Source organism: Rhipicephalus microplus, chromosome 2 (genome assembly GCF_043290135.1).
Source record: "Rhipicephalus microplus isolate Deutch F79 chromosome 2, USDA_Rmic, whole genome shotgun sequence".
Lineage (NCBI taxonomy): Eukaryota > Metazoa > Arthropoda > Arachnida > Ixodida > Ixodidae > Rhipicephalus > Rhipicephalus microplus.
The window spans coordinates 35,166,256-35,709,532 of NC_134701.1; the positions used below are offsets into that span (position 1 = coordinate 35,166,256).

The 543,277-nt window shown below is 46.4% G+C and overlaps 8 protein-coding genes, 1 long non-coding RNA gene and 3 pseudogenes across 13 annotated transcripts; 4 read left to right on the forward strand and 8 right to left on the reverse strand.

Annotated features, from left to right (window-relative positions):
* Positions 1 to 4,521: 4,521 nt before the first annotated feature.
* On the reverse strand, positions 4,522 to 7,586 carry LOC142796205 (uncharacterized). Its single transcript, XM_075886367.1, has 3 exons — positions 6,389 to 7,586; positions 4,829 to 6,284; positions 4,522 to 4,713 (listed from the first exon to the last, which is right to left on the reverse strand). The coding sequence occupies exons 1-2, from the start codon at positions 7,320 to 7,322 to the stop codon at positions 5,950 to 5,952; spliced, it is 1,269 nt and encodes a 422-aa protein (XP_075742482.1). The 5' UTR covers positions 7,323 to 7,586; the 3' UTR covers positions 4,522 to 4,713; positions 4,829 to 5,949.
* Positions 7,587 to 10,247: 2,661 nt separating this feature from the next.
* LOC142796207 (uncharacterized) lies at positions 10,248 to 22,172 on the reverse strand. 4 transcript variants are annotated; one of them, XM_075886370.1, is made up of 5 exons: positions 21,313 to 22,172; positions 16,285 to 16,347; positions 14,031 to 14,119; positions 10,694 to 10,853; positions 10,248 to 10,596 (listed from the first exon to the last, which is right to left on the reverse strand). In XM_075886370.1, the coding sequence occupies exons 1-3, from the start codon at positions 21,457 to 21,459 to the stop codon at positions 14,039 to 14,041; spliced, it is 291 nt and encodes a 96-aa protein (XP_075742485.1). In that variant the 5' UTR covers positions 21,460 to 22,172; the 3' UTR covers positions 10,248 to 10,596; positions 10,694 to 10,853; positions 14,031 to 14,038. The 4 variants fall into 4 exon arrangements, with proteins under 4 accessions (XP_075742485.1, XP_075742483.1, XP_075742486.1 ...); XM_075886368.1 differs by having other exon boundaries at positions 21,303 to 22,172; XM_075886371.1 differs by having other exon boundaries at positions 10,694 to 14,119; positions 16,285 to 16,339.
* A 1,586-nt stretch (positions 22,173 to 23,758) lies between these two features.
* Positions 23,759 to 27,084, reverse strand: LOC142796208 (uncharacterized). The gene is made up of 2 exons (XM_075886373.1): positions 26,010 to 27,084; positions 23,759 to 25,905 (listed from the first exon to the last, which is right to left on the reverse strand). The coding sequence occupies exons 1-2, from the start codon at positions 26,941 to 26,943 to the stop codon at positions 25,571 to 25,573; spliced, it is 1,269 nt and encodes a 422-aa protein (XP_075742488.1). The 5' UTR covers positions 26,944 to 27,084; the 3' UTR covers positions 23,759 to 25,570.
* Positions 27,085 to 28,853: 1,769 nt separating this feature from the next.
* LOC142796209 (uncharacterized) lies at positions 28,854 to 29,546 on the reverse strand. Its single transcript, XR_012893621.1, has 3 exons — positions 29,373 to 29,546; positions 29,225 to 29,317; positions 28,854 to 29,153 (listed from the first exon to the last, which is right to left on the reverse strand). It is a non-coding gene; the product is annotated as an uncharacterized LOC142796209 (long non-coding RNA).
* A 1,364-nt stretch (positions 29,547 to 30,910) lies between these two features.
* LOC142796210 (uncharacterized) lies at positions 30,911 to 32,031 on the reverse strand. The gene is made up of 2 exons (XM_075886374.1): positions 31,698 to 32,031; positions 30,911 to 31,569 (listed from the first exon to the last, which is right to left on the reverse strand). Exons 1-2 carry the CDS (start codon positions 31,834 to 31,836, stop codon positions 31,265 to 31,267), a joined length of 444 nt encoding a protein of 147 aa, XP_075742489.1. The 5' UTR covers positions 31,837 to 32,031; the 3' UTR covers positions 30,911 to 31,264.
* An 8,957-nt stretch (positions 32,032 to 40,988) lies between these two features.
* On the forward strand, positions 40,989 to 386,652 carry arr (low-density lipoprotein receptor-related protein 6). Of its 2 annotated transcripts, none has more exons than XM_037420245.2 (17): positions 40,989 to 41,300; positions 75,481 to 75,874; positions 85,470 to 85,610; positions 92,767 to 92,875; positions 105,539 to 105,689; positions 105,746 to 105,880; positions 133,569 to 133,965; positions 157,567 to 157,817; positions 176,483 to 176,910; positions 233,032 to 233,352; positions 249,612 to 249,708; positions 293,696 to 293,902; positions 314,770 to 314,898; positions 347,174 to 347,376; positions 356,386 to 356,582; positions 359,660 to 359,857; positions 385,461 to 386,652. In XM_037420245.2, the coding sequence occupies exons 1-17, from the start codon at positions 41,222 to 41,224 to the stop codon at positions 386,584 to 386,586; spliced, it is 4,563 nt and encodes a 1,520-aa protein (XP_037276142.2). In that variant the 5' UTR covers positions 40,989 to 41,221; the 3' UTR covers positions 386,587 to 386,652. The 2 variants fall into 2 exon arrangements, with proteins under 2 accessions (XP_037276142.2, XP_075742490.1); XM_075886375.1 differs by having other exon boundaries at positions 385,396 to 385,522.
* On the reverse strand, positions 55,604 to 57,712 carry LOC142796211 (uncharacterized; annotated as a pseudogene).
* LOC142796212 (uncharacterized) lies at positions 57,735 to 59,495 on the reverse strand (annotated as a pseudogene).
* On the forward strand, positions 212,622 to 216,310 carry LOC142796215 (uncharacterized). Its single transcript, XM_075886377.1, has 2 exons — positions 212,622 to 213,414; positions 216,114 to 216,310. Exons 1-2 carry the CDS (start codon positions 212,721 to 212,723, stop codon positions 216,191 to 216,193), a joined length of 774 nt encoding a protein of 257 aa, XP_075742492.1. The 5' UTR covers positions 212,622 to 212,720; the 3' UTR covers positions 216,194 to 216,310.
* LOC142796214 (uncharacterized) lies at positions 281,428 to 283,540 on the forward strand. Its single transcript, XM_075886376.1, has one exon. The coding sequence runs from the start codon at positions 281,564 to 281,566 to the stop codon at positions 283,400 to 283,402; it is 1,839 nt and encodes a 612-aa protein (XP_075742491.1). The 5' UTR covers positions 281,428 to 281,563; the 3' UTR covers positions 283,403 to 283,540.
* On the reverse strand, positions 325,236 to 327,235 carry LOC119169146 (uncharacterized; annotated as a pseudogene).
* A 123,108-nt stretch (positions 386,653 to 509,760) lies between the features above and the next one.
* On the forward strand, positions 509,761 to 510,518 carry LOC142788823 (uncharacterized). The gene is made up of 4 exons (XM_075884976.1): positions 509,761 to 509,995; positions 510,067 to 510,126; positions 510,192 to 510,296; positions 510,352 to 510,518. Exons 1-4 carry the CDS (start codon positions 509,971 to 509,973, stop codon positions 510,516 to 510,518), a joined length of 357 nt encoding a protein of 118 aa, XP_075741091.1. The 5' UTR covers positions 509,761 to 509,970.
* The last annotated feature ends 32,759 nt before the right edge of the window (positions 510,519 to 543,277 follow it).

A 543,277-nucleotide genomic window follows, 5' to 3' on the forward strand; every position in this document is an offset into this window, starting at 1 on the left:
GTGACGTGGCTGAAGACAGGAGACTTCGTGTTGGGATTTAACTGTTTATTTGGGCAAACCTGTGCCCGGTAAACGGAAAGTCCAATTACAGCAGCCGTCTCGCACAGATAGCAGTCTCGGACTGATAGCGGCGAACGGAGCATCGGCCTACGATCAACAACTGACAAGTGGCGAAGCGCGTCGGCATTTATACTCTTGCCGTCGAATGTTCTAGCGTTATCGCTGGCGGTGGCGTAGGTTCCAGAACAATCTGTACCGTTCGCACAGTGGGCGTGATCTTATCGAAATGATCTACTACAGTCCGGAACCTTCTCGAAAACTGCAGGCGCGGTTTGCGCTGAGAATCGTGTGGTGTTTTGGGACGATAACAAAAACTTAGGAAATGGAACGTGGCAATACTTACTAGAGGGAACTCTGGTGCTAGTGTCTAAGCAAGTCATAGCCTAGACTTTAAGTGGGTAGACTTAACTAAAAGGAGGTTATCTGATTTGTGGCTAAAGTCAAGGCACGAGTGAAAATTAAACCCTTCACTGCAAAGTACCCGCCCAACTTTACTATTTAAAGGGAAAAAAAGATAAATCTAGTGATTAGTTCGCTAAGTAACACGGCTAGGTGGCGCTAGCCACCGCTCGATCTAAAGAGTACAGCCACATCCATCCATCCATCGTAAGGGAGCTGCAACCAAGGAGGATATAAAAACCTGCTGGAGTGGAAGCCGCCTATGCTTACCCATGGGAGCGGGTGAAGCCGCGCCGAGCCGCCGGCGGCCATCTTGGCAGAGGCAAGAAACAGCCAAGTACAGCTGAGCTCGTGCTTATCTAAGCAGCAGGTGCAGTTTCTCGCGTCTTCAAAGCAATAAAAACAGTTGTGTCAGGTTGTAAGCATTTATTCTTTGCTTTTTGGTGGCGAAATGGCCTACGAAAACGCTTTGAGAAACTCGAAAATGGAAGAACACAATCACACAAACATTAAAAATATATGCGAACAGTATAGGTGAAACGAGCAGTGCGGGGAGACTTGTACCAGCCCCTTAGTGTTCGCTGGGATGGGAGGGCTTCGTTGAACTTGGATCGTACATACTCGTACGCGGCTGGACTAAAAATGCAAAGTCAGTGCAAATGCTCGCAGCTCAGGTGGGTACTTGCCCTTCTGCTCATTGCCCACCCTGCACAATAGTTGCTGAATGTCATCCGAGAAAACAGATGAAAACACATGCGAGCCTTCTTCTGACAAGAGTTTTCGCTCTCTGATTTCTTTGATGATTTCTTGGGCAGTTTCATTTCTCTTGACCAGCCTTCGTTTAGTTTGCTGCAGTGTTTTGACCTTCTTCTTCAACTGGGTTATCTCTTCTTGTGAGGAAAGGACCTTGTCTTTGTAGAACTGTTTGGTTGGCGAGTCTTCAGGAAAATATTCAGCTCCAGGCAGGTCGCACAACCCAGAACACTCAGGACCAAGCGGGGCCGGGAAATCTCGAGACTTGGGGTCGGGACGCTTCTGTTTGACCTGGGTTTGAAAGCATACGTTTTCTCAGACGAGCTAAAAAGGCAGCAAGCGCAAAAACTAAATGAAACCTCACACGTATAATGTGGGTACGATTAAGCTACACATTTTCTTTGAAGAAATAATAAATGTATTAAGTAACAAGCTTTTTCATAGTCGTGCACGAGACATTGTATGCCGCCAGCAAAAAGGACATGCACCCGCTCTGGTATAACTTTCCATTCGCCGGATGTGCCTTTAAGTATTGAATTGTAACCACTGTCAGTATGCTGTAGATGTCAATAATGTTTCTGTAGTAAACATTTCTGTATGCCAATTCCTGCTTAAGACCTGGTAAACAGGTCAGTAGTAATAAATAAATAAATAATATCTTGATCACCAGTTAAGCCGAAGGTGAAGCAGTTACCATTACCGGTAACTTCACCTTCGCCGGTGGTGTCCGGTAACGCGGTAAACGGTAACGCAAACACGGTAACGATATGCTAAATCTACAGCTACTCCTCCACAGTACCGCCAATTCTCGGCACGCAAAAAATGCCACGTATACCCGCAACAACATTTCGTGGAACAAGTATTATGTAGCGGCCGTAACGCCACAAGCGTTATGCACTGTAAACATTACGCTTCTCGTCCAACGATGTCAGTAATACCAGAGTCCACTCTGGTAATACTCACAGGTTTCTGCAGATGAGGCGGAAAAACTGGAAACGACGTGGGCACACTTCCCACCCGCAGTCGCGTCGTTTGCCCTGTGTGGTCAAAGCACTCAGGAGTGAAATGTACAGAGCACAGGCGGTCTCCATCCTTAGCGCGCCACCCTTCACGGCGAACTGCCCGCTCCCAAAGACTCCGAACTTCTGCATTCTTTGGAAACCTGTCAAGAAATATACGACAATCAACTGTGGCACACGTACACACAATGCCATTTTGCTGCTCTTTCATGCGCGGGCCTGCAAGCAACTACGATGCCGCGAGTAGAACCGCGAGAAATGACCGCGAGTAGAACACGCAAAATTTCATGTACTTACAGGTGAAATGTGAGGCCACAACCTTTCTTCAGCCTGTTTGTGCATCCGTAGGCAACGCAAGAGGTAACCATTATCCAAGAGCAAGACTTGCACTTATTGAAAACTTTGAAGAGAACAGCGTGCACCAGCAACGAAGCGTGGAGGCGACACACCGGCAGCGCGCTTTCTGCCTCCGGCAAGATGGCTGCCGCTGGCGTCACCTGACGGGCGTCGCTTCCACTCCAGCAAATTTTTATATCCTCCTTGGCTGCAATGCACGGCGCTAAAGTGAGCTAGAAGAGGGTAGTGGGCTTGCTGGGGTCCCCTGCTTGACGCCGAGTATGTCACATGTGTGGTGGCGCCACCAGCGACTTCGATGTAGGACACTGCCTGACGGAGGCGTTGGTGCGCAACTGAAGTCATGCTTTTTGTGCACTGTTATCACATGCACTGGACGGAAATGCACGCGAATTTCGGCAGTGTAAACGGTGATGCTGATGTCGCTGAGACAATAACAATAAAGAAAGAAAACTAGCGTGGAGCTAGGTGCGTAGGCCATTAATTAGCCTACATGTGCGTAGGTAACCCTCTAGAACACTGTAGCGTGGTGTATGCAGCTATGCTGTTAGCTCGTTATCTGATGTTAAATGAAACACACCGAATACCGTCAGTACTCGTGCGAATAAAGCTGCAGAAAACATTCTTTTCTGAAACTCTGTCGGCGAAACTCGCGCGATTAAACTGCTTGCAGAACTCGATGCATGCAAGGGATGCTGCGCAAATATGAGATGCATTTAAATTCTCTTACGAGTGATAAGCAGCGATGGCGAACTTTTCAAAGCTTACGTTGCGCGGCTATCAATTGTAAACTGGATTCTTTGCATTTCTTGGGCCCTACTTTCGTCACGCACGCCTTTTACGAGCGTGTGAAATTATTACCGATGCTGACCTTGGCACACACTCAGGAGTTTACCACGAGCTCTTAATGTTATAGATTTCACAGCATTTAAAAATTTGCAGCTGCTCATTCTTTCTGCAGATTTCCATTATCTTGGCTCTGTAATTTGGCTATTTCTCCACTGAATATTCCTATGCAAAGACTAAAAATCCACAGATCAGAAAAACAGGAAGCCACTCTCCCCAAGTACTGGGCACAAGTACATGAAAATTTATTCATCAGATATTGGGAACAGTTGCTTACTGGATATTTCTTCTTCAGGAGCAGCGGCTCAACTTTAGATGCTTTGCCTTTTCCCGCTTCTCTGATCTATCAGAATTAATGTCTTTCACAAAAAAGTGTAACCGTGTAATGATATAAAAGCTGATTACGTCTTTTGAGAGGCCAGGGGCATGTTGTGCGCACCCAACTTCTTGGGAAAACCTTTCTTTCGCGATTGCCAATACATCCAAAATGCTGTCCGAATCCAACTTGTGGCAAGAAAAGCACTCCGTAAACATGTTTTCTAGCTTGCTCACAAAACTGTACAGGTGGCTAGATGGATACAACAGTCCACCTTTGTCACGAAAGGTGGTCAGACGAGCGAGCTGAAAATCTCCTTGAGCTGGCATCGTGAGTAGGGTTATGCAAACTTCGCAGTTTGTTTTCATGACACACTTTCGCGCAATATAGCCAGCAACATAAAAGATCAGCCTGGAATCCCTTCTAGCAATATGCTGGTTGTGGTCAATAGGTGCTGGTACAGAACTAGGCTCATCCACAGTGCTTGCACTGCCAACTGAACCGTCTTGTGGCAGTGTGTCAGTAGCAGCATCGATCTGCAGCAATGAAGCTAGCTCGCCCTGGTCACAGTTCCCCTGGCTAACTGTTTTCACGAGACCATAGAATGACAGACAAGTAATGGTTAGCAAAAACTGAGCTGGCGTGGGGTGGTCGTTGCTGCCGGATGACTGACGTATAATACCAAATAAATTTTCTAATGGGTCTTGGCTGATCTTTGATGTCATTACGTATTTAAATCCTACTTTCCCTGTCAAATAAGAAAGCATTTCTAGCACACTAGTTATAGTCACACGCAGTCCAGTCACTGTCGAGTCACTCAGGAAGCCTCCTGTGTTCTTTGCATGAGCTTCCCATTCATTTAGGTACACCAGGAAATCCTTCAGCAAATCGACTTCTCTTGATCCTGGGCGAAGAGCTTCAGCTGGGTACCGGGACGTCATTGCACATATCACGCTGTGTATCTTGCTGAAAGTGAAAGTATATTTGATTGTAGTGACAAATTTAATAGCATTAGTAACGGCTTTTACAAAAGTGTTCTAGAAAAATTACGCCTTGAAACACGATTAAAATGCTGCCTCACCTGAAAAAGAGCTGTGTCGGAGTTATGCTTCCCCATATGCGTTCCAGCTGTTCTTTATATAAATGGAGTGCTTGAATAACCTTCAGCCCAAAGAGCTGAAAGGCAAACGACACTCTCATTTTTTCGAAGCCATTTGGTTGAATGTGGCACATTGTGATTCCTGCCATAGCTTTCAATGTGACGTTGCAGGAGTCAATCTTGTGGGCCTCTTTAAAATGTTGTATGGTGACCTGTAGAAATGCAGAAACTTGTGATGAATTGCTATCATATCCATATAGTTGCCTCATATTTTTAAACTACATGTAAAAGCCTAATCAGAAGATGCACAGTCTTATTCTCAATGAAGAAAGTGAAACCACTCAGGGTGTTAAAACGCTTAAAATCGTGCATGCAAATATTTTCATGCATGAACAAATAGACAACAAAGGTCACTATATAGACAATGAAAAAACTTACATGGCCAGCTGGGGTATTGAATCCTGTCTTCAACAGTGAATTCCTTAGGCACTTGATTAAATGCGGGAAGTCCGACACGAAGAAGAGGTGCCGAGACGCATTAGTTGGGTGTTGGACCTTACACTTCCCTGACTTCGCACTTGCTCCAATGCCCAATCTCTTCCACATGTTCCGGTTCCAACTGGCGCCTTCGCAGGTAACAAAGTCGACGAATAGTCCACTTTTTTCTGCCAGGATTGTTGCCTCAACAACCACTTTCGCAAGAATGTCCCCCTTCATATTGCCATTAGTGGCGAAGCACCCAATAATCTGGCTCTATTTACCTTGGAAAGGTACGAAAAGGATTACCAGTCCATGGTCGGAAGGTATGCCTTTGTGCGCTCCTGTAGTGAAGGGTCCTAAATCTACGAAGCCCTCGATTGCCCCAGTCTTCTTCACTGCCAAATGCTTCGACAATTTTAACTCGTCAATCAGCAGGCCACCGTGTCGTTTACAGTGATCAAGGTTGCCCGTCTTTTCTTTCAGTTGCCTTAAGACCTTTTCATTAAAGCCAAAACACGTGCGGTAAGAAGTCATGTAGCGCTTTAACGTGGCCTTGCTGGGAAGAGATAATATGTTGTTCTTCCGAAGATGCTCATAAAGGCGAGGACTTTTCATCTTCATTATTACACATTCCAATATCCAATTTTTTGTATACCTTTGCCCGCATTTTTCACCTTGGCGGTAGCGAAACACTGGCTGACAGCGTCTCGTTGTCTTTGTGGAAGATACGTGATGTGTTTTTTGAGGGTTTCTGTTTTAATTGCTGCATTTTTTTCTTGCATTTTGGCGAGGTCTTCCTTGACACATGAAAGACGACGAACAAGACGCCTGTTCTTCTGGGTCACAGTTCTCAACTTTCGCTTATGTGAAGAGCGGCTCTTGACATGCTGGCTCTGAACTCGCGACCGTCGCATGAGCATAGCCCTCCTCAAATATTTGCAAGAGACGCACTGTGCCCCTGGAAAACAAGAAAAAATAATTACATTGGTAAGTGTGACAGAAAATAGCATATAGTTCGGAAGAGCGTGCATGTTATGTTAAAAGACGTCACAAGATAGTTACCTTTTTTGGCAACCTTTGTCATACAGCTCCTGCTGAAGTAGGATCCGTGGCGTGAAACAACTTGGCCCTTGAGTTTTTGAGTGAACCACTCATCTTCATAATCCTCTTGTGATATGGCACCACCACATAACATTACAGAGTTTGTTTCTTCAAGGATTGTCTCAGCCTCGGCTTCACTTCGCACTAGCACCTCTTTCAGCAAGGTACCTCTAGCGTACACCTTGTAATAGACGTCAGACGAAGAGGGAACAAACATCACTACTTTTTCTAACTGTACCTCGCTTTTTGCAGTCAGCACGGTTGTGCAGTAGACGACGCCGTCGTTATCCGGGAACTGATGCTTGCTCCAAAACAGGGAAGGAAGTCTCAAGGATACAAACAAGTTTGTGCTGGCTTGTTTATCGTTTGAGCTTTCTGCATCAGAGTGTAGATCACCCAAGATATCGTCTGGACGCGCTTCCACGAGCTGGGCACACGTCGCAGGCGTTTCCGTCGAGTTAACGGCGCAGCCATCAACAGTCGCGCCAATGGTACGAGAACGTACCTTGTCGCCTTCAACGCTTCCCGATCGCTTTCTCTTTCGGGTCGGTCTTTCTTGTGGTGTCTTTTTCGTCAAATACGACGCCAAGTTAGGCAGGATTGTACGCACAGCGTCCTCTCGTAGGCAAGGTTTCCCACGTGGTGTGCGTACTTCTTTCCCTTCGATTATGTGCACGTAGTCCCGTAGCACACACTTTGGCTCAAAATGAAGTTCACACATGGCAGATGTGTCGTCCAGGGCTTTGTCCGCTCGATGCAAATTCCTTTCCCATTGCTTCCTCAGGGCTGCATCCTTCGGAGCGCCGAACAAAGACGGCTTCTTGCTGCCCTTCACGTGGACGTAACCTGTACGACAGCCTGGCGCAAAACAGTGGTTTTGCCGCCGCGGAAGCATTTTAACCTCGTTCGAGGGTCACTGCTTGTCAGGCCACATCACTGTTCGCCGAAGAACCTAGGGGATTGAGGATGCAAAGCGCGACGAGTTCTCAAAGTAACAAAACTCGCACACACCGACCGCCACTCCAAACAGGCAGCAACTGCCGCAGCGCCAACACTCGCTACATTCAATGCGGCGGTGGCGCCGCGCCGCGGAGGCGCGCCGAAGCACGTTTGTGTGACATTGGCGGCGTCACCGCAATGCATGACGCCGGCCGGCGAGTGAGCCCACTACCCTATTCTAGCTCACTTTAACGGCGCTTCAACGAGCATGGGAATTGATGGGAATGATGATGGGTAGTACACACATTTGTCTAATATTTGTACTTCTGGCCTGCCTTTGGCTCCGCGTGTGTTCATGTGGCTTAGAGCTTTTTTTTTCACAAAACAAAACTCAGCAATTGTTCAATGATTCCACTTCACCACCTTATTTTTTTTTTACTTACCTTTCCAAATTGGGCCAGGAAATTCAAAAGGGTTGATTTTTTTTTTCAAAACAAAACAGAAACACAGCAGTAAACGAAGCCGCAAGTACAATTTGCCGCTCGCAAGTACGAAGACTAGACAAATGTGTGTACTACCAACGCCTCCTAGAATTCACGTGCCTGCCGGATTATAGGCGGTCGTCGGAACTACGGTGGTGGCACCACTCAAGTATGGGTGTCTTCAGATAGGTTTTTACGTTTTTTAGAGCTTATATGCAACAAAAATAACGTAAAAAAGTTTTAAAAAGGCGTAAACGTAATTTAATTAACCCTACGTAAGTGACGCTGTCATTCATCAAGCAACTTTCTTTATACAAGGCATCCTCTGAAATTATTAACAAACGACAAAATTGCCAATCTTAAAAGCCAAGTACAAAGACCCTTATTCCTACGTAGGCAGCGTCGTCATAGATGGCCGGCGTTTCGGGCTCATTCGGCAGGCACAAGAAATCTAGGAGGCTTTGGTACCACCCTTCCTCCGCGGTACCACCCATCATTTCCATGGTCGCTGAACGATCGCAGCGCCAGAGTGCCCTCTAGGTAATTTTCTATGAAGCAAATCGCACCCGCCTCAGAAATAGGAGTTCGAAAACTGAAAAAGTATCTATAAACGTTGCCCCCCCCCCCCCCCCCTCAGCGATGAAACAGGTTGAGTACAGCCTGGAGGTGCTAGGCGACGCTGCGAGTCAGAGGAGCGTAGAATGCCGCGGGCATCAAGGCACCCTAGAGGAGCGCGTGTGTGAGCCAAGGAGGACACATAAAGCTTACGTATCCTCCGTGGTGTGAGCACATGTTGCGATGTCTGTTTGGCTGTTAACGCGTGACCAGTTCTTTGTTGCCGGTCTTTCTCGCAATGGATAACTCTGCTTTTCGCTAGATTGTGGTTGGTTGGTTGGTTCCTCAACCCTTGGCGCAACCCACCTAGGGGGATAGGCCATGAATGGGACGGCGCCTTGCTTTTTATATTGATTCACTTCTTGAAAGAGAGGGTTGGAATAATTAGGTAATATAGGTAATAAAAAAGGTGTTAAATTTCTAAAAAAACGTTGAAAAGAAAACATAATCAACATACAAAATGAAAAAAATACATTAAACAACTGAAGTTACTCATTTTTAGCATTCCATTCTTTTAGATTCTCGTAAGAACTTTGTAACAGCGGAAAAAACGCTCCCGTGGTTGAATCTAAATGCGACTGCGCCAAATGAAAGAATCACCGGAATTGTCAAGCTAGATTGTGCTGTGCGGGAGTGAAGAAATTACGATGGTGTTTGCGCTTGTCTACTGGAATGAGAAAAATGGCTGGGACATGGCGGAGCAAGCAAGACAGCTTTTGCTTTGTGCCAAATTGTAACAGCGGCTACCGTTCGCGTAAAGAGGTGCACTCATTATTTGGGGTGCCGTTGAAGCTGACCGCCGGGAAAAACGGTCGTGGAACAACGAGATGTGGTTGAGTCCTCGACAAGAGCAGCGCTGTTTGTGAGCGACAGTTCGAAGCAAGGTTCATACAGCGAACTTTCAAGTCGACAATCGACGCTAAGCCCAGGCAGCACGCCGCCGTTGGACCAATCTTGGACCAACATCGGCTAACATCGGCACCGACGTCGGGCCGACGTCGGAAGTGCAACTTTTTCCAATGTCGGGCCGACGTTCAAGCCAATGATGGGCCGACGTTTTGCCGATGTTTTAGCCAGTATGCAACCAACATTGGGCCGACGAAGGCCCATCGTGTTGCCGACAAAGCTGCCAATGTTCGGCCAACATTGGGCCATATTTCAGCCAATCACATGCCATTTTTACGCCGATGTTTGCTGCACGACGAATATTGGCTACGGATGTACGACCGACATTGGACCAATCCAGGGCCACATTGCAGCCAATCAAATGCCGTTATTACACCGATGTTTCCTGCACGACGAATATTGGCTACTGATTGGCTTGCCATTATGTAACCATTATTAGTAGGGAATTTTTCTTACCGGAAGATTTAAACAATATGCCTCGATGACCCGCTCTTGTAGCTTTGCAGCCCTGTATACTTGGGGCAACAGAAAATTGAATGCTGAGAACTGAAAGCAGTTATTCGATCTATTTCATCTTTTATACCTCATTCCCTTTGCTAACACTAGAAGTGTAGTTTATTTTTTTACCAATCCATCTTTTGCAATAGCGAGTGCTTTATTTGGTACTGGTATTTGGTACAGCAGATCGAAAAAAGTCGTTAGGAAGTAAATGCTGAAAGCGTATGTCCCCCACTTGCAATCCCTACATATGTCCCCCACATGATAATCGAGAATATTCATACAGTTTAGAGCCTTTTTTTGTAACTGAAACATGGCGATGGTGCTTCCGAATCAGCATAAGCTAGCCGAACAGTGCACCACCGACAGTCTGCAGACCATTTATTCTTTGTTTTTTTTTATTTATTTGGTACAACAAAAATGTATACATTGAAAAAAATATATACACAACTAAAAAAGGCCCGCTCTACTGCAGGTCAGGTTGCGTTGGGGGCACAGTGGCAGCGGTGCTGTCAAGGCCCTGGCTGCTGTGGCTGGGCAGGAAGCCAGCTGCCGCGAGCAGCCGATAATCTGCACTCTGAGAGTGGGGATCATCGGGCTGCTCCACAACAAATGCTTCTCTGAAGCGCCGCTTCCTGCCCCCACAGCGATCACGAGACCCTGGCAGCCACCTCTTAATAAAGTTGAGGGCCTCCGCCTGGTCTCACCCTGCTTTTTGGCAGATGATATCTGCATACAAGAACAGAAATACCATAGTACACATGAAGCACTGCAATACAGAGAATACACAAGGGTACACACACATAAAACAATGAACAAGTCTAACCTGTCACTAATCTACAGAGCCTCAGATTCACAAAGGCCCTTTTCCCTTTTCTGCCATGAAGGCTGTACAGCACTTGCACGTCATGTGCCAATACAGCCTTCATGGCATTCACAGCAATTTCTCGGAGGCCACGTCCCCCAATCTGCAGGAGGTGCTTGCGCTGTAAAAAAATGCAAGAAGCATAGATGGGGTAAACGCAACAGCACATCGAAATGTTTTCATGATAAAAATCTGCAAGAAGAGGACACTGAAAACAACAACTTGAATTTTTGGGCATCACAACATTTCATTGTTTTTTTACGCTAACTTCAACTCACTTGACCTAAAATGGTTTCCACATCAGCCTTCTCACAATCAGTGTGAGAACCTTTCAGAGTCCTTCTCCGATATGCAGTTTCGCTGTTATGAAATCAAATACAACACTGTTACAACCCTTAATAAATATTGATTCTAGCTATGAAATAGCATAATTACTTTGTACAGTGCTCAAATTCCAATACACGTTTCTTCGATGTTACAATGTCTTTGCCTGAATGTTGACCAGGAGTAGCTTCTACAGGTGAAAAAACGATAAAATATGTGGAATTCAAAAAGAAGCTTGGACATGTTTTTAATCAATGCATTGTAAGCAGAGCACAACAAGATAAATGAACATGATCAAGGCCTACTAAGAGGCAACCTTAGAGCGACCAAATCTTGGTCATAGATGAAACTGATAGAAAAATAAAGGTCGCACTAGATGGTCGCACCATTTGCTGTTTATATTTTTCTGTGATAGCCAACAAAGAGGCATGTCGCTATATAAATCTCATCACAATAAACAAAGGTGCATTTTTCTTAACCCTGCGAAATTGGGTGCATGTTAGATTTTTTAAAAAGGAAGAAATCGGCTAACACAAGGCAGGGTGAACTGTAGCTCAAAGTAGAGAGAGCCGCAGCGGACACGAAATAGGGTGATAAATGAACAAAATTACTGAATGTCTGTTTTAAGCAGGCTATTGCTAGTCACTGCCCATCAAACACACGATGCCGCCTACATCGTCTGCTAGCTTAGGACAGTTCACTCAGACTTCACAGACTATAGTAAATACAGTCGAATCTCATTAATTTCAACACACTTAATTCGAACTGACGCTGTGGTCCTATCAAAGCTATACCGCGCTCCGAAAATGCTCTCAGCACCCCGCCCAATCCTGCGGTGGCACTTCAGACACCTCATCGCTGTGCTTGAAGAAAATGAAGAAAAGGAAAGAAAAGACTGCGGTGGAATGTTTGCCAAATGCCAATCTGCGACATTCCTGTGCCACGCTTCGGCTTTTTCCGTCCCTGCCACGTAGAGACCCTTCTCCTCTTAACACTGCGCACGAAGAGAAAGAGGGGAAAAAAGCTGTCGCAGAGAGTTGGCTCTCTCTCATGTCGATCTGCAACGCGCCGGTGTCACGCTTCCCTGTTTTTCGTTCCTGCTATGTAGAGACTCTTCTCCTTTCAACACCGCGCATGAAGAAAGAAAAACAAAATGGCTGCCGCGGAGTGTATCTCTCTCGAATGCCGATCTGCTTTTCTCCAGGAGGAGACGCTCTTCCTTTCTCATCATGTGCTGGCCACGCTCCGGCTGCAGCGCAGATGGTAACAGTGAAAACACAGTTGTCTTCGAAGAGTGTCAGTACTGGACATTGCCGCGCGCAACTTTTTTTGCCAGGAGAATACTGAAGCCAAAGTACAAATGCTTTGCAAACTGCACCTGCACGCAAAACTTGTTGACTCGTTGCAAGGCCAACGTGTACAGACATGTATTGACTACTTTAATTAATGACGGATGTCCTGCAATTTGTGAATAAAACTTCTCCATGCACATGCATCACTGCATGGTGAGCCTTCCGCTCGTTTACCGTATTTACTCGATTCTACCGCGCCCTCGATTGTAACGCGCGCCCGGTTTCCACAAAAAAAAAAAAAAAAAAAAACTAAGACATCGGTTGCAACGCGCACCCTTTTTTCTCGTTGGCCCGCTTGATCACACACCACTCGGGAAAACGACTCTTTTTGAGAGCGTCTTCCGTTTAAATATGAAGTACGGGGGAAGCTTATGCCTATCTGACGTGCAACGGAGCATTGCTGTCACTCTAGTTTTACCGTGGCCCGATGTCAGTACACGAACTTGCTTCGCCCCCTTCTCCTAGACGGTTGTGGTGCCAGGCATGTCGAAGTAAAGAGGCGTGTGATCGGCATTCCCGATTTGCCCAAGCAGGTAGCCGTTGTTGTGCCGCAAGTTTAGGAGGAACCTCTGAAGACTCTGAAGCTTTTCTTCGTACTCCTCTGGCAACTTCCGGCATATGCCCGTTCGCCTTCGGAGGGAAAAGCCTTTTCTCTTCATAAAGTTCGTTAGCCAGCACCTGCTCGCTTTAAAATGGCTCTGCATTAGCCCTTTTTCTAAGGCTAACTGCATAGCCATTTTGGAGCAGTTCTGTCGTCACGGGCTGCTGTGCCGCTCACTGCTTAATCACATACTCGCCGAGCAGCTCTTCAATTTGTGGAAACCGACCCTGCTGTGGTCCACTGAAGCCTTTGCGTGAGTCTTTGCTGTCGACAATATTCTGCTTTTGTTTCCGCCAGTCCCGCACGCACGTTTCGGGAACTCCGAATGACCGCAATACGGCCCGATTTCTGTCCGTTCCGGCACACGCGACGACTTTTCTTTTAGAAGCAGCATTGTGGTGCACTCGTCGAGTTTTTGGAGTCGGCCCTACCATGCCGTCGATGCTAATGTACTACAAGATGACGAACTCCTCAGCGCACGCATGAAGTGCCGCGCATGGAAAACGCATAGGCAGAAATGACCGACGCGCCATGCCGACGCACGTAGGGGGCGGCCATTTTGTAAGTGGCGATGGCAATAGAATGACCATATTCATTTTTTTTTTTCGTACTCGATTCTAACGCACATGCGATTTATGAACTCTCTTAACCGGAAAAAAGGTGTGTGTTAGATTCAAGTAATTACGGTAACTTTCATTATTTTGAGCTTCTTTTAATTTGAACAAATTTTCTGGCCTCTTTGAATACGAATTATTCATATTCGACTGTAGTACAGTGGCTCATGAGATAACCTGACTAGTTTGTTTCCCGAAACACAGTATCTTAAAGCAATACTAAATTTCTGCATGTTACATAGGCATATTAAAAATCAAGAAATATACACCAAAGCCGCAGCCACAGCTTTACTCTGCACAGCTGCCTCTGCTGCCTCCACTTCTCCAATTGTACCAGCAGGCAGCTGGGGAAGGTCAGAAGGGCGCTGTGCTGGCTGGGCGTGCTGAGGCACGGACAAGAGCCGTACCTAGTGCTTCAGCTGTCGCACCTCCTGCAGAACCTCTCTTTGCTGCTGCCGGATGCCAAGTTGGATCCGCACGATCCATAGCAACAGAGCTGAAACATACAAGAGTACATACCATATTTACTCACACAATTTGCATCCTCACATAATTTGCTCACCAGTATAATTAGCCAGCCTGCTTTACTACAAGAAACTTTTTGCTCGCATACTTTGCCCTCCCCAACAAGCCCGAGCCACCTTGCCAGCACACACACACAGACACATTTGACTTCATGATGCTCTGGTCAGGCACATCTCTTGTCGAGCAGGCGAGTGCAGTCTTACACAAAATGGACTGAGTGCAAGGTCCCTTTTTCCATGAACTTTTATGCTTTCCCTAGAATATCGAACTTGAAAACCGAAACCTGTTTATGTGTAGTCCGAAATGCCTAAAGGTTTGCCTCCTATCTTCTCACCTCTTCCACGGCAAGAATGTATTCCCGAGACACAGCACAGATGTTGAACGCGTGCAAGGACCTGTCACATCAACTAGATGAGGCAGGTTTTCGCACTCATTTTCTGTTTTTTTTTTTTTTTTCAGTTTCGCCATCTGGCCATTGCGTTTTTACCGTTCCTTGTGATAGGCTACAATAATTATATACGAGGCAGATTGCTGTTATAAAGCTTACCGAAGAAAACTGAAACCGTGCTACCGCTAAGCACATCAGCGTGGAGTTCTTCGACATGCAATATTCAGTATGGGAGCCAGCAGAAGAGTGCGTTGAATAAGACTTAGCATAGAAGCTTGGGTGTGTTGGTTAGATATCGGAGGGAACACAACGCAATAGAAGACTGGGACAAGGAATGAACACACACACACATGAAGGGCGACACACACAGCACTGTGTTGGCATCGCGCTTTCTTGTCTGCATCTTACTTTGCGTTGGGTTCCCGACAATTATAGGAGAGTACTTATGTTCTCTGGTATAACCCTGTCGTGAGAACTGGTTTTTGTGAGCAATGTTCGGAAGAACTTCAAGAAAATGGGGGCATTTGAACAGGCTTAGCAAACAAATGACAATCCGCTTTGAGACAGCTGTGACAGCGCCTGCAACATATATTCCCAGTTGGGCTTTTAGGCCAGCGATTCCTCAGAGCTTCGCACATAACCGGATCGACAAAAAAAGTACACATAACACGCGAGTATATACCACATTTGACTCTGTAGCTTTGATGAACCAGGCAGATACACAAATTTATCCAAAACTCCATTGATTTTGTTGCAAAATTATTCAACAAACAAATTGCGATTTTATCCATGTTACTATACGATTGTGGCACTTTACCATTGCAGCTTTCCAGGAGGCACACATAGTGCAGCGTTAGTTCACCACTCGCAGTTAATTGTATGCAGTAGGTTGCTCACAGCAACTGACTGCATGCAATGGTGAACATCTTGCATGCTTGCACCGCTGTTTCAGCATGCTGGCTGCTTTCCATACGCCTATCAATTGATGTTCACAAAATTGGGAAGATGAAGAAAGACTACACAGTGCCCTCTGGCCTCCCTATACTCCAAACCTCCAGCCAACAAACAAACAAAAGAAACAGAAGTATGCAAATGAATATTATTCCTAATGCAGCTGGAATGGAGTGTAGTTTTCACCAATTCTGTGTGTTAAGTCAATATGGAGTGAGTTAATTCCATAAAGTAGCTTTTCTCATAACAGTGTTCACTCTATAGTAACACAAGGAGTGACTTCATAGCATCTAGAAGGAAAAATAGAATCTTCAGTATTTGACTGAAATGTGAGGCTCTACCTTAAAACAACAATAATCTGGAAAAAGAACTCATTACATTCGAAAAAAAAAGGTAGCACAATTGATCCCCTTTACAAGAGACACTGATGTAACAGACAAACGGGGATAAGAGGCACCAGTGTGCAGGCTGACATTTGGCCCATCATGCATCAGGCACTCCGTAGATGTGCCTGTGCAGCCGGGAGCCCTGCAGTCAAGCATGCTGAGCAAGACTGTTGACCACTGTACAATGACACATTGCCACAAATTTTCAAAACTTCATTTCACAGACTTCTGCAAAAGCTTCTTACACTCTTGCATAATTTTTGCACAAGCTTCTCTCATTCTTGCGTGATTTTCGTCAGAACATATAAGCGTTGGAAGTTGTATGTCCCCAAAAACTTGCACAATACAAATAGCATACATTAAAGTCTATCACTTAATACGTGCATAGTGTAACAATGAAAGGAAACTCACGCATGGTTTGCTCCGAGCCTTCCCCCTGCGGTGCCTCCTTGTGCCTTGGAGAGCACTGTACAGCTAGAGCAAAGTAGCATCAATACAGTGTTAATGGCAGGTTAACAAGACAACAAAACTAAACCCCATATTCATAAACGCTCCCCGACTCGACTTTCACCCTTCACTTGACAGAGTTGAGCACTGTGCCGCTGCTCGTTTGAAAGCGACGCTGCGCTACTCGAGAATCACAGCAGATTATTGCTGACATGCAGCGACTTTCTCTGCTTAGCTACAGAGACGGCGCTCCCATCAGCCATCCAAGTGAAGGTGAAGCGTTGAGTAAAGGGACGTTCTAGCATACGGGGGTAAGATTGGTTGCAAGAACACTACAATAGACACACTTAATTTTTACACTTCATCTATATTGTACAGCCACACACAATCTGCATCCTTATAATGCAACATATACATACAGGCTTATAAAGTAAACACTGTAGGCTGCTCAAATAACACCTACACAAAAAATTACCCAAACGTGGCCATGCGCAAAGTAGTTTTATTTGAAACTCACAAAACGTTTGCGGTGATGGAGAATAAATAAGAAAGGTTACGCTTGGAGGCACATGAGACCTTCGCAGATTTCATAAAGTACAAAAAACAACATGGTGTGTGTGTGTGTGTATGTACGCATGAAGCTTCAGCCTTTACATACGGTTTCTTGAAAGAATTGACTATGAATTTTATGGCACCTGTGTCCTTCAGCGCAATTGAAAGCCTGCTGATCAGTGTGTGTAATTGTGGAATAGTTACATGGAAAATGGCGTGAAACACCTAAAATCAAATTTTTCTAGCTCGGAAATATGCAGCTGTGTATACACAACACATGCTGCAAACAGTGGGAGGTGACCACAACAGTGATTTGAGTGTAAGCGGCAGTATTCCGCATTCATGCACCCCGCCATTTTCAACTGTTGCCCAAAAGCAGCATCACTTCAGCGTGCTACTTTTTTTTTTACATCATAAACAGCACGGAATACAGCCAGGATGAAAACAACATATGCAATTAAATTTTGAGCACTATTTATGGTGCACATGATTGATTGATTGATATGTGGGGTTTAACGTTCCAAAACCACTATATGATTATGAGAGACGCCGTAGTGGAGGGCTCCGGAAATTTAGACCACCTGGGGTTCTTTAACGTGCACCTAAATCTGAGCACACGGGCCTACAACATTTCCGCCTCCATCGGAAATGCAGCCGCCGCAGCCGGGATTCAAACCCGCGCCCTGCGGGTCAGCAGCCAAGTACCTTAGCCACTAGACCACCGCGGCGAGGATGGTGCGCATGAAAAAAAAAAAAAAATAGGCCTTTGTACAACGACGAATTCATAATTTGCCTTCACGGACCTTCTGTTAGGCTACACCACATACAGATTTTTCGTGGCTTTCAAAAGAGATTCGAAAAAAAATAATAACCGTGTTTACTCTCGTCATGAGCGCACTCACTAAGTCACCCTCATTTCAGTCGCTTTGAATTTTTTTTTTCTTCCACATATTAAACGCACACCCTACGTTCATCCGCTGCAGTCCCACGGGCTCCCCCCCCCCTTGCCGCCTTCGCTCGCTGCCACGTGCCATTTTATTTTTGTTTCTATTTGTTCACGGCACGTCCCCTGTCTTTTTTTAATTATCTGTTGTAACATATGTGGCATTATCTTGTTCACGAGGTGCCACAGGTGCTCTGCTATGTAGATGCACCATTAAACTAGTATTTTTGATCAACTGTGCATTTCTGATGTTTACCTTGCAAGTACGTGAAACTGGCATGCTTCTTAATCTACGATACACATGTGGCTTGTCTCACTTTGAAGGAAAAGTTAGCATACAATGGTGTAAATGCTTAGAATTTGAAATATTGAGGCAGCAGCACACCGGAGATGATCATATGGTAAAGAAACGAGTGCTGCCTTATTACTGGCAAGTTGTCACTTATATGTACAAATAAATTTTGCGAGCTAAAAAAAGTACAAAAGCACAGCGAGGCTATGATGTGGTTCAACCTGTGGATTCGCTTCATTTATCACGCCATATGATGAAGCTTCCTTTGGTAAAACTGCCCAGATAAGAAAAAAAGTTTGCTGTCCAATACAGCAACTATACAAAGTGTGCATGTGGATCTCGCAGCGCCTTTTCGTCACTTCCGAAATGCGCCACCAACATGCCCGGGCACCAACCGAATCTATCGCCTACAACTGCCATGTTGTCTCCTAGTGCTTGCACCCGTTTAGTTTTGCCTCACGATGCAAGTTTGAGAAATTATGAGCTGCTAGTGAGGCAAGTTGATTTAGTAGTCCACGCAGAGGGAGCAGAGCTTAGGGTGTTTCTTCGCTGAAAGTTATAACCTAAAATTGAGAACGCACATTCCGATTTTTTTAAAAGTACCAGCGTATTTGGCTGGTGCAGATTAACAAAAGCTACTTGAAGAAACTTTGCAATATTTGCATCTTCAGGTGACACTTTATTACAGGTAAGTGCCATAGCCAAGTATTTACCTGCAAACAGATATAGCTTACCAAGATACTGTACATACCAACTTGTCCACAGTTAAAATGATGATGGCGAGGAAGGCGGTTAAAATCGTGATGGCGATCGCGGAGATTTGGTATTGCATTGAAACAAACTATAAAGAATGGGAAGCAATATTTGTTCACTTTGAAGTATAGCCGATCGGTTCAAGTTGGGCGTCAGGATTTTTTTTAATTAGTCAATTAATTCTATACACGGTCTCTATCAGGTTCAGTGACTCCACTGTACATTAGCGTACAACAAAAGCAAAATACAAAGTGAAAAGCGAGTTAAAGCATACGCGAAAAATAAAGTGATGACTGGCATTACCGCGGCACACACCACGCAAAGTCGCTATCTGCCTTGTATAATATTTTCCTCGACTATTTCCACAAATTGCAATCAAAGAGGCTCAAGCTCAACATCAGCATTGTTTAAAACACTTGGGGGGGGGGTGGCATTGCTACTTTGGTGGCGTAGGCCGTGACAATATATTCATAATATTATATCTCTTGTAAACTTGCCTAGCTCTGCACGACTAGTTTTCGATGGGAGCTGCTGCGCTTCGCACATCCACTCTTAAAATTGCGGCTCGAGAGATTTTGAGCTTTCACTTGGTTTTGGGCCAGGCAATTTGTAGTGAAAGCAAGATAATAGGCCCTCATAGGTTGTGGCGGGCAGCCGGTGTACGCCGTGGCTGGTGTATGTGTCGCACATCTTGATTATCTGGTCTTGTATCAAGTGAACGAGCGAGGCCTTCCTAATCCAATGAGCTCGTTAAAGTAAGACAACAAAAAACCACAATCCTTCCACATCGTTCACAGCAACAGATGACGAGCCCCCAACAAACCGCACTGCAGCACGTGAACTGCCGTAGGTACCCAGGGAGTTACCCGGGCATGGCGGGAGAGGGCGACAACGGCAGAAGTGACATCACAAGAACACTATGTATAAAGGGGACATTTAAATACTTTTTTCCCATTTTTAAACATCGTGCACTGTTCTGTCACAATTTATTGCTCAGAATAGTTGTATTTTGAAAAGGGCACTAATTCATAAGCCCAATGATTTAAGGATGGGTGCATTTAGGGGGCCCATTCTACGTTTTACTTATGCCCTTCAAGAACTTGCTTACAGGGCCAAAGTCCTGTTTCAGAAAGAACACGCTAGTGCGTGGCCAGCAGTCCGTCAAGCATTAGTGCTGGTGAGATTTGGAAATGCAGCGCATGAGCATCCTCATCTGCTACTTCTCTGCTCATGCTCTCGGGGCTTACTTGCGAGGCACGGTCCTTCGCACTTTTCATTTTCACACTGTAAATCAACTGATACCAACTCTGCCTTCCATTATTGAATAAACCAAGATTTCATGGTCACGAGGACGAGCTTAAAATATTTGCTACATCAGACCTGAACAGCATTTTGAGTCATCGAAACTTGCTAGTTGCAGCGAGCATTATGCAAAAAATATGATGTGCTTTACAGTGACAACTTGCAAAACACTGCAGCAACAATTAAAATCATGCATTTTTTGTGCTCACAGGAAATCCCTGAAGCAGGAGGCACTGGGCTAGATAAATTGCGCAGCTAAAATACGGATGCGCTTTCCAATGCTGTCATGCGTACAGGCGGAGAAATGGCAGACAAAACTGGGCGCACCCCGATTCTATGCGCATGCGTCCCATTCACAAGCCTCGCTGCCAGTTAGCACCACATGGGTCACTGTTTATGAGCTCGCTTGTTTCCTGTAACAGTGGACCATACGGTACACCTATTTAAAAACGAGGATAGAATGTATATAATGCAGCATCTGATGAAGCCATGATGATATGTTGCTGATGAAATCTGGAACTCTAGTTAGTACCCCTATTGTTAACCAGCCGACCGACTAGCAAAAAGATTTGCGACTGAAATGATGGCATCTACACCTGCCCTTAAAGGGACACTGAACAAAGTTTTTGCCGCCGAGATTTTCAGCCAAAGTGAAAGATCGGGCCATGAAATTCATAGACAATAATAATTTCAAGCAGAAACTACGAAAAAATACTAAATTTAATGAGCCTTTTACAAAATGCCGCGTCTAGCTCTTAGACACGGCGTTTTCTAAAAGGTCGCGACATTTATTTTTCAAGTTTTTTTTTTGTTATTCAAGACAAATCTACGGTGCATTGTTCACAGAAAACAAAATTGCCTCGGTAAGATTTTTTTGCGAGCAGCTTACTAATTTTAAGGCAGGCGCGTTGATTCGTGAACTGAAGGATGAGAGTGATCGATCTTGCCTGCTAGTGGCTAGGCGACAAAGGTTTACCTCATGTCCTGGTGTAGCTAAGTCACGCAAATGGAGCAGAAAATGTGCATTATCATTTATTTCACCTAAATATCACACGTACGTGACTTGCCGGTGACAGGTGATCAGGATGAAGTCGACAAGTTGCAAATATGAACAAGAATTCACTCGAATGAAAAACCAACCTATACTCACGTGCACGGTGAAGTCGAACACGTCGTCCGTCAATGTTGTCGCTGATGCCCGAAGGAAAAGAGAAGAGGACAAGCGACGGGGTCGTCTCTTTCTATAAAGTCGGCGGAACTGCCAGAACGGCCAACACAAAAGGCATCGGGTTGACATTCCTCAATCTGGGCATCAGTCGCTCCACCCGGGCATGCAGCTGCTACTGGTTCTACTACTATCCTCTTCCCGACATTGCAGTGTTGCTGCCATACTCGCGAACATGTTTAAATTAAAGCACGCAATCATGTATTATCGTGCGCCATACTAAACTTAAAAACAGTGCGCCGGTACATGAGATCACGAAGCGCAGTCCACGCCATCACAAGAGCAATTAGAGAAATGAAATAAAGAAAACAAAAATGTATAAAATATTTTGTCTCAATACGATCCGCAACCAGTTTCCTGCAGCGGCTTTTGGCTCTGTATGAACGGCCAAGCCAGTGCCAAGCCAAGCTTGCGTCCCTGATGAGCTGTTTGTTTCCATCGAGAATTCAACAGTAAACTGGCAATTTGTTTAGATGATATTGCTAAAGGGCTTGAAATTGAATATTTCTCTACGTACTACTGCTGTACTTTTCCTCTCTGTTTCCTGATCACAGTGATGAGATTGAGGAGGTTACAGTTTAGAAAACAGCAAGTGCAGCTCAAGCATTGCTAGTATCGCTGTTTCGGTAATAAAATGTTACAAAGATTTTGCCCCGCGACCTGCTTGCCGTGTTCGAGCACCCAGTAGAAATTTACGGTGCCGCGTTTGAAAGAGTTGAATAAAATTGCAATATTACGAAAGGAAGGCTCTGAAGCAACATCGCATTTTATCAGGCCTACACCTCCCACACCTAGACGAAAACCATAGCCTCCTCTATAACTTTGTGCCCGAGCGGTCGGTCCCTCAGCGCCGTCCCCCGAGCTATTATGGGATGCGAGCGCTCCTGGCGGAGCGCCGAGGCGCAAAACGAGAGAATGGATGGCAGCTATGGAGAAAAAACCGGCTTTGAGTAACTACCGAAAGGGCAAAAATGAAATAAGGAGGGAGGCATTTTACGATAATTCAAGGGGAAGCGCTTTACTGTTTGAAGCGAGATCGGGTTGCCTTAGAACGCGTAGTTATAAAGCAAGATTCAGTAAAGAAGAAGAACAATGCACATGCACCAAACACCTATGCGCCATCGGATGCATTAATTAGGCACCAGGACAGAGGTGGACTCCTGTATCCGTCAACTGAGCTCGTAATGGTTCTAAATTCTCTAAAGAATTACGCGGAAGTTTTCCTCGCAAGAGCGAGAAAGATGAATCAGCCACTGAAGGCTGCCGTTGACAACGCCGCGCAAATACTACAGAAACGTGACAAACTCAAGTGCTCGACCCCGGGACATCATAAAAAACTTTTGGAGGTTGTGCTCGTGAAGTTTCTCCGCCCACTTTTTCTGAACTTCGCGACGAGTGTGACTGACAAACACGACTTGGCAAAAGATTTTCATGTCAAACCATTGTCTCGAAAAGTGCTCAAGCTTTGAGCGCGAAATCAAATAACAAAGCTCACATTGCATTCTGCATACAGTGCTTGTGTTAAAAATTTGGTGTGTGCGCACTTCTTAACGTATACGCATAATCCAATGCAATGTAGACGGTTTCTAGACCGTCATAAACGCAAGCGTGCATAGGCCGCGTCGTCTGCTGTTATTATGGGATCGGTGCGGCATCTGGCGGCGAGCGCCAAAACTATAAGGGACGGATGGCGCGTATGTATTTAGCGCTAATGCGCGGGCACAAAAAAATATAGGAGGCTATGCGAAAACTCGTCGATATTATCTTGCAAAGCTGTGTATAATATTTAAAACACATTCTTTAGCCCACGATGAATTGTTCTCTCGTGTGGCTTCTCCATTTGGTACTGTCATGTTAACTTACAAAGGCAACTTTCCATATTTAGTCTCTTTAGATGTTGCAAAAGCTTGACACGTGGTGTGTATGCCATACTGATAATTCTCCTCGTAACCTGGGTCCGCCTCTTTAAACAGCGTCGCATTTTATTGTTCGCAATTGTGTTTGTTTTATACTGTAAGCCAGCTGTGTGATTTCATCAATATTCACGAGTGTTCCCTGACTATACAAACACGTGCGTCTTATTTGGTGCGGTGCACGTTTGTATGTAGCAAAAAATGTCATTTCGTCAGCGTATGTCTGCATACACTTGCATGCCCTGCAGTACGTGTACATAATTAATGCAGTAATAACTGCAATGCATAGCCTTGCATGGGACATATATTCCATGCACCCTCAGAGAAATGTTGTTTGTTATGAGCCTACTGTTTATCATTACATTTTTTTTTTCGTTAAAGTTTCATCTCCATGTAAAGCAGCTGTATACGGGCACGGGCTTCAGCAGCTTCCTCGTTGTTTCATATTAAATAAAAACACCAAGCCCGAATCAATGATCTGTTTGCTATCATTACTGTTATGTGTTCTACGGTGTACACAAGGACAGTAGTATACAAAAAATAGGGAGGGGATTGAATGCCCTGCCTGCATGGCTGCGCCGTTTCACAAGATCAGGCGCTGCGCTGTGAAGCTTCCTACCGGCCTGCAGAAATTCAAGGGAGCGTACGATAGCGTGGTTCAAGAGGACTTGTGGGGAATACTAGACACACTGGGTGTAAAAGATGGAGTCACTAATCGTTTAAAGGAAATCTATAAAACTAACAAGGTAGTTAAAAAGTGGGAAAAACAGGTATCTAAGCCCACAGTGGTGAAACGTGGACTTAGGCAGGCGTGCCCACTGTCAACCTTCTTATTCATGATGTACCTACAAGGATTAGAGGACAAATTAGAGGCAAGTGGACTTGGCTTCAACCTCTCTTTAGTCAAACAAGGAAAACTTATTGATCAGGCACTACCAGCATTAATCTATGCAGATGATATAGTGCTAATGGCCGACAACAAGAAAGATTTGCAGAGGTTGATGGACATCTGCGGTAATGAGGGAGATAGGTTAGATTTTAGATTCAGTTAGGAAAAATCAGTAGTCATGATTTTTAATGATAACAAAGGTAATGAGCTTAGAATACAGGAAGTCACGCTAGAGATAACAGATAAATACAAATAACTGGGCATATGAATAAGCAATGGGACCGAGTACCTGAGGGAACACGAAATATGCGTGACGACTAAAGATAACAGGAATGCAGCAGTGATGAAAAATAGGGCACTGTGGAATTACAATAGGTATAATGTTGTGAGAGGAATATGGAAAGGGGTCATGGTTCCTGGGCTGAAGTTCGGCAACGCGGTCTTGTGCATGAGGTCAGAAGTTCAAGCAAGATTAGAAATTAGGCAACATGAAATATGTAGGCTTGCCTTAGGAGCTCACGGGAATACACCAAACCAGGGAGTACAAGGTGATATGGGATGGACATCATTTGATGGCAGGGAAGCTAACAGCAAGATAAAATTTGAGAAGCGATTGAGAGGAATGGGGGAGGAGCGTTGGGCTATGAAGGTTTTCAGCTACTTGTACATGAAGAATGTCGATACAAAATGGAGGAAGCGAACCAGAAAATTGACTGGTAAATACTTAGAAAACAGCAGGTGGCCAAACCAGAAAGAACTATCAGTTAAAAAGGAACTGCAGGAAACGGAGACTGACATGTGGAGAATTGGCATGATTAAGAAGTCCGCACTAGAGATCTATCGAACTTTTAAGCAGGAAATTGCCAAAGAAAGGATCTATGATAATACTCAGGGTAGTTCTCTACTGTTTGAGGCCAGGACGGGAGTATTGCGAACCAAGACATATCGGGCCAAATACGAAGAGGTAGACACAGTATGCAGTGCATGTGAAGAGGAAGAAGAAACTGCTGAACACTTGACAATGCTCTGTAAAGGGCTTCACCTTATAGTTTAAGATGGATTACCAGTCCATGGTCGGAAGGTATGCCTTTGTGCGCTCCTGTAGTGAAGGGTCCTAAATCTACGAAGCCCTCGATTGCCCCAGTCTTCTTCACTGCCAAATGCTTCGACAATTTTAACTCGTCAATCAGCAGGCCACCGTGTCGTTTACAGTGATCAAGGTTGCCCGTCTTTTCTTTCAGTTGCCTTAAGACCTTTTCATTAAAGCCAAAACACGTGCGGTAAGAAGTCATGTAGCGCTTTAACGTGGCCTTGCTGGGAAGAGATAATATGTTGTTCTTCCGAAGATGCTCATAAAGGCGAGGACTTTTCATCTTCATTATTACACATTCCAATATCCAATTTTTTGTATACCTTTGCCCGCATTTTTCACCTTGGCGGTAGCGAAACACTGGCTGACAGCGTCTCGTTGTCTTTGTGGAAGATACGTGATGTGTTTTTTGAGGGTTTCTGTTTTAATTGCTGCATTTTTTTCTTGCATTTTGGCGAGGTCTTCCTTGACACATGAAAGACGACGAACAAGACGCCTGTTCTTCTGGGTCACAGTTCTCAACTTTCGCTTATGTGAAGAGCGGCTCTTGACATGCTGGCTCTGAACTCGCGACCGTCGCATGAGCATAGCCCTCCTCAAATATTTGCAAGAGACGCACTGTGCCCCTGGAAAACAAGAAAAAATAATTACATTGGTAAGTGTGACAGAAAATAGCATATAGTTCGGAAGAGCGTGCATGTTATGTTAAAAGACGTCACAAGATAGTTACCTTTTTTGGCAACCTTTGTCATACAGCTCCTGCTGAAGTAGGATCCGTGGCGTGAAACAACTTGGCCCTTGAGTTTTTGAGTGAACCACTCATCTTCATAATCCTCTTGTGATATGGCACCACCACATAACATTACAGAGTTTGTTTCTTCAAGGATTGTCTCAGCCTCGGCTTCACTTCGCACTAGCACCTCTTTCAGCAAGGTACCTCTAGCGTACACCTTGTAATAGACGTCAGACGAAGAGGGAACAAACATCACTACTTTTTCTAACTGTACCTCGCTTTTTGCAGTCAGCACGGTTGTGCAGTAGACGACGCCGTCGTTATCCGGGAACTGATGCTTGCTCCAAAACAGGGAAGGAAGTCTCAAGGATACAAACAAGTCTGTGCTGGCTTGTTTATCGTTTGAGCTTTCTGCATCAGAGTGTAGATCACCCAAGATATCGTCTGGACGCGCTTCCACGAGCTGGGCACACGTCGCAGGCGTTTCCGTCGAGTTAACGGCGCAGCCATCAACAGTCGCGCCAATGGTACGAGAACGTACCTTGTCGCCTTCAACGCTTCCCGATCGCTTTCTCTTTCGGGTCGGTCTTTCTTGTGGTGTCTTTTTCGTCAAATACGACGCCAAGTTAGGCAGGATTGTACGCACAGCGTCCTCTCGTAGGCAAGGTTTCCCACGTGGTGTGCGTACTTCTTTCCCTTCGATTATGTGCACGTAGTCCCGTAGCACACACTTTGGCTCAAAATGAAGTTCACACATGGCAGATGTGTCGTCCAGGGCTTTGTCCGCTCGATGCAAATTCCTTTCCCATTGCTTCCTCAGGGCTGCATCCTTCGGAGCGCCGAACAAAGACGGCTTCTTGCTGCCCTTCACGTGGACGTAACCTGTACGACAGTCTGGCGCAAAACAGTGGTTTTGCCGCCGCGGAAGCATTTTAACCTCGTTCGAGGGTCACTGCTTGTCAGGCCACATCACTGTTCGCCGAAGAACCTAGGGGATTGAGGATGCAAAGCGCGACGAGTTCTCAAAGTAACAAAACTCGCACACACCGACCGCCACTCCAAACAGGCAGCAACTGCCGCAGCGCCAACACTCGCTACATTCAATGCGGCGGTGGCGCCGCGCCGCGGAGGCGCGCCGAAGCACGTTTGTGTGTCATTGGCGGCGTCACCGCAATGCATGACGCCGGCCGGCGAGTGAGCCCACTACCCTATTCTAGCTCACTTTAACGGCGCTTCAACGAGCATGGGAATTGATGGGAATGATGATGGGTAGTACACACATTTGTCTAAAGGAATCTTCGATTTGGCTTGCACTAGTTCAGAAAAGTGCAGGTGCAGAAAAAGCGGTGCCAAGCGGTGCAGTGAGCGTGCAGCGCCGGTCGAGCAAGTGCAGGTGCAGCCTCAACCACGCCTCGGCACTAGCCGACACTAGCGCGCGACGGCTACAGCCAAAACGAAGGCGTGAGTTGACGTGAGTGCAGGCCGGAGAACACCTTGTAGTGTAAGCCTAAAATAGCCGCCTCCGCCGCCTTGTCCGATCAATACACGGCCGTGATGGCACTTCTTGTGACTGCGATGGAATTGCTGGACTCGAGCAGCGACGACGATTCCGTCAGCGGTGCCGTTTGCAGTGACTGCGACGATGAGTACGACGATGCGTGCATCTTGGTCGCGTGCGCGTTGGTGCGCGACGATGCCAACCGTGTACCCGGGTACGAAAGCATTATCGGCAGGTACCATGAGTATGAATTCAAGCGCCTCTTCAGGCTGTCCAGGGAGACTTTTGATAGTTTCAGGGCCAAGTTCAAGACTTCAGCCTTCTACCCAAGGGCAGTGCAAGGCCGCCAACAAATCAGTGCCGAAAAAACATGCCTCATAGCGCTTGTGTACCTAGGCTCACAAATATCTATGTACGCCATAGGCGACAAATTCGATGTTACCGAGTCGTCTGTTCATGTTTGTGTGACACGGGTCGTTCACTTCTTACACGCTATTAGCGATGAGATAATTTGCTGGCCTAGTAGCGCGGAAGTGACCCGCATAAAGAACGGCTTCCTCGCCAAAAGTAAAGGCAAGGGCCCAAGAAACACCATCGGCTGTATCGATGGATCACACATCGGGATACTCACTCCAAGCGAATCTACGCAGTCTTACTTCAACCGGAAAAAGTGGCCTTCGATAATCCTGCAAGGAATCTGCGACGACAGGAACAAGTTGCTGAACGTGTTTATTGGGTTTCCAGGTTCGGTTCACGACGCCCGTGTCCTGAGGGAGAGCCCCTTCTTTGCACGCGCAATTCAGGAATGTGAAGACAATTATATACTGGGTGACAGTGCATATCCACTGATGCCATGGCTCATGACCCCATTCAAGGACAATGGAAGTTCTTTTCCTACGTGGAAAAAGAGCTTCAATAAACGACACAGTCAACAACGAGTGCTTATTGAGAACACCTTCGGCCTGCTTAAACAGCGTTTTAGGAGGCTCTACCTTGTTGATGCAAAAAGTGTGCAACAGTGCTGCTATATAGTTATGGCTGCGTGTGTGCTACACAACATGTGCAACGATGAAAGGGACTTCCTTGAGGAACTTGCAACGCTTCCCCAAGAAGAAGATGTGGGCAATGATGAAAGTGAAGGAGATTTTGATTGCAGTCTGCCAGGCTACAGTCAGTCTCTGCGAGAGTTCATTGCAAAGGAACAGTGCTAGAAGTTCATCTTTGCTTCGCGATTTATTCAGTGTGCAAATGTTTTGCGAAGTGGGGTGCCGCGTCTAGAAGCAATGTTTTTTTTTAACAAATTAGATGGAGTAGACACTGCTAGTGTTATAAAAGTTTATTGCCCATATTATAACCCGTCCTTATTTGAGAGTACGTCGATCAACCGATCGAATCGCTGCATGCGCTCATCATGCCGCTTTGCCTTTGCCTCTTCCCATTTTTTTCTTTCCTCCAGTTGTTTCACTGCTGCCTCCTCTTGCTTAGCTCTCGAAGCTTGCATTTTTTCTAATGCCTCCAAGAGCGGCGTGACTTGGGACCTACTCTGGCGCTTCCTTTTTGGCGTTGTGCTGCTCCGAACTTTGGATGCTGTGTTGCACTCGACTGGGACTGCTGCATCTTGAGGTGCTTCAGTGATGCTGGTGCTGTTGAAAGTAATTGTACAGGTGCCATGTCATTTCCAGGCTACAGCACAAATTAAGTAATTTTTACTTACTCTGGACTTGCACTAGGCAGGATTGTTTTTCCAGGCTCCAAGAGCAGCCTTGGATTTACACTATGTTCTTTTTCCAAGACTTCTGCCAGCTCTCTGTAATAGACACTATGAGAATCACTGAAGATATGAAGACACAATCGTAACTTACTCTTCATATTCACAGTTCACACGGTGGTGACCTGAAGAATTGTTGTCTTTTTTTGACTTTTTATATGCTCTGTCCAGCGACTTCCATTTGTTTTCCACTTGTGTGGCAGTCACGTTGCACAAGAACTCCGTATTGATGGCCTCAGCCAACTTCTTCCACAGAAGCCTTCTTGTGCTAAACAAAAAAGCAAAGCACAGTTAGTAGGAAAGAAGGAAGCGACGTAACGTGACCCAAGTCTTGCAGTAGCACATGAACCTTTCCTTAGTACTTCATATGTGTAGCTTTCAGGGATAATTGCTAGGGATGTTCGATTATTCGAAAATTTTGGATAATGAATCAAACAGCACTGTATTCGGTTCCTAAGTCGAATCGAATTGCACATATTCTAAGTAACAAATATTCTTTTAATAATCGGCACTGGCGGGAGAACCCCAAAACAACGAAACAGCTACAAGTCATTCTTTCAATCCCTAATGTGACCTGTACGCAGCCCAAGCTTTTGCAAGACTACCTACACTATATTGATTGTCGAATGAATGCGCTTCTGAAAGCTCCATTCTTGCTCAATTTTTACTGCACTTTAGCTGTATCGCATTTATCAGCTCCTGTCTTCGTCTTGTAATAACCAAAGGTGGGAACTACGAGTGCTTGCAGCTTCACGACTAGCAACAGATACAAGTTTTGCGTTTGCGTAAATTGTTCTTGCAGATGTAAATTTCAACGCCCATTGTTATCCGCTTTTAGTGCGCAGGCCATGTTGTGATGACGGGTTGATCTGCTCCGTTACATATTTAGTTGTATCTGCAATGTTTGGTTGTAAATTGTTTTGTTTTTGTGTCCCAATTTTATTTAAAGTGAGGTGACAAAGTCTCACGTTGATAACGCTAGTCAATGCCGTAGTTGAACCTACAATTACAAAATGTTACGAATATTCTAGTTCCTGCTGCATACGAGATTACCTTAGTTTTCGTAATTGTGGTATTTTGAGTAGATTCAAACTGACTGTAATGGCCTTTGTCGAAAGTTTGTGACTATTTGTTTCAAATAAAATGTTCTGTTCTAAGGCTGTTTTGAAAATGGTCTACTTACTATTCAAACAGTATTCAATTACTATTTGTATTCTATTTGGTGCCATTACTATTTGACTCTTACTTGATTAGGTTCCGAAATTCACTATTCACACACTTCTGATAACTGCGAACGTTCTTTTTGTGCGGGAAGCATTATGTTGGAGAAGTTGAACATTGTGTAAATCACTCTTTTGGATCATAAAGCTTCACTAAGGAGACAGCCATATTCTAACCTGTCTTTGCATTGTAAAACATGCAGCTGCGCAACCTTGTTTGCTGACACGACGGCGCAGTCTAGGTTCAAAGATAGGGTAGCACGTGTCAAGAAGCATATCTCTTTTAACAATGAGCTGCACCATCTTGAAAAGTGGCAGTGCGAGAGAAATGCGGACAGACAGTGAAGACACAAGGACTGCAGGGCGAGACTTGCTAGAGATGTGCCTCAGAATAACAACATGCAATTCCCTCTAGTGCAAATTCTCAAGGCAGCACTACACTTGCAACATGGCTTGAGCTTGGAGGTGCTGCACCTTTTCGGCAAGACAGCGGTTGTGCAATGCCCAACACAAAAGCACCGTCGCTGTTTTTGAAGATCACTTGACTTAATGAAACATTACGAATGCCTTCGTTGTGTATATATGTGCGTGACTATACATACTGTTTGTGTGTATATGTAAACGTATATGTCACAGTCAGGCGCATAGCCAAAATTTTTTTTCAGTGGGGGGGGGCAGTAAAATGTAAATTGCTGGCAGTAAAATGTAGGCAACAATAACCATCGCCATTGTGAACTTCATGCGCCCTTATCTTGTTGGTGCTTGCCTAGAGTGAAACGGAATAATAAAAAGCTGCAAATAATTTTGGACATAGGATGACATACCGAAGTGCCCTGGTTTTTCCCACCAAGTCCTTCATTTCCGAGTATTTGGCGATGAAGAACCTTGTTTTTCGGGCGCTCCAAAGCTCTTCCACATCTTCAGCCGACGCGGCTGCTGCTGGAAATGCGGCTAAAGCCCCATCGCTGTCAACGTCGCCGTCGCAGGCAGGAGAAGGCGTCGGCGGTTGTGCCGGAGGGGGGTCATTTTCACGATTCCCTGCCATGAACCGCAACGTAACGCGCTTGCCGTCTGCAAGGGCGAAAACCAAGATTAAAAATACCGACATAGCATAAGCAATGCTACGAGGCTGTTTGCTGACCGACTACGACTCCTGGCCGCTAACCACGTTTTTTGGCAATGCATGCAGCCTGACTTACCTGATGCCTCATAGACGTAACCGTTGGCGTCCGTCATAAATGACCCGTCGGGATTGTGAAGTGCCTTAACTTCCTTTTGAACGCCCTGAACAACTATTTGCAACGTCGTCTGCTCTGGCCTTGGGGGGACGCCCGCCATGCTGCACTACTCTGCACCTGCTTTGGAGTGCGTGCACGCCGGTACAGAACTCGTCAGGAACTAGGCTTACACCTAGACAAAACGAGGGAGCCAGTGCAGAGGGTGCGACAGAGGGCGCGCGCTGCTCCGGCAAAACGAGGACGAAGGTGCTGCACCCTTTGAACTGGTTCAGCCGGTGCAGCCAAAACGAAGAGACCATAATATTTGTACTTCTGGCCTGCCTTTGGCTCCGCGTGTGTTCATGTGGCTTAGAGCTTTTTTTCTCACAAAACAAAACTCAGCAATTGTTCAATGATTCCACTTTACCACCTTATTTTTTTTTTACTTACCTTTCCAAATTGGGCCAGGAAGTTCAAAAGGGTTGATTTTTTTTTTCAAAACAAAACAGAAACACAGCAGTAAACGAAGCCGCAAGTACAATTTGCCGCTCGCAAGTACGAAGACTAGACAAATGTGTGTACTACCAACGCCTCCTAGAATTCACGTGCCTGCCGGATTATAGGCGGTCGTCGGAACTACGGTAGTGGCACCACTCAAGTATGGGTGTCTTCAGATAGGTTTTTACGTTTTTTAGAGCTTATATGCAACAAAAATAACGTAAAAAAGTTTTAAAAAGGCGTAAACGTAATTTAATTAACCCTACGTAAGTGACGCTGTCATTCATCAAGCAACTTTCTTTATACAAGGCATCCTCTGAAATTATTAACAAACGACAAAATTGCCAATCTTAAAAGCCAAGTACAAAGACCCTTATTAGGCCATGAATGGGACGGCGCCTTGCTTTTTATATTGATTCACTTCTTGAAAGAGAGGGTTGGAATAATTAGGTAATATAGGTAATAAAAAAGGTGTTAAATTTCTAAAAAAACGTTGAAAAGAAAACATAATCAACATACAAAATGAAAAAAATACATTAAACAACTGAAGTTACTCATTTTTAGCATTCCATTCTTTTAGATTCTCGTAAGAACTTTGTAACAGCGGAAAAAACGCTCCCGTGGTTGAATCTAAATGCGACTGCGCCAAATGAAAGAATCACCGGAATTGTCAAGCTAGATTGTGCTGTGCGGGAGTGAAGAAATTACGATGGTGTTTGCGCTTGTCTACTGGAATGAGAAAAATGGCTGGGACATGGCGGAGCAAGCAAGACAGCTTTTGCTTTGTGCCAAATTGTAACAGCGGCTACCGTTCGCGTAAAGAGGTGCACTCATTATTTGGGGTGCCGTTGAAGCTGACCGCCGGGAAAAACGGTCGTGGAACAACGAGATGTGGTTGAGTCCTCGACAAGAGCAGCGCTGTTTGTGAGCGGCAGTTCGAAGCAAGGTTCATACAGCGAACTTTCAAGACGACAATCGACGCTAAGGTTATTGAGATTCCCAGAGACTTACCACTTTTATTAAAATATGCCATTTTTACAATTTCCTCTAATGCTCCAAGGTACCTTTCAAAATCGCTGCGGGAAAAAACGGAAGTATCACAACCATAATGATCAGATTCTCCCCAAACAGAAGCGAAAACGTGAGAGCCACTCGTTGTCAGAAGTTGAGTGGAACGACGTTGCTCAAGGCAGTTCAGTCGATGATGTTCCTGAACAGAAATGCCAAAGAATGTCGAATGATATGTAGGCTGAGCCGGTGCCGCTGATAAAGCTTGTGACTAAGAATTTCAAGGGCTGTCATTTTCAAAGCTCACAATTTCAAATGAGTGGTCGGAAATTTTCCTGCCGTGTGTTAGGGACTCGATTCTTTATGCCAAGTTGAAAGCCGGCGCTGTTGAACATAGCAAGGTAGCATTGAAAAAAACTCATTCAGATCAAGAAACAAGCTGCTGAAAGTGCTGCAACCGCCGAAGTTCTCATAAGAAGAAAGAAGTGGCGCCAAGAGGAGCTCGTTGCACCAGAAGAGGCAGAGTTGATGAGAAAGAATGTGAGCGAATTGACTGTGTGTCCCGGCGTGGGAACGGAGCCTTTAACTAAATGCCCATCGTTTAATGGGCGTTCTCTACGAAGAACTGCATGCTTGTAGTAAATAACCTCAGTGCTTGTGTTCACTGCAAATATTAGAGAAAACTTATACTCAACCAGCTTTTCAGAAGACGATGTCAGAAGATGTTTACGAAAAACTACCAAGCATTTCCCCGAGGGTGAACATGGTTAAGTGCGAATGCACGGGATGATGCTATGAGGTTGGTTGCGAAACTTTATTGAGGTTCTGCAAGGCGCGCGTCAGCGCGCAGTGGGCGACTCCCACGTCGGGAAGAAAAGAAAAGTCCCACGTTGAAGAAAAGATAACGCACCAACTAGGAAACAAGTAATTTGTGATTTTTGGAATTATCAACAGTGCCAGCTTTCTCTGATGAAAGGTATATGTACATGTGCACTCAGGCTTGAAGATAACGTGGAATAGCCCTTTAAACTCTTTCAAAACAAGTTGCGCAGGCCAAGAGCATCAAAAAATTCCCAAGCATTTCCCCGAGGGTGAACATGGTTAAGTGCGAATGCACGGGGTGATGCTATGAGGGGTATTTATTAATTCGCCCTATTATATTTATTAATCACACTATGGTGCCTTCATGGTGTAATGGTTCCTGGGAATCGCAATTTGATCACACGGTGGAGTTCACGTTAACTCACTGGCGAATGCCAACGGATTTTAACTTTACTCCCCCTGATAGCATCACCCCGTGCATTCGCACTTAACCATGTTCACCATCGGGGAAATGCTTCGGAGTTTAATTACTGATGATGATGACTAAAGTGTAATTAATGAATTTAAGTGTTGTTTGTCATGAAGCATTTGTACACAGATACATTATATACGAAGTATATAATGCGGAAGTATAGAAGGCGGGCGCGCGAGAGAGGTGGGCTCAGTGGCTGTGCCACGACGCAGTCTAATCCACTTCTGTTCGTGATGCAGGATTTCGTACGCGCTATCAGCTGCGTGCTCGTACCCGTTCTTCTGGGCCCGGTATCATGCATCGATGCGAGCAACCCTTTCCCGTCAAGGTCCGTCAACGCAGATGACTGGCGCCTACTTCCAGCATTGGCCACCACTGCCCTATCGACGCTGCAGTCCGGAAACTGGACGCTCGAAAGAGCTCTCACAGCTTCACCGTCATCGACTTCAACAAGCGCACGGCGTATAAATCCCCCCCACCAGCCGGCCGCGCTCTGTGGGCTCGGTGGCTGTGCCACGACGCAGTCTAATCCACTTCTGTTCGTGATGCAGGATTTCGTACGCGCTATCAGCTGCGTGCTCGTACCCGTTCTTCTGGGCCCGGTATCATGCATCGATGCGAGCAACCCTTTCCCGTCAAGGTCCGTCAACGCAGATGACTGGCGCCTACTTCCAGCATTGACCACCACTGCCCTATCGACGCTGCAGTCCGGAAACTGGACGCTCGAAAGAGCTCTCACAGCTTCACCGTCATCGACTTCAACAAGCGCACGGCGTATAAATCCCCCCCACCAGCCGGCCGCGCTCTGTGGGCTCGGTGGCTGTGCCACGACGCAGTCTAATCCACTTCTGTTCGTGATGCAGGATTTCGTACGCGCTATCAGCTGCGTGCTCGTACCCGTTCTTCTGGGCCCGGTATCATGCATCGATGCGAGCAACCCTTTCCCGTCAAGGTCCGTCAACGCAGATGACTGGCGCCTACTTCCAGCATTGGCCACCACTGCCCTATCGACGCTGCAGTCCGGAAACTGGACGCTCGAAAGAGCTCTCACAGCTTCACCGTCATCGACTTCAACAAGCGCACGGCGTATAAATCCCCCCCACCAGCCGGCCGCGCTCTGTGGGCTCGGTGGCTGTGCCACGACGCAGTCTAATCCACTTCTGTTCGTGATGCAGGATTTCGTACGCGCTATCAGCTGCGTGCTCGTACCCGTTCTTCTGGGCCCGGTATCATGCATCGATGCGAGCAACCCTTTCCCGTCAAGGTCCGTCAACGCAGATGACTGGCGCCTACTTCCAGCATTGACCACCACTGCCCTATCGACGCTGCAGTCCGGAAACTGGACGCTCGAAAGAGCTCTCACAGCTTCACCGTCATCGACTTCAACAAGCGCACGGCGTATAAATCCCCCCCCCCCCCCAGCCGGCCGCGCTCTGTGGGCTCGGTGGCTGTGCCACGACGCAGTCTAATCCACTTCTGTTCGTGATGCAGGATTTCGTACGCGCTATCAGCTGCGTGCTCGTACCCGTTCTTCTGGGCCCGGTATCATGCATCGATGCGAGCAACCCTTTCCCGTCAAGGTCCGTCAACGCAGATGACTGGCGCCTACTTCCAGCATTGACCACCACTGCCCTATCGACGCTGCAGTCCGGAAACTGGACGCTCGAAAGAGCTCTCACAGCTTCACCGTCATCGACTTCAACAAGCGCACGGCGTATAAATCCCCCCCCCCCCCCCAGCCGGCCGCGCTCTGTGGGCTCGGTGGCTGTGCCACGACGCAGTCTAATCCACTTCTGTTCGTGATGCAGGTCAGTAATCATCACTGTATTTTTGCTAAAAAAACAAGCAACCGATGCCTTGTTCAGCTACCGAGCCCCCAGTGCTGTGTTTGCATTATTTCTGATTGTATGAACATTGTGTTTTCTCTGCTGTTACTGTTGGGTGGAGATATTGAAACTAACCCTGGTCCGACCACCCTTGAGCAAATAATGACTGAACTAAAAAGCTTGTCTTCCGGTCAATCCCAGCTAATTAGCGATGTACAAATCCTAAAAAGCCAGCTCTCTACCACTGATAAAGCCATTTCTGAACTTGGCAAGAGAATCGACAGTCTAGAATCCCACTACAGTAGTGTCGATACACTCCGATCCGATCTTGACGCCATGGCCACTGCCACCTCCCAGACAGCTACCCAGGTCTCTGTACTGGAGGCTCGACTGGACGACGCGGAGAATCGTTCCAGACGAAACAACTTGTTGTTTTACAGCCTAGCGGACGACAAGCCATCCGAAACGTATGCGCAGTCTGAGGAGCGTATTACTGGGTTTTGTAGGGACCACCTAAAAGTAACTGTCGAATCCAAGGATGTCGAGCGTGCCCACCGTCTTGGCCGCCACTCGCAAGGCCGGTGTCGGCCTATTATAGTGCAGTTTACATCCTTCAAAACCAAGGAAGCCGTCCTTGCTAAGGGCCCCCAGCTTAAACATACAGATTTTAGCATCGGGGAGGGTTTCTCGCATCGGGTCCGGAACGCACGGAAGCACCTACTGGCTTTTGCTAAAGTGAAATCGGGTCCCTCCTTCCTTTTACGGTATAAGACCCTTTTTATGGGCTCCAAACGATACGTATTTAACGAGGCAACTGAAAATGTAGAAGAAAGCTCGTAGCAGTTGCCTTCACGCCCCAGATCTTCTAATTGTCCCGTCTTTGGTCCCAAAGCCAATCTTTCTTTTTCGGTCATTTTCACCAACATACGTAGCTATCTTTCCAAACGCGACCACGTGTCCGACCTTGTATCTTCATCTAACAGCAGCCTACTTATACTAACTGAAACGTGGTTGACCTCTGACGTCACCGACAGCGAAATTTTGACCGACTTGCCTCACTTTAATCTTTTTCGAAAAGATCGTCCCGGCACCCGGGGCGGCGGCGTCCTGATTGCTACTAACGAACAACTTTCATGCTCCCTTATAAACATTGATTCCGACCTAGAAATATTGTGGTTGCTTTTTCGTTCCGTACCACATTCCGTACTATTAGGTATTTGTTATAGGCCTCCCAAAAGTAGCCCGGATTTCGCGCGCCAGCTTAATGGTATTTTAGCCGAACTTACGACCAAATACCCAAATGCTCACGTCCTCCTCCTGGGGGACTTCAATTTTCCTAACATTGATTGGTGTAATCTAACTTCATCAGCACCCAATGCTAAGGAGGCCAACGATTTCCTTGATGTTTGCCTCAACTTTAATCTCACTCAGTGGATAACACAACCTACACGTGTTTCTCGAGATACTGCTAACATTCTTGACCTAATCTTAACAACTGATCCTGAGAGCCTTTCTTCTATAACATAACTTGATGAAATAAGTGACCATAAGGTCATTCACGCTAATTTTACCTTCGTTCCTCAAATGCGCCTAGCCTGCACTAAAACTATTAGGTTATATGACAAGGGTAACTACGCGGCCATCACCCGAGAACTTGAAGTTTTTCTTCCGACGTTCCGTGATGGCTTCTGGGAGCGACCCATTAACGATAACTGGTTAATCTTCAAAAACAAGTTAAACCAGCTAGCTGACCAATTTATCCCTAAAATAAGCTTTCGTCCCACCCGCCAAAAACCTTGGTTTACTAAAACATTAAAAATGCTTGAAAATAAGAAGAAACGCCTCTTTCGGGCTGCGAAGAATAAAAACACTGATTCTGCATGGGAAAAATACAAGGTTGCCGAGAAAGCATATTTAAGTGAAGTGCGCAACGCCAAGTACTCATTTTTTCATACGGAACTTCCGAAAATTCTTGCTGAATCACCGAAGCGTTTCTGGCAAATAATAAACCCTCCTAACACGCCCCCCATCACCCTTACTAATGATACTGGTCAAGAATTAAGTTGTTCAGAATGTGCCAATATATTCAATGCCGCCTTTTCGTCTGTGTTTACGAATGAATCTGACCCCGTTGAAACAGAATTAGTCTCTGTTAATCTGCCTGAAATGCCACCCTTTAACATAGGTTTCAATGGTATCCTGTCTTTAATAGAAATAATGAAACTGTCATCCTCGGCGGGTACCGACGAAATTACATCCAAGCTGTTAAAGAACACAAAGCACATATCAGCCGAGTTTTTGTTTTTGCTGTTTTCCCAGTCACTTTCCTCAGGTATTCTGCCTCTCGACTGGAAGTGTGGGAAAGTCATTCCGGTTCACAAGACAGGTAAAAGAGACTGCCCGTTAAATTATCGCCCCATATCATTAACCAGTGTATGTTGCAAACTCATGGAACATGTCATATGCACTCATATCATGCATTTTCTTGATTATAACAATTTTTTTCATTCCTCTCAACACGGATTTCGAAAAGGCCGCTCATGCGAAACCCAACTAGCCCTTTTCCTTCATGACCTGCATGCTAACCTCGATGGTAACATCCAAGCTGATGCTATTTTTCTTGACTTCACTAAAGCTTTCGACAAAGTTCCACACCAGCGCCTACTAAAAAAACTTTCTCAAATAAATCTACCAGCTGAACTTCTTAATTGGATTGCTCAATTTCTGACTAACCGCTCTCAGTTTGTTTTCGTTAACAACGTCAAATCTAACTTGCTTCCTGTTAGGTCTGGAGTGCCACAGGGATCTGTCCGTGGCCCGCTTTTGTTCCTAATCTACATTAACGACTTACCTAACAATTTATCCTGCAACCTTCGTATGTTTGCAGATGATTGTGTCATCTACCGCAAAGTAACCAACACTTTTGATCAAGCAGCACTACAGAATGACCTTCATGAAGTATTAAACTGGTGTGACCACTGGCTTATGACCCTTAATCCTAACAAATGCAAATTAGTTTCCTTCCACCGCCGCATAAACCCACTCCAATTTTCCTATGAAATTGCTAACATACCAGTCGAAACAGCCGTATCCTATAAGTATCTTGGTGTAACATTAACCCCTGATCTTTCCTGGCGAACGCATATCACTAACATGATTTCATCAGCCAACCGATCGTTAGGATTCCTAAAACGTCACCTACGTCACTCACCGTATCACGTTCGTCTTCTGGCCTATCAGTCGCTAATCCGGTCCAAACTTGAATACGCATCACCCATCTGGAGCCCTCACCAAGTTTATCTGATCAACGCTATCGAAGCAGTTCAAAATCGTGCCGCTCGCTTCATTCATTCTTCTTATTCTTACGATGTCAGTGTTTCATCTCTTAAAAATGAATCCGGTCTATTAAGTCTTTCACTTCACCGCAGAATTGCTACGTTGTCACTGCATGTACCACAAGTTGTATTACAGCTCACTCCACCAACCACCTTACATCGCTCCCGCCGCACGCATTTCTCCCCGCACTGGCCATCCACTTCAAGTCTTCCGACCCCGATCTGGCACCTCAACATTTTCTGCATCATTTCTCTGCCGCGCCGCCAAAGAATGGAATGACCTTCCCCACGATGTTGTTTCAATCACCTGTCCATCACGTTTTATTCAAAGTGTGTCAATGCATCTGCAATGTTAACCTGTGGCTTTTGTATCTTTGTTGTACAACCCACCCCTTATGTAACACCCCCCTGTGGGGTCTTTAAGGAAATAAAGTGAAAGTGAAAGTGAAGAGAGGGGTGCGCGCGCAGCTGCAGCGAGCGAGGAGAGCGGAGGAGCGAGCGAAGGGGGAGGGGGACGCGCGCAGCCGCGTTAAAGATATAAGGCGCGTTACTGACACCGATATCAGCGTCGCGTCCGTGGCTTATTCGGTTAAGCGTCGCGCTGCGGCCCGCCAAGTCCTCTTTCTTTTAAAGATAGAGAGAAGACTGCGGACGCCGCCGACGGCGGTGGATGGTTTGGGGTCGCTTATAAAGTGTATTCACACATAAAAGTCGTTGCAATATACGACATAACCTTCGGAGAACGAAACCCAAGCTTAACAGCGCAAAAATTTGCTTGAGCCGAGTGAAAGCAAATTATGAGCAGTTATCCAAAGAAGCAGTACTTGCAGGAATTAGAGACCTTCGATTCACGCTTCCCGACCGTTGAGTGTGCTAAGCAATATAAGTTATAAAACACACAAAACCGAACACATACACTTGTACGCAAAAAGTAGACATTTAGGCTCTAAAGGTTAATACGTTTAAATTCACGCAATACTATTTGAAAGTACATCACTACTATATAAAATTTAGTACCTTCCCAAAGAGACAAGTTTGGCTGGTGTAAACGACCTCACCGAATTGTAGTCGGGTGTTTTTGTGTACGCTCGTTATAGCCCTTTTGCTAGTGCCTATGCAAAAGGGCTGAGTTTCACCATTAAGTGGCATTTATCGAATAAAAAGCCGCGACGACACCTCGGTACAATACACAAATCGGCCACCCAGCCCGCTCACAGTCGTCACGGCAGCGAGCGTAGCGCTCTTTTAGTCAGCAGCGCCCTCTAGTCACGCATGGAGCGGTCATTGCTAGAAGCAAGAAGGACCCTCTTTATGGCGCCGCACGGCACACTTTTCCTTCTAGTACACTGTACTTCAGTGTATGTATAGGATTACAAACCACTTGAAACGTCGGTCGATGCTTTTTGCCTGCTTCTGCGTAGACGGAGGGGTGAAAGTATGCAGATCCGTGTGATGGAGTTCTACTAGTGGTGATGTTTCCGTTGTTTTGGTCGCCGGCGAGTGACACATGAAGAGGCCGCGGTTACAGCGTAGCCCACGGGGAGGATGCGTCGCTGGTGGTGGCACCTGTGCGGCGTCTCGGTGCTCTGCTGCTGGGTCGCTGTGTGCGATGCGACGGCGCACGGTGAGTTAGGCCTAACGCCTCGACGGAAGCACCGTCGCGATCGCGCACATCTCATTATTGATCGGACGACTACTGTGCCGGCACGTTTGAATTTCATCCTTACGACGCTGTCGTGGTTTTAGCGTGTGCTTTTTGGCCGCCAAGTGTCACGACGGATTTTCCGGAGCGACGTCACTTGGCAAAACAAATAAAATCATTGTTGGTGTCACTTTCTGTGGCGGCCATTCAAACCACGCTTTGAACAAGTTGTGTTTGTTCCACTAAATTGTGGGAAGGAAGGAAAATAAACAGGCTTGCTCAAGCCGGCAACCAGAGTTGCAAATACTAGTAGTTCGTACCTTCCTAAAAATATATGCATCTCCACAGGGGAGGTCGCAAAATGTTTTAATTAATAAGCCGACGTTCTTTTTCAAACAACAGTGGTTTAGATTAAAGTCTCAACAAGTCATTGTCGTACAGAAGCTCTTGGAAACATTATGAGTGAACCTTCGTGAAGTACTGGCACTAAGACCTATTCAAACAATGAAAACAGAATAGAAAATAGAAATAGAATGAATAGATCGCAAAAATCTACCGAGTAGGTACCTTAATGCCACTTTAAAAGACTACCTGAGAGGATTAAAATTAAACATTGTAATAGCAACTGATGCTTCAGTTTGCGAAGAAAAGGCATGAGTCGGTAATGCATCTTCAATGTTGGATTGGTCCTTTTCATATCGTTTACCTGATTTTATGCATATTAAGCGTAATTATTTGCGATTCTCTTAGCATTACGGAAATTGCCCCAATCCATAACATATGCTATCATTTTTACAGACTGCCTGTCTGTATATACTTCATTAACTGTGCCTAATATGTTCAATGCTTTAAGTGTTCTACGCCCTTGCCCCAAGACGTTTACAAGTCATTCGCTTGGTGTAAATACCAGGACATGGAGGTTTAACCCTCAATGAATATGCAGATGCACTTGCAGTGGCCTCACATAATTGTCCCCTAATTTATATATTGCTGCACGCTAGCATTTATCGCTGTTGCACGCTTTGAAAAATTCGTCACATCAGATAATTTTGAAAAGTCTCGCTTGGCATCATCCGAGTTTTCACATCTTAAGTACCCCTGGAAAAATCAATGGTGCTCCTCTACAAGGGCGGAGATATAAATTACGAAACTACAATGCCGAAGCCCCCCCCCCCCCCCCCTCTAATTTTTATCTACACAGGTTTGGTCTGGCACAGTCTCCCCTATGCTTCCACTGCAACGAGACTGAATCTCTGCATCATTTCCTCTTAGCATGCAGGTTATTTACAAATCAAAGAAAAAGACTGTTAGAAGAACCTCACTGTAGGTTGGCCTTGAATTTATCTCTTCTGGTGGTCCTTTGGAGCAACTGAAAAGGGATTTAGCCACAGGAACGTTTGCGATTTTTTAAAGGAAAGAATACGAATAGAATGTAAAGTTTCCGCTTAAATTCACTTTATTTCCAACCATATTAGCTTGTTGGGTTTTCTTTTTAATACTTCTATTTTTTTTTATTTCTAATCCACAGTTTACCGATCTGTTCTTTGTTAAAACATGCCTGTCTAAACATCCCGTCTGGCAAAACAATTCCATCTCAAAGATAAGGTACCATCCGTTTCATGTGGTGGGTTGCGCCAGGACTCGGGAACAACCAACCAGAGTTGCAGCATGTGAAGCCTGGCACGGAAATGTTTTTTCTGAAGTGTGGTGAATGTCCTGTATTGAATTTTCACACCTATTGCGCAAGTCAGAAAGTGTAGACTGAATTTTTTTCCAGGAGGGGGGGGGGGGGGGGGTGAGAGATCAGTCATTCTTCATGTATTGATTTATTTGATTGATTTGTGGGGTTTAACGTCACAAGACCACCATATGATTATCAGAAACGCCGTAGTGGAGGGCTCCGGAAATTTCGACCACTTGGGGGTTCTTGCACACAAATCTGAGTGCACAGAGTACTTTATGTATGGTCGTGCGTGCATATGTACGCAAGCAAAAGTGAAAACGGTAATGTTTCATACCTCGAGGGGCTCGACACCACTTCCTAGTACTGTGACAGGAATGAAGAAATGTGTGTATGATTGAGGCATGGCATATCGATAAGTAGTGAGAGCATAGAGAAGTATGCTGTAACGTAGTCGTTACGTTAAAGAAGGGAGGAATGTGCCCAAGATGAAATTGTTTATTTGGCTGAACTGGTGGATGGTAAATGGGAAGTCTGATTACAGCTATACACACTGGTACTGATAGCGGTGTACAGGACATAAGAGGATCTGACAAGTGGCGAAGCGCGTCGGCATTTATACAAGTGCCTTCGAATATTGCAGTGTTATCGCTAGTGGCCATGTAAGCTCTAGAAGATACTGTGATGTGCGCGTAATCGCATCAGAATGTTCAAGGGTTATCTCGGTGGTTCGCGGTCATTCGGCACAGTTTGCGCAAGCCATCATTTGCAGTGTAACTGGTTGTTCATAAAGTTTGAGGAAGGAATGGCAATACTTTGCTAAAGAGTGGTCACTCGAGCCTTTTCGTGGCCAAGCAAGGAAGGGCCAGATGGCACACTCATGCTCGCTTCTACTTGTCAACAGGACCATTGAAACGGCCGTCGGGCTGGTCAAGTCAGCTGCTGACCTGCAGGTCGCGGTATCGAATGCCGGCTGCGGTGACTGCCTTTTCGATGGAGGCGAAAATGCTGTAGGCCTGTGTGCTCAGATTTGGGTGCACGTTAAAGGGAAGCTGAAGCACTTTTTCAAAAATTTACTTAGGAACGTGTAAGGACATTTTGATCTCTGCTGAATTGGAAAAGCGACATGAGAGTTCCCAAAGTGAACGCTGATAGCATTTGGTGAAAAAACCGTGACACGCCGAGTGAACACGGTGACATCATTTTCGATATGACGTGTCATCTGCAATAGCAGCACGGCCGAAGTGCGGCCTCTTTGATTAGTTTCGGCAACGGCACATCATGAGTTAGTCACGGAGGTCGTGGTTGAAGATAGAAAAGAGCACTAGCTCTGGGCCAGAGGAAACGAAGAAAACCACCATATATTTCCACGCCCACACTTTCAGCGCGCTCGTGGGGGCGGAGCAAGACAAGCTTTTATTTTTCCTGTTCTAAAGCTCCTGCTGCTACAACTGCCAAAACAGTTATCACATCGTCAATAATAATGCTGGTCCTTTCTAAACACAAACTTTGATTGAATTTTAAAACTTCTTCAGCTTTTCCTTAAAGAACCCCAGGTGTTTGAAATTTCCAGAGCCCTCCACTACGGCGTCTCTCGTAATCATATGGTGGTTTTGGGACATTTAACCCCACACATATGGACCATCAGAATGCAAGTTCGGCATTAAAAATTTGTTCGAAGGAAAATGTCACTAATTTGTACAAACCCTTCTGTCAGCTCTACATGGTGTCTATTTAAAGACGTTTCAAGGGGTTGTGATAAAGGTTGCTTTTTAATGACCCTTGCACTGCCGGAGGCCTTTTCTAACAAATTGTTGCAAAATGCATTGTTATGCAGAATAAATGAATAACAAAATCAGTCACAACGCAGAACAGCTCGCATTCACATGCACTAACTATTGTTGGTGACAGCCTAGAAATAAAGGCAGCATCTCTTGCGCCGTGCGCTGCCAAGGCGATCTCACACAGAACTGGCTCCTGCGCCGCACGGAAGTGACGTCATCATTGTAAACTCATTTTAATATGTTAAACAAAATGTCTTAGACAAGCCAGTTAATGTAATTAGTTAATTAACCAGATATCGCAAGTATCTTAAATCCAGGCGGCGCTGCAAATGTCAACAGTGGCAAATATGGTATCTGCCATATAGCTTCTCACTTTGATTCTATGATGTGCGGAATATTGCTGTTGAATACATTGCATTTTCTAGATTGCAATATCAAAATGTATTGTTGTTGAAGGTGAAAGTGACCTTGCTGCCGAGTACCTCATTGTGCTTGCCATGAAGTGTAAGGGCGACGTTGAAATAAATATTTTTGCATTGTTCGTGGCAATCTCCGCACGCACATGAAATCTCAGTGTGGTTGCACAGTGTTTTTAGGAAGCCTGTGATCTCTTAAGGCCAACGCTCCTGCATTGCAGGCTTTTTCGCTAAGTGCAAACACGTATCGGCCGTTCTCATCTGTTACTAAGTAAATAGTGCTGTGCTGTCACAGGCTGTGTTATACATATAGCCAATTGAGGGAGGGTCATCAGACATCCAGTATCAAAGGGCCTGTAGACAAAACCGACAGTAGCAAGTACGGCTGATGGGAGGCAAATGAGGAGGCACACTGAAAGTAGTGTCGTCGTATGTCCTATGCAAACAATTCAAACGACGAGCCTAAGTGAAAAAGTCTATGACGTCACTTCTCGTGCGATGCAGAAGCCGTTTCTGTGTGGAAGTGGCTCCTGCATCGTGCGGCACAGCGGTGTCTACCAAGAATAAATATAGGCCCCACCCAATTGGCCGCATTGCCGTTATTTTTCATGTCTCCTTGCTACAAAGGAAGTAGTTTCTCAGAAATAGTAACAACTTTCATGCATATAAACAATATCTTGCTATACAAGCATTGATACTAATAAAGAAGCCAAAGCTCGATAAAAAAAAATTGTGAACATCCAAAGCTCAGTGACAGCTTTGCGATCGTTCTGTGTTTTAGATCGCGCCCCCAATCGCGCTCATCTCTTGAGTTCATGAAGGAAACGTTTCTGCACGATAGCTATTTTAGTATTAAAACAAGCAATGCCACATTTAATGTTAAGTTTAAAATGAAGCAATTCATATTTGGGATTTCACAAAACGAAACGGGGCATAAATCGCATTTCATAGAGTCGTCCGCAATTGCTTTAGTTTGTCAAAACTTTTGCTATGAGGTTTCTAATGCTGTCTGCTGTAATTACAGCTACTATGTCTTAAAGAGAGAAATGCCGAGGTAATCTGAGATTGACTTTGTGAATTTTATTCTTGCGCTGCCGTGAATACCAAATGTGCGTCTTGCCTCTCCGTCTTGTTTCAGTGAAATAAAAAGCACTTGTTTCAATGAAATAAAAGCACATAGTGCACATGGTGCAGCATGCATTGTTGTAACATTAATGCGAAAGTGATGTATGTGGCTGGAGTGGGGGCGACTGAAAGTTGTACGTGTTTTTTTTATATATTTATGTTGCCTTGACGACTTGCACTGGTGTTGCCAAGACCCTGTCAGCCCTAGAATAATAAAGTATACAAAAGTGGGTCCCAGTTTTGCTAGAACTGTTTCCTATGAATGTGTCTGTGCGGAGGCGCTTGGCATAACAATATTTTCTGTCTATTGATTACCAGTGAATTGCATGCCAGACATTGCTTTCACAGAAGAGTGCAGATTTTGGTTCATGGGACTCTACTGTAATTTAATATTAACAAATTATCACTATTTAACCCAGAGATGCAATACTAGTGAAATGCAAAAAAAAAAAAGAGAACATGTTAGACAAAAGGAAAAATTGTTAACAAGATATTGTTAAATAAGATACAATGCTTTAAGAAAAAATATCCTTTTTTTTTACTCAATAATAGATTGAGGCGTTGCTTCAGTAATGATCACGATTCATGCAATTGATTGTGATTGATCACGATAAAGATTGATGCAGTGATATCACGTAACGCACATAATTTTGCAGTTTTTTTCTCATACCACGGTGTTGTTGCTCTTTCCAAGTATGCGAATATTTGTAACGTCTGGCTCGCACATGAAGGATCGGCACATGAAATTTTGGAGGCGTACTTTATCTATGTTAAAACGAGGTTTGTGTATCAGTGACATATCTGTCATGCTGCGTAAATCTGAAGTGCAATATTTAGTTTTCTGTTTTCATAATGTCTTAAGCGTGGCGTTGTTTGCCCATGTCCTGTTTAACTGTAACTGTCCACATGTCTGGATACATATAAAAAGGAGCTTTTTTTTTTTTTTTTTTTTCAAATAAATTAAGCTGCAAGTGACGCCCTATGCTCTTGCCTTCCTTTTATTTTTGTCTATACATGGCTTCACCCTTGTCGGGAAACTGATTTTTATTGCAACTTTATGGCAGCATTCTGAAAAGAAAAAAATAACGTATATCCACAGACATACACGTGCCTGTAGAAAATCGCAGGCATGTGTATGCTGCCTCCCTCCCCTCTGCCACAGGCATACAAATGTCTTAGGGGGGGGGGGGCAGTAGGTTGAGACAGGGGGTGTGAGGCCAGCTTCATACATTGACATATCTAGGGAAGGACAGGCTGTGACTCGACTCAGGGGGAGAAGGGGGGTTGTCATTATGATTGCCCCAATAGAATGACATAATTGTAAAGTTGGCGCTGCGACAAACCTTTCCCCTATTGGGCACAAGGACTTGCCGTGGCGCCACCGTGCGGACGCATCCCTGCGACGTACGTGATTGGATTGCTCGGCCAGCCCTCTGGCGTGCAGCCGCTTTCGCGTCTCTTTTTTTTATTTCTATTCTTCACTTAACAAATGTCATCCAGCTAGAGAGACTGCAGCTGAAGAATACGAGTAGAGCCCTGCTCCAAGATTTGGGCTACTGCATCGAAGATGACATGCACGTCCCTCGGCGTATTCCGTGCGAGATCAGAAATAACCTACGTATAAGCAATATACCAAGGAACATGCATCCCGAATGCGACAAAGAAAGAAGACAAGCCAGGATAAAACTGCTCAAGCAGATATTGCAATGCATCAACAGCAATGAAGAAAATGTGAGATACACGGACGCAGCGGCTTACCTTTCAAATGACCGTTTTGCCATAAGCGTGGTCGACGAAAATGGCAAAGAGTTGAGTAGCGTCCATACGTGCCAAGTACGCGAGTACAGCGGAAGAGCTGGGTATAGCCCTGGCCATCGCTGCGTGCAAAAATACGTGGGCTACCGTGATAACAGATTCGCAAGAGGCATGTAGAAGATACATGAACAGAAGGATTGGAAAGACAGCACTACATGTCTTGAAAAGCACCAAGGTGGACGAAATAACCATCTTTTGGACACCGGGACAAGAGTCTCTGGCGGGGAACCAGGTGGCGCATGCCACGACTCGAGATCATGCACGCCGAGCCATCTCCGGCATGCTGGGATCACGTACCGACGGTTGTCACGACGAGCAGGAGTTCATACTGAAGAAGTGTGCAGACATTTTGGCACACTATAGGAAGCAAAGGAAAAGGTACCAGCCAGCATGCCATAAGAGTCTGAGTAGGGAGCAAAAGGTGACATGGAGAAGACTACAAGCTGGAACTTACCCGCATGGAACATTGATGCTGCTATGTATCCAGGAACGTTCAGGCGAGACTGCAAGTTTTGCCTTCCAGACACGCGCAACACTCGGCGTTGCATGGTGCTGGAGTGTCGAAACAATCCGGACATACCACTGTCGTCACCGCCTAATGCAAATGCAAACGAAGAAACGAATAACGAGGAATAATTCGAAGACCAGTGGGAGGCTTTGCTGACGACACAAGAATCTGACAACCAGCTACAATTGCTGAATCCGGCTCGAGCGGCGGCAGCGAGCCATGGCTATCTGGACTTAGGAGGCCACCCACCTTAGGGTTGAAGTAGAAAGAGCCTGGTCCAAATGAAGTTCATTTCATTCATTCACTTAACGAAATTATAAAAATACTGCCGCAGCTTCTTCACTCACTGTACGAAGTGCTAAATAACTGCTCTGGAAAAGTTTTACGCTTCTCATAAAGCCTGACTGCTGGCGTTGTCTGCTATGACCACATATATGAAAACCACACACGTCGAGTGCACTGCTTTTGTAAAAGGTAACGACTCATTCCGTGTGGAATCGAAGCATCACGCCACTTCAGTCATTGTAGGTTTGCAGCAAGCATGTGCAAATTTGAATTTTTGTTTAGCACACATAGCCTTATGAAGAACAACGCAAGTGGATGCCCTGCTTTGTGGGAAGCTACATAGCTTTCTACAGCTGCATGCAGCCATGATTCCGGGCAAACACGAGAGTCACACGTCAGTGCGTGCCTCAATCATAGTTTTAATTAGGTAAAATTTGAAACAAGGGAAAGTTTCTCTGCGGCATAATCCTCACCTTTTTGGAAACATTTTTTGTATGGTTGTCATACGGTGCACATTCGGTCGCCATCGAGCCACACATGGGTGAAAATTATGAATGATTGGTCCAGTTTCACAGCTTCTACAAAGCTGTAAATCGTGATAAAAAAAAAAAGGCTATTTCGACCGAGCTCGATTAGCGTAGCAAATGCACTGCGAGCCAGCCGTAATGTTTCGCGCCTTTGAATGAGCGAGCTGCGAGGTACGTCTTGCATCATGATCAGCCTGACTACATCCACTGCAGGACAAAGGCCTCTCTCATGTTCCGCCAGTTAACCCGGTCCTGTGCTTGCTGCTGCCAATTTATACCCGTAAACTTCTTAATCTCATCTGCCCACCTAACCTTCTGTCTCCCCCTAACCCGCTTGCCTTCTCTTGGAATCCAGTTAGTTACCCTTAACGACCAGTGGTTATCCTGTCTACGTGCTACATGCCCGGCCCATGTCCATTTCTTCTTCTTGATTTCAGGTATGATATCCTTAACAACCGTTTGTTCCCTAATCCACTCGGCTCTCTTCTTGTCTCTTAAGGTTACACCTACCATTTTTCTTTCCGTTGCTCGCTGCATCGTCCTCAATTTAAGCTGAACCCTCTTTGTAAGTCTCCAGGTTTCTATTCGGTAGCTAAGGACTGGCAAGATACAGCTCTTATATACCTCCCTCTTGAGGGATAGTGGCAATCTACCTGTCTTGGTTTCAGAGTGCTTGCCAAATGTGCTCCACCCCATTCTTATTCTTCTAGTTACTTCAATCTCGTGGTTCGGCTCCGTGGTTATTACCTGCCCTAAGTAGACATAGTCTTTTACAACTTGAAGTGCACTATTACCTATCTTGAAGCGCTGCTCTTTTCCGAGGCTGTTGTACATTACCTTCGTTTTCTGCAGATTCATTTTAAGACCCACCTTTCTGCTCTCCTTGTCTAACTCCGTAATCATGAGTTGCAATTCGTCCCCTGAGTTACTCAGCAATGCAATGTCATCGGCGAAGCACAGGTTACTAAGGTACTCTCCATTAACTCTTATCCCTAACTGTTCCCATTCTAGGCTTCTGAAAACCTCCTGTAAGCACGCGGTAAATAGCATTGGGGAGATTGTGTCCCCCTGCCTTACACCCTTCTTGATTGGTATTCTGTTGCTTTCTTTATGAAGCACTATGGTAGCAGTTGATCCCCTGTAGATTTCTTCCAGGATGTTTATATATACTTCATCGACGCCCTGATTCTGCAGTGTCTGCATGACGGCTGATATTTCTACTGAATCAAACGCCTTCTCGTAATCTATAAAGGCTATGTATAGTGGTTGGTTATATTCTGAGCATTTCTCTATTACCTGATTGATAGTATGAATGTGGTCGATTGTTGAGTAGCCTGTTCGAAATCCTGCTTGTTCTTTTGGTTGGTTGAATTCTAATGTTTTCTTTACTCTGTTAGCAATTACCTTTGTAAAGAGCTTGTATACTACAGAGGGCAAGATAATCGGCCTGTAATTCTTCAAGTCCTTGTCATCTCCTTTCTTATGTATTAAGATGATGTTAGCGTTCTTCCAAGACTCTGGTACCGTTCCCGTCAGGAGACACCTCGTAAACAAGATGGCTAGTTTTTCCATTACAATCTGTCCTCCATCTTTCAGCAGATCTGATGTTAGCTGATCCTCACCAGCAGCTTTGCCTCTTTGCATGCTCTCCAAAGCTTTTCTGACTTCTTCTATCATTACTGGTGGGGTGTCATCTGGGTTACTGCTAGTTCTTATAGTATTAAGGTCGTGGGTTTCTACGCTACTGTACAGATCTCTGTAAATTTCCTCCGCTATTTTAACTATCCTATCCATATTGGTAGTTATTTTGCCTTCTTTGTCCCTTGGTGCATACATCCGATTTTTGCCTATCCCAAGTTTCCTCTTCACTGCTTTGAGGCTTCCTCCGTTTTTCAGAGCGTGTTCAATTCTCTCCCATGTTATACCTTCTTACATCGGATACCTTACGCCTATTAATCAGCTTCGAAAGCTCTGCCAGTTCTATTTTGTCTGTTGTACTTGAGACTTTCATGATTTGACGCTTCTTAATGAGATTCTTCGTTTCCTGGGAAAGCTTGCCAGTGTCCTGTCTAACTACCCTGCCTCCAACTTCCGCTGCACACTCCGTAATGATACTCATCAGATTATCATTCATTGTATGTATGCTAAGGTTGGTCTCCTTACTAAGAGCCGAGTACCTGTTCTGAAGCGAGACTCTGAATTTCTGTACTTTCCCTCTCAGTGCTAGCTCATTGATTGGCTTCTTGTGTATCAGTTTCTGTCGTTCCTTCCTCAAATCTAGACTTGAGGAAGGAACGTCTTGCATACTGTGATCTAAACGGCTATTTCATGTTTCAAATGCCAGTAACCTTTCTTTTACAGCTTCATTTGTAAGCTGTGTGACATTTCATAGTAGCTATTAGAAGAGGAATCAGTTTTCCAAGCTGACCGCATTTCCTCCTGTAGATTAAAACAACATTGAGAAGAGGTGACAGTGGCTGTGGGTCCATTCTACAGACGTATAAGCAGGAGCCACATGAGCTGAAGTCGCAGAGGGCAGGGGCGTAGGCATAAGCTTTTTCCGGAGGGGCACGACCTCGATTAAAAGGGGGGAGGGGGGGAAGGCTGTATTTGATGCACTATTTGCTATGAGAAAAAAATTTAAGGGGTTGAGGGGGGGGGGGGGGGCACGGGCTTAGTGTGCTGCCCCCTAGCTACACCACTGCAGGGCGCAAACCTGCGTGGTCGGGTACACACGTGGGGGCAGACACCCATGTAGGAGAGGGGTAGCACACTGTTGTAAAAGTTAGCTGGCGAGAGAAGTAGCTCTCGTAAACTGGAGCGGCACATGTATGGTGTAAGAAAGAACGCACATGTATGATGTCGAACGCACTGGCCAAACACGCAGAAGCAACTGGCCGAGAAATAGACCGGAACGGGGTCAAATTAAGAAAAATCAAGGGAAAAAACTCGAGTTCCGGGCTTTATCTTCACTATTTCACAATTCAGATGATGGCGCACGTTCTTAAATGTAATGACGGCAACTTCCCCCACATGTACACACGTGCATCATATTTGAAAATGTACGTAATCGGACTTATACGGCCGCCAGTTTTCCCTTGCCAGAGTGATGCGAGATCACACGCCCAATATCAGTAACAGTGCTCAAAATAAGCGGGAGTTGTGTGCGGTTCCCGGAAAAAATTAAAGAAGACGGGTAGACAGGATTGCAGGTTGAGCACACATGCATATTTCCGTTTATTTCAATGGTGCGCTTCGTTCTGCGGCGCTTGTCAACTTGGCACTTGATGATTGCGAGTTTGGAGTTAAAAAATGGGGGTCTGTACAGAGCTAAAATAGTTGCAATTTCACCGCAAGGGCGAAGCAAATGAATGCGACAGTAACAAATTGTAATGGTATATGAAGTGAAGCTGGCAGCTAACTCTTTTGGATCCGATTTCATTTAACGTCGGTGTAGAATAATACAGACACTTCAGGGCTATGTTCAAACGGCCTCTTCGCAATGAGAGTGCAGCACGTCGAAGAGTAAGCAAGCCGTCCGCTGATGGGTGCTGAGCTATACTTGTGGTGGACAACTTTTCTTGGCAATCAAAGCAAGGCTACAGAGCCAAAGTGGCTGTGTGCTACCATGGAAGAATAGTCTCGCAATTGAGTTCGTGTTTTACCTGTCAAAATCATATTTTTAAAGGAGACTCGTTTTATCTCCTACGAAATGCTGTTGATAAACTGACACACCACATGCCGAGAAGATATTTACTTTTTTGTAGTGTCATTTTGCGATTTGCTCGTGTGCAAACGTAAGACGTTTTACATGCATCTCACAGTCAAAACGGCGTTGTCGTCCTAAGTGGGTGATCGTCGCCATCCAGCTTTTCCAGCGACTCTTTGAAGGTGCTTGTGACAAATTTGGCTCGCCAATGGCTGTCTAAGCGGATGAAGTAAATTGTATGCAATGTTATTATTCGAACTTGACCATCATTTGAAGCTCTAGCCAAACAGGACTATTTCATGTTAGAGTGCATGTGCAGTAGCCCCCCCCCCAGCTTTCGCTTCATTGCCAACAAAAGTTGTCCGCGAGTATAGCATGCGCACCAGCGATCGTGCTGGCGCCCTTAGAAGCAAAGTGCACAGTTGCTGCTCAAGCGACCCCCCTCCTCTCCTCTTCTGCTCGCTAGAGACGTGCGGGGAGTTTCCTCTCTGGTTTGTCAGCACGCTTCTCAAGAGGGGTGATATTGCATTCGCTTCAAAGCGATGGAGATGGGCCTGTTCATTTGATCTCTGCTGCAGTCGTGTTCGCCACACCCGCTCACGCTTTTGCCCATGGGTATAACATGTAATGCGCACGGGTCTGTTATCATTTTGGACTTGTACGGGACATAACGGCAACAGCAAAGCAAAAGCCCGTTGAAAATGTCCATGTAATTGCTATTGCATAATTTAGCATAGTGTTTGAAACAGATGTTGTATTGGATGAACGGGGCTATATCTGCTCAGACTGCTCAAAGTTTGTTCGAGAAGGCCTTTCTGGCTGCTCCAAGCCTGCTCTAAAATGTCTTTTTGGCTGCTCCCGGGACTGCTGCCAAGGCCTTGTACCTCGTTTCACTCGTGAGAGCCCGGCAATGCCAACTATCCTCAAGAAACTCCAGTGGCAGTTGGCACAGACAGCTCCAAGGTGTCAACCTGCAAGCCTGTGCATCTTTGTGACCGACCATATCGGGAAACAGCGATTCCTTGTCAACACTGGTTTGGACATCTTCATGACCTTTGTCCACCTACACCTTTCGAGCTCAACACGACGAACCGGTCCACAATCAAGACGTACAGCTTGCTCCGCCTGTGCATTGAGCTCAAAAACCTACGCTGGGACCTTCAGTGGAATTTTGTCATCTCCAATGTCACTGAGAGCCAATCATCGGATTGAATTTCCCGGCACATTATAACCTCCTCCATAGAGTGTAGAGAGGCTGTAAAAGGCCTTGTAAAGCAAGCCTTGTTCCATCACTTTTTGAGACACATTGCTCACTTTCTTTAAAATGTACAAAATCACGCGATTGAATGTCTGAAAACCATGGTAAAACCTAGATGACATTGAAGAGCTTCTAAGCAAGGTTAATCATGAAGTGCTCTGTGTCCAAGGAACATATAGGCAGAAAAAATTTCTTGGGCAGTTGAGAACTTTCTACCTAAAAATCGCAAGGATGCTATTGCATCTTCTGGTAGTGCAGCCATAGTAGTTGAAAACTGTGGGATGTGTCAATGTCTGAAAATTAACAGGCACTGGCTGTCCGAGCCGTATTGTTGGATGAACCCATTACTTCCGCTCATTCTATTTCACATAAATTCTACTCCTGCTACATACCACCACATCATCATCTCTGCAAATGCAATTCAGACTCATCAGTAGCGGAACTCCCAGAACCATTTTCGATTCTTGGAGATTACATCGCTTGCAGCAGCCTTTGGGGCAGGCGCAAGGAGGCCTTGTTTAACAACTTCCTTTTTCCTTCCTGAACACAAAAGAGCCCACATGTTTCAACCTTCCAAACATATCACACTCCTTGAGAAACATTAACATTTTATCCCCTTGCTTTTAGCCTATCTTAATTGGTAAACTGTATGAAAGTGACCATTTATTTATAATTATAGTGTGCTGAATCAAAACTAGCTTTTTCTGAAGGCTCGTCAGTCGAAGCCTGACTAAGCCTATTGGGAACTGTTCTGAACTGTTGCTGCCAGAGTATAGGCGGTGAGGTCAAGTCTAATGATAGAAGGTTCTGGAGTATTTTACACCTCGTCTGATTGATGCCACTTTTAAATGTATACCCAAAGTGAGCAGCCTAGGTTCAAAATGCATTTCCTGGTGGAACAGTGAATGCATAAAAGTGCTCAACAAGCAAAAAAAAAAAAAAGCTTGGAGGTTTGTCACAGATCTAGGGAGCGTGTGCTACATTGAGAGGACGTTCAGAGGCATAGCGAACTTAATTCAATTACAAAGAAAAAACTGGCAGAAAACTCCGCACTTGGTAAAAATGACAGGGAAAGTCCCACATAGAATGCTATTCTCCAATGGCCTTGTGCATGTTACCAGTAAAAAGTAACAGTGTTACTGTTAAAGTTACTGAGGCCAAAAAAGTAACTGTTACAATTAGAGCTAAAAGTAACTTGGTACACTTACAGTGAAAAAGTAATGTCGTTACTTTTTCGTTGTATGTCGTAAAACCCTTGACGAAGAAAAATCTAAATGTGGGCCAATATGATCAATCGTTCTGTACGGCTCACTTTGTCGCATCAGTTTTTTTGTTGTTGTTGTTCATGCACACTTGGTGACAAGGAAGTTTACTTGCAAAATTCGTTACTCTTTAGAATGAGCTGATTTCTCAGAGACCTTTTCTCTTTTGGTGGAAAAAATGTCGCGTCCTTTGCTGAACAGCCCTTCAGCCAGTGCACTGGACGGAACCCTTGTATTTCGCTGAATGAAAATCTTCCCAATCTTAGGCTACTTTCCCAGCTCGCCGATGTCAGTTCCGGGATCGCTGAGCCATTGTTGCACCTGGGAGCATGAAAGGAGGATTGAGGCAACTGAAAAAACGCGTCGTCTTCGTCGGTTCTTTCACTGGCAGCTGCAGTAGTAACATCACTGCTTTCCACGCTTAAGTCATCTAGGAAAGTTTGAACTTTGGATGGACCGCCGCGGCCATGGCCAGATTGGCGTCCTCCAAAACTCCGGAAAACTTGTATTGAAAAAGGTTACAGGAACGATGTATGGCCCTGCTGAAAACATTTTACTTCAAGGTACAAGTTATATGTGAAAATGAACAATCCGTGGTACGAATGCATATGCACCCTTGCGAGAGCACGCGATGAGATAGAACAGCAAGGAGATAGGCACAAGGAAATTTCTCTCACCTTTTATTGACTGCGTCCTGAAGACTGCTAGCAAGAGGTGTGCAGTATTTCAGCGGCGGGAGGGATCGCTGATACTGCAGCAGAGAGTGAAGTGTTGGCTGCAGGATGCCCTTGTACATATATTGCTCCCCTTATAAGATATCCTGTGCCTTTGCCACAGTGTACATCGCCTGGAAAAATAAAAGGTATAGTCAATGCACTGCATCATGCTAAACAAATAATCGAAACATACCTTGCACTATACATCAATGAACAGAGGTTCCTCATGCTGCAATCGTGGCAACGAAAACACATTGAATGTTGCGTCCATCCTCCTTTTTGGCACTTCATTTATCGTACTTCATGGCGTTGAACAACGAATTTTAACGTGTTGCATTCGGCACAGGGAGCTGCCTTCCCAAGGCAGCCTTTATTGCTTTGGCTGCCTGCACAGACTGGCCTTGTTTCCTCCAAAGAGTCTTCAGTTTTGAGAAAACGGTTCTCGCCATTTCGCTGTAGGTCTTGTTGTTACGGGAATTTTCGGCATTCATCGAAGTGACGAGGTTTAGGGTGTGCGTGACACACCTCTTGTGCCGTGGATATCTTGAGAGGAATCCTTGTTCGAGCCACTGCCTAGCACCTCTGTGATGTTTGCCACAAAATCTTTGTCCCGTTCAGCTTCTCCAAAGACCCTGTATCCCAAAAAATGAAAATTTCTAACAAGTTAGGGCGGAAATGAGCTAGTGGAGGTTCAACCATTTTATACAGCATCTATATAATTTGATTGGCTAATCGATTAAGCAGTATGAAATAAAAGTGCCAACAGCTGGGCAAAAAAAATACGGGACAGGACAGAGCACTCTCTTAACAATAAACTGCTAGAAAAATCCAGAAAAGAGTGAAGGTTAAGATTCATTAGCAAATAAAGATAAACGCGATGACTATGCCCAAGTAGACATATAACTGCACCCAAAAGTTTGCGGAGCGTAAGCTCTACTGCAAATGCAAATGTCTGCTCTGTTAGTATGCGGTGCTTTTCGAATAGCTGGTAGCTGTGTAGCTCGCAAGGACTACTACAGGCCAGAACATTTATTGTGACATTATGTTCTCAGACAAAGCGGGAATATAGCTCTCTTAGAAATTTTCTACTCCGCAAGTTTTTGGGGCGGTGTACATCTGTGGTACGCTTCTAACAGAAATAAGTATTGCATGGCACCGACGATCAGTAGCCTAAATATGTGATCTAACACAATAATGCGGTTTAGAAAATTGCAATTATCTTTTTAAAACAAAGTTGTGTCTCTTAAAAAATACAAGGGACAACACAGCGCCTAAAGTTTGTGTTGTGTGCGTGTTGCATTTGCCTTCTGTGTTGTGTGCGTACTTCTGTTTTAATTCCTGACTCAACAAGATAACCACGTAACTATTTAGATTTCCGGACGATAAGCAGAAGCTGAAGTCAAATTACAGCTTAATTTGGTTTTTTGGGGGAAGGATTAAAATAATCAAAATGGTCTGCTTTGAAGTACACAATGAAATTAAGATGGAAGCAGCCTTTTAGCGAACCTCTAAGCTTTCACAAAGTTTGAACTATTGTTTGTTATGACGACGCATATCTTATACAGTATCTTGCACTCGAATACTACGTGGAGTGCTGTCGCGATTACGTCGTACGTGTGACGACCTGAGAGCTTTTGGCACACAAGTGCTGCGGATCTTCTTTCCAGGAACTGTTCATCTATAAAGTGAACCGTCACACCCAGGAAGCTTCTATGGAAATTGAAGAAGAAAAAGAGAATAGTGAGTCTTACAACTAGCCATATTTGTCTGGTTTTTAGAACTAAGGAAGGAACCTCCACAAGTTCGTACTGTCGCATCAATTACATGGATGCAAATATCCCAGCTGTATTGCGTTGCAGGCGTTGTTCGGCATGGTTAGAAACCATTGCCTAATAATTTAGGATCCACCTTGACTAGATAGGAAGGTCAGCAATGCTCTCCATAATAAGCATTTAATCTAGATCCGTTTCTTTAGCCTTGATTTACTCGGATTCCTATATCTTCTTTTTCCTATATCTTTTTTTTTAGTTTTACCACGAAACGCAAGATTTCCCTGCAACACAAGACACATATTATGCTTACTCGCATGCTTAAAACTTGAAACATCTCATTTGTTTGTTAATTATACTTACACAATTTGCTTATGTGGCCTAGGTAATATATCGTAAACGACTGTTTTCCTGAGCTCTACATTTCGCAAATTCCACGAAGCGACACAGTTCCGCAGATATTTCGCAGGTACATTTCGCCGCAACCTGTGACATGTAATGTATCCATATCTATGTGGGACAAAATCTCTTTTAACTTATTATAGGTTGTTGTATGAGATCGAGGGAACGTCGCAAATCAGGACCTTGCAAAAAGCAAACGTGCAGCGGGCTGTTTACAGCCTACACTAAGAGCCTCACCTGTCTGAGGCTGTCCAGCAGTCAGCTGTGCAGCAGACCGTCGATGCCTTCTGCAAGGCGGCGGTGAGGGACGCTTTTTGCTCTCTGTAGAGGATGTCGATCTGATTGACCAATGGCTTCCTGTTCATCACCGTTTCCGATGGCTGCATTGCGTTAATCAAGGACCAGAACTGCTCATTTTCAACAGCTGAAAAGCACTGCATGCTGGAGGCTACGAAGTTCACAATTAACCTGTCTAAGCGACTTGTGATAGAGCCTTGGGTCGATTAGTTGTTGCAAGACAGGACTCCAGTGTCTGCGTCGAGCTACCACCTGCGTGCCTTTTGTCTGCCACAGTGGGACCACCCTCGGCTTTCCTCTTCTTGAAGTCGAACTCCTTCAGTGCAGTCGGATGTTTCCTCTGCACATAATGAAAGTTTAAGTTCAGTGCAGTAATTTCAACTTGATCGGCACAATTTATTACGTACAATGAAACAGACGTGCAAAACCGGAATCCCGGCAATTATAATGATCAAACTTACCTCTTGATGTTTCTGCAGGTTTGATTAAGACGTTTTGCTAGTAGAGTACTCTTTTCTGCAAATGCTGCACAACAACGTAATATTTGCCCCCATCATTTTCAACACGGAAAAGTATTCACGGTAGGAAGGCCAAGGCAATGGCTGCTCAGAGTGGACAGGCATGGCTTGTGATAAAGGAGTAATGCTGTGCCTGCCTCCTCTGCAGTGCATCTAGCGCTTTTTATAAGCACGTACCGCCGTTTCGTGGCATGAGTAGTCCGCCATCGCAGATGTGGCGCTTTCATAAACGTTTGATATTCTAACAGCCGTGCTAATTCATGGTTGTCAAGGTTTACTCCGACTGAACTTTTATTAACCAAATTTTCTGTGGTCCAGCTGTGTTCAACAAGCTTGGTCTACAAACGCGTTGAATGGGTGACTTTACCAATATTTCCTTTCGTACCCTTCCTCATCATTTGCTGCCCATTTCGCCAAAGTCACTTCACAGTTCCCGCATCGTCTGCAGGTGTGCAGTTATGCAGGTGTGTATGTGTGTGAACTGACCATCTGCAGGTGTGTAGTTGTTGAGTTTCGCGAACGCATGCCTTGACGTATAACAACGGTGCTTAGGAAACTCTTCGTATGCTTAAGTCTCCGAACAGGGTCTGATACACCTTGAACATAGGGAACACACACAATGGACATCGTGCGCAGGGGAACACGTGGTTGATGCGCTGGAATGACGGCAGTATCCTAGGATGCTTATTAGAACAATACCCAGAAGAAGTGCATGGAGAATCGCATGCTATGAGGAACAAGAAAGACTATGTCTATTGAGTCTATTCCCCAGATTTTTCAAGGTGTATCAGATCCTTTTCAGAAAGCTTCGCGTCCGCTGTGCACACAAACCGTTTCTAAGCTTCGTTATATCTTAGAATACGTGTTCGCAAAGTGACCTCACACCTGCGAATGACAAGTGCGGGATCATCTACAAGTACAATTCGGGGACTGCGAAGAGACATAATTACATCGGGTAAATGGGCGCGGGAAAGGATCCGGAAAGGAAAAGTTGTTAAAGTCACCCATTCAACGAGCTCTTAGACGCAGCTTGCTGAAGAATGCTGCACAAGGCCATAGTGCTAACTTGAACAATGTGCCTGTGTGTAGGGGGGCGGAGGCTTCTAGAAACGAGGTTCATTCGCTACAACGCACCAGCTTGCAACAACAACCTGTGACCCCCTACCGGACGTTTGCAAGGACATGTGGGACTAACGGACTGATGGAACTCCGCTTATTTTAATTTTTTTGCCAGCATATGCTGAGGGTGCCACCTGCATAGGAGGTGAATTGTCAATCACTTTGTTAATAATTCTTGTGGTAACTAGAAGTAAGGCTTTCACAATCAGTTACAAACCCATTTTAAATAATAGGTTTAGGGTTTCAGCAGTTTCATGCCGCTGTTCTATAGCCACCAGTCAAATGCCTCAGACGAAGGAATGCTCCACCTGCATACCAAGAAAAGGGATAGAAGCTGAAGTGAGAAAAAGGATATATATATATTCCTGCTCTCACCCCCCAAACCCCCCTTCCAAAAAAGAAAAGCCAGGTGGGGGGAAGGGGGGGGCACGTAGACTTGGCGAGTTGTTCAGTGGCAACATGATCGATTTACGACATATAGTTTCAGATACGCTTCGATTCAAACCAGCCAGACAGGTCTTTGTCAGATATGTTTACCTTTAGACACGTAGTATACAAGTAAGCTCCGAACTCGGTCTTCTGCAGGGAAGATATTCCTTTTAGGAACCTGTTCTCTTAAACTGCAATGGGAGCCGTGGAAAGTCGAAAGGTGGAGAGGATATTCTGAGAAAAAAAGTTCGAAAATATGCAAAGCGTGTAATGTCGGGTTTTAACGAGTGTGGCTGTTTGATAATTTTTTACAAAAGCAGAAGTGTAACTGTATTTTTCATTGCAGTTACTCAGTAAAAAAGCGACAGTGTAACACATGGATAATTTTTTACAGAAACAGAAGTAAGTGTAACTGTATTTACAGTTGCTCAGTATAAAAATAAGTTACAGTTCAAGTTACTCAAAATAAAAGTAACTGGTTACATTTACAAGTTACCGAAAAATATAACTAGTTACCGGTAAGGTGTTACTAGTAACTAATAAAAGCCCAAGACTGCTCTCCAAATATGAAATGACAATATTTCAGCTCTCCCTACTTCTAGCTGCACTCTCAGTATAGAGGCTGGCCACTATGACCTTGCCTAAGGGTCACAGCCTGAATCTATTGTTCTTACTTGAACCTATTGATCGCTGCAAGTCCAAACTCTCCAAACATTGGTGCTGCGAGTCCACGGCTGTTGTTTTTTATAGTTCTGTTGCAGCTGTCTTCTTGATGAGTTATGGCCAGTCAAGCTGCTGTGAGTGTTTTCTTGGTCCTCGTCATTAACATGGCAGGGTGTCCTTGTCAGGTCTACGAGGGCGGTCTGATAAGTAGTTTGCCACAGTCGAGAGCGCGACCCTATCCCATGAAACATATACTAGCTTTGAGTACGCTCTCTTAGAAAGACACATGGAAAGGTCCAGTCGAATTGGGCTCCCGGTTTCATTTTGGTCCCTTAAGAAGCAGGTAATTTTCGTGTGTCTCTTAAGATTAGGAAAAGAGCAATATCGGTTGGTGATTTGAATTTTATCTTTGGAAGGGAAATCGCACAGCAATATCAAAGACCGACTAGATGCCGTCTACGTACGGTTAGTCTTCTCCTTCGATGGCAAGCGTAAAAAATTGGTTTGAGTTTTAAGCGTGGTTGCACGTTGGTTTTTGATTAGGTTCGCCCATGGGCCTCGGAAATGACTACCAATGAATAATGTGGCAAAAATCTATGACCTCGTACTAGAAGGCTGCCGTATGGTGGTGCGTGAGATAGCTGAGAGATTATGAATCTCAAAAGACCGCGTGGGTCATATCTTGCATGATATTTTGGACATAGGAAAGCTGCCGGCGCGACAGGTGCCGCGTTTGCTCACTCTGGACCACTTCAATCCGTGAGACCACTCTAAAGCAGTGTTTGAAGTTGTTTAAGCAGAATTTGAAGGAGTTCCTGTGTTGTTTTGTGACTGTCCACAAAGCACAGATCCACTAGTACACACCAGAAGCCAAAAAAAAAAAACGACAGCCCTGTGCGGAAGGCGCAGCACAGCACAGTGAAAGCTAGAGGAGCGGCCTTTCAGAGCCTTTTCTAAACACTCATTGGGTAACTGTGGCAAGCACACTTGCTTGATGCCCACTACAGCATTAATAATAGAAATTTTAGGGTAGTACGCTGGTATTCGCTATGCTATTTTTCGTCATTCTTCTGAGAAGCGTGGTATCTGCAAAACTATTGCAAAGAATGTTGAGCCAATTGTTCATGCAGTGGCTTAAGACGATGAGGAATTATGCGATGGAAGTGAAAATGCTGTAGGCCCGTGTGCTAAGATTTGGGTGCACGTTAAAAACCCCAGGTTGTCACGATTTTTGGAGCCCTCCACTACGGCATTTCTCATAATCATATCGTGATTTTGGGACGTTAAACCACACACATCAATCAATCGATCGAAGAATTATGCCTGAAGTGGGTATGCACCACAGTTAATAGCTGAACAAAACAAGCTCTTGTAGTGGGTTGGAGCACTGGACGACCCACTCGTTACGCTATTCTCGTTGTGGGACCACTGCTTGTTCTTTCGCTGTTTTGCAAAATGCTTTATAAGCTTATTAATGCGATTGCTTTCCCGACATCAAGCTGGCCTAAGGCAAATTTGCCAACAAGTCCCAAGCACTAGCATGGCTCAGTGGTAGAATACTCAGATTGGCACCCAGCTGACCTGGGTTCGAGCCTCACTGTATAATTGGTGCTAGGTTTTTTTTTTTGCTAATTTCGCGCAATGTGGTTACGGACACTGGCGGCGGCGGTGGTGGACAACTTAGCGCAGCGCGAGACCAGAGTTGTGACTTCATAACAGCTTTCGCTGTAAACACATTAGAAACAGTGCACTGAACCGGAAGAACCTGCCCCCAAAGAAGGCGAAGACTGTGGCATCGGTTAGAAAGGTGATGGTCACCGATTTCTGGGGTTCTCAAGGTGTGATCTTCATCGACTTTCTTGAGAAGGGCTAAACGGTGACAGGATCGTACTACGCCAATTACAGGACTGATGTGACACAGAATTGTAGGAGTGGAAGTGCAGCGCCAATTGCGCCATGCTGCGCTACTCTGATGTGCTGTGCCAAGCCGTGCCTGAACGGCAATTTGCACGTGGAACTCCAAATTTAGCCGAGAGTTTTATCATCGGCCAAGCAACACGTGTGGGCTACACAAAAGTGGCAAGCGCGTCCATATCAAAGGTCGTATTTCAGATCATGCATGAATCTTGTGCCATGTGAACACAATGCTCGATTCTTGTTAAGTTGGTGTTTGTGTGCAGAGGTATGCACACAAACACCATATATAGATACGACCATTCTAGAATTCCACTTGTCCGAACCACCTATGGAACACAGGCACTTAAATATTTAATTCCCAGTCTTCTCAACAAACATACTCATGTTATAAAAAAATCACGCAGGAATCACTGTCTCTGAAATCTTTCAAAGATATACCAAAGCTTACCTTCTATCCTGTCCTCAAGATTGATAAGTTCTGTATATAGCAGTCATATGTTTCTCTGGTTTCGTTATTTGTAGTGTTATGGATCTTTTTTATTACTGTAGAAGTATGTACTCCATTTACTCTGTACAAAAACAATGTTACGCATGCATCATTAGTGTGTTATATTATATTTCTTCTTATGTTGTGTGCCCTGAGTGGTGCTTTCGGGTTCTTGGGTCCCGTCAGGCAGAGGACATCTGCCTTTTGCCCTTGTATCCGAGACATACATTTGTCTGAAATAAAGACAACAACAACAACAACCGGGGAGCCGAGCCACGAGATTGAAGTAACTAGTAGTATAAGAATGGGGTGGAGAACATTTGGCAAGCACTCGCAAATCTTGACATGTAGATTGCCACTATCCCTCAAGAGGAAGTTATATAACAGCTGCATCTTGCCGGTTCTTGGCTACGAAGCAGAAACCTGGAGACTTACAAAGACAAAGAGGGTTCAGCTTAAATTGAGGACGATGCAGCAAGCAATGGAAAAGAAAATGGTAGGTGTAACCTCAATAGAGAAGAAGAGAGCAGAGTGAATTAGGGAACAAACCTGGTTTAAGGATATGATCGTTGAAATCAAGAAGAGTGAATGGACATGGGCCAGGCATGTAGCGCGTAGACGGGATAACTGCTGGTCATTAAGGTGGTGGTGCCACTCAGGCCGCAACCACTCCGCCTTTTACGCATTGTTTGCGAATGCACTGGGCTCGCTGTGCTTCACAAAGAAAACTGAATTGGGCTACTTCATTAAGCTTATTATCCCCTCTTTTCAATAACATTTGATTTTAATGCCTGGGCGGAGGCATTATTCAGTAGCAATGAAAGTAGTGTGAGCAACAAAAGCATTTTTGCTGTACAAGCCTCCGTTGTACTGCAAGTACGGCGAAACTTAACAAAGCGGGAGTCACTGTGCCTTTGAAGAATCAAGGTTTCTATGAAGAGATATTGGACATAAACTAATCAGTAATTTATTACCGTCCTACTAAAGATGGGCAAAATAACGAAGGTTTGTGTAGGAATATCTTTTTTCTTTACATAGGAGAACCATAATATTTAATGGCTATGTAGACTTACTTTCCATGCGAAGTCGCTTAGTGCTCTGACGAAAACTTGATTACTTATTATTGTGTCAATGGGGTAGTTTATGGCTCTACTTGGTCATGCATTACCGATGAAGCGACAAAACTATACAAGCTGATACTCTGAACTTCTATATAATGAAGCAGTAGGCCCCTTTCTGTGATTCTATGACGAAAAAATTCTTTTATCTTTATTAGGGAACCTACCAGACAGCATTAAATTTAGGTAATTTTCTGTTGGCCAGTTCCGAGGGAACTTGCTTTTTTTTCTTTTATATGCTAACTAGAAAGGAGTATTGCACATTAATAGATGAATATTGTGTCTTGTATCTATTTTTGCTATCTAACTTGACCACTCAGTGCTTCAAACAAAATATTTTCAATAAATCATAAATCTAGCAGGCGTTTTTTGGTGGCAGCTCCAACTATTAAATGAAAAATCAAGTTGTTTTATGTGAGTTCATATGTTTGCCGTAAGTGGCACAATTAAACATAATAAAATGGGTAAAACAGGTATAGATTATATCTCCAGGCTTCATAGTTTTCCTCACAAGGTAAGTTTAGTCGCCGCTCGTAATTAACACCAACCGAAAAGGAGGAGGGCTGAGTCAGTCACGAAAGACACTGGCATGCCGTGCGACTGATCTGTATGTAGTGCCTCTTCAAACGGGACACAATATATATATTTTTTGATGTAAAGCAATCCTTGGGGAACTTTGGCAACTTTGAGTCTGTCTGTCTGTCTGTCTGTTTGTCTGTCTGTCTGTCTGTTTGTCTGTCTATCTATCTATCTATCTATCTATCTATCTATCTATCTATCTATCTATCTGTCTGTCTGTCTGTCTGTCTGTCTGTCTGTCTGTCTGTCTGTCTGTCTGTCTGTCTGTCTGTCTGTCTGTCTGTCTGTCTGTCTGTCTGTCTGTCTGTCTGTCTGTCTGTCTGTCTGTCTGTCTGTCTGTCTGTCTGTCTGTCTGTCTGTCTGTCTGTCTGTCTGTCTGTCTATCTATCTATCTATCTATCTATCTATCTATCTATCTATCTATCTATCTATCTATCTATCTATCTATCTATCTATCTATCTATCTATCTATCTATCTATCTATCTATCTATCTATCTATCTATCTATCTATCTATCTATCTATCTATCTATCTATCTATCTATCTATCTATCTATCTATCTATCTATCTATCTATCTATCTATCTATCTATCTATCTATCTATCTATCTATCTATCTATCTATCTATCTATCTATCTATCTATCTATCTATCTATCTATCTATCTATCTATCTATCTATCTATCTATCTATCTATCTATCTATCTATCTATCTATCTATCTATCTATCTATCTATCTATCTATCTATCTATCTATCTATCTATCTATCTATCTATCTATCTATCTATCTATCTATCTATCTATCTATCTATCTATCTATCTATCTATCTATCTATCTATCTATCTATCTATCTATCTATCTATCTATCTATCTATCTATCTATCTATCTATCTATCTATCTATCTATCTATCTATCTATCTATCTATTTGCCTGCCTGCCTGTCTGTCTGTCTGTCTAATCTATCTATCTATCTGTTTATCTATCTATCCGATCCATCCATCCATCTATTCATCCATCCATCCATCCAGCTGGCTACGGCTTTTCGCGCTCCTGACCATTTGGATAATGGTATCGATACCAAACTTGGTATGATATAACATGACTGTATGACGAACATAACTGACTAGTCATAACATGAAAATTATCACATGTATGTGATAAATGTCATGATTTACATGTCAAGGTCTTGCTGCTCTTGCGGTGGTCTCATTCACATGATATGTTGCAAAATTGGTATGGTATGACGTGACTGCACGGCGAACACAAGCGACAGACCCTAACATCAAAATCATGTCATGCGTGTCATGTAACAACATGGCTACACGCCACACTCATGATGTGCTGGCGAGCGTTTCGCTAGCTTTGCATATACCGAATTTGGTATTACAGGACGTGAGTGGATGACGAAGGTATGTGACTAGTGCAAACATGATTATCATGAGATGTGTGTCAAGTAACAACATCACTACATGCCATGCTCATGATGCGCTCGCGGCCGTTTCACTAGCTTCTTGTGAACTAAATTTGGTATTACGGCACGGGAATGGATAACGAAGGTATGTGACTGGTGCAAACATGATAATCATGAGATGCATGTCATGTAGCAAGATCACTAAATGCTACGCTCATGATGCACCATCGGCCCTTTCGCTAGCTTTACATCTACCAAAATTAGTATTACATGACGCGAACGGACGACATAGGTAAAAGACACGTCCAAACATGATGATCATGACATGATGCGCTTGCGGCCGTTTTGCTACCTTCACACATACCAAAATTTGGTGTTACATCACGTGAATGGATAATAAAAGTATGTGACTGGTGCAAATGATAATCATGAGATGCGTGTCATGTAAGAACATTAATACACGCCACACTCAAGCGCCAATACACTTCGACGTGAGCCAGCGCATGTGTGCGCCGGGGTTCGTTTTATCGCGTCATGCCGGCAATGTGCAGGCGCCGATATCCCCCTAGTAGAGATCAGTGGACCTGCCCACTGACCTTCATAGTAGGTCTGCATGATATACTCGCAGGAGCGCGCCGCGCTGCTTTGCTTTGACGCCTGTGCGTTTCAGCGCACACGGCGTGTTCCGTCACGAAGAGAGGCAAACGTGGTGCTGTCCAAGTAACGTCGTTGGCGCGAAATGCAGCATGTCGCATTTCGTGCCGGTTGCCAACAGGGCGCGTCGACGGACGCTGGTCGCGCCTGGCGTCGCAATATAGAGTGATTGCGTTTTGCTAGCGTGGCGCTGCTGTGCCCAGCCTATGCGTGCGTCAACGTTGCGTCGGAGTATATTTGGCCCTTTATGATGCGCTCGCCACCGTTGCGCTAGCTCTACATGTACCAAATTTGGTTTCACGAGAAGTGAATAGACGACGAAGGTAAATGACGTGTCCAAACCTTATAATCATAATTTGCGTTTCATGTAAAACATGACTACATGCTACGCTCATACCGTTCTCGTAGCCGTTTCACTAGTTTCACATATTCGGAATTTGGTATTACGGCACCTGAATGGACAATGAATGTAAATGACACATCTAAATATGATAATCACGATATGGATTTTATGTAAAACATGACTACAAGCTACGCTCATAGCACGCTCGCGGCTGTTTTGCTAGCTCCATATATACCAAAGTTGGTATCAGGTGACGGTAATAAATGACGAAGGTACAGGGTTCGTACAGGTCCTTCGAATCCTTGAAAAATTCTTGAATTTCAAAAATGCATTTTCAGGGCCCTTGAAAGTCCTGGCATTTCTTGCCATCCTTGAAAATCCTTGAATTTCCTGAGCAATGCACTCTCATATCGACATCACGACCTCCTAAATGTGATACATCATTGTGTGAACCTTTTAAAGTCCGAATTTCTGGAGCAGTAATGCAATGTGAGTGCACATGATACCATTTTGCAAAAGTGCATGTGAAAAAAAAAAAAGTTAGTTTCTGGTGAGGGTGAAGCAGTGAATGTGATAGCAAAAAATTAGAACGTCACACGATGAAGGGCAAGCAACCCCATACATGCAACGTGCCGCCCAAGTACGAAGGACGCATGAAAAGAAAGCGCACAGGTTGAGTGCTAACGAACGACTGTCACAGCTTGACACTGGAAGTGTGCTGCTTAAAGAAACCAAGAACGGTGCTAGAGAAGAACAAACGTGTACCCACTGGATGAGTGTAAATTAACCACTGTCCCAGGTGTTACTTCTTACTTGTTTAGCGACGTGCTACGAGCGTCCACTTTGTGCACGAGCTGGCACTCTTGATGAAATGGTGCCATCAAATTTCAAGGCTATAGCAAGCACCATGTGTGTTTAAGAATATGTTTTAAGTCGCTTCCCAAATGTACCCTAATGTTCATTCTCCTAATCAAGAGCTATCACGAGTGTGTCCAACACTGACCTAGCTCTACAGGAACGGCAAAAAAAGTTCTAGTGATGTCACACCAGATCTATAGTCAGCTGAGTGACCTCTGGACTTCCACCCAGTACATACCGGCAAAGCATCACAGCTCCTGCAAGTAGCGGCGAGTTTGTTTTGTAGGTGCTTGTGTGACACACGTGTGGCAGAGCTGACATTGCTCAGCATGATGTGTGCAAAGCTTTGTAATCAGGGGACTAAGTCAGCTACACTGCAATGTACCTGCGCAACTCGGTCCCCACAAACATGAACTGAAAATTGTCCATATCAAAAAGGCGACAAATTAAATAGTGAGAATAAATGAATCTTGGTGCATGTATCGTGCTTATTGGAGCTATAATTAAACGTTGCAGCAAGGAGAGCGCAAGCCACAAATATTGTGGCACAACCCCTTTAAGGCCTGACTACACATGTGCGTTTAGGCCTATCAGCACGTAACTTTTCAACAAGACATCATGCCTTCGCTCTATAGAGAGGGTGCGAGAAGTTATGAAGACTATGCTTTTTTTTATAATGTGATACCCATATATTGTAAGTGCAATAATATTGATCATTTTTGAAAATATTAGAGTTAGAAATTTCAACTTCGCATGCCACTCTGAGTGCTTCCCGACATGTAGTAACTTCTTCCCGACACCGTAGTATTTACGAGGGGCAGACAGTGATTGTCCTATACGTAGTGAGCACATCTCTGCATTTAGGACAATTTATCTTTTTTAAGGTCCCGTACATTAGATATCCTGCCACTTTGACCAGCACATCCTGCATCTTTGACAAAGCCTTGCTTCTGTTGCATCGTTGCAACTGGGATCTCTTTACCTCTTTGGGTACACCTTACTAATGCTTGTCAGTGGAAGTTGTCAGCAAGGTGCTGTACAGGCTTACTCTGAAATTCTCGGCAATTACAAGCTTTGAGAATGTTCACCGAAAATGCGGATGTAGAAGTGCGATCTGCGTGACAATATTTTTGCGAATCGGTGTTTTATTTTCTTGGAAGATCTGGAGGGGCAAGGGGATGTACCAGAGCGGACTGTGCGCATTGAGCCGTTGGTACGAATTCCAAAGTATTGATCAATAGTCAGCTCAGAGCTGACGGTGCTTCATTGTATTTTGTGGTACTTTTGTATTTTGTCGAGTACGTGAAATGTAAAGAGTCTTCATATGCAAGGCAAGAAAAAAAGAAAACATCGTGTCCCCTTCGAAGTGGCACTACATACATAAGGTCCATTCGATTTACCCTGTACTTCCAGAACTAGTTCACGGTGGTGCCATCTGGGTGTTGTTTTCGTGTAGGTGACGTTTCAGCAAGTGCAGCAGTGACAAGATGCGGAAACCAATTCGAGAGTGCACATGTCTTGCAAGCGCTATGCTACTCGTCGGCTGTCTCGAGGGTTGTGGAGGCTGTGATTCGTATAAAACGGCGCTGCTTGCGTTGCTTGGCATGGTAGACGGCGCCGCTCGCGTTACTTGGCCGCTTGCGTTGCCTGGCAAATAGACACGAATGCCATCGGCTGTGTCGTTTGCTGCAGCTGCAGCCATTTTGTGCTGCACGGACTCCGAACTACCTCATAAGCAGGTGTAGGGAATTTATGAACTAGCCGTGCACAACAGCTACACTTTTTCGAATTGAATACTACGGTGCTCCTGGTGCCATGATCAACTCGTGAAACGAATGCCAAAGGGCAGCGCCTCCGTGAACCGGTTCACGAAGTGCAGGTGAAACAAATGGACCTATATAAATCGCAGGGCATGTCAGCACCCTTCCTTTCACAATTTCGAACCTCACAGGCACGAAAACACTCAATGGAACGTGCAAAACATGAGCAGCTGAACCACGATGAGATGCACATTACTAAACGCGCCGGGGAACAATGGTTGTGCGAACGTGTGACGAACGCACAATGTTCCGGCGTACCGAAACTATTTGCTGCTTGATAAGACCAACCTGCTGACGGGGTGAGACTGGAAAGGGTTCATAACTAAGCCCTTTTTCTCTTATAGTTGGTGTTTGTTACGCGCGGTGCTTGTGCTTATCTCGTGAGACAAACTATGAAGCCTGGAGAAATAATCTATGCTTGTTCTACCTTTTTATTATGTTTAGTTGCGCCACTTTCGGTGAACGTTTGAACTCACATAAAACAACTGGATTTTTCATTTAACAGATGAGCTACCACCAAAAAATGCCTGTGAGATTTATCATTATTGAAAATACTTTGTTTGAAGCACTGAGGGGTCAAGTTAGTGAGCAAAAGTATATACAAGACACAATGTTCTTCTACTAATGTTCAATACTCCTTGGTATTTAGCGTCTAAAAGAAAAAAAAAAGTGAGTTTCTACGAAACTGGCCAGCAGAAAAATTACCTAAATTTAATGCTGTCTTGTAGGTTTCCTCATAATGATAAAAGAAATATTAAACAACTGTTCGTCCAGCTAAAATTATTCATTCACATTCACGACGAAACATCTCATCTGTGAAGTGTTTGCTGCAGACTGCATCCTTTGTGCTGAGTGGATAATCCTTCCTGGTAACCGCTTGAGTGCATGCTTTGAGGCGTTCAGGATCAGAAGGGACTTTGGATAATAATGTATTTTCTTGGCACATAGAGTAGCCTGACCGGCAATGACTAACGAAACACTTTCTACCCGAATTCAGTTACTGTGTGGGCGTCTTCTTCTAGCAGAATTCATTCATGGTGGCACAAGTTAATTTCGCAAACAGGAATGATAACGTCAGTTGTTACTTCATGAAACTCGCCAAAGGCACGCCAGCAACTGAAAGCAGCCGAATGACCCGTTTTTTCACAAGTGAAAAATGCCACGCTTTCGGAACGCTGGCGTTGCCACCAGCCTCACTGGTTGCTCAACGTTGCGAGAATTTTTTTTTCTATTTTTAAGTTGTGCTGTCTTGCCAATAGGTGCGCTGCCGGCAGCAATCCAACGAACGCGCATCTCTGTTACTTTATCTGGTCGATCGCGTCCCATAAGAAAGCCAAGAAGTGTCCTCACCTAAAGTGTTTGTATCTTACACCGTGTTTATAATCAACCATTCTGCTAAGTAGAGCTACTGGCAGCACTGAACTGCTGCAATAATATTGCCACAGCTTCTGATCGTGCAGTGTATGATACGCAGACACATGTACTTCCTGAAACAAGAAAAACTCCCTTCGCCGGTTTAACTATTCGTTGTCTTCTGGCGAGATGCCTTTTGTTTAAAAAAGGAGGTCATTGTGGTGTTTGTCTTGAAACAGAGCCAGAACTCATTGTTTGTTTGGGGCTACAAGCCTATAGCCTGTAGAAGCTGTCTGTGGAAATATTTTCAAAAGATGATCAACAGGCAACTGCTACGCTTTTTTGAAACAAACAAATTATGTGACCTATAGGCCTTATGCAAAAGCGCTGCCATCTGTCGGTTGTGTGCATACCGTCATATTAGAGGCATGGCACAATACACACAGCCCGCGTGTGTAAGACGTATCGACGTGAGGTGCGCATTGGCTGATAATCACAGTGCCGACGTATTGCTGCGTCCCTTGCTGTACACATACATGGACTCGAAATGCTTGAATAAAGAAGGTAAGCCGTAAACATTGCTTCTTATTTTTTCAAGCTGATGACATTTCCAGAATGTGCTCCGGATACTGCTTTCGGAACATGTCTTTGTACTCGTCTTCCTATAAGATGTGCATTAGGATTTGTGCTTGTGTTCCCTCAAATTTCTGCATGCCGAATCGAGGCAGTTTTTGCAATGTTTTCGCTAGTAGCCATTTACCAAGTGTAGGCGTCTAGTACATTTTACCCAGAAACCACTCTCACGCAACAAGCTTTATCGCGGCTGATTGCACGTGAAGAAGCATAGAAGCCCTGTCCTTGTCTCACTCTACTGACTTGTATGAAAGGTCTGCACACTCAAACAGCATGTATGCTAGGTGCCAGGGCACTGCTAGATTGAAACCCCGTTGGTGGACAAGCTAGCTGCATTCGTCCATGAAAATGCCGCCAATGCATGGACACCCATCCCTGCAGTAGACCTAAAACTTTTTCTGAAACGGAAGCTCAGGATTATTAGCAGGGCTCATGGGATAGGCAAACACAGAATAAACATGTTGTCAAGCTGCATCTTGGTAATTTGTCTTCAGTATCAAAGTTAGGCCTCACAGAAGTAACACTTATTAGGCTAAGAACAGGACCCGCACACAGTACATGTGCATACCTTCTGTCTGGTGGTGATCCATTCATGTGTGAGAACTGGAGTGAATCACTTATTGTGCTTTGGTACAAAGAATTAGATCCTCTCATTTATTCATTTATTCATGATACCTCAAAGGTCCCACATGGTACATTACATGAGAGGTGGGCAAACAAAAGATTGACGGGTCAGGTTATATTTCATGGCTTGAAAGATGGTTTTCAATTGCATCCTTGAGTAGAGCAATGTCAGTGATGAGGACGATATGTGAAGGAAGGGTATTCCATTATTCAGCAGTATGCAGAATGTTGATAGGTCGTTGTGTGTGCACAAGGCTGATACACAGCATTTTGATGGGAGTGGTGAGAGGGATGATGTGCAGGAAGGATGCTTTGGTTTTCTTGAGGCAGCGAATGGAAAAATCTAAAAAATAAATTAGACGAGCAGCCTTGTGGCAAACTGAGGGGAGGCATAGCTGGGATTTAAAGGCGGATACACTTGTCTTGTAGGAATAATCAGAAAGAATGAACCTGGCAGCAACGGTTCTGGACCAATTCAAGAGAAGTAGTTATGTTAACTTGGTGGTTGTCATAGATAGTATAGGCATATTGTAGTTTCGATCGGATTCAATGTTTTATGTGCAAGTAATTTGACTGTAGGGGATGCTGATGATAAGTTACGGTGTAGCTAATATATAAGCGATTCCAGGAATTGGTTAGTTGGTGTATATGATGGGTCCAGGACAGATCGCAAGATATATGTACTCCTAGGTATTTAAATGTCTGGCATTGAGTCCTAGTGTTGTTGTTGAGGGAGTACGAAGACACTACATAGTTACAGCGGCGATGAAAGGATATGTGGGAGCACTTATGTACTTACGTTGAGACATGTACCGTCAGTTGTACCATGTTTGGATTTTGAGAAGATATCATTCCAGTACCATGCTGATTGTAAACGCCACTCATATGTCGGTAGAAAACGAGTCTTTAAAACATGATTCACTATTTTCTGTGCGGCCCTTGGGTGCAAGGGTTGGTAATGAGACGTTTGTGCTCATGCGATATTCCCATAATTTGATTTCCTCAGCCACTAGTCATTCATTCTTGCTAGGCACATTGCATGTCAGTGTCATTATTTTAATACTGGTATGTTTTTCACACCTTTAGTGTGTTGAATTATTAGGCCGTTGTACAGCCATTATCATTGTTCACAGGTTTTGTCCGATTACCTGGCGCTTTTTGGCTATCAAATAACCCTTGCACCATGAAACACCTCATATTGCCATGCGTGTTTCTTTATGTTGATGCATTTCGGTTTCACCTGCGAGAACTGCTCAGTGCAGACCGCACTACAACGTTCAAAAAGCTTCACAATTATTCTTTATATCAAGATTCCACCCAGGACATGAATAGTGAAGTTTGTTCGAGCACTTTTGCGAGCACCAGTGATAATGCTGGATGGTTTGAAGGCCACTGTATAAAAAACCACATTCTGCCGATGATCAGTTTAACGGGGGCCGGTGCTCTATCTGCTTCAATCGAGTCTTGCTTGTTGTTTGACTTATTTTCTGGCAAAAGCTTGCCCAAATAAACAGTATTGCTTCGATCACATAGACTTTTTGCTTTCGGCACCATCATGACGACATGACAGTATCATCATCATCAAAAAGTGTTTCGCGTTTTTGAGCAGTAGCACAATTTGACTTTCAGTAGGATGCAAGTGATTACCTGTAGAATGCATAACATTTTAAAATTCGTTACATTTCGAGCAGGTCATAAAAAGATTTAAACTTAAGAAATGATGAATCGATTTGAGAGTAATATGTTCATTTAAATTTGAAGTGAGGTTTCACAGTGGAGCAGATTTTTTCTGGATACATGCTTTCACGGTTTAGCACCCCTAAACTGCAGCGAAACCACTTTACAGGCAGTTACATGCAGACTAATATTACACACCTATTTGTTAATTGCGAATACTTCAAAGTTTTCGATAATTTAAATTCAAATACCCTACTATTCGTTCCAATATTCCCACAAGCCTATTGAAAACACATGATGTTCACTTGCACTTGGGGTGCCGTTGCCAAGTGGCATTTCTCGCGTGACTGTTACATGTTGTCCGGTGCACATTTGTTTGAAATGGTTACCTCTACCAATGCAGGGGGAGTGCAGCTGCTTTTTGCGAACCGCAAGGACATCCGGCTGCTGGAGCTCGATGGCCGCCGCGCTAATGGCTCCCGAGTGCTGGTGGATGGTCTGGAGGACGCAGCGGCATTGGACTTTCTTTACGAGGGAGGTCTGGTTTTCTGGACTGATGTGGGATTGGAGGTGATCCGACGTCGCTCACTGGATGGCCTCACCGACCTCACCGTGGCCTCGATGGGGGTGGTGTCGCCCGATGGGCTGGCCTGCGACTGGGTGGGTCACAAGCTTTACTGGACCGACTCCGAGACAAACCGCCTCGAAGTAGCTGAGCTGGATGGCTCACACCGCAAGGTTCTTCTTTGGCGGGATTTGGACCAGCCGCGTGCCATTGCATTGGTGCCCACAGATGGGTAAGCCTTGCATGCACACTGCACAGTGAGCCATTCAATAAATCAGTTTTGTTACCAAGGATGTTACAGATGAGGATCCCAAAGTATAGGACTGCAGCGGGCCCTCGATTATAAACAAGAATTAGCAGCTTTTTGGACCATAAAAAATCCAAGCATTGCACAAAGCAGAATGAAAAACAGGGCATGGAGCCAAAGAACTTATAAATACAAGTAACAGAAGCCAGGTACAAATAAAGACTAAGATGAAATATTTAATAGCAAATGTTCATTTATTGAGTTCTTGAATAAATTAAAGAAACTACATTTTTCTGATGTGGGCAAAATATTCCTTATGGAGATGGCTCAGAAATAGTGAAGCAACAATCTGAAAATGCTAGGCTCATGGTATTTTCAGGTGACTGTCAGCGGCTGAGACAATCAGCACCTTTGTTCTATAAGTCCTTCTCAGTTGCATTCTTTGAGAGCTGTTTCATCAGCCGCAGTGTACTGTGGTGGGTGCTGTCACTTCATCTAAAGTTTTTGGGCCTCAAGGTGCACTTGCATCTCGATGATTAGTCTCGTTAAGCTGTAACAGCCGCCAAGCAATAGGTGGTGCTGTGCTCATGAAGGCTAAGGCTGGCGCTGTGGTGCTCATTGCGCCACCTGCTGGGAAACAAGTCAACCAGGGGCACGGGCAAAAGCAGCAAGTTTTTTCGGAGTTTGACAGTGCGCTTAGACGAATGTACCTTGGTGCAGCCCTTGGGTACATTTTGCAAGTTGGGCCCCATGGACCTTCGTTACGAATTTGGGTGGTTACACGTGATGGATTCGGACAAGACTGTAAGTGGCACAACACATTTACTAAACACATGGTTGGCACTCTACAATATAAAAAGATTGTCTGAAAGAAACAATAATAACCACAGTTTACACCAAAAGACCACCCAAATCTCATGACTAACTAAGCCGACATAGTTAGAGTGAGCTAAGTACTTTATTTACTCGCGTACTGAATGCACTTGCATAATAAATGCGCTCCCGACTTCAGTTGTCAAAATTTAGATCTTTCTTTTTTTCTCCCGCGTAATAAACGTGCCCCCCACATTCATCCTCTGCAGTCCTGCTAGCCGACAGCTGGTACCTCTTTGGCCGTTCAGTCTATTTAGTTTTCTATTACTATGCCGACCCCTCCCCCCCCCCCCCCCGGCCATCTCTGCACGTTCCCTACCACCCTTTTTCTGCGCGCCGTATTGTTTTTGTTTCTATCTGTGCGTAGCACGTCTCGTTTAAAAAAAAAGTTATCTGTGCTCCACAGTGGGGTTCACAAACAGCGTGAGTTTCAAAGACAATGCAGCTCACAAGCACACAGCGACTGAAGGTCCTGTAACTATCCGCGCCAAACAGTGGTCGCTTTCTGCAAATACGAAACTGGCTCATCCACATGCACGTGATTTTCGAGTGCCAACGACAGGATTTCTTGTCACCATGTCTGTCGCGATCGGCCATTCATCATCATAACGTCACCGGTTTCTGGAAAGCAAGAAAGAATTGCTTGTAGCCCCTCGAAAATTGGGACCATTTCCGCAATATGAAAGCACCCCCAATTCTCGCTTCGACTGCAATTTGCTCTTCGTGCTTGTTATCCGTGCATACTTCTAAGAAAGAAAGATATGGGCTGCCTTTTTTGCAGTAATTTCTCATTTGGACAGTGAGGCGGTGGCTGTTTTTTGTCTTTAATCTTGCTTTCAAAGGTTTGTTTCGATGCTTCGGTGGTAGCTTGCTGCAATGTTGGTTACTTGCTGCAGTGTCGATGGCGTCGTCGTGGTTGTCATGTGAGGTTGCGACGAAGTTGGCAAAGAGCGTCGTAGCGCGCGCCTCCAGATCACAGCTGATACCACTGTTGTGGCTAAACGATTGCAAGGAAAAAAAGCCGTGAAATGCTTTTATGGATGGTGTGGGCGGCACAGGGACAGCTTGCTGAAAATAGCGCCTTAAACCACCACGGATGTCCCTCGGTGCAGTCCTTGGGTATATTTCGCGGGTAGGGCCCATGGGCCTTCATCACGAATTGACCTAGCCAATTTGCTGCTTGTAAATAGTGAAGCGTAACAAGGAAGCCATTTCCAAACAGTGTGCACGTATGTCAATTGTGAAAGGCTAAGTGACCTAACCCTTTATTGAGCATTATCGCATCATCCCAAAAAAGTTTTGATAAAACTTGCCCAGCCTAATAAACGCACCCCCAACTGTACTCCAATTTTTCGAGAAAAAAATTGCTTGCATTACGCGAGTAAATACAGTATGACCTCACTATTCATGCCAACCTTGCTTGACCCAGCCAATTTGCTGCTTGTAAGTGACTCTGTCAATGCTCTAGACTCTCTTGAAGAACATCCTCATTGCCGTCCCTGTCACTCACGAGGTCATCCTTCATCACCGCCTGACGTAGTGGTTCCCGTGGCTGAGGACTTTGATCTTATGCCTGCTGGTGATAGCCGACACCAGTGCTACAAACCATTGTGGCCCACCTGGGAGTGTCTTTCCACCCCCCACCCCCCCCTCTAGGTTGTGCGCTTGCTTCCACCTCGAGCAGCCTTACTTGAACTGTCACTAAGCCTAACTTCGGGGGCCTCCGCCACGTCAGCAAAGACCTTATGAGCTGGCGAAGATTGGCGACATTTCAGCTGCAGCGACGACAGTAACGTTCGTCGAGAGAGCCACGTTGAAGTCAGAGACTGAACACGACCAACCACGGAGTTTCCCTATGAACATCTGTGTTATGTGAAAAGCATGCCTCAGCTATTGAATGTTGAGCTGAAAAGCCGCCATAGTGGTCTAGTGGCTAAGACACTCCACTGCTGATCCGCAGGTTGTGGAATCGAATCCCGCCCGCGGTTGCTGCATTTTCGATGGAGGCGAGAATGCTTGACGCCCGTGTGCCTAGATTGAGGTGCATCCTTAAGAATGCACCTCAATCCTCCACCTTTACTACTAATTTGACTCGGGCGATTTTCAGACATAGCCAGACAAGCCACCCCCGCACCACCGCCTTTTACTCCCAGACTATTGGTCTCACTGAGGGGTTTCACTGTTCTCACAAATGGTCTCACCATCGCCGACATGTCGGCCATGTACCGTATAAACCGGACTATAAGTCCAATGGGAATATATGTCGACCCCCCAAGTTCAGGTTACCGACAGAGAAAAAAAAGGAAAACAACCTAAAACTGCCGAACCACATTTATTTGCGAATTGGGCGCACTGCACCCCGATCGTCGGAGCTCCCCTCAACCACCATCGCAACTGCTTCTATTCGTTCGACAAAGCACTACTGTCTTATGAAGACGTGAGTTTGTCGCTGGCCGCCTCCCACAGTGCGTCGTCGTCAGTGCCATCCAGTGAGTTGCTGATGCAACATTTCTTGAAAGCATTTTCCACCATGGAATCCGGCAAGGAACGACAGGCAGAAAGTACCCAGCCACAAACAGTCGCAAGCCGAGGCCTCTGTAGGCAGCCCGTCGGTGTCTTGGGGTTGTCGCTGGACATCCACTCTTGGTATTTCAGCCGCACTCGGTCCTTGAACAGCTTGTTTAGCACAACGTCGAGCGGCTGGAGGGTGGACGTCATACCACCTAGTATCATGACGAGGTCCGTTTTCTCGTTGCCGAGTGCGCGTTTCACTGCATCGGTCAAGTGGCCACGATACGCATCCAACACCAGCATGCTGCGAAGATGCAGCAGTGAACCTGGCCGATGGTTCCACACCACTCTTATCTATTCGATTATTATGGCCTCGTCCATATATCCTTTTTTGTTGACGCGAACGACAACACCGGGCGGGAACACGTCCTTCGGCATTGTCTTGCGTTTAAAAATGATGAAGGGCGAAAGCTTTCTACCATCTGCCGTGCATGCCAGCATGACGATGAAGCGTGAGTGCTCGTTGCCAGTGGACAACAGCTTCACATCCTTGGCGCCGCGCTGCGTGATCGTGGTCGACGAAGGCATGTCAAACCACACGGGGGTCTCATCGGCATTGCCAATCTGCCCCATCATGTAGTCGTTCTGCTCCCGAAACCGGTTCTTGAAGCGCTGAAAGTTCATGAGCTTGTCCTCGAACTCTTCCGGCAACTTTTGATGGATGGATGTGCGCTGCCGGAGAGAAAATTCTTTGTGTCGCATAAATCGACGCACCCAAGAGTTTGGTGCCCGAAACTCTTCTTTCCTGAGCCCAGCTTCTCGAGCGAGTTCCACTACTTTCTTGCGAATGGTATCTATGGTCTTTGGCTGCGAGCGTGCACGAACTTCGCACAAAGTCCGCTAGCTTATCCTCCAGCTCTGGATGAACGGCACTTCGTCCACGGAACGACATTTTTTGAGGATTGCACATCTGCAGCTTCTCTTTCTGTGCCCTCCAATAGCGCACGCTTTTTTCCGATACACTAAAGTGGCGCTGAGCAGCCATATTCTCGTTCGCTTCTGCGAACTGAACAACATCTAGTTGAAAACGGAGCTGAGTGCTGCCTCCTCGCACCGCTACTAATATTCAGTGAACGAAAAGAAAACCCACTAAAATTGCAGCGCAATGTCAAGCGGAGCGAAAATTCAAAACAGATCGGAAGCAAATCACGAACACAAAGAAAACAGACACAGAGGAAAAAAAAAAACAGCCTGCGATTAGATTTGGATGCGGATATGGCCGCATCCGGCTTCTCAAGCACATGCAAGCCACATGTTGCCAGACAGTGGAAATTGCAGCGCAATGTCAAGCGGAGCGAAAATTCAGAACAGATCGGAAGCAAATCACGAACACAAAGAAAACAGACAGAGAGAAAAAAAAAAAAACAGCCTGCGTTTAGATTTGGATGCGGATATGGCCGCATCCGGCTTTTCAAGCACATGCAAGCCACCTGTTGCCAGACAGTGGTGGTCTTTCGGCTAGACACCATTATATAAGACGAGGGGCGACTTTCGCTTATTACTTTAATGAAAATATCTCGACTTATATTCCGGTTTATACGGTACGTCAACGTAAGATACAAGACGTGGGGTGCCTGTTGTGTCACGTGGCCCCTGTTGTCGCATTCACACACCAGTGTAGTAGACTTTCCTGTAAATGCTTCCAGTGGGAGCTAAGCCTTCACCAGGACCATTCTCGGCAACAAACCCTGTGTGTATATGCCATTCATGTGACTAGTGTATCACTGGCCAATCACCTTGTTCCCAGTACTTAAAAAAAAAAACGCGGAAATAAACACGGGAGAACATTCTCTCGTCGGCCACGCTGAAGTTTGTGTGCGTGTCGTCATTTGCCGATCACTGGACCTCTCCGTCAGCCTCCCGCGGGCTTCGCCGCGCTCGTGCAAGAAAGGATGCAAATGACGCCACACTAGTTGGTGTATAGAACGAGCCAGACCACTATGCTCGACGCAATGTTACACAATGTTTTCAACAAGAAAATGTTAACTTTACCGTTTGCCCTGAGTGCGCCGAGGAAGCCCAACTGTCGCTTGTCTGCGCATACAAAACCATCAAAAGACCGACAGCCTTCGTTAGAACCTTCGACGATGTTACGCAGAATGCCAGCCTGGCTACCGTATCTGGGGCTGGACGCCAATACGACAATGCAGATTTAGTGAGAAGCTTCTTCGACGATACTTCGAGCCATGCAAGGTTCTTCATTGTCTCGGCGCTCTGGACTACGAGGTTATCTCACGTGGCATTAGGAACTTTCAAAGGTGTTGTGCATAACTTGAAGTTGTTCATATCGTGTGCCTCAAGCAATTTCATGCACATTAATGAACCTTAGGACTGTATTTTTGCTGTTGTTGCTATTATTGTGCTTAAGGGGGACGTCAGAAATTAACCTTTCTAACAAGACAGCTGTGACCCACTTGGCAGTCCTTGGAGTGCCACGTCATGTTTTGGCTGTGCGGCACAGTGAGAACCAAAGATACGGTTAGGCCTGACCTGCCAAGTGCCACGAAGATCGGGTTACGAGATGGAAACAAGACCGATAATCAGGCAGATGTGGGCGGAGGACAACGACTGTGACACGTTTTTAAGGAATTCGATGACGGGACACTTGGTCGTCGTTCTGACCAGGCATCACGAACAGAAAGGATGTTTAATATGCGTGCGACAAAGTGAGAGTAGCATAGACTGACTTAGTTCTAGAGTTAACTTGTATAGACATTAGTCCCATTCTTGATGAGCATGTTTTATTTTTGTGGGAATTTGGAATGTTGTTTGATAAAGTGTGTTTATTGTGGTACCATAGTCTCCCATCTCTTTCATTCCAATCCTTTGCGAATGCTCACAAGATAATCGTGACAGAATAAGTGGCGAGCCAAGAGCGTGGCAATCATTCGAGTGCCCAAAGTGCTTGCCATTTTGTGGGTGCCTCTGTGCTCTTTTGTCAGCATTGCAGTGATAGTTCTTTGTCATATGGTCAATGTGTGTATGGAATATTTTGCTTATGCATTGCTATGTGTCCGTACGCATTGCTTTTTGTAACGTCAATTGTTGGCTTTGCTTATATAGTTCTGCAAAACTTTATGTGTGTACAAAATATCTTGCTGATGTGTGGCTTTGTTTTTTGTTTGCTAATGTTAGTTTGTGTAGTTTATTTGTTGTATTTTTTCTTCATGTAATGCACTAATTGTAGAAAGGCTGTTTTTGACCAAGGAGGATACATAAAACTTGCTGGAGTGGAAGCCGCCTATGCGCCGCTACGGGAGAGAGTGAAGCCGCGCCGAGCGCGCGGCGGCCATGTTGCCAGTGGCAGAAAAGAGCCGAGCGCTTCAAATTTATGCTTCATTGCGCTGTGGGTGAAGTGACTCGTGTGTTTATTGAGCAACAAAAACAAGTAATTCTGGTTATAAACGTTTATTGCGACTTGTACGCAGCCAAGTGGCATGTAGAGAACTCAATTAAAGTGCATATGCATTAAATAGCGATGCCTATAAGCAAACACATCATCGAAAACATAGGTGCCCTACTGGTGGGTGAAAATTATTGCCCTTGTCAAAAGTGGTCCCACCTTCCTTTTGACCAATTTTCGTTTTTTTTTTTTCCTTCGTCATGTGTTGTATCCTCACTTTTACGTATTGTTCGGCGATTTGCCTGCACAAACTGTAAACCTGATTATCAAGCGTATCGAAGTCTAGGACGTGTTGCTCTAGTTTATGGAACCAGTTTTTCTCGGAGGAAGCTCATAGAACTTTCAGGATGAGGTGTTTTGCTCTTTACTTCACCATTGTGGTGGAATCACATTCAGCCTGTAGCTGCCTCAGTCCTCGACTTCTTTACAGAGGCTAATGACATCTCGCGACGGTGAAACAAGACCACCTCGCCTCTTACATTTAATTAAAGGTGTCAGCTCGTCTGAGTGCATGGCTGCTATGCACTCTTCACAGGTAGTTGCAGTTCGACCTGTCGAACAATGAAGCCTGCTATGTATGGCACCACGGAACCGACAAAAACAGAAAAGCTTTCGGACTAGTCAATGCAATGCGTATTGTCGTGGTCATCGGGCTGCAGGACTGGGGCCTTGCGCATGTCAATGAGATTGCTTCTAGGATCTACCATGGCTGCAGGAGTCGTTGCATTCAATACGGAGAGAACATCTTGGGAGCAGTGTCTAGAACTTGAAGACTTGACTTCCGTCTGAACCAATAGACGCTTGTATGCAGCCATAAACTGCGAAGCTGTTGGGTTGTTGTTATGGCCGCCTCATCCACGTATTGATTCAAAGACGTTTTCGGCATAGTCTTGACTGAGTTTGTGTGTCAGTAAGTATTTCAGCTGACCTTGGCTGACAAGTCTGTCAAACATTCTTTCCGTGCTTGCCATGCGTATCCAAAAACCAATGAATCCGTTTTTTTTTTCAGTCCTTCTTTCACTGCCGGATCTCTCAGCCCGTTTATGTACGCTCGAGTCTCCGCAAAAAACGACTTCCATAATGCTTCATTCCCCTGCCAAAGGGGTGCTTTGTACGACTTTGCCAGCAGGTTCCTGGAGTTTAAGATGCCAAACAAGCGATCAAAAGTTCTAATAAACATAGATCCTGTGCTGGCACCCTTGAATTGCGGCAGCTTTAGCTTTCGTTCGCAGAAGTCCAAAGCGTCAGCATTTGAGGCACTCGATCAGTTGTACAGCATATCATACCTTCATTTTCTTGCTTTTCCCATTGGACGTGGACTTTCGTAAGTTTGTTTCCGAGCCACAACCCTTCTTCACGTTGAAGTGCCTTCAATGCCACTTCATAACCCCATTTCACATGTTTTCCCTTCAATGTCAAAGAGGTGGTCAAAGCACGCTGGCGCGAAGTGCACAGAGCGAAGTGATCTCAGTCTTTCGCATTCTACTTCTCAGGGCGAACGGCCCACTCCCAGAGGCTCCGCGTTACAGGATCTTTAGGAAACCTGTAAAACAAATCCGGACTGTTATGTTTTGCACGCTTAGATCGCGTCAGCTATAGCTCCCTTTAGTAACGAGCGCGAAATGGCTATGTCGAAGACGTTTTCGTGTACGTACAGGTGGAATGTGAGGCCACAACCTTTTTTCAACCTGTTGGCACATCCGTAAACGACGCAAGAGGCAAGGATTGTAAACCAATTGTTTTTTACATGCCGACAAGGTGAAACAAGAACGGACGAAATCAGCAGCTCGTGATGGCGCTGAGCACGCTTTTTGCCATTGGCAAGATGGCGGCGGCTGGCTTCACTTGCACAGCGCCCCTTCCACTCCAGCAAGTTTTATGTATCCTCCTTGTTTTTGACCCACCCTGTCACAGCTGGCAGGACAACAGCAGGAGTAAATGAGAAGGGTCAATAAGCGATAATCAGGCTGCATGAAGGCACATGCTCTCTTGTTACGCCATTTATTTAATATGTTACAGGAGCACCAACACATTTTGAAGGCGAGATAATGATTTAGATAGAGTAATGTAGAGACATACACAACATCTACGAGATATCATTGGCTGGAACATATTTAAAACCAATTTTAAAGTACATGCCAGGTGACTGACAATGCGCACTTTAAAACTCCTAGTGGTGGTGGTAAAAATTTAATTTTTCCTTCGGAAAGGAAAGGGGGAACGGGACAGAGATGAGGAGAGCTTGTAACGCTCAGTAGTGCTCCGCAACCCTCTCTGCCCAACCGCTTGGATGTTGGGTTTCAAGCTGCGCAAGACATGAGCACTGGGGCAATGTAAACATACATATGTTACGAGTATGTGTTGGCTGGCACGCACCTTGCACTACCAAGTTTGATTTTCTCCTTCTTGCCTCTGGCCTCTTGGCGTGTGGTGGGTGTCAGTGCCATGTCAGTTTTTCGTGGTTTCGTGGTTAGCTGTGTTTACCTTGTCTCCGGAGCTTCTCCTGCATAGCTTGGGACACTTTAAAAACTGAGACTGGCTGCACGAAAAACATTTTTAAATATATAGCGGCCGTGCACTTGTACAAACGGTTTTCAGCTGTGATGAGTAGATCATAAACAGCTATCTATTGCAAAAAAACACACACACACACACGCGGTGCGAAATTGTTGTCTCAGTGCTGCTTTATAGTACTTGTAACTGGTGACATGCTCAGGGGTCTTTCATCTGCAGATTGCTTTTTTGGACCGACTGGGGGGACGTGCCGAAAATCGAACGAGCTAGCATGGATGGAAACCTGACCACTCGGAAGGTGATTGTGCGTGAGGATATCTTTTGGCCAAATGGACTTACCGTGGACTACGAGGCACGCAGGTCAGTCACACATTACAGTCGGACTCGTTTATAACGAACCCGAAAGTGCCGAGATAAGTGGTCATTATATCAGTAGTTTGTATGAGCAAAACGTGCACTTAGAGACCAAGCCATTTTTTTTTCTGTGTATTTTTATTAAGAACTGCTAATAACTACTTTGGTGACAAGTTAGGCCTTGTGTGCTCATTAGTGAATTAAACCATGTTCGCAACTATGCTGATCTTATGAAGCGTGTACCACCACGTTGTGGGGCCTTGAAATGAGAAAACGCCGCTCTCAGAGCGCACTGACTCATTAGACGTCGATGGACCCAACCAAACATCACATTCATCGCACTACTTTTTACATGAACGATATTGTCAGCCGAATCAAATGCGTCACCAGTGACACGCTAAAACGCAAGCTTATGCAATATTCCCAATTCACTCAACCAACAAACACAAGGTAACGCGAAGGGGTCGTCGCCGATGTCCGTCAGTTCATAGCCAACTCACGGCTATGGACTCACGGGACATGGCCTGCGGTCGCCGCATTCTGCGGGACCCCGTCAGTAGACTACCATCCACGCTAGCCACCACACACCAAAGAGAGCCGTTCATGTTTCATGTGCCGCCAGCCAGCCTCGCCACCAGGCGTCATTGCTGGTGTACCACGCTAACCACGACGATGATGGTGATAAATTCTTGCGAGCACAACGCCACCTACTGCTGGATGGTTGTCAACCCTAAATGCGGCCTATCCGTGAAAGTTGTGTGCGCTATGAGGCACAAACGGCTTTGCAGGGGGTGATAACACTTCCACCACGTGGAACCTATCATCCCTGGCTACCGTATTAACCGGACTATAGGTCGAGCTCCCAAGTTTGGGTGACCAAAAAAGAAAAAAAAAAGGAAAAACAACCTAAAACTGTCGAAAAACATTCATTTGTGAATTGGACGCACTGCACCCATGATCGTCGGAGCTTCCCTCAACCACTATCACAACTGTTTCTATTCGTCAGACGAAGCACCACTGTCTTCTGAAGACGAGAGTCCTCCCACATCGCATCATCTCCTGTACCATCTACCTTATTTATTCGAATATAAGGTGGTCACGAATATAAGGCGAGGGGAAGTTGAAGGACCCAAGAAAAAGAAAAAAAGTTTGCACACTAATATAGGGCAAAAGAAACGAAAGAAAAAAGGCAACTAAATTCCTTACCTTTCAGCAAAGCAGACACCAAGTATTCATGAACTATCTGTACACAAAGATATTTATTCGGAGCGAGACGAAAGTGCAACTTAGAAACACGCAAAGATATTTATTCGGAGCAAGACGAAAGTGCAACTTAGAAACTATCTTCAGAGGTGGTGGTATCGGAATCTTCCTTATCACTTGCGCACTCAAAGAGATCGTCGTCCTCGGTGCCGTCAAGAGCATTTGAAATGCAGCACTTGCGGAACGAAGCCGCAACCATGGCTTCGGGGATCACTGCCCAAGCGTCGACCACCCACTGGGTGAGCATGGATGGGGACGCCCGCTTTAGACGTCCCGACGGCGTCAGGGCCACAGTGTCAGACGCCATGCATTCGTTGTACAGCCGTCTGACGTGTGCCTTAAAGGGCTTGTTAAGGCAAACGTCAAGCGGCTGTAGTTGGCTTGTCAGGCCTCCCGGGATGACGACCAGCTACGTCCGATTGTCGATGAGCTTCTTCTTCACACCTTCCGTGAGGTGCCCGTGGAATGCGTCGAGGACCAGCATTGACCTCCGGGCGAGCAGTGCTTCAGGTCTCGGCACCACACCGACCTTACCCAGTCCAGAACAAGCTCTTTCGTCATCTACCCTTTCTCCTGGCAACGAATGTGGACGTTCTGCGGGAACACCTCGTTCTTTGGCATGGTCTTTCTGTTCAGGATGATGTAGGGGGGCAACTTCCGCCCATCGGCGGCGCAGGCTAACATCACGGTTATCCGAGCCTTCTCGTTGCCTGTAGTGCGCAGGATCACTTGGCGATCACCTTTTTGATGAATTGTCTGGGCCGACGACATGTCAAAAAAAAAATTGGAGTTTCGTTAGCATTGCCAATCTGCCCGAGTAGGAAGTCGTGGTCGCGTCGCAGGCCGATAACATATCGTTGAAAAGAAATTAGTTTTTCTTCGTAGTCTTCTGGTAACTTCTGCATCACGGAGGTCCGCCTTCGCAACGAAAACCCGGCCCTCTTCATGTACTTCTGCACCCAGCCCCGGCTAGCTTTGAACTTGAGAGCAAGGATGCCACGCTCTCTCGCGATTTCGCGCGCCTTCATCTGCACGATGCCAGCAGTAACGGCCAAACCGCGGCATCTTCTCTCTTTGACAGAGTCTGTCAGCACTTCTTCCACTTCGGGAAACGCTCTCTTTCGCGGGCCACGGAAAGCCTTCCTCGTAGCGGCGCATGCTAAGAGCGCCGTCTTCTGTTTGCGCCAACGACGCACGTTGTTTTCCGGAACGTCAAACTTTCGACCCGCCGCGCAGTTTCCAGTGGCTTCCGCCTCTGCTATGACTTTCCTCTTGAAGGCTGCATCGTAGTGGCAACGAGGACTCGCCATTGCGCTGGTCGCATAAATAAGAAACAAGCACTGAGAAAGAAAATCTTGCAGCAGGGACTCCAGCACTCCAACAAAAAATGCAAAATGGTGTCCCGGCTTGTTTACAAGCTTTGCGGCTGCGGCTACTACTGGCTTGGAGCGGCTACTGCTGGCTCAGCATGTTTACACCGTCGAAGGCGTCCGCTGCCATGGCCTCTTCTGTATCGCGAGCTATTCAATAACCTTGCAGCGACCGAAACTCTGTATTTACCATTTGCAACCTGCGTTTGTGTAAAATTTTATGCGTTTTATTCTGAAATATTTTTGTTACATTTCCAACAGTGTTGTCGGGCTCTTTTGGAAGCTTGGAAATGGTTGAAAAGTGGAAACCAAAACTGTCACACCAAAATCGGCATATTGGTATACTGAGCTTCGAATATAAAGCGGGGTATGACTTTGAGACTACGCATTTCGGAAAAAAACCTCGCCTTAAATTCGAATAAATACGGTAGTGAGCTGCTGATGCAACATTTCTTGAAAGCATTTTCCAACATTGAATGTGGCAAGGAACGTCAGGGGGAAAGCACCCAACCACAAACAGTCACAAGCCCAGGCCTCTGTAGGGGGCCCTTTGGCGTCTTTGGGTTATCACCGAACATCCACACTTGATACTCTAGCCGCACTCGATCCTTGAACAGCTTGTTTAGCACAACATCGAGTGGCTAGAAGGTAGACCTTATACCACCTGGTATCATGGCGAGGTCCATTTTTCTATCGCTGAGTGTGCGTTTCACAGCGTCAGGTCAGGTGACCATGAAACGCATCCAACACCAGCATGCTTCGAGGATGCAGCAGTGCACCTGGACGACAGTTTCAGACTGCTCGTATCAATTCGAGCATCATGGCCTCGTTTATGTATTCCTTTTTTTGACACGAATGACAACACCTGGCGAGTCGTATTGTATGGGTGCGTTTGTGCATTCATGCATGTTTCACTCTGTGTCGCGCTTTGGTGCAGTGCCTGTTCGTCCAACATTTCGAAGGCATGTACCTTATTTATTGGAATCTAGGCTGATTGTTTTTTTTTTTTTTCAAATTTCTTTGCATTAAACTCCAGGATCGGCTTAGATACAAGGATTTAAAAAAATGCATCATTTTTTATTAAAAAAAGTGGTACACAACTAGTGCCACCTAGACGGTATTACAGTTAAACCTGCTTATAGCGAACCTCTATAGATAATGAGTTTTTCTATTCCCCGTCATTGCTCCATAGAAGCACATGTATTTGCAACCTCTATGTAACAAAGTAACAGTGGGACACAACCTTGATATTAAGAATTTTCCCCACGAACAATCTAGGAATTTTACTCCGCATTTTGGAACGAGCATGCATGTCCCGTGACTTCCCCGCCGCCGACAAAGCGCGAAGTGGCGGCGGCACGCACGACGCGCTAGGCGAGAGCGATCGCTGGTTATTGGGCGTGGGTGAGTGAGCACGAGGCTGGCCTGAACCCCATGAGCCAAGTAGCGCAGGTGTGTGCCCCCGTTCCCGAACGGCAAACCAAAATGAAGAAGAAAGCTACTTTTGCGCATTGGCAGTGCCACGCTTTTAGTCAGCATCACATATGCGGGGCTGCGCTGCACATAAAGGGCGCTTTACTGAATATTTTTCTGCGGTGTCCTTGTTGTTCGCTCTTCATTTCCGACGCCATGTGCCCGTGCATATTTTCACTGCGTGCGCATGGTGCGGTCCCCAACGACAATCAACTTTGCTTTTTTTTTTTAATTATTGCGACAGCCATTATATGGACAGTCTCGGCTAGTTTTTTGCCGTCTCCGCTGCCATTCACATATGTATGAAAACTCGAGAAAAAAAAAAAAAAAAAAAAAAGCCGCCTGCGCACGGCTCCCAGTTTGTCAGGATGCGCCGACGCACGCTTTTCTCCCACCCTTACTTTGCCCCGTGAATGGGTGGGGGGCGGGGGGGGGGGTAGATGTTTGTACGCACGCGCTTATCCTTCAGTGAAGATCACGCGCCTTCGACTTGCACTGGAACGATTGCATTTAGTTGCCGGGTGCACAAAGATCACTTCGCTCCTAAGACAGGCGCCGTTTGCTAAAAGAGTGCGCTTTTCAAACACAGCAAAGTGACAACTGGGGCACATTGTTGGTTTGCACTCATATCTGTACCTGTGATTACGTTTCGTGCCTCGTTTTTGTTTAAACAGTGCGTTAAGTGCCGAGCGTTAAACATTGTTAGTTCGTTCTTGTCTTGTGTGTGTTGTTTTCATGCGTCATTAGTGCATGAGCAGCGCGCTGCCCATTTCGATCTGCTTGCTGTTCTCATCGTGAATTTCAAGTTGTTGCTATCCGCATTGCTTCGGCCTTGCGGCAAAACTGTGACTTTTGTTAATTTCGGGCAATCGTGTCGTCAACCCCGAGGGCACGTCAGATTGAGCGCTGATGGAAACTCTCCGAGACCAGGATGACAACGGATATTCGGAGGTCAACTCATCACATGCTTTCGTCTTTCGCCGCGAGTGCGCAGGCTGGTAGCCTTCGCGATTAGCTGATTGGTTCTGGCAACATCACGACGGCGCATTGAATGGAATGCAATGAAAGGGATAGTATATTTATGTTTTAAGAAGTAAGGCTGGCAGCCAGTTCTTTTAGATCCGCTATCGCAGAACTCCTACAAAACGCTGGTGTGAACAAATACAGCTGCTTCAGGGAGAAGTGCTCTCTTCACACAGTCGGTTCGCATTGAAGCCGCACTGATACTCGCCGCGATAGCAAGCACGCCAGCGATCGCCCTTAAACTCCAAGTTCATCATTGCTACTCGAGCGACTCCCCTGCTCCTTACCCGCGTTGTTTCATGCTCGTTTAAGACGGGTGGTTTAATTTCTGTTTGAACATTTGATGGCAGTTCTATCACGCGGGAGGTGTTATCTTATGCACTTTCCAGGCGATAGGGATAGGCTGACTCATTTGATGTCTGCTTCAGCAGCGCTCGCACGCTTTTACTCGCTCGCGAAAGTTGCGATGCACGGGGGCATGTTATCAATTTGGACTTGTTATGGAACATGGCAGCGACGGCAAAAACCCGTCGAGAGCGTCCATATAATTGCTATCGCAATAATAACGCAGTTTTTTACTGTAATATGAGTGTTCTGGGTTAGCTCTGCCTTCAGTCCCCCTTTTGGTCAATTTGCACGTTTATTTTCAGAATTTTCGCACCGAACCTGCATATAACGAAATCCGCTTTATACGAAACGAATTTTTTCGGGAATTTATCACTTTCGTTATATCCAGGCTTAACTGTATAGCCCTACAACACCAGGCTTATGTACACATGTGAGGCCCCATTTTGATTTTTGTGGCGAGTGTTGAGGCGAGCCGTTTGTCATTTTGTGTCGCGCTTCAAGTGTGTGGTGCAGCTCAATGGTGCCACACAGGTGGTGACTATATAGTGATGCTTATAAAAAAAAAAGTTATCTTAGCAGCGGAGTCGTCATGCCATGTCCAAGCTGAATGGGACTTAAAGTGGATGAAAAAAAAGTGAGACGCTGGAGAGCCTGCAGCATGAGACGACAACCCGGAAACTTTGATTGTGCGCTCTTTTAAGAAGTGCGGCGTATACAATGTGCTTGATGGCACCAAAAATTGCGAACTCTTTGAAGACAGTGACAAAGAAGTCAGCGAAGAGGCAAGCAGCAATGTTGACTCGAAAAGACCGCGGCGTTGGCAAGCACAGCATCTTTGGATGCAAATAACTGGAAGCAGTGCGGAAAAAGAAAGGACAAAGAAACTCACACAACATGACTAGCGGCTGTATCTTTCTTGCCGAATTGCTGAATTCAAGGAGTAATAATTCATAAAATATTTGCCAAAACGCAAAACAACTTCTTGTAGACATTGTAGCCTTGACACTCATTAAATGCACAAAAAAAAAAAAGAAAAAAAGTTGTTTACTCATAAACTTGCATTGTTCTGCCCATTTTGATTGGAGCCTGCATTACCTTCTAATAGATTTACTTGCAATATCTCTTCATAGAAACTTCGCATAATGCTTTATTAAGAGGCTCAGGAAATTTAATTTGGTTATATTGAACTGTTTTGCTGCACTGCCAGTAGAACGAAGGCTTGTACAGCAAGAACGCTGTTTTCATTGCTGTGCTATACCGCTTCGGACTAAGCGACAATACTAGCTGTCATTAGAAAGTGGAGAACGTAAGCTTTCTAATGCAATACAATTCACATCAATATGATAAGCGCAGTAAGCGTAGCGCATCAGCAAAAAATGACTGAAATGCAGAGTGGGTGCCACCGGAGTCTGACCGTTAAGCCAGTGGCCACAAAGTGACGACTACGCTCGATCTCTGGGCAAATAGCCAGACTGATGTGTGAAGTCACCAGAATTAGTATTGTAAACTGATTTCAAGGTAATGCCGATGTCAGATGCCTTTTAAGGAAAAATGACTTTAATATCTTATCAGAATTGGCTCAGCTTTATACTTGCTTTGAGCCATCTCTATATACAGTAGATTTGTATGGCAAGTCAAATTCACTGCCTAACCTTTAAGCAATTCTAACCGACCGTCTAATGCAGGATCTACTGGGTGGATGCAAAGCTGAAGCTGATCTCTTCTATGGACTATGATGGTGAAGGCCGGGCAGTAGTCATTCATGGCTCCCTCTCACTGCCCTTTGCTCTGACGGTGAACCTGCTTACATTCTTTTTTCCCTATCAAGGCCATGTCAGATGTCTCTTTTTGAATATTTTTTGTTGAGGAATTCACCCCAAATGTGGAAAAAATTTGTATTGTTGATTTTTACAGCTCGTCTGCTGCAGTGGACAGTAGTTATTTAGGGTGTCAAGCCACCCGAAGAGGCAGAGAACAAGTTCCTTGGTTGTTTCTACATGTAAAAAGTCCCATCCTAGTAGAAGTTCATGGTTGGGCTGGGTACTTAATAAAGAGGGCAAAAAAACAGGTTGACAGTGTGCATGCACTATTGTCCTCATGAGCCCCCAGATCGTCACTCTCTCTTGGTAACAGCCAGAAATATTTATGGAGTACTGACACGAAATGCGGCGACCCAGGTTGCCCACAGGGTCAATTCTTGTGAACTTTTGTTGAACGTTTGCAAAATATCAACAGCAAACATAGCTTGGAAGGTATATTTTGAAGCTTGCATGAGCCATCACCTTCCTAGCGTCATTGACACCCCTGACCCTTGGTGACCCCCCCACATCCCTCAGGTAACTACAATTCTACAAGTTACGATCACTCATAGCTGCCATTTTTTTCTTTTTCTGCCACTGCACCAGCATACTATTTATTACCCGGCAGCTGCTTGCGAGTCCGTGGCCGCAGGGCACACGTTGCAAGTTTTGTGTTTGGCCACATTTCTGTCCCTTTTCCTGTACGAAAAAAAATTTCCTAAAGGGACACTGAAGTGGTATTGCATTCAGGAATTTATTGTGCGTTTGGTATCTGCGACCTCTCGCAACATGCCTATGCTTTTTTTCTTTAATTTGTGGGGATCTGAGGCGCGCCCGCGACCATTTCGCGGGCATTCCGCCACACGGCCACACCCTTTTGCTTTCCCGCTCTGTTAACACCACGTGGCGATAGATGGCGCCACGTGCGGGCACGGCACGCGGTACGCGCGCGCCGAGGGAGCGCTCTTTTCTCCGTGGACAGCGCCGGGTAAGCACGTGTTTTCCTTCGTCCGCGTCCCCTTTGGGAATCGCCGGACTGTAGCCTGCCTGGGGTGGCCTTGCGCACCTCGGCAGGCGTGTTTACTTTAGTGCTAGCTTCGGTAGCGTACGCTAAGCCCACAGCGGTGCCTAGTGCTTGAAGTGGTCGTACCACGAGCCGCACTTGCCGTAGGCCTTACGCGTACGAGGTTTGCCCTAACACTCGTGACCAGGTCCATTGGCCATCGTGAGAGTGCGCAGCATAGCCGCGAGGGACCTTTTCCCGACCGGCGTGTCAAAGCTCGCCATTGCCAGCTGCGACGTGCTCGCGGTTTTTCCCCTTATTGTGAACGTCCGCGTGCGGGTGCCTTTGCTACCCGCGTCCCGGGAACGGACGTTGTACTGTTGTTCGGGGTGCCGCCAGTGGCAATAAAGTGTTGTGTTTTGCATTAGAACACTGTTCTGTTTGCCGCGCCGCGCTAAACGCCTTATTAGTTGAGCGCGCGTGGAGCGGTGCGCTACACGCGAGTAAACGGAGTAGCGACCCTGTGGCTCGCTAAGCGTGAACCCGCGGTGATCGTCCGCTGCAGTTAAGAGCGGGGTCACCATAAATTTTCTATCAAACAACAGTGCTATAAGCACGCAAACATTGACCACAGGAATGTCCCTACCTAGTGCGTGCCCAGTGCAGGGGTGGAGCGTGGGAGAGATGGACACGTGGGGAGGTGACGTCATTGTAAGAATCGAGCTGTCGGGTCGCCTGCGTCACTCAGTCAGCTCAGCTTCTTTACTTCAAGATTGTGCATCATTTCTCCTGCAATCTGCTGCCTAGCAAAGCAACAGTCCTGCCAGTTCGTAGGGATTTCTCGCCATTGCTCTGTTCTCTTCTTCTGATTAGATTTTTGCCATCCGACATTCACTAGTTATGTTTCCGCTGGGTCAAAATGGACTTGCGAGACTGGATTACTGCACGGCATATGGCTGTCGCAGCACTTTTGGTCGGGATCAGGTCGCTTTTCACAAGTTTTCTTGGCCTAAGAAGATGGCTCCAAAATTTGTCGCTGCAGTTAAAAGAAAAGACTTTAAACCTGCTAGAAAGTCGCTGGAATTGATGATCAAGTGTGTACGACTGAACAGTGACGTGGTTCCTTGTTACCGCACCTGAGGGGCCCTCGCAGCCACCAGAGTGACCTTCGCGAAAAAAAAAAAAACAAACAAAACAAACTGAGGCAAGGCTGTAAGACTACTTATGTGCCATAACAGCGCGTATAATCTTGTTGATACTGCCACTTTCCCTCCTTAAGTTTTGTTATCGCCCCGTTTCACTGTCAGTAATGCTTACTGCAAACCAAAAAGCTTCCGGTCTGCCGTAGATTATTTTCTTAAAATGACTCCCACTTTGCAAACATTACAGATTATTCTAGAACCTACGTGACCGTGAGCGATGTCGCTAGAATATATGGTGGCATGTGGGTAAATGCCGACGCGCTTCACCACTTGTCAGTTGATCGACGGCTGACGCTTTGTTCGTGGCTATCAGTGCCAGTGTATAGCTGTACACTCTTTTTTCTTTTACGTGGCCACATGTTTGGACGAAAAAACAGTTTCATCAGAACATCTAGTCTGCTTCCTTTGTCTGGGTCACGACCCCGTGACGTCTGGTGAAGGGGCTTCCCAGCCCATGCGTTGGCAGGGGCCGGGAAGCACCTCCACCAGACATCACGGGTTTTTGACGCAGACAAAGATAGCAGACTAGATGTTCTGATATAAGTGATCGCCATTGAAAGCGACCGTGTGACATTGGCACTTTATTTCTATTTCGGCTCGGGTAATATTTTTCTATCAAAATTTAGAATCATCGGTGTATTGATGCAACAATCACAGATACGATGATCTAGACATTTAATTGCTACCGTTACCTTCAATCACAGCTGAATGCCACTACATGAAGCAACATTGTAGTTGAAGCTGTCCGCGTAGCAGCACTTGATATAAATAAAGGCTTTTTCGATTTCGATCATTGCATTTGTGACAGATTTAATAATGAATCTACTTCTTAATGCATATATTGTAAGTGAACGTTTCGCTGGCACCTAAAGTGTTCATGCCTCTAGCTTTCTTATTCAGAAGCCCGGCCTGTATGACGTAGTTGTGCTGCTTACAGTCTACACTGGGCTGAATGAAGCTCGTCATAACAGCAGTGCTGAGATCGATTTATGCAGAAGTGCTACATATTAGTATATTGAAATGAAGGCATTTGTGAGATGCCTTCTTTTGCATGTGCAATAAACATATTGGAACATTGTATAAGGATGTGTGTTTAGCGTGTCACTAGCAGCGTATGTGATTCGGTTACGCTCGTCTATGCCATCATCATCATCATCAGCCTGTCTACGTTCACTGCAGGACAAAGGCCTTTTCCATGTTCCGCCAGCCAACTCGGTCCTGTGCTTGCTGCTGCCATTTTATACCTGCAAACTTTTTAATCTCATCTGCCCACCTAACTTTCTGTCTCCCCCTAACCCGCTTGCCTTCTCTGGAAATCCAGTTAGTTACCCTTAATGACCAGCGGTTACCCTGTCTATGCGCTATATGCCCGGCCCATGTCCATTTCCTCTTCTTGATTTCAACTATGATTTCCTTAACCCCCGTTTGTTCCCTAATCCACTCTGCTCTCTTCTTGTCTCTTAAGGTTACACCTACCATTTTTCTTTCCATTGCTCGCTGCGTTGTCCTCAATTTAAGATGAACCCTCTTTGTAATTCTCCAGGTTTCTGCTCCATAGCTAAGTACCGGCAAGAAGCAGCTCTTATATACCTCCCTTATGAGGGATAGTGGCAATCTACCTGTCTTGGTTTGAGAGTGCTTGCCAAATGTGCTCCACCCCATTCTTATTCTTCTCGTTACTTCAATCTCGTGGTTCGGTTCCGCGGTTATTACCTGCCCTAAGTAGACATAGTCTTTTACAACTTGAAGTGCACTATTATCTACCTCAAAGGGCTGCTCTCTTCCAAGGTTGTTGCATATTACTTTCGTTTTCTGCAGATTGATTTTAAGACCCACCTTTCTGCTCTCCTTTTCTAACTCTGTAATCATGAGTTGAAATTCGTTCCCCGAGTTACTCAGCAATGCAATGTCATCGGCGAAGTGCAGGTTACTAAGGTACTCTCCATTAACTCTTATTCCCAACTCTTCCCATTCTAGGCCTCTGAAAACCTCCTGTAAGCACGCGGTAAATAGCATTGGGGAGATTGTATCCTTCTGCCTTACACCCTTGTTGATTGGTATTCTGCTGCTTTCTTTATGAAGCACTATGGTAGCAGTTGATCCCCTGTAGATTTCTTCCAGGATGTTTATATAGGCTTCGTCGACGCCCTAATTTCGCAGTGTCTGCATGACTGCTGATATTTCTACTGAATCAAATGCCTTCTCGTAATCTATAAAGGCTATGTATAGTGGTTGGCTGTATTCTGAGCATTTCTCTATTGCTTGGTTTATAGCATGAATGTGGTCGATTTTTTAGTAGCCTGTTCGAAATCCCGCTTGTCTCTTTGGTTGATTGAATTGTAATGTTGCCTTAATTCTGTTAGCAAGTACCTGTGTAAATAGCTTGTATACAACGGAGAGCAAGCTGATCGGCCTGTAATTCTTCAAGTCCTTATCATCTCCTTTCTTGTGTATTAAAATGATAATAGCATTCTTCGAAGATTCTCGAACTCTTCCCACCAAGATACACCTTGTAAACAGGGTGGCTAGTTTTTCTAACACAATCTGTCTTCCATCTTTCAGGAGATCCAATGTTACCCGATCCTCACCAGCAGCTTTGCCTCCTTGCATGCTCTCCAGGACTTTTCTGACTTCTTCTATAATTACTGGTGCGGTGTCATGTGGGTTACTACTAGTTCTTATAGTAAAGTCATGGTTGTTCCAACTACTATACAGATCTCTGTAAAACTTCCCCGCTATTTCAACTATCTTATCCATATTATTAAATAGTTTACCTTCTTTGTCTCTTAGTGCATACATCTGATTTTTGCTTATCACAAGTTTCCTCTTCACTGCTTTGACGCTTCCTCTGTTCTTCAGAGCGAGTTCAGTTCTCTTCATGTTATACCTTCTTACATTGCATACTTTACGCTTATTAAGGGGAGATGCTACTCGAAGACACTTCTTTTTAAATATTCACCCTAGAGCAATGAAACTTTAGCTGTTTGTGGAACTTTTTATGCTGATTTCAAATATATAATTAGTTTTCTTGCAAGTTGCATACGTTTAGCTCTGCAACATGAAAAAGTGAAAACCTTAACCCTTTCCCCCCCTCTTTTTATCCCTAAACTTCTGTAATTTTTACTATTCATAGTTCATAATGTTTCAAATAAAGTGTAGAATGCAAATAACTAATTAGGAAACACATACAAAATATGTAATACGTGAAAAATAATAGATGTAAAAAAACTACATTTCACCTACCCTAGTAAAGGTTTACATACATTTTTTTATTATTCAATAAAATATTGGAATTCAAACTAGATAATTGCATTTGTCATACTTTGGAAAACATCTGAGCAAAATTTTATGCAGACCCGAGCACTAAAAGTGCTCGAAAAAGGAGGGGCACATTGAAAAAAATGGCAAAATTTGCGTTTTGAGAAAAACAAGTTTTAAAGTTAAAATTGAGTTTTTATTTATGAAAGATATCATTAAATCTGATGAAATTTTCACACCAAACAGAACAATCTTTCTTGTAGTGGCCACTGCGACTAAAATACGCCAGAATCATGAGTTTGTCCCTCTCGTCATCTTCGAGCCGACTCCTCACAGACATTTCGCTCACAGACAGGGCCATGAAATGCTTGCCAAACTTCCGCTACATCTGGCAGAGCCTTGTGCCAACTGAAAGCTAGAAAGAAAATCGACAGGACTGCCAAATCCAAACTAAGTTCAGTGTCATGCCATTTTGCGGCCATGTTTGTGCCACATACCATCGTACATAATGGCAATGTTGTCCCTGCTAAGTTCTCTCACTGCGAGCTCTTTCAACCTTGCAAGATTGGCGCTGACGTCATCCATTGCCGCATCACGAACTTTCCGGCTGACGGGTGTGAGTAACTTTTGACGCATTGGCTTTTGCAAGCCAAAAAATTAACTGCCGCAAATCAGACCAGCTGCTCGTAGCTTATTCCTACAGAGCACGCTGCACAACGGCTTTCGCTTGCGAGCAATTCCATTTTTCATTCATAATGGAGATAATTACATGAAAAAAAGCATTGTTCAGCTGCGCTGCTCGACAAGACATGGACCCCGCAAATAGGTTTCACAGCACATACAGGCGCGCAGCGGCCAATGGCAATCTCCGATCCGTAACACGTGATAAGCCAGTCACGGCGCCGAAAAACGCGCAGAAGCGTGCTTCTTTTTATTATTTCTTGCGCTGCATTAGCGAGGGAAACTGTTATGATTTGAAAAGTTAGGCTCGACTCTTCCACTCATGCGATCAACAATGGCGAGTGGCGGCGCATTATCGGCGGCAAGGTGCTCGAAGACTGCACACTTTGGACCTTTTAACAGGCAGCTTGTGCTCTTTAGATGCAATTTTAAAGCATTTCCAGTTAAGTCTCGATCTGTATTTTTTTTTTCATAACAATAGAGGTACTAATCTTATCAAAACAGGCAAAAATAAAAAAATCGGTAATTTTGAAAAAAAAAAAAACTTGCGTTTTTCGACCCGCATCTCCCCTTAATCAACTTTGATAGCTCTGCCAACTCTATTTTGTCTGTTGTATTTGAGGCTTTCATTCTTTGGCGCTTCCTAATGAGATCCTTCGTTTCCTGGGACAGCTTGCCAGTGTCTTGTCTAACTACCATACCTCCGCTGCACACTTCGTAATGATACTCGTCAGATTATCATTCATTATGTCAATGCTAAGGCTGGCTTTCTCGATAAGAGCCGAGTACCTATTCTGAAGCGAGACTCTGAATTCCTGTATTTTTCCTTTCAGTGTTAGCTCATTCATTGGCTTCTTGCATATCAGGTTCTGCCGTTCCTTCTTTAAGTTTATACGAATTCAAGACCGTACCATTCTATGGTTACTGCGTCGTACCTTGCCAACCACTTCCACATCCTGCACGATGCCTGTGTGTGCACTTAATATAAATCTATTTCGTTCTTACTTTCGCCATTAGAGCTCCTCCATATCCACTTACCGTTCTCTCATTTTCGGTAGAAGGTATTCAAGATCCGTAATTATTGCGCTCTGCGAATGCTACTAGTAGCTCCTCTCTGGCATTTTTAGTACCGATGCAGTAATCTCCTACTGCCTGGTCTCCAGCCTGCTTCTTCTCTACCTTGGCAATGAAGTCTCCCATCAGTATAGTATACTGTTTTTTACCTGACTTATTGCCGATTCTACGTCTTCATAGAAGCTTTCAACTGAAGCGTCATCATGGCTGGATGTAGGCGTATAAGCCTGCATCACCTTCATCTTGTATCTCTTACTGAGTTAAATTACGATACCTACCACCCTTTCATTAAGGCTATAGTATTTCTCTATGTTGCCAGCTATATTTCTGTGAATAAGGAGCCCCAATCCCAGTTCTTTTCTGTCAGCCAAGCCCCGATAGCAAAGGACGTGCCCATTCTGTAGCACCGTATAGGCCTCACCTGTTTTCCTAACCTCACTGAGCCTTATTATATCCCATTTAGCACCCTCTAGCTCCTCGAATAGTACAGCTAGGCTTGCCTCACTAGATGAGGTTCTAGAGGTAAGCGTTGCCAAGTTCAGGTTCCAGTGGCAGCCTGTCAGCACCCAGAGATTCTTAGCACTTTCTGTCGCGTTGCAGATCTGACCGCCGCCGTGGTCAGTTGCTTCGCAGCCACTGGGGATTGAGGGACGTGAGTTAATTGATGTATGCATGTGGGAGGTAGTGGCCAGATACTGCACCAGGGTGGCCAATCCTTTTCTGGTGAAGGAGTGCTTTACCGGCGGTGGTCACCAATGAGGCCGCACCCTAGGCCCTGCAATGCAGTTCCATCACCATGCAGATTTTTTTTTTTTTTAATCTGGTTGGGAACTGCGCGGCACCAAGATTTGAACCACAGACCTCTTGCATGAGAGGCTGATGTTCTAACCACTAAGCCATTGCTGCTCGTCTACTTAAAATTGAACTAATGGCTTGTTTGGTTTGGTCCAACTGCGTCTGCTGTGTCTGTCTGTTCTGAGAGCCGCCCACACTGGCTGTCCAACTTGGAGCTCTTTCGCACGACACTTTTCGCAGTCCAGAACAATACTTTTGTTTTAAGCCGGAGTAGAGTAGACCTAGGGAGGACTTTCAGGATGTGCTTTGTTGAGATATTGAAGATCAGTTGCGGCAGTGTGTTGGAACTTGTTGGCTAGTTGAGTTTTTTTTTTTTTCATCTCGCAAGTTTTTTTTTTTTTTGCTGTTTTTTGAGAACACTATTAAGTTGTTGGTATGAGAGCCATGTGGTCCGTATTCTTGGGTGAGGAAGACGCACGTAAATTGTAGGCCAAGCCCGAAGTGAGTCAGTACGGAAGCCTTGTAGGTGGTGCGAGTTTCTGTACATAGATTCTTCTATCTTTTGGCTTAGGGAGCGTGGCGTTGCCCTGGACGGTGGGCATCCAATCGCTCAGTAAGGTGCTGTGTGCAGCGAGCGAGTAGGGCCACCTTACGGAGGTGATGTCCCCTTGCCTCTTCTGCATCTAGGCTGGGCGGATGCCAATAGTTGTCAAGCGACTCATTAGGCCTAAGGCTCTGCGTAGCCGCCTGTCGCTCGTGCACAACTAGGTAGATCGTAGTGTCCCGTACCAATTCAGCTCATTATAGTCGCTGTGCCTTGCCGTCTCAGTGATGAATGAAATGGGGGTGAAGTGACCCCATAAAGTTTGAGTGGAGGGTAGGTGTTCTTATTATTTTGTTTTCAACGTTATAGGCTGAGTGACTTTGGACTGCATGTCCTTATTGCTGAACTTGCTGCACTAACCTCTTACACAACCTGCTTCTAGTAAAAAATGTAAAGCAGTGAGACGTTCAGAAGTGTTTGAGGGTCCCTCAAACCCTTTCACAGCCAATGCCGAGAGAACTCGGAGGACGACATACCCACAAGTCTTGCCAATCCTGAGTATACTTGTTTTGCCTTTTTAAATCACTCCGAGCTACTGCGGAGAAAACTTTTGAGAATTACTAATGTGCCTGCGGAGGGTCTGCATAAACATATCTAACTTGTAGAAAACTTTTGTACTTCAGAGGTAGCGCATAGTATAATCAGGGTCGACTTGCGTCTCGTTCCAGGGTCTGAGCAGCCCAGCCCCGCCGAGTCGGCATGCCATGTGCTCCCGCTATTTGAAAAACTAAGAAATTTAGGAGCTGTTGACTCATTCGGACTCCGAATAAGATGGATAGTCTCTTAGTGACTGAATTTACAGATGATTATTTAATAAAAAATTAATGATTTTCCTAATTCATTGCGTGTAATGAGTGCTACTTTTATTTTGCAGAGCTACCATTCCATAAAAGTGTTTCAATGTCCTTAAGGGGGAACATGGTGTGCAGAGATATTTTCAGTATTTGTGGACCAAACATGATGAAAATATACTTGCTTATGTAGTTTCTCCTGCTGATTTCAAATATGTAAAAATTTTCATTGTATGTCAAATAATTTAGAAGATACACAATGCTGCCACTCTATTGTTTTCAGAGACAATAAAGAAAGTGCTTATCAAAAAGTAAATATTATTGCATAGCTAGACAGTGCAATTAGCAATAAGTGCAATGCTGTAAGCAGATATTAAATTAAATAAAAACTAGTCATTCTGCAGATGATGAAAGTTCAGGAGTCATGTCATGGCTATCACATACAAAGAAATTTAATACCTTCTAAATTTATATGGGCAGCAAATGGAAATTCTGCTCTCAGCACTTTGTAATACACAGATTGGACTTTACATTAATAAAAAAATTATTGCTCTAGCTGTTCTAGATTGCAAGATATCAACCCGACAAACTAGTAAAGTCACCAAAAGGCATGTTTTCAGAAAACTAAGAAAAAGAAATAAACGCATTCATTTACATAACTGCACTTGAAAATGCTCAGTATGCACTGGGCATGTAGTCCTTTTCACTATGAGTCCCTGTGTGGCACTTTTCCAGGGGCTGGTGCATGTTCTTCATTGCTTGTCGCTTCTTGACTGATGCTGCCGTGCATCGTCGATCCTTTTCAGCCATGCGGCTGCGGCTTTGCCAGCTGCTGGGGTTTAGGCTCAGCTCTTTCATAATGTCCTCTGATGCCTTTTTATAGCCTGCATTGAACTTGAGCACTGCTTCTGCCACAGCTGTCTCCATCGTGAATAGCGAAGCATGTCGCTCCTTTGGTGCCAGCGCCCAGATCATTGAATGCAGGCATTCGTTGTTATCTTGGGTTTTCCCTCACTGGCATTGTTGCAACAGCTTTCTGTCTGACAAGCGCTCATAAATGGGAAGTTAGGCATGGCAGTCATGTGGAGGCAGCTTTCGACGATGTTTGGGAATGGGCTCCCCCTTGGCCTTTGCCGCATTTTGTTTGCACCAGGAATTTGGACCAGGTGGGCACAGAGTGGGGTTTGCCACATCATCATTGGACGTGATGTGATGATAAGTGGTTATCACTGCTGTGTGCATAGCATCAACATCACCACTGTGTGTCTTCAGAGCCCATCCATAATAATTGGTGAGCTTGGAGATCAGGTCTCCTGTCAAGTGGCCCTTTCCCCCAAGACTCTCACGCCAGGGCCTTTGTGTTTTGCAATCAAGTTGCGCAAAGCAGTGCCCATATGCTTTTGGACATGATTAATGCAGTCCTCTTTTTCCACTGGGATATACCCATAAACCTTATCTTGTATTAGCGCAAGGTAACTGCGGCTGTTTCCGTCACAAAGCACCGTGGTGTAGCGCAGGTTGTGCTGCTCAAGTAACCTCCTGAAGAGGATGAGGGTAGCCTCAACCTCCATTTCCTCAGCCTTCTTGTCACTGTTTTTCTGACACTAATGATGTTCCTTCCACGCTGCATACGAAGGGTCACCTTTCTTTGGGCCCAACTCGCATCCAGCACAAAAGTTGCTCAAAACAACGAAGTCATGCACCAGCCCACTGAACAATTCAATGACGGGGCCGACACCGATATGCGACGAATGACGGCGAGTTATCCATGACCCATCAAACGACACTGCGATGTTTCTTATGTGGCCTATATTAAGTTTGGCGTAAAGTTCGCGAACCGACCGCGCGCAGTCACTCATCAAATTGCGTGCAGCATGATTGGCCGCGGGTGCCGACTTCGTCCTCGCGTAGTGTTGCCACATTTTCAAGTGACGACCCCAACGGCTGATGCCTATCAACAAGAGCACATCATTCAGCGCGGTCTGTCTGTTCCCTGTTGCCTGCATGGCATGCGCGGCCAAAACGTTCACAGCAAAAGGTTTCGTGCGTTCATCGCTACGTACGCGCGGCGAGTTCTACAACGACGCAGTCTCCCCACAGGTCGAACACACAAAACGCAACTTCACGGCGAGTCCGAATTCCCGGTCGTGGCGGACAATCTGCAGTTCTGCGTTGCGTGCCTTGCACTTCGCAAATGCCAACAAAGTGCTGTTCACTGTGTCCAAATCTATAATCGTGAACGTGGTTCCATCAGGCGGCCGAGCTGCTTCGTCGGCACCGTCGCTGCAGCGAACATCAACTCCGATAACTCATCTTCGGCTTTAGCTCGGTCTTCTTTCAAGTCAGATTGCTGCCGATAGATAGTATCTAGACGCACGCGACCGCTGTTCGAAGGCTCCGCGGCCGACAGACTTTGCACAGGCTCCGTGACAACTGATGCGGTAGCTAGGCCTTCCGTGGTAGCGTCGACGATTTCGCCATAGGACGCGGAGAGTGTAGTGTCTCGGGAGTTTTGCTGTATCACGGAGCGCTTCTTGAAATTCGCTGCTAGCGTCCTTCGCACCTTTTTCGCACCAAAGTTGTGCCGCGTGCGCAATTCGGGCTCGGGATTTGACATCATGAAACTTCTCCGCTGACACTGAGGCAAAATGGCGCGCGTCCAATACCCGGAGCAGACGAAGCCAGGAGCCTCTACCAAAAGAGAGGCAAGCTCAAGTCACGTGCGCGAAGTAGTGAATAGGAAGGCGCTCTGATACTTCTTTTTGCTGCTCATTTTACAAGCTGCCAATGGTTGAATTGGACCCATTGTGGCAGGAATATGAAAGCGAAAGACGGGTTTCTGAAATGAGACCAAGGGGACCGCGCTGGCACACATGAAAAGGCAGGGGTGCGTCACGAAAAGTGTACGATTTCAACGCTGATTTCAGCTCAGATTTAGCTAGAAAGCGCCATATAAAGGGTCTTAGCGGCTAAAATAATGAAATAATATAGGCATGAAATTCATGGTATAAGTGCACTAGTAGCTGTAGATTTCAAAAACGCAATTAAAAAAAAACAGTTTTTTCGCAATTTTTTGGTCTCCACAACCCGTGTCCCCCCTTAATAGCACCTCATAGCAGTGGTAACAGAAAATTCCTGCATAACGTGCAGGGAAATATAGCCAGGTGTTGAGTGTACAGTAGTGCCATAAAATGCAGGTAGATAGAAGGCTGAACTTTCATCTTCAGAGTGCATGCCACCATGCATGCAGGTTTTGGGGGACACCCTCTACTGGACCGATTGGCAGCTACGGGCAGTGCTGTCGTGCTCGAAGCAGACCGGGGCGCACAAGCGCACAGTGCTGGTAGGAGAGCTGGATCCCATGGACATCCAGGCGTACAGTGCTCTGCGACAACCCAAGGGTTGGTACTTTGGGTTGTCTGCTTGCTACACTTGCACTCATCGGAGAAATATGCAGGTGAGGGCTCCCAGTGTAGCTACAACAACGGTGGCTGCTCTCATCTCTGCCTGGTGTCGTCCGAGGCGCCCTTCTATAGCTGTGCCTGTCCAACTGGCGTGCGTCTTCTTAATGACTCACGCACCTGTGCTCAAGGTTGGTTCTCCTTGTTTGGAATCAGCAAATGTAGGTCTGGAGAGGCAAACTACTGTATATTCTGATGTAATGAACATACTTTTTTTTTTCTCCAAAAAATGGAAAAAAATTTGGGGAGTGCGCTTTTTATGTGAGGCAATTTTTTTTTTGAGATGAGCAAACAATGCATCTGATGTGGTTGATAGCATTATCCTCTGCAAGCTGTCCCCATGCACTTCATAAATGCATTTTGTGGCTTTCTTTTTTTTGCAATCTTTTGCTTAACCGCAACCACACTTTGTAATTAGAGTGGCGCTTGGAAGCGTGCACAAAGTGCGTCATATTGTTGACGCTAAGACGCTCTTTGCAAACTCTGTGACAAACTCGCACAATGATGATTTTGACATTGCAGCAAGCCACCACTAAAGCATCAAAACAAACTGTCGATAGCAAGATTAATGACAACATACGGCTGCTGCTTCGCTCTCCACGTGAGATGTTACTCCAAAAAAGATAGCCTCTGTCTTGCATTCTTTGAAGTATGCGCAGATAGCATGCCTGAAGAGCAAATCGCAACTTAAGCGAGAATCAATGATGCTGCCATGTTACCAAAATCGTCATGCTCCTTTTGTGAATGACTAAGTGATTTTTTCTGGTTTTCCACTAACCTGTGACATACCTGCGATGCGACAGCGATGGATGGCCCTTCGCTCCAGCAAATCATGTCGCCTTACTCAAAAATCATGTACATGTAGTTAGGCATTAAAATTTCTTATTTGGAGGAAGCAAACATTGGTTGGTATGGGCAGCTTCGTGACCTTCGCATGCTGTGTGCTTGTGAGCTGCGATGTTTTCAACTCGCACCGTTCAATAAAGCCGCTGAGGTGCATGAATAAATAAAAAAGATGGGACATGCCATGCACAGGTCAAAAGAATAACAAAAGAACTGCGTGCGGTAGCAATCGAAAGGAGAGAGGGAGCGTTACTGACGGGGGGGGGGTTGTCATTATTAAAAAAAAAATGGGAGAGATCAACATGCAAGGGACTGCTGCAGATTAATGCGGGGGGGGGGGGGGGGGTGCGTTTATTATGCGGAGGAGGGGAGGGAGAAAGTTTTGACTGAAGTTGGGGGTACATTTATTGTGGGAGTGCATTCAATATGCGTATAGACTCTGGTGTTGCAATAGAGCTAAACTTTGATACCGTATTTACTCGCATAATCCTCGCACTTTCTTTGGCGGAAACCCGATGCAAAGTTGGGGGGTGCGAGAATTACGCGGGGAAAACTTTCCACGAAAATGTACAGAGTGAAAAAAAAAAAAAAAAAAAAGCGGCCGCAAATCACAGAATTCTCACACCGGCAACTAACAGCAAGCTTTGAGAAGTACTATTTAAAACTTACCTCAAAAATAAAAGCACAAGTTCAACACAAGGCAAGATTTACTTGAGACACAAAAAGTGCAAGCAAATAGTCGAGAATTAGAATACCATACGCAAAGGTTGTGGGCGTTGCGGGCGTTGCGGTAGCGTTCGTTACTCAACAGTAGCCCTCAAAAGGTAAGAGTAGGATGTTAGTATTGTGCGGATGGCTATTTAACAGAATCGTCCGCAGTTTCCTTCTGAAGAAATAAAGTTTATCATCAATCTCAATCTTAAGCACACGGCAGGCCCAATGCATCTTGGTGGCTTTCAGCTTAGTGGCTTTCAGTTTGGTGGTTTTCAGCGAACATAAAACTCGTCGACTCGGAAGGGCCTACCGGCGGCCCTGTTGCCGTTGTTTAGTACATGATCAATCATTTTCAACTTGGAAGCAGCCGTGTAGCTTCAGTATCGCCCCACAACGCGACAAGATTACCGACACAACACACAAAACATGCCGCAACACGCACTTGCCGCTTTGGCTTGGCTTGGATTGGATTGAATTTCCGTGCAATAATAGTACGCTTGTTGCCTAAGAGATGGCACCAGATAGCGGGCGCAATCGTCATCAACAGCTGGAAGGACCAGACGACATTATTGTGGCAATTTTCGGGGGTGCGATAATTACTCGAGGAAAAAAAAAAGTATTTTTGTTGGGCGTGTGGGGGGTGCGAGAATTATGCGAGCGCAAGGATTACGCGAGTAAATACGGTATAACGAAATTGATAAATTCCCGAAGAAATTTGTTATAAGCAGGATTTTGTTATAAGCAGGTTAGATACGGAAATTTGGAAAATAAACGTGCAAATTAAACAAAAGGGGGACTGAAGGCACAGCTAATCCAAAACCCTTATTTTACAGCAAAAAAACTATGTTATTAATGCCATAGTACTTATATGGAAGCTCTCGGCAGATTTGTGCCATCACAGGCATGTTTCGTAACAAGTCCGAATTGACAACATGCCCCGTATATTGTAACTTTCCTTTCACGACCGGGTAAAAGCGTGCAAGTGTTGCTGTATCGGAGTTCAAATGAGTCGGCCAATTCATATCGCCTGGAAAGTGCATAAGATAACATATCCCTCGTGTAATAACTGCCATCGATTGCTCAAACAGAAAGTAAACCACCCGTCTTGAACGAGCATGAAACAACGTGGGGAGGGGGGGGGGGGTGTCGCTTGGGTAGCAACAATAATGAAATTGAATTTTAAGGGCGGTCGTGATCGCTGACGCACTTGCTATCTTGGCGAGTATCAGTGCGGTTTCAACGCAAAGGGACTGTGTGAAAAGAGCACCTCTCCCTGGAGCGGCCGTATTCGCTCATACCAGCGTTTTGTAGTTCCGCGATATCGGATCCAAAAGAGTTGATTGTGAGCCTTACTTCTTATAGCATTAAAATTTTTTGTTATCGCGTTCATTGCATTGCATTCAATGCCCCGGTGTGTTGCAGAAGTAATCGACTAAATGCGAAAGGTACCAGCCAGTGTGCAGAGTCGATCTCAGAAGATCTGTCATCACCGTGGTCTCAGAGAGTTTTCATCAGCGCCTTATCCGACATCCCCTCGGTGGTGACAACAGGGTTGTCCGAAATTAAAAAAGTTCCAGTCTCGCCGCAAGGGCAAAGCAATGAATGCGATAAGCAACAACTTGGAATGTGACGCTGATAACGACAAGCAGATCGAAACCTGTAGTGCGCTGCTCATGCACAAATGACGCTCGAAAACAACACACAGAGGTCGACAACAAATGAACTACGTTTACCACTCAACACTTAACGCTCTCTTTTAAACAAAAACGTGCATGCAGCATGATCGTAGGTACATATATCAGTGCGAATTAACTAGTGCCCCAGCTGTTACTTCACTGTGCGTGTGTTGTTACTTCACATTTTAATCCAGTGCAAACAACTAGACACTCTAAGAAAGCCACTTTTCATTACCCTACCGACAGCATATACCTTTACACCCTGCAATGTTCGTCGGTAGGGAACCACTGTTCACTCATAAATCGGTGCTAGCTTTTTTAAAAGATGTTCGCTTTTATCATGTCATATACCCAGGCAATGCGTAGCGCGACCTCTTAAGAGAGGTTGCTGCTGCAGTGACTACATTTAAAAGCACTTGCCTGGCAGCTCTTGGACACAAGGGCGCTGATGAGGCACTTGTGCTAGTGCCAAATATTTTTACACGTTTTTATTAGCAAAACCTTTCTCACCCTTTTTTACTATGCATATCACGGCACTGTCATGATTTTAATACTTATGTTTTTACCAGCATTATCGCGAGGAATTTTAAGGCCCCTATACAGCCACGCAACATATCATTGTCCACATCTCTACCCATTGAAATGGCGCTCTTTGGCCATTAATTGGCCCTTGCGCCATAAAGCGCCACACGTCATCATTACTTCACTGTGCTTGAAAAGCGCACTCTTTTCGCAAACGGCGCCCGTCCAGCAAGCGAAGTTATCTTTGTGCGCTCGGCAACTAAATGCAATCGTTTCGGCCAAAGTCGAAGGTGCGCGATTCTGCCCACCGAAGGAAAAGCGCTCGCGCAAACATCTCCCCTCCCCATTCGCGGAAAAAGTACGCGTGGATAAGCATGCGTCGGCACATTGTGACGAGCTGGGGACAGAGCGCGGAAGTTTTTTTTTTTCTTGAGGCGTGTTTTTTTTTTTTTCTAAAAGAGCCAAATGCACTTTAAATGAAACTGAGAAATACGGACTTTTTTCTGCTGGCTGACAGTATGGTTGGGCCTGCTCGAACAACTTTCTGCGAGTATGTTCCTCTCCCTTAAATACCACAAACACATATTGAGGCTTAAATATACGTAGCCAAATATTGTCAGTATTGTAAAGTTTGTATTTGGTTCATATAGATTGAAACATTTCATTTGAACATGAAATAGCTTGTAAAATTAGTGTAAAGCGATTCGAATGTACGGTGTAGCATTATTTTGCGATAGAATTGTCATAAAAAATTGTCATCTTACTTGTGCCTTCGTCTGTGCCATGCTTCGATGCATGGACGTAATGGGGACTACTAGGCTTGAAGAGTGAGGGGTCCTTCCTGGCAAAAGACGTACCATTCTGGACTGTCTTCAGTGTTTCCTTGTTCAAGGCATCTATTAAAGGCCTTGAATAGTGTACCAGTTAATTTTATGCCGTGCCATTTCTGACCTTTTCTTTTTTTTTTTTTTTTTTAGGGAATAGATAGACGTCCCCTGACATCTTTATTTCATGGCTATTTTATTACAAATATACTGTGCTGGAGATGACAAGATACTGTTGTGATATAGCCGAAAAGAATCACTAAGATAAAAAAAAAAAGTAGGCAAGTCAGCCTCTTACTCTTTACAACCCAGTTCTGTCATTGAACATCATATCCTTCAGTAAGTGCCAACTCTGGCTAGAAAATCTAATTGTGGAACGTAAAAACGATAACAAAGTAACTAAGACACAAATGAAACATTTTGGGTGGGGCTATGATGGTTGTTTTGATTATGTTTGTTAGCACAGAGTTAGTTTAATGAATTTGGCTAACTTTGATTGAAGCAGTTGGAGTACTTGGCTCATTTTTGAATAGAAACGGCCTTTTTGACCTTATCTTGCAATAAGGATTTACTCTATTTTGATTAGAACTGTTTTAGAAATTGGAGATACTTAGGCATGCTGTACGTTCCAGTGAAATTGAGCCTAATTTCGGTTTCTGCATTCGGCTTTTTTAGAAAAAAAGTGCCTCATATATAGATACGGTAAATGGCGGCCACGGCAAGAGAACAGCCGAGACTGTCCCATATAAGTAAAAGCTCGTTCACTTGGATCTCACGGGACCGAAGAAAATGACCGAGTTAACCGAATTCCGAATTATCGAATAGACCTTGAAAACAAAAGGAAAAGGTACACGGCACCGACAAACCTTTATTTCTTGCAAAAGTTAATTACTTTTGCTTGCCTCACCGTCGGAATTTCTGACAGAACGATTTTATTTAATTCCATCAGGTGGTGGTGCGCATGTTGACTGTTGCGAGAACAAACGCAGAACTCCTCGAGGACAGCGAGGGCTTCGGCGGCCTCCTGCACGGTGCGGCGACGTGACGTCGGCTCATCCTGGCCGTCATTATAGACCTCTGGGAACAGTGATTTTGGTCCTCATCAAGCACTTCCGATAATATATAATCGTCAGTCAGCGGACCAGCAATGGCAACATGATAGTCTATAGCGACTTAGTCTAAAGCGCGTGTCATTCACCTCGTCGTCCATATTTCCAGTGGGCTCGCGGATGTCCTCTGGAGTGGCCTCTGGAGGAATATTCAAGTCGTCAGGGCGGACAAAGCCGCTGTGCCGGAAAGAATTTGCAATGACCGCGGGCTGTGTGTCGCTCCAAACATGCGCTAAAATGTGAATTGCGGTCAGGAGACTCAGCTCATATTCTCGCCCTGCTTCCTTGAACAGCAGGATCCGTTCCAGCACATGCTTACTGTACCTGCTTTTTACGTGCTGAATTATCCCTTGATCCAGCGGTTGCAGCGTAGCTGTCGTGTTTGCAGGTAGAAATACAAGTTCGATGCACTCCAGCCCTGTCACTCTAGTATGAGCACTGCAGTTGTCAACTAGGTAAGACCTTGTGCTTTTTATAGCGGAGCGGCGGTCGAGTTGGCGCAGCCAAACTTGGAAAATATCCAAAGTCATCCAGGCCTTTCTGTTGGCGCGATATTGCACAGGAAAAAGGGGAATGTTCTTGAAACACCTTGAGTTACATGCCTTCCCGATGACTAGCAGTGGCAGGCGCTAGGTGCCCGACATATTTGAAGCGAGAAGCACAGTGCTCCTTTCTTTGCTCCTCTTCCCTCCAACGCACGGGTCGCCCTTGAACGTGTTCGTTTTGTCCAGCAAGGCTTTAAAAAAGAGAGCCGTTTCATCGGCATTGAAGACAGCAGGCTCATAACGAGCCAGGTACTGGGGAAGCTCAGTTGTCTTCCAGTCAGCAATACGCCGTTCATCCACTGCTGCTTTTTCCCTCGCACACTTTTCGAAAGACCAACCCGTGCCTTTCTCTAAAGCGGGCAAACCAGCCTTCAAACGCACTGAAAGATTCGATGTTCATTCTCAGTGCATACCTTTCAGCTTGCTGACAGATCAACGGTCCACTCAAGGGAAGGTGGCTGTTCTGCATGTCTGTTATCCACCGCAGCAGTGCGTCTTTCAGCTTTGGGTGTGCTGCCGTCCTTAGTCGTTTTCGTTTTCCGGTGAACTTGCCGCTGTCAAACACCTCGAAAATTTTCTTTGTTCTTCACGTAGTCGCTTTAAGGTGCTTCTCTTAACATCGTACTTTTTCATTATCTCCTGTCGAGAAACACCTGAGTTCACGTCTTTCATTATCATAACCTTTTTTTCAAGGTCATTTGCTGGCTGATGTGGCCTCTTAACTCCAGTGACGGTCGCCATGAAGCGTGACAGTGGCGGCAACGCGCACAAACACAGCCGCAACATGCGAAGTCACAACACAAAAAACCAAGACACGAAGTACACCAGTAGACGTAGCATGGGCGTAGCGAGCAGCTGTTAGTAGACACTGGATGCGCCGGTGGCCCAAGCGCTTCTGCTGGGTAGTAACTAGCGCCTCCTAGCCACTTCCCTTTCATTCACTATCATCATGGTCATATTCTTCTGCAGTTCGCTCGGTTTCGGTTTCTCCAAAACTTTGGTTCTATTGCGGTTATGGCAAGCGGTGCTTGAGCCTCCAAGCCGCCGAGATCGCGCAACGCTGGAGTCCCGATACCCTTCGCCGGAGTTGTCCGAGATAACCGGAGCGCGGCTAAATCCCTCCGAAATATTGAGCATTTGACCTCATTGAAATATACACAGTTTTTCTGGGACCGCGCCGCGAGTCTGGGTTAACCGAATTTCCGAGTTAACGAGGTCCAGATAAACGAGCTTTTACTGTAATTGTTATCTCTATGAAAAAAAAAAAGAAAAGCAAAGCTGAGTGTCGTCGGGTGCCGCGCGCACGGCATCGAAAACGACGAGCAGACGAGGCGGTTACTGCGGAAAACTGTTCGGTAAAGTGCCCTTTCTGTGCAGCATGGCCCCACATATGTGACGTCAAATAAAAGCGTGGCACTGCCCATGCACACAAGTTGTTTTTTTGGCGAGGTTAGAGGCAGGGTGAGCAGACCCGCGCTTACGCCCGCAGCAGCGAGAACGGCAGCAACGCTGGCTCGTGGGGTGCAGGCCCGCCTGCCCGCCTCTTGCACTCACCCGCGCACAATAACGAGCGCTTGATCTAGCCTTCGTGAGCGGAGGGGCAGCCTCAAAAGATGCATGCTCGTACCAAAATGCCAAAATGCAGAAAAAAATTTCTAGATTGTGCATGGGGGAAATTCGTTATATTAAGGCTGTCTCCCGCTGTTACTTTGATACATGAGGTCGCAAATACATGTGCTGCTAACGAGCAATGGGGGGGAATAGAAAAACTTCATTACATTGAGGAATTCGTTATATGGAGGTTCGTTATAAGCAGGTTTAACTGTAGCCATTGATAGTCGCAGAACTCACAAACCACTGCAGTATATCTCGGTGCATCACCTGTGGTTGCCTCTATTAGGCGAGCTCATTAGAAGTAGGGCGCATTAATTTCCTCAGGCATGCCTGACAGGATTTCAGTTTGCCAAGAAGAGCTCAACGCTACAAAGGGCACTTGTAAACTGCTCCAAGTACAGCAACAGGCCAGTTGCCAGGTACAGGCGATGTCGAGAGCATCCGACGAGTAATGACACCACATCAAGATCCCTGGGTAGACAAGTGACGTCATGTTTTATTGGCAGCCATTATTATAGACCTCTGTACATACTGTGCTGCCATCTGGCTGTGCTGTAGTTCACTACGTCAATATACAGCCATCTACCGGTAGCGCCGTACACTGCATTTTCCCCCATGGTAAACCAGGGCACAACACGTGCACCAGAACTGAAGGAAAACAATATTCACAGGTCGAGTTTTCTTGGACTGTGGATCCTCCTGCTGAACTGTGCAATGTGTGGCATAGCAGCACAACACAGAGGAGTGGAAATGCCTTTGTGAGGTGATGCAGTTCGCTCGTCTTGGGCTGCTTTGTCAGCCCCAGGTCATCTCAATTTGTTTGCGGGTTGTGAGATTGTAGTAGCCTGAGTCGTGACTGCCACGGGAGTTGCTGGTGGGTTGGCCGTGCCTCAGGACGTCCTGTCGTTGGCACCAGGTGCTTCTGGTAGCGCTGGATAACACCCGTCAGAGTTGACACCACATTGGAGCACAGGCGTTGAGTTGGCTTCAAGTCAATTGCTGGGAAGTTGACGTCTTGTACCCAGACCCGCTCTCCGGCCTGTAGAGGCCGCAAGTTGTGAGCCAGATGTCTTCGGATGAGGTCGGGTGCTTGGCACCTCCAGTTGTGTAGGTCACGTTGAGTGAATGGAGCCGAAGGGGGCCAGCTAGCTCCAGCATTTGTGATATCCTTGGCAACGGGGTCTGCAGGTGCCTATTCATGAGCTACTGAGCAGGATGAACTCCATTTACACCAGGGGTGACCCGGTGTACAAGAAGTGCCAGGTAAGGATCATCTGCCTTCTGCAGTAGGTTCTTGTCTGTCTTTATCATCCGTTCAACCTCCCCACTTCACTGCCGAGAATGTAGGCTGCTAGTGGTGGGGCAGAAGATGTAGGACTCTGCAAAGGCGAATTCTTTCGCAGAAAATTGAAAACTTGTCACCGTGCTCCAGTCTTGGAATCCCATGGCATGCAAAAACACTCTTGATGGTGTTGATGACCACAGATGTGGTCGAATGCAGGCTGATGACTTCCGGGAAGCGTGACCGGTAATCCATCACAAGGATGTAGCGTTGGCCATTCACGCGAAAAAAAAATCGATGCCAACCTTTTCCCTGGGCAGAGTTGAAGTGGTTGACGGCAACATAGGTTCCGAGCTCTGCACTTTAGTTTTAGTGCAGGTAGAGCAGTTACACAACAGTGGTTTTATCTGGTTGTTAATGCCCGGCCACCTGACTGACTCCTGAGCTAAAGCTTTGCATCGGTTGATGCCTTGATGCCCGTCATGGAAGAGCTCTAGCATCTGGCACTGAAAGGCAGACGGCATGTTGATGTGGTAATCCTTTAGAAGCAATCCCTTGCAGATATTGGAAGTCCCCTTAATACTGCTTGGGCTCTTTCCCATGGAGAGACAAATGGGACCGCCGTGGCCAGCTGTTGGCGCACTGCTGAAGCACCAGACTGCACTCGTCATCATTGGCTTTGGTCTGGCACAGATGCTCGAGCTGTGAAGAGACGATATCTGGGAAAGAGCAGACAATTTCATGGGCAAAGAGCTCTACTTGATTAACACGGTTGGATGAAAGGGAATGGGGCGGTGCGCGTGAAAGTGTGTCCGCAGTTGCTAACATCTTCTCTGGACGTAGAGTACTTGGTACTGGAAGCGTCGGAGCATCAAGCGACACCACTCTATTCGTGGTGGCAGTAGTTTAACATTTATGGAACCTTGCATTACCTCTAGTGGTTGATGGTCCGTCTCCAGGAAAAGCGTAAGTCAACGAACGCTTTCCTCGAATCTTTCCACTGCCTTGCTGGCTTCCAGAGATTCTTTTTGGGTTTGGCTATACCGAAGTTCAGCGGGTGTGAGGGAGTGTGATGCAAAAGTGACTGCTTGATGTTCTTGAAGAAGTACTGCCCCAAGACAGTAAGAGCTGGTGTCAGCTGAGATCGTGGTGTTATATGGGGTGTTGTACCGAGCCATGCAGAGGTCTGAGCACAGTAGCTTCCCAAGTTCGGAGAAGGCAGACAGCTGCGCCACATAGTTTTCTATAAATACACTCGGGGTAACTCTGGGCATGGGAGCTGCAATGCATAGCAATCCAGTGAGCATGGGAATTGTGGGTAGTACGTGGATTTACCTAATCTTCGTACTTAACATTCCACTTGGCTTTGCATGGCTTGAAGTTGTTTGTCATGAAACAGCAATCAGCAGTAGTTTATCAGTTATGCTTCGCCACCTTAACTTTTTTTGGCTCACCAATTCGAATTGGGCCACGAAGTTCAGAACGTTTTTGTCTTCTATTCGGAACAAAACCTACAATAACCTAAGCCACAACTGCGTTCAAAGCCCACAAGCACGAAGATTAGGCAAATCCATGTACTATCCATCATTCCCATGTTCGCTGAACGATCACAGCGGGAGAGTCCCTCTAGTTAATTTTCGAAAACTCTTTGGCGCCGGGCCCCTAGTCCAGGCAAAGTTCTTGAACAGCAATGCTCTGATTGGCGTCGTCACCTCCGAAACGAGTAGCAAGAAGTGTCCAATGTGGTTCACAAGGCCTAACAGACGACGAACTCCTGTGACATCTTCATGTGGATTCATGGCTTGGATCCCTGCAACCTTTTCTAGGTCAGGAGAAATGCCTCCCACAGTGACCACGACACCCAACAAGTTGACGCTAGAAATGGCGAGCGAGCACTTTGCGCGGTTAAGCATGAGTCCTGTCTTTGCTAGTCGGTCTATGACTTGCCGGAGAAAGTGGTCATGCTCAGACCTTGTCTTGCCAAGGATGAGGATGTTGTTGTTCATGTTCACCACGCCTGCTTAGCCTTTCAGGATTCGGGACATCTGCCGCTGGAAGTACTCCAGTGTGGACATGATCCAAAACAGCAACCAGAGCGCCCAAACAGGGTTATAAACGGGGTCAATTTTTTGGTCTCGGAGGAGGGGCCAACTTGACCTGGTGGAAGCTTGACGTAGAGTCTAACTTGGAGAAAACTGTTGCCTCTTTGAGCAAATCGAAGCATTGTTTTACTGCAGGAAGCACGTTATGCTCTTGAAGGATCACCTTGTTGAGGTGAGCCAAGTTTACGCACAGTCGATAACCGCCCGAGACATTGGGGACGACAACCAGTCCCACACACCAGCCAGTCACTGTGTCCACTCGATGAATCACGCCCTCTGCTTGCTGTTTGTCTAGTGCAACATAGCAGAGAGAGAGTGGGATGCACCGGCGTATGCTCAAAGAGAAAGGCATAGCAAGCATATTGTTGCAGCCTGATTATTATTTAGTCATACTGTTAACCCTCACTTGAGGCTCATTACAGGGAAGGTGAAGTGTTGAGTTGCACAAGATTACAAAAATATTTGAAGAGCATTTGTAAGATAAATTTTTAACATATAGCACACTTGTGTGACACACACAGTTACATGCTTTTCACTCATAACATTTGCAACATAATATTTATGACTTATAGAACATTTCTGAGGAAACACATGCAGGAGCACTAATAATCCGTACATTTTCAAGAAAATCCCTGTCAAAAGTAACCTCAAATTCACTCAAGGTGAATTCCAAATTTCGAAATTTCCAAATTTAATAGCATTTGGAAAGAAGGAAAATTGGAATAAATTTGTTCAAGCGTGTATAGGTTCCATGTATGCACTGCATGTTGTTCTTGGGAACCCTTGGTAAGAGCATGTCAAATAATCGTCCTTGTTTGTTTTCTTCCCAGGATGTAAAATTTGGAAAAGCATTTTTAATCTCTGTTTCCGCCGTCTTAATTCTAGCGGTTCTAATTTACCTACTTTCAACATTTCAGTTACAGAGTCTCTTTTTCGATATTTCGAGCAGATAAAGCGAGCTGACATTCTCTAAATGCGTTCTAGTTTATTTTTCAAGGCCTTTTGATGTGGAGTCCACACTGCTCTAGCGTATTCCAACTTCGGACGAACATATGTTTTTTAGGCAAGCAGCTTGATATCTTTCGTGGTTCAGCACAATTTTCATCGTAGAAAGCACAACTTTTGATATGGTGACTGACAAATGTCTTCAATATGAGTACGCCAGTTCAATTTATCTGTTATAGTTACGCCCAAGTATATAAAGCTACATATATTTATCAACATATTATCACCTATGTTATGCGGAAAGGAAAGAACTTCCTTTTTTTTTTTGTAGTGTGTGTGTAAGTGGATTTCTTAATATTGAGCGTAATTGACCGTAATTGAGCGTAATTAGCGTCACTAACCTTAGTGGCACTATGAATGAATGAACAGATTTTTTTTCTGGAGAGATACAGAAAAATGAAGCGAAGCTAGAGGCCATTCGGCCTGATGTGGCTTCGCTTACCGAAAATTTATATACCCCACTTAGAACACCATAAGTTTAAAGTTTGTAAGGGCTGATTGATCTTAAGTTGATCTTTTCCGCATGATACCAAACAATAGATTGGGCAGTCGTCTGCAAAGAGCTTAATTTTTACTGGTGGTTGCACAACTGATGAAATATTATCTATGTATAAAAAGAAGAATAGAAGCCCCAGTATAGACCCTTGAGGCACTCCCTAATACCCTTTCTGATTTTCCAACATAGCACCTCCCACTCTAATTGCCTGTTGGCGATTGGCCAGATAAGCTCCAATCCAATTGAGATTATTTTCACTTATACCGATGTTGCAAAGTTTGAACAGCAGTTTATGGTGTGAAACTCTCTGTAACTATGTTTTCACGATAGTGTAGGCTTTGAGAAGCATTCCAAGTCCTCGAGAGAGATTGGGATTGAGACACAAGTCGTGCAAGGGCTTGGATTGCCGGGAAGCCTAACAGTCTTGGTTCCTTGGATGCAGAGTAGCTGCTTGGTTGACTTGCCGTGCCATGACAGTGTAGCAATGCAAAGGCCTATGACCGCCAGGATGTGGTTGCCTGGGCCTTTCAGCTCGCTCTTGGAATTCGGATGCGTTGAGTAGATGCCAGAAAACGTACTGGGTACAACCGAAACTTCAGTGCTGGAGTCCCCGCTAAAGGAAAGTGGACGCTCATTGACGAGTATGTTGACAAACTTCGCGTTCGGGCGCTCTCCCGCAACTGCATACAACTCGATAGAACTGGCCAAAGGCTTTTATGGGGGCTTCCCATCTGCACGCTTCTTTTTCCAGCACACATTCTTGAAATGGCCAGTCTTGCAGTTAAAGTTGTAGATCGTTCGGCGAGCCATACAGTTGGCGCGAAGGTGTGACGCCCGCCCGCAGAATGGGCACAGCTACTGTGTTGTCTTATCAGCTGGCACTCGCTTTCTCTCGCGAGCAGCATTTATGGCGAACAATGATGTCTCTGCCAAGTTAGGAGCTCGACGCTCGTTATCCGCGTTTTTGTGCTGTCGGACATACGTCAGAGTTTTTGCAATGTCATTTTCGGGTTCCGACAGAGCTTCTCTCAGAGCTCGTGGTTGAGCAAGCCCTCAAGAAAAGGGTCTCGGACGAGTTGCTCTTCGGCATCAGTTGACGGGTAGTTGCACGACTTGACCTTTGTTTGGAGTGCAGTAGAAAAGACATAGACTGTTTCACCCGGTTGCTCGCTATGGCTGTGGAAGCGTGCTGGCTTGAACAGCTCATTCGACGGGTCGACGAAGTGGTCGGTGAATGCCTTTTTCACGGTAGCAATGTCCTTCAAAGCTACCTCGGCTAGTGTGGCTGACGCGAGGACAACCCTGGCTTGTGGGCCAACATAGCAAAGCAGTGGTTCTCAGCCATGGATGTGTCGGGGACCCCTCGGGGACTGGTGAAAGTGATGGGGAACCCCCTTGCAGTGGAGGGAAGGGAGGGAGGGGGGGGGTTACGTTGGCAAATTAACACAACTGGATCATGAAACAGATACCTTTTATTGCGAACAAACATGCCACATCACTCCATTTTGGACAGTCACGCTTAAAAAAAATGCGGGTGAGGGCTTTGCGGATCATGGAAATGGCTTCGTGGACCCTCATTTGAGAACCACTGCAGTAGAGCATGGTGCGCACTTTTACCTCAGCAGGAGTGATATGAAGTTCGGTAGCGAACGAAAAGTCTTCGAACTGCAGCAGTCATGTGGGCCAGGAGCTGCGGTTATCGAAGCCAAGCGGGTGACGGTGGAGGATGCAGCTGACCATGCCTGGTAGAAACGGAGCGGCCAATGAATTTGATGTCCCGGCGGAGCCCTCAACACCAGTAGCCATCATGGCAAAGTAGTGGCGGCGGCAGCAGGGTTGTATCACGAGGATGCCAACACAGGATTAGCGGAGACGGATCTCGCCTTCTGAGACCATGTTGAGAGCATCGGGCGAGCAGGCACGATAGCCGAGTCTCCGGGCTGGCAATCGACGTCATGTTTTATTGGAAGCCTTAATATAGAACTCTGTACATGCTGTGTTGCCATCTGGCAGTACTGTCATGTACACTACATAAATATGCACCCATCTACCGGTACTGCCGTACACTACAGGTGCTGGCCAGGCTGATCAGTGATGCTGAGTAAAAACATGAGCTCTACTTCTAGCAAGAAGTGCTGAATTAGTGTCTACTTCTTGGCTATATTCTTGATGCCAGGTGGCGCTCGCATGCTAACAATGCTTGAGTTACTGTATATGCTTTCTTTAGGTAGCATAGTAGCACATCTGTTTTTCAAACTGTGCTAGCAACCATGTACCACAGAGAAGCTAATGCACAGGCCATGCTTGGAAAACATGGCCATTCTGCCGAGAGCGGTGGCTGTCCACCGAGAATCTATCGAGTCACTGTCATGTGCACTGTAGCTAAATAGCTGCGAACTGGGGCTTTCATTTGCTTTGCGCATAATAGGTGCACCCCGAACTTATCAGCAATTCTGTATCATATTTGCACATACATACATTTTTTGTGGGGCAGAAATGAAAAAAAGTAAATGAAACTACTATTGCACTTTGACGCTCTCTCAGGTTAACTGAAGTGAAGAAAAAAGAAAGGATGCGGCAGTGCTGCACGGGCTTGCCGAGTGAGGAAGGGCGGTTACGTGGGCATCGGAGTAACCGTCGAGCAACCTTTGCACTGGTGCCAGTGTGGTTCCAGCCGCTAGCCTGCCAGGCACTCTGCATGGAACACGCGATTGCGTCTTTGTCAAGTGTGCTTTTAGCTTCCTGTCGCGAAAAGCGTCTTCGTTATCGCATTTCCTACCTCGTCTGCAAATTTAAAAGCTGTTTGGCTTTCTAATGCGTGCTTTCGCCTTTGCTACCACTACATGGACTTGCGCTAGCTTGACAGACTTATCTTGGATTTCTAGCACTTAAACCATAGCGTCATACAACGCGCGTAACTCAAACCTTAACATCGTATCCGCTGTCGGTGAGTGTGATCTTTTCAACGCCCAATCTTCATGTTGTCTTGCGCAAACCTCCCGTCACTACATGCCGAACTGTTGGCTGGGCCTTGTTAGTGTTGGTTGCTTTTTTGTGGCGGTCACGGGCGATCAAAGTAGTGGTTTTGTATATAGAATCAACATCACTCTTTGTGGTGGCTCTATTTGAAAGAACAGGCTCTGGGTGGCGTTTGTAACACTCGAATGGTGGTTCGCGATTCGATTGCAATGTCTTGGATATGTTTTGCGAGGTCGTAAAATAGAGGATCACTGCCATTCAGTGATAATCGGTGAATTTTCGTGATGGCACTTTCTTTTCATAGTTTTTTTGCATTCATTTCGTTGGCAGGGAGAGTTATTATTACTTTTTTTTGTAATTTAAATGCACACCGCACCGCATGCCTCGATTCTCAGACACGCGAGACTGCATGATCAACACGTTTTGTGCTAGTGTAGCCTATGAAGAAGGCTGTTTCGGCTGTAGTGTGGATACTCGTGACGTCAACGACGTATATGTCATCAACAGTCCATGATGTAGCTAAAAATTAAATTTTCGGAAATTTTACCTCATGTTATGGGTACCTTGAACATGGAGCCAGATTTTCAGACTCACAGACATACCGAGACTTTGGAGAAACACGGGGGGACGTGTCATTAATAGGGGTAGGGGGAGTGGAGGCTGAAAGTGATAAAAAGACGCTGTTTCTGCATTACTCATTGGGAGTATGTGCGAGTGGGTGCGTTGGCATCTTGTGAGCTCAAGTGAGTGGCTAATGTACATTTTTCTAGGTAGGGAAGAACAACTCGGCAGATGCCGACTGCCCTTGATAGGGGGCCGGTAGAGGATGCAGATGTCGCTACGGAAAAAAAAAACACCAAAAAAACAGACCAATGAACTTTGTAGAATTCCATAGAATTTCCATGAAGTTTCCGTAAAAATTTGCAGAATTTCCTTTCTATGTGGAAATCCGTAGATAGCCAAGAAACTTTAGATCTACCGACAAATTCGTAGGTCTGGCATCACTGCGTGCACGGCTGCTTGCTCATTGCTCGCAAAATGTCTGTCTTCGGTGTGTTACTCGCCGCATGACAGCACGATACGGGGAGATGCATGCGCGAAATATGCACAAATGCACACGTACATTAGACTGTAAACAGCTCAGCATCCGACTGTGAAAGCCGAGTAAGTGACCTGATGCTCGCAACTAGCCAGCGATGATTGATTGCAGTACTGCGCTTCAGTGGCACGGCACGAGTTCGTGGCGAACGAGGTTTAATTCACTCGTGAGCACACTGCGGGAGTCGCTTAACATGCAAAAAGGCCTAAGCTGTCACTGGAAAGGTTGTTAGCACTCTTTACTAAAAATACACACACAATCGCACCTTCCCCCACATACAAATACATACACACATCATCATCATCATCATCAGCTTGACTACGTCCACTGCAGGACAAAAGCCTCTCCCATGTTCCGCCAGCCAACTTGGTCCTGTGCTTGCTGCTGCCATTTTATACCTGCAAACTTCTTAATCTCATCTGCCCACCTAACTTTCTGTCTCCCCCTAACCCGCTTGCCTTCTCTGGAAATCCAGTTAGTTACCCTTAATGACCAGCGGTTACCCTGTCTACACGCTACATGCCCGGCCTATGTCCATTTCCTCTTCTTGATTTCAACTATGATTTCCTTAACCCCTGTTTGTTCTCTAATCCACTCTGCTCTCTTCTTGTCTCTTAAAGTTACACCTACCATTTTTCTTTCCATTGCTTGCTGCGTTGTCCTCAATTTAAGATGAACACTCTTTGTAATTCTCCAGGTTTCTGCTCCATAGCTAAGTACCGGCAAGAAGCAGCTGTTATATACCTTCCTCTTGAGGGATATTGGCAATCTACCTGTCTTGGTTTCAGAGTGCTTGCCAAATGTGCTCCACCCCATTCTTATTCTTCTAGTTACTTCAGTCTCGTGGTTCGGCTCTGCGGTTATTACCTGCCCTAAGTAGACATAGTCTTTTACAACTTGAAGTGCACTATTATCTACCTCAAAGCACTGCCCTCTTCCAAGGTTGTTGTATATTACTTTCGTTTTCTGCAGATTAATTTTAAGACCCACCTTTCTGCACTCCTTTTCTAACTCTGTAATCATGAGTTGAAATTCGTCCCCCGAGTTACTCAGCAATGCAATGTCATCGGCGAAGCGCAGGTTACTAAGGTTCTCTCCATTAACTCTTATCCCCAACTATTCCCATTCTAGGCCTCTGAAAACCTCCTGTAAGCACGCGGTAAATAGTATTGGGGAGACTGTATCCCCCTGCCTTACACCCTTCTTGATTGGTATTCTGCTGTTTTTTTTATGAGGCAATATGCTAGCAGTTGATCCCCTATGAATTTCTTCCAGGATGTTTATATATACTTCATGGACGCACTGATTGTGCAGTGTCTGCATGATTGCTGATATTTCTACTGAATCAAGCGCCTTCTCGTAATCTATGAAGGCGATACATAGTGGTTGGCTATATTCTGAGCGTTTCTCTATTACCTGATTGATACTATGAATGTGGTCAATTGTCGAGTAGCCTATTTGAAATCCTGCTTGTTTCTTTGGTTGATGGAATTCTAATGTTTTCTTAAGTCTGTTAGAAATTACCTTTGTAAATAGCTTGTATACTACGGAGAGCAAGCTGATCGGCCTGTAATTCTTCGAGTCCTTGTCATCCAATTTTTTATGTATTAAGATAATGTTAGCATTCTTCCAAGACTCTGGTACTCATCCCGTCAGGAGGCACCTCGTAAACCAGAAGCTTTACCTCTTTGCATGCTCTCCGAGGCTTTCCTGACTTCTATCTATACTGGTGGGGTGTCATCTGGGTTACTGCTAGTTCCTATAGTATTAAGGTCGGGGTTGTCCCGGCTACTGTTACAGGCCTCTGTAAAACTCCTCTGCTATTTTAACTATTCTATCCATATTGGTAGTAATTTTGCCTTCTATGTCCCTCAGTGCATACATCCGATTTCTGCCTATCCCAAGTTTCTCCTTCACTACTTTGACGCTTCCTCTGTTTTTCAGAGCGTGTTCAAGTCTCTCCATGTTATACCTTCTCACATCGAATGCCTTACGCTTATTAATCAACTTCGAAAGCTCTGCCAACTCTATTTTGTCTGTTGTACTAGAGACTTTCATGGTTTGATGCTATTTAATCAGGTTCTTCGTCTCCTTGGACAGCTTGCCAGTGTGTCCTGCCTTAGTGCCGTACCTCCCACTTTCACTGCACCCTCCGTAATGATACTCGTCAGATTATCATTCATTGCGTCAATGCTAAGGCTGGTTTCCTCGATAAGAGCCCGCAGGGGCGCCTGCGCAAGTAGGCTTTTGGTGTGTAGGGACACCACGGACCCGAGCTAACGGGGGAGTGTTGACTCCCTCCCACGCCTAGCCGTGCGTGACTTTGCCGTGTCCGGGGAAAAGGGGATCCTGGGGGTTGAGCCGACGCTGGGTGATTGGACCTTTAAGGCCCCCCGGCAGAGGCAACACACCCCTTTGGCCCCGGCTTCACGTAGACGGCACCCCTGGGCTGACCCACCCAGGGGAAATCGGCAGTCGCCTTTTCCTATCTCTCTCTCCCTACATCTTCGTCTTTCTTACTTTTTTAGCTTTCCTGTTCTTCTGTTTACTTCCAATTTTCCTGGCGGCAAGGGTTAACCCTGTGCAAATAGCCTACCTTGGTCTAGGCGCATTGGGTTATAGTGGCGTTGTACGGCTGGCGTCTGCAGGTTTCAGCATCCGCAAACTTGTAGCGTCCCCTCGTTGGGCTCCGTGGTGGGTTGCCGCCAACGCTGCTGAACAACATACTATTAGCATGCAGAAAGCATTCCCTTTACTCAGTGATCGTGCCTCCTCAAAGCGGGTACGCACCGAAGACATCAATTTTTTCATCCGGCCAAGACAAATGTTTCCTCATTTCCACGTTATACACTGCGAAAAAACTAACAAGCAAGCCAGAACTGTATCCCCCTTCGTAGTTTCTAGATGCTTAACCGAAACACTCTGTGCCGGGTACAAGGTTACCAAAATGGCCAGTGGAGATCTACTCCTTGAAATACGTGACAAAGACCAATTCGATAAACTGAACACCATCACAACGTTTGGAGACACACCCATCAGTATTACGCCACACAGGTCCATGAACTCATCTCGTGGGATCGTATCGGACGTAGATTTGCTTGAGCTGACGGAAGCTGAACTTCTGGAAGGATGGAAGAGCCAGAACGTGACAAACGTACAGCGTATTAAGATCAGAAGAGATCAAAAGGAAATCCCAACCAAACACTTAGTACTGACCTTTGCTTCGAGCGATTTGCCGGAAACTATTCAGACTGGGTACACAAAGACATCCGTGAGACCATATATTCCCAACCCCCGCCGTTGCTTCCAATGTCAGAGATATGGCCACGGCTCGCAAAGCTGTCGTGGCCGGAAAACTTGTGCTCTGTGTGGAGTCGTGGGCCATGCGTCCGACAACTGCGAAGCACCTGCACACTGTGTGAACTGTGGTGGTAATCATGCTGCGTACTCACGTTCCTGTTCTTTCTGGAAAAAAGAAAAAGAGATCATCACTTTAAAGATAAAAGAAAACATTACATTTAAAGAAGCAAGAAAAAGAGTCTCGCCATTTTATGGCCCCACATATGCTGATGCGGCGCGCCAGGGGGCAGTGTCGCACCAGCCCTCGCCACTCCTTCGGCCTTCGCAGAGCGAGCCATTGGCTGTGGCGCCTGCCCCCAAGGCTGCAGTAGTTGAGTCTACTCCGCATACTATTGAACAGAGACCAGAGACTCCAGGGTCCTCAGGTCTCAAGGCCTCACCTCGCCAGGCGAGGCCCAAGCTTCGAAAAACCAGCTCACATGAGCGGGCATCCAGTGCCTTTGAGGAGGCAATGGATACGGCGGCACCCTTGGTGCCAAAAGAGCGGCGCGGCTCTCTGGAGCGCGCCAAGAGAACCAAGAAGCTCATAACAGGGCCTGATAATAGCCCTGTTACTTGAGCTTGACCTTTCACCTTAAACAAGTCACTCCCTTAACGTACACACAGCACTACTTTACTTCCAATATGGAAACACAAATTATTCATTGGAACGTCAGAGGCCTGCTTAAAAACCTCGACGACGTCCAAGAGCTTTTATACAAACACTCACCTCAAGTGCTGTGTGTACAGGAAACACACCTAAAATCCTCCAATACAAATTTTTTACGTGCTTACGTCATATACCGAAAGGACCGAGATGATGCTGTGGCGTCATCCGGTGGCGTAGCCATTATTGTTAACCAAGGAGTAGCGTGTACACATTTACCACTTCAGACATCCCTTGAGGCGGTGGCTGTTCGAGCGGTACTTTTAAACAAACTCGTCACCATCTGCTCTTTGTATGTACCTCCCCACCAACGTCTTGAAAGACGTGAATTCCAGTCTTTAATAGACGAACTGCCTGAACCTTATTTGCTTCTTGGAGACCTAAATGCACATAGTGGACTGTGGGGCGATTCTCGCTGTGATGCACGAGATCGTCTCATTGAACAATTTCTCTTCTCTTCCGGTGCCTGTTTGTTGAATAGGAAAGAGCCAACATACTATAACGTTGCCAACAAAACTTACTCGTCTATAGACCTCAGCATCGTATCACCTTCACTCCTACCCCTACTGAAATGGAAAATCATAAATAATCTATATGGAAGTGACCATTTTCCTGTAGTGTTGAGTTCACAAACAACATATGAATGTCCTGCACATGTTCCCAAATGGCTGATGAACAAAGCAGACTGGGAACAATTCCACAACACTACACGTTTGAGTTGGACAGACATATGTAGGTTAGACATAGATGAAGCTGTGCAGTACATCACAGCTTTTCTAACTGACGCAGCAGCCAGGTGCATACCGCAAACATCTGGAATGCCCGGCAAACGACACGTCCCATGGTGGAACACAGAGTGTCGTAATGCGCGAAAGGAACAGAACAGGGCATGGAGGCTGCTTCGGAACTCACCAACAGCCGAAAATCTTGACACCTTCAAGAAAATAAAGTCTCAAGGCAGGAGAACGCGTCGGAAGGCCAGAAGAGAAAGCTGGCAGAAGTTTCTATCGGGGATCAATTCATACTCACTGGAGGCTAAAGTCTGGAACATGGTTGGTAGGATAGCAGGAAAACAAGTACACACACTTCCACTCGTAAACACCCAAGGTGATACCTTGGAAGATCAGGCAAACTTCCTCGGTGCACACTTTGAACGGGTATCCAGCTCGTCCCACTATACAGACACTTTCCAAAAATACAGAACAAGAATAGAAAATCAGAAACTCGAACACAAATCCACTAGATACGAAGCATACAATCAAGTTTTCAGTTTAGCTGAGCTCCGAACATCTCTAAACTCCTGCAGTACTTCTGCCCCAGGTTCTGACCGTGTGGTGTATGAAATGTTAAAAAACCTACCAGACGAAACACGAAAAACCTTACTTTGTTTGTACAATGCTATCTGGTTTTCTGGCACTATCCCTACCTCCTGGAAAGAGGCTATTATTATTCCCATTTTGAAAGAGGGCAAGGACCCTTCTTTAGCGTCAAGTTATAGGCCTATTGCACTCACAAGCTGCTTGTGCAAAGTCTTTGAAAAAATGATAAACTGCCGACTTATACATATCCTTGAAACAAACAATTTGCTCGACCCATTTCAGTGCGTGTTTCGAGAATATAGATCTACCACAGACCACCTTGTTCGTATCGAGGCACAGATCAGAGATGCCTTCGTCCATAAACAATATTTTCTCTCTGTGTTCCTCGATATCGAAAAGGCTTATGATACAACATGGCGTTTTAGAATTCTAAGAGACCTCTCCCACCTTGGTGTGCGCGGAAGAATGTTTCATATAATCAAAAGTTACCTGTCAAACCGGACATTCCGTGTCCGTGTGGGCAGTGTTCTCTCCCAAACATTTGTCCAGGAAACAGGCGTGCCACAAGGTGGTATGCTTAGTTGCACACTTTTTATTATCAAAATGAATTCTCTGCACTTGTCCATCCCCCGAAATATGTCCTATTGTACATATGTCGACGACGTTCAGCTCGGCTTCAAGTCATGCAACTTGGCAATGTGTGAGCGGCAGGTTCAGCTGGGCTTAAACAAGGTCTCCAAATGGGCAGATGAAAACGGATTTCGACTTAACCCACAAAAAAGCATGTGTGTCTTGTTCTCTCGAAAGAGAGGCATGCACTCTGAACCTGATATTCGACTGAACGGGCAACGTCTGTCCGTCAAAGCCGAACATAAATTTTTAGGCTTAATCTTGGGCAACAAGCTGACCTTCGTTCCGCACATCAAGAATTTAAAAATAAAATGTTTAAAAGCCATGAATGTTATAAAAGTGCTGTCACGTACTACTTGGGGTAGTGATAGGCAATGCCTCATAAATCTGTATCGAAGCCTCATTCGCACCCGCTTAGATTATGGGGCCGTTGTTTATCAGTCTGCAGCTCAAAGTGCTTTGAAGATGCTGGACCCCGTGCACCATTTGGGCATCCGCCTTTCTACGGGTGCTTTTCGCACCAGCCCCGTAGAAAGCCTTTATGTTGAGTCAAATGAGTGGTCGCTTCATCTGCATAGAACTTATATGTCTTTTGTTTATTTCCTTAAGGTGAAAGCAGATAAAAAGCACCCCTCATACTCTACTATTAACGATTTGTCGAGCTCATTTCTGTTTCAAAACAGGCCTTCGATGAGGCAGCCCTTCTCAGTTCGCCTGAAAAGTCTAGCCGAGGAAACTAGAGTCTCACTAGAACAGAGTTTAATGGCTCCTGTAGCATATCCGCCACCGTGGCAATGGCAGACTATAGACTGCGATGTGTCCTTTCTAGAAGTTACAAAACATGCGCCTATTGCCCATATCCGAACATATTTCCTGGAACTTCAACACAAATACACACATCCTGAGTTTTTTACAGATGCCTCTAAGTCTAACTCCTCTGTGTCCTACGCTGCTGTTGGCCCTTCCTTTTCGGATGCTGGCCCTCTACATCCAGGCACAAGTATCTTCACAGCAGAAGCTTACGCGATACTTGTGGCAGCTAAACACATCAAACAACTACAAATACAAAAAGCAGTAATTTATACAGACTCCCTCAGTGTGGTAATGGCTCTGCACAGTCTTAAAAAACAAAAAAACCCGGTCCTTGTCTCACTTTACTCCATTTTGTGCACACTCTACAAACTAAAACAACATGTTGTAGTGTGCTGGGTGCCAGGGCACCGTGAGATCCAAGGCAACGTGAGGGGGGATCAGCTCGCTGCATCCGTCCACGAGAGCACCGTCATTACATCCATATCAATCCCGGCCCTTGATCTTAAGCCGTCTCTGAAACGAAACCTCAGGGACTACTGGCAGAGCAAATGGGATACACACACACAAAACAAACTACACATTATTAAGCCACACCTTGGTCATTGGCTGCCAGTATCAAAATCGCGTCATACAGAGGTTATACTAACAAGACTCAGGATAGGACACATATACACGACACACACTTATCTTTTGTCTGGTGGCGATCCACCATTGTGTGACAGATGTGGTGAACCATTAACCGTCCTTCACGTGTTAATCCAGTGTAAACACTTAGAAACTATAAGAAAACAGCATTTTCCATTACCCTACCGACAACGTATACCTTTACACCCTGCAATGTTCGTTGGTAGGGAACCGCTTTTTAGTCATAAATCATTGTTAGCTTTTTTAAAAGAAATTCGTAATTTTCATATCATATACCCGGGCATCCCGTAGCACGACCTCTCTAGAGAGGTTTTTGCTGCGGTGGCTACACAGGAAAGCACTTGCCTCACGGCCCTTGCACGCAAGGGTATGAACCAGTGAGGCACTTCTGCTAATGCCATACATATACACCATCGTTTTTTATTATCCCCATCTTTTGTTATCTATTCACACCACACACACATTTCACGGCATGGTCATGATTTTATTACTTGTATGTTTTTACCCGCCTTACCACGAAGAATTTTATGGCCCTTATACAGCCGCTAATCACAATCATTGTCCACATTCCTTGTCGCATGAACTGGCGCTCTTTGGCCATCAAATGGCCCTTGCGCCAAAAACACCATATATCATCATCGGTTTCCTCGATAAGAGCAGAGTACCTGTTCTGAAGTGAGACTCTGAATTTCTCTACTTTCCCTCTGAGTGCTAACTCATTTGGTTGGCTTCTTGCGTATCAGTTTCTGTCGTTCCTTTTTCAAGTCTAGGCGAATTCGAGACCGTACCATTCTATGGGCACTGCATCGTAGCTTGCCAAGCACTTCCACATCCCGCACAATGCTTGGGTGTGCACTCATTATAAAGTCTATTTCGTTCTTATTTTTGCCATTAGGGCTTCTCTATATCCACTTACGGTTTCCTCGTTTTTAATAGATGGTATTCAATATCTTAAAATTATTGCCTTCTGCGAATTCTACTAGTAGCTTTCCTCTGGCATTTCTAGTACCGATGCCACAATCTCCCACTGCCTGGTCTCCAGCCTGCTTCTTCCCTACTTTTGCATTAAAGTCTCCCATCACTATAGTATACTGAGTTTTTACCTTACTCATTGCCGATTCCGCGTCTTCATAAAAGCTTTCAACTGAAGCGTCATCATGGCTGGATGTAGGCGCATAAGGCTGTACCACCTTTATCTTGCATCTCTTATTGAGTTGAATTACGATACCTACCACCCTTTCATTAATGCTATAGTATTCCTCTATGTTGCCAGCTATGTTTCTGTGATTAAGGAACCCCAATTCCAGTTCTCTTCTGTCAGCCAAGCTAGGAAAGGACGTGCCCATTCTGTAGCACCATATAGGCCTCATCTGTCCGCCTAACCTCACTGAGCTTTATTATATACCATTTAACACCCTCTAGCTCCTCGAATAGTACATCTATACTTGTCTCACTAGATAAGATTCTAGCATTAAACGTTGCCAAATTCAGGTTCCAATGGCGGCCTGTCCGGATCCAGAGATTCTTAGCACCCTCTGCTGCGTTGCAGATCTGACCACCGCCGTAGTCAGTTGCTTCGCAGCTGCTGGGGACTGAGGACCGTGAGTTAATTGACGTGTGCATGTGGGAGGTAGTGGCCAGATACTGAACCAGGTTGGCCAATTCTCCTCTGGTGAGGGAGTGCGTTACCGGCGGTGGTCACCGGTGACGCCGCACCCCAGGCCTCTTAATGCAGTTCCATCGCCATGCGGATTTTTTTTTATCTGGTTGGGAACTGCGCGGCACTCAGATTCGAACCACGGACTTCTTGCATGCGAGGCGGATGCTCTACCCACTATGCCATCGCCGCTTCCTCTCTCTGGTTAACGCATCGCAAAACCAATTTGACCGCACTTTACTCTCTTCCACAATCTTTATCATGCGGTGATTCGGCGATGAATTTTTTTTTTCTTTTTCACTATCTTATCGCCTATACAATACTTTCAGGAAAAGCATAATAGTATCACATCTCTGGAAATGATCTGCAATTGTCGGTACCTGTTCCTTTTTTAGAAGCTACTTCTTTGGTGTACAGCTACGGGGATGTTCTATTTGCCGTTCGGGAATATATCACTGCAACTAAGCGAGTCACTTGTTAAATTGTTTGTGCATTACATATTTCCTTACTGGTGAGTGGCACTTCAAATCATTGAATAATTAGCTGGCGCACTTAGGAATGAAACAATGTACACAATGTATAAGTAAAATTCACTTACTTTTTGGCCATTCTACTCGATCGGGTATGTGCAATGTCCTGAAGAAAAGAACATCCGAGAAATTTAAACAATTACATGCATTAGATCAAGCACCATGATTCCCTAGGTAATCTGTAATCTTTTATATTATAAAACCTCAATTATTATAAAACTTCATACTATTTTATCAAACCACTCAATTCTTGGTCAATGCCCCACAGTGGGTGTGCGCCACAGGCAATGGGTGTACAAGACATCGTGGAGGCCAGCTGTCAACGCGTTCATCGGCCACGGACGTCCATCTTAAACACCGGGTCGCGTATTGCTAAAAAAATGGCCCCGATGTGTTACTGCAGCGCGACCTTCGGTTTTGCCACCGCCGTACTCACACACTTACACTCAAAAAGACAATTGGTCACTAAGTGCATGTTTTTATGGGCAGGTTCATATACAACGAACTATTGATATAGTGACCACTTATCGCAGCACTTTTTGGTTTGTTTTATATGGGTTCAACTGTACTTACAAGTGATCCCGCCAAGCAAGCTTACATGAAGGCAACCAGATTTTCGAGTACTCACGAGCTTCTTCTGACTGAAAAACATTTCTCCACTACATAATTTACTCCGTGAATATATGGAGTTTGACTGCTAGTTGTCAGGTTCGTTATTGAAGTTGAGCCATCATCTTACTGCGGGTCAGTTTTTGTCGACTGACATTTGTTTCTATGTACTGCCACTTGAGGCATCCTTTCTATTTCTGCATTGGATGTTGAACCAATCCTGTGCATTGGTCATGAATAACTGCTGTCTTGAGAAGGAAGCACAATCTTCCCTTGTGCAGTTTTTCGCTAGCAGACACGGAATGCCCCACTTTTTTATTTGTGGAAGGCAATGATGATGAGGCTTCATTTTGAATGGCTTCTTCATTCAGGAAACTGTGGCCACGAATTTTAACTGCTAGTTAAGGCTTCAGTTTACTGAGTGGTTTTTACATAATTGCAGTGCTTTGGCTAGTGCACATTTATGTGTGCAGCATAGATGGGGATGAGGGAGAAAAGCCGCAGAAACCATGCTTGAGAGAAATCCTTTTAGAACAGCATGATTACGTATAGCAAAGGTTGTGGTACATTTTGTATAGTGCACCAATACAGTGACCATAAAGTATCACAGGTATACACTGAATGAAAAAAAAAAAAACAAATAAACAAAAATAAAAAGTGGTGCTAGAGATTACACTACTCATATAAAGCAAGAAAAAAATAGATATGTACTTGCGCGTAATATTTACTTCTACAAATGCGTAGATATGTGTCGATACGCACTTCTTCATAACTGGCCCTTGCCATCATTTTAACTGTAGGTGCAGAGGAGATTCTACTTCTGGCACGCCGCAAGGATTTGCGACGTATCTCACTGGACACGCCGGATTACACTGATGTGGTTTTGCCTCTGCGAGGTCTCAAGCACGCCATAGCGCTGGATTATGACCCAGTCGAAGGCCGGGTTTACTGGACGGACGACGAGCTTTGTCTGATCCAGCGAGCATTCCTCAACGGTACGGGCCAGGAGGCTGTGGTGACCCTCGAAGTGCAGCACCCTGATGGACTGGCCTTAGATGTGGTGGCACGCAACCTCTACTGGACAGACACGGGCACTGACCGCATTGAGGTGGCCCGACTCAATGGCACCGCACGCAAGGTCCTTATTGCAGAGGGCCTTGCGGAACCTCGAGCCATTGTGCTTGATCCACCACAGGGGTGAGTAGAGTTGCTGACCGTTTATTTGGACACTAAAAGTTCGGACATGCCTGTTTATTCTCACACCGTCACAGCACTGCCACTTATCTCATTGAAGTAATGCAAATTGAGAAGTTTTGTTTTCTCTTGATTGCACGTGCATTTTTTTCTCTCTCTCTTTCACCCTCTTTCTTGCCCCATTTCCCCACCCCCAGTGCTGGGCACAAACCGGATGCCAATATATGGTTAATCTCCCGGCCTTTGTTTTCACTCTCTCTCTCTCTCTCACGCTGAAAAATTCGAATGCCCTGCAGTGTGCCTTGTGATATTTTCACTCCGGCTGGCTTAATGAGTGCGTTGTCGAATGTCATGGCGTGTGTGTGCGATGTTTTAGAGGTGAAGCACTTTAAGGTCTAGGTGCTTGTGATGCGCGGCAAGGTATGACACAGACCAGAAAAAAAAAATACACAACACGGGGTGATGTGCATCACCCTGTTTCGTTTCTAGTTTTTTATGCTCTGTGTCGTACTTTGCATCGCATCACAAGCATGAAGACGTACCAGCTATCTCCTATTATGGTCTAGGATTCTGTGTTGTTATTTTTTTTATTTGAAATACCACAAGCCAACATTTGGCTTAAGCAGGATGGGCTTCATGCACAATACAAAATTATATATGAAAACAATGCATTGGGCAAACACAAAAAAACAAAACGAATGACTAAACTAGTATGACAATTATTGAGAGATAGGGTTATCAAAACATGCGGTAGGAAGATGGAAAATAAAAGCGGTAACAAGGTCGTCGGAGCTGAATATGCTGTTTGCAAAGAATTCCAATCTGTGACCGGCGATAACACTGATGACGGTAAAGAATAATCGCTTTAGCACGTTACCTAATCACAGCCGTGAAACATTTTCTCTTTTGGGTGAAAATGATGGTGTGTGAAGGGGGGGCTTAACGGCAATGCCGCTGACAAGCCACTTTGGAGCAGAGGCTGTGGGAAGTGGGGGAAGAACGTCGAAAATTCCCTGCAGACTCGGAGTTGTGGGTGCGGAAAGTGGTGGCTCGAAGGCAATGCCGAAAACAAGCCGGCTTGTGCAGTATAGATGGTTTTGGTGTTTTTAACCACTCTGGCTCGTGCTGAAAGGCTGCCCACGAAGACTTCTGGTGTGCTTGAGTTGCTGTTTTGGTGCGTTCCTCACGGTGTGTTTAGAGCAATGTCTAGCGGCTACGTGAAGGGGCTCGACGTTGCGTCCGGACGAAAGAAAATGCATAAGCTGCTGGAGAAGTTTGTCAGCGCACTTAATTGGGTCAGTTTATTCTGCATGTCGACGATGTGAGTGCACTTCGAAGATGCAGATAGGGGTGTAACAGCTGTGCCAATTGCGCCAGTTTGATAGAATTTTCTATTGTTGCGCCCGCCGTGTTGCATCAAAACTGTGAAATTTGATGAAATTGCGCCATGCTGTGCCAAAATGTCTGTCCTGTCTAAACATTTTCTTAATTGCGATAACTTGAAAGAGAAATGGAGGCCACGTTGGTCATCCACTGTCTACGTCATCAATCCGTTCAAGCGCACCAGTCATAACCCTAAACCACGGTGTAAGATAAGTATACAGTATGTCAGGACACTTGTGACACGTAATCGACCTTATTGCCACGTGCCTCCTTTGTTTCATTCGGTTTTCGCCCACAGAGCTTTAAGGCAGTGGTTCTCAAATGGGGGGGGGGGGTCTGCGAAGCCATTTCTATTATCCACGAAACCCTCACCTGCATTTTTCTTTAAGGGGGGACGCGGCTTTGAGATCGCGAAAAATGGCAAAAAAATCGATTTTTTGAAACTCAAGCTTTCAGTTTCTGGAACCCCTTTTCTATCTGGTTCCAAAATATCTACACTGAAAACCGTGCAGAAGTTCTTTGGAAAATTTGTTTCACCCACCTATGTAGTAAAACTTTTTCTCGAAATGGCGAGAAAACGGCGATTTTCAAAAAATTGTAGCTTCGCGATGCTTGGGCCGGGAGCTGGCTTCTTGGGCTCATCGGAAAGAGGATTTCTCCGTGTTTAACTTTCCCACCTCAGCTGGCTCCTTCCTTTAACAACAAGCGCACAAAAAGCAAATGTTTGAAGGTCGTTTTGAGGCCCTTGATTGGCCGTGGCCGCCGTGTTTGAGAGAGAGGGAGATTTGAGATTTATTTTCTGTACGTGCAACAGAAAAAACGAAGCAAAAGCAAAAGGCTACATAGCCTGACGGAGGCTTTTGCTCCGAAATACAGTCTGGCAAAATATAATAAAATAAAAACGAAAAATAACATGTCATACACAACTTAGCCACAATTAGAGAACATCATTATATACAGATACAATTTGCAAATTCTGATCACACATGTAACCATCACAAATATAAAGAAAGAACAGGACAGTAAATAGTAATGAAATACCTAAAAAACATCGCAATATATACAATAGGTGAGGTAAGGAAAGCATCTGGAGACACATACATTCCTAAGCACCTTGAACAAACAATAAGCAAAAAAACAACAACAACAAAAGGACACAAATAGTGTACTCTAAGCAATTGGGACACAGAAAGTAATAAATAATCCAAATTTCTGTATTAAGTGTATTCAATACAATTATAAAGGAGAAATTCCTTGAACTTATTTTTGGAAGTTTTCTTATTTAGGTCAAGTACGTCACCCAGTTTGTTGAGGAGACTCGGTATTTGATAATCAATATGTTGTTGGCCATAGGTTGTGCTAGTTTTCGGTGTTCTTATACTATGTGTACGGAGATAGTACTCAGCACATCGAGAAGAATCGTACATGGGGTATAGTTTATTATTTTGGATATACAATAATAACTTATAATAATATATTTCGTTTGCTTGTAATATGAGATATTTAGGGAATAACGGACGTGCGCTAAGACCTTGTGGCATACCGTAATATCCCTCGAATAGTCTTAGTACCTTCTTTTGTAGTGTAAGTAATGTTTTATAGTTTTGAGCCGTCGTTGTTCCCCAACATAAGACACAATAACTTAGCCTGGAATATATCAGTGTATAATATAACGCTTTCTTTAGCCAAAGTGGTAATAACGGACATAGTTTGTACATACATCCAACGCTTCTACTTAGATCTGCTGCCAATTTATTTATATGTTCATTCCAGGAAAGGTCTTCCTGCAACCACACACCCAAGAATTTCTGTACCTTGACTTGTTCTAAAGTCTGACCCTCAAAGGAGACACTTAGACTTATATTCCGTGGCTTATTAATGGGTGCAAACAATATATATTTAGTTTTACTCGCGTTTAGCCGCAACTTGTTTAGTTTAATCCAGGAAGACAACTTATTTAGATATGTGTTTACAGACTTTTCAAGTTGAGAGATCGATGAACCAGCAAAAAATATATTGGTGTCGTCAGCATACATGATGAACTTAGGAGAATCCGGAATGCTACACAAGTTATTTAGTTTCAGTTTCAGTTTCAGTTTTATTGAGCATTTTCTTCACAGAGTTGCAAAAAAACTATAAACAACACATAAACTATAAACTATAAACAACAAAGGGCCAAGTATCGATCCTTGTGGGACACCTTTCTACACAAGTTATTTACATAAACTATAAACAACAAAGGGCCAAGTATCGATCCTTGTGGGACACCTTTGTTGACCCTCGCACGGGGAGATGTCTCTTGATTAATAGCAACATACTGATAGCGGTCTGTTAAGTAATTTTGAATTAACCTATTGGCAACGCCACGGACACCGTAGTTATTACCGTAATTACTCGAATCTAACGCGCATCTTTTTTCCGGTTAAGCGAGTTCATAAATCGCATGCGCGTTAGACTCGAGTACGAACAAAAAAATTACGGTCAATCTATTGCGATCGGCAAATCTAAAGTGGCCGCCCCCTACGTGCGTCGGCACGGAGGAACGGCATAGCGCGTCGGCCATTTCTGCCTATGTGTTTCCCATGTGCGGCACTTTGTACGTGTGCTGAGGAGTTCGTCATCTAGTAGTGCATTTGAATCGACGGCGTGGATGGGCCGACTACCAAAACTCGAGTGCACCACGATGCCGCTTTTAAAAGAAAAGTCATCGCGTGTGCAGAAACGGACGGAAATCAGGTCGCATCGCGGTCGTTCGGAGTTCCCGAAACGGGCGTGCGGGACCGGCGGAAACAAAAGCAGAAGATTGTCGACAGCAAAACTTCACGCAAAGGCTTCTGTGGACCACACCGGGGTCGGTTTCCGCAAATTAAAGAGCTGCTCGGCGAGTATGTGCTTGAGCAGCGAGTCGCACAGCGGCCCGTGACGACAGAACTGCTCCAAGTGCGGGCTATGCAATTAGTCTTAGAAAAAGGTCTAATGCGGAGCCAGCTTAAAGTGAGCAGGTGCTGGCTAACTACCTTTATGAAGAGGAAAGGCTTTTTTCTCCGAAGGGGAACATGCATATGCAAAAAGTTTTGCGGAGGAGTACGATGAAAAGCTTCACAGTTTTCAGAGGTTCGTCCAAAACTTGCGGCGCAACAACGGCTACCTGCTTGGGCAAATCGGGAATGCCGATCAGACGCCTCTTTACTTCGACATGCCTGGCACCACAACCGTCGAGAAGAAGGGGGCTTTAGCAAGTTCGCGTGCTGACATCGGTCCACGGTAAAACTACAGTGACGGCAATGGTCTGTTACACGTCAGATGGGCACAAGCTTCGCCCGTACATCATATTTAAATGGAAGACGCTCCCGAAAGGATTCGTTTTTTTCGAGTGGTGTGATCGTGCGGGCCAGCGAGCGAAATGGGTGCGCGTTGCAATTGATGCCTTACGTTTTTTTCTTTTTCGCGGTGGAAATCGGGTGCGCGTTACAATCGAGGGCGCGGTAGAATCGAGTAAATACGGTAAGTTTTTCTAAAAGAACACTGGGGTGCACGGTGTCGAATGCTTTGCGGAAGTCAACAAAAAGACCAAGAGTATATAGCTTTTTCTCAAAATTGGTTAGTATCTCGTTTTTAATATTGAGTAATGCAAGCTCGGTGGATTTACATTTTTGAAAGCCAAATTGGGCATCACTTATTACATTGTATACTTCGCAAAAAATTTTTGTAATCTAATATCAATAGCGCTTTCAAAAACTTTTAACAGAATCGGAAGTACCGATATCGGTCGGTAGTTTCCAATCTCTTGGTCATTACCACCCTTGAAAACCGGACATACGCCTCAGCTCGCCTCGCCATTGGCCCGATGCTCGCTCCGGGAGATTGTCGTCTGCTGCTTGTGCGTCGCGAGGACATGGCTCTCGAAAATCACTACTTCATGACGTGTTCACAGCTTGATGATCAATTAAGATATAATTACGCTTTAGTTACGAGCAGTAAGACGATGCGCGATCAGGCTACTACGAGCGGGCGCGCGGTCTACCAGCGCCGCGCGTCATCGAAGTCGTCTTTAGCCTTAACTCCGCTGACAGCAAGACTGCAGGCAGGAACGACGCGCTAGCGTATTCGTGGCGACGTGCTTCTTCGCAAGCAACGAAGCTGTAAGCAGAGGCACGATCTGATTACTACGAGTGGCCGCACCGGACGCACGATCAGATTACTTCGAGCGTGCATGCGGTCTACAAGTGCGGCGCGCCATCGGAGTCGGTTTTAACCCTAACTCCGCTGACAGCGAAACTGCGGGCAGGAACAATGCGCAAGCGCACTCTTGGGGACGTGCTTTTTCACAAGGAATGTAGCACATCACTCGCTAGCTCCTCTGAATCGCGTACGGGCATTTTGCGCATCGGCAGCGGGCAACACCGTCAAGCTTGCCCCCCCCCCCCCCCCTTTCGCTGCCAAGGATGGCTCGGAACAGCGGCTAGCAGTTTCGCGCGTCGTCATTCGAAAATGTGATGCCAAGCGCAGTGCCCCCCGATTTTTTTTCATCGTAGTTACACATTTCGCGCATCGTCACCGAATGCTGCCGGCAAGTGCATTAGGCGCCGGCTGCACTGTCCACGCGGCCGCGCACTCCACGGTCATATGGAGTGCTGTCAATAAGCTTTTGTGATGTGATTCAGACATGCTTGAAGCCGTGCTTGATATCGCCACGATTGTCTATGAATGTTCCGAGGTTAATGAATTGCTATAGATTAAGAGTTTCCGCGACCGGCTGTATGATGATGCGTTTCACGGCTAGAGCGGCAAAAGAGCATGTATGAATCAGGGGCACAAATTTTTATATGCCCATTTTGCGTCATTAATTATACTGCTAAACATTCCTGTGCCACCAGTCTTCTGCCCATAACTTTGTTGTTTGGAAAGAAGGTATAGGCTGTCATAGTGTGATTTATTTTTCTGATGCAATAAACCTCTTTCCAAATAAAGAAGAGTTCAGTGAATATTTGTAATCAAGTATTTAATTACGCTAATTACAACTTCAGCACAAAAAATATGTGTACTAATTTCAGTATATGGTTGTATTCAATTACAATCTTTTCTATCATACCTATCACACCACTCCTTCATACAAAGAACTTGGTTTGAAATCCATACTTGTTCTTTGTAAATCATGAAAAGGAGTAAATCATGAAAAGAAGTCAAATATCACAAGACAAACCTGAGATCACAATTTTTAGGTGTCTTAGAGACGTAAAGAAAAGTTGAAACTTTAAATGCAGCTTTCTCAATACAGTTTTTTTTTTTATTATGCTCACTCCCTCCACATGGTTCAATGAAGAAATAATTTGTCTCTCGTGAAGTATTTGTGGTAGCGCTTCAAAATTTTTATGGAAGCACTGTGAGGTCATTCTTAGTGTCTGTGCCAATTTTCATCCATATCCAACGAGAAACAAAAAAAGTTCATCGAAAAAAGCCTGTCGAAAACTTCGGCAGGCTTTTTTTCACAAGTGCGTTTTGGACAGTGTGCATTGCTCGTGGAAAGAGTAGCACGGGAATGACTACACCGATTATGATTCTGTTTTTTTTTTTCCTGAATCCCTGAACACTGCTTGTGGGTGCAGCAATCTTCAATTTCTGTTTTATGGCCCCGTTTTTTTTCTAAGCGACGATTTGTTCGTGTCACTGTTTCTGACAAAATGTGTCGGCAGCCATGATGATCTCTAAAAAAAAGAGAACTTATTAAAGAATTCTGAGAGTGCCATACACTGTAGCTTTCTTTTGAGTAAAGATCAACACCATTCGCAGCTTCCTGGCATGTTTTGTTACAGCGCTAGTCTTTTCACGAGCAGACCATGTAATTGGACCATGTAGCATTATGTAACTTGAGAACTACTGAAGGTATCACGGTGAAACTACATACTGTATTTCCCTATTTGAGACACTTATAAGTATGCATGCCAAATTTTATTGCTGTAGGTCAACAAATAAAAAAGTTTTTGTTCAATGCCACCTCCCCCCTTAAGCATGACTGTGCCACATAGTGATGAACTGTCCAAAATGAAGTGATGTGGCACGTTTGCTTGATGTTTTTGGTAAAAATAAAAGGCACCTACATTTTTCACGCTCCATTTGTGTGAGTTTACCTACGTACCCCCCTCCCTCCCCTTCGCTGCAAGGGGTTCCACATCACTTCCACCAGTCCACAAGGGGTTCTCGACACATCCATGGCTGAGAACCACAGCTGTAAGGAATTCTTAGCGCAAACTGCACCTCATTGTTTAAGAAGGTTTGCAATTATTGTAGATCATCCTGTTAATATTGCGCGCAAGACGCAAACACTCGAGCTTATTCTTGAGCTTGTGTGACGACCATGTGATAAGGCTGCGTTTCAGAGAGCTGCCATTTAATGCGTATTGGTGTTGACATATCCTCTTGTGCTCTGCACAGCAGGTGACGGATCTAATGAAGTTTTTTTGGGTGTCTTTTTTTTTCTAAGGTCTACAATTACACGAGCCTCTTCTTTCTTGCACTCCATGTTATTGGAACATATGTTCCTGGCTTTGTGAAGTAACATGGTCACAATTGAGGCCTTGTGGCCAGCAGGATGAGATGAATCATATAAAGGTAATGGCTGGTAAGGTGTGCGTTGGCTTCCTGTGGACGGAAAACTCCAACCTTTTCTTGCCACCTGGACATCGAAAAAGGGCAGGCTGTGTCCGCTTTCCCACTCTGCCGTGAATTTTATGACTGGGTGCATGGAATTCAAGTGCTGCCTGAAGTTGTCAATTTCAGATGTCTTGATGACACAAAAAAAGTCGTTCATGTAACGAAGAAAGAGGTTGGGTCGTGGCGACAAAGAGTTGAGTGCTTTCCCTTCCATGTGCAATTCGCAGCAGTCCATCATCGGCGAGGTGTCCATAGACTTCAAAGGGCGGAGGCAACATTGGAAGGGCAACTTCCTTATTTGTTGAGATATCCTAATGAAATTTCCAGGGTAGGCTGATAGCAAAGCCATTTGAATAATCACAAAATTTCATGCATTTATGTTGACTGGTTCCCAAGTTACAATTATTCATCAGCATAGTCCACATGGTTTTTTTTTTTTTGTCAGGCTCTGGGGAATTCGGTGAAAGTGCTAGTTCCCAAGTTACAATTATTTATCAGCATAGTCCACATGGTTTTTTTTTTGTCAGGCTCTGGGGGATTCGGTGAAATTCTCTATGATGATTCCTAGCTGGGTGCTCTACACTATGACAGAGTCGTTTTTTTTTTTAATTTTCTTGCTGAAGAGTTTTAGCAGAGCACTAGCAGAGTGGTTGCCATTGAGCTTTTATCAATGAAATTTTAATTAATTATCACAAATTATAGACACAATAAATTTAAAACATGGCTTTGTCAGTGTGTGGGTAATTCATTAAAGTATGTAATAAAACAAACAATCAATTATTAATAAAACAAAGTGATAAAAATCAGATAGACGGTTCTAGAAATATCATCTGACTTAACAGCCTGACTGGCCAAAAAGTCATTCCGAGATAACAAATTTCGATAGTTTCGAGCATATTGTATCGTCCCCCATTCGATGTTGTCACCGACCATCATGCACTATGCTGGCTGTCATCATAGAAGGATACCTCAGGCCATCACGCCCGTTGGGCTCTTCGCTTATAAGACTATGACATCCGCGTGCTGACGCCGACGCCAGCATGCTGACGCCGACGCCCTCTTGCGCTCCCCTCTGCCTGAAGACGACGTGCCCTGCTCAGTATTCTAAATTGCCATTTCTGCCATCGATGTTGACATCCTCGCTACCGAACAGCGAAAGGATAATTGGTTCTACCCGCTGATCGACTAGCTCCCTGATCCGTCCGCAACGCCATTCACGTGTGCCTTGCATCGTCGAGCTCACGATTTCGCCATCCTTGACGCGCGAATACTCTTCTGCCCTCCTACACCGCCGCCATTACGACGCTAATGGCGGGCAGTGGTTACTCGTGATACCCGCAGTCTGTGGTCGGAGATATGTGAATCCTTTCATTCTGATCCGCAATGCTCGCACTTGGGGGTATTAAATACCTACCACTGCATTCGACAACGATACTTCCGGCGTGGGATGTACCTTTATGTGCAGCAGTTTGTTCGCTCCTGCCTCTCTTACTAACGCTGCAAACCGTCGGAACACATTTCGCCAGCCGGTCTGCAACCGCTACCTTGCCCTGATCGTCCGTTTGGGTTGGGCGCATAGGTATCAATTTGTATGGACCACTTCCTCTGACGTCGGCTGGTAACCGCTGGGCTATCGTCGCCGTAGATCATTTAACGCGATACGCCGAAACCGCCGCTCCCCCTGCGGCTACTGCGTGTGATGTTACGTCCTTCCTACAGCATTGATTCATACTGTGCCACGGTCCACCCCAGGAGCTTCTCAGCGATCAAGGCTGTGTTATCTTGTCGGAAGTCGTCGAAGCCATTCTCACGGAGTGCCATTCTGTCCACCGCAAAACTACTGCTTCACCGAATGCTTTAACCGCACCCTCGGTGACATGCTTTCAATGTACGTCACCGCCAAACACACGAATTGGGATGCGATACTGCCCTTCGCCACCTACGCATAAACACCGCCCCTCAGAGCACGACCGGTTTTTCACCTTTCTTCTTGCTGTACGGAAGGCACCCGTCGTATACCATTGACACAATACTCCTGTACACGCTGGATCCATTTGAGTGTGCACCCATTTCTAAGACAGCCAGGCTTGCCAAGGAGTGTCGCGAGCTTTCCAAGACCTTTACGACGCATCAGCAAGAACGGCAAAAAAGTATTCGTGATGGCTCCGCCACTTCTGAGCCCACGTTCCTTCCTGGTTCCCTCGTATGGCTCTCAACCCCGACCTCTGTAGCTGGCCTTTCTTTCAAACTACCTACTCCCGAAATACGGAGGCCCCTATCGTGTCATTGAGCGCACATCTCCGATCAACTATCTGATCGAACCAATTGAACTATCTTAGAACATGCTCGTCGCGGGCGCAACATAGTCAACGTGGAGTGCCTGAAGGCTTACTATGACCCGCTCATAGTGACAAGCTGTTAGGTCGCCAGGCGGCTCCCTCTTCGACCCTGGGGTAATTGTAGAGAAGCCTCCGAACACTGAAATCGGTTGAACTCTCAAGTGCTTTCTAGTGTGTCTACCCAAAAAAGATGCCGCTCGCGCTGTGAGTCTGTGCTTGGCCGTGACGGTTGCTGGCTAATAAACATCTTCACAATATATTTTGGTCTAAAGTGACCCTGCACAGTAGCTAGAAGTGTCTTTTAGAACTCTTTTCCTTTGCCGCTCTTCCTGCTTGTGGTTGCAGCCGTTGTCGAGCCTTTTTCAAACAGACAATTTTTCTCCGCTGACTGTTGGTTGCTGGCATAGTGTCATTGGTTGACGGCATAGCCCCACGGTCACCAACATAGCGCCGAGCTTTTGTTGTGCACCAACACGCTCACTATGTTCCGCGGCTAACTCCTTGCACGTCCAAAAATGTGTAAGCAAGTGCACAGTCAACTACGCGGTCGCATTGTCCGGGGCCGTAATCAATGCAGTTAGCGAGCAAGATGCACCAGGCGCACGTGAGCACGGAACACCAACACCAGCCTCACTTGAGACGACGAAGCCTTGCGCTGATAGTGTAGCGATCTCGACGCCGCGATAAGCATCGATGCAGTTGTTGTCTTGAAGAAACAAAGCAGAAGCTTCTCAGCATCGATCGCCCACACTTTGGCGCGTGAACGAGTCTCACCATGCGTATGAGCTTCACCTGACGCTTTTTTGAACCGAACGCGTGCAGTCCCGAACTTTGTTTTGCCCATTGTGACAGACAGCGTAACCATCGGCATCTCATGAACACGGTGAAAGATCGTCTCGTAAAGACGGTGAAAGATTGAAGAGCGCGCATGATTCTCACGGGGTGATGGCGAACGGACACACGAAAAAATTCCGGCCTTGAAAGTGCCAAAGCAGACAACGAGCTGGGAAAACGGATGCATCATCGCGCGCAGCAGCCAATAGGAGCCGTGTGATACCCCACTCCCTTGAGATGCACGCGCTTCCTCCAATCGCGACTTCGCATCCAAGCCGCAGGAGACTTCAAAACTTCGAGAGCCCCGCCAGTCATGAGCGATTACCGCCTCGGCCACTCCGCCGATGCTGCCCTTGTGTGGCGAAAAAGAAAAAGCAAGAATTCACAAACTAAAAAAGACCAATATGACGACGCTGGCCAGATAGCTCGAAAATTGCAAACGAGGAAAGTTGGGGTTTTTTCAGCGCTTGCTGGCCGTTTGCCGGCTACCTTGGCATGCTATATAATTTAATTGGTGTACTTTCGCTATGAATTAGACATTGATATTTACAGAAGAGCTAGTTTATGTGGCATACTACCCGAATATGTGGTTTTCAAAAAGTCGACTTTTGAGATTTTTCGGTTTTAATAGGGTGCTTCCCCCCTTAATTTAAACATATACTCTTCCTCTGCAGCCCTCTAGCTGTTGCTCCCCCAACTGTTTTTTGTTGCGCATGCCTCCATCTTTTGACTCCCTGCCACTCTGTGCACCCCCCCATCGCCAGGCGAGGTGCGTGTTTTCACGCTGCCATCGATCTTTCTTTCGAAAACTGGTCAGTCGACTAGTCTCCCCCCGCTTTTTGATCACTGGTCTTGTGTGCCGGCCTAGACTGACCTATCATCTGCCAACATCGTTGCCGTTGATTGTACGGGGTCATCTGCATCTTGTCTAGATCTGTGTCGCATCGTTTCAGTGCATGTGCTTGTTCTACACCACCCACTGACTAATGTAATACGCGATTTGTTCATTGTTCAGAATTTGTTCTCGCTCACTTCACACTCCTCTTAGCATGCCCTCAGCACGCGTGCGGAAGTGTAAAAATGTCTGTTACCTGGAACGAATAGCGAATAATGGAGTAAGTGGAGCTGCGCAAGCTGGTCGGTGCCATAATGCGATTTTTTTACTTCTGCTTGTTGTGGTATCTTTGCTAGTCCCAGTAACAAGATCACCGCAGATTCAGGCTTAGTGAGCCACAGGGTCATTGTGCCGTCGCCTGGTTACGTGTAGCGCACCGCTCCGCACGTGCTCAACTAGCAAAGTGTTTAACATGGCACGGCGAAACAGACTGTGTGTAATCTAACAAAACACGTAAACACTTTGTTGCCTTTGGTGGCACCCGAAACACAGTACAACATCCGCTCCTGGGACCTGTGGAGCAAAGAATTCTGCACGCGAACGGACAATAAGCTTGAGCTCGGGCTGGCTTCGAAGCCATTTGGAACCATCTTCACGCTTCATGCTGCCCGCGTTCACTATGGTAGCTGCTAAGCTGTTTTTGTCATCTATGACTGCGACACTGGCCACAATGCCAAACCAATTCTGAGCTCAACAGTGGTTAGGCAGTGAATTATATACAGTCCACTCCTCTTAAACGAAACTCGAAGGGGATCCATAAAACAGTTCCATTTATCAGAAGTTTCATTTAGGCATAGTACACTTATTTAGTGAACCGAGACCTTTATTCAAAGTGCACAAACCTCGCCTTACTCATGAGGATGAGTAGGAGAAAAAAGAAGTGAAGAGTGGTTTGTTTGGCAAGCTTGAGTTCTTTTTTCACAAGGTACGCACCCATGCCGTACAAACTAGCTAGAAATTCTGGACAAGCCTCATACTCATACTCGAAATAGCGCTACAAAAGTTAACAGCCTCTTTAGCTGATCTGTCTAGTGCACCACTGCACTGGTAGTATTGTCATCACATTCATCGCAGGACAGTTGATCCTCATCTTGCGTTTCAGCAATCATTTCCTCGATAGTCTCTTCACGACAGGTACAAACATTTTCACCAATTGGTTCGTAGTCCTGCAGCGTGAAAGGGGCAGAGGGCACGACCTGACTGAATACTGTCTCAATGTCTGCATCAGCAGGGCTTTCTTCATCAGGTACTGCTTTCATGCGCAGCCAGCATGGTGAAAGCATCTGTGTATTGTTTTTCCTTCACTTGCTCCCAGACACAAGCCAAAATGTGGATGGCTGCCAATAAATCTATGTAGCATTTCCCGCTGCCAGCTCTAAGCAGCATTTAATGGAGCAATTGTCGGCGGTAATGAACTTAAATGTGCCGAATAACCCCTTCATTCATCGGCTAGATTACTGCCGTTGCATTGGCTGGCAAGAACTCCAGAGTGATGGCTTGGAGTCCTTGAACCTGACTATGGGCTGGGCAATTATCCACGATGAAGACAAGCTTGCTGCCTTGCCTCGTAAATCTTGCAACTTCCTCCCGAAGCCAGTTTTCGAAGATGGCCATGGTCATCCACGCTCTTCCCTTCCCGTGGCACGCAACGTGGTGTTGAACGCCTTTGAGACAACGTGCGTGCCTTGATTTTTCTATTTCCGACAGCTTCAGTTTCTCTCCTGTCATGTTTGCACCCACCAGCACAGTGATGCGACCTTAAGTGCATTTACCTCTATTACAGGCTTCGTCTTTGAAGGTGAGAGTCTTTGATGGAAGCGATGGAAGCGCCTCTTGAAAAAGACCCTTCTCGTCGATGGTAAAGACGTCTCGCGGCTCATAAAAATTTTCTTAAGCCGCCCCTGTTGCCAGTCGGTGCAAATGTCCCTGTTTACTGCACCACTCTCACCTAAGATTGCTTTGAAGACTAGGCCATGGCGTGTTTTGAAGTGGCTGAGCCATGTGTCGCTTAGGACAAAGTTCTGAAAACCCATTTGCATGGCGATCTCTCAAGTAGAAAGCTCGAGAATTTGTCTTCCTATGGGCAAATTGGAACTTCGTGCACGCTTGAACCATAGAAAAAGAACTTTTTCTAGTTGTTCATAAGGCCGCATTCGCATCCGTTTAGATGTAAAGGTCCCGTTCTTAACAGTGCCTTCAGTCTTTTCTCTGTCTTTCCAGATCCGCGACAGCGTCAATTTCGGGATGTTTTTTCCCCACCTCCCTCTTGGGCAGGCCGCTTCGATTGAGTTCCCGAAGAATTTGCAGCTTTTTTTTTTTTTCAAGCGGGAGTACATTGTGCAGTTGCTTCCTTTCCACTGGGCTGAAATAACACTGTGATCCACCGCACTTAGCCGCACAAATAGGCCTAGCGCAATTGACTCACTGACTTGGCTCCCACAGCCACAAGCGAGAATGGCTACTGGATTGGCTTGTCTCGATCTCGAGGTGTTGCCATGGTTGTGAGACTACCTTTGGCATGAGAGAGTCTATGCTGTGTTTAGAGTTTGGGCCATTTAACCGTAGGGGACCAGTAAGCACTGTTTCGATTAACCGATGAGTTTTACTACACAACTCATAGAAAGTCAGCGATATGAGCCCATTTAGTTCTGTTAATTAGGTATTTTTGTTTGAACAAGTTTCGTTTATTAGGAGTCCACTGTATATTTATATTGTGACACCTCTTACTGTAAGTGAACTACTCAAGCGCGCGCACATTGCAACACGCATGGGTGGTCCACTGCTGTTTCTCCTGCGGAGCATCTTGCATGTTTAGCTGAGCGTCTGTACTAAGCACATGCTTGACGTGACTTAGTATGCGATCAACAAGAACTGGGTGTGAAAAACATGTGTCTTGAATTGTTTGCGCAGGCACATGGGGACACAGAAGAGAACACAAACAGGCACAATCTAACAACTGGTTTATTTTTTGAAAACATTCACTTAATAACCTCAAGATCTGTGCAAACTGGTTCCTAAAAACATTTGAACGGCACACATGTCACAACTTATTATCACAAGCTCAATGAACAGCAGACAGGAGTGAAATCTCTTTCGCTCGCAAAGCAACCAAACAATGGCTAACACATTTATCGTTCATCTTGTCAATGAGATAGGCTTCCATTATTTCCATCAAAGATCTGTTTCTATGCCTGTATTCCAAGGTAGTGTTGTTAAAACAAGGAGGACAAGAGCACTCATTGCAATGCAGTGCCAAATGTGTGCTAGGGCGACCTTTCAGACTCAACATATGCTCCCTTAGCCTCGTGTTGATATGTCTGCCCAATATATACACCACACATCATACGTATACAATACACTACTATGTGTGCACATTCAACAAGAGCTTGTGTTTTATGCTGCATCCTTTGTTTACATTGCTCACTTTGTCACATCTCTGGTTGAGCAACACGCTCACTCCTCCATTTTTGTTTTCAACGGTTTCAAGTTTGTAGACCTTAAGAAAATAGCTTTTAAAAAATGTCTGATTTTGCGACAGTTTAAAATAAGTTACGTATTCCTCGTTTTTTTCTTCAAAAGTAATGCGAGCAGCGTTTTCAAACTTGGCACGTTTTAAGGATATAGTGTGTTCATTAGGTACATAAATTATTGCTGCCGTAGGGCAAATGTAAATTTTTATATATTGTCTCAAAGTTCTCATATTGGCAAAAGTGTACTCCACTGAACTATGAATAAAAAAATCCTATCTTCGATTTTTCTTAAAATCTCGTAAATAGACAACCGAAGGCCATCATACTGTAATATAGAAAAACATGTTGCATTATTTTGTTTTTAGCGACAATACTCGTGGTACAAATCAGCTTTTCAAGAATGCACTGATAAGTTGAGAAATCTAGAAATCGGAAAGGAAAAGCGGCAATAAGCTGAAACGCGAGTAAACGTGACCGCATTTGGTGAAGAAAGGCTGTTTTAGCAGATAGGAGTATCTATTTTGAACACGGTATTCTACAGTATCTGAATTCACTCCTATACGTAGAGCACTGAGTCTTCTAATATATGGTGCCTCTCCATTACTGACACACAGATGGAGCTGCTCTGACGGCCATGTGTTTGCAACACGTAGGGTAAGAGAATTGAATGTTGAATGAGTTCATAAACGATTCATAACAAATTTTTATCATTTGGGGCACGAAGACTGCCGCATTAGACTGAAGAACATGCTTTAGGGCAAGTTGTCATCTGTCGTCTGCTCTACAGATGAATTGCTGTGCGCCGCATCTCGGAGGCAATGCTTTAGATCATATGGTTCAAAGTAGGGACAAAGATTACGCCTCCCGTAATTTTATCGACAAAAACATTGTGAAATTCATTTTAAGGTACTATACTTCAGTTTTGCATTCACACTGTGGATACTTGCGCACAATGGGTGCGCGTTGCAATCGATGTCCGATGTCTTACCGTATTTACTCGATTCTACCGCGTCCTCGATTGCGACGCGCACCCATTTTTCTCGCTGGCCCGCACGATCACACCACTTGAAAAACAACTCCTTTCGGGAGCGTCTTCCATTTAAATATGAGGTACGGGCGAAGCTTGTGCCCATCTGACGTGTAACAGAGCATTGCCGTCACTGTAGTTTTACTGTGGACCGATGTCAGCACGCGAACTTGCTTCGCCCCTTTCTTCTCGACGGTTGTGGTGCCAGGTATGTCGAAGTAAAGAGGCGTCTGATTGGCATACCCGATTTGCCCAAGCAGGTAGCCGTTGTTGCGTCACAAGTTTAGGACGAACTTCTGAAAACTGTGAAGCTTTTCATCGTACTCCTCCGCAAAACTTTTCGCATATGCATTTTCCCCTTCGGAGGGAAAAGCCTTTCCTTTTCATAAAGTTAGTTAGCCAGCACCTGCTCGCTTTAAACTGGCTCCGCATTAGACCTTTTTCTAAGACTAATTGCATAGCCCGCACTTGGAGCAGTTCTGTCGTCACGGGCCGTTGTGCCGCTCGCTGCTCAAGCGCATACTCGCCGAGCAGCTCTTTAATTTGCGGAAACCGACCCTGCTGTGGTCCACTGAAACCTTTGAGTGAAGCTTTGCTGTCGACAATCTTCTGCTTTTGTTTCCGCCGGTCCCGCACGCACGTTTCGGGAACTCTAAACGACCGCGATGCGGCCCGATTTCCGTCCGTTTCTGCACACGCGATGACTTTTCTTTTAAAAGTGGCATCGTGGTGCACTTGAGTTTTTGGAGTCGGCCCTTCCACGCCGTCGATGCTAATGCACTACTAGATGACGAACTGCTCAGCACACGTACGAAGTGACGCTCATGGGAAACACATAGGCAGAAATGGCCGACGCACCATGCCGACGCACGTAGGGGGCAGCCCTTTTGGATTTGCCGATGGCAATAGATTGACCGTAATTTTTTTGTTCGTACTCGATTCTAACGTGCATGCGATTTATGAACTCGCTTAACCGGAAAAAAGGTGCACGTTAGATTCGAGTAATTACGGTACTTTTTTTTTTTTTCGCGGTGGAAATCGGGTGCGCGTTGCAATCGAGGGCGCGGCAGAATCGAGTAAATACGGTAGTCAGGCTGATGATGATGATGATTTTTGACCAGCTTTAAATGATTTGAAGTGAAATTCATGAGTGGTTTCCCGGCCTTAAGCAAGAAGGTCATGACCTGCCAAAAACTCTAGCTTCAGATAAAAAAACTGTAGCTTCTTTTCAACTAGTACTTCTGATGTAATGTCAGTCCCTTTTCTAAAGAATTAAAAGCATTTAAAACTATTACTTCAAAGTTCTCCTGGTGCACATCACACCCCAAAATCAATTAGTCAACAACATATTCATAGACTTTGTAGGCTGCACCTTGTAAGCACATTGTCTAGTCTTGATCTATGCTGCCCAATGAATATGTCGCTAAGGACGGGGGCTACCTTCGACCCGATGCAGACACCCTTTGCCTGGATGAATGTTTTTTCACCGAATCCCACAGGAGTGTTTTCTAAATAAAAGTGCAGAAGCTCGAGGAAAGAATCGACGGGCCTACCGCACGTGTTGCGAAACATAACTTCATCAATATCTTCTGTTATGCACTGTTAGACACATTGCATTAAAGGTGCATGCGGCAATGAGTAATGTAGTCTTGAGCATCTATGCTGATAAACTGTTTCTTCTTCTACCCGTTTATTCTGGTTAAGTGAATGTTTTTGAAAAATAAACTAGTTGTTAGATTGCGCCTGTTTGTGTTCTCTTCTGTGTCTTGTGCCTGCGCAAACATTTCAAGATGAATATGTTCCAACTAGGCCGAATCACAGTTTTGCTTAAAAAAAAGCAAAATCTGAAAGTGTGCGAGAAGCCCATGCAAAAACAACAAGAGAGCAAGAGAACGCCGAAAATTTTCATTGTCTATTTTAAGAGGGCCACACCTCCATACGCGCCACACCGTCATCTGCCAGGTGCCAGAAAGAAATCGTTCGGACAGTCCCTGGCTGCTCGTAGGCCTCCAAACACTCCAAAAACGAACATGCATTCGAGCGGTCCCAGACCAGAGGGCAGAGCTTCTCGTTGGTCTCTGAGAAAAACGAATACGGCGCCCGCGTAAGTCCAAACTAAATCACTGTGATGCCAACTGCCTGTTCCACGCCCCCATTGACACACCGCAGTAGAACAGTGAGGACTTGTTGGAAACCAACACTTTTGAAGCACCTATACTATATTTGGATATTTCAGAAAGTGACCGCTGGAGATAATTTTAGCATAGGTGTAAGCGTCGATATCAATTAATTTAGTGTTTTAATCACACGATGGTGCCACTGCATTGCTGCTGACTGCATGAGCATGTAGTGGTGCTCACGAGAGCTTCCAGGCAGAAATGATGGCAGATAGCTGCTAGCTTGTGATTGGAATAGTGTAATGTTCAAAAATATAAGAACTCAGATTACTAATGTGTTTTATATTTATTTTCCTTGAACCTGTAGGGGTTACTTTGTAACAAACAGGTCCGCGCATGCGAAGCAGTCCCTTCTTTGAATCGCATCACACGCGGGCGGTGCGTTAGTCACTCGTTACAAGCACTCCGTAGCAGCCCTATCAGTCAGAGCTGGACCCCTAACCCGTGGTTCGCAGTGAGCTGCAATAATGGCTGGTTTGAGGCCAGTGGTAGCAGAGACTAGCTTATGCTTGACACTGTTCAAGCATCAAGCACCACTAACACAACAAATACAATAAGAGTACAAAGCGCCGGATCAGTTCCGCACGACCACGTAGAAAAAGGGTACCAAATGTGAAGCACACGAGAGAGAGAATGATAAGGTTTGTCCTCACCACTCGTAGCTTTGGACTCTGGCCCTGGGGTGGTACGTCACCCACAAAGAACTGGGCGGTGCGCAGGGAGTGATGCCGGCTAAATTGCTCCCGACACGATCAAGCTGTGTTCGTCATGGCTCCTCAAGTTGAAAGACAAGGCCCCCAAGAAAGCGACAAGCGTTCCTTGGGTCTGGAGAGGAGTCTCTCCAGAAAACGGCAAGCCATGCGCGAATCATTTTGAAATTGGCATCTTTAGTGCAGCGAACACCTATTTCAGTGCTGCTTGCATTTTAACAAATTAAAGTATAGGCTTGCATTCCACAGTTAGCGAACACAAAAGCCGATCTACAATTCTCTATCCTTGCGCAAGGGCATTATTGGACGGGTTTTAACTTCAAGCAAAACCACATTTTGCAACAGGTTTTTATTTGTTGTGAAAGCTGATGTGCAAGAGAATAAGTGGGGAAAGTTCAAGAAATAACAAAAACGTTTTCTTTTTTTTTAATTGGTTGTCTGAAATTTCTATTGCATGCTGTTTTCTTGAAGTTACCCTGATGCTTCTTTTCATTGAAAAATGTTATTATAAACTTTGGCAGTCAAGAAATAAGCATTGTGAGAAAGCAATGTGAAATTTTCACCGCTCTGTCGTAAGCCATTTTTGAAATAAAGACTTGCAAAGTAGGCAAAACAACATCTTCTGAGTGGATTTTGAAATTCCTTATAAAAACATGTATGCTACCCAGAGAAGTGAAAAATAATTGAGCATGCCGTATTTACTCGATTCTACCGCGCCCTCGATTGTAATGCGCACCCGATTTCCACCGCGAAAAAAAAAAAAAACGTAAGACATCGATTGCAACGCGCATCCATTTTTCTCGCTGGCCCGCACGATCACACCACTCGAAAAAACAACTCCTTTCGGGAGCGTCTTCCATTTAAATATGAGGTACGGGCGAAGCTTGTGCCCATCTGACGTGTAACAGAGCATTGCCGTCACTGTAGTTTTACCGTGGACCGATGTCAGCACGCGAACTTGCTTCGCCCCCTTCTTCTCGACGGTTGTGGTGCCAGGCATGTCGAAGTAAAGAGGCGTCTGATCAGCATTCCCGATTTGCCCAAGCAGGTAGCCGTTGTTGCGCCGCAAGTTTAGGACGAACCTCTGAAAACTGTGAAGCTTTTCATCGTACTCCTCCACAAAACTTTTTGCATATGCATGTTCTCCTTCGGAGGGAAAAGCCTTTCCTCTTCATAAAGTTAGTTAGCCAGCACCTGCTCGCTTTAAACTGGCTCCGCATTAGACCTTTTTCTAAGACTAATTGCATAGCCCGCACTTGGAGCAGTTCTGTCGTCACGGGCCGCTGTGCCGCTCGCTGCTCAAGCACATACTCGCCGAGCAGCTCTTTAATTTGCGGAAACCGACCCTGCTGTGGTCCACTGAAACCTTTGAGTGAAGCTTTGCTGTCGACAATCTTCTGCTTTTGTTTCCGCCGGTCCCGCACGCACGTTTCGGGAACTCCGAACGACCGCGATGCGGCCCGATTTCCATCCGTCTCTGCACACGCCATGAGTTTTCTTTTAAAAGCGGCATCATGGTGCACTGGAGTTTTTGGAGTCGGCCCTTCCACGCCGTCGATGCTAATGCACTACTAGATGACGAACTCCTCAGCACACGTACGAAGTGCCGCACATGGGAAACACATAGGCAGAAATGGCGGATGCGCCATGCCGACGCACGTAGGGGGCGGCCATTTTGGACTTGCCGATGGCAATAGATTGACCGTAATTTTTTTGTTCGTACTCGATTCTAACGCGCATGCAATTTATGAACTCGCTTAACCGGAAAAAAGGTGCGCGTTAGATTCGAGTAATTACGGTAAGTGCAAATACGCATATGTTTAGCTAAAGTAATTACAGTTACGTAGCTTTAGTATATATTGAGTATTGAGTAATTCATCACCAAAGGCAAAAAAAAAAAAAAGAACGGCACAGCAGGTAAGCGTGGCACACCACCTCTTTGTTATTATTGATCTACTGTGATGCTAAAAAAATTTTGTGATACAATTAATTGTGGATCTCTTCTTTCCATTCATCAGGCAATCATATCTAAAATTTTGAAATAAATTTAGTAGGTCGACCGGCCATGGCTTTGTTCGATGTTATGTGAAATCGCCCTACTGGCCCTGCCTCACTCTGGACGTCAATGTAAAGACATGCTCAGATTATCAGAGATGGAAGTCGCTGCTGATTAGGCCATCTGGACTTCTGCAGCCCATTCGGCCTCCTCTCTGGTCATTCCAGTAGATATGCATGTACTTTCTGGGGCTGTTCTCGACATGAAATTTTTTTTTTAGACAAATAGATTGTTGCAGCTACTGACTGCCTCACCCGCTACACCGAGACGAGGGTCTTGCCATAAGTCAGTGCCGCCGAAGTCACTAAGTTCTTCATAAAAAATATCGTCCTCCGGCATGATGCTTCAGAGATTTTCATTACCGTCAGAGGTCCGGCCTTTACTGCAGACTTGACTGGGGCGATCCTGAGGTATAGCCAGACAAGTCATCGCCGACCATCCCCAGAGCAATGGCCTCACGGGGCATCTAAATAAGACCATCGTCGATAGTGTCCATGTACTTTGACGTTGAGCACAAAACGTGGGGTCAATCCCTTTTATTTTTTCGGATCCTTGCTTACAACACGGGCATGCAAGAAACGATGCGCATGATGCTCCAATAAGGTTGGTCTATGGGAGGACCTCAGCAATAAGGCTCGATACCATGTTACCCTACGTCTCTGATGAAGTAAATCTCAATGTGACTGTCTATCTATAGGGCACCGCCAAAGCCCAACGACTCAGTTACCTCTGCATGAATCAACAGACAACGAACAGCCACCATTGGAATATTTGATGAGGCTTTGTGTAACACCAGCCCAACGACTGTGTTTGGTGGAGACTTCAATACACCAATGTAGACTCATTAAAAAGCATCTTTGATGGTACTGTTGGTTGTACAGGGTACTTCGACGTCTCTGGATGCTCGACTATGCAATGGTCAAGGTTCTCGACGACCTTATGAACTCACTATTGTATGTGCGTGACTGGATGTCGTGTGTTGTGCATCAATGAAAGACCTCTCAGAAGGGGGCAATGCCACAAACGCTCCCTGCTACGTTGTTATTGTCGGCGTATTGCACGTGTAAAGTCTGTTTTGTTCAATCCTCGCCAGAATGTCTCCAAGCATTCTGGATAGTTTTTGGATCACCTGTTCCACTTGACTGTGCAAATGCAAACAGCTTAGTTTGTTCTGGAGCAGACTTAACCATCAGCGGCAACGCTCGAATGTTCACGCTGCATGCATGAATGCTGACGTGTGTTCTGGCCGATCGGCTTTATTGACAGCTGATGCTCTGTTTGCTGATATGAGTGTACAGCACACAATGCTCGCTGTAGTTGAGCTTCCATTTCCCCACAAAAACGTTAATCTTGAACACACAGTCTGTGCCTTGGTCAAACTCGTGACATTGTGACTATTTGACGTTGACGTCACAGTGAAGTCTCAATGACTTTATGATGACAAAAAGTTCTGGCGATATGTGACGCCACAATGAGGCCTTGAAGCGCGACGTCGTGATATCAGGATGCTTTTTGGAACACTCACATTGATGCCGACAATCTCTTTTCATGTTTGGTGAAGCATCTAAGGCTTTTGCTTTAAAAATGAAACTGACTGCCATCACAAAATATAAGGCCCCTCTGTGTATAGAACGAATGGGAGACGAGAGAGAGGAAAAAAAAAAAAAAAACTACAATGCTAACACTTAGATGTCCGTCATATCTTTTGTCTTTTGCTTAGGTGGGTGATTTATTTTTCGGATATCCTAAGAAATGTGTCCCACATATAGAGTGTGGATCACCTACATTTCTCACCTTATTAGAAAATGATATTGTCACCCCATGCTGGCCAAAATATACCTTACGAGCAGGGTAATGTCCTAACCTTGAGGTCTAGCACTGTTGAGGTGCTTAGAGCCTTTCTTTGCTTTAGTTGTTAGTCGGTGTCATGACTTCTTTCTTGTGCCTGTGTTTGCATGTTTTGTTTATGGAGACTTTACTGAAGGACTGGGCCCTCAAAGGCGCAGTGTGCTTTCAACTGGAGCAAAGTTAATCAAATGCTCTGGTATATACCTCTGACCAGGTGGATGTACTGGACCGACTGGGGTCAGCCAGCGAAAATTGAGCGGGCAGCCTTGGATGGGAGCGAGCGCCGTGTGCTTGTCTCCACTGACCTTGGCTGGCCTAACGGACTGGCGCTGGATGCACGAGATGATCGGCTGTACTGGGCGGATGCACGCACTGACCGGATTGAGAGCAGCCGTTTGGATGGCTCAGACCGGAAGGTGCTGCTTGACAGCCAGCTGCCCCATGTCTTTGGCTTCACATTGCTCGGTGCGGTACTTTTTGGCTGTCATGTTCCTCTTCTTGAATGGAGGCGTCACTGGGCAATTTTGGTCTATTTGAGACGCTGCAATATCAAAATATGCTCTAAAAATGAAGAGTGATTCCACTCCTCTGCTGAAGTGTGCCAAATTAAATTTACTGTGCCACTGTGATAAAATCAACATAAATTGCTTCAAAATGTGCCAGTGTCTCTGGATTAGTGTTGTGTATCACTGGCAGTCAAACTGCTGGCATGTGAAGCTTGATCATGGGTCCACGAGTCACAATTACGGACCAAGAATAAACACTGCTTATGTATGCGTCGCTTTTTGCGTGTGTCTGTGCGATCCATGATGCCATGACCAATACGAATGCTACTTCTATCGTGCTAGTCGACTCAAGTCGAAAAATACTAGGCTTGTGCGAATAGTGAATTTTAGGTTCAAAGCGAATAGTGAATTTGCTCGAATAATTTTGAATCAAATTGGAATAGCATATATATGGCATATTATGAAGAAAAATGGGCATATTTGTCTTGACCTAACAAACCTGCACAATATTTAAAAAAAAATTGAGACAAGGCCAGTGCAAATACAATTTTTTGGAAGCAAAGAAAGCGGCAACTTTTAATAGTAGCAGAATTTGATTTTTCCTTGAATGCAAGCGATAGCCTTTCAAATATGTTAACATTGTAAAATTTGGTATACTTAGAGCATATAAGTAGGTATGCCAAGCTTTTAAACTTAAGAAATGAATTGATGTGAGGGTAATATTCTCATTTAACATTGAAGTGAGGCTTCGTGGCAGTGCGGTTTTCTTTTGGATTTATGTTTTCTTGGCTTAGCATAGCTCTACGGCCTAGTTCACACTGAAACATCCGCTTTCTACAGCGACCGAAATTCCCCTGCCGCCGAAACGCAGCGTTGTTCGCACTAGACGCACCCCGAGCCGCCGAATATGCAATCTACCACCAGGCAAACGCAGGATGGATGCGCTGTCACTTGGTTGTTGTCACAGCTCGCAAACGTCACTACGATATCCGGTGGTGTATACTTCGATGATTCTCGTACGCAGGAAGCAAGAAAAGACAGTACTTCTTACTTTGCTGGCAAGTGGCTGTCTTGTAATGCACGATGAGCAGAAAAAAACCACCGACGCCAGCGGCGTTGGTGGGTTCGTTTTGCTCTGCAGGACCGCAACAAGCTCGGTCACGCCAACAGCAAGCTCGGTCACCTCTTCCACGAAATACGGACGCGAAGTAGGCACAAAGTAGGTTAAACTCCCGTTGGTTTCAACATTCAGTTACAAGCACTGGGGCATAACAAGTGAGTAGGGCTTGGCCGCCATTTTTCAAAATTCCTTGACTAGCGCTCCTATTGGTCCGCGATGACAGATTCGGCGGCAGACACCGCAAAAACCGGTCCGAGAGCGATCGGCGCGGAGAGGGCCCTTTTGGCGAATCTCGCCGTCGCCGAACCGGATTCGGAGCACTTTCGGCGGCCAGAATGCTCACTGTGATTGCGGCTTACTGCAGTGAAACCACCTTTATAGGGTGACACATACTATCATGCACTTGTTTGTTGGTTTCAAATAATTCAAAATTTTCAACATTTTAAATTGGATTTAAAGCGAATTCGAATACTGCGTTTTTCGTTTGAACATTCGAAGCATTCGAATATTCGCACAAGCCTAAAAAATACATCCTTCGCTGAGGCTCGGGACTCCTAGGTCATTCGGTTGAGAAAAAGTATTCTAGCGATGCATGCATCAGTGGCCATCACATTTTCCAGAAATACTGCCAATAGCTCATTTAAGAAGTCACCCGGCATGTAATTAAATCAATGTTCAGTAGTAGATACACATGTGACGCTAGAATCTCTGTAACTTCTGTTTCTGGACTTTTGTAATCAAATCTGGGAAACTAGCAGTAGAGACCAGTATTACGTGCTTCATGTCTATGGAAGAGCACGTGAATGGTGAGCACACATTGACACTCTTCCTAAACATACTTTATCCATGGATGGAGTTTGGTTGGAGTTTTTTTAAATCATTTCCCTGTTCTCATACCCCACTAGACAGACAACTGTCGAATGTTTACATGCGTTTGTCCATGTAGCTTCATCCAGAAAAGCTTCTTTCAATTTTATGCCACCAGCACATCTGGCTCATTTCTTTGATGAAGATTATGAGGTTCTTGTTGGGTAGTTGTACCCGTGTCCCCAGCATAGAAGTGGCCCTTTCTCTGTGGGCCATGCTCCTAAACATGTCCCGAAATGTGCCACAGAAGAGATTCCAGGTTTGAAGGGCAGACTCCCAGTGGTGGAAAACCTGCGCCAATCACACCAACCTGTTCAAACTAGAAATTACTGCACCATACTGCTCCAAAAGGGTCTTCTTTGTCTGATTTGTACCATAGCTGTGCCAGAAAGTAGTTTAGGAACCAAAAGTAATGTTGATAAAATTCATTTGAGTAGATATTACACGACTGTTGCCATCTTGTACACTTGCGCTGCTGCATTTGCGGGCAATTGCACAGCTGCAAGGGCACGAAATTGCCCGTTCAAATATTCCATCTTCTGCCCGATTGCGGCGGTGCATTTTCTGGTAATCACTGGCAAAGAATGAAGGCGATGTGGCGACCACCAAAAAGTGCACCAGTATGACATCGCCGATAAAAACCCTACTTGTGTGGTGTAGCGCCACTTTAAGCCTACTGCGCGCTTTTAATTGCTGGCGACTACCTGAGTGTGCAGGGGCGCTGATCGCTGCCGCCTCGATCATGTTACTGGACTGTGTTCATTGTGCACCGCTTTTCAAAAACGAAAGGAGCTCTCTGTTGCAAAGTTGAGCTTTGTGGATCGCAGGCACCGAGACAGCACGCTTTCATAGGGCGACAGCCCAAGCGCGCCTCAGTCGTCAGGGCAGCTAGAGAATCGCTTGCTGAAAGGTCACATCATCGCGGTAACGTAATAGCTTTCTCGCCGCGTCTGTGTGCTGTGTGAAGCGGAGTAAGTGCAAGCAGCTTGGCACGGTGTGTACACCAAGTAGGCGAAGCGCTGCACGCAACTAGCCAGTAGACTATCAGTTCCCTTTGACCGTACCGCGTCTCAAAAATTCTGGATCTCTGTTTTTGCTAAGTAGCAGATCGCGGCACACATTTATCTCGTACAGCCGCTTATGTTTGTTTCGTCGCTATGTCAGTCGCTGCATCAGCTGCATATCTCGGACTCCGCAGCAGTTTTGAAATGCTCCTTCATGTCGCCACTGCATGCCACCGCACAGCCGTGCGAGAGCGCCAATCATTTCTGTAAATTAGAAAATAGGAAGAAATAGCTTTGTGGTGGGCACTTTAGTCAATCTTTGCTGTCGCACTGTAATACTTCTTCAGCGTGATAATGCACGTAAGAAACTGGTACTCAGTAATGATTGCATACTATGTTTAGTATGCAGTTAGCCAATTTCTTGGCGTGTATGCAGGTATTAACGAGCTTTTACTGTAACAAGCTTTGAACGTGTATGTGTGGGAGGGGGGGGAGGGGGGCTTACATAGGCGTGTGTAAGGTTCCTCTTCAGGGGGGGGGGACGAAAATTCATCTAAGCGCCCTCTCCCTATCATGTCAATTTATGGGGCTGGCTTTGTACCCCCCTCACCCTTCCTCCTCTGCCTCCCGTGCGCATGCCTATGCGAGTGAGTGTGTGCGAGCACTGCTAGAACTTTATGCTGCAGCCAGCTAATTGGTGCAATATCCTTCACTGTTTTGTGTGTCTTCTGCTGTATAGGATCCTGCATTTGATTATTTTTTTGAACTTACTTTGTGTGCTTGCTGTTTCTGTATAAAAGATTATGTAAACTTAGAGAGTATTAAATTACAAAAGAAAGAAGTAACAGTGCTGGAACAGGGTGGAGACGAGAAGACAAACACGGCGATGACTAACAATCATATCTTATTGCGTTTACACGTCAATATATACAGGAAAATACAATCAGTGAAAGTGTCAAGGAACAGGTTATCGCTGAAAAATGCCAAATCACATTTTCGAGAGACTCTTCAATTCATTTTTTCGAAGTGATATTGAAGCAACGCTGACACAATGCTCTCCGCTTTCCTGGATGCAAAAAGCCTCGAAAATTTCCCATTGGCGTTGTTCTGCGTAGGTGCCTAGTATCGCAATCTTGTGCCTAGTGCATAGTATCTCGCAAGATTGGTTCACAATCACATTTATTGCAATGGTCTGCAAGGTGGCTACTCACAGACCCCTTTAGAAAATAACCATGTTTTCGAAACCTATCATTTATGCATTGGCCTGTTTGGCCAATGTAACATCTTCCGCAAGTGAGGGTAATCAAATAAACTACCGTATTTTGCTCGCATAATCCTCGTGCTTTTTCTGGCGGAAAATCGATGCAAAGTTGGGGGGTGCGAGAATTGCGCGAGGACAACTTTCCACGAAAATGTACAGAGCGAAAAAGAAAATGAAGTTGCCGCAAATAGGGATTCTCACACCAGCAACTCACAGCAAGCTTTGAGAAGTACTAATAAAAACTTACCTCAACAATAAAAGCACAGGTTCAACACAAGGCAAGATTTATTTGAGACACAAAAAGTGCGAGCAACTAGTCGGGAATTAGAAAACTATACGCAAAGCTTGTGGCCGTTGCTGGCGTAGCGGTAGCTTTCCTCGCTCAACGAAAGCACTCAAAAGGTAAGCGTAGGACGTCAGTATTGGGCTGATGGATATTTAACAGAATCGTCCGCAGTTTCCTTCTGAAGAAAAAAGTTTACCATCAATCCCAGTTTTATACCCACAAGGCAGGCTCAACCCTTCATAGTGGCTTTCAGCTGCCGTCACCAGTAGTGAACACAAAACTCGTAGATTCCTAAAAGCCTTCCAGCGGCCCTGTTGCCGTTGTTTAGTGCATGATCTATCACTTTCAACTTAAAAGCAGCCATGTAGCTTCAGTATCGCCCCATAACGTGACAAGATTACTGACACAACGTACAAAGCACACCGCGACGCCCACTTGCCACTTTGGCTTGGCTTGGATTGGATTGAATCTCCGTGCAATATTAGTACGCTTGATGCTTAAGAGATGGCGCCAGACAGTGCGCGCTATCAATGGGACCAAGTACCCAAGGGAGCACGAAATGTACGTAACAACTAAAGGTAACAGGAATGCAGCAGCGATAAAAAATAGGGCACTGTGGAATGATGTTGTGAGAGCAATATGGAAAGGGGTCATGGTTCTGGGTCTGACGTTCGGCAATGTGGTCTTGTGCATGAGATCAGAAGTTCAAGCAAGATTAGAAATTAAGCAACGTGGAAGAGGTAGGCTTGCTTTAGAAGCGTACGGGAATACACGAAATCAGGGAGCACAAGGTGATAAGAGATGGACATCATTTGAGGGCAGGGAAGCTAGCAGCAAGATGAAATTTGAGAAGCGATTGAGAGAAATGGGGGAAGAGCGTTGGGCTAGGAAGGTTCTCAGCTACATGTAGATGAAGAATGTCGATACAAAATGGAGGAAACGAACCAGAAAATTGACGGGTAAATACTTAGAAAACAGCAGGGGACCAAACCAAAAAGAATTATCGGTTAAGAAGAAGGTGAAGGAAACGGAGATTGACATGTGGAGAATCGGCATGATTAAGAAGTCGGCACTAGAGATCTATTGAACTTTTAAGCAGGAGATTGCGAAGGAAAGGATATATGATAATACTCGCGGTAGTTGTCTACTGTTTGAGGCCAGAACAGCAGTATTGCAAACCAAGACATATTGGGCCAAATACGAAGGGGTAGACACGGTATGCAGTGCATGCGGAGAGGAGGAGGAAACTGCGGAACACTTGATAATGTTCTGTTGAGGGGTTCTCCCTATAGTTCAGGATAATGGCTCAGAGTTTTTCACAACACTGGGGTTTATAGACAGGTAGGGCAAAATAGACTTTAAGCGGGTAGCAATAACTAGAAGGAGGTTATCTGATTGGTGCCTACAATCAAGGCACGAGTGGCAATTAAATCCTTCTCTGCAATGTGTCATGCTTATCTTCACCATTTAAAAGAAAGAATAGATAAATCTAGTTTTTGTTCACTAAGTATTACGGCTAGGTGGCGTTAGCCGCTGCTCGATCTAAAGTGTACAGCCACATCAATCCATCCATCCATCCATCTATCATCATAAGCTGTTGTAACGAGCAGACGACATTATTGCGGCAGTTTTCGGGGGTGGGATGATTACTCGAGGGAAAAAAGAAATCGTATTTTTGTTGGGTGATGTGGGAGGTCCGAGAATTATGCGAGTGCGAGGATTACGCAAGTAAATACGGTACGTTCCCTTGGCATTTCACTAAAAGTACAGTATAGACCACTTATAACGTAAGTTGCGATTGTCTGCCCTATAAACGCGCCACTGTAATAAAAATTTTCTTTTTCAAGGGTTGCACTTGCACAAAATGTTTTGAGCACGCAGCTTCACTTGCCTGAGAACCGAAACATGTGACGCGCGCTTGCCAACATTTAGATTTCTGAATGTTAAAAGAATTCAATGTTCAAAGACACGCGTTGCCAAAGAAATGAACGCAAAAAGGGGGGGGGGGGGGGGGAGGGGTGTCTAACAAATGATAGCACCATTGCAGAAATTCGTCGACTACCAGACCGCCTCAATTATGCGCATTACACAGAAACTATGTCAAATCACGTCCAGAATTCGACGTGTTGAAAGACAGCAACCATTCGATTTCACGGGCTCGCACCCAATTTAACATCGCAGTCGAATTGCGAACCACTATTTGAGCACTACACATGCCGTCCTCATTTTCATTAACGATATGTATCCCTTCCCGTCAAGTGCGGCCACCGTAAAGAGTTTTGTCGATTCGGTACAAATTCACGTGACCGTTACAGATCGAAGTGCAACCAACGCCGATTAGGTCTAGCTTGCCGTTTGGTATGTTGTCGGGAAAAGTTTGTCCAAAACATGAAGATTCAGCCTCAAAAAGATTGCACTAGCAATGAACCAAGAAGAGCATGCGTGATACGAAGTTCGCATGCACGAACAGGAAATCGGTAATGACGACGACTCGCCAAGCTTACGTATGACAGCGCACTGGCAGCAAAAGTGAAAGCTTGCGTCATAAAACTGTAAAACGTTTTCAATTTATGGACGAGGAAGCAAACATGATATTTGTTGCAAACTCGATAACGATGACAGGAAACTGTTAAGCGCATGCAGTTGATAAGGACGGGATTCCACCTGCCACATTAAGTGGTGCGCAGCCGAAACCACGCTAGCGATGTAGTACGCTGTAGCCATGTCGCGCCGGTGAAAAGGCTTATTGGTTACCAAGGCAACTGTCCTCCTCTCTTACTCGGCGAGCCTGCCCAGTTTATCGCGGTCTTTTTCTATATTATGTTTTTTTCCTCAGCCTTGCGTTCATTCACTCCATCTCCCCTTTTGCTCCGTAACGACACACTCGTTCGCTTCTGAGGAGCACACCCAGCGCGCCTCCTTTCAGCAGCGCACTCTCTACCGGGTTTGCCACAAACAATTTCTGGCAATTCACATTATGACTGGTCTTTCATCTTGGGGGACTGCACAATAAGCAATATGCATAGAAAGTTGAACCTGCTTATAACGAACCCTCATATATTGAATTCCTCCATATAACTAATTTTTTCTATTCCCCGCCATTGCTCCATAGAAGCACATGTATTTGCGACCTCTATGTAACAAAGTAACAGCGGGAGACAACCTTGATATAACAAATTTTCCCCATGGACAATCTAGGAATTTCGCTCCGCATTTTGTCATTTTGGTACAAGCATGCATAATCTGCGGCTGCCCCGCCGCCTACGAATGGCGCGCATGGCGCACCAGGCGAAAGCGTGCGCTTCTTATTGCGCGCCGGTGAGCGCAATGCGGGCGGGCGGGCCTGCACACCGCGAGCCAGCGTTGCTGCCACACTCATTGCTGCGAGCGCACGTACGCGCGGGTGTGCCTCCCCCCCCACACACACATTAAACCAAATAAAAAATAGTAAAATTAACCTAATAGTTTTCCGCGGTATACTTGTCTGTGTCCATGTCATTCGCTCTTCATTTTCGACGCAGTGCGCGCCTGCATAGTTTCATTGCATGTGCATGGTGTGACCCCCCTCCCCCGATGACATTCAGCTTTGCTTTTTTTAATTGTGATATAACAATTATATGAACAGTTTCCACTGGTTTTTTTACCGGCGTCGCAACCACCATTTACTGTATATGTATAAATATTGATATATATGAAAACTAAAAAAAAAAAAAAAAAAAAGAGCTGCCCGCGCTGGTTAGACAGACGCCGTTTACAAAAAGAGTACACTTTTCAAACACAGTGAAGTGACAACTGGGGTATTTGTTATTTCGCACTTATATCTGTACCTGTGATTACGTTTCGTGTGTCGTTTTTGTTTTTGTTTAAACAGCGCGTTGGGTGTCGAGCGGTAAACGTTGTTCGCTCTCGTCCTGTGTATGCTGTTTTCACGCGTCATTTGTGCTTGAGCAGCGCGCTGCATGCTTTAATCTGCTTGTCGTTCTCAGTGTTACATTCCAAGTTATCATTGCTTCGCTTTTGCGGCAAAACTGTGAATTTACTTAATTTCAGAAAACCGTGTCGTTACCACTGAGGGGTTGTCAGATTAGGCGCTGATGGAAATTCGCCGAGACCACGGTGACGACGGACTTTCGGAGGTCGACCCGTTATGCACTTCTGTCTTTCGCCGCACCGCGAGTTCGCAGGCTGGTAGCTTTCTTGATTAGTCGATTAGTTCCGGCAACACGACACCGCGTTGAATGCAATGAATGCGATAGAAAAAAAAAATTCTTTAAAAAGTAAGGCTGGCCACCAACTCTTTTGGATCTGATATCGCGGAACTCTTACAAAATGCTGGTGTGAGCAAATACGGCCGCTCCAGGATGAAGTGCTTTTTTCACACCATCTCTTCGCGTAGAACCCGCACTCATACTCGCCGAGATAGCAAGTGCGCCAGTGATCATGACCACCTTTAAAATTCAAGTTCATTATTGCTACTCGAGCGATCCCCCCCCCCCCCTCTCCTTGCGTCATTTCACGCTTGTTCTAGACGAGTGGTCTACTTTGAACATTCGACGGCAGTTTTCACACACGGGAGAAGTTATCTTATGCATTTCTAGGCTATAGGGATGGGCCGACTCATTTGCTCTCTGCGAGCCCTCTTGCGCTTTTACTCGCTCGCGAAAGTTGGGATGCGCGGGGGCGTGCTATCATTGCGGACTTGTTAAGAAACATGGCAGCAACGACAAAATCCCGCTGAGAGTGTCTATATAATTGCTATCACAATAATAACGCAGTTTTTTTCCTGTAAAGTAAGTGTGTTGGGTTAGCTCTGCCTTCTGTTCCCCTTTTGTTTCATTTGCACATTTATTTCTGAATTTCATATGGAACCTGCATTTAACGAAATCCTCTTTATAACGAATTTTTCTGCGATTTTATCAATTTCATTATATCCAGGTTTAACTATACATGGGGTTCAAGGCAGGGTAAACGGGAGTAGAATAAGACTGCATTTAAGTGGTTCTCCACTATAAGCAGTTACGTTATGAGTGCTCTGCATTGTAGCAAGTGCTTTCTTTACAATGATTTTCTGCCTGTTCATCATTAGTCTTCTTTCAGGGACATATGTTCATAAAGTGTCGCACAGTCTAGAGAAAGTGTCACAAAAATCTGTTCTAAAAGTCGTCTTCAGCGCACATCTTAAGCTATGTAGTCTCTGCAAGCAGACTAATGATGATTAAGCAGGAAGTCGTTGTAAAAAGAAACACATGCTACTTTTCGTGAAATGCCAAGGGAATGTTGCTGATTTGGTTCCCCTCACTTGCGGAAGATGTTACATTGGCTATTGCAAAAAATGTGACTATTGTGACTAAAAGACTATTGCAAAAAATGTGATTGTGAACAAATGTTTGAAGATTGCAAGATTCGAGGCACCTACGCAGAACAATGCCAACTGCAATTATTTGAGGCTTTTTGCATTTAGGAAAGCTGAGAGGATTGTGTCAGCATGGCTTCACTATTGCTTCGAAAAAATGAATTGAAGTACTGTATAATGAAAAATATAGGTCAAGGTGGAATATAGGTCTACCCTTTCACCTTGACCAGCAAAGAAAAAAAGAAAAAAAAAGCGTAATTTGTGACTGATGCACTTTATTCAGTCCTCCGAGCTGTCCGAGCACTCCTCCGAGGACGACTGCTTTACTAGCCGCCTCCCATAACATGTCGTCCTCAGTGCCGTCGAGACCGTTGCTGATACAGCACTTCTTAAATGCACGCACCACCATTTCTTCAGGCAGGGACTTTCATGCCTCAGAGACCCAACCACAAACTGCCGCAAGAGGTGGCCTGTGCAGCCGGTCTGTCGGGGCCCGCAGGTTGTCGCCAGTCATCCATTCAGTGTACAGTGCACGCACACGGTCTTTAAAAAGCTTGGTAAGATTGACGTCCAGCGGTTGCGGTGTTGACGTCATCCCTCCTAGAATGACGACAAGATCGGTCTTCCTGTCGCAAAGTTTCATTTTCACTGACGCCATCAAATGCCCGCGAAATGCATCCAACACGAGCTTGTTCTGGTGCTGCAGGAGGCCTCCGGGCCGCTGGTTCCTCGCTGTACGTATTCACTTGCGCATTAGGGCCTCGTCTATGTACTCCTCATTCACTCGGATGACGACATTACGCGGGAAGGCTCTTTTCGGCAGCTTCTTCTGCTTGAAAATGATAAACGAGGGCGCTATCTGCCGTCGGTTGTGCAGGTATCATATCGGTGAAGCACAAATGCTCATTCCTGGTCGACAAAAAATTCACTTCTTTTGCCTCGCGTTCACAAACTGTCGTGGACAACAGCATGTTGAACCACACCGGCATGCTGCCGACAGGCTATTCATGTAGAATTGAAACTCGATATCAACTTGTCTTTGTACGTCTCGGGCAGCTTCTGGCAGATAGACGTGCGCCGTCAAAAGGCAAAACCTTTACCTCGCATGAAGTGGTGGACCCAATCTTTGGACCCCTTGAAATTTTCCTTCAACAGACCGACTTTACGGGCGAGCTCGAGAGCTTTTGCGCGAATGAGCTCTGAATTCACTGGCAGAGACCTGGCTCGTTACTCGCGGACGAAATCCACCTCTTTGTCCTCGAGTTCTGCATGCCAGCTCGGCGACAGCGAAACGTCTTCTGCGCGTTACATACTGACACTTTAGTTTTGGGTTGCGTCAGTACCTGACGCTTTTCTCGGACACTCCAAACTGCCGCTGCACCGCCATGTTGCCATTCGCTTCCGCAAATTCAATAGCTTTTATTTTAAGGTGGGACGCTGGAATCACATCGCGAAAATCGCGAAAAAAAATCTATTTTCAGAAATAACTCATTTCGGCGTCTGCAGTGCCTATTCTTTGCTGTACTAAACTGATTTGGCTGAAAACCAACTCGAAATGCCTGAAAACAATTTGTCAGTGTGATCGGCGAGGAAAAGGCTCGAAATTGCACAAAACCACTGATGTTCACGAAGCAAGTGTTCATCCTACGCGCCACCGATCGCCGCCATCTTGGTATTCTTCTAAACGTCGATGCTTCGCTTTCCCGCTTTCACACATTTCAAACATCATCGGCGAAGAAGAAACACACAAAAAGCACACAAAAAGCTGGCACGCTGCAAAGAGGCTTGCCATTGGGTGCTGTCACAACAATAGAGGAGTAGCCGCCGCGGTCGTCTGCATCGAAAATCACGTTTAGTGTGCATGTTTTTTGACACTTGTTGCACGTGCGCCGTTATGGAATCTCGCTCATTCAAAAAGAAGTTTGTGACGACTCACGCATTTCGAAATTGAAAGCGGAAGCATCCTGCGACGAAATAAAAAGCGGTGGTTAGCGGGAGCAGTGGAATATCCAACGACTGTACTGGAAGCAGTGGAACACGTGGATGACATGCCAAGTTGCCTTGCACCGCATCACCCTCAAGAACAGAGCGGTGAATTTAACAGTCGCACTGGGACAACCTCGATAACGTCGTTGTCTGGTGATCGTCATGAAACACGGTCAACGAAGTACGCATCTGATGCTTTCCCCAGTAGAGTGGCGTTGACGCGCAGGTGCTCGCTCATATAGCCGACGTGAAATCGCTGACTGCTGTTCGGTTGAAAGGTAGTCGTCAAAGTCTGCTAAAGTTCATTTGTGCATGGTGTCCACCGCTCGGTGGAAGCTGTCTCCAGTGGGCCAGCAAAGTGAAAAACAAATATCCGGGACACCTGGAGATGAATTTATACTCATGCAAGCTGCTGCTATCAACACAATGCTGGCTGAACTCTCTGCTTGGAATGCCGGAAACATTCTGTGGGCGTGAATTTTGAAATAAGGCTTGGTCTGGCAGTGAAAATGGCACTGTTATGCAGTACTTGTGGTAGTATATCCTCCTACTGGTCCTCTTAAAGGATGGATGACTCCAGAGCGTTTGATGTGAACATTTGCTCAATGCGAGCAATACAAGCCATTGGCAAGGGACAGACTGCCCTGAATGACTTCTGGGCCACCATGAACGTTTTTCACCGTGGCTTGCATCATAAAACCTACCAAGGCCATTTGAAAAGGTTATTCAAGACTGTAGCTGAGTTGGCTTCAGATATCTTATTTGCAGATGCTGTTGGTGCTGTTAAAAGAGAGTACAGAGATGGACGTTGGTTTTTCTAAATATGTCACTGTTTTCTACGACGGCACCTGGATGACACCACTAATCACATATGGGAGTAGGCTTCATAATCGAGTTCCATACAGGGCTTGTGCTCGACAGAGTTGTTTTATCAAATTTCTACCTCTGATGTAATCTGGGTCCAGCAGAGGACGACCCTGCGTATCCCCAGTAGAAGCAGCACCATTAGTGCTAAAAAAAAAAACACAGACTTTGGATCTGCTCGGATGGAGATGGAGGCTGCGCTGCAGCTTTTTGGCCGCTCATTGGCCAAGAATGGTCGAAGGTACTGCAGTGTTGTCTGTGATGGAGACAGCACAGTTTTTCAGGCATTGAGTGAGGAGCAACCCTATGGGTTTATACAAATAACTAAGGAGGACTGTAAAAATCATGTGAAGAGAATAGGCACAGGGCTCCACACTCTTGTCAGCAAGGCAAGAAAAAGGGAGCCACTAGGTGGAAAAGGAAGCCTCACACAAGGCCTCATCAAGAGGCTTACCAATTACTATGGAATAGCCTTCCGCAACAACAGCAACGATGTGACGGCAATGCACAAGGCCGTGATGGCGACGTACCGTCACGTCACGTCCACAGATGAGAGTCCTCACCAGGAGCTATGCTCCTTGGTTCTACAAGCTGGTGTACGCACAAAGTCGCAAAGACAAAAGGACAAGCACAATCAGCCCACAAGTACAAGCTTTCCAGCAGAGTTGCCAAAGCACTGTTGCTGGTGTATGAATGCCTTGCAGACACACAGCTGCTTGAGTGGTGTAAAAGAGGGAAGGGACAGAATGCAGCTAAGAGCTTGCATTCTGTGATTTCATCTCTACTATCCAAAGACCAACATGCCTCCCTTTTTTTCTGTAGAGACAGCGGTAAACGAGGGAGCAATAAAATATAATTCAGGATGCGTGCGAATGCACTCAGAAATGTGTGTTACATTGGATGTGTGTCTTGGTTCTGTGGCTCTCCAGAAGACTCAAGACTGCCTGCGTCTCAAAAAAGCACGTAAATGTGAAGCAACCAAGGAACAGAGGTCCAAAAACATGCCTCTTAGCAGTGATGCCAATGACCATTTGCAACGAGATTGAGCTATAGGTGGCAGCACTGTTCTCATGAAAGTGTGGATAGGCGGTTGGTGGCATGTATACAAATACACACAGTGGCACTTCGTTGTGTGCAGTCTGAACCGATTGTCGGTGGATAAAATGAATTGACCACACTTTACTGTAAATATCTACGCTATTCTCTTCTGAATCGGTACACGATGCCTATGCAATGTTAACATTATTCGTGAGTAAAGCGCATTCTGCCTTTCTTAGGGATGTTCGCCCTGGGTGACGCTCTTCACGCTTTCGTACTGAATCACGCCTTTGCGGGGTTGTTTGTTTGCGGTTAGCTTCTGTTCCGCCTGCTACGCACTACTGTAGTGTGACTGAACTACTTATTCACATCTTTGTCATCTGCATGCTACAAAAAAGAGAGCAAGAAAGATTGTAGAAAGCCTGCATATCTGTGCAATTAGTTCAGTACTATTGTTGGCACCTTATACGCATATGATTTTTTTTTTTCACATTCTGTTCACCCTGAAATGTGGGACAGTCGGCAAGTGTAGTCAAGAAAGCTTAGTGCCTGATGGCGCTTTGCACTACACTGCCTTTACTTCGTGTGTGCACATGTTCTTGCACCAGTAAGAACATGAAAAATTTATGTAAGAGTTCAGCAGAAAGCTTGAATCCATGAATTACGTGCATCACAGTGCTACAACAAAGGCCTAATTGATGAGACAAGCATGCTTTTTTTTATTGAGACAATGAGGCGATATTGAATAACCTATCGGAAATTGGCCCAGGGGTCAGGACATTTCGCTACATCAGATCATTCTTGGAGGGCCGAACCGCAGAAATTTCAATAGGAGATATCAAATCAGGCTCATTACCGTTGGGAGGCAAAGGGATGCCGCAGAGTTCAGTTTTGTCACCGTTCCTGTTTAACATCGCCTTAATTAAAATACCGCCGAGGCTGGAGGAGATACCGGGACTCAAACACACATTTTATGCAGATGATATTACTCTATGGTTAACCAGGGGTAGTGACGTGCATCTGGAAGAAACACTGCAACAGGCAGTTAATATTGTCGAAGAGTTGGCAGGGGAGGCGGGACTTTCATGCTCTCAGCCCAAGTCCGAGCTCTTTGTGGTTCGGGACAAACCCAGAGGGCTACATGCAAGACACTATATTCCGCCACCGCTGTTAGAGGTAAAGGTAGGGGGTAGGCCGGTAGCTGAAGCTCAAACGATTAGAATTCTTGGCCTATATCTGCAAACTAACAGGAAGAATAGGGTGGCCCTTGAAAAACTTAAGACCACGGTCAATGCTACTGTCAGGCTAATCAGAAGAATCGCTAGCCGTAAGAGCGGGGTTAAAGAAAAAGAACTCTGTAAGCTGGTACAGGCGTTTGTGCTCAGCAGGATTACTTACGCGACACCTTATATGAAGTTGGATGCCGCAGAAAAAGGTAAGGTCGAGGCTATGATCCGGCAAGCTTACAGGGCAGCGCTTGGGTTGCCTAACAACGCGCCTACAGAAAGGCTGTTAAAACTAGGGGTACACAGCACCCTGGATGAATTATGGGAGGCGCATCTGGTGATGCAGCACGCTAGGCTTTCGACAACCAAAGCGGGCAGGATCATATTGGAAAGGATTGGCATTGGAGCAGAGGCTCCCACTGGGGACACTAAAATTCAGGTGCGGCGAGAGTTACATAAGGCCCTGTACATAAAACCTTTGCCCAAAAATATGCATCCGATTCACCATACGCAGCGCAGGCAGGCAAGAGCCAGAGCTTTACACGTTGAGTACGGCGAGTACGAAGCGGCAGTCTATACAGATGTTGCGGAATATAAGGACAAAGACGCTTTTGTGATTGTGCTGGTGGACAGGCGGGGGCGCATGGTCGCCTCTGGATCGGTCAAAACCCGCTCCTCAGAAACTGCAGAGGAAGCGGCAATAGCGCTAGCTATAACTGATTCGCAGTCAGATTTGATTTTCAGTGATTCAAAGACAGCCATCCGAAATCTGGCGAGGGGCAGAATATCGGCGACCGCCGCACGATTCCTGCATGGGGCCACGAGACGAGAAATTATAGAAATAGAAATTGTCTGGGTACCAGCACATTCTGGGAACCCTGGGAACGAGGGGGCTCACCTGAATGCTCGAGGTTTCGTCAACCGGGTAGGTGAGTTGCCAGTTCCGGGGAGGTTCGGGAGAGATGGGCTGATGTCCTTTCATGACATAACGAATCATTATAAACTAGAGCGGAGGTTTTATCCGCCCCCGCACAAGCGGTTGACTAAGGCGCAGGAATGTGTCTGGAGAAAACTGCAGACGCGATCTTTTCCCAACCCTTACGTGTTGAACAAAATGTACCCGGAGAAGATTAAACCGCAATGCAAATGGTGTCAGGCTGTGGCAACATGTGATCACATACTTTGGGAATATAGCATAGTGCCGCCGCCGGTGGATATTATGCGTGATCCCTCTCTTGAGCACTGGGAGGCCGTGTTGACCAGCTCAGACCCAGTCGTCCAGTTAAGGGTCGTGGAGTGGGTCACACAGGTCGCCACCAACCTTGGGTTGATGGCCATCTAACACGGAATCATCCTCAGTTGCTTTCTGACGAAATAAAGTTTTTCCATCCATCCATTATTCAGACAAAAAATGGCCACTGCCTTCCATGGGTCACTAACAATGTCACACGAACGCTGAAGACAATGTAAAAAGATGAAATGTTCAGTAAATCATATGACATTATATATAAGGCATGCCGTCTGAATTAATTTTCAATGTCTTGGCTCTTTCAAGCGTTCTTAAATATAAGCACATGGTTGTGCCCGGAAACTGTTTTAAGTGCAGTTTGGGGGAATTGAGGCTAGCTCGCCGCCTTTGCGTGGGCTTCGCCGCCTCTTTTTGCCGCTCTCATGTCCCGACATGACTCTTCTCTCTTCCGCAGTCTGCTGCGCTGGGGAAGCAGGAGCTGGCGTTAAACCCCTCTCACTCATTAGTGCATGTCGCGACTGTGGCGTCGTGCGTGGAGTCTCTCTGGATGTTTCTTGATGTCGTCCCGGAGAGAACCTCTCTGGGAGAACATCAAGAAACAACCTGAGAGACTCCACGCACGGCGCTCCGGGAGGACATGGGGTAAGCGTTCATTTCTTTTACGTCTGTTGGCTCCCTTTGTTTGGGGTCCATTCGAACTTCGCCAACGGCGCTTTGCGCCCGTGGCAAATGCTTACCTTTTGTCGCCCCCCTTCTGTAATATTTCTATGTAGTGGTACCATGGCCAGATAAACACAACTAAGGCTGCTAGCATAATCGATTAACTACAGTGCTATAGTTGTAAACCTACCAACAGCGCGCAAGTGCATGGCCTAAAGCCTGTTTTTTTTTTTTTTAGAACCGGTTCGCCATAAAATGCTGCATTCACACAGTGTTTAATAGTCCTCATGTTTGGGAGGATGCCAAGAGCATTTTGCGATGTTCTTGAAACAGAAAGTGGCACCCACTCTGAAATTATTCTGGTGAATGGAGGGACGATGACGATAAACAGCTCTCTGGAAAGTTGCACTCGCCAATCTTATTACGATGCATTAGCAGCCGAGCAAGACCAAATGCTTTATACATCGTTTCAGGCATACGTAAAAACAGTTATACTCGTGCTGACATGATCGGACAAACCACACCCTGAGAACTTGCATCACGTACGCTCACATAGAAACACGACATGGCTAGCAGACGGCGCACAGAGCAACCCACACTTCGCTTTTTTGGCCAGTTGCCACCAGGTGGCGAATCTGCTCGATCTCATGGCGAGAAACTGCGGGGCATTTTAATAATGGTGCACCATTTGTGATACTTTAAAAGCCATTTTCTGTGATGTTTTTTTTTTTTTTTGCCAACCACCTTGTTCGTGGAAAGCATTGTGCGGCTATGGCCGGACCGATTTTTATTCTGTTTGTTTTTTGTAACTCATAGACTGTCATAATTGAAGGCAGTCTTCAAGAATTACTTTAGGCTTCCATTCTTTTTTCTAATTTCACAATTACTGAAAGGCTGGACTTGATAAAGCACATGCATATGCAAAAATGTTCGGCAGACGACTTTAAGGGTACAAAAAAAAAATCTGGCACTGGCTTCGGCTACAAGCAATATCTACAAACACATACAAAGTTGTGCCAGCACTTAAGCAAGTTTAATCACTGTGCCAGACTCTCCACGAGCGAGGAACTTGAGAATTTAAATTGAGAACTAGTAAAGTCATTTTTATGAAAGTGTGCATTTATCTTTTTAATGTGATTTTAGTGTGTATGCCCGATTTCATGAACTTAGGCCAAAAAACGAAAAAGTTGGAAAGAATCCCCACATCCCCCCCTTAAACGCGGTGGTGAACTGGTGCCACGTCCCAGTATTCATTGCTGGCCGCAGACCAAGGTCGCCACTCGCAAGGAACACTGAATGAACAAGAAAAGTCAAAAGAATCTAGTAGGGAGCAAAGCTTTGACTCGTGCTTTTGCGGCAGCCAGCTGCGCCGTCCGGTCTGTCACGTGTGTCCTAGTAAGACATACACGAGCTGTTTTGAAGGAAATAAATTCTGCTAGTTGTGTTGATCCTTTGAGACCCTCACCTTAGTGGGAAACCCCACCTTCGTGTGTTCGGCCCCTCAAGCCGACCGCAACGCTGATGTTTGCGCTTGCGATTGAGACACCCCCACCGCCACCCCCTTCTTTTTTTCGCGATGTCTTTGTTTGTTTGTTTGTCCTTCGCTTTTTTTAATAGAAGCAAATAATTCAGCCCCCCCCCCCCCCCCTCGCGCTGCGCAAATCTTCCGGATTCAGAATCCTTGAACTTGGCAGGTATGTGCTTGTGCAGGGCAGTACATCTACTGGACTGACTGGCAGGGCCGATCGATAGAGCGGTTGCACAAGCACACTGGTGAGCGACTGGTGATCTTGGACCAGCTGCCTGACCTGATGGGAATCAAGGCAGTGAGCGTGCATGCACGTGCGGGCGAGAACAACTGTAGCCATGCCAATGGGGGCTGCTCCCACCTGTGCCTGCAGCGTCCTCATGGGGGCCGAGTGTGTGCCTGCCCGACGGGGTTGGAGCTACGGGCCGACCTGCGCGGCTGCACGGTGGCCGAGGCATTCCTGCTGTACGCGCAGCACAGCGACATCAGACGTATCTCGCTCCAGTCACGCCGCACTGACCAGATTCCACTGGCAGGCGTGCGAGAAGTGGCTGCCCTCGACTATGACGGCAATGACGGACGCCTATACTGGTCTGACAAAGCACTCAAAGTGAGTTTCCTCGACCTACCGTGCCATCAGGGGTGGAAGTGCTGCACCAATTGCGCCGTTTTGCGCCAGGCTGCCCATAAATGGCAACTTTCGCGATAATTGTGGATTCAAAGTGTAAACCGCAAAATCTAGCCGGTTATCATTGTCGACTGAGCAACAATGAGCGTCGGCCACATCAAAGACGTGGCTGTATCCTCATCCAGTGGAGTTCGATCACATTGTAATTCCGTTTATTCATGGTGCTTGCTAGCACTCGTCTCATTGCTGCTATTGCTGTGGTTTCCACCACAGCGATTACACCACGCCAAAGTAGTGGTAATAACATGACTAACTGTTAATTATGTAGTAATACGGTGAAACTTCGATAATTTGCACCAGCCGGGAACGCTTAAGAATAATGGTCCCGACTTCTTCAGATTATCACCGAATCCATGTTTCAGGCACAGGCATATGTTTATTGAAGCTCCACTGACGCGAGTCGGCTCCTTTAAAAGGGAAGGCTACACTTGATGGGCAACTTTTTAATTTATGTATAGATCTGAACGAAATTTGCACAGTTTGTGTATTCAGATCTGAAGATTCTGAAAATGTAATTACTTTTTTGATAGGTAAAGCAGTTTCCAAAATACTCCACAATCAATGTATAACCTGGGTCCTTTGTTTGGAACCTAATTAGCATCTAAGCAGGAAGCACCAAAACAGTGGCAACAGTGTAGAAATAATGTAAGATGTTTAAGGGGTTCAATATGCTATCAATGAACTTGCTGGGCCAATTTCAACAGGAATTAGAGGACATAAATGTTCACAGAAAAAAAGTCACCTTCATCTTTCACGCATGTGACCCACTTAAAAAAATTTTTGACTTGTATACAGTAAAAGCTAATTAATTCGACACCTGTTAATTCGGAAATTCGCATAATTCGGACAGCTCCATTGGTCCAAGCCAAAGTGCATGATAATCTATGGGACCAAACCTTCGTTATTTCGTCAAAATTCGGCTCTGCACCGCTTAATTCGGACAAATGCTGACGGCTGCTGCTACACAAAAGTGTGATAAAGCAGCGCCGGCACCACTGAAGTGAAACCGAAACCTGAGTGGCATCGTCATCATCATCAACTAGTGGGGGCGATAGCAGCGTCACCAAACGTCGGCGTCTTCTTTCTTCTCCACTCAGCGCCTCCGACGCCATTTTCCCTTGTGTTGTTGTGTCGGAACCATCTCTTCTTGCGGAGTTCTCTTTTTCTTCCATTGTGACCATATTTGCATGCCACCACCATCGTGCGCTACAGTGATGGCAACGCCGAAAAAGCGGCAGAGTCCACCGACCGAGTCCACTGACGATGACTGCCCGACTTTCGATGCAGTCCTTCCCACAGATGTGACCTTTCAGGACTACATCGTGATTGATCATGATGTCGCCACGAGTGGTCTCCTGACCGATCAAGAGATTATTAATGATGTCACGGGCGCCCATGAAGACCACGATTCCGACGAAGAATCAAGCGAGGAGATACAGCCGCGACCTCATCGCACCTCACGGGAAGTCTCGGAGGCGCTGTTAATATTGGAGAACGCTTGCCTCAACGCTCCCAACAGCTTGCATGCTGTTGGTCATTTGGAACAGTTAAAAAAAATTGTGATGTCAGCTGGAATCTGTTCAAAAATGCAGATGACAATTACAAAATACTTAAACAAACAAAGGTATGCTTCTGCAGCTTGATTTTAAATGTTGTTTTCCCTGTTCTTTCGTTAATTCAGCATTCAGTTAATTCGGACAGTTTTTCCAGTCCTGTGAAATCCAAATTAACGAGCTTTTACTGTATTACCTCCAAAAAAAGGCATATTGCATATTGCATGCATTTATATTTCTGGCAAAAAGTTACGCTGATACTGTTGAATGGAACAGAGGTTATTTTTCCTCTAAGTTGGCAAAGGTGCCAAAATTGCTGTTTTGAGAAAACGAGGAAAAACATTTCAAAATACTTTTATTGACAAAATACTAATAAATTCTTATGAAAATGCTCCAGGGCCATAATCTAGATGCATCCCATCCTTATGCTTCTTCTTGACCAGCTTTCTCAGTCTCTGGGACGCTTCTCCCGGCCACTTGATACTGCTCTGAAAGCTAGGATGACGTACTGCTGTGAACGGAGCAGGCAGTCCACACTGATCAAAACGTTACCTTTCGGCCACGCACTCTCCGCACAAAAGCAAGAGATAGGTGCGCATCATTGTGCTTGCCTCAGTAAACATAAATGTTCGCACAATGTGAAAATGCTTCGATTGACAGATTATGGACGATTTTTATAACAACTCACCTTTTACCATAGCGCCTCTTCACGTTGTGCGTCCATGGCGCCATGCCCACGCGCTACGTCCAAAGTTCACGACCCAGCGATGACCATACGTTGACTCGCTAAAAACCTTTGTCGGCAAACATTCTAGGTTGTTTTTGCAGCTAATACAAACACAAGCGTCACTTGCGAAGCAAGAATAGCCTGAATCACAGGAGTTGTCGAACACTTTGCGCAGCCGGCAACCACATGATGTCATTTTGTACGCCACAGAACGATACCGGCAGATGACGCCACAGTAAGTTCTTGCCGCCACTGAGGTTGCTTGTTTTGCGTGAAACGGGTCAGTTTTGGCATGTTTCACATCAGTGGCGGATGTTTGTAGGCTGGTATGGTTCATTGAACGTGCGGTGTGAGCCGGTACTTAGCAATCGTGCAAAGATGTACAGCCGTCAGCAAGCTTAACACGAACGCTCCACAGGGCGCCCTGAAGCAGTTTGATTGGCACTGGCATCACGTAGCTTTGGGATCTGTTTCCGATATTTTACTCATGCATGCCAACATACTATCCAAGCATACCGTTCTATTATCTCGGCAACAGGGCTCAGTGCTTCGTGGCTGAAATCAGTCGAAGTAATCAAGCTCACGCGTCGGAGCAATTGTGTCAAGCTTGCTGATGACTGTACTTCTCTCGATATTAAGGGGGTGATGCGAGGACACTGCGGCTTCGGAAATGCGTGTTCCTGCATAGGATACACGCAAATTCCAGTTCATTTCAGCAGCACGTCTGTAGCTGCCTACGCATCTTATGTGCCAAAGATCGGTGAATGACGAGCCGCCGGGTTGCAAATGGTGGCAGCCGGCTTCTTTATGGACCCCGCACAACGTTATGATCTAGAAAAAAAAAAAAAGAGCAAGAAAAAAAATTCGCCAGCCCAATTCATAAGCCATGTCTATCACGTGAGTGGCATCTAAAGTAAACGACATTTTTTTGTGGGGTTAGAGAAGTCGCAGACAAACAGCGCCAGCCTCTCGCTTTCACTGTCGAAACTAACGGGGGCCACACGTTTGATTGAAGGAGATATGAAGTTTGCGGAAACCGTGTCTTTCATTTGAGAGGAAGGACACATTCACTTTGAAATGTTTAGAACCAATGAGAGTTTTTTGCGAATGAAGTCAGCTGCAGTGTGTGCACGGTGCACGGCACCTGCACGGGTGTGTTTGCATAAATATATTGCCGACGATGCCACAATATTGAGCGCAATTCGACTTCATTGTGCAGTTATTGCAAGAAAAGTGTCGAGCTAATATTAAAAAGTAAGACAACCTGGCTTATGAGCGTCAGAGGTTTCTTCTAGAGCACTATAGAATATTTTGCTTCGAAATAAATTGAATAGGCTTAGTGAGTCGACTACTATAGCCCTGGAGCTGCGGCGGTGAGGCTACCTAAAACACGGTGATGATGTTTGCGTATAAGTCTTGGACCCTGGCCGTATAATAATGACTGCTCTACAGTAACACGCCAGAACGTGAAGCAACTAATTGGTGTCTACCGTATTTACTCGCATACTCCTCGCACTTTTTTTTGCGAAAAACCGATGCAAAGTTAGGGGGTGCAAGGATTACGCAGGAAAAACTTCCCACAAAAACAGAGCGAAAAAGAAAACGAAGTGGCCGCAAATCGGGATTCTCACACCAGCAACTAACAGTAAGCTTTGAGAAGTACTAATTAAAACTTATCTCAACAATAAAAGCACAGGTTCAACACAAGGCAAGATTTATTTGAGACACGAAAAGGGCAAGCAAGTAGTCGAGAATGGGAATACCATACGCAAAGCTTGTGGGCATTGCGGGCGTAGCGGTAGCGTTCGTTGCTCAATAGAAGTCCTCAAAAGGTAAGCGTAGGACGTCAGTATTGGGCTAATGGCTATTTAACACAATTGTCCGCAGTTTCCTTCTGAAGAGATAAAGTTTACCATCAATCCCCGTTTTAGGCGCACGGCAGGCCGAGCGCGTCTTAGTGGCTTTCAGCTGCCGTCACCAGTAGCGAACACAAAACTCGTAGACTCCAAAGGGCCTACTGGCGGCCCTGTTGCCGTCGTTTAGTGCATGATCTATCACTTGCAGCTTGAAGCAACCGTGTAGCTTCAGTACCACCCTATAACGTGCCAAGATTACCGACACAGCATAGAAAACAAGCCGCAACGCGCACTTGCCATTTTGGCTTGGCTTGGATTGGATTAAATCTCTGTGCAATAATAGTACTCTTGATGCTTAAGAGATGGCGCCAGATGGCGTGCGCTATCAACATCAGTTGCTGGAACGAGTAGAAGACATTATTGCGGCAGTTTTCGGGGGTGCGATAATTACTCGAGGAAAAAAAGAAATCGTATTTTTGATGAGCGATGTGGGGGGAGGTGCGAAAATTATGCAAGTGTGAGTATTACGCGAGTAAATACGGTATATACATTCATGATTTTACCATCCCCGCCTTGGCGTGATGTGCAGTGGTTAGCGTTACGCGCTTGTTGATTTAATGTTCGCGAGTTTGGATGTGTGTTTGTTGAGAATTTGCTGTCTTTTTTTTCTAATTGAATTATGAGCATATAGCTTACATATGTGATTAGGCATGTACCTAAACCTCCCAAACCCTGGTTGGAGCCCTAAAATGGGCTCAGAAAATTTTTTTTTTTCGCCGCTTCATACTGTATTTACTCGCATAATCCTCGCACTTTTTTTGCGGCAAAACTGAGGCAAAGTTGGGGGATGCAAGACTTACGCGGGGAAAACTTTCCACGAAAATGAACTGAGAGAAAAAGAAAACGAAGTGGCTGCAAATCGGGATTCTCACACCAGCAACTTACAGCAAGCTTTAAGCAGTACTAATTAGAACTTACCGCAACAATAAAAGCAGAGGTTCAACACAAGGCAAGATTTATTTGAGACACAAAAAGTGGAAGTAAATAGTCGAGAATTAAAATACTATATGCAAAGCTTGTGGGCGTTGCGGCCGTAGCGGTAGCGTTCGTCGCTCAACAGGAACCCTCAAAAGTTAAGCATAGGACGTCACTATTGGGCTGATGGCTATTTAACAGAATCGTCCGCAGTTTCCTTCTGAAGAAATAGAGTTTACCATTAATCCCAGTTCTAGGCACACGGCAGGCCCAACGCATCTTGGTGGCTTTGAGCTGCCGTCACCAGCAGCGAACACAAAACTCGTAGACTCCGAAGGGCCTATCGGCGGCCCTATTGCCGTCGTTTAGCGCAAGATCTATCACTTGCAACTTGAAGCAGTCGTGTAGCTTCAGTATCTCCCCATAACGGGCCAAGATTACAGACACAGCATACGAAACACGCCGCAACTCGCACTGGCCACTTCGGCTTAGCTTGGATTGGATTGAATCTGCTTGCAATAGTATGCTTGATGCTCAAGAGATGGCGCCAGATGGCACACGCTATTGTCACGTATTGCAAGAGGGTGACACAAACAATAGCTTTATTAAAGGGCGAACTTGTGCCCAGAAAAATAGGTAAATAACTGAGTCCGCTAAAGCGTTCCACACTAGCGTCTCTCTCGAACACCTTTTTCCACAACCCGTCGATCAGGCCACCGTCGCGAGCCCAAGCACGAGGAGCAATGACTCGCGTTGCTACAGCGCGCGCAGGTGCGCTACGTTGTAGACGCTTGCATAGCGTCTCGCTGGTTCTCCTGGTAGTTGTAGACGCTTGCATAGCGTCGCGCTGGTTCTCCTGGTAGAAGGCAGTCTCTGCGGCATTACTCCCCCTCCGAAATACGCATCGTCCCGATGCGCGGTTGGGGGAAGTACGCAAGGGGGAATGCTTCAGCATCTCTCGAAGTAGGGCTTCATGCGGGCTACATGTACGACCTCTGCATGGTTTTGACGTCTTGAGCGCTCTTGTCCTTCAGGAATAACTTCATAAGTTATGTCACTGAGTTGGCGGATGACCTTATATGGACCAAAGTAGCGTCGAAGAAGTTTCTCTGACAGCCCACGGTGGCGTATTGGTGTCCACACCCACACTTGATCGCCTGGCTGATACTTGACTTCTCTGCGGCGCAGGTTGTAGTAGCTCGCGTCCCTACATTGTTGTTGACGTATTCGATGTCGCGCTAGTTGGCGCGCTTCTTCAGCTCTTTGTAGGAATTCTTCAACGTCAGATGGCTCATAATTGTCGTTATCGACAGGGAGCATAGCGTCGAGTGTTGTAGTCACCATACGGCCATAGACCAGCTCAAATGGAGGAATGCGGGTGGTCTCCTGTACTGCCGTATTGTAGGCGAACGTTGCATAAGGTAGGATTTCGTCCCACGTCTTATGCTCTATGTCCACGTACATCGACAACATATCCGCTATGGTGCGGTTTAGGCGTTCCGTCAACCCGTTCGTTTGGGGATGATACGCAGTACTTTTTCTATGAGTGGTATTAGTCATATTCATCAGGCACTGCATCAACTCCGATGTGAATGCTGTTCCGCGATCGGTGATAACTACCATCGGGGCGCCATGTCGCAGAACTATGTTGTGAACGAAGAACTTGGCAACTTCCGCAGCCGTTCCTCGTTCCAGGCAGCCAGTTTCTGCGTACCGCGTTAAATAGTCGGTTGCGACAATAATCCACCTCTTTCCTGAGGATGACATTGGAAACGGCCCGAGAAGATCCATTCCAATTTGCTGAAAAGGAGTCTCAGGTGGGTCTATGGGCTGGAGCAGGCCGGCAGTTTTCAGAGGTGGTGTTTTGCGCCTTTGACATTCGCGGCATGTCTTCACATAATGCTGTACCGATGCTAACAGCTTGGGCCAGTAATATTTCAGATGAATTCTGGCGAATGTCCGGCTGACACCTAAGTGACCCGAGCACGGTTCATCATGGCAAGCTTGTAATATTTCACGTCTCATGACTTGCGGCACAACGAGTAAGAACTTTTCTTTGTTGCTTTTGAAGTTCCTTTTGTAGAGTACATTACCACGGAGGCAGAACGACGATAATGTTCTCCTAAATACACGTGGAACTTGGGAGTCGTGCCCTTCGAGGAATTTTATCAATGGGAGCAGTTCTGTGTCGGATCGTTGCTGCTCGGCGATATCTGAAGCCTTCACAACACAAAGGAACGGAAAGTCGTCCTCTTCCGAAGAGGTAGAGTCCAGTGGCGAGCGTGATAAGCAATCAGCATCGCTGTGTTTTCTTCCCGACCTATATACAACTGTAATATCGTATTCTTGGAGCCTGAGGCTCCATCTCGCAAGTCGTCCCGACGGGTCTTTTAAGCTCGCCAGCCAGCAAAGTGAATGGTGGTCGCTGACGGCGCGGAACGGCCTGCCGTAGAGATATGGCCTGAACTTGCTAATCGCCCATATAACTGCCAAGCACTCTTTTTCCGTTGCAGAATAGTTCTTTTCAGCTTTTGACAGGGTGCGACTGGCATAGGCTATGACTTTCTCTTCTCCATTTTGCCATTGAGCTAATACCGCGCCGAGACCAAGATTACTTGCGTCTGTATGGACTTCCGTGTCCGCAGTTTCATCAAAATGTGCGAGGATCGGTGGGGCTTGTAAACGGTTCTTTAGTTCCTCGAAAGCTCTCTCTTGTTCCTTATGCCAAACGAATGATTCTTCCTCTTTTGTGAGTCTGGTCAGAGGTTCAGCAATTTTCGAGAAATTTTCTATAAATCGTCTGTAGTAAGCGCACAAGCCCAGAAATCGACGCACCTCCTTCTTGTCTCTCGGCTTGGGGAATCGCGCAACGGCCGCAGTTTTGTCCGGATCCGGGCCAACACCTTCAGCGCTGATCACATGACCGAGAAAACGAAGCTTTTCATATCCAAACTGACACTTTTCCGGTTTAATAGTCAAGCCGGCCGACTGGATGGCGTGAAGCACTGAACGTAGTCGTTCTATATGCTGTTCAAAGGTTGCAGAAAATACCACAACATCGTCCAAGTATACTAAACATGACTGCCATTTGAGACCCGATAGAACACTGTCCATCATGCGCTGGAATGTCGCCGGCGCACAACAAAGGCCGAATGGGAGTGCTTTAAATTCGTACAAGCCGTCCGGAGTTACGAAAGCCGTCTTTTCGCGGTCTCTTTCATCCACTTCAATTTGCCAATACCCGCTTTTTAAATCTAATGACGAGAAATATCTGGCATGCCGTAGGCGATCTAATGTATCATCGATACGTGGCAAGGGGTATACGTCGCGCTTGGTCACGCTGTTCAGTTTCCGGTAGTCAACGCAGAATCTCAACGTGTTGTCCTTTTTCCTCACAAGCACTACTGGCGATGCCCACGGACTGTTGGATGGTTGGATGACATCATCCTCCAGCATCTCTTGCACTTGACCCTTTATGACCTCTCGTTCTTTGGGTGAAACTCTGTACGGGTTTTGATGAACAGGTCTTGTTTGCTCGTCAGTTATTATTCGGTGTTTAACGATCTGCGTGCGACGTACTTTTGACGAGGTGGAGAAACACTCTGAGAAGTCTCTTATGAGGTCCTGTATGATTTGCCTTTCGCCTGATGATAGACTTCTATTTATTGAAACCGCAGCTCCGACATCATCCGTACTTCCCGAAGCAGGTGGTGCTGACGTGAGGCCACACAAATCTGTCGCTGCAGTAAAGCTGTGCAGAAAGGCAATGGCAGTGTCTTTTGCAACATGCTGTATTGCATTTCCGAAGTTTGTGAGCAACACACTGGCGCACCCATCACGTAATTGAATGATGCCCCGGGCTACACAAATACCTTTCTTTAGTAGCAGCTCGACGTTGCTATCCGCTATGCCTTCGGAATCGGCAAATGTGTCATTTCTGACGCCAACCAGCACGCTGCATCGTGGTGGCACGGTTATGTCTTCGTCGATAACCCGCAATGCAGTGCTCTCTACCTCCTTCTCGTCTATGGCCAGCTTCGTCGAGAAGGAAACGCTAGAATTTTGTAGGTTGATTATGGCACCGTTCGCTAGCAAGAAATCCATCCCGAGAATTACGTCCCTTGAGCATTCCGGAAGCACAATAAACTCAGCCACGTAAGTAGCACCCTGAATTCCTATTCTCGCGGTACATCTTCCCACTGGTGTTATCCTGTGGTCCCCAGCCGTTCTTATTTGTGGACCACTCCACGGCGTCAAAACTTTCTTGAGATCCCTCGCGAACGCGTAGCTGACGACTGAATAATCCGCACCGGTATCGACTAAAACGCTCAATTCCCGCTCGTCCACCGTAACGCGCAAGTCCGAAGAAATTGATTCCTTACTTATCTTAGCCGTTCTTTTCTGCCTGTCGCTGCTACCCTCGGGTCTTGACGGAGGATCTTCGCCTTGTCGAACAACAGCGGCCTTGCCTCCACAGGTCGCTGGACTTAGTTTTCCTGCCGCGGGCTCGTTGAACGTCTTGGTGGACCTGAGAATGGGGAACTTGGACGCCGGGGGCTCGGTGATCGGTAATGTTTCGGCGCCGGTGACCTTGGCTGGTGCTGAAAACTAGCAGATGGGAGTTGCTGCCTTGACAGGTAATCTTCTATCTCCATGGGTCTTTCACCATTACGCGGGCATGGTGCGTTCACAGAAAACCCCCGCAGGCCGGCCCTCCGGTATGGGCACGTTCTGTAAAGATGTCCAGCCTCTCCGCAATGAAAGCAAAGCGGCGTCCAGTCGGGTGTGCGCCACACGTCGCTTTTTCGTGGTCTCAGCTCTCCGAGAAAGGGCGAGCCATGCGAAGCCGACGGGCGTGTACTGGGGGCTACGAAAGAAGCATTGTGCACGGCAGGCTGGCGTAGAGCGTCCGCGTACGTTGGCATGCGACGTGTCTGCAGTGGTTGTTCCAGTCGAACAGGTTGCGGCTCAGGTTCCGGCTGAAGGATGGCGTGCCGGACTTCGTCACGAATGACGGCGGCGAGGGTCGAGACTGTTGGCATCACTTGTGGCTGCATCAACTTCTGAATCTCTTCCCTTACAATGGATCGCACCAGTTCTCTTAGCGTTTCACTGTTGTTACTTTGGCCTGCCGATAGGACGTCCACTGGTGCGCTACTGGCGTCTCGGTTGTAATGACGGGCACGCTGCTGTAGCGCCTTCTCTATGGTTGTTGCTTCGGTGCGGAACTCGGCAACCGTGCGTGGTGGATTGCGAACTAACCCAGCAAACAAGTCCTGCTTGACTCCACGCATTAGGTGGCGCAGTTTCTTCTCTTCCGTCATGTTCGGATCAGCGCGTTTGAAGAGCCGGCACATGTCTTCGACATACATGCTGACACTCTCATTCGTGCGTTGACTCCTGGACTGGAGAGCGTTCTCTGCCTTCTCTCGGCGGTCGGTGCTGGCATACGCAGCGAGCAAGTGTTGTCGAAAATCTTCCCATGTTGTTATCACCGCTTCGTGATTTTCGAACCACACCTTCGCTGAATCCTGCAACGCAAAGTACACGCGTCCAAGTTTCCTTGTCTCATCCCAGGCATTGGTCCTTGCGACTCGCTCGAAATGTTCCAGCCAGTCTTCTACATCTTCGTGCGAGTCACCGTGGAAGGGCTCAGGCAGGCACGGTGGTGACACGATGAGCTCGGATGTAGAACCTGCGGTGGCCATCGTTGTGGGGTCGTTTGTAAAAGCTGCTTGCGTTGCTGGAGCAGTGGTGAGCGGTCCGAATTCAGGCGGGTCTCCTCGAAGACGACGGCTCGAACGCTGGTGTACAGGAGTCAATTCGCCAGGTTCCAGTCGTTGAGGGTCGGGGCTCCGCTCTCTTGCGCCTGAGGGACTTCCAATCATACCCCGCACCTCCACCAGAATGTCACGTATTGCAAGAGGGTGACACAAACAATAGCTTTATTAAAGGGCGAACTTGTGCCCAGAAAAATAGGTAAATAACTGAGTCCGCTAAAGCGTTCCACACTAGCGTCTCTCTCGAACACCTTTTTCCACAACCCGTCGATCAGGCCACCGTCGCGAGCCCAAGCACGAGGAGCAATGACTCGCGTTGCTACAGCGCGCGCAGGTGCGCTACGTTGTAGACGCTTGCATAGCGTCTCGCTGGTTCTCCTGGTAGTTGTAGACGCTTGCATAGCGTCGCGCTGGTTCTCCTGGTAGAAGGCAGTCTCTGCGGCACTATCATCATCAGTGGCTGGAACAAGCAGACGACATTATTGTGGCAGTTTTCGGGGGCGCGATAATTACTCGAGGAAAAAAAGAAATCGTATTTTTCTTGGGCAAAGGGGGGGGTGCGAGAATTATGCAAGTGCGAGGATTACGCGAGTAAATACGGTACATTGCTGATAGCTATGACGAGCAGTAACGTGGGAGACCTCTGCAATCGGCCCTTGGCTAGCCGGGACGCAAGACAAAAAATCTGCTGCCTATTTCGGTCCCGCCTATGAGATGGGCCGCTGAACAGAGATGCCTGCTGCGGTGTGGGCCACCTATGTGCCCACCTATGGGCAGCTATAGACGGCGCCGCCTACAGGTTTTCCTGGCTAAACGCTGAACAGAGATGCCTGCTGCGGTGTGGGCCACCTATGTGCCCACCTATGGGCAGCTATAGACGGCGCCGCCTACAGGTTTTCCTGGCTAAACGAATTTTGTATAGGCGTTAGATTTTTCGTCTTGCTTACAGGCTATAGGCTGGTACTGTAAGCAGGACTTGATTAACAGTGTAGCATCGTTGCAGTCATAATCCACAGAGCGTGTGCTATCAGGGGAAGCCGTCTGGCACAATTCTCCATTGATAACATCTTCTGTACACGTGAGGCCAGCGTCCATGCTGCGCATGCATGAGGAACCGTCTTTGGTTACGACGGTGTTATCAAACAACGCCGGCACTTGCCCTCGCGACACTGTAGCAGCACCATTGGGCTTTCTGCCTCTGCCTTTCGTGAATGGCCAAAATGATGCTGCAATCGGAACCTTGTCGCACCTCCGAGCATAGCAAGACCACAAGCACGTTAGGGATACGACACTTTCGCAAGGGCGATACCTTTTCAAAATTACGGCGGACACTGCCAGGGAGTCTTCCTGGCCATTCGGGAAGCGCCATTTTGGGTCGCGTGCGCCGAGCAACCAATGAAATCATGCACTGCGCGTGATTTTGACTTCGCTTTTCTTGCTTTTGCGAGAGCCACATAGCTGTCTACTCTAAAAATAAAAAAATAAACTAGAAATGCAACCTTTCCAACAAGACCAAAATGGCACTGGTGGAGTGCGTAGTTTGTGGAGCGCTGGTGGAGCGCGTAGTGGAGCAACCAGGATGGCGAGACACTCCCTCTCGGTCACGGAAGAATTCTTTTCCACGGTTATCAACGAGCGGCTGTCAAAGACCAACAGCTGCAACACACTTCCATATTCCTGTAGGAGAACTTCTCCTAATCCCAGATCGCTTGCGTCAGTCTGGACAACAATCTGTCTGGTCAGGTCGGTGAGCTTGAGCTGTGCTGTCTTTGCAATGGCGCTAGACGGACGGCAAAACGCCTCTTGCTGCTCAGGTCCCCATCGCCACTTAGCTGACTTACCCAAGAGCTTGGTCAAGGGCGCCTGCACTCGGGCACAGGACAGAATGAATGACCGGTAAAAATTGGCCATTCCGAGAAAGCGGCGCAGGCCGCGTACGTCCTTGGGCGCGGGGAAGTCGACGATTGCTCGAAGTTTCTCCCGATCTGGCTCAATGGAGCCTTTTTCTAGCGTAAAGCCAAGTAACTGAACTCGGGTTTGCGCTAGTTGGGCCTTTGCGGGATTTAACGTCATCCCGGCGGCTCTCACCCTCTCGAGCACATCGACAATGTGGGCCAAGTGTTCTTCGAAAATTCGTGAATAAATCACGATGTTGAGGTAGCACATGCAATAAGACCACTTTGCTTTCCCGAGGACGCGGTCCATGAGTCTCTGAAAAGTCGCAGGAGCATTGCAAAGACTAAAGGGCATACGAGTGAACTCAAAAAACCCTCTTTGGGACGTGAATGCGGTCTTGCACCGGTCACGCTCATCTATCCGGACCTGTAGGTAACCTTTGGAGGCATCTTATGTGGTAAAGTACCGTGCAGTTTTGAGGTTTCCTACGATGGAGCTAATAATAGCGAAAGTTGGGCTAGTTGGTGATTCATGCTTGGGATGTAAAAACATCCTAAAAAATATAGACAAGAACAGAGAAAGAGACGACACCGTGCTGAACTCGCAACTAAACTTTATTGGAAGCTGTCGTGTGTTAGGTTCGTCACATAGCAAGGCGTGTGACGCGAGGAAGATGGAGACAGTGAGGAAAACAAACGGGAGTTATATTGGACGAAGAACAAAAACTATTGCACATACAGTACTATAAGTTATACACACGCGTAGTTCACACACAAAAGAAAAGAGTAACCAGTCTCACAGTCTGTGCCGTAGCCCGGTGCCTTGAAGTGGGACCCGTTGCGTGCTCGGATGCAGTCGTCGCTTGGGTGCCAGGTCAGCATACCACTGTCGAGGGCATCACCAGGTCTAGGCGTAGCCGCACACTGTCAGCGACGTCGGCTCGGTAGACGTGGTCAGCAGCTCCGGTCTTTCGAGGGCGCTCGCCGTACCGGAGATGTCCACAGGACCACTCACCGAGAACTCGTGCTGGCCACGCCGACACGCCGTGCCCCGAGGACGTCAATGGCTCGAGGACAGGAACCCGGCGTTTCGAACCTCGCGCGTAGTTGCGGGTTCGCCCTAGGCTCCCTTGCGTCGTCTTGCCGGCGTCCGAACGGCTTCGTTCTCCACGAGCGTCTCCTCTTCTTTTTTTTAATGGGCGCGCTGCAATGCCTCTTCATTTTTCTCATCTTCCAGGTGATGTGGCGCTGTCGTCTGCTATGCTCGCATTTTTAAGGTACTACATCACATCACCCCCCACTTAAGAAAGTTCTTCCGGTAGAAGAACTTGAGGGCACTGGGGCACGTTGGTTCGCAGTCGGAAACACACACGTAAGCACCACTGCACACTATAGCAGTTCCGAGCCCCGCACACTCGGCACATTCGGTCACAAAAGTACACACCAGGAAAAAAAAGAAACAAGTCACAGAACTAAAGCGTCATGATACTTGTATTGCGCTGTCAGGTTTACATCTAAAGCTTTTAGTACCACTGAGCATCGATTCTTTATGCAGACGTTGCTCACGGAGTTGGCAAACGGCTCATGTAATCTAAGCACTTCCATAAAGATGAGTCTCCACCGTAACACGCAGCTGTTCACATGCTTGGCTGACGTGATGTACACAAGCGGTTTGTGGTCCCTATGTAGAATGAATGTGCGTCCGAATAAGACGACATGAAGTTTCCGGACCGACCACGTAAAAGGCAGGGCCGCTCGCTCCACTGTAGAGTAAGCAGCTTCGCATGGTTGCAGTATACGGCTTGCGTATGAGACTGGGTGCAGTAGTCCTTTCGTTGTAATAGAACGCATGGTAGCTCGTCGCTTTCGCTGGCATCCGCCCGGCAAACAGCTGATGCTTCATGCGGTGGTGCAGACAGCGGTTCCTCATACTTTTTCAATAGGTTGATATGGCATATTGTGCTGCTGGTACCGAGATCTAATAAATAATCGACATCATTTCTCTTCTCAAGGACATAAAATGGTCCCTTCCACGTCAGAACCAATTAGTTGGTATCCGATGGAAGCAGAAGCAGAACTTTGTCTCCAGGGGATAATTGACGTGGTCTGGTCTTTCGGTCACAATGTTTCTTCTGTATCATTTTCACTTTCTGTAGCTCTTCTTTGGCTAATCGGCAGGTGTCTTCAAGACGATTCCGCAGTTCGACTAAGTACCGATAGGATGTTTTAACATCATCATCAAGATGATCAGCGGCCCATAATTCTTTCAATATCGCCAGGGGACCTCTGACGTAACGGCCGTAGAGCAAGTCGAACGGGGAGAAGCCTAAGCTCGACTGGGGAACTTCGCGATAAGCGAAGAGTAAGGGCGCCAGGTACCGGTCCCATTTCTTCGGACACTCCTGACACATTCTTCTTATCATTTGTTTCAGGGTACCGTTGAACCTCTCTACATGGCCATTAGCCATGGGATGATATGGGGTTGTTGGCAATTGTTTGAAGGAGAGAAGTCGGCTTAGCTCCTTCATTAGGCGTGACGAGAATGACGTGCCTCTGTCACTGATTATCTCCCGTGGGACACCTACACGAGAAAACATCTCCAGAAGTGCCTCAGCGACTTTCTCCGTCTCAATGCTCGGCAGTGCTACAGCATCGGGATAACGCGTTGCCATGTCCACCATTGTCAGTACGTACTTGTTTCCGCCCTCTGACATCGGTGATAATGGACCCACAATATCAATGGCTACTCTCTTGAAAGGGGTGTCAATTATAGGAGTGTTGCCGAGAGGTACACGACCCACCAAATGCTTGGGAATAGTTCTTTGACATGTATCACACGATTTAACAAATCGTGTGATGTCTGACTGAACCCCTGGCCAGTAGAACTCTTCGAGTACCCGGTCGGTAGTTCGTTTAATTCCCTGATGGCCCGAAAGGATGCCTTCGTGGGCCATTTTCATAACAAATTGTCGGAGGCACCTTGGTACCACAAGCTGATTCACCTGCCTCTTAGAGTGAAGGGTGTACTTGCGATAGAGGATACCATTCTTCGTGAAGAACAATATTTTAGCAAACCTGGTCTTGACCTCTTTGTTGACGGCTTCGAAGCATTTCCGCAGGCTGTTGTCTTCCTCCTGTTTGGTTTTAAAGTCCTGTGGGCTGATGTCTAAGGGGTTTATAACTGGAGCCGGAAGTAGATGTGGATTTCCTGCCTTTCGGTTTACTGCAGCAACTTTTGTCTTGCAACGTGTTTTCCTTGCAGCCGATGTTGAAGTCTTTGCATACAAGGGTCCGTGTGCAGAACCGAATTTTTTTGCGCCAGAGTACTCTTCTGCAGTGTTCTGGGTGTAAAGACGGCTCTTCCAATCGTTATCAGGATTGTGAGCATCTCGAACGCCTTCCACATTTCCCAAGACAACATCATATAAAGGAGTATCCATACAAAGGGCTCGAGTTTTGCCAGTGAAGAACGGTGAAAAAATTTCCACGTGTGCTTCAGGCAGCTTCATCAACCGTCCGTCCAGGAGGTAAATCGAGGAAATCTTTCCAGTCAGCTTGCTATCCGCCACAAGAGACCTTTTGACAATGATTGAATCGCATCCGGTATCTCGCAGTACTGTTGCGGGATATCCTTCGAGTACACCTTCGCCCGTGGGCATCGATTTTTCCTTCAGCTTGGCTGGGCGCGTTTCTGCGCACTCCGGACTATAAGGAACACAAAGGGAAGCCTGCGACTCTGAATTAATTATCTTGGCTCCATCTCTTTGTTGAAAAGAGCATGAGGCCTTCTCAACGCTGTTGGCCCTTTTGGAGCAGTCAGCTGTTTTATGCCCAGTGCGGCGGCCTTTTCCACAAAAGGGTGGCTTTGTACCTGGGCCCTTTGTGTTGGTCCAGCAACCAGCTGCTCTGTGACCCTTTTTGTTGCAAAGGAAACACTGCGGTCTCTCTTTGTCATCTTGCAGCTCAGACGTTCGAGTTTGACCTGAAGGCTTGCTCAGGATATCGCCTTTACATTTGCCAAGGTTAATCAACCCCTGGGCCTCCAAGTAGTGGTCTGTAGCCTCCGCAAGTTTTTCAAGGTTCTCACAGTTTCTTTCCTTAAGAAACACAGCGAGTTTCTCATGGCATTGCGCGAGAAACTGCTCCGAGACAATTTTGTCTCGCAGAGCATCGTAGGTCCGGTCTGTCTTGGCCATTTCTTGCCAATGGTCAAAATAACCTAATAGACGCCCGGCAAACTGCGTGCCCGTTTCAGAATTATCTGGTTTAGCTGATCGAAACTTTGTCCGATAGCCTTCTTCTGTGTACCTGAAGCGTTGTAGTAGCGTTTTCTTCAACGTTACGTAGTCTGTGGCATGTTCTGCTGCCATCCTACCAACTACACTCAAGGCCTCTCCGGTCAAGCAAAGGCTTAGTGATAGGGCCCATTTGTCTTGCGGCCAGTCTTGACTACTAGCGACGCGCTCAAATCGCTGTATATATGCGTCCAGCTCATCGCGTTCCTCGTTAAAGGCTGGGATGAGTTTATGTGGACTTCGGTAGCTCTGCGTGGTGCCTACGGGCGCATCCTCGGTAAGCTGCCCAGTAGTTGTGCTACTTGCTGTCGCACCTAACTGATGCAACCTTAACTTGAGCTCAAGAACTTCTTTCTCTGCTTGTAATCTAGCGACTGCCTCTGCCTCGGCTTCTTTCGCGGCATTTCGTTCAGCCAGACGAGCGTCACGTGCCTCTTTTTCGCGTGCGCGTTCTTGGTCCATCCATTCTTTTAGTGCTGATCCACTTAACCCCAATTCCTTTCCGATCGCCGTCAGCTTATCTGCCTCCATCATCGACCGTCACACACGCATATGCGATGTGATACTCTCCTTAGATGTAACAAGAGTAGTCCTGTCTCGCGGACGCCAGATATGTCGTGTGTTAGGTTCGTCACATAGCAAGGCGTGTGACGCGAGGAAGATGGAGACAGTGAGGAAAACAAACGGGAGTTATATTGGACGAAGAACAAAAACTATTGCACATACAGTACTATAAGTTATACACACGCGTAGTTCACACACAAAAGAAAAGAGTAACCAGTCTCACAGTCTGTGCCGTAGCCCGGTGCCTTGAAGTGGGACCCGTTGCGTGCTCGGATGCAGTCGTCGCTTGGGTGCCAGGTCAGCATACCACTGTCGAGGGCATCACCAGGTCTAGGCGTAGCCGCACACTGTCAGCGACGTCGGCTCGGTAGACGTGGTCAGCAGCTCCGGTCTTTCGAGGGCGCTCGCCGTACCGGAGATGTCCACAGGACCACTCACCGAGAACTCGTGCTGGCCACGCCGACACGCCGTGCCCCGAGGACGTCAATGGCTCGAGGACAGGAACCCGGCGTTTCGAACCTCGCGCGTAGTTGCGGGTTCGCCCTAGGCTTCCTTGCGTCGTCTTGCCGGCGTCCGAACGGCTTCGTTCTCCACGAGCGTCTCCTCTTCTTTTTTTTAATGGGCGCCCTGCAATGCCTCTTCATTTTTCTCATCTTCCAGGTGATGTGGCGCTGTCGTCTGCTATGCTCGCATTTTTAAGGTACTACATCACAGAAGCCAACGCACATATACCATGCAGTCGACACACACACATGCATGAGTTTTCACATTGCTTGAAAAATGTGGCCAGTAGGTATGGGGTACGTGTAGTCATGTCCGCTCCCAAGAAGTTGTCCTGTATTCGCTCCCGTGTGCATAAAAAAAGTTCGGGTTTACGAAAGACCTGCTCTTTCTGTTTGGAGAAGAGAAAAAGTAGATATGTTCAGTATAAATTGTGTGTTGTATATATGTTGCCATTGTCATGTGGGGGGGTTTATATAGGACAAACCGGGTGGTGCATTAACGTGAGACTAAGGGAACACTTAACTTCTTTAGCAGCTGCTGGCGGGTTGCACTTGCGAGCAGCCTTGCTTGCACTTGTAGGGAGTGTGGCTGCCAACCTATGGCAGACAAAGCCTGTTTCGCCATCGGGACAAGTGCACCAGGGAAGTGATGGAGGCGTTTTTTTATTGAAAGGGAGGGGGAAAAATGTGTAAGTAAGCCGTCTGTGGCCCTTGGTGAAAAGGAGGTTCGGTACCTGAGTTCAGCGCTGCCATGTTAAAGTGATTATTAGTTTGTTATGGACTGCTGCATATGTTTTTGGCAAGTATGAAGGTGTGTTACACACGTGTTGCTGTTCACTATGATTAGGCATGTTTCGTACCTTGTTTGCTATGCCGCGCAGACGCCTTTGGTTTGCCACGGGACCGGGTCGACTGCATGATATATGTGCGTGTGTCTTCCTATGAAGTTTAGTTGCGAGTTCAGTGCGGTGTCGTCACTTCCTCCGTCCTTGTCTATATCTTTTGCGCTGGTTTTACATCCCAAGTGTGGTGAGCGGATAGGCATCCTTACAAGTCACTCTGTTCAGACGGCGGTAGTCTACGCACAGGCGATGGCTGCCATCTTTTTTAGTCACCAACACAATTGGAGACGCCCAGGCGCTGGATGAATGGTGAACAATGCTAGCTGAGAGCATCTCGTCCAGGAAGCCGTCAATTACCTGCCTCTTGGCTTGGTTAAGGGGCCTAGTTTACACTTCAAAGGAAGCGCGTCGCCAGTTTAGATTGAATGGATCACCAACTCGGTACAGCCTGGTTGATCGGTGAAGAGCTCATCTATTCGCGTAACAGTGCCGACAGAGGAGCCTTCTGTGTATCATCCAATTGAGTCGCACAGGCGATTAAAAGATGCGGAGCCTCTTCGTGTCTGCCGCTCGATCCCAATGAAAATTTTGAGCCGACGAGTGCATAGCGCAGGGGCCTGCCCCCGAAGTTTGCACACGACACCGTTTCGACGCCTCTGCTGCACAGGCAACAAAAAACGCCTATGGGCTGATGAACGGCTTTAGCTCGGAAAAAGGTCCGTCGCGATAACCTCCATTCGCAATGCCCACTACAATACCGGTTTTTAGGAGAAAGTCTCGACCGAGAATCACAGGAACACTGAGCCCTGGAAGATGAACCAAACGCGCGCATCTCATTCGGCCTCCCCATCTGACAATAAACCTCGTGGCGTCTGCCGACTGGGCCACGCCTTTCGCGAGGGTGGATGTCATTCGGCTGTCCCGCAAGAGCACTGAGTGCTTCTGCAAAGGGGACAACACCTGTTCTCTAAACAACGAAGGGCTTGCGCCTGCGTCCAGCAACGCCAAGAATATGCGGCTGGCAATGGTGACCGAAATAAATGGTGTTTGCGCACCAGCAAGACTGCTTACTCGGTACGCAGAGGGGAGAAGCAAGAGTTTGGCCTCTCATGCTTTCACAAAAGGCCCGCGCTCCCATTTCCCTGCCTCAAAGGAAGCACAAACGCGGAGCACTCCCTCGCTATGTGCCCTCATTGACGGCAGGGGAAGCAGCGCACTCCATCGCGGTCCTTTTCTCGAGACGAAGCAGCTTCGAGCTGGTAGGGTCATTGGCCAACATGACAGCGGGATTAGAGTGTTTTGGAATGGCCGAAAGTGTTTGGGCCGCATTTTGCAGCATCATCTGTGCGACCGCTTCAGAGGAAACTGTCGGTGCATTAGCGGCGCAGGCAGGCGATAGGGAACCGTCTCCGAGCTTGATAAGCGGCGTGGTTTCAAAATGGATGCCAGCCGTCGCGCCATTGGGGAGCACCTGTCATACACAGCTGCCTCTTGGGGCAGCTTCACGTGAAATTGCTAGGCCGCTTGTGGCTTGCGGTACAGGCGCGTGCTCGAAGTGAGCTTGGCTGCAAGGTTGCGTAGCAGCCAGCGGGCAAAATTCGGCAACGGCTGAGGTCGCGTTTTTGATCTGGGCTCCAGAAGCTCCACTGAGAGCCATTTCGAAGCGCTGTGAAATGGAACAGCCATGCATTCCAAAGGGAGCAGTAGCAGTCCAATTTGCCCGTTTGCACTGTTCCGGTTGGGCTATGGCCCCAGACCCAAAACACGCTACCTCTCCAGTGGTGGCTGTTACGTAGCGCCTCACGTCATCCCGTCTGGGGCTTGTGACAAAGTGAGAGTGCTGGATTGTGATGCTCAAGGGGGGCACTGGCCCTGTTCTCCAGCAGTGCGGTATCTGCTAAAAGCGTCAGTGGACAAAACTCGTGCGTAGCAAACATAACGCGTATAACACGGTGAGCCTAATTTTCAAAGGCGGGCTGACTCGGATAAGTCTTATGAAAGGCTTAATGAACCTTTGATATTGCATTGGGCGCCAGTGGGGTGACCTCCGTACTCACCGTAGCGGATGATCACCGCTGGTTCAGGCTTAGCAAGCCACAGGGCCGCGTCTTGTCACCTACTCACGTGTAGCGCACCGCTCCGCGCGCGCTCAACGAACAAAGCGTTTAGCGCGGCGCGACAAAACAGACAGTGTTTGATTAACAGCAATACACAAACACTTTATTGCCTTTGGCGGCACCCCGAACAACAGTACAACGTTCGCTCCTGGGGCGCGGAGAGCAAAGGCTCCCGCATGCACACGTTCCCTATAAGGGAAAACCGCGGGCACGTCTCAGCTGGCAATGGCGAGCTTTGACACGCCGGTCGGGAAAAAGGTCTCTTGAGGCTACGCTGCGCGCACTCACAATGATCACTGAGCCTGGTCGCGAGAGTTAGGGCGAACCTCGTACACGTAGGCCTACTGCAAGTGCGGCTTGGCATGGTGTGACCACTTCAAGCACTAGGCACCGCTGTTGGCTTAGCGTACGGCACTGAAGCTAACACTTAGGTAAACACGCCCGCCGAGGTTGCCTAGGCACCCAGGCAGGCTACACTCCGGTGATTCCCAAAGGGGACGTGGACGAAAAAAAACCACGTACTTACTGGGCGCTGACCAACAAAGTGACCCTTTCTAGCGCGCACGTGACTCGGCCTCGCCGATTCTCGCAACGCCCGAGCACACGCGTCACGCCCGCGCATGGCACCATCTATCGCTATCGTTACCAGAGCATCTATCGTTACCAGAGCACGGGAAAGGAAAAAGAGAGTGGTCGTATGGTGGAATGCCTGCAAAATGAATGCGGGTGCGCCTCAGATCCCCACATACTACATAAAACCTTGAATGATTTCGACCAACACTGAAGAATACAGTCAGCGGAGTTCCATAGTTACCTGATGGGGTGACTTGAGGCAGCCAAGAGCACAGAATCATAAGGAGAGGTTGATGGGCTTGAATCTATCTAAAGTGTGTGGACTAAGCTTGTCAGTATATGCCACAACCAAACAACTGATACTAGAGCAAATAGTGCATATGGCCTGTTGAGGTGGCAACTGTTGACTTGAGGCAGCTATGAGCACAGAATCAGAAGGAGAGGTTGCTGGGCTTGAATTCATCTGAAGTGTGTGACCAAGCTAGTTAGTACATGCTGCAACCAAACAACTGATGCTAAAGTAAATAGCGAAGAAGTCCACATGTTGAGAGGGGCACCTTTGACATGAGGCAGCCATAAGCACAGAATCAGGAGGAGAGGTTGCTGGGCTTGAATCCATCTGAGGTTTGTAATAAGCTTTCAGTGCAAATCAAATACTGCTGAACCTGGATATAATGAAATTGATAAATTCCCGGAAAAATTTGTTATAAAGAGGTTCTCGTTATATGGAGGTTCGGTACGAAAATTCGGAAAGTAAACGTGCAAATTAAATAAAAAAAAGACTGAAAGCAAAGCTAACCCCAAACACTCATTTTACAGTAAAACACTGCACCGTTATTACAATAGCAATTATATGGACCCTCTCGGCAGGTTCTTGCTGTCCCCGCCATGTTCCGCAGCAAGTCCAAATTGACAACATGCCCTTGCGCGTTCAAATTGACAACATGCCCTTGCGCGTTATAACTTCCACAAGCGGGTAAAAGCGCGCGAGCGCTACTGAAGCAGAGATCAAATGAGTCGGCCCATCCCTATTGCCTGAAAAGTGCATAATATCACCCGCGTGTTCAAACTGCCGTTGAATGCTCAAACAGAAAGTAAACCATCTGTCTTAAACGAGCATGAAACAACGTGGGGAGGGGGGCGGAGGAATCGCTCGAGTAGCAATAATGAGCTTGAATTTTAAGGGTGGTCGCGGTAGCTCGCACGCTTGCTATCTCGGCGAGTATCAGTGCTGTTTCAACGGGAAGGGATTGTGTTGAAAGAGCAAACGCAATCGTTCCAGTCAAAGTCAAAGGCGTGCGATTCTTCCCACTGAAGGATAAGCGCACGCGCACAAGCATATAGCCCCCCTCACCCCCCTCTGTATTCGTGGGGCAAATTACACGTAGGAGATAAGCAGCCGTCGGCACATCGTGACAAGCCGAGCGCAGGGGGCTTTTTTGTTTCTTGAGTTTCCATAAATATAGGTACATACTACACATATACGGTGAATGAAGGCGGCGGCGGCAAAAACCCAGCTGAAACTTCCCATATACATGATTGCTATTGCAATAAAAAAAAGCAAAGCTAAACGTCGTCGAGGGACACACCATGCGCGCGCAGTGAAATATGCACGCGCGCACAGCGTAGAAAACGAAGAGCGAACGACACGGACACAGACAAAGTTACCGCTGAAACTATTGGGTAAAGTGGGTAAACTATTGGGTAAAAGCGTCGCACTGCCAATGTGCAAAAAGTAGTTTTTTTTTAAAATTTTGGTTTAGGTGGGAGAGGGGGCACACCCGCGCACGCAACTGTGGCGGCGAGAAAGGGGGAAACGCCAGCTTGTAAGGTGCAGGCCCGCCTGCCCGTCGCCACCGCTTCACGCTTCTGTGGCGGCGGGGCAGGGGCGGAAGATGCATGCTCGTACCAAAATGCCGAAATGCAGAGAAAAATTCCAAGATTGTCTGTGGGGAAAATTCGTTATATCAAGGTTGTCTCGCGCAGTTACCTTGTTACATAGAGGTCACAAATACTTGTGCTCTTATGGAGGGACGGTAGGGAATAGAAAAACTTTGTTATATCTAGAAATTCGTTATATGAAGGTTCGTTATATTCATTATATGAAGCATGTTTAACTGTAACTGATACAAAAGTGAATTGTGCAGAATTGAGGCAGCCACGAGCACAGAATCAGCAGGAGAGGTTGTTGGTGTTGAATCAACCTGAAGGGTACGCACGTCTAAACGTCCCTTTCTGTGACAAATGTAAACACGACATTCAATGATTGGCACAGCTTTATTAATGGGTCTAATGAATATCCTGCATGATAACAGTAAGACTGATTTTCACTGTTCATGGCAAGTGATGTAGGTTTGTGTAACTAGATCTTGCTTTCCCGTCTGCTGTTTCTAAAAAAACATGACAGTTATGCAATATTGCTGGTTTTGTAAAAACGTGAACTGTAATACAGGTTCTTGATATCATGTCTGCAGTGAGATGGTGCTGCTCTAATGCCCCACCCTGCCTTAACTACTGAATGTAAATTGCCTGACCTTTTAGAGACTTTAGCAGTCTTCAAATATTAAAAAAAAAAAAACACGTTGCGTGTAGGCTTGTGGAAATAGTGAATTTTAGGTTCAAAGCAAATTCGAAGCAAATACTGATTTTGATTGAATAATTTCGAATCGAATTCGAATAGCATAAATGACATATAGCCTGCACAATATTTTTTAAAAAATTTAAATAGGGCCTCTATGCAAATGCCCTTTGTTTTTTGCTCAAAAAAAAGTCGTAACAAGTTCATAAAATAGCAGGATTGCACAATTTGACTTTCGGCTGGATGCGAGTTTTGAAACAAAAAATGTGTAACATTTTAAAATTTATGATACTTAGAGCATAAAAGCCATCATGATAAGCTTTCAAGCTTAATAATAATAAAATGAATTGATTTTAGGGTAATAATGTAATTTAAAGGGGCCCTGCTAAACTTATTTAAGAAGCCATGGAATGGATTCACTAAAGAAGCTTATTGCCTGAGGAATTCACCGCCACAAGAGTTTTTAGAATCCGTTTCGTATGAGCAGAGTTACAAAGAATTTTCACAGGCTGCAAGTGCATTCTTCTCGTCCCAACGAAAACGCTGGAGGCTGAGCAGGAAGGAATGGCACGGGGAAAGAAAATACGTCGCGGATGCTTTTTGAGCTTGTGGAGTCATTTGCCGAAAGAAGAGAGCAATCTTTAGCTGACTTTGAGAATTTATTTTGAGTTGCAGACCGCGTGCTGCGCTATAATACTTGGCTCGAGTGTCTTTGGTAGCCTCGACTACCGATCGACAGCGCTTTCTGACAGTGCTCAAAAAGTGTTGCAGGGCTCCTTTAAATTTGAAAGGGGACTTCGTGGCAAAAAAGATTTTCCTTCGACAGGTGCTTACACTGTTTGGCATCATTGCACTGCACTGAAGACACCTTTTCAGGTGGTACAGGTTCACATCAAGAAATAGTGCCCTGATTTTACCACCAAGAATACAGTAAAACCTTGTTAATTTGAAGTTACTAGGAGGGACTGCGATAAATGTCCAAATTAAGCGGGTTTTTGAATTCACAGAACATACAAAAAGTGGGATGCAAGGAACTTTAAAAAGGCGATCAGGGCTAGTCGTTTGCTGTGCCCGCTAGTTAGCAGCTCTCAGGGTTATGTTTTCTTGCAATACGTGGGCACAATTTTGCCGCAAGCAAAGGAGAATGCCAAGCCTTGTTGCTGCCACTGAAAACAAAAAAAAATAGACAGAAAATTCAAAGTTCGTGACTATGCGCCTGGGAAAAACAAGACCTCAACACAGTACAGTAAAATGCCGTTTGTGCGGACTTCACGGAATTGGAGAGAATGTCCGAATCAACCAAGCGTACGAATTATCGCGACTACGAACAAAACACTTGAAAAATGTCTCTTACACCATCAGACTTATTTCTTAAAAAAGTCTGTGATCACGGTTTGCTTTACGGACGCAAAGTGCGACCAAATCACAATTTTGCGAAGTTCCTGTCGGTGGCTTAGTCCGCGCATACTGTCTGAAGAAAGCATGCATATGTCCTCCAAAACGGCCAATGCATGGGCAGCCTTCGTCATAGTAAGTGTGGACGCTCGTCAGCATAACTTACACCCTTGTTAGCCGATTCCCCTTTGCCGTTCAAGACTTCGGCGACGATATCGCTGTTGGTCACTGTGCCGACCACGGCAACATCGCTGTCAATTGCAAAGTAATCGCCAAGAGGCACATCAGCTGGCACGATGCTAGACCAGTTTCCTCATTGACCACCACACCTGGATCAGCAACGTCATGCACGAAGCAACTATGCCTAGAGAAGTTTGCGACTACTGCAGGCGGTGTGTTGTTCCACACGTATGTGAGCATGGGATTGCGCTTAGCAGGCTTGCTTCGTACTGCTTGCCTGACTCCATGCAGAGCAACATGCAGTACCTGCCGCGGATAGCGGCTTTTCACGAACTGTATGATTCCCTGGTCCATCGGCTACAGTGAAGCCATTGTGTTCAGAGGCAGGAATAGCAGTTCAATGTTCTTGAGCCCGGACCTTCATGTGTGCACTACAGTTGTCTAGCACGAACTACACCTTCCAAGCTTTGGCTGCAAAGCGGTGGTCGAGCTGGTGCAGCCAGGCTTGAAAGAGTTCGGCAGTCATCCAAGCCTTTCTGTTGAACCGGTAGTCGACAGGCAGCTGTTTAATATTCTTGAAACATTTTGGCTTCGCAGCCTTCCCGATCACCAGCAACGGCAGCCACTCTCTGCCGATCATGTTAGCAGCCAGAAGAACTGTCACGCGCTCTTACTTCATTTTCCACCGACGCACGGGTCCCCCTTAAACGCGATTGTCTTGTCAGGCAGAGCCTTATGGAACAGCACTGTCTCATCAGCGTTGAAAATGTTGCACGGCTCGTACGTAGAAAGGCACCCGGATAGTCTAGACCGCCAGTCCTGCACAACACTTTCTTCAACTGCACCTCTTTCACCACACACGTTGCAAAACACCAACCCATGTTGCTTCTTGAAGCGGTCGAACCAGTCTTCCGAGGTACTGAAGGACTCATGTTCATGGTCACCGCGAACTTCTCTGCTTGTGCGCAGATAAAGGGGCCGCTCAAGGGCGAACGCTCATCGCACGAAACGGCAATCCAGCGCAACAGCACTTCTTCTAGCTTGAGATGCGCTGCCGTTCGAAGCCTCTTTCTTTGGTCGCCAAACATGTCCCCGTGATACGCTTGCATGATCTGCTCTTCGTTCTTCACGTAAGTGCTCAGCGTGCTTTTGTTCACATAGAACTTTTCCATCATTTTTTTTCGAGATGCTCTCACTTGCAACGCATTCAGTATTTCGACCTTTGCAGCCAAATCCTTTGCTTCGTTCTTCGCCCTCTTTGCTGTGGGAGTTGGGGCGGTTTGGGCCGCAGGAGACGGAGGGGGAAGCCATCCCGACGTCGCTCGCGTGGCGGTCACGCGCCCGCACACTAAGTAGACAACACAAACACACACAAAAACGCACAGTGATAGCGAAATAAAAACTGGCGAACTTTTCAAAAAAAACAGCAAGCTGTAAGACTGCAGATAGCAGTAATCACGTACAGATAAATAATTTAAAGCACACTAGAGGTGAGAAATCCAACTGAACCATCACACAAACATGTTCGATGTGCAAGAAAAAAAGGAAAGGCAAATCCGTGAGTTGCCCGTTGCTGACGACAGTAGCGATGCACTGCCTTCCATTTGGGTTGTTTAAACCACCATGTGTGTGTGCGTTTTTTTGGGGTTTTTTTTTTTTGGTGCCTCCGAGCTGTACTACGCATGAACTAAGTTTTGAATCTCAGAGGCTGCAATTCAATCCCAAAGTTGTTTAGGTGCGTCGTCGATTTGGCCGACAGAATCCGCTGCTGCTTCCCCGTTGTTACTTGATCACGGTCGGGCGTTCGAATTAACCGAAGCGTGGTCGGATTTGTCCAAATTAATGAGTTTTCAGTCATAAAACAATGTACGTTTCGTACGGGACCAGATGCTGTGGCCGAATTAACTGAAATTTCGAATTAATGATGGTTGACTTAACGAGATATTACTGTGGTTACCTCAACACACTGTAACACAGTAGTGACACGTGGGGCAGCATGTCACCTGCTTCTCGCTGTGTCAGCATGTCATGATGCGATAATTTGCTTCTGGTAAAATAAAGATTTTAATAATAGATGCTGTGACGAAATTCATGATGTGTTTTGCCGGGAAAACATGATCATTGAAGCTTTCAAGCCCAGTTTTTGAAGTAGGTGTTGCAGGCAAAAACTTCGCCTGCAAGTGCACGAATTACTGAAACAATCGGCATAAATAGCGAATTCCGTCAGACTCTCTTTTATTGATTTCTTTTTATTCGCAGAAAGAATGGGTAAATCATGACGTGCTGACATTAGTTAGTTTATTTTCCTTAAAGACCCCTTTGAGGTATTACATAAGGGGTGGGTTTACATGCTCACATAACAAATAAAGTATGTTACATGGGTTACAATTCTGTACATTTCTTTGTATTGTAACAAAACATACATATAATTTAACACATGTAATTTTATTGAACACAAAAATATACTCAGATGCTTTCTAGTAGAACATGGTCAGTTATGTGCTGTGCAAATAAAGATGGGCATGTTATGTCGACAATGGCAGGAGGGAGGTCGTTCCAGTCTTCCGCCGTGCGGAGAAAAAATGAAGCGGAAAATGTTGATGTTCGAGCTCGTGTTATTAAAACCTGCAGTGGGTGGCTTGTCCTGAGCGATATGCGCACTGCGGGTTTGATGTATTGTGTTTCATGCAGATGGGAACTGTGAAAGAATTCATAGTAAAGACTAAGCGAAGAAATGTGCCAATGCACAGGGAGTGATGGAAGATTGGATAATGATTTTAGAGACCTAACGCTGATGCCAGATGAATATGAAGAATAAATGAAGTGAGCTGCACGGTTCTTAGCTGATTCTATTGCGTTGATGAGATGTGCTTGATGCGGATCCTAGATAGCAGAGGCATATGCTAACTTAGGTCATACGAGTGATGTGTAGGCAAGTAATCTTACGTGCTTTGGAGCGCTCTTGAGGTGATGATTTAAAAAGCCCTAAGTTTTGTGAGGTGATGAAACAATGTTTTAAATATGCGTACGCCAGATCAAGTCACTGGATACAGTGACACCGAGGTATTTATAAGAGTGATTCGATTCCAAGTGCTGGCTAATAATTGTGTAGGGGAACTGGAGCCGATTGATCCTGCGTGTTAATGACGTATTTTTGTATTTAGTTGTGTTTATTGTCATTAGCCAGGTTCTACATCATTGGTAAATGTTTGCGAAATCATTCTGTAAAGTTGTCTGGTCAGATTGGTTAGTATGGTTTGGTAGTCATCTGCAAACATACATATGTTATTAGTTACAAGCAAGTCTTTTATATAGATTAAAAATACTAATAGTGAGCCCAGAACAAACCCTTGTGGTAGGCCTCATGTTACTGGAGCAGGAGCAGACAGGGGTTATTTACAACGACATTTTGTGACCGATTAGTAACGAACTCTGTCATGCGAAGCCTGTGTGACGTCACGCTGATAGCGCCCGTGCTTCATGGCTATATAAGCGCTGTGAACCGGGCACACAGTGCTCTTTTGTACTCCGTATGAGAAATCGCTAGGTGGCGTCGAGGAGCGCGGACGTGAAAACGTCGGCTCCCGCTTTTCTAAATGTTTTCGGTCGTTTCTATGCTTCAAGATCACTTGGCTTTGTGCTCATTCGAACAAGCAAGCTCTGCGGTTTCAGTGGAGACGCCATTTTTGGCGGTGAGTGAACTCTTAGACATATTTTTGGACTTTAAAGTTGCGACGCGGCGAGCGTCCCCGCTAGCCCTAACCACACCTAGGGTTAGCGAGGAGTACAGCCGTTACACGTAGCCAAGGGCTCGGCCAGACGCGGCAGCTACTGGATCAACCTTCGTACGTCGCAGCCGACAACCAGGCACTGAAAATGCCTTCCACCGTAACCGTGGAGGGAATGGAAGTAAGCGCGGAGATCTTCGACGGACCAGGATGGGCCACCGCCATGGGACGCCGAAGACAGACGACTCCGCCGAACGAGGAGCTGGCCGCTGGGACGGTCGAGCACAGCAACCAGCCGAAGCACCCCAGGGGCTTTAAAAAAGGTCAATCGGCACTACATTGTGTGGTATCCGCTTCCAGGCTACCCCTGATTGATTTGATTGATATGTGGGGTTTAACGTCCCAAAACCACTACATGATTATGAGAGACGCCGTAGTGGAGGGCTCCGGAAATTTAGACCACCTGGGGTTCTTTAACGTGCACCCAAATCTGAGCACACGGGCCTACAACATTTCCACCTCCATCGGAAATGCAGCCGCCGCAGCCGGGATTCGAACCCGCGCCCTGCGGGTCAGCTCCAGGCTACCCCGCCTATCCAAAGACCAGATCAAGGTAATTATGAGACCCAGAGGTGGATTGGACGTAGCCCGAGTCGACCTCGTTCTGCTGGCGAGAGCCGTCATCATGGCCGCCGAGATCACCGACGAACAAGCACGGGAGGACACGATCTGCCCCAACAATATGCAAAACATCATTGTTATTTCTACGCCGTACCAAAATAATGCCACATCATACGTGAACGTGCAGAAACTGCACACAAACCAAGGCTCGTTCGAAGTTGCCGCATACGTGGCCGCACCCGATAATACATGCAAGGGCGTCATCAAGAACGTTGACCTCTCCCTTGACGACGCAACGCTCAAATGCCTGATTGTGCACGACCGAAATCCCACTGCCATCGAGGCAAGACGCATTAAAAAGACCAAAGTCGTCGCAATCCTCTTTGACGGGTTGCGCGTTCCGAGCACAGTGATATGCGGAACCGCCATGGTTCCCTGCTCGCTCTACAAGCGACAAGTCGATGTTTGCAGAACGTGCGGAGGAGTCGGCCATCGCGCCGATGTTTGCCGGCACACAAATGCAACGAGAAAGAAATGTCACAACTGCGGTGAAACGCTACAAGAAGACGGCGTGCATCACTGCGAGCCGAAATGCAAGCTTTGCGATGGCAATCACCCCACCGGAGATCGCGAATGCAAAAGACGCTTCCACATTCCATACATAGTGAGAAGGAGAAGAAGACGCAGAAAGCAAGAGTGGCAAGCACAACAACGTCAAGACGCACCAACGTCTGTCACGTTTAAGGAACCCTGCCACAACCAGGTGCCGGGACGAGAGAACGCCTCGAGCGTCCATCACCGTTCTCCATTCAGGGGGAGATCCCGATCCAGAGGGCGTTCCCGATCCAGAAGGCGTTTTCGATCCAGAGGCCGTTCTCGTTCCGGAGGGCGCCCCTCGACCCTGTCGAGATCCGACAACCGCCTGTCATCTCGGGAGTGCTCCAGATCCCGATCGAGAACGAGGCCAACAGCCACGCAACAGCAGCCGAACAATGGCTCCTGGGCCAGCAGGGTTGCAGGTGAAGCACGAAGCACAAGTAGCCAGCCCAAAGGTAAGGCACAGCCAGAGCATGCTCCCGATTCTCGTATTGTAGCTCTTGAACAAGAAAACAGGGCCCTCAAGAAGGAGCTTGAACAGCTTCGGGCCTCAGTAGCTAGAATAGAGAGCTGTCACGGAATTAATCTGTCGAGCTCACCGGCACCACCGACAACTCGCTCACAACAAACGATCCACAACACACACAAACGCAAAGCCGTAGACAGCGACAGCGACACGACGGAGGAGATCGAGATGGTCTCGATAGAAAAAGAAGCCCTACTGAAAAATGTTGAGTCCGTGACAACTAAGCTCAACGACAAAATTGATACGTTGGCGAACACGCTTGCCAAGTTTATGGAAACTTTTAAGACTTACACTGACAAAGCTGACCAGAGGCTCGTGAGCCTAGAGAAGATGGCAGCCAACCCAGCTGGGGCAGGTGCTCCTCAGAGCCTAAGCGCGGACAAACCAGCGGTTACGGCAAGCGTGCCGAGCATACCTTCTAGAGCTAAAGTCCGACCAGTCAATGCACGCAATCTCGCGGAAATAACGAGCTGCGACGCACACAAGCTACCAAGCCAAAATGGCTGCTGACCGTAACGAGATTAAGATCTGGCAGTGGAACTGTAACTCACTTAAGAAACGCAAAGCAGCACTAACACAACTATTGCTAGCCTGTAAAAAAAAGCCACATATAATATTGCTACAGGAATGTGGAGAAAGCAAAACTGCTAAAAGCATTGGCATACAGGGGTACAGGGTAGCCAGGCCGACCCTGCACCCCGAGCAGAACAAGATGCGAGGAGTGGCTACCTTCATCCGGAAGGACATAATGTTCGCCGAAAGGGACGCCCCCGTATACAAAAAAGGCCTGGAAACGGTTCTGGTGGAAATCTTACCACACAGGGCTGTTAAAAAAAGCATCTTCGTGCTCAATGTTTACAGTTCTTCATCAGATAAAAAAAGAGATTTCAACAGACTGCTTACCTCGGCGGTAAAAATGGCGGGTGACAATCCGCTCATAGTAGCGGGCGATTTTAACGCCTGGAGTACCGAATGGAGATACTTAAAAAGCGAAGGCAAAGGCACCAAGCTAGCAGAAAGCACGAATGCGCTGGACCTGCAGCTGATAAACAACCTTGCCCTCCCTTCAAGAAGAGGTAATTCGGTACAGCGGGACACAATGCCAGACTTAACCTTCACCAAAAACGTCAGAGCTACCTGGCATAACCTCGCCGAAGACCTAGGTAGCGACCACTGCATCCTAGAAATTACCGTTGAAAACGAGGCGAAAGCGCCAAGAAAATTCAAAATCACTGACTGGGACCAGTTCTGTAAAATACGGGAGCAGAAGGGCAATACAGAACTATCATATGAAGCTCTCTTAAATGAATTAAAAATGGCAGCGAATGAGGCCACCAAAGAAGTCGAGACTGATGAATCCATCCAGGCAATGGACTCTCACCTGGCCAGTTTGCTGCAGAAAAAGCATGACCTAAAAGAAGCGTGGCGTAAAAACAAGCTCAACAGACACTTATGCACAAAAATCGCGGACCTTGGCCGCGAAATCGAATCTCACGCCAAGACAATCTGCGCCCAGCAGTGGAACAACACATGTGACGAAGCAGATGGCAAAATGAGGAAGGGAAGCAAATGGGGGCTGCTCAAACACCTTATGGCGGACAGCGACAAACCCACCAGAGGTGGCACCCAGGTGCAAATTGAACGATTGGTGCACAAGCACGCCCAGGATAGTGGTGGATCCCAAGCTCTCCTCAAAACGCTAGGCCAAAAATATCTCCCACTGGAAACCAAATCAGTAGCCTGGGAAAACAAAAATCCCTCATATGGAGGTCGACCGCAAGAAAAGCTAGACGAACCATTCAGCGAAGCTGAAATACGGTACGCTCTACAACAACTCAATGGCAGATCGGCGCCAGGGCCAGATGGAATCGACAATAAACTGCTACGGAATCTAGACGATAAAGCAATCGTAATCATTACTAAGAAGATAAATGAGGCATGGGAAACGGGTACTGTGCCTAAAGAATGGCGTAGAGCCAAGGTTTCGCTCATCCCGAAACCTGGAAAACCACTGAGCATCGATAACTTAAGGCCCATATCACTCACATCTTGCGTTGGAAAAGTAGCTGAGCATGCAATACTCAACCGTATCACAGACCACATTGAGAGCAATGAGCTCTTTCGACACAACATTATTGGCTTCCGCAGGGCACTGTCCACACAGGACGCCATGTTGATGTTAAGAGAACACATACTTTACGGCCTCCTCCACACGCCCAAAGCTATATTAGCCCTGGACCTCGCCAAGGCCTTTGACACCGTGAAACATGAACACATACTGGGTGAAATATCACACATGAACCTAGGCGAGAAATTCTACAACTACATTAAAGGCTTTCTGGCGAACCGAACCGCCATCATACGCATAGGAGAGCAATGCGGCAAACCCGAACGACTCGGAAATATCGGCACCCCACAAGGGTCAGTGCTCTCGCCATTGATCTTTAATGTGGCGATGCACAAGTTGTCGGAGAAGCTCACTCAAATCCCATCCGTGCACCATGCCATATACGCGGATGATATTGCCATATGGGTCCCATGTGCCCACTCATATGGTGCCTTGGAAGGAATCCTTCAACAAGCACTGACTACAACTGAAGAATTTCTTAAGCCAACTGGACTCGCACTGTCCCCCACTAAATCTACTCTAACGCTCTTTCACCCTCGACGGAATTCGGGCGAAGACGAGCCGCAAGTAGTGCTCAAAGCTGACAATAACCAAACGATACCGCAAGTATATACGGTCAAAATACTAGGGCTAACGTTAAGCGCCAAGGAGGGCCACAACAAAGAAGCACTCAAGTGCCTTGAAAAAAGCACGAACAATTTTTCAAGAGGTATTGCTAGAATCGCCAACAAGAGAGCAGGCCTCCTAGAAGACAACATCATGAAGGCGTATCACGCCTTTCTTGTAAGTCACGTAGCATACGCGTTCCCGTTTCTGAAACTTACGAAGGCTGAAATCAAAAAGGTCGACTCCATGCTTCACAAGGGACTGAAAACGGCACTCGGCTTGCCCAATAGCACGAGCAACGAGAAACTCGAGCAACTTGGTCTGCACAACACAGCCGAAGAAATTTTCGAGGCTCAGAGAGTGGCACAGATCACACGCCTGTCGTTGACGCAGGCAGGCCATCTCATCCTACGAGACGCAGGCATTTGCCCAATATTTCAACCAGAGAAAAGAACACAACTTGGTAATGACGTGAGGAAACACATTAGGGTTGAGCCAATCCCCCGCAACGTTCACCCTACGTTCAACAAAGGGCGAAGAAAGGACAGAGCGAGGGCGCTCATAAACAAGGCAAAAAAACACAACACGCATGCGCTATTCGTAGATGCCGCCCGCTACTATGGCAGGGAGGCGTTTGCCATAGCGGTCGTTGATATAGACGGAAACCTCATAAACGCGGCAACCGTCCAAACAAGCCATGTCCACGAAGCAGAGGAAATGGCGATCGCGCTAGCCTTGCAAAGCTGCCAAGCCTACTCCACAATATACACAGACTCTAAGACGGCGGCACGAACGTTCGCGGCTGGCCTAGTAGCTAGAAGCACAGGAAAACTCACCGTCAACGCAATAAGAGAGTACGAGAGCAAAGAAACCCTTGTTAAAGAAGAGAAAGCTCAAATCTACGTATCCTGGTTCCCAGCCCACATGGGACAGTTAACGGGACTCGACCACTGCAATCCCAACGAAGAGGTCAACCGCCTGGCTCGTGAGCTCACACGCCGCGCCGCGGACAACGACCCCTCGATGAGTGAGCGGTACGAGAATTTCTGCAGCCAGGACAAAGCAGTGACATACCACGAGATCACTTCACATTACCGGGGACAAAGACGTGCCTTCCCAGCACAGCACCCAAAACTTAACAAAGCACAAGCTCTAACTCTCAGAAGATTGCAAACACGTACGTACATAACACCATCCACCTTACACAGAGTCGACCCCGACACACCGCCCACATGCTCCCTTTGCAACCATCCCTATTGCAATTTTGAACACATGCTCTGGCTGTGCCCTACCCATAGCGCAGCACAACTGAATACCCAAGAGGCTTGGCAGGAAGCTCTCAAGAGCAATCAATACAAGCTGCAACTACAGGCGGTCCAGAGGGCCCGGGACATCGCTACAAGCCTTCGGCTGCCGGCGCCATCCTGGGCGGAGCCTCCAGGCTGAATCAAGGGTCGGAATGGCCCTTTCTCAGCCTCCTCAGGATATGTTTAAATAAAGTCAATCTCTCTCTCTTGTACTCCGTATTCATGTAGTAATAAACCGTCTGACTGTTCTTCGTTCACGGCCACTCTGGCTCTGGTCGTCCCTCGAGGGGCTACAACAGACTGGCGACGAGCATGGGATTCAAATTCCACTGGGCTACAAGACACCATTAGCGGCAGTTCCGAAGCGCTGTGAAGATACAGGCAGGATGGCGACGTTCGGAAGGTTCGATCAGTTCATCGAGGATGGTGACGACGATTTTCAATCCTACGTGAAGCGGTTCGACCACTTCCTGAAGGCCTCCCAGGTGAGGGACGACCTGAAGGTGTTAGTGTTCTTAACGGCAATACGAAAGAAGACCTACAAAACTCTGAAAACGTTGCTGGAGCCAGAAAAGCCAGAAAACAAGACGTACGCACAGTTAGTACAGACACTGAAAGAGCAGTTCGTTCCCAAAACTTCCGTGATTACCGAGCGTTTCAAATTCAATCGTTGTTTTCAACAATATAGGCAAGCGGTGACAGCCTTCGTTGTAGAGCTGAAGGGGTTGGCGACATCCTGTGATTTCGGAACGTTTCTGGACGACGCGCTGCACGACCGGTTTGTGGCAGGTCTTTGTGACAAAGAAACACAAGCAGAGCTGTTAAAGACAATTAAGTTGGCTTTTAAAGAGGCCTGCGATATCGCTAGGAGTATCAAGTTCGCCCAGAACGAAAGTCAGGATTTTCAGCCCAAGTCGGCGCAAGGAATGATCAGCACCCTTAACTACAAAACAGATAGCGGGAAACGGCCACCACGCCGGAGAGAAGAAACTTCGGGGATGCCTGCTGGCACCAGGGGGGCGGAACCACTGCACTGTTTCCGATGTGGCTCAGAGCATGAAGCATCTATCTGCAAATTTCGCAAGTACCGTTGTCGGGTGTGTAAAGGGGTTGGACACTTAGCGAAGATGTGTAGGGACAGAGGTAGAGACGCTGCGAACGTGATAGATGAGGAAAGTGACGCGGGTGAACATGTGCTGTACAATATCTATTCCTGTGAGGGGCGCACCAGACTCTACGAACTTTGCCTGAAGTTAGATCAGAAAAGTGTGCGCATGCAGATTGACACAGGGGCGTTTGTGTCAATTGTACCAGGGTCACTGTGCAAGAAATACTGGCCCAGCCTACCCTTAAAGCCATGCAGTCTTAAGCTAAAAACCTACGGTGGCACTCCGCTGATGGTAAAAGGGAAGCTAAACATTTCCGTAGAGCACAATGGTCAGCACAAGCAACTTCCGCTAATTGTCGGGAAAACAAACGAGAGTACTAACACTATGCTGTTGGGGCGAGACTGGCTGTCAGCACTGAAGTTAGACTGGGCTGTGTGCATGGGGTTTGCTTGGACAAAGCGGCATTGTTGCTTGAAAAATATGCTAAGATTCTTTAGCCTACCTTGAGTCTAATTAAGAACAGGGCCATTAAGTTAGTGCTTAAATATAATAATAGCACACCCGTTTTTTGTAAAGCGTGGTCGGTACCATTTTCAGTTAAAGAAGCAGTGTCTTCAGAACTGCAGAACCTCGTGAAAACCGGAGTGCTAGTACCTGTTCAGCAGAGTGAATGGGCGACGCCACTAGTAGTGGTGCCGAAACCAAACAACCAGGTCAGGGTGTGTGGGGATTTCAAGGTGACACTAAACCCATGCCTAAGAAGTGATCATTACCTGCTTCCCGTGATTGAGGATGTTTGTAAAGCTGGCCGGTTGCAAATATTTCACGGTGTTGGATTTGTCCACGGCACACCAGCAGCTGGAATTGCATCCCCAAGCGCAGTCGCTAGTCGTGATCAACACGCATTTGGGGTTATTCAAGTATATGCGCTTACTTATAGCATAACGAGTGCACCTTCGATTTTCCAGGCAGTTATGGATGATGAGTTGAAAGGACTTGATCGGGTAGCATGCTATCTAGACGACGTGCTGATAGCAGGAGCTACCTTTGAAGAATGTTTTCATAAAGTGGAAATTGTTCTGTCCCGGTTTCTAGAAAGAGGCATTCAACTGAAAAAAAGAGAAATGTAAGTTCTTTCAAACTTCCGTCCTGCATTTGGGGCATGTTCTCGACGAAAGGGCATAAGCCCGTCAGAGGAAAAAGTAAAAGCTATAACGGAGGCCCCTGCACCTGCGAATGAGGCACAGTTAAGAGCTTACTTAGGGTTGATAAATTATTATGCTAAGTTCGTTCCCCACGTGGCCACGAGACTCAGGCTACTGTGTGACGTGTTGAACCAAGAAAAAGGTTTCAAGTGGTCCCGTGAGGCAGAGCAAGTGTTGCAGCAAAGTAAAACGTGGTTGACGGAAGGAAACGTTTTGACATACTACGACCCAACGAAAGAGATGGGCTGGTGTGTGACGCATCCATGTATGGCGTGGGCGCCATTCTGTTTCATAAGATCAATAAGGTGGAAAAACCTATTGCTAATGCGTCTAGGGCACTGAGCAAAGCAGAGAAAAGTTATGCTCACATTGAAAAAGAGGCTCTCGTCGTGGTCTTTGGGCTGAAGTTCCACAAATACCTGTTTGGGTGTAGTTTTGTCATTTATTCGGACCACCAGCCATTAGCCAGCCTTCTAGGGCACGGCAGACCAGTTCCAGTGAAGTCTGCAGCACGCATGCAACGATGGGCTTTGCTACTGGCGGCGTACAATTACAGATGGGTGTACCGAAAAGGCAGCAACATGGGAAACGCTGACGCGCTTCCGCGATTGCCGTTGGCGAATGAGCGAGATGTCTCAGATTACGTACAATTTTTCTCTGTTGTCAATGAACTTCCACTGTCTGCTGGCATAATCAGCAAGAAAACAAGTACTGATAGAGTGCTATCGAAAGTGTTGTGGTACATGAAAAATGACTGGCCTGCGCATGTCGCTGATAGTGAATTCGAACCGTACTTTGTTCGCCGGTATGAACTATCGATAGATCAGCAGTGCGTTACGTGGGGAAATCGGGTAATTGTTCCGCACTGTTTGCGTAAACAAGTATTGGCACTTTGTCGTGAAGGTCACCCCGGAGTTACGCGTATGAAAATGCTCGCGTGCAGCTATGTCTGGTGGCCTCAGTTAATCCAAGATATTGAAAATGTTGTTAAAAGTTGCTGTACTTGTCAGTTGATGCAGAACGCTTCACCTAAGGCCCCACTACAAACTTGGGGTTGGCTGAGCCGCAGATGGCAGCGACTCCACCTGGGTTTCGCATTCGCAGACAACAAGTGGCTCCTCGTGCTGGTGGATGCACACTCGAAGTGGGTGGAGGTGTTTGTGATGAATTCAACAACGACCGAGAAGACCGTCAAGAGGCTGCGTCGGGTGTTCGCAACGTATGGCCTTCCAGAGAAGGTTGTTACGGACAACGGGCTTCAGTTCACGGCAAAGAGTTTCACAGAGTTCCTGCTTAAGAACGGAGTGCGGCGCACCAGAACACCTCCATACCACCCGGCATCCAATGGAAGCACCGAGAGATGCGTCCAGACGGTGAAACGGGATCTTACACGACAGCTTCTCGACGAAAGGTCATTGGGCCAGGGTAAGACCCTACAGCACCGCATAGATCTCTTTCTGTTCAGGGACCGGAACACACCGACCACAACCACGGGGCAGACACCGGCAGAACTGTTTTTGTCGGGGTCGCCCCGCACTCGCCTGACTATGCTACAGCCAGACCTGGAGAGACGGATGGAAGAACGGTTCTCCAAAGTAAAGGCCCAAGTTGACGAAAGAAGAGGGTCAGAAATAGCTTACAAAAAGGGGGGAAGCGTTCTGGTTCCGGGCCTTCGTCGAGGTGATCCCAAGTGGCTGATAGGTGTCATAGAAAAAAGGTGCAGTGCCGTTACGTACCTTGTGCGTGTAGGATCCGAAAATCAGTTCATGCATGTAGACGATTCATGCATGTAGACGAGATCATGCATGTAGACGCTACTTTGAGAGTGGTGAAGAAGGCCCCAGTGAGCATCCCTGTTTCGTGCCCAGCTCAATTCCAGACCCTGGATCCGAAGCCCCTCCTATGAGCCCCCGTCCCCTTCCGGTTCATGCTTCTCCCAGGTCTGCTACCGCACCGCCGGAGCAACCCGGAGACTCAGCTTCCTCGGAACAACCAAATGCAAGTCCACATCAAGGCTCTGCCCCGGCAACGTCCCCTCTGCGAATACCTGCGTCTCCTCTAGGTGCTCAGACTCTTCGATGCAGTGCTCGTACAAGAAAACCTCCCGATTGGTATAGGCCATAAACGTTGCGGGAAGGAGTGGGGTGTCATGCGAAGCCTGTGTGACGTCACGCTGATAGCGCCGGTGCTTCATGACTATATAAGCGCTGTGAACCGGGCGCCCAGTGCTCTTTTGTACTCCGTATTCATGTACTAATAAACCGCCTGACTGTTCCTTGTTCACGGCCACTGTGGCTCTGCTCGTCTCTCGAGGCTACAACAAACTTGATTATCCATTTTGGGATGGTGGGATGTAAACTTAGTCGGGCAAGTTTAGCAAGCAATCGTTAGTGAGGCACCTTATCGAACGCTTAAGTGTAATCAAGATAAATATTGTCAGTCTATACGTTAGCATCAAGATTAGTATGAATGTCAAGTAAGAAAGCCGCCAACTGGGTTTCACACGTCAACCCCTTTTGGAAGCTGTGTTGTGAAGGGTGAAAGAAGTGATTGCTGTCAATAAATTTTATTTCTTGAGAGTAAATGACATGCTCCATGATTTTGCAGGGGACGCTTGTTAGTGAGATGGGTCTGTAGTTTAGTGGAGAGTTTTTATCACCTGATTTGTAGACTGGAACGGCCTTTCCCATCTTCCAGCCACACACTTTTCTGAAGAAAGTGACTGTGAAATTATTAGGGCAAGAAAACATGAGCCGCTTTCTTTCACATTTTTGGGGATTTCGGAAATAATCATTTATGCCGACAGATGATGACAGTTTCATTTTTTTCTATTACGGCCATGATTTCATTCGCACGAAAATTGATTGCTGGCATCTCACGAACATGATTAAAGTAAAGCAAAGGTAGGCGGGAATGTATGTTTGGTTTCTGAGTAAAAACAGTAGCAAATGTAGTATTTAACTTATTTACACAATCCTCATCAGTGACCGCTTCACCAGAATCATTGGTTAGTACAGGCCCACGCGTTGTGTCAGCCCTAAACGTTTTCCAAAACTGTGTGGGGTTAGTTTGCTATAGCTTGGGTAAGTCTGTACTATAGAATGAGTTCTTTGCTTGACGCAAGGCTAAAAAATAACCGCGGTCAGCTTCACAATACCTGTCTCATGCATCTGGTTGTCCTGTAGGTTTGGCAGATCGGAATAGGCGTTTTTGTATTTTCAAGGTGTTTTAAATTTTTTCCAAACCATGGTTTATGGCAAGTGGTTGTGAAGCTAACTTTGGTTATCGGTTGGCTCTGTCAGCTTCTCATTAAAGCGTGTCCAATTCATATCCACTGTATGTTGATGCAAAGTTTCCTTAAATGGGGTGTGGGGAAGAGTTCGCTAAGACCTTTTTTGATTGCCTCATTCATAATCAGCTCGTGTCATTCTTGCAGGTTTCTCATTTGAGTGGTTGACAAGGAAAAGCGGCATGAATTGTCTTATGGTCGCTGATTTTTTGTAAGTAGAGAATGTGTGACACGCTTTCGGGATTAATGGTTAGTATCAGATCCAGGACATTTGCTGTATCTTGGAAACACTTGTTGGTTCCGCGACAGGTTGGGTCATGTTTAAGTTTAGGCAGATATCAAAGAAAACATTAGCTTTGCCTATACGTATCGATGAATGCAAATTGTTAGTACACCAGTATATTTGTGGGAAATTGAAATCGCCTAATATTAGTATGTGCACGTTTCGATGAGCAGACGTGAGCTGGCACATGACCTGATTAAGTTGGTTGCAAACTCAAAAGTAGCGCGCGGTGGTCGGTAACAAGCGCCTAGTAATATAAATAGAATAGAATAGTTTATTTCGGACATAGTTACATACAGCATGAAATATGTTCATGAGGCAAGGCAAAAGGAGACTCGTACGTCTCCTGACGAGGCCTTCACCCTGCACTCACACATTGGACAGCCAGGAGCAAAACCAGAGAAAAAAATAAGTACAATGCTCCAGAAAAACAAGTACAGAGAAACCAGCAAAAAAATTAAGCACAATGCTCAATGCACAGCTTATATAAACCAAAAATGAACAGTAAAAAAACATTAAGACAAAAGGTATTCAAAGTTTAAAGTGTTTGCGTTTAACAATTATACAAAGTTATACGAAACTACACAATTTTTCCTTTCATTGCAAAACAAGTGTATATTTCAATAAGACGAGCAGTTGCTTTACTTGTTTTTTTAAAACATGGCATTCTTGAGTTTTGATTGGCCAATTCGATTAAGAATGGGTATGCATTTGGCAATGAAATGATTTGATAATCTATAGTTTCAGTACTGTAATTAGTCCTTGGTCTGAATCTCATTAATGAAATAGTGCAAAGGTGATATGCCACTTCTCTGTTTACATTATTATTTGAGAACGTGGTACGATTATGTTTGAATTCGTGGAAAATCATTGTTGCCAAAGAAAACTGGTATAATTTTGAGAATGGTAACACGTTCAGAGTTTTATACAAAGAGTCGGTTAATGGGAGAGGATGAGATGAAATAATTTTTAAGCTTCTTTTTTGTAAAGAAAAAACACATTCGGCATCAGTCCTGTTGCACCTACCCCAGACAAGGTGACAATATATTCGGTGGATATGAATAAAAGCGAAATATAATTGTTTTCTAATGTGCAACGGCAATAAATATTTTAGCCTGTATAACATACCAAGAGATCTCGGCAACTTAGCTTGAACATAATTTATGTGTTCAGACCAGCTGAGGTCAAACCTAAAAATGACTCCCAAGAATCGGCAAGAGTTGACGAGTGTTATTATATTGTTGTTGATACTCAATTTTACGTTATGAAGTAGTGGTTTATTTTTTGGACGAAATATTACGAACTTTTTTTTTCTTTACATTTGAGTTTATTTCGTTCACATTAAGCTTGGTATGAAGTTCATTTAGCCAGATATTAGCACGCTGACCTAACGACTTTAGATCTGGACTGGTAAGGAAGATGTTGGTGTCATCGGCATACATAGCAATGGAGAGAGTAAAAGGAATGTTAGCAATGTCATTTATGTGTAAAAGAAAGAGCAAACGACCCAAAATAGATCCCTGAGGGACCCCAAAGTTTATGTTATCCAAGTCTGATTTCAATTCGTGGAGCTGTGTATATTGCATTCTACGTTCGAGCTAGCTCTCTAATAATGTAAGGGCAAGTCCGCAGATACCATATGTCTTTAGCTTCTGAACAAGATTTAGTGTTTGATCGAATCGAATGCTTTCCGAAAGTCAAGGAAAATTCTCACTGTAAAATATGGCTGGTCGAAATTCCTGAGTATCTTTTTTTCACTTGGAGCAGAGCAGATTCTCTCGATTTTCTGTACTGAAAACCGTACTGATCATTCGAGATAATATCTTTAACTTGAATAAAATGATACAATCGTTTATAAATAATACGCTCTGTAATTTTCTAAAAAAGAGGTAATACCGATATTGGTCGATAATTATTGAGATAATCTTTACTGACACCTTTATGAATAATAGTAACACGCGCTACCTTCATTTTGTCAAGGAAAATGCTAGTCTTGAACATTCTGTTGTAGATATAAGTTAGTAGACCAGAAATATAACAGATAGCAGCTTTAATCGGCGAAACGCTGATTTCACCGTAACCGGGCGAGCACTGTAGATGCTATCTTTTCGTCTGAGGTAGGTGTTAAAAACATAGAATCTTTGTAGGCTGCAGGAATGTAGGAAGTAGCATATTTCGAACAGGATACTCTCTTGGGGCCAAGAAAAGCACCTGATGTCAAAGAATGCGTATTAAGCTGATTTGCAAGCATCGTGCCAAAGATGGCTGTTTTATTAATGTTTAGTTCGGTAGGTATACATGGTCCTTCAATTTCTACAACTTTGTTCAGAGCACCCCTAAGTCGTTTAGTGTTATTAATTAGCTGTAAAATCATATTTTGATAATATGCATTTTTGCCTTTTTTAAGTCCAAGCTTAATTTATTGCTATACTTTTTAAACACAACTAAGACCGCCTGATTTTTTGTTTTGTGAAAATGAGCGAACATGAAGGTTTTCCTTTGATGGGTTTGAAGAATGACGGTGTGATCCACTCTTTTCTGGCCTTTCTATGCTTCTTAACCATAACATGACAACACGTTCTCAGTGATTTTTTTAATAAATATATCGTAGGCTTTTGATGGATAAGATTCATGGTACAGTTCATCCCAGCTAGTTTCACTCATTAAAGAACAGAAGTTTGTAATGCTAGCAGAGTTTAATATTCAATGCGTATATTCCTTTTCAAAAGTTGTTTTTTTAGGGTGAACAGAACAAAAAATGGCAAGTGGTCACTCATTCCAGACGGAATCACGCTAGACACAATGTTTTCCGGAAAGAAACTTGTAAAGCAGGCATCGAGCAATGTGGCAGATTGTTTGGTGACCCTTGTGGGTTGATTAACGATATTTTCACATCCATAAGACGACATTAACTCAATCAAATTTGTTTTAACATTACTATTTGCAAGTAAATCTATATTTAGGTTGCCGAATATTATGACATTGCATTTGTTGAAAGCAGCGAATTCCAAAACGACTCAACAAAATGAAGAAATGTTTCAACCCTACTTTGAGGAGGACGATTTAATTAAAGAACAGTGACCTTGTTGGTAACAACACAAATTGCTTCATAGGCATCATTGATAGCAGTAAACTTATGAACAATGTCATAAAGCAGGTTTTTTTTTTTATATAAAGGGACACGCTACCTCCCCATTTATTTTCACGAAACATAGAAATGTTGTTACCGGGAAGATGCCTGGCATCCATATTGGATCTAAACCACGTCTTTGAAAAGCCAATAATTTCAAAGCAGTGATTTAATATTTGCATATCTGCCTCACATTCCTCTGCTTTGTTCTTGAGGCTTTGCGCGTTTAAATGGTATAAGGAAAGGGTTCGATTAGGAGGGTAACGATCATTTTTTATTAAATTATTAAAAATGTCTGCATCAAAGTATGACGTCATGGCTGCTGAAGATTACAGTCACTTCTTGCTGCTCTTGGCAGCTGTTCACAAGATCTTAGCTACATCGTCTTCTAAGGCGATCCTTATTGCACGGGTGTTAGGTTGTTTTCTTGCAAAGATCCTGCCCTTGGAAGACTGCACAAAGCGATAGTTTGCTTCCTTTGCTTTTTCTTTAGCAAGCCACAGCAATATCTTGTTCAGAGCCGTCAGGTTAGGAAAAAAACAAATATTGTCACCAATGCCTTTCAGACTGCCACGTTTTGCAAGCCAGGCATGCTTGGTAGCCAATAAATGAAATCGTATTAATGTAGCTGGCACTTTGTTTTTGCTGAGTAGAAGACGATGAAATGTTTCCGAATTATTGTCACTCAAGAGCCGCAAGCCAAGCTTTTGAGCGAGGTTGTCCAGTCTTTTGAGAAGGTTTTCGTTATCACTGTGGGGCAAGCCATGGACTTTCAAGTTGTGACGTCAACAATACTGCTACAAAACGTTCAATTCTTTTTTTAGTTTGGTTATTTCTTGTTTTTCTTGGCTCTTTTTGACAGCATCGACTCTTTTTTGAAGACTCTCAATGTCCTTCTCATGTCTTATAGATAATTCAAGTAACTGATCATGCTTGTCAGAAATGCATTGCACTGAGTGTTCAATGTTTGATACAGTTTGTTTCAAAAGGGACAGGTTGTCTACTTTTGTTGTAAGGCCAAATTCTTAGTTATTTCATTCAGTTGCTTGCTGAGAACTACAAGCTGCGCAGCAGATTGTTTATTGGTGCTAGAATGGCCGCGAGACGCAGAAATACGACATGCTGGAAATTTTAGTTTCTTCCTCGAGTCTTCATTTTTACTTTTGTACACGCGTTCGGTTATCCCGGCACATTTCTCGAAATGGTAGTTTTGAAGGCAGTCAGCACACTTCATGACCGGTTCATTGTCATGAAAATTTTGGTACCATGATAAGCAAATGTCTCCTTCCCCGGCAGCCATCGCCGTAATACCGAGTGTAACAAGCAAGAACAACTGTAATAACAGTAACAACAGCAGCAGCAGAGGCAGCACTAAAGATCAGCTAAATTCAAGAAAAATAGGAGGACTATGACTAACTTGCATGTACAAAGTTGTTCAGATTCTGCTCGTCTGAGCTTTCTGCTGCTTCTGCTGCCAGACGAATGATGCAGTCGCCGTGATTCCTGCTCCTTTTAAGAACTCCTTTGTCGGGGGGCGGGGCGCGCTGTTGGTAGCCACTCTGCTTGTGTTGCTAGGCTTTCCTTGTTCAGCAGACGGCTAGATGGGATGGATCTCGTCGTCTGCGGGGAAATCTTGACAGTACGCCCTGCATGTACAAAGCTGTTACGATTCTGCTCGTCCGAGCTTTCTGCTGCCCCTGCTGCCAGACGAATGATGCCTAGGCAAATGATGACTAGGGTGTCGTCTGAGTGCGTGCCTGAATAAGCACTTCTAGCATTTCTAGTTGCATCTTAGCATTTATGACTGAGCAACACAACTCTTCGTAAATAGCAATTAGTACACCACCACCGCCAGTGGATACACGGTCATTTCGGTACAAGCGGAAATGTGGTATTTCTGACAGAACTTCATCATCAGTGATGTCATCAGCCAATCATGTCTCGGTTAGTATTAGTACATTACTTTCAGAGGATAATATAGTACTTGATATAGGTTCCCGCTTGGGAAGAAAACTACGAATATCAGTGTAAGCAGTACTAGAAAGTAAAAGAGCGTTACTAGAAATAACAACAGGTGTCGCAGTATTAAGTTGCCGTCTCGATTGCTTCAATAGTTCTTTGATAGTGTATGATTCATCATCGAAGATGTAGCATTTCTGATTTATTTGCAGCATTCTAAAGTGAACAGAAAATAGCTTGTTCTTGCTTCTCACAAACACAATTAGTTGTTTTCGAGCACTTTGGACTGAGCGGGAGAAGTTTTCAACTATGCCGTAGCCAGTCCCCTTGAGCTTGCAACTATTTGATAGTACTGCAGTTTTGGTTTTATGCAGAGCGATTTTCCAGATTATAGGCCGGCAGTGGCCCACTCAATGCCAGCTGAGAAGATGCACGAGTTCAATGTCTCTTGGTTCCAGGTACAACTGTAAGTTATCACGGCAAATATTCATTACCAAGTGCTCCGACTCGGTGAATGTTTAAGATGCAGAAGGGTCTGGGATGCCATAGAAAATTAAATTATTTCGCCTTGAACGATTTTCAGTGTCAGCAATACGGCCTTCTAACGCAGCGATTCTGCAGGCCATCTACTCTGTGCTAGTGCACATGATCTCTACTTTCTTTTTAAATAGTACCAGAGATTGATAATAAATTTCGAGATCTGTTAGTCTTTTGTTCAGCTTGCCAATTGTTTTTTATCAGTGTTAGTGAGCTGAGCCTTCAAGCCCTAGACTTCTGCAATTAGTTGTGTTAGACCGGTTAACAGTTTACGCAACTCGACAAGAAGGTTCTCAGAAATTTTTGAAGGATCAGGGTTAGATTCAATATCTTCAGCCAGACTTTGTAATGCATGGATTACAGGGACACACTCTGCAATATTAAGCATACAGCACTGCGGGCTTGGCTGCTGTACAAGAAAGTAATCGCCAGGTCTTATTAAAAACATGATGTAGGGCTCACCGACCTGCATAGCGAGAGCGAACCGATTGGTGATCCGTGCAGTGGCACAGTCACCAAGCCCACAGTGCAACGCTGATCGTGCTTGCTCTTTTAAAGGGCCACTCACCAGGCCCATACCAAACTTTAGTTAGACCGTGGAAGTTGTTGGGTGTCTGATGAGAAACATTATGCCACAAAAATTTTTTGAATCTGTTCATTACAAGCTGAAAAAACTGTTTTTTGAAGTAGTGCTAAACGAGGATGGAAGGAGGCAAGCTCGAAACCCTTGCCGCTCTTCCGTGTAGCCTTCCCAAGCCAACTCTCTTCCCTATCTTTTCTGGCATCCGACCAAGAGGTCACGTGCACATGACGTACCTGAACAAGCCCAAAACATCCGTGCGCGCGAGTGTCGGTTTTTTTTTTTTTTTTGACCAGCATTGTTTTGAGGTTTACCGCCTGTTTCTGCGGGATGGTTTAGAAACGCTGTCTTAGACATGGTAGAACCGGGTAGAACAGATTAGCACAATGTGTGCGCGAATGTGTAGGAGCGTTGTGAATGTGTAGGAGCGTCGATGCGCTGACGGCAAAACCGCGGGGACGGCAGCATGCGAATGCTGCCGTCCCCAGCATATTAGCCCCACATCTCGTTGCAATTCACGGGGGAAAAAAATGAAAAAAAAAATGCTCATATTCTCTTATTGCGTCTCATTATTTATCTAGAGATTTATTAATCTCTTTAAGCAACAAATTTATAAACTACGCATGTCCTGTTTAATAATTTTCGCCATGTCACGTGCCACTGTTGGCAACGTCAGAGCACAGTCGTGTACATAGAGGACCAAAGTCACTGCATCGCCACGTACTTAGGGCCATTCATACGCGCATGTCATGCCCTTATTTTCTAGGCCCGTGCCCACAAAAGAAAAGGGGAGGAGCATTCATCTTGAAATTTGACCCATTTTCGCGGCACGTAGCATTACAAATTTTGGCAGAAGTGATCGTGAACGCCTCATCTACGCATTGCACTTGTCAGCTCAAAATTGTCAAACCTGGTTAGTGGCCTTTTAAAGGTGACGGGCTTGTTGCTGTTGAAGATGATGCAATCGTTCAGGCTTGGTTGAGTTCGGCTGTCCTGAGTTCCTCCTTTGCTTGATCCAGGCACTTGTCGATGGGTAGGAGCTGAGCGCTGCCTTCGTTGTCTCTGGGACAGCTCAAGCTGCATTCCATTGGTGTTGCCAATGCAACATGCGTAAGCGCAGGCAGCAGTATATGAGCAATGTCGTAACGGACCATCTGCAGAGCGAGAGTGAACCGATTAGTGATTCATGCAGTGGCACAGTCACCAATCCCACAGCTCTCTGCTGAAGGTGCTTGCTCTTTTATAGATGATGGGCTTGTTTCTGTCAACGATGATGCGAGCGCCCAGGCTTGATTGAGTTCGGCTGTCCTGAGTCCCTCTCTTGCTTGATTCAGGAACTTATTTCATAATACTGTCAGCCCTCTCTTGAGGGCCCTTATACGGAGGGTACAACCAAATACAAACCAACTAATATACACCTATGTCAGGTAGTAGTGCAATCAATAGTGACATGTCTAACACTTTATCAAATAGTCTAACACTTTATGAAATAGACAAACACTGCCTGCATATACAGCAATTCCTAGCTACGCATTACAAGGCTTAAACACAGCTGGAAGAAAGAAAAAAAAACTTAAGCCAAGGAAACATGCAGGCTCATCATCTGTCAGCTCCATCACTGAAATACATGTCCAACAATTTTTCGAATTGGCGAATATCGCTTGCATTTACTACAATGCCTGGCAACGCATTCCAAAGCTCAATCACAGCTGGCAAAAAAGAATAACGAAACACATCACTCCGACAAGAGTACGGTACTAAAACACAGTCGTGATTAATTTGACTGCTGCGTTTCCCTGGCACTTTTAAATACAAATCTTTGTTAATTTTTAGTTGTCCTTACAGTATCCTGAAAAGAGTTGTCAACCATTTCTTTTGTCTTCGTGTCTCAAGTGATTCTAGCTCACAGGACTCCCAACATCTGCGTGACAGAATCTAACTGGCGGTAATTCGTGCATATGAAGCAGACGGCACGGCATTGAACTTTTTCTAATTTTGTTTTCAGGCTGTCTTGATGAGGACTCCACACGACTGAGGCATATTCTAGTAGTGGTGTAACAAAGGTTTTTTAAGCTACAAGTTTTGTCTCGCGTAGCTTGATTTTGTTTTTGTCTTAAGAAACCTAGTCTCTGGTTCGCTTTCAAGCACACATTGTGTGTGTATGCCATGCCAAATTTTGAGTAAGGGTAACTCCTAAATATTTAAATTGTTTAGCATGGAGGAGTGAATTCCCGTCAATAGAATATTGAAAGGGGGTAACACCTGTTTTTTTAGTCATATGTGTGTATGTTGATTTTTTGTAGTTTACTTTCGTATCCCATAGGTTACACCAATGGCTAAATTTTTCCAAGCAATGACTAATGCTAACTTGATCATGCTTGCTCGTTACAGTAGAATAAATTAAGCAGTCATATGCAAAAGGTTTTCCTCATACCAAGTGGTCGACCACTGAAAAGATATCGTTGATATATATCAGAAATAACAAAGGGCCCAATCCCGAACCCTGGGGAACACCCAAGAACACTTCGAGTGGATGTGACGAGCTGTCATTTAAATGTGCTGTCTGTGTTTGGTTACCCAAGTATTCTTTTATCCAAGTCACTAGTGTTGTATGGATACCAATTTCTTGAAGCTTAAAAATTAGCTTATTATGAGTCTTGAAGCTTCTTGAGCTTTCTTGAAGCTTTCTTGACGCTTAAAAATTAGCTTATTATGAGTCACTTTATCAAAAGCCTTTGCGAAGTCTATAGAAATGATGTCAATTTGTTGTTTATTGTCTAAAGTTGCCACGAAATCATGAACAACTTCAATTGTGCAATTGTCGATAATCAAAAGTCTTTGCAAAGTCCATAGAAATGACGTCAATTTGTTGCCTATTGTCTAAAGTTGCCACAAAATCATGAACAACTTCAATTGTGCAATTGTCGATAGTCCAGCTTGGAAGCCATGCTGGAATGAGTATAATAAGTTGTTCTGTTCTAGAAATTGTGAAATGTGTTTTGCGATGATGTGCTCAAAAATTTTGCAACTAATACATCTGAGTGAAATGGGGCGGTAATAGTTTACAAGTCTGCGATCACCTCCTTTGTGTACCGGTATGACAACCGCCCTGTGCCAGTCCAATGGTAAAGAATAGGTATTTAGCGATTTCTCAAAAAATACTGTAAGGTAATACGATATCCATTCAGCGTAACGCTTCAAAATTTCTGAACAGATCTCGTCAGGCCCACCAGATTTTTTCCCGTCTAGGCCCAGGAGTAGTTCGAACACTTCTTCCAGTTTGATTATAAGTTTTTCCATTGGTTTACGTATACAATATTCCAAGTGCTCGCCTGCATTAAAAAGTAATTCAAGTATTCAGCAATGTCAGCTGCATGTGTTAACGTTCCTGTATCGTTTGAGATTTCTTCGATTTCACCTTTTCTACTGCTTAGATACCTCCAGAATTTTTGTGGGGAAGTTTCTAAAATCCAGTCAGTGTTTATCAAAGAACCGCTTTTTCTTTAGCGTCAGAGTGTGCCTGAATTTTGAGCCAAGTCTGGATATTTCTTCAGAGACCTTTTTCTTTTTTCGGACCCGCTTTAGCTTTCTCTTCATATGAATAATGCCGCAATTAATCCAGGGTCGCCATTGTTTAGATTTTTTCAGATGTGATGGCACCAAGCACTCCACGCGGTGGTTTATTATAGCCTTGAATTCATTCCACAACTCATCTATTGTTTTTGTGTGTTGTTCGAAAAGGCCAAATGAGAATTCCTAGAAATCCTCAATGCAGTGTCATCAGCATTGTTATAGTCTTTTGTAGTTATTGTAATAACGTTTTTCCTGTAGGACGTAAAGCTAGCAGTCAAATTTACTACAATCATTTTATGGACAGAAATACCGTCCTCATTTGAACACGAATATTCCTCAATGTTGTTTGATAGGAACACCAGATCTAACAATGACCATGACGTAGAAGTTATTCGTGTATATTTCTGAACAATTGGATTTATAATAAAAAAGAACATTATGTCTAATACTTGTCGATGAATAGGATACAGTGACGTAACAGACTATCTGCATAGCATGAGCGAGCTGGATTATTGATCCGTGCAGTGGCACAGTCACCAAGCCCAAGAAGCATGCAACATGCTGTTCGCGTGTGACTGCTGTGACGCTGTGAGGCACATTTTGTTTTCCGCAGGCCCTCATTTCAGCTTATCACGAGACCATTTAAAAAAAAAAATAATTTCATTTTCCATGCTTGAAGTAGCGAGACTGGGGTGCTCTAGCTGCGACGCATTAGTATCGTTACAGTACATTGCCTAGTGGCTCTCAAGGGCTGTTGTTTCCACGAATTTGAGGTGAAATCGAGATTGGTAATCGGCACTCTGCATTTCGAATTAAGCATTTCGAATTAGTTTTCGAATTAATCGGACTGGCGCTGATCACCGTTTCAAATCATCTGCTCAAACATGTGTTGTGAAATACGAGACTGCGGAAATACTTCGAATTATGCAGTATTTCAGAAGAACCAAGTTCAAAGTAATGAGGTTTTACTGCATATTTTTTCGCACTTCAATCTGAGTATTCAATGGGCATGTTTTGTAAAACAGCCTTACCACCCACACGCACACATTTGTGGGTGGTAAGGCTGATAAGCTCACTAGTACTGAATGTTTAGAGAGAACTATTGGAATTTTTTTGCCAGAAGTAATTTTGATTACTGATGATGTTTGACCATAGAAACCTACTCTAAAACTAACTTGCATTGCTCCAAAACACACCTTTTGGTGCTCTGGCCCTGCTCCAAAACTCCCTTTTTACTATTCCGAAATAGCATTATTCCTTCTCCCTGAGCTGCTCCAAAACCTCTTCCACCCCTGCATCATGTCCAGGGGCACCTGAGATCTTTTCAATGAGCTTCAAGATTTATTCTGAAGTGATGGTTATGGGAGGCATTGTGGGAAGAGAATGGAGGGGCAGAAGAAATCAGTTTAACATAGGTTTATTTGTGAGGAAAGATGAAAAGTATGAGTTGATTATATTTGCTTGTTGATCAATTGGCACATTAGAGCCATCAGGGTAACCTAAAGAAATGCTATTGGAGCCTTTACTGAGTATGAGAATTTTCCAAAATTTTGGGGGGTTGGCAGGCATAGTGGTCTGTAAGTAGTGGTGGAAGAATTTCCTTTTGGATCGTCTCAAAGCAGTAGTGTATTTGCGCAGGCATGTAAAATACGGTACTTTTCCTACTTTGAAGAAGTTACGAAGCATTTTGGATCGTTGAAAGAGAGCTTTTTCTTTCCTGACAGCCTCTTAAAAGTGATCGTTTTGTAAACTGGAGTTTTCCCAAATCACTGCGAATGCGTACAAGGGGTCCGTGCAACTCAACTAGGGATGTTAGTCTATTCTTAAATAACGTCCAGTTGTCGTCTACTGAACGAGATGGAGCAGTCTGACTAAGGAAAACTAGAAAACTCTTAATTCTAGGTTAATTTTTCTGAAGTTGGCCGGGTTGTAATTCCTGATGTGTTTAGTAGAGGCCTGTCGTAAAGGACATGGGATACAGAGGTTAAATATGAGTAAGTTATGCTCACTTATACCATCAACGAATGATAGCGATAAAAATGTAATGGTGTTTGATACAAGAACAAGATCTAAAATATTTACTCTGCAGGTTGGTGAATGAACTATTTGAGTAAAGTTAAACATCAGGATCATATCAAGAAAATCTTTTGTTGGTTGTGGGACTCAAGATTTGTCCAGTTAATATCTACAAAACTAAAATTAATGCAGAGCATGAAATTAGCAGAGGAAAAACAAGAGGAAAGAAAAGAAAGCATTGGGAATGAATTGAGTTCATGAATGAAGGTGGCGTTACCATCGGGAACATGGTAACAAGCAATAATCACAGTCACTCTTGAAGCTAGCGAAATGTTCACACAGATTATCTTGTGTTGACAGTTCATTTTAATGTCGTAAAAAGCCTGTGAACATCATACGCCTTGCAGTCTTGTAATAGCTCGGGGTCCGCAATGTGCGGCTGAAGCCAAGTTTCCGTAAATAATATTCAGGAGGTATTCAATGGCGTCTTTCTCAGGCAGATAATTATGCACAATGTGATTAAGACGGTCAGGCACGACTCACCGGACCATTCACATTGGCAAGGCAAAGTTTGTGGGAAATCGGGCGACGTGCTTGCCTACAGTGGAGCAATGACTGTTACGACTGCAATTCAACAACGTTATAGGATTTTGCATTGTACGAAAACTGCTTGTTATCAAGCACCAACTTGTCAAAGGGAAGTTTAAAGGCTTGCCGCTCTGTATGCCGCAGTCATGATGTTTCCTTCGTGCCTGTCGAACCTTAGCTGACTAGTCTTCGCGAATCTAAAAGCTTGTGCCTTTTAAGTTTGCACGACTCTGTGTGGACTCTGGATTTCTCCTTAAATCTAGCATATTTTACGATAATAGGTCTAGTTTTGCTCTGCTGGTAAGGACCAAGCCAGTGTGCATGCTCCAAGTCGTCTTCGAGTATGGATATACCCAGTTTGTCAGAGCAAGACTTTATTATTTTTGCCTAGGATTGAAGCCAGGTCTTGCCTTTTGTGTCTGGGATACCACAGAAAAGTTTGTTAGAACGACATAGGTAATATTCAGCGTCATCGCATTTATTTGTAAGAACCTTGATTTCCAAGGATAGTTTGGCAAAGCTATTATTCACGACTGCCTTTAGGCCTGTTTCGTTAGACTAAGACGATTGCACGATTTCTTTAGTGTATCGACACAAGTGGAAATGCTGGTAACGAGAGTGCTAGACTGGGATGTTTGGATCAGTGAAATTTCCCTGATAACCGACGTTTCGGATGCTTCTTTGCGTGATATGGCTTTTGCGATGGTTTCAATGAACCGATATTGGCCCACAGCTGCAAGTAATAGTCTCGGCAACACCAAGTTCGTTCGGTCATTCGGATCGTTACAATTATTCTTCTCTTTCCAATAAATTTTTCAGTTGCGAGAGAAGCGCTTGTTCTGTTTCTTGCTTTGTATTTCTTCGTGCGTTAAAAACCACAGTTACACTGTTACCTGTGTAACCAAAGCCTTGGGTGAACCACGCTTCAGTGTCTGGGGAAAGGGTAAGCTTTCTGATTACTCTTTAAAGGTTTCCCAGTAAGATTGTGCTCACAATGTGAACAGCAAAGTTTATTCTGGAACTAACGTGGTCATCAATGTTAATGCTAAATCCTATACGTGCTGACGTATTTTACTGCTGATTATTGAACCGACGATCATGATCAAGGTTTTCATTGTGCTGAATTTCTTTCTTGTCACAATAAACCGTTTCATCCTTTTCTGCTAGAGTTCTTCATGCTACATCGTAGCAACCACTTGACAATATCATGGAATTAGAACGCACTTTATTTCTTCTTTTGGGCTCAGAAGCCTTGACGAGGCATTTGTGCTATTTACACATTCTTTCCTGGTAGTATGATTGCTTTGCCAATTTATTCAACCCTGATAGATCACCCCACACAGCCCTGCCTTTGTTTGATGTATACGTGTTTGTTTCAGGCTTCTTGATACTTGTGTTTTTAGACCTCTTCACAGCAATGTCGTAGCCTATCATAGACCATTGACCATCATAAACACCACGTCTGCAGGGGTTGAAAAGCTACGCCGTTTGTGCCATCATGCGCCTAACTTTACCTGCAACACCCTGCACCGTACCAGCCCTGTTACATCGGTTAATCATCGGCCCCAAGCCATGTATTCAAAAATGTGGCTGTAACACGGTGTTTTCAGTGTCGCTGAAACAGGACACAGCTGTGGTTGGCTAAGGAGGTTGCCTCAGCAGGTGTCATGTGCCATAAATGATAAAGGGGCTGGGGAGGAAAAAGAGACTTCACAAGTTCTGTGGGCAAGCTTTTTTTTTTACAGGTGTGCATTTGAGCTCTTACATCTGCAGGAGAAAATAAAATTTGAGAAAAATGGTCTTTTGTATCTAATACTCCATGGCCCCAAAATAACAAAGCGGTGTTCTGGAGAAATTTACAGAAAAACCTCCATTGTACCAGCATATTTCCTCAGGCATTGATAGGTCTATCTAGAATGGCTGTGACCACTGGAAGACAATATAAAACAGAACGAAAATGAAAATGCGAATTTGTTTGCATAGCTAAAAAACGCTTTTGCACAATTTTGCCAGATTTAGCATTAAACGAATGCTGCTTTGCAATTGCTGTATTTTTTGCTGCTGCAAGCCTGCTTCAAAACATCTTCCTGGCGGCTATAAGCCTTCTTCAAAACGTTTTTGCTCTAAACCTGCTCGAAAGGTGCTTTTGCCTGCTTCCAAAATCACATACTCTGTTTCATCACTGCACCTGGCCTTTGTACTGTTGAAAACAAAGCTGTCATCATCATAATAAAGCTTTACTGTAATGTGTAGACTTTTGTAATATGGGTCAATCACCTCTCTTCACATTGATGAGCCACTATCTTGTTTAGTGGATCTTCAGTTGAAATTGAGTTTCATATTACGTTTTATGGGCTCAGGATATTCCTGAAACCAGGGAAAGAATAGGGCAAGAATAACAGCAGTATCTTATGATATTTCTGTGCAGCGCATCAGTCGTGCTTTCCTCAACGGGAGCCAGCTGGAGTCAATTGTTGAGTTTGGGCTGGAGCTGCCGGAGAGTCTGGCAGTGGACTGGGTGGGCCGCAATCTCTACTGGGCTGACCTAGTCCTCAAGCGCATCGAGGTGTCGCGGCTCGATGGTGAGGCACGCCGCGTGCTGCTGTGGCAGAGACTAGACGTCCCACGTGCACTTGTCTTGGAGCCCAAGCACCGGTGGATGTTTTGGAGTGACTGGGGAATCAAGGACCCCCGCATCGAACGTGCAGCCCTAGATGGCAGCCAGCGCAAGCGCCTGACAAACGTTCAGGTCGGTTGCACACAGCATGCTATAAATGCCTCTCTTTTTAGTGCTTCTGTTTCATCAACATCGACAAGCCTGGTTCACTTCGCAAAAATGAGTTTGGGCACAACTTGGCACCTCCACATTTCACACGCATCGCAACCTGAACTTGCCTTGGTGATATGTCATGTGCCAAGTCCAGCTGATAACCATCATGTTTACCATCTGTCGAATGATACGTAAATAACTCGATACTCGCAAAGTGAACGGCAAGCACCTGGCAGATTTTTAGTTTATGAGCATCCTTCGCGGAAAGATGCCGTATTCGTACAGTCGATCCTGGATATATCGAACTCAAAGGGAATCACGAAATAGTTCGATATCTTGATAATTCGATGTACAATATGTGCACATTTAAGGCCTAAATTAAGAGAATACATGTCTTGAAAATCGTTACAAGTGGTAACAATTTGCTGATGGTATGATGAAGAACAAGATGTGAACTGCAAGTTATTGCACTTTATTTTGCATAAAAATATTCTACAGTTGTCTTGTTTCTTGCCCACTGTCAAGCTTCAGTCATCTTTAATATCATTAAGCTTTTCAAATAAGCGAATTCAGCTCTTTTGGCCACAACAGCGTTGATTGACGCAGAATGCTGATGCAAGCTTCGATGAGCGGCAAAAGATTGGTTAGCGGGGACAGCGAAGGCGTTCGCACATTCATAACCACACAAGTACATTTCCGCAGCACCGGGAACAGCAGCCATGATCTCAGCATCAATGCAGTCAAAAACAACTATGTCGTCATCTGCACCGATGAAATCATTCACTGTCTGAGATGCTGCCCGGAAACGCTACGTTGCAGAATTCACTGAGGCACTGTATGCCGAAGTTGCCACCTGGCCTGCAAGGAAAGTTTACGATGGTGCTTTTTGTGACGTCGCTCCACATCGCCCAGTCATAGTAATTCTTATCGGTACATGCGGGTCAACGTTCTCTTCAACTCCTGAATGAGGATTTATCAGGAACGAGGCGAGAAGTACACAAGTCCACAAGGCGCAAAAGACCATGCCGGTTTCCCACCGTCGACATCTTGGCGTAATGATGTCACTTGTGGCTTCGCATCAGACAACTGAAAGCTGCTGTTTTAGTTCGATGCGAAAAGCTAGAAAAAGCGTGGCCACCGAGACATGCATTTTAGAACCGAAAACACTAAACAAGATACGTCACGATGTTTTACATCTCGAAGGCCATGCCTTTTGGGCTTGCATGCCATTGTGCGCCAACAAAATTAGATCGCAGACTCACTTGACATTCTCGTTTCGGTGTCCTTGGCAATAGGCATTTTAGCAAAACACTGTGGCTGCGCATTCAGACCCGCAGATCGTGGATCAAACATAACAGTGTCTGCTGCACAACGATGTAGATCAGCATGGTAGATTAACACCACCTTTTCGTCACCTATGCACTGAAAAAGATCGAAACTTGTTAGAACGTGGCTGAAAATTGGTCAGTACTGGGTTGGAAAAATGCACTTTCTGGGCTTTGTCGCGGTGCAGCGTTCGATATAGCTGGATGTCCCGCGCTGAGGGAGTTCGATATATGGGTACACCAGTCCCTTACTTTTGCAACGAAAAATTCAAGGAGATTTCTCAACTGTTCGATATAGCCAATAATTTGATATATCTAAGTTTGATATATCTTCGATCAACTGTATTAGGATCGTAGTAAAGGCGTATGCTGCATTTCTGTTGTCTGAAAGCGGACAGGGCTACGCTAACGCCTTAAGCTTATCAATTAAAGCGAAATCATTTGTTATTTGAATGTTACATAGGAACTGGACTCACACACGCGACATACTCAGGAACTTGCACAAGTTCGGCGGACTTATGTCGCCATTGATTTCGCGGCTCTTGACCTAAACAACATAACTAACGTGCTGCTTTAACATTAGTGCTTGAATGCAATCCTTTTGACACTCAAAATCTTTATGTTGGCTTGTACAAACCTCCCGTGCCAACATGCCAAACCATCGGCTAGGCCTAATCAGCGTTGGTTGGTTTTCGATGGTGGTCGTGGGCGATCAAAGTCACTGTTTCTAGAACCGAGTTCTATAAACGTTGATGAAAGTTGCGGTTTTGTATGAGATTTACGCATCTCTTTGTGGTGGCTTTAGTTGAAGAAAAGAGGTCAGTCGCACTTGTTACACTCGAATGGTGGTACGCGATTCAATTGCAATGTGTTTGGACATGAGGTGCGAGCTCGTAATATCAAATGATTGGGACCGTTCAGCACACAAGATTTTGGTTGTGATAATGGGCATCATCTAAGTGCCCTCAAATGTAATCGGCAAAATTCCACGATGGCGCTTTGTTGTCGTTTTTCTTTTTTTTTTTTTCGATCACTTTGTTGGTAATGCAGGTCTTCCGATGTTAACTTTTGCAATTAAATGCTTGGTAAACACATCGCGTGCCTTCTTTCTAAGACATGTGAGTCTGCATACTCAAAAAAGTTTTGCACTAGTGCAGCCGATAAACAAGGTTGTTTTGGCTGTAGTGCGGATATTCGTGACTTTGGTGACGTCAGAAATAGTCTTTTTAGGTATTTTATCATGTGTAATTGCCTCACCACTAATTTGGAGCTTGATATTCTGGCAAGAAAGTGTAATGATTAAGCCAGTAAGTACTGTTATATATAATGTCCTTTTCCTCCTCTGGACTTGAATAGGGCTGCAGTATGCATAAATAAATAAATTTATAAATATATAAATAAATAATTGCAATTAAGGGGGCAGACTTATCTTAGACATTTTGTTTATTTCTTCAGTTATCTTGATGAAAGTGCATAGGCTTACATAGTTTTTTCTGCTGGTTTCAAATATGTAATTACTTTTCCTGTAACTCATCTTGTTCCTGAAATAACTTAAGTTCAGCCCCTACAGCTTAAGGCCACCATAAAGAAAAAAAGTGCTAATTAAATATTTAAGGTATGGCAGCATAGGCTAATCACTAGAGATTTAAAGTGTGCAAAAGTTTTAGTTTTTTCGGCCTTTCTTAATTATTCTACAGCAAAATGAACTTTTTATTTTTAAAAGCAGTTTATTTTTGTTTCAATTTTGATAAGTACTCAAATAAAGAGGCTTAAGTTCTAAATTCTGCTCCCATGCTTCCATTTTATACACGTACAGGTTTCTGTTGCAAAAAGAATTATTGTTGTGCCTGCCCTAGCTATGGAAGCCTCACAATTGAAGAGTTGTAAATTTACAGTACTACCCCGTTAACTCGAACTCTCATATGTCGAAAAATCAGCTGAGTGGAAATTTTCCGTGGCACTGAACCTTCTCTGTTACATCCTATGTATTTTTTTCCCTTTATCTCAAAGTATTTCTGGCTTGGATTGGGGATATCTCGAAATCTTGAGTGAGAGTCGAACGAAAATTCTGCCACCAGGCCATTACACAAGATTCCCGCGATGCTGCTACGCCTGAAATCTGTCAGATTTTTACTGTTTATTTTTTATTTAGCCACACCTGCCACTACGTCGATACTTCCCACAAACGTGAAGTCTGTGCCTAGTGGCATATTAACTTTGTCGAGCAACCCTGTGGCACATCATGTGACTCTGATACAGCAGGCCTTGCTCTTTGCCCCACGCTTGGCATAGTCGCGTCGTTTTTCTCGTTTGTCTGGAAATGCTCGTTGTTTTTCTAAAGTGTGATTTCCGTTCAGTATAATATGCGCAACGTACCTGGTACGGATTTAGCGCTGACTTTGAGGAGCGGCGACTTAGCGTGAGTGCAGCAAGCATGGCGTCACAAAAGCAGTGCGAGTCGCTAACACTAGAAAGGAAGGTTGCCCTAATTAAGGAAGTGGAGAAAGGAGGCCAAACGAAATGAACCATCGAGCAGGAGTTTGGCATCCCTTTGTCTACGCTTTCGACGGTGCTGAAGAACAAGCAGAAAGTGCTCGATGGATATCAGCAGACCTTCTCAGCCAGCGGAAACGGTTGTGTCGGTGACCGGAGAAATGGTGAACGCCGAAATTGTTCAAACGGCCACTAGCGTAAAGGACGGAGGAGACGACGCCGATGGCGAACCACCTCGAGAGGTGTCGACATCTTCAGAAACAAGAAATTTGCTGCACTTGCTTAGAAATAAGGTGGAGTACAGCGGCGGGGAAGATCGTCTGATGTGATGCGTGAAGCAACTGGAGGACCTAGGTCCCAGTTGCTTCCTAGGTCCCAGCACAACCGCAAAGCAGACCAGTATTAGGGAGTTTTTCTCCACAGAATAAAATGGCAGTGCTTTAAAATCCAGCTGGTTAACATCTCTTATGTAATATTTTTTTCTCTTTTAAACTTTCATGAGAACAAACATTAGAAACTGCTGTCGAAAATCTGGTAAGTAGTAGTGATGTTGCCAAAAAAGTATCTATTTTTTCCGGCGATTTGCGCAACTTCGCTTATCTCCAAAATCCGCTTATCTCAAAATTTTTATTCGTTTTTATAACTTCGAGTTTACGAGGTATTACTGTACTTTTCTGAGAAAAATGCAAAGAACTGATAACACCCAGTTTCTTCCAAAAACAGCAATCACGTTGTGCATGTTTTGCAATGCTCATAAAGGCGCTTATAAATTGGTAGTAGAGCTTGAGACCCAGGTGCTGTCAAATGATAAAGAAGCCTCGAAGTAGGTTCCCTCTCTCTCTCCCTTCCCCCCCCCCCCCCTTTTTTTTTTTTTTCAGATTCTGCATTGTGTTAGCACCAAGGATCTGAGCAGTCAGAATGACATTATGAAAAAATTACCACTTCCTGGTGGGTGAAAATTTGCATATAGATAAAAAATACTTGCAGAAACCAAATATGCCAATTTTAAAAAATGCATTTTTTTGGCACATTTTGTTCCCATAGACCAGTCTGCCCCCTCAACAGAAAAAGTTAGGAGCCAAGTAAAGGTGTACAAATAAGTACGCTTACTGTGTTTACATGCCTGCGAAGTCTCCCAGATTTTCCAGAAAAGCTCCCAGAAATTTATATTTCTGTGCCCAGTCCAATCCAGGCTTTTTGTAAACCCACCGCGTTTTATTGTACACGAATTTAATAGATGTTTTATCTAAACGTACAGTAGAATCTCAATGGTACGATACTGGCAGACATGAATTTGTTGGCTTCTTGAGCCAAATGTTATTGAATTCATAGGGCCGAAATTCGAATGTTCTACGTACAGTAGAATTTCGATGATGCAATACTGGCAGACATGAATTCGTTGGCTTCTTGAGCCAAACATTATTGAATTCAAATATTATTGAATTCATAGGGGTGAAATTTGAATGTTCTGAACACTTTTTCGCATTGGGGCGGGTGATGTGAACTTTACTACTGAAACAGTTGAACGAAGACTTTGAGCAGCACGCCCGCAGCTTCGAAAGGACGTGTGCAACCAGCGCATGCACTGTCAGAACGATGGTTATCGTTTGCCACAACTGCTGTGGACGAAAGTGCGGGCATGATCATGTATGGCGACAACGAAACTGAGAAAACTATGAAAGTGCACGTGCATCCAATGCTCGATCAGTTTAAGCGGCGTTACTTTCCACAAACACTGTGGACAAGACCGTGGCAGATGCGATCATAGATAGCAAAAAATTACTTGTATTTTTCAATCTAAGCCAGTGCATAAGGATTGAAAACGGAACTATCGTGTTCCGCAACCGCCATGCGCAAAAACGCGGTCGTGGCAATGCGATCATCAATAGTGACTACTAGCCGAGGGCACCCGCCTAAAGCAGCGGTAGGTTAAAGTCAATAGAGATGTAAAAAGGCCAGAATCATTTTGGCATTCCTGCCCCAAGAATCTAGTAATGTTGTTCTTGTCAATCTATGTACTGTACTTTGACATTCAGTTTTCTGTTGGCTTCCTGCTAAGCTTCGACTTGCGCTTTCTCAGCAGCCAGCTGCACCGTCCCATTCATTCACTTGTGTCCCGGGAAGACATACACAATTTTTTTAACTGAGATGAATTTTGCTAGTGTTTTCGATTATGCGCAATTTCGGGAAATTTGATTATTTGCACACCCCCTTTGAGGCTCAAACCTTCTACTTTTGGGAAACCCTACACTCGTGTCTTTGGCCACTTTAACTAGCCATTATAAAACCACAAAGCTCAATTTTACAAACCTCCCAGCCTCCCCATTGTTTTTTTTTGCATTTTTTTTCATCTGTTATCTTGTTGCACTAGGGCGGGACATAAATCGGCACGGCCTCCCCTGCCTACCCTCGCCGCTGCAGAAATCTCCAGAATTGTTAAACTTTGCGGGAATGCATTTATTTAAGTGGGACACTAGCTGTTTTGCTTTACAGCCGTGACTCGAGTACAATGTGCCTGTAGTATGTAGCACCAAATCATAGCCACACTCCTTCACAGTCTACATGCCAGTAATAGAATGCATTACGACTGACGTGTGCATGCACACACTGCGTACGTTTAGTGCAATTGTTACGACATACTATCACGATGCAAACGTTTGTAAACAGCAAAAAGCCTTGCCTTCGACTCAATCGAACTGCGATTTGCCTTGACGGTCACTAGGGGAATCTGCGCTTTCAGCTGGCGTCACCGTAGCAGTGTGAAATCTTGATCTAGCTTGCACTTTCGCATTGTGTGTGTGTTACGAGTGCTAGGCTTGACTGCAAATTATATACACATGCGGTGCATGAGCGCAAGCCAAAGCGGGATGCTAGCACTACAGTGATGCCGGCTTATCACACACGTTTTGCCTTGTCATAGCAAAGTCATGCTGCCATTCGTTTGAGTCAGTCAAAAGCAATGCTGTCTGCTGCTTGCGTTTATTCGATCGCGATAGTACGTAGCTGATGAAGTTGCTGCTGCAGTCTGCAATGCACATGCTGTAGACATTCCGAACTGTCTGGGAAAGTCTTCTCGCCATTTCACACCATTTTAGGAGAGCAAAAGTGCAAACCATAGTCACAGCCAGACTCGAGATGGGAAGTTTCGTGTTTGACTTGCATAGCGTCTGCTTGTGGGGCCATTTAGAGTGTTTCTTCACCGTGCTTGCAACATATTGCGCAATGGGCATTCTAAATATGACAGCACATATTTAATATCCATACGTCTGTTGTAAGCAGATTCGTTTTAATGAGGCTATATGTAGCAAAATTTTGGGTGTGTAGTGAATTCAAGTAGTCTTTCTCTGTCAAGACTTTTGGCTACTGTTTTTCACAAGAAAAAGTACTAAACAAGTATTAAAGAAATTATTCGAAGCCTATTTATTTGCAAGATGCACTAAAAAATACAGTTGAGCCCACTTATGTATAACAAATCTGGGTGTGACACGGCGTTCTTTCGCAGTATCCCAAAGTTCGTAGTAAATGAAACAGCTTTAAAATGCTAACTCAAAACAAATATTTTTTTTCACAAGGAAGTCTGTAGTACACGTGTTTCAAAAAGTGGAAGCGATAAGGGTGGTCTCTAGTTTGTTTAAAGCGGCAGCGTGCTCTTCGCTGAAGCCAGCTGCTACAGGAACGCTTGTAGGCACCTATACTCTGTTCTAGAAGTTCCGTTCAGCAGAGCCAAGGCTACACGACCCTTGAACGCAGGTTGTTGCGAAGCGAGATGTAGTGCCCCATATACGTAGCTCGTTGTTTGTCCTCGTGACTTTTGCAAGCGGTCTCGTCGGAGGATTTTTACTTAAAGGCTTCTCTGCGTGTTTGTTGTAGCTGTGATTTTTATGACGATTTTGTCACATTATCTGTACAGAACAATTTTTGTGGCTGCATGATACTGAAGAAAGAGTTCTTGCTTGTACATGTTATAACATGCAAATGACGGAAAAAATGATGCTGTTGTGACTCGTATGTGTTATGTTTTTTCTTATAAAGTACGAAGAAATGGTATCACACTGCCTAAACTTTTATGAGTAGTCCGCACAGCCTGAGCATCCACAGCGTCGCGGAGGACCAAGTATTGGGTTGTGATTAATCCGCGGTCGCAGATTTGGTCACTCCTGTCAAAATGGCTGCGCCCGGTTCACCTGTGCGATATCGTTCCCGGATCAGCTTTTACTACAATGGAGCGAAGAAGTTGGCTTTAAATGTGTTCAGGACACTTCATAAGGAGTGCGGCAGAAATGCAAGCATGAGCTCTTTCATTAATAAAACGGCTGCGTTCACCGTCAGCGAGCGTGCGCTGTACAACTGGGTAGCGGAGCACTATAAGCACGGCGAGGCACGATAAGAGGGGCAAGGCACTGGGAATAGAGCCATCATTTCCTATCGAACACAAGCAGCACTTCGCATGCTTATAGGCATGCTTATACGAAATCTGACAAAGCGTAGTGCTTTCATATTCAATTTGGCTATTACGGCGCTTTCCACCGAAACATGAGCCACTGAACCTTATCCCTAAAATGTCTACGTGCAAGTATCTCAAAGACGCGCGCTTTTATGGTGCCGAGGAGAATAAATAACCGCTTTCGCAATTACAGCTCATCTCACTGCGCAGTTGCACAAGGTCCCGAGACGCTCTTGCCGCTTTCGCTGCAGCGCACGTCGCGAGCAGATCATCATCATCATCATTTATTTTACCCTTAAGGGCCTCTCTCGGGGCATTACATAAGGGGGGCGAACAATCCAAGTACAAATTTCAATGAAAATGCAGTTCATGGTTACAGTTTTTGAATTACTAAAACATACAGGTAGCAACAAAAAACAAAAAGAAAACAGAGCATGTCAAACGAAATATTCAACAGTCATTCGCGGTCCAAAATATACAGGCGGCAGAGAACAAACAACAAAGACAAACAGCGATTAAGAGTCCAGTGTAGCTAGTAATAAATCTCTAAATTTAAAAGCAACTTTTTCGCTGACAATAGCATCCGTCAAACCGTTCCACTCATCGATAGCCGTAGGAAGAAATGATTTATTAAAAGCGTTAGTAGAACCAAACACACGTTGAATACTCAGGGAATTAAATAGGCGATGAGATGTTCGGACAGGCGGAAGTAAAAGTGAGCCATGTAGGTGAGGAAAGCTGTAGTAAAGTTTGTGAAAGAGACAGAGACGTGAAATTTTGCGTCGAGCTGACAAAACAGGGAGACCGAGGGATGATTTGATTTGACTGATGCTTGCTCGTTTGTCGTAATTTCCGGAGATGAATCTGGCGGCACGATTTTGGACGGATTCAAGAATGTTAATAAGGTATATCTGATGAGGGCTCCAAATTGCAGATGCGTATTCCATTTTAGTACGAACAAAAGATGACGGGGTGTGGAAGAATATGCTTAGATATTCTCGGCCTCCTGATTGGTTGAGAAGGCCCGTAGCTTCCACACTGCTGCACAAAACTTCTGGAACAGAGTATAGCTTCACATATGCCGAATTCGGTATTATGTGACGTCAATTGATGACGAAGGTATGTGACTGCTGCAAACATGATAATCATGAGATGCGTGTCATGTGAGAACATGACTACATGCCGCAGTCAAAGCGCCAATACATACAATACATGCACAAGGAAGACTTTTGATATCCCGGAATGGCCCACCGAGCATAGTGTGCAGTCATCGCTGCATGCCCACAGCAGGGTGCCTCTCTTAATGGAGTCTAACAAAAAAAAAAGCACCATCTCGGATGTTTGCCCATACTGCCTCATTACACACAAAATATGTTGAATTACGTCAAAAATTTCGCATGCTGAAATGTGTCAACTGTGGTGAAGCCTTCGAACAGTGGGTCGTCCTCTCCAGCGCCTTCTAGTGGGTTGCCCTTTTTAGCAAGAAGAAGAGCAGCTCGTGCAGAGAGTTGGTACCCGCATTGACTGTCGCTGTCAAGCATCGTCGACAAGCGTACGCCAATAAACGTCTCAACAATTTGGTGGAGAGTGCTGTGCCCTTCTGACACCTTCGGTTAGCATTTGATGCCCCTGGAGCTTCGATCCCGCACCGTGCCTTTCACCATGCACCAAGACGCCGCACAGCAAACGCTTCCTCCTGCGCCGACGCCATGTTCCGGTGTCCCCCGCATCCGCGACCCTCCTGTCTTCACCGGCGCGGATGGCACCGACGTCGAGGACTGGCTTGCTATGTACGAACGCGTCAGCGTCCCCAATCATTGGGACGAGGCAGGTAAACTCGGCAACCTGGTTTTCTACCTCGCGGGTGTGGCCGGCATGTGGTACAACAACCACGCATCCGATTTCCCCACTTGGTCCGCTTTTAAAACCGCCGTCGTCGACGTGTTCGGCCGTCCTGCCGTTCGTAAGCTCCAAGCCGAACAGCGGTTACGTGAACGAGCACAGCAGACCGGTGAGTCCTTCACAAGCTACATAGAGGACATCCTTGACTTGTGCAAGAAAGTGGACGCGAGCATGTCAGAGGCCGACAGAATTACCCATGTTCTAAAAGGCATCGCCGACGATGCCTTCACCATGCTCCTGGCCAAAAACCCTCGCACTGTGGCAGAGATCATTACACTTTGCCAAAGTTACGAGGAGCTGCGAGGCCAGCGCTCGATGACCCGTCGACCACCCTCACGTGACGCTGATCTCTCGGCCTTGTCAACACTTCCTGATCACACCGCCTTGCTTGCTGAAATCAAGTCATTCGTGCGTGAGGAAGTTGCCCGCCAGGTCTCTTTGCTGGCCTTTGCTTCCCCGCAACGTGCTGAACAGTCGTCAAGCACACTTCTGCCTCCCCTCCGCCGAGCCATTCAGCAGGAAATTGCAGAGGTCGTTCCAGAATATCACCAGCCCCCTCCAGTATCTACACCACTCAGTTACGCCCAAGTTGTCGCCAGGCCACCCCCACCGATTCCTGTGACTGGCCCTCTTGGTTACATCGAAACCATCGCCAGACCCCAGGCCTTCGGAGAAACTGTGCCGCCTACATATACCGACGTCATCCACGTGCCCCGTGTGCCACCCACTATGCAGTTATATCAGCAGCCGGCTCGCCCATCGCGTTCTTCGACATGGATGGGACCCGCGAACCGATGGCGCACTGCGGACAATCGCCCCATCTGCTTTGCTTGTGGTTGCGTCGGTCACGTAGCACGCTACTGCAATCGTGTGCAGCGACCGCAGGTCGCCTCCAATTTTTCCAGCCAATCGAGCCGCTTTTATGACCAACCGCCACCTACGTCACCGTCGTCCCGCCCCGCTCCATCTACCCGCCGCTCACATTCTCCGCGACGTCGCTCACTGTCGCCGATGCGGCCATGTCCACTAGAGGGTGACCAGGAAAACTAGTCGTCGCAGTTCACGAGGCAAGGGCTACGACGCTGTCGAACTGCGGAAGCTCTCAGGAAAGACCATCGAATGTGATAGACGTGCTTGTGGATGGTGTTCGTGCATCTGCCCTTGTAGATACTGGAGCCGCCGTATCTGCGATGGACGCAAAGCTTAGCCGATTACTGCGCAAAGTGACCACGCCACTTTCCGGGCTCTCCCTCCGTACAGCCAGCGCCCAAAGCATTCACCCTACAGCGATGTGTACAGCCCGCCTCATGATTCAGGACGTGATGTATGCCGTCGAATTCATCATAATTCCTTCATGCTCTCACGACGTCATCCTAGGATGGGATTTTCTCTCCCGCCACGACGCCGTCATTCATTGTGCACCAGCAGAAATAGAACTGACACCATTCTCTTCTTTGACACCGGCCGACAGTCCATCTACTGCAAGCAAATTACTCGTCAGAGACGACACGCAAGTGCCTGCAAACTCGTCCGTGGCGGTGTCGGTCTACTGTGCAAGTCTTTCAGACACCGCTGCACTCCTCTCACCATTTCATCGTGTTTTCACCAGAAAAGATTTGCTGGTTCCTTTCGCGACCGTGCAAGTAACTCGCGGCAGCACCACTATTTTTGTTCTGAACTCATCCCCGTACAGTGTTACGTTGGTGCGAGGGGAATGTCTCGGCAGCGTGGAATCTATCGAAGATGCACAAGTCATGGATCAACCTGATGACACGCACTGCCGAAGTTCCAATACGCTTAGTGCTGTTTCTACATCTGTTTCATCATCCGCTGATGTATTTGGTCCTTCCATTGCCGACAACCTTACGCCGGTCCAGCGCTCCCAGCTTCTGGCCCTGTTGGAAGAATTCCGCTCTTCTTTCGATGTCTCTCAACCTTCTTAGGCCGCACATCCACTGTTACGCATCGCATTGACACAGGTGCACAACCACCACTACGGCAACGTCCATATCGCGTATCTCCCACAGAACGCCGTGTAATCAAAGAGCAAGTGGACGACATGCTACGCCGCGATGTTATTCGACCCTCTAACAGCCCCTGGGCGTCTCCTGTCGTTCTCGTCGCGAAGAAGGACGGTTCTGTGCGGTTTTGTGTGGACTACCGGCGTCTCAACAAGATCACTCGTAAGGACGTGTACCCACTACCGCGTGTGGATGACGCGATTGACAGCCTGCAAGGAGCCGAATTCTTTTCATCTCTAGATTTGCGCTCAGGGTACTGGCAAGTACCTATGGCTGAGGACGCTCGACCGAAGACCGCTTTCGTCACTCCCGACGGCTTGTACGAATTCAACGTCATGCCGTTTGGGCTGTGCAATGCGCCTGCCACCTTTGAGCGCATGATGGATACCGTTCTCCGTGACCTAAAATGGCACACGTGCCTGTGCTACCTCGATGACGTCGTCGTTTTCGCTCCGGACTTCTCCACGCACCTTCAACGCCTGCGGCATGTTTTAACGCGTCTGAGTGACGCCAGTCTGCAACTGAACCTAAAGAAGTGCCGATTTGCAGCTCGGCAGTTGACAATACTCGGCTACGTCGTGTCCAAGGACGGAATTCTCCCCGATCCAGCCAAGCTTCGGGCCGTGACCGAGTACCCCAAGCCGACATCCATCAAGGAACTGCGCAGTTTCATAGGACTGTGTTCCTACTTTCGGCGCTTCATCCGAAACTTCGCGTCTATCGTATCGCCGCTGACAAAGCTCCTCGGTGGTAACGGGCCCCTCCATTCGTGGTCATCACAGTGTGACGACGCATTCACAACGCTCCGTCGTTTACTGACGTCGCCTCCCATACTCCGCCACTACGACCCTACTGCCCCTACAAAGGTACACACGGACGCCAGTGGTGTCGGTCTCGGCGCTGCCCTTGCGCAGCGCAAACCAGGGTTCCCGGAATATGTCGTGGCGTATGCAAGCCGTACGCTTACAAAAGCCGAGACTAATTACACCGTCACTGAGAAAGAATGTCTGGCAATCGTCTGGGCCCTTACCAAGTTCCGACCTTATTTATATGGTCGCCCATTTGATGTAGTCACCGACCATCACGCACTATGCTGATTGTGATCATTGAAAGATCCCTCAGGCCGTCTCGCCCGGTGGGCACTTCGCCTGCAAGACCACGACATCCGCGTGCTGTACCGCAACGGAAGGCAACATGCTGACGCCGACGCCCTGTCGCGCTCTCCCTTGCCTGACGACAATGCCCACGACTCAGCGTCTCACCTTGCCGTTTCTTCCATTAGCATTCATGCCGTTGCTACTGAATAGCGCAAGGATCAATGGATTGCCTCACTGATAGACTTGCTGACTGATCCATCCACTCCATCCACTCGCGCGCTGCGTTGTCAAGCCCACCATTTCGCCGTTCGCGACGACCTTCTCCACCGACGCAATTACAGCGGTGACGGCCGCCAGTGGCTACTAGTCATACCCCGCAGTCTGCGCTCTGACATATGCGAATTCTTTCATACTGATCCGCAATGTGCGCACTCCGGCATATCGAAGACTTACCAGCGCATTCGCCAACGGTACTTTTGGCGCGGCATGTACCGCTATGTGCAGAAATTCGTTCGCTCCTGCATAGAATGTCAGCGCCGCAAAACTTCAACGCACCTTTCGCCGGTGCAACCTCTACCTTGCCCTGCCAGGCCGTTTGGGCGCGTTGGCATCGATTTGTATGGGCCACTTCCACTAACGTCGGCCGGTAACCGCTGGGCCATTGTTGCTGTGGACCACCTCACGCGATACGCCGAAACTGCCGCTCTCCCTGCGGCTACAGCGAGCGATGTGGCCTCCTTCCTGCTCCAACGATTCATGCTGCGACACGGTCCACCTCAGGAACTGCTCAGTGATCGAGGCCGCGTCTTCCTGTCTGAAGTCGTCGAAGCCATTCTCAAAGAGTGCAACGTTGTTCACCGCAAAACTGCTGCTTACCACCCGCAGACGAATGGCCTCACTGAACGCTTCAACCGTACGCTCGGCGACATGCTCTCCAAGTACGTCGCCGCCGATCACACAAATTGGGATTCCATTCTACCCTTCGTCACCTACGCATATAACACCGCCCCTCAGAGCGCTACTGGATTTTCACCTTTCTTTTTATTGTATGGAAGGCATCCGTCGCACACCATCGACATCGACACTATACTTCCGTACAAGCCAGATCTGTCAGAGTGGGCGCCTATTTCTGCTACAGCCAAGCTTGCTGAAGAGTGTCGAGCGCTTGCAAGGACCTTTACAGCGCATGATCAAGAGCGGCAAAAAGGCATTCGCGCTGACACCAGCACTACTGCGCCCATGTTCCTACCTGGAGCACTCGTCTGGCTCTCGATCCCTACCACTTCAACTGGCCTATCTGCAAAACTATTGCCCAAATACGAAGGCCCCTACCGTGTCGTCGAACGCACTTCCCCTGTAAATTACTTGATCGAACCCATCGAACCATCTTCGGACATGCGCCGTCGAGGGCGCGACATTGTCAACGTGGAGCGCCTCAAAGCCTACCACGACCCGCTCATAGTAACCAGCTGCTAGGTCGCCAGGCGGCTCCCTCTTCGTACCCGGGGTAGTTGTGGTGAAGCCTTCGAACCGTGGGTCGTCCTCTCCAGCGCCTTCTAGTGGGTTGCCCTTTTTAGCAAGAAGAAGAGCAGCTCGTGCAGAGAGTTGGTACCCGCATTGACTGTCGCTGTCAAGCATCGTCGACAAGCGTACGCCAATAAACGTCTCAACACAACCATTAAATTTTATGGACATTCCAAGACATTGCAAACGAATTGCGAACCACCGTTTAGTGCCACACATGCCACCCTCCTTGATAATTTTCAGTTTCGTATCCCTTCCTTTCAACTGCTGTCACCACAGAGGGTTTCATTGATTCCGGCAGGAAGGTCAAACGATCGCACTCAAGTGCTGAACCAAGAACAGCGTGTGTTAACAAAAGTTTGATAGCTGCCATAAAATAAAGGACGACAAAATCCTGCCGAACTTATGTAAGACTGCACACTGGCAGCAAAGGCAGAAGCTCCCATTAGAAAGCTCTGAGACCTTTAAGTTTATGGACAAGGTAGCAGATGTGATATTTCCAGCAAGCTCAATAATGTTGACGCTTCTCCTGACAGGAAAGTTTAAGCGTAGTTCATGAGGATGGGCTGCACATAGTTTATGAGCCTCGCGTGGCTGACAAGCAGCCGGAGCCACGCTTTAGCAGTGCAGGTGCCAGCGCAAAGCCTTATCTGTCACCTAGGCAACTGCGCTCTTCCCTCACTCAGTGAGCTCCTGCAGTATGCCATGGTCTTTTCTTTTTTCTCCCCCCATGCTTCCTTCGTTCGCTCTGCATTTTATCCTGCTCCTGAACGACTTCAACACTTGCTCCCCAGTGTTGAACCCAAGGCACTTATTTTTAGAAGCGCACTTGCTACTGCATTTGTCCGAAGGATTTTCGAGCGACCGCATTATAAGGGGTCTTTTATCTTGATGAACTGCACTTCATAGGGATCTATGGGAGCTTTAACAGCTGTCGAAAAAGATCGATTTGTAACAGAGCCCTCCACCATAAGCAGTTACTTTATAAGTGATCTGCACTGCAGTTTCTTATGAGTTTCTGAAGTGTGTGCCCTGCAACCACCAAGCTGAGGTTGGGGAAGCAACGTGTCGAAGTGTGCATAACAGACTAGTCCAGCGATAGGTTCTGTTTTCTGAGTGTGCGTCTTTGACCGAGCTTTACAAGATAATTGATCACCATTAAGGCAGTAGCAGCTGCAACAAAGTGGTTGTGAACACGCAATTAATGCTCTCTATTAAAGTTGTAAATTGAACATTGTGGTGACTTCCCTCCTTCCTGCCTCTGTTCGAACTGTGCTCTGGGTTTTTTGCAATACTCTGTGAGCAATCTTAAGTTTTCAATATCGGCCAAATAGATCTGTGTCACCATCGTTTCTACGTATTGTTTTATTAGACAAGTTTTATGTGTTCCGTGAGGGTGGAATGAACGTAAAGTGACTGCCCTTTCTTCCAGGTGGGGCGTGTCAACAGTCTCACCATTGATCATGCTGAACAACGCCTCTACTGGATAGACATAGATTCCAACCACATCGGGTGCTGCGAAATGGATGGTGAGTGCCTTGCCGTTTATCCAGGAATACAATAGTTTCTTCTCAAGGCTTGGTGAGAATATGCTTCTTGCAGAACACATTGTTATGAACAGCTCAGCCAGATCTGACAGTCATGTGCTCCGAGGAGAGTTTAGAAGTTCTCACTCAGGTGTCTTCTTTGCATGCCTTCGGTCACTCCCTTCATAGCAGCCGGTTGCAAAGGTGGAAGTGCTGTGCCAATTGGGCCAATCTGACCAGCTGCGCCAAGCCGCACCAAAACGGCAATTGAAACGTGCAACCTCATATTTAGGCAAGAGTTTTACCATAGGCCGGGCAACACGCGTGAGCTACACACAGAACACAACCACGTTCATAAAAAATTCTGCCGCGTCCATATCAAACATTGTATTTCGGATCATGCATGAATCTTGCACCACGTGAACACTGTGCATAATTCTTGTTAAGGTGGCATTTGTGTGCATACCTCAATAGGCGACTCTATGTATGTTTTAGCAGCAAAGCTGTTAGGCCAACTATAATGACCGGAGTGCATGCAAAAAAACTCGACGACACCATTGCCGAGCAACCGCCGTGCACATGCTGTGCTCTGCGATTACTCGGCAGCGGTGTGGCGAGCATTTTGCCATATAAACTGGGAAACAAAAAAATCTGTCACTGGCGTAGCAATGACTGCAATGGCAGCAATTTGTAATAGGGATGCCGCATCACTATGGGTGTAACGCTGCCTTGCGAAAACCGTGCCCCAACGACTGGGGACTATCTATAATCTTAGGACCCTTGAATGAGATCACGCGCTCAACATTTGCATTAGAGTTTGTTCTAGAACTCATGTGGTCGCTAGCTAAATGCGGGAATCTTCGATGGCACATGTATAAATGCTGCCGCACTTTCCTTCGTGGCAGATTATCGACGGCCGATGCTTCATATTTGCTGCTATCTGTCTACAGTGTGTATTGCTTGTAGAGTGACATTTCGTTTTCCAGGCACAGGTTAGCCCAAATAAGAAGGTCACTCATGAAAATGGTGACTGCTGCCTTCGTCGACTTCCTGACCCCGTGACAATAGGAAGGCTGACAACTAATTTTTTTGGATTTGACATCGTGACACTCGCAACTACTAAACGCTGGTGTAAAAGAATAAGTACGGCCACTTGAGGGAGAAATGGTCTTATCACACAATCTATTTCCGTTGAGAGAGTGCACCGCGTAACGTGGTTTTACAAGCCGTGCACTGATGCTTGTCGATATTGCACGTGCCAGCTATTACAACCAGGCCCTTGAATAGAATCAAATTTAAGGACAGCTGCTTGAGCGACCTCCATTTTCCCCCGCGTCTTTTTAAGCTCGGTCAAGACGAGCGGCGTGTCTCCTCTCTGCTCGAGCATTCGACGGCAGTTCTAATACGCGGTGCAATGCTTACGGGTACGCCCACAGAGCAACAGAGATTGGCGCCTTTTTTAATCTCTGCTTCAGCAGCACTCATCACCCCAGCTCTCGCAATTTTACGCGCAGGTCGAATGTTTGATGCGCGGGAAACGGTACCAACTTGTAGTTTAGGCCAAACATGGCGGCGACGGCGAAAACCCGTCGAGTGTCCATATAGTTCCTATCGTAACAAAAAAATTGCCACTTAGGTGCCTATCAATGGTGCGGCGAGCGCATCTGAATTTCCTTGTGGTTCTCATGTCGGCTGTGGCACTTCAATGACCAGTATATAAGTTTTCTACATTTGTTTTTATAGAGCCCTATGGGTTTAGAATGAAGATAACCTTTATTATATAGTAGCTCATCTCTAGTCTTGAGTTGCTGTGTATGTTGGATGCCCTATGGGTTTAGAATGAAGCTAACCTTTATTATATAGTAGCTCATCTCTAGTCTTGAGTTGCTGTGTATGTTGGATGCCCTATGGGTTTAGAATCAAGGTAACCTTTATTATATAGTAGCTCATCTCTTGTCTTGAGTTGCTGTGTATGTTGGATGCAGTGTTTTAATCACATTGTGAACATTGCAACATTATAAAATTTTTTTCCTCATTTTTCGGAGGTCTAGGAAGCTTTCCAGAACGTCTTTTGTGTTTTTTTCTGTAGTTTTTCTTTTAATTACTGCGCTTTCACCTTTGATATTGTAAGATTTAATACATATGAATTTTGGGTAAGTCTGGTCGTTTGATCAGCATTGCATGCTTAGTAAAAACTACTGAAATGTTTTGTGTTTACCAGAAAGCGGTAATTCTAATTAACAGTGATGTGTGAGTCGAGAAATCTGCTCCAAAACTAAATTTTGGTTCTCCAAAACACGCCTTTTGTTGCTTCAGAGCTGTTCCGGAGCTCCTTTTTTATTGCTCCAAAGCTGTCGAAACCGCATTGTTCCTGCTCCCAAAGGCCAATTTTCAGGGTGCGGCCCATACACGGAACTTTTTTTTTTTTTGCGAACTAAAAACATCGACTAGTTACCCAACGAAGAGCGTTTATTGCAGTATGCCGCGTGTGCGCTTAATCGTCGTCACTCGACGACTCCTCTAACTCGGAGTCCGAGATAGTGTGTTGCGGAGCACCATCATTCTACAAACAGTCATCTTCGGTGCCATTCAGGCTGTTGGATATCCCGGTGACCTTAAAACTTCGGGACACAATGTCCGTCGACACCGAGCTCCACGCCGACAATACCCAACCGAGAACAGTAGCAAGCGATGCCCTCTTCAGCCGTTCGGTCGGCGTCTGCTCATGCTTGCCGGTTGCCATCGATTCCGTGTAGAGTCTTCGGAATTCAACTTTGAACAGTCGATTCACGCTCACATTCAATGGTTGCAACATTCCTGTGAGGCCGCCTGGAATCACGGCCATGTCTGTGCCGACACGGCACAGCTGCTCCTTCACCTTATCGGTAAGGTGGCCGCAGAAACTATCCAACACTAAAAGTGAATGTTTGTCCAACAAAGCTCCCGGTCTGTTCTGCCAAACACTTTTCACCCAGTCAAGCACCAAATCATCGTTCATCCATCCTTTCTCTTGGGCTCTAACTATGATGCCCTTGGGGAAAACTTCGTTGGGAATTCTTTTCCTTTTCAAAACAACGTACAGGGGTGGCTTCCGCCCGTCTGCGGTCACACAAAGCATCACGGTGCAGCATTGGCACTCAGCGCCGGTGGTCCGCACGGCAACACTCTTCTTGCCTCTTACTTCGACTGTGTAGTTCTCGGGAGAGTCAAACCACACAGGAGTTTGATCAGCGTTCGCTATTTGCGACAACAGATAATTGTGCTGATGGCGCAGGCCGATGACATGCTTGTGAAAACTAAGCAGCTTGTCGGTATAGTCTTCTGGCAGCCGCTGGCACAGCGTGGTCCTTCGCCGAAACGAGAGTCCCTTCCTTTTCAGAAACCTTCGCACCCAGCCAGCACTAGCCTTGAAATCCCCGGCCGGTGTATTTTTCGCACGTGTCAAGGCTAGTGCCTTCATGCGCCGCATGTCCGTTGTGAGCGCAAAACCATCGTTCCGCACCTCAGTCACATAGCGGAGCAACTCCTGTTCCAAATCAGGATACTTGCACTGTTTTCCTCGGAAAGCGCGCTTTTTGATGTTGGTGTTCTGCAAGGCTTTCTTCTGAGCGCACCAACGTCTCGTCAACGTCGAATTTTCTGCCGGCAGCCCATTTCCCGTGCTCGAGAGCAAACTCTATCACCTTCAACTTATAGCCAGTTGTATAGCGATTGAGCTGCTTGCCCATCGTGCCAAACGTAAACGTCCCGCAGAAAACTAGCTAGAGTGCCAGAGTCATTCAACGCTGCACAATACTCGAGCACATGGCAGGCTGAACAGCACAATATCCGAACAACGCACAAATACCAAAGTTGGTGATGCTGATGCCGATATGGATAGCGCGTTTGTATAGAAGTGTCCGAAGTTGATAAAATCCCGCTTTAACCTTGAGTTGGCGGGTGTATGAACACTACTGAAAAAACTTAAAATTTTTAGCCAACTTCATGAACATATTAGCATGAAGAAAACCAACAAATTATTCTAATGACGTACTATATGGTGATGATGATAATTGCATTACGCCTCGTAGCTCACACACGCGTGCGCATTTGGAATACGTATGGGTGAAGGAAAGTGCGGATGCGGCCCTTACACGCAACTTTTTTTTTTAATACATGCTTCTCAAAAACGGTATGCAGCCCTTACATGCGTGTATACGGTAGTAGCTGACTTTGGATCAGATGCCACCACATGCCCACGCTTCATACAGTCAAAGTGGGACAGGGTGCATTGACATCACGTCTTTCCCCTTTTTGACAATTCAGTCGTGTAGATAAAAGTTTGAAATGATGCACATAGAACTAGATTTTATGCGATGGATATACTAATCACTTTCACTGTGTTTAACTATATAGTCATTTGGAGGCATTTGCTTGTCTAAAGAAGGAACGAGCACAAGGTATTATAGGGGCAGTAAAATGAGGCATCCACGTGCTAGTGCATGCACTGTTGGGGCACGTTAGTCTGTTAAAACATGCTAGTGCATGCTAGCGTGCTCCAACATTTTCCTAAAGCTCTTATTCTCGTGAATAAAACTTTGAGCGTCATGTGATGCCAACAGGCACGTAAAGAGTGTTTCACACTTGCAGTCATGGCTAGTAGTAGTAGTGCTTACTAAGACTCCCAGGTCTGTCTGTGTATATGTGCCTTCATTTCTTCCTGTTTTTTACGTGCACTACAAGGAAACTTCCTGCATGAAAGACTCATGTGCGATCCCAGTCGAGCCCGACGCACAACTTGTCTTGCCTATGTCCCTCCATTGTTCGGCATGGTCTCATAGCGCAACGTAGAGTATTGAACGTGTTCCGGCGTACCTGAAAACTCGAGCCAGGCTCGGGCCAGAAGCTCCAGGCAAAGGGCTGGGGCCTGGTTTGAGGTGCCGGGCTTGGGTTGGGCCCAGCTTCGACATTGCCCAGTTCTTTTAATGTGATGCTGAAGTGAAAGACGGGCTTGGTTTAGACTGACAAAGTCTTTTTTGAGAACTAAAATTCATATCACCATGAGTTTATTGATAGAAAAGGAAATAAAAATCAAAGTTCTATTTTAGAATTTCGCACTGTAATTTCCTCACATAGCTTCATGGATTACTGTATTCATCATATTTTGGGGCACTTGCTCTTCAAAATCTTCCGCAACTTGGTATGCTTGTCTGCAGGCTACTCAGAGGTCAATTTAGTTTATCTTTAGTGTTTGGAATCTATGTAAGCTCTATTAGGCACTGTCGAAATTGTAACATCTACTGCGCAAATTTCAAGTTGGCCTTACTACCTGCATTTTCTTTTTTGCGTCTTTTTGTGCCTGCCGAGAGTCTTGTCACAACGAGCGTGGTTTTTTTATTTGTTACAGAATAATTAACTGATAATAGCAAAATTATTGTTCTATTTCATGTCCCTTTAAAGGGACTCTGAAACGGTTTTGGCGATTTTGTACAAACCCTTTGGGCCGGTATACCAAGTCCCAAGGGTTATTTACAGCCTGATTGAAGCTCTGTGTGTAAACTGTGTAATTTATTGCAGGGCTTTAAAGCTGCCAATTGCTGCAGATGGGTGCAAATCGCTGCAGATCAGTGCAAATCGCCGCAGATCAATGCAAATCTTTGCAATTCGGCCAAATGCGTTTTCGACTGCCCATTTACAGAGCGGCGTGCTGACGAAGGCAGAGCACGTCAGCCGCCACATCACTGTGGTTGCTGATCTAATTAGCTGTCATTGGCTGTAAAATGTGCGGAAGTAAGATCTCCTGGTAGGTTGGTGGCACCTGTAGTAGCAGATATTAACCATTCTGCGGTCATTACCCCGCAGGGGCGTCTGCGTAAGTAGGTGTTAAGTAGCGACGCCACCGGCCCGAGCTAACGGGGGACTTTCAACTCCCTCCCACGCCTAGCCGTGCGTGGCTTTGCCGTGTCTGGGGAAAAGGGGATCCTGGGGGTTGAGCCGACGCCGGGTGATAGGACCTTTAAGGGGAGATGCGAGCCGAAAAATCGCGTTTCTAGCGAAATTTCTCGTATTTCTGATTTTTCTTTCATTGTAATCATCAAACCTTCTTCTTTCATCTGTGAAAATTTCAAAACTTAATTCGAACCGCAAAATGCAAAAAAAAGTGTATGAAGGCATCGCGGTGGCTCAAAATTTCGTGAATTTGCGCCGATATTGGCCATCTTTGACTGCGCGCTGCTCCCCGTCGCAGTGCCGCCCGCCATCGCGATCGATTGGGAAAGTTGCGTCCGGCTTTCTTCTTACAGTTCCGAGTTCCGATGACCGCCAGTTTCGTACGTGGGCAAAAAAAAATGAAAAAAGAGGCCTTTTTATCACGTGGTTTGAGCGGTTTGAAACGCGCGGCACCCTAAGCCGCATCGCCATTGGCTACCGAGTCATTGTCAGCTGTGTTGGTGGCGGCCATTGGCATTTGGTCCGTCTGCTTTTCTGCGCGTCTACGCATATTTTCGCGATGACAAGCCCGAAAAAGTGCAACGTGAGACCGCAGAAGTTTCGAACGAAGCACAAGTTCAAGGGAAGGCGGCGTAAAGCGCCCCGAACGAGGGCGACGAACGAGAACGCGCGCCTACGTGTGCTAGGCCTGACGGCGGCATCGACGAGTGCACGAACGACAGTGGCTGCGATGAAGGGATTGACGCTGCGCTTTCTTTCGTCAGTGCTTCGGAAAAGAAGCTCGGCTTCTTCGAAAAAGACGAAAGACAGCGCGATGAGGTTTGTGCAACGACAGTTTTGTGCGACAGCCTCTTGCTGAGGGCACTTGTGGCAGGTGCGGCATGCCCTGCTTGCGGTGTTCAAAAACTTGCCGTTCGGGAGCCGGCAGAAAAGCACAAGGGACTTTCGTCGCTCCTCGAACTTCATTGCGAAAACAGCGAAAGCTCAGCGACTGTTCTTTCGTGCTCCTATACGTCACTGCGTGTTACGGCGGACGGCAGCAGCCGAGTAAGCCAACGGTACGACAGTGGGAGCTCCCGAGATAGTTTCGCTGTAAATGTGAAGGCGGTGGTGGCTGCATGCGCTGTCGGCATTGGGCATGAGCAATTGTCGAGATTTTGCTCCATTATTGGACTCCCAAAGCCAATGCACCACCGAGGATTTTTTTCGATAGCAAAGAAGGTGCACACCGCTGCCATGGCAGCTGTGAGTGAAAACTTGCGCTGATCCAGAGAGTTGACGAAAGAAGTAGCAGGCAAAACTGATGCGGCTGTTATGTTCGACGGCACTTGGCAGAGGAGGGGCCACAAAAGCCACAACGGGATTGGCGCAGTTATCTCCTTAGATACTGGCCTGCGCTTAGACTTCGAGGTCATATCAAATTACTGCCTGACATGCAGTAGGCACAAGGATATGGGCCCAGACGAGGAAGTGTGGCAGGCATTCCATGGCCCAGTCTGTGAAAAAAATGCAGACTGTTCCTCCCATGCCATGGAAACGGAGGCTGCAATGCGCAGTTGGCAGAGAACATTGACTTATGACACCCCACTGCATTTCATGACATTCTTGAGTGACAAGTGACAGCAAAGCATATATATGCAGTTGCAGAGTCAAAATTCTATGGTGCTATCAATATAGAAAAAGAAGACTGCACTAATCATGTGGCCAAGAGACTTGGCACCGCGCTACGGAAGCTGCATGTGCCATTACCTCGAGGGCAGAAAATGAAAGAGCCAGCCATTAAGAAGCTCCAAACATACTATCAGATTGCCATAACAAGCAACAGGGGGAGTGTACGGGATATGTACACTGCAGTATGGGCTTCGTACTTCTACTCATGCTCTACTGACAATGCTGGCAGCCACAAGTTTTGCCCTGCAGGAACAGAGTCGTGGTGCAAACATCAACGTGCTGAAGAACTTGGTGAACCTGCACCACGCCACACACCTCTCCTGACAAAAGCACAGTGATTGGCTGTTTTGCCCATTTATAAGCGGCTAACGGATGAGAAGCTCCTTGCGCGATACATCAAAGGGAAACCCAGAACGCATCGGAATCCCTGAACAGCAAAATTTGGCTACTTTGCCCCAAGACTAAGTTTGTCTCCCGAACGGTTGTCCAGACTGCCGCAGCTATGGCAATCCTGTGGTTCAACAAGGGTCATGCTACTTTCGAGCACATCCTGGAAGAACTCAACATACTGCCATCTAGACATCTAGTTACTTTCAGTGATTTCCGCGATGCGAGGCGCATCAAGAGAATGTCCGAGCGTCTGACAGCAGAAGCAAGGGCCCACCGTCGTCGTCGAGTGAAAAGGGCACGGCTAGAAGAGAGTGCTCGCAAGGACCGTGAGGGCACAACCTATGCTGCAGGACAGTTCTAGTAACTTGCAGTGCTTTTCAAAGTTCTGTTGAACATTATGGCCAAAGATTATGCATTTCTAACAACTCTGTGATAAAAAAAAAAAGGTTTCAAACTTTCAAATGCGTTTTTCTCCTTTTGAAGTTTTGTGTGATCTGTGCTGCTTATACACGCTAGTTCGTGTACTTAGAATTGTCGTACCTCTATGAACTTTCGCACATAGCATGATGAAGGCCCATAGAGTGCAAGTATCTATTCAGATTGTCAATGCTGCTTGATTATGTTTTTCAAAAATTACATAACATTGAAAGCCCTTGGCAACTAGAGCCATAGTAAATTTTTCTATTTTATTATTGTATTTCACCTTTTTACACACAAAATTTATATAGTTTTTTGCACTCTACAGTTCCAAAGGATCATAGTCAGCTATATCTGCATGCTTTATCTCAAATTTTTATAGGTCAGAATTGTTGCATAACAATGGCCATAATTTTGCAGTATCTGACCTGCAGAAAGAAAACCAAGCAATCTGCATGAAAATAAATGACATATTTGAAAAGAGGAGAAAAAACTCTATTAGCATGCCAATTTGTGTTAAATTCAGACTCCTATTAAAGAAAATCGTTTTTCTAGTAGCATCTCCCCTTAAGGGGAGACTCTCCTCGAAAGCACTTTTTTTTTGTTATTCAACTTAGAGCTTCAGAAATTGGACCACTGATGCAGTTTTTCCTCCTGATTCCAAATCTGTAATCAGTTTTTACATAAGTGCAATAGTTTGGGAGTTGTGTTTCAAGTAATGGTGAAACTTGATAAGTTTTCCGGGAACTTTCGCGCATACTAAATGTTTATGCAGAGAGTTGTTCAATGGCTCCTTTTGCTCCCTATTAGCCATAGAGTGCCGATATCTAGCTAGAAATTGTGCTCCAACTTTGAAACTATGAAAAAAACATCTGTGTAGCAAACTACCCTTTTTTTTCCACTCGACCACCATTAAATTTATTAATAGATATTTACAGCTGATAGGTTGTGCTGATTCAAGTAGATATCGGCACCCTACGCACTCTCCTCAATGTGTGTGCCAAATTTCGTCGTCGTATGACCATTCTAAGTGCCCGAAACACTTCCCGCAAAAAATGCAAATTGGCCAAAATTGCGAAATGAGAAAAACGCGTTTGAAAGTTTGAAAGTCTGTATTTACAAAAATGAAAAACGCAGTAGCACGAAACTTGTGCTGAACACATACACACATGTCCAGAGGGAATATCAGTTGTCTAAAACTCTCCAGCACCGTAGGTTTTCCCTTCCCGGCTGGTGCGGCAGGACTCTTCCACCCGGGCCCTCTTGGCTGCACTGCGACGGTGTGCCCTCGCCTCAGCGGTCTGACGCACATTCATCTTGTGCATGCGCATGCTGTCTCGGCGGTCGCTGAGGGTAACCAGGGCCTCCGAAGGAAGCACCCCAAGCTCTTCCAGCACCTTTTCAAAGCTCGCGTGGCCCCGGTTGAACCACAGGACTGCAATGGCTGTGGCTGTTTCCACAGCAGTCCGGGAAGCAAACCGGGTCTTTGGACACAGCAGCCATATTTTGCTGTTCAGGGACTCGGCCGCGTTCTGTGTCTTGCCGTGGAGGCACCGGGCAAGCAGCTTCGCATCTGTGAGACGCTTGTAGATTGGGAGGACTGCCAAACCCTGGGCCTTGGTCAGGAGGGGGGTGTGGCACGGTGCAGGCTGGCCCTGCGCCTCAGCACGTCGGTGCTTGCACCACGAGTCTGGGCCTGCAGGACAGAACTTGTGACTTCCAGCACCGTCTGTTGAGCACGAGTGCAAACATGAGGCCCATATGGCAGTGTACATCTTGTGGACATTTCCCCGATTGTTCACAATGGCCACCTGAAAGTAAGTTTGAAGCTTCTGGATGGTGGTCTCCTTCAGCTTCTCCCCTCGTGGAAGTGGCGTTGGCAGCTTCCGCAGGCCGGTGCCCAGACGTTTCGCCACGTGGTTGGTGCACTCCTCTTTTTCAATTGGAGTGTCAGGGTACACGTTGGCATCACAGACCCCGTTGTAGGCCTTGCTGTCTCCATCGCTTAGGAAGATGGTGAACCGCAGGGGTGTCTCATAGTCCACAGTCCTCTGCCAAATGCGCACTGCAGCTTCGGCCTCCATGGCATGCGAAGAACAGTCGCAATTCTTCTCACAAACGGGATGATGAAACGCCTGCCATGTTTCTTCATCGCCTCCCATGTCGTTATGCAAACTGCACGCCAGGCAGAAGTTGGAAAGCACTTCATAGTCCAGGCACAAACCAGTGTCCAAGGACACTACAGTTCCCACACCATTGTGGCTTTTGTGGCCTCTTTTTTGCCATGTGCCGTCAAACATGACTGGCACGTCACTGTTACCAGCCACCTCTTTGGTGACGCTGCGTGCCCTTTGCATGTTTTCACAGACAGCCTTCACTGCCGCACTGTGAATCTTTTTGCCGATAGCATGGAAGGTCTTATGGTGCATAGGGTTTGGCAATCCAACTACTGCACAAAATCGTGAAAGTTGCTCATGCCCGATACCGACGGCACGCGCTGCAAGCACCACTTTCAGGTTCACGGCAAAGGCGTCACGCGAACTCCCGCTGTCGTAGCTTCTGCTTGCACCGCGGCCGCCATCTGACGCGACCCGCTTCGACGAGTACGCGGACGAAAGGATGCTCTCCGAGCACTCCGCATTCTCGCAGTGTAGCTCCAGAAACGCCGAAAGGCCTTTCCGCTTTTTATTCGGTGCCCGAACTGCGAGTTTACTCTCGTGACAAACGGGGCATGCCGCGCCTGCGACGACGGCCGTCAATGCACCCAACTCGCACAGCACTACGCTTTCGGCACGATCGGCATTCGGCCTGACGTCGTTTTCGAATAACGCGATCTTTTTCTGCGATGCACTCACAAAATTCACTGCAGCGTTGATCTCGTCGTCGCAGTTGCCATGGTCGACGTTGCCGTGGTCGATGTTAGGCCTACCGGCCGCTGGCCCGTCGCGGACATTTTCGTTGGCGGTGGCTTTCTTGTACGTCCTCCGCCGCTTCCCTCTGAACTTGTTCTTACTTCTGTATTTCCGATGGTCGGCAACGGCCTTTTTCGGGCTTGCCATCGCACGAAAACAGCGAAAAATAACTCCGGAAAACAGTGAAGCGAACTACGGCAAGAAAACACGGGTGCTGTCAGCCAATGGCGGCCCTGCGTTAGTAGCGCGCGGTTTGAAACGGCGGGAAAAGACTGTTTTTGTTGCTTTTTTTTTAGATTTTTCGTGAACGTACGAGACTTCAAGAACCGGGATCGTGGAGAGTAAGGACAACTCTACACGAGCCAGCGGCCGCAATATGGCGGACAGCTCTCTTCGCGGCCCCGCGAGCACGCGAACAGCAGCCCGTTTTGTGTAAATTTCGTGATGCCGCGCGTCACTGCCGCTCACTCAGACGCGTTTTTCACTGACTTCTGATGCTTATTTCGCTGTGATATTTTCAGATGTCAAAATATAATGTATAAAGATGATAAAGCAACAAAAAACAGAAAAGGTGAAATTTGGAAAAAAAACGCGACTTTTCGACCCGCGTCTCCCCTTAAGGCCCCCTAGCAGAAGCAGCACACCCCTTTGGCCCCGGCTTCACGTAGACGGCACCCCTGGGCTGGCCCACCCAGGGGAAATCGGCAATCACCTTTTCCTATCTCTCTCTCCGCCAACATCTTCGTCTTTTATCCTCTTCAAATCTATCCTGTCTTCTAATTTCTTCTGTTACTTCCCCAATTTCATGGGTGGCTTGGGTTAACCTTGTGCAACTACCCAACCTAGGCCTACGCGCATTAGGTTATCGTAGCGGTGTATGGCTGGCGTCTGCATGTTTCGCGTTTCATGAATCTTGAAGCGTCCCCTCATTGGGCTCAGTGGTGGGTGGCTGCCATCGTTACTGAATTACATTCCTCTATCATGCATAGAACCTTTCCACTCCTCAGTGATCGTGCTGCTTCAAAGCGCGTATGCACCGAAGAATTTTCCTTTTTCAGCCGACCCAAAAAAGTATTTCCTCGCTATCATGTTGTACACAGTGAGAAACCCAACAAAACAGCCAGAACAGTGTCCCCGCTCATGGTATCGCAGTCACTGACAGCCGCGTTAGGCGATGGCTATAAAGTTATGAAAATGGCTAGTGGCGACCTTTTTTTAGAACTCCATGACAAAACACAATTTGACAAACTAAAGAATCTTGCAACATTCGGCGACATTCCCATCAGCGTAACACCTCATCGATCCATGAGCTCTGCACGTGGAGTTGTTTTCAACACAGACCTCCTTGGCCTGAAGGAGGCTGAACTCCTCGAGGGCTGGAAAGAACAAAATGTGACCAATGTGAAGCGAATCGTCATCCGAAAGAACAATCAAGAAACCCCACGAAACACTTGGTACTGACCTTTGCCACCAGTGAACTACCACAAACAATAGAAACTGACTATACAAAGACACCGATCAGACCCTACATACCAAACCTCCGCCGATGTTACCAGTGTCAAAGGTTTGGCCATGGCTCTCAGAGCTGTCGTGGTCGACCTGCCTATGCCAAATGTGGTGACCAAGGCCACGTCTCTGACAAATGGAATGAAACCCCACATTGTGTAAGCTGTGACGGAGACCACGCGTCATATTCACGTTCTTGTCCACAGTGGAAAAAATAAAACGACATTATTACGCTGAAGATTCGCGAAAATATCTCCTTCAAGGAAGCACGCCGAAGCTGTTCGGCTTTTCATGGCACAACTTACGCTGATGCGGCGCGTCAGGGGGCAGCATCGCATCACCCTCCGCCACTACCTAGGACCACGCAAAGTGAGCCATCGGGTGTGGTGGCCGCCCCCATGGTGGAAGCAGCCAAGCCTGCTCCACCTACCAAGCCAGAGACTCAGGCGACTGCAGGGTCGTCGGGTTGACCGACCACGTCTCACCAGGCGAGGTCGCAAGTACGCCACAGCAGCTTGCGAACGCGGGCGTCCAGTGCTTCACATGAGGCAATGGACACAAACACGGTATCTCATGTGCCGGAAATGCGGCGTGGCACCCTAGAGCGCGCTAAAAAGAAACCAGAAACCAATGACAGGGCCCGAAAACGGCCCTGCTACTTAAGTTACAACTTCCCACTTGAACAGCCACTTCATTTCCGTACACACAGCACTACTTTCTATCAAATATGGAAACATGGATTGTACAATGGAATGTCAGAAGCTTTCTCACAAACCTCGACGATGTCCAAGAACTTCTACACATTCACTCACCAAATGTGCTGTGGGTACAGGAAACACACTTAAAATCTAAACACACCAACTTTCTACGCAGTTACATTATTTTCCGAAAGGACCGCGATGATGCCGTGGCATCATCTGGAGGTGTAGCTGTTATAGTTAAGCGAGGTTTAGCATGTAAACACCTAAAACTCCGAACGTCTCTTGAGGCAGTGGCTGTTCGAGTGGTGCTTCTAAGCAAACTCGTCACCATTTGCTCTATATACATACCTCCACATTTTCAACTACACAAACATGAATTTCAGTCCTTGATAAATGAACTTCCCGAACCCTATCTTGTTCCAGGGGACTTTAATGCACATAACAGGCTATGGCGCGACTTTCATTGTGACTCCCGAGGTCGACTCATTGAACAGTTTCTTCTCTCTTCAAGCGCGTGTCTCCTGAATCGAAAAGAACCAACCTATTATAACCTCGCTAACTATACCTATTCCTCAATAGACCTAAGCATAGTATCTCCGTCACTTGTGCCTCTACTTCACTGGAAAGTCATCACTAATCCCTACGGAAGTGTCCATTTTCCCATTGTTTTGAGCACACCTACATCAACTGAATGCTCGCCCCAGGTTCCGAAATGGCTATTAAGCAAAGCCAACTGGGAACAGTTTTATACCATCACTCATTTAAAATTGGCACGACATATGCACTTTAAGCATATGTCAACTACTTTACAGCGTTTCTGATTGATGCAGCAACAAAATGCATCCCACAAACGAATGGACACCCTGGAAAACGACGTGTGCCATGGTAGAACACAGAGTGCCAAAATGAATGCAAGCAGCAAAACAAAGCATGGAGGTTGCTTCGGAACTCACCGACAGCCAAAAATTTTGACACTTTTAAGAAAATGAACTCTCAGGCCAGGAGAACGGGTCGGCAGGCCAGAAGGGAAAGCTGGCACAAGTTTTTATCAGGAATCAATTCATATACTCAAGAGGCTAAAGTCTGGAACATGATTGGTAGAGTAGCAGGAAGACAAGGGCATTCACTCCCACTCGTAAACACACAGGGTGACAGCCTGGAAGATCAGGCGAACTTCCTCGGTGCACACTTCGAGCAGGTGTCTAGCTCGTCACACTATACAGTGCAGTCCACTTATAACGATACCACATATAACGATATATCGGTTATAACGATGGGTCGACTTAACAGTCTCATTTTATGCTTTGGGGCTATGGGGAAAAAAACCATATATAACGATATGTTATCCACCGCATATCGGATACAACGATGAAAAGTTTGCCGTGGACGGCATGTTTCATTCAGAATAATCGTAACATTTAGATTGATAAGTTCCTCTGAAACGAACTATGCCGAGACAAGACGAAAAGTTAGCGTAGGCGAGTACGTATCTGCCGCCACTGCAGCACAGCGCCGGCAGCGCGTCCCGGCCGCTCAAAAAGTCGAGGAGAGCATCGCGAGTTGGCGCGACGCGCTACAGATGGCGCCAGCTGTGTCACGTTTTGCGCCTCGCCGAGCGTCGACCGCGGAGAGGCTGAGAGAATTTAAAAAAAAAATGCGAAAAGCAAAGCGCCGCGCTCCGCGGCTCCCCGCCTTCTACAACGGCAAGCCGGCAAGCTACTCGTAGCTTTCCGAATGAAAGCGGGAAAGAGAGAGAAAATAAAAAAAGCGAAAAGCAAAGCGGCGCGGCGGCATCGGGGCGGGGCCTCGTTGGCATTCCGGCTGTGTACCTCTGGCTGTGCTTTCTTCCTCCCACTGCTCCCACCCCGCCGTCGGTCAGTCTCTCTTCCTCAGCGAACCAGTGATGCGTTCTTCGGAGTAAGAAATAAAGTCTTGTTTTTGACATCCTACTATCTACAATATTTATTAATTGGTGAAAATAGCGAAATGAAGCCTGGAGCTACAAAAGGTACGTCGGGCGACGATTTTTTGGCGGCAGTCCAGATATAACGATCACCGGTTATAACGATCATATTTTTAGGTTTTCTCGATATCGTTATAAGTGGACTGCACTGTACTGTAGCTTTTCAAAGATATAAAGCAAAAATAGAAAAGCAGAAACTAGAATACAAGTGTACAAAATACGAGGCATACAACCAACCTTTCAACTTAGCTGAGCTACAAACATCACTAAACTCCTGCAGTAATTCTGCCCCAGGCCACGACCATGTCATGTATGAAATGTTGAAAAACCTGTCGCCCGAAACGTGAAAAACTTTACTCTCCCTATACAATGCTATCTGGCTTTCTGGCACCATCCCTACTTCTTGTAAAGAGGCCATTGTTATCCCTATTTTGAAACAGAGCAAGGACCCTTCCCCAGTTTCAAGTTATAGGCTCATTACACTAACCAGCTGCCTTTGTAAACTTTTTGAAAAAATGATAAACCGCTGACTTTTATATTTCCTTGAAACACACAATCTGCTCGACCAATTCCAGTGTGGGTTTCAAGAGGGTAAATCCACCACCGACCATCTGGTGAGTATCGAGGCACAGATCCGAGACGCTTTTGTCCACAAACAATACTTCCTCTCTGTGTTTCTCGATATCGAGAAGGCTTACGACACATGTCGTTTTGGCATATTAAGAGACTTGTCTCACCCTGGTGTGCGCGGTAGAATGCTTTCCATAATCGAGAGTTACTTGTCCAATCGGACATTTTGTGTGCGTGTGGGAAGTGTTCTCTCCCAAACATTTGTTCAAAAAACGGGAGTACCGCAAGGCGGTGTACTTAGTTGTACACTTTTTATTATCAAAATGAATTCCTTGCACCTGTCCGTCCCCTGCAATATGTTCTATTGTACATATGTCGCTGACGTTCAGCTTGGCTTTAAGTCATGCGACCTGGCAATGTGTGAGCAGCAGGTTCAGTTAGGTTTGAACAAGGTCTCCAAATGGGCAGAAGAAAATGGATTCCGACTGAACCCCCCAAAAAGTACATGTGTCTTGTTCTCCCGAAAGAGAGGCATGCACTCAGAACCTGACATTCAATTGAATAGTCAACGTCTGTCTGTTAATGCCGAGCATAAATTCTTGGGCCTAATTTTGGACCACAAGCTAACCTTCATACCGCAAATCAAGTATCTAAAAACAAAATGTATAAAAGCCATGAGTGTTCTGAAAGTGTTGGCACGTACTACGTGGGGTAGCGACAGGCAATGTCTCATGAATTTGTATAGGAGCCTCATTCGCACACGCTTAGATTATGGGGCCGTTGTTTATCAGTCTGCGACTCTTAAGTGCTTTGAAGATGCTGGATCCCGTCCACTATTTGGGCATCCACCTTTCTACGGGTGCTTTTCGCACCAGCCCTGTAGAAAGTCCTTACGTTGAGTCAAATAAGTGGTCGCTTCATCTGCAAAGAACTTACATGTCCTTTGTATATTGTCACACAGCAAAGGACGACGCAGTTGTCTATGAGGAAAACAAGTTTATTGGAGCGAACCTGTGCTCCCCTAACTACTGAAAAAAATACACAGGCGGCGAAGCAGCGGCCAGCAAAACGACAGGCACGCTAGTGAGCGTCGGCGATTGAATGACGCGGCATCGGCTGTGCGGGAATTGATATTCTTCGGCGCGAGGGTTTCTCGAATAGTCGAATTGTATCGAGAACGCCGTGATAGCTTTGTTAGAAACGCTGTTCGTTTAAACAGCGCTTCCAACAAACAACGCTTGAAGCGTTGTTTCTATCGAACAACGCTTAAAGCGTTGTTCGATAGCGTTTGTTCGAAACGCTGTGGTAGCGTTTGTTCGAAACGCTGTGAAAACAGTGATAGCACAGGCCGGCGCAGCCAGGCCGAAAAAAACAAAACACAAATAAACAAACCCAATGCATGGTTCGCGGCATTACCATCCCCGTACCTCTCGCAACGTCGACGTCAGTGAGAAACTTCTACGACGCTATTTCGGACCCTACCAGATTCTACGACGTGTTGGCGAACTAACGTACGAAGTGATCCCCGATGGGGACTCCCGTACATCACGTAATGCCGCGAACGCATATCCAAGGTCCTCTCGATCATCGAAGCCTCGGTGACGAACTCAGCGACGGTCTTAGGGGGGTTGCGGATGAGTCCAGCGAAGAGCTCTTGTTTAACTCCCCGCATCAGAAAGCGCACCTTCTCTCTTCTGCCATTTCGGGGTCAGCTCTCCGGAACAGCATCTTCATCTCCTCAGCGAACAGTACAACACCTTCGTTAGGGTGTTGCATTTGCGTCTCCAACAAAAGGGCGGCTCGTTCTTTCTGCACAACCGTAGCGAATGTTTTGAGGAATTCACTCTTAAAGACAGTCCAGTTGGTTAGGGAGCCTTCATGGTTCTCAAACCACGTTCGAGCTGCATACTCCAAATAGAAGAAGACATGACGAAACGTTTCTTCGTCATCCCACCTGTTAAAAATGCAGACGCGCTCCAGCTTCTCCAGCCACTCTTCCGGGTCTTCACCAGGAGATCCTCAGAATGATGGGGGCTCACGAGGTTGTTGCAGAACGACGGGAGGGTTGGTAGCGCTGGTCATGGTGCCTGCGTTGATCATCGTGGTTTTTACGTCTTCTTTCCTTTTTTTTTTATCCGGGAGCAGTCCAAACTCTGGCTGAAGGCCTTGCTGTCGGCGGCTGACGCAAGTTGGGCGTGCTTGTCGGCTTGGCAATGGCTTAGGGTTCATGTACCCCGCACCTCCACCAGATGTCACGCAGCAAAGGACGACGCAGTTGTCTATGAGGAAAACAAGTTTATTGGAGCGAACCTGTGCTCCCCTAACAACTGAAAAAAATACACAGGCGGCGAAGCAGTGGCCAGCAAAACGACGGGCACGCTAGTGAGCGTCGGCGATCGAATGACGCGGCATCGGCTGTGCGGGAATTTATATCCCTCGGCGTGAGGGTTTCTCGAATAGTCGAATTGTATCGAGAACGCCGTGATAGCGTTTGTTAGAAACGCTGTTCGTTCGAACAGCGCTTCCAACAACGCTTGAAGCGTTGTTTCTATCGAACTACGCTTGAAGCGTTGTTCGATAGCGTTTGTTCGAAACGCTGTGAAAACAGCGATAGCACAGGCCGGCGCAGCCAGGCCGAAAAAAACAAAACACAAATAAACAAGCCCAATGCATGGTTCGCGGCAATATTTCCTTAAGGGGGCAGACTGCTCTTTGGGACCAAAAAGTGACAAAAAAGTTCATTTTTTAAAATCGACATATTTGGTTTCTGCAAGTATTTTTCTATCTCTCTGCAAATTTTCACGCACCAGGAAGTAGTAATTTTTTTGTAATGTCATTTTAACTGTCCAGATTCTTGGTGCTGTTAACATGCAGAACCTGCAAAAAAATGGGGAACCGACTTTGAGGCTTCTTTATAATTTGCCAGCACCTTTGTCTAAAGCTCTACTACCAATTTATGAGCACCTTTATGAGGATTGCAAAACATGCGCACCATCATTGTTGCTTTTTGAAGAAACTGTGTGTTTTCAGTTTTTTCCATTTTTCTCAATAAAGTAAATTTGTGACTATTCAGTTTTGAGGCCTCAATATCTCTGCAGCTAGGGCAGGTACAACAATAATTATCCTTGCAGTGGAAACCTGTATGTGTGTAGAATGCAAGTATGAAAGCAGAATTTAGAGCACATGCCTTTTTAATTAATTACTAATCAGAATTGTAACACAATTCCAACTGCTTTTGAAAATGTATAGTTAATTTTGCTGCAAAATAACCAATAAAGGCCTAAAAACAAAAACCTCTTCCATACTTTCACTCTATAGTCATTAGTCTATGTTGGCATATCCTAAATATCACTTTTAATTAAGCACTTTTTTTTCTATGGTGGCCTTAAACAATAGGGGGTGAACTTAAGGTATCTCAGTAACAAAGTGAGTTACAGAAAAACTAATTAAATATTTGAAATCAGCAGAAAAAACTGCATAACCCTTTGCAGTTTTATCAAGATCACCGAAGAAATAAACAAAAAATGTCTTAAGACCAGTCTGCCCCCTTAAGGGGGGGGGCTACCCTGGAGACCGAACTTTTTTATTTTTTAAGATACCTGGATGAAACTTTCAGGGGTTGTTCACTACTATAAAACTAGCACAACTGCTAAGTTTCACGAAGCTGTGTTTCTTAGTTCCAGAGTTATTGAGGTTTAACTGGATGCTTCACATGGGTGCCTGAGGAAGAGTCGTGAGAAATCCCAGGACATAGTAGAAAGCTGAAATTCATTGTGGTCATTCCTTGATAGCTATCCCAGGGCGCTACAAAGCCGTTTTTTTAATTCCCCCCCCCCCCCCCCCCCAAAAAAAAAATTTTCACGCAACTTTGAATTTGATGTAACCAGTAATGACCAGATTCATCAAAAATTAATTGTTTATTATAAATTAACAGCACCAATTTTCAAAAAAAGGAGCTTGTTACGCCCTTGCAAGGTCATTCAGGAACAGAATAAAAAAAACGGCTCACAAATATGATTAACGGTTTTCGAGTTCTTGCTTTCCTCAGCACCACAACTAGCAAAAAAATCCGTTCTAAGAAAACAGGCCGAGAAAGTTCAAAACACGTGTTTTCTTCAAAAAGCTCCAGCACAGTAGCTAGAAATGTCCTGGCGCACTCTTTTCTTCTTTTGCCTGGCCTCCATCTTCTCTTGGTGTCTTTTAGAATTCTTTTTTAGGCGTAAAGCGTCTTTTTCACGAGCTCGCTGGATGGCCAGATGACCTGGTTGAAGTCCAATGGAGTTCGAGATCACTTGGGTTGCTTTGCAGCAGCCCGCATTGTAGCGCAGCACTGCTTCATGCAGTGCTGTCTCTACCGCGATCAAGGATGAGTGTTGTTCCTTCGGCATCAGAGACCACAGAATGGAGTGGAATGATTCTGATGCATTTTGCGTCTTCGCTCCCAGGCAGCGCTGAAGAAGCGACTTTTGTACAGTCTTTCATAGATGGGCAGCATAGCTGCAGCGACATAGTCCGGTAGGCTGTGTTTATGTTTTGGCTGTGGCTCACGCTTTGCCTCTGCAGCTCTATGGCGGCACCACGATTGAGCCCCCTCTGGGTAAAGTTCATGGTGAGGGTCCTGGTCAGTCGATGTGACGAGGTGATATGTTGCCATCACTGCACGCTGCATGGCTGTTAGGTCAGTTGAATTGTTTCTCAGGGCCCAACCATAATATCCTGTCAGCTTTTCAATGAGGGCTTTAGTCAGCTTCCCCTTCCCACTCAGTGGCTTATCACTTTTCTGCACAATGTTTAGAAGAGCACTTCCAATCCTTTTCTGAACATGGTTCAGACATTCTTCTTTTACAATTGGCACTAGCCCGTACACATTCTCTTCTGTGAGGGCAGCGAAGGTACGGCTGTCTCCGTCGGACACAAGAGTGGTGTACCGCAGGCCATGCTTGAATACAGACCGCCCAAAGAGAGTCAAGCCTGCCTCCACTTCCATGCTTCCCGATTTTGCGTCTGTGTTTTTTTGGCAAATGTGGTGCTTCTGCCAGCTTTCGTATGCTGCATCTCCAGGTTTGGGCCCTGTTTGGCATCCAAGGCAGTGGTTCGAAAGAACTATAGCATCTAAGATGAGACCTGTAAAGAAGTCAATTACTGATCCCACTCCGATGTGTGATGTGTGACCCCGCTTATGCCATGTGCCATCGTACACTACGGTGATGTCCTTGCAGAAGCTGGGGTCCATTTCTTTATATGTTTTGATCACTGCTGTGACAGAATCAGCATAAAACTTTTCCAAAGCGGTGGCCTCTGGCTTCCTGAACGTCTCTTTCAAGTGCTTTTGAAACGTCTTGTGGTGAAGACCTCTGTAAGAGATGTTCATGGCAGCCCAAAAGTCATTAAGAGCTGTTTGCCCCTTGCCTATTTGCTTTATAGCCATTATGGCGCGGACATTTACATAGAAGGCCTGCGTGTCCTTTTTGCGGGGTGATGTCCATAATTTATCGACGGTGCCACAAGAGGCGCACACGACTTCAAGTTTTCAAGTTTGTTGCAAGTCCAAGCTTGGTGCTCTCCCAGACAGTCATAGCACCTTTCAAACATTCTTTGCACACTGTGCGGCTGAGCACGACGTTAAAGATGTTCATTTGAACGAGTGAAAAAATGTTCGCCCTCACTTGTCACTGCAGGTGCAAGAGCCGGCTGCATCAGTTGAAATTTCTTCTGCGTCGCCGGCGTAGACTCGAGTTCAGCGTGAACGGCGCCACGACGTTTCGCATTCGCATCGATTCCTTCCTTCGTTAGGAAACGGGTCCGTAGATGAAGCGACGGTCCACTCACGCTCGATGGCGGCACCGATTCAGACGAAGTGCTGGGTCCGGCGATATCAGAAGCACTTGGTGTCACACTGGATGGCATTGATTCAGAGCACGTGTCGAGCCCGGCGATCTCGGAAACACTCGGTGCATTTGCAGCTCCAGCCACACTCGATGTGTCGGATTCTCGACTGGCGACAGCCGACAACACAGTTCCGTCGCTGCAAGCGTCTACGCAGTCGGCACCCGCAGGAGAATAGCGGAATTTCGATGATCGTGCAAGCTGCATAGCGCACCTCCGCGCACCGGACTTCCGCACTGACTTCGGCTTCGTTGCCGGCATCGCCCGCAACAACAAAGACGAAAGGCACAGAACTAGTGCAAAAAGAAAAAAAAAAAAACAAGAGAAAATGATCGAAAAGATAATACAAGGCGAAGAGCGGCTCGTAAGCAGACGTCTGTCGAGGCGGACGGAGCAGAGAACAACAACAAAGCGAGCGCGCTGGACGCGCCATTGAGAGGAGCGACCGCCCCCGCTGCTGCACAGCAGCCAATGGCGGGCACGCTTTCTCCCGCGAGATATGAATGCGCTGCTCTAGCCAATCAGCGCTCCGCATCGCATCGCGGGAAAACGCCAATAGCGTCTCAACTGTGCTGCCGACGCCATTTTGCAAGGCGGCGAACGAGAGAGAAAGAATTCACGGTCAAAACAACACCAAGATGGCGCGGGACGACCGCATGGTCCGGGAATGGCGCGCGCGCGAAGTTTGGTTTGATTTCGGGATTTGCGCCTGTTTTGGACGCCACGGCGGCCTCGAAAATAGTAATTTTTTTGCACTTTGCGGTTGAATTAGGTGCTGATAATTACAGAATAGGTAGCTTATGAGACATACAACCCAAAAATGTGGTTTTTCAAAAACCGACTTTTTAGCGATTTTTCGGTTTTCAAAGGCCGCGTCCCCCCTTAAGGTGAAAGCAGACAAGAAGCACCCCTCATACTCTACTATTAATGATTTGTCGAGCCCCATTCTGTTTCAAAACAGGCCTTCAATGAGGCAGCCCTTCTCAGTTCACCTGAAGGGTCTAGCGGAGGAAACTGGAGTGTCACTTGAACACAGTTTAATGGCTCCTGTAGCGCACCCGCCATTGTGGCAGTGGCAGACTATAGAATGCGATGTGTCTTTCCTAGAAGTTACAAAACATGCGCCTATTGCCCATATCCGAACATACTTCTTGAAGTTTAACACAAATACACACGTCCTGAATTCTTTACAGATGCCTCTAAGTCTAACTCCTCTGTGTCCTGCGCTGCTGTTGGCCCATCCTTTTCGGATTCTGGCCCCCTACATAAAGGCACAAGTATCTTCACAGTGGAAGCTTACGCGATACTTGTGGCAGCTAAACACATCAAACAATTACAAATACAAAAAGCAGTAATTTATAGACTCCCTCAGTGTGGTAACGGCTCTGCACAATCTTTAAAAAACAAAAAAAAAAACCTGTCCTCGTCTCACTTTACTCCATTTTATGCACACTCTACACACTCAAACAACATGTTGTAGTGTGCTGGGTGCCAGGGCACCGTGAGATTCAAGGCAACGTGATGGCGGATCAGCTTGCTGCATCCCTCCACGAAAGCACCGCCACTACACCCATATTAATCCCGGCCCTTGATCTCAAGCCGTATCTCAAACGAAAGCTCAGGAACTACTGGCAGAGCAAGTGGGATAGACACATACAAAACAAACTACACGTTATCAAGCCATACCTTGGCCATTGGCCGCCAGTATCAAAATCACGTCATACAGAGGTAACACTAACGAGGATCAGGACAAGACACACCTACACGACACACTCATATCTTTTGTCCGGTGGCGATCCACCATTGTGTGACAGATGTGGTGAAACATTCACAGTTCTTCACATTTTAAATCTGTGCAAACAATTAGACACTCTTAAGAAAACAACACTTTTCATTACCCTACCGACAACATATACCTTTACACCCTGCAATGTTCGTCGGTAGGGAACCACTGTTCACTCATAAATCGGTGATAGCTTTTTTTAAGAGATGTCCGCTTTTACCATGTCATATACCCAGACATTGCGTAGCACGACCTCTCAAGAGAGGTTGCTGCTGCAGCGGCTGCATTGAAAAGCACTTGCCTCGCGGCCCTTGGACACAAGGGCGCTGATGAGGCACTTGTGCTAGTGCCAAATATTTTTACACGTATTTTATTATCAAAACCTTTGTCACGTTTTTTTACTATGCATATCACGCCACTCTCATGATTTTATTGATTATGTTTTTGCCCGCATTATCGTGAGGAATTTTAAGGCCCCTCTACAGCCACGCAACATATCATTGTCCACATCTCTAGTCATTGAAATGGCGCTCTTTGGCCATCAAATGGCCTTTGCGCCATAAAGCGCCACACGTCATCATCATCATCTGCGGTCAATATCTTTGTTGCCATGCGTGCCGCCGGGCGCACTATGTGATGGCCTCGGAGACGGCGCGCAACTTGTTGGCGTGCAATCTCAAAGGTCTAGACTAGTAAAAGCTCAAATTGTTGAGCGCACTCATGAGAGCTCTGCGATTGCCTGCGTACCTCCCGAGTAGAGAAGGCCAGGCAGGGCTGAGAAGGAAGGTATGATATAATTGTCCGTAGTGATCTTTGCACATGGCGTGTCACTAAATTTGTGGTACGAATGGTTTGATGATGTTGTAGCCTGAACGCTGACAAAACTTCAGAAAACCATTTCAGAGTCCCTTTAGGTTTGTTCTAAAGGCATTGAGCATATTTGCTGTATTTACTCACATAATTCTCTCACTTTTTCTTACGGAAAACCGATAAAAAGTTGGGAGGTGCAAAAATTACACGTAGAAAATTTATCTGGATAACGTACAGGACGGTGAAAAAGTAAAGAAGGAAAAAGAAAGCGGTTTTTAATCGGAATTAGCACACCAAAAACCAACTCTAAGCTTTGAGAAGTACTAATCAAGACTTGCCTCTACAATAAAACCACAAGTTCAACACAAGGCAAGATTTATTTGCTGACACAAAAGTCACTAGCCACTAGTGTCTCAAGAACCCTTGTGCGGAGACCCTTGATATTTTTCAGTTTCAGTTTATTGCTCTCAAAAAAAAAAAAATACAAGATCAACAAATTATACAGGGGAGGGTCTTAAAGTAAAAAAAAAACTGTAGTGGGACCCTCGGTTATTATACAAATATAGAGAATAACTGACACAGCAAATGAACGAAATGTTTGGCAAAATCAAAACATGAGATAAAAACATTTACATTTACATCAGTGGAACATGAAAAAGTGCAGCAGGGAAAAACTAAAGAACCAAAAGTACAAGTAAAAAAAGTTGGTCTGACAATAGCTATGACATGAGTATAATTAGTGCAGGTAGTGATGCTTAAACGGACTCTGAAAGTTCCTTCACCTACCCGAAAGGAATCGTGAGGAAATACCAATACATATCTGGCGCCGAGAAAGGGCACCGTTGGCGTCACACATTCAGCTTCACCGACTTTTGTCATCTCCTTTAGAGGCGCCCAGCCAGCGAACGGTCGAGGGTGACAAGCGAGTGGACAGGAAAACGGGACACAGGGAGGGGAGAGAGCGAACAGCGTGAGAAGGAGTGTTGAAGCACTGCACCTACCCTCTTCTACCCTCTCCCACAAAATGGGCCGATTGCTAGGGGCGAGGATAAGCCTGGGTGCCCGCAGCTGTTGCTGTGGGAGAGAGAGATAACACCTGCCGGCGCGCGGGGACCGCAGTAGATAACGCCGAATGCCTGACATAGCCCAACTAAGAAATGCATTCGCATTGAAAAAAAATATATGTTAAGTCTATAATAATGGCTGAAGTAGTGGTCCAGAAACTTTGTAGTGCTACTTTTGTGCCAGGAAAGCGCATTTTTCATAATCAAAACATGTTTTAGTGGTCCGCATTGTCTTAGCACACTTAAAATTACCCGCCTCAAAGTGAAAACACTCGCGTCACTGTTGCCGTGCGTAACGTTGCCCAACTTTACAGCGCGACTGCTGACACTAGTAGCAGCAGAGCAAAAGTGGGAGACAGCAGCAACAATGGCTATTGAACAATCTTCTGCTATGACCTTTGAGATGGCAGGCATACCGTATTTTTGCGCATATAACCTGCCCCTGCATATAATCCGCACCCCCACTTTCAGCTCACCGAGAAAGGCAAAAAAAATCCTCGCGTATTGCCCGCACATTTCATATACAGGAAAGGCTGTACAAAAGCTACTGCTCAAGCAACATAGCACATATGTAGACGAAAAAAGCTTTATTTAGCAAGCAGAATACGCTGTCTGCAAGAACAGTCACAAATCACTCACTGTTGCTGCTCTCGCTAGAGCTATCACTTGAGACACAGTTCTCACTGTTATGCACAAGGTCATCTTCGGTTTCATCCATGTCGTTTGTGATGCAGCATTTCTTGAAACTTTTTCGCACCATCTCACCTGGAATGGCCTTCCATACCTCGACAATCCACTTGCAGAATAGGACAATATCAGGCCTTCGGGCTCGTCCTGTCGGCGTCAAGTCGTAGAGGCCTTCGGCCATCCACTCGGCGTAATAGCGCTTGACATGCGCTTTGAAGGGCTTGTTAAGCGACACATCTAGAGGCTGCAACATTGTCATTCCACCGGGTATCACAACTAAGTCGGTGCTGTTGCGTGAAAGGCGGTCCTTCACTTCCTCAGTTATGTGGCCGCGGAACGAGTCAAGAACGAGCATGGACCTCTTTGCGAGCATCGCACCGGGCCTCTTCTCCCATACCGTCTTGATCCAGTCCACGAACAAGTCACTGTTCATCCATGCCTTCTCGTGTGCCCGCACCACCACACCGGCAGGCAAATGAATCTTTGGTAGTGTTTTCCTTTTCAAGATGACGTACGATCGCAGTTGCGTGCCGTCGGCGAGGGCACAAAGCAAGACTGTGATGCACAGTTTTGTGTTGCCGCCGGTCAGCACGCTCACCGAACTGCTGCCCGTCTTCTCTTCACTTCACTTCACTTTATTACCTTAAAGACCCCGGCGAGGGGGTATTACATAAGAAGTGGGTTAACAAATGGAGGTTACAGAGAGTGATCTTCTGACAAACAATATGTATTTATGTTTTGCGCAAACGTTGATGAACACGTGATGGCTGCAATGTCACGGGGAAGGCTTCCAGTCCACTGCTGTGCGAAGAAAAAATGAGGCAGCAAAAGTAGTAGTGCGAGCGCCTGCGCGTGCGATTGAATAACGATGGGTTGTGCAGTGAGATATGCGCGTTGGTGGGATGATGTAAGGTGCTTGATTGAGGGGACTGTGAAAGAACTTCTGAAACAAACAGAGGCTGGCGATGCGGCAACGCACAGAAAGATTAGCAATATCAATGTCACGTTTTAGGGATGATATGCCTATGTCGTATGAATAGGTATATCTGGTGTGGGCTCCAGATGAGCGCTGCATATTCTAGTTTAGGTCTGATGAGCGATTTGTAAGTCAGAAGTTTTAGGTCTAGTGGTGCGTGACGCAAATGACGCTTTAGGAAACCGAGGGATCTGTTCGTGGATGATATGATGTTGATGTTTGTGTTCCAGGAAAGGTCAGATGTTAAGGTGACGCCTAGGTATTTATATGACTGAACTTGTTCGATTGCGGAATTAGAGATTAGGTATAAGAATGATAAAGGATTATCTGGCATTGAAATGAGACGAGTTTGCATTTAGTGGGGTTAAGCTTCATTAACCAAAGATCACACCACTGTTGCACGAGATCCAGATCCTGTTGGAGTGTAGTTCGATCAGAAATGTTAGTAACAGTGTGATATATGACACAGTCGTCAACAAATAAACGGATATGGAAAAATACATGAACAGGAAGATCATTAATATATATTAGGTACAAGAGGGGTGCGAGTACAGATCCTTGGGGGACGCCGAATGTTACTGGGAGGGAGCTAGAACGGGTATTTTTAATACCCGTTCTAGCTCGTTGTGTCCAACGGCATTTCAAAATAAACAGGAGTTTCATCCGCATTGCCGATTTGCGAGAAAATGTAATTGTGCTGCTTTTGCAGGCCAATTACATATCTCTGGTACTTGGGCAGCTTCTCCTCATAAGAAGCCGGCAAGCGTTGTAGTCCGCCGTCTGATTGAGAGCCTTTGCCGCTTCATAAAGCGGTGCAGCCATGTGCGGCTCGCACGGAACTCGTGAGGTAGGCCTAGCTCTCTCGAAAGTCCCCGCGCTTCCACTTGGGCCATCTCGGTCGATACGGCGTGACCCCTGCTTCTCACATCTTCGATGAACTTTACTAGCTCCGCCTCCAACTCAGGGTAGGCACCGATCTTGGGGCCACAAAATGACCTACGGTCGTGGTGCGCGGCTTGTAGGCTCTCTTTCTTCTTTCTTCACTGTCGCACGCAGGACTCGTCCAAATAGATAGTTGTCAGTGGTCAGTGAACATACATCTGCATAATTTTTCTCTTCGTGTTATTTGAAGCAATTGTTGTAGGTGTGATATGTTTGATAAGCATTCATATTTATTAGAAACTTAGATAGTGCAAGAATCGTTTGGAATATTTTGCCATCTGCTCCGAAAACATCAATAATTGTTCCAAACTAGCATTTTTTTCTTCTGCAAAAACACTCATGTCCACTTCGAAATACCGAATTTTTCCGCTCCTGAACCAACTCTAAAAATCCAAATGTCGCTTCCATCGCTGCAGACTTACGGAGAGGGATGGAGGGCAAAGATGACTAAATATGTGATTTTTCAATTTTCATCTCAAAATATTCCAGAATAACTAACATGTGCGTCCATGAAGTGGCAAGTCTTTGCATGCAGTGGAAAGCATTTAAAAACAGCCCCAACCCTAATTCCATGTATACTGTGGCAACTCGAACTTCATAGGGTTCGTGAAACCACAATGAAACATCCCGGTTGCAATATTCCCTGCTTCAATAAAGATTAGGCATACCGGTTTTGAAATATTTTGGCACAATATCTAGTCTGTAATTAATGACGCCCGTTTTAAATCGCAGCTTTTTGGGTTCGCTAGCGACGATGCGACACCATTGGCCGCTATAGGTACTAACATGTGACATCAGTGAAACGTTAGGTCAAGAGAGGAATGGAGTGTTAGTTAATTTTGCTCCAAAGTTATAGATTTATAGGAACCTAGAAAAGAAAAAAAGTTATAACAGAACAGTATTTGTGCTTCGAGTTGTATGCTGTGGAATCTTGGCAAGTGAACTGCTTGGCTCAGCTTTCAAGTACATCTGGGCTCTGTCATGTGTGTATTCTTGTCCTGATGCCGGCTGCCTTGGCTCGTTCGGCACAGCTAGTGTGGCATCCCAGTTTTTGTTTACTTTATGCATCAGGCTGTGTTCTACTGCGTGTTTTCGGTGGCTTAGTTCTCGCTGTGCCAACCATGTGCGTCAGACTGTGCCTCGCAACTTATCTAAGTGGAAACAATGTTAGCTTTCACAAGCTACTCAGCGAGCCTCGGCACAGAGCAGTGTGGCTTTGAGCTATCAGCTGCAATGGCCCTGATGGTATGGGCACACGAGTGGAGGCTCATGGTCAGGGCTTCTGCAAGTGGAGGTTCTGCCACGCAGTCTCGATACGAGTGCTTCCAGGGCACAGGCTTCTTTGCCATAGTCACCGCCACCGCTGTCTTGTTCTGATGATGGCCAATCTCACACTCACATGGGTGCCTTGGTGTACAGCTCTGCTCTTGCAGACGACGCTGTAGTTGGGAAAGGTCGGTCATCCTACACTGTGTGTCCGGGACGTTATGGTATTATTATGATTGTGACAGCACCCTAATTGAAACAGTATGGTGCTATGAACCACGGACAATTAAGGCTCAACAACATCGCTGCGTCACCATGTTTTGTCGACGACAGAGACTATTCATTGGCTGTCATAAAGGGACGTAAGTTGCACATTTGTTGGGAAAGTGAGCTGGAAAACTGAAATTACGCTTTTTTAGTTATTCAGTCAGCCCAGACGATCAAGCAGGCCGAGGTATAGTATTAAATGGATGGTCAGCATTCTGAATATGCATGTAGTTGAAAATTTTCAGAAAATGTTTCTCGACCCCTTCAAGTGGTGTTTCCTCCGAATGCTACTTTTTGTCAGAAAACAGGGGTGGAACTGCTGTGCCAATTGCGCCATTGTGCGCCAATTTGCCCTGCTGCGCCAAGCTGCGCAGAAATGGCAATTTGCGCGAATATCGTCTATTTATAGCATTCAACGCCAAATTTAGCCGAGTGTTGTCGTCGTCCGGGCAACACTGAGCACTGGCCCCACACTAGACGCAGCCGCATCCATAGCCACGGCGGCCACGGCAGTTCGGTGCGCAGTGCATTCATGGTTACCTCGTGCTTTTCCGGAAGGCTGTCATCAGCATGAAGTAAGTACTTTGAACAGTTATGTAGTGATATAACTTGAGGCATGGCCTCTGGAATTTTCAGCTGCTACAAGTAAGACGAACAATCCCTTCGCGTCTGTAGGTTTTTTTTTTTTTTTGTTATTGCGGGAGTACGCAGTTACTGTGGTGATTGAAGTCTAATTGTTCGGGACCTGCACGATTTTTTAAAAAACAAAATTGTAGGGAAACTTGCACTCTTGCGCGAAGACATGCATCACGAAGCTGTTGCAGGCGAGCATTGACTGACTCATCTTCAATAGCACGCCGTGCCATTCGGATCGCGGCCACTTCCTAGGCCATGCGAACTATCCCCCCTGTTCTGTGCAGATAGACAGCTCCGCTGTTAATAACGGCCTCTTTTGCATCAGAAGTTCATTTGAAGCCGAATTTTTCACACTGCTTTAATGAAAGAAGTAGTGTGGCGCTAAAACAATTGCGTGCAGAGCGTAACACAGAACACAGCCGCCGTACTAGTTCGCGTGCCAACGAGGCCCGACTCGGCCGCGAAAGCGGGCGTCTCGATGGGATGCCGTGCCCACTTTCGCGTCTCTTACGCAATGAGGCGTCGTGAAATCGCCTCCTTCATTAGCTGCGTGCCTTTGCCTGCCTCGGTCGACGCAGCGGCGGCAGTTTGCTGCGAAAATGGCGTCATATTGTACGGCGCCCGTCCTCGCGTTGGGGCCTATCGATGCGCCTGAGACCATGCGCGCTCGGCGAGTGTTGCGCGGGCAGAACACGTTCACGGTGCTTGATTTTACGGTTGAGGCGAGGGCGGCAGCGTTCGTGTCGGGCCTTGCCGGCGCGAGCGGGGCGGAGCACAGCATGCAATTGTTTTAGCTCGAAACTACTTTACCAAAAAATTTTAAAAAGCAGCCATCGTTAGGAACATTGTGTTGATTATTATATAAATAATAGCCAAAAAGTCTCTGCATTTAAAGGAAATGGCAAAAAGCAGGTTTCAGTCCCGAGTAAAAAGAAATATCAAGGTGCCAGCTCCTATTCGATAACACAAATAGGAACAATAATAGGGGACACTGCCCCTACTTGAGTCCCTGTTTTGTGGTGAGCAAACTGAGAGTTGTTGCCGGTTTTGTTTGAAGACAGTTTTTGACGTCTGGCTTTTTTCTTTTGTCTAGAGCGGTGCACCAAGCTGAACACTGATGTGTTCACGAAAAAGGATGCCAATGGAGATCTGACATCACTGTGGTGTCAGCCAACTTCTAAGGACAGCGATGCCTTTTGCACACTTTTCTGCACTACTGTGCATTGTGGGCAACATGGCACTGCAGCGATATACCGTCACGCAAGCTCTCAGAAGCACATCGCACAAGCGAAGAGAAACCGCAATGCAGAAGGTGCTCTTACCAAAAGTGCAATGATTCAAAGCACACTGGACCTACACAGTGCAACAGCGGTGTCCCTTCAAGAAAAGGTCACAAAGGCAGAAACTCTTCTTGCCCTTTCTGTGGTCTCGAGCAACCTTCCGTACACATTTGGAGATGTAGCAACGGCGAAGTACCCCCCCCATGTTTCCAGATTCCGAGACGGCAAAAGGCTTCCAGTGTGGACGCAAGAAACTTTCATATACCATTTCTGATGGGCTTGGGCCATATTTCAAAGCAAAAGTTATTAAGGAGCTCGACATTCCCGACACATTTTACAGCATCATGATTGATGAGAGCCCAATCCCCGAGGCCAAGGTGCAACAACTGGATGTGCTTGTGCGATATTATAGCACTAACACCGAGAATGTTGTAGTAGAGCATCTCCAGTCATTTCATTTGGGTCACGCGACCGCTGATGAGCTCTTTTCGTGCATTGAGGATGCCCTCAGTGATGTTCGTAAGAACAATATGATATGTTTTTACAGTGATGGCCCAAATGTCATGAAGAGCCTAAAGCGAATGTTAAAGACGGAAGTGAGCCCCAACATGGTCGACATTGGTGAATGTGGGCTCCACAAAGTCCATAATGCCTTTGCAGCTGGGCTAGATAGCTTCGGTGCGGAAGTGGAGTCGCTTGTCACTGACGTCCACTACTATTTCATGTTTGCCACGAGGCATGCAGGCATGAAAGATTTGCAGAGGGATCTTGGAGTGCCCCAACTAGAATTTTTGCGGCACGTGAGCAGCAGATGGCTGACGTTGCTTCCTAGCGTTGAACGAGTGCTCAAGTCGTATGATGCCCTCACGGCGTTCTTCTCCAAGGCTGGACAGCCGAGGTCTTCATTGTCCATGAGGCATGGTCGGCTGTCTTCCGCGTTTTCAGACAAAGCACTGCTGGCAAAGCTGCTTTTTCTTCGTAACGCAGCTCAGATATTTGACAGATTCCAGACACTGTTCCAAAGCAAGGACCCCCTCGTGCATGTTGTCTATGACGAGATGGTGGCTCTTGTAAAGCAGGTCCTTGGAAGGTTCGTACGCCAAGAGTCATTTGCAACGGCTAGTGGGGCGCAACTGAAAGAACGTGATGTACACTCCGCTGCAAACTGCAAGGCAAAACCAGAAATTGGCCTTGACACGGAGCTGTCAATGGTGCAATGGAATCCTACAGAGAAGAAGGCATTTTACATCGGTGCAAGAGCCTTCTACATCACCTGTGCCAAGCACTTGATTTCGAGGCTTCCACTCGACAACAAGCTGTTGTTTCATTTAAAGTTTTTAAACCCAGCCATAGAAGGGAGTTCGACGACTCCTTCACTGTGCTATGTGGCTAACTCCCTGATCTGTGAAACCAGTGACTGGGAATCGTCACCTAATGTAGTCACTCATTTGGTGAGCATGTTCTCACTACAGACGCCTGCTGGGCAGGCTAAGTACCCGAAGGTCACCAAGCTTGTGAAAGCAGTCTTGTCGCTACCTCACGGTAACGCAGACTGTGAACGAGGGTTTAGTGAAAACAGACAGACAGTGCACCATCGAAGCACATTGTCTATAGCAAGCATTTCTAGCCTTCGGCAAACCAAGGCCTTTATGAAAAGGTACAGTGGAGATGCTACAAAGGTGCCTCTCACCAGGGACATCCAAAGAAGTGTTGAAAAGTCCTACAAGGTGTACCGGGAGCGAATTGAACGAGAAAACGCTGCGACGTTCCAGAAGCGAAAGCATGAGGAGGAGGAGCTAAGTGAACACTGCGAGCGAAAGAAGCTGATCAACGAGAAGTCGAGCCTCCAAAACCGACTGTCGTCTCTCAAAGCTCTGCTTGCAAGTTCACAAGAGCTTATAAGCGAAGGTCTGGCTGCTAAAGACATGGACAAAGTGGAGAGTGGCAATGTTTTGCTGGGGGATGTGAACTCTAAACTGCCCTCTGTGCTTGAGCGAATCAAAGCAGTTGACTTGGCTCTTCAGTCTATGAAGGCAACCTGAATCCTTGTGAAAATGGTGTTTGTGTGCACATCTCATTACGTGGCTGTGTTGTGTTTTTGTGTTTAGCGGCAAGGTGCTGCAAGCCAATTGCCACCTGTGGTTCTTTTGGCACTGATGTTTACTCTTGTACATTGTCGTCGTGATCTATGTAAGTGGTGTTGCTGGAAAGTGCAATGGTTTGGTTCAGTACACATAAAGCTTTTCCCCCATGATGTTGTGCTTTCCATCTGTTTTCGACTGAAATTATTAGCTTGTCTAAGGCGACTACTGTTTCTAGTGTCTGCCCTTCTATTTTTATTTCCGGAAGTTCAGCGAAAAATTTTTTCGTTTATTGCACTCCTAAACAATTCTGGCCAATTCTATTTTTCTAGCAGTTTTTAGATTAGTTGCTAATAAAAGTGCACTCAGCCGCATTTTTTAAGGCCATCACTGCGCTCCAAAACTGCTCCGAAATAGCCCCTAAATTGCTCCAAACCTGCTCCAAAATGGGATTTTGCTGCTCCAAAGCTGCTCCAAAATAAGACTTTTGCTGCTCCCGTGCCTGCTCCAAAAAGCTAGACCCTGCTTCCACCCCTGAGAAAAGGAACATTCTCTCATTACCCGCTGAAGCTATCAAATGTATACTTTTGTGACTTCTTTATAGATAGCATGCACCCTTTCTGAAGCAAAAGAATGTCGTTGCCACCAGAATGGTATTTTTACTACAGTTTTTCATCAAGAAAACAGGCCTGAAATTCTAGTCATAAAACATTTATGTTTTCAACTGAAGAACGGTCATGCCTACAATTATCATTATGGTTAAGAAGGATACTCTAGACACATCTATTAACCACAAGGGATTTCATCATTTTACATGCAAAGTCTTCTTCACAAATGTTCCTTCAAAAATAAAAACAGACAAATGATTCTGTTTTATTATTTTTAGAACTGCTTTGTATTTCCTTGCCAAATTCACAAAACCTTTCAGTCACGAATTATGATGTTCTGTCCGAAATGCGTCAAATTCAGGTGGCATAATTTCAAGGCACTCAGTATTACATTCCAAGTAAGAAAATTAAGTAAAACGCTCTCCAATGTGATTATGGTAAATATAGTTAATGAGTGTACAACTAATTATCTAATGATTCTGCCACCAGTCAGCTTCATTGCTTGCATAAAAATAATCCTCTATTAGGCTCCAAATGCATGCACAGTTTGTTTTGTTGTTTTCAGCGATAAAAAATATATATTTTTCATGTTTGTCTTGGAATGCGTCACCTTGAACAATCTTCGAACATGGTAATGCATCCAGCAAAGTGATCCTCTGCAGCAATACACAGAATGACGAAGTTAAATAATCGCCAGCTGTCCACTCAGGAGGCCTGCACAAACATGAGCACTAAGTGTCAAGCCATTTGATGAAACACGTGGGGCGTGACGTGCCATTGAAGTTGGCGTCTCCATTTGTACACATCTTGACTGAAAGGGAAGTAAAACCCCCACTCATTGAACTTTCAAAGTTTTGTAGAGCTTGCTTTAAAAATGATAGAGCGACAAGCAGTAGTAGTTCCACACCTGTCTGTGCTATGCATCCCCTCTTAAGCACCATATATTTTGTTTTTATAAGATTTGGAACCAAGTAATTATTTCTACATCAATGCGTAATGTTACTGAATCGTATATTTAGCCTTGAAGTGAGAATAGTAATAGAATTATCAGATGAAGATATGGTAGTCTCATCAACGTATAAGATGCATTGAGCAAGTTGAGCCCTATCCAGTAATTTAAAAACTCTCCCCCTGTGCTGTAAGTTAGCCATCTCTGCAGCCATGGTTGATGTGTGGGACGTAAATAAATAACTCGCTCTCTCATTATGCTGGTGTTCATGTTGGGTGCTAAATGTCTTTGTCATCAGCGATAAACACCCACTGCACCCACTGCAGGACAAAGGCTTCTCCCATGTTCCGTCAGTCAACTCGTTCCTATGCTTGCTGCTGCCACTTTATACCCGCAAACTTCTTAATCTCATCGGCCCACCTGTCTCCCCCTCCCCCACTTGCCTTCACTTCGAATCCAGTCTGTGATCCTTGAAGACCAGTGGTTATTGTAGAGGACGCCACCTGTTGCTTGTAGTAACTGGGAGGTGGCGCCCCCACTCTGTATAAAAGGCATCGGTGGGCATTAAACGGGGCTTTTTGCTGTTTATGAACTACGCGTTGTCGGGTCATTCTTCGCGGGCTTCACGCCCACTTTTGGCTCAGCTAGCGGCGTCCGCGCTACCCGGGCACGTCACTACATGGTGTCAGAAGTGGGATCCTGCGACAACCGTGCAACATGCAGGATATCCCAGCCCCCGCCGTGACTGCCAGATTCACATTGCGAACTCCGCCGCTGTTCACTTTTGACAACCCAGCCCAATGGACGGCGTGACTTCAACAATTCGAGGATTACTCCTTCGCCTCAGGACTGTCCTCCGCCCCCGAAGAAACCAAGGTACGCACGCTCCTCTACTGTATGGGTCCCCAAGGTCGCGAGCTGCTTTCCTCTCTCATGTCAGATGCCGAGGCCTATCGCTCGTACTCCGGCGTGACAAGTCTTTCGGGATATTTTGTACACCCCGTCAACGAGGTATACGAGTCGAGCAGGTTCCACAAGCGCACGCAAGCGGTAGGCGAGTCAGTCGACGCGTTTTTCATGGCGCTCCGAAATCTCGTGAAGAAGTGCAACTACGCCTCTCGGGAAATCGACGACCGGCTGGTTCGAGACAGATTTATCGTAGGTTTGCTTGACTCTCGCTTGACCGACCAGCTCTGCCACAATCCAAAGCTTACACTGGATGAGGCGCTCATCCAAGCGCGTCAGTACGAAGACGCTGAAAATGAGAAATTGCGGCGTCAGGGGACAGGCCTTGCACCAGATGCACTGAACGTCGACGCCGTTGTGAACCACCAGTACCGAATGACCCACGCCCGAAGTAAGTCCACGAATGGCCCACGCTCACGGCGAAGCTGCCCAAAGTAAAAGTAACGTCTGTCGGCCTCCCGAGTACCGCGCCGGCCCGAAGTCGGCATGCGATTTTTGCGGCCATGCCCCTCATCCGCAATCTGAGTGGCCAGCACGGTGGGCCACAGGCAACCAATGTTGCAAGAAGGGACACTTCGCGGCGGTTTGCCGCTCGAATAATACTAGGCGTTTAAGCCAAATCCAGCTCTGTGCCGTGGATGCCTCGCAAACAGAACGCCGGCACGTTGTTGTTCATGTCAACGGACGCCCCCTTCAATGCAAAGTGGATACTGGGGCGGACGTTTCGGTCGTACCTCCGAGCTTCGCCGGGTGCCCAGTAGACCCTGACAAACCCGATAATGAACGGTTGATGGGGCTCGGCCGCTGCCGCCTAAGGTTGCTTGGAACGTTTCCTGCTACCCTGTCGTGGCGAGGCCGGTCGGTATGCGAAACGTTGTACGTTGTAGCAGACATTGACTCTCCTCTGCTGGGGTACTTGGCGGTAGTGCACCTGGGAATTGTCCAGTTTGTTGACACCGTGGAAGATGCGGAAGCTCCGAATAGGCCCCCAACGTCAGACAAAGCCGCAGCTTCGCTGTTCTCAGGACTTGGCGAGATGCCTGAAGAATACCACATCCGTATCAAGCCGGGAGCGATTTCATTTTCTCTAAGCGTTCCTAGGCGCATACCTATTCCCCTCGAAGGCGTAGTCAAGAAGGACTTAGATTCCATGGAAAAGGACGGGGTCATCCGGCGAGTCACAGTGCCAACCCCGTGGTGTGCTGGTATTGTGCTGGTACCCAAAGCCGATGGCGAATACAGAATTTGTGTTGACCTCACGAAGTTGAACCAAGTAGTTCTTCGGGAGAGACACCTTATGCCCACAGTGGACCAAGTACTTGGCCGTCTTGGCAATGCCGCGGTCTTCTCGAAACTTGATGCAAAATCGGGGTTTCATCAAGTAAGGCTATCGGAAAGCTGTCAGGAGCTGACTACCTTCATAACACCGTTTGGACGCTACTGCTACCGCCGCCTGCCCTTGGGCATCACGTCCGCTCCCGAAGTATTTCAGCGCCAAATGTCTCGGATTCTAGAGGGCCTGGAAGGATGTGTGAACATGGTATATGACATTCTAGTATTCGGCAGGAGCCATTCCGAGCACGACAGCAGACTCCAAGCAGTCCTTCGCAAGTTAGAACAAGCGGAAATTACGTTGAATGCCTCGAAATGCTCCTTCGGGGTAAATTCCGTCAAGTTCCTCGGTGGAGTGGTGAGCGCCAGTGGCAGCTCGGCTGACCCTGACAAGGTATCTGCTATTGTGAACATGAAGCCGCCGACAGATACGCATGGCGTCCGTCTTTTTCTGGGCATGCTGAACCACATTGGAAGATTTTTACCGAACCTGTCTGCCGTCACTACACCGATACGGCTCCTGTTGAACAAGAACGCGGTCTGGACCTGGGATTATGCGCAAGCAACCTCTTTCGAGATATTGAAGGGAATGGTGGCATCTAATGCTTGTATGGCCAGCTACAATCCAGAGCTACCCATCCTTGTGTCGGCAGATGCCAGTTCTTTTGGGCTAGGCGCGGTTCTCTTGCAGGAGCAACAGACGGGAGAGCGACGGGCTGTCGCGTTCGCGTCAAGAGCACATACTACCACTGAGTAGCGGTACAGTCAGATTGAGAAAGAAGCGCTTGGTGTCTCTTGGGCTATCGAGAGGTTTGAGGAATTCTTGCGTGGACTCAGCTTTGTCCTTGAAACCGACCATCAGCCGCTCGTCAGGTTGCTTGGTTCCGCCGATCTGGACCTCATGCCCCCTCGCATCCAAAGATTTCGCATAAGGCTCATGCGATATCAGTTCTCAGTCAAGTATGTTCCAGGAAAGTACCTGGCCACGGCAGACACCCTCTCTAGGGATCCCGAAGGCTCTTCCAAGTCCGAAGACGACAGCACAGAAATTTTTGTGTCTCTGGTCGTGGTTTTGTGTCAACCCTGGCCGTACGTCTTGAAGACTTAAGGTCTCACCAAACTTCAGACTGCGAGTGCTCAATGCTGAAAGCATACTGCATGAAAGGGTGGCCTCGACGAGACCGTCTGCCACTCAACATGACGGGTCACTGGGACCACCGTGGAGACTTCACTGTATGCGAGAACATGCTGTTCATGGGCGGACGCCTAGTTGTGCCCGCAGCACTACGCAGAGACATCGTGAACCTGCTTCACGATGGTCACCAAGGTTGCACGGTGCTGGGGCACGTCCTCCTAAAGGCTTTACTTTGGACATCAGCATCCTCTATCAGCAACGGTAAAAGGAAGCTACGCTAGCTGAGAACCCCATGACATCTCAAAGAGCGCAGTCACAAGTGAAAGACCTCATAAAGTTCGTCACACTTCAAGTGGAAATACAGGAGGAAAACGGTCTCCAGGAACATATATCGTCGACCAGCCGCCTCACCTGTCGGACTCACTTCGCTTTGACGTCGCAGCAGGCCGAGACTTCGCAGTCGACCGGCCTCTCAACCTTGCTCCCCGTGACGTCACAGCCGGCTGTGGCTTCGCCTTCGACCAGCTTCTCGATCCCTCCCACTTCGACATCACAACGGGCTGCGAATTCATTTTCGATTGACATAATGATTCCTCTCACATCAACGCCGCAGGAGGCCGCGACTTCACTTTTGGCCAGCCTCATGACTTCTCTTCCATCGACGTTGCAGCAGGTGACGACCTCACCTTTCCCCGCCGCGGTGGTCTAGTGGCTAAGGTACTCGGCTGCTGACCCGCAGGTTGCGGGATCGAATCCCGGCTGCGGCGGCTGCATATCCGATGGAGGTCGACGGTGGAGCGTGGTGCAATCCCATCAGCCCACGTGTGCTGGCAGACGACACGGTGACGTTCCATCATTTCAGGCATAATTTACAGATGAGGCTGCCGCAGAATAAGGCCAGATGGCATGGAAAAAAACGTGCGGGAGCTTACCTCGTCTGACCATGCTCGCACAAGGCTACTTTTGCTGCCAAGATTTCACTGTACACCGAAGGTGATGCAGGACCGAATTATGGTCTCGAGTATGGGATCCCTACACTGAACACAACATTAAAATAATAGAGAAGGTCCAGAGAAAAGCTGTTCGCTTCATTTACTTTAAGTTCAAGCACACCGATTCCCCCACACAGCTAATGATATTAAATGACATCCCCCTCCTCGAAACACGTAGGCAGATTCTCCGCCTCAATTTCCTACAATCATTCATTAAATGTGAATTATCCATTGACCCCGCATTATATGTAACGCCGCATTATATGTACGCCTTGTGGACACAAGGCGTACATGTTACGATCACACTCATGCTTTAACCCCTCAATTGGCTAGGACAGATATTTACAAACACTCATGTTTTCCCAGGACTGTGTCAGAATGGAACTCTAGCCATGAAATAACTGACTTTTTTTGAGTTGCCACAATACTCGCGTTAGGTGTTGTGTTTTGATTTTGTATGTTTTTTGTATGTTGTGTTGTGATTTTGTATGATCTTGTATGTCGGAGTGAAATTCTGGGCATATAATGAATGACCCTTCTTAAGTTATCACAAAATACGTGTTAGGTGTTGTGTTTTCATTTTGTATGTTTTACTTCATTTTACTTACTGCTGTTGTAACTACAGTACTGCATTTTTTTCTTTCTTTATAGTACGCAGTCTGAGGGCTTTTATAAGTTGAGTGTAAAAGTTTGCAGATTCCTTGTACTCACTGTATTGATATTTTGGTATTGTATTTCTTTTTTTAGGGTACTAAGAGTGCCCTTCCCGCAAGGACCGTATTCTGGTCTGCAGTATGTTATAAATAAAAAAAATGAAAAAAATTACGGTAACCCTTGTCGATTTGGTACAGAACTGATGCAGCACAGCCTAAAGAACAGACGCGCACCCACTAAACACATAGATTCGTGAGTGTCTCTCGTATGGTTTTTCGGTCGTTTGCTATTCCTAGTACAAACAGGGCACTGGAAATGGTCGTCTGCTGAACGGCGTTTCTCACAGACGGTGCTGCAGTCGTGGATTCGAGTCCTGGGGTTCACACGTTCGTCTGGCCTGAAGCGGGACGTGAAAATCGGGCGGTGTTTGACTTAACTTCCCTTTTATCGTCACGGTGCACCTCACCGGAAGATGCCATATAATATCTTTAACCCTGATTTGTTCCCTGATGCACTGTGCTTCTTCTTGTCTCTTAAGGTTACACTTATCATTTTCCTTCCCATCGCTCGCTGTGTTGTCCTCAATTTAAGCTGATCCCCCTCCGTCTCCTGCCGCCCCAACCGCCCTAACTCCCACAGCGAAGAGGGCGAAGTATGAAGCAAAGGATTGGGCTGCGAAGGTGAAAATATTGGAGGTGTTGCAAGCGGGAGCATCTCGGAAAGGAGTGATGAAAAAGTTCAATGCGAAGAAAAGCACGCTGAGGGATTACGTGAAGAACAAAGAGCAGATTATTCAAACGTATCACGGAGACATGCTTGGCGACCAAAGGAAGAGGCTTCGAACAGCAGCGCTTCTCAAGCTAGAAGAAGTGCTGTTGCGCTGGATTGCCGTTTCGTGCGATGAGTGTTTGCCCTTGAGCGGCCCCCTTATCTGTGCACAAGCAGAGAAGTTTGCGGTGACCATGAACATTGACTCCTTCAGTACGTCAGAAGACTGGCTTGACCGCTTCAAGAAGCGACGCGGGCTGGTGTTCCGTAACGTGTGTGGTGAAAGAGGTGCGGTTGACGAAAATGTTGTTCAGGACAGGCGCTCTGGACTATCCGTACGGCTTTCTACATTCCGTACGGCTTCGTGCACGACGCTGCTGATCCGGGTGTGGTGGCCGATGAGGACACTAGTTAAGAGCAAGACGGCCGCCATGTGAGCATCATGCCAGCTAATGTGCCTCTGGGTGATTACTTCGCAATTCACAGCGATGTTGCCATGGCCAACACTGTGACCGACAGTGATATCGTCTCCGAAGTCTTGGACAATGAAGCGGAATCGACTGACGAAGATGTAAGTGATGCTGATGAGCGTCCACGTCACAATATGACGGAGGCTGCGCATGCGTTGGCCGTTTTGGAGGACATACGCATGCTTTCTTCAGGCAGTATGCGCGGACTAAGCCACCTGCAGGAACTTCGCAAAATTGTGACTTGGTCGCACTTTGCATTTCTGAAGCAAACCACGATCACAGACTTTTTTCAGAAATAAGTCTGATGGTGTAGGAGACATTTTTCAAGTGTTTTGTTTGTATTCGCAATAATTCGTACCCTCGGTTAATTCGGACATTCTCTCCGGTCCCGTAAAGTCAGAATTAACAGGGTTTACAACCGAAACTATTCGCCTGCTCATGCTGTCAAGCCTAGCTGAGCACGCTTTGACAAGTGAGCCTTTACTGTTTACACTAGAATGAAAACATACTATTGCCCACCTATGCATCAGCTGCATACCGGTTATTTTTATTCGGCGGATTAAACGATATAAACAGGAACCACTCTCTGTGTGTCTTCGCATTTCTTGTTGGACCGTAGCTGCTAAAATTCTCGTCAGGCTGCTCTATGTGTCCATCCGCCAGATCAGTTTTTTCCCTCTACACGATACATGGATTAGAATTAGAAGGTTTTAGGTAGCCGGCGGATCTCGCCTTGCATAATATACAGTAAATGACCCACCCTGTTGCCTCTTTGCTAATTGTAACTAATGTCCTTTTGTTTGTTTTTTGAACTAAGCATGCATCTCCCACTAAGGGGAATCATGTGTGGATGCGAAGCAGCGAGGAGATTTTTCGCTTGAGCGGGCGTTGGTGTACTTTTTTGAGAGCTTGTGCTGGTGCTAAGGCTGACACTGGCGGCAGCATCGGTGCCGGCGCTCTTCGTGGCGTTGCACAGAAGAGATGAAGGCGCACACGCACCGGGATTTTATACCGCAGAACTACTGCCCTACAGAGTAGGCAGCTGTTGCATCATGCACCTGTCGTGCGGGCCGCTCTGTGGAGTAGAGGATTCCTAAAGGAGAAAGACTGTTCGCTTTATGTGCGTTCAAACCTCGCGAATGGTAGAAAGGGTGAAGTGAAAGAGATGACACGCGACGAGCAGTGACAGGCTAGGGAAAGAGTGACGTCAACGCGCGCACGGTGCGGATGGAGGGACACTGGCCAGTCAAAGAGCTGCTTCGCACCCAAATGTCACATGTTGCATGACGTAAGCCTGCATAAGCTGGCGGCCTCTGTGCTATTCAACATGCAGTATTGTGCTGGCTCCCTATCTGACTGCACCATACCCCTACATAATTGTCACTCATCACCAGTCACATGCCAGGTCCGTAAAATTCAAAAACTTCAACATAAGTCATGACACCTGCTTCCTGAAGATCCAGTGACCACGCGGAAACACAATATCAGTTACATTGTCGCAAGGCAAGCCTAATAATTCCAGTTCCTCAAATAAATATTCACTTTCCTTCTTAATTTCACGACACTTAAGCAAATGGGGTTCTGTATCACAACTTTCCTTGCAATTCCGGCAGAATGGTGTCGCAGAGAGTCTGATCTAGTGGAGCTATGCTGGCGTACGCGCTGACCCCATTCGGATGTGATGAAGCAAGCAAACCTCTTACCTTGATGGCCCTTTTGTCACAAATGGCTGGTGAGGCGCCAGCCATAATGAGTGCAAATGCTTCCTGGCAGCTTCTCTTAAAATAAGCTTATTGTGTTTAAGAGCATTCTTCGTTGGTGTAAGTTCCAAAGCACTCTGGGCAAGTCTCTCAGTCGCCCTATTACCCGCTATTACCAAACCCCCTAATACCAAAGGGCCTGATTCGTTTGAACCAGGCCCTTGATAACCCTTGATAATCCTTGATAATCCTTGATAATCTGCCCCTAATTATGGCTCGTTAGCAGATTCCTCTGCATTTTTACTGAGTTTCAGCTTGTATTATCCACTACGACATGCATACCTACGTTGTGCGTCGAAGCGTCTGACAACATTATTTTTCTTTTTAAAGGAGATGACCTTCTCTCTACTCCTGACTTCTTTAATAATGCCGCAGCACCCCTACCGCCGACAGGTGGCGAAACATACTCGGAAACTCTCCCTTTGGTCTCATGGCGGGTGAGAAAGCCGTAAGGAAAGAAGCGTGCACAGGTGCAGTCTAGCCTGTTCGTGGGTGGGTTTAAGCACAGCAGAGAGGATCTTTTTGGTGGCTAAGGGCGATTCCACACCAAGTCTAGCATAGGCATGTCATAATGAGGGTAATTTTTGTTTTACTCCTGATATGTGATGTTGCTTTTGCAGGGGATCGACAGCGAGTGGTCGTGCCAGCGGCAGCAGCCCAGCGGCCATTTGGGTTGACCCAGTACCAGGAGTACCTGTACTGGACTGACCTGGAAGGGCACAGCATCGAGCGGGCTCTCAAGAGCACAGGTGCCAATCGCAGTCGTCTGCTGGGACAGCTCAAGTACATCGACGATCTGCTTGTCTTCCATACCTCCCGTCAAGCTGGTCAGTGTCAGGCATGGCCACATTTAGGGTGATGCTTTCAAGAGATGTCACTATTTGGCAGCAGGAAGTCTCTCTTTAGGAAGTATCATATAAGCCCGCATATAACCTGTCTGTTTTTTTTTTTTTTTTCTATATTCTGGGTACGAAATTTCGGCTCCGCACTATATAGGGGTCCGAAAAATTTTGATAATGCGAGCTGAAGCTCAGTAAAAATGCGGTAAATTGGCTAACGACGCATAATGCATGAAGCATAAAGCATTGCCAACGATCATATAGATATGTAGAGATAAACATCATTGCATCTGTTCTGCAAGCAGCGAGCACCAAACACATTTGGCATTGCTCTCATTGGACAATGAGGCTGCAATTAAAAGTCGCTTACAGAAATCACGAGCACACCTTCCCTTTGCTAGCTATATTCTATTTATTTATTTTTACAAATACATTTGTAGTGGCTTTCAGGGCTAAAAGCTGCAGTCTGCTGCTTGATAGCTCTTTGAAACACGTACGCGACTTGTGTCTCTAAAACGGGTAAAAATAAAAGTAAAAAAATGTGGAATTTCGCTGCTGAATAACCCCCTTGACGGCATGCCCTGGAGAAGTGGTTTGCATTGTCAAGGTGTTAACACAACTTGTAAACATAATTCCGGAGACCCCGAGCTGTTTTGCGTTCCTTCGTACTGCAAGCCACATCCATGAATAATGTGAAGAATACACCAGCTCACGCTCGCAAGCCGCTTACTTTCGAACTAAACTCTCTTGCAAATTATTTCTGCGCTATACTTCAAGTTCATGGAAGAACATGTTTAGGAAAAGAAACTGACATCCCAACTTTTCAGCAACATACCTGCAAAGTTTCCCGGATTGGCCGGGAGACTCTTGGATTTCGACTGTTTCTTCCGTTTGTATGGTTGTCATGAAAATCTCCCTGAAATCGAAATTTCTGTGCATGATCTGGCCGCATTGGCAAAGAAGCAGCTCAATTTGCTCCAGGCCTTTCGAACCTGCCCCATTTTATTATAAATGAGTTTAAGAGGCGTTCATCTGAACATACAGTAGAATATCAGTGATCCGAAACCGCGGCAGACACGAATTTGTCAAAATCTCCGGCCAAATTCTACTATGTCCATTGGGCCTAAATTCCAATGCTTCGAACACATTTCCTACTTGCGGCGGGTGATATGAACTTTAGTACGGAAACTGTCGAACGAAGGCCGAGAGCAGCATACTCGTAGCTTTAGAAGTACGCGTGCAACCAGCGTACGCACTGTCTTCTACAGTGCGTGTGATTGTCGTGGCCACAACTGCTGTGGACGAAACCGCGGTCGCTGTTGACACGATCATGTGTGGCGACAACGTAACTGACAGAACCCCGAAAGTGTGCGCTCAACCAGTCAAATCGACGCTGCTTTCCGCAAACTCTGCGGACAGAACTGCGACAGATGCGATCTTGGATCGCATAAAACGATTTGGTTTTGGCGCCTGCGCATCCAAGCGCACGAGGTTTGTAAAAAGAACTACCGTTTGCCGCAACCACCACGGACAAAACCACGGTCGCGGCGACGCGATAGCGGTGTGCTAGCTCGGAGGGCGCGCAGCGGTAGGTTAAAGGCCTAAATACGTAAAAAAAACAATAACAAAAGTCGCAGCTTTATCGTAATTGCGAAGAAATGAATGTGACAGCAACAACTTGGAGTGGCATGTTGAGAACGGCAACCAGATCATAACGTGCAGCGTGCTTCTCTCGCACAGATGACGCACGAAAACGATACACACAGGACAAGAGCAAACTAACAATGTTTACCGCTCGGCACGTAACGCACTCTTCAAACAAAAACGATGCACGATACGTAATCACAGGTACTATGAGTACAAACTAACAAGTGTCCCAGTTGTTATACCTTGCTGTGTATGAAAAGCGTGCTCTTTTTGGAAACGGGGCCTGTGTAGAGACCAAAGTGACCTTTGTGGGCCCGGCAGCTAACGCAGTCGTTACGGTAAAAGCCAAAGGCACACGATTCTCCCCACCAAAGGATAAACGCGTGCGCACAAGCATCTAAATCCCCTTCTCCCCCTCCAATCCGTGGGGCAAAGTACGCGTGAAAGATAAGCACGCATCGCGGCAAGCTGGTTTATTTTTCCTACTTGAGTGTTTATATATGTATATAGATACGTATACATACGGTGAGTGAAGACGACGACGGCAAGAAAACCAGCCTAAACGGTCCATATAATTGCTATTATAATGAATAAAAAGGCCCAGACGCATTTTGGCATTCCTGGCATAAGTAAGAATCTAGTAGTGAGCAAAAATTTTGACCCGTGCTTTTGTGGCAGTCAGCTGCGCCATCCCGTTTGTTCACGTGTGTCTTGGGAAGACAAAAGCGAGTTGTTTCGATGGAAACAGATTCTGTTAGTTGTGTTCATCCTTTGAGACTTTCACGTTTGTGGGAAACCCTATCTTCGTGTGTTCGGCCACTCCGAGCCACCATAAAACTGCAACGCTGATGGTGGCGCTTGCGATTGAACCCCCCCCCCCCCTTGTTTTTTGCGATGTTTGTTTGTTTGCCTTTGGGCGTTTCTTTTTTTGTTTTCTTTTGTGCTGGAAAAAACTAGAGGTAAATAATTCAGCCTCCCCCGCTACCCTTTGCGGGATTCTCCGGCGTTCAGAATCCTTGAACTTGGCAGGTATGCAGCAAATAAATAGCTCTTTTTTTTTTCAATTCTCCTGTGGCTTTTCAAACAGGTTGTTGCCGATTTCTCTTTCTTTCTAGTGAGACTTGCTTTATTTTGGTATATGCCCAACGTGGCTGCATTTTGTTCAGAGCTTTCTCAGTGTTCAGCCTGCAGCGATTTTTCGACTCGGGAAGGCGGTCGTACGACCTTCAGTACGAGCAGTATGTATGAATATATATTAGATGTGCTGTGTATTGTTGTGTTTCGTATTGCAAGTCCTGTTCAAGGAAAATGCCAAGTGTTTTTTTTTTTTTCTTTCACTAATTCCCAAGCAATGTTGAACTGTGCTCTAAATGAAAAAAGAATATTGTGAGAGAGAGCCTCATCATCAACGACAAGTCTACATTGACTGTCGTATGCAGCAGACACTTCCGCGAACTGTGCTCTAAATGAAAAAAGAATATTGTGAGAGAGAGCCTCATCATCAACGACAAGTCTACATTGACTGTCGTATGCAGCAGACACTTCCGCGATGTAGATTATGTGGCTGCGTGCAGCAACAGAAAACTTCTTCCCGACTCTGCGCCCACTCTCTTTGAGGACTATCTTTCCTACATTAAACCAAGTGCTAAGAAGCCCCGCAAAGATCCTGCTTCACGAGCTTCGCCCCTACGCCAAACATCAAGGAAGCGAAAAGCGGAGACCAATGAACAAGACCTGGATGTTGCGACTTCACAAGATGCTTTCACTGAACAAGAAGCAGTAAGTGTTTGTACGCAAACAATGAACAGATCGCGCGTGTCAATACCTGGCTATGATAGGAAGATTACGCTCCCAAGTGTCGTTGAAACAGAGGAAAAGGCGTTCGCATATTACCGCGAAAGCAAGCACCACATGTGTGTTAAGAAAATCGCAACAGATGCACAGAAAGGAGCGAAAAAGGCACTGTTTCTTTTTTATAATATAGAATGTTATGGAGATAAACATTCAGCGTACCCAGAAGAAATTGTTAGGGAGTGTGTGATATGGCACTTTCTGTCCCCAAAAGGCAACGATCACGCTCGCACTTCGGGGATTCTGACACTGCCAGAAAAGTGCACTCTGAGAGGTATATAGGTCCAAGCCCAGCATCATCGGGTATGAGCAATGCTATGAAGGACTCTCTGGTTCACGAGGCCTCGCTACTCAGCAGCAAACAACATATGGCCTCATTAATACTAGATGAAGTGAGCATAAAACAAAAGTTCATTTATGATAGTGAGGCTGGTGCAGTCTTTGGCCTCAAGGACCAGCAAGAGAGTAGCATGGCGAATACAGCGAAAGAAGCCCTTGCGAACAGAGTCCTCTGCTTTGTGCTGCATGGTACCACGAGTCTGTACAAGTTTCCATGCTCGTACTACTTCACAAAGCAACTGAGCGGTAGAGACCGCTTTGCATGGACGAAAGAGGTCATTGCTGCAGCCGAATCATGTGGTTTTATCATTATTCGAATTGTCACGAACAATTATTCAGCAACATGGTGGTGTTTAGGCACATGGGTAACGGCAACCTCAACACAGTTGTATGTCGTCAACACGACGCCAACCGCGTTATTTTCACAAGTTTTGACCGGTAAAACATGCTCAAAAACGTTAAAAGCCAGTTCCTCGAACATGAACTTACAGATGGCAAAAGAGTGATTAGTGGTACGTTTGTGCAGAAATTATACAAGCATCAAATACACAAGACAGTGAAGTTGGTCTAAAACTTGACGAGGAAACACGTCTACCCTCCCAATTCGGAAAAAATGAATATACTGCGAGCAGTTCAAGTTTTCGCCCCTCAAGTGTCTGCAGCCGTGGAGCACCTTCAGCGAAATTCCACGGGTGCTGCCAGAGATTTCAAGGGAGCAAGTTCAACCTTTTTCTTCGTGAAGTCGATGAAAAAATGATTTGACATCCATGACACTTCATTCAATGGAAGCGGCCACAAAGCTCCCATTTTTAGGGGCGATGACAATCGCCTACTGTGGCTGAAGGATGGGTTTATCTCATATGTGGAAAAAATACAGAAGAGTTCCATCAGATCAGTGAGTGCTGGCTTGACCAAGGAGACGTACGAAGCCTTGCTTGTTACAACAAGATGGACAGTGGAAACAACAGAATCAATCCTGGAGCAAGGCGTCAGTTATGTTCTGACAAAGAAATTGAACTGTGACCCCATCGAAGCAATCTTTGGAGGGTGCTGTCAATGTGCGGCGGGAATGACATGCTGGATGCTAGAGCCGTCACCGCTGCACTGGACCACATCGTGAAGTTGTACATCCCAAGACTGAAAAAAAAAAAAAAAAAAAAAATCAAGTTATCAAATGTGGAAGTTGAAGAAAAGGCTGTGATGATGTCGAATTTACTTGATAAAGACCTGAGGTCTTTGTTGGAGTACAAGGCTTGTCCCTCTCCATCTGTCACCTTCTCTGCCTTAGCATACTTCGGCGGTTACATTGCCAAGCTTATTACAGACCTCGGATGTGACTCTTGCGCTGCGCTGCTGACGGCCAACAACAAGTAGCATCAACTGTACAACCTGCTGCAAGCACAAGAGAGGGGTGAACTACACTAGACGAGGCCAGAGTTTTTAGCTTCTTTGGACAAGATAGTGGTCTCTTTTGATAATGCCTCTGAACACCTGCCACGCAGAAATGTGCTAAAAGTTTTGCAAACAGCAGTTCAGCCCTACTTGCAATGTGCTCCCATCTTAAGCTGCCCTGAAAGCGTTAACGACAGCCACTCCTGACGATCCGCAGATCTCATAGCCGAAAAATTCCTAAGAATTCTCCTCGTCAACCACAAAACTCAACTAACTGACGCAAACAACAAGCCTTCCACCTACACACACAAGCTGACTAGGAAGAATTTTAGGCTATTGACAAGACATTTGTGAAGTCTGGCAAAGTTTTTCTCTTGAAAGTGTTTAACTATTGCCAGTGCTTATGAGGAATAAATATTTATTATCAGACCTCATAATGTCTACACGTTTGATGGTGCAGAGCTGTACTTTGGGCTCTTTCATTTACACATTTGTCAATAAACTTGAGCTGGATGCACCTAGCGCAAATAAGAAGTCAAAACAAACCATTTCTGTGCCTTCAACGATTAGGCAACTTGTTTTTTAATGCAGGGTGAGTGGAGAAGCACGCCCGAACTTATGTGTTCGCACGCTGTACGGAGCGGCGGAAGATGGCAGGGTCGCAGCTTCCCCTCAAAAGAGAGGCAAGAGGCATGTACTATACCCATTGCGAAGACCGTAAGGAGGGAGCGCGCAGGTGCAGTCTAGCCCAGCCGTGCTTTTGAAAGGAAAGTTATTGCTGCTGCCAAAACCATTGGCAACTGTGCCACGGAGCAGCAGTTCGAAGTCAACAAGCGGAGTATTCGTGGTTGGCGAAAGCAGAAGGCGCCCTCTTTGCAGGAGCGGCCAGCGAAAGAGTTTTTGCGAACCAAAAAATGGAGCGGTTCCTGACGTGGAAGGAGAACTGCAGACTTTTTGTGGGAGCATCGAGCTGCACATCTTGCTGTTCACGTCGAGCTGCTTCAAGCAAATACAAAAGGGAGATCGCCCGAGACAAAGGCATTCAGTTAGAGGATTCCAAAGTGAGCATGCATTGGGTGTCTGTCTTCATGCGCCGCGCTGGAAGACTAAGACTTTAGCACATGATCGCACGCATCAACGGGTGACAGCAAAAGAGGGCCATGACTAATTTAAAGATGGTATCACAGCAGCAGAAAAGAAAACAAACAATTAAAAGGTGGCAAGGTGGCGGGAGTGCGAAGAAGACGATGGCGCACTAGAATGCTGAGAGTCTGACTTGGACAGCGCCGAGGAAGAGACTTTGGTGTTGGGGTGTGTGTCGTTGAGCTTCGGGAGAGAGCATAAAGGGCCTGGCAGAGATCTCCAGGCGTCCTTGCAAATGAGTGATTTTGGGGCCGAGGCGTTCGTTCCGTCCAAGCAGCTAATCCAGGACCTCCAGGGAAAGCAGACTTCACTGTCCCGATTGTCGAGTGAGACTCATAGAAGCCATATCGACACGACGCTGGTGCCAGTGTCTGTATTGTCGACCTTTGGGTTTGATTACGAAGGGCCCGACAGCGTCGAAGGGTCTCCGCAAGCAGTCGCTCGCGATTCCTTCTGCCGCTTGCTTTGCTCGTATCGACCAAAGGCCTGCTGCCAGCCTCCCTCAGCGACATTTCAGCCCACCTGCCTCCTTGTCCGCCCCAGGAGTGCTCGTGCCGCCAACTCAACATCTCTGCAACAACTACGCCGCCCCTGCCATTTCAAGCATCACAACAACCTATGGTCGCCGCTTTCTCGGACGGTGCAAACCCTCCGAGAAGGGTTTGGGAGAGGAGGAGAGCACTGCTATAGGGTGGGTGAAGGCAAGTGCTGGTGAGGCTTGAGGGGGGCAGGTGTCCTTTTTGCACCCCCTTGCTGACAGCCATGCAACAACCGGGGCTCTTCGATTAGTGGGGCTTTTCGATTTTCAGGCCTCTGTGTCATGAGTAAAGGAGAAACACGAGATGCGTGCCAAACATGGAGACGGGGCAATGGTGCACGAGAAGAAAAAAAGTCACCCCAGAGCATGTGCACCAGCCACGTAGACGCACGAGATTGGTCAAAAAAAGGCTTGTGGCCATCACCTCATCTTGTGTTCGCGAGTGTTGGTTTGGTTTTCGCTTTCGATTTTTTGCTTTTTATCATTTGGGTTATAAAGTGTGTTTGTTGCCATGCCCGTCTTCTGACTCTCTCAATTCCATCCGATGTAAGTGCTCTCGAAATAATCCGTGACACTCTGGCAGCTCTCTGAACTAGCCAGAAGGTCAGCCAGCTAGTTCTGGTCAGTACAAGAAACAGCGTGGTGGTCACATGTGTGGGGAACCTGAGACAACCCGAAGCTGGCTGAAGATTGCAAAATCGAATGCTGGGACAGCCAGCATTAACATAAGCAAACGCTACCGTTGTGGCAGCAAAGGAAACAATGCACCGCGTGTGCATTGTTTTTTTTTCTGCATTGTCCGCTTGGAAATACGTGGCTAAGTTTGCCGAACGGTATTCAAGTTGGGACCCTGAAAAACAATATAGATATCTCTTGAGGGCCCCTCTGCCACATGTTTAATCACGCAGTAAGCAAGAGCTGTTACCTAGATGTATTCAAAGTTGGTAAGGTTATTATCCCAGTCTACAAATCTGGTGATCCGAACCACCCGGGTAGTTATAGGCCAATAATTATTCCCTGTTCGAAAAACTCGTTGCGCTACAACTAAATGCATTTTTCGAAAACAATAACATTATCTGCCAGCATGGCTTCATTGCATGTAGATTCACTGCAACCGCTGTTTCAACACTTTCACAATTCATTAACACCACTCTAAACAAGCAGGACATTGCAGTGTCAATATTTCTTGATGTAAGAAAGGCATTTGACACAATGTCATCCTAGACTATTTGAAAAGTTAGAAGAGTCTTAGGGAATCGTTAGAAATGTGCTTCAATTAATCCACAGTTATTTCCACGCATCTACACAGCAAGTAGTAATTAACAAAAATTGCTCTACTTTTGCTGATATCACAAGTGGAGTACCACAGGGATCAGTTCTGGGTTCCATTCTCTTCTCTTTATTCGTAAATGATCTACCACAAGCTCTTAAGTACACCGAAGTGTTGATGTATGCTGATGACACAGCGTTACATTACGCAGGTAATTCACTTCCTTCACTGCTAGAGCTTATATCGAAAGAAATAGCAATGATAATTAAGTGGTTTACAGAAAACAGGCTAGTCATAAATACCGGGAAAACTCAATATGTGTATGTCGTATTTCACTCATGCAGCAAAATAGTAAACTACAGCATCCTTGATATTCTCTAACCAACCAAACTCTGAATAGGGCTTACACATTCAAACATTTAGGAGTCCTTTTTGACCAAAACTTGCACTCGAGAGACCAGATCAATACTGTGTGTAGAAAACTAGCTTTTAGCTGTTAGGCACTGGTCCATTCCCACCAATATTTTCCTCTTTTTTTTACTTCGTTGCATATACTTTTTTCTGTTTCGTTCACACCTCGGCTATTGCTGTGAGGCTTGGGGCCTAACATAAAAAACTTATTTAAGACCTATACTGCAGTTACAAAAACGTGCTCTGAGAATAACAACATTCTCCCCAGTTCATTACCCCTGTAGCAGTCCATTCAATGAGTTTCATATTCTCTCATTTACGAGGCTAAGAAATTATAAGGTAGCTTACCTAGTTCACAAAATACTGTACACAAACTTTTCACTGCCCAACATCATATTCAACTTTCGTGTGAAATCACCAGGCAAACAAGTAAGCTAAAATTAAACCTTCCTCCTTGCAACATTTTTCATGGCGAATGATTGTTAGAATTTTTCGGAGCTCAAACCTGGAACACTGTGCCTTTAGAAATAAAAACTATGTGTAACTTCAACCTTTCTTGCAAACGCTCTTTCTTGTCTATTGAGTTGTAATCACCTTTCATACGTAGATTGTACATCGTTGAAACTTGTAAAATCAATTATTTTTATGACCAATCATGTGCGTCGCTAACTTTCATGTACTTTCTGTATTGGACCAGCTACTAGCCATGTAGGCTATTAGTTCAACTATTATGTACGCATCTTTTGTATACGCTGCCTAATAAACTAATATTCTTGAGCTTATGCAATGCATTTGGGGTACAACTTCGTCCGCTAGCACAATCACTCGCAACTCACCGCGAACGAAACATCCAGCTGGCGCACACTGCCTCAAAAATGATGCAAGGTGAGTTGCCGCGCCGGTCATGACTTAAAAAGCTCACGTCGTCTTAGTACATGTAACAGTAGTCACTGCACAACACGAGGCTATCTATCTGCTCAGCTGTCGCGTGGTATACAGTTGAAACCCACAATAACAAAATCAGCAGGGAAAGAACAGAATTTCACTCTTGTGGGAATTAAGTTGGCACGAGAACACAGCAGAAAAGACATGGAATCAACAAAAAAACACATTTTATTTCCGAAAGTCGGTAAGTTTACTTTGGCGGGCCTTACCATGCAGCAATTTCATGCCTCTCGACTCACACTGTAAGAAATGGTTTATCGCCACGTCGTCATCGTGCTCGTCGAAAAACGAGCGAATTGTGTCGAAACCATTCAGCACATCCTGTGAACTTGTTGTTTTCTCTGGCTGCTCCGGTCGTTGCTCATCGGGATCGACCGCCTCACACACGCCACTGACGATGGCTTCATCAGTCACTTCCTTGTGCACGACGACGTCCGCGCAAACGAACTCATGGACGCTGAGGCCATCAGAAATCTTGTTTGCCGCGGCACAAAGTTCGCCCCATACACTGGTCAGTGACGGCGACACTGCGCTGTTACCAGTACCGTCATCAAGTGCGCCTGGAGGCGAACATTCTTCCGGTTTCACTGGATCAATGCATGATGCCTGCGAAGTGACAAGGCCGGCATGTGTGAAGCAATTCGTTATCATGGCTGTACTCGTCGCAATTCATGCGGCGGTGATCATCTCTAGTGCCATGAACATGTCCACGTCAGTGGGGCGCTTCATATCTATATTTAGCAGCAAAGGCTGAATCAGCCTCTTTCTGTAAGCTCACTTGACGCTGCAAATAGCACCCTGATCGAGGAGCTGCAGCACCGAAGTGCAGTTTGGTGGAAAGAACACCAGCCGCACGTTTCCGAGCTGCATGTCGATGTGATGGGCGCTACAGTTGCCGAGAAGAAGGCAGACCGACCTGTTTGCCTTCTGCATGTCCGCATCGAAGGACTGGAGCCAGCTGCTAAAAATAGCCCGCGTTATTTATTACTTCAAGTTCGCGATGTAGCTTACTGGCAGCCTGCGATTCCCCTTGAAACAGCGGGGCTTCTTGCTCCTGCCCAATAACGAGCAGTGGCCGTTTATTTGTGCCATCTATGTTGGCACACAAAAATCGTCACGTGCCGCTTGCTGTGCTCGCCACTGTGGCACTTCTGGCCACCGGTCTGGCCACAGTCTGGTCCGAGGTCTTGGATGGCATCATTTCATAAAACAGTGCCTTTTCATTGGCATTATAAATGTCCGCGGGCTTGTACTGGCCGAGCAGTTTTTTTGTTGCTCAGCTGCCACGACGACGTTGTCACCGAGTCGACAGCTGCTGCCTCCCTGGAGATGACTTATCACGATGTCGTGGCGAGCTTTGGCTCAGCCAGCCGGTACTCGCCTCAAAGTTGTCATGGCTGAGCATACAAGCGAAGTCCAGCGCCTTCTCTTGCACAGATAAAGGCACCTTGTTGGCGCGCTGTTCACAAAACCACGCGAACACCGCCTTGTTCACGTCCGAGAACATTGCAGCCGTTACGGTTTCGTTTCTTGCACTCGTGCCGTTTTCAAGTGCACCAAGAATGGAGGCCTTGTTCTTGAGAATCGTGGACAGCGAGCTGCAAGCAATGCCGAATTCTTCGGCGATGTCCTTTTTTTTTGTGTGTGTGCTTTTCTACCTCGCTGAAGATTGCAGCCTTATCTTCCAGCGTGATGGACTTCTGCTTTTTCGTTGGGGGCGGCATCTTCGCAGGCAGCGAAATCAGATATGCCCCGCCGCGGTGGTCTAGTGGCTAAGGTACTTGGCTGCTGACCCGCAGGGCGCGGGTTCGAATCCCAGCTGCAGCGGCTGCATTTCCGATGGAGGCGGAAATGTTGTAGGCCCGTGTGCTCAGATTTGGGTGCACGTTAAAGAACCCCAGGTGGTCTAAATTTCCGGAGCCCTCCACTACGGCATCTCTCATAATCATATAGTGGTTCAATCAATCAATCAAATCAGATGAAGCAACCGCAACACACTGTTCACGTTGCACCAAGCGACCAAGCAAACTCTCCACAAATGGCTTCACACGCGCGACCATGTGTGCACAAAGCCGACAAAGCCAAGCACAAAGCCAAGCGAACGAACGACATTCCATGAGGATTGTGGCTTTGGCTACGGACGTAGTCCGCGATAACGAGCAGCTGTTTCTGGATGGATTCTAATTCATAGGCGAGATATGCTTGTGAGGGTTGCCAGATAGATGAAGTGTAATCCAATTTAGGTCGAACGTATGTCTGATATGCAAGTTTTTTAATAGCGGGTGATGCAGATCTGAGATTTTGGCGCAAAAATCCAAGTGTGCGTGAAGCATGTACGCACTTTGTTTCAATGTGAGCGACCCATGATAATGAATATGTCAAGTGAACGCCTATATACTAATAGCAGTCTGTTCGAGTTATGTCATTTGAATTGATATGGTATGCGTGAATTGCGGTGCTGCGTTTACGGGAAAAGGACATGGATTGGCACTGATTGAGGTTAAGGGGCATGAGCCATTTTCCACACCATGCAGCGATAGTGTCAATGTCTTCCTGAAGATCAGTGGAGTCGCTAGGCTTGTGAATGGTATTGTAGATGAAGCAGTCGTCAGCGAAAAGCCGAAGTCTGGTTTTTGTGTTACATGGCAGGTCATTGAAGTAGAATTAAAATAATAGGGGGAATAAGCCTGCTTTCTGGGGGACGCCAGATGTAACACTAGAAATTGGCGAGTCATGAGAGTTCGCAGTTGTGTATTGTACGCGTCCTTTTAAGAAATGTTCTATCCTAGTAATCAGTTTCGGGGGGATTCCAAGAGTAGATAATTTTGCAAGCAGGTGACTGCTTGGGACACGGTCGAAGGCCTTCGAGAAGTCGAGGAAGAAGGCGTCAATTTGTAGATGATCGTTCATATGTTGCAAGATATCATCGGTGAATTCTGAGAGCCGAGTTTCGCACGACGATAGTTTTATAAAACCATGCTGGTGCGCATAAAAGAAGTTAATTGGTTCAAGGTAGTTCATTAAATTGGTTGCTATAATGTGTTCTAGCAGTTTTTGATCGTATGCTGGTTAGCGAAATTCGGTAATTAGGTGCTTCTGATCTGTCTCCAGACTTGTGGATGGGAATGATTTGTGCCTTCTTCCAATCGTGGGGAACTTCACGAGTGCTTAGTGATTGTTGGAACAGGAAGGTTAGTATTGCGCTTAACTGGTAAATTTTGTTTTAAGGTAGCTTGCTGCTGAATTGATCACAGCCGGCCGAGGAGGATAATTTGAGAGGGTTTACTAACTTAGATATTTCATCAACGTTAATCTGTATATCAGGCATTCTGGTCGGCAAATGGAGTGGTAACTGGGTAAAATTAAAGCTTTGAGCAGGTGAAAATACTGACAAAAAGAAGTTGTTAAAGACTGTAGCACATTTTTCAGCGTCGATTAATTCGTTGTATACGTTTGACAGTTGCGTTTGACGATTTGGCGGGGAGATAAATTGAAAGAATTTACGAGGGTTAGACTGTAGGTTTGATAAGAGGCCAGTTGAGAAGAATTTGTCTTTGGAGGCTTTCAGTTCCGTAATTTATTCATTAGCAGCCAATTTGTACTGATCCCAAACCCTGGCGTTATTAAGAAGCTTTGCTTTCCAATAAAGGCGTTTATCTTGTTAAGTAGGCGCTTGAGGCATTGCGTAAGCCACTGGTTATTTGTGTCAGTATTTATAAGGATAGTGGGAATATGTCTGTTTTTTAATTTTAGCATCGTGTTATTATATAATTTCCAATTAGTGTTAACCGAGTGGGCAGTGTATGACTGTCGGAAGTCGTCGTAGAAGAGTGCAAGTTCGCGGTTAAATGCGTCGAAGTTAGCTTTCTTTTAATCGGTGATTAATTTTTGTGTTGGGGCGTTCTTTTTTATAGGCAGAGAAATGCTGATATGAAGGAGGCTATGGTCGCTGAGGGCAGGAAGCAAAGTCACATTTTTTATGTTTTCAGGGCTAGACGTTAATAAGAAATCTAGGGTGTTGTCGCCCCTTGTAGGGCATGTAACTGTTAATTTTTGTGTTGGGGCGTTCTTTTTTATAGGCAGAGAAATGCTGATATGAAGGAGGCTATGGTCGCTGAGGGCAGGAAGCAAAGTCACATTTTTTATGTTTTCAGGGCTAGACGTTAATAAGAAGTCTAGGGTGTTGTCGCCCCTTGTAGGGCATCTAACTGTTTGGTGCAGATTAAAGTCCAGAGTAAAATCAAGAAATTGTTTGGGTTTGCTAAAGGGTGATTTGTTGGCTACTGAAAGTAACGACCAATTTATGCATGGATGAATAAAGTCTCCAAAAAGGAAGATCGGTGCCTCAGCTATATCTTTCTTTATTTGTTCTAGAGAAAATTGTAACTTCTCGCAAAAGGAGGGGCTACTGTCTGGTGGACGGTAACATATTCGAAACACTATTTTGACAATTGTACTGTGCATGCATACCCATGTAAGTTCAATGTTGTCGTCGTGATTGATTAGTGAGGATGATAAGCTGTCCCTAATGGCAATCAGTACTCCTCCACCTCGCCTGTCACGTCGGTCACGTTGATATACTATTAGATTGTGGTTGGATGGAAAAAACTTCGCAGTCACTGACGTCCTTGTTTAACCACGCTTCGATTAACAAGACGATATCGGCTGCGGTGCCGTCTATGAAGCTTTCGAGTTCGTCACGTTTTGGGATTATGCTGCAGATGTTGGTGAAAAGCATGCTAATGTAAAGGAATGAATCAGGTCGGTTTTTGGAGGAAGAGAGGACAGCATTTCTTTTTCGTCACTGGGGTAGTACAGATAGGGTATCTTAGGGCTGCTAGTGTAGTAACGACAGAAACTGATACGCAAGAAGCCAATCAATGGGCTTGCCCTGAGAGGGAAAGTACAGGAATTCAGAGTCTCGCTTCAGAACAGGTACTCGGCTCTTAGTGAGGAAACCAACCTATAGATACAATGAATGATAATCTGACAAGTATCATTACGTAGTGTGCTGTGAAAGTTGGAGGCAGGGTAGTTAGACAGGGCACTGGCAAGCTTTCCCAGGAAACGAAGAATCTCATTAAGAAGCATCAAATCATGAAAGTCTTAAGTACAACAGACAAAATAGAACTGGCAGAGCTTTCGAAGTTGATTAATAGGCATAAGGTGTCCGATGTAAGAAGGTATAACATGGAGAGAATTGAACACGCTCTGAAAAATGGAGGAAGCGTCAAAGCAGTGAACAGGAAACTTGGGATAGGCAAAAATCGGATGTATGCACTAAGGGACAAAGAGGGCAAAATAACTACCAATATGGATAGGATAGTTAAAATAGCAGAGGAGTTTTACAGAGATCTGTACAGTAGCCGGGACAACCACGACTTTAATGCTATAAGAACGAGCAGTAACCCAGATGACACCCCACCTGTAATGATGGAAGAAGTCAGAAAAGCTTCGGAGAGCATGCAAAGAGGCAAAGCTACTGGTGAGGATCTGGTAACATCAGATCTGCTGAAAGATGGAGGACAGATTGTGTTGGAAAAACTAGCCACCCTGTAACGAGGTGTCTCCTGACGGGAAGAGTACCAGAGTCTTGGAAAAACGCTAACATCATCTTAATACATAAGAAAGGAGATGACAAGGACTTGAAGAATTACAGGCCGATTGGCTTGCTCTCTGTAGTATACAAGCTATTTACAAAGGTAATTGTCAACAGAGTAAAGAAAACAGTAGAATTCAATCAACCAAAGGAACAAGCAGGATTTCGAACAGGCTACTCAGCAATCGACCACATTCATACCATCAATCAGGCAATAGAGAAATGCTCAGAATATAACCAACCACTATACATAGCCTTCATAGATTACGAGAAGGCGTTTGATTTAGTAGAAATATCAGCCGTCATGCAGAAACTGCGGGATCAGGGCGTCGATGAAGTATATATAAACATCCTCGAAGAAATCTACTGGGGATCAACTGCTATCATAGTGCTTTATAAAGAAAGCAACAGAATACAAATTAAGAAGGGTGTAAGGCAGGGGGACACAATGTCCCCAATGCTATTTACCGCGTGCTTACAGGAGGTTTTCAGAAGCCGAGAATGGGAACAGTTAGGGATAAGAGTTAATGGAGAGTACCTTAGTAACCTGCGCTTTGCCGATGACATTGCATTGCTGAGTAACTCAGGGGACGAATTGCAACTCATGATTACGAAGTTAAACAAGGAGAGCAGAAAGGTGGGTCTTAAAATGAATCTGCAGAAAACGAAAGTAATGTACAACAACCTCAGAAAAGAGCAGCGCTTCGAGATAGGTAATAGTGCACTTCAAGTTGTAAAAGACTATGTCTACTTAGGGCAGGTAATAACCGCGGAGCCGAACCACGAGATTGAAGTAACTAGAAGAATAAGAATGGGGTGGAGCACATTTGGCAAGCACTCTCAAATTATGACAGGTAGATTGCCACTATCCCTCAAGAGGAAGGTATATAACAGCTGTATCTTGCCGGTACTTAGCTACGGAGCAGAAACCTGGAGACTTACAAAGGGGGTTCAGCTTAAATTGAGGACGACGCAGCGAGAAATGGACAGAAAAATGGTAGGTGTAGCCTTAAGAGACAAGAAGAGAGCAGAGTGGATTAGGGAACAAACGGGGGTTAAGGATGTCATTGCTGATATCAAGAAGAAGAATGGACATGGGCCGGGCATGTAGCACATAGACAGGATAACCGCTGGTCGTTAAGGGTAACTAACTGGATTCCCAGAGAAGGCAAGCGGGTTAGGGGGAGACAGAAGGTTAGGTGGGCAGATGAGATTAAGATGTTTGCGGGTATAAAATGGCAGCAGCAAGCACAGGACCGGGTTAACTGGCGGAACATTTGAGAGGCCTTTGTCCTGCAGTGGACATAGTCAGGCTGATGATGATGATTATGAGTGTAGTTCTGTTTGGTGCTGAGGGGTGTTCGATAACGCTATTGGATGCGGCGTCGTAAAAGTAGCGTCTGCTACCTATGTGTAGTTTGCCAAGGCTGAGCTTAAATGCGCATTTTGGGGGTTTGACAAATTTTAACAATATAGAGCATGCAAGGCGCGTACTTGGGGCAAAATCTTCTCTTATTGCGAAACATGTATCTTTCAGCTTCCGCCCGCCTACTAATATGTTTTCTTTTGTCTTGAAGTGAGCTAGTTTTACTATTATAGCGCATTTTTTTGTTGCCGAAAATTTTCCAAGGCGGTGTGCACACTCTATATCGCTGGGGCTTAGGATTAGGTCAAGAGTATTTTTGCACAGGTCTAGAATTTTGTTTTCTCAGTCGTTCCAAGGTTCATTATCGTAATCATCAATGCCAAAGAAAAGAAGGTTGTCTCGGCACATACGGTTGTTAGTGTCAATGTTCGCGGCTTTTAAGGTAGTAATGGCATGCTCTAGTCGGTCAAAAGTGTTAACAATGGTCGTGGTACTTTGGTTTGGTTGGCATGAATCTAATGCATTGGAGCGGCTCAGAATCTCAGCTATAAGTTTTTTTTGGGCAGTCTGTGTTGATTTAATATGTTCAAGATCTACACGAATTGCGGCTTGAACACTTTCTATTCGTTTGATAGCGTCACAGACAGGTAAAAGTTCAGCACTAGGGGAGGGTCTGGGGTTAACCTCAACATCACTCGATAGTAATAACAAAATTTCACACAGCAAATGGAGGACAAACGCATCGCGACACAACGGCACCACTCCGCGACATTTCAAGTCGTAGGGGCACGACACCGCCAGTATACATATGTCATCACTTCTGAATTCTTTTAAGCAGGTGAGGTAACAAACTGGAATTGTAGAAGCGTTGTGAGCATCATAGGTTTGGCGGTGTTGTGCCCCGAGCAGCCGGCGATTCCTTGCTGCTTATGTAGCGCTCGATCTGGTCCCGTGGTTGCTGGCGTCGGAGAGGGCCAAGGTTGCCAGGCGGTGTGCCAGGCTCGTGCTAAAAGCGGGTGGTTTGTGACAATTAACTTGGAGGGGGGATGTCCGGCGGGTGGAGAACTTTCTTCGGGCAGGTAGGTGGTTCCGGAGAGAACTTGGGTGGTGATGTAAAGGCAAACGGCTCCAGGCGCCAGGTACAGCAGCACCTGGAATTGTAGAAGCGTTGTGAGCATCGTAGGTTTGGCGGTGTTGTCTCGCATCGATGCGAGCGATAGTTTTGCACAATTTAAGTGTAGCATGAATGCATTTCAGCAGTTTTCGAATGTAAATGTTGCGAGAGTAAACTATTGGCACACTCGTGTTTCAAGAATTTCGTTAATGTGAGGCTGTGGTATGAGTATTTTTCATAGTCACGAGTTACAAAATGCAGTGACTCCTATGGGTGTTCGCCGGTGCTCCGAAAATATTTAGTTGCAGTGAGAATTTCGTTCCCTCAAGATTTCGTTATTGCAGATTGCGGCCGTAAACACTTATCAACCAACTTGCATTTTTGTCTAAAGTTGAGAAATGCGCAGGTATCAGTACCACGTGTGCGCATCGTGTCTAACAAAATAAACTTTTGCATGGCACAGTTTGGACTAGTTTTGGGGCATGGCACTTCTGAAATCTCTGCTTTGATTTTACCTACTAGGTCATAATTGTACATGCTGCACGGCATTATTATTAAGAGGTAAAAAAGACAATGCCAGCAACGAAACAGGCAATGAAAGTTTGTGTACATTTCTGAATCAACCTCCATTTTTTTTTCTTGTGTCGACAATAAAGTCTTTCATCCATCTGTCTCGCATCGATGCATCGTAGCATAAAATAATGTTATGCCAGCTCTGCAGGCCCATAGATCGAAGTACGCTCGCACAGCGTTTGTGACCAGCGAGCATCACACACTTAAAAACAACAGCCAAGAACAAGAGCATTCTATCACCATCAAAAATCAAGTGGTCAAGTTCAAAAAGATTCACTTACAAATGCAAACATATGATAGAGCAAGCTGGTTTGGCCACAATCGTATTCGCTAATTGCACAGAAAGCAGGCCTTTTTAGGCATGTGCATGACACAGTTAGAAAGCAACACTTCACCGCATTTCACAAGAGGAAGGTTCACGGTAAATGTAACAAAAGGGATCAACAGTAGCTTCAAGCCCTCGCCGCTACTCTTAATCTCCCCATCTCGCACAACAAAACAAGCTTTAAAAGATAACGCTATACGTAAAGACAAGAGAAGGCGTAGTTCCCAAGCTCTCAAATTGCAATCCATCGAGTCCTTTTTCTTCTCGAATCTGTTTTCTTCCCGCAACTATATTGTAACACCTGCAAGCTGTTATCGCACAAAAAACAAAAAAAATTTACCCGAGAAAAGCGTACACATTTGCTTGTGTCTCACGAAATCCCAAGTAATGCTTCACCGCATGGTACAAGCAATGAAGCAGCACCTCGGTTCCTATTTTTTTGTCTGTGTGAATAAAACATTTTCTACCGCATTTATTAGTTTTTTATACTATTCATGAGTCATTTACCTTAAAAATGTATATTCTGTTTCTTACTTTTCTTTGTTTTGAATATTTTGGCATATGCAGGGTTTTTTATGGCACTGTTTACTAGCTGGCAACCAAAATGGCGCATTTTTTACATTTCTTTACATTCCAGAATATTTTTGTTGCTCTACAACTTATATTTTTTTGGAAAGAGCATTTCATTGTGCAAAATTTGGTATGCTGCAGTGCCTGCTGGAGTAATTTTCAAACTTGCAAAAACTATTTTTCCATGACGCAAAAAAAGGACCATTTTCGCACAGTAACAAAAAAGTTAAATGTCCACAGTCAAATAAGCACGCTCCTGGGTCTCTTTCTCTTTAGAATGGCTAGGAAGAGCTACACAGGAGCAAATAGGTAAAGTACTAATAGGCCAGAAGAGTCTTTTCACCTCCTATCAACTTGGTCTAACGACACAGGGTCAATTTCTCTTCAGGCAAGAGGAATGCATGCACCGGGTACTCACGATCTCCTCTGCCAAGATTTGCGATTCTCCATGCCCCGTAAAGAGGTTAAATGTCGTAATAAAACAAAAATAGAATCTATGCGTGTTATTTTTTTTTAGTACATATCAATAAAAATACTAGAGTAAGCTTACTCCATTTTGTTTATCTCGGTGTTTTCACCATTCTTCCAATTTGCTGCTGCCAGCATTCACAATGCTTGGCTGTTCTTGGTGCATCGTCCTTTAGAGCAGTTTTAGTGGTGCGACACTGTGTATCGTGGTTAGGACACATGATTCATGCCAGCCTCTCATGTGCTTCGACATTGTAGCAAGTAACTAACATTGCGAGAAGCAACTGGTGAAACATCCAAACAATCCGCCGATAATAAGATTAACGGAAAATTATGGCCACCTGCCACGTAAGAATTTACTTTAGAAAAGGTAGCCAATATATCTTACATTTCTTGACGTACATGCATATAACATGCACAAAGAGCGAATTGCAACTGAAGCAAGAATCGAGGGTGCTACCATGTTGTGGAAGTAGGCACAATCTTTTTAGGCAAGAAGCGATATTTTCTGGTTTTCCAGAAACCTGTGATGCGAACGCAATGAATGGCCCTTCGCGACAGCCATGGCGACAGCAAATTTGTCGCCGTAGTTAAAAAATTGGGTGTATGTCGTTGGGCCTTAAAGTTACATATTTGCAGAAAACGACCGTCGATTGGCGAAGCAGTTTCGTTACCTTCGCTCGCTGTGTGCCTATCAGCTGAAATGTCTCTACGCTTGCCCCATTCTCGAACCTCGCTCTGGCACATAAATAATCAAAAAAGGCTGGGGACGTGCTGCGCACAGATATAAAAAAAAACAATGTAGAGGGCGGTTGGGTAGAGGGAGCGAGCCGAGGTGGCCAAGGGGGGTCGACATAATAGTTGAAAAAAATGGAAGAGATCTAAGAGGCAAGGAGGCTCAAGGTGTAGGGCTATCGGACTGCAGTGGATGAATGTAGGGGGTGCACTTATTGTACGGGGGGGGGGGGGAACAAACAAATAATGATGACTGAAGTTGGGGTGGGGGTATATTAATTACGCGAGTGCGTTCATTTTGCATGCCTGGATTATGCGACGGTTCTGCATGGTCCCCTGAAAATTTTATAACTGGGATCCCACTGAAGTAGTATTGCCGTACACTACAAATTTGTATGTGGCAGTGCTGTGTATAACTGTGTAGTGAGTATTTATACCATGCTCTTGGCAGAAACACGTTAATAAGCATGATTTATTGTTTGTGGCAGGTGAGCCTTCAAGCTGCCTGAATTCCAAATAGGTAACCCTTATTGATTCCTGCTGAGTTCTTGTTTTCTCTCTCTCTCCAGGCTGGAATCAGTGCGCAGTATACAATGGGGGCTGCTCCCATCTGTGCTTAGGTGTACCAGGCCAGCGGGGCTTTCAGTGTGCATGTCCCACCCATCATTTGCTGGGGCCCAATAACCGGACCTGCCAGCGTGAGTGTTCCCGTGCTATTCTTATAGGGGTATGACCCTGCATTGCATTACAGAGCTGCTTGCTAGACTCACTATTTTATCGTCATCATCTAGTTACTAGTAAAGTCTTCTGTTGTGGCGTCTTGCAAATGGGGAAAAAAGGAGCATGCACGCATGTGAAGTAAGTAAAGGAATAAAAAATGATACTTCTAAAGGTACATAAAGAGTAATAAAAAAAATAATCAAATTCACAATGCCTTAACAGCTGATGCACTCAAGTCAGGAGAGAGGGCCTGCAAAACAGCTAAATAAGTTAAAAGACATTATATATCAGTCCTAAAAAATTTGTTATATATAAAAACTTGATATGATAAAGCCTACGAAGTCAGCAGTTTACTTTGCTTTTTGCCCTGTAATTTTGGGAGTGCCACACTGTGTGTAATGTAGAATGATGGGCTGTGGTGCTGCGTTTTGTACTCGCGCTTGCTACGTGAAAGCTGCTCAATGCTGCCTACCAGTTTCTCCTGCTCGAGTAATTGAAATATTTGGGATCAAGTTCATAAAACAGTTAGCACTCAATGTTCAAGTAAAGTGCTCTGCCAAATAGGAACGAAGACGCTATCAGGAGCACATTGAATGTTCATTGTTCCAGATGCCGTCTGCTTGTCATTAGTGTTGTGGAGTCTCGATATGGTGAGCGAGCAATGCCACGCTCTTGGAGTGAACGGACATAGTAGCCGCGGTCAGTACAAACCAAACAACATACACACACATATCGTCTGCTGAATCGATACATCAATCGTTATTCACATGCCAGGACATCTGTACACAACATTACCATACACTCCATGACAAACACAATAACACGACAAACATACCATAACATGACAAGCACAATAACATACCCAAGGCGGTGTCGCCAACACTTGACTTACCACGAGGGTCCCCGACGTGTAGCCCGCGGTGCCATACACCGGGGACCCACGCTACAGACAACCGTTCGCGGCAATCGCCACGCGCAGAAGAGACTCCCTCAACTCTCGCCCGCCACCAAAGTTTGCATTCCGCCAGGGGTCACTGCCAGCGCTACCACTGTAACAACCTTGATGGTGATAGTGGTACTCAATGAAAACACAACGCCACCTACCGCGCGATGGTTGTAACCCGAAATGCCGCTTTTGAGCGGGACACGTGCGATACGCAGGGCAAACAACTTTACAAGGGGTGTCAGTACCCCCACATTCCTCCAAACTTAATTCAAACCATATCCTGAAAACAAAGAGATCAGCTACACAAGTTCTAATAAAAAAAAAGTCACAACACATGCCTTTTCATAATGTCCTTGCACCACGACACCGCCGCTGGTGGACACTGCTGCACTGTCCGGCTTGACATCACCTCAATACCGGTACTGCAACAGCAACGTTGCCGTCTGCGCGACGAACAGTCACTCGAGTCGACATGTCTTTCGCTTGCGACCAGCACTCACAAGGGCGTCGGACTGCAGGCAGGGTGCAGGTCCCGGGCATCTCTATCGCCCGACCTCACGACCGCATTCCTGGCCAGCGGGGCTGACGATGTGCAGAAGACAGTCCGCCGTGGATTACAATACTCCCGCTGCGTACATTCCAAAACACTCGAAAGAAACAATGGAGCAGGGCCTAGGGAAAGGAGCTTCGGGCTTTTTGCTCACGTGGTACGATGGTCAGTACTGCTAGCTAATACATCGGCGGCGGCCGAGACGCCCATTAAAATAAAACAAAAATCACATTTTGCTAACTCACGCTTTGCAAGATAAAAAAAATGTGAGGGAAGCAGAGCGCAACACCTCAACGCCACGATCTACCTAATTGTGCCACGTGCGACAGGCGGCTGCGCAGAGCCTTAGGCCTAATGAGTTGCTCGGCAACAACTGGCATCCACCCAGCCTAGACGCAGAAGAGGCAGCCACGAGGAGACATATACTCTGTTAAGTGGCCCTATCGCTTGCCGCACACAGCAGCTTACCGAGCGATCAGCATGCACCGTCTTGGACGGTGTAGCGCCGCCAAGACATCGAGCCGCAATGCCAGACAGCAACGACGCCCGGCTCTCTGAGCCCAAAGAGATAGAAGAAGCTATTTACAGAAAATCGGACCACCCACGAGGCTTCCTAACTCACTCACTTTAGGCCTGGCCTACAAACCGTGTGCTTTAAGCCTTCTTCACAACAGCAACGAAAAAAAAACTTGCGAGCAGAAAAAAAAATAAAACTCAACCTGCGTTAAGTTCAAACATGTCACAAATACCGATCTCGCTTCTCAACAAAGAACAGCGTTGACGCTAGCAAAGAAGTCTCCCTAGATCTACTCTACCTCGGCTCTAACAAAGGCATGCACCGAACCGCAAAACTGCTGTCCCATGCTCCAAGAGCTCTACGTTGGGCGCCAGTGCGGGGTATCGATTTGGCGAGCGAGCGCCACGCCACGCTCTTGAAGTGAACGGACACAGTAGGTACAAACCAAATAGCACATACATTTATTTAACTAATTTATATGACAATATCGTCCGCCGAATCGATGCATCAATCGTTAACAACACGCCAGGACATCGGTATGCAACATTACCATACGCTCCATGACAAACATACAATAACATGACAAGCACAATAACATACCCAAGGTGGCGTCACCAACGCTTGACTTACCACAAGGGTGTCCAACGTGCAGCCCGCAGTGCCACACACCGGGGACCGACACTACGGACAACCGTTCGCGGCAACCGCCACGCGCAGAAGAGACTCGCTCAACTCTTGCCCGCCACCAAGACTTGCCTTCCACCAAGGATAACTACTGGCGCTACCATTGTAACAACCATGATGATGATAGTGGTACTCAACGCGAACACAATGCCTCCTACCGCCCGGTGGTTGTAACCCGAAATGGGGCTTTTGGGCGAGACACGTGGGCAACACAGTGCAAACAACTTCACAGGGGGTATCAGTCCCCCCCCCCCTCCTCTACAGTGTGTACATCTGCAAGTATGGTGAGGATTTCTTTTTTTTGACTGTTCTTAAGCTTTGGTGCACTCATAATCACTCGTCAGCCCATTTTTGATCTGACTTCAACGTTTGGGTTTTTTCGGTGTCTAAATTATAATGGTGCATGAGTCGAATCCTGCTACAACAACATTGACGGTATGGGTGAAAAAATTCTTTGTCGCGACATTTTGTTGTAGAGAAATTTCATTTATAGACCACGATATTAAGCAAGATCGGATGATGAACTCATGCAATGGTCCCAGCAAGCACATGCATTGACCTCTCGCAAACTTAAACGTATCTGGCCGCAGACTGAGTGAACGTATTCTCTTGTATGACACGATCAAAATATACGGAAAAATTTTGATCTGTGGTTGGAATGCGAGTTATATGAATATTTTGATACGGCACGGCTTCACGGCATTCCAAGGAAGGCAGCCTTGTCACAATATCCGGGTAGTTTTCTCTTCCTCCCGCGGTTTGCAGACGAGGTTGCTGATTATACGCCAGGACGGGTTATATAGAGGAAAATACGATATTAGACAACTCTTGAGGCGTGTCAAGAGCGGAGAGCTGTGAACAAGCATGCCAAAGCTTTGCTAGAGGCGAACTGAAAAATTTGCAGCATATCCACGGAATAAATGATGATGAGTGGGGCGAAGTGTCCGTCAATTCGTCTGTGTGTCTGTTCGTTCGTTCGTGCATCCGTGCATCAGTTCATTCATACGTGCTTCAGTCCATCCGTACGGGGGCCTGTTCGTGCATTTGTCCATGTGTCTGTGCGTGCATCTGTTCGTGCATCTGTTCGTACGTCCATTCACCAGTGTCTGTCCGCCAGTGCGTCTGTCTGTCCGTCTACTGAACATCTCAAATACCGCCATCTTTCTTCTTTTTATTATATATTCATCATATGCAAGTACCGCCATTCAGCGGACTGTCCAAAAACTAAACGAGACTATGTACCACATTTTTGCTGTCAGGGCTTTGTTAACACCGAGAGCATGATAACACCGAGAGCATGAGCACCGTGCTGCGTTTTTTATAATGTATGGACATGCGATATGTGCCCGAGGGCAAGTATGTGCCACTGGTATGCGGGTATGTGCCACTGGTATGTGGGTATGTGCCACAGGTTATGCACAACGGTGGACGCACAAGCCACGCCATAAAGAGCTTCGTCCCTAAAACTGCTACTGAAAGTGCCGAAGCTCTGCACTGCTGTGGCCATAAGTGAATGACTACAAAGCCGTAACCCTTCTTGTCATTTTATTGCTTTATTACCTTAAATCTACGGCAGTGTTAGCTGCACACTTTTCGGATAGTATACGCTATCGATGAATGCTACGATAGCGACCACGGTTTCCTGCAGGTTGTGGCAAACAGTAGTCCGTTCTTAATCTGTGTGCGCTGTGCCGGCCATGCACATGACTAAAGAACTGCGTCATTTCTATCGTTGTTCGTGTCGTTATGGCATCAAATATTGAGTTGAGTAAGTGCGCGTTGACTGTGCGCGTACTTTCGGGATCGCGTTCGACACGACGCAATCGCATTTCGCAGCGGCTGTGGCAGAATGCTCTTACGCTAGGACTAGGTGTGCGTTGCTCGTGTGTGCACCTTCATGGCACCGTGGTTTTCATTCACCATAGCTGGACTAGTGATGATGAGCGGTAGTTTTGCTTTGAGCGCGACGTAAAAACATATGGCGGGAGTTCTTGAATATGGCGATTATGCTGCAGCCTGCACGTGCATCAAACCAACTGGTAGCATCACGGTGGATAGGTGAGCTGTTGCCGTGCATCCCAATGGCGATAAATTTAGCGGAATGTGTATGTGATGGCACATAGTGTGTCTCTGATGAAGAGACATGGTTTTTGCGATGCGGTCATGCCCTCACGAGCTGCCGAGGAATGGTTGAGTTTGTAGCGGAATTTCGCGGTGATCCTAGGCAAGTTCATTGTCCTTATGGGGTGGTACTTGGGAAAACTTCGTTCAATGCACAAATATCCAGGAAAAGTATTCATTGTGAAGAGGCATTTTTGACCTTTTCTAAAAGCGGCTTACGGGGAATCAAACTTTATTTTTTATTTATTGAAAGTTTCGTTCTAGCGGGCTTTATTATAGCAGACTTTGTTATAGCGAGATTAGACGTATGCATACACAGTTGCCGACCGATTGTCCGGACCTGGCGGGGAGCGCTAAATAATCCGAAACATTCGAAAAAGTGGCCAAGCCGTGAAAATGAAGTTTATTTGGATTAGAAAAACTTTTTAAAAAATCAGAATAATGCCATGCTTTATGCTGTTCTTGGGGACAAGCAAATTCAGTTGTATTTGGGCACGGTAACATAGTTGGCAAGTGCTTTGGCGATCGCTGTCGCCGATCGGTGCAGGTGGCTAAGTTTGTGGCACTGTAGAACCAAGCAAACAAAACTTCATGCCGGTCTCAAAAAGATGCATGAAACATCTTGCCTGTTTTATGGGATTTAACTACACAGTCTGGGCTTCTTTTACCTGCACTGACACGGTACAGTGCGTGAGCTTCAAAGATTTCGCGACCATCAATACGCTACCATCGCGGCCGCGAATGAAGGTCAATAGCCAAGCACCGTGACCACAGAGTGCTACTGAGCAACGTGAACAGCAACAAGCATGTGTGCGCATCAGTTGTGCACGACGGTTCAAACACATTTGGCACACCACTAACATGACTATGTGTGCAATGATGATCACAAAAACAAAGGCGTCAAAAATAAAAACCTACCGGCATATTAATGATGATGATAAGGCTGGCTGAAAAAGAAAAGTTTTTCCGTTTTGCAAGCCAAGAAAGATCAGATGTAGCCTCTGAAACTGGAAGATAATGCGCGCTTCTAATCTTTGAGGCCACACAACTACCCTAGCAAAAGTCGCCTATAGAAAAACCAATAGCCTATCGGATTATTGAACATATTGGTCTATTGGTATCCTATGGGTCTATAGGTGGCATTGCAATCTATTGGACCTCTATTGGTCTAATAGTGTCTATTGGTGCTCTATAAGCCTATTGCGTATTGGTCTATTGGCTTATTAGTCTTGTATATGTCTATTGGCATTCTATTAGTCTATTAGTACTGTACTTGCGAATCGGAACTCTATTGGCCCATTTCTCAGCTGAGAACTCAAGCTTTTTGAAATAAATTATTGGGCATTTGAAGGCTGCAACATAGCAGCGCCTCTATAAAATGAAAAAAAATTCTATTTAAAGTGAGACATGTGTTATATTTATAAATACTACAAGATCATTTAATCAAATCGGCAATCTTCCCCGCAACAAGCTTTCCAAGCGTGCTGTCCTTCCTTGTCGAATGTATGCATCTGCACCACTTTTTTAAATAATGCCTGAAAAGAAAAGCAAATATGAAATACCCAGAAGTAGGAGGGAAATTTTTTAGAAAAGGAGCATTAGAATTTTTTTAAAAATGTGCAGATACATCATACTTTAGAATCAGCATAAGAGAAATTCCGATGGGCTGGCAGTAGGTGACAGCTTTCACACGGTAAGGACAGATATTTTGTAACATCTGTACAGCAGATTCAATTATCTTTGTGTCCCAGAAACAAAACCTTGGCCACCCGTGGGAAAGGCGAAACGGCACTCGACGAATGAGCCACACAAAAAAATGCACTAAATTGAAGCCTCTCTATGCAGCCATGTATGCTACAGAACGGTGTTCAGGATTATTGGTTGGAAAGCAGCACAAAATTTTTTGTTTGCAATAAACTCATTGCCTTTCCCTAAAGTGTACTATATTATGATTGAATGAAGACGATTACACATTTTAGGGTTTCAATGCGCAAGTCAATAACGTGCATCTATGCCAGCATCTGTACATGCCAACAGCCCACACTCTGTTCAAAAGTGTTGTACTGTAGAGGGGAAAAATATCGCAAAAAAAAAAAACGATGTTGCCAAACATTTTCATCAGAGCACATTAAAGAACACGGGGGCCCTCCACTACGGCGTTTCCCATAATCACATTCTTACAAGGAAACATATATTTGTGGATATTTACGATGTTTAGATGGGATGGCAATGGCTGACACACTGGCGGGCTGGGACCAGTCTCTATCCACTTCGTAGTCTTTTCTTCCAAGCAGAGACCCTCTACCGCTTTATTCCCCAATCCCACTACTGCCTTGTGGCACTACCCCACGGCGTTAGAGCGCCGCCCCGGCGCTTGTCACGAAAACGGAGTGTTGGGCGACATATAAGGCTTCAGTCTTACGACGTGCAAACAGTAGATGGTGGTGGCGTTGAGTGCGCTTCATTGATGATTCGCTGTATCTCGTAGGTGAGGTTAGTGACGTTGCGTAGGACTTTGTATGGTCCGTCATAGCGAAATACGAGCTTTGCTGAGAGGCTAGTGTCACGACAGGGGATCCACAAGAGTACTAGTGAACCGGGTGCATACGAAACTTCCGGTGGTGACGATGGTACTGATCTTTCTGAGAGGCTTGAAAAAGTGTGAGTCGTTCTCGGCCAATCTTTCCTGCTGTGTCAGCTCGTTCTATGGCATCACAGACATATGTGACAGGGGAGCTTGAACCAGCGGGAAGGAGTGTATCGAAAGGCAGAGAGGGTTCACGTCCATAAAGAAAGTAGAACGGGAATAGCCTGCGGTGTCATATCTGGAGGAGTTGTAAGCAAAGGTGACGTAAGGTAACGTTGCGTCCCAGTTGCGGTGGTCTGGAGGAACATACATCGGCAACATGTCGGTGATAGTGCGATTCAGGCGCTTTGTAAGTCCATTAGTTTGTGGATGGTATGCTTTGTAAACTTGTGGTTCGTGAAAGAGGAACGCACAATATCCTGGATGACGCGAGATAAAAAGTATCGAACTTGGTCTGTAACAAGCGGTCGAAGAGCACCGTGACACAAAATGATGTGCAGTAGAAAGTCGGCGAAATCGGTAGCGCAGTTGGTTGGGAGAGCGCGTATGATCGCGTAACATGTCGCTTAGTCGGTCACCACGGCAACCTATTTGTTCCCGGATGCAGAAGTGGGAAATGGCCCGAGAAGGTCAAGCCCTACGCGGTAAAATGGTTCAGCAGGGATCTCAATAGGGTGAAGGAGGCCAGCTGGAAGCGATGTTGGTCATTTTCGACGTTGACAAAGGTCGCAGCTGGCGACATACTTTTGCACAAAGCAATATAGACGTGGCCAGAAAAAACGGCGCCAGACGCGATCATAAGTGCGTGCGGGTGACTCCCAGGTGACCAGCGGCAGGTTCATCGTGAAGCTGTCAGAGAACATCTACACGCAAATGTGAAGGCACGACGAGAAGGCAGTCAGGACCATTAGGGCGCATGTTGTGGCGGTAGAGAACCCCTTCATGAAGGAAATAGAAGTTCAGCGAAGTGGGTGGAGTAGCGGAACTCAGGCCTTCTATGATGGGAAGTAAATCCAGGTCGCGGCGTTGCTCAGAAGCAATCTCAAGAAAGTCTGATATTGATAAGACGCCCTGCCGTGGTGGTCTAGTGGCTAAGGTACTCGGCTGCTGACCCGCAGGTCGCGGGTTCAAATCCCGGCTGCATTTCCGATGGAGGCGGAAATGTTGTAGGCCCGTGTGCTCAGATTTGGGTGCACGTTAAAGAACCCCAGGTGGTCGAAATTTGCGGAGCCCTCCACTACGGCGTCTCTCATAATCATATACTGGTTTTGGGACGTTAAACCCCACATATCAATCATATCAATCAATGATATTGATAAGACGCAAGCCTCAGTAGCTCTCTCTGTGGCGTCTGGCGGATCCACTGGATACCGTGACAGGCAGTCAGCGTCTTGATGGAGGTGACCAGATTTATACACGACCGAGAAGGTGTATTCTTGGAGGTGGAGAGACCAGCGACCGAGATGTCCTGTGGGATCCTTGAGCGACAAAAGCCAGCAGAGCGCATGATGATCGGTTACAACATTTAAACTGCGGCTGAACAGGTACGGCCAAAATTTAGTGACAGCCCAAACAAGAGCAAGACATTCTCTTTCAGTGATGGAATAGTTCTCGGCAGGGGACAAAAGTCGGCTGGCGTAGGCGATGGCGTAGTCACCTCCATGCCGACGCTGAGCTAAAACAGCACCAATTCCGTGGCCACTCGCGTCAGTACGAACTTCTGTCCGTGCGGTCTGATCGAAGTGGGCTATTATTGGCGTAGTCGTGAGGGCTGCAATAAGTGCCGAAAATGAAGCACGTTGAGACAAATTTCAAGTAAATAGGATGTCTTCTTTAAGAAGCTCGGGGAGAGGCCGCGCAATATTGGCGAAATTCCGAATGAAGCGGCGGAAATAGGAGCACAAACCAAGGAAGCTCCGGACATCCTTAGCAGAAGAAGGTACAGGAAATTGAGTCAGTGCGCGAATTTTGTCCGGGTCGGGCTGTTACCCCAGATGTGTTAACGAGGTGACCAAGAACAGTTATTTCACGACGGCTGAAACGGCATTTGGAGGAGTTCAGCTGGAGATCAGCATTGCGGAATACTTGGGCGGTGAAAAAACAATTATATCATCTAAGTAGCACAAGCAAGTAGACCATTTGAAGCCGCGTAGAAGGGAATCCATCATGCGCTCAAAGGTGGCCGGCACATTGCAAAACCCAAACGGCATTACTTTAAGTTGATATAACCCATCGGGGGTTACAAATGCCGTTTCTTCACGGTCTCGTGGGTCAACAGCGAACTACCAATAACCAGATCGAAGGTCAATGGACGAGAAAAACTTTTCACCATGAAGGCAGTCAAGGGCATCATCTATTCTTGGTGAGGGGTAAACGTCCTTTTTTAGTGACCTTGTTGAGATGTCCATAATCGAGGCAAAACCGCCATGTGTTGTCCTTTTTCTTGACAAGCACGATCGGGGATGCCCACAGACTAGATGACTGTTCGACGACGCCTTTGGCGAGCATTTTCTCGACCCCTTTCTGGATGACAGAGCATTCGGCAGCGGAGACACGGTAAGGGCGGGGAGGTATTGGGTTGGCATCGCCGGTGTTGATGTGATGGGTCACAACTGATGTCTGGCCTAAAGGGCGGTTGTCTAGATCGAATATGTCCACATAGGATGTCAAGGAACGGTGGAGGTCTTGTGCTTCGGAGGGCGAAAGATCAGGTGCTATCAATCATTTCGGCAATGTCAATGCTTAGGGCCCCTAACTTTATGCGGTGGAAAATTTGCAGATAGAGAAATCTGCGAAATTCTGCGGCAACTCTAAACATGCAAAATTTTGTGGCAATAATGAACAAATGCAAGAAGACACATGTAACAACTTATTTATCACACTTTCAGGCTCGCAACATGCCTGCAATAATTAAAATTGGAGAAAGCTGTTGTGGCACAGCATCAGATGGTGCTTGGTGCTCTCTTTACCTAGAGAGTGACTCCTGTGGGAGACAATGTCACCATAGCGACTAAGTGATCTCTCTGCATCAACAGAGTTGATTGGTATCGCCAAGTATTTCAAGGCGATTGATGAAAGGGTTGGAGTAAGCTGCTCCATCCCTGCCCAGAAAGCCAGGATATCGAAGTCTGCTCCTGGATTTTGTTGCTTGGACACAAATGGAGCCAGGTCCCTGTCACTGGTCTTCAGTTCTTGTGCAGTCTTCAGGTGAATCTGCCATTCGGCAGCTAGAGCAAGTGATTCTTCTGCAAGCTGAGGCACGCCTGTCAACTCTGTCCTCTTCTGTGAAAGACACCAAACTTGCAGAGGATCCAAGCACCTAACATCTTTGAAGAATTGCCACGTATTTGACTTCTCCAAGTATACCTGTGCTTTGTTAGCCACTTTGGTCATTGCAGCCTTCATCTTGCTTTCAATTTGATTGGCCTCATTATGTGCAAAATTTTCTTTCTTCAGCTGTGTTGCAAAATCTGCTTTGAAGCTGCTTCAAGGTACCTCCAAAGCGTAAACAATGCATTGTACGCTTTGTGGCAGGCTACGCGCTAGCCTTCTGCTGCTTTCAGCAACCTGGAAACTTTTTTCCCAAATACCGCAATGCACCGCATGCTGTACCTGAGCTCAGTCGAGTCTTCACTAAGCAGTTTCAGAAGAGAATCAACACACGCTACTTCTGGTGGACCTGCTGAAGCAATGAAGGATAGTGCTCAAAGTAGGCAGAATGTTGTTCCACAGCCTCAATTCATGAATTCTGCCTGCCTTGGACAGGTGCTGGCGGTGCTTTGGCACACTGAACTTCGCACTCTTCCTAACGCGATTTGTAGAAAGCTCTCTTTCTACTTGACAGGCGGAAGGCCTTCCTAATACAAGCGACAAACTTGTTCACTAAGGCAAAAGATGCCTGCAGTGTGCTGCCAACAATGTTCACTGTATGGGCTACACACATAATGTGAACAGCACCTTCACAAAGTGGCTTTATGCACTCCCTAAAGGACTTCACCATGTAAGTGGCGTTATCGCTAACAAAGCCCGATACATCCTCAAATTCAACTCCATACCTCGTAAGTGTTTTTGTCATGGTGCGTCCAGTGACAGATGAGTTCACTTCATCCACGAATTTCACTTCCACGAGTACAGGTTGTAGTGCAGCATTCGTCTTTCTAGCCGACTGAACGAACTACGTGTTCACAACCGATTTTGATCGGTCGTCGGTGATTTCATCTCTAATTACAGAAACTGTGGTGCCTTGAAACACAGCTATCAAATTTGCCTCGTACTTCTCGAACAATTCTGGTGGTAGTCGGCGGAGTGCGTCAGATTCAGGCACCGATCCGCCATTCCGAACGTGTGTCTGCAGAAACGTTCTCAGTTTCGGATTGTCCACCTTCTCAAGGGGAATATTTGCAGATATCAATGCATCCAAGAACTTGAGCACAACATCGTTCCTCACTTCACTAGCCGTGATTGCGGATTCCAGTGTTTGCAGTCTCTTTTGCTTCCTTGGCGCTCCTGAACCTCCGGCTCCATCTTCCGATGGTTCTTTGCCGCTTTTTCGCTTAGAGGAGTCTCTTGTTCTGACATTCTTGCGATGACGATTGCTTTCGATGTGCTCGTCAATAGTTGATTTGCGGTGATGGTCAACTGCTCTTGCGCTAGCCCGGCAAAAAAGCACACCTCTATCTTCGTAAAACTTAGCGTGCTTGTATTTTCGAGCGCGTTTCCTGGCAGTCTTTTTACTTAAATGTGACCCTGAAGGAGCCATGTCTATTCACGCATCGATCTTCAACCAAAGCTAGGGTGGCTAGAACGACCAAAGCAAACAAGAACACGGCACACATGCAGTCTCAAAAGCAAGTACGTTGGATCGATAGCTGACCACTGCTACTTACGGCTACCGTTAAGCCTTGTTATCAGTGGCGGCTTAAATTTTTCCTACTACTAAAAGACGATAAAGCAACATGAATAGTTTTTCTAATAACTAATAAAGTATACGATCGCATTGATTCGCCGACATCTAACGCGAACTTTTTTTCTTTTGTGGAAAAAAAAATACGAAGAGATTGCCTCCGCGTTTCCATCGAGTACGAAACCGAAACCGCCTTCGCGGCAGCGCGTTGCGAGCAAGGAGGATGGTTGCGAGCATGGTCGCAAGTTCGTCACACAGCCCTGTTTCGTGCTAGACTAGTCATATCTGTTCTCAAAGAAGTGCCTCATACCAAAAAACAAGTTATTTCACACACTACAGCGATGTCGATTCTTTATTGTGCGCTCGAAAGCCTGTTAACTGGCATTGCAAACAAACGATTTTTCGCACTCCCGCAAAGAAAAAAAAAACGTAATTCCGTAATTTTTTCACGGAATCGGCCTGTTTTTCATGTTTCCGCGAACAAACGTAAGTTCTGTGATTTTTCGCAGAATCGCGAAAAGCTAGGGGGCCTTATCAATGCTTGAAAGGTTAGGCGCAGTGAGCAAGTTGACGTGAGGAGTAGGTTGCTCAGCTGACAGTTCAGAGATATCACACTCTTTCAATGATGACACCACGCCTAGTTTAATACGAGCAGGCAGCACGTGCGCGGAGAAACCAAAGTTCAAAAGAGACAAATATGTCTGGTTGTGGTGTACTCTCACGACGGTGTGCAGGGCAGCAATGGAATGCTTTAGCACAACGTCGATAATGGGCGAAACAACATATTCATCATCGCACACAGGCGGATCACACACGAGCTGCGCGTAAGTCGCGGCTTGAGGCGGAATATGCAGGAACTTGGTGGCACAAGGCGACTGAGCATCACGGGCAACAGCTGCGTCAAAAGTCAGTTCCAACTGAAGAAGGCCCGTCGAGCAGTCATTAAGAGTGGAGTGTGCAGAGAGAAAGTCGAGACTGAGAATCACGTCATGTGGGCACTGCTCAAGCACAGTGAACAATACGACCGTCTGACGGCCAGCAATACACGTGCGAGAGGTGCACATGCCGAGAACGGTAGATATGCTCCCATCGGCAAGCATTACTGCACACTTAAAAGGAGGCGTGATCGCTTTTCGCAGTTTCAAACAGAGAGCAGCCCTCATGACTGAAATTTGTGCGCCAGTCTTTATGAGGACTGTAACGGTTACGTCATCCATCAAAAGGTCCAAAATATTGCGTGCAGGAATCGTCAACAGAGGATTTACAGGCTGGGTCATTAGTGCAGCGTCACTTCCGGGAGCTGCAGGGTCTAGTTTCACGAGGTTGAGGGCCAAGGTCGTGCGGGTACCTGGATCGAGGAATCATCGGCGACCTTGGGGTGATGGTGACTGGCTGAACCTTCGACCCTGAACGTTAGTTGCAGTAGGCTGGGGATCGTACAGAGTAGAAAACCGACGAGAGTTGTCTTCAAAGCAGCGCTTGTCCCAGTGTTCCCGATTGAATTGGACATTCAACGATTGCGACAGTAGCGCGCAATGTGTCCGGCGCGAGAGCAGTGAAAGCAGATCGGTCGATCATTTGACCGATCTGCGCCATTCAGCAGGGTTCCGGTAACGGGAAGGGTAGCGTGAAGGGTACACCGGGATCTGGTTAACCGAAGCCGAACTCTCGGTAGTGCGAACAGCGCAAACAGGTGCGATGCCGAGATTTGCTATTTCTTGGCGAACGACGGCTTGGATGAGGGAGACTGTGGATGCGTTATCGTGAGGGCCTTTGGAAGCGATGGCTGCAGGAGCCATTGCTTCGAGTTCGCAGTGAACGATCCGGGTGACATTTCCGGATGATGTAGCTTGCGTGAACCTGGGGCAGTCTTCGCAGGTCGAAGTGGCTACAGTATTAGGCAGACGTGCAAACTGGTGGGTTATGCGACGATTCTTGGCGTGTTCGAAACGCTGACATTCCTTCACCACTGCCGTGACAGTGGCACAATTTTCAACGATCAACAGGTTAAAAGCGTCGTCGGCTATTCCTTTTATTATGTCGGCGATTTTGTCAGTTTGGCTCATGTTCTCGTCCACCTTTCGACAGGGGCCCAATACGTCCTGTATATAAGATACATACGATGGCGTCTGTGTCTGCACGCGACCTTCCAGGTCTTTCCTCGCGGCCTGCTGTCGCCCAAATGGCCTGCTGAACTACTCGACAAGCTTCATTTTGCAAATATCCCAGCTAGTCAACTCCAACTCATGCGTCTCATACCAGGTGAGTCCCGTATCCCGCAAGCAAAATACGTTGGCCAGCATCAACGTGGGGTCCCTCCTACAGTATTCGCTCACGCTCTTATACAATGCGACCCAATCTTTGACATTCACCTTGTCTTTGCCTGCGCTCGAGAAGGTTCCGGGGTCTCGTGGATGCAGGAGAATCAGAGGAGGCAGCTGCTGCTGCTGCTGCGGCTGCTGTTGCTCTTGTGGGTAGGCCTGTCGAGCCATTGTAGGAAAATGAAGGTGGCAACCACTCCGAAGTTTCGTGTGGGTTTGCCGGGAGAGCCAGGTAAATCTAATCAGCACCTCCACCAACAATCTTACAAGGAAACGTATATTTGCGGATATTTACGATGTTTACATGCGATGGCAATGGCTGACACACCGGCAGTCTGGGACCAGTCTCTATCCACTTCGTAGTCTTTCTTTCCAAGCAGACCCTCTGCCGCTTTATGCCCCAATCCCACTACTGCCTTGTGGCAATATTGTGGTTCTGGCGCATAAAACCTCACGTAGTAGTAGTAACTTTTACTGGCTAGTAAAAACAGTTCACTTACGTAACAGTGGCAGGGTATTCGCTCGGAAGAAACCGCTTTGGTGGGCATCCTGTTGGCGCACACCGTACCACTTGCTTTTGAAGTTCGAGACGCTTTTAGCACTGTAATCCATAAATCTTTTGAAGCTCATGACTAATCTAGCATCGTCATCGCAATTCCCACGTACGTTTTTGCGTTAAGAAACTCCTAAACACTAGAACAGGACTACGCCGAACCCACGATCTCGTGGCCGCACCACATACTTGACCATCACCAGCTGCGACTGCGGCTGGCTGTAGTCGGCCCGCATGCATGCTCGTTAACTTCAGCACTCGTGCCAAGGCCTGCCGTGGCCATGCAAAAACAAGATTTTTTTTTGCTGTTTCATTGCAATATTTTTGCTTTTCTCAAATATACTCAGCTGCAAACACATGAAAACATTTTAAAAAAGTGTAGAAAACCGAAATGTCAACGACAAAACTAAAAATAAAATGTAAGACATACAGTGCCACCACGCGACATCATAGCTTTTTTTTTTTTTAATTAGTTTTTCAAGACTGTACCCTATCTGTATCTTACTGCTGCCTACTTTGAATGTTGAAACTTTTCTCACTTTAATTTGTGCTACTGGTACGTAATAAGGCACTCCCGCAGTACATGAAGCTGCGGCAGCGAACGCAACATCTTGCAAGCGCTCGAGCGAGCTCGCGTATACATTACTACGTACAGGTGCGACGAAAAAAAACACGAACCACGCTGTTCGCATTTGTCTCTCAGCGCGCTCTTAGCTTGGTCACCAAGTTTGGTTATTATGCATCATAAATGGCTCGTCTTTTTAATACCACCAAGGCTACAAGTGCTTGAGAAGTAATGCGAGCAGCAGAGCGACAAGACGTACTGTTCGCGTTTTTTTATTATTGAAAGAAATGTATTCACCCACCGGCTGAAAAAGATGATACATTCAAGCAGGCTGTGACAATTTATACCGTACACTTCGACTTCACTTATTTTATTGTTAGCCTATTTCCTCCTGTCCCCCCGTTTGCACGCTCTTTGAAAGTAAGATTGAGTTTCCCTGCTGAAACATATTAGTTGCAGCGACGCCCTTTTTTCAACTCTTATGATAATTTGAAACTTAATTTTTGCGGTCTCATCCCACAAATGAAATAATGATAGTGTTGAGCACAGAATGAAATTACTCAAATTCACATGTGTAAAATTATTTTGGGGACATTTATGAAAAAAACTAGGGTGCAATATTTTAGAACACTCACATATGAAAATAACAGCCTTCACTTTGCTCACATATTGAGCAAATCTAAAACTTCCTTCCTACTGGATTCGCTACTAAGTGAAATAGGTATGGATAACCATTTAATACTGTGCATGTAACCCTACAGTTACTTGATTCTGGGGGATATTCACACCTGCTGGTCTTATAAATGACAAATAGCTGCTATTTACTGGTTCTACAGGCGACAAATACGTCCCACCTATTACAGGCTATTGGTACCAATACGTGCAAATAGCTGTCGCCTATAGGTACTGATACATATTTATTGGTCCTATAGGAGACAAATAGGTGTCTCTTATTAAACCCTAATGGTGCCAATACGTGTCTATTGGTTCTATAGGTGACAAGTAGGTACAATTTATAGTCTTATTGGAGACAAATAGATAGGTCAATTGGTTTTTATTGGTGCCAATAGAATTCAAATAAGACCTATAAATTACCAATACAGCTCTTATAGACCCAGTAAGATTTCTCTATCGGACCAATAGATTTCTCTATTAGCATTTTTGCTAGGGCCACTGCAAGCCAAACTCAACGAAGTCAATAAAAATCCAACATGGCGGCATTCAAAATTGAGCGGCATAGCTCAAAACCAGTCATTTAATCTGGGAAATCAAACTTTGGGACATAAATTCATGCAAAAAAGTGGTCACAAAAATGCATTACTGCAACGGGGAACCTTGACGGTGCAGTTTGAATTTTCGGCGTCCGAAAAATCTTTTTCTGGCTGTATGCAGCATCCCGTTCGAAGTTCAAGCGTCATTGACAAATTTAAAATGATGTTTGAGATGTTATGAGCACATGGTGCCCCTCTAGAGTAGCTTCAATGGGCCACTAGGCTTGGTGAGCAACATTGGTTACGAGACAATAATAAACGCCAGTGAGTGCAGCTCTCAGGGAGTAGCTGTGGTCACTCTCATGCTGTTGAGTTGTCCTTCCTAAGCGCGGGTGCCCCAACTCTGCCTTGTCCACGATCCCAGGGCAGACAATGACGCTGGCGACGAGTATAGCCAACACATCAACCCATGGCATTATATAAGTTCACAAATATATAAACACAGCGGTCTTAAAGTGATATTGATACAACGAATGTGTAATAAACCGGACTATAGGTCAAGTGGGAATATAAGTTGACCCCGCAAGTTCAGGTTATTGAAAAAGAAAAAAAGGAAAACAACCCAAAACTGCGGAATCACATTTATTTGCGAATTGGGCACACCGCATCCCGATCGTCGGAGCTCCCCTCAACCACCATTGCAACTGCTCCTATTCGTCCGACGAAGCACCACTGTTTTCTGAAGACGAGAGTTTGTCGCTGGTCGCCTCCCACTGTGCAACGTTTTCCATGCCATCCAGTGAGTTGCTGATGCAACATTTCTTGAAAGCCTTTTCCACCATGGAATCTGGCAAGGAACGCCAGGCCGAAAGCACCCAGCCACAAACAGTCGCAAGCGGAGGCCTCTATAGGCGGCCCGTCGGTGTATTTGGGTTGTCGCCGGACATCCACTCTTGGTAGTCCAGCCGCACTCAGTCCTTGAACGGCTTGTTTAGCACAACGTCGAGCAGCTGTAGGGTGGACGTCATACCACCTGGTATCACGGCGAGGCCCGCTTTTCCATCGCTCAGTGCGTGTTTCACAGCGTCGGTTAAGTGACCACAAAACGCATCTTACACCAGCATGCTGCAAAGACGCAGCAGTGGACCTGGTTGACAGTTCCAGACTACTCGTATCCAATCGAGCATCATGGCCTCATCCATGTATCTCTTTTTGTTGATGCGAACAACACCACCGGGCGGGAACACTTCTTTCGGCATGGTCTTACGTTTGAAAATGATGAAGGGTGGAAGCTTTCTACTATCTGCCATGCATGGCAGCATGACGGTGAAGTGCGAGGGCTCGTTGCCAGTGGACAACAGCTTCACATCCTTGGCACCGCGCTGCGTGATTATCGCGTGATTATAGGAGATTATTTATAACTCAAACATGTCGTTACAAAATTTAATAAACAATCACAGGTCTTTAGAACAAAGGTGTACACGAATACAAGACGCATGGTGTTCGACGGCTTCTATCTTCTGGGCTTCGGTCCTTGACATGTATAGTCTAATACAATAAAAGCTCTGACTTTCTCAGGGAGCACCTGAACCCCAAAGGACAAAGGTCTGTGGCATCAATTGCCTCTTGCAGGATGCTTTCAATCTGACCCTCGCTCCCCCCTGCCCACGTAAATGGCAAGCTTCAAACTTTCCCTGAGCACTCGATGGTAATGTCATCCGCGTAGGTGTTGCGCTTCAAACCCTCGATGCTCGGTAATTTTTTTAACAGTCCAATCGTAGCAAGGTTGAACAGTATTTGTGAAATCACTACTGCATCTTGTGGCAAGCACCTTCCTCTTTGTTCGATTTCTGCGACCTCAATATCTGCGATCTTCACAACTTTCTAGTCTGTTAGAAAGGACCGCATAACGCCACTTGGCCACTAGGTACGGCGAGCGCAAGCCATGGCTGCCCACTAGAATGGAAGATGATGTTCTGGGGCAGTGAGCACTCTGGCTAGTTGTTGTTGTTTATCGAGTCAGCCATCTTGCCAGTTTTTTGTGCGTCCCCCCACCTGCTCAGTTTTTCTGAGTTGAAGACTTTTTGTAGCACGAGACAACTGGTGGAGGTGCTGGGTAACCCCCAGCTGATGTTCTAAACGCCTCCAGGTAGCCCTGTACCTGCAGTGACAACACCTATTCATTGTGCAAGCCGAATACTCCGAGGGCTACCTCCTGAGCGTGGACCACTTCCTGAGATGATGGCAATGACACCTCCTAACGATGTGGAAGGCGCTTGCAGCCGCACCTCATACACTGCGGAAGCCACATGTGCCGAAGGTATTCCATGGTTCTGTCTTGGAAGATGTTGAACACTAGCTGGCACAGTTCGAACGGGTCTCCGATTACAATGGTTGGACCTACTTCAACAAGATGAGGAACATATATTTCAACCTGGAGGACGGTGCCCGTACTTGGTACGAAAACCGTGAGCTCTTTTCTTCGTGGAGCATCTTTCGCCGTCAGTTGCTGGCAAGTTGGGCCAATCCCGATCGCCAAGAACGAGCCAAGCGAGCGATTCAGTCACACATCCAAATGCCGAAGAGCGTCGGGATGTACATCGAGGACATGACGAGCCTCTTTCATCGAGCTGACCCCGACATGGCAGAAGAAAAGAAGCTCCGTCATTTGATGCGAGGAGTGAAAGAGCAGCTTTTGGCTGGCCTCGTTCGCTGTCCCCCAAAGACCGTGGCGGAGGTTTCAACCAAAGCCACAACTATAGGAACAAGTGCTTCAGCAGCGCTTTACTGTGTATGACCAGGGAGTGAGTGTAGCTTCGTCAGCAGGCCAGGTTGGAGGGGCAAGAAGCAGCATCAACATGGATTCTCCCTGCGACCTTATTCGATCGGTGGTGCGTGATGAGATACAAAAATTGAAGTGCCAGTCCCAACCTAGTGCGGGTTCTATCTGCCGCCTTCGAATTATGTTCCGCCTGTCCAGACGAAGCGACATCGGGCGCCATACGCGGAAGCTGTCAGTCAATATATTCCTGCTTCACCGCACTTCGTTTATCCTATGCACCAGAAAGCAGTTCCTTCGCTGCAGCCAATTCAGCACTTAGAAAATGGACAGCCGCTTCCAAGAAAATCCAATGTATGGCATACACTAGACCACTGTGCTATCACTGTGGTGAAACTAGACCACGGCCAAGATTGGGCGAAAGATCGAGGACTATCAAAGATTACCTCTCAGAGCAGCGTATGCCATTGCACGGCAGTCGTGGTTTCCATCCCCAACGCAATCTCCAAACCTTTGGAGCCTCCCAGGGGCTGTGCAAGTGCACTGGCAAAGGTCTAGGTGGGAAGCTAACGACAGCAACCTTTGAGAGCGAGGCCGCGGACACTTGATGCAAGCAAGGCCTCCGATTGACGCAAGCACGAATTCGCTGTCATTCACTGATGACAGCGACGAAAGCTGGAAGCAGATTTTCTCTGGAGGTACATGTGGTAGTCGACGGCCACTATAACGTTAGTGCATTATTGGACACAGGTGCGAATATTCGATCATGAGCAGAAACTAGCAGCGCACATGAAGAAAGTTAATGTGCCTTGGTACGAAACACAAATTCATATTGCCGGCAGGCTTGTAGTCACCGCAATCGGCATGTGTACTATCAGGGTGAGCATTCGGGAACGTACGTTTCTCGCCGGCTGCCTCGTACTTCGTGACTCTTCCCGAGATATAATCCTGGGAGTCGCCTTTTGCCGTGTACCAACGCATACAGACGCCTCGCCCATAAAACAACACCTTTACCACATTTTGGCCAAGGAACGTGTCGTGACGTGATAAATGCTGAAGTCGAAGAGATGCTGCAAGATAATATAATCCAACTTTCCAAGAGTGCCTGGTCTTTTCTGGTCGTTCTCGTAAAAAAATAAGATCGATTATTGCGCTTCTGCATAGACTACAGAAAACTTAACAGCGTGACTAAAGAAGACGTCTATTTGCTGCCCCTTATCAATGGTTCTCTCAAAGACTGCGGCAGGCTGAGTATTTTTTTATCGGTTGACTTGAAAAGTGGCGGCTGGCAGATCGAAGTTGATAAACGAGATCGTGAAAAAATTGCCTTCATTACACCGAAGGGCTATTTGAATTCACAGTGCTTCCTTTCCGCCACTGTTCTGCACCTGCGACATTCTAGAGAATGATGGGCACTGTTCTTACCGGTCTAAAGTGGCACATTGCCTAGTTTATCTGGATGGTGTTTTCGTGTTTTCTGCGACGTTTGAGAAGCACCTGAAGTATCTGCAGACTGTGCTGAAAGCGTTTCGCTCTGCTAACCTGACGCTGAAGCCAGAAAAAAAGTGTCATTTCGGTTACAAAGAACTTAAGTTTCTCAGCCATTTTGTCAGTGCAGATGGTGTTCGACCAGATCCTGACAAGAGCACTGTCATGGCCTCGTTTCCTGTTCTACGAGATGAGAAGGCAGTACGTCACTTTCTAGGGCCCTGTGCGTACTATCGCCGCTTTATAGCCAATTTTTCTAGGATTGCTGAACCGCTCACTCGACTCACTTGTGAAGACGTGCCATTCGTCTGGGAGGAATAACAAGACGCAGCTTTCTCTGAACTACAGGAGCATTTGCAGACATTGCCAGTCCTTGCTTACTTTGACCAAGATGCTGATACTGAGATTGTGGGGGCTCGGCGAAGAAGAACGAGCGCATCGCCACGCCACGCTCTTGGAGTGAACGGACACAGTAGACACGGTCGGTACAATGCACCCACATACATACATTTATTAACCAATTTAGACGACGATATCGTCCGCCGAATGTTACATCAGTTTTAACTAACACGCTACCATACAAACAACATAACGCAGGGACACACTAAACACACAATAACATGATAAACACACACTAACACACCCAACACACTAGCACATACCCAAGGCGGCGTCGCCAACGCCTGACCTTCCACGTGGGACCCCGGCGCGACGCCCGCGGTGCCGAGCACCGGGGGCCCACGCGACAGACAACCGTTCGCGGCAGCCGCCACGCGCAGAAGAGACCCGTTCAATCCTCGCCCACCGCCAAGGCCTGCCCTCCGCCAGGGGCCACCGCCGGCGCTACCACTCTATCAACAGTGGTACTGAAAGCGAACACAACGCCATTTATCGCCCGGCGGTGGTCACCACCGCAATAAAGCCTTGGGGCGAGACACGTGCGCCACGCGGCGCAGACAACTTTAGGGGGGGGGGGGTGTCAGCACCCCCACATTCCCCCAACCTTAAATCAAACCATATCCCAAAATCAAAAATTAGCTACCCAAGCTTTAACAAAAAAAATGATATCGCACGACCATAATGTCCTTGCACCACGACACCGCCGCTGGTCGACACTGCTGCACTGTCCGGCTAGACGTGTCGTCGCTAGCGCCGACACGTCTTGCAGTTGCGACCAGCACTCGCGAGGGCGCCGGACTGCAGGCAGTTGCGCAGGTCCCAGGCATCTCCATCGCCCGACCTCACGACCGCATTCCTGGCCAGTGACGCTGACGATGTGCAGGACAGCCGGCCGTGGATGACATCCCTCCCGCTGAATACATCAACAAAAAAACAAAACTCGAAAGAAACAATGGAGCGCGGCCTAGGGAGGGAGCTTCAGGCTTTTCAGCCACGTGGTACGGTGGTCAGTACTGCTAGCTAATACATCGGTGGCGGCCGAGACGCCCATCAAAATAAAACAAAAATCACTTTTCCAAACCCTTGCATCGCAAGATAAAAAAAAAGTGAGGGAAGCAGAGCGCAACACCTCAACGCCCCGATCCACCTAGTTGTGCCACGTGCGACAGGCGGCTGCGCAGAGCCTTAGGCCTAATGAGTCGCTTGACAACAACCGGCATCCACCCAGCCTAGGCGCAGAAGAGGCAGCCGCGAGGAGACGTCCACTCTGTGAGGTGGCCCTATCGCTCGCCGCACACAGCAGCTTACCGAGCGACCGGCGTCCACCGTCCGGGCGGTGTCACGACGCCTCGGCGTCGAGCCGCAATACAAGTCAGCAACGACGCCCGGCTCCCTGAGCCCAAAGAGATAGAAGAAGCTATTCACAGAAAATCGGACCACCCACGAGGCTTCCGTACTCACTCGCTTCGGGCCTGGCCTACAAACCACGTGCTCTAGGCCTTGCTCACCCCAGGATGCGGACCGCATGGCTCTCGTCGTGACCCCGCTCTAACTGCAGCGGACGATCACCGCGGGTTCACACTTAGCGAGCCACAGGGCCGCTACTCCGTTTACTCGCGTGTAGCGCACCGCTCCGCGCGCCCTCAGCTGATAAGGCGTTTAGCGCGGCGCGGCAAATAGACAGTGTTCTAATGTAAAAGTACGCAACACTTTATTGCCTCTGGCGGCACCCCGAACAACGTCCGCTCCCGGGACGCGGGTAGCAAAGGCACCCGCACGCGGACGTTCACAATAAGGGGAAAACCGCGAGCACGTCGCAGCTGGCAATGGCGAGCTTTGACACGCCGGTCGGGAAAAGGTCCCTCACGGCTATGCTGCGCACTCTCACGATGGCCACTGGGCCTGGTCGCGAGTGTTAGGGCAAACCTCGTACGCGCTGGGCCTACGGCAAGTGCGGCTCGTTGTGGTACGACCACTTCAAGCACTAGGCACCGCTGTGGGCTTAGCGTACGCTACCGAAGCTAGCACTCAAGTAAACACGCCTGCCGAGGTGCCCAAGGCCACCCCAGGCAGGCTGCAGTCCGGCGATTCCCAAAGGGGACGCGGACGAAGGAAAACACGTGCTTACCCGGCGCCGACCAACGGAGAAGAGAGCGCTCCCTCGGCGCGCGCAGTGGCGCGCGCCGTGCCCGCACGTGGCGCCATCTATCGCCACGTGGTGTTAACAGAGCAGGAAAGCGAAAGGGTGTGGCCGTGTGGCGGAATGCCCGCGAAATGGTCGCAGGCGCGCCTCAGATCCCCACATCCTCCTCTCCTTAATTCACCCTATATACCGGTCTGCAAAGGCAGCCGGTCGTCGCCCATGCATGCAAAGGCGTCATGCAATGGGCAACAGCTAGCCTCAGCCTCGCTCTGCAACTGCTGCTGAAGAAAAAAAATAAACAACACAAGAATACACTTGACAAATACAAGGGCTCCGCGGAAGAGGGGTAACGGGAGTTCATGATGCTCACGCAAGAGCGCGTTCACGGCTCGGAGGGGCAGCGTCACGTAATGTCTGACTTGGGTGATTGCGTGGATGCGAGAGTTCAAGGGGAGGGTCCTGGTTGAGGCCTTCATGCGAGGAACGGGCTCACCTTCGTCTCGTCGATGTTGACGACAGCCCTGCGAGTCCGACGAATGCCGCCTTGGTGGAGGTTCGGATGGACCTCGCTGCGACAGCCGGCCCTTCTGTTGGAATAATGGTCGCCAAATATACTGGCTTCGGCGTCGGTCGAGTCGTGCAGAGCGTCTGCGACAGATGGCCTCGTGCAGGAGCCTCGTGCAGGTCTCCGAACACCTCCAGAGTCCAAAGTGGTGTAGGGGTCGGTGACTTCCTAAGTTGTCGCCACACGCACACACACACACGCACACACACCTCCGATGGTCGGGTCTCTCCAAACGCGCACCGCAAGGGAAGCGCAGAGTGTCATTTGTCCCTCTCCCCACGCTAAAGCACCAATTCAAATCCCCTCCTCCAGCGAGAAAAAAAAAATAATAAATAGAAAGTCAACCTGCCGACAAATTGAAACACGTTACAAAACCAATCTCCTCGATTCTCAACAAAGCACACCACCGACGCTAGCAAAGAAGTCCCCCCTAGGCCTACTCTACTCCGGCTCTAACAAAATCCCTGTACCGAACCGCAAAAACTGTCGTCCGATTCTCCAAGAGCCCCACGTTGGGCGCCAGTGTGGGGGCTCGGCGAAGAAGAACGAGCGCATCGCCACGCCACGCTCTTGGAGTGAACGGACACAGTGGACACGGTCGGTACAATGCACCCACATACATACATTTATTAACCAATTTAGACGACGATATCGTCCGCCGAATGTTACATCAGTTTTAACTAACACGCTACCATACAAACAACATAACGCAGGGACACACTAAACACACAATAACATGATAAACACACACTAACACACCCAACACACTAGCACATGCCCAAGGCGGCGTCGCCAACGCCTGACCTTCCACGTGGGACCCCGGCGCGAAGCCCGCGGTGCCGAGCACCGGGGGCCCACGTGTCAGACAACCGTTCGCGGCAGCCGCCACGCGCAGAAGAGACCCGTTCAATCCTCGCCCACCGCCAAGGCCTGCCCTCCGCCAGGGGCCACCGCCGGCGCTACCACTCTACCAACAGTGGTACTGAAAGCGAACACAACGCCATCTATCGCCCGGCGGTGGTCACCACCGCAATAAAGCCTTGGGGCGAGACACGTGCGGCACGCGGCGCAGACAACTTTAGGGGGGGGGGGTGTCAGCACCCCCACAAGATTCATACTGTCGCCAGTAGCGTGGGTCTTGGTGCTGTCCTTGTTCAACAATGAGAGGGCTCGGAGGGAGGGATAGCGTCATAGACGACATGACCCAGACCAAGGTTGGAAATTTATTTGAGTATGAATGAGTCAGAAGTATCGCATTATTCGCGTGATGAACCCACTTTTTTTCCTGAAAAATTGAAGCGAAGTGAGAAGGTGCATTTATTATGAGGGGCACAGTTTATAAAAACTTTATTTTGGGGGGAAGAGCAAAAATTGTGATTAAAAAAATACCGTATTCACTCGCGTAATGAACCCCCTCGCATAATGAACACACCCCCCACTTCTGTCCTCGAAAAAAAAAAAAACTTTTTTTATTGAATGTATATGTGCACCGGGTTAACTGACGGAACATGGGAGAGGCCTTTGTCCTGCAGTGGACGTAGTCAGACTGATGATGATGATGATGACATGTGCATTTTATTCGGATTGATTGCTAGTTGTGTTGATGATATAAACAATATTAAACACAGCATTATGTACCAAATCAAACACAATAAAATTCAAAACATAGTTTAACCATGCTGATGAGTTGCGAGCAACGCAAACGACGCGGGTGAAAATTTAAAACTCGCGCCTTTTTGTGGCAGAGTGCCATCTGTCCAACGCAGCAGAAACCTCCTTGCTCAAAGGACTACACAAATACAACTACAAACAAAGCGACCAAAGAAGTGCCATTTCAACAGGGTCAACCCCGTGCGCTCGCTACATGCAACGGCAAATGTTTGTGTGTCGCTATTCGTCGCTACTGCTTTGTTGTCGTGTTTCATGAGGTGAACTTTGTTGGGAACCCGCTCAATAGTGTACGATGGGCCGGTATGCTAACTACACAGTTGGTTTTAAACTCAAAGTGGTGGAACATGCACTGGAGCACTTCAGCGACAATCCTATGCACTTACGGTACAGTAAAACCTCATTAACTCAAAGTTGTAAAATCCAGGAAAAATTTTGAGATAAGCAGATTTTCGAAATCAGTGAAGTTGTGCAAATTGCCCAAAAAAATCTAGTGCATTTTAGCAAAATCACTACAACTTACCGGCTCTTCAGTGACATTTTTTAATGTTTCTTCTCGCGGAAGTTTAAAAGCACAACAATATCACACAAGAGATGTCAACCAGCTGTATTTTGCAGAACTGAAATTTTATTCAGCGGAGAAAAACTCCCTAGTGCTCGTCTGCTTTGCGGTTGTGCTCGTGCCTAGGAAGGTGTCCTCCAGCTGCTTCATGCATCACATCCGAGGATCTTCCCCTTCCCCGCCGCTACACTCCATCTTATTTCGAAACAAACGCAGCAAGTTTCTTGTTTCTGCAGATGTCGGCACCTCTCGAGGCGGTTCGTCATCTACGGCTTCTCCGCCGCCCCCTACGTTGGTGGCCGTTTGAACGATTTCGGCGTCCGTCATTTCTCCGGTCACCAGCACACCTGCTTCCACTGGCTGGAGAAGCTCTGTGGATATCCATCGAGCGCCTTGTACTTGTTCTTCAGCATTGTCGAAAGGGTTACCCCCCTCCTCCTCTGTATTTTTTTTTCATGGCCTATATCGCACAAAATAACCAATTGCCAGCCCCATCCTCCCCACTTGAAATCAAGGTCCCCCCCCCCCCCCCCCAAAAAAAAAGAAATAGTTCTGCCTATGCCCTTCACGAAGGCAAAGTTCAGTCGAGAATCCATATATCGTAATGAAAACAAAATGGCTCTCGCCTTCGAGTTGTCTTAGGCGAATGCATAAGATACCCTTTGATTTTATTTTTGCACTGCTTTCTAGAAGACACTGTAGGGGTTTTTCAGTTATAGACAGAATGCCCCAGACACGTAAAACACCACTGTAAAAGGAAAACGAAGTTTGTTGAATTGTGTGGTTTCAGCACAGAGAGCTGAGTGCTCGAGGAGATCGGCTTTATGACACAAGCTAAATGACGTCATGTTACGCACAGCAATATAATCACTTCTGAAGACAAAGCACCTTTTTTAAAGACAAATTCAGTCTTTCTTGGGGACCTTCGACAAAAAAATTCTGGTCTATTTGTCTGTATGTCCACCCTAACAATACCTCAAACGGCACCAAGCAGCTATTAAGACGATCGAGACCAGGGACTGCTTCGAACGAATACGGTTTATTAGAAGAAGCGAAGTAGCGCGCGCTCGCTCCAGGCAGCAGTCTTCTTTCTTCTTCTTCCGGCGTTTGATGATGATATTTTATAGGCTCCCACCCGCCCAAGTTGAAATGTGATAAGCTCTCGCGGACTATTTGAAACAACCTTCTATAGTGTATATGTGGTTCACTGATCTTCTTAGAAGCTCTTTTTTGCCTGTGCGAAGGAGACAAGCTCTTGTTATTCCGTCTCGCCCAGGGTAGAGTTTTTCAATCCGGCACATTTTCCAAAATGTTCTTAAAGCCTTGTCCTCAACCAACACGATGTCACCCTGTGAGAGTGGTTTTGCTTGCCGCGTCTTGACTTTGACCGTAGCTCCTATTTCCTTGATGTATTCTTGATGCCATCTTTTCCACCAAGCGCGCACGTGTTTGCATCTGCGTTGCCATGCTTCTTCAATGTCACCGTTGTACAGTCTTGTTTGTCCCTCTTGAAGCTGTCGCCGTCCACCTATGATGTCTGCCGGTGTTAGTGGCATCGGCTCGTCAGGTTCTCTATATACGTAAGTCAATGGTCGATTGTTGAGTGTTCCTTCAACTTCTGCTACAATAGTGCATAGCTCCTTTACCGAAGCTGTGCTTTTCGATATTATTTTTCGCATCAACGTCTTCAAGCTTCTTATGAGGCGCTCGTCAAATCCTCCCCACCATGGCACGCACTCTGCTATCATTTTTCACTGAATTTGTTGGCCACTGCAGTAATTCTTTAAGACCTCGTTTTAATTGCTTCGAGCATTCTGTTGATTTCCTTTCCAGCTTTTACAAATGTTTTGACGTTGTCCGAGTATATTACTGCTGGTATTCCCCGTCGAGCTATAAATCGTCGGAATGTTTGTAGAAAACTTGACGATGACAAATCGTTGGTAACTTCCAAGTGTACTCCTCTTGTTACCGCGCAGGTGAATATCAGTACATATTGCTTCACAATCTGGTACTTGTCCTTTGTGTAAAGAGGTCCTGTGAAGTTAACTCCCGTAGCTTTGAATGGCTCTGCTTCAGTGACTCTGTCTGCCGGAAGTGGAGGTATGTCTTGAGTCGCCGGTCTGGAGTTATGCCTCTTGCAGATGACACATTTGTTTAGAACTCTTTTCACTGCTTGTCTACCCTGCAATATCCAGAACTTAGTTCGAAGTTGCGCTAGCGTCTCTTGAACTCCTCCGTGTGATACCATTTTATGCACGTGACGTATTAGCAGTTCCGTGAAATGCTCATCCTTTGGAATTACTATTACGTGCTTGTTGAATTCTTGGCTACACTGCAATCGTCCTTTCTGTCTGATGATTCCATCGTCATCAAGATATACTTCGTGTCCATTAATTTCAAATGATCGATTGTTTGAATAGGCCTCACCCTTTGTTTCAGTGATATTTGGGTCTGTCTTATCCAGTATTTCTCTGCATTTGTTACCTCTTTTCCTGTCAACGGCCCTTTGTGAATTTCCTTTCTTGTGTTGTTTATGAATCTGAACACCCATGCTGTCACTCTTATAAGCCGTCCGTATGATGAATACCTTTCGATTTCCAAGATTGGCGCAATTTCGGCTCTTCCCATGCGTTGGTGACATTGTGTTTTATGCTGGTCTTCCACGTCTGTATTTGTGCCAATTATGCTTACTAAGTTCTTTTTCAGTGATGTTATCCATTCGGGACCGTTCGACCATAACTTTGATGTTATCAGTGCCTTTGCGCTTATTTCTCGTGTAAGTAGGTCAGCAGAGTTGTCGTCACTTTGAACGAATGACCAGCTTGCTTGAAGTGTTTTTTCTCTAATTTCTGCGATTCTGTTGGCAACAAATGGATCTCTTTTGCTTGTTCCCTTGATCCAGTGCAGCACAATCATCGAGTCCGTCTAGCAGTGTATTTCCTGAAAACTTTCGTTGAAGTGACCTTTGATGTTGTCGCGTAATCTTGATGCTACCACTGCTGCCATCAGTTCAAGTCGCGCCAATGCCAGCTCTTTAATTGGAGCTATGCGGCTTTTTGCTGTTACCAGCCTTGATTCTTTGCTTCCATCGGGGTATACTGCTATCAAGTATGCTGCCGCTCCGTATACTAATGGGCTCGCGTCGGCAAATACATGCAGCTTGTATGCTTGTACTGGTTGATTGTTGCTTGCGTAGCATCGTGGGATTTCTAGAACTCTAAAGTCCTCCGCTTCAGACATAAGGTTCTTCCATTTGTCGCATTCATCTTTAGGGAGCTGGTCGTCCCATGTGACGTTCATTTTCCATAGTCTCTGCAGTCCTATTTTCGCGCGTGCTGTGAATGGCGACAACAAACCGAGTGGGTCAAATATCTTCGCTGTGGTTTGTAACACAGCCCTTTTTGTCAAGTGCGTTGTATCTGTTAATAAATTCCACTTTTCCATAGGAAAGCAAATCATGTCCTTTGAGTGTTTCCATATCAAGCCCAGAAGCATTGTGAATCCTCTAGATCGAATATCTATGTGAGACTCGTCTCTTTTGTTTTCATTAGTTATTTTGTTTAATCGCTCTTCATTGGATGTCCATTTTCTCAAATTCATTGCTGCCTCTCTGAACACTTGCTTTGCCTCTTTGTACAACTTAACTGCTTCATCAAGCGTTGCTGCTCCCAAAATGACATCATCCACGTAGAGCGCTTTCTGCAGTGTCCTTGTCGTATCAGAAAACTGGTCTTTCACTTGTTTCAAATGGTGTTTAATTGTAGCTGCCAGTATAAACGTGCTTGGTGTTGTTCCGAACGTTACTCTTGTCATGCGCCATGTTTGCACTTCATTCATTAACCTTCCTTCAGCGTCATGCTTCCACCACAGAAATCTCATTGCATCTCTATCCTCTTCATGTATAGAGATTTGTAGAAATGCCTTTTCAACATCTCCAACTAACGCCACCTTTTCTTTTCGGAAATTAATGAGCAGCGATAGCATGTCCTCATTCAAATTGGGTCCTGCCTCTAAGTTCTCAATTAAAGACATGCCTTTTCGAGAATGTGATGAGGCGTCAAACACTACTCGAACCTTTGTTGTGGCTCGGTCCTCTCTAATAATCACATGATGTGGCATGTAGTAGCACAGTGCATATGGCTGTTCTGATGGCTCTTGGACTATAAAATATCATCATCAAACGCCGGAAGAAGAAGAAAGAAGACTGCATCCTGGAGCGAGCGCGCACTACTTTGCTTCTTCTAATAAACCGTATTCGTTCGAAGCAGTCCCTGGTCTCGATCGTCTTAATAATGGTGCCGTGAACCAGGATACTACCTCCTCGCCGGCAAGAAAGGTCAACCTGCCACAGAGCAGCAGAGAAGAAAACGGCGGAGGAGCAGAGGATCGACCTGGATCGAGCGACGAGACCACGGTGGACAGTACAAGCATCAGAACCTCCTCTGGGACTCCTAATGCCATATACTCTGATATAGCTTTGTCGTAGCGATACAGCGGCCAACCCCATACATATGCAGCAGCCACCAATAATGCTCAAGGTTTAGAGTTCGTAGTTGTGCGATTGTCAATTAAAAAGCAATTATTGCACATTTCTGAGGTGCCATAACAACGCTTCGAAGTTTTGTATGTCTGCCTTTATACTAGAAGAGGCAAACACAAGTAACTCCAAGGAATGTAGCGTTTATCGCGCTGCGATGACCTTGCAACCCAATGCTCAAGAAGGTGTTTCCAACGCTTTGCTACGACGTCACGGTGGTGGCACCTGCCCGTCGCTTTGCGTTCTACACCTTATCACCTCCGAGAATGGCGCGCATCTTTCTCCGTGGGCTGCACGCCTTCGTTTTCGAAGATAACTGCCAGATGGCACTTGCGTCTAACGTGCCTCGATGCGCTCGTTTGCCTCCGCTACACGCTTGAGGCACTCTAATGCAGCGCCTCCAGAATACGATTCACCGATTTTCTTGTGCAGAAAACCAAATAAACGTTTTGTTCACTCCCTCCAGACGCAAGACTACCATCTTTCGACTAAATTTGCAGTGTAACATGCAGATTTGGAACCAATTCTTATTCTTGAATTCACCTTAGAGAAATGCAGTTGGGACTGTGTAGTCTCTGGCGTTGTACGTCACAACGTTTGTCTACGAAATCTTCTGATAACCACATTGGTGTATTGGGAATGTTATTTTATGAAGGACTGTTTAATCAACCAGTATTCTGTTTACTTGCTACGAAAATAATCTCTGAACAAGTTTTTCTGAATGTTCAACAGCATGACAACATTATTTTCGCATCATCAACTGAAACAGGGAGTGCTCCTAAGATGTCTGGCTTCATGAAATTTGCAACGCAATGAATCAAAATATTTCTAGCTCTTCACAAGAGCCTCAAAATATTCATGTCCATTAGTATAAATGCAACTTGCTTCTCATTCAGGATATTAAGTTAGCTGCACCGGATTTCTCTGAAACGGAAAGTTTTGTTGCTTCAAAGTGCTCCAACATGCATGTTTTGCTGCTGTAAAAATTGCTACAAATCAGCAGACCTCGTTACCATCACTGTAAAAGTGACTTGTATTCAGAGTAAGCGTAGCTTGGTTAAAATAAATCTCTGTAAGCAGTTGGCGGTGGTGGTTTACATGCAATCAGTAGAAACGGCACCTTGTGGAAAGTTAAAAGCCAGAGAAACATGCAGGTCCACCCAGCTTCCTGCTGTTCAGCCAGAAGTCCAGCATTAGCCGACTTGGCCTGGATGCGGATGACTCTCCAGATATAATGCTGCCCATTCAAGGCCTGAAAAACATTCGCGCTTTGGAATTTGACTCGGTGGCAGATTTCCTCTACTGGATTGATGGGAAGTCTCACGTGATCCGCCGAAGCCGGGACAATGGAACACAGGTGAACTTTTTTTTTCTGCCGAAGCAAGATTTTCCTTTTATTGTCAGGATCTTTGAATTTTTGGGGTATGTTGCTGAAGTTAATAATGCTGCTTTACTATGATGTACATTTATTTCATGCACATATAACATTGTTTAAGTTGAGCCTACCTCGTACACTGAATGTTTCAAAATTTTTGAGATATATGGATTATACTTTCGGGGCATCTTCACTACACTGAAACTATAAGAAAAATTAAGTTTTCTGTTTGCTAAGGGCACTAGCAACTGATGTGTTTTGCTATTCCCATGCCCCCACGCACTGTGTATCGTATATGATGAATGTGTTTATGTACAGTCTAATCTCAATAATTCGAACACGCTTAATTCCAACTTCCGGTTAATTCGAACTCACAATGAGGTCCCATCAAAGCTATGTGTATTCCAATGGGCAAAAATGCCCTGTAATTCGAACGCTCAAGCACTTGCGATGGTTAGTTCGAACATACCGCGCTCTGCAAATGCTCTCAGCACCACGCCCAATCCTGCAGCGACACCTTCGACACCTCGACACTGCGCGCAAAGGAAAAGAAAATGAAAGAAAGGGCTGCGGGGAATCTTTTCTCTCTCTCAAATGCCGATCTGCGACATGCCTGTGCCATGCTTCTCCCTTTTTTGTCCCTGCCACGTAGAAACCCTTCTCCTTTGAACGCCGCACACAAAGAGAAAGAGAGGGAAAAAAAAAAATCTGTCGCTGAGTGTTGGCTCTTTCTCACGCGCCGGTGCCACGCTTCGCCCTTTCCCGTTCCTGCCACGCAACCCTTCTCCTTTCAACAACGCGCGCAAAGAGAGCAAAAAAAAAAAGCTGCTGTGGACTGTTTCTTCTCTCTCAAATGCCGATCTGCTTCTCTCCGCATAGACACACTCCTCCTTTCTCGTCACGTGCTGGCCACGCTGCGGCTTTGGCAGAGAGAGTAGTAGCGAAGGTGCAGTCGTTGTCTTTAGAGAGTGTCGGTGCTGGACATCGCCCCGCGCAACTTCTCTTGCCAGGAGAATGCTAAGCCGAGGTAGACTTACTTTGCAAGCTGCGTGCAGAATTGATTGACTCGTTGCAAGGCAAACGTGTGCAGACGCGCATAACCCGATTACTTCAATTAATGACAGATTGCCTGTGATTTGTGATTAAATGTAAGTCTTCTGAAACTTCCCGCTCATGTGTTAGCTCAATGCACATGCGCCACTGCATGAGGAGCCCTCCGTTTACTTAGCTTTTATTAATTCAAACTTCTTTTAATTCAAACAAATTTTCGGCCCCTTGGAGTTCAAATTATCGAGATTCAACTGTATTTTCTAAGCTATTGTGTGGAGGAGATATAGAAAAAAACCCTGGTTCCGATGGTTGGCAAAAGAAGTGCTAATGATGTGAAAGGAACTGAAAGCTGAAATGGGTAGGCTAGCCCAGGGCCAAATTAAAATCTCTAATAATGTCGTAACAGTGCGCAGTGGTGGAACAGCTGTGCCATATGTGCCATTGTGCGCCAAACCACCCCTGCTGCACCAAACTCGCCTATCAGCTCCATACTGTGCCGCAGCACCAGAATTTAGCTGCAAAGTGCGAACGCGCACCGTGCACTGTGCCGGGAAACGTGTGTGAAACATCATCTTTTTAGTTTCATTGAGAGTGTTAAGTTTCGGTTTCGTAAAGGTTGTGATCGCTCCAGGAGAGGCTGTGAACTTTGATCCTTAGGGCATAGTCGCAATTTCTATGCACACATGATCACATCAGGCTTCAATGTGAATGGCTCGCGAACGCTGCGCTCTCAACACGAAGAGACTGCGAAAAGAACATCTCTTCTTGCCTCAGCTGCATTTTATTACACCAGCATTTTGTTCAATTTTGGGATAATGGATCTAAAACAGTTGTCTGCCAGCCTTACAATTTCTTGCTATAGCATTCATTGCTTCGTCATTCTAATTCTAGTGACACTGTTTTTTTTTTTTAACAACTTTGTGGCAGCATTCGGAAAAGAAAAAAAGGATGGCAGTAACGGTGCTCATGAGAAGGGGGTGGTGGTCAGCTCCTGGAACAGCCTAGAAAACACAGGTGCACATGATTGCTCAATACTGTATTGCTCAGCGAGTGCATGTGCATATTCTCGTTCATTTGACCGCTATGCTTTGCGCTTATCGACTCTGGGGCTGATGCTGGCACGTTCAAGCAATAAACAAAAAAAACATGGGGGTTGTACATAACTGCAAAAGTCTCAGTTGCACTGCAAAGGTGAAGTTATGAATGCGTAGCAGCAATTCGTAATGTTATACCAACGTTGTGTTAAATGAAAGGAGGCTGACAACTAACTTTGTCGGATATTATCTCACATAACTGTACAAAACTACAGCCACTTCAAGGAGAGTAACATGTTTTGCACAGTCTCTTCGCGGTGAGAGCGAAGGACGTAGAAGTGTATGCGAGCCACCTGCTGATGGCTGTTGAGTTAGCGTGCGCATCAATGATTGTGACCACGTCAGCGACCACGAGACGCAAAGTTCATAGTTGTTGCTCGAGCGACACCCCTCTTTTCTCTCTCTCTCTCTCTCTCTCTCTCTTTTTTTTTTTTACTTTCTTCATGCCGGGCAGTGCGGTTCCTCTCTGCTTGGGCATCAGGCCTCCCTGTTGCGTCACAAGTATTTTGAACAGAGCTGAATTGGCTCTGAATATTCTTAGTGCTCTAAACTTGCTTGAAAAGGCCCTTTAGGCTGCTTCATGCCTGCCATTTCAGACTAGAGATCGCTAGGGTCCGTATTCCAAATTTTCGCATACAAGACTAACTCACACTGAAGATGCAAAAGAGACAGCGAGAAAGACAACGTGATTCTGGGATGTGGGGCCCGCTCTTGCTTGCCATCTCGGCTCGCGCTTGGCGTCGTGTAAATATATCTCAACTATCGCCTCGTTCTCCTGTGTGCTCTCCCATAACATTTTGGTGGATGGTGCTGGGTAGCAAAGCATGACGGAGCTTCGCAGTGGACGCCGAGTTGCCGCTTCCAACATGTCTACAGAAAGGGATGCTGTGTCAAAAGCTATGCTCAATGCACCAATGGTCCCCACCTCACCTGTGGTCATTGTGACCTCTTCACCCCGCACTCCTGGCAACTTTTCGGGCACTCGCGGTGAGAATGTAGATGTGTGGCTTCGACCGTACAAGCTCGTGAGTCAAAATCACAGGTGGGACCCAACCATGATGCTGGCAAACCTTATCTTTTACTTGAAAAGAACAGTGAAGATGTTGTTTAACAACAACGTGGAAGAGCTCACCAGCTGGGACATCTGTCAGGCGAAGTTGCCTGAGTTGTTCACTCAATCTGCCGACTGCAAGCAGGCAGCTAAGAAAGAACTTGGTAACCGTGTCCAGACATCCACGTAATCTTACCTGGCCTACATTCAAGATGTCTTGACCCTCTGCCGTAAGGTTGGTACCACTATGATCGAAGCCGACAAGGTAGCGCGTGTACTCAAGGCCATCACTGATGATGCCTTTAACTTTCTTGTATTCAAAGGCTGTTCGGCAGTTCAAGACGTCGTAAAGGGACACTAAAGTCAAATAACAATTTACGCCAAAGTGAATGCTCAATGTATGACTAGATCTAAAATGACAATATAATCAAGAGCAGTGCCCTACTCACAGAGAAATTAAGGTAAGTGCACAAGAATACATGTGCCCCGGTAGGGCATTCTCAAAATGATACCGACACCGTCAGACGAACCACCTACAATTAATCACTAGTAATTGATCTGGTTGCACTAAATGAAGAACCTTCCAGGGATCAAGAAACGCAATAAAATGCTGCTTGTTCGTTTCTGTTTGGCTCATGGAAAAAAGAGCTGCCGGACGTTACTATGGAAAATAACGCGAGTGGTTCAATAATTTAGTTTTCGCGTGGTTACAGGGGATATGTTGTGCCATTTAGCAGGGCCTAATTGAGCGAAAACACGTCTGCAATCTTGGAGCCAATGGCAGGAAATTGATCAATGGCCGTTATTGTTGCTGTGGCTCTTCCAGCTTTCGTTCTGTGTACTGGGGTCGGCGACCGTGCTGTAAAGCTGGGCAACGTTGCGCACAGTGACGTCAGTAGGACCGCTTTTTGAGGCAAGTAATTTGAAGTGCCCTAATCCAATGCGGGCGCCTCTAAAACGTGATTTTATTTCAAAATAAGCCCTTTCTTAGTGCAAAAGTAACACTACTAAATTTTTGGACCACTATTTCAACAATCAACGTCGACTTTATAGCTGCTTTTAGTGTACTTTTAAGGAGTGCTGATGCTTTCAGAACGCTAAAAGCCGTCGCAGTGCCCATCACATTACCTGTCTCTTGAACACTGCTGCAACGTCAACTTGTGAGGACCTCCGTTTAGAAACCCAGCCCAATCCACCCTCTGCTGACATTCGACGCGAAATCGAAGCGCTTCCACCAGCATCTTGAGGGTCCTTACGTTGAATGATTCTCAGCCCACCATATCCATCATACAGAGCATTGTGCGCCAAGAATTGGCAAACGCGGGCCTTCAGATGATCTATTCTGTGCACCGAGCTGATGTCCTTGCGCCTACTTTGAACACCCATCAGCACTACCACCGTCCTACTCCACGTAACCAAGATCCAAATGCATTGAGGACGCCTGATGACAGGGCAATTCGCTTCCGGTGCGAACGAGTGTGACACATTTCATGTCATTGCCGAAACATGTGGACCCTGCCCTCACGCACAAGCCCAAACTTCAGAAACTTCGACGCATCAGCCCGCCCTTCTGGCCAAGAACCTCCGTGCCATGACAACTCGGCTCCTTACAACATGACCGCTACGACCAACGCCCAGTACAGCTACTCACCTTCACCGCAAAGTGAAGGTGAGTAGCTGTACTGGGCTTTGTGGTGGCGGAGGAGATCAGGAGACTTCTGATCTCCTCCCCCACCTGTTCTCTATCCCCGTCCTATGCCCAGCGGTTTCCTTTGGGGAACTAAAGGGTGCAGCTGCTGGAGGAGACGATGCTGCTACAACTTGCGCTCCAATTCCTTTGTTGACGCTCCCGACCAACCGTAACCTAATAAATGTAAAAGTGGATGGTTTATCTGTTAAATTTTTAGTCTACACTGGCACCTAAGTTTTTGTTATGAGCTCACACATTCATCATCACTTGAAGAAAGTCTCGACTCCAGCCCCTTCACGCTGTGTTCGTGTTGCTGACAGCGGTGCAGCTGCCGTCGTTAGTGTCTGCCCAGCATGCGTTACTATTGCCGGCCATCAAACCTCCGTCCCCTTCACTGTTCTCACCCACTGCACCAATGATGTGCAGTGGGTGAGAATGATACACCCACCCTGCCCCTGCCCCTTGAGTACACGCGCTGATGTTATTTTTGGTCTAGACGTTTTGTGCGCCCATTCGGGTCTCATTGACTGTTCAGCTGGCACTGTGCAACTTGATCTGCCCTGTATGACTGATACACCCACCCTGCCCCTAGGTCGTCTGTGCTCTGCTGAACATGTTCATTTGGCACCCCAGTTACCTGCATTGCCGTAACGCCGTCGCCACCTGTACCTAATGGATAACATGCTCATGCCCATTACCGTAATTACTCGAATCTAACGCGCACCTTTTTTCCGGTTAAGCGAGTTCATAAATCGCATGCGCGTTAAAATCGAGTGCGAAAAAAAAATTAATACAGTCATTCTATTGCCATCGGCATTTCCAAAATGGCCGCCCCCTACGTGCTTCGGCATGGTGCGTCGGCGATTTCTGCCTATGTGTTTTCCATGTGCAGCACTTCGTACGTGTGCTGAGGAGTTCGTCATCTTGTAGTTCATTAGCATCGACGGCATGGAAGGGCAGACTCCAAAAACTCGACGAGTGCACCACGATGCCGCTTTTAAAAGAAAAGTCATCGCGTGTCAACCCACGCCTAAGGGGGCTTCACCCCTAAAAACAGCTTTCCGGTACTCGGGACCTTATCACGTATTGCACCAGGTGACCGACGTCACCTATGGGATAGCCCCGCTGAAGTCTTCATGTCTCCTGCCTTAAGCTTTACTGCTCAGCAACGTCATAGAAAGCACCGAGACGGTGCTTCAGCACTCGGGGTTCATGTTACAAGACTACATCACGCTATAGAAGCAAAAGGGACAGCGAGAAAGACACCGTGATTCTGAAATGAGGGGTGCCCTCTCTCTCGCTATCTTGGCTTGCGCCTTGCATCGTGTAAATATATCTCATCTGTCACTCGTTTCCCTGTGTGCTCTACCGTAACAATATGTCCCGCGAGCTATAATTGATCAGGTTTGGAAAAAGACCGCTTTTGTGTGCTTGTGAAGGGCCTAGTGGCAGACTGCCACCCCATGGTGAAAGTAGTTTCTTCGAATACACTCACAAACGCTGCACTCAAAGCATAAATACTGCCCATCATCACTGGCCGTGCAATTGTGAATGAGAACAATGGCGTTATGAAGGCACACGCCCAGCTAGCGCGCGCTTAGTTTAAGCGTGACAGCATAACTGTCGCAAATGCTGCAAACACAAGTGTGGTCGTGTTGATACGATGATGGGCCACCACGAAAGTACCATCCAACGTGTAGTGACTCAATTCGATGCTGCTTGCCGCAACACTACAGAGAAAGAGCATGCACAAATTGTAAGCAGAAGTACCGTTTGCCGCAGCCGCTGTACAGAAAACCACGTTCGCTATCATCTTGTTCAACGGTAGCGAATACGCTTCATAGATAGGCATGTAGCGCAGCCTAAAATTATGAACATTAAACATGTAAAAAAGCATGAAGTGTTACATCTTCACTGTACTTGGAAGTTTTTGCAAGCTCGTACGAGGCACGGCATGGTTGGCATGCTCCAAGGATTGTTAGAACTTCGCGTTTTCTTGTGCATAACTCCGTATTTAACCACCACTTACGGCTGCAAACCGACGAGAAAGAAAGTAAGCACCTGCGTGTTATTGCTAGGTGGCCTTCCTTGCATTACCGTTAAGGTGTGCCCGTGAAGCCAACCTGCACACCAAAATTCTGTTCTAATTTGCATGCCAAGTTTAGCACCGAATTTTCCATATACTTTGTGCATGTTATTCCCAAATACAGTCGAATATCGATACTTCGAACTCGGAAGTATCGCAGACGGGGGTTTACCGCAGCCGTAATCGATAGCAACAAACGCGGTACGACATGCGCGACGATATGCACCAAAGTACCGAGACAGCGGAAGAGGTAGCCATAGCACTCGCAGTAGCTCAGACAAATGCAACCGTGATAGTCAGTGACTCGCAAACGGCAGTGAGAAATTTCGCCAATGGCCGCATCTCCCCGGAGGCACTACGTATTCTACAAGGAGGGTGTCGAACAAGCCCCAGAAACACATACATTACATAGACACCTGCTCACGCCATCGCGGGGGACAGCAACAACGGAGCTGTACATGATGAAGCTTGAGGGCTCACCGACCGAGCTGCCCTCTCAAGTGCCGCCCCAGCCTCCTCCGTTGATTACAGCGCAGCAGACGAGTGGGAGTGGGAAGACAGAATGACGAGATACAATGACATTACAAAACATTATTGATTACAGAGGGGCATATTTCCGCCCCCTCACCCAAAATGAACAAAAAGACAGTCTGTTCAATGGCGGCAGTTACAAACTAGGACGCATCCGAATCCTGCACTCTCGCACATTATATATCCTGATATATACAAAACGGGCAGGTGCAAGCGTTGTGACTCCAGAGCCACTCTGGAGCATATGTTATGGGTATGTAGAGGGATTAGTGCTCATAACAAGTGTGCAGCCTCTGCTGACAGCCTTCGCGCGTGCTGGGAAGCCGCAATGCTCAGCTCCGTCCTTGAAGACCAAATGTGGGCCGTCCAGCGAGCCGAGGAAGCCGCCAGGATTCAAGGACTCCTAGCTGTAACCTAGGCGGAGCCATTTGCCCACCCCATCTACCCGTCGGACTCTGAATAAAGTTCTTTCTTCCTCTCTCTCTTAGCGCGCGGCGTGCGAAGGAGGAGGGTTTTTACGTGACAGGGACAGAAAAGGAAGAAGCTTGACATGGGCGCATCGCAGATTGGCATTTGAGAGAGAGCAAACATTCCACCGCAACCTTTTCTTTTCTTTTCATTTTCTTCGCGGGCAGCGTTGAGGTGTCGCAGGTGCCGCGGCAGGATTGGGCGGGGTGCTGAGAGTATTTTCGGAGCGCGGTATGTTCGAATTAATCGTCAGAAGTGCTTGAGCATTTGATTTACCGGGCGTTTTCGCCCATTGGAATACACATAGCTTTAATGGGACCTCATCGTGAGTTCGAATTAACCGGAAGTTCAAATTAATCGTGTTCGAAATAATGAGATTCGACTGTATTACATTCACTCGGTGTGTGAACAGGTACCTCCAAGTTAGTGAGAGTTCAATGCATGTGCTTGCTGGAACCAAAGCACAAGACTTATAATCAGATCTTACCGAATGCAGTGGTGTATGGATGAAATTTCACTACAACAAAATTCCACAATTTTTTTTGCAATTCTCGTGCTCGCGAGAGCTTCGTTCGCAATTCGTACCATTGGGCTATCATATTTAAGTGCCCCATCTATCATAATAATTCAAAAATTTCACAGTATCGACAGAGTGAATGATGATAGACAGGGCGAAGTGTCCCTACGTTGGTCTCTCCGTCCGCTCCTATCACACTAGAGCACGCATCTCGACTTCTGTACTAGCTGTGCATAGAGAGGACCTCCTTCAACCTACATGGTTACTCCACCAGCTTACGCTGCAGATGGTGCTGGGTGCAAGCCTGGCATTTTTTGTTGCTCCAAAAGCGCAAATTCCTGCTTCTCTTTCTGCTGCTAAAAGCTATCAAATCTATTTCAAAAGCACTTCCTTACAGTTGTCTAAAACAGCGTTTAGCTGTGGCTTGAGTGCAAAGTTGTTGCCACATAGCAATGCTTTCCCAAAGTGGGAAGGAATGTTTTGACAGCCAGGACAACGACACAGGTGACCACCATGGCTGTCAGCACGGGTGCCCATCCGTTTGCCCTGGCACTGGACCCGTATGCGCGGCAGCTATTCTGGAGCTGCAGCCAAGGCAACCTCATCAACATCAGCTCACTGGACAGTGGGCGTCCACTGGGCATCTTGCTGGCCTCGGGTGATGACCGGCCCAGGCACCTTGCCCTGCACCCACACCTGGGGTGAGAGCTCTTTCTCTGCTTCTAAAGGGAATAAAATCCGTCTTAGAATACTGCATTTCCAGTTTTTCTCATTTGCTTTTTTACATTTGTGGGGTATCTACAGTCGAACCCGCTTATAACGAACCTGTGATTGATGTGGCATCTGTTCGCTGTATCCCGAAGTTTGTAGTAAATGAAACACAGCTTTTCAAGAAAGTTGTGAGTGAAAACACAAACTTTTTTTGCCCCAAAAAGTCCGTGATGCACGTGTCTCGAAGAGTAGAAGTGATAAGGGCAGCCTCGAGTTCGTTTAAAACGGCAGGGTGCTCGTTCGCTGAGGCCCATGGCATAAGCTGCATGAGGCACTGGCTCCAAAGTTTCGTCGTTCTCGCAATCCGATTCCTCCAAATCACTCTCGCGACGTACTTCATTCACAATGCCCCAATCCGTGCAAGGTTCTGCAGTGTCGGCATCATCATCGACCGTAATTAAACCATCGCAACAGATGTCCCACCCGCTCTCCCTGGTCAGAGTCGACGACGCGCTGCCACAAATCGCCGCCGCAGCGGTCCTGTTCAGAAGCTTCAGGCTTGGCATCGGGCCCAACGTCGACTAAGTTGGCCTCGCGAAAACAGTTTCGCGTGCATGTAGCCGTCACCACAGCCCACAAAATATTTACCATCTCCACAGCTGAATACCGGGACGCCCGAGGCGGCAAGTTTGCTGCCAGGTGGCCAATAGCTATGAACAAGCGCTCTGCCACGCGGCACTTAACGCACTGATTATGCTCAAGCCAAGCGGTCACACTTTCGACATTTTGTTGAGTGGCACAAAAAAGCGTGCTAGTCCTCCCGTCGGCCATCATGACCACACACGCACACCAAGAGGGAGCAAGACGCGCACATGTGACACTCATGCCAGAACGCGTGGAACAGCTCTGGGCCCATTTCAAGCCAGAAAACAAAACTAATTCGAGCCAGCATGGCTGGGGTCGTGAAGCGGTGGAGACGAGCGAAAGGGTTGTGATCAAGAGAAGAGAGCAGATTTGCGAGACTAGGGCAAGGAGTTGCGATAAAGAGAGGGGACGATGCAGCGGGAGGGCGACCTTGTAAATCAAAACACATGGGAAGGAGGCAGGTTGGGTAGCTTGCTTGAAAGGTCCGGGAAACTCACACGTAGAAAAACTTGAAAAGAGTGCCTGCGCGCGCAGAAGTCATAGAATGGCCGCCTGGATCAGTGCTTAGGATCAGTGCGTGCGGCGGTGTTCAAAGAATCAGCGGCCATGGTCAAAAATCGTTTTGTTGCGCCGGCGTGTTTGCGTGGCCTCACGAACGTGGATATTTTGTGATTCGTACCGCGCAAATCAACAGCCGTTTTCGCGCTTCCGCATGCATGTGGAAGGCATGCTGAGTCGAGTGCGAAGTGAGCAAGAACAAGTCCTAAACACGAAACGAATCGCATATTATCAGAGTAGGTGGGGTAGCGTACGCGCGGGGTGATCGATGATGTTGGCAAATGGTCTGGTCACTTGAGGTCGGCGACACCAATGACAGTACCAGTGATCAAAAACAGGGTAGATGGCCGACCGATCTTTGTAATAAAATTTTCATCTATAAAATGCAGTGGTGGGAAACCTGCGCCGATTGGAAATCGCTGCACCATACTGCTTCAAAAAGATCTTTTTTGTCTAATTTACTCCATTTCTGCACCACAAGGTGGTTTTAGAACCGAAAGTAGTGTTGACGGCATGCATCGTGAGCAGATATTACGTGATGGTGGTCATCTTGTACACATGCACTGCTCCCAAGACTGCTGCCTTGGGGTACAGCATACCTGCTATGTCTCCCGGATTTCTATCGTTTCTTCCGTTTGTACGGTTGTCTTGAAAATCTCTTGGGAATCTAAGTTTCTGAGCTGGTCTGTTCGCATTGGGAAAAATGCCATTCAATTCACTCCAGGCTTTTTGCAAAACCACCGTATTTTATTATAAACGAATTTTAGAGGCGTTCATCTAAATTTACAGTGGAGTCTCAGTGATGCTAAACCGTGGTAGATACGAATTCGTGAAATTCCCCAGCGAAATTTATGTGTCCATTGGGCCACAATTAAAATGTTTCGAACACTTTTCCTAATCGTGGCGGGTGATATGAACTTTAGTACCGAAACCATCGAGCGAAGGTCGGAGAAGAGTGTTTGAAGCTTCTGAAGTACGCGGAGAGCAAGTGCTTGCACTCTTTTACAGTGCGTGTGGTTGTTGCCACAACCGCTGTGGACGAAGCCGCGGTCGTTCTTGAAACGATTATGTGTAGCGATAACTTAACTGACACAAGCCCGAAAGTTTGTGCACGTCCAGCGCTTGATCAGTCAAAGCAGCGCTAGTGAAACCCTACCCTCTTGTGTTCGGTTGCCATTATAAGACCGCAACGCCAATGTCTGCGCTTGCGATTGGACCCCCCCCCCCCCCCCCCGTTATCTTGTTTTTCGCAATGTTTTTTTTTTTTCCTTTCTTTTGGTGACATAAAAAAGGAGGCAAATAATACAGCACGACCCCCCTGTAACAGAAATCTCCCGGATTCAGAATCTTTGAACTTGGCAGGTATGAGTACAGTTTCACTGCTGCAAAAGCACAAAATCGGCTGGTCACTTATTCTTAGTTTGTGGCCATGCCTTTTCTGACAATCATTGACAAAGGTCGAAGGCACTGTGGCATAGTTTAGATATACGACGTAGTGCCATTTTAAGCCTACTGCACGCTTTTAATAGCCGGCCAATACATGAGAGTGCTGAGGCGCCGATTGCTGCCACCTCAATCGTTGTGCGGGACTGTATTCAGCATGCACCACTTTGCAGAGACGAAAGCAGCTCATTATTGTGGAGTTAAGCATTGTAAATTGCAAGCACCAAGATGGCAAGCATGGCGTATGCATTCATGAGGCGACTAAAGAGGCAAAACTGATTATCACTTTTGCATTCAACTCTTGAAGGCAAAGGGTCTCGTAATTTTTCATCATTTAATGTGACAAATAAAGCCACATTGGCAGCTCAAGCTGCAAAACAATAAATTTTTGTAAATGTGATGTTTTTCACTCCCTGCGCAGGGTCCTTGTGTGGACCAACCTAGTGAACCCTGCCTTGATTGAGCGCTCGTTTGTGGATGGCTCAGCACGTCAGACACTCGTGTCCAAAGAGCTCCGGCAGCCAGGAGCCCTTGCAATGGACTGCCCTGAGGAACGCCTTTACTGGTCTGACCTTGAGTTGCAACGAGTAGAACATATTCACCTCACTGGGGAGCACAGGTAAGCTTCATTCTGTACCCATTCATTTGCAATTTCATTCGTGCTTAGGTGTTAAGCCAGCTGCCCACGACCACGCTCCATTAGAATACAGTCGAGACCGCTTATAACAAACCTGAGCTTGGCGCGGCATTCGTTCGCTGTATCTCAAAGTTCGTAGTAAATGGAACACAGCTTTTAAAAAAGTTGCTAGTGAAATTACAAACTTTTTTTTGCCCAAAAATTCTGTGATGCACGTGTTTCGAAAAGCAGAAGCAATAAGGGCAGTCTTGAGTTCATTTAAGGAAAGAAGTGGGTCTTGAGACCGAAAATCGCTATAAAATAAGATTTTTTGAAAATGCTATATTTGAATTCTCCCACTATCGCTTCCTATTCTCGCCAATTTCGCGCGTCCTAGATTGGTAATTTAGCCATGATAGTATATTATGCGACGTTAGTGAGCTGAATTTTTGGCGATGGACACGTGAAAAACTGGCTTTTTCAGCGCCACGGTGTTGCCGTTCTATGCTTGCTACAGCAGCCGTCTTGGTCGCATTGGAAAGAGCCGCTCTTTTTCTTTTATATCCCGCCACACTTGTTTTTGTCCACTCAGTATGTCCACCGTGAATCCGGGTAAAAAAAAAAAAAACCATCGCGCGAGTTTAATGTGCAGTGAGCACACGTGACTAAATCGCGCCTTCCGAACCGCCGGGCCTCTCGAGCTGTCTGCTGCGTGCGGCAGCGGAGCCCACGCAAAGGGGTGGGTATATGTCACTTCATACTTGTCGGCTCCCTGAACTCGCATGAGCTAGTGAGAAATTAGAGCAAGCATTTCTGTATAGTTTCTACGTTCGACGGTATACCGGTACGGCGCTGAACGAGCTCGATGAAGCCGCCAGGACAGTGCGGTAGGCCTGCGCTCTCAGCCGCGTTTTTCTGAAGCGCACGTGAAGCGGTCGGTGTATCTCGCTCACATGTCATTGTTCTTGTCGGCTTCTTGAACCCTTGCGAGCTCGCGAGAAATTGGAGCAAGCATTTCTCAAGTCTGCACATTCAGGCACCCCGCAAAACCAGCCCGACGAAGCGCTCCGCAGCCACCGGGCCAGTGCCTTAGGCCTACGCTATTGGCCACGTTTTGAACCTGGCTTGAATCTTTCATTATGCTGAAGCCATATCACAAGAAATCTACAGCAAAAGGAGATAATAGCGCGGGTATATCCGACACGCACCTAGTACAGGATGGCGCGGCGACAGAACACGATCTGTCGGATGAAACGCCGACATCTCCGCCTGTTTCCCCGGCTGCCTCGGACGACGTCGGCGATAAGCAGCACATAAGGAAAGACAGAACCTTCTCCCTTTTTGACGAGCGCTGATCTTGCGCAACAGCAGAAAGTGAGTGCTGATAAGATCAGCAGCTTATCGGCAACTTTGGTGAGCGAGCGCTAGCTGCGAACACTCGCGACAGCGCGCGAGGACTCGGACCCGTCGGCGGCCACCTACGGGATCGTCGACTTATCCGCGATAAACAAGCTTCTTGAAAGAACGGCTAAATGCCGGACATGCAGTGGGACCGTTTCTATTGAAAAAGGTGAGCGTGAATATGGACTTGCGATGAAGCTGATTTCAGAGTGTCGTAACTGTGGACTTGTGGACAGTGAGTGGAGCTTTGGGAGGGTACCCAGTCAAGCTGAATGCGCTGCATTTGAAGTCAATATCCGTGCGTCTCGTGCCGTGCAAAGCACAGGGAATGGCCAGGCAGCCCTAAACTACATCTTCTCTGTAATGGGAATTTCTCACAGGGGACTTCACCACAAAAGCTATCAATGCCATTAGAAAAATAAACTGAATTCTGCGGCAACAAGAGCTGCAGACAAGGTCCTCTCTGATTGTGCCATGTCAGTGGAAACATTATACCAAGATCTGTGCTTTGACAACCCAGGTAATGTGGCCATCTGTTATGATGGCACATGGATGACCAGAGGCCACCTGTAGCACATTGGTGTGGGTGTTGTTATAGAGCTGTTTTCTGGGTATGTTTTAGACTATGTTGTCCTGTCAAATTATTGTGCCGGCTGCAAGTGTGCACCACCAAAAGAGCACCCAAATTACTTGGTTTGGGAGTCATCGCACATCTGCCAGAAAAATACACAGTGCAAATCAAGGCACATGGAAGTAGAGGCAGCAGTCACACTCTCTGAGCGCTTAATTTCCTGTCCCGGCTTGCGGTACACAGTTATGCTGTGTGATGGGGACAGTAGATCATTTCGTGCTGTTGGAGACTCGACAGTTTATGGTTCAAAAGGAGGACTGTATAAACCATGTCCAAAAACGAATGGGTACTGCTCTACGCAATCTTGTTCAAAAGCATAAAGGTTCTGGTGAAACACTAAGTGGAAGAGGCCGCTTGACTGGTGATTTCATAGAGAAATTGTCCAAATACTATGATTGGGCTCTGAAATCTAATGTTGGTGACGTAGATGCAATGCACCAGGCAGCCATGGCCACATACTATCATGTGACATCGACTGATGAAAGGTCCAACCACACCTTGTGCCCAAGTGACAGTGACTCATGGTGCAAGCAGAATGCTGCTGCTGCTAGGGGAGAACCGCTGCCAAGACACGCCTACAACTTCCCACAAAATGTCCATGATGCACTACTTCCAGTCTACGAGTGACTTTGTGACAAGGAGCTGCTGAAACGCTGCCAAAGAGGCAAGACACAAAATGCAAACGAGGCACTTCATTCTGTCATATGGTCTCTAATGCCCAAAGAGAAGCATGCTTCACTCATAGCTGTTAAGACTGCAGTTGCTGAGGCCGTGATGAGCTTCAATTCAAGAATGAAAAAAGCCTCCACACGTGTCCTCAAAGAACTTCAGCTAGAGCAAAACTCTGTGAGCGAGCGACGGGCAGAAGAGAAGGATTCTCGTCGGATCATGAGTGCCGAGCGAAAGCATTCAGCATCTTCCAGGTTCCTGCAACAAGCAAAGCGGGGGCATTGACAAAGTGGGGGCATTGTGACAAATGCTACTGCCCTGGTGCTTTCTGAGGCAGTTATATGCCAAGAAAAGCATTTTTGTTTGTGTAGAATTCCTTGAATATACAGAGCTTTGTTTTTTGCCATTTCCTCAGTTTCAGTTTTTTGGCCACCTTTCATTCTTCTCACAAGCGCTTCTCATTTTTGGTACACTGGAATTTGATCATTTTTGTCTTGCTGAGAAGCTGGATGCTTAGTGAGTGCAAGAAAGTGCCATATACTACTATAGGACACCATGAATTTTTAGAAAAAATAAAATACAAAAATTATCGTTCCTTGGTAATGGAAGGATGAACTTCTAAACTTCATAACTTTTGTTGTAGGAAAGCTAGAGTCATGAAACGTGCTTTTTGCACTCTTTGCTAATTGTAGAATACATTGACATTTAATTCAGCAAGATCTGTACAGTGAAATTACTGAAAAGGGAAATAAAAACAAAATGGTAAGGAGTACATAAAAACTGAGTTCATATTTGACATCTGCACATGTAAATACACTATGTCATAAGTTTTCACCACCCTAGCTTAAATAGTAAGATGCCTAATGGCTAATTGCCTCTTCCCCCTGTATCGTCGTTCTCACAATCTGATTCCTCCAAATCGCTCTCGCCATGTAATTCATTCACAATGCCCTAATCCGTGCACAGTTCCGCAGTGTTGGCATCATCATCAGCCATAATTAAACCATCGCAACAGTTGTCCCACCTGCTCTCCCAGGTCAGAGTCGACGCACTGCCACAAATCGCTGCCGGAGTGATCCTGTTCGGAAGCTTCAGGCTCGGCATCGTTTGACGTCGACGAAGTCGGCCTTGGGAAAAGAGTTTCGCGCGCATGTAGCCATCACCGCCACCCACGAAATATTCACCATCTCCACAGCTGAATACCGGGACCCCCGAAGCGGCAAGTTGGCTGCCAGGTGGTCAACAGCTATGAGCAAGCACTCCGAAACACAGCATCTAACATGTGCATTACGCTCAAGCCAAGCTGTCACACAGTGTGATTTTGTGCCATTGAACCAATGTATCTTTTCACGGTCACGCGGATATTATTCGTTTTAAGCGAAAGTTTATTTTAAGTAGGGCCGTTATATGTGGGCTAGACTGTACTTCCTTCGAAACAGCCAGTAGAGCTCAGACTATTTTTAGAATAACCCTTGAGCCTACCCTGGAAGAGCAACTTTTTTGTTTGTTGAGATATCCGGGGGTGGAAGTGCTGCCCCGATTATGCAATTCTGTGCCAATCGAACCTGCTGCGCCTAAACGGCAATTTGCGCGTGCAATGCCAAATTTAGTCAAGTTTTATCATGGACCAAGCAGCATGCATGGGCTACATGAAAGACGCAAACGGGTCCATATCAAATTAGTTCGGTCACCTCGTAATTCGGTTTATGCATGAATCCTGCGCCACGTGAACAGAATGCACAAATCTTGTTAAGGTGGCGGTTGTGTGCATACCTCATTATGCGACTCTATGTTTTGACAGCAAATTCTATTCGTCAAACCGTATAAAGACGGTAGGGGTGTTGCAAAAAACCTCGCCACACCGTTGCCGAGCAACTGCCAAGCACCATGTGTGCTCTGTGATGGAGATCGTTGAACCACATAAAACTGAAAAAATAAAAATCAGTTTCACCGGCGAAGCAATAAATGCAATAGCAACAATCAGTAATGTTTTACTGGTGATGCCATACGTGCTCTTTTCTACTTTTCTTAGCGCACTATTTCGTGTGTAACGCTGCCTTGTGCAAACCGCGCCCGAATGACTGGAAACCACCTTGACAATCTTCCGTCCAAAGTGATTACGGGCACAACGTATACAACAGAGTTTGTTCTGGAACCTACGCTGCCACTAAGGATAATGCTTGAATCTTCGATGGCACGTGTATAAATGCCGACACACTTCGTGGCTTAGCAGATCATCGACGGCCCATGCTCTATGTTCGCTACTATCAGTCTGCATCATGTATTGCTCGTTGTCGTTTTCCGGGCATAGGTTCATCAACATAAATGTTCACCCATAAAAACAGCGGCTGCTGCCCTCGTCAACATCAGGACCAATAGTGACCTCGTCACAATAAGAAGGCTGTCAGCTAACTCTTTTGAACCCAACATCATGACCCTCTACAAAACCCTGATGTAAGAGAATAAGTGTACGGCCACTCCATGGAAAAATGCTCTTATCACACTATGTATCTCTTCCCACCCCGCGGTGGTGATCTAGCAACTAAGGTACTCGGCTGCTGACCCGCAGGTCGTGAGATCCAATCCTGGCTGTGGCGGCTGCATTTTTGATGAAGGCGAAAATGCTTTAGGCCCATGTGCTCAAATTTTGGTGCACGTTAAAGAACTCCAGGTGGTAAAAATATCTGGAACCCTCCACTACGACGTCTCTCATAATTATGTGGTGTTTTGGGGCGTTGAACCCCCATACCATCACAACATTTTCCCGTTGAGAGCTCACGACTTAGTACGGTTTATGAGCCATGCATTGATGCTCGCTGATAGCCGGCGTGCCAGCTATCGCAACTACGCCCTTAAAATCAAAGTTAACAGCTGCTGCTCGAGTTACACCCACCCTTTTCCTCATGCCTTTTCATGCTCTTCAAGACGGGTGGCGTGTTTCCTTTCTGCTTGAGCATTTGACGGCAGGTCTAACATGCGGCAGGGTGCTACCACGCACGCACTCCAAGTGACAGAGATCGGCCGCGTCTTTTATATCTGTTTGAGCAGGGCTCATCATCCCCGCTTGCGCAATTTTACGCACAGGTCGAATGTACGATCCGCGGCGAATGTTACCAACTTGTAATTTATGCGGAACATGGCAGCGACGACCAAAACTTATGGAGAGTCCATATTATGGTATAGCAGTCTGGTGAAGCGCACGAATAAACAGAAAAGGAGAGAGGACAAGAGCTTTCTTGCAAATAAACGATTTATTAAAAAGGGAAGAATATACAGTCGAATCTCCATAATTCGAACTAGAAGGGGCCCGAAAATTTGTTCGAATTAAAAGAAGTTCGAATTAATGAAAGCTAAATAAACGGAGGGCTTTCCATGCAGTGGCACATGTGCATTGAGCTAACACACGAGGGGGAAGTTTCAGAAGACTTACATTTATTCACAAATCACAGGACATTCATTATTAATTGAAGTAATCGGTGATGCGCGTCTGCACACGTTTGCCTTGCAGCAAGTCAATCTATTCCGCACGCAGCTTGCAAAGCATTTCTACTTCGGCTTCGGCATTCTCCTGGCAAGAGAAGTTGCACGTGGAAATGCCCAGCGCCGACACTTTCTGAAGACGTCAACAACAACCACTGCGTAGTCTTTCCGCTACGCAGCTGCAGCATGGCCAGCACGTGACGAGAAAGGAGGAGCGTCTCTACGCAGAGAGAAGCAAATCGGCATTTGAGAGAAAACAAACGCTCCACGGCAGCTTTTTTTTTTCTCTCTCTCTCTCTCTTCGCGCACGTTCTTGAAAGGAGAAGGGTTTCGTGGCAGAGACGGGAAAGAAGGGGGATGCGTGGCATGGGTGCGTGAGAGAACCCCCTCCTCAAGGCGCAATTACCGGGTGTTTTCGCCCATTGGAATACACATAGCTTTGACGGGACCTCATTGTGAGTTCAAATTAACTGGAAGTTCAAATTAAGCATGTCTGAATAAATGAGATTAGACTGTATACTCAGGCAATCAAAAAACAAAGCATGCGTGTACAGGCAAAAGGTGCACCCGTGGCACCTCGAGAAGACAGAGTAAAACAAGAAAGATTATCCAGGAACATAATCTAGAGAAGCAAACTCTTTATCGTGCAGCAAAACCGAAGGCTGGCTGACACATTGTTCTCCTCTTTTTGTTATGTGAAAAACTTCCGTCAACTAACAAATTAATTGACTGTTAGATCGAAAAATCACTTCAGTATCCTGAAAAAGAGGATAGCACGATTAGAGAGCACGATTCTTTTTTGAAATTCTTGGGAGCATCGCATCTCACGGTTCACTGCAGAGAGTGCGGTTGCTATCCTCTTTTTCTGAATACTGAGATGGTTTTTCGATCTAACAATCAATTAACTTGTGAGCTGACGGAAGCTTTTCACATAACAAAAAGAGAAGAACAATGCGTCAGCCAGCCTTCGGTTTTGCTGCACGATAAAGAGTTTGCTTGTCTAGATTATGTTCCTGCATAATCTTTCTTCTTTTACTCTGTGTTTTGGGGGTGCCACGGGTGTACTTTTTGCCTTTACACGAATGCATTGTTTTTTGATTGCCTAAGTATATATTCTTCCCTTTCTAATAAATCGTTTAGTTGCGAGAAAGCACTTGTCCTCTCTTCCTTTCTTTTTATTCGTGCGCTTGAACGGACAGTTACACCATGCATATCCAACTAGCCCAACTTTCGATTCTGTCCATTTATTTATTATCGTAATAAAAAGCTTTTTATCGTAATTACTCGAATCTAACGCGCACCTTTTTTCCGGTTAAGCGAGTTCATAAATCGCATGCGCGTTACAATCGAGTACGAACAAAAAAATTACGGTCAATCTATTGCCATCAGCAAATCCAAAATGGCCGCCCCCTACGTGCGTCGGCATGGCGCGTCGGCCATTTCTGCCTATGTGTTTCCCATGTGCGGCACTTCGTACGTGTGCTGAGGATTTCGTCATCTAGTAGTGCATTAGCATCGACGGCGTGGAAGGGCCGACTCCAAAGACTCGAGTGCACCACGATGCTGCTTTTAAAAGAAAAGTTATCGCGCGTGCAGAAACAGACGGAAATCGGGCTGCATCGCGGTCGTTCGGAGTTCCCAAAACGTGCGTGCAGGACCGGCGGAAACAAAAGCAGAAGACTGTTGACAGCAAAGCTTCATGCAAAGGCTTCAGTGGACCACACCAGGGTCGGTTTCCGCAAACTAAAGAGCTGCTCGGCGAGTATGTGCTTGAGCAGCGAGCGGCACAGCGGCCCGTGACGACAGAACTGCTCCAAGTGCGGGCTATGCAATTAGTCTTAGAAAAAGGTCTAATGCGGAGCCAGTTTAAAGCGAGCAGGTGCTGGCTAACTAACTTTATGAAGAGGAAAGACTTTTCCCTCCGAAGGGGAACATGCATATGCGAAAAGTTTTGCGGAGGAGTACGATGAAAAGCTTCACAGTTTTCAGAGGTTCGTCCTAAACTTGCGGTGCAACAACGGCTACCTGCTTGGGCAAATCGAGAATGCCGATCAGACGCCTCGTTACTTCGACATGCTTGGCACCACAACCGTCAAGAAGAAGGGGGCGAAGCAAGTTCGCGTGCTGACATCGGTCCACGGTAAAAGTACAGTGACGGCAATGCTCTGTTACACGTCAGATGGGCACAAGCTTCGCCCGTACCTCATATTTAAATGGAAGACGCTCCCGAAAGGAGTCTTTTTTTTTTTTTTTTTTCGAGTGGTATGATCGTGCGGGCCAGCGAGGAAAATGGGTGCGCGTTGCAATCGATGTCTTACGTTTTTTTTTTTTTTTCGTAGTGGAAATCGGGTGCGCGTTACAATCGAGGGCGCGGTAGAATCGAGTAAATACGGTACTTAATTGCCTGGAAATCTCATCTAAATTTTGTTGCGGTTCCCTTGTCGGCTGTGGCACTTCAAAGACCGGAACATTAGTTTTTTACATTTATTTTTATATAGTCGGTAATAAAAAGCTTTTTACTGATTGCTTGGAAATCTCACCTAAATTTCGTTGCGGTTCCCATGTCGACGGTGGCACTTCAAAGGCCGCAACATCAGTTTTTTATATTTATTTTTATAGAGTCCGATAGTTTAGTACGAAGATAACATTTAATATACTAGCTCAGCTCTAATCTTGAGTTGCTGTTCATGTTAGATGTGTTGTTTTAATCCCATCTTGAGCATTGAAACATTGTAACATTATTTTTTTCATTCATCTGAGGTATAGTAGCTGTCTGGAGCACCGCATAGGTATTTTCTTTGAGTTGCTCTGCTGTCAACTTTGATGTTGTAAGGTTTAATATATATCTATCTGGGGTAAGTCTGGTTGCTTGATCAGAACTGCATGCTTAATAAAACCACTAAAATTTTTTGTATCTACCAGAAAGCAAAAATTATAATTAAAGTGATGTGTGACATGAGAAATCTTTCACAAAACTACGTTTTTTTATGCTCTAAAACGCACCTTTTGGTGCTCCAGAGCTGCTCCGAAAGACTGAAGCCCGCTTCCACCCCTGTACATACCACACAGCCTATATGACTTTCGAAACGCGTCGCTTGTGTCTGTAAATTTATGCATGCTTGTCTAGGCTATAACTGCCATTAGCAGAAGCTTGTCGGGCTACTCATGCCTTTTGTTTGTATAATTATTATTATTATTATTATATTGTTATTATTAATATTATATTATTTTTATTACAGTTAAACCTGCATATAACGAAATTGATAAATTCCCGGGAAAATTTTTTTAAAAAGGATTTCGTTATATGCAGGTTTGGCCCGGAAATTCAAAAAATGAACAATAGGGGGTCTGAAGGCAGAGCTAACCAAAAACACTGATTTTACAATAAAAAACTGTGTTAATATTGAGATAGCAATTGTATGAACACTCTCGGTGGGTTTTTGCCGTCGCTGCCATGTTCCGTGACATGCCCCATACATCGTAACTTTAACGAGCGAATAAAAGCACAAGAGCGCTCCTGAAGAAGAGATCAAAAGAGTTGGCGCATTTCATATCGCCTGGAACTACATAACAACTTCCGCGTGTTAGAACTGCCATCTCGAACAGAAAGCACCACAGAACAGAAATGCTCGAACAGAAAGTAAGCCACCGGTCTTGAACGAGCACTTTTCTCTGGAGCGGCTGTATTTGCACACACCAGCATTTTGCCTGAGTTCTACAATATCGGATCCAAAAGAGTTGGCTGCCAGCCTTACTTCTTATAACATTATAACATTACAATTTTTTGCTATCGGGTTTATATAGAATTACATGCAACGGAAGGGGTGATAAAAATGTTACCATTGGCAATATTCGGAGAAGTGATGGTGATGAGCTGCTCCTAACCAGGGAGCAGTATGGAATCAGAAGCTGTGAAAAAATGCAGTGGTTTCTCGTCTACGCGTTCGATGCAGTGATCGGTCTCAGTCATCTGGACTACATGTTGACGGCAAGAAATTATTGCAGATGCCGATGAGAGAAAGTCCCAACCTAAAATTAGTCATATTACCAGTATAAGAATTCATTGGACTTTATCGTCCTCATCTGTCAACAACTATTATCAGTCTTTGCGTCGTTTTTCTTCATCATCGGCGCCATCTTGCTGTTGCTTGAATAAAATGTCAGCTGAACCGTGGTATTTAAAGTGGTGGAGGGCTGGTGAGGAAGTGGTTGTAGAGCCCCGACTGGAGCAGTAGTGGGCCACTTGCAGTGTTGGCAAAATGTGCATGAGGCAATATACTTAGCTACTGTCATGGAAAGACCTGGCTAAAAGAAATGACTGTGGATGCGCTCGTAGGTTTTGTAGTAACCCAAGTGGCCTGACGTCGGGTCGTCCTATGAAGCGCGCAGAACTTCAGTGCATAGTAGTGCGCGTGGTACGACGGGAACCCATTGATGGCCTTCAAGGTGGAAAATGTATCGATAGAGCACACCGTCCTGCAACTTGAATAGTCGGAGTCGTTTCCGGAGCCCGGCATTTGGGGAAGACCAAGCACCGGTAAGCCGACCGATGAGGTCAGTGCAATAAGAATCGGCTCGCTGGTGAGTGGTAAGTACTGAATGACGGGTAGATGAAGGTAGGGGAGAAAGGGATGGTATTGACGAGACGTCCTCCGCATGTCCAATTTGACGAGGGGATGTGACGTGCGCCGAAGACTGTGGCAAAGGGCATTGTGACAAAGCGTCAGCATCTTGGTGTTGTCTTCCGGTCTTGAGATGACGTCAAAGTCATGTGATTGTAACCGGAGAATCCAGCGGTCAAGTCGCCCCAACAAGTTTTTGATTGCTGACAACCAGCGAAGAGCATGGTGGTGTGTCACAGCCGTAAAATGTCGACCATGTAGATACGAGCGAAATTTTTCGGTAGACCAGACAACAGCCAAGCACTCTTGTTCGGTTATCGAGTAACTCTTCTCTGCAGAGGTCAGAGTGCGGCTTGCATACGCGACAACTTTCTCGCGAAAGCATGGTCACGCTGGAGGAGTACGGTGCCGATTCCTTGTCCACTAGTGTCAGTGTGTAATAACATAGATGCCTTGTCATCGAAATAACAAAGCACCGGTAGGGATGTCAGTGCGTGCTTGAGTTTTCGAAATGAGGCTTCGCATTGATCATTCCGAACGAAGGAACCGGTACTAGCAAGAAGCTTGTGGAGAGGAGCGGTAATGGTGGCAAAGTTGCGAATCAAGTGGCGAAAGTACGATGCGAGTCCAAGGAACCTGCGTAGTTCTTTGGAACGAAAGGGGCGCTAAAAGTTGAGTACTGCGGAAATTTTGTCTGGATCGGGCTGGATGCCATCTTTACGAACGAGATCTCCCAGAACTTTTATAGCTGTGTTGCCAAAGTAGCACTTCTTTGTGCTTAGTTGAAGACCGGCATTAGAGAGACATGTGAGCAATTCATCTAGGCGTTGCAGATGATCAGCAAAAGTGGAAAAAAACACGACGATATCCTCAAGGTAGCATAGACAAGTTTTCCATTTGAGGCCACGAAGAACAGTGTCAATCATACTTTCAAATGTGGCGGAAGCATTACATAGGCCGAATGGCATTACGTTAAACTTGTAAAGACCATCCGGCGTAGAAAAGGTGGTCTTTCCTTCGTCTGCTTCGTCCATTGGAATTTGCTAATATCCGGACCGAAGGTCAAGGGCAAAGAAGTATTGGGCGCCTTGCATTGAGTCAAGTGCACCATCTATACGGGGCATCGGATGTACATCTTATTGAGTAATCTTGTTGAGCGCGTGGTAATCAACACAAAATTGTACCAAGCCATCCTTCTTTTGTACCAAGACAACGGGTGATTACCAAGAACTAGTAGAGCGTTGTATGATGTTTCTTTTTAGCATATCGGTCACGTTCTCCTCGATGATTTCGTGCTCGGCCAAGGAGACTTGGTAGGGACTACGGCGTACAACAGTCTGACCTTCAGTGTCGATGTGATGATGCGCAACTGTCGTCTGTCCCAGTGCCGAAGCATTGACATCGAAGGAGGCCTGGTGTTTCGTTACAAAATTTAGCAACGCCTCACGTTGAGAAGCAGAAAGGTCAGGATTTATGCCGAGAGCAAAGGAAGAGGAAGTAGCAGGCTGGCCCTGGTGTGGCTGAGCTGGCAAGGCGTCAAGAAAGACCAAAGATATTGGTTGGGTATCCACATAACACGACACCTTGGGATAGTAGGACCGGCTTCGTGGTAGGGTTCAGGCCAAGGATTATCGCAACACTGTCTTTGAACCGCACCAGGCTGGAGGGGAGTACAACGCCGCGAGCTAGACAGTGGCTGGAAGGGGTGATAAAAATGTTACCATTGGCAATATTCGGACAAGTGATAGTGATGAGCTGCTCCTAACCAGGGAGCAGTAAGGAATCAGAAGCTGTGAAAAAACGCAGTGGTTTCTCGTCTACGCGTTCGATGCAGTGATCGGTCTCAGTCATCTGGACTACATGTTGACGGCAAGAAATTATTGCAGATGCCGATGAGAGAAAGTCCCAACCTAAAATTAGTTCATGGACACATGAAATCAAGACAGCGAAGGTGATGTGATGACGAATACCATCAATCAAGACACGCGCTGTACATTGGGCCGACGGTGTAATTATTGCTCCATTGGCCCGAATCAAAGATGATCCAAGGTAGGGTGTCTTCACTTTTCGCAATCGAGAACACAAGTCGGCACGCATAACTGAAATAGTTGCTCCCGTGTCCACCAAAGCCAACACCCGCACACCTTGCACAGTTACCAATAACATGTTTGACGGTCGTTTAGGATGACTTGGGTCATTTCGCCGCGATGCAGTTTTCCCTCCGAAAACTGCACTGTTTAGTTTTCCGATCACTGGGCAGCCAGTTGAGAGACAGGCCGAAGTGGTGAAACAGAGCGTCGGAGTGGCGAAGGGGAGCGTGGTCGGGAGCCACGTGTACTGTTGGCCGTGTTGGAAATGTGCACAGGAGGCCGGGATCGATGGTTGGAAGCACTCTTGGCATAACGGTAGTAACCTCGAGCACATGTGTCGTCACGTTCAAAAGCGGTATAACCACAATGTTCATCTTGCTGCCAACGTCAGCAGAACTGGGAAATGTGTCCTCTAATTCCACAGTAGTAGCAAATAGGCCGTGGGGCCTGCAAAGAAGAATAGTAGGTAGGGTTCGGTGGACGGGTGACTAAGGTTGCGATATAGTCGTGATCAGTCACAGGTGGTGGTACTTGAGACAGCGAGGGTTGCTTTGAAGCGATCTGTGCGTATGAAGCGGGTTGGGGACAAGGCGGAGCATGGTGGGTGCTTTAAAATGCTGAAATTTTTTCCCTAATAATGCCACACAGATCGCTAGAGTCGGGTTGAGCGGGAACGTTGTTAGGAGGAGGTACACTGTAGGCTTGTAATTCCTCACGAATTATGGCTTGATTGATAGATCGGAGCTCCATACACATTGCCAGGAGGTTCTCAGAGAAGTCGGGTCGCAGGTGGATTGACTGTAAGGTATCAAGCCTCTGGCATACAAAGACGACTTCGGAAATCGTCGAAGGGTTGTGCGCAGTGAGGGCGTTGAAAGTGGTAGGTCCGATACCTTTCAGAAGGTGTCGGACACGATCAGCTTCTGGCATGGTGCCGTTGATACAGCGGCAAAGTGCGAGCAGATCCTCAATATAAGAACTGTAGGGCTCACCGCGATGTTGAACGCGTTCTGCCGGTTTTTTCCAAGCAACTTCTGAACGGACGGTCAGTGTGCGGAAAATACGTCGGAGCTGGTCTTTGAAGGAAAATCAATCCTGGAAGTCGCTCTCATGATTTAGGAACCGTGTCTTGCCAACCTGAGAGACGTAAAACTGGACGCGTGCTGATTTCGATGTCTCCTTCCAGTTGTTGTAGACACCTACGTGGTCATAGTTGTCGAGCCAGTCTTCAACATCTTCATCAGGCAGACCGGAGAAGATTGGAGGCTCCCGAGGGGGGTTGTTGACCGGGCTGGGGTTGGCGGCGGGTGGTTCGGTGGGGCTTGCTTTTGCGCCACAGCGTTCTGCTAGCGTAAGCGACCTCCTGAACGGAGCTCCAGGAGCTGGCTTTGAACGGAAAGAGGTCGAAGAAATCGGGAAGCCCCTTCTACGTCTCACGTTTCACGTCTCAAACCCTATTGTATGCTTTCCACAGCGTGATTCGCAGCCAGGCTGGCAGCTTCCTTCGACGAGAGGAAATTAGTGTAAGAATTCATTGGACTTCATCTTCCTCATCTGTCAATAACCATCATCAGTCTTCGCATCGTTCCTCTTCATCATCGGCACCACCTCACTCTTCCTTGAATAAAGCGTCAGCTGAGCCGTGGTATTTCGCCAGAACTAATCGGCTAATCGCGAAAGGTACCAGACTGCGAAATCTCCGCGCAAGACAGAAGCATGTTACGAGCCGACATCTGAAGATTTATCATCACCGTGGTCACGAAGAGTTTCCATCAGTGCCTAATCTGAAATCCCCGTGGTGGCGAGGACATGGTTGTCCGAAATAAAGAAGAGTCACAGTTTCGCCGCAAGCGTGAAGCAATGAACAACTTGCAATGTAACATTGAGAACGGCAAGCAAATAGTATCGTGCAGCACGCAGCTCATGCACGAAAACAACATACACAGGACGAGAACGAACTAACGACATTTATCGCTCAACACCTAACGCGCTGTTAAACAAAAACGAAGCACGAAACGTAATCACAGGTGCAGGTATGAGCGCAATCTAACTAGTGCCTCAGTTAATTTTGTTACTGTGCTGTGTAAAAAGCGCACTCTTCTCGCAAACAGCGCCTGCCCAGCAAGCCAAGGGATCTTTGTGCACCCAGCAAATAAACGCAATCGTTCCGGTCAAAGTCGAAGGTGCACGATTTTCCTCATCGAAGGATAAGCGCTCACTAGCGCTACGTGTTCGGTGTGATACATTCCACACATACCATGCCGAGTGACGATGCGCTAGTAGCGATGACGTCTACGATCCGAGTGTTCTTATCGTGGTGCCAACTGGCGCCAAAGCCTGGGTACGCACTCGCTCATCACGTATCTCGTCTGAAGTGCGGAAAAAGCGTAATGAGAGTGTCTTTTCATATCACCTATATGTTATACGCCAAAACGACCACAAGCTCTCAAAGTGGAACAGCGTATAGACAGATACCAGCGTTAGCAAGTAACACGCAGGTATCATTCAATTTTAGTTCATATGTAGACTTTTTTGCGTCCACGTAATACCTGGTTACTGCCGCTGCAACGGCGAGAGTATAGGTGACGACATCTGGAGGCTATGGTGACCCCGCTACCCACTGTAGCGGATGATCAACGCGGGTTCATGCTTAGCGAGCCACAGGGCCGCGACTCCGTCACCTACTCGCGTGTAGCGCACCGCTCCGCGGGCGCTCGACTAACAAGGCGATTAGCGCGGCGCGGCAGACAGACAGGGTACAGAAATACACCAACACTTTATTGCCTTTGGCAGCACCCCGAGCAACAGTACAACGTCCGCTCCTGGGACGCGGAGAGCAAAGGCTCCCGCACGCCGACGTTCACGATCAGGGGAAGCCGCGAGCACGTTGCAGCAGGCAATGGCGAGCTTCGACACGCCGGCCGGGAAAAGGTCCCTCGTGGCTACGCTGTGCACTCTCACGATGGCCACTGGGCCTGGTCGCGAGTGTTAGGGCAAGCCTCGTGCGCCTAGGCCTACGGCAAGTGCGGCTCGGTGTGGTACGACCACTTCAAGCACTAGGCACTGCTGTAGTCTTAGCGTACGCTATCGAAGCTAGCACTCAAGTAAACACGCCTGCCGAGGTGCCAAGGCCACCCCAGGCAGGCTACAGTCCGGTGATTCCCAAAGGAGACGCGGACGAAAAAAACACGTGCTTACCCGGCGCCGACCACGGAGGAGCCAGCAGCTCCCTCGGCGCGCACGTACCGCGTGCCGCGCCCGCACGTGGCGCCATCTATCGCCACGCGCCGTTGCCAGAGCAGAAAAAGCGACTGGGTGCGGTCGTGCGGCGGAATGCCCGCGAAATGGTTGCGGGCGCGCCTCAGATCCCCACAAGGCGCAAAGAAGAACCTGCAAGCAGGGAACGTATTCTATTTCTATGCTGATGGTCATTCCCCATAACGACATTCCGTTGACCCCTTTGCGTATACCTGAATGCTGTGCACACCAAAACACACCAACGTAGCTAACGGAGACACACGAGCGAACATGACATCCTCGGGCACCTCCTCAGTGCTGCTTGGAACGGTGTCCATTTTGGAATCGCTGTTCTGTAAAGGGTCCAATCGTGGGGATTCCAAGACACCAGACTATCATATTCAACCTGAGTCAACACTTTGTACCGCGACGACGGCATGCAGGTGACAAGGCATGACAATGTTTCCACCTAGTAGATGAAATGTTTGCGGAGCAGCTGAGCTCGACGTCACTAATTCCTGTGGAGAAGTGTTCAGCTGTGGGGGGATCTGGAGGTGACCGCGAGGTCGCACTACTGGTAGTGCTCCCAGCAATAAGAACGGCAGGATTGCCGGCTGTCATGAATCGGGCTAGATACCACTGATATAAATCAATAAATTGTATAGTTATTCTTCCCTCTGTTACGTTCTAGGTCGAGGATTGCTGTTACGAGGTATATAGCTACTCGTCGACGCAAAAATCTTGGCATGAGTAAATTTGATATCAATGCTCTTTTAAGACTATGGCGTACTGGTCGGGCGCAACTTCGAGGCCTTCTAAGGCACTAACGTGGAACTGCACACTATTGTACAGCAGACGAAGCTTTCAGAGCTAACACAAGGAGATGATCAACATGCTCATTCACAAGCAGATCCTGGCATCCAAAGCAATACGTGAGGGTATTGAATGCAAGGTCGTAATTTTGCTCCGCTAGATGGATGCCTTCGCCAGCTCGCTTCGCGCTCCCGGTTAAGTACATGAGAAGGTACTTAAATTTTTCTATGCGTGACTGCTCGGTATTCTTGTAGATGGTAGCATCAAAATGGTCCCAAAAGGACTGCCATCCACGGTGACTACCATCGAAAGTTGGTATCTGTAGCTTCGATAGTTTCACTGAACGCTGACGGTGCTCTCTCACCTGGCCTGCTGTGTTGGCGGAGTTTGGAGATCCGAGGTAGCTAGGCCCGGACTCAGTTGCTGGAGCCAGCGTTCTGGCTGTCCTCTCACGTTCTTGAAGCCAGAACTTGGCGTGCGACACCGCATAAAGAATTTTCTCGTATTCTTGCACCATTTCTACTTCGGGGTCGAGGACTTCTTCATTTTGGTCACAAGGATGATGTCGTCAAGGTTAGATGGTACTGCCTTCTTGTCCTTGAAGTAATCCACGTGGCCGTTAATCTGAGAGGCATCAGGATCTGGTTGCTGCAGGAGATCCGTTGGAAGTGCCAGGGCTCAGGTGACACCAGATTTGATTGAGCCGCACTTCTTCCGAAGGTGGTCAGAGTTCGCCATAGTCGTGACGTGAAAGGAAGTCTCTCGAGGGGCAGTTCCGGGTTTCGTGGCACCAACAATGTAGCGAAATGACTCGTTGCCCAGACGTGATGGAGAGACGTCCATTTATTGCCAATGCTAGAGGCGAACTGCCCGGACCATGTGCACATGCCCCGATTTCCCCTCTGCATCATCCTCTTTGCTAGAGTGCGGCGCGCCCTAAGGTGCTCTGTTATTATTTAGCAACAGGCGCAATCACAAGTCATAGTGCCAGCAAACAACGCAGAAAACAAAGCGTACACTACGTTCGCTACGCGAGCTACACGCAGCCCCAGAGAAAAATGGGATGAGGAAAAAAAAACAGAAATATCAGCACAACACATGAGTCGCGTATCTCCACGGGCAACCACAAAGGAGGCCAATCATCGCGCAGCAACAGCGGCAGAAAACGAGAGGAACTCTGAAGGGACAAGGAGGGAGAAAAAGGAGATTGCGCGTGAGGCGGCAAGTACACTAGATGGCAGTATTTTCACAAGATCAAGGGGCTTTATGTATATGCTGTGCATAAGAGCAGATTTGCACGTAGGTCCTTATTATGTTCAACGGCTGTGCAGTGAAGCCACTCGTCGCGCGCCCAGGAGACAAATACGGTGCGATGTTCAGTGCGGATGACGTGCCGCAGACTTATTCGTGCACACCCAGCAAGATTGCTTTTTTGCAGTGAAGCTGTGTATTGCTAGAAGCTCTAACGAATGGCATCCATGAACAAAATGACGCGGTGAACTACAGTTTTCCAGCAGTGGGCAGATTCGACCATTACAGCTTTCAGATGCATTTTACGATCAAACAGCTCGAACGTTCGCTTTTCTGTGCCGTAGTTTTGCAACTAACAGCAGTGCAATTATTTTCAGCATGCACACGACCTTTTCTCCCCTGGTTGGAAGGCAAATACTAGCAGTCTTAAGGGACATTTCAAGGAAATTTAGGCCCGTATGATTGACAAAAAGAATGCATATTGGCTGCCAATGCCAGCTGATCGGCGGCCGTCGACAAAATATTATTGCACGTGGGGTTACGCTCGCAACCACAGACAAGCTGTAATTTGTCATTAATCATCGTTCACAACGGCTTCACTGTTCAACAAAGCGGCACGAAAAGTTAGTTTCAAATACATTTCAAATGTCTACATGAACCGCGCATTCTGTGCAGTACACATTCAAATAATCAAGGCGAAACCCTTATACGTCTTCGAACACACGATAAAGGCCGTCTTTTGACCACTACATGAGTGCTGCCAATACTCGTATTACGTCAAATAGTACACCCAATATCAAATAAAGTATGCCTAACTTCATTAAAATGGGGTCAAATGAATTTAAAGTACTAACACAAACTAAAGCAAATCAACAAGAATACAATAATTTAGACAACATTGCAGACATTAATTAAGAAAACATTGCATGTCCACTTAGTGCGCAAGATAAACCAAGGTTAACAAAGAGCGAATCAAGCCCAAAACATGTGAACTGAGAACGCAACCGACATTACAGTGAACTTTCATGGGAACGCATGCTGGCTTTCGCCGTCAAGTCATCTTAGCATTCAAAAAGGGACCCTGTGAATTGAAACCCTTAATTCATGCTGCGAAACAGAAATGCAAAAGCTTTTCAATTAAATTTTATTTGTACAATGGTATAACTAGTATGAATAGTAATACAGTCGAATCTCAATAATTGGAACTCGCAGGGGCCCAAAAATTTGTTCGAATTGAAAGAAGTTCGAATTAATGAAAGCTAAACAAACGGAGGGCTCTCCATGCAGTGGCTCATGTGCATTGAGCTAACACACGAGGGGGAAGTTTCAAAGCACTTACATCGATTCACAAATCACAGGACATCGGTTAATAATTGAAGTAATCGGTGATGCTCGTCGTCACACGTTTGACTTGCAGCGAGTCAATCAATTTCGCACGCAGCTTGCAAAGTTTTTCTACTTTGGCTTCAGCATTCTACTGGCAAGAGAAGCTGCGCGCAAAAATGTCCAGCGCCGACATTTTCTAAAGACGACGACAACGACGACTGCGTAGTGGAGCCTCAGCCACAGCATGGCCAGCACGTGGCAGCAAAGAAGGAGCGTCTACACGGGGAGAGATGCAGATCGGCATTTGAGAGAAAACCAACACTCCACGGCAGCTTTTTTTTCACTCTCTTCGCGCGCGTCGTTGAAAGGAGAAGGGTTACGTGGCAGGGACACGAAAGGGGGGAAGCGTGGTCCGGCGCGTGAGAGACCACCCCTCGCCCCCCCCTCAAGACGCAGAGCCGTGCTCACGCAAGGGGCAAGGGCTGCAGAGGATAGTGTCTGTTTCCTTTCCTTCAACCACACATTCATTCAACCCAGTGACAGCTTTCCGTTTTTTTTTTCTCTCTCTCTTCGCACGCAGCATTGGAAGGAGAAGGGTCTTTACTTGGCAGGGACGGAAAAGGGAGAAGCGTGACACGGGCGCATCGCAGATCGACATTTGAGGGAGCAAACATTCCACCGCAGCTTTTTCTTTCCTTTTCATTTCCTTCCCCCGCAGCGTTGAGGTGTCGCAAGTGCCGCCGCGAGATTGGGCGGGGTGCTGAGAGCACTTTCGGAACGCGGTATGTTTTAATTAACTGTCGTACATTTTGCGCATTCGAATTACCGAACGTTTTCGCTCATTGGAATACATAGCTGTGACGGGACCTCATCATGAGTTTGAACTAACCGGAAGTTCGAATTAAGTGTGTTCGAATTAATGAGATTCGACTGTAGCTGCCGGTGGTAGGCGTACCACACTCAGTCATATGTTGCCCACAACTGTCAGTACAATGTACTTTCGAACACTTCGCCTGGGTATGGAGCCAATAAACAAAGTGCACACTTAACATGCGCACACACGCTGAAGCACTCACGGCCATTGGCGAAAACTGGTCCACGCGGGAAAGAACGTGCAGACGCAGCGCCGTTGTGCAGGTGAAGTTGGCTCCCCACGTGAAGCTGAACATTTCACATCACTTTGCACCACGGGACAGCGCTCGCCGATTAGCGGTACCATACAGCAACTCTTGACCATGCCTGCCCATTGTATCATCTCGCAACTGATGATGAAAACACGCCGAAGTTTCTAAGCTCTGAGGACCGCCAGTGGTACATGGTGTATATAAATGGCTTGCCGTTCCAAAATTGTTGAGGTTCAATTTGTGGCATAATGCTTTGTGTCCCTCGTTGAAGTGCGTGAGGTCTGCGTTCGTGTCCGCACAGCCCATGTTTTTCAGGATGAATACATAACAACTAGCTTGGCTTTCTGAGCTGTTTCTAAGCTTGGCTTTCTGTTGTGAGATGCTTAGTGACAAGGCATGTCATCAAGAATGCCTACCGCCAAAAAAGTCATTTTGTGACTTCGTTCTTGTGTCTAGGCGTGCAAACTGTGGGTGCTGGTGCCACCTTGAAGTTCCCGCACCATACCCCGGCACAGTGGTGTATAGCTAAGGTACTCGGCTGCTGACCTGCTGGGCGCTGGTTCGAATCCCGACTGCAGCGGCTGCATTTCCAATGGAGGTGGAAATGTTGTAGGCCCGTGTGCTCAGATTTGGGTGCACGTTAAAGAACCCCAGGTGGTCAAAATTTCCGGAGCCCTCCACTACGGCATCTCTCATAATCATATCGTGGTTTTGGGACGTTAAACCCCACAAATCAATCAATCAATTGAAGTTCCCGCACCATGACGTAGATTTTGACGGTCTCTGCTAGGTAACAATGGAGTAAAATTGTCTTCCAATCAGGCTATAGATTTGATAAATTAAGTTGCAGGAAAATTTCATTGGCTGGCATCGGCTCAATAAAATTTTCTGGATTAGAAAAAATAGATTTTGAAATTTGTGACGACATGCGCCAAGATTTCGGCGTTAAATTAAAAAGAATGAAATTTTGGCGTTGACTCTCTCGGCTATTACGAGCCTATGATGGTAAAGCAATTTTCAGAAATCATTATTTCCAACCTAAACCAGCTCATTCCTTTTCTCCAAGGTGAATCGTGTCTAGCCCATAGGGCAACACTATTTGCCACTCATGGCACACAAACCTACGAAGAACTGAAATTCCCACACCCAAATAAATATCCTTGCGAGTATCAGACTTTGTATACGAGTAGCTCAGTTCTGCCACTTTGTCCTAAATGACATTGCACACTAGTATAGAAACTTAAGGGAGTTGGTAGGCATACATTTTTAGTTTAAACTCTGCACATAGGATGAGGATGAAGAAGAAACCAAGCGTTTGTTTTGTGCTCCCCTTTCTTCATCCTTTCCACTGCTTTAACCAAAGAAGCCAGGTGGGCCAATCAATAAAATTAACTTGTGAAGAGTCTGCGCATATCTCGAGCCTATGTTATGGTGCAGATGACACGCGTTCTCAGTGGATTTTATTGAGATCTGTTGACCTCAAAGACTTGCCAGAGTTGGCCTGTTTTTAAAAGTCACCATGACGTATCTTCTCTTTTGCACTGATTGCGAATTGGCATACGTTGGCAAAATCGGAAATTTATGCCGGCATGAAAAGCTGCAGAAGTATGACATCACCAAGGACCATGCAGGGACAGATGTGTCTGCAGATGATGCTAAGTAAACGGGTCAGGAAGTAACATGGGAGGCTTCATATCACACCTTCAGGCTGTCACTAACTTCAGGAGAGCTCCTGTCTGATTGGAAGATTTCGAAAGTTGTCCTGGTATTCAAAAATGGCGACAAGCACTCACCAGATAACGATAGAGCGACTTCACTAACCTGCATTTGTTGTAAAATGCTCGAGCTTGTCATTGCATCTGGAATCAAATAAATTTTTTTTCCCCAATCAACACGGGTTCAAGAGAGGTTTTTCATGTGAGACACAGCTTTCGGAATTTACAACAAACTCGCATTTCGACATGGACAAGAACTTACAGATTAATAGTATATTTCTTGATTTTTGGAAGGCACTTGACCATGTAACCCAGTGCCGTCTGATTTCAAAGTTAACTGCTCCCAAAATCGATTTGCAGTCACTAACATGGCTTTGAAATTTTCTTTCAAACTACCAGCAGTTCACAATAGTTAACGATCTCCCGTCTTCCTTATGCTATGTTACTTCCGGAGTACCGCAATGTAGCATTCTCGGGCTGCTACTATTCCTAATGTAATCAATGGCTTTCCTAATAACCTAGCTTCCCGTGTAGGACTGTTCACAGATTATTGCATTTTATACCGCACCATAGTCACCCCCCCAATGACCATCGCATTATGCAGAATGATCTTCTTCAGGTTATTTTCCAATGGTGTAAAACATGGTGAATGACCCTCAATTCATCTAAATGCAAGGTTGTCTCTTTTACCCGAAAACACTTAGTCTCTAATTTTTCTTATCATATAAATTACAACCCGATTTCTCCTGCCACTACATACAAGTGCTTAGGAATTCATCTAACGTCAAACCTCTCACGTCACAACCATATGTCTAATGCCTCCCTCCAACATCTGCAAGCTAGCTTTTCAGACATTTGGTCACCCGCACCTCTAATACACCTCTCTAATATGATAACCCCACCATAACAACTTAAGCAATTAGAATTAGTACAAAATGGGACCGCTAGGTTTATCTCTCATAACTATACTTACAAATTTAGCATCTCATGTATATAAAACAAGATATTTCCCTTCCTACACTCAGTGCTTGTCAGGTTTTTGCGCTCATGTCATTGCTTCATGAGTACATTTATTCGGATAAACTATCTTCTTTGAGGCTTCAAGTTCCGCCTTGCACATCTCACAGATTACATAATCACCTCAGTTTCACTCGTATGTATGAAAACACTCACGCATTCAATTTGTCGACGCTCCCTCGTGCTATCCGATTGTGGAATTCACTTCCTGATTCTATTATATCTAAAAAAAACTCGATAAATTTCTACTCATTTCGCATTACTCTTCATGAACTTGTCAAAGTGTAGTTTCTTTCCCCTTTTTTTTCTGGTTATTTATGTTTAATTAGTTCCTGCTTATGAGTGTGTTATTTCTTTTCGCCCATCCTTTGTACTCTGTTTTCATTTTGAATTGTCTGTACTTTTTACAAAATGTATCGTTTCATGTTCCCTCTATTTTGTTTCAATTGTGCATGCGTTGATCTACTCCTTTGCTTCTTTTTTTTCATTAGCCACTATAGATATTTTACTGTGTCGCAAAGCTATGTGCGTACTTTTATTCATTTCAACCTGTATAATAATGAGTATCCACTATGTGTGATAATACTTTATGATGCCCCCTTTACCCATTGCCTCTAACAAGGCCTGTAAGGACTTAAATAAATAAATAAATAATCTCGTATCACTAATTATTTAGACGTGGTCAATCAATTGGCACGTTAAATCGCGTTCACTCGAACTTCGCGTCATTCATTCGACCCAACCTATAGTGCCCTGTGCTTAGCCATCATTGCATTGTGAAGAATGATCTGTAGAGATCCCGAAAGATCATTTTATTTTTAAATTGGTCGGTGATGTGCTTGTCTCTTTCGTTACAAAGCCTTTTCAAATCGATCACTGGTGATTGACACTGAATAGTAGCCTATTTTGGCATGTTCAATTTCTTCCTTGTGCACTCAGCCACTCAACATTCAGAATCAGTTTGAATATGCCCGTTTTGGCAACATTTTTGATGCACCTTTGTGCGAACCAGTGGGTTATTGGGAAAATGCCCTTGGCTGACGCACTTGATAGTGTGTGTGATGTTCGTGGTTATGCTACAGTAGCATAAATGTCCCGTAGTCAAAATAACTTGTGCAAGTCAAGTATCAAATGTCAAATGTGTCAGCTTGGCAATCTGACAGTGTTGAATGGTTATAAATGCCTGAAATTTATGACACCTATTCACTAGAGAGCTGTTGCGTGGAGTCAGGGGGGTTTTATTTTGTTATATATATATATATATCTCCGTAGGTATTCGTGTATTAAGTGTGGAGGTGGCCACTTTTTCAGCCACTTTCTTGCAGCAGACACATGGCCGCATCTGGTGTCACGTGCACATTGGTGCGCACCTGCGCTGCGAAAAACACCCACCGCTTCAAATTGTTCTGCGACTGCACCTGAGTTGAGTGACAATGAGCTTTGAGTCTGAAGGTGACAGCACCTCAGCTTTAAGTTTCATGGCAAGGATGGTTCGTGTCAGCCTGAAACAGCCACAGCCATTCAGGGGTTTGTTTTGTTTACAGCCTCAAGTTGTCTTCTCTGCCAAAAGTGTGTTCATTATCTTATACCTACTCTAATTTCATGAGAGGTGAACACGTGCACCGGCTGAAGCACTTCTCCTCGTGACAAGAAGGCCGCCTAAGCGCAACTTGGCCCAGACTACACAGCGGCACAAAATGTTTTAGGACTGCATGCGATATTGTTTTCGTAATACTATTGTCAAAAATTAAAATAAATATGCTTGGGTGCATATATTGGAACGCCAACAGGTGCAAAGAGGTGGCTCCTGGAAAGAGGTCACGCTAGACAAACTAGTGAAGATTATTGAACATTGGGTTTAGAGATGGATTGTTTGCATCATAGGCATTCATTTGTACTGGACACCTTCAAGCTCCCTTAATTAGGAAAAAAAAACTTAATGAGATAAGTGTAAGATTTCACTTGTGTCTCACAAAAAAAAAAAAAAAAACGAAGCAATGCTTCACTGCGTGGCAAAAGCAGTTAAGCAGTGCCTTGGTTTAGATTTTCTTTGTCGGTGTTATTAGAACTTTTTGTAGAACATTTATTATATCTTATGCTATTTCAAGTCTACAAAGAGTACATTCTTAATTTTCTTTAAAGGTTGAATTTTTTTCTTCTAACAGGAAAGAAAGACACAGTTAAGCGTCCAGGATAAGCATTGACTATAAGCGGAAATGCAATTGTGCAGGAAAGTGGTGCTGTCCAATGTTCAAGCCAATGGCCTGGCCGTGTTTGGAGAACAGCTCTTCATCTTGGACCGGGCCGAACAGTGCATTCTGCGCGCCCATAAGCTTAGTGGCGCCGACATGCGACCCTTGCAAGCACGGCGGCCGCACCTGAGTGCTCTGTTGACCGTGCAGCGGCGGCCGCCCTCCGAGACGGCACACCCATGCACAGGTCACCGCTGTTCTCACTTGTGCCGCGCAGTGCGGGGGCGCGCTCAGTGCACCTGTCCCCCAGGACTGGTGCTGCATGGTAGCAGCGACTGTGTGACTGCGGCACGGTGTAATGCCGAGCACGAGTTTGGCTGTGCCACGGGTGGCTGCGTGGCCATGGAGGTCCGCTGTGACGGTACCAATGACTGTGCCGACCGCTCGGATGAACGCGACTGCCCCCCAGGCTGCGCACCAGGCACGGAGTTCCGCTGTCGCGATGGTGGCTGTGTGCCCAAGCCACGGCTGTGCGATGGCACAGCCGACTGCGCCGACGAGTCGGATGAGCTGTGCTGCGGCGCCGATCGCTTCGCGTGCCATTCGCGAGACCAGTGCATCGATCGTTCACGTGTGTGCGATCGGCGGCCTGATTGTGCTGACCGTTCAGATGAGCTTGTGTGCGAGGCCGTGAGCAGTGCCGGTCGCACGGCCACCACCACTGTGGTCCTGCTCATCGTGTTTGGCTCACTGACGGTGCTGCTTGCAATAGGCCTCTGCTGCTACCAGCAGCGCACGCGTACAGCACCTGCTGCCGCACCGCACGCCGCTGCCTATCGTATGCTGCCGTACCCAAAGCCACCGGTGGCCCCACCACCGTCCAGTACCGCCTCCAGCAATGGCTATCCGCGGGAGACGCTCAATCCTCCGCCCAGCCCAGCCACACTGTATGGTGGCCCCACGCCCTGCTCAACAGACGTGTGCGATGACAGTGAACCGTGCCGGTGCGATGACTCGCTCTATGACTCTGACCCCAACCCACCACCGCCAACACCACGCAGCCGTGGCTGTGTCTCGGATGCCAGCTGCCCTCCATCACCGCTCAATGAGCGGGCCTTTTGCCATCCACCACCACCGTCGCCTGTGCCCGAGTCGGACTACTAAATGTTGCTCATTCTTGTACAAAGTGCCATCTGAAGTAAAACATCACATGTGTCATTTCTTGTGATAGATAGGACTTTTTTATTTAGCCACACCATGCAGAAAAAAAATCCATGTATGGCACCACAGGGTGCTCTGTATATATTGCATCTTACTCAGTTGTATGTACAAGCAAACAGCGCATCAGCAAAAAAGCACTACAAACAGGTGGTGGGCCTTTTTGGTTGTGCATACCACGACCCCATTTTGTTAAGGTGGTGTTTGCTAGGTAGTGCAAGTGTTTTTCCTTTTTTGTACATGCGTTCAGAGAGTAATTCATTCTATACGTGCCAAGTTTCCTGGGGGACTCCTGGATTTCGGCTATTTCTTGCGTTTGTACAGTTCGCTGGAAATCTAGAAATTGAAATTTCTGTGTGCGACTTGGTCACATTAACAAAAATCCAACCCAATTCGATCCAGGCTTTTTTGTGAAACTAGGGTGGCTAGAATTGCAAGGTGGTATAAGCGTCCACGGTCCCCAAAGTGCACCAGCGCCTAAAGGGGTGCTGTACGCAGGACCATGTGGCGAGAGGACTTGCCGTGCTTGAGGAACATGGCTCATGCTGTTTTTTGCGTGCTACTCTTTCAAACTCTTATCGCATTTTCTCAGCGTGTGCAATAATAAAGGGCTGATTTCATCCCCTTCTTTAAAAAATAGCATTGACAGTCATTATCATGCAGCAGGCTGCATACCAAGGAGCACTGCGCACTAGTAATATCGTTCGAGTTTCTTTCTTCCTTTTTTCGTGCTATTTTGCTAAATGCAATTGTGCATCTCTTCGACTTATTAATGTCATATTTAATGCCTATTCACATTGTTAGAGACTTGTTTGCTCTTTAGGAAATGTTACTGTTCCTTGCTGCTGGTCAAAGCGGCGTGTGCGTGAAGCATGGCTGAACCACTGCCACTGAACTAACACATTGTTGGTTCATTTGTTTCTTTTATTATTGTCACGGGGTCATGGTGCAGAAGAAGGGAGCATACTGGATGTTCAGATTAAGCTTTTTATTACTTTTATTTTATTTACTTCGCAATACTGTCAACTCTCTTGCGAGAGTCCTTACAGAGAGGGTAACATAATAATAAAGTAAAAAAAAGAACACCATTAGCAAATACACAAATACAAGTCACATCAAGATCAAGCGGTACATTTGTACAGATCCAAGATCTGTTCAAATTTTGACAAGTCGGTCTGTTCAACAACACACACCAGCAATTCATTGCACATTTCAATTGTGTTAGGAAAGCTGTATCTGAGCCTATTGGTATGAATCCTGTACTCTTGGAATTGCTTCTTGAGCTTTGTTTACCTGGTGGCGGTAAGTATACTTCTTCACTAATATTTAGATGATCATTTAGTATTTGAAATAGTAACTTCAGATGATTTTTCTACCAGCGCATTTCTAAAAAATGCAGTCCAGAAGAATGGAACATTTGTGTAACTGACTCTTTCCTTCGATACCGGGAGGATATAAATCGCACTGGGTACCTCTGAATTTTTTCTACTTGTTTCTTAAATAATATTGATGAGGGCTCCATACTACCGACGCGTACTGAACAATTGACCTTATAAAGGTTTTGTAAGCAGAAATTTTCACATCGGCTATTGCACCCTCTAGTTATTTGTTTTTTTTCACAGAAAATATAGCTTACCATTTGTCTTTGAACAAACATTGTAAATGTGTACGTTCCAGGATAAATTTTGTGTTGTCGTTAATCCTAGATATTTAAATTCAGTAGTATTTATTGTCTACAATGGTATAAGAAAATGAAAGACAGCACTTCTTTGAAGTAGTATGTGTGTATGTCAATTCAGAATAATTAATTTTCATATTTCATTTTTTTGCACCATTTTCTCAATGCCTGTAAAAAGCTGTTATTTTTTACTTGATTTTCTTTGTTTCATACTGTAGAATAAAATGACCAGTCATCTGCGAACAGTTTAAGTTGCACACCTTGCTCCATGATGGCAGAAATGTCGTTGATACACACTAAAAATTAGAGTGGTCTCAGGACAGATCCCTGCGGGACTCCCGAGAGCACTGACAGTGTGTCGGAGACATAGCTCGGCATACTCACTCATGAGTACACTCACTCACACTCTTTCATACTCATTTGAATGTGGTCAGTGTGAGTATGAGTGAGTACTGATGAGTATGATTAGGAGTGAGTAGAACGTGAGTGAGTACTTTCAGTGTGAGTAGAAGTGAGTATGAACGTGAGTGGGTGCTCATGAGTGTCAGTAGGAGTGAGTACGAATGTGAATGAGTATTCTGAGTGTGAATAGGAGTGAGTATGAACGTGAGTGACTACTCTGAGTGTAAGTATAAGTGAGTATGAATGTGAGTGAGTACTCTGAACGTGAGTAGAATTGAGTATGAACGTAAGTGAGTATTGTGAGTGTGAGTAAGAATCAGTATGAACGTGAGTGAGTATTTTGAGTGTGGTTATGAGTGAGTATGAATGTGAGTGAGTACTCTGAACGTGAGTAGAATTGAGTATGAACGTGAGTATTGTGAGTGTAAGAATGAGTATGAACGTGAGTGAGTATTTTGAGTGTGAGTATGAGTGAGTATTAATGTGAGTGAGTACTCATAAGTGTGAGTAGATTTGAATGTGAGTGAGTACTCATCAGTGTGAGTATCCGTGAGTATGAACATGAGTGAGTATTCATCAGTGTGAGTAGGAATGAGTGAGAGCTTGTTAGTGTGAGTAGGAGTGAGTATGAACGTGAGTGAGTACTCTGAGTGTGAGAAGGAGAGTGTATGAACGTGAGTGAGAACGTGAGTGAGAGTAGGAGTTTGAACATGAGTGAGTACTGATGAGTGTGAGTATTCGTTAGTATGAACGTGAGTGAGTATTTATGAGTGTGATTAGGAGTGAGTGAGAGCTCATGCATGTGAGTAGGAGTAAGTACGAACGTGGGTGAGTACTCATGAGTGTGAGTAGACTTGACTGCGAAGGTGAGTGAGTTGCTGTGAGTGTGAGTAGCAACGAGTAGGAACTGAGTGAGTTACTATGAGTGTGATAAATATTTTAACCATCGCAACGGCGTCCTCAGTACGTTTGAAATAACGGGCTCTATGGCATGCAAGCTTACTGTACGTAAAAGCCTTCAGTTAGTTTAGAAACTGGGGGAGCCATCCTACATCAGATGGGGGGGGGGGGGGGGGAGAGCTGACCGCACAAAACTCAAGTTGAGGGTAGCTGTCCATTTTATTGTAATTTGAATTTTCTAGCCTGAATAACTTTGAACTGCCTGTCCCTATAGCTACCGTTCTTGCTGCACTTACCTCTTGCCCCTTCAGTCTACGCAACCCACTGATAATACATGTAAAACAACAAGGTCTTGAGAAGCCCTTTAACAAAAATCGCCGCGCGAGCCTGTTCAGAAAAAAGAAATGCACTGCGCAAGCAAAAAAAAACGCTGAAATGGCCCGCGAGAGAAAGCACATTGTGTGCGCGACGCACATTGTGCGCAGCGATTTTGCAGTTTCTATCTCTGCTTTCTCCCTCAAGTGAAGGTTGCCTTGAACGAAAACCTTAAGTGATCTCATGACCTCTCAAGCGCGAAGCTGTGTGCAAACTTCACCTTCTCAGTGCCCCATTAAGAAAAAAAAAGGGAAAGCTTGGAGGACGGTTGAGCTTCGCCGTCAATAGTATAGTATGTGATAGCGCAATCGGACCCTGTTCGCAACGCCGTTTCAATCTCTACCCTCCCTTCAGTTTTCGGCAGCTTATTATGCCTTCAACAGTGCAGACACAATGTGCAATAAGTGCCCACTCAGCCTTGGTAATTTATTGTATTATTATTGTATCAAAACACACATAACGCAACTCGTTATTTACCGTTTTATTCGGCTGTCTGCGATAACCCTGCGTACGCACACTGCCAATGAACGTTAACCGCGTCCGCAGATCCATAAATAAGGCCCCTACAATCATCAGTTCCGGCACGGAGCCAACGAAGTCTCCGCGTGAGCGCGACCCACAAAGGAAGGAAAACATCTCCTAAGATGCGCACAATTTCTCGAATGCAAAACTGCCGTACGCAACGCATTTTATCTGAAGGCGAGGCAGAAAGGGGAGGCGCCGTCTCGACGGTCGCGCCAGGACACAGAACACGTACCAGTGGACGGGCGGCCGGGGTGGCCGCAGCGCCGACGTGGCGGCGAGGCCTCAGCGCCTGCCTGTCCCGCTAGTGCAGTCAGAAGGGGCTAAGGGCAGTGGAACGAACGAAGCGGCCGAGCCGGGTGGCATGGCAACGTCATGGGTTCTGGTGGGTAATCTTAGCGGCGGCCGTGTAGTATACTGAAGCTGCCGAGAGCGTCTCTAATTCGCGCGCGTGCATCGTAGCCTACAAAAGTGCGTTTGAGTGCTTGTAACACATTACTGAGATTCTAAACGATGTCTCAGCGTCTCCTACGCGTCATGGCACACAAATAATTGTGCGTCATGGTACACAAATAATTGTGCAGGTGCGCCGTAATTGCACTGAGTCATTGCCTATTTGTGGAACCTACCGACCCTTGAAGAAAGCGACAATTGTTCAGCTCGATTGTTTATTGAGTAACCTGAGTACACATAACGCTACCTCAATGTTAATATTCATCATCGGCCTGACAACGTCCACTGCAGGACAAAGGCCTCTCCCATGATCCGCCACTCAACTCGGTCCTGTGCTTGCTGCTGCCGTTAGGTACCCGCGAACTTCATAATCTCATCTGCCCACCTAGCTTACTGTCTCCCCCTAACCCGTTTGCTTTCTCTGAAAATCCGGTCAGTTATGCTTAATGACCAGCTGTTATCCTGCTTACGCACTACATGCCCGGCCCATGTCCATTTCTTCTTCTTGATTTCAACTATGATATCCTTAACCCCGGTTTGTTCCCTGATCCACTCTGCTCTCTTCTTGACTCTTAAGGTTACAACTACTATTTTCCTTTCCATCGCTCTCTGCATCGTCCTCAATTCAAGCTGAACCCTCTTTGTAAGCCTCCAGGTTTCTGCTCAGTAGGTAAGTACCGACAAGATGCAGCTGGAATAGTGACAATCTACCAGCCATGAGCTGAGAATGCTTGCCGAATGTTGTACACCCCACTCTTATTCTTCTAGTTACTTCAGTCTCGTGGCTCAGCTCCGCAGGTACTACCTGTCCTAACTAGACGTATATACCTTTTTCAACTTCAAGTGCACTGCCACTTATCTCGAAGCGCTGTTTTCATTCGAGGTTGTTGTTCATTACTTTCGTTTTCTGCCGGTCATTTTGTAGATTACAAGAGAAGGAAAGCGGGAAAAGGGGAGAGAAAGTTTGGTGGGCAGGTGAGATTAGGAAGTTTGCGGGTATGAAGTGGCAACAGCAAGCAAAGGACCGAGTTGATTGGCAGAACAGGGGAGAGGCCTTTGTCTTGCTGTGATGATGAGTATGTGAATGTAAAAGTACGTGGGTGAGTGCGCCTGAGTATGGGTAGGCGTAAGTATGAAGGTGAATTCTTAAGCGAGTGCGGAGGTGAGTGAGGGCCTATGATCTTGAGCAGGCGTGAGTATGAAGGTGAGTAACTATGAGTCTTAATTGAGGTGCACGAAAAATTGAAGTACAAAAAGAAGAAACCTGGACACGGTGCACTGTCTCGAGGCGTCTTCATTTTGTACTTCAATTTTTCGCGCACCTCAGTTAAAATGAATTACCAACTCGCCCAGCAGTCCGTGTTTCTCTAAGAGTGTGAGTAGTCGTGAGTATGAACCTGAGCCATGAACAATGAGTGTGAGTATGGACGTGAGTGACTGTGAGTAGGCGTGAGTATGAACATGAGTGAGTACTGATCAGTGTGAGTAGTCGTGAGTATGAACGTGAGTGAGGGCCTGTGAGTGCTAGCTGGTGTGAGTATGAACGTGAGTGAGTACTCACAAGTGTGAGTAGTAGTGAGTATGAAATGAGTGAGTACTCATCAGTGTGAGTATGAACGTGAGTGAGGGCCTAGAGTGTGAGTTGGCGTAAGTTTGAATGTGAGTGAGTACTCATGAGTGTGATTAGGAGTGAGTATTCTGAGTATGAGTATAAGTGAGTATGAACGTGAGTGAGTACTCATGAGTATGAGTAAGAGTGAGTATGAACGTGAATGAGTACTTTCAGTGTGAGTAGAAGTGAGTTTGAATGTGAGTGAGTACTCGTGAGTAGGAGTGAGTATGAACGTGAGTGAGTACTTAGAGTGTGAGAAGGAGTGAGTACTTTGAGTGTGAGAAGGAGTGAGTATGAACGTAAGTGAGTACTCTGAGTGTGACAAGGAGGGAGTATGAACGTTAGTGAGTACTCATGAGTGCGAGTAGGCGTGAGTATGAACGTGAGTGAGGGTGTAGGCTGAAAAAATTGTGGTGAGTGAGTATAAGTGAGTAGTCTCTCAAAGTGCCGACCTATGGTCGGAGACATGACCATTCATTCTTACCTGCTAGTTGTGATTGGTTAAGTATGCCTTAATCCACTTTATAACAGTGGCATTAAGTCCGACTATTCCCAGCTTGTAAATTAGCTTATGGTGGGGTACCTTATTGAAGGCTTTGGCAGAACGTATGGCTAGTACACCAATCTGCTCCCTGCCATCAATTGCCTCAGCAAAATCTTGAATCGTCTGTATTAGTTGTGTGATAGTGGAGAATCCCAATCTGAACCCATGATGGTGGAGGTAAAGAGTTAATTTCTGAATAACCAATGATATTTTAACTATTATGTGTTTCAAAAGTTTACAAGAGATGGATGGGAGATATAGGCCAGTAATTATTTATACAGATACCTTCTTTGAACACTGGAATGACCACTGCTCTGCTTCAGTCTTGTGGCACAAAATGTTTTTTCAGTAGTTTCTCAAATATAAGTGTTAGGTAATGCGGCTCCTATTCAACACATATTTGAAGAAACTGGGTTGGTATGCCAACCGGTTCCTTCACTGTCTTTGCATCCAAATGTAAAAGCAGCTCAAATATGCCTTCGTGGGTGATTTTCACGTCGTCCATTTGGATACGCGTGGTACGGTCAGAACTTAGGTCGACGTTATCATCGGTCTCAGTGAATACGGACTGAAAGAAGTTAAAAGATCTGAAATATCTTTTTGTTTATAAGTATCTGATTCTGTTATTTCCTGCACTTCTTCCTTTCTATCACTGAAGTATTGCCAAAACTTTTGCGGTTATGTTCTAAAAAAGTGGCGAAGTGTGTCACCAAGGAACATTTTTTAGAACTGTGTAGTGCTTGCTTTAACTCCATTCCAAGTCTAGAAACCTGTACTTATTTTTCTGTTTACGTAGCTCTTTTATTTTTATTTTTTTGTGAATCATATTCCTGGTTAGACATTAAGGCGGTTAGACGTGTAGACATTATGAGGTCTGATAATAAATATTTATTCCTCATAAGCACTGGCAATAGTTAAACACTTTCAAGAAAAAAACTTTGCCAGACTTCACAAATGTCTTGTTCATAGCCTAAAATGCTTCCTAGTCAGCTTGTGTGCGTAGGTGGAAGGCTTGTTGTTTGGATCAGTTAGTTGGGTTGCGTGGTTGACAAGGGGAATTCTTAGGAATTTTTCGGCTATGAGATCTGCGGATTGTCGGGAGTGGCTGTCGTCAACGCTTTCAGGGCAGCTTAAGATGGGAGCGCATTGCAAGTAGGGCTGGCCTGCTGTTTGCAAAACTTCTAGCACATTTCTGCGTGGCAGGTGTTCAGAGGCCTTATCAAAAAAGACCACTATCTTGTCCAAAGGAGCTAGAAACTCTGGCCTCGGCTAGTGTAGTTTACCCCTCTCTTGTGCTCGCAGCACGTTGTATAGCTGATGCTACTTGTTGTTGGTCGTCAGCAGCGCAGCGCAAGAGTCGCATCCGAGGTCTGTAATAAGCTTGGCGATGTAACCGCGGAGGTATGCTAAGCCATAGAAGTGACAGATGGAGACGAGCAAGCCTTGTAACTCCAACAAAGACCTCAGGTCCTTATCAAGTAAATTCGACATCATCGCAGCCTTTTCTTCAACTTCCACATTTGATAACTTGATTTTTTTTCAGTCTTGGGATGTGCAACTTAACGATGTGGTCCAGTGCAGCGGTGACGGCTCTAGCATCCAGCATGTCATTCCCGCTGCACATTGACCGCATTCTTCCGAAGATTGCGTCGATGGGGTCACTGTTCAATTTCTTTGTCAGGACATAACTGACGCTTTGCTCCAGAAGGAATTCTGTTGTTTCCACTGTCCACCTTGTTGTAAAAAGCAAGGCTTCATACGTCTCGTTGGTCAAGCCAGCACTCACTGATCCTATGGAATTCTGTATTTTTTCCACATATGAGATAAACTCATCCTTCAGCCACAGTAGGCGATTGTCATGGCTCCTAAAAATGGGAGCTTTGTGGCCGCTTCCATTGAATTAAGTGTCATGGATGTCAAACTATTTCTTCAAAGACTTCATGAAAAAAACGGTTGAACTTGCTCCCTTGAAATCTCTGGCAGCACTCGTGGAATTTCGCTGAAGGTGCTCTATGGCTGCAGACACTTGAGGGGCGAAAACTTGAACTGCTCGCAGTATATTCATTTTTTCCAAATTGGGAGGGTAGACGTGTTTCCTCGTCAAGTTTTAGACCAACTTCACTGTCTTGTGTATTTGATGCTTGTATAATTTCTGCACAAACGTACCACTAATCACTCTTTTGCCATCTGTCAGTTCATGTTCGAAGAACTGGCTTTTAACGTTTTTGAGCACGTTTTACCGGTCAAAACTTGTGAAAATAACGCGGTTGGCGTCGTGTTGACGACATACAACTGTGTAGAGGTTGCCGTTACCCATGTGCCTAAACATCACCATGTTGCTGAATAATTGTTCGTGACAATTCGAATAATGATAAAACCACATGATTCGGCTGCAGCAATGACCTCTTTCGTCCATGCAAAGCGGTCTCTACCGCTCAGTTGCTTTGTGAAGTAGTACGAGCATGGAATCTTGTACAGACTCGTGGTACCATGCAGCACAAAGCACAGGACTCCGTTCGCAAGGGCTTCTTTCGCTGTATTCGCCATGCTACTCTCTTGCTGGTCCTTGAGGCCAAAGACTGCACCAGCCTTACTATCATAAATGAACTTATGAAGTCCATCATAGCATTGCTCATACCCGATGATGCTGGGCTTGGACCTATATACCTCTCAAGAGTGCACTTTTCTGGCAGTGTCAGAATCCCCGAAGTGCGAGCGTGATCGTTGCCTTTTGCGGACAGAAAGTGCCATATCACACACTCTCTAACAATTTCTTCTGGGTACGCTGAATGCTTATCTCTATAACATTCTATATTATAAAAAAGAAACAGTGCCTTTTTCGCTCCTTTCTGTGCATCTGTTGCGATTTTCTTAACACACATGTGGTGCTTGCTTTCGTGGTAATATGCGAACGCCTTTTCCTCTTCTTTTAACGACACTTGGGAGCGTAATCTTCCTATCATAGCCAGGTATCGACACGCGCAATGAGCATTGCTGTTCATTGTTTGCGTACAAACGCTTACTGCTTTTTGTTCAGAGAAAGCATCTTGTGAAGTCGCAACGTTCAGGTCTGGTTCATTGGTCTCCGCTTTTCGCTTCCTTGATGTTTGGCGTAAGGGCGAAGCTCGTGAAGCAGGATCTTTGCAAGGCTTCTTTGCACTTGGTTTCATGTAGGAAAAATAGTCCTCAAAGAGAGTGGGCGCAGAGTCGGGAAGAAGTTTTCTGTTGCTGCACGCAGCCACATAATCTACATCGCGGAAGTGTCTGCTGCATACGACAGTCAATGTAGACTTGTCGTTGATGATGAGGCTCTCTCTCACAATATTCTTTTTTCATTTAGAGCACAGTTCAACATTGCTTGGGAATTAATGAAAAAAAAAACTGGGCATTTTCCTCGAACAGGACTTGCAATACGAAACACAACAATACACAGCACATCTAATATATATTCATACATACTGCTCGTACTGAAGGTTGTACGACCGCCTTCCCGAGTCGAAAAATCGCTGCAGGCTGAACACTGAGAAAGCTCTGAACAAAATGCAGCCGCGTTGGGCATATACCAGAATAAAGCAAGTCTCACTAGAAGGAAAGAGAAATGGGCAACAACCTGTTTGTAGAGCCACAAGAGAGCTAAAAAAAAAAAGCTGTTTACTTGCCGAAAAGTTGGGATGTCAGTTTCTCTTCTTTAACATGTTCTTCCACGAACTTGAAGTATACCGCAGAAATCATTTGCACTAGAGACTTTAGTTCGAAAGCAAGCGGCTTGCGAGCGTAAGTAGCTGCATTATTCACATTATTCATGGATGTGACTTGCAGTACGAAGGAACGCAAAAGAGTCTCCGGAAATATATGTTTACAGGTGGTTTTAACACCTTGACAATGCACGCTACTCCTGCAGGGCATGCCGTCCGAAGGAGTTATTCAGCAGCAAAAGTCCACGTTTTTTTTACTTATATTTTTAACCACTAAGTATACAAGTCACGTACGTGTTTCAAAGAGCTGTCAAGCAGCGGACTGCAGCTTATAGCCCTGAAAACCACTACAGATGTATTTGTAAAAATAAAGATATAGAAAATAGCTAGCAAATAAAGGGAAGGTGTGCTCATTATTTCTGTAAGCGACCTTTAATGGCGGTCTTGTTGTCCAACGAGAGCAAGTGCCAAAGGTGTTTGGTGCTCGCCGCTTGCACAACATACGCAGTGTTGTTTATCTCTATCTCTCTCTGGTCGTTGCCAATGCTTTATGCTTCATGCATTATTCCTTGTTAGCCAATTTTCTGCATTTTTACTGAGCTTAGATGATTGATTGTTTTGTGGGGTTTAACATCCCAAAACCACCATATGATTATGAGAGACGCCATAGTGGAGGGCTCCGAAAATTTCGACCACCTGGGGTTCTTTAACGTGCACCCAAATAAGAGTACACGGGCCTACACCATTTCCGCCTCCATCGGAAATGCAGCCGCCACAGCCGGGATTTGGTTCCGCGACCTGCGGGTCAGCAGCCGAGTACCTTAGCCACAATACCACCGTGGCGGGACAGTGAGCTTCAGCTTGTATTATCGATCGACAAGCTCATGCACACCTACATTATGCGTACATCTGTCTGATAACATTTTTTTTTTTTAAGTAGAGGTGATCCCTTTACCCCCGACTTCTTGAGTATTCCCCCTCCTCCTCATCGTCGAGAACCCTTCTTCCATGGTTTCACATTGGCAATCTCCCATGTGCCGTGTGCGTGGCGCAGGAGATGCAATGGCAGGGTTGCTGCGCCCCTACCGCTGACGGGGCGAAACATACTCAGAAGCTCTGCCATTGTATTCGTTATGGTTGAGAAGGCCATAAGGAAACAAGCGCGTGCAGCTGGAGTCTAGCCCTGCTGTGGCATCGGGTGTAGACATGTCTCTCGCCACCACTCCTTTGAGAGGGGTGCTGCACCCAGAATTCACTTCGATAGGAGGCTAGGCCATGAGGTGGGTTGGCGACTTGCAGGACATGCAGTAGCTTTTTTGGGGGGCACACAGGTTTTTCGGCTCCAGTATAGCTAGTAACCAGGAAAACAAGCAGGGGGACTGTTTGACAGGCGGTATATGCAGATGCGATTCCAAATTACCACCAATATCTAAGACACGTATAGAGTCCGGGGCACAAATCGACCTAGCCACGGGGGCCGAGCCAATTCAGGTGTAGGGTATATTAACATGCAATGTGGCAGGAATAGGCTGAAGTGGGAAGAGAGAGAAGAACAGCTAAATGAGGAGAAGCTGGTGGTATATGGATTTGTAGGAACACATCTTAGGGACATGGAACAACCACCTAGCAATCCAGACTACGCATGGGAATATTGAAATAGAACAAAAGGCAGCCGAAAGGGGGGGGGGGTGGTAGTGGGCCAGTCATTCATTAAAATACAGACTGGCAAAGGGTCAAGCAAAAGCGCAGCAACGTTTATGACTAAAAGGGAAAGTATCAGGGCAGATGACGCTCCTTGTGGATTGGCAAAAGCCAGAGAGAAAATCCAAGAAATGGTGCAGTGCATAGAAAATGACATTGACGAACTAGGAGAAGAGTGTGAGGAAAATTAATAGGAGACATGAATGTGCACATAGAAGATATGGATGGATATACTGACCCAACCGGCAGAATGCTAATGGATATGTGTGAAAGGTATGATTTAATCATTTGCAACAGTACCGAGAAATGCGAAGGGCAAATAACATGGGAAGTGGGAAGCCTGCAGTCGATGATAGATTACGCAATGATGTCACATAGGATGTATGATAGGCTCAGGGGAATGCACATAGATGAATGTGGCTTCAGAAGTCTGGGTAGTGATCACAAATGTATCAAGCTAAGTTTTTGAAGAGCAGTGAAAATGGGAAGGAGACAACATGAGAAACTGCAGGAAAACTTTTATTGAGAAAGGCAAATAGAAATAGCAACTAAAGAGATGGAGAAAATAGCCATCGAGGACACTAAAACAGAGTGGATGTACACAAATCTAACTCAATTGTTTGAGTTAGAGATTGCTAAGGTACAAGTCAAATCAACCGGGAAAAGGAGACACAAACCCAAGAGCTGGTGAAATGAGGAAGTCAAGAGAGCCATAGTAAGACATCGGGAAGTCTCCAGGAAACACAGGTATGCTAAACAGAGGGGCAAACCGTAAGATGATGTCAAAAGAAAATGGTATAACTTTTTGAGCTGCAGAAGGCTGGGAAAGTTTTCAACTACTTTTACATGAAGAATGTTGATACTAAATGGAGAAAGCGAACTCGAAAATTGTCAAGCAAGCATTTAGACAACAGCAGAATACTAAGCCAAAAGGAAACATCGATTAAGAAGAAGGTAAAGAAAACAGAGAGGGACATTTGTAAAATTGGAATGTTTACGAAATCGTCGCTGGAGACCTATCGAACTTTCAAGCAGGAAATTTCAAAAGAAAAGATCTACAATAATTTTCAGGGTAGTTCTCTGCTGTTCGAGGGCAGAACAGGAGTGTTGCGATGCGAGACGTACCAAGCCAAATACGAAGGCACAGACACAATATGTAGTGTGTGTGGAGAGGAGGAGGACACGGCTGAGCATTTGATTCTATAAAGGGCTCCACCCTATAGTTCCAGATAAGTTATCCTAGAAGTGTGGCAGATTGGTTTAATCGGTATGACATGTTGATAGCTATAGTTGATAGCTATAGCGCGAGAACAGAACGACGACCAAGAGACTTCGTGTCCTTCTTGTCTCTTTGTCGTCGTTCTGTTCTCGCACTATAACTATCGTCATAAGTTATTCGTCCAGTTATCCTTCGGTTGTACGACTTTGCAGAAAAAACAAGAATTCTATTTGAATGCAGCAAGTGGAAAGGAATAAAAATTGCTATTTCAGAAGATTTTTAAAAGAAAGTGCGTGACACAAGAGGAAAACTTTGGCACTCCGCAGAACAAGAGAGGGCGCACGGCTTAAAAGTGTCGCTAAATTATGACAAGAGGAAAGTAGGCAAGGAACTGTTTGTCTGGGACATGCTTCAAAACAGAAGGATGAAACTACCAATAGCAGTTGCGCCAGCGCAAAAGCAGCCGAAAAGCCGAGGCAAGCGATGACAACCTTGTACCAAAATCTTGCGAGTTCTGTCACTTATTACCTGTAGTGTTTTAAACAACCTAACTCTACTCAAAATCGTAATACTAAACCATAATCTGCACGTTTTAGTCTTAACTGAAACATGGTTGCATGATGACATACTCGATTCTGAGGTTGTTCCCTCTTCATATAAATTATTCCGCGAAGATCGAACAACACGAGGTGGTGGGGTCACTATAGCTATTGAAGAGAGCCTTAAGTCTTCTTATTTAGAAGACATTTTTGACCACGACAGTGCGTGGTGTAGGGTCAATTACCATGGAAGAAGCATATTTCTTGGCACTGTCTACCGGTCACCAAACTTTTCCTCTGAATGTTTAGAAATTATGCACGAATACATTGCACAGCGTACAAACTCATGTTGGAAAATAATTCTTTGCGGTAATTTTACTTTGGCCGGAATATACTGGCCAGACTTATGCTACGTCCAACGAGAAAAAGCAAGTTCAGCATCGTAATTGCTACTGACAGCATTTAGTTTTTCATTATCCCAACTAGTATCTTGTGCCACACGTGTTGTAGATTCTTGTTCGTCAATACTTGACCTCGTGTTCGTTAGCAGTTCAATCGAGGACTGTGTTATAAGTGTTGAAGATGCAATTTCTCATTACAAGATCCTATCGTGTCCTATAACGCTATCTCAAACAATAAAAACAAGTCGCACCACTCATTTCAGAGACTATGTGCACGCAGACGACGATGCTATTTTAGCCCATTTAGCGTCATCCTTTACAGATTTTGAAAAAAAAAGTTGACAACATAAGCAAAATGTGGTCATCCTTTGAAGATATGATTTATTGTGAAACATATTAGGTTCCTCTGAAAACAAAATGCGTTGACCGTGAGTATCCGTGGGTGACGCGCGAGATTATACATCTAAAAGAAAGATTAAACGGTAACAGAAGCGCGAAATATCTAGCAAACTACAGATCATTATTGTAACGTTAAACAGCAAAGTCTCTATTGCTAAGTCTCACTTCTAGGAAACACCACCGTCTTTAATGCGTCCAGAGCAAAAAAAGTTTTGGCGCTATTTGCCAAGTAAGCATTCTGATATCCCCCACCTTTCATCGTGCCATGAAATCATCACCTAAGCAGGTCAACTAGCAGATCAATTCAACGTTTTCTTTTTTTTCATTTCGTCTTCACGCTTGGGTATTCTGGAGGAACTTTGCTATCATATTCTTCATTTGAACCTATTAAAGAAATAAATATAAATCTAGAAGGTGTCCACTGCTTACTACAAAAACTTGATGCCAGGAAGTCCCTTGGCTTAGATAACATTTCAAACACTTTTCTTAAAAAATATGATGAGTGGGTGAGTGAATATTTGTATGAAATATACATTAGTTCCATATCTACACACACAATCCCAGATGATTGGCGCACAGCTAAGGTCATCCCCATACATAAATCCGGATCTGAAGAGGAATTTAGCAATTACCGCCTGGTCTCTTTGACAAGCGTGAGCTGCAAAATAGTAGAGCATATAAGTTTTAAAAGTATTATAACTCACTTAAAGGCTAAAAGCCTGCTCTACTCTAGACAACGTCGAACTTAGATCTGGCCTGTTAACAGTTACACAGCTAACCGAGATTAACGACATTGCAAATACACTCAACACAACCGGACAAATAGATACCACTTTTCTGGACTTTGCAAAAGCCTTTGATGTCGTTCTCCACCATGACCTCATTATGGAAATGCAAGCGATTGGTATTGAACATAAAGGTATCCAATGGGTAATGTCATACTTAAAAAGTCGGAAACAATTTTTTTCTGTGAACAACAATATTGTTACGTCAACATTAACCGTCAACATTCGTCATCATCCGTCAACATCAGGTGTTCTCCCTTGCCATCCTTGCAGAGAGCAGTGATTCTCCGGATAAGCCCGATTCCAATCATTTTCACGCCAGGGACACCTCCATAATGGCAATGATTGACAAGTCTCTTAGCACCAACGAGCGTAATGAACTGGCGAGTATTCTGCGCAAACATGCTGGTCTTTTCGATTTCGCGCAGCTACAGGCTCCACTGTCAATCCCTGTTTCTCTTGTAAAGCATCGCATAGATACGGCATACCATAGACCTCTCCGACAAAAGCCATACCGGATATCGCCTTCGGAACGCGCAGTGATAAATGAACAGGTTGGCGAGATGCTAAAGAAGAATGTGATTCAGGAATCATGTAGTCCGTGGGCCGCTCCCGTAATATTGGTCAAGAAGAAAGATGGAACATGGCGATTTTGCGTTGACTACCGCCGTCCCAACGCCATCACAAAGAAGGACGTGTACGCACTACCACGTATTGATGATGCTATAGACTGTCTTTCATCAGCCTCCGACTTTTCGTCTGTTGATTTGAGGTCAGGGTATTGGCGAATTCCAATGCACGAGGAAGACAAAGAGAAAGCACCATCTGTTACACCAGATGGACTTTTTGCGTTCAATTTGATGCAATTCGGACTATGCAATGCGCCTGCAACTTTTGAGCGCTTCGTGAACAACATTCTGCGTGGTTTGAAGTGGGAAGTATGCATGTGTTATCTGGACGATGTTGTGATTTTTGGGTGCACTTTCTGTGAGCACAACACACGCCTCGACCTCGTGCTGAACTGCCTAAGGAAAGCACGCTTAGTGCTCAACTCAAAGAAATGTCGTTTCGGAGAACGCCGATCACTCGTTCTTGGACACTTGGTGAAGAAAGAAGGCATACGGCCAGATCCCGCAAAAACGGCTGCAGTGGAGGCGTTCAAGCAACCTCGCTCAGCGAAAGAACTACGCAGCTTTTTGGGCCTCTGCTCATACTTCCGTCGATTCATCCCTGGATTTGCCAATATCGCGCATCCACTCACGTGCCTGCTTCAGAAAGGCGCGCCATTTGACTAGACTCCGGAATGTGCGTCCGCTTTTTCTGAGTTGAAGTTCCTTTTGGCATCCCATCCGATTCTTCGACACTTCGATCCTCTGGCTCCCACAGAACTTCACACGGACGCTAGTGGTGTCGGTGTTGGGGCCGTGCTGGTTCAACGCTTGGATACCAAAGAACATGTCGTTGCGTATGCAAGTCGCTCGCTAAGCAAGTCCGAGCGTAACTACACCGTCACAGAGCAAGAATGCCTCGCAGTAGTCTTCGCAGTGTAGCGCTTCCGGTCCTACCTGTCCAGATGCCCCTTTACCATCATGACAGATCATCATTAATTCGCTCTGCTGGTTGGTCAATCTGCGTGACCCATCTGGTCGACTGGCGCGTTGGGCACTCCGTCTGCAGGAATACGACTTTACGGATTCCTATAAAAGTGGTCGTCGTCACGCTGATGCAGATTGTCTTTCGCGACTACTTCTCCCATCGACGGACTGCGACGCGGGCAACTTGGACACCTACATCGCGCCATTGGACTTGCCATTTCCTGATACCAATGCCTTTAAGATTGAGCAGCAAAGGGACCGCACCATACAGGAGCTCCTTCCTACCGAGTCAAGACCATCGGCGACTCGCTTCTGCATGCGCGACGGGCTTGTGTACAAAAAGAACTATGCTACGACCGGCTTACGATATCTTCTAGTGGTTCCGAAGAGCCTTCGCGTTTCCGTCTTGCAGGCCATGCATGATGACCCAACGTCCGGCCATCTAGGCACAGCGAAAACTCTTTGCCGGCTTCAAGAAAGATTTTACTGGCCGAAAATGCGCCAGACGACGGAACAGTACGTCTCTAGTTGCAACGAGTGCCAACGCCGCAAGCGCCCTACCAGTGCTCCTCCAGGGCGACTACATCCTATCCCACCCCCTAGAACTCCATTCGAGCAAGTTGGTATTGACCTTCTAGGTCCCTTTCCGAGGTCTTCTAGTGGTAATCGCTGGTTAGTCGTATGTACCGACCACTTAACACGGAACTGTAAGACAGCTGCTATACTATCGGCAACTGCAGCTGACGTGTGTTTATTCATGCTGCGTTTTGCGGTTCTACGACACGGACCTCCTAAAATTGTTATCAGTGATCGTGGGCGACAATTCACTGCAGACGTGGTAGAAGAGATGCTTCGTTTATGCGCTTCAAGCTTTCGGCACTCTACGCCATATCATCCCCGAACAAATGGCCTGACGGAACGAACTAACAGGACTCTCACGAACATACTTTCTTTGTATGTCGCAGCAGATCACAAGAACTGGGATGGCATACTACCTTTCATCACTTACGCATTCAACACCGCACAGCATGAGACTACCAGCTACAGTCCGTTCTTTCTTCTGTATGCTCGGCCACCTCGTCATACCCTATAAATACCGTCTTCCCGTTTTTGGACCACCATGATTCAGGTATATCCGAGATTGTCTGCCGAGCAGAAGAAGCCCAACGTCTTCCTTACCTGCGCACCCTCGCTTCGCAAGATCGCTCGAAGACACGTTTTGACCGTCGACGTCGACACGTGACGTATAATCGCGGAGACCTCGTGTTGCTGTGGACGCCAAATAGGAAACGTGGGTTGTGTGAAAAACTGCTTGCACACTATGCGGGACCTTATGTTGTTCTAGAACGTATAAGCGATTTAACTACCGCGTAGCACGTCTTCATCTAAATGGCCGACGGTCTGCAAAGACTGAACTTGTCCATATAGCACGTTTGAAGCGCTATATTCCCAGAGAGACTCTTTAACTCGCCCGGTGGGCTTCGTCTGCGCAAAGGGAAATGTTACTGCATATGTGATTTGGGTATGAGCCTCTAGGTAGCGGGGAACAGGCAGATGAGAGAAGAGGACGTTCGGCTAGCGAGATAGGCCTCCGGTGCACGACCCCTTCAAGCCCCCCAGTACGCCACAGCGTAATAAACCCATTTATAAACGTAGCAATATCTCAAGCAGCCGAGACGTCTTGTCAGGCGTACCACAAGGACCCGTATTGGCGCTAATTTCATTTCTTATGTATGTTAATGACATTTCTTTTTGCATTGACCTATCATTTCAACTGAGGCTATTCGCGGATGACTGCGTCGTTTGCATGACCGTAAGTTGGATTGAGGACCAGGTTCGCCTTAATCACTGGCTACAAAAAATTCAGACATGGTGCTCTTAATAGGGAATGACACTGAACACAAGGAAAACAGAAGCCATAAGTTTTGCAAACAAGAAAAATTCTCTTAATTTCACATACCAATTAGAAAATTCGGAAATCATCAAAAGTAAACATGTAAAATACTTGGGAGAGAGATTAACATCCAATCTCAGTTGTTTTTTATTTTTTATTCATTTTATTAACAATACTGTCAACTCTCATGCGAGAGTCCTTACAGAGATGATAACGTAACAAAACATTATAGCAAAAAGAACATTATTAGCAAATACACAAATACAGGATGGATCAAGATCAAACGCTACAATTGTACAGATCATCATCCAAGGTCTGTTCAAATTTCAACAAATCGTTCTGGTCAACAACCCTCACCGGCAATTCATTCCACATTTTAATTGTATTAGGAAAAAAGGAGTATTTGAAACTATCCGTATGAGTCCTGTACGTTTGAATGGTCCTGTTGTGGTTGTTTCTTGAGCTCTTTTTACCTGGTGGCAGTAAGTATACTTCCTTTCTAATATTTATTTGGCCATTTAGAATTTGAAATAATAGTTTCAGACGATTTTTCTGCCTGCACTTTTCTAACAAATGGAGGCCAGAAGAATGGAGCAGTTCTGTAACTGATTCCGTCCTTCGATACCGGGAGGATATAAATCGCACCGCGTACCTTTGATTTTTTTTCCGTTTCTTTCTTTAAATATTGATGAGGGCTCCATACCACAGACGCGTACTCAAGAACAGGCCTTATAAAGGTTTTATAAGCAGCAAGTTTCAAATTTGCTGTTGCACCTTCTAGTTTTTTTCGTAGAAAACATATGCCTTTGAACAAACATTGTTAATGTGTATGTTCCAAGATAGATTTTCCGTGATCGTTTATCCTAGATAATCATAGTTGTGAACCACATATAGCGACTATATGTGAAAAATTGCAAAGAAAGCTGTCGTTTGTCAGGAGAAGACTGTGGGGATCTGAGGCGCGCCCGCGACCATTTCGCGGGCATTCCGCCGCGCGGCTACAGCCTTTTGCTTTTTCTGCTCTGCGAACGGCGCGTGGCGATAGATGGCGCCACGTGCGGGCGCGGCACGTGGTACGTGCGCGCCGAGGGAGCTGCTGGCTCCTCCGTAGTCGGCGCCGGGTGAGCACGTGTTTTCTTCGTCCGCGTTTCCTTTGGGAATCGCCGGACTGTAGCCTGCCTGGGGTGGCTTTTGGCACCTCGGCAGGCGTATTTACTTGAGTGCTAGCTTCGGTAGCGTACGCTAAGCCCACAGCGGTGCCTACTGCTTGAAGTGGTCGTACCACACCGAGCCGCACTTGCCATAGGCCTACGCGTACGAGGTTTGCCCTAACACTCGCTACCACGCCCAGTGGCCATCGTGAGAGTGCGCGAGGGACCTTTTCCCGACCGGCGTGTCAAACTTCGCCATTGCCAGCTGCGACGTGCTCGCAGTTTCCCCTTATTGTGAACGTCCGCGTGCGGGTGCCTTTGCTCCCTGTGTCCTGGGAGCGGACGTTGTACTGTTGTTCGGGGCGCCGCCAGAGGCAATAAAGTGTTATGTATTTTTGTATTTACACTGTCTGTTTCGCCGCGCCGCGCTAAATGCCTTATTAGTTGAGCACTCGCGGAGCGGTGTGCTACACGCGAATACGTGACGGAGTCGCGGCACTGTGGCTCGCTAAGCGTGAACCCGCGGTGATCATCCGCTACGGTGAGTAGCGGGGTCACCATAAGACTAAGGAACCCGCCTCCTGAGGTTAAAATAACCGCGTATAAGACACTAATTAGACCGGCACTAGAATATGTCGACATAATTTGAAGTCGCCATCGCAAGTTCCTCATAAAAAAAATTGAACGAATTCAAAATTTGGAAGTCTGATTTGTGTTTGCAAGCTTATTCTCGGCATAGCAGTGTTACAACTTTTTGTAAAAAAGCCGAGCTGTGTTGACTTGATCAACGCAGAATAATTTCCAAACTTAAATTTTTGTATCATTTGTATAATGAGCCTATTGTGAGAGAGAAATGTAAACTTTATTAATTTCCGGCAGACTTCTGGGATGGGCTTCCACCAACGTTTCTAAAACTAGGTAAGTTGCAAAACTCCTCGCGTCAGACGACCCGTCGCACGGCGCCGGGACAGCTTTCGACTTGGTGGCGCTGGCAGCGCAACAAGCTTCCGCTAGCAGACAAAAACGCGTAGCCGTCGTGGCAAGACGTCGTGGCGGCCTTTCTGAAAAAGCTTTGCCAAAAGTATATTATCAGCATTTGTTGTTGTGCTGCCGCAGAAACTTACTACTGAGTAATATTTAGCGGTGTAAGGCAAATAGAGTATAATTTTGGCTTTTAGAACTGCTCACGATAAACGATGCTATACGAATCTGTCCGTTAATTGCTAGTTGGTGTACGTTTGCAATTGATTTTTAGGCACGAAAAACCCAATCACAATGTCTTGTATCTTCTCTTGTGACTGTGGTTTTCGAGCCTTAAAGTAAATTAACACTATGGGACGCAATCCCGTGGCTTTTGTCTGGTTGTGTAGTCATGCAGCTTTTTTTTATGTCAGACACATTATTCAGCAACATACAACGTCGAAAAGCTGTGCGGCCTTTTCCTCGTACATGTCTTTCCTCTGCTTCTTCTTCAGTTCTTCTAATGAAACCTGTTTAACGCAGCTGAAGCCAAAGCGTCGAGCATGGGACCGGACTTTGAGGTATCGGTGTGCATTTCGTAGTCACCCATTACTCACGAGGCTACCTGCCGAGGCATTGGGATGAACACACTTCCAGCTTTTCTATATGTCCTCCAGAAGTTCTGCCAATTGTGTGATGGTAGCTGCATTGCCGGGCGACTTGGCTAAGCGACGGTGAAGGCTCCTAATAGCGACTGTCATGTCTTCTGCGACGACTACGCATTTCTCCACAAATAGCGCTCTTTTTTTTCTTCTTTCAGCACTAGAAACACCACAAGACGTCCTGTTTTGCCATTCTCAAGAACTTTCCACCAGCATGCAGTAGAAAAACAAACGTTTTCTATATCTTGAAGTGAAATGACACCACTCGTTCACGGCATATTGGGACATATTTCACTGTCTTGGAGCTCAGTTCTCGGAGATAGTCTATTCTTTTTAGCCAATGATATTCTGGAAAGTAGCCCTCTCCTATCGGGCAGCTTTCGCTTATTTGTCACGGGTTTTGAAAGGTAAGTAAGTGGGCAAATTCGGGAACATCCGTCGAACGCATCCTTCGACGAGGTCCCACATTCCTCTGGCGATTTGTACCTTCTTACCATTGATGACGTGAGTGCAATTTTTCAGGATGTCTTCCTCGTGAAATGTGCATATTACACACACGCGATATGTTGGGAATTTTCTTATCAGCACAAGCAATAGCGTGGTCCCGTGCCTTTCGCTACTCAGGTACATGCGGGGTACAAAACAAATGTTGTGGCGTCTTTCATTTCCTGTAGCCACTCGTACAGCCGCGAACGCAACGTGTGGGCATGATGAAAACAGGCAGCACATACAAAGAAGAGCAGGACACTATGAAGCACTAAACTGTTCACGCAGACAGAAGCCTCCACGGACTAAATGCAACACGCACAGCCGACGGAGGTTACGGGAGTGACACTAGCGAGCATGCAGTGAGTGAATGCGGATGCGACAGCAGCGCTGCATTTGTCGCTGGCAGTGGCGGCACCGCGCACCATCGTGCAGTTTTGCAACTTACCTAGTTCTAGAAACGTTGGCTCCCACCTAGGAGCCAACGGAGAGACCGTGTCTCCCGGCAGTAGAGGTGTGCGCCGACTGGTTGGCGCGCCGCCGACGTTTTTCATCGACGCAATCGGCGCGCCATTTATGCGCAAGTACTGACTTTTCACAGATGTGTCTTTTTCTTTTTCATCTTGATTTATAGCTTCGTTTCACATTTATGTAGCCAGTAAAAAACAGGCTTCTTAGTTATCTTCATCCAGCTTCAGAGACCGAGAGTACCACTATTAACAGTGGCAAAAGCTAGTTCGGCGGCCGCTGCATGAAATGACATAATGGACAAATCGACAAAAAATAAGTATAATATTGTGTAGTTCTTCACCTAACGCGCTGCATTCGTGCTGCACTGCTACCACTTCATTTCTTCTGTGTATACGCCCTGTTTCGGGCACGATCATAGGCTGCCATCTTGGACTGATAATGGTGCCGTTTTACATCCATATGAATATTATATATACGTTGATGGTAGCATCATGGAGGCTTGATGGGAGCTTCTGAGAGCTGGTTCAGAGCGTCTCGGTGCTCGCGCTTTACCCCCTGGTCTTCTGAAAATTCTTTGCAGGAGAAAACAATGGACAGTTTGCAATAATCTGCTAGGCAGCTTTTCCGTAAGGTTAGTTTTTCAAACAATAACTCTCGTTCACAGGCTGCTTTTCTCACTCATTTCGTTTTTGCCATTCCTTTTTTTTTGAGATCTTGTTGTGCTCACGTGCCTTCGCTGGAATTTGGAGAGGTCACATTTTGTTGTACTCGCGTGCTCAAAATGAGAAATAAAAGCAGTATGTGAACGAGAGTTTTTGGTTGGAAAACAAACCTTACAGGAAAGCCGCCTTGCAGATCACTGTAAACTGACAGACTGCATGTCCATTCAGTTCAGGGCAGTCCGAAAAAATTGTCCTCTTCATCTCTGCCCGCCAAATGGGGGGGGGGGGGGTAGTGGTTAGAAGAAGGCGCCTAATTTCTGCAGCCCAGCAGGGAGCGCAGGGCGCAGCGAATAAGGATTAAAAAATCGAGAGAAGGAGAAAGAGAGAGAAAGTCAAATACGGCCTTCTTTTCAACCCAGGAAAAGGAGAAAGTAAACGTTCAGTTCGTCACACGGCGAGAGAGAAACATAACGTAGTTCACAGTGCAATAATACGCACAACACATCACAGTGCAATAACATTGCATCGCATGCGCAGAATAGGGTCTGCAGCGCTAGGCAGGCTAGGGCTTGTGAGAATGGAAGACTTGCAAGCACCGCAGAGTGTGGGAAACATACCTGACGAGGGATCTCAAGCTTTCGGCTAATTGTTCAGCGCGTCTGGTGGCACGTCGAACAAAATAAGTAGCCTCGATTTCAAACAGCTCTTCCTAGGTCGTCAGTCAGTCAGGCGTGTCCAAAAAGTTTTTGACAAGGGGAGCCAACAGCCCCAAAAAAGACGAAGTATGACTTTCATGTTGTCGCCGCTTTTGGCGCACCTCGAGAGCGCTGATCCGGAACAAATCAGAGTAGGCTTAGCTGCAATCGTCCCCCGCGTCCAAGCGGCACCAGGCCAGGGAGGCCGATCTTAACATCTTTTACAGACACACGCACATAAGCACGCACAGTTTCACTCCAAGAGGGAATTGGCAGTGGTCACAATGACGTACCTAACGTGCATCTACTATAAAAAGGCGTGCAGTGTATGCGATAGCTTTTTTTTAAGTCTTGTAATTCTAGTATATTTTCATTATGCTGCCTAGGTATGAGGCGGTTGTTACTCGCATATATTTGGGTTAAAGTACTACAAATATTTATTCGCCGCGCATGACTTCTAGAAATGATACTCCGAGAAAAAGGAAATCGCTCCAACATTTTTAAAACTAAGTTTGCTCGTGGGAGTACTTGTTCTCTGTCTGCGCTTTTCCATGGTTCATGAGTGTTAAGCCCCGCTGCCACTTCTAGAGAATGGTGTACAATAAGCGGTATCAACGCAGTTACAGGAATTTATACAGACTACCAAGCATACGATCACCAGGCATTTTCCCTCCGGCATATTTTCATTAAAAGAAGCGACATATTTTTGCTGAAAACCCGATTTATGCACTGGGGCCCGGTGCACAGATGTTGCATGTTGCAACTCTTGATAATGGAGAGTGCGAAGACGGCAAGTAAGAGCCTCTATGCTATTGTCTGTGCGTCCGGTGTAACGAAAATTTCTAGTCCTGAGAGTATTGGGTTAAACCATGCACTTTGCGCATCACTATTTTTCATCATGGCGTTTCTGAATAAAATTTTTGAGTGGTCCTATGTGGAGCTCGCGGCAGTAGTGCCGATGTACTATTTGGTGCTAGTACAAAGAGAAAACTAGCTTGTATCTCTTCTTCAATGAGTCCATAAATTAACCCTATCCTAGGGGGCTGCACAGAAGACTATACGCCTGACACACTTGGAAAAGTAAAGCACAAAATAAAAGACAACTTCTGCTAATTGAAGGACTTGTAGACCACCACCATCTAGACTGTGGTGTTCTGCAGAAAGATGTTGAGCCAATGACGCGCCGCATTAGGTTCTAAATTTAACATTGATGTGTGCAGACCGAAATATACTCAGCGCATTTGCTAGCAGCCTCCCCTGTGTACCGACTGTAAGTTTTTTTTTCCAAAAAAGCTTTTTTTTAGTGAGTTAAATAATTTTGAATTGGCGTTCTACTGATCCCAGTCCTCGCATGTGTTTAAATGAAGGTGGTTGGTTTATGCCTTAAGCAATGCATCCTAGCATTAAGTGCAAGCTCAGCATATGCAAAAAACATCTAGATAGCATATCCAGCTCTCTAAGTACTTATTCAAATTATTTCCGTGCAAGTATTAGCTTTAGTCAACGAGGAGTTCGAATACCTTTAGAGTGCACCACGTGGACATCTAGTGACACTCTGAAAGGATACCGACGTGTCAACCTCCTCGTTAGTTACACCCAAAGATTTATAAATTGATACAGCACAACGATCATGCAAAGAATCCGAGAAAAAAAATGTATGCTTCGCGGCAGATAAGTTGCAATTATAAACCAACACATGATTACTGGTTAATTTAATATGGTCCCTCAAATAATATTCAGTTATTTCAAAACTGTGACTTCTCTGTCATGCATCATTTTTTTTTTAATTTTATGAATTCTTTGCTCTTGTCGCACAGGTTGGTATCACTTCCCGGTAAGCGGAGAGCTGCACGTGGTTTAAATGCACCTGGGTAGGGTTCGCATTTATTGTTGACTAAGGCTATATTAATGTGGCCACGCACTCAAAACGCCGAAAATCGAAATGACGAACTATTTGAATGCCGAAATTTAGAACACCGAAAAATCAAAAAGCCGATTATACAAGATACCGAAAGTGAAAAATGTCAAAAAATCAAAACACCTAACTATCCAAACGCCGAAATATCAAAATGTCTGCGTCACCTAGCTATACTGGAAGATGAAGTATCTAGCTAAATTAGAGGTTACGCCAGCACACTCGCTCACCCTCATTTCCAGTTGTCTCTTTACATTTATCTCAAGCCTTCATAAAAATAGCAAACTATAAATTTTCCCACCTCCAATCGCACATCAGATTGATTTCTTGCTTATCGCAAGCAGTTTGCTCTGTAAGCAGTGGGGTTGTCGCTCCCTTGACGATGTCTTCAAGTCTGGCTTGCTTCCTCTTCATGGTAGTAATAAACCGAAATTGCATGGCTATCGTAGATCACTTTCTTCGAGATTGTTATGCGAGTACCTTCTACAGGAAGGTCGGTAGTCACTCTGGCGTTGCAGTCTCTTCACTTCTCGCACCTCCAATAGTGCCTAGAATGCACCTTTTTGTCAACAACATAAACATAACCACAACTGCACCAAAGTATTGGTTTTCCTTTTCGGTAACACACCGCGCCACATCTTCGTCCATTTGCCTCCGAATCAGGGGTATTCGCGTGCATGGTTCAAGGAATTTTCGGCGATACGTCTTTTCAGCATTTTGATTTTCCAGCATTCGTTATTTTAGGTGTTTCGATTCTATGGCATTTAATTTTTCAGCTTTTTGACATTCGACCTTTTAATAAATCGGCATCTTGATTTTCGACATTTTGATAGGGACCCAAGCTGATACTCCCAAATAAATCACTTCAATTAGCCTGAACGAAGCCTAATATGTTCTCTAAATTCTCCTCGCTTCCACACAGCTTGTATGTCATGCTAGGATTCATTGTTACAAGGTATGAACACGTGCAAGCACACATATAACTTAGATAAGCCGAAGATAACTAGTGAATAATTTTCTCACCTAAAACAAACAGTAAACAAAAACTTTCAGTCACTACGCAATGAAAATCACTACTAAATCAAGTGTTCAGTATATTTTACCTGGAACACGTCAATGTTAAACTTACGACCCCTTATGAGCAAAAAAAAAAGCTTTTTTAGCTAAATTTGACGCCAGTTGTCCACACTATTTTGCATTACGTACGTTTAAAATTATTTTTCGCCTACAGGAAAACTACTTGACAATTCGTTAATACAATCTATTTCATGTCACTATTATCTGTCTACGGAAAAAACCTCCAATGTGGGCCATATTTCTCTTTCTTAAGGCAGCAATAAACACCCATGAAAGGGTTCGTAAAAATTATTTCAACTTAAAAGGACACCCCTGTTCAATTGGACAAACTTTTCTTTATTTTAATATAAGAGTGAGTTAGTGAAAATATTATTGAGAATGTAGAAACAATTTTTGACATTACATTTTACGAGTCAAGCTTCAAGCTTTCCGAAAACAATTCGCATGCGTCTTACGGTACTGAAAAATGTCTGGCAAGAAACATTTCAGGGGAAAATCCCTTGCTCTATAAATAGATGATCCTCAGTTTTTTAAAGCTAATCTATCATGGTCGAGCGCCAAGGTTTGGAGAGATAGCGTGGAATGGCCCAGTGATAACACTTGCCATATAAAGCTGTTTGTTTGCTCTAGATTGAGGTATAAAGTTAATTTTCACTTGGAGCCCCATGTGGTGTAAATTTTGTCTCAATGTGAACCCAAATTACGATTTTCTTAAGCCCGTATTTTTTTCTCACAAAATTAAAAAAAACTTTAGTCCTCTAAAAATATAGGCATAATGTACCCTCCACAGTGCAAGCATTTTCTTACTCAGGTATTTATGCATAGCCCAACAACACCAAGAACTAAATCACGGGCAGCGTCAGGATTATTTTACTGGCGGGGCACTCATGATAAGTGAGTTCCTTAAGGGTGAGCAGGGAGGCAGAGAACTTAGCCATTGTGTTGTGACTATGTTCTCTCTTGGGAGGGGGGCAGTGGGGGGCAAGTGAAAATTGAGGGGGGGGTAGCTCCAGCTCCCCCGTGCCCACCCCTTGCGCCGCTACTTGGAAAAAATGCAAACAGAACATTTCGGCTGGATTTCTGGATGCTTGTATGACAGAAAAATAGCAGCAATATTGTTCAGCTTTTAACACCTGGCACAAACGATTTTGCTTAACATGAAAACCAAATTCGCCATTCAAACGAGCAAGGTTATAGTAAATTTCGCAAACAACACTCAGGCTACACTCTGCGAAATACCGAAAGATCCCACGTACGTTGGCAAAATAAATAGAACTAAGTCAGACTAACTCAATAACCATATATAAAAATATTTTGCTTTCGACTCACTCGGACTGAGACTAACGAAATTTCTCTCTATTTAAACTCACTCAGACTCAGACTCACCGATGTTTTTGTCAGCCGGATCCACTAACATTTTCCGCAAATATACCCACTCATACTCAGACTAATCAAAACGTTCCTACAGCGGACTTACTCGGACTCGTAGACTCGCCAAATGTTTCTAAAACAGACGCACTTGGACTGAAAATGAGCGATATTCGACTTGGTCCGGCTCATACAATAAACGTCGAAGGAGCACCATTGAAAAACACATGTGAAAGAATTGCAATCGCCAAGCAACCTAGAAATATGTGTATATATATATATATATATATATATATATATATATATATATATATATATATATATATATATATATATATATATATATATATATATATATATATATATATATATATATATATATATATATATCTATATCTATATATATATACATATTATATATATATATATATATAATATATACATATTATATTTATATATATATATATATATATATATATATATATATATATATATATATATATTTAAGGGAGAGAAGTGTATACCTAAGGGCTCGTATTTCCGTGTTTTAACACAATATTAAAGAGATATTACAGACAGTAATGCCAAGGAATGTACAGGGGAAGTTATTAGAACCAATGGAATACAAATAAGAAGAAAGAAAAAAGAAAAGTGGATGAAAAAATTACCAGCTGTGATCAGGAATAGAACCTACAACCTTCGAATAACGCGTTCGATGCTCTAACCACTGAGCTATCACAGCGGCCGTCCCTCCATCCACTTTTTTGGGTTTATATGTGAATTTAGAAGTAGGAGTGACAGTCAGCGCCATCTATAAGCCAAACAACGAGTGTGAAAACACTCTTATTCGCATGTTTGGCGTCACGTAGCGCGTGAACTTATTATGAGCGGGCAGCTGATTAATTGTCCCTCTTATACAACCTAAACACACCAAGTCTGCCAGTACGAGACCCTCGTTCAATGAAATAAGGGAGAGAAGTGTATACCTAAGGGCTCGTATTTCCGTGTTTTAACACAATATTAAAGAGATATTACAGACAGTAATGCCAGGGAATGTACAGGGGAAGTTATTAGAACCAATGGAATGTAAATAAGAAGAAGAAAGAAAAGTGGATGAAAAAATTACCAGCTGTGAGCAGGAATCGAACCTACGACCTTCGAATAACGCGTTCGATACTCTAACCACTGAGCTATCACAGCGGCCGTCCCTCCGTCCACTTTTTTTGGGTTTATATGTGAATTTAGAAGTAGGAGTGACAGTCAGCGCCATCTATAAGCCAAACAACGAGTGTGAAAATATTCTTATTCGCATGTTTGGCGTCACGTAGCACGTGAACTTATTATGAGCGGGCAGCTGATTAATTGTCCCTCCTATACAACCTAAACACACCAAGTCTGCCAGTACGAGACTTTCCTTCAATGAAATAAGGGAGAGAAGTGTATACCTAAGGGCTCGTATTTCCGTGTTTGAACACAATATTAAAAAGATATTACAGACAGTAATGCCAAGGAATGTACAGGGGAAGTTATTAGAACCAATGGAATGTAAATAAGAAGAAAGAAGAAAGAAAAGTGGATGAAAAAATTACCAGCTGTGAGCAGGAATAGAACCTACGACCTTCGAATAACGCGTTCGATGCTCTAACCACTGAGCTATCACAGCGGCCGTCCCTCCATCCACTTTTTTGGGTTTATATGTGAATTTAGAAGTAGGAGTGACAGTCAGCGCCATCTATAAGCCAAACAACGAGTGTGAAAACACTCTTATTCGCATGTTTGGCGTCACGTAGCACGTGAACTTATTATGAGCGGGCAGCTGATTAATTGTCCCTCTTATACAACCTAAACACACCAAGTCTGCCAGTACGAGACCCTCGTTCAATGAAATAAGGGAGAGAAGTGTATACCTAAGGGTTCGTATTTCCGTGTTTTAACACAATATTAAAGAGATATTACAGACAGTAATGCCAAGGAATGTACAGGGGAAGTTATTAGAACCAATGGAATGTAAATAAGAAGAAAGAAGAAAGAAAAGTGGATGAAAAAATTACCAGCTGTGAGCAGGAATCGAACCTACGACCTTCGAATAACGCGTTCGATACTCTAACCACTGAGCTATCACAGCGGCCGTCTCTCCATCCACTTTTTTTGGGTTTATATGTGAATTTAGAAGTAGGAGTGACAGTCAGCGCCATCTATAAGCCAAACAACGAGTGTGAAAACACTCTTATTCGCATGTTTGGCGTCACGTAGCATGTGACCTTATTATGAGCGGGCAGCTGATTAATTGTCCCTCCTATACAACCTAAACACACCAAGTCTGCCAGTACGAGACCCTCGTTCAATGAAATAAGGGAGAGAAGTGTATACCTAAGGGCTCGTATTTCCGTGTTTTAACACAATATTAAAACGATATTACAGACAGTAATGCCAAGAAATGTACAGGGGAAGTTATTAGAACCAATGGAATGTAAATAAGAAGAAAGAAAAGTGGATGAAAAAATTACCAGCTGTGAGCAGGAATCGAACCTACGACCTTCGAATAACGCGTTCGATGCTCTTCTCTTCTCTAATAAAGGAGAGAAGTATACACTTCTCTCCCTTATTTCATTGAACGAGGGTCTCGTACTGGCAGACTTGGTGTGTTTAGGTTGTATAAGAGGGACAATTGATCAGCTGCCCGCTCATAATAAGTTCACGTGCTACGTGACGCCAAACATGCAAATAAGAGTGTTTTCACACTCGTTGTTTGGCTTATAGATGGTGCTGACTGTCACTTCAACTTCTAAATTCACATATAAACCCAAAAAGTGGATGGAGGGACGGCCGCTGTGATAGCTCAGTGGTTAGAGCATCGAACGCGTTTTTCGAAGGTCGTAGGTTCGATTCCTGCTCACAGCTGGTAATTTTTTCATCCACTTTTCTTTCTTCTTATTTACAATCCATTGCTTCTAATAACTTCCTCTGTACATTCCTTGACAGTACTGTCTGTAATATCTCTTTAATATTGTGTTAAAACACGGAAATACGAGCCCTTAGGTACACACTTCTCTCCCTTATTTTATTGAACGAGGGTCTCGTACTGGTAGACTTGGTGTGTTTAGGTTGTATAAGAGGGACAATTAATCAGCTGCCCGCTCATAATAAGTTCACGTGCTACGTGACGCCAAACATGCGAATAAGAGTGTTTTCACACTCGTTGTTTGGCTTATAGATGGTGCTGACTGTCACTCCTACTTCTAAATTCATATATAAACCCAAAAAAGGGGATGGAGGGACGGCCGCTGTGATAGCTCAGTGGTTAGAGCATCGAATGTGTTATTCGGAGGTCGTAGGTTCGGTTCCTGCTCACAGCTGGTAATTTTTTCATCCACTTTTCTTTCTTCTTTCTTCTTATTTACATTCTATTGGTTCTAATAACTTCCCCTGTACATTCCTTGGCATTACTGTCTGTAATATCTCTTTAATATTGTGTTAAAACACGGAAATACGAGCCCTTAGGTATACACTTCTCTCCCTTATTTCATTGAACGAGGGTCTCGTACTGGCAGACTTGGTGTGTTTAGGTTGTATAAGAGGGACAATTAATCAGCTGCCCACTCATAATAAGTTCACGTGCTACGTGACGCCAAACATGCGAATAAGAGTGTTTTCACACTCGTTGTTTGGCTTATAGATGGCGCTGACTGTCACTCCTACTTCTAAATTCACATATAAACCCAAAAAAGTGGATGGAGGGACGGCCGCTGTGATAGCTCCGTGGTTAGAGCATCGAACGCGTTATTCGAAGGTCGTAGGTTCGATTCCTGCTCACAGCTGGTAATTTTTTCATCCACTTTTCTTTCTTCTTTCTTCTTATTTACATTCCATTGGTTCTAATAACTTCCCCTGTACATTCCTTGGCATTACTGTCTGTAATATATATATATATATATATATATATATATATATATATATATATATATATATATATATATATATATATATATATATATATATATATATATATATATATATATATATTGTCGCGATGTTGAGACAGACAGGTTAAAAAACAAGCGTATTTATTAGGGCGAACTTGTGCCCACGATTCTAAAGACTATGGTCGTCAAGCCCGAGTAGCCGAGAGGCACAGATACAACTATCTTCCTCTTCCGCGTTGCCGGAGCGCATGAACGCGTGGCGCATGCCAGCCGGGTCTTGCTTGTGCTCTTGCCACGATGATTGCGGCGGGCTACTTGAACGTGGCCAACCTGTCGCGGCATTATCCCCCTCCTCAGACGCATCGTCCCGATGCTTAAGACAGTGAAAAGATACAAGCGCACTCTCACTCGCTTTGCGACAATCTGTCATGATAGGGTTTCATGCAGACTACGTGTACCACTTCCGTGGGATTGCGGCGTCTTGAACTCGCGTGTCCAGCTGTTCTGACTTCATAAGGGACGTTGCTGATACGGTTGAGTACTTCATAAGGGCCGAAGTATCGGCAAAGAAGCTTTTCAGAGAGTCTGTGGCGGCGCACTGGTATCCATATCCACACTTTGTCACCGGGATGATAAAGTGCGTCACTGCGTCGCTTGTTGTACCGACTAGAATCGACGTGCTGTTGGTGGCGTAATCGGTATCTTGCCATTTGCCGTGCTTCTTCGGCTCTTTGCAAGAAGTCATCTAAGTCAGGTGGATAGCTGCTTTCGTCCTGTAGTCGTAACATGGCATCCAGCGGGTGGTCACTCTTTGGCCGAATACTAGTTCGAAAGGAGCAACGTGGGTTGTTCCTTGAACGGCTGTATTATAAGCGTATGTTACGTAAAGTAATATTTCATCCCACTGTTTATGTTCAACATCGACATACATTGATAGCATGTCGGTCAGAGTTCGGTTGAGGCGTTCGGTTAAGCCATTTGACTGAGGGTGACACGCCGTTGTTCTTCTGTGATCGGTATTTGTCATGCGCAAATGGCATTGCATTAGGTATGCAGTAAATGCGGTGCCCCGATCCGTAATAACGACGATGGGCGCACCATGTCTGAGCACTATGTTGTTCACAAAGAACTTGGCGACTTCGGCAGCTGTCGCACTGTACAGAGAGTCAGTCTCAGCATAACGGGTCAGATAGTCTGTGGCTACGACTATCCATTTCTTGCCTGCACACGATGTCGGGAAAGGTCCTAGGAAGTCCATGCCGACTTGTTGGAATGGGTCATCTGTAGGGTCTATTGGCTAGAGAAGGCCGGCTGGTTTTACGGGTGGAATTTTGCGCCGTTGACATTAACGACAAGTTTTCACGTAGCGCTGCAATGATGCGAGCGACTTAGGCCAATAGTATTTCAAGTGAATCCTGGCGAATGTTCGGCTCACACCCATGTGTCCAGATGTTGGCTCGTCGTGGCATGCGTGCAGAATTTTCTCTCGCATGGCTGTGGGCACGACTAGTAAAAACGTTTCACCATTAGGTTCGAAGTTCCTCCTGTAAAGGACACTTCCTCGAAGGCAGAACGCGGAGAGCCCTCTGGAGAATATGTGAGGGACTTGAACGTCGAGACCTTGCAGGCGTTGTATAAGCGCCAGCAAATCCGGGTCATCTCGTTGTAGTTGAGCTATTTCGGATGCGTCGACAACGCCTAGAAACGGGAAGTCTTCCTCTTCAGGTACACTTGGATCGACGGGAGAGCGTGACAGGCAGTCGGCATCACTGTGTTTCCTTCCAGATTTGTACACGACCGTAATGTCATATTCCTGCAGCCTGAGGCTCCATCTTGCTAGTCGACCTGACGGGTCCTTGAGATTTGCTAGCCAGCATAGAGCATGGTGGTCACTGACAGCTCTGAACGGTCTACCATAAAGGTAGGGTCGAAACTTGTTTATTGCCCAGATGACTGAGAGGCACTCTTTTTCAGTTGCAGAGTAGTTAGCCTCCGCTTTTGATAGTTTGCGGCTGGCATAGGCTAACACTTTCTCTTGACCATTTTGCCACTTGACAAGGATGGCGCCGAGGCCGACATTGCTGACATCGGTATGGACTTCAGTGTCGGCTGTCTCATCAAAATGGGCAAGTATTGGTGAACACTGTAGTCGTCTTCTTAATTCGTCAAAAGCTTTCTGTTGTTCGCTTTCCCATGTGAAGGGCACGTCGTCTTTCGTCAGTTTTGTTAGAGGATCCGCAATCTTTGAGAAATTTTCAACAAATCGCCTATAGTAGGCACATAAACCCAAAAATCGATGCAGTGACTTTTTGTCTCTGGGTGTAGGGAACCTCTGAACAGCGGCTGTCTTTTCGGGATCAGGATGAACACCATCGGAACTAATGACATGTTCAAGGAATCGCAGCTCTTCGAAGCCGAAGTGACATTTTTTGGGTTTGATTGTCAATTTTGCTGACCGGATGGCTTCTAATACCTTGCGTAGTCGCTCTAGATGTTTGTCAAACGTTGCAGAGAATACCACCACGTCATCCAAATACACTAGGCATGACTGCCATTTCAATCCGGCAAGGACAGTGTCCATCAATCGCTGGAACGTTGCTGGTGCGGAACAGAGGCCGAATGGAAGCGCTTTAAATTCGTAGAGGCCGTCTGGTGTTACGAATGCCGTTTTTTCATGGTCCCGCTCGTCGACCTCTATTTGCCAATATCCGCTTTTCAGATCTAAGGAGGAGAAAAACTTTGCGGATCGCAACCGATCAAGTGTATCGTCGATACGTGGCAAGGGGTAGACATCTCGTTTAGTTACACTGTTCAGTTTTCTGTAGTCGACACAAAATCCAAGTGTGTTGTCTTTCTTCTTAACGAGCACTACGAGGGACGCCCATGGACTATTCGAAGGCTGGATGACATCATCCGAAAGCATCTCCTCCACTTGCTTCTTGATAATTTCCCGTTCTTTCTGTGACACCCGATATGGATGCTGGCATATAGGCCTCATGTCGTCTTGCGTTATAATTCTGTGTTTCGTGATTGAAGTGCGCTGGACCTTCGAGGCACTTGAAAAGCAATCAGAGAATTCTTTTACCAAGGCGTAAATCTGTTTCTTTTGACGGTCCGGAAGGCTCTGATTGATGGTCACGGATGTGTCGATGTTGCAGGCCACTGGTCGAGTGGTTGATGTCGTTAAGCTGCATAGTTCAGTCGCCATACAGAAGTCGTGTAAATAGGCAATAGCCGTGCCTTGAGCGATGTGTTGAAGTTCATTGGAGAAATTTGTGAGTAGGACATCTGCACGGCCTTTCGTCAAGTGAACAAGACCCCTAGCTACGCAAACACCTTTGTTCAAAAACAGCCCTACATTTGTATCCGCTATGCCTTCGTGGTTGTACAATGCGTCATTTTCTACGAGCACCATTACACTGCAGCGTGGCGGCACAGTTACATCATCATGAACAACGCGTAGAGCAGTTAGGCGTCGTTCCTCAGATTCCTCCACAAGTATAGCTCTTTCAGTCGATAACGACACGCTGGATCTACGCAGGTTAATTACGGCGCCATTAGCTCGCGAAAAATCCATTCCTATAATGAGTTCCCTTGAACATTCTGGCAGCACAATGAAATCGGCCACGTAAATAAAGCCCCGTAATTCAAGTCTTGCAGTGCATCTGCCAAGAGGCGTAATAGTGTGACCACCTGCCGTGCGTATCCACGATCCACTCCACTGTGTCACAACTTTGTTTAGCTTTTTCACCATCTTGTGACTTATCACTGAATAATCAGCACCGGTGTCGACTAAGGCATTCAACTCCCATCCTTCCATTCTCAACCGCAAATCTGAAGTAACGTTTTCATTGCTGCACCCATCTGCCGGAAATACACCGTCATCACCCTCAAACCATATTGGAGGATCTTCGTAACTGACGTTATCAGCGGCCTCACCTCCACAGGTCGCTTGATTCAGTTTTCCGGGAGTGGACTTGGAGAGCGATGACCAGGCTGCCTTGAAGATCTACGTGGGCTGGAGGACCGGTAGCGCATAGGCGATGGTGACCTTGACCGGTGTTGGCGTAGAGTCGGCGAGTTCTGTCGCGTGGACAAGTACTCCTCAATCTCCGCTGGTCGTTCGCCGTTTCGGGGGCACGGTGCATACGACGGGAAACCTCTTAATCCAGCCTATCGGTAAGGACAGAATCTGTACAGATGACCCGCTTCCCCACAATGAAAACACAGAGGCCTGCGCTCGTGATCATGCCAGACGTCACTTTTCCTGGGCCTACGCTCCACATAGTGATGTGTGCTACGTGCTCCTGGGGGCAGATAGGTAGCTGTTGGTTCCCGTGGACGAGGTGCGCTGCGTGTTGCAGGTGGGAGAGGAGTCGTCGCCATCGCAACTGCTGCATTGCTGTGTACGGTGGGTTGTCTGACAACCTCAGAGTATGTTCGGATAGGTCGAACCGGCTGCAGCTCACGCTCTGGCTCTCGTATCACCTGCCTCAGTTCGTCACGAACAACGTCCGTAACGGATAGTGCAGTTGGAGTCTGGGGCATTTGCAGTCTGCTCAGTTCTTCTCTAACAACTGATCTAATGAGCTCTCGCAGGGCTTCAACGTCGTTTCGCACGCCTCCGTAGAATACCTGTGCAGATGCGCAGTTAAGATTCCGGTTGTACTGCCGAGCCCACTGTTCCAGTGTTTTTTCGATAGCTGTCGCTTTCGAGTAAAACTCAGCAACTGTGCTCGGAGGGTTGCGGACGAGAACGGCGAACAGATCTTGCTTCACTCCGCGCATTAGATGGCGCACCTTCTTATCCTCAGCCATGTTGTAATCCGCACGCTTGAACAGACGGACCATTCCTCAATGTACATAGCAGCACTCTCGTTCGTGAGCTGGTTCCTCGATTGAAGAGCAGCCTCCGACTTTTCTTTCCGGTCTATGTTCGCGAACGTAGCCACCGCTTGTCGACAAAATACCTCCCAGGTAGACAACGAGGTTTCATGGTTCTCAAACCATGTCTTTGCGAAGTCTTCCAGGGCGAAGTATACGCGACGGAGCTTCTCTCTTTCGTCCCATCCATTCAAGCTCGCCACTCTCTCGAACAGGTCCAACCAATCTTCAACATCCTCGTACGAGTCGCCGTGGAATACTGGTGGATGGTGCGGTTGGCTAATGAACACTTGTGCCGGTGTTACCTGGGTAGTCATAGTGGTGGCATCCATCGTTTGAATTCCCCTTGGTGTGAAGTGAAGAGGACCGAACTCAGGTGAGTCACTTCGAAGACGGCGACTTGCCCTCTGGTGTACAGGAGTCACTTCCACGGGGTTGATACACTGGTCGTCGGGGCTACGCTGTCTTGAGCTCGCGGGGTTTCGATTCATACCCAGCAACTCCACCAGAAATGTAGCGATGCTGAGGCAGACAGGTTCAAAAACAAGCGTAGTTATTAGGGTGAACTTGTGCCCACGATTCTAAAGACTATGGTCGTCAAGTCCGAGTAGCCGAGTGGCACAGATCAAACTATCTTCCTCTCCTCGTTGCCGGAGCGCACGAACGCGTGGCGCATGCCAGTCGGGTCTTGCTTGCGCTCTTGCCACGATGATTGCGGCGGCTACTTGAACGTGGCCAACCTGTGGTGGCATCATATATATATATATATATATATATATATATATATATATATATATATATATATCATTCTTACAATATATATATATATATATATTAACAATTCATTAGACGTCATCTTCCTCATCTGTCAATAAACATCATCAGTCTTCGCCCCGTTCCTCTTCATCATCGGTGCCATCTTGCTGTGGCTTGAATAAAGCGTCAGCTGAACCGTTGTATTTCAAGTGGTGGAAGGTGCTTCCCGATCTCTTCGACCTCTCTCCATCCAAAGTCAGCTCCTGGAGCTCTGTTCGGGCCGTCACTTACGCCAGCAGAGCACCATGGCGCAAGAGCAAGCCAAACCGAATCACCTGCCGGCGCAACCACTAGCCGCCAACCCTAGCCCGATCAACAACCCCCCTCGGGAGCCTCCAATCTTCTCCGGTCTGCCTGGCGAAGATGTCGAAGACTGGCTCGACAACTATGACAGTGTAGGTGTCTACAACAACTGGAACGAGGCGTCGAAATTAGCACGCGTCCAGTTTTACGTCTTTCGGGTTGCCAAGACGTGGTTCCTGAATCATGAGAGCAAGTTCCGCAATTGGTCTTCCTTTAAAGACCAGCTCCGACGCATTTTCGGCACACCGACCGTCCGTTCAAAAGTTGCGCGCAAAAAACTGGCAGAACGCGTTCAACATTGCGATGAGTCCTACACTTCCAATATTGAGGATGTGCCTGCACTTTGCCGCCGTATCGACGACCCCGTGCCAAAAGGTGATCGCGTCCGGCACCTTCTGAAGGGTATCGGACCTACCGCTTTCAACGCCCTCGTCGCGCACAACCCTTCGACGGTTTCCGACGTCGTCTCTGTATGCCAGCGTCTTGATACCTTGCAGTCAATCTGCCTGCGACCCGACTTCTCTGAGAATCCCCTGGCAGACAGTATTGAGCTCCGATCTATCATTCGAGTCATAATTCGTGAGGAATCGCAAGCCTACAGTTTACCTCCTTCTAACAACGTTCCCCGCTCAACCCGCCTTTAGCGATCTGCGTGGCATTATTAGGGAAGAAATGTCAGCGTTTCAAAGCACCCACTGTGCTCCACCATGTCCCCAACCCGCTTCGTATGCACAGATTTATTTTATTTATTTATACATGTACCTACATCGCCCTTACGGGAATTATTGTAGGGGGGAGAACAAGCAAAAGAATACAGTACAGTCGATATACCGAAAAAGATGGTTGCGGATAAAAGGCTGTATCGTTTAAAAGAACATAGTCATAACAAAGTGAAACAACAAAGTGAAACAACACTGTCATAAATAAGGCATCAAATTGCAAATACAAAGCAAACGTTGAAAGAGAAGAGTGCTATTGGTAACACAGGGCAATAAAAACAAAAGAAAATAATTAGTACGGAACGCATCAGAAATGTACAGTAATGATTAGTTCAACAAAAAATTGTGCAAATTTTTAACAAAAGATAAGGGAGGCGCAGACACAATTTCCTCTGGCAAGCCGTTCCACTCATGCGTGGTTTTTGGAAAAAAGGCGTATTTGAATGCGTTGATCCTGGAAGTGTATTCACGCAGTTTTAAAGAATGGTCAGTACGGGGTGACACATAGGTAGGTGGCCTTATATACTGATCCTTGTCGATGCCTGTTTTGTTCATGAATATGCTGTAAAATAGGGACAGTCGTAGGTATTTTCGCCGGTCAGCTAACAGAGGCCATTGCAATCCTGAACGAATGTCAGCTGATCTTATGGTAAAGTTATAATTGCTTGCCACAAAGCGTGCTGCGCGTGCCTGTACACGCTCCAGGGCTTCTATATTTGATTTTGTTGAGGGGTCCCAGGCACTGCAGGCATATTCTAATATGGGACGCACATTGGATATGTATAGTGTTTCTTTCAACTTAGTTGGTGCCTGTCTGAAATTGCGCCTCAAAAAATTTAGCACTCGACTAGCCTTTAATGTTAAGTAATTAATATGAGCATTCCAAGATAGGTTGGCAGAAAAAATGACCCCTAGGTATTTATATTCTGTTTCAACCGGAAAGGTAGCCCCGGCCATGACGTAATTTGAAATCCGAGGCTGTTTTTTGTTCGTAAACCTCACCAATTTACACTTCGACAGATTTAGTGTCATTCTCCATGAATCACACCAAGAAACTACGGAGTTCAAGTCATTCTGCAATTGAACGGTGTCCGCTTCAGAGGTAATGTTACTGTAAATGCAGCAATCGTCAGCATACAATCGAACACGGCTAGAGAGATTGTCGGAGATATCATTTATAAAAATAAGAAAAAGCAGGGGCCCCAAAACTGACCCTTGCGGCACTCCTGACAATACACCGACGCTTGATGAGCACACACCGTCAAGAATCACGCACTGCTGTCTTTCTGAAAGGTACGCCTCAATCCACATGAGAAGGGCATTAGGTATGCCTAGACAATGAAGCTTTTGCAACAACACATGTGACACGGAATTGAATGCCTTCTGGAAATCCAGAAATATACAGTCAACCTGAAGGCCTGAGTTAATAGAAGCTGCAATGTCGTGCGTGAACTCGACCAGTTGTGTATCGCACGAGAAACCCGCCCTGAAACCATGTTGCAATGGGGAAAAGAAGTTATTACTTTGAAGATGATTCATTAAGTTTGTGTAAATGATATGTTCGAGTGTCTTGCAGCACACGCTTGTCAGAGAAATGGGCCTGTAGTTACACTTTTTTGTTTTATCTCCGCTTTTATATACTGGCGTTACGTTGGCATTTTTCCCATCAGCCGGTAAAACGCATTGTTCAAGCGACGTTTTGTACATGAGAGTTAAAAAAGGGGCGATAGACACTGCGCAGTTTTTCAAGACGAAGTTGGATATACAGTCAGGACCAGGAGCAGAGTGAACATTTACTTTTTCCATCAAGAGCACGACACCGCGTTCGCAAATTTCTATGTCGTTCATTTGCGGGAGCGAGCCATCATTCTGGCATAGACTACATGTGTTAACTGGATGCGAGAACACAGACTGAAAGTATGTATTGAAACCCTGAGCTTTGGCTTCCGTGTTAGATTCGTAATTTATCCCGTACATGATGTCAGGAATAGTGGGTCTAGAATTACTTTTATTTTTCACGTATTTCCACACTTTCTTGGGGTTGGTTTTAAGTTTCTCGCCTAGATCACAAAGGTACATTTCTTGTGCTCTGCGCATAGCTTTTGTCACCATTTTGCCTATCTCTTTCATTTTTGAAAGCAACGCAGGATCAGGCACTTGGCAATACTTTCGATACAATCGATTCTTTCTATTTATTTTTGATCGGAGTTCCCTACTGAGCCATGGTTTATCATTGCGTCGCCTGGCCGAAATGATACACGAAGGAATGAAAGTTTGGGTCAAGGACATTATCTTTGTTTTGAAGAAATTCCACTGCGCATTCATGTCTAACGATGAACTATGCGATTGGAACTCAGGGAAAAATGCATCCAGTTCACGCGACAGTGATGGGTAGTCACCTTTTTCATATGAGAACACTTTGCGGGGTGCCTGAGCGCGGCGGTTTTTAGCACTACAAGACATTTTAGTGACAACTTCATGGTCGCTGATACCAGGGACCGTGACAACAGAGGATACAAGATCCGGTTCACTGCACAAAAATAAATCAAGAATGTTTGCACTGTCACCACCAATTCTTGTTGGCGCTTCGACAAATTGAAATAATGAGTGGGCATTAATCATCTCCCTAAAGGTAGTATACAGGAAAAACGTTGTGTTTAACACGGGTTTAAAGGACTTCCATTCTACATCCGGGAAGTTAAAATCGCCTCCGTGAATTACGTGCGTTGTTTGCAAACTTAATAAAACGTTGCTCAACTGAAAGAGAGGATGGGCAGTTCTTATACCGGGCGGCCTATAAAATGAGCCAATGGCAACGGAAGAACCGTTTTGTAGCAAAATTTTACACCAGACAGTTTCGCATGAGTCGGCTTCGATGCTTATAGAATTGCTAGCTATGCTATCTTGAATGAGAACAAATACACCACCACCATGGCAATTACGGTCTTTCCTATATACGGTATAGCCAGAGGGAAACATTTCGCTGTCGCTCATTGTGTTGTCGAGCCATGATTCTGTACCAATGACTACGTGCGGATTTGTTGATTCTATCTAGGAACTGAACTCTATAGTTTTATTTTTGAGGCTTCTGCAATTTACTACAATACATACGAGATCGTGTTTGCCGGATGGTTTCTTTTTACGGTAAGCTGCATTCGTTAGTGGCTATCGAGTATCCCTGGTCACGGTGTCGGTTTCAGCATTATATACGAAGGTTTGGTTGCCTATTTTCATTTTATTAAAATGCAACTTATATTCTGCTTTACGGTTTTTGGCGAACTGAATCAATTTCTTCCTTTCCTGTCGAACTTTACTGGAATAGTCCTCACTCAACGCGAACTCAGTTCCTTTCAGCTTTGAGGCAACAGCAAGCACACGTTCTTTGTCTTTAAATGACAAAAACCTCAGAATTATGGGCCTTGCCTTTACCGCTCTGTAGCGTCCTAGCCTGTGAGCTCTTTCAATGGCAGCAGTGCTGATTGCCACGTTCAGTTTTTCGGAGCAAAAGGCAATCACTCGAGCCTCTGACTGAGCCCACGTTTCATTTACAGTATCTGAAAGGCCATAAACTATCAAATTGTTTCTTCTAGATCTGCCATCTAGGTCCTCATACGAGTCCCGTAATTTGGCGCAGGTATCAGCAAGATCTTCATTTTGAGCGAGTAGTTGCGTTACGTCATCCCTAAAGGGGACACGTTATCTTCCACGAGCTTGACCTTTTCTGCCAGTTGCGATAGCTTTTGTTCGAGTGCTTGTTGGTGGCTCGAATGGAACGAATTTCCGAAAGAATGTCAGTCTGTTGCTGTTGCATTGACGGTAGTGTCATGATGACATCCAACATTTCTTTTTCTTGTTGGGATGTCAGAGGGCCCGGGTTTCGTTCTACATCCCCAGACAGAAGCAGCAACATTCGAGCAACACGCATGCATGACAAAAATTTTGCACCCAGCAGGAAAACATTTTGAACAATCGTAGTCGACAGCGAGTTGGGATCTGGCACCAATTTTTTAAACGGCTTTCCGTTAACAAGGCGATAAGAATAACCAACCTGAAGAAAGACGAGCCGTGAGTGACTGCCAGCCATGCCGGTGCCAGATCCCAAAGTGGGTGGTTGCAGTAGTCGCTTAAGTAGCACTGCGCCGTCCTGTAGCGTCCCGGGTTGCTAGACGAAGTAACGGTAGCCGGACGGTGCCGACAGCGCTAGCACATCCAGCGGTGAGGAGCAATCCGACAGCAGTTGAAAAGCCGGGCAGATATCCGGGTTTGTGCTGTCATCGAAGATAGGACACGTTGTTGCTCCAGAACCAAGGAAAACTGCCAGCATCTGCGCAACCTGAAGAAAGACGAGCCGTGAGTGACTGCCAGCCATGCCGGTGCCAGATCCCAAAGTGGGTGGTTGCAGTAGTCGCTTAAGTAGCACTGCGCCGTCCTGTAGCGTCCCGGGTTGCCAGACGAAGTAACGGTAGCCGGACGGTGCCGACAGCGCTAGCACATCCAGCGGTGAGGAGCAATCCGACAGCAGTTGAAAAGCCGGGCAGATATCCGGGTTTGTGCTGTCATCGAAGATAGGACACGTTGTTGTTCCAGAACCAAGGAAAATTGCCAGCATCTGCGCAACCTGAAGAAAGACGAGCCGTGAGTGACTGACAGTCATGCCGGTGACAGATCGCTTTAATGCGACCCTCGCCGTCTCAAATACCGCCACCTGTGCCTGATCATGAACATCTCGCACCTCTAGTCGCTCGTTCACCGAACCCAACCTACCATTCTTCCTGGTGGGCCCCACGGCCTATTTGCTACTACTGTGGAATTAGAGGACACATTTCCCGTGTCTGTCGACGTCGGAAGCAAGATGAACGTCGTGGTTATGGCGCTTTTGAACGAGACGACACATGTGCTCGAGGTTACTACCATTATGCCGACAGTCGTTCCAACCACCGATCACCGTCTCCTGTGCGCATTTCCAACACGACCAACAATACACGTGCATCCCGACTACGCTCCCCTTCGCCACTCCGACGCTCTGTTTTACCACTTCGGCCTGTCTCTCAACTGGCTGCCCAACGATCGGAAAACTAAACAGTGCAGTTTTTGGAGGGAAAACTGCATCGCGGCGAAATGACCCAAGTCCTCCTAAACGATCGTCAGGCATGTTATTGGTAACAGTGCAAGGTGTCCAGGTGTTAGCTTTGGCGGACACGGGAGCAACTATTTCAGTTATGCGTGCCAACTTGTGTTCTCGATTGCGGAAAGTGAAGACACCCTACCTTGGATCAGCTTTGATTGGGGCCAATGGAGCAATAATTAGACCATCGGCCCAATGTACAGCGCGTGTCTTCATTGATGGTATTCGTCATCACATCATCTTCGCAGTCTTAATTTCATGTGCTCATGAACTAATATTAGGTAGGGACTTTTTCTCATCAGCATCTGCATTAATTTCTTGCCGTCAACGTGTAGTTGAAATGACCGAGACCGATCACTGCAGCGAACGCGTAGACAAAAAACCATTGCGTTTCTTCACAGCTTCCGAATCCATACTGCTCCCGGGTCAGGAGCAACTCATCACCATCACTTCTGCGAATATTGCCAATGGTGACGTCCTTACCACCCCTTTCAGCAGCTGTCTAGCTCGCGGCGTTGTAGTCCCCTCCAGCCCGGTGCGGTTCAAAGGCAGTGCTGCGATAATCCTTGGCCTGAACCCTACCCAAAGCCTGTCCTCCTACCCCAAGGTTCTGCAGTGTCATGTTATGTGGATACCCAACTGGTATCTCTGGTCTCTCTTGACGCCTTGACAGCTCAGCTACAACAGTCCCAGTCTGTTACTTCCTCCTCCTTTGCTCCAGGGATAAATCCTGACCTTTCTGCTTCTCAACGTGAGGCGTTGATTTTGCTAACGAAACACCAGCCCTCCTTCGACGCCAATGCTTCGGCACTAGGACAGACCACAGTTGCGCATCATCGCATCGACACTGATGGTCAGACTGTTGTACGCCGTCGTCCCTATCGAGTCTCCTTAGCCGAGCGCAAAATTATCGAGAAGAACGTGACCGATATGCTAAAAATAAACATCATACGACCCTCTACCAGTACTTGGTCATCACTCGTTGTGTTGGAGGAAAGAAGGATGGATCGGTACGATTTTGTGTTGATTACCGTTCACTCAACAAGATACCCGAAAGGATGTATATCCGATGCCCCGTATAGATGATGCACTTGACTCATTGCAAGGTGCCCAATACTTTTCCACCCTTGACCTTCGGTCCGGGCATTGGCAAATACCAATGGACGAAGCAGAATGAGAAAAGACCGCATTTTCTACGCCGGACGGTCTTTACGAGTTCAACGTATTGCCATTCGGCCTATGTAATGCTCCCGCCACATTTGAAAAGATGATCGACACTGTTCTTCGTGGCCTCAAGGGAAAAACTTGTCTATGCTACGTCGATGATATCGTCGTGTTTTCTTCTACTTTTGCTGATCATCTGCAACGCCTAGATCAAGTGCTCACACGTCTCTCCAATGCTGGACTTCAACTAAACACAAAGAAGTGCCGTTTTGGCAACACAGCTATAAAAGTTCTAGGACATCTCGTTAGTAAAGATGGCATCCAGCCCAATCCTGACAAAATTTCCGCAGTCCTCAACTTTCTGCGACCCTTTCGCTCCAAAGAACTACTCAGTTTCCTTGGACTCGCATCGTACATTCACCGCTTCATTCGCAACTTTGCCACTACTGCTGCTCCTCTCCACAAGCTCCTTGCCAGTACCAGTTCCTTCGATTGGAAGGATCAATTTGAAGCCTCATTTTAAGAACTCAAGCAGACACTGACATCCCCACCTGTGCTTGGTTATTTCGATGACAGGGCACCTACGATATTACACACTGACGCTAGTGGACAAGGAATCGGCGCCGTACTCCTCCAGCGCGACCATGCCTTTCGCGAGAAAGTTGTCGCGTATGCAAGCCGCACTCTGACCTCTGCAGAGAAGAGGTACTCGATAACCGCACACACAAGAGTGCTTCGCTGTTGTCTGGTCCATCCAACAATTTCGTCCGTACCTACATGGTCGACATATTACTGTTATGACAGACCACCATGCTCTTTGCTGGTTGTCCACAATCAAAAACTTGTCGGGACGGCTTGGCCGCTGGATTCTCCGATTACAATCTTATGACTTTGACGTCGTCTACAAGACTGGAAGACAACATAAAGATGCCGACGCTTTGTCACGATGCCCTTTGCCGCAGTTTTCGGCACACGTCACATCCCCTTGTCAAATTGGCTATACGGAGGACGCCTCGTTGATATCAGACATTTTTTCCTTACCTTCATCCACCCGTCCGTCAGTACTTACTACTCACCAGCGAGCCGATTCTTACTGCACTGACATCACCGGTCGGCTTACCGGCGCTTCGTCTTCCCCTAATGCCAGGCTCCGGAAACAACTCCGACTATTCAAGTTGGAGGACGATGTGCTATATCGATACATTTTCCACCCAGAAGGCCACCAATGGGTTCCCGTCGTACCACGCGCACTACGCACTGAAGTTCTGCGTGCTTCCCACGACGACCCAACGTCAGGACACTTGAGTTACTACAAAGCATACCAGCGCATCCGCAGTCGATTCTTCTGGCCAGGTCTTTCCGCGACGGTAGCTAAATATATTGCCTCGTGCGCACTTTGCCAACACCGCAAGCGGCCCACAACTGCTCCAGTCGGGACCCAACAACCACTTCCTTGTCCATCAGAGCCGTTCTCTGTCGTCAGAATTGACCTCTTCGGGCCTCTCCCAACTACATCAGACGGCAAGAGATAGAACGTCACCGCCGTTGATCACTTGACCCGGTACGCTGAGACGGCCTCGATCACTTCAGGAACTGCTTCGGAAGTAGCAACTTTCTTCTTGAATGCTATTTACCTACGTCATGGAGCACCTCGTGTTCTTTTGAGCGACCGGGGCAAGGCATTTCTTTCAAGCACGCTCAGTGAAGTTCTTCAAGCATCAAAAACAGTTCATAAAACAACTTCTAGCTATCACACGCAAACCAATGGCTTAACAAAAAGATTTAATCGCACGCTGCGTGACATGTTGTCCATGTATATCCGACCGGACCATCGCAATTGGCATGCCATACTTCCCTTTGTCACGTATGCATATAATACGTCAGTTCAACGAACCACAGGCTATTCTCCATTTTTCCTAGTATACGGACGCCAACCGACATCACCACTCGACGTTTAATTCTTTTCTGGCCCCGTCAACTCTTCACCATTCGTTTGCGACCAGTTTCTGTCCCGTGTTGCTCGATGCCGTCGTCTTGCCCGTGTAAACACCGAAGCTAGCCAAGAAGATCGCAAACATCGTTACGATGCCACTCACCGCATCGTTCTCTACCGCCCTGGCGACGATGTACTTCTGTGGACTCCTGCGCGAACGCCTGGCTTATGCGAGAAGCTTGAGTCACGCTATCTTGGCCCCTACAAAGTTGTCGAACAGACCTTACCGGTGAACTACCTTGTCACACCTGTTCATGTCCCCACTGACCAACGCTGCCGCGGGACAGAGATTGTGCGCGTTTCGCGTCTCAAGCCCTATCGTATGCGTTCCCCAGCGTAATTTGCGGCCAGGCTGGCCGCTTCCGTCGACGGGGGAAATTAGTGTAAGAATTCATTGGACGTCATCTTCCTCATCTGTCAATAACCATCATCAGCATCAGTCTTCGCCCCGTTCCTCTTCTTCATTGGCGCCATCTTGCTGGTGCTTGAATAAAGCGTCAGCTGAACCGTTGTATTTCAATATATATATATATATATATATATATATATATATATATATATATATATATATATATATATATATATATATATATATATATATATATATATATATATATATATATATATATATATATATATATATATATATATATATATATATATATATATATATATATATATATATACACTATATATATATACTCTATATATATATACTCTATGTATATATATAGTATATATATATACTCATCCCCTGATGAAGGGAGGTCCCCTCCCGAAACTGTTGGGAAATAAATATATTTATCCTTGTTGACAACGCTCCCGTTGTGCCATATCCCATACCTTCACGAAGACTAACTGGCCCATTGAATTATTACTCCCACTATATATATATATATATATATATATATATATATATATATATATATATATATATATATATATATATATATATATATATATAATAGCTTTCAACATACAAGAACAAGTTATTTCCACTGCCTCCTCTATTGAAAAAGCGTCCACCATAGGAATGGTGGGTTATGGCGGTGGAAATGTTGGTGGCACATGGTGTATGATGGCTATGGTGGAGCGGATGGTGGATGACGCGCTCCAGCTGGAAATGCTGGAGCGTGAAGCAGCGTCAGAACCACCGTGACAAGCTGCCAGTAAAGATAAAAAATACTTGTATAAAAAATGGTGTAGAAAGCTCCCGCAAAAAAAAAAGCTGCGGCAGCGGGGAATCGAACCTGCTACCTTCGAATGCTGAACTGAACACACTAACCATTGCGCCACGCCGACTTTTTTTTCTTTAATGGATGAGATTATTACCAGCAAGTACACAGAACATACTTCATCAGAAGTTAGGCAAACACACACAAGCGTCAAGAACGTGAAGCCACTCCGGAACGGGGTCAAAAGTCTTGACAACACTGCGCACTTTAGCAGCTGCTTCTCGGAAGACAGATCTTGTTGACCGTGGTGGCTCGGCGTGTCTATCGATCATGTGACTTTTCCATAATGAATAAAGTCCCAACAACATAAACAAGTCGTAAGGAGTACTATCAGTCAGACTCTTTTTGAACGGAAGGAATCATTGCGCCACGCCGACAAATGGCGACGTGGGTGTTATAGCGTTAGTTAATTCAGGAAGTCACTTTTTAACTTCAGTTCTGTTTGTTGTTTACTCGGGAGGGATGGGATCTGCATTTGTTAAAATCTGCATATTTGATATCCACGAACAACTGCTGCTTGTAACGATTGCCACTGCGATAATGGCAACAGCGCTATGTTCTTGTTACATTTTACAACCGCAAGGAAAAGAAACAACAACTCAGTAGACTAAGGAGCAGGTAGAGAGAGAAGTGATTCTCAAGAGAGAAAGGAAGAGAAAAGTGAGCCCCGTAACTGTCTGCTTCAGTGAGCGACACCTCAACAGTAGCTCACAAGGGATGGGGGTGAGGAGGGATAAAAGGGTAGGAGTAAAGGTGTAGAAAAGAGGAAGAGACGCGAGGTGGTAAGCCGGAGCGAGCGACAACAAACTGAGGGGATAGGAGAGATAGGAAAGATGGAAGCACGGTCACTGGAGTCCGAGGACGGGGCACACTTGCGAGAGCTCTTGCCGGCGTCGGTAGATGGCGTAGAGCAAGTCCAGTCGGTCAGAGCTACACTGTCGTCGTAGGTCGTCGGCGTCAGGAGGTGACGTAGGGCGAGCCCAGTCGGCCAGAGCTACGCTGACGCCGGAGATCGCAAGCGCGCGCACCCAACCGGTCGGCACGGAATCCAGCTAGCGAGTTTGTCGGTGGTTAATGCCAAGTTTATAATCTGTTTCTCGCTCCTTCCAAAGGGCGATATCAGTTCAGGCTTTATGACGCTTCTATTCTCATTCGATAGATACGCCCACACAATTGATTCTGATGTTTTTCGCGCAACGCACACCGCAGTCGTGCCAGCGCGCCGCTGTTGCTCTGTCGTTAGGAACAACTACATAACGGCTTGGCCGAAACGAATGCAATGCGCCAGAAACATTATTCCATCATATTAGTTCAGTAAGCATACAAATTGATGTGGCTATGTTCTCGCATAAGAGCCAGTGAAGTGCCGGCGAGTGCGACCGGCGGCTGTCGGTGAGGGGAGGCGTACCTTTGGTGGAAGTGCTGCAAGTGCGTCCCATCGATGTTTGTCGCTTCTTGCGCGGGCACCGTCCGCAATAAAAAGGTTTCATTTAGGTTAAACGATGCCACAGCTGTGCTGTATTGTCATTTTTACTCGTCAAAACTGTGTATTCTGAAACCCAGAAGCGCCGAAAACACTTGTACGGGCTCGATCGGTATGACTAACCTTTGGTGGAAATCATGGTGGTAGAACCGAGGGGTAAAAATCAATTTCGCTGAAGCTAATTTCGACGCATGTCGAAAGTGAAAGTTTATGCATATTCGCACGCACTTTCTTAACATTAAGGTATGGCTCAAACAATATAGTGTGCAAGAATTACCAGAGTGGCGACATCGAGGGATTGCTGTGTTCTGTTCCAACATTGAAAGGGGGGATTGCAAACTGGAGCTCATTTATTGGTCGAATACTACGTGCCGATGTAAAACTTTTACTGTCAAGTTCACAGTGACAATTCTAGTCTTCTAAACATTACAACAAAGAAACACATCGAGGATGTCGAACTGATGTAAGTACGTGCCCGGCCGCATATTCTGTACTCCACAAAAATTGAAGCATTGTTGACACCACAGGAAAAAAAAACATACTAGAAAGCGTAATGAGCAGCGTCTGTTTCTTTTGACCGTAAACATATATCTCTGCGCATTCAAGAATGAAACACTACCAATAGGTGATTTCGCATACTGTTCTGTACTTTTCATCATGCCACCGTCATCCACCTTGCTCACCAAGCCTTCCACCAAACACGTTTTGCCTCGCCACCATGAGTCAGCATTTTCCACCGTCACCACTATTGGCTCGCCACCACCACCACCATTTGCCACCATTTTTTCCACTCTAGCCGTCATTAGCCGGCATTTTCCACCGTCACCACAATCTGCCATCATTTTTTCCACTTTCGCCGTCATCAGCCATTATGCCCACTACAGTTTCCACCATATCCACTAATATTTCCACCATATCCACTATTCTTTCCACCATATCCACTAACACTTCCAGCATACACCAACCCAGGATTTTCAATAGGGTCTAAATATTAATATTAATGAGAAACTTTACATTACATGCAATTTCCGCGACGGGCACATGCGCGCTAATAGCACTAAGTACAATAAGTACTATATGAAACGGCTGCAAATACCTGTGCTAATTTGAAATTTGGTAATACTATGCTGGTATATTCATTCGCCTACGCTTGTAATTTGGTCATTATGCGAAATGCTGTAATGTAAAACTTTTGTCAGCAGAAAATCTGAGAACCATGACTTGACGGGGTCACGTTCTTTAAAGAGTCTGTTACCCGTCCCGAGTTTCGTATCAGGTAAGGTGCATTCATGGTTCATTATTCATCAAGTCTTCCTGCAAAACACTACAAGAAAAACTTGTCTTCATTGGATGCACTGGTGTTAGTGCACATGTACGTGTTATCCTACATAAGCTGAGTCTTTCGACAATAACTCATCAGTTGCAATACAGCGCCTGTGTTCGCGTCTTTTTAGGTATGCATGATTATGTTGTATTGTATGCTGCTTCCTCAAAAGGAAAAATAATGACTAGGTCGTTAGCTACCTGCTGCAACAAATAAAAAAAAACAAGATGAAACATTTTTTTTTTCAGTACTCCTCTTTGTACCCCCCCCCCTCCCACACACACGCACACAAGGGCTATAAGCGTCCAAGAGGAAAGAGGGGCTGTTTACGGCTGCACACCTGTCATTGCTTCTGTAAAGGTTTCGGTGTGAGGAGGCTTGTCGTAGCAGGGAGGATATAATGTACGACAGGAATCAAAGGGGAACATTCGACATAAGCCTGCCTGTTTTGGATAGAAACTGAAGGAATGAGAACTCCAAGCAAAATATATTTAAGGAAAAAAAAACCCGATGTTTCGAAGCTGGTCCGGCTTCTTCTTCAGGGGTGAGAGATCGGCTTCAAAACGTCGTTTTTTTTTAATATGTTTTGGTTGGACTTTTCTCATTACTTCAATGTACGAATAGAAATGGGGATGGTGGTAAAGGAAAGGGTTGCCCCAGTGGCTTTCGCAATACTTCATTAGGCAAAATATCTTATCTTTTCATCTTGCTTTGCAATCTAGCCTCCTTATGACTCTCGGCTAAGCTTTGTATGGTGCTCGGTAGCTCAGGGTGAGGTGAGTTTCCGCGAACCTTACCTGCCTTTCAAACCAGTTACTGCATGCAAGCTTCCCCGGAATGGATGAATCTGTGGTTGAAAAAAAGGAAAAAATGACGCTATCTTTTCTTGTGAGAGCACGGCTCAGTGGCTTGAAGGGAGGGGGGGGGAGTGGACAAAAGAGTTTAGAAGTAGGAAGGAGGATAAGGTTTGGAAGAACGTGACGGCCTTGGCTGCCAGAGCAGAAAGAAAATAGGGGCCGTTGGCAGGGCACTTGGAAATGTGGAGTACCACTTGGAAAAAGTCGTAGCACTTGGAAATGTGGAGCTGCAACCACGTACGCACATACCTATGGCCATTCCCACAAGAACCAAAATGTCCTAGATCATCTTTCTTGGACAAGAATACAGAAAACTAGCTAAACGAGAAAACTAAAATAAATAAATAACCGATAATCCAACCATCGTTTGTTACCACAGCTGCGGAAGGAAGGAAAAACGTAATCCGTGCCCTCGGCACGAGCGGCTACACAGAGGCATTTATTCGCAGAACACTGTGTATAACGGGAAACACGACACCAATGGCGCCGCAACAACGCCGCGTGTCGACCAAACTTGAGCGCAGGGAACAGCGAACGGAGCACAATGGCAGAACACTGCGACACCACTCGCAACATGTTTGCCCCATACCAGTCCCGATGGCACGGTGTAGAGCTCATTGCGTTTTGTAGTCTTTCTGCATTCCTTGAAGAGCACAAAGAGCGCGAAAGATTGGGTACGAGAAACTTGAGCGTGGAAAACGACTTTGCCAAGTTCTTACGCGCTTCAAACATGACTATGAATGGAAAAGTGTTTAAATGGGAATGAAAAAAAAATCTACAAAAACAAGGGCATTGCTATGTTGTGTCGGTACAACAGAACTGCAGGCCATTTGGAAAAAAGATGGCAGCAATATCTCGTTAAGAGACTCGAGAATTAAAAGCCTCTCTGATGGCCGAGAGGTGAAAGAATTCTTCGACCATGTTTCAGCTTGAATAAATTTATTTCCGCGAGTGATGAAGGATTATGTAGGGCATGAACGGTGCGTTTCTGCCTCCTTCCTTCTTGAAATATGGCCGCGAGAATTTTCATTGTACCCTAAATTACGCAGCCGCTGTTTATTTGGTAGCAAACGACATGACAAAAGCCCATGGTCTGTGTCATCGTACATTTTAACAAAACTTGAAATCCAGCCAGATGGCGCATTGCTATCGGGAAATTTTTAGCGCAAACTAATGCTCCCTCACGACGTTCACAAGCACCCATCCTGTCTCGCTCGTTCTTCTTAACGTCTTGTTTAGTGCTCACAACTTTCCGAATCGCCACATTTATTCAAGAAAAAAACTGAAGTGGCATCTGAGGGCCCAAGCTGTTCAACGCAATAGAGAGAGAACGGGTGCTCGATTGCTCACGAATAGTGCTGCTTTCTCGTCTTTGAAACCACATTAATAATGAATCTGGAGCTTAGCACTTATTCTCCGTTGATTAGGTACATAATCATAGATCATGCTCAGTGTAGATTCCGATGTCACGTAATAAAGGTGACCTGGAGCGGCACATGTGTCACAACAAGCTGCAGAACCCGATTCCATGCCTTCGTACCATCCTGCTAGTTTAATACAAACTTTTGTAGATTGAGTTACAGAAACAACATTAAAAGACCGAGAAATATTTAGTTCCTCCGTCCGTTAGTAACGCACTTCGTTATGTATTCTTCTGTTCTCTGGGAGCAGATCACGTGAGTTTTGTAGCATGAATTAACATAATGTGCTGTTTCTATTTCACCACAGTCAGCGAACGGTGTACTCTACAAACACATCACCTACGTTGAACTTCGTGCCAACACAATGCACACAATCCTCAATTACATCGCCAAAAAAAACATGGGTTACACGTAAAGAATTTCCTAATGCTTCGTTATATATTCAAACGTCAAATTTAAAAATAGCACCACCATGAACGGGATTAACTCCATGGCCAAATTTCACTGCAAAAAGTGCTCGAATAACTGCACCTTCCAGGTATGCAATATACATTGCATGAGGTTTTAGAGGTGTGGTGACATCATTAGTTCAGGTTACATTGTTTTAGCGTAGAATTAGCTTTTTAGTCACGTTTACTATGCGTTTTAATGTTAATATATCACCTCAACGGTCATTTAGTGACGGTCATTTCATTTCCACATCCTTAAATGAGGGTTATGAATAGTTGATATCCAAGCATCTTTTAAAGATATATGATTGGTGTTTATCAAAAGACCTAAAATGAGTTCCGGGGAAGGGGAGATATGAACAGTTTTATCTTTTGAAAAATAAAGTTTCTGGCAATACGACAACAAGGCACGCCATAGTAGGAGGTTTTAAATATTCGGAACCATAGGTCGGAGAAAGAAATGGAGCCTATATAGACTCGCTCAGTAAATGTGCTTTTATCTTAGGACTTGATATAGGGCCCAGCCTATAGCCGGTATTTTGGTCACATATAGATGACCAAAAACATTTTTTTCTGCAAAACATTTTCGCAGTACACTGCTTTCATTGAGTAAATCAGCCCGACATTTTTCGAATACACCTGAGGTAGTCACCAAAATGCCTTGGACGTTTGGCGTGGAATGACCGATCAAACTTTACGTCGATACCTATCACTTTTCATCCTCACTGTCTCTTTCCAAGTTTCCAAGTTCGTGTTCTTCCTCTCTTGACATTCTATTCACAGTAATTTAACAAATCTGCTATATATTGGTTCCATAGAATAAAATAGCTTGTGGTATACGCATCTTAAATAAAACTTGGCCATACACTTACGCCCTGTTTCACTGTTTTGTATCTCACTCTTTTGTATCAATCATTTCACCGTTCTCATCTCACCATATTGCCACGTGGTTGTGACAGCAAAGAATATGGTACTTGGGTTGCTCAAGACGACACCTTTTATTATTTGAACGTGTGCCTAGAAAAGTACAAAGTACTAGAAATTCACGCTTTACGCACATAGCGGTAATTAGAGCATTGGTCGTCGGTAATATGATCTGCATGAAGGTACGTCGCTATATATACCTGTGGCATCGAACATCATCCGTATTGTAGGTGTCTCAATCTTATCAGAAGATTCTAAAATAATCTAGAATTTTCGCAGACAGCCAGGCGTGCTTTGCGCAAGGCAATTGATTAATATGTGGTGTTTAACGTTTCAAAACCACCATATGATTATGAGAGATGCCGAAGTGGAGGACTCCAGAAATTATGACAACCTGGGGTTCTTTAATATGCACCCAAATCTAAACACATGGGCCTACAGCATTTTCGCCTCTATCGAAAATGCAGCCGCCACGGGCGGGATTCGATCGCGCGACCTGTGGGTCAGCAGCCGAGTACCTTAGCTACTGAACCACAATGGCGGTGCCTTTGCGCTAGGCAGTGACATAAAAATACAAGCGAAGTGGCAGTATAATAATGTTGCGATAAAATTTCAGCAGATGCGACAGGTTCCACTGTGGATGCTATTTTCATACAGAATCGTCAGCGGGTAGCCACGCGTTGCTAGGTGGATCGACGTCTTTGGGTATTTTGAGTAGGCTAAGTTTCTACCTAAAACATACGGCGTGATGACAGCACTCACGTTGACTGTAAATTTTAGCGAAACGAAGTGCACGCTTCGGTTGGATCATATGCATATTATTGAGAAGCTGTTGTGTATTCCTCAAAGGTCGAGATCATCAATGGTCGAGCAAACCTTCACTATCACGTGCTGGATAAAAGTAATATATCCATGTAATGTTTAGAGCCAGCCTATAGACCGCAACCACAACTGACGGTGTGGGCCGACATTACTCCTGTAAGTCTATATATTTTGGGTTGTAAGGTAACTTACAACCTAGTTGCCAAGGTAACCCCAGTATTCGAATCAGGTGACTGTTCTAACCCATCTAATTATCGTCCTATTTCGCTGACATGCATTGCCTGCAAATGCCTCGAGCACATTATTTATTCGCACGTTGCCCACCACCTCGATAACAACGGGTTTTTCTTCAAAAATCAGCACGGCTTCCGACCTGGTTTGTCCTGCGAAACTCAGCTCTTTGAATTCACTGCCGACCTGCACCTAAATTTAGATTCTCTATTCCAAACTGACGTCATATACATATACTTCTCTAAAGCCTTCGATCGTGTGGCTCATCAACGACTAATAAACAAACTCTGCTGTCTGAACTGGGACCCTTTAGCCCTGTCATGGATTCGATGCTTCCTATCACACCGATCTCAGTTCACTGACATTGCCGGTCTTCACTCCACTGCTGCTCCCGTTAAATCCGGTGTCCCTCAGGGGTCAGTACTCGGCCCCTTACTCTTCCTTATATATGTGAACGATCTACCATCAGGAATTTCATCATCCATTCGATTATTTGCGGACGATTGCGTCCTTTATCGCCGAATAACCACCACTGACGACCACGAAATTCTACAAAATGACCTATCCTTAATTGAAAATTGGTGTTCACTCTGGATGATGCAGACCAATGTTTCCAAATGCAAAGTCATGCGCGTATCTCGCAAACAGTCTAACTCGGAACACGTCTACAATTTAAACTCAACGACCTTGGCGTATGTTGATAGTTACCGATACCTTGACGTGCTTATTTCACGTGGTCACTCTCACGTGGTCGGATCACATCACACACTTAGTTGCTGTCGCATCAAAGAAGCTTGGTTACATCCGAAGAACGTTATGCCTATCACCTCCTACAGTACGTAAAATTGCGTACGTAACCTTCGTTCGTACGAAGCTCGAATACGCGTCGTCCATTTGGAGCCCTCACCAAACCTATCTGATTAATCTGTTGGAATCCGTTCAGAATAGGGCTGCCCGGTTCATTATGTCCAAATACGATCACCCATCAAGCATCACTCTTATAAAGGAGTCTTTAGACTTGCAGAATCTAGCTGACAGACGTACACTTTCTCGACTTTGTTTATTTCACAAATTATATTATTATTTTCCTCACTTGCATGGTTCTCTCTTGCTTTCTCCTGCCCGCTATTCTCGATGGCTATTTAATTCCAGAAGCCTCCAACGTCTTTTCGGTACGACCGTTGCATTCAATAAGTCATTTCTTCCTGTCGCCATCGAGGAATGGAATAACTTACCGGAAGCCATCGTCTCAGAGCGTGACTCGTGCGTATTCAAACAACTACTAACAGCTCACTTAAACTTGGAAGCCCATTAAAACTCTACCACTGTCACTGTATTTTGCGCTCTTGTATGTGTAAATTTTGTGCGCGCATGTTTTTATACTTGTATAAGTACATTTTCTGTGCGTCTGTTCTCGGATCCTGCAAAATTATTGCTCGTGTGATTGTACAACTTTCTATTTTTTTCTTTGTTTTTGTATTTAGAAAAATGTCCCCCTCCTCATGTAATGCCCCTAAGGGGCCCTTAAGGGTCAAATAAATGATGATGATGATGATGTATCTGTTACAGTAAAAAGTAACTAAATGCGTTACTTGTTACTCAAATAAAAAGGGAACGTTTGACGGCTCCACGTTATATATATACATAAAAAAAGTAATGCATTACCATTACCGTAACCAAAAAAAAAAACATAACGAATGTTACCTCTGCCGTAGCTCCGGAATCATCAGTTTTAATCAATGTGTTTTTGCTGCAGAAACCCACAATGATAATTTTTAAATTTCAAATATATGTTTCACACATACTATACCAAGCAAGGATTATACTCAATGTTCAATTAACGAGAATTATTTGTACAAATGTGCTGAATCTTAGCTATGTCATATAGAGGCTTAATGACGCCTGCCCATGTGATGGCTTCTGACTCTGCAGTGACACAGGGTGAAACCATTTTTTTTTTCCATTGGAGCATTATACACAAAGTGAGGTTCAATATTCTACGGCATTCACAAAGAAGCTATCATTAAACTCTCAAGAAATTTACAGCAATCGGCCTTTCCTTGATCCTTCAGCACCTTTAATAAAGCATGTCGAAATCGGTACTGTTGGCCCTAGCAACCGAAATGGCCCGCCGTGCACCAGTAGGCAATCACGGAGGCCTACGGGGGCCTACATTGGTGCCTTTTTATTGAGGAGGGGGGTATTGGGAAATGTCGTGGGGAGGAGGGGGGGGGGCACTTGGAAGTTTGTGACACCAGTTGTGGCTTGCAGATGCGTAAGTCTAGAAAAATCACGAAAGGGGACACACATCTTGCAAGAGCAGCCATTTTGTTTTAATATTTTGCAGGTTTTATTTTTGTTTATATAAGAAATAAAATCATGCCTAGAAATCAAATGGACAAACGAACGTAGGTTCCCAGCACTCGTAATTGCATTCTTCTATTGAGTCTTTTCCGGAACTAATCGAGAGTGGCAGTTGTGATTTCAATTGTCTCACACACCTGATGGGTATTGAGCACGTGTACACGCTACAAAAAGCATTAAAAAGTTGAATGTTTTATACATACTTATCAAGCATTCTTATTTATGACGTTTTTTAAGAGAAATTTTAATGGGGCCCACTTGCAAGGAGTGTCCCCCTCCTCTGACCGAGCACAAAGGGGTCGGGGAGTCAACGTTCTCTGCAGGCGTGGTCAACGGGCCTCCAGGTCGTGACCAGTGTGGTCTGTGTATCTGAGCAAATATTGCATTTGCTCTCATCTGCACAAATGGCCATCGACAGGTTTTTGTCTTGGGGGTAAGCAAACCCTTCTTTCAACTTGCATCATGGCTGAGAGAGGGTGTCGTGTTGGTGTCGCTAGAGTGGGTAGCAAGTGCTGGTGCGGCTTGAAGGGGTCAAGTTGCACCACCCGCCTCGCCCACGCCCATGTCTACACTTCATTCATTGAACACTGCGGTGAGGACTAGTTGACTAAATGCGTAGATTTGTTTTCTTCCGCATCTTATACCGCTACATAAAACACTCTCATATTGTGATAAGTAGGTATTTCGATTCGTTTGAAGGAAAGTAATATTCAAGGCATGAGAGATACTCAAAAGAGCGGTTTTCTGCAATCGCAATGAGAAAACTCGTAGCAGAGGTGCTTCTTTTTTCGTGCAGCGTACAAAGTAAAAGAGAGATCTGATTCGGAAAAAGCGAACTGAGTGACGTTCGTCGGTACTTGCTCAATCTTCAATAAAAAAAAAAAAGGTTTCATGAAGTATGACGTAGCCAACAACAGAAACAAACTGCTGCATCTTAAATAAAAAAACAAGCAAAGTGCTGCACATTCTTGGTAGAACATGACTATTTTTTTGAAACATGCGTATTTTATTATGAACATGCGTATTATTTTATTTTTGAACATGCATATTTTATTATGAAAGCGAAATAAAAACAATTTATAAAACGCTTTGCATTCATCGGGATGTCGACACATCTGTGTAGTGTCATTAGTGCTACTTGGATTAAAATCCCTGAATTTCAACTAATTCAGTAACCTGTGGCATAAGAAACTTTTGAATTTTTAGTTTCGGTTTCCGCGCCACCGGCGCTGCCGATGAAAATTGGCCGCGCGCCACCACCGATGAAATTACCGGCGTGCGCCGACAACGCCACCGCCGCCGACGCCACCGCCGCCGACGCCACCGCTGCCACACTTCTGAACAACCCCCACGCAGCCGCCGGTCGAAATTGCCTCAGCGCACACCTCTACCCGGCAGCTTCCTTGGCCTGCTGGATCGCCCAAAGTTGCTTGTACAGGCCTGAACTGAGCAGCGCAGTCCGCCTACGCGCCCGAAGGTCTTCATTGGAGGCCGTGACCTCAGAATTTCTGACTAATGCTGGTCATTCCCATAGGATATGGTCAAGAGTGGCTCTGGTGGTACAATACTGGCATAGATTAGAACTATAGACGTCGGGATATATGTGGTGCATGATGACGGGGTTCGTGTATGTGCGTGTTTGTAGCTGCCGCCACTGAACGGGCTTGGCCCGATTTAGCTTGGGGTGAGGCGGAGGGTACTCCCGCCTTTGCAGTCGATAGTGTTGAGTTAGGCCCAGTGTGACAACTTTTTTTGTTTCAAGCAGGAAACAAGCTTTTCCAACCTGTCACTGTGAAGCTCGTTCAAGCTAAGCCACTTTGAAAAAGTGATTTCAAAGACTTCTACAAATGTGAAGAGCTTCTCCGAAAGGCCTACCCATAGGCGTCCACACGAGGGGGGCAAAAAGGGCTGGCCACCTGGGAGGGGGGCGCTAAATCTGTTCTATACATTGACTAGGCAGCGAGGCACTCTTTTAGTCATCTAAAAGTGTGCGTAAAACGTAACATCTGCCTCATATACTGATTTAATAAGAAGGAGGCACCCTACAATCAACCTTCGCTCCCCCCTGAACGGCAAGCACGCCCATGGATCTACCCCTTTCAATACAGCACAGAGTGCTCGAAGTGCCGCGATATGTACCTCTCGCTGAAGTGCAGCTTGCACACAGCCGAGTTTTCTTGAAGCAACTTATCAGCGCGCGGGATCGCTCTCCACCACTTCGCTAGCAGAGCTTCGTCCTTCGGAACGCCGAATAACGCATGCTTCGTTTTAGTTGACTTGTAGCCTGTAGTGAACCCCAGGACGAAGCAATGGCTTTGTTTTCGTGCCATGAGAGTGCATGCAGAAGCAATTCTTCCGTTGTAACAATAACAGACCCTTTGTTATTCAAGACTGCAATTTCTCAGCAATGCTTGTAACTATACGCAGTTTCCATTATCTATCTTTGTCTTGTATGTGCTTGAATTCTTATACATTTTTAGTTGACTTATGTTGCCTTCCTGATTTGCGCATCTGACACTTGTTTCTTTATTTTGTCTTTTTTTTTCTTGTGTGTTATAAATGTTGTACCCACCCCCTCTGTAATGCCCTACGGGCCCTGAGGGTATTCTAATAAATAAATAAATAAATGGTGTCAGAGTGGCACCGCAATAAAAAAAACGAGGACGAACGTGCCCGACGAAACTGTCGGAAACGTGCAAACAACGTATAAACGATTGCGCGCGCCCCCACACGGCTCCTCCTCGGAGGCTTCAGTGCGCTCCGTAGGCGCCGCTTGCCGCTCATCACACTTTCCTGTTCTAGCCACTGTAGACTTATCAATCCATCCATTCTTAAAAAAGGCTGCCGCGCTGTAGGCGAAGTTTCGATGGGGTGAAAAAAAAACGGTTTTGCGCTTTTATATATAACTTTGTGTTCGTTTGGAAATGAGGGTCAAAAAGTACGAGAGGCAAAGTCAATGCTGGGGCGTTTTATTTTCAAATAGAGTTTTTATTTTGTACATAGGCGCCACCCATATTAAGTGCAGTTAAAATTGCGATGCCCCTACAAGAGATCCGGATGTGCTGGAAACTATACTTCGAAATTCGTGGGCTGTATAGTAGGGGGGGGGGGGGGCACCGTCAAAGAATGAAGAAAAATGGCAGCCCGATCCGCAAGCGAGGTCAGACGACTGCAGCGTTCTACGTCCATGGATTAATTTTAAGACTTGATTGAATGAATTCTTCTTGCTCTCATTGAACTAGCACTGCTTTTCATTGTAACGCTGTTTCGAGAATTCTTGCAGACGCCCTAATCACAGCTGAACCATGACGTGGTTTTATTGCTTCTCGAAATGTTCTTCGCTTCTTACGCTGGCCGTCCAGCCGTGCTCGCCACAACTGGTCTTTTCTATATATCAGACACGTTCAATGGGAATTCTCGACGACAAGAAAAACGCTGTTCGGTGTGCGAGGGATAAATAAACAAAATCACAGCATATGCACGGAGTGAATGATTAGTGGGGCGAAGCGTCCGTCCGTGCATTTGTTCGTCCATGCGTCCGTTGACTCCTATCACACTACAGCCCGCATAGGAGGGATGGACGCTTCGCCCCACTCATCACATCAATTGATTGATTGATTGTCGGGGTTTAACTTCCCAATACCACCATATGCTTATGAGAGACGCCGTATATAGTGGAGGGCTCCGGAAACTTCGACCACCTGGTGTTATTTAACGTGCACCCAAATATGAGCACACGGGCCTACAACATTTCCGCCTCCATCGGAAATGCAGCCGCCGTCGCTGGGCTTCAATCCCGCGACTACAGGTCAGCAGCCGAGTACCTCAGCCACTAGCCACCGCGGCGGGGCTCATATCATTCACTTCGTGGATATGGCGAGCGACACCACCACGCTCATGTAGTGAATGGACACAGTGGACACAGTTAGTACAAACTAAAGAACAAACAACATACATTTATTTAACTAATTTATAATGACGATATCGTCCGCCGAATGATACATCAATCTTAATTGACACGCTAAGACACCCGTACACACTATTACCATACAATCAAACAACATAACACAAGAGCACACAAAAAGCGGCCCGTAGTGCCGTCCACGGCAGATCCACCGCGAAAGACAACCGTTCGCGACAACCGCCACGCGCAGAAGAGGCTCACTCTACTCTCGCCCGCCACCAAGGCTTGCTTCCGCCAGGGGTCACCACCGGCGCTACCACTCAACTAAACATGGTGATGATGACGATAGTGGTGCTCAACGCGAACATAACGCCATCGATCGCCCGTTGGTTGTCACCCCTAAAATAGGGCTTCTGTGCGAGACACGTGCGCCACGCAGTCCAAACAACTTTACAGGACGTGTCAACGTGTCAACACCCTCACATTTTTCCAACCTTAAATCAAACCATATTCCAAAAACAAATAAATTAGCTACACAAGCTTTAACAAAAAAATGGCATCACATGTTTCTTCATAATGTCTCTGCACCACGACACCGCCACCGGTCGACACTGCTGCACTGTCCGGCTCGACTTCACCTCAGTACCGGCCCCGCAACAGCAACGTAGCCGACGGCGCGATGATCCGTCATTCGCGCCGACATGTCTTCCGGTTGTGACCAGCACTCACGAGGGCGCCGGACTGCAGGCAGTTGCGCAGGACCCAGGCATCTCTATCGCCCGACCTCCCGACCGCATTTCTGGCGAGCGGCGCTGAAGATGTGCAGAAGACAGCCTGCCGTGGATTACAAATAACACTCTCGCTGCGCACATTCCAAAACACTCGACAGAAACAATAGAGCAAGGCCTAGGGAAGGGAGCTTCGGGCTTTTCGCCCACGTGGTACGATGGTGAGTACTGCTAGCTAAACATCGGCGGCGGCCGAGATATCCATCAAAATAAAACAAAAATCACTCATTGCCAACTCATTGCAAGCTTGACCTATCTCATTGCAGTTCATTGCAAGATAAAAAAAAGTGAGGGAAGCAGAGCGCAACACCTCATCGCCACGATCCACCTAGTTGTACAACGTGCGACACCTAGGAGGCTGCGCAGAGCCTTAGGCCTAATAAGTCGCTCGGCAACAACCGGCATCCACCCAGCCTAGGCGTAGAAGAAGTAGCCGCGAGGAGACATCCACTATGTGAGGTGGCCCTATCGCTCGCCGCCCACAGCAGCTTACCGAGCGATCGGCGTCCACCGCCCCGGGGGGTGTCACGACGCGCCGGCGTCGAGCCGCAATACAAGACAGCAACGACGCCTGGCTCCCTGAGGCCAAAGAGATAGAAGAAGCTATTTACAGAAAATCGGACCACCCACGAGGCTTCCGTACTCACTCACTTCGGTCTTGGCCTACAAACCACGGGTCTTGCTCACCCCAGGATGCAGACCACATGGCTGTCGTCCCAATTCAACAACGGTTTTGAAAACTAATACCAACAAAAAAAACAACACTTGCGAGCGAAAAAAATAAAAACGCAACCTGCCGACAAATTCAAACACAATACAAACCTATCTCCTCGCTTCTCAACAGAGCACACCGGTGGTGGTAGAAACATTTATTGCCACTTTAGAGTGCGGGGGTCGAGCCCCCTTATGGCACGTGGGCACTCCCTCACGGTGAGAAGGTGCCCTTACAAAGCAAAGGAAAGCCCTTGAAGTGCGATCCTCCTTATGACACATGAGATGATCTGGCGCTGATCAAATGCAGAAGTGCTGGTCATGATGGTCTCCCAGTATGACACTGCCACAGACGGAGGTGGGAGATGTGGGAAGGTGGGACATGTGAGGAGTATGTAGAGGAAGTCTCCTGGTTTGCCGCAAAGTTTGCACGAAGTGGTGAATTGTTCTGGGCAACGGGCGTTAAGAAATACGGGGTATGGAGCAGTCCAAGTTTATAGGCGTCGCCCATTTGCGGCCTGCACTATGTTTAGGAATAGGGCGGGGGGTGTGTATATTCTTTGTTATTCCCGGTAATACGATAGAATATCACGAAAAGAGAGCAAGCGCTCATCGACTTGTGGAGTGAGCTCCATTTCACCGCCGACGCTAGCAAAGAAGTCCCCCTATGCCTACTCTACCCCGGCTCTAACAAAAGCTTGTACCGAACCGCAAAAACTGTCGTCCGATACTCCAAGAGCTCCATGTTGGGCAGCCAGTGTGGGGTCTCGAATTGGGCGAGCGACACTACCACGCTCATGAAGTGAACGGACACAGTGGACACGGTCGGCACAGACCAAAAAACAAGATACGTTTATTTAACTAATTTATAACGAAGATATCATCCACCGAATAATACATCAATCGTAATTAACACACTAGGACATTCGTACACACTATTACCATACACTCAAACAACATAACAGCAAGAGCACACAAAAGGCAGCGTTGCCAACGCTTCACTCGCCACGAGGGCCTACCGCAGGCGGACCGCGGTGCCGTCCACGGCAGACCCACCGCGAGAGACAACCGTTCGCGGCAACCGCCATGCGCAGAAAAGGCTCGCTCTACTCTCGCCCGTCACCAAGGTTTGATTCCGCCAAGGGTCACCGCCGGCGCTAAGAGGTGACAAGAGAGTTGCAGTAGGGACGCTCCCAGGACGCAAGCTGGAAGCAGTCATGATGCAAGCGAACGCAAAACCAAAACTACCGCTGATAAACGAAACCTCGTGATAACTTCAGGTGGTTTAGACAATGTCTTAAGTGAAAATATGGTAGGACTAGCGACCACACTGGCGAAATGGGTTGATGACATGCACGCCACTTCTCATTAGGAGAAGTGGCGCGCATGTGCGCAACTTCTCCTAAGGTACAGGTAGTGATATGCACGATACCGGAGGTACCGGTGCGTGACGACAACCTACAAAGACCAGTTGTCAACGCAAACCAAGCGATATGGCGGATGAGTCGAGAGAAAGGCTTTGAGATGGTGGAGAGAGAGAGAAACGAGAAAAAAGGAAGGCAGGGAGGTTAACCAGATGCTAGTATCCGGTATGCTACCCTGCACTGGGGTTGAGGAATAGGGGGTTGAAAGAGAAAAGAAGAGTTAAAAAAATAAATCAGAGAAAAACACCGACAAACACGTACACACAAAACCAGTCCACTCAGAGGCGTTCCGACAGGCCAGCAGTTCGTGAAGCTCAGTAGCGCTTGCACGGCTTTCTTCTGTGACGATGAGTCATGGCGATGGCGCAGTATACTTTCTTCTGACAGCGGCTGGTCATCTAACCTGTTTAGTTTATTAGAAAGGTGTTGTATTTCCAGGTTGTATTTCGGGCAGTCACACAGGATATGTCGAATTGTTTCTTCATCTCCGCAGTGTGCACAGTCGGCGGTGTCAGCCATACCTATGCGGAACGCGTACGCACGGGTAAACGCGACTCCCAACCATAGTCTGCACAGAGCAGTAGCGTCACCACGTTATATTTCAGTGGTTGTCAAGCCACTGTGGAATTATCGGTAACGAACGAGCTGATCAAGCTGCCCGTTCAGCCCATACAGAAGACAACGACCAGTCAATGCCTCTCTCAAGGACGGACGCTGCTGGGAGGCTCCGCATGCTTGCTCACCAACGCTCCATGGCTCTTTGGAATGAGCCTCTCTTTACGCATGCAAGATTACGAGATGGTGGAAATAAACAGAGAGGTGCATAGGTGGGGTGGTTTTCAACGAGACAGAATTCACTTAGATGGGCGGATAGGTCATGAGGTGAGTTGGTGACTTGCAGGATGCGCAGTAGCTTTTTTCGGGGGCAAGCGAGCCCTTCGGGGTGCAGGATAACTAGTAACGAGGAAAACAACCAGGGAGACTCTTTGACAGGTGGTATGGACCGATACGATTCCAAAGTGGCACCAGTACCTAAGATAGGTAGAGTCCGGGGCAGACGTAGCCACGAGTGCCAAGCCAATTCAGAGATAGGGTATATCAACATGCAGGGTGGCAGGAACAGGCTGAAGTGGGAAGATATAGAAGAACAGCTAAGGGAGGAGAGGCCCATGGTATACGGATTGGTAGAAACACATCTTAGGGACATGAAACAACCTCCTAACAATCCGGACTACGTGTGGCAATATTGTAATAGAACAGAAGGCAGCAGAAAGGGGTGGGGGTATTGGGGCATTCATTCATAAAAGTACAGATTGGCAGAGGGTCAAGCTGGAGTGCAAGGAACATTTATGGCTAAAAGGGAAAGTGGCAGGGCAAATGGCACTCCTTGGTTTGGTGTACTTGTGGACGGGAGCAAACACCAGAGAGGAAAACCAGGCGATGGTATAGTGTATAACAAAGGACATAGAGGAGTTGGGAGGAGAGTGCGAGATAATTATACTAGAAGATATGAATGCGCACATAGAAGATATAGGTGGGTATACTGACCCAACAGGCAAAATGACTATAAATATGTGTGAAAGGCATGATTTGATCATTTGCAACACTACCGAGAAGTGTGAAGGGCAAATAACATGGGAGGTAGGAAGCTGCAGTCGACGATAGATTATGCACTGATATCGCATAGGATGTATGATAAGCTCAGGGTAATGTACATAGATGAAGGTGGCTCCAAAAGTCTCGGTAGTGATCACAAACGTATCAAGCAAGGTTTTGGAAGAGCAGGGAAAGTGGGAAGGAGACAAGATGAGCAACTACAGGAAAATTTTTATTCAGAAAGGCAAATAGAAATAGCTACTAAACGAATTGAGAAAGTAATCATTGAGGATAATAAAACAGTGTGAACATACACGAATCTTCTTAGACTGTTTGAGCTAGAGCTTGCTAAGGCACGTGACAAGTCACTCGGAAAAGAAAACACAAACCCAAGAGTTGGTCGTATGAGGAAGTTAAGAGAGCCATAGCGAAACGTCTGGAAGCCTTTAGAGAACACAGACATGCTAAGCAGCGGGGTGAACCGACAGATGATGTTGAAAGAAAATGGGAAATCTTTCTAAGCTGTAGAAAGGATGTATCCCTTCTGATCAATGAAAAGATTAGAAGAAAGGGAGCTCAGTGGCTGGCAGAAGTACATAAAAAATAGAACGGCTGCTGTGATATTTCAGAACTATCTCAACTCTTCAAGAAATGAGACGAGCCTAGAGCAGAAGTTTATAACTACCGGTCAAGGTGCTAGGCTAGAAGGGGACGAAGCTATTGAATATACAAGAACAAGGGTGACAGAAAAAGTTTAACACAGAAGTGCTTTATGCACCACAATAGACAAGGATGAATCAAGTGGCGCAATGGCTCCATTTTCGCAACAAGAGTGGGATAAGGCCGAGAAAAGGGTTCCTAGTAGTACATCAACAGGCCCAGATGGCATTCCAATTATGCTGATAAAGACATTAGGTCCGAAGTCTAAGCAGGGTTTGAGAGAGGCAGTGAGCAAAATAATAATCGATGGAGAAGTTTCCGATAGATGGAAACTTAGCAGGATGAGCATGATCTATAAAGTGGTGGGCACGGTGGACCCAACGCTACCATGTCGCTAAACGGAACGCTTCTCTGCTTGGTGCAGGTTTTTCTTGGCTTCGGTGCTTTTGAATGCGCGCAGTTAGTGTTTGCGTCTTGCGACGACACGAGCCAGCTCATCAGCAAAGGCTCCCAGTTTTCAACACTCTCGTCACCCGACGACGCAGCTCTACTGGCCTTTCCTTTCAAGCATCACAGCGTGACGTCATCGTTCGGCGCCGCTATAAAAGAGCACCGGCACGATTTTGTCTTCTGTGGGCACGGTGTACCCGAAGCTGTTATGTCGCTAAATGGAACGCTTCTCTGCTTGGTGCAGGTTAGTTCCCGTTCTAGTTCAATACGTAGTGATTGTCGAGGCTTAGTGGTTCTGCCGTGCCCACGGCGTTGTTTTGTAATGGCGTATGACTGTTTTGTCGTTTGCAAACTACTAATTAGCGGTGATGTCGAGGAAAACCCTGGGCCCACCTAGAGGGAAATGTACGAGCAACTACTTGACGGTAAGACAGAAATGCGAAAGGAACTACTTGAAATAAAACGCTATTTTCTGAGCTGAGAGAACAGATGCTTGACTTTAGGCGTGCTGTCGAAAAGATAGCGACTGAGCGCTCAGCACAGCATGAAAACACCCATCAATTGCATGTCACATTGAAATCATTTGAACACGCAATGTCTTTTCAAACTAAAAAGCTAACAGACCTTGAAGACCACAGCAGACGTTCAAATGTAATTATTCATGGAATACCTGAGACTTCAGCAGAATCAGAAGAGGAACTAAAGGACAAGGTCGTGAAGGGTCTTTTTCAAGAAAAACTTCAGGTTAAATCTGAATCTGTTGGGCGTATCCATCGACTGGGTAAGCACGTAGGAAAGTGGCCTGTAATAGTGTATCTGCAAGACTTTACAGAAAAGAAAGATAATGAAAAACGCAAGCAAACTGAAGGGCTTTGATATCTTTGTTAAGAATGATTACTCAAAATCAATGCTAAAAACGCAGTCTGCTTGCACAGCGCAAGGCCCGAGATAGAACCAGGAAAAAGAATCAACCTGATACACGATAAACTAAAGATCGATAAGGATATGTATTTTTGGGATGAGGTGCAAAATAGGCGGGTAAAAATGACCGGCTACAAGAACACCGCACCCCAACAGTCTATAACCTGACGTAATGTGCATGCACACAAGCAACTTCGTCTACTTAATTTGAATGCCCGCAGTGTTATGAATAAAACCGAGCCCCTCGAAATCGTATTACTGCAGTACGATCCTTACATTACTGTTATAACTGAGACGTGGTTACATAAACAGGTGAATGATGGCGACATTTTTTCACCCTCCTATACGGCTTTTCGTAGGGACAGGCAGTCAAGGGGAGGTGGTGTGGCCGTCCTGATGCAACAAAAATTTGATGCTGTCTTGTTGGATGATGTACTGGAGCTTGAATGTATCTGTATGGAAGTAACTTTGTGGGGCCACTCATTCATCGTGTGTGCATTTTTATAGACCACCAGACTCAACTTTTGAATACCTAATAAAACTAAAGGAACACATGTCTAAATACCAAAACAACAAAGTTCTTTTGATTGGCGATTTCAATCTCCCCGGAGTAGATTGGGAGCGTTTTGAAACCTTTACAGTCAATATCAGCAATGCAAATGCAGTGTTTGACATCATGCTCGCACACAATTTTGTACAATTGGTTCATGAACCAACGCATTATCAGGGTACTGCTAGGTGTATCTTAGATCTGGTATTTATTCCCCGTGATTTCAGTACACATACCGTAGTAATTGAGCAAGGGCTGTCTGATCACTACCTTGTGTCAGTTTCTATCCCTCTGGTACCGCTTTCAGAGACTGCTAACTCGTCCTTTCATTGTGTGAAAGACTATACACATGCCAATGATGCTTGCATTATCGAGCACCTAGAAACCTGTCTGATAAATTTTGTAGCTACCGATGTTTGTAGATTGTGGGACCAATTTAAACGCATTTGCTTCTACTGTATCGACAAATTTATACTGTCTAAATGTAAAAAGGTGCGTAAACATACGCCCTGGATGACGAGAAGCATCATTCATCTCAAGCGTAAAGTTAAAGGATTAAAGAAAAAGCATGCTGACCCCAAAGTTATAGCTGATGCTCTACATAAGCTTGCACATGCCGTACACCCCTCGAAGGAATATTACTTCAATACGTCACTCGCAAACTTCACAAAGAATGATCCAAAGAAGTTCTGGAACTATATTAGCGAAAAAAAAAAAGAAACCCATCTCACAGGTTTTTGTCAATGGTTCAATGGTATCTGATCAGGCTGCCATTGCTCAGCACCTCAATGAGTATTTTTATAGTGTATTTTCTACTCCTAGTGCTTCCCCTTCTGTCATAAATACGGACAATGCTGCAAATGTAAACTTTATTTCTTATTCTGGTGTCGTAGCTATGTTGTTGAACTCAAAGACTAAGACTTCTTGAGGTCCCGAAAATATCCCCAACATATTTCTGCGTCGCTTTGCAGAGTCTGTTGATAAATACTTACTCGTCATTTTTCGAGTCTCTCTGTTGTCAGCGGAATTGCCAGATGACTGGGAGTCGGCACGAATAGTTCCTATATTCAAGAAAGGTGACCGTCTAGTACTACAAAATTATCTACCGATCTCCTGAACATCATCATGCTGTAAGCTTATCGAACACATGATAGCTCATAAATTAAACGAATTCTTAGAAGAACGCTCAGTTTTAACAAATCATCAACATGGGTTTCAAAAAGGATTTTCTACTACAACACAATTGGTTACTATCGTTCATACCTTTGCAGCTTGTCTTGATGCTAACGGCCAAATTGATGTAATATTCTATGACTGCAGTAAAGCATTCGACACAATTCCACACGATAAACTAATTATAAAGCTTCGGTTAGTTGGCATACCAGAATTATTTATCTCCTGGATCTCAGCTTATCTACTCAATCGCAACCAATATGTTCAGGTAGGAGAAAAACAATCGGGCTGCCTTCCGGTGACTTCTGGCATTCCGCAGGGAAGCGTACTAGGTTCCCTTCTGTTTCTGGTCTACATTAATGACATTGTCAATGTAATTAGCACCCCGGTACATATTCGTCTATTTGCTGACGATTGTGTTTTGTTTAGAGATGTAACCCTGCATTAGTGACCAATGTGATTTTATACTAACTTAGGCTATGTATCAAAATGGTTTGAGCAATGGGGAATGCTTCTTAATGCAAACAAATGTGTGTATCTCCCCATAACGCGCAAAAAAAAAAGTTGCATTAGACTACACATACAATTTAGCTGAAGCATTTTTACTTAAATTAGCCTCCTATAAATACTTAGGTTTAACGTTAACAAGTACCTTATCCTGGAATTTGCACATAAATAACATCTGCTCTGCCGCTTTCCGTAAATTATGCCTTCTCCGCCACAAGCTCAAGACTGCTCCGGCTAGTGTTGAACTCCTCTCCTACTTTTCCTTAATTAGGCCTAAACTTGAGTACGCCTCCATAGTTTGGGATCCCCACACAAAAATTAACGTTGAAAACCTAGAAAAATTCAAAGAAAAGCAGTACGATTCATATAGAGTAAATTTATATCAACGGACTCCCTCACTGCATTACTAACGGCAAATGGTATAGACCTATTACAAATTCAAAGAAAAAAAAAGTTGGCTACAGTTTCTTTCAGACATAGTAAACCACAAGCTACCCTTAGACACCGCAGCATACGTATCCCCCTTGTTAAGCAGACCCACTCGACACCACTATCCTCATTCCCTAACGCCAATCTTCGCAAGGACTGATACTTTTCGGTACTCCTCCTTCCCACAAATAATAGATCATTGGAATAAACTAAGCGAAGCATTTCCTCAACGCCCTTGACCATTTGTGTAAATACTCTTCTTCCATGACTTCCTTGAATTGTATTATCACCTTGTTCTTCAATTGTTACTTTTTTTTAAGTCATAACCCCTCAGTCTTATGTGCAAAGAAATTGTGTAAAAAACGCTTTACATTATTGTTTCATTCTGTTATTTAGTGTGTTTCATGTATGCTCACCCTGCTTGGACTTTTTGTCCGCAGTATTCTATAAAAATAAATAAAATAAATAATAAAGGAAAGGGGGACAAAGCTGACATAAACAACTACCGTCCTATAACAGTGACGTCAGTGGTCTACAGGCTGGCGATGCAGATTATAGAGGAAAGACTGCAGGCATGAATAGAGAATGAGGGGGTGCTGGGGGAACTGCAGAATGGGTTTCGTAAACACAGGAGGTTGGAAGAGAATCTGTTCTCATTGATGCAGTGCATAGAAATAGCAGAAAAGGAGCACAGGCTCCTGTGGCTAGCATTTTTGCATATCAAGGAAGCGTACGATAGCGTGGTTCAAGAGGAATTCTGGGGAATACTGGACACAGTAGGCGTGGAAGATGTAGTCAACAATTTTTTAAAGGAGATCTACAAAAGTAACAAGGTAATTATAAAGTGGGAAAAACAGGTATCTAAGCCCACAGAGGTGATACGGGAGCTTAGGCAGGGGTGCCCTTTGTCACCCTTGTTATTCATGATGTACCTACAAGGATTAGAGGCGAAATTAGAGGGAAGTGGACTAGACTTCAACCTCTCTTTCGTCAAACAAGGAAAACTCATTGAACAGGCACTACCAGCATTGATATAAGCAGATGATATAGTGCTAATGGCCAAGAACAAGGAAGATTTGCAGAGATTGGAGGACATCTGCAGTAATGAGGGAGATAGGTTAGATTTCAGATTCAGTTAGGCAATATCAGCAGTCATGATTTTTAATGACAATGAAGGTAGTGAGCTTAGAATACAGGAGGTCACGCTAGAGATAACAGATAAATACAAATATCTGGGCATATAGATAAACAATGGGGCAAAGTACCTAAGGGAACACGAAATATACGTGTCGACTAAAGGTGACAGGAATACAGCGGTAATGAAAAACAGGGCACTACGGAATTACAATAGGTATGATGTTGTAAGAGGAATATGGAAAGGGGTCGTGGTTCTTGGTCTGACGTTCGGCAATGCGGTTTTGTGCATGAGATCAGAAGTTCAAGCAAGATTAGAAATTAAGCAACGTGGAATCGGTAGGCTTGTCTTAGGAGCTCACGGGAATACACCAAATCAGGGAGTACAAGGTGATATGGGATGGACATCATTTGAGGGCAGGGAAGGTAGCAGCAAGATAAAATTTGAGCAGCGATTGATATAAATGGGGGAGGAGCGTTGAGCTAGGAAGGTTTTCAGCTTTTTGTACATGAAGAATGTCGATACAAAATGGAGGAAGCGAACCAGGAAATTGACTGGTAAATACTTAGAAAACAGCAGGTGGTCAAACCAAAAAGAACTATCGGTTAAGAAGAAAGTGAAGGAAACGGAAACTGACATGTGAAGAATTGGCATGATTAAGAAGTCCGCACAAGAGATCTATCGAACTTTTAAGCAGGAAATTGTCAAGGAAAAGATCTATGATAATGCTCGGGGATGTTCTCTACTGTTTGAGGCGGACGGTTGTATTGCGAAACAAGACATATCGGGCCAAATACGAAGGGGTAGACACAGTATGTAGTGCGTGTGGAGAGGAAGAAGAAACTGCCGAACACTTGATAATGTTCTGTAAAGGGCTTCACCCTATAGTTCAGGATGATGGCGCAGAGTTTTTCAAAGCACTGGGGCTTAGCGATAGGGAGGGCAAAATAGACTTTAAGTGGGTAGACTTAACTAGAAGGAGGTTATCTGATTGGTGGCTAAAGTCAAGGCATGAGTGAAAATTAAACCCTTCACGGCAAAGTACGAATCCTCAACCTCACTATTTAAAGGAAAAAAAGACAAATCTAATGGTCGGTTCACTAAATATTACGGCTAGGTGGCGTTAGCCGCCGCCCGATCTAAAGGGTACAGCCACATCGATCCATCCATCCGTATGTAATTGCCTAATACGCCGGAACTCTTCCCAGAACGTCAAAGATGCGTCGTGGTTTTCGTACCACACTCGCGCTGCGTCTTCCAAAGAGACGTATACGTTGCGCAACTTGTTTGCTTCGTTCCATTGATTTATGTTCGCCATCCTCTCGAAATGATCCAGCTAGTCTTCGGTGTCCTCGAACGGGTCACCATGGGACACCTTCGGTATGACGGGTTGGCTGACAATGAGCTGTGATGGTGCAACTTGGCTGGTCGTGGTGGTCGCGTTTCTTGTCTCCGTCGCTGGTGCCCTTGGCACAGGGTAAAGTGGTCCAAAATCCGGTGAATCCCCTCGAATGCGGTGACTGGTGCGTTGGTGCACTGATGTAAGCTCCACGGCTTGCGCATGGTCAAGGCTTGGACTTCGCTCTCTCATGGGGTTTGGAATCATCTACCCGGCTCCTCCACCAGAAAATGTAACGAATGTAGCAGCCTCACAACAAGGATGTTCTATTTACGCGGTTTATTAAGGGCGAACTTGTGCCCAAAGTGAACGACGCACAGCAGTCAAGAAGATCCGAAGGTCGGTAGTCCTCGTGAGCCTCTGCCTCGAGCACCCTCGTTCTCTTCTTCTTCACGCGCGTTGGCTGTTTGGTGGAGTACCGCGCGCATGCAGGGCCGGCTCGTCCATTGCGGCTGGCTTCGTCGCTCGTAGTCATGCAGTTATCGTTTCTCTGGTTCCCGACGTCCGCGTTGCGCGGAGCAATGGTAATTTCCTGTGGCAATATTAGGTATGGGGGCATACTGCGATGAATCTTCGCCCCTCTCTGCTGACGGGAAACCGTGTAACCGTATGTGCACGCCTATGCTCGTACGCGCTGTCGCCGCCGAGGCGGGAAACCGACGGTCAATTTGCGCGTTTCATGAAGAATGTAAAGCTTCTGTCTTGTGGTCTGATTTGTCTCCACCGGATGATGGAAACGTGGTCATCACCTATCTCGTTTGCTACTTAACCGTAGATTTAGAGAACTGTGCGTATTCGTAAAATTCGCACAAAAAAATATTAGGCATGCAGAGAAACAAGACAAATCAATAAATAAACCTAATTTTACGAGCGAACGTCAGAAAACAAGCATGCGTGGGGCAATATTTACTGACGCGGCGTTCGCCGTGTGCTATAAAAGCGTAACACTCGTTGAATTTTAACGTGTAAGTAACTTGAAAGATTTATTTCGTATACTCGATGTTTTGAGCATCGTAAATATACATTTCTATCAATAAATAAATATTTGAAGTTATGAAAACGGATTACTAATAACAAAAAACACTCTTTTCAAGCTCTACCTCATTCTAAAATCTTATGCTGATGCGATTCTTCTAAATAAGGACAATCTCTTTCATAAGTGACCCCAGATCGCACTGACACATACAGTTTGTATACGTGTTTAAGATATATATTATTGCATGGAACATTTTTGACAGGCTAGGGCATGTGGGAAATACGAATTTCAACAATTTCTTAAAGGGGCGGAACATCTTTACATCTGTAGTTGCTCGACGCTTTTTGTAACTGAATTTGCACAGTGAGAGTGTAGGCACTTTTCTTTGTTAAGTATTTGTTGTATAAACATGGAATAACATGTGTTATTCTGGCACTGGTCTTCTTTCGAATGTCTTCATTGAAAACTTCATGACAAACTTTTTTGCTGTTCAGTAGGTCTAAAACAAAATAGGACGAAAGATATTGCGGTGATACTGCCCTGTTCTCTTCTAGCTGTTATCTGTTTTAGTCAAGACTGGCCGATTATCTGTTAGAACATGTGTGTGTGTGGCCGCGAACCACCGGTGACTGTAACTAAAAAGCCCGTAACGGTGAGCCATGTGTTCACTGTACGCAATTATTTGAGATGATTGAAACAGTAATTTACTTTTTTATTACTCGTATTTCTTACAAGCATAGTGTTATTACTCGCTTGCCCGTGCGATTCAGGTTGTTTCCGTTCTTTCCTCTTATGTTATGCGTTTTTGCGCACGCACAGCTACCAAATTAGCATACTCGATCTCTAGCACCAGAAAATAACCACGTTGATGCCGTTTCAAGGATCATTATTTGCGTTCCCTTGCTGCCCCAGACACTAACAAAAATATAACGATGGGCGAGCTTCACTCCACACATTATAAAGTAGAGCATACTTCAAGTGCCCTGCTCGCAAATACAGTGCAAAACTACTACGCGTAGCACACGCCCCTTGCTTTCCGCGCGCTTCCGAGCGCGGAAAGCCCACGATGGCTGGGTTGATTGATATGGCTGTACCCTTTACATCGGGTGGTGGATAATGCTACCTAGGCGTAGTACATAGTGAACTAAAAGTGAATTTATCTTTTTTTAATGGTGGAGTTAAACACTGGCACTTAGCAGTGAAGAGTTTAAATTTCACTCGTGCCTTGATTGTAGCCACCAATCAGATAACCTCCTTCTAGTTGATTCTACCCGCTTAAAGTCTATTTTGCCCTCCCTGTTCCTAAGCCCCAGTACTTTGAAAAACTCTGCGCCATCATCCCGAACTATAAAATGAAGCCTTTTAGAGAACATTATCAAGTGTTCAGCAGCTTCCTCCTCCCCTCCACACGCACTGCATACCGTGTCTACCCCTTAATATTAGGCCCGATAAATTTTGGTATACAATACTCCCCTCCTGGTTTCAAACAGTAGACAATTACCCCGATTATTAGCATAGGTCCTTTTTTGCAATTTCCTGCTTAAAAGTTCGATAGATTTCTAGTTCGGACTTCTTCATCATGCCAATTCTCCACATGCCAATCTCAGCTTCCTTCACATTCTTCTTAACCGACAGTTCATTTGGTTTGACCCTCTGCTCTTTTATAAGTATTTACCCGGTAATTTTCTGACTCGCTTCCTCCATTTTGTATTGACATTCCTCACGTACAAGTAGCTGAAAACCGTCCTAGCGCAACGCTCCTCCCCCAGTTCTCTCAATCGCTTCTGAAATTTTATCTTGCTGCTAGCTTCCCTGCCCTCAAATAATTTTCGACGCATGTCAGCTTGTACTACTTCATTTGTTGTATTCCTTTGAGCTCATAAACAAGCCTACCTATTCCTCGTTGCTTAATTTCTAATCTTGCTTGAACCTCTCATCTCATGCGCAAGACCGCATTGCCGAACGTTAGACCAGGAACCATGACCCCTTTTCATACTCCTCTCACAACATCATACCTATTGTAATGCAACAGTGCCAATATTTTACATCACTGCTACATTCCTGTTCCCTTTTTCAGCCGTTACATACATTTCGTGTTCCCTTAGGCACTCAGTCCCATTGCTTATTCATACGCCCCGATTTTTGTATTTATCTGTTATCTCTAGCGTGACCTCATGTATTCTAAGCTCACTACCTTCATTGTTATTACAAATCATGAGTGCTGATTTTTCTTTACTGAATCTGAAATCTAACCTACCTCCCTCATTACCGATGTCCATCAATCTCTGCAAATCTTCCTTGTTGTCGACCATTAGCACTATATCATCTGCGTACATCAATGCAGGTAGTGTCTGTTCAATGAGTTTTCTTTGTTTGACGAAAGAGAGGTTGAAGCCAAGTCCACTCCCCTCTAATTTAGCCTTTAATACTTGTAAGTATAGAATGAATTGCAAGGGTGACAAAGGACACCCCTGCCTAAGCTCCCGTGTCAGCTCTGTGGGCTTAAATGCCTGTTTTTCCCACTTTAAAACTACCTTGTTACTTTTATAGATCTCCTTTAAAAAATTAGTGACTACATCTTCTACGCCTAGTGTGTCCAGTATTCCCCACAATTCCTCTTGAACCACGCCATCGTACGCTCCCATAATATCCAAAAATGTTAGCGAAAGGGTCAGGTGTTTCTTTTCTGCTATTTCGAAGCAGTGCGTCAGTGAGAACAGACTGTCTTCCAACCTCCTTTGTTTTGGAAACCCACTCTGTAGTTCCCTAGCACCCCCTCATCTTCCATCCATCCCTGCATTCTTTCCTTTATAATCTGCGTCATGAGCCTGTAAATAAATGGTGTCACTGCTATCAGTGTTATAGGACGATAGTTGTTTATGTCAGCTTTGTACCCCTTGATCATGCTCATTCTGCTAAGTTTCCACCCATCAGGGACTTCGCAATCGAGTGTTGTTTTGCTCGCTGCCTCTCTCAAAGTCTGCTTAGACTTGGGTCCTAATTCATTTATAAGCGTGATTGGGATGCCGTCAGGGCCTGTTAATGTACTACTACGAACCCTCTTCTCAGCCCTTTCCCACTCTTGTTGTGCAAATGGAGCCACTGCACCACTTGATCAATTCTTGTCTACAAGGTTCACAAGGCACTTCTTTGTTAAATTTTTTTTGTCATCCTTGCTCTTATACGTTATTCGTCCCCTTCTGGCCTAACACATTGGGCAGTAGTTATAAACCTCTGCTCTAGGATTGTCTCATTTATTATGGCGTTTAAATGGTTCCAACATTTTGCAGCTGCCTTTCTATCCTTTTCACGTACTTCTAACTGCCAGCCACTGGGCCGCTTTCTTCTAATCTTTTCATTGATCAGAATGGATGCCTCCCTTTTACAACTTAGAACGATATTCCATTTGCATTACACATCATCTGTCGGTTCACTTCGCTGCTTACCATGTCTGTTTAATCTAGAGGCTTCCTGACGTTTTGCTACGGCTCTCTTAACTTCCTCATCCCACCAACTCTTGGGCTCGTGTCTTATTTTCCGGGGTGACTTGTCACGCGCCATAGCAAGCTCTATCCCAAACAGTCTAATAGATTTGTGTATGTTCACACTGCTTTATTATCCTCAGTGATTACTTTATCAATTTTTAGTAGCTATTTCTATCTGCCTTTCTGAATATAAATTACCGTGTAGTTGCTGATCTTGTCTCCTTCACACTTTCATTGCTCTTCCAAAACTTAGGTTGATGCGTTTGTGAACACTACCTAGATATCTTTAGCCACATTCTATGTGCATTCCCCTGAGCCTATAATACATCCCATGTGACATCAGTGCATAATCTCTCGTTGACTGCAGCCTTCTTACCTGCCGTGTTATTTGCCCTTCACTGTTCTCAGTATTGTTGCAAATGATCAAATTATGCCTTTCACACATATCTTTGATCATTTTGCCTGTTGGGCCAGTATACGCATCTATATCTTCTATGTGCGCGTTCATACTTCCTCGTATAATTATCTCACACTCTCCTCGTGAATCCTGAATATCCTTTGTTATGCACTCTGCCATTGCCTGGTTTTCCTCTCTGGCCTTTGCTCCCGTCCACAAGTACCCCAAACCAAGAAGGGTCATCTGCCCAGCTATTTACCCTTTTAACCATAAATGTTCCATGCATCCCTGCTCAATTCATGGCCTACACGCACTTTTATGTATGATTGCACCAATTCCAGCCATGTTTTTGCTGCCTTCTATTCTATTGCAATATTCCCATACATAGTCCGGATTGCAAGGTGGTTGCTCTATGTCCTGAGGATGTGTCTCCACAAACCCATATACCATCAGCTCCTCCTGCCTCAACTGCTCTTCTATCTCTTCCCACTTTTAACCTATTCCCGCCACCCTGCGTGTTAATATTGCCTACGTCTGACTTAGCTCGGCCCTTGTGCTTACGTCGATTTATTCTTCCACGGAACTTGTGTGGCTTGAATATTCGTGCCTCTTTAGAACCTTCTTTGGCTACACTGTTGGCCTCAGGGCTCTGGTTCCCCCTAAAAAAGCTGTGGGTTGACAAACCATCGTATTACCAACCCCCCTGCCCATCGCACCACTGTAATAAATGCCATCCTCTGCAAAGGGGCAAGCGCCGGGCTCGTACACGTTTTCGTTCCCCTCTATTATGCTGCATCCAAGCTGCCGGCTCATACCCCTGATCACACAGTTGGCCTCCACTAGTCTCCTTTCAATCTTACAAGACTGCGCCTAGACCTCTGGGACTGTGCATATGATCACATGCACACCCCCAGAGAGGTCTCGGATCTTACGCATCGCACTCTCTGTCTCTGAAGGTTCTGATCCTTGCCCTTCAGCGCGTCACTGATCATGAATAATGACGAGATTTTCGCCCTCCAGGCTGTCCTCTACAACCTCCTGAGCTTTTGCCAGTGCACCCACCATGCTCTTCCATGACTGGGCATCCACCTTTTTACTCTCCCATCTTCCTTCACTGTCCTGATGACGCGATTCCTAATCCTGGCCACGTTAGAGTTACCCACCACTAAGACCCTCCTATGCCCCAATCGCTGGCTTCCTGTTTGTGATGGCGCCCCTGTTTTCTTCACCTGTTTCTCTCTCTACCGTCTGTCCCGTGTTCCTGCCTTTCTCGAAGACTGCCGCGCCACCGAGTTGTATGTTCTCGGAGCCTCCATGCGATGGCCAGACACTGCAGCCTCCTGAACTTCCCGCCTGTTACTTCCCGCCTGTCGCCTTTTCCGCCACCAATGCTTTCCATCTCACACCGCTCGAGGCTGGGCACAGCGCCATGAGCTGCTTTATCCGCTGGTTGAGCTCTCTTCGCGTTTCCCGTTCTTTTCGAAGATCGCTCTTTATTTGCTCTAATAGGCTGGTGGTAGCATCATCCCGCTAACGCAATGTTCCGAGCTGTTTCAGAGCTCTATCCTATGCTACCGTTCCACCATAAGTTCCTCCTGAAGCTCCTCAATTATAGCCTCCATGCGCTACACGGCCGCCTTCAGTGCCTCGCAAAGCCTGCACACGAAGGTCACCTTCACCGCGTCGGCCAAACACGTGAATGCTGCCTGGTCCAAGTAGCACCCGCGCTTGCATATTTCGCACTTCGCAAGCCCACTCTCGCCCGGGTTTTCTTAGCCTCCTTAGCCATCGCCCGCCCGACCATCGGACGGAGCGCCCGACAGCCCTAAGTTGAACCCTAATCCCGCTATCCAGCCACCTCCGCTAACTCTCCTACCTCAACAACTCTTTGAAGCTGCCCCCTACACCTAACACAAACGTGTTCAATTTCACTAGTAGCTTATCACGAGGTTGACTTTGTGCTCACTTCTTAGTTTAGCAACTAACCAGTCGGAGCAAGTTTCTGTTTGGCGTTGCATAAATCAATTGCAAGACTTAGGGGTGGTTGTTGCCAGACTGCCGCCAAATTTGGCGAAGAAATTTGCCCCTGTAATTATGACTTCGCCGTGAGTGTCTGGTGTCATCCGCGGTGCATTTCGCGAGTGCATGAGCGACCTTTGCCGAACCCGGCAAGAGATGCTGGCTAGCTATTTTAATTAACGAAATGAACTGCGCCTTGCAGACGTTGGGACGTGCTCTCTTGCTGCGTGTGCTGCCGTGCAATTAACAGGTCGCGTCTCCGAGTTAGGGAAGCAATGACGCGTCGTCCGCCGTGCATTTCGCGAGTGCGTGTGCGATGAACTTGTTTGCGAGTGCATGAGCGGCGCTGGCCATTATAATTGTAGGAGGGGGCAGCGCATTAAGCGTTGTGACTCTATTCAGTTTTCCCCGTCGTCCATATTACTGAGACGCGATCTCTTAATTGCATAGCTGCGCACACAGCAAGAGAATGCGTCCAGATTTCTGCAAGGCGCGGTTCATTCCGTTGATTAAAACAGCCTCCTAATTGTACAGCAGCACACATAGCAAGAGAACGCGTCCCAACGTTTGCAAGGCGCGGTTCATTCCGTTAATTAAAACGGCCAGTGTCGCTCATGCACTCGCGAAATGCATCGTGGACGACACCAAATGCTCACGGAGAAGCCACTGCTACAGGAGCGAATTTCTTCGTCAAATTATCGTATAAGTGGGCATGTCGGCTGGCCTTGCGTCGACATCATGTCAAATCCGTTAATTTTCTTCATGCAGCTTCTCGTCTTGTGATCCACGGCGACGGTCCGAGAGACGCATTGCACATTCATCCTCGCTGAATTCCTTGAAAATTTTGAAGACTGCGCAGGACAACCAGTGCACTACAAGCGGTGCTGGGAAGGATGGGAAGTGTCACGTGCGGCTACATCGACGTCACCGGACATAGATATAAATACACGGCACCCATCGAGCTTCTTCAGTGGGCATGTCGGCTGGCCTCACGTCGACATCATGTCAAATCCGTTGATTTTCTTCATGCAGGTTAGTGATGACGTTTCATCTGTCAAATGTGACGACCCTTTATTTGTCCAGCTGACATGCCCATGTAGCTTAAGCAGAATCTCTTCTGGTGTACGCGAAATGCTTCTCTCTTTGCTTTTGTTGTGTGGCGACGTCGAGCAAATCCCGGCCCTGACGTTCAAAAGTTGCTTTCTGAGCTTTTGGATAGCCACAAAAGCATTCGGAAAAGGCTAGATGGCATTGAGCCGAAGTTAAAAAAAGTGGAAGAAGTTGCTACGGCTGTAAATGAGGTGAAAACAATGGCGTATAAGTTGGAAAAAAGGGTCGTAAGCTTGGAAAGCAAGCTAGCTGATCTTGAAGATAGAAATAGGCGGAACAACTTGATTGTCTTCGGTATACCGGAAACAACTAATAAAAGTTTCGATGAACTCAGCGGAAGTGTGTTGAAGGGTGTGTTCACCGATATCCTGGAAAGACAAGTGTCGTCTGCGGAAAGAATTCACAGAATTGGGCGCAAACAACTACGTAAGCCTTGCCCTATAGTTCTAAAGCTTATTGATTACCGTGACAAGGTTGCTGTGCTTAAAATTGCTTCAAACTAAAGGGTACAGGTTTCTCGATTTCTGAAAACTTCGCGGAAGCTACACGACACAAAAAAAGAAAACTTTGGGAAAGCACGGCAAAAAATCGAAGGGCAGACGAAAAGGTGAAATAAACCTACGACAAAATCCGAGTTAACGGTGTTCTGTTCGTTTGGGATGCAGACCGTAACGAACGAGTGCCACTTCCAGGTAATGTCGTTAAGGAATCTCAACAGTGAACCAAAGCACAATCATGCTGCATTCAGTTTAACGCCTGCAGCATCACTAATAAACTTAATGACTTGGAAAGTATCACAATAGCGCATGCACCCCATCTGATTGTAATAACAGAAACCTGGCTACATTCAGATATTAAGGACAACGAAATAGCGCCCCCAGGATATGGCATTTATAGGAAACCATCTCATGGTGGTGGTGTGGCCATCCTGTTTAAAAACTACCTTAATGTGGCTAAGATTTCCGATAGAGACGGTATTGAAAGTGTCATTATTAAAATACACCTTGAGGAAATGTACCTGGTTGTGGGTGCATTTTACCGCCCTCCGTATGCCGAGAAGGCGTTTTTTGATGGGGTTAATGATTTTCTTTGTTCTTGCAACACAAGCACTTATATTATATTGTTAGCTGGCGATTTAAATATTCCTCAAGTTAAATGGGACGCAAACTTCCCGGCGCCGCTTTCTAGTGCTGCTGAGCCCTTGGTCGACATTGTTCTTTTTCATGACTTAACACAGTTAGTAAAACAACCCACCCGTGTTCAAAGTAACGCACAATGTATTTTGGGTCTTTTTCCTTAGAGTGACAGAATCCTTCGTCGAAATCCTGCTTTGTGCGTCTATGACGGTGTATCCGACCATCGATTGTTATCTTTAAGCATTCCACTGCGCGTAAGGAAAGAAGTGAAGGAAAAACGCGTAGTGCCAAATTTCACTCGTGCTGATGGCGTCACCGTTCTTAACCTGTTAGATATATCGTTTTCTGATTTCAGTGATATGTATGAATCAAGTAGTTGCTCTGTCCAAGATTTGTGGGGTTTATTCAAGAATCTTGTTATGAAAAGCGTCTCAAGTGTCCCCTCAAAGATTATCAGAACACAATCTGCTCGCTCTTGGACGACGAGGGAAGTAGTACGAGCGGGACGCAAACTAAAGAAAATGCGCAAAAAACTGCTCCAGAACCCGTCATCTCCTCATGTATCAAAATTTTCTAATATGCGTTTGCAGTTAAATGAAACCATAAAAAAGGCAAAAGACTACTTTTTTCAACATATCTTTGAAAAACTTCTTGCTTTCTGCTCCTGCAAAGTTCTGGCGACACTTGTCACGTAGGAAGCGACAGGCATATAAAATCCTCAGTAATGGTGAATTGGTAACTGATAAATCACTCCTTGCGTCATCGTTTAATAAGTTATTCTGTTCAGTCTACACAAATGATGGTAGAAAACAACCAAATTTTGCGATTTCTCAGGACGTACCTAAAATTTCTGACCTAATGATGATTGAAGAGGGTGTCTTATCACTGCTGCTCAAAATCAATATAAAGAAATCACCAGGAATTGATTGCATACGAAACACATTTCTAGTGAGTTATGCAGAATGGTGCTCAAAGTATTTATCTATTATATTTAAAAACTATTATATTTAAAAAAAAACATTGTCCACTGCAAAAATCCTGAGCGATTGGAAGCGCGCAAAGGTTGTTCCGATCCCGAAGGCGGAAAATCCTTCACTAATTACGTCATACAGACCAATATCTTTACTGTGTACCTGCTCAAAATTGCTAGAACATATTATTTTTACGCACTTGTTAAACTTTCTGCAACAAAATGAATTGATTGATTGCTGCCAACATGGTTTCCGTAAGGGAATGTCGACGGTTACCCAACTCCTTGAGACAATACACGAGCTTGCCTCAGCCTTAGATAAACAGAGTCAAATCTATATATTTTTTTGACTTCCAGAAGACATTTGATCGCGTCTCGCACCATAAGCTTTTGTTAAAATTAAAACCCATATTACAAAATAACTCATTTCTCTCATGGATAGAGTCATACTTATCGTCTAGGTGTCAATGCGTATCAGTTGGCGGCTCGTGTTCACGCCCGGCGCCCGTGCAATCAGGCATTCCCCAAGGGTCGGTTCTCGGGCCACTAATATTTTTAGTTTATATAAATGATATCGTAAACGATATACCTGTCAAAATCAAACTGTTCGCGGACGATTGCATCCTTTATCAGGAAGTAAACACACCTGCCGACCAGGCATTATTAAGTAGTGCCCTGGACAAACTACATATTTGGTGTGAAAAATGGCAGATGAGCATCAATACTACAAAAACCGTCTCAAGGACAATTTCAAGAAAGAAGGCACCACTTACTTTCCAGTATTCAATAAATGGTCGCTGTCTTAGTGCTGTAAATCGTTATAAATACTTAGGTTTAATAATCACTTCAGACCTCCGGTGAAATGAACATATCACTTTTCTAGAAAAGAAAGCCATGAAAAGCTTAAATATCTTAGAAGATCGTTATGACAGTCAACGCAAGAAATGAAATTATTAGCGTATAAAACCTACATTCGTCCCCTTTTGGAATATGCCTGCCTGTTTTGGGACCCATACAGAAAGAAAAGTATTGATAAACTAGAAAACCTACAAAGAAAATCTGCTCGATTTATTTTTCGCTCATTCAATCGCCTTACGTCAGTCACTGCTTTGCTTCAGACAGCGAACTTGGAAGCTTTTACACTTGCGGCAATATCGCGAAAGACTAAAATATATGTACCTGCTCTATCACGATAAGCTTGGCATTGATTCAAGTGCGTATATAGAAAAAGTCGTGCGACGACCGACGCGGGCGGATCACTCAAAAAAATTACAGGAATTTTCTTGCAGAACGAACTCGCACATGGGCTCTTTTTTTCCCACGAACTGTACGCGAGTAGAATCGCCTCCCTGGTGGGATTGTGGAGGTGGTGACAGTGGCGTCTTTCTTATCGGAGCTAAAAAACCTATAGCATGTCTTCCTGTCATATTTGTACTCTTTGTTTTGTGACTTTGCGTTGTTAGTACACAAGTGATGTTAGTACGCACTTATATAGGTATTATGCTATGCGCAGTTGCATGTCATGCACTGTATATTTTTATTTTTACCGTGTTAAAACCTGTGTGTCCGCGGCATTCTCTGTGCGTAATATATTTCGAAAATGTTCAGTGTGTAGGGAACTATGCGAACGACGAAGAAGCAGCATGAAACGGCAAGCCACAGCGTTGGTGCACGCGCGACCCGAGCTTGCGTTTGTTTTGTATTTTCGGCCTGTTGGCGTTCCTCGCTCTTCTGGCGTCCCTCGGCCTTCCGGTAGGTCTGTACGTGAATAAACTGCGTGACATCTGGTGGAGGTGTGTGGACTCCCGTACAAACCTGGAACTTCGCTCCCGTAAGCTTCCCCCTCTACGTGACACGAACATGGCCACCGAGACGCCTCTCCAGGTGGGACCTTCGACCGTCCACGTCACTTGCGGTGCCGTGTATCCTCAACGAGACCCTCCTATCTTCACGGGCTCCACTGAGTCGGACGTCGAAGATTGGTTGGCGAGGTACGACAAAGTCGGCGCAAGTAACAAATGGGACGACTCAAGTAAGCTGGGCTACGTCACATTCTACCTTGCGGACACCGCGCAATTGTGGTTTAATAACCACGCAGCTGACATGACTACGTGGTCTGCATTCAAGACGGCTATTACGGACGTCTTTGGACGACCTGCGGCACGCAAGCTTCAAGCCGAGCACCGTTTACGTCACCGTGCACAGCAACCAGGCGAGACCTACACGGGCTACATTGAAGATGTGTTGCATCTATGCAACCGCATCAACTCTACCATGCCTGAGGAAGAAAAAATCAGGCACATATTGAAAGGCATTGACGACGGCGCCTTTCAGATGTTGCTCGCGAGAAATCCCCCCACCATTGCTGTCCTCGTTTCCCTCTGTCAAAGCTTCGATGAATTGCGTAGGCAGCGCGCAATTGCTCGTCAAGCCATCACGACGCCAGACACGCTCGCAAGCTTGCACCTGGCTGCCCATCCTACCGACCAGCAGCCGCTGCTTTCGACAATCAAGGACTTCGTCCGCGAAGAGGTAGCGCGCCAGCTGTCACTGCTGCCACTGACACATGAGCCCACGCAAGCTTTGGCACCGGACCTCCAACACGTCATTCGGACCCAAGTCGCTGAAGCCCTTCCGCCGGTGCATCAGCAACCACCAGTCACAACGCCTCTCACGTACGCCGCCGTCGCTGCTCGGCCTACGCAACAACGTATGCCGTATGCTCAACCTGCCACGCCACCCTATGTCGTGCCTACAACCCCAATTGCGGCGCCGTATCCCTACGCGAGATCTCCAGCTCCATTTTATCGTCGCTCAGACGCTTGGAGGACGCCAGATAATAGGCCCATCTGTTTCACCTGTGGTATCGCTGGACACGTCGCCCGCCACTGTCGCCGAGATCCCCCTCCAGTCGACGCCGTGGGCCGGCCAATGGCGTCGTCGTCTAGGACGCCATCAAGGTACACCACTGACGGTCCTCGACCCTACGCAAACCAACGGTCACCATCGCCACGACGACGCTCCCTGTCACCTATGCGTCGCCGACCTGCTACGGAAGAGGGAAACTGATCGCTGCAGCTCCGGAGGCAACAGCTGCATACAATTCGAACTGCTTAAGGCCTCCATCTTTCTCGCTGCAAAACGTTATTGACGTCAATGTTGAGGGGACCGCCGCACAAGCGCTTATCGACACAGGGGCCGCCGTTTCCATAATCTGTGAGCCCTTATGCCGCAAGTTGAAAAAGGTGACGATGCCTCTTTCGGGCCTGATGCTCCACACGGCCAACTCGCAGTGCATAGAACCTACAGCTGTGTGCACTGCACGTGTCATTATCCAAGGTGAACTTTATGCCATTGAATTTTTTGTGCTGCCATCCTGCTCCCACGAAGTCATTCTTGGATGGGACTTTCTTTCGCGTCATCGGGCCATCATAGATTGCTCACGTGCAGAAGTTGCCCTTACACCACTGCCAACCTCTTGTTTTGTGGATTCTCTTCCTGAACCTTACAAACTTGTCGTTGTTGCAGACACGGAAATAGCACCGAGAACATCCGCCCTTGTAGCCCTGACCTGTACGGCCGCTCCAGCCGGAACTGCTTTGTTCACTCCGTCTGACGTATTTACCCGCCGCCGTAGCCTACACCTGCCCTTTGCCGTACTCACCGTGGAATCCGGTGCTACCGCCATGCTCGTCGCGAACTCGCTATCGTCGCCAGTTACCTTACTTCGCGGAAAATGTTTGGGTAACATACAAGACGTTGACTTCTTGCGCCCTCTAGAGTTCGCCGAACACGCACCTCACCTCCAGCTCAATGCTATGACGCCACCTGTGGCCACAGTGCCCGCGCCAGACTCATTCCAGCCCTCTGTTGCCGCTGAGCTATCGCCGACACAAAGAAGCGAACTCTTGTCCCTTCTTCGAGAGTTCCGTTCTGTCTTCGATTGCGCTCAACCATCTTTGGGTCGCACAGCGAACATCACGCACCACATTGACACCGGTACTCATGCTCCCTTACGCCAACGACCATATCGAGTTTCAGCGGAAGAGCGCCGTATTATCAACGAACAAGTCGACGATATGCTCAAGCGTGGTGTCATCCAGCCATCGCAGAGCCCTTGGTCCTCCCCTGTTGTACTTGTGCGCAAAAAGGATGGGTCTATCCGATTCTGTGTCGACTACCGCCGGCTCAATAAGATAACTCGGAAGGATGTGTACCCGTTGCCACGCATCGACGACGCTCTCGATTGCTTGCAAGGGGCAGAATATTTCTCCTCCTTAGATTTACGCTCAGGATATTGGCAAGTTCCAATGGCTGATCCTGACCGATCGAAGACTGCATTTGTAACACCTGATGGGCTGTATGAGTTTAACGTCATGCCGTTTGGACTCTGCAACGCCCCAGCTACCTTCGAACGGATGATGGACACCATCCTTCGCGGCTACAAGTGGAACACGTGCCTTTGCTACCTAGACTATATCGTCGTTTTTTCTCGCGACTTTTCCACTCACCTTGTTCGTCTTCGTGCTATTCTCACGTGTCTCACCTCTGCTGGCCTTCAACTTAACATCAAGAAGTGCCATTTTGCCGCACGTCAGCTCACCATACTGGGTCACGTCGTCTGCAAAGAGGGTGTTCTCCCGGATCCGGCGAAACTCCGCGCCGTGGCCGACTATCCGAAGCCCAATTCCATCAAGACGCTTCGAAGTTTTATCGGCCTGTGCTCATACTTTCGTCGATTTGTGCGCAACTTCTCTTCCATCATCGCGCCTCTTACCAACCTGTTGACAACTTCCAAAGGCATTTCTGCTTGGTCAAAAGAGTGCGACGAATCCTTCACCGCGCTTCGGCGGTTATTATTATCACCTCCAATTCTACGACATTTTGACCCTGATGCGCCCACGGAGGTCCACACCGACGCCAGTGGTGTCGGTCTTGGTGCTGTATTGGCTCAACGAAAACCAGGGCACTAAGAATACGTGGTCGCTTACGCGAGTCGAACCCTCAAGAAAGCCGAGTGTAATTATTCCGTCACGGAGAAAGAGTGCCTCGCAATTGTCTGGGCTTTGACGAAGTTCCGCCCATACCTTTATGGCCGCCCTTTCGAAGTCGTTACGGACCACCACGCTCTATGCTGGCTATCATCGCTCAAAGACCCGTCGGGGCGCCTTGGTCGTTGGGCGCTTCGCCTACAGGAATACGACATTCGTGTTGTATACCGATCCGGCCGCAAGCACTCCGACGCTGATGCGCTATCCCGCTCGCCGCTACCGGCTGACCCAGCCTCCTCGTCACCTTCTTCAGCTGTCATAACACCAATCGACTTCACAGACATGGCATCGGAACAACGCAAAGATGTGTGGATTTCCCAACTCCTCGCCTTTTTGACTGATCCGTTAGCTAATTTAGTGTCAAGAACTATCCGCCGTCAAGCCACACATTTCGCTATTCGAGACGACCTACTCTATCGGCGGAATTACACGTCTGAAAGTAGGAAGTGGCTGTTAGTGATACCCAACCACATGCGCTCGGAAATCTGTACTGCTTTCCACAACGACCCGCAAAGCGCTCACGCTGGCGCTCTCAAAACGTACAACCGTCTACGTCAGCGGTACTACTGGCGCGGCATGTACACATTTGTCCGCAAGTACGTACGTGCTTGTACTGCATGCCAGCGACGTAAAGTCCCACCTCAACGCCCTGCCGGTACACTTCAGCCTCTGCCTTGCCCAGCGCGTCCGTTTGACCGCGTTGGTATCGACTTATACGGACCACTTCCCACGTCGTCTTCTGGAAATAGGTGGATAATTGTCGGCGTGGACCACCTCACGCGTTACGCGGAGACAGCAGCACTACCCGCAGCAACCGCGAGGGAAGTTGCGTTTTTCATCTTGCGCAACTTTGTTCTTCGCCATGGTGCTCCCCGCGAACTTTTGAGTGACCGGGGGCGTGTTTTCTTGTCTGACGCCATTCAAGCGTTGCTCGCTCAGTGCAACATGGTTCATCGCCTGACGACAGCATATCACCCGCAGACGAATGGCCTCACAGAACGATTTAATCGCACTCTCGGTGATATGTTGACGATGTACACAGCTTCAGACCAGACTAATTGGGACACTGTCCTTCCATTCATCACGTATGCGTATAACACCGCTACGCACGCGACAACAGGATTCTCCCCTTTCTTTCTGTTGTACGGACGCGAACCATCGTGCACGCTAGACACTATCCTCCCATACACGCCCGACTCCTCTGAGTACACTGCAATTTCTGATGTTGCCAGGTACGCAGAAGATTGCAGACGATTGGCCCGTTCTCTGACAACCGAGGACCAAGGCCACCAGAAGCTACGGCTTGACACCGGCCGACATCTCTCTACTTTCACGACTGGTGCTCTCGTTTGGCTCTGGGTTCCACCGAGCACTCCTGGCCTTTCGTCGAAATTACTGGCACGATACCACGGGCCCTACCGCATTCTCGCCCGTACGTCACCCGTCAATTATGAGATTGAGCCATTGACACAGTCTCATGACTTACGCCGTCGTGGCCGAGAAATTGTGCATGTGAGTCGCCTGAAGCCGTATTACGACCCCGCTATAGTGACTACGCCTTAAGTCGCCAGGTTGGCTACGCTATTCACCGGGGGCCAATGTAGGGAACTATGCGAACGACGAAGAAGCAGCATGAAACGGCAAGCCACAGCGTTGGTGCACGCGCGACCCGAGCTTGCGTTTGTTTTGTATTTTCGGCCTGTTGGCGTTCCTCGCTCTTCTGGCGTCCCTCGGCCTTCCGGTAGGTCTGTACGTGAATAAACTGCGTGACAAGTGTGCTATATTTATATGTTAGCCACTCCTGCTTATGGCTTAACTTTGAAGCCAGCAGAAATCCTGTAAATATAAATAAAATAAAAAAATTATGCGGCAGTCCGGCAACACTGAGCACTCAAGTCTGGCAACAACTTATGCAACGCCAAACAGAACCTTGGCCCAGGCGCATTGAACTTTTCAAAACAGCCGCCTACACCGTTCACATGGTCAACATCACTGCAACGTTGCCTGTGTCCCTCACGCACAGTACCCGCAACGCAAGTTATTGGTTAGGAGAGAAAGAATAATGGTGTTTATAACAGTTACTTGAACCTCTCTAACAACGAAAACGAGCCAAAACAAAACAAATAAAAGGAAAGCTTATCTCTCGTTGCGCGCTGCTCCTGCACCAATCAATCTGCTCCACCGACGAAGGAGAAATTAAGGATGGATGAATGGATGGATTGATAAGGCTGTACCAATCAGATCGGGCGGCAGCTAACGCCACGTAGCCGTAATAATTAGTAAACCAAAAACTAGGTTTATCTTTCTTCTCTTTAATGAGTCAAGTTGAGGCCTGTTTCTTTGAGTGAAGGGTTTAATTTTCACTCGTGCGTTGACTTTAGCCACCAATCAGATAACATCCTTCTAGTTAAGTCTATTAAAGTCTATTTTGCCCTCCCTGTCCCTAAACCCCAGTGATTTGAAACACTTTGCGCCATCATCCTGAAATATAGGGTGAAGCCCTTTACAAAACATTATCAAGTGTTCGGCAGTTTCCTCATCCTCTCCACACGCACTGCATACCGTGTCTACATCTTTGTATTTGGACCGATATGTCTTGGTTCGCAACACTCCCGTCCTGGCCTCAAATGGTAGAGAACTTCCCCGAGCATTATCATAGATCTTTTCCTTGACAATTTCCTGCTTAAAAGTTCGATATATCTCTTGTGCGGACTTCTTAATTATGCCAATTCTCCACATATCGGTCTCCGTTTCCTTCACCTTTTTCTTAACCGATAGTTATTTTTGGTTTGGCCCCTTGCTGTTTTATAAGTATTTACCCGTCAATTTTCTGGTTCGCTTCCTCCATTTTGTATCGACATTCTTTATGTTGTTATGGCGTTTATTAGCCGGCACACAGCGAGTCTACACAATGGCGACAGTAACGGCCAAAACACGGGGTCTCCGCGCGAGCGGCGTTCTCTTTGGGCAGACCCACTAGAAAGCACATAAGAGTTCGACCCACTTCAGTGTTCGGCGGCTTCTGTACAATTACCCCGGGGTCGAAGAGGGAGCCGCCTGGCGACCTAACAGCTTGTCACTACGAGCGGGTCATAGTAAGCCTTCAGACGCTCCACGTTGACTATGTCGCGCCCGCGGCGGCGCATGTCCGAAGATTGTTCAATTGGCTCGATAAGATAGTTGACCGGAGATGTGCGCTCGATCACACGGTAGGAACCTTCATATTTCGGGAGTAGTTTGGAAGAAAGGCCAGCTACAGAGGTCGGGATTGAGAGCCATACAAGGGAACCAGGAAGGAAGGTGGGCTCAGAAGTGGCGGAGCCATCACGAATATTCTTCTGCCGCTCTTACTCATGCGCCGTAAAAGTCTTGGCAAGCTCGCGACACTCTTCAGCAAGCCTGGCGGTCTCGGAAATAGGTGTACACTCAGATGGATCCGGCGTGTACGGGAGTATCGTGTCGATGGTGTGTGACGGGTGCCTTCCGTACAGCAAAAAGAAAGGTGAAAAACCAGTCGTGCTCTGAGGGGCGGTGTTGTAGGCGTAAGTGACGAAGGGCAGTATGGTATCCCAATTCGTGTGGTTGGCGGCGACGTACATCGACAGCATGTCGCCGAGGGTGCGGTTAAAGCGTTCGGTCAGACCATTCGTCTGCGGGTGGTAAGCAGTAGTTTTGCGATGGACAGAATGGCACTCAGTGAGAATAGCATCGACGACTTCTGACAAGAAGACACGGCCTCGATCGCTGAGAAGCTCCTGGGGTGGACCGTGGCGCAATATAAATCGATGTAGTAGGAAGGACGCAACATCACGCGCAGTAGCCGCAGGGAGAGCGGCGGTTTCGGCGTATCGCGTTAAATGATCTACGGCGACGATGGCCCAGCGGTTGCCAGTGGACGTCAGAGGAAGTGGTCCGTACAAATCGATACCTATGCGCCCAAACGGACGGTCAGGGCAAGGTAGCGGTTGCAGACCGGCTGGTGACATGTGTGCGGACGGTTTGCGGCGTTGGCAAGCGAGACAGGAGCGAACGAACTGCTGGACGTAGCGGTACATCCCGCGCCAGAAGTAGCGTTGTCTAATGCGATGGTAGGTTTTGAATACCCCAGAGTGCGCGCACTGTGGATCAGAATGGAAGGATTCACATATCTCCGACCGCAGACTGCGGGGTATCACGAGTAGCCACTGTCGGCCATCGGCGTCGTAATTGCGTCGGTGTAGGAGGCCGTCACGAATGGCGAAATGGTGAGCTCGACGACGCAAGGCACGCGTGGATGGCGTTGCGGACGGATCAGAGAGCAAGTCGATCAGTTGGGCGATCCAATTATCCTTTCGCTGTTCGGTAGCGATGATGTCAACATCAATGGCAGAAACAACAACCGAGGATACTGAGCAGAGCACGTTAGCTTCAGGCAGAGGGGAGCGCGAGAGGGCGTCGGCGTCAGCATGCTGGCGTCCGTTGCGGTAGAGGACGCGGATGTCGTAGTCTTGTAAGCGAAGAGCCCAACGGGCGAGGCGGCCTGAGGGATCCTTCAATGATGACAGCCAGCATAGTGCATGATGGTCAGTGACGACATCGAATGGGCGACCATACAAATAAGGTCGAAACTTTGTAAGAGCCCAGACGATCGCCAGGCACTCTTTTTCCGTGACGGTGTAGTTTGTCTCGGCTCTTGTGAGCGTACGGCTTGCATATGCCACAACATAATCAGGAAACCCGGGTTTGCGCTGCGCCAGAACAGCGCCGAGGCCTACACCACTGGCGTCCGTGTGCACTTCTGTTGGGGCCGTAGGGTCATAGTGGCGGAGAATGGGAGGAGACGTCAACAGGTGGCGGAGCTTCAAGAACGCGTTGTCGCACTCTGACGACCACGAATTGAGGGGCCCGTTACTTCCGAGGAGCTTCGTCAGCGGTGATATAATCGTGGCGAAGTTTCGTATAAAGCGTCGGAAGTATGAGCACAGGCCCACGAAACTACGCAGTTCTTTGACGGACGCAGGTTTTGGGAATTCGGCCACGGCCCGAAGCTTGGCTGGGTCAGGAAGAATGCCATCCTTGGACACGACGTACCCTAAGATGGTGAGTTGGCGTGCTGCAAAGCGGCACTTCTTCAGATTTAGTTGCAAGCCGGCATTGCTCACACGTGCGAAAACTTCTTTTAGACGTTGGAGATGGGTAAAGAAATCTGGAGCGAAGACAACAACGTCATCGAGGTAACACAAGCACGTGTGCCATTTCAAGTTGCGCAGTACGGTGTCCATCATGCGCTCAAATGTCGCAGGTGCATTACACAGACCAAACGGCATGACGTTGAATTCGTACAAGCCGTCGGGTGTGATGAAGGCAGTCTTCGGTCGAGCGTCATCAGCCAGGGGTACTTGCCAGTACCCCGAGCGCAGATCGAGAGAAGAAAAAAATTGGGCTCCGTGAAGGCTGTCAATTGCGTCGTCGATGCGCGGCAGTGGGTAGACATCCTTGCGAGTGATCTTATTGAGCCGTCTGTAGTCCACACAGAACCGCACAGAACCATCTTTCTTCGCAACAAGAACAACAGGAGACGCCCATGGACTGTCCGAGGGCCGAATGACGTCGCGTCGGAGCATATCGTCAACCTGCTCGTTAATTTGCCGGCGTTCAGCAGGCGACACGCGGTATGGACGTTGCCGTAATGGTGGATGGGCACCAGTGTCAATACGATGCGTAACAGTGGACGCGCGACCGAGAGAACTTCGCCCGACATCGAAAGAAGAACGGTATTCTTGCAACAGGTCTAGAAGCTGGGAACGCTGCACTGACGTAAGGTTGTCATCAATGAATGGGCCAAATACATCAGGAGATGATGGGTCAGAAGTAGAAACAGCACTGATGGTACGTGAATCGGGACAACGCGAGTCTTCGGGTACGTCCAGGACTTGTGCGTCGTCGACTGCTTCCACTCTGCCGAGACATTCCCCTTGAACCAAGGTAACAGTGTACGGGGATGGGTTGGTCACAAAAATAGCGGCGTTGCCTTGGGTGATTTGCACGGTCGCGAAAGGTACTAGCAACCCTTTCCTCCTGGAAGCACGGTAGGATGGCGAAACAAGTGCAATTGTGTCGGAGAGACCGGTGCAGTAGACCGATACGCCCATCGTCGAGCTTGGAGGCACTATAGTATCGTCTTTCACAAGAATCTTGTTCAGTGTCGAGGGACCGTCTTCTGGCGTCAAATGCGAGAAGGGCGAGAGTTCAATTTCGGCGGCGGCACAATGAATGACGGCGTCGTTGCGGGAGAGAAAATCCCATCCCAAGATGACGTCATGAGAGCATGCAAGAATGATGATGAATTGGGCGACATACAGAACGTCCTGAACGACAACGCGAGCTGTGCAGCCTGCTGTAGGATTAATACGATGTGAGCTAGCGGTACGAAGGGACAGTCCAGAAATCGGCGTCGTCACTTTTCGAAGCAAGCGGCAAAGGTTTTCGCTCATAACTGATACCGCAGCTCCAGTGTCAATAAGAGCAGATGCATGAACACCGTCCACAAGCACGTCAATGACATTAGATGGGCGGCTCTGAGGGCTTTCACAATGCGATAGCGTCGCAGTCCTTGCCTCTGGGACTGCGACGACTAGTTTTCCCGCTCATGAGCAGAAGAACTTGGCCGCATGGGGGACAGAGACCGACGTCGTGGAGACGGTGACCTTCGAGCAGACGGACCTGGGCGAGACGACAGTGGCACAGACGGCAGTTCCTCGTTATACGAACGGCTAAGGTAGCCAGCAACAGGAGAAGTGGGAGCCGGCTGTAGTCGAGAGCAATAACGGGCTACGTGACCGGCGTAACCGCAAGCAAAGCAGATGGGCCGGTTGTCGGGTGTGCGCCATCGGTTTGCCGGGGTGGGTCTCGCCCGGAACGGTGTCTGGAAAGGCTGCATGGTGGGCTGAAAATGAGGCTGAGGGGTTGCGCCAACATATGCAGCCGGCATACCCGCTGCAAAGGACGGAGGTCGTGCGGCAGCTTCGGCGTAAGTCACTGGTGCAGGCGCTTGAACGACTGGAGGCGGCCTTGCGACCACTTGGGCATAACTTGGGGGTGCAGGGGCCGGAAGTTGTTGTGGGTGGTACGCAGGCATGACCTCCGCTATTTCCTGCTCAATCGCTCGGCGGATGGGTGGAAGAATGGTAGGGGCCGATTGTTGAGCAGCCGGTGGGTGGGCAAAGGGCAGGAGAGAGAACTGCCGCGCGATTTCTTCACGTATGAAGGACTTGAGATCTGCCAGCAGTGCCACCTGATCACAGCTCGCTTCCAAGCCTGCAAGCCCTGCATCTCGTGATGTGGAGCGACGGGTCATCGAACGCCGGCGGAGCTCCTCGTAGCTCTGGCACAGCGTGATGACCTCAGCTACTGTGCCTGGGTTTTTGGCAAGCAGCATCGTGAAGGCATCATCGTCAATGCCCTTCATGACGTTCCGGATCTTGTCTGATTCGGACATGCTGTCGTTCGACTTCTTGCACAAGTCCAGGACATCTTCAATGTAACTGGTGAATGACTCACCGGCCTGCTGAGCGCGTTCGCGTAAGCGCTGCTCGGCTTGCAGCTTGCGAACGGCAGGGCGGCCAAAAACGTTGGTGATAGCAGTCTTGAAACCGGACCAGGTTGCAAACTCGGACGCGTGGTTGGTGTACCACAAACTTGCAACGCCCGCAAGGTAGAACACCAAGTTTGTCAACTTGCCGTCCTCGTCCCATTTGTTGGGGACGCTCACGCGCTCGTAAATGGCGAGCCAGTCCTCCACGTCAGTGCCATCGGCGCCCGTGAAGATGGGTGGATCGCGGATCCTGGGGACACCGGGACATGGGGGTGGCATGGGAGGAGGCGTTTGCTGAGAGGCGTCGTGGGACATGGTAGATTGCAGCGTACGTGAGCGTAGTTCCAAGGGCATCGAAGGAGATCGTAGCACTCTCCACCAATTTGTTATGGCGTTTATTAGCCGGCACACAGCGAGTCTACACAATGGCGACAGTAACGGCCAAAACACGGGGTCTCCGCGCGAGCGGCGTTCTCTTTGGGCAGACCCACTAGAAAGCACATAAGAGTTCGACCCATTTCAGTGTTCGGCGGTTTTCTGTACAATGTACAAGTAGCTGAACACCTTCCTAGCCCTACGCTCCTCTCCCATTTCTCTCAATCGCTTCTCAAATTTTATCTTGCTGCTAGCTTCCCTGCCCTCAAATATTGTCCATCCCACATCACCTTGTACTCCCTGATTTGGTGTACTCCCGTGTGCTCCTGAAGCAAGCCTACCTATTCCACGCTGCTCAATTTCTAATATTGCTTGAACTTCTGATCTCATGCACAAGACCGCATTGCCGATTGTCAGACAAGAAACCATGGCCCCTTTCCATATTCCTCTAACAACATCATGCCTATTGTAATTCAGCAGTGTCCTATTTTACATCACTGCGGATTTCCTGTTACTTTTAGTCGTTACGTATATTTTGTGTTCCCTTAGGTACTCGGTCCCAATGCTTATCCATATGCCCAGATATTCGTATTTATCTGTTATCTCTGGCGTGACCTCTTGTATTCTAAGCTCACTACCTGCATCATCATTAAAAATTATGACTGCTGAGTTTTCCTTACTGAATCTGAAATCTCACCTATCTCCCTCATTACCCCTCTCCTTTGTGCATATTCTGTCATCAAAGAGCTAACCTGGACCATATTATGTGGGGGTGTACCCGAAACCCACCACCCAATTCTCTACACATTAATAGTAAGGAGCAGTGGGAGGCTGCTATGTGCAGCTCGGCGCCCGAGGTCCAGGACCAGATCTTGGATTGGGCCAAGAGGGTAGCGGAGACCTACGCTGGCTGGGCATCTCTGACACTCCACCACCGCACCTTTTCCTCTTGGGATGAATAAAGTTTTTTTCCTCCTCCTCCACCCTCATTACCGCAGATGTCCATCAACCTCTGAAAATCTTCCTTGTTGTTGGCCATTAGCACTAGATCGTCTGCGTACATCAATGCTGGTAGTGCCTGTTCAATGCGTTTTCCTTGTTTGACGAAAGAGAGGTCGAAGCCAAGTACACTTCCCCCTAATTTGGCCTTTAATTTTGGTAGGTACATCATGAACAACTAGGGTGACAGAGGACACCCCTGCTTGAGCCCCCGTTTCACCTCTGCGGGCTTGGATACCTGTTTTTCCCACTTTATAACTGCCATGTTACCTTTATATATATGCTTTAAAAGATAAGTGACTCCATCTTCCACATCTAGTGTGTCCAGTATTCCCCACAAGTCCTCCTAAACTCTACTATCATACGCTCCCTTGATATCCGAAAATGCTAGCCACAGGGGCCTGTGTTCCTTTTCTGCAATTTCGATGCTCTGCGTCAGTGAGAACAGATTGTCTTACAACTTCTCGTGTTTCCGAAACCCATTGAACAGTTCCACCAGCACCCCCTCATTTTCTATCCATGTCTGCAATCTTTCATATATAACCTGCATCGCCAGCCTGTAGACCACTCATGTCACTGTTATAGGACGGTAGTTGTTTATGTCAGCTTTGTCCCCCTTTTTTAGAGATCATGCTCATCCTGCTAAGTTTTCATCCATCGGTGACTTCACCACCGGTTATTGTTTTCTCACTGCCTCTCTCAAGGTCTGTTTAGACTTCGGATTCAATGTCTTTATCAGCATAATTGGAATGCCATTCAAGCCTGTTGATGTACTACTAGGAACCCTCTTCTCAGGCCTTCCCACTCTCATTGCGAAAATGGAGCCGTGGCGCCACTTGATCCATCCTTGTCTATTTAGGTGCATAGGGCACTTCTTTTTTGAAAATTCTCTGTCATCCTTGTTCTTACGTATTCAATAGCTTTGTCCCCTTATAGCCTAGCACCTTGAGCTATAGTTATAAACCTCTACTCTAGGCTTATCTCATTTTTGGGGTAGTTTAGATGGTTCCAAAATTTTGCATCTGCCTTTCTGTCCTTTTTATGTACTTTCCACTGGGGCAGGGTTACCAGATTGGGCTATTATGGGCGAATTGGGTTACTTTCTCATCGTGTAGGCTTCGAATTGTTATCTTCGGCTATGTGGCTATTTGGGGGTGGCATTGTTATCGACTAGGCAAGAAACTACAATGGTGAAGAATTTCCGAACTGGGTTCTCCAAACAGCTTAAGCACGCAGGTGTTCCTTTGTAATATCAGCCTTCTCTGTGAATATACAGAAAAGAACATAAGGCCCCAAGAACTTGCGCGCTCTGGTTGGGGTCCCGCCACCAAAATACTCAAATGTATTCAATGATCCCTGCACTTGGAAACACAATCCAAGAAAGGGCTTGAGGTGTCGTCACATTGAAAGCGTGTTTTGATGGCGAGTGAAAACCTGCCCCCTCTCAAGACCCCCCCCCCCCATTTTCCCGCGGCGGCTACCCTTGATTATTCTTGGACTGAGCAAAGGGAGCCTTATATGTAGGCATCAGAGAGAAGGTAGGTAAGATGAGAAAAACCATTTTAACTCTAACCAATGTAAAGTACCTGAAAACACGTAAAAAGCCGACGCAATCTAACCAACTTGGTTCTTCCGTCAGGGGATCATGGTGACATTTGAAAGCACCTGCGTGGTGGTTAATGATCCCACGTTTTGCCGTGGAGCGGAGTTCGTGTGCCAGTGACGCCAACCCTAGGGATTCATCTCTAGATCAAGGAAGTTTTAACTCATTCAGATATATTGCGCCTCTTTTGTTGAATCTAGGTATTTTCATAAGGCTGTGAAAATGTGACATTCACGGCCTGAATAAAGGCATTACCAAGTTACCACTCTCTTTCAACAAGAAAGGCTGTAAAAAGTATAATTTATGCTATGTTCTGTTTTTTTCTTTAAGGTAGCCTTGGTGTTCTTAGTTGTGTGAAGGAGATAGCAGTTTTGTAATGTGAGATGCTATGTTTGTTTTTCTTTAATTTAAGGTAGTTTTCGTGTTCTTGGTTGTGTGAAGGAGATAGCAGTTTTTTAATGTGAGATGCAATGTTCTGTTTTTTTTAGTTAAGGTAGCCTTGGTGTTCCTAGTTATGTGAAGGAGATAGCAGTTTTGTAATGTGAGATTGTTATTGCCTAAATATTGCGAAAAATTAAGCTATGTAGTCGTTAAAGTTAAGCACGCGTGTATCATGAGCTCCCTTAGTGATTGCTGCACTGTGAAACAAAGATAAATTTTGTCTTGTAGTGCACATAAACGCGTGTCAAGATTACACTGACTGCGTGCCGTCACCGAGCAATGCCCCCATGTGAAATAGTATTATTATGGAAGAACAGAGCAAAAAAAGACTGAAGATTTGGTGAGGTGGTAGCGGTTCAATTTTTCGCAAACGGTGCGATGCAGGAGTCTGTTCGGGTGTTTCAGTCATTCCGTCATGCCTTTACATGAAAGCCTAAAAGTGACGAATAGATTTGGTCAAACGTGGAGCTGATAGAAAGTGCAGAAGAGAGGCGTAGTGATCAGTCAGTAATAGAGCAGCCACTTACATCATCTAAAAATATTGCAACAGGGATCGCAAATGTGTAAAATTAAGAATAGAGGACCAACTGTCAAGCTGCAAGTACAAGAAAGGCATGACAGACTTGCGGTTGGCCGAATTATCACATATATGTCTTCAATGCGTGTGGAAAGCGAATTCGACATGCAAGTCCGTCTCGATGACAAGAGCTGCCATTTGCAAGCACTTTTTATGCAACTCCGCAGAAAGTGTGACATAAATACCTTAAAAATGATTAATTTTGGTTTTTACTTTAAACAAGGTTCAGAAAAACTTGGCCACAGAGCACACTATCTTTTAAAAGTCAATTAGTCTGAACGCCTGAATAGTGACATTAAAATATTTTATAGGGAGTTTTCTTGGAATACAGGGATTCTTTGAGGGTCAATATAGGGATAAAATGCCTCCATGAGTTGGCATCACTGCCGTGTCCATACACTGGGGGAAGTTTACCGAGAGAACAATGAATGTTTTGGGCCGCTCGCTGTACATGCCACAACTCAATAGTAGACTTCTTCTCCAGTTATTCTCGCTTTCTAGAGTGGTTGTATGGTTCATATTTATCTTGTCGAACGTCTCACAATATTTGGTGATGGCTCTGCGCTCTTTGTTCAGCTCCAGAACATCCTTGGCATGTTGTCAGAGTCGTTCCGATAGTCTTTTTGTCTCGCCAAAGTACAAAGAAGGGCCCTCGGCGCATGGGATTTTGTAAACAACACCGGGAGTCTTGTCAGTCGTTACTTTTTTTTACGTGCTCTGTATTTGTATAACAAAATGTAACATTTCTATACACCCTCTTCACAAGTCCTATACGGGGCTGTATTAATATTTAGGAGAATATTTCTTTAGGAGAATATTAAAATTTTGTTCAACTTTATTAACCTAATTGGTGCATAGTTTTACGGGAAATTAATCATATCAGCGCAAAGAAAAAGTTGGAAAACCAACTGACTTGAGCTATTTTGGGGCTGCTTCAAAAGTACGTATTGGTCTGTGTTTGGGCACCGCTGCTGGATCAAAGCGCACAAGGTGCGGCCTGCTACGTGGAGCCGCCGCGCGTGGGGGACGGAGGGAGCGCGTTGTTGACAGTTTCAGCAGCAACTTTTGAGGGCGGCGCTGGTAGTAGGGGAAGGTAGTAGGAGAAACTTTGTGTTTACGATGTGACATGGCGACATGCGTGTGATTTCGCCTGTGCACTGTGTGCACCGTTATGACGTCTTGAATGATGTGTGCGTAATTTCGCCGCGATCTACGTGAAGTGCTGTGCGGTGTGTTGGGTTGTGAGTGAGGTGCATCCCGTGAGGCTCTGTCTGCTGTCCCCGTTGGTTCGTGTGCAGCTTACGGTGCCAGCGAGAAGGTAAGCCTAACCAACTGACCGATGACCCATCGGTAGCAAGCTACCTCACGAGGCAGATACCGGACGGCGCTAGCAGCGTGACTTCGATTGTGGTGGTGTGCGGAAGCGGGACATTTGAGCACTAAAGGTGGCCAAGAACCGCAGCATGGGCAGAACGCGAGCGAAATGAAGCCCTTCCGCCGAAGCCAGTAACAAGAAAGACAGCTGGGTGGTGTGTACAAGTTGCGATGTGTGAATCGACATTGAGGACACGCCTTTTGAAACTGTAGAGAAAAAAAGCGCCACAGCACAATACGACTTCAAGCAGTGCGTCCGGCTGAACGTCCTGCGAGGGGAGTTCGCGCAGTTGTTGCGGCAGCATAAAGAGGAGTGTGTGTTGCAGCTTGAGAATACTGAAACAAAGCGGAACGACACTCTTTTTCAGCTGGGGTGGAAGACCCGCATGTGCGAAGAACTTCAGGCGCAGGTTTCTCAGCTGCAAACCCAGCATGATGACTTGAAGAGCACGACGAAAGGGTCCCGGACCGAAAATACAGGAGGGTCGCATCACGCTGCAACGGAATACAATGGCACATCACGTTTGCCCTAAGAGGAAGACAAGGAACGTCACACACGTGACAAAGTGTGTAGCCAGGCAGCTCCGGGAAGCTGCTCAGAACCACTCGAACCGAGAAGGGAAAAGCGCAGCCAACTGAATGACAAATGTGCCTTGGAGCTCCAGGGGTGGAGGCCCACCTTGGGAAACAAAAAGCGTAAGGAGCTAGGCAAGAGCTCGAGAGAAACGGGATCCTCCAACAAAGAGGTGCCCAAACAACAGATACGCTTCAGGGAGCCGCCCTACGAAGGTCGGTGTGCTTTCATATAGGAGGAATGCCTTCAGAATGAGGCACACCACTTTACGCGCTGTGAATTGGAACAGGCTAGTTCAGTTCCGCACATGGAAGGATGCCACTCTCTAGAATGTGATGAATGAAATGGATGTAGCGGTGGACATTTGGAGCGAACCAGAGGCAGTTGTGGTCGTTAATTGCGGAAGCAGCAATATCATGGACAGTGATGGCTCCCCAGATATTATAATACAGGAGCTCAAGGCCAGGATGTAGACGTAGCAGGCGAGAACCAATAGGCATCGCTTCATTGCGTACGGTGTTGCCCAACGGGAACACTGTAATGACGTAATACTGAGCAAATGCAAGCTGTGGAACCAGAACCTCAGGAAGGTCTGCGACGAACTGGGCCAACAGGTGGAGTTTGGAAGCACCACACGAGCGCCGACAGGTGAGGTGCACAACTTGCTCCACAAGGTCGGCACTTCTGAGGAACTGGGCACATGCCTGGAACACAGGCTTTGTGTTTTTTTAGGTCTTCGGCCGGTTGGACCTAAAATACGACGGACACGAACAAGCGGTTATTCACACCTCCCGGCACCGCTTATGACAACCCTCGGACAGGCGATGCTTCAGATGGCAGAAAAAAAGACGCAGGTGAAGTGCAGATAGGGCCCCTCATCCCTCCAGTCAGGAGTAAAACATGTACACCGTCGTTGCCATCACCGTGGCCTACGTGTAAGGGAAACCAACGAGGGTCTTCTCAATGTACATGGCGCAAGAAAGCTGAACAAGTGGGACGAGCTATATGCGATGCTAGAGAGTGGAAGAATGGAACTTAATGGGCTAACAGAGACGCACTTTCGCGGGCTGGAAGAACCCCCTGTACATCCAAACTGGGAATGGTCAGGCTCCAGCTGCGAAGAGAATACACGCAAAGGTGGGGGAACAGGTATCTTGTAGCGGTCTGGAGTGATGTGGGAAAGATTGACCTCCCCATGCACTGAATACATGTGGCTCTGTGGTAGCATCCAAGGGATTCCAGTGATAGGTGTGGTCTACCTCGCCGTGAGCAATGACCAGCATGGTGTAAATGGTGGAATTATGAAATGTGTGTCAGTGAATGTACAACGATGGGCAGCTGACAGAAAAGTCTTACTCGTGGGCGACTTCAATGGCTACCTGCGGGCACTGCATGGGTTCCCGGACTTTAACGGAGACCTGGTGGACCTTACAGCACGTGAACTAAACTTGGAAATAGCCAACCTTCGCTCTGACTGCGAGGGTGAATTCACATTGTGTGCTAGGAACAGCCAATCATGCATCGACTACGCACTTATGTCACCAAAGCTGTCCCGCCACGCTACATCAATGACAATAGACGAGGATAGGAAGTTCAGTATGGGAAGTGATCATAACCGAATTAACTTGACCTTCTCGACTTCCTTATGGCGCCAAAAACAAATAGATTGTCGTGAGTCGGCCGCACGCTACCCACTGGAACAGACATATGAAGACACCGCCCAAGAGTTTGAAGGCAGGGTCATGGATCTGGAGTCACCTTCCTATGACCAATATGTAGAAGCTCTGCAACAGATAATGGAAGCACATGAAGTATTCGTTAACTCCCGTTGGAGGGGGGGGGGTGCGTCGGAAGCCATGGTGGGACAAGGAGGACAAAGTGACACCAAGTGCTCGACGGGAGGCGAATAGCCAACACAGAAAAGCGATAAGGACACTCCCTACACACGAATGTGCAGAGCTATGGCAGAGGTACCTGGAGTGCAAAAGAGCTATGCTAGCAATAGTAAAACGCAAGATTGCATAGCACAATGGCAGGCAGCTCAGAGCCCTAAGTGAAGACAGGCGAAACGGTTCCCGGCGATTTTTGACATATGTGTCATCGCTTGACAGGAGGGCAGCCATGCCGCAGATTCAAAACGAGGAGACGAATTTGGTCGTCTGTGATTTTTCGGGACATCTTACGGAACATATGCATCGTCTGTACCAACCCGCGCAGTCAGCATGCGTGTCTGCAGAGGAAAATGAAGCAGAAATCCACTGCCCCGAAGATGAGATCATGAAATGGCAAGTGACTCGAAGAGCAGTGGACAGGGCAATTGCACGCATATATGCACACACGGCGAAAGGACTCGATGGTATACCCGCCGGTGTTGCAAAACACCTGGGGGATGCTGCCCGAGATCACCTTGCTAACATCTTTTCTGGCACCGTGGCGGGTGACACAGTCTTAACAGCCTGGCGAACAGGAAGGGTGTGCCTGGTGAGAGAGAAAGGTGGAGACGCTGGGCTTTTGCGAGACTACATGTCGTTGACAGTAATAAGCATCATATACCATGTCTTTGCACAGGCCTTTGAAACCTCGGATGAGTGGATGGGCAGAGAACAGCAACGTGCTCACAGACTTGCAGAATGGGTTCCGAGCTGACCGACGCCTGGAAGACAACATCTTCGTGCTGATACAAACCATAGCAATGGCTCGCAAGGAGTCCAGAAACCTGTATGGTTACTTTCTCGACGTAGCTAAGCCTTATGACAGTGTCCCACATGAATCCCTATTCCAGCGGATGGCGGATGTTGGAATATGAGAGGTGTGAATCGGCCTAATGCGTCGGTTGTACAAAGATAATTCAGTTATAGCGTGCTTTGACGGAGCCCAGTCCCGACCAGTGGTGGTAACACGGGGACTTAAGCAGTGTGCCCTCGCACCCCTGCTATACATGATTTAGGTTTCTAGATCGGAACATATGCTCCTAGCATCCAGTATCGACTTCTCATTCACCCACCTGTACGATGGAATGTCCGGGACCTGGAAGCTGCCGGGTTTACTCTATGCTGATGACCTGGTCCTGCTAGCCGAAAGCCCAACGGACCTGCGACAACTGGTCACCCTCGCTGCGGCCCGTCTGTACCACCTGGACCTGGCCTTCAATGCAAAAAAGTCTGCTGCTTTACAGTTGTCAGGCTTCCACCCTAATGCCGACATATACCTGCCAAGAGGAGATCAAATACAGTGGGCCACTGAATATCGGTGCCTCATGGTGTTATTGAGCACCTGCGGTGGCTTGTTGAGGGTGCATGAAATAAATCTGCGCAAGACTTCGCAGAGAGCAGCAAACTTGCTGCGCCGAAAAAAGCTTATGGGGATGCACACGTTTAAAGAAAGTTCTGACACCAGCGACTGCACAAATGCTCCGTGTGGTCGATGGCGGCACGTCGATGGTTCTCGATCTGTTCACTGCCCGCTTCAGTATAAAGGTCCAAACTACTCCTGTCATTTTAGCCGTGATTTACCACTGCCCTTATGACGTTATCATAGGCCTGCACTTCTTCTCGAATCATTCTGCTCTTATGGATTGTGCTACCGGCGTCCGTAAGCCTGAGCTGCCTCAGATAGTCGCTGAAGCCCACACTGCCTTACCGCGCCTGTGCTCTCTTCAAGATGTGCGATTGTCACCTCAGGCAGCCCCCTACTTCATTTTGACCGCACAGCCACAGGTTCCCGATGGTAAATATGTCCTCCTTCCTTTCGCCGACGTCCTTTTGGAGCGCAACATCGCCATTGCCCATACGCTTGTGACTGTCACTGACAACTGTAACTCGCTCCCACTTCTCAATTTCAGCTTTTGCCCCCAAGTGCTTCCTCGTGGCATGTTCTTGGCCAGCGTATCTAATGCTGACGAATTTGAAATAGCCGCTCTCACCACCGAGATTGATTTACTTCAGTCGGCTCTAGCCAACAGCACCTGTTCTCTGCCAAATCATTTCTCGAAGATGATTGCACCCGACCTCAATCTTGCGCAAGCCAACGACATCTATCGCCTTCTCGCGTCATATACCGACAATTTTTATTTCGACGACAGACCTCTAGGGCAAACATACACCGTTCAGCACTGCATAAACACTGGTGGCGCCAGTCCCATTCGCCGACTCCCCTATCGTGTCTCGCACACTCAGCGCAGAGTTATACAAGCGGAAGCTGACAAAATGCTCAACAAAGGTATCATAGAACCATCAAATAGTCCTTGGCCCTCCCCTGTCGTCCTTGTGAAGAAAAAGGACGGTACCTGGCGCTTCTGCGTTCACTATCGCCACCTCAACAAGATCACGCAAAAAGACGTATACCCGCTGCCACGCATAGATGACGCGTTGGACTGCCTGCACGGCACTACACACTTCTCGTCTATTGATCTTCGGTCCGGCTACTGGCAGATTTATATCGATGAGATGGACCACGAGAAGACGGCATTCATTACACCGGATGGTTTATACTAGTCTAAGGTGATGCCTTTTAGGAGCGAAGCTCCTTAAGGCGTGGGCTGTGCGTCCCCTGTATGTAGCCACCTCTCGTTCAGTTTGTGGGGAGCAGGTGCGCCCAGCCTCCCTTTCCCTTTTAGGGCAGCGCACGCGCCTGGTTGCGGGGACCCCTTCCCCCACGGCCGGCGCGTGCGATTCCCCCCCCTTTCCCGGCGCCAGGAACAGGTTCCCCTCTCCCTCAGCGAGGAAAGGTACCATTCTCGTCAGGGAGAGGGAAATCGGGTCGGGGAACAAAACGAGCGGGCAAACGGGCGCTCGCTCTCTCTGACACCAGCGACCATCCCAGGAGGACGAACCCGCAACCCCTCCTGCGAGCCGAGGACGTCCACGACCGAGGTGTAAGCGTCAACACCTTTGTTATCTGTAGTATCTCCCCGCGACAGTGACGCGCGATTGCTAACGCTTAGCAATAAAGTGTTTGTTGTTGATCTGGCCAGTTGCCTTATTCGCCCGAACCCGTAGTAGTAGCTGCAATGAGGCAAGCTACGGTTGGGGGACGTTAACCGTGCACGGAACGACTGTGTGCGGCTGAAACACTAGCTATAGGCTTCTGCGTCAGCCGTACATAGGACGGTCCCCCAACATCTGGCGCCCAACGTAACGAATTTGGCAACGCGGCTAGTTCTGTGGACGCGAGCAAGTGCCAGGGCGCTCTTCCACACGTAGGATAATAGGCATGTCGGAATTCCAAGATTTGTCAATGTTGTCGGATGTCGCGTCGCAGAGTGGCGATCCTTTGGCTAACGCGGGGGTACTGTTAGGACTTTCCGACAGCGTAGAGCTTGGTCGTTTCACGCGGGATGATCAGGAGGGTGCAGAGACCGCGTTAGCAGAGAGTAGGCCTACGACGGAGAGCGGCCCGCATGGCGCTCCGGCATCTCGCGACGCGAACAGAGAGGCGCCGCCACAAGTTACGACACGCGCCTCAACTATAGGCGAGTCTTCGGGCAACAGTTTGCCCTCGAGCGAGGTACTCTTACAGAATGCGCTGTCAGTTATGCAAAGCCTCGCGAGCGCCCTGCAGAACACAGCGCAGGCCCCCGTGCAAAATGTGCGACCACGTGTCAAGGTAGACATTCCGACCTACACGGGTTACCACGACTGCAAGAGCGCCAACGAGTATCTCGACCGGTTGCTCCATTATCAGCAGGCGACGGGTCTTTCTGATGCCGAACTTCTCGAGCGCGTGGTCCCGGTGTCGCTCACGGAGCAAGCGGCTCGGTGGTTCCGACTAACCGGACATCGCGCCCGTACGGTAGAAGAGTTCCGCGAAAGCTTTCGCGGCGAATTCCTACCGGCTAATTATGAGTGGCGTTTGCGGAGGGAGTTGGAGCTGCGCACCCAGCATCCGGACGAATCCTTGCTGGAATACGTACGGGCGATGGACGAATTGTATCGTCTCGCGAACCCTCACGCCACCAACGCGGAAAAGGTCGAGCGTGTTACCCGACAGGCGCACCCGACTTTCGCGGCGCACTTCAGGGGATGCAGGTTCGCAGACCTCGAAGAGCTCGCCACCGAGGCGAAGCGCATACAAGGGGACATCCTCGCAGCGCGTTCGTATCGCCCCCCTCCGCCCGCCGCGCAGTCAATCGAGCCTCGCTGTGCATGGAACGGCGGCGCAGTGACTTCAGAAGCGTTTAGGGGTAACGCATCAGCATCGTACGCTGATGAGCACGTGTCACGCGGTTGGGAGCTGTCAAACCGCGCTTTAGACCCCTACGCTTACGCGCTCCGTACGGCACACGCCGCCCCTGCGCGTGACATTCCAAGGCAGGAGCACGTGGTTGACGCGAGGCCTAACGAGCGGCGCAATCCAGAGCGAGGACCACCTGATCGAGGCGAGTTACGAGCGAACCGGCGTGGTGTCCGCGGTCCTTGCTATCGGTGCGGCGCGCCAGGGCACATCGCTCGCGAATGCGACCGCACGCCGGGTCAGGAGCAAACGCGCGGTTCGGGAAACGGACGGCGCCGCCGGTGATTCACATGGGACCCCGCGCGGCGATTAGTAATCCTACCGATGCGTTCGGATCACTTGCACCGTCGGTCTGTCGCGCAGGTGATGCCGTAGACTCGCCCGCGCCGCTAATCGAGTTAACGATAGCTCGGAAAAAGTTCGTAGCACTTTTGGATACTGGGGCAAGCGCTTCTTTATTCGGTGACGATGTGTTGCACCATCTCCGCGAGAACAACATCCGCTTGAGGCAAAGCAACACCATCTTCCGTCTAGCTACGGGCACAGCACAATCGAGCGGCGCGGCTAGGCTAGTGATCCGCTGGGACAGACGCGTGAGGCGACAACGTTTCGTGCATCTTCCAGGGCTGTCAATGTCTCTAATCCTGGGTCGAGACTTCCTCGCTAAGTCGGGTATTGTCATTGACATTGCAAACGGTGGTTACCGAGAGCGCGACGGAGACGCGCTGAAGCTTTTCTCGAAGGCCTCCGCATTGACAAAAGCATGCCAATCGCAGGGAGAGGCGCGAGTACGCGAGGAGGAAAGCGCGCCGAGAAAGCGAGTAAACGCCCCGCCGGAGCAATGTGCTGCGCTGCAGGAAAGGGCAGTGCACCCGCTTTTGGTACAGGCACAGAGCCTACTAGAGGGGGAACGAGCGCAGCTGTCGTCGCTGTTGTACGAATATGACGCGATGTTTACTGACTGTCCCGGCCGCACTACGCTGGTTAAGCATAGAATTGACACGGGTGATGCACGCCCTTGGAAATGCAATCCCCGACCAATCAGCTTAGCTAAGCGGAAAGCACTAGACGCCGCCTTGGACGAACTCATCGAAACAGGCGTAGTTGAGAGGTCAAACAGCCCATGGGGTTTCCCGGTAGTTCTAGTTCCAAAGAAAGATGATACGTATCGCCTTTGTGTAGACTACCGCAGGCTGAATGAAATTACGAAGAAGGACGCGTATCCTCTTCCCTCCATTTCATCGTTAGTATCCAATCTAGGCGGGGCGAAGTACTTCACAACGCTCGATGCTAGCCGCGGATATTTTCAGGTTGAGATGGACGAGCGGGATAAAGAGAAGTCAGCTTTCACGTGCCACAGAGGACTTTTCCAATTCAGGAGAATGTCGTTTGGCTTGGTGGGCGCTCCCGCTACGTATCAGAGGCTAATGGACCGTGTTTTGGGAGATGCAAAGTGGCAGCACGCACTCGCATATCTAGACGACATAGTGGTTTACTCGAAAACGTTCGAAGAGCACGTGCGCCACTTGAGAGACGTTCTAGAACGGCTGAGGTCTGCGGGCATCACTTTGAACCCAAACAAAGCTCAGATAGCGGCGACCCGAATAACATTATTGGGATTTACGCTTGACGAGGGTCGCATTTTGCCGGATAAGGGTAAGCTTGAAGCGATAGTGAGCTATCCATCGCCGAACAATGTCGGTGAGCTGAGGCGCTTTTTGGGGATGGTGAATTTTTATCGCCAATTCATTCCAGATTGCGCGGCAGTGCAGGCGCCTTTAACGAAGCTCTTGAGGAATGGTGAGCGTTGGGCTTGGAGCCAAGAGCAAGAGGCCGCACTGCGTCGCCTCACGAAGTTGCTGGCCAACACGGCTCAGCTGCAGCTACCCGATTTGAACAGGGAGTTTGTTATTCACACCGATGCAAGCGACCTGGGCTTAGGAGCAATTTTGCTTCAGGAGCATGGAGGTTCCCTCCGACCGATTGCGTTCGCGAGCCGTACGTTGACACCGGCGGAGAGGAACTACTCAGTAACCGAGAAAGAGTGTCTGGCGATAGTTTTTGCTCTCCGTAAGTTTGACTTTTACATAGACGGAGTTGCGTTTGTGATTGAAACGGACCACATGGCGCTCACGTGGTTGAGGCGTTTGAACGAACCAAGTGGCCGATTGGCGCGTTGGGCATTGTTGCTGCAGCGTTATGACTTCACCGTCCGCTACCGCAAGGGTAAGAACAATGCCGCGGCCGACGCACTATCGCGTGCTCCAGTTCGACACGAGGCAAGTCACGCGACTAATTCGGAACGAACTGAGAGCGAGACACTCGCGCTAACGCAAACAGCGGAGCAAACGTTAGTTCGAGCTAAGAGCGTGAACCACGTAGAGGCTGTCGTTAGCGCAGGGATTGTTTTCAGCAGAAGGGAGCTGTTAGAAGCTCAGCAGAAAGATCCATTTTGTCGAAAGGTGTTCGACGGGCTCCGGGAGCCGGGTGGTAGTGAGGCCACCGCGCACAAGGGGGCAGCTGGTATTGCTGTCGGTGCGGAGCGCTCGGCAACAGCTGGTAGTGCTGTGAGCGCGCTGGATTCATATCTGCTAGATTCTGACGGCGTCCTGCTGAGGTACATTCCATCCGACGATGACACAAGTGAGTCATTTAAAGTCGTGATACCGCGCGCGTTGAGAGGAGCGCTTCTTCGCTACTTTCATGACTCGTGCATTGGTGGGCATGCGAGCGGCCCTAAGACTTACGCTAAGTTGTGTCGCCTCGCTACCTGGCCAGGTATGAAGCGGGATGTGATTCGCTACGCCCGTTCATGTCGTGTGTGCCAAAGCGTCAAGCCGCGAGGAGGACGTCCGCCCGGCCTCATGCAACCGATTAACAGTCAGACTCCCTGGCAAATCGCAGCGTGTGACGTAATGGGCCCGTACCCCTCAACTCCTAGCAGAAATAAGTTCTTGCTGGTGATCACGGATCACTTCACTAAATGGGTAGAACTTTTTCCCCTTAGGAAGCTGACGGCTCGAGTGATTTTAGAGAAGTTGATGGAGGTTTTTACCAGGTTCGGGTTCCCCGAGCAGTTGATTACAGACAACGCGTCTTATTTCACTGCGAAGGTGTTTGTTGACACGTGCGCCGCGTTGGGCATTAAGCACAAGAAAACAACCACCTACCATGCTCAGTCGAACCCCACGGAGCGAGTCAATCGCAACATCAAGCACATGCTTGTCGCGTTCTCTGAAAGACATAAGGACTGGGATACCTATCTTCCAGAGATCGGTTTTGCATTACGATCGACCGTAAACCGATCGACTGGGTATGCGCCTTCTTCTCTGAACTTGGGGAGAGAACTGCCGAATCCGATGGAGACCGTACTCGCGGACCGCAGTGGAGTGCCAGTGGCGACATCAGCACGCGCTGAATACGCAACGCAGCTGCGCGAGAAGCTAGCGGAAGCTTTACATAAAGCTCGACATAATCTCAGCACTGCTAGGGCACAGCAGAAGGCGCAGTATGACCGCACGCGTAGGAACGTACACTACGAAGTGGGCGATCTGGTGATGCGGCGCCATCATGTTCTCAGTAATGCTAGCAAACAGTTTGCTGCCTCGCTGGCACCGAAATGGTCCGGGCCGTACCGAGTGCGAGAGAAAGTTTCTTCGCTCGTTTATCGACTCGCGAACATGAAAGGCAAACCGAGCGGCGGACCGGTGCATGTATGTGACTTGAAACGCTACATAGCACGGGAGGCGCATGAGGACTACGGTCAGTCCCCCTCCAAGCCGCGCGCGGCGGGTGAGATGGTTCGACACCGGGTCAGGAGCCCAGAACCGCGCTACTTCCTGCGTAACAGTCGGAGGCAACTATGCACGATGGAGCGCCATTGGGAACAGCACCGCCGGAACAGCAAGGAGAGGAGACCACCTCCTTACGGCCAGCCCCCACCCCCACCAACGTCCACATGGCAGCCCTACCCCACTGCGGCCCGGCCGCGAACGCCGAGGCAGAGCCACTCGAGCCGCCGCCACCGAGGGGGTCCGCGCGCGCTGCCGCCTGGTCACCAACTCTCGGCTTCGCCGTCACCATCACGACCCGCCGGTTCACAGGGAACGAGACCAGGGTCCCAACGCGGCGAGCCGACCGCATCGCCTCACGGCCGCAACCACCGAGACGTGGCAACCTGGACCAGCCAGGATGGAGGCGACCCTCCGGTGTCTTACGTCTCCTCGAGGCCCTGGCGCCGGCAGGAAAGGGCCCGAGTTGGGGTCGCCCCAGCGCACCTGTATCGCCCTTTTCAGGGGCGCACGGTAGAGGACGCGGACCGGAGGGCTAACGGGGCTTGCCTTCCAGTGCCCGCAGGGACGCGGTTCTGCGAGTGCGGCGCCGTGGTGATCCATAACTCCCGCGAATTGGGGAAATTACACCGGCACCGCACCCAGGCTACCCAACCATCCAGCCGCGAATCATCCCAGGAGCGCTCCGGCGCCGCGGTTCGGGCCATGCTGGCGCGGGCGGCCCAGGAGGCGGACTTCGCGCAGTGGCTGCTGAGAGTTGCCTCAGGCCACGCGTCCAGCGAGAGTCCGCCTGCGCCGCTATCAATAACGGCTACCGTAGAGCGGGGGGCGGCGGGGCCGGGAGAGACATTGGTGGCGGCTGCATTGACACCGGAGGTGGCGTCAATGACCTTGGAGGCGGGTGAGAGAGCGGTGGGGGCTCCGGCGGTGCCCGCGGCAGACACCGAACGGTCCGAGGGCATGGACGTAGACCAGGCCCTTCTGGCCTATCTAGAGGACGAATAAAACGAATTATTCCCTCTTTGCAGTCTCTGTCGTTCGGGGGCCTTCTTAAGGGGGGAGGAGATGTGGGGAGCAGGTGCGCCCAGCCTCCCTTTCCCTTTTAGGGCAGCGCACGCGCCTGGTTGCGGGGACCCCTTCCCCCACGGCCGGCGCGTGCGATTCCCCCCCCTTTCCCGGCGCCAGGAACAGGTTCCCCTCTCCCTCAGCGAGGAAAGGTACCATTCTCGTCAGGGAGAGGGAAATCGGGTCGGGGAACAAAACGAGCGGGCAAACGGGCGCTCGCTCTCTCTGACACCAGCGACCATCCCAGGAGGACGAACCCGCAACCCCTCCTGCGAGCCGAGGACGTCCACGACCGAGGTGTAAGCGTCAACACCTTTGTTATCTGTAGTATCTCCCCGCGACAGTGACGCGCGATTGCTAACGCTTAGCAATAAAGTGTTTGTTGTTGATCTGGCCAGTTGCCTTATTCGCCCGAACCCGTAGTAGTAGCTGCAATGAGGCAAGCTACGGTTGGGGGACGTTAACCGTGCACGGAACGACTGTGTGCGGCTGAAACACTAGCTATAGGCTTCTGCGTCAGCCGTACATAGGACGGTCCCCCAACAAGTTCTAAGTATTACGCTAGCCACCGCCCGATCTAAAGGGTACAGCCATATCCATCCGTCCGTCCGTCCGTCCGTCCGTCCATCCGTCCATCCGTCCGTCCGTCCATCCGTCCGTCCGTCCGTCCGTCCGTCCATCCATCCATCCGTCCATCCGTCCGTCCGTCCATCCATCCGTCCGTCCGTCCGTCCGTCCATCCATCCATCCATCCATCCATCCATCCGTCCATCCGTCCGTCCGTCCAAAAGATGCAAGATGTTATAAACTAGACGGCGGTACGTGTAGTTGATTATGAAAGATGCGAGGTGTTATAAAATAGGAATGATGCCACATATGGCGCGTGTCATCGTTTGATATAGTGCGGCGACGTACGCTAGGGGGAGCGTTGCAATAAAATCGAGTGGGCAAAATGTACGGAGGATTCATGGTTTACCAGGTTTACCTCCGGAGCTTCGCCCACTCATCATCATTCACTTCGTGGATATGGCGGCATTTTTTTTGGACTATGTAACGCCCCTGCCACATTCGAACGAATGATGGACTCTCTCCTGAGCGGTTATAGGTGCTCTACTTGTCTCTGTTACCTAGACGATGTGATAGTAGATGTTTTCATCTACTTTCGATAGCCACCTGACCCGTCTCACTGATTCTCGCAGTCTTCAGAACAGCTGGGCTACAACTAAACTTCAAGACATATCAATTTGGCCGCCGTCAGATTGCCGTTCTGGGCCATCTTGTAAACGCCGATGGCGTCCAACCAGATCCCGCAAGGATCCGCGCCGTCCGTAGCTTTCCGATTCCCTGTTCCACATCCGACGTCCGGAGCTTCATCAGCCTATGTTCCTACTTTCGTCGTTTTGTGAAAAACTTCACCGACGTTGCCAGGACACTCACAAATTTGCTGTAGAAGGATACTACATTCTCATGGGGCCCTGAGCAGGCCCAAGCGTTCACCGCTCTCATCGGCTGCTTGACTACGCCCCCCATACTTGCTCACTTTAATCCTTCTGCTGCCACAGAAGTTCGCACCGACACAAGTGGCCACAGTATTGGCGCAGTTCTCGCTCAGCGGCAGCACGGCAGACAGTGCGCGATAGCTTACGCCAGTCGCCTGCTTCCCCCCCCCCCCCCCCTGAGCGAAATTATTCCATCACCGAGAGAGGGTGTTTGGGTTTAGTTTTGGCCGTCGCCAAGTTCCGACCATATTTATATGGTCGGATGATCTTCGTGGTTACGGACCACGAAGATACGGTCTCTCTGCTTGCTGACTTCTCTAAAGCACCCGACTGCACGTCTGAATCGCTGGGCTCTGAAGCCCCAGGAATTTTTGTTTAGCGTAAGCTACAAGTCTGGCCATTTGCACAAGAACGCAGACTGCCTTTCTTGTCATCCGATAAACCCTCCTGATCCCGTTGCAACTGACCTGGAGAGCAGCGTAGTGGCGTTTACTGACATCAGCGATATGCGCATTGAACAACGACGGGATAATTCAGGGCGCACCATTATCGACGCCATCCAGTCTGACAGCCATGACGCTGAATCTCGTATGTTCGTGCTGCACGACGGCATCCTCTACAGCCGCAACGTCAGCACTGAAGGCGCTGAACTTCTGCTTGTCATTGCTCGTCATCTACGGCCTGCCATACTTGAACAACTTCACGATGCACCAACAGTGGGACACCTTGGTGTTTCCCGCACATACGACCGCGTGCGACGTCGGTTCTTTTGGCCAAGACTGTACCGCAGCGTGCGTCGAAATTTCGCCACTTGCGACCTCTGCCAGTGCCGAAAAAGACCTTCTTTGCTGCCAGCTAAATACCTTCACCCGATCGAAGTCCCCTCTGAACCATTTCATTGCGTGGGACTCGACCTTATTGGCCCTTTTCCGACAATGACAATGGGAAATAAATGAATCGCCGTCGCCACAGAATATGCGACCCGTTATACGATAATGAAGGTCATACCAACCAGTTGCGCCACTGACGTCACGGATTTTTTTCTTCATGACGTCATCTCACACCATGGTGCACCCCGACAGCTGCTTACGGACAGCGGCCACTCTTGTACAAAGTTTTCGACGACCTCCTTCGATCGTGTGCTACAGCGCGTAAGCTATCTACCACCTACCACCCACATACTAATGGCCTAACTAAACATCTCAACCGCACGCTCACAGAGACGATTTCGATGTACGTCTCAGAAGATCATCGTGACTGGGACACCACGTTGACCATGACTTTCGCATATAATTCCTGTCGACATGACACCACGGGTTTCTCACCTTTTTATCTTTTGTACGGTCGCGGCCCCATATTGTCATTTGAAATCACCTTATCTCTCAAGCCATCTGCTTCCGAGTACGCTCGCGAAGCCATTGATCGGGCTCACATGGCTCGTCAAGTTGTCCAGTCACGTCTCGCCAGGTCACAGGATATGCAAAAAGCCCGCCACGACCACTGGCATCGTAATATAACGTTTGCCCCAGAGGACCGCGTGCTCCTCTGGCCACCGTGTTGCCGTGTAGGTCTCTCCGAAAAACTTTTGTCCCGATACGCAGGACCCTATCTAGTCTTTCGTCATATTACCGATGTCAACTACTAGATAGCGCCACGCACTCCAGTACGTCACCAAGTTCGTCGCTTGTTCGCGTTGTCCATGTTTCGCGCATGAAACCCTACTTCTGTCGCACTTCTTCAGACTCGCGCCGAGACGGCGCTCCAACGCCCGGGGGTCCTGTAACGGAGATGAAGTAAAGGAAGGGGAAGGACAGAATCAGCTGACAGGCGTGTGAGTGTGCCAATCAGTCATTGTGACTTGAACCACAGTCATTTTGAACCACAGTGACAGTCACAATTGTGACTGTCAACCACAGTCATTTTGCCTGTGGTTTTTCCTCTGTAAATGCATTTTGTACAGAAGTCACCGACTTCTGTACAAATGACAAGATTTACACATGATGCTTTGCTATGTTTTGTTTTATTTTGAAGGCTTTAAATATTTTACTTTCCAGCTTATTTTTTATTCTTTTGCCAATGAAGCTTATTGATTTGAAATCAGGGACACAGAGCCTTTGCAGTGCAGAGGTAAGTTTGTACCACAGCATTGTACTCCCTACAGGAGTACAATGCTGTGGTCACGCAGCCTGTCATTGAAACTGATCGGCCCTTCTGACCTTTTTAGACACGGCCACATGACAAGCAAATGTCGGAACTTACGTACGCCTACGCTGTAAAGGCCTTAGCTGCACCCCTGATTTCAAATCAGGGTGTCATAAAAATTGAGAAATAAGAATGAACATGGAACTTGCGAAGCTTTTCGAAGTAATAAAAATGGCAAAGTGATATGTAATTGACCCCTCAGTTTTTAGTCAACGTGTGCACGTGCACGCGTTGATATTTTGGCGTTTTGTGGAAATGTGCTCTTTGCAACACCTTGACATACTTAATTCTTGGCTTTGTACTGTTGAATTTCAAACGTTATTAGGCTCAGATAGCCTGTTAACACATGCGCTGATGGATCATGCATGTGCATAAAGCCTTTCTTTATTAATTATTTAGCTGTTAGTCTAGCACTTGTCCTGTCTAATTCCATCGCTGTATTCGTGCTTTGGTTGGTTTCTTATAAAGTATAGTTCGCTAAAGATCATCACCTTCATAGTCATGTCAGTGACGTAACAACCACCCTCACACCCTAACTCTTCTCCCGATAATTTCCCGAACGTACGACGTAAACTATTACACCATTCATCCACAATCTGTACAGACTCATCAACCTTCTTTCAGCATGTTGTACGATATATTCAGAAAGATAATCTGATTGGTACATATATAGTGTTGTACCGTAGATCATTGTCATGCGAGTAATCGAATAATAGATAAAACTGCCAAATAAAAAAGAACCCTCTTTATGACAGATTACGAAACGGCAATCAACTCTGTAGGGATATTCACAACTTTCAGTGACTGTAGGAGGCGCCACAACAAAACCAAAATGGCTGTCAAAGCGGTGGTCCCCTGCCTGCGCGGAGCCTTCGTCACAGGTGTTCTCACTTTGTGGTTCCCACCACTTTCAGCTAGGATAATTTTCTGTGGCATATGAATTCCCATGAAGGAAGCAGCTGGTGCTAGAGAACATAAAGTGTGGGGCACGTGGTATAATCTTTCACCAGATTTGACGTCCGACGCGCTCATGTAGCAGCCCGTTCGGTGACGTTCCGTCACACTGCATTGCAAAATTGGGTATCCAGTCTGCGTCAAACTCGGCAGATTTTTGTCATCCACCCGGTCCGGCGGTTGCGAGGCCGTATATTGACTCTGTTAAACAACATGGGAGACAGATGACGTAGGGCCGCTCGTGCTAGCGGTCGTTTCTTTACCACTCTCAACTTCACCATGGGGGCCAGTTTCATGCCAGCCAAGATGGGTTACAATGTTTCATTACACAAACCAATGTTACCCAATAGACTTGTGCTCCAGTATGTCACTTATTCAAAACAGTGCCAGCTTACAAGCTACGAGCGAGATCGGGACCATGCTGCGTGGGCATTTCGCACGTAAACATGCGACACTGCAGGCCATCTCGCCCGACCGGCTTATTTAGCTTCGATCTTTATATCAATGTTGAGGAAAAAACAACTTGCGTGTCTCGACGCAGGCATAAAACTAGAAATATATATCACAATGCTGAACTTTTAGCGCCCTAGACAGGCTTGCGCTCGATCGCGGACGGTGGCGGTGTCTGCCCAACATGCTGAGCAACTGACACATGCTGCTTGCATGTGTCAATTGAGGCGAACTGATCTCGCTAAGAAATGCTTCGCATTTTTTAGCGAGTTCCGGCGACCTTGGGCGTATCTATCTATCTATCTATCTATCTATCTATCTATCTATCTATCTATCTATCTATCTATCTATCTATCTATCTATCTATCTATCTATCTATCTATCTATCTATCTATCTATCTATCTATCTATCTATCATCCACCTAAGACTTTTAGCTCTCCTGGCCGTTTGGATAACGGTATCAATACCAAACTTGGTATGGCATAACATGACTGTATGGAGAACACATTCGACTAGTCATAGAATGAATATCGTGACATGTATGTCATGAATGTCACGATTTACATTTCATGGCCCTGCAGCTCTTGCGGTGATTTTTTTCACATGGCATGTTGCAAAAATGGTATGGTCTGGTATGATTGCATGGCGGACACAAGCGACAGACCCTAACATGAAAATCATGACATGCGCGTCATGTAACATGGCCACATGCCACGCTCATAATGCGCTCACGTCTATTTCGCTAGCGCCACACATACCAAATTTGCTATTACGGAACGTGAATGGATGACGAAGGTATGTGACTGGCGCAAACATGATAATCATGAGATGCGTGTCATGTAACAACATGGCCACATGCCACGCTCATGATGCACTGGCGGCCGTTTCGTTAGCTTCACTTACACCAAATTCGGTATTACGGGCCGTGAATGGATTACGGAGGTATGGTACTGGGACAAACATGATAAATATGAGATGCGTGTCATGTAACAACATTACTACATGCCACACTCATGATGCGCTCACGGCCGTTTCGCTAGCATCACATATACCAAATTTGGTATTACGGTACGTGAATGAATGACGAAGGCACGTGACGGGTGCAAACATGATAATCATGAGATGCGTGTCATCTGAGAACATGACCACATGCCACAGTCAAGGCGCCAATACATTTCGACCTGACGCCATAGAGAAAGAAAAAGACAAGAGAGGACAATCCGCGAAACCTGACCACAGGAAGTGCGTCACGACTACGTAACGAACTAGTGCTCTCACCAAACGTCAGAGGACGCAAGCGCAAAAAAAAACAGTTATAATCAATGCAACAGAATTGTTTTTACAAAATAATAATTATACGCCCACATCTGGTATGTTCTTTATACATAAAAACAATTTATTCAACACACCTTACGCGATTATTTTTCTTCAGCCGTACTGTCATAAACACCATCCACCCAGCGACAAGCCCATGCAGACTGACAGCGGGAAGCTTTCGTCACTTCCGACAACGTCGGCTGCGTCGGCGTTTTCGTGCATCAGATAACAGGTGAGGCACGTTTTCAAGCGAAGCTTGTTGAATGACATGTTGTTCGGCTTGTTGGGTCATTTTTCAGAAAACGGTTACACCTGCGCGAACAAGACACCATGCAACAAACATAGAAAGGTGCACACACACACGTTGCGCTTCGTGTGTGCGAGTTTGTTTCTTACGTGGCGTCTCATTCACGCAGTTGTAACCTTTTTCTGAAACTTGAAAGGACGGGCAGGTTCGCTAAAAAGAAAGTTTGCGGCTATATGCGGCGGCTAGACGGGAACATTGTGCAACGTATGCAGTATAGCAAAGGCGGCACGGCGTCAAGCCGAGGCGACGCGTGCTGCGTCTGCCACGGACGCGAGCGTCTGTGCGCTGAGCATAGCTGGGCAGCTAGGTCATAGGCTCGGTGGCTCGGTGCAAAATATTGAGAAGCGTTCGCTGGGCCTCGCATGCTTCACGACGCGTTTCCCGAAGGCTCGGAACACGAATAATTCTTGGTGTGCCGCAGGCAGATCTGGACTAGCCAAGTGGCCATCATCTTCGTTTCTTCGCTAGCCTTGTGCCACTAGTGCAAGCTGCCCACAAATTTTTTTGACGTTTCCAATATAATTTCACCATACAAATTTCAACTACGATTTTTCCTCCCAATGTACTGCTGATACTGCGTATGCACGAAGGTGTTCTAAAGTTCCCAGGCCGCGATACCATTGCATTACAAGAGATAGCGGCCTGGAAACTTCTGAAGATTGTACGTGGTCTTGACGTCTATCTTTGTAAGTCAGTGTTTTATGGGTCAGAGATGTATCACTGGTTTTGTATTGTGCATCGATTTGCTAATCATTCAAAGGGGTTTGCTGGTACACTTATGACGTGCACATATCTTTTTCGTAATTTGACAGCGAAGCATCCACTTACTAACATTTTCAAACCGCGCTGATGCCATGCCGTCCGGCGGTCCAAGCTACGGCAGCTACTGCTGTGTATCGTGGTGCTTCAACAATGGCAGAAGCCACAAGAAGCCTGAGACGAGTTTCTTCCGGATACCATGGGACGGCAGGTGTGTTAAAGCTTTTGTATGGTTTGCATGTCTTTACTGTTCGTACTTGCTCAGTCAGGGTAACAATAAAAAATCACTATTCAAGCACTTCCCCTTTCAGCTGATAGTTTATTGCCAATGCAGGATGAAACCATGGATGCAGTATGCTGGACGCGATGATCTCCTGAGTAAGCCGGCCAGCCTATTGTACGCAACGTACAGGGTTTGTAGCGACCATTTTACTGCTCAAAGTTTCATGGACCCTGGGCACACAAGGCTTACAAGAATGGCTGTTCCCAGTGTGCAACCAGCTGCACCATGTAAGTGATTGACTGAAACTCATATATGTACAATAGCAGCCACTTGTATTGAATCAGTGGCAACAGTTAACCGCGAAGATCTTTGTAGCCGATGGAGAAACCTCACTATAGATGTAACACTTGGAAAGTCTTTAGTTTTGTGAATTGTGGGCTATTACCTTCCTAACAGCAGCTTTACATTTCTGTCGTTTTTAAGTGTGAATACACTTTATAAGCGACCCCAAACCATCCACCGCCATCGGCGGCGTCCGCAGTCTTCTCTCTATCTTTAAAAGAAAGAGGACTTGGCGGGCCGCAGCGTGATGCTCTACCGAATAAGCCACGGACGCGACGCTGATATTGGTGTCAGTAACGCGTCTTATACCCCTCCCCCTTCGCTCACTCCGCTCTCCTCACTCGCTGCAGCTGCGCGCGCACCTCTCTCTCTCGCGTGCCCGCCTTCTCTCTCAGTCTCCCGTCGAGAGCGGGTCGTGCGATGGATGTCCCGGAGGCAACGCTACCATCAACAACGAATGCAGTACAACCGAATGCCAGCACTGCACCCGTCGTTGGAGGTGACGGTACCGCGGTGGTTTCGCCGACGTTGGAAGACAAGGCGGCGCTGCGAAGGGCTCGTGAGACCGAACGTAAGCGGGCGAAGCGTGCAGCGGATGCCGAACTGCGTGCTCGCGAGGCCGAGTGCAAGCGGGCGAAGCGTGCAGCGGATGCCGAACTGCGCGCTCGCGAGGCCGAGGACAAGCGGGCGGAGCGTGCAGAGGATGCCGAACTTCGCGCTCGCGAGGCCGAGGACAAGCGGGCGAAGCGTGCAGCGGATGGTGAACTGCGCGCTCGCGAGGCCGAGATGAGGCGTCAGCATCAAGCCGCGAACGCGGCCCAAGAAGCGGAACGACAACGCAAGCGTCAGGCGGAGAAGGGCGATGAAGGCCGGCGTCAAGACGCCACTCGCAATCGTCAACGGTGAGTGGACGTTCCCGAAGCCGTTCCAGCCAGTGAACGGGCCACGCGGGAGAGGGTGCGAGCCCTGGACTTTGCTCTTCCGGACGCGTCGTGAAGTGTAAATAAATAATACTTCGTATATAATGTATCTGTGTACAAATGCTTCATGACAAACAACACTTAAATTCATTAATTACACTTTAATCATCATCATCAGTAATAAAACTCCCAAGCATTTCCCCGAGGGTGAACATGGTTAAGTGCGAATGCACGGGGTGATGCTATCAGGGGGAGTAAAGTTAAAATTTGTTGGCATTCGCCAGTGAGTTAACGTAAACTCCCCCGCGTGATCAAATTGCGATTTCCAGGAGCCATTACACCATAAAGGCACCACAGTGTGATTTATAAATATAATAGTGCGCAATAATAAATACCCCTCATAGCATCACCCCGTGCATTCGCACTTAACCATGTTCACCCTCGGGGAAATGCTTGGGAATTTTTTGATGCTCTTGACCTGCGCAACTTGTTTTGAAAGAGTTTAAAGGGCTATTTCACGTTATCTTCAAGCCTGAGTGCACATGTACATATACATTTCATCAGAGAAAGCTGGCACTGTTGATAATTCCAAAAATCACAAATTACTTGTTTCCTAGTTGGTGCCTTCTCTTTTCTTCAACGTTCGACCAATTTATGCGTTTGAAAGAGCTGTTTAAGTTCCCCCATGCTACAAGCTTTGTAACTTGTACCAACTGCACATATATGCAGGTTCTCTGAGCGTCGCTTCAAATAGTGACTGTGACATGACTGCAGAAGCTGCACTGCAAGGTGTTGATGAGCTTCAGTTTGTGTTATTTTAAACCTCTTACTGACACATTGTCGTAATTTCATTTCTTCAGGACCTGCGGTAGAGGCTTCAAAAAGCGGCTCCCACACATTGAGGTGCCCCGATGAGCAGGGTGCGTTCAGTGTCGCGATTTCTTTTTTTTTTTACCCAAATTGACTGTTGACCAAACCTCTGCAGGTGGCAGCTCCCTTGTAGCTGATGAAAGAATTTCTGCTGACTTCGTCTTGCCGGAGAAAACCTTAACCAGTCGTTCAGCTGTCACAAAAGGAACTTGTGTGACCGGTAAGTTGTATGTTCACTTCAACACCAGAGTGGATTGATATAGAGACTTCCACAGGCCGCTCGCAAGATTGTTCCGACAGCACTGTCCGAGGCACCGAACAAGCTTCACAAGACCCTCCAGAAGACGTCTCCGCCAACAGCTCCACGCCTGAGTGCCCTAGAGAAAATGATGACTATGCTTTTATTGCAGCAGTGTGCTATTTTATGTTTAGGACATTCTGAGGAAACTATCCTCAAAAGGACACTACGTGTGCACTTACAAAATGTAAGGGTGGGCTATCAGTGATTTTCATTTTTTTGTGCATTGTCAACATTGTGAATAGTTTGTTTTTAGGTAGTGGAATCGAAAACTTTGCACCGCAAAAAGTTGTGCACCTTGGGTCTGAAAGAGCGAGGAAAGTGCTCGTATTGGATTAGTTGTTCTTCGATTTTACATACATTTTTTTTGTTTATTGCAGTGCGTTCCTGTGTGCCAGCGACAATGTCTCCATCAATGAAGTATAAGCAAACCATTAAACATCTGCAAGCCAAAGTAGCAGCACAGCGGAAAACTATCAAAAGACTGCGGAGACAGCCTCACCAAGCACCGTCATCGACTTCAAAGGCCCTTGGAGTTGTCCGACCACACGTCACCGAGGAGGTTTTCAAACTTCTTTCTGCACATGTTTGCTTGAGGCCGAAACGCAAGGGCAAGCGGTTTCCCGTGTGGTTCAAAAAATTTGCTCTTCACTTAAACTTCCGAGGTCCGCGAGCATACCGATTTCTGGCTCCATATTTTTCTTTGCCCTCCCGGCGTTCATTAAGGAGGTGGCTAGCTAATGTAAAGATGACTCCAGGCATAATTCCAGGAATCCTTTCTTCCATTGCAACAAATACTCAAGCTTGGAATGAACGGGACCGAGTGTGCGCTTTAGTTTTCGACGAAATAGCACTCAAAAAGAATTTGTACTATGATGCTGCATGAGACGTTGTCCAGGGTTTGACAGATGATGGCACTCATCGCACTTCAACCATTGCTGATCGAGCACTGGTTTTTCTTCTTGTTGGTGTTTCGAGAAAGTGGGTTCAAGTGGTTGCTTTTACTATAGGGTACACATCAACACCATCATCTGTTATGCATAACTTGCTGGTGTCACTCATTTTGGAGCTTAGGAGCATTATTATTGCAGTGAAAGCAGTCATTTGTGACCAGAGCAGTTCAAATGTAAGTCTCGCTAACCAACTAAGAGTGACTGTAGCAAAGCCTTTTTTTGAAGTTAATGGTGAGTGGGTGTATTACATTTTTGATGTTCCGCATTTAATTAAAACAACGCGCAATAATGTCGAAGCACACAAGTTATACATTGGGGATGACATCGTTAACTGGTCGCACATTGTAAGCCTTTACCAATCCTCACATGAGTTGTGGTTGCGATTGGCTCCAAAGTTGACTGAACGGCACGTTCATCAGAAACCTTTGTCCAATATGAAGGTCAGCAGAGCAACTCAGGTCCTCAGTGCATCAGTTTCGATTGCTATCACGGCAATGGTGTATGCGAAGGTGCTGCCTGCCTCGGCCATCACTACAGCTCAATTTTGTGATCGTATGGACGGGATTTTCGATGCCTTGAACAGCTCGAGTAAAAAAAGAACTTCGCAAAAGTTGTGGCATGCAATCATGAAAAATGATTCAGAGCGGATTCACTTCCTCCGAGGCCAGCTTCTCCGGATTGCATCATGGCAGTTTGTTGGTAGACGTCAACCACAAACCATCGTAGGTTGGAAAATTACAATTCAGGGTATTTGTCAACTATGGGACGACCTCTCCAAAAATTACAATTTTGAATACCTGTTAACACGCAGGCTTCAACAGGATCCTCTGGAGAACATATTTGGCCACATTAGGCAAAAACAGGGTTGCAACACCAACCCCAATGTAGCACAATTTATTTGTGGCCTGAAGCACATCTGCATAAGAAAACTCTTCAAGCTGTCAGAATACGGAAATGTCGAGGATGATGAATGTGGCCTCCTCCAGGAGCAGCTCTTGCCATTCTCCCTCACCAGGGCGTCTCTTGTGGATAATGAGTGTGCACAGCCACAGCCTGACGACTTTCCCGCTCTAGACGATCTCTCTTAACTTGCGAACAACATTCACTCCCATATTATTGATGACTCCGCTGCATATTATGTAGCTGATTTTCTCATCAAACACTTCCTTCGGAATGCATGTGATGGTTGCAGTTGCCCACAGTTACTGAAAGACGACAGTGAGACGCTTAAAGGTACCCACCAGTATTTCACAATGCTCAAAGCATACCACGTCCCCAGCAAACTTTTTGGGAATCTCACTGTGCCATCAGAAGCAGCTTTTGCATACGTACAACAACTTGAATCTCACTTTCTTGCCATGATTGAAGCCACTGCACATCACCTGAAAGTGTGCGGTGTTTTGTATCACCATCTGTCAAGTGTTGGCGATTTTCATTTCTGCTCTGATGGGTGTCGCGCGAAGTTTCTGAAAATGTTTTGCCGGGTTCGTTTATGTTGGCATGTGCGTTTTGTTAACCGAAACTTAGATAGGGTTAGGTTCCAGTCTTCAATCTCAGGCATACAGCTTGACCAGTTCAAAGGTTAGCAATTAGCGGCGGGTTTACACTAAAGTATTTGAGTTGAGCCGAATCCTGCAATAGCTTTGTTATGTTATTACTTCGTTACAGCAGACTTCATTATGGTCTTATATGCTTATATTCAGTTCAACTGGACTAACCACTCCTTCGTTGCATACATTGTTTAGGTTACCCGCTATGAGGAGTAGGGACACTGTGTATTCGCTCGAAGTGATTTGCATAACCTTAAAAAGAATGTTGGGTATCCTGTCTGTATTTTTGTAGCAAATGCGGGCGAACTGTACATTTTACTGTGGGTCGTTCGTCACTGTGTATGCTTTATCTCTCCAGCTCAAGTAATATATCGATGACAAAACCGCTTGTTGAAATGGCTTCGAGCGGGTAAGGAACACAGTATGAAGTGGGCACGGTTCACGTTATCACGCTTTTCGTATTTTAGCTTCTCATCAACCTCCTCATCTCGCCCATCAAAATTTTCAAAAGAATACCCAAACTTGTAGCGTTTGATGGGGCTGCGGACGCTGCCATTTTATTTTTATATAGCTTGTGAGTGATGACGTTCGATGTAGAGCCTTTGTGAAAAATAATGAGCCAAAGTGGTTTCCTTCTGCTATTTATTAGCCCTGTAATACCGCTCTCGTAGCACCAATTAAGGTCCGCAATTCTGGATAAGTGATGACTACAATCTATTTTAGCTCGCAAGCGTCACAGCAACACCCAGACGCAAATCACTTGGGATCTTAAGTTTTTGATGAAGGCGACGCACAGGAAGAGCCACAAGGCCTGCCAGTGTTGTAGCATAAAGTTTGTCTTTCACGTAGTGAGCAAGCTGCAAAGCCCTACCTTTGTGAGGACAAGCAGGCATCAAGTCTGCTTTTTTTCATTTTGGGCTAGCTGTTCTTAAGCACAGCCAGCACACTGCACCTTTGCCTTTCTGCTATATTGTGTCGTGTGGTTTCTGTGCCCTCTTTCTTTCTATGCATTATTTCGGTTAACCCCAGGCGTGATTCGCGACTTCTTTGCTGTGTATATGTCGCTTCTTCCTTCTTCATAAGCATTGTGCACTGTGTTTTTGCCATAGATCCTTACTTACCCACTGGCCCGGTGTGTCATACTTCACCAGCTTCTCGGCTTCTGCCAACTCTAGTGATATGTGCGTTGTCTGTGTTCTCTCTGTATTTGTTACAATATTTGTTACAATTTATTTGTAAGGCGAGAAGCATTTGTTGTCTACCTTTGTCATATTGTGCTTTTTATATTCTCAGACTCTACATTGCCTTTGAATGAAACATTGCGGATACTCTGTCTCTTTGACTGATATATACATTGATCACTTGTTCCAAAAGAAAAAAACACAAGCGCGATGAATAAAACCGTAGTGAATTATCATTACCTGCGTCTCTTTTTATTATAACTTAATCGAAATAGAAATTACGTCACGACCAATTCGCACGAACCACTGAACAAAACAAAACAGGGAATCGCTAAATCAAAACGACCTACAAAAACTATCCATTCGGATGATGAAAAGGGGTCTGAAATCATGAACTTTAGTCATAGCCAAACGTCGGTTACGCAAAGTAATTCAAAATTTGCGCCAGTGAAACCGAAACAGGAAGCGCACGCCACATATATAAGCGCACGCCCTAGCACACCTGGTGGTTGGTGCTCCCACCAACCACCAGGTGTGCTAGGGTCGATTGGGCCGCTGGGGTCTACGGGAGTGTCCACTCTTATACCCCTGTCACACGGGCACTTAAAAGTCTTTTAAGTAAGCGGTCTTTTTCCGAAAAGGAGTTCCTGACAGCAGACACACGGCACAGAGCGAACTCCTTTTCAAAAGCGGTCTTTTTCGTAAACTGCGTTCGTCGATCTCTTTTACGGCTCCGAATGAGTAGCCTCGAAACCAGTGGGCGCCAGCAATTTTCGAGTGGTGGGAAAAAAAAAAGAGCGAATGCTTATTTTTCTGTCACCAAAACTCTTTGTAAAAACAAATTTCATACCCTGCAGAAGGTGCAATGAACTCTTTTAATGGTTATTTCCTTTTCTGCTCTCGTAAGCAGCTACAACGCGTTGGCAATATCACGTGGTAACGCTCGGTCTTGCGCTGCTTTATCCTCTCCTTGGCGGTTTTTGCAGCGTCTGCCTCGCTTTCCAGAGCGAGAAGGCAGGCCGTGAGGCTTGCGATCTTCACTTTTTCTCCCGTACGGTCGCCCATAACGTGTCGAGAGCAGTCGAGAGCAGCGAAAAACAAATACGGTAAAAAAAGCACAGTGGTGCCAGACGGACTTGTGCACGTCGCTAGTTATGGGATTGCTTCCTTATCTAGTGCAAAAAACATTCACATTAGTGTTTCTTTATCTCTTATTCTGAAATTTATTTGAAGAAACGAGCAGTGCAACAAGTCTTTAATTTGTACATCGTGATACATCGTTTAATTTTCATTGCTTCTCTTTTAACTGCTAGCGCCACGCTTTCGCTAGCGTCTTCGAACGAAAACACTAAAAGGAGATCGTTGCTGCCGTGTGTCTGCGCCGCAAACACGTTTTTGTTAAAAGTCTTTCAACTTCGTAAAATACCGCTTACTTAAAAGACTTTTTGCGCGCCCGTGTGACACAGGTATTAACCTTTTTTTTTATTTCTCTATGCTGACGCGGTGCGCGTGCTCGCCGGCGTTCATTTCGTCGCGTCACGCCGGCGTTGCCACGCCAGGCGCCAGTTCTGCCATGTACTCGCTGGCGCCCGCTGCGCTACGTTGCTTTGACACATGCGCGTTTCAGCGCATCCGGCGTCCCACAGTCGCGAAAAGTGGAAGACGCATTGTTGTCTGGGTAACGCATCGGTGCGAAATGCAGCATGTTGCATTTCACACCGGTTGCCGTCGAGCCGCGCCGACGGACGCTGGTCACGCCTTGTGTCAGACTATAGAGTGCTCGCGTTTTGCAAACGTAGCGTCACTGTGCATGGCCAGCGTGCGCGCACGTTAACGCTACAGTGAAGTACATTGGGCCCTTCATGATGCTCTCGCGGCCGTTTTGCTAGCTCCACATATACCAAATTTGGTGTTACGTGACGTCAATGGATGACGAAATATATGACTGGTGCAAATATGATAATCCTGACACGCGTGTCATGTAAGAACATGACAACATACCACGTTCATAGCGTGCTCGCGGCCGTCTCGCTAGCTCCAATTAGGCTAAATTTGGTATCACGTGACGAGAATAGATGATGAAGGTAAACGACACATCAAAGCGTAATAATCATGACACAGAAGTCATGTACGGCATCGTTTACCTCCACCTCGTAGCGTTGTGCTGATTTTAAAGTGACATATCAACAATTCTCATTCGTGCTTCGCATATCATCGATCCCCACTGTACGTGGGATCTGCCAATTTTTTCACTCGCAAAAGCACAGTTGTATTTAGAGTTTTATTGTAACCTGCCACCCCCCCCCCTCAAAATAAAAATAAGAAGGCACTCCCCAGTCGTCTCAGGATTACCGGCCACGACGGTGGAACTTCGATATGGTTAAATGCAAAATAACAAACAGGTGCTAAAATTTAAAAGCACTTGAAAGCACCCAAAGTGGTCGAAATGAATGTCGAAGTCTTTACTACACGGTCTCATCACTCATTCTATCATCGTGTTTGCAAATAAAATCCACGCAATTCTGTGGCGTCCCAGAAGTAACCACATTGTTATTGTGACAAGTTTTAAGATGTGCAGTTCGATAGCCCATGGCTCTTTCTGTTGCCAGCACAAAATAAAACCAAGCAGGCTTATGACGCCTTTCACGGTGCGGTTTAACCACTGCATCTCGCAGCACACGCGATTGCTCTAATGATATTTGCCCATTATTGAAGCTGTATTAGCCTTATACCAACAAATCATGCTTCATTTTCCGCACGCGCAAGAAGTTGTCCGACAGAACGACGACGAAGCACGGCTGGCACGTTGTCGCCAGGCAAGTTTTCGTTCTATCACCGCATCAAAGCTTTCGCCGGTTGCCGTGTGGCGGCGCCACTATGGCTGAAAGTAGCAAATATCAGCGGTTCTAGAGGTTGTTGAAGTGCTGTCTCATGGTGGCTAGAAGAAGAGGGGCCAGCATCGTCCCGGCCACGCCTTGAATGGAGGCGTGCTAGTATTTTATCTCGCCGCGGAGTGGCGCGAGATCGCCTCCATGAAAGACATTAGGTCCGAAGTCTAAGCAGGCTTTGAGAGAGGCAGTGGGCAAAATAAAAATTGACGGAGAAGTTCCCGATAGATGGAAACTTAGCAGAATGAGCATGATCTATAAAAAAAGGGGGACAAAGCTGACATAAACAACTACCGTCCTATAACAGTGACATCAGTGGTCTACAGGCTGGCGGTGCAGATTATAAAGGAGAGACAGCAGGCATGGATAGAGGATGAGGGGGTGCTGGGGTAACTGCAGAATGGGTTTCAGAAACACAGGAGGTTGGAAGACAATCTGTTCTCACTGACGCAGTGCATCGAAATAGCAGAAGATGAACACAGGCCCCTGTGGCTAGCATTTTTGGATATCAAGGGAGCGTACGATGGCGTGGTTCAAGAGGAATTGTGGGGAATACTGGACACACTAGGCGTGGAAGATGTAGTCACTAATCTTTTAAGGGATATCAATAAAGGTAACAAGGTAAGTATAAAGTGGGAAAAACAGGTATCCAAGCCTGCAGAGGTAAAACTGGGGCCTAGGCAGGAGTGTCCCCTGTCACCCTTATTATTCATAATGTACCTACAAGGATTAGATGCCAAATTAGAGGGAAGTAGACTGGGCTTCAACCTCTCTTTCGTCAAACAAGCAAAACTCATTGAACAGGCACTACCAGCATTGATGTATGCAGATGATATAGTGCTAATGGCCAACAACAAGGAAGATTTGCAGAGACTGGTGGACATCTGCGGTAATGAGGGAGATAGGTTAGATTTCAGATTCAGTAAGGAAAAATCAGCAGTCATGATTTTTATGACAATGAAGGTAGTGAGCTTCGAATACAGGAGGTCACGCTAGAGATAACAGAAAAATACAAATATCTGGGCGTATAGATGAACAATGAGGCCGAGTATTTAAGGGAACACGAAATATACGTGTCGACTAAATGTAACAGGAATGCAGCGGTAATGAAAAACAGGGCACTATGGAATTACAATAGGTATGATGTGGTGAGAGGAATATGGAAGGGGGTCATGGTTCCTGGTCTGACGTTCGGCAATGCGGTTTTGTGCATGAAATCAGAACTTCAAGCAAGATTAGAAATTAAGCAACGTGGAATAGGTAGGCTAGCCTTAGGAGCTCACGGGAATACACCAAATCCGGGAGTACAAGGTGATATGGGATGGACATCATTTGAGGGCAGGGAAGCCGGCAGCAAGATAAAATTTGAGAAGCGATTGAGGGAGATGGGGGAGGAGCGTTGGGCTAGGAAGGTATTCAGCTACTTGTACATGAAGAATGTCGATACGAAATGGCGGAAGCGAACCATAAAATTAACTGGTAAATACTTGGAAAACAGCGGGGGGCCAAACCAAACAGAATTATCGGTTAAGAACAAGGTGAAGGAAGCCGAGACTGATATGTGGAGAATTGGCATGATTAAGAAGTCCGCACTAGAGATCTATCAAACTTTTAAGCAGGAAATTGCCAAGGAAAGGATCTATGATAATACTCAGGGTAGTTTTCTACTGTTTGAGGCCAGCACGGGAGTATTGCGAAACAAGACATATCAGGCCAAATACGAAGGGGTAGACACGGTATGCAGTGCGTGTGGAGAGGAAGAAGAAACTGCGGAACACTTGATAATGTTCTGTAAAGGGCTTCACCCTATAGTTCAGGATGATGGCGCAGAGTTTTTCAAAGCACTGGGGTTTAGGGACAGTGAGGGCAAAATAGACTTTAAGCGAGTAGAATTAACTAGAAGGATGTTATCAGATTGGTGGCTAAAGTCAAGGCACGAGTGAAAATTAAACCCTTTACTGCAAAGTACAAATCCTCAAACTCACTATTTAAGGGAAAAAATAAATCTAGTTTTTGGTTCATTAAGTAGTACGGCTTGGTTGCGCTAGCCACCGCCTGATCTAAAGGGTACCGTCATATACATCAATCCATGATCGTTCGAGAGCGCTTGCCAGCCGGCACTTTTAGTCTCTTGCTCGTGTGCTCGCAAGTCGCAACGTCTGTGCTTTGCCTATTAAGACTTCTTCGGGATCAATACGTGCTAATGTGTCCATGCAACAGGGATGAGTAAACAGCAAAGACAATGCTTTGCACCTGGATGCAATGCAGGATATCTTTCCGCCTGCAAACAAGGGAAGAAAGCGTTTCTCTTTTCTGCTCACGCCGACGATGAACGGCGCGAGGCCTGAAAGCGTGCGATTTCTCGCGCTGGCACACCACTGGAAAAGAACTGCGTTGTTTGCGAGGCTCATTTGGACCTAAAATTCATCGTCCGTAGCTACAAGCATGTTATCAATGGGTTCTTAGCAACTTGGGAAAAAGATGTACCTAAGGAGGGTGGGTTCTTGAGTGAATCAACTGCCGAAGGACTCCGCGTCACTCTAACCGGCACCATTTCCATCTGGCACTGTGTCACGGAAACTTTGGGCTATAAAAACTTGATTACAACTCGCCTCCGCCAAGACGCACTTGAAATCTTTTTAGAATTCTGAAGCAAATGTCTGGCTCGAATGATCACCCTTCGCCGACACAATTTTTGATCTCTGTGACTTGCCTCAGTTTTTACAGTTTGGCACAGTCACCCCCTGTGGAAACATCTTCTTGAGTTCCGAGCAGCCTTCTATGTCCGGGCATCCACAATAATTCAATAAAATTGCAGAATAAGCTGGATGAGCTACTAGATGAGGGGCGCCTCGATGAGGCTCATGAAATTATTGTTGCTTGTGAAGCCCTCCCTGACTACACTGATATCATTGGACGCAAAAGTGACACGCGGATTACTTAATACGTCAGTGGCTATGTGGCCCAGAAGATGTTGAAAAAGACGAAGTGCAACGAATGTAGCTGGTTGCTGCTTCACTCAGAATTCCACCTTGTTTCCGGCAAAATCGTGCTTTCTGTACCCGTCCGAGTCCTTAGCAGACCAAGTGAAAGCTATAGAAGATGCACTCACCTATTGTTTCAGTTTCAGAAAAGTGACAGCATAACTGACCTTATCTCTTGCCTGCCTGTGAAGAGGTTAAATATTATTGGCTGTGAACACCACAAAAGTGACAAATCAGATAATTAGATTCTTTACACTGACCAGAAAGCATTTTCTCTTGGTGGAGAAAATGCGTCCAATCAAAAAAGAGAGAAAAAATTAGGTTCTTTAAGTTGAGAAGTCTAAATTACCTGTCACAGTATTAACTTAGCGAACAAGGTTTTATTTTATGTTATTGTGCATTACTCACACTCTGTTGTTTATTGGGATTTTAGTATTGTCTTGTTCACATTGTTATAAATCTCTCATTAACAACTGTGATATCACTGGCTGGCTGTGTTCACATATGCAGAAATATATTTTTTCGTGAACTGGTTTGTGACTATCACGTTGGAGTGTACGCATCACAATGAAAAACACCACAACATGAACAACACAGAGGAGCAATGGGAGGCACTGCTGTTCAGCTCGGCCATTGGCGATCAGCGCTGGCTGGTCCAACTGGTAGAGATGATGGCTAGGGCCAGCGGAGCCCTGGATTAGGGGCCCGACCATTTGGAATGCTCCGCGTTATGCGCAAATAAAGTTTTCTCTCTCTCTCTCTCTCTCTCTCTCTCTCTCTGGTTTGTGACTGTATCTATGTTTGCCAATGAAATCTCATTGTCATGTGTGTATGTAAATCCATTGTGTCATCATATATTTCCTGTTCTCTTTAGTTGCCTTATTCACTTGCTTTAGCTGAGTTTCATATAACTTGCAGTTTTCTTCACCCTAATGCTTAAATGTTGTGTTTATTTTTAGGTTGTTTTTCGCTTTCGAGAAAATAAATGTCTTGATGGTAAAATTAGACCTTGATTGCGCGATGCATAAAAATAATGATTGCCGATACCTTTACGCGCATTAAGACTTCACGGAGGACACTGCGGCATCAAATTTGAAATTTGCACGGACTTTGTTTAATGTCAAGCTCACGGCAAGTCACTTGATTCTCTATCTTCTAAGCTTCGTAGCTGATATACTACAAAGTGAATTGAGAACACTAGTTTTTAGTGCCACTACACGCTTTGCAGCGCGCTGCCATAATTGTGACAGGTAGACTTTGTTACAATCCGCACGGCAGCGACAAATATTTGCAACGAAAAACGACTGATACGTGCGAGGAGGGGCATCTCGAAAAGACCGCAGCGCCGCTGCATCCGGGTGAATTCTCGCGCTCTCTCCGGCGCGCCGATTCTGACACCTCTCCTTTTAGCCACCATAGTTGTATGTAGTCATTCTGGCACAGGAGATTCGTAAAAACGGTATCGAGGCAGCTTGAAGATACCGAAGGAAACACCATGTCTAGTTAGAATAATTACAGGACAAGTATTTTGCTACGTGACGAACATATCGTGAAACCAGACGAATAGTCAAGAGTCCGACGGAATCCTGTCTGGTCGGGGAAAAACATAGTGCAAAGTAACAAAAACGCCCGCCAAGGTGAAATACACAAAAGTTTAAAAGACGTTTCGGCTCCCCCCACAGAAGCCTTGTTCACAGTGACTGCAAATGGCGTAGTGCGCTATTGTTATGCACATTTCATGAAGTGTTGCAGACATCACGCGTACACAGGGGGGAGTGCCCCAATATTCCTGTTCAACGTATGCTCAGTAGTTTGAATGGCCAGAAATTCCATGTGCTAATCTGCGTTATTGTTACTTTGCACTAACCAGATAAATATTTCGTCTGCACTGAGCCCATGCCCACCCCTGTTGACGTTTTTCACCAGGCATTGCCACCACACTTTATGTACGGCGCCAACGTGTTTCTATTTTGGTGTGTGAAGGCGGCTGGGTCATAGGTCTCACGCTCGCACTGCCAGACCAACAAAAGGACAACCACTCGCCACGCTCAAATATCGGAGCTGGTTGTCATCCGTCGTGACACCGCTCTCTTCAAGCAGAGTGTCGTGGCCGGTAGCGGCCGGGAACCATTTCAGTAATTTTCGTCGAGCACCTTGCCTCGTCGAGCTGCGTAAATCTTCACTTCCCCGGGCCGGGAGCATGGTACACATATTTGCACGGCTCACAGCTCTCCGGCGACTTGTTCCGTGTGGTAGAAGTTCGAGGAGGAAGGCGAAAGGAAACGCCACTTTCTCCGTGACTTGGCGCGGATCCCAACAAGGTATCCCGTCGACAAGTGCACGTGTGCGATGCCAAAGCTACTCCGCAAAAAAAGAAAGCAGGAAAATCTTTTCTGATTTTTCCAAAGCAACTCTGCCCCCACTCCACCACTACCCCCCCCCCCCTTTTTTTTTGCTAGGAAGGGCCGTTAGTAGAAAAAGGTGCGTATTTTTTGGGGGCGGGTGGGAGGGGGGCGGGGTAACACATGCCTCCAATATCCTTTTCATTCATTCATTCATTCATTCATTCATTCATTCATTCATTCATTCAATATGACGGAGAGAATAGGGGGCACTTGGAGAGCCTTCGTTGCAAAGCTGCAGCGACGCGTTGAAAGGCCGCATGGTTGAGACAAAACGAAAAAGAAGTTTAAAAAGGAACAGATGGAACTTCAGGTACGCGTGAAAGTGGGTACAGTAAGCGAGCGGTAGTACACGATTTCTCAGAGCGTGAAAAAAAGTTGGGAAATTCTCGGCGCCATGCAATGCTTTCGCGATTTTGTGAGATCATCAAAAACCGGAAATCACGGAGCAGGTCCACTACTGGCCATGTAATAGATTAACCAAATTACTCGTTAGTGTGAGGAAAAAAGTGCACATTTAAGGACTCATTTTGTTAGATGTCATAAGTATCGCATACCGTTTCCTTGTTGAGGAAGAAGAAAGAAAGGACAGGGATGTTAGCCATTTCCTGTTTCAACCAGTGTCCCAGGAACTGTAGTGATTATAACTATGCGGCCGCTATTTTTAGGAGAACCATCGCTAATGCGAAGGACAAGTTTAACAACGACCGATGTAAGTTCCTTTCAAAGCCGGTCAATAGAAAAGCACTTTTTCGCTTTCTGGGAAATAAGAAAGTTCTTCCGGTACTAAGAAATATAGACTCTGTAGTATCATCACCAGTTGAACTGAAGGCCTTTCTAGAAGATATAGCTCGGGGCCTAAAAAGTCGCTTTACGACAATTCTCCTATACCAAGCCCAGTGGTCCCATTGGGCTAGCCCCGCTGCGGTGGTCTAGTGGCTAAGGTACTCAGCCGCTGACCCGCAGGTCGCGGGATCGAATCCCGGCTGTGGCGGCTGCATCTCAGAAGGAGGCGGAAATGTTGTAGGCCCATGTGCTCAGATTTGGGTGCACGTTAAAGAACCCCAGGTGGTCTAAATTTCCGGAGGCCTCCACTACGGCGTCTCTCATAATCATATAATGGTTTTAGGACGTTGAACCCCACATATCAATCAATTGGTCCCACTGGGCTGAGGATTTTGAAGAGGTCACACCTGCAGAACTAGCAAACGTAGTCGGAACACTACCCCATTTTGCTCCTGGTCCTGATGGTATGACGACGTCGGTGATAAAATTAGTACATAAAACATACCCACTTGGCCTACTCGAAATTATTAGTCACATAGAAGTTGTTGGATTTCACCCGACTGGAGAATGGCAAAAGTGATTCCATTATTGAAAAAGCAAGGCGCTGGGTTTACCTTAGATAATATCAGGCACATTGCACTTACATCGAACCTAGTAAAACTCGTTGAAAGAATTTTATATAGACGTATAGATCGATGGATGTGAGAAAAATTTAGACTGAGCGTATGGCAAATTGGATTCAGACGTGGTTGATACATTTGGTGTACGCACGTGGATCTCGAAAGCAGAATTCAACTTGCTCGATATCAGAAACAATACTCCGCTTTGGTAGCCTTAGATATCACAAAAGCCTATGATAGCGTGGAACATGAGAAACTGCAAGATTCGCTTCAGAACTTAGGACTGCCTAAATACTGTGTGGCCTGCATTCATGCTTTCTTAAGTGAAACAGAATTTTACTGCTCGCAATCTGGTGTCAACTCTTCAATATATAGGCAAACGCGAGATCTGCCGCAAGGGTCAGTACTATCGCCTTGATTATTTGATGCACTACTACGTACCATTCCCATACAACAAGATGTACAGGTCTATATGCTGTTACGCCTGCGAGTCCGCAGCGAACGTCCATGCCTCTGAAAAAGGCAATCTGTGTCAAGGCCAGCACGCGAGCCCGCCTGACGCGAACAACTCAACAGTGTCATCACGCGGGGGTGACTCTCTGCCGCGCCCGCACAGTGAGTCCCCTCAGCCAGCGAGCCGGCGCCTTCCTGTCTGGCGAGTCTGACGCAATGCGCGGTGACGTCACTCGTCCTTGGGTGCAGCCACGTGCAACGCAGCGGCTCCAGATTCGATGAGAATGACGCGGCCCAGCGCCGACCCCATTGGAGGACTCTGATCTCACAACCAGCGGCGCTTCTGGTTGGACATTTTCTTACTCAAAGAACCAACCCGGTGCATATAAAAGAAGCCCTGCGGCGCGTCGCGAGCAGTTGAGCTATGTGTTAGCAGGAGACCTATGTGTTAGAGAGGAGAGCTCGGATCTTCGTGTCTCGAAGCTGTCGGCCCCAGTGCCGAGTTTGTAACGCCTCTGTATATATGCTGTACATAAACCTTGTTTAACTCACCGTCGTCTCGTCCGCTCGTCTATCAGCTCTGCGCAGAAGCAGTCGCGAGCTGAGAAACCTACGCTACCAAACGGCTGGTGACCTTCCCGGCGGAGTTCGAAGCAGTGGTGCCTTCGGGACCGTGTTGGCGTCGCCGTCTTTCGAAACAGTGGTTGCAACGGTGAGATTCGTGGCGCCCTTCGTAACGTCGTCGGAGGCTCGCTTCGCAACAGTGGTTGGCAGCTGCGGGATCAGCCGGCGTCAGCGACATCGATGCGGTGAGTGCCTGATGTTTTCCCCTCAGTTCACCAGACTACTCTAGCTCAGGTTATAGCAGTTTAGAGAAGGGCTGTGTGAAGCATTAGAGTGAGCGTTGATCGTTTCAAGCAAACTCAGAGTGCTTTGAAACCAAAGTTAATGCGGAGGGGGTCAGCACGGGAGTGTTAAAAATTGATTGCGCGTCTTGCTAGTAGGCTTATAGTGGGTACGGCAAGCAGATTCTTAACAGGGGCAAACAGCAAGAGGCTAGTGAGAACGATGGAGAACCTTAAAATGAAGGAGCTTATCGAAATTTCTGAGGAACTCGGCATTACTTTGGGCCGTGCGAAACGACAGCAAGCGATCCTTGAGATCATGAAGAATGAAGGAGTGTCGGCTGAGGAAGTCGATGAGGCCTGGGCGGATATCAAAGCACGCCGCGAGGATGCCGAAAGGCGAGAAGCTCGCGAACGTGAAGAAGCTGAAAGGCGCGAACGTCGCGAGCGCGAGGAGGCCAAGAGACAGGAGCGCCTCGAGTAGAAACGAATAGAATTGGCAATCCTACAGTGTTCGCAGGTGCCTAGCGTACTTTCTGCGACAGTTCAGGTGAGCGGTCAGAGAATTCACGACCAACTGCCACCGTTCGTAGTAGGCGAGGACATGGCGAAGTATCTCGTCAAGTTTGAACACGTCTGTGAGCGAAATGCTTTATAGCGGTCTCTTTGGGCGCGGAACCTGTTAGCTCTTCTTCCCGGCGAAGTGTCCGACGCGATAACTTGCTTGTCGAGGGAAGCGTTTGAGAGCTATGAAGAGGTTGAGGAAGTGCTCTTATGCCCGTTTACATTGACCCGACGAGGGCGCGTTGAGTCGAAATAAACAGGTTTTCTGGACTCGCCCTCCCCATGTATAAGCGGACGCGTCGGGGCGGAGAGTCGTCGCGGCGAGTCCCGTCGACCCGGAGACAGGGGGTAGGTTCACCGAACTCGCCGCGCTCAGAAAGGGCATGTATAACCGATCGCGCTGAGTTGACGGCTCGTGACCTCTCCCGTCCGTCGCGGTCTCCGCTTCCCCCGTCCCCATCACTCCGACGTTGCTCTTTCTCTGCCGGCCGGTACGCGCGCTACGCGCGAAGGACATCGTTCTGTTATGCGGTAAATACAGATCACTTTTACGTTTAAATCTTGCTTGGCACGTCCTACGAGAGCTTGTTGGTTATCGTTCTCACGACCGGCTATCTTGCTCTGCCCGTAGCAGGAAATCGGCTTGTGCGCCAGAAATCTCAAATACGTGCACATGAACGCTTTAATAATGTTTCTGGTCACCTCGCCATCAGAATACATTTGCGTAAATTCACAGAATTGTCTACTAATGCGCAGCATTCCAACTCCGCTTGCATTTATTTTGCGTTCTTCACAGCCAGGTTCGACTATGAAAAGACTTTCGGGTATTTTATTCTTTGTAAGTTTTGTTTTGGGTTTTTTTGCAAGTGGTGTAAATTGACTTTATCACAAAAATTAAGTGCCTTTACCAATACATGTTATTTCCCCCAGAGGAAACGCGTAGTCCAGGGTTGGTTTCACTTTTTTTAATTCGTGTTTCATGAATCCCTGAATGAACTTAGGCATTTAGAACGTTTTTCGGGTTTAGTGTTCGGGTTTTGGAGGAGATGAGGGTCGTTCCACGCCAAATATCCCAGACAGTACGCTAGACGATCTACGATTACACTCTAAAAAGTAATGGTTGGTCACTTTACTACACTATTCATTTTTGGAACCAATTTTCTAAAGAAAATTTTAATTTCTTAAATATGGTGGCAGTTAGGTTGCGACAAAACTTCGAAAAAGTGAAATATACGCAGCATGGTAAAACGATTCTAGTCGGTAGGAAAAGAACCGCATTTCCTTGTTAAAACGCATTCACCACTAGTGTATGTTAATGTGCTTTGCGGGGAAGCAATGCAGTGTTCTTGACCAAAGCCAGAAATTTTTACAGCTTTTCAACTTTTCCAGAGCAACGCAGCTGCATAGCTTGCTTGCATTGTTGACGGTAAGTGGGGGAAAAACACGAGTCGCGAAGACAGTAGTTTGGAAGCGCTGGCACATGAACTTTGAAAAATTTGCAATATTGTTCATGTTCAGGCACTTATCGGTCTGTGTGACACTCCATATAGAAAAAATATACACTTTGGATCATTTCAAAGGGTGCAGAAATGATATTTATTTCTGTAAGTTTAATACGAATCTTTGTTTTACGCGAGAAAATATTATTTATATTCGGTACGGCGAATCCCTGGAGAGACCAGCCAGGGGTGAACAGGGGACGGTGCATCAGGCTGCGGATACGCCTGCGGTGAGCGCTGTGCCGCAACAGAACCACTGCTGCCATCGCGTTGTGCAGTGTTAGCCAAGACACCAACACAACCATAAAGTACAGCTGGTGCAAACTGAGAAAAAATACCAAGACAGACATCGCGGTGGCGGAGCGACAACTGCGTAAACAACCGCAGCCCACAGCGGCGAGAGCGCAGGTTTGGAGGAGCGGAAACCGGTAGCGGAAGACGGGCTTTCGGCTCGCCTCGACGCAAAGCGTCGCTGCGATCACCGCTCACCTCAACTCGTCCGTGCGAGTTCATATAAACTCGGGCGCGTCGAGGTAAGCTGAACCCGCCACTCAACTCAGCCCGCCCCCGTCGCGTCCATGTACACGGGCCTCTTGAGACGTTATAAGTTGTCACCCGAGGCTTTAAGGCAAAGGTTCCGGTACGCTAAAAAGGGGAATGAGTCACACGTTGACTTCGCGTTTCGTCTTAAAGCCGATTTAATTGAATGGCTCAAGGGCGAAGGTGTTTATGACGACCGCGATAAAGTGGTAGAATGCATTGCATCGGAGCAATTCTACCGCTGCATCGAGGAGGATGTCAAGCTTTGGCTGCAGGACAGACTTGGTGAAGTACAGCTAAACAAGGCAGCAGAGTTAGCTGAGGAGTATTATACTCGCCGAAAGTTGCATAGCAGGGCAGTGCGCGTTGAAAAATATGAAAGGAAAGAGGGCTTTTCAAAAAAACCTGATCAACGGAAACCCGCTCCACACCGTGATTTCAAGAAGGACCCGTCTCTTACGAAGGACAGTGTAGGGGAAAGGCAAACGGTAGAGGAAAAATCGAGTGAGGTTCCTAAACAACGCACTGATACCACACGGGCGTTCGAATCACGGAAGTCGCTAATCTGCTACAACTGCAAAAAGGAAGGGCACATCGCGATAAACTGTAAGCAAAAGTTTGCTTTTGCAACACTGCGAGAATCCGAAAAGAACATGCGGTTGTTAGAGCCGTATCTCCAAGAAATTAGGGTGAATGGGAAAACGTGTCGAGCACTTAGAGACTCAGCGGCAACCATGGACGTTGTACATCCTTCTTTGGTGTCTCCGGATGACTTTACAGGAGAATGCGCATGGATTAGGCAAGTCGCCGAGGAGCAGAGCGCTTGCTTACTAATCGCTACGGTTGTCATTGAAGGCCCGTTCGGTGAGCTTCGCACTGAAGTGGCTGTGTCTGCCGCGCTTCCCGATAGTTTTCCTTATCGTTTCTCTAACAACTCAGAGCAGCTTCTCAAAGAGCAGGCTAAATCGTTCTTCCCCAACTTAGCGTACATGGCCCTCACGCGATCGCAAGCGCGGAAGCTTTCCCAGGAGCTTGATCTTGTTCAATGCTGTGCACCTTCAAGTGACCTTGGCGGTGAGTCGACGGAACCTCAGAGAGGAAATTTTCCGTGTGAGTCATGTGAGCAGTCACTCGAGCGGCCCGTCGCCGAAGCGACCGGCGCGGTTTCCGTAGCAGGGGGAGACGACATGGCGCCATTGAATCAGAGCGAGAGGGCTGCAACGCTCTCGCCTGTAGCGGAAAGTTGGAGTGAGCTGTCGAGGGTTGATCGAGAAAAGGCTCATTCCAGAGCAGCGTGAGGACCTTTCGATTAAAGCGCTAATGGAAAGCGTAAACTTGAGAAAAAAAGAAAAAGAATGTTTCTTTTTATGAGAAATCTGGACTCCCATATTGTAATTACACAGATGTGCAACGTCGCAAGTACGGGCAGCCCTTAGTACCACAGAGGTATCGTCGCCTAAAAGTGGCTGGTTAATTACTGAGGTGGAGCATGATACTCAAACAGCACAACTTTGACGTTCGCTACAACAAAAGAAAGCTAAACGCTAATGCAGACGCATTGAGCCGTGCGTTTTAGTTAGTACCTTCTCCACCTTTTTGGTTTCTCGCTGGTGATTCGGGGCAAAATTTTGTCCTCATCACAGCCTTAGCTGAGCGCTCTCGTCCAGAATGAGCTCAAGGAGCCAACTTTATGTTCTATTCTTTTTCGTTAAGTTACTTTGCGTGTAAAAGTTGGAGTTGTCATTTTAAGAGTCTTGTGTCCCACATGTGCCTCTTGATGTAAAGGGGACGAAATTCCGATAGACACGTATCTAGGTATATGTTGTACTATACTTTGTCTGGTGTTCTGTCGGGTGACCAAGGGCACTTACTTCTGTCGTGTGTTGTCTGTCGTCGAACCGTTCTTGACAAGTTGCAGAACCATCGACAAGGGCTGAAACCAAAGATTGTCAGATGAGACGAGCGAAGCTGGTCGACAAGTTGTGGCGACAAGCCAGTGGAGCTGGGATCCGTCCTCAAGAATGGGATGTGTTCCCGGAACGGAGTCTGGAGCTGCATTCTCCCCATGGCCCTGGAGGCGAACCTGGAGGAACCTGGCGAACGAGCGCGCCTTATATCCGAGCCACGTGGAAGCAGCTCGTCTTTCCGGCGCATTGTCTGGTGGCGGGGGTGCTGTTATGCTTGCGAGTCCGCAGCGAACGTCCATGCCTCTGAAAAAGGCAATCTGTGTCAAGGCCACCACGCGAGCCCGCCTGACGCGAACAACTCAACGGTGTCATCACGCGGGGGTGACTCTCTGCCGCGCACGCACAGTGAGTCAGCGAGCCGGCGCCTTCCTGTCTGGGGAGTCTGACGCAATGCGCGGTGACGTCACTCGTCCTTGGGTGCAGCCACGTGCAACGCAGCGGCTCCAGATTCGATGAGAATGACGCGGCCCAGCGGCCACACCATTGAAGGACTCTGACCTCACGACAAGCGGCGCTTCTGGTTGGACATTTGGTTACTCAAAGAATCCACCCGGTGCAAATAAAAAAAGCCCTACGGCGCGGCGCGAGGACTAGATCTATGTGTCAGAGAAAAGAGTTCTGCTCTTTGAGTATTTGAGCTGTCGGCCCCAGTGCCAAATTTGTAACGCCTCTGTATATATGCTGTACATAAACCTTGTTTAACTCACCGTCGTCTCGTCCGCTCGTCTATCAGCTCTGCGCAGAAGCAGTCGCGAGCTGAGAAACCTACGCTACCAAACGGCTGGTGACCTTCCCGGAGGAGTTCAAAGCAGTGGCGCCTTTGGGACCGAGTTGGCGTCGCCGTCTTTCGAAACAGTGGTTGCAGTGGTAAGATTCTTGGCGCCCTTCATAACGTCGTCGGAGGCGCGCCAATGATATCGCATTTTTTGCAGCGTCGGCGGACATCCATATACTGTATCTGATTCTGCAGACATACATGAATAGCCTGGAAACGTGGCTGGAGGACATCAACGTATGCCTCAATATAAACAAAAGCACAATCATAGTTTTCGCACAAAATGCCCCAGTGCGAATTTCACTAATGTACCGACAAGACGCCATACCACAGGTCGCGTAAGTTAGGTTTCGGTAACCTACACCGAAACACTTAACTGGAGTCCCCACATAGAAAACATGGCTGCTAAAGGGGCATGTGCCGTTGGGATTCTGCGTAGGCTCAGTAATTATTGTGCCGGTTTGCGTAGAGATGTGCTCGTCATGATATATTGCATGTACATTCAACCAATATAAAATTCAGCTGTGTTTTGTTTTCTGGAGCTCCGGCTTACAAGGTTCGACCACTGATTCTGTTAGAACGCGAATCTTTACGCTTATGCATAGGGCTACCTAAATATGTTGCGAATAATATCCTATACGAAGAATCTCGCCTGCCTTCTATTATCAACAGATATCATATTTCAACAGTACGAACATTCCTTATAATCTATGCATCCCGTCAGCGGAGGTCACAGTATGTGTTCATTGCCCACCAGCAGACCTCATTTTTCAACCACCAATGATATAAATTATGGTGCCCTCAAGTAATATTTACACAGAAACTTTTGACTCCTTAAAAGTTAACCTTTGGAATATACTCGTACTCAACACTGTAGATGCAAATAGGATTGAATTTGATGATATATATCCCAAGAATGCAAAAAAAATTACCATATCTGTATATAAATGGCATTTCGGAAGATCATCTGGCCAATCTAGAAACATCCATTGTGATAGCGACTGACGCTTCTCTTTATGAAGAGAAGGCTGACGTAGGAATCGTATCATCCTCTCTAGATTGGGCTTTCTCAATTCCATTACCCGACTTTACCCCTATTTAGCAAGCTGAGCTACTGGCTATAGTCCTAGCACTGCGTAAAGTGCCCCAAGATCTATCAGCGGTGATTGTTCTAACAGCCTGTCTCTCAGTCTGTACTGCCTTAAGCTCACCAACTTTTTCGCGTACCTTAGAAACTTTCTACTCGCTCATTCCCAGACGTGTGCGACTCGTTCGACTAGTTTGGGTACCAGGCTATGGAGGTTTAGCTGTCAATGAGCATGCAGATTCACTAGCTGTATCTTCCCTTGATGGTCCTGTTTTACCTAGTTTGCCTACTTCAGAATATAACACAGCAGCACGCTTTGAAAAACACAAAACGGCCAATAACTTCGAAAAATCTCCTTTGTTTTTATCAGACTATCCACAGCTAAAGTTCTCTTTGAAGAACAAGTGGTGTTGATCAAGAAAGGAAAAAATAGTAATTACAAGGCTGCGTTGTCGAGTCCCTTCATTGAACTTTTACCTTCACAGGTCGGGTCTGGCACAGTCGCCTTTGTGCCTTTATTGTAATGAGAGTGAATATTTGGAGCACTTCTTTTTGTGATGCCGAAAATTCAAAAGTCAAAGGAAAAATTTACCAAAAGAACCCCTACGAAAGTTGCACTTAAATTCGACACATCCGGTGATTATTTCATTTGGCGCAGTCGCATTTGTTTTCAGTCACAGGAGCGTTTTTACCGCTGTAACAAATTTCTTACGAGAATCTAAAAGAATGAAATGCTAAAAGTACATCACTTCAGTTGTTTTATGTATGAATTTTTTTCTCTTTTTTGTGTGTTTATTATGTTTTTCCTTTCAAGGTTCTTTTTCTTTGTTTAGAAATCTAACAGCTTTAAACTATCACCTATATTGCCTAATTATTACAAACCTCTCTTTCAAGAAGTGAATTAATTTAAAGAGCAAGGCACCGTCCCATTCATGGCCTATTTCCCTAAGTGGGTTGCGCCAAGGTGTTCAGGTACCAACCAACCAACCTTGTTTTGTGGTAGAGTGTGCATAGGCTAGGCGAGACGCTCAAAGAACCTGAAATGTCCGTCACATCAGCGGAAGGAGACTCTCCTGTTCGACTGCAAAGTGTGTGGTTGCTCGCCAGTTTTTAACAATACCCGGCAATAAAATAACTCTAATGAATAAATAATCGTCTAATGAATGTTGAGGCAATGGCGGCGTCTGTGTCAAACATCATACCACGTGTAAGTGAACTGGAGCAGACCGTTGGTACGCTTCAAAAACTAGTTGGTAAGCTTGACCGTCAGAACGATGAGCTAGAAAACAGACTCCGTAAAAACAACCTGATAATTCATGGTTTGCATGAGACACCATCCGAGACGACTAACCATTTGCTTGAGTCTGTATTGGATCTGCTATCAGTTAAACTCGGTGTAAATTGTGACGACATAGAGCGTTGCCACAGGCTTGGAGCAGTAAGAAGAGATAAACCTCGGCCGGTAATCATTAAACTGATGGACTTCAGGTCAAAGATTGCCATCATGAGCAACGCCCGAAAACTTAAAGGAACTAAAGTTTATATAAATGAGGACTACTCTGCTCGGGTTCGACTGGCACGTAAAATGCTGTGGCAGAATTCGCAAAATATGCGCAAGAATGCTAGGAAAGTGAAGCTTAAACACGACACCCTCACAATTGACGGTGTTCGTTACACGTGGGACACTGATAAAAAAGCCATTATCAAGGTTTCTACGCACTCGCTTTCAGCGGGGTCCGACTCTGCGAAATCGGCTCCTGCGCAAGCGCTTGGTATAAACTCAGCTTCATCCGCTTCTGTTTTCGCGAAGGCTGATTGACGTTGTGATCGGAATATAATTGTCCTCAACTTAAATGATTGATTGATTGATATGTGGGGTTTAACGTCCCAAAACCACCATATGATTATGAGAGACGCCGTAGTGGAGGACTCCGGAAATTTAGACCACCTGGGGTTCTTTAACGTGCACCCAAATCTGAGCACACGGGCCTACAACATTTCCGCCTCCATCGGAAATGCAGCCGCCGCAGCCGGGATTCGAACCCGCGACGTGCGGGTCAGCAGCCGAGTACCTTAGCCACTAGACCACCGCGGCGGGGCCAACTTAAATGCGAGGAGTATACTAAACAAAATTGAAGCTCTGAACTGTTTAGTGGAATGCCACAGCCCATCAATTGTCTGCCTTACTGAGACCTGGCTAAATGATACTGTTATTGACAGCGAAATTTCGCCTGCTGGTTATGCGCTTCTTCGGAAAGACAGGCGTGCCGGACGTGGAGGCGGTGTGGCAGTTTTAATTAAATCTAATCTTGAATTTTCTTTATTACCTGACCTTCCGGGTACAGAAACCATTTGGTGCAAAATATACATTAAAGGTATCGTAATAGTTATTGGTGTCCTCTACCGTCCTCCTAACTCCGATGATATTGTCCCTGCTATTAATGATTACCTTGTCAGTAACAAGTTGTACGATTGTAGGTTACTTTTGGCTGGAGATTTCAATCTCCCGCACGTTAACTGGAACTTACTTATCCCAACAGGGCGTGACAGGACACTTTGCGCTTCCCTGATCGATCTGGCGGTTTCTTTTGGGTTAACTCAAGTTGTAGATACCGAAACACGCAAGGACGCAATATTGGACCTTGTATTTGTAAACCAGCAACTCTTATCGCACGGTGTAAAATGCGAAGTCATCGATGGGTTATCTGACCATAAAGCTGTCGAAGTTGCCTTGAACTTAGTGTGTCCACCTCAAAGACCTGAGATAAAAACTGTTTTGAACTTTTCTAACGCTGATGATACTTCCGTATTGGACACTTTAGCTTCATCTTATGATGAATTTGTATATTGCAGTGAATTTTGCAATGTAGATACGCTGCTCCTTAAGTTTTGTGACATTGTGCGTGAATGCCAATCAAAGTACGTGCCTCAAAAGTATACTAAACGGAACCCAAGACACCCATGGTATAATAGAGAAATCATTCAACTCACTCGTCGCGTAAAGCGTTTACGTAAGAATCGTCATTCCAGGTGTAACGACAATGTTTCTTCATTTAATACATTGAAAAGTAAATTAGGCACTAAAATGAAAGAGGCTAAAAACTACTACTTCAGCAATACTTTGGCTAGATTTATGAAAAAAAATCCATCCAGGTTCTGGAGATCGATTAGTTCTGTATCGTCTATACCTTCATCATTTATTGTTAATGACCAATCCTGCTCAAATCCCGAAGCTATAGCAAATGCCTTTAATAATTATTTCAAATCTGTTTTTTCCACTGATAACGGCATCAAGCCTTCGTTTTCTGCATGCAGCAATCTGTCTGCTCTTCCTGATCTTGAAGTAAGCTCCTCTGGAGTACATAACCTTATATTAAATCTTGATGTAACGAAAAGCTCTGGCCCAGACGGTATTCACAATGTCTTTCTAAAAAGATATTCAGAGTGGTGTGCTAATTATCTTACTGTAATATTTAAAAAATCATTAATCTCTGCAACAGTTCCCCAGCTGTGGAAATTAGCAAACGTCGTGCCTGTATTTAAGTCTGGAAACAAGCAATTAATACCAAATTACAGGCCAATATCTTTACTTTCTACCAGCTCTAAACTTTTGGAGCATATCATTCATAAATATATTGTAGAATACCTAAATGCACACAATATACTTTCCCGATCACAGCACGGTTTTCGTGCTTGCTATTCTACTGTTACACAGTTGCTTGAATTTACGCACGACGTCGCTTCTTCTCTTAACGACCGAGGACAGATTGACGCCATATTTATTGATTATTCAAAGGCCTTTGACTTAAATGCTAAACTTTTAGTTAAACTTCGCACATTTTTTGGTGACAATAAGCTAGTTGACTGGATAGCAGATTACTTGCGGTCACGCACACAATTTGTTACGTTTAACCATGTGAAATCGTCTGAAGTACAAATCACTTCAGGGGTGCCCCAAGGTTCGGTGCTTGGGCCGCTCTTGTTTATTATCTACATAAATGACGTAGCAGAAATTATCGGTGACACACAAATTAAACTAAGAATGTATGCAGATGACTGCGTTATCTATAACACCATCTCTAGTGTTGAAGATCAGGAAGCCCTGAACAGTGTTTTTTCATTGTTTTGTAATTGGAGTGAAAACTGGCAAATGTCAATTAATTTCAAAAAAACTGTAGCCATGACCTTTTCAAATAAGAAACAGCCTCTTAGTTTTGCATACACTAATAATGGTGTCAGTCTAGCTCGTGTCACGGAGTTTAAATACCTAGGTGTAACTCTGACAACAAACTTAAAATGGCGCACGCACGTCGAAACAATCTGCAACAAGGCTCTTCGAAAACTTTGGTATCTCCGACGCACTTTAAACAACTCGACAAAAGAATGCAAATTGACAGCGTACAAGACCTTGGTCAGGCCCATACTTGAATATGCGTCGGTTGTTTGGTCGCCTCACCATAAACATGACATAGCTATGTTAGAATCTGTTCAGAAGAAAGCAATAAGGTTTATTTTTCGTCGCTATGACCAGCGGTTCTCGCCTACTTCGCATGCGCATGTTTTATCACTGCAGTCTCTAGAACATCGGCGCACTTGCGATCGTATCATCCTCCTGCATAAGACTGTTCACACAGGCTTGGGTGTTCTAGCGCCCATTTCTTTTGTTGCAGCTTCTGCGCGCCGTACCCGACGATTTGATCCCTTAAACATTACGCCCTTTAGAGCTAGTCTCGACTGCTTTAAGTTTTCCTTTTTTCCGTGGACCGTGGATCTATGGAATGAGCTTGATGGGTCTCTGCGCAGACTCGATGCTCTGCAATTCGAAAAATAGTTGCGTAGTCATGTATTTCTGATAATTTGTTTTACTGTTTGAACATTTGTATTCCACTCCTGCAATGTCTCAAAAACTGAGACAGCAGTATTTGTAAATAAAAACTGCGAAAGAACACTGATGGACGCATACATCAAATGCCACGATATGCGAGAGGGAACAGACTGAAGTATATAAAATGCAAAGAAAATACATGGTAATGATCGTGGACCTTCCATAGGGGCGTACGGCTGGGCCAGATTAAAGTGTCCTAGAAAGGGGTAGTGGGCTGACTGGAGGCCATGCACTGACGCACTTTATGTCTCACTTGGTAGATGGCGCCACAGCCACCTGCAATGGAAGCGACGCGTTGCTGCTCTCGGCCAACGCAGTGCGAAGGTTAGTTTGCCAGCGCTTCAAGCACAAACTGCTCTTGTGCAAGCCCTGTTCATAGCCATTTTCGTTGCTTTTCTTCTTTTGCCTGAGCATATTCTTGCTTTGGCCGTCGTTCTGGCGCATGAAGTATCGCTAAACATGAGCGCGTCATCAGCGGGATGCAATATACGCTGTAAACAGCCAGTTTTGTATTGCGCTCTCGCAGTTTTATTGCCTTTAGATAATTGATTTATGAAACCACTTTCTGCTTATGAAGCACGCCGTAGTGGAGGACTCCGGAAATTTTAACATGCACTGACACCAATTGCCTTTAGATAAAAGAGACTAATGTTTTCATGATCACTAATTTAATAAGTCGCAGAGTGGCATATAAGCGGCTCACATTTCTCCACCAATATGCTAGCGTTTGTATTCAATAGTAACTTCAGTGAAGTCGTACTCTCACTAAATAAAACAATATTACTACAAACTTAAGCACCTTACGCGCTCTCAGCTGATATATTCTCCTGAAAAGTGCAAGAAAATGGGTGGTAGTGCACAGAAAGAGAGACCTATCCTAATCATGCCCAAGAAATAAAAGTGAATTTGTAATGAAGGTGTGGAAAAAAAATATAGACAACAATCGTTCACGGGAATAAGTTAAAAGTTTATTTGGTGGGGCAGCACAACGACCGTACTCCACAAAAGCCATGCATATCAATCACTTTCATTTTTTTTTCTCAAAGTGAAAGCAGATGGAAAAAGCTGAAATAGCTTGAGGAGGGCCTTGCCCCATTATGTAATTATCAGCGTGTGCGACAAAGAGCATGTCTCCTAAAACAGCCCAATAGATGCTAGAAAAATATTCACAACTGCAAATAATCACAAAGAGATGCTAAATATTTTCAATAGCACACTTGGCATAAAAAGTTCACAAAAACACATGAACACTCAACACATATTGTTCACACAATAAGTAAAGACACTGAATCAGAAGAAATGCTGAAAATGACAAATAATAGACACATTTCCATTCAAATAACATGCATTTTTATAGAGATATACAGATGTTCTCGTAGATCATATTAATCGCACTGTTGATGGTACGCCAAGGACCAAAGTCACCATTCACAATTTAATTAAGCAGAGTTGCCACTTAGTCAAGGGTTTATTGCTATAGTATGCGTGGCGAGTGGCAACATACTATTTTGCTTGTTTTTCAAATCTGGCATTCTCTTGTATTTGGGTCAGTGAAACAGAAAAAGAATATTCAGAAAGTATTCATACATCAAGTTTAACCTACACTTGTAAAATCCACACAGGAACAATATTAAATTTTTAAAAAATCTTCTAAAGCAAGGAAAAAATATTTAACAGCAGCGGCTTATCTTTGAGTGCTTTGCTTTCTGGCGTTTGCCTGCTCTGTCTGTATTTAGCCCTTTAATGTAAAAATGAAGTCGTGTAACAACATAGAATTGTATTATTTTTTGAGAGAGCATTGAGACATGGCTTGGGCACCCAACCTCTTGCCAAAGCCTTGCTTTCACAATGGTCAGCACATCTAAAATGCTGTCTGCATGGAGTTGTTCACAAGAAAAGCAGCCCGTGAACAAGTCTTCAAGCTTCTTTATGAACCGAAATAGGCAAGCACTTGCGTAGAGGAGTCCACCGTTGTCACGAAATAGTGTCAACCTTGCAAGCTGAAAGCTTTCGTCTGGGGCAGGCGCGGTAAGTAGTATCAAACAATCTTTACAATTGCTTTTCAAAATGCACTTTCGTGCCACGTAGCCAGCAATGTAAAATATAATTCTTGAGTCGCTCCTCGCAACATGCTGGCTGTGGTCCTGGGAAGGTATAACCAACGCCTGCGCATTCGGAGAAGAGCTCGGTGCCAAATCCATGCCTGCTGCATTTTGCGATGTGTCTCGTGGGCTACTAACTTCCAAAAGGGAACCTAGCATGCCCTCTTCGCAGTTTCCTTTAACACCTTTAACTAAACCATAGAATGACATGCAGTTTACTGTAATCAAAAACTGAGTTGGTGTTGGATGGTCATTACTGCCAGAAGATTGCCTGATAATACCTAAAAGGTTTTCCAAAGGATCCTGGATAGTTTTTGCAGTCATTAGGTATTTAAATCCAACATTTTCAGTGAGATAGTCAAGCAACTCTAGTGTACTCTAAATGGTCACACGTAGGCCAGCAGCAGTGGAATTGCTCAGAAAGCCTCCTCCACCTTTCGTATGCTGCTCCCATGCTTTGAGGTAGGACAGAAAATCCTGCAGCACTGCTGTTCCTGATGAACACGGTCTGAGGGCTTCAGCAGAGAACCGCGATGTCATCACTCTTATGAGCTGGTGGATTTTGCTGAAATATGCAAAACAGCTGTTTTCATAATTTTGTAGTTTACATTGCATGATGTATTCTTCATAGTTATGAACGGCGCAAAACACACGAGACACAAAAGGACGAAAAACACAAGGACGTCATTTTGTGTCTCGTGTGTTTTGCGCCGTTCATAACTATAAACCAAAACCAACAAGCCCAAATGTCGGTGCTAATGATGCATTCTATTAAGATAAAATTTTCATTTACAAGTTGGTTATATCAGACATTTCACTACCTAATTTTAACCAGCATATGACAAGAGACAACTCACCTGAAGAACTCTTGTGTTACATCCATCCTTCCAAGTGTTGCTTCCAACTTGTCTTTGTATAGGTGGAAAGCTTGGAGGACTTTTGTCCCAAAAAGCTGGAAGGCATAGCTGACGATCATCTTCTCAAATCCATTAGGATCCAGGTGACACCGTGTTATGCCCGGCATCACTTTAAGGGTCACGTTGGAGGAGTCTATTTTGTGAGCTTCCCTTACATGTTGCATATCAACCTGCAATGAAATAAGTGGACCATATTGAAATGCACCTGGTTAAGCTTGGAGATAATGTAAGCATATATGAAATCCAATGTGTAATATGCGCAGAAAACATCAGACTTACATGACCTGCAGGGGTGTTGAATCCAGACTTCAGCAGCGAGTTCCGTAGGCATTTGATGAGATGTGGGAAGTCATATATAAAATATAGGTGCCGTGATGCATCACTGGGGTGTTCAATTTTCGAAGTAGTAAAGTCAACTGTCGCTTGGATCCCAAGTACTTTCCACATATTTCTATTCCAACTTGCACCATCGCAAGTAATAAAATCCACAAAGAGCCCACTCTTTTTGGCTACTATGGTTGCTTCAATGACAACTTTGGCGAGTGTGTCAACTTTCATGTTTCCATGTGTAGCAAAGTAACCAATAACTTGACTCCATTTGCCTTGAAATGGGACGAAAAGGATAACCATACCGTGGTCACATGGTACACCTTTGTCCTTGGAAGTTGTAAATGGACCTAAATCCACAAAACCCTCAATTGCACCCGACTTCTTCACTGAAAAATGTTCTGACAGTTTAAGTTCGTCGATGACCAATCCACCGTGTTTCTTCCAAACATCGAGCTCCGCTGTCTTTTCCTTTAGCTGCTTTAGAACTCTCTCACTAAAGCCAAACACAGTGTGGTATGCATGTACATAGCGCTTCAGCGTTGATTTACATGAAAGGGCTAGGATGTTATTGCGACGAAGGTGTTCATACAGGCGAGGGTTCTTCATCTTCATGACTAAACAATCTAAAACCCAGCTTTTCGTATAGCGCAACCCATTGGGTTTTACTCTTGAAGCTGCAAAGCACTGTCGTACAGCTTCCTGCTGTCTTGGTGGAAGCCTTGCAATCTGTGCTTCTAAAGTTTCTGTTTTTATAGCAGCATTCCTAATTTGCATTTGTTCCAGCTTCTTTTTCACACTTTTCAAGCGAGAAAACAATCTAGTGTTTCTTCTGGCCACAACGCGCAAATTCAGCGCTGCATATTGGCAATTCCTTGTTGCTGTTCGCTTCACCCGGGCTCGTCGGACTTGCAGTGCTCGTTTCAAATAGCGGCAAGACACACATTGTGCACCTGAAAGAAAGGTGCAGTGAATTAGGTTGCAATAACTGGCAAGAAATCTTTCGTAGCGACAAGAGTTATAGCTGTCATACTAGTAAAAATGCACATTATAAATACCTTTTTATCAACCTGGCCAAGGCACTTAATGCTGAAGTACATTTCGTTGCATGTAACCACATGGTCCTTTAGCTTCTTCGTAAAAAATCGTTCTTCATAGTCTTCGTGAGATATTGCTTCAACGCAAATGCACATACGATCACTTGTTTTCAGCACTTCTGCTGCTGTCTCTGTTTCCACGGTGCCTTCTTTCAACAGGGTACCTCTGATGAACACTTTGCAGTAGCTCGCAATGCGTGACTCAAAAAACATGACCACTTTTTCCGATCTTACTTCATTCTTCGGTGTCAACACAGACGTGCAGTACACAATGCCTTTGTGATCTGGAAAGATGTGCTTAGTCCAGTGCGGCGATGGTACCTGAAGACAGCTAAATAACGACATAGACTTGCGGTCTTCCTGCGGATTTTCTGAAGAAGAAACTTCTACATCGATGGCCAGCTGTTCGTCTTCTGGCCTCGATGCTGCAGCGTCTGGATCCGGAGTATTTACGGCGTTTGTGTGCAACACCGTCGAGTTGCCACTCGTGCACAGCCGGCGCTTCACTGGCGAAGCATGACTCTAAGACATCGTTTTTCGAGGCGGCCTTTCTTTCACTGCTTTTTTGGTGAGATACGATGGCAAATTTGGCAAAATAGTGGGAACAGCGTCACTGCTCAACATAGGCCTCCCGCGTGGGATCCGCACTTCATTACCGCCGATGGTGTGTACATAATCGCGAATTACGTACCGAGGCTCGAAGTGGAGTTCACAAACCGCACTTGTGTCTTCGAGTGGCTTGTACGCACAGTGTAAATTATTCTCCCACAGTCTTCTGAGTCTCTCATCCCTGGGTACGACGAACAGTGACGGTTTTGGAGCACCTTTCACGTGAACGTAGCCCGTCTGGCATCCGGGCGCATAACAATGGTTCTGGCGACGTGGTGCCGTTCCGCACTAAGTGTCGATGACCGCGAGCTGTTCACTGCCAATCTACATTAATCACAACTATAAGAACTGAAAATTGGGACGTATTGTCAAAGCACTGCTCGGCCGTAAACCAGCAGCGACGACGACACACAGCCAACACAAAAGCGGAGTGAAAAGGTGAAAACTCCCATTGCTGACGTTGGTAGTGCCGCCACGCGGGCACTCAAGAAAACAAAAACTCGTTGACATTTTTTGCGCCATGGCAACGTACCCTCTCCCCGTAGAGTGGGCTCACTACCCATTATTCTAGAACACTATAGCCAGGTGGCGCGTCGAAGCGATTCTAGCAGATGAGGGGGTGCTGGGGGAACTGCAGAATGGGTTTCGGAAACACAGGAGGTTGGAAGACAATCTGTTCTCAGTGACGCAGTGCATCGAAATAGCAAAAAAGGAACACAGGCCCTGTGGCTAGCATTTTTGGATATCAAGGGAGAGTACGATAGCGTGGTTCAAGAGGAATTGTGGGGAATACTGGACACACTAGGCGTGGAACATGTAGTCACTAACCTTTTAAAGGGTATCTATAAAGGTAACAAGGTAGTTATAAAGTGGGAAAAACAGGTATCCAAGCCTGCAAAGGTAAAACGGGGGCTTAGGCAGGGGTGCCCCCTGTCACCCTTATTATTCATGATGTACCTACAAGGATTAGAGGCAAAATTAGAGGGAAGTGGACTGGGCTTCAACCTTTCTTTAGTCAAACAAAGAAAACTTATTGATCAGGCACTACCAGCATTAATGTACGCAGATGATATAGTGCTAATGGCCAACAACAAGGAAGATTTGCAGAGATTGATGGACATCTGCGGTAATGAGGGAGATAGGTTAGATTTTAGATTCAGTAAGGAAAAATCAGCAGTCATGATTTTCAATGACAACGAATGTTGTGAGCTTGGAATACAGGAGGTCACGCTAGAGATAACAGATTAATACAAATATCTGGGCGTATGGATAAGCAATGGGACCGAGTATCTGAGGGAACACGAAACATACGTGACGACTAAAGGTAACAGGAATGCAGCAGTCATGAAAAATAGGGCACTGTGGAATTACAATAGGTATGATATGGTGAGAGGAATATGGAAAGGGGTCATGGTTCCTGGGCTGACGTTCGGCAATGTGGTCTTGTGCATGAGATCAGAAGTTCAAGCAAGATTAGAAATTAAGCAACGTGGAATATGTAGGCTTGCTTTAGGAGCTCACGGGAATACACCAAATCAGGGAGTACAAGGTGATATGCGATGGACATCATTTGAGGGCAGGGAAGCTAGCAGCAAGATAAAATTTGAGAAGCGATTGAGAGAAATGGGGGAAGAGCGTTGGGCTAGGAAGGTTTTCAGCTACTTGTACATGAAGAATGTCGATACAAAATGGAGGAAGCGAACCAGGAAGTTGACTGGTAAATACTTAGAAAACAGCAGGTGGCCAAACCAAAAAGAACTATCGGTAAAGAAGAAAGTGAAGGAAACGGAGACTGACATGTGGAGAATGGGCATGATTAAGAAGTCCGCACTAGAGATCTATCGAACATTTAAGCAGGAAATCGCCAAGGAA

What these genes read in the sequence shown, in the direction of transcription:
- LOC142796207 (XM_075886368.1), bottom strand. Translation starts at nt 21,459, where the DNA reads ATGTCAACCCGATGCCTTTTGTGTTGGCCGTTCTGGCAGTTCCGCCGA. An exon ending in CACCGTGCACGTGAGTATAG is followed by an intron (nt 16,348 to 21,302) that starts GTTGGTTTTTCA and finishes ACTTTGCTCTAG; the next exon opens with CTGTACAGTGCTCTCCAAGG. An exon ending in AGGCTCGGAGCAAACCATGC is followed by an intron (nt 14,120 to 16,284) that starts GTGAGTTTCCTT and finishes TGTATGTTTCAG; the next exon opens with CTCTGTTGCTATGGATCGTG.
- arr (XM_037420245.2), top strand. Translation starts at nt 41,222, where the DNA reads ATGCGTCGCTGGTGGTGGCACCTGTGCGGCGTCTCGGTGCTCTGCTGC. An exon ending in GTGCTTGATCCACCACAGGG is followed by an intron (nt 133,966 to 157,566) that starts GTGAGTAGAGTT and finishes ACCTCTGACCAG; the next exon opens with GTGGATGTACTGGACCGACT. An exon ending in CACCTCACTGGGGAGCACAG is followed by an intron (nt 359,858 to 385,460) that starts GTAAGCTTCATT and finishes GCAATTGTGCAG; the next exon opens with GAAAGTGGTGCTGTCCAATG.
- LOC142796210 (XM_075886374.1), bottom strand. Translation starts at nt 31,836, where the DNA reads ATGGCGGGCGTCCCCCCAAGGCCAGAGCAGACGACGTTGCAAATAGTT. An exon ending in TTACGTCTATGAGGCATCAG is followed by an intron (nt 31,570 to 31,697) that starts GTAAGTCAGGCT and finishes TCGCCCTTGCAG; the next exon opens with ACGGCAAGCGCGTTACGTTG.
- LOC142796214 (XM_075886376.1), top strand. Translation starts at nt 281,564, where the DNA reads ATGTTTCCAGATTCCGAGACGGCAAAAGGCTTCCAGTGTGGACGCAAG.
- LOC142788823 (XM_075884976.1), top strand. Translation starts at nt 509,971, where the DNA reads ATGACTGCAGAAGCTGCACTGCAAG. An exon ending in TGCAGAAGCTGCACTGCAAG is followed by an intron (nt 509,996 to 510,066) that starts GTGTTGATGAGC and finishes TCATTTCTTCAG; the next exon opens with GACCTGCGGTAGAGGCTTCA. An exon ending in AAAAGGAACTTGTGTGACCG is followed by an intron (nt 510,297 to 510,351) that starts GTAAGTTGTATG and finishes AGACTTCCACAG; the next exon opens with GCCGCTCGCAAGATTGTTCC.
- LOC142796208 (XM_075886373.1), bottom strand. Translation starts at nt 26,943, where the DNA reads ATGCTTCCGCGGCGGCAAAACCACTGTTTTGCGCCAGACTGTCGTACA. An exon ending in GACAAAGGTTGCCAAAAAAG is followed by an intron (nt 25,906 to 26,009) that starts GTAACTATCTTG and finishes CTTGTTTTCCAG; the next exon opens with GGGCACAGTGCGTCTCTTGC.
- LOC142796215 (XM_075886377.1), top strand. Translation starts at nt 212,721, where the DNA reads ATGGCGACGTTCGGAAGGTTCGATCAGTTCATCGAGGATGGTGACGAC. An exon ending in AGCATCTATCTGCAAATTTC is followed by an intron (nt 213,415 to 216,113) that starts GCAAGTACCGTT and finishes CTTTCTGTTCAG; the next exon opens with GGACCGGAACACACCGACCA.
- LOC142796205 (XM_075886367.1), bottom strand. Translation starts at nt 7,322, where the DNA reads ATGCTTCCGCGGCGGCAAAACCACTGTTTTGCGCCAGGCTGTCGTACA. An exon ending in GACAAAGGTTGCCAAAAAAG is followed by an intron (nt 6,285 to 6,388) that starts GTAACTATCTTG and finishes CTTGTTTTCCAG; the next exon opens with GGGCACAGTGCGTCTCTTGC.